Source organism: Pan paniscus, chromosome 2, assembly GCF_029289425.2.
Source record: "Pan paniscus chromosome 2, NHGRI_mPanPan1-v2.0_pri, whole genome shotgun sequence".
NCBI lineage: Eukaryota > Metazoa > Chordata > Mammalia > Primates > Hominidae > Pan > Pan paniscus.
Window position 1 is genome coordinate 127,853,659 of NC_085926.1, and position 444,187 is coordinate 128,297,845.

At 44.7% G+C, this 444,187-nt stretch overlaps 3 protein-coding genes and 5 pseudogenes across 5 annotated transcripts; 4 read left to right on the forward strand and 4 right to left on the reverse strand.

Moving 5' to 3' along the window:
* Positions 1-52,298: 52,298 nt before the first annotated feature.
* TRH (thyrotropin releasing hormone) lies at positions 52,299-58,239 on the forward strand. 3 transcript variants are annotated; one of them, XM_003829440.5, is made up of 3 exons: positions 52,299-55,147; positions 56,133-56,351; positions 57,026-58,239. In XM_003829440.5, the coding sequence occupies exons 2-3, from the start codon at positions 56,141-56,143 to the stop codon at positions 57,535-57,537; spliced, it is 723 nt and encodes a 240-aa protein (XP_003829488.1). In that variant the 5' UTR covers positions 52,299-55,147; positions 56,133-56,140; the 3' UTR covers positions 57,538-58,239. The 3 variants fall into 3 exon arrangements, with proteins under 3 accessions (XP_003829488.1, XP_034813242.1, XP_034813241.1); XM_034957351.2 differs by lacking the exon at positions 52,299-55,147 and adding an exon at positions 55,834-55,952; XM_034957350.1 differs by lacking the exon at positions 52,299-55,147 and adding an exon at positions 55,896-56,040.
* A 25,561-nt stretch (positions 58,240-83,800) lies between these two features.
* Positions 83,801-84,565, reverse strand: LOC129397442 (uncharacterized; annotated as a pseudogene).
* A 17,545-nt stretch (positions 84,566-102,110) lies between these two features.
* LOC117979760 (olfactory receptor 7E24-like) lies at positions 102,111-104,708 on the reverse strand (annotated as a pseudogene).
* A 10,978-nt stretch (positions 104,709-115,686) lies between these two features.
* LOC100977659 (olfactory receptor 7E24-like) lies at positions 115,687-116,719 on the reverse strand (annotated as a pseudogene).
* Positions 116,720-126,582: 9,863 nt separating this feature from the next.
* On the forward strand, positions 126,583-195,486 carry ALG1L2 (ALG1 chitobiosyldiphosphodolichol beta-mannosyltransferase like 2). The gene is given in 9 exon segments (XM_063602696.1): positions 126,583-126,714; positions 188,332-188,447; positions 189,177-189,298; positions 189,484-189,522; positions 190,178-190,237; positions 191,433-191,543; positions 193,095-193,209; positions 194,217-194,292; positions 195,279-195,486. Coding segments are annotated over 9 exon segments (903 nt in total). The 3' UTR covers positions 195,411-195,486.
* A 422-nt stretch (positions 195,487-195,908) lies between these two features.
* On the reverse strand, positions 195,909-208,736 carry LOC117979762 (protein-lysine N-methyltransferase EEF2KMT-like; annotated as a pseudogene).
* A 472-nt stretch (positions 208,737-209,208) lies between these two features.
* LOC100978661 (collagen alpha-4(VI) chain-like) lies at positions 209,209-384,064 on the forward strand. The gene is made up of 27 exons (XM_055110442.2): positions 209,209-209,687; positions 210,390-210,609; positions 322,504-322,575; positions 323,896-323,922; positions 325,353-325,397; positions 327,958-328,011; positions 331,064-331,126; positions 331,481-331,546; positions 337,693-337,746; positions 337,864-337,899; positions 341,128-341,190; positions 343,129-343,191; positions 344,270-344,332; positions 344,843-344,905; positions 347,197-347,247; positions 353,969-354,004; positions 354,109-354,171; positions 356,251-356,313; positions 357,514-357,549; positions 358,886-358,922; positions 361,217-361,228; positions 361,318-361,811; positions 371,213-371,303; positions 374,067-374,750; positions 376,528-376,624; positions 377,273-377,502; positions 383,377-384,064. The coding sequence occupies exons 3-27, from the start codon at positions 322,561-322,563 to the stop codon at positions 383,547-383,549; spliced, it is 2,679 nt and encodes an 892-aa protein (XP_054966417.1). The 5' UTR covers positions 209,209-209,687; positions 210,390-210,609; positions 322,504-322,560; the 3' UTR covers positions 383,550-384,064.
* Positions 384,065-403,553: 19,489 nt separating this feature from the next.
* LOC100979002 (ATP synthase F(0) complex subunit C2, mitochondrial-like) lies at positions 403,554-403,982 on the forward strand (annotated as a pseudogene).
* Positions 403,983-444,187: the final 40,205 nt, after the last annotated feature.

Sequence of the window (444,187 nt, forward strand, 5' to 3'; positions counted from 1 at the left end):
GCAGGAAGCGTGGGAGTTAGCCCCGTGGCGCGCTCTGGGAACAGTGAGGGCCACTTTCATCCCACAGCCAAGTGCAGGGTGTGTTTCAGGTCAGCAAGGAGTGAGGTTGGTCCAGGAGGAGCCAGCGGGAGAGCAATAAGAAACAAGGTTAGGAGAGCGGCTGGGGGCCAGCTTTTGGGTTTTATTCTGCATTTGATGGAAAACAAGGGAAGCTGAGTGGGCTGGGGAGTCACAGGATGTGGCTGCTGATGGCAGAACAAGGAGAAGACGGCTGGGTGCAGTGGCTCATGCCTGTAATCCCAGCGCTCTCGGAGGCCGAGGCAGGAGGATTGCTTAAGCCAGGAGTCCAAGATCAGCCTGGGTAACATGGCAAAACCCTGCCTCTACTAAAAATACAAAAAATTAGCCGGGTGTGGTGGTGCACGCCTGTAGTCCTGGCTACTCAGAAGGCTGTGAGACAGGAGGATCACTTGAGCCCTGGAGGTGGAGGCTGCAGTGAGCTGAGACAGGTTCTTTCAGATTGGCATACATGTTAAATACAGGTTAGCATCCTAAATCTGAGAAGTGTGAAATCCAAAATGTGCCAAAATTTAAAACTTTTTGAGCACCTACATAACACTCAGAGGAAATGCTCTATTTGAGCATTTGGGATTTTGTATATTTAGATTTGGGATGCTCAACTGGTAATTATATATAATACGAATATTCAAAAAAAAATTCAAAACACTTATGGTGTCAATCATTTTATAGATAAGGGGCACTCAAACTTCATGAATAATTTCCAGCATCAGTGAGGATGTAAGCCTGTGGGGTAATACCCACTCCCCAAAACTCTTCGTGAGCATATGGATTAGCGTAATTTCTCAGAGGGAATTGGGCAGTATCTATCTAGTAGAAAAATTACGTATTTCATGAATCTCCATTTCTAGTAGTTTGTTATGTAAAATACTTGCACAATTAGAGGAAATATAAGCACAGATTGTCTATATGGCAATGTTCTTTTTTTTTTTTTTTTGAGATGGAGTTTCACTCTTGTCATCCAGGCTGGAGTGCAATGGCCGCATCTTGGCTCACTGCAATCTCTGCCTCCCAGGTTCAAGCCATTCTCCTGCCTCAGCCTCCCGAGTAGCTGGGATTACATGCACCCACCACAATGCCCGGCTAATTTTTTGTATTTTTTGTAGAGATGGAGTTTCGCCATGTTGGCCAGGCTGGTCTCGAACTCCTGACCTCAAGTGATCCACCCGCCTTGGCCTCCCAAAGTGCTGGGATTGCAAGCGTGAGCCACTGCGCTCAGCCTGTAGCAATGTTTCTAATAGAATAGAAAGTAGGGACAAACCGGCCTGGCGCAGAGGCGGAGCTTGCAGTGAGCCGAGATCGCGCCATTAAACTCCAGCCTGGGCGACAGAGCGAGACTCCGTCTCAAGAAAAAAAAAAAAAGGAAAGTAGGGACAAACCAAATTTCCATCATCAGACAAATAGATACACAAATAATAGTGCACTGGATATCGTGCAGGTTTTAAACATCACAAAAGAGCTCTGCTTCTGACTTCCAGTGATACCATGCAAGCAGGTAACAGATGCTTTACATCGGGTTTTCACGTGGGAACTCTGTCTAGCTTGGTTTCCTGATTTTTCAATGTCACTAAGTGCAGCTTTTGAAAAGCAATTCAATTTATGGCCAAATGAAACTTTAAAATGTGTCTTCTCAAAAGCCAGTTCTACTTGTTTCCTATCAAATGTATCCGTTCACCTGCCTGCCCATCGGTCTGTCCCCCAATTAATGGATTTGAGTGCCGTCTACTGAGCTGACAATCAATTCCATAACTTCACTGTTCCCAGTTACATACTAAGTGTTCAGCAAATCATTCTTTTTTTTTTTTTTTTTTTGAGATGGAGTCTTGCTCTGTCGCCCAGGGTAGAGTGCAGTGGTGCGATCTTGGCTCACTGCAATCTCCACCTCTCAGGTTCAAGCAATTCTCCTGCCTCAGCCTCCCGAGTAGCTGGGATTACAGGTTTTCACCACCACGCGCAGCTAATTTTTGTATTTTTAGTAGAGACAGGGTTTCGCCATGTTGGCCAGGCTGGTCTCGAACTCCTGACCTCAGGTGATCTGCCTGCCTGGGCCTCCCAAAGTGCTGGGATTAGAGGTGTGAGCCACGGCACCCCGCCAGCAAATCATTCTTGATTGTGATGATGCCTTTATCTCCAATTTCCCCCCCAACCTTATTTGTTACTGTTCTCCCCAGTGCACCCACAATCCATCCATGCAGGTTTATTTACTTCCCCAAGCTTCCTGTTTTTACTCCTATTTGTACCTATTCTCCAAGACAAAAAAAGAAAAAAGAGAGAAACCTAGGATTTTAAAACTGTTTCAGCCTTCCTTCCTTCATGAAGATTTCTCCAACAGCAACTCCCATGGCTCTGTGTATACTCAGTACTTTTAAATAGTAGGTCTGTTTTAGCACTTGAGCTAAATTGTTATGTTTGTATTAATTCTTCAATTTGGAGGCATGGTCAATGCTTGCTATTCCTTAGGATTGTTTATATCAGTGTTCCTGTGTAAGACTGGCTTATAATTTTTATTATACTTAATATTTGTTTGGTTTTGGTATTAAGATCCTAGTGTTCTCATAGAATTTATTGGAAAACAGCCCCTTATGTCAAAGTAGCCCCTTATGTCAATTTTATGGGAGTATTTCTTAAAAATTAGAATGAGTTTGGCATTTAGTCAATAATACCATTAGGGCCGTGTGTGTGTGTGTGTTTGTGTGTGTGCATGTGTGTATGTGTGTCAGAGACACAGAGAGACAGAGGCACAGAGGCACTTCTTAACTATTGATCAAATTTATATAGTAGCTATTGAGCTACTTAGGATTTCCATTTCCTCATAAATCAATTTCTTAAAGTTATATTTTTAGGGTATTGTCTACTTGGTACACATTTTCAAATATATTGGCATCAGTTTTTCACAATATGCACTATTATCTTTTAAAATATTTTCTACCTCTATAGTTACGTCTTTCTGTTAATTTCAAATATGAGTTTTTATGATTTTTTTCTTAGTCTCATTGAAGATTTGTATATGATACTTTTCTCAAAGAACCAACTGTTAGCTCTGTTACTTCTCTCTATCATTATCTTTATTTTCTGTTTCATTCATTTACCTGTTTATCCTTCCATTTATGTTATTTGAGTTTATTCTCATTATATTTTCTAACATATGCTGGGTATTAGCTTCATTTTCATCTTTTCTGCTTTTCTAATGTAAATAAAGCTACAGATTGCTCTTGATGCTTTGTGTGGCATCTCACAATTTTTAATTTGCATAATTTTAATCATTTATTAGTATTGTCTAATTTTCATTATGATTTATTAGATATTTGAGTTAAAAAAATGCTTTTTTTTTTTTTTAAAGACAGAGTGTTGCTCTGTCACCCAAGCTGGAGTGCAGTGGTGTAATCTTGGCTCACTACAACCTCCACTTCCCAGGTTCCAACCATCCACCCACCTCAGCCTCCCAACTAGCTAGGACTACAGGTGTGAACCACCACACCCAGCTAATTTTTTGTAGAGACGAGGTTTCACCATGCTGCCTGGGGTGGTCTTGAACTCCTGAACTCAAAGGGGTCCGCCTGCTCAGTCTCCCAAAGTGCCAGGATTAAATGTGTGAGCCACCGCACCCAGCCAGCAGCATTAGCATCATTACTTCTTGACTCCTGATTTATTTCCTTACCCCAGGCTCCCTTCGCTCTACTCCAGCCTGTTCTGCTACACACAAGAGTAGCTACTGAAAGCCAGAGCTCCTTGGGCTGATTCCTCAGGCCCTCCAAGAGCTTGGCCCCACATCCCTTCTGAGGGTCCCACAGCCCAGGTCTACATGTTTGCTTGCCACACCTGACTTCCATGTCTATCTCCTTCTTTATTATTATTATTTTTTGAGACAGAGTCTCACTCTGTCGCCCACACTGGAGCACAGTGGCACGATCTTGGCTCACTGCAACCTCCACTTCTTGGGTTCAAGTGATTCTCCTGCCTCAGCTTCCCAAGTAGCTGGGACTACAGGCGTCCACCACCACGCCCAGATAATTTTTGTATCTTTAGTAGAGATGGGGTTTCACCATGTTGGCCAGGCTGGTCTCAAACCTCTGACCTCAAATGATCTGCCGGCCTTGGCCTCCCAAAGTGCTGCGATTACAGGCATGAGCCACCACACCTGGACAGTGTGGGTGTTTTTTGAATGGGATTAACATTTAAATCAGCAGACTTTGAGTGAAGCACATTGCCCACCACGATGTGAGTGAGCCTCACCAAATCAGTTGAAGGCTTGAGTGGCCTTAAAAGACCAGCCTATGCAACCCCTTCTCTAACAAGAGAGAATTCTCCAGCAGGTGGCCTTCAGACTTCACCTGCAACATTGGCTCCTTCTGGTTCTACAGAAGATGGCCTTTGGACTGGAAGGACACCATCAGCTCTCCTAGGTCTCCAGCCACCATAATTGCATGAACAAGTTTCTCACAATAAACCTCTTCCTCTAAATATTCATATCCTATTGATTCTGCTTCTCTAGAGAACACTGACTAATTCACTAGGTTTTTTTTTTAAGTTTTATATTCATTTTAGGTTTTTAAATATAGTCTTAGAATGTCCAGTCTGGGAACAGCCAAATTTCCAACTTAAAGTTTACTAGAGTACGGGTGGATCTCTTTTTCTCTGTCTCCATCATAAAGTCTCCCCTGCCCTCAATCTTTCTAAGGTGGTTTCTAACCCCTGGCATGGGGTGGGGAGGGGGCAAGGGAGGGAGGAGCTGTCAGCGAGCTGGAGATTTTTTACTTGAGTGATATGGGTCCAGGGTGGTTTTGTGCTGACTTATGTGTCAAGGTGATCCATCTTATAATCTCCCCGGCTGCTTTCATGGATTCTGGAGACATCCCCACTCCCAGCTGAGAGCCTCTCATCCTGCCTTTTGCTGTGGGGGACACACTCACCTCCCGCTGGTGGCTCTCTTCTCGGCTCCTGTTTTTTCCCTTCCCACCAAGTTGGCATGAACACTGCTCCAGATCATCCCCTGGGGCATGATCAGGCCAGCTCCTGCAGGGCCCACATCTGATCTACAGAAAATCTTCACATGTTCTAGCTCTGATCACCTTGGAGATCATTAGGGGACTGAAGCTGCCTGCTCAACCGCCTCTCCGAGGCTCCTTTTTCTCCTGTCTTTCAGTTTGCTGAGGTGGGAGTCAGAGACAGGCCCAGCTCCTCCATCCTGCAAGGAGCCCAGATGCAGCTTTCCAATGGTCCTGCTTCAGTGCCCTCAACTGGCTCAGGTAGAGGCATCCTCAGCTCTGCCCCTCGGTGGGGTAGGGCTGGGGTGGGGAGATTGAAAGACCCGCTCTCCAAAGTCCTCCTCACTAATCCCTCTGATCTCCAACAACTAGATCATTATATAACCTCAATGCAGGTGAGATGTTTTAGGGTCTTACAAATGGCTTTTTTTGGCCAGGTGCGGTGGCTCACACCTGTAATCCCAGCACTTTGGGAAGCCAAGGCGGGCGGATCACGAGGTCAGGAGTTCAAGACCAACAAGGTGAATCCCCATCTCTATTAAAAATACAAAAAAAGAAAAAAAATTAGCCAGACGTGGTGGCACGCGCCTGTAATCCCAGCTACTTAGGAGGCTGAGGCAGGAGAATCACTTGAACCTGGAAGGCAGAGGTTGCAGTAAGCCGAGATCGCGCCATTGCACCCCAGCCTGGGTGACAGGGGAAGAGTCCATCTAAAAATAAAACGACTGTTGTTTATTTCCTTTGAACATTTGCATCTTGGTCTGGGTGTCTTATCTATTTCACCTTGGTGACTTAGTAGTTCCAATGTAACACCCTGTTATAAACACCAGCACATGCACACACACATTTACGTGTGCAAAAAAATGGGGAACAGTTTGTGCCACTGAATTTGGCGGGGGGCTCTGTGTGTGTCTGGACAGGGAGCAGACTGGAGAGGTGGCTTGCGGGTAGAAGCTGAGGGCTCTGGACTTTCTTCTTTTGGTGCCCTCCTTCTCTCCACTCCCCCGAGCTCCCAGGCTGCTTTGCATAATGAAGAAAGAATTGGGAGGGCAATGGTAGGGGAGGGAGAACAGAAGTAAGGAGGGGAGTGCAGCATAGAAAATGGTGAAAGATGGCCTGACACTTTCAAACTATTTCCCTACCCTCGAATCCTGTTAAAATTCAACCAGGGGCCAGCTCCTCCCCTGCAGCAGATGCCGAGTCACACTATCTCATCCCTTCTGTGGGATGTGGGTTCTGCAAAGGGAGCAGACAGCTGGGTTTGTCTTGGCCACCACCGGACTCCTTCGGAGTGGGTGACTGATAGAGCTCAGATGACTGACCAGGGAGCCAGGGCTGTGATCAGGCTCTTGGGTTGGCTGGAATGACCAACCTAAATAGCCAGCACACCCCGAAGATGTCCTCCTGCCACCCACAGGGCCAATGTCCTTGCTTGCTCATTTAATGAGGGACCTGTCCTCCTTGTTTGTCTCTCTCCCCCAGCTCAAGAGTGAGACACCTGGACAGCTTGCCCCGAGGAAAACTTCAGAAAGAACTGAAGGGACACTGGTGTCTGGTGTGGAAAAAGGATACCTCTGGGTAAAAGGAAGACTCTGGGTAGCTCTGGTGACCCAGTCTTGGATTCCAGCTCCCGTGGGGGAACACTTTCTCATGGTTAGGTCCCTCGAGGGAGAGATGGCCCTGGAGATGTGCGAGCAGGAGCTAGGAGATGGCCCGCCAGGACACGACAGAGGAGACTCGCAGGATGGGTGGGAAGCTCACCTTGATTAGAGTCTTCTGATGCACCTCCAGAGCCTGGTGGACTATACAGATCTGACTTGGCATCTGTGGAAAATTCAGATTCCTAGGCCAAACCTCTAGTCCTCTATTTGCTATGAGGTTAAGGTGAGACTGGGATCTGTAGTTGTAACAAGCTTCCGGGTGATGCTGGTGCAGAGTTCTCGATTGATGTCTCTGGGGGTGCAGGTTTGAGTGCCAGAGAGAAAAGAAATGTGCTTTATGCCTCATTGTGCCACTCTGGTAACTACGGCAGGACTCCACACATAGTAGGTATTCAAAGAATGCTTGTGGAAGGAAGGAAGGGAGAGAAGGAAGAATGGAGGAAGAAGAAGGAAAAAAAAGAGAGAAGAAAGGAAAAGAGGGAGGAAGGGAAGGAAGAAGTCAGGAGGGAGGAGAGGAAGGGAGACCTTTGTCATTAAAACAAGAATCAGTACATTTAAGAACCGCTTCCCCTGGTGACCAAGAGTCCAAATTCTCATTTGACCAGCTTTGAATTACATAAGGAGGGAAGACCTAGTCCTTTACTTAAAAATGTGCCCTCAGTGGTGGTTGCAAACTCAAATGTCTTCAGGGGATGGCAAATAATACAAATGTGATAGGTATAGGGTTGCCAGGTATTGCAAATCAAAACACAGGATGCTCTTTTAAATTCAAATTTCAGATAAACAACGAATAAATTTCTAGTATAATTAGGTTACAAATACTATGTGAGACATAGTTACACTGAAAATATTATTTGTTGTTTATTAAAAATTTAAACGTAATTGGGTGTCTTGTATTTATCTGACAATCCTAGCTAGAGGGTTGAGTAAAAATAAAGAAACTTGTGCCCATCCGCCACCCCCACCAAGACTTTGCTTCATGCATTTTGAGTTCTGTTGTTAGGTGCATAATATGTTAATAATTATTGTGTCTTCTTGCTGGACTGAAACTTTAATCATCATAAAATGTCCTTGTCTGTAGCAACAATTTTTGTCTTAGTCTATTTTGTCTGATATCGTATATAGCCACTCTAGCTGTATTTTGATTACTGTTTGCATAGTATATTTTTTTCATTCTTTTACTTTCAATCGATTTGAATATTTGAATCTGAAGTGTATCTCTTGTAAACAGTATATAACTGGATTAAAATCCATCTGCCTGCCAGGTGTGGTGGCTCATGCCTGTAATCCCAGCACTTTGGGAGGCTGAGGTGGGCAGATCGCTTGAGCCCAGGAGTTAGAGACCAGCCTGGGCAACATGGTGAAACTCTCATCTCTAAAAAAAAAAAATTATATATGAAAATTAGTGAGGCATGGTGGCACATGCCTGTAGTCCCAGCTACCTAGGAGGCTGAGGTGGGAGGATCATCTGAGCTCAGAAGTTTGAGGTTGCAGTGAGCTGTGATCACACCACTGCACTCCAGCCTGGGCAACAGAGTGAAATCCTGTCTCAAAAAGAAAGAAAGAAAAAGAGAGAGATAGTTTTCCTAGAGACAGAATTTTTGATTGAGTCTTTCTTTCAGTTTCAAGTGATCCTCCTGCCTCAGCCTCCCAAACAGCTAAGACTACAGGTGTGTGCCACCATGCCTGGCTAATATTTCACTTTTTTTGTAGAGACATCATCTTGCTTTATTGCCCAGGCTTGTCTTGAATTCCTGGCTTCAGGTGATCCTCTTGTCTCAGCCTCCTAAGGTGCTGGGATTATAGGTGTGAGCCGCTGCACCAAGCCTCGTTGAGTCTTTCAGCACCTTGAACATGCCATCCCTTTGCCTTCTTGTCTCCATAGTTTCTGATGAGAAATCAGCTGTTAAGCTTATTGAGGATCCCTTGTATATGATGAGTCTTTTTCTGTCTTGCTACTTCCTACATTCGTTGTCTTTGGCTTTCAATAGTTTCATTATGATGTGTTTAGGAGTGGATCTTTTGAATGTATCCTACTTGAGGACCTGTTGAGCTTCTTGGTTTCGTAGATTACTGTTTTCAAAAGAAATCAAATTTAGGAAGTCTTTGGCCATCATGTCTCAAATATTCCTTCTGCCTTTTTCTCACTATCCTCTCATTTCCTCCTGAGGCCTCTATTATATGTATTTTAGTATACTTTACGGTATCCCACAGTTATCTGAGGCTCTGTTCATTTTTTTTTCTTTCTGTTGCTCAGGCTAGATCACTGCAAATGACCAGTCTTCACATTAGCTGATTCTTTCTTCTGCCAGCTTAAATCTGCTGCTGAACCCTCTAGTGAATTGTTAACTTGTTATATATTTTTCAATTTTAAAGTTTCTATTTGTTTTTTTTCGTTTTGTTTTGTTTTGTTTTGTTTTGTTTGACAGTCTTGCTCTTGTTGCCCAGGCTGGAGTGCAGTGGCATGATCTCGGGTCACTGCAATCTCCGCCTCCTGGGTTCAAGCGATTCTCCTGCCTCAGCCTCCCAAGCAGCTGGGATTACAGGTACACGCCACAACATCCAGCTAAATTTTTTTTTTGTATTTTTAGTAGAGAAGGGGTTTCACCATGTTGGCCAGGATGGTCTCGATCTCCTGACCTCGTGATCTGCCCGCCTTGGCCTCCCAAAGTGCTGGGATTAGAGGCATGAGCCACCGTGCCCGGCCTCTATTTGGTTCTTTACAAAAGTAATTTACATCTCTTTATTGGTATTCTCTGATTGGTGAGACACTGTTCTCACACTTTCCTTCACTTTTTTTTGGCATAGTTTCCTTAATTTCTTTGAATATATTTAAAATAGCTGATTTAAATATTTTTCTATTAAGTCAAAGTTCTGGCCTTCCTCAGGAACAGTTTCTACTGCCTGTTTTTTTCCCCTGGGTATTGGTCATACTTTTCTGTTTCTTTATGTGCCTTGAAAGTTGTTAAAAATTCAAAATTTTGAATAATATAGTGTGAAAATTCTGGAAATCAGATGTCTCCCTCCCCAGGGTTTGTTGTTGTTGCTGTTCATTGTTGTTGCTGCCTCTGTTTGTTTAATGTCTTTCCTGGACTAATTCTGTAAAGTCTGTATTCTTTGCCATGTTTTACTAAAGTCTCTGCTTGGTTAACTTAGTGGTCAGCTAATGATTGGACAGTGTATTAGTCTGTTTTCACACTACTATAAAGAATATCTGAGACTGGGTAATTTTTTGAAGGAAAGAAGTTTAATCGGCTTACAGTTCCATGTGGCTGGGGAGGCCTCAGGAATCTACAGTCATAGTGGAAGGGGAAGCAGGCATGTCTTACATGGCAGCAGGCAAGAGTGAGAGCAGGAAAAATTGTCAAATAAAATCAGATCTCATGAGAACTCACTATCATGAGAACAGCATGGGGTAAAACTGCCCCCATGATCTAATCACCTCCCACCAGTTCCCTCCCACGACACATGGGGATTATAGTTTGAGATGTGATTTAGGTGGGGACACAGAGCCAAACCATATCAGACAGAGATTTCTTTGAATGCTCTGGACCAGTAAGTCTACCAGCCTTTGACAAGGGACTCTGTGTGTGTTGTTAGGATATGCTTTCAACATTCCAGCATTACCACACTACCTTAGCCTTCACTTCCTGCTTGAGCAGAGCCTCAAGGTGAGCCAGCGGTGAGGGATTATGGTCTTATCAGGTATTTCCTGGGAAAGTGCACAGTCTTGTACATGTGCACAGCCGTCTAGATCCCCAAAAATATGTGGGAGTTTTTCAAAGCCCCCAATGGACATCTCATTCCTAACTTTTCTTTTAAATTTTTTGGTCAGCTTCTTGTTTGCCCCATCTGTTATCACTGCCTCTGGCAGCTACAATATTAAACAACTGCTGTTGATGGTTTTTGACAAATGTCCCCAGGGTAAAGGCTGTTCACATTGACTGAACTCTCAGGTCAAATAAAGGCAAGCTCTGAGAGTAGGGACTTCCAAGGAACTTCCAGACAGGTCAAATGATGACAACTTTCTGGGGATGGGACTTGTTAGCAAGCTCCAAACCCTTCTTTCCCCTCCAGCAGCTGCTAAGGTGCTGGTTTTCATGGCTATCATTATTGTAAGGCTGTCAGTTTTCAAGAATACTGCAGAACTAGGAGAGGGAGATGGAAATAGGACAAGTTAAAATGTCACAAATCTCACTGTTCTTACTGAGATTGTCTTGAAAAAAATGCTCCTGCATTGTTGTAAGCCTTTGATTAACTCCCGGAGTACTGAAAACATCAATTTTGACAATTTTTGCTAGTGTTCTCATTGCTCTTACGGAGGAGTGGATTTTCAGAGGTCCTGACTTCATCATTCCAGAAGTGCCCTCTCTTCTGCCAAAGACGTTGGAATTCTTTTTTTTTTTTTTTAAAGACAGGGTCTCGCTCTGTCCCCCAGACTAGAGTGCAGTGGTGCCATCATGGCTCACTGCAGTCTCAAACTCCCGGGCTCAAGCAATTCTCCCATCTCAGCCTCCCAAGTAGCTGGGAACGCAGGTGTGCACAACTGCACCTGGCTAATTTTTTGAAATTCAAATTTTAAAAATGTGCAGCTCAAAGAAAAGGGTCTGTAGACTGAGATGGTCTGTGGATGATTAGACTTATGGTCTTTGGCCCCCAGAGTAAGCACTCTAAAAATATTCATTTATTTGTACTACAAGGTTCTGACACTTGGGGGAGGAAGGGGCCAATGAATGATGATTTCATAGAGTATGTTCTGAGATTTCCTGAGATGTCTGGCTGTGATTCCCTTTCTTCTCATTCCTTCTTACCTCTCAGACCACACGCCTGGCCCTTGCTCCATTGATTCTCAGCCCACGATTATTCTCAGGGACCCCAAGGCAAGCAGTGAGGGGCTACTCCCCAAGGAGAAAGGTGTTCTTGGGGAGATGCTACAAGAACCTCCTGGCAGAGTCGAGGATCCTTTCTTGGGCAATCTCTCATCATTCAATCAGCACACTAACCCACAGAGGGTGCAGATGTGAACACAAAGGAAATGCCTTCCTGATGCTACTGATTGGTCAGACGATTGGGCACATCTCCCTGATGAGTGAATGTGTGTAAATGTTTGAGTGTGTGGGCATGAATATTCACATGTGTGTGAATATGTGAGTCTATGTGAGTATATCAGTGTAAATGTCTGAGCACTTGAGTATAAGTGTGTGTATGTAAGTCAAATCTGAGTATGAGCAGGTGTGAATGTTGTGTGTATACGGGTATGGCTGAGTGGGTAAGTCAACATCTTTGCAAGCATGTGTGAATGTGCATATGAATGAGTACATGTATGACTGTGAAATATAAATAGTAAGTTAGTGAGTGAAGTGTGGGTGTGTGCATGTGTGTAAGTGTGTGTTGTGTGAATGTATGTGAACAGCCAAGTGTCCATGAGCGTGTGTTCATTGGATGTGAGTCAGCATGTACGAATACATCAGCCTGTGAATGTTTGAGTCTGTGTGTGTAACTATGTGTGTGGATGAGTGTGAGTTCATGAGAGTGTGTAACTGTAGGTAAATGCTTGAGAGCAAATGTGTGTGAGCAGATTGAATATATATGTTTGAGTGTATGATTATACAAATGTATTACTGAGCATGGGTTTAAGTGTATGAGTGAACCTGTGAACATTTGAGTGTGTGTGCAACTGTACGTGGGTGAGTGACTGTGAGTGTATGAACATGTGGATATAAATGTTCGAGTATTAAGGTATGAGCACATGTATGTGTGTGTGAGTTCACACGTCTGAGTGTGTGGACATGTGAATGGAAATGGGGTGAATGAGTGTTTATGTGTAAGCATGTGAGTGTGTGTGAGGAGGGTCTCTGTAGCTTTAGTGGGGCAAGTGAGTGGCCCACCACAGCTGGAGAGAAAGCCCTGGTTCTCCCTGGAATGTGGGATGTGGAGGTCAGGTACCTCCAGGCAGGGAGTACTAGGTCCCCACACATGGGAAGTTCACCTGCTCAGGGCCAGCACCTGGATTGCGCCCTTGGGGTCCTTGGCCTCCTGCTCCCAGCCCACTCCTGGGGGTCAGGGCAGAGCTCCCGGGCACACGTCTCCTGGCTGGGGCCCTGTCTTTCTCTCAGAGTTGAAGAAGCCAGGAGTCTCCACCTCACCTTTGCACACACGTTTGCATCATTATAATGTCAGTGGTGCAAGTCTTAACCTGGCATCATTACATTTTTCCCACTGGCCTCACAGCAAAGGCCATGGAGGCAGGAAAGGCTGGGTGTGTTCTGGAGGTTTCTTTGAGAACTCTGCTTCCATTTGAGAAATCACCGATTAGCTGCCACGCTTTGTCCTAAGGGCTTTGCACTCATTACTTCACCCAGTCTTCCCGACAGCCATTAGCAAGCCCCTTTCAGAGTCTGCAGGGCCTGACTTCAAATAGTGATGCTGGGTGTGATTGGCTGTGCGACCACAGAAACTGAGAGATTCCCTCTCAACTCCAGTTTACTTATCTGGCAAGGGCCGCTGGAGAGGCTGCAGGGTTCTTCTCACCTTTCAGGTCTCAACCCAAGCTTCATCTCCTCACATAATTCCCTTCCTCCCTTATTCTCCATCACATAATCCCGTTTCTTTCCCCTATAATGCAATCTGTAGTTATCTTATTATTTTATCTGTTTGTTGGTGTGTTTCTTGTTGTTTCAGCCTCCATACACCTCTGAGGCAGGCACTGAGTCTTTCCTGGTCACGGCTGAATCCACAGCACCTAACACACCGCGTGGCCCTTAGCAGGTGCTCGACAGATACCCAGTAACTATTCACCGGCGGTAAATGAACTCGTGCATGTGTCTCTTGGAATCAGCTACCCGCTGGGACCTTCCCTTTGAAAACTTGGGTTCGACATTTACTGCTTTGAGTCCTCAAATCCGCTGGTGCAAAGATCTGAGAACTGTGCTTTTCTACAATTCAACTCCAATTTTTGGTCCCGGGTCCGTAGTCCACCGTTGCAGGGCCCTGGTTATTTCTGGCTCTGCAGTGCCACCTGCAGGCCATAATTAGATCTGCAGCCTGAGGAACATTTCCCACCTCTAAGGTCTCAAACTAGGAATGAGATTGGGGAGTCTAGCCGGGCCCATGACTCCAGGTGACCAGGAATTGCTAAAGTGAAAAAGTGACCCTAGAAGGTTCTCATAGACAACTTGGTGGTAAATGATAGGAAACCTCTCTTCTCCCACTGTTCACTTTCTTGAAGCATTAAATTCCTCCTAGGGTTTCAATCCTCAAGTTGCAGGGGTCTCAGAATCCTACCTAACTCCTCTTCCTCCCCACAAGCGTGCTTACCCTGAAGCCTTCCATCTCAGTGATTTCTCAGTCCTGAAATGCTGGAGTCATCTTTATTTATCCTATACCCTACGTTTAGTCCATCAGCAAACCCTGTCTGCTCCATCCTCCAAAGACATGCCTAGAGCCTGACCACTTCACACCACTTTCTCTGCTCTTACTCTGGTGTGAGCCAACATCATCTCTCAATTGGAAAAGATTCCTCCCTAGACATTTCTCCAAAGAAGATACACAAATGGACAACAAACACAGGAAAAGACGCTCAACATCATTAGTCATTAGGGCCATGCGAATGAGAACTGCAGTGAGATACCCTTTCACACCCATTAGCACAGCTTTTATTTTAAAAATGAAACATAACAAGTGGTGGTAAGGATGTGGAGAAATTGGAACGCTTATACATTGTTGGTAGGAACATAAAATGGTGCAGCTGCTGTGAAAACAGTATGGTGATTTCTGAAAAAGTTAAACATAGGCTGGGTGCAGCGGCTTATGCCCGTATTCCCAGCATTTTAGGAGGCCAAGACAGGAAGATCACTTAAGCCTATGAGTTTGAGACCAGCCTGGGCAACACGGAGAGGCCCCACCTCTACAAAAAATTGAAAAAATTAGCTGGGCATGGTGGTGCATGCCTGCAGTCTCAGCTACTCAGGAGGCTGAGGTGAGTGTATCACTTGAGCCTGTGAGGTTGAGGCTGCAGTGAGCCGTGATTGTGCCACTGTACTCCAGCCTGGGTGACAGAGTGAGACCCTGTATCTAAAAAAAAGAAAGAAAGAAAAGTTAAACATAGAATTACCATATGATCCAGGAATTCTACTTCTGGGTATATACCCAAAAGAACTGAAAGTAGAGAATCAAACACATACTTATACAACCATGTTCATATCAGTATTCACAATAGTCAAAAGTTAGATATAACCCAAATGGCTATCAACAGATGAGTGGTTCACCATGAGAACCTGATGATGAAATGCAATATATCTATGTAATGAAATACTATTCAGCCATCAGAAGGAATAAAGGAATGAGTACTGATACATCCATCAACATGGAGGAACCTTGAAAACATTGTGTTTAGTGGAATAAGCCAGACACAAAAGGCCAAATGTTGTATGATTCCCACTTATATCAAACATCTTTTTTTTTTTTTTTTTTTGGAGGTGGAGTTTCACTCTTGCAACCCAGGCTGGAGTGCAATTACGTGATCTTGGCTCACTGCAACCTCTGCCTCCCGGGTTCAAGTGATTCTCCTGCCTCAGCCTCCCGAGTAGCTGGGATTACAGGTGCCTGCCACCATGCCCGGCTAATTGCCTGGCTAATCTTTATATTTTTAGTAGAGACGAGGTTTCGCCATGTTGGCCAGGCTGGTCTCGAACTCGTGACCTCAAGTGATCCGCCCACTTCAGCCTCCCAAAGTGCTGGGATTATAGGCGTGAGCCACCATGCCCAGCCTATATCAAACGTCTTGAACAGGCAAATTCATCAGTACAGGAAGTAAATTAGAGGTTACCAAGGACTGCAGGGGGGAAGGGAGAATGGGGTGTTATTGCTTAATGGGTTCAGAGTTTTTGTTTGGGGTGATAAAACATTATGGAAATATAGAGTAGTGATGACTATATGACATTGTGGATGTACTTAACGCCGCTGAATTGAACACTTAAAATGGCTAAAACAATACATTTTATGTTATATATGTGTCACTGGTAAAGGGTCGTGACAGCCAATTGTCCAGGTTCTTGGTGTTTTGAACAAAGAATTGAACAAAACGCCCAGCAAAGCAGAGAAAATAAAGCAACAAAAGAACAAAAGCAGGGATTTATTGAAAACGAAAGTACACTCCACAGCGTGGGAGCGGCAGGAGCAGCGACTCAAGGGCCAGCCATACAGAATCTTCTTGGGTCAAAATACCCTCTAGAAGTTTCCCCCTGGGCACTTCATGCTTACCTCATGTAAATGAAGTGGTAGCCCGTGATCAGTCAGGTTGCTTTTTGCAACCAATCAGAGGCTAGGGTGAAGTTACAAAGTTATACTTCTATGCAAAAGAAGACTCAGCTGCAATCAGTCTGATTGGTTGTGGACAGCAACCATTCAGAGGCTGGAGTGAAGTTACAAAGTTGCGAAGGAAGACTCAACAGGCAATCAGTCTGATTGGTTGTAGACAGCCAATTTCCCATCTGCTGTCCAGAAAAGGCTGGGGGTTTGCAAAGGGAGTAGCCTCTGGTCGTTTTTTACTTAGGCATGGAAAGTTAGGGTTTTCCTTTCAAGTTAGTTCAAGGAAGTCGGAGTGAGGCATAAGGCTGCCTGCCTTAGGTTCCCTGCCTGCAAACTCTATTCTCCTGCCTCCTATGTTTTACTGCAGTTTTTTTCTTTTTCTTTTTCTTTCTTTCTTTTTTTTTTTTGAGACGAGTCTTGTTCTGTCGCCAGGCTGGAGTGCAGTGGCGCAATCTCGGCTCACTGCAACCTCCGCTTCCCAGGTTCAAGTGATTCTCCTGCCTCAGCCTCCCGAGTAGCTGGGACTACAGGCACATGCCACCACGCCTGGCTAATTTTTATATTTTTAGTAGAGACAGGGTTTCACCGTGTTGGCCATGATGGTCTCGATCTCTTGACCTCGTGATCCGCCCGCCTTGGCCTCCCAATGTGCTGAGATTACAGGCATGACCCACTGCGCCTGGCCAGTTTTTTTCTTTTTAAAGCAAGGGGAAAATGCTCCTCCCTGGTCTCCCTATCTGCACTCCCCACACAGTAGCCAGAGAGGTCCTGTGAAACTCTGTCACCTCCAGCCTCTGCTCAGAACTGTGTCTCTCACTCCCTCAGAGTAAAGGCCAGGTAGCCCTCAAAGCCCCTCAACACCTGGCCCACGTGTCCTCCCAGTTTCCTCCGGGCCTCACTCACCGGACGGACGCTGCCTCCTCGCTGCCCCTCTGACCGGTGAGCGCTTGTGCCCCTGCGGCCTTGCATGGCTGCTCCCTCTGCTGGGAACTTTCTCCTCCCAATATCCACACAGTCCGCCTGCTCCCCTCCTTCAGGCCTTTGCTCAATGTCCCGATTTGGTGAGGCCTTCCCTGGCCACCTATTGAAACCCGTATACTCATCTCCACCCTGGCACCCCAGCCCCTCCCCTGCTTGATTTTTCTCTGGCCGCCCTCAGCTACATGCGTATTTTAGTTATTTATCTGCTTATTGTCTTGTCTCCTTTCACGTAATTTGAGCTTTAGGAAGGCAGGGATCATTGTCCCTGTCCAGTTCACCGGCACATAGTAGACACTCGACAGTGATTTGTTGAATGAATGAATGCATGAATGAATGCCTACAGTTGGGAGTGGGCAGGCTGTGAGGCAACAGAGAGTACGGGGACTGGGGATTACTGGGAGCTCAAGTCCCGGCTAATGCTCTCCAGCTGGTTTTTGTCTCGTGGGAAAGCATGTCATTACTGCCCAATTGACTATTTAAGAGAAGCCAGAAATCTGGATTTTTAGTGAAATTCTCCAATGTTTCAAGCACTGAGAACTAGTGTAGGTTTATAAAACATCTTGAGGACCAAATGATACCTATCTGTGTGCCAAGTTTGGCCCATGGACACCTGGTGGTGGCAAATGGTGGTGGCAAACGGTGGGTGCAGGGTGTTCAGATTTTTCTCCCCATCCCTGCCTCCTCTCCTGGGCTTCAGACCATCCATCTAACCAGCTGCCTCCTGAGCACCTCCACCTGGATGGCCTCCCAGACTTTCAGAATCAACAGGTTCCACCCTGAATTCATCCTCCCTTACTGTCAACCAGAATTTCCAAGCTCCTCATCTCAGTGACACCCCCAGCCCTCTTCTCTCACTCACCCCCACATCTTGTCTCCTAAATCAATATTTCCCAGCCTGCCCCCGCTGCCTGCCCTGTTCCCAAGGCCCCTGCCCAGGCTCAGGCCATCATCTCACTGGGTGCCTGTTCTCATCGTCTCTTCACTGAGTTGGCGGCTTCACTTTAAGATATAACTGGGGGAGTGGGTGGAGCACACCACAATCTGGTCAGCTCAGGTCCTGCAGAGGTCTTGATCCGGCCTTGGGGTAGAGGGATTATACACACACACACACACACACACACACACACACACACACACACGTATATACATATACATATACAAAAACATATATATCAAATATGTATATATAAGTCAAAGTGTAAAAATCTGAAGCGTATAGCATCTACCCTCCTGTGCCACCCACATCAGGGTTTTTAAATAGCATCTACCCTCCTGCACCAAGAAGTAGAACACTTCCAGTTTCCCAGCAGGCTCCCTCATGCCCCTTCTCGGTGAGCACTGTCCCTCCGCTCCCCCAACACGGTTCTGACCTTTATTACTGCAAACCAATGAAACCCCTCCTAGAATTTCACATGAATAGGATCGTCCAGTTAGTAGAATTTTATGTCTGGCCTTTTTTTTTTTTTTTTTGCTCGGTATAATGATTCTGAGATTCATCTATGCTGTGGTGTGCACAGGTAGTTTGTTCTTTTTATTGTATGGATGCGCCATTGTGTAAATTAATCACAATTTGTTTATTCAGCCACCCATTGATGGCTATTGGGCTGTTTCTGGCTTTTGGCAATTATGAGGATGTCTGCATGAACTTCCCTGTGGCAGCCTTTGGTGGACATAAGTCTGCCTAGAAGCAGAATTTCTGGGTCCTACCTTAAGTGCATGTCTGCCCTTCATGTAAAATGACGAGGAAAAGTGGCTATAGCTTATACTTTGCATTCCCTCCATCAGGGAATGAGAGTTCCAGTTGCTCCACAGTCTTGCCAATACTTGACATTGTTGGTCTTTGATTTCACCAGTGCTTTCTCTGGAGAGTCCAGGCATGGTCATGGTTGAAGTCTCTGCTCTCAGCTCCCGCCTCAGTCTTCCTTCAGCCAGTCTGACCTGATGACCTCTTGCTTTCCTGCTCCTAGAAATGCCCCTGTGCTTTAGGCAGCCCCTCCAGCTGCTTCTCTTCCCATGGGGCAAGGAATTTGCAGGACCCAGGGGACACCCCTTCTTGGAGCACATCCCATCCCCTTCTAGACCAGGCCATGAGTATTCAGTACCTGAAGATTCTCTGTTCCCATGTCCCAGTGTCCTGAAGCCCATTTCCAGGGCCTGTGTGGGCCTCTTTCCCAGCCCACGCTCCTAAGGGCAGACCATCCTGCCAAGGTGGGAGAGCAGCAGGACTTGTTTTCCAAGCCTCAGTTACAGACCTGCTAATCAAGGCAGGATATAGCAAAGAAACTGGCGCAAACCAGCTAGGACCAGGATGGTGATGAAAGCAACCTCTAGTTGCCCTCATTAGTCATTATATGCTAATTATAATACATTTGCATAAGATACTCCCACCAGCCCCATGACAATTTTCAAATGCATGGCAACACCCAGGAAGTTACCTTATATGATTCCTGGAACTCCTCGCCCATTTTCCAGAAAGTTCATGACTAACCTACCCTTTATTTAGTGTATAATTAAGAGAGGGTCTAAAAAGAGCTAGGCAGCAATGCACGAGTGCTACTCTGGGCCCCTCTGCCTGTGGGAGAGCCCTGCTCTGTCTATAGGGAAGCGTTTTGCTGTACACTGCTGCTCTAATAAACTTGCTTTCTTTCACTGATGCTGGCTCTTGAATTCTTTCCTGAGTGAAGCCAAGAACCTACCAAGGCTAAGCCCTAACTTTGGGGTTCACCTGCATCACTCTGGCGTGTGTACTACTAAATCTGAAGGTTGGCCAAGGACAGCTGCAGGTTGGGGTGTTCATCTGCAAGTGTGTGAAGACCTTAGCTGTAGAGGATGAAGCCCGGGGTCAGGAAGAGAAAGCAGGTGGGCTGCAAGCTGGGGCGACTTTCCCCACACTCTCACATGTGAAACTTCCGAGAGTCTAGTAATCCCAGATTTCTACCTAGCTTCCAGGCTATTATGCACCTTGGACTTCTGTAACAAAGTGCCACACACTGAGTGCCTGAAGCAGCAAAATGTATTCTCTTCACCTGGGATCAGAAGCTCAAAATCGAGGTGTCAGCAGAGTCGGTTCTTTCCAAGGGATGTGAGGGAAGGATCTGTTCCACCAAACACCCATGAGTCCAGCAAACCACCAGGAGCAAGGAGAGACCGGGTGTTCAGTCCTACAGTGTCACCTGCGGGCCTTGTGACCAAATGGCCTCATTGTCCTCTGTGGGCCTCAGTTTGTCTGCAAAATGGGAAACTTAGCTCAAGATAAAAAAAACTGATTGTTGTCTTCCTGTCAAATCTCATCCATATGTGTTTTATTTGTTTGTTTGAGACAGGATGTTACTCTGTCACCTAGGCTGGAGTGCAGTGGTGCGATCTTGGCTCACTGCAACCTCCGCCTCCCAGGCTCAAACGATTCTTGTGCCTCCATCTCCTAAGTAGCTGGGATTACAGGCATGCTCCACCACACCCAGCTAATTTTTTCTATTTTTAGTAGTGATGGGGTTTTACCATGTTGGTCAGGCTGGTCTTAAACTCCTCGACTCAAGTTGATCTGCTCACCTCGGCCTCCCAAAGTGCTGAGATTATAGGCGTAAGCCACCATGCCCAGCCCCCAGATATGTTTTGTTTGACCTACATAGTGATGTATAAACTTTGAATTGGTTGCCAACCTGTAAAAATCAAGAAATTTCATCTAAAACCCAAATTTCTGGCCTCTTTTGAGAAATGAGCCCTTTTTCTCTTATGGCTGCGATTGGCTGGGTAAAGTTGTGGCAGCCCCTTTTACAGGCCTCCAAAGGCCTGTCTTAAAAAATCGAAGCTTTGGCTGGGCACAGTGGCTCATGCCTATAATCACAGCACTTTGGGAGGCTGAGGCAGGCGAATCACCTGAGATCAGGAGTTCAAGACCAGCCTGACCAACATGGTGAAACCCCATCTCTACCAAAGACACAAAAATTAACCAGGTGTGGTGGCGGACGCCTGTAATCCCAGCTACTCGGGGCACTGAGGCAGGAGAACTGCTTGAACCCAGGAGGCAGAGGTTGCAGTGAGCCGAGATTGTGCCACTGCACTTCAGCCTGGGAGACAGAGGGAGAATACATCCCCCGGTCAAAAAAAAAAAAAAAATCTAAGCTTCAAGTCGGATGGAGTGGCGTGCTCCTGTAGTCCCAGGTACTCAGGAGGCTGAAATGGAAGGATTGCTCGAGCCCAGGAAGGCGAGGCTGCAGCGAGCTATGATTGCACCACTGCACTCCAGCCTTGGCGACAGAGACAAGACTCTCTCAAAAAACAAACAAACAAACAAACAAACAAACAAACAAACAAAACCCCACTAAGTGTTGATGAAAAGGATTCCAAGAGGTAGGGGATAGATCACCAGACAAAGCAAGTAAAAATACAGGACTCTCAGTGTGGCAGCTCTCGGTGGGGACTTGAGCTGGGTTTCAGGGAGGGCCGCACAGTTCAGTGCAATTCCGAATTGTACCACCATGGGGAAGCAGAGCCACAAAGTTGACCTGAGTGGTCCGGTTGGGTTCCTCTGCCAGGACCTTGGGGGCCAGGAGTGCCCGGGGCTGCCTGGAACTGAGGAGTGGTGGGAAGCTGAAAGGAGATGGAGGAGGGAGGAGCTGGGGACTGTGCCTGACCCAGTGTCCAACAGCTGAGGGAGGCCAGAGGAGGGAAAGGTCCTAGTGGGTGCAATCAGGGCAGGCTTCAAGAAAAGGACAGGCCTTAAAGACTGGCAAGATTTGGATAGAAACGGGGGAGGGCCCTTTGGGAGGGAGGCATGGCTTGAGCAAAGGTTTGCAGAAGGAATGAGCTTCATGGGAAGTGTGTCCTTGCCTGAGGCAGGGTGACAGTGTCTGAAATTCTGAAACACATCTCAAGACATTGTTTTAGTCATGATCAAGTAACAGAAACCCACCTCAAATTGAGTTAAGAAAAAAAGAGGGCCTGGTGCAGTGGCCCATGCCTGTAAACCTTACATTTTGGGAGGCCGAAGCAAGAGGATCACTTGAGCTCAGGAGTTTGAGATCAGCCTGGGCAATAAGGTGAGACCTTATCTGTACAACACTTTTTTAAAAAAATTAACTGGGTGTGGTGGCATGCACCTGTAATTCCAGCTACTCGGGAGGCTGAGGGGGGGGATTGCTTGAGCCTGGGAGTTCAAGGCTGCAGTGAGCTGTGATCACACCACTGCACTCCAGACTGGGCAGCAGAGTGAGGCCCTAACAGTTAAAACAATAAAGAAAAAAAAGAAAAAATGAAAAGTTATTCCCTCATGTAACTAAAAAGTCCATCAAATGATGTCATCATGCATCTGCCTCTCTTTATCTCTCAGCTCTGCCTCTCTCTGTAGTGATTCTGTTCCAGGCCACCTTCCTTCTCCCAGTGGCAACGTGGCTGCCCACAGCTCCAGGCAGACTCCCTGAAACAACTTAGCCACCACCAGCAAGAGACGACCTCATTCACAGTGACTCCACAGACATCCTGGGGATCACTGATTGGCCTAGACTGTGTCATATGCCTATCCAGAAGCTAGTTGCTGCAACTCTCATGGATATGGTCTCAGTCACAGGCCACCTCTGGTATACAGATAGATCTGTCCACTCAATGCCCCTGGACTGATATTGGGGTTGGGGGTGGTCTCCAAAGGAAAGGCAGGGTGGTCTCAGAAGATGGGACAGTGAGTGCTGGGCAGACAAAAAGAAGAGCGGTCCCAACCAGGTTTTCACCTGAGGAATGATGAGTCAGTAACTGTGGAGCAGGGCGGAGTGGGGCATGGAGTTTATTCTAGCTGTCTGTCTGTTCATTTGTTTGTTTAGCTTTTATTTATTTGTTTTTAATTTTTAATTAATTAATTAATTTTGAGACAGAGTCTCACTCTGTCGCCCAGGCTGGAGTGTAGTGGTGCGATCGCAGCTCACTGCAACCTCCGCCTTCCAGGCTCAAGGGATCCTCCCGCCTTAGCCTCCTGAATAGCTGGGACCACAGGCACACATCACCATGCCCAGCTAATTTTTGGATTTTTAGTAGAGATGGGGTTTTACCGTGTTGGCCAGGCTGGTCTCGAACTCCTGGGCTCAAGAGATCTGCCTACCTTGGCCTCCCAAACTGCTGGGATTACAGGCATAAACCACCATGTCCGGCCAGTTTGTTTAGCTTTTAAATGTGAATGTGTGTGAGTGTGTGTGTGTGTGTATGTGTGTGAGTATGTCTGGGTGAATGTGTGTGTGAATGTGTGTGTGAATGTGTGTGTCTTCCAGTGTGCCTTGCCTCGATGGCTGCAGCCTGAACTCACTTAAAAAGTAATTCATGGCAGCTACCAGGTACCAGGAACAGTGCTGGAAGCCGAGAGCACTGCAATGAGCAAAAAAGATAAAGTCCTTGCCTTCCTGAATTTACATTCTGGCGGGAGAGACGGATAAAAACAGAGACCATTAAATACACAATGTGTTAGGTAACAACTAAGAGAAGGTTGATCGGTATGTGCACAGGTGTGTGTATGTGTGCGCGCCCATGTACCCATGTGTGTCGTGTGTGTGCATGCATGCATATGTGATGTCCTGTACAGGATGGCCAGGAGGAGGAACATTTGAGCAGGGGTCCAAAAGAGGTGGGTAGTGAGCCAAGCAAAGATCTGGGGCCAGCAGTCCAGGTGGAAGGAACAGCAAGTACGAAGGCCCTGAGGCAGGAATGGGCATGGTGTTTTCAGGTATCAACAAAAGTCCTCTGACACTGAGCTAAGGGGAGAGTGGCGGGAGGGAGGACAGAGGAGTACAGGAGGCAGGTGGTGGTGCAGGGCCTTGCGGGCCACTGTAGGGACTTTGGCTTTTACTCTCCCCAAAACAGGGAGCCCTAGGATGGTTCTGAGAAGTGAAGGGACGTGATCTGACTTCGGTTTTGAGAAAACTGCCTGGCAGCTGTGTAGAAAGTAGATCACAGGGGCCGGGGCACAAGCAGGGCGGCTGGAGTGGAGGCTGCTGCAGTTGTCTGGGCGAGCGGTGAAGGCGGCTGGACCAGGGTGGCTGCTCTGGAGGTGCACGGACGGGTGGAACTCCAAATGTATTTTGCAGGATGAGCCAATACAATTTGCTGATGGATGGGGGTGGGGCATGATAAAAAGAGAGGAATCAAGAATGATCCAAAAGTTTTTTTGCCTGAGCAACTGTTAGGTTAGAGTTGCCTTTTCCAGAGACAGAAAGATTGCAACAGAAGCAGTCGGCAAATATTTGAGAACATACTATGTGCCGAGGTTACACCTAGGAGCATGGCAACCTTGTCTTGGAGCTTGGCAAGAGAGACAGACAAGAACCACTGAACAAGTAGGCAGAGGAGAAAATACCAGCTGGTAAGAAGGGCCACTTAGAGCAACAGAACAGGGTGATGGGAGTCTGCATTTTATTCAAAGAGCAACCAGGAACTGTGGGAGGGTTTGCAGCAGAGAGTGACAGAATCTGCTGTACCCTTTAGAAGACCACTCTGGAATAGACTGTTGGGGGCAAGATGAGACAGGGAGACCCGTGGGGAAGCTGGTGAGGAGGCTGCCGAGGCCCGAAGGTGGGAGACAGTGGCGCCGCCGTCGAAGACCTCTAGCAGATGAACAGGGGTAGGAAACCGACTCCTGTTCTCTGTGAGAGGCATTTTAGGAGCATAGTGGCATCACTGTCCCCCTTCCAGGGGCTTGGACAGGTGCCTTTGCCCAGGGAGTCTCAACTCCCCAGTCACTGCCACTTCCTCGGTGACTGTCGCATCCTCACGGATCCCTTCATCACCTTTTTGTTTCCCTATAATCAACTCCATCTCTGGATTTTCTTCATTTCCTCAGAGCTGCTCCACTATCGCTCATATCCTGTTGTTCCAGAACCCTTGCCCACCAGTACGCCCTCCTCTCTGGTGATGCCTTTCCAAAGCTTCTCCTGGGGTTGCAGGGTGGGGCTCCCACCCTTACTATACCCTGCAGCCCATTTCTGCTTTTCACCTCTCCATCTGCAAAAACACTCCTGGCCATCTCAACACTTCTTTCTAAGTATCAGTGTTAAATCACAACCAAGTGTGTGCACAGCACTTTACAGTTAGCACCATTCACCCTCCCATTTCACAGCCCGGGAAGGTGGGCCCTTGAGGGGAAAGAACCAGCTGTGGCAGACACCTGGCTTTATCACTTCCTAACTCTGACTCTGGGCCAGTCCTTTTGTTACCAACAAAGCCCGTCCCCAAGAAGATGGAGCCTTTTCCTGTTCTGTGCTGCAAAGCCAATACACGAACCCAAAAGTAAGCATGAAACAGTGCATGCTTTATTCGACGGCCTTTATTGAGAAGTGGGAGTTTGGCTCACAAATCAACTTCTCAGCTCCTGAGAGCTGGGAAACCATAGATACAGGCTTCATCTTTAATGAAAAAGTTGGGCATTAAAAGCAAGGGGAGGAATATCCATGTCTTTTCTGGAAATGGGAGAACTCCTTGGAACCAGAGTTACTACCTTCCTTTTTGTCCCTTTATGGTTTCTTCTGGCCATTGTAATGGCAATGTCAACTGTCATGACACTGATGGGAGTGTCATTTAGCAAGGAAATTATATTATAATGAAGTTAGAGGTTCTTTGGAGGTCAAGTGAGCTGCCGTCTTGGATCTCACCAGTTTCAGCCAGTTTGGTCACAAAGGTGAACTTCTGGCCTTGGCATCCTGTTTTTTAAAGATAAGCAGAGTTAAGGCAGGGCAGAAATTCAGCTAGATCATGTAGGCATTACACTGGTTAACACCATTTGGTGCCTCAGTTTCCTCAGACGTAAAATAGGCATCACAATCATTGTGGCACATGTGAAGGGCCAGTGCAGCCCACAGCACTTGGAGGTTGCTCAGTAAGTAAGAATTCCCTTCCCTACAGTTAGTTACCTGGGCAGGAGTTGCAACTCATAGTCCTTCAGATGAAACCAGCCAAGGACTTGTTTTATTTGGCTCACATTGTGGCTTCTCTAATCTGAATTTGGATGTTTTTAGAAGCGGCACACATTTCCAGGAGGACAGGGACCCCACCACCCCTCATATTTCAAAAAATACCAGATAGCTCCCACATATCTGTTCACTGCTTAGCCCTAAAAGGATTTGTGGCAGATTGTATTTTCCAAGGTGGCCACAACTACATCTCCCATTCCACATACTCTTCATGCAATGTGACACTGATAGCCCTCCCATCGAGAGGTGGGGTCTATGTTTTCTCCTCAAGAATCAGATATGTGAGTACAGCACAAAGAATGCTATGTGGCTTCCAAGGCTAGGTCATGTAAGGCAACACAGTTTCTACCTGGTTCTGTCGGGACACTTGCTCTTGGAACCTAGCTGCCATGCTGTGAGGAAGCTCAAGCTACATGGAGAGGCCAGGTGTAGATTTTCAGCCAACAGCTTCGGCTGATGTTTCAAATAGCCAGCAGCAACCACCAGGTATGTGAGTAAGGAAGCCTTTAAAATAACTCAAGCTCTTGGATTGCGGCTACATAAAAATACCTCCAAGCAAGATCCACGTTACCATACCCAGTCAACCCCCAGGAGACTATAATGACTGCTGTTGCTTTTAGCCAGTAAATTGCACGGTTATTTGTTACTCAGCAATACACTCCTTTACTATGGCCAAAAAAGGGCAGAGTTAGAAATTGAATCCAGGACTGTCGGTTTCCAGGACTTTCCAGAACTCACATAATCCACTTATCTGGCAGTTGTTGTATCTACCGTTTCATTTAGGGAAACAGACAGTGAAGAGAAATGGCTAAAATAAAAGAACTTTTGAAGAGGAAGGAACTCAGCTAACCACAGCAACATGGAGTCTTATATTCCATGAAGAACACGTATAAGCCCTTGCTGTGTATTCCAGTGGGCTGCTGGACACCCATGGAGTTGTGAAAGTAAACCAAGGACATAAGTATTGTGATTCTGATTATATCCCTAGCCACAGTGGGACCTTGTATCCAGTAGTGCTCAATGCATGCTTACTATTCAGGATGAAGACAACATTTGAGCTAGAATCAAGAAGTCTTTTCCACAGCAATAAACAATGTAGTGACAGGTGCAGTGATGAAAAATAAAGCTAGGTAGGAGGATAGTGAGTGATAGGAACTGCTGTTTTAGTGTGGGTGGCCAACGGAGGCCTCTCTAAGGTGGTGAAATCTGAGCTGAGGCTGGACGGAGGGAGCGAGCCATGGAGCTCTCTAGGGAGTATCTGGATGGAGGGAATAGCAGGTGCAATGGTGCCAAGGTGGGACTGGGAGGCCGGATGCTGGTGAGGAGCAAGTGTGGAGGACAGCAGAGGAGACAAGGTCAGACCAATGGGGGTGGACTGGGTGGGCCTGCCTTTTAGTCTGGGTAAGATGGGGAGCTGCTAAAGGCAGGTGGAGGAAGAGGGTAGCCTAAGCTTCCAAACGGCCACTGTGGACATCACCAGGAATCCCTGACTCTGCCACTCAACGCTTCCTTTCTCCCTGTGGTATGGAGGCCACTAGCTGCTGCTTCTTCTTTTTTTTTTTTTTTTTTTGAGACGGAGTCTCTCTCTGTTGCCCAGGCTGGAGTGCAGTGGCACTATCTTGGCTCAGTGCAAGCTCTGCCTCCCAGGTTCACGCCATTCTCCTGCCTCTGCCTCCTGAGTAGCTGGGACTACAGGCGCCCACCACCACGCCCGGCTAATTTTTTGTATTTTTAGTAGAGACGGGGTTTCACCGTGTTAGCCAGGATGGTCTCAATCTCCTGACTTCGTGATCCACCCGCCTCGGCCTCCCAAAGTGCTGGGATTACAGGCGTGAGCCACCATGCCCGGCCGAGGCCACTAGCTTCTCCAGGCACACTGCTGGCCACTCTGCAACCTCAAAAGGAGGGAAGAAACTTGTTTCCAGCAGGTCCAACAGTAGTCCTAAGCTTGAAGCCCATTGGAAGCTCTCCTAGCTTCTGGTGGTGGCTGGCAGTCCTTGGCATTCCTTGCCCTGTAGATGAATCTCTCCAGTCTCTGTCTATATTGTCACATGGTCATCTCTCTGTGTCTTTTCTCCTCTTCTTATGAGGACACCAGTCATACTGGAATGAGAGTATACCTACTCAGGTATGACCTCATCTTAACATACAACTGCAATGACCCTAATAAGGTAACTTTCTGAGATATGAGGAGTTAGGACTTTGACATGTCTTCTGTTGGGGGGACACAGTTCAACCTGTAACAGGTTTCTTGGGGCCATGGTCCAGTTGTTTGTACTCACACTTCAGACAGCCATTGCCCAAGAATTGTCCCCTGTGGGAAGACATTTGGGGTAAGGTGGCACCCATATGCCAAGGACAAGTCTCAGGAGAAGGGGGCAGCTATGCTCTTCAGCAGCCAACACTCACAGCAGCTGGGGAATGGGTGTGTCAGCAAGTAAAGGGGATATGGGCCCAGCACCCATTGGATCTAGATGGGCAAATTGTTTAACCTCTCTATGCCTCAGTTTCTTCAGGTGGAAAATAGTTGTAGAGTGGCTGCCTCAGGGATAGGTTAGGATGGAAATAATTCATATTCTTAGAACAGTGCCTGACACATGGTAAGCCCTTGGAAATGTTAGCTATTATTAATGACAATTTGGGCCATGGTGGGTGTGAGAGGCCCTCTGGGAAGTAGCAGGATTCATTCCCAGCTCATGGTCTGGCCTCTGCTCATCCTTCCTGACTGACTCCAAAACATCCCCGAGAAGTGTTAATTCACTACAAACAAAAACACGAGACAAGCCCTTCAAGACCATCGAATGCAGTCCTCCATGACTATTTCACAGATGGGAAAACTGAGGACAAGCAATGAATTTCTCAAGTAATAAATGACAGGCAATATGGTGGTGGTTAAGTGAAAGACTTTGGACTCAGACAGACTTGGGGGCTTGAATCCCAGCTGAGTGACCTTGGGCCAGTACCTCTGCCTCTCTGGGACTCAGTTTCCTTGTGTATAAAATGGGTCATGATTGTACCTATGGTTGAACATTCCGTGATGCTCTCTAAATGTTCATTCTGTATTAGCTCCTGTGTCATACCAATGTTATTGTGAAGCATGGGCACATATGTGGCCATTCTGGAGGGAAGGGGATATTTTCAGCTTCCAGGACACCCTGGCCTGAGAAGTTTTGGCTCCAGGCCCCTCACCCTGGCTCTAGTCCTGCTGTGCTGTCTCCCATCTCAGCAGAGGCCCCTGTCTGGCCCAGGCTGTGGTCCTCCCAGGAAATCGATATCCTGAGACTGACACCCACCTCCCCAGCACCTTTGAGCTGCTTAATTGTATGAATGTGGTGCTGCCGCCATGGCCTCGTTTTCATCAGAGCTGTGTGGGCCACAGCCGTGCTTCATTGAGAGGTACATTCATTATAGAGTCAGCTTTTATTGGGACTTCTAGAGGGCCTGGGGATGAGGAGTGAAGCAAGCAGGCACGCTTCCTCCCCAGGGTGCAGCCAGGCGTCTAGTCCAGGCTGCTGATAATAACAGCCAACATTCACTTAGGGCTTACTGTGTGCCAAACGCCATCCTAAAGGCATTACAAATATTAACTCACAGCAGCCCTGTGAAGTTAGTATTATGGTTATTATCCTCATCTCCATTTTACAGGTGGGACAACCGAGGCTCCGAGGAGTGAAATGACTTGGTCAAGGTCACTCCGATAACAAGTGCAGCCAAGGGCTCTAGAGCCTGGGTGTTTAACCCCTGCCCTGTGCTGCCTCAGTGTTGGTGGTGTTGAAAAGTGTGATGTCAACAATAACATAGCAGCTTCCATTTACTATGAGTTAGCAGGAGTCAGGCATAGCACCATGTACCTCTACGTACAAACTTTATTCCACCCCAGCTCTGAGATAAGGGTGAACAGCCCCATTTTATAAATGAGCCATGTGGGCAGTTGGTGGGGGAGGGTGAAGGCACTTGCTCAAGGCCACACAGCTCATTGAGGAAACAGCTGTTTTGTTTTTTACTCCAGGCAGGTCCTGCTCTAAGCCTAGGCTCTTAACCGACTTCCTCTGCTGCCTCACATTCTCTTTCTGTTTGACTTCTTCGGGAGGTCACTGCCCATCTCTGGGCTTCAGTGCACCTTTTTTTTTAATGTAGAGATATGCTCTATTTTATAATTTTAATTTTTAAGAGAGATGAGAGTTTCACTATATTGCCCAGGCTGATCTTGAACTCCTGGGCTCAAGTGATCCTCCTGTCTCGGCCTCCCAGAGTGTTGGGATTACAGGCGTGAGCCACTGTGCCCGGCCCCTCAGTGCACTTTTCATCCACCAGTGTGTCTTTCTGAATTCCTAACTGCCTAGACTGGAGTTGAGGGCTGGGGCAGGTACAAAGGAGGGAGGGGAGGCCGGGGTCTCTGCCCTCGGGGTGTCAGATGCCTGCCTCCATCCCCAAGGCGGCATTTCTCCCAGTGCCTCTTACTGGTGGGGCACAAGCCACCTGCAGCATGATGCCTGGAGTGCTTGTTAGTAAGGCCGGTGCCAGCCCTAGAAATTCTGATTCAGGAGGCCTAGGTTGGGGCCTAGGAACCTGCATTTAAAGAAGCATGCCAGGGGATGCTGATACACAGCCTCCACAGGCCCCATGCATTCAGATTCTGCCCGACTCTGCTCTTAATTAAAAAGTCTTACAAAGAGAATACGAAGAATCAAGAAGGTGATTTTCATCATTTAACAAACTAATTCAAAATTAAACAAGTTTTAAAAATTATGAAGATAACATGTGTTCATGTTAAAACATTCAAACAGTATAGGAGGATGAAGTAGTAACTTTTGGCTTTTCTCCCTCCCACTGTCTCCTGGAACTGTCCAAAGAAAACCACTTGCCAAATGCTCATTGATCACCCCCTTGGAGCCTGGGACAGCAGGGGACTAGACAGATGCAGTCCCTCGCCCCGACCATGGCAGTTGATGTGTATGGAGTGCTTACTGTGGCCAGGCCCATCCTACCTACTTCCCCATCCTTACAGTGGTGTCACAGGCGGTCCTACGATTTTTCTCCTTTTATAGACGAGAATGGAGTTTATTATCGAAATCGTGATTTCCCAAAGTTGTCCCAGTTCAACCTGCATCAGAAACACTTGAGCCTGCCATGCAGAATGCAGATTCCTGGGCTTCAACCTGCCAACTTCCTAGAGTGGAGGTAGGAGGCTGCATTTTTATGCACACGCCCCATTTTTACCTACACATTTTCTGACCCCCATTAATTTTTTTTTTTTTTGAGACAGAGTCTCACTCTCTCGCCCAGGCTGGAGTGCAGTGGCGCGTTTCGGCTCACTGCAACCTCCATCTCCCCAGTTCAAGCGATTCTCATGCCTCAGCCTCCTGAGTAGCTGGGATTATCGGCGTGCGCCACCATACCCTGCTAATTTTTGTATTTTTAGTAGAGACAGAGTTTCGCCATGTTGGCCAAGCTGGTCTCAAACTCCTGACCTCAAGTGATCCACCCACCTCAGCCTCCCGAAGTGCCGGGATTACAGGCATAAGCCGCCACACCTGGCCTCCCACTAAATTTTGAGAACCACTGCCCAAGCTGTGGTGGGAGGTAGAAGAATGAAGGGACTGTGGAAATGGTGGGACTTCAAAGGGGCTGAAGCCTTCATGAGGAGGAGAGTCAGGGCAAAGCACAGAGCTAGGATGGCGCTTTGTTGGATTTCTTGCCAGTGGTGTAGCTGAGCCCCAGTACATGCCTAATCTAGTTCGTGTCTGCCCCCTCCCAAGGCTGCTAGCCCCTGAAGCCTCTCTTCTTCCCAAGACATGCAATTCTCCCAGCCCCCAGCCTCCAGGTGATCCCAGCTGCTTCTGTTATATCTTATTAGTCAAGTGGAACATTAATTAAATGTGAGAATAATAGACCCAGAGTCCAAAAATATTGTAAAGCCCAAGGAAGAAAAGAAGTCCTTTCAAAGGGCCCTGCAGTAGCCGGAACTCTTCATTATGTCACAATAAGGAAGGCTGTTACCCTGAGATTCCCACTCTGCCAGGTGACTCAAGGCAGCAGGCCTTGGGATGTGTGGCAGGGTGACATGGGGGTGGGGAGCCCAGGGAGCCAGGAGCAACCTGGGTCACCTGGACTACCAGCAGACGCCGTAAGGAGGGCCACAAGGGCCCTCTGGGAAAATGGGACCCTCTGGGAAAAGAAGAAAGTTCAAACCACCCCTCTCCACTCCATCCTCACCCTCCTGACTTTTTCCCCTGGTGAACTCCTATTCATTCTTCAAGGCCCAACACAAAAGCCCCCATCTCTGAGAAGCAGAGTTAATCCTTGCATTCCCTGAGCTGTGGCAGAACTGTGAACTGCTCTCAATTCAGCTTCTGGGTCACATAGTTATTTCAGGCCATTATTCCCATGTCTGTCCCCCCTCAACCCCCGCAACCAGACTAACCCAGACTAAATTAACTTTTCCCACCTCAGGGTCCTCAGGACAAGGCCTGGCCCTGAGCAGGTGTTGGTGAACATTTGTCAGAAGAACCAATTATTTTTGTTAATACAAACCCTGGTGCTGGCCAGCTCTGGTTTCAAACTTTTTTCTTTCTTTCGTTTCCTTTGCTTTGCTTTCCTTTCTTTTTCTTTCTGTCCCTCCTTCTCTTCCTTCCTTCCTTTTTCTTTCCCTCCTTCCCTCCCTCCCTCCCTCCTTTCTTTCTTCCTTCCTTCCTTCCTTTCTTTCTTTTCATTTTGCTATGTTGCACAAGCTAGTCTTGAACTCATGGGCTGAAACAATCCTCCTATCACAGGCTGGGATTACAGGCACACGCCACGACACCTGCCTCAAACTCCTTCTTTCAAACAAAATCTTGCCCCATGTCCAGCTGGTGCAAAGCAAGAAGATGGTAGCTGTTTGAACTTCTTTAACGACATTCGAGGTGCTTCATGATCTCAACTTAATCTCCCTCCTCAATAGGGCTTCTCAAGTATGTTTGTGGGCCACCTGCATCAGAATAATCTGGGGCCCCATCCCAGACCTGCGGAATCAGAATCTCAGGGAGTCTGAGGATCCCAGTCTACAGATAGTGCTGGGGGAGAGGGAGGAGGTGGTGACAGGTAGGGGATTTGTCAAGACTTGGATAAAGGGGCTCTGTCAGAAGTCAAGAATAGACATGCCTCTCCTCAGCCCCTAGGGCTGCAGTTTTCTCCCTTGCCAAGCAGTAGAGTTATCTGAATTAAACACAGTGCTCCTAATGAAACAATAAGATTTATTGCACACTCTGCTACATACTGGCAAATCCTCTAATTGAGGCAGCTGCCCTGGGAAGCCACTGAGAACACCTGGTGTGGTCCACCTTCACCCTACCAGAAGGAAAGGGGCTATGAAGCTGGAAGGAAGCTTGAACTGCTTCATTTCTCCAAGATCCTAAAGCTGGGCATACTGCCCTGGGAGGGCTGGGGTGGTGGTTGAAGGAGATCTGGAACTGTGGCTTTTAGAGTGGACCTCCACAGAGAGCCCCTTCGGTAGCCTTGCCAGCCTCTCTGAGTCCTGAACCACCTTCCTTTCTCTGCTTTGAGCATGCATACCCCACAATGGTTTGGCATGGGGGGCCTTTCCTAGCCCTGCAGGTGGGGCCCCTCCCTGTCCTGAATGTTACATGTGCCCTTCACTCCCCACACCTTGGCACTTTTGGTCCCCTGTCCTTTGACTGTCCCTCCTCTCATTTCCCCACCTAGTAAACTCCAGCCCATGTCACCTCCTCTGTGAGACCTGCCCTGACTATTTCCACACCTCTGGCAGAAGGATCTCTCCCTCCCCTGCACTCCCACAGTGCCTTACAATAACCATACAAACAGCAGCTAACAGTTACTGAGCACTTACTACAGGCCCTGGCCTCTGTTTCCTGTCTGAAGGAGAGAAAGGGGAAGAAAGGAGAAAGCATTCTAAGATGGCTTCATGAGGTCTCTGTGTTCTCCAATTTGGTGTGAGAAGCAGCAAAACATTTCAAGAGGCATGGATGCGGCCCAGGAGGCCCAGGCAAGGGGAGCTTGCAGTGAGGACCCAGGGGTTGCAGACTGTGGACCGCTGAATGCAGAGCAGTCAGGGACGAGGCCAGCTCAGGGGAAAGATGGTGGAGCAGGTTGTATTTTCAAGATAGCCACAGCTTCCCATCCCATGGGCTCGTGTTGAGATGTTGCTGCTCCTTTCATAGAGAGGTGGGACTTATGTTCTCTTCCCTTGAATGTGGCATGTGCCTACAGCACAAAGATTCTCTGTGACTTCTGAGGCTAGGTCGTAAAAGGTGAGACAACTTCAGTCTGGTTCTCTTGGGTTGCTTGCTATTGAACCCCAGCTGCCATGCTGTGAGGGAGCCCAGGTGACTGGGAGACACCACAGTCCTCACTAAGGCTCTAACCAACAGCCAGCATCAGCTGTCAGACGTGTGACTGAGAAATCTTTGAGATAGCTCCAGCCTCAGCCAGTGTCCAACTGCAACAGCACAAGGGACTCTGAGCAAGAATCACCTTCCGGAGCCTAGTTTACCCCAGAACTGTTAAGAGAATAATGGTTTGTAATTGTAAATTTTGGGGTGATTCCTTATGCAATAATAGAAAATCAGAACAGATGGGGATGCCTAGGACTGACTGGGTCGGGGGGCAGGGATATTCTGAAGTGAGGGGTTCTGAAATGACCAAGACTAGGTTTCCACTTCTTGGTAGAAAGGGGGCTTGAGGTAGAAACAAAATTCCAACCTAGAAAGTCACAATTTTTGCACATTTGGCTTTTAGACTGGAAGTCACAGGTGACTGTTATGTGACCTTGTGCAAATCACTTTCCCTTTCTGAGCTTCTTGAGCTCTGATCTCCATAGGGTAAGCATTCCTCCTTGTGAGATCGTTTTGTGAGGATTACAGGAGATCACGAATGCCAAGTACCTGGAACTCACCTGGCACACTCATGTGTGCTGAGCACAGATGGGTTGGGGGCCTCTGGCCATCCCCCTTGCCACCCCCCGCCGTCTCTACTTCAGGGTCACGCTGATTCCTGGACACTTGCATGCAGCTCCTGGGGACACACATACTCCCTTTCCCTCCTCCCTTGCTGCTGAAACAAGTCAGGAGCCGGGCGATCAATGGCCAGCCTTGCCTGGGCAAGCTCTCTGCTCATTACAAGTGCCTGCCACCTCCGCGTGCCTCCTATCCAAGGACAGCTTAGCGGGGACCTAATTCAGAGAAGGAATAAAACAGCCAAGAGTCTGCTTCTCTCACCCCCTTCCTGTCCATGCCCCCATCTGCCCAGAGCCAGAGACCTTACTGCTCATACTGTTCTCAGGAGATAGTTAAGGTCTCCTGCCTGGAGACCTCAACATTCCCCTCTAGGGCATCTTGACGGTTCTGCCCAGTCATATCCTCAGCTGGTCACTTAGCCTAAACATCTACCATTAGTCCAGATGGCAACCACCTGTCTATTAGGCACTAATTGTGTGGCAGGTGGCTTACATCTCAATCAACCTCACCCAATCTCTGTGGTAGGAACTACAATGAGGTCAACTTGATAGAGAAGAAACGGAGGAGCAAATAAGTCACTTCTCCTGGAGAATAGTTGGGCTAGAATCAGGCTGGCCTTATTCCCAGGGCTCTCTGCACTCGGAGGCTATCAAAATAGTCTCCAAATTCAAGCACCCTTTTGTCTGGTGCTCAACAGAAGAAATCCTGGGGTTTTGATGAAGAGATAGGCAAATAGAACTATTAATTTATTCTTTCATTCATTCTTTACTTCAGCATCTATTAAGTGGTAGGCTCTGTTCTAGATGAAGGGATAGAGCAGTCACCAAAAGAAATTCCCTGCTCCCAGAGTTTCCAATCTAGTAGCCCAGAGAGGTGACATCACTTGCCTCAGGTCAAACAGCCAGAAAGTAGCCATAACCAGAGGCAGAAGGGGTGATCATAGGGAGAGGTCTGATCTGACTCCCTAGGATCAGGCCAGCCAAGGCATGGAGGGCAGGACATACCTTGGCAACAGGCTGGCCAGGGTTCCAATCCCACTACTGCTATGTCCTCATCATGCAACTCTGGGAAAACCACTTTGCTTTTTTGAGCCTGTTTTCTTGTGGGTGGAATGGGGATAGTTAGAACCATGGTTGAAACAGGTCCTGAGAGGATGAAACAGGCCCTGGTAAATGTTGGGGACTGGCCTTCCCTTTCTCCTTCCAGGGAGGGTTTCAGGCTTCTTCCACCTCCTCTGTGAGCAACCTTGGCCTCAGTCAACCCTCATGAATGTGGAAGAGATCTGAGTGTACTGTGGCCTGATCAGCCACCTCTGCTTCCTGTATCTCATCAGCTTGCTCCTAGGGTCCTTGGGCATGGAGTGGCAAAGTTCTACAGCACATAAAGCACAAATTATTTAAAAAATATTAAAGAGATAATTGTGGTGTTTGGAGAATAGATTGGAGGTGGGGGGCATATCTGTCAGCTATTTCACAATAATGCCACATAACAAGCCACCCCAAAACCCAGTGGTTTCAAACAATGATCCTCTCATCTCATAGGCCTGCAGACAAGTTGGAGTGGCTCTGCTCCAACTGTATCTGATTCTCCTCCCAGCAGCAGCGGGTGAGCCAAGGCATGTTCCAGTGGCCATGGCAGAAGCACAAGAGGGCGAGTGAAAATGCTCTTAAATCCCAGGTGGGGGCCCACTTATGCTCCATCCTGTTGACCAGTGCCATTCAATGGCCAAGGCCAAGGTTAAGGGAGATGGAAATCTATCCATCCCATTGGCATAGGTGTGGCTGCAGAAAGAGGTGAAGAATTGGGACTAATTTTCAATATACCACAGGAGGAGCTGAGGAAGAAGTATGTCTACTTAAGAGGCCCCCATAGACATCCAGGTGAGTAAGGATGGACCAGACTGGCAGCAGTGGCAGTGATGAGAAATATCTGTTGACTGAATGAATGCTCAGACCCTTAATTCCACCTTGACCCTTAATTCCACTCCTAGGAATTCATGCTAATAACATAAACTAAACTGTGAAGATGTTCATTGCAGCATTGCTTATAATAATAAAATATGGATACAACTTAAATGTGCATGAAATGTAACTCCTAAATTCTAGCACCTTAGAAAATGTAATAGAAAGAGACTGCTTTGGACTGGCGTGGTGGCTTACACCGGTAATCCCAGCACTTTGGGAGGCTGAGGCAGGAGGATCACTTGAGGACAGGAGTTTGAGACCAGCCTGGGCAACACAGCAAGACCTGTCTCTGCAAAAAATAAAAAAGTTAGCCAAGTGTGGTGATGTGTACCTGTAGTCCCAGCTACTCGGGAGGCTGAAGCAAGAAGATCACTTGAGCCCAGGAGTTTGAGGTTATAGTGAGCTATAATTGTACCACTGCACTCTAGCCTGGGTGACAGAGTGAGACCCTATCTGAAAAGAAAGAGAGAGAGAGAGAAGAAAGAAATAAAAAGAAAGATAAAGAAAGAAAGAAAAGAAAGAATGAAAGAAAGAAAGAAAAGAAAGAAAGAAGAAAGAAAGAAAGAGGGGGAGGAGACTGGACTGTGGAGTCAGATAGACCTGAGTTTGAATCCCAGCTCTATTGCTTTTGAGACGTGTGACCCGAGAAAATCACTTCACCTCTCTGAGCCTCAGGTATGGAGGAAGGAAAAGTCACGACTTTGTAGAGGAGGACAGAAAAAGTTCACTGGCATTAGAAGAGGCTTCCTAGACAAGTGGGAGTCAAGCTGGGGAAGGAGGGATATGACTTGGAGAGGCAGATGGAGAAGGTAGGCGCCCCAGATGGGAGGGACACGCGTCCAAAGGTGCTGGTGGCAGGAACAACGTGGCATGTCTGAGGGAGTGAGGAAACTGTAGGATTGGAGCTGAGGTGGAAGAGGAGCAGTGGATATGACGTAGGATGGGGTTGAAGGGCCTGACCGCAAAAGACCATGAGTGCTGGGCCTCCAGACAGAGCACTGTGGGGTGGGATCAGTGAGTGTAGGTGTGGCCCTGATTTGGGCTTGACCTTTGCTTCATGGGCTGTGATGTAACAAGCGACTTCTTGTTCTGGGATAGTCCCTTTTGGACCACTAGACATTCTTATGTGTAAAATATAGTCCATTATGTTGTTAATGAACTTCCTTCTCTTTTTGGTTTTAGAGAACCAACAGGCATTGGGTTCCCTGCCTGTGAAACCCTTCACTTGGCACTTGATGTCATTGTCCCATTCAGCCCTCACAGCAGCCCACATGGTGGGGATCATGATTCCCATTTCTTCCTCTTTTTTTTTTTTTAATTAAAAAGTTTTAGGGCCAGGCACGATGGTTCACACCTGTAATCCTTGCACTTTGGGAGGCTGAGGCAGGTGGATCACGAGGTCAGGAGATCGAGACCATCCTGGCTAACACAGTGAAACCCTGTCTCTACTAAAAATACAAAAAGAAAAATTAGCCTGGCATGGTGGTGGGCGCCTGTAGTCCCAGCTACTCGGGAGGCTGAGGCAGGAGAATGGCGTGAACCCAGGAGGCAGAGCTTGCAGTGAGCTGAGATCGCACTACTGCACTCCAGCCTGGGCAACAGAGCAAGACTCCGTCTCAAAAAAAAAGTTTTAAATTTTCGTAGAGACAGGTCTCAGTATGCTGCCCAGGCTGGTCTCGAACCCCCAGGCTCAAGCAACCCTCCCACCTCAGCCTCCTAAAATGCTGGGATTAAAGGCATGAGCCACCAGGCTGGCTTCTTCCCTTTTCTTTTCTGTTCCTTTTTTTTTCTTTCTTTCTTTTTTCCTTTTTTTTTTTTGGACAGGGTCTCACTCTGTCACCCAAGTCGGAGTACAGTGGCATGATCACGGCTCACTGCCGCCTTGACCGCCCGGGCTCAGGTGATCCTCACTCGTCAGCGTCCCAGGAAGCTGGGAGTAACAGGCACATGCCACCATGCCCAGCTAATTTTTCGTAGAGACAAGGTGTCACCATGTTGTCCAGGCTGGCCTCAAACTTCTGGATTCAAGCAATCCTCTCACCTCAGCCTCCCAAAGTGCTGGGATTACCGGTGTGAGCCACCACATCTGGCTTTTTTATTTTGAGACAGGGTCTTGCTCTGTCATCCAGGCTGGAGTGCAGTAGGTTAATCACAGCTCACTACAGCCTTGACCTCCAGGGCTCAAGTGATCCTCCTTCCTCAGCCTCCTGGAGTAGTTGGGACTTTAGGCACGTGCCACTATGCCCAGCTAATTTTTAAGAATTTTTGTATAGAGATGGGGTCTCACTATGTGCCCAGGCTGGTCTCAAATTCCTGGGCTCAAGCTATTCTCCTGCCTCAGCCTCCGAAAGTGCTGGAATAACAGGTGTGAGCCCCTGTGACTGGCCTTGATTCTCACTTCTTAGATGAGGCCACTGAAGCTTAGAGGTTAGACTGAAGTCTTGTCTGAGGTCACACAGTGCCTACCTGTTCCAGCAAAGGGGTTCTTTGTCTTCGCTTGGAGTCTCTCCTGAGGGGTGTGTGTGTGTGTGTGTGTGTGTGTGTGTGTGTGTGTTGTGCTTGTGCCTGTGAGGCTGTGTCTTTGTAAATTTGGGCATATCTGGGGTTCTCTTCGTGTCCCTGTGTGTTTCTTTTTGTATGAATGACTGTGTGTGTCTATTGTGTGTCCCTGTGTGTCTGTGTGTGTGTCACTGTCTCCTTGTATAAGTCCTATGTGTGTCTGGGTCCCCATATGTGTCTCTAAAGGTGTTTCTCTTGGTATCTGTAACTTTGTGTGTCCATGTGTATCCTTGTTATGTGTCCTGTGTGTCTTGTGTCCGTGCACCCTTGTATGTGTCAGAGTCCCTGTATTAGGAGCTGCGATGCCAAATGAGTGACATCTTCTCCACCCCCACTAGCCTCCTGGGCTCTGTCTCCAGCATGAACCAGCCTGGTGGCTGTGACCTGGCCAGGGCAGCTCAACACTCAGGGTTCCACCCCAAGCCCGGTGAAAGTATCACGAATTTGTTGAGCAATCGAAGCCCAAGCTCCCATCATCCCAACAGCTGCAGTGAATCTATCTGTGACTTCTCTGGATACCCATTAAAAAATAGCTCTCAGTAATAGGGTGTGGAGGGCTGATCTGTCTGCATGGCTCCAGCCAGAATTTATTAAGCTTTCTTTTTTTAATTTCTTTTAATTTCCCTTTTTAAATTTCTTTTAATTTCCCTACCTATTGGGCTTGAGTGGCTCATCAATCATGGGATGCCTGCTGTGTAAGGTACATCCTCAGTGCTGCCGTGTGACATCCGGCCCACGCCTGTCCCCCAAGAGCAGACAGTGCCCAAGTGTCCTGTCCCTGCTTCATGCTGAATCCCTGATACGATCAAGCTTTTCCTTCATCAGAACTTTGTCATGACCACATTCCTCTCTGCGTTGTGAAACATTGGCTGTAATTGCAATTGGCTGGGCCTAGATTGTGGAAGAGGAGGGCTTGAGAGCAGGTTTATGGGGAAGGCCATCAAGTGCTGGGCTCCTCCTCAGAAGCCCTTGCTCACCTGAGCATCATTCATGACGATCCTGAATTGCCCCCTGGCTGCAAAACCACTAAAGGAAAATCCATTGGCTGTAGCCAGCCGGGCTCTCAGAGTAGCCCTGCTGATGCATCCAGCCTCAACCTTTGGCATGTCTAGACCCAGGATGCTTGTGACAGATGGCTCCTGCCCCACCTCTCTGCCCTAGCTATGAGCCAGAGCTAAGAGCAGCCCTGTCTTCTGATTTCTCCCCACGGTATCCATGACCTAGATCTACATCCACAGGTAACTCTTGGCCAAGTGCCGATGAAGGTATTAGAAATGGTGAGGGCTGGGTGGGTCTGCAGGAAAAAAAGGGAGTCTTTTACCCTCAGCCAGCCCCACACCTCTACCTGCCCATAGTGCTCCTGGCTGAGTGCCCTACCTGCTCTTCGCTGGCCTTTCCAATATTAATCACCTTCCAGGCTCCTGATTAGCCTCACCTCATAGTTCAGGCTTGACTGGGCATCTCCTGTCCATGGAGACTGCTTCCCCCATAGCACATGATCAGTGCTATGTGTCTTGACACATAATTGCTCTTTAATTGTTTCTGCTGTTTTTTGTTTGTTTGTTTGTTTGTTTTTCTTGTCTCGCAGCTTCCCTATGAGCTCCTTGGGGCAGGAAACCAGTTCACTTCTGTCTCACTCACTCACCCATTCATAGATTTACTCATGCATTTATTCACTCCCTACTCACTCTTCCACTCAGTCACCTAAAGCGTGTTATCCTTAAAAGTGTTTTGGCCTCCCCTTGATGACCACATATGAATGAGACCAGAGAAATGACCCATCTTTTGAAAGTCCAGGTGAGATATTGTTCACAGGGCTAGGCTGAGTCCCAAGGCCCTAGCCTTGATCTTGATTTATCTCCCAGAGACACATGAGACTTTGGGTCACTTCCCCAATGGGGACACTTCTCAGGTAGAACTGGAGCTCCTTCTGTAAGGTGCAGAATAGGTTTATTATTATTATTATTATTATTATTATTATTATTTTTTGAGTCGGAGTCTCAGTCTGTCACTCAGGCTGGAGTGCAATGGCACAATCTCCGGCTCAATGCAACCTCCACCTCCCGGGTTCAAGCAATTCTGCCTCAGCCTCCCAAGTAGCTGGGATTACAGGCGCCTGCCACCACGCCCGGCTATTTTTGTATTTTTAGTAGAGACAGGGTTTCACCATATTGGCCAGGCTGGTCTCAAACTCCTGACCTCAAGATCCGCCCGCCTCAGCCTCCCAAAGTGCTGGGATTACAGGCTTGAGCCACCGTGTCCAGCCATTATTATTATTTTTTAAAGTAGCTGGGCCTTGGTGAGCCAGCAGGCAGGACAAAGCTCCCTGAACCCTGCGCCTTCCCTGCCAGCTGTACTTTCAACATCTGAGAGAGTGTATAACATGGTGATTTAGAGTCAAAGACTTGGTCTTCCACCTGATGACCTCGGGCAAGTTGCCCAACCTTCTGGGTCTCAGCTTTCTCATCTGTAAAATGGGATTAACTGCAATACTCATTCAATTTTATGAAGATTTAATGTAATAATACATGTAAAACACTTTGCATAAGGACCAGAATGTAGTAACCAATTAGTGTTTGCTGAAAATTTTAGGTTATTATTACCAGTATGTAAATATTATTATCATCCTCATTTTACAGAAGAGAAAACTGAGCCCTAGAGATGTTAAGTGATGTACCTAAGGCTTGCAGTGAATCAGTAGCAGAGCTGGTACTCAAGCACAGGCCTTCAGAGTTTGAGGCAGAGGCTAAGGCCAGGGAATGTGGCTCCCTTTTCCTGCCCTGGCATGGAATAAGCCATGGCCCAGCCATGGGATCCCTTCACATCTTTGAGTTTCATCTGTTAGTCATTAGGTTGCAAGTAACAGAAGGGGTAGCTCAAACTGAGTAGAACAAAAAAGTAATGTATCAGCTTCTGTAACTGAAGAGGCCAGTGATATGTTCAAACAGTGTCATGGAAAGCCAGTTACACTTTCTGGTTCAGTTAACTTTGTGGTGGCATCATTCGTAAGCAGAATCTTTCCATGAGGTAGCAGAAATAGTGCCCAGTAGGGCTTGGCTTGTACCCCTACACCCCAAGCATGAAAGAACACCTCTTCCCACACCGTTTCAGCAAAAATCTCAAGTTTGAGTTTCATTGGCCTGGCTTGGCCATACATCTGTCCTTGAACCAGTCCCTGTAGATGGGAGATTCACACTCTGATTGGCTAGGCCTGGGGCACAAGGATCCCAGGGTGGTGCTTACTCCACATAAACCAACAGGCCAGAGAGCAGGGGAAGGTAAGGACCCCTTGGAAACCCGGGGTTCTGTTATAAGAAGGAAGGGGCCTGGAGGCTGAACAGACAAAAATAATAGTTACCTATACAAATGGGAATAAGACTTTCACATTTCTTGTGAGAATTATTTGTGATCATGTGGAGAGCATTTCTTTCATCTTTGGGCCTCTAAGTGGTACTCTTTTTTTTTCTTATCGTCCTTGATGTTCATTTGACCCAATTGTATCCCCTTGCCCTTCCCAGTCCTCAGATCCTTCTTCCAACCTCTTCCCCATCTCAATCTCTCTTTCCTGAAATCACAGCCAGGATTTGAGTCCATGACTCCCCTGAGGCCCCAGTACAGAGGAGGAGGCCTTATCAGTCAGGATTGGTGACAACAGAACCCAACTCCAGTGAGCTTAGCTGAAAAGGGGGATTTGTTGCTCATCAGGAAGACCAAAATGTCAGGCTTGAGAGCAAAAGGAAGGAGGCCCCTGCAGGGTCCAGCTGGGCAGCAAGGACTTCTCAACCGTCTTGTTCCTGTGCAGCTGCTGCTGTGCTGCAAATGTCCCCACAGCAACTCTGCCATCTCTCTGCTGGAGAGTCTAGGTCCCAGGAAACAGTGGGAGCCACAGGGCCACTGCTTGGCCCTGGGAGGTTGGACAGCATGGCGGGTATCCTACCAAGGCTACATGTAATGCGAGGAAGGAAAAGGCAAAGAAGGAAAGAGCTGTCCTTCTGCTTCCTGGAAGTCAAAAGGTGAACACAGGTGACCAGAGCACCACAGTGTCCACTCCAGATGCACACGTGGGTTCTCAGGGGGCAGTGGAAGAGAACCCTTAGAGGGACGCAGGCCTCTTGTTGGGCCATATCGAAGGTCTCCGTCAGCACCCGCTGGGCCCCTCCTCCTCCATCTGTTGTCACCCTGACTCAAGACCAGTGTTACTGGCATATTAATACTTGCTCCCCCATTTGCAATATTCAGGGTGCAGGCTCCAGGTATTCTGAGGACAAGCTCTTAATTAGCCCAGAACACTGGGATAGAGCCTGCCTGTGGCTGACAGCAAAATAAATATACCTAAATTGCCAACGTAATTTGGAGTCGGTTTTCATTTTTCTCCCGTAATAAGAGAAGCGATGGCAGGGGTGGGGGCTGGCGGGCCTGATGGATGATGAGGTGTCTGATCCGCCGCATCTGTCGGCTTCCTGGCGGCAAGACATTTATTTATTGCCCACCCCCACCCCTACTCCCACCCTGGTCCACCAAACCATTTCCGTCCTCATCAGAATTAGCGTATATTCTTTCGAGATGATCTAAAGACAAGCTTCATGATACATATTTCTACAGTCAGAGTCTCACTCCTTCTCCATCTTGGGCATTTGAGACATCAGATTCTGGGTTAAAGGATGGCTTTGGGTATTTATTCCTTCAAAATACTTTCTAATAAAAAGTTTCTATAATTTAATGAGAAGAAGATTTAACCAAAGAGAATTTTGTAAAAGGAAAATAAAATTCTCCACATTCATCACCATCCTAACGCATTAGCTATTTTCATCTAGTGGGGTAGAGTGGGACAAGCTTTGCTGTAACATAGATTTGAGTTCACATAGATTTGAGTTAAAATTTGAGCGCCTCTATTTCCTGGCTTTGTGAATTTGAACAAGTCATTCCTTTTTTTTTTTTTTGTGAGACAGAGTCTCACTCTGTTGCTCAGGCTGGAATGCAATGGCACAACCTTGGCTCACTGCAACCTCCGCCTCCCAGGCTCAAGCAATTCTCCTGCCTCAGCCTCCTGAGTAGCTGGGATTACAGGTGCACGCCACCACACCCAGCTAATTTTTGTATTTTTACTAGAGACGGGGTTTTGCCATGTTGGCCAGGCTGGTCTCGAACTCCTGACCTCAGATGATCCGCCCGCCTCGGCCTCCCAGAGTGCTGGGATTACAGGCGTGAGCCACCTCGCCTGGCTGCTCTTTCTAAGCCTTGATTTCTTTAAACAGGGAGAGTAATTCTGACTTCACAGGGCTGTGTGAATTAAATGAGAAAACGTGTTCAGGCCACCCAGGTGTTGGGCCCGTTTTCCCAAACCTTACCTGTTGCTCCTTTCCAGCATTCACCATTTCCTCAGCATCTACTGTGCTCTATGCTCTGTGGAAGATGAACACAGACCCTGCCTTCCAGGAAATTCCCTCTGTTCTGTGAACACATGTTAATTTACCAGATTAGCTAGCAGAAAATGAAGAAGGGAAGTGCTGACAGGTAGTTTTGAAGGGAACAGTGAGGTTGTCCTATTCATGGATAGAACATTTGATCTAGGGCTATGTTCTCTCATCAGATGAGGTCACCAATAACCAACTGGACCCTACTCCAGCCTCTAAACCCTGCCTTAAACTAAGCAATGGATACATCTGCCCACATGTATGCAATGACCTGTATACTTAGGCACAAACACACATGCACATGTGTGCAACATACAAACATGAACCCATACACATGCATATACACATATGCACATGCACACACAAAGCATAGGTGTGCAAGCACATGTGTGCTCCTTATAGACATGGACCCATGCATGTGCATACACATACATATGCATGTGCATACACATACATATGCATGTGCATACACATACATATGCATGTGCATACACATACATATGCATGTACATACACATACATATGCATGTACATACACATACATATGCATGTACACACACTAGACACATGTACATGTGCACACCATACAGACATGGACCCGCACGTGTATACACATGCACACAGGTACATCATGTGAAGGTGCAAATACACGTACACAATCACAGGCACCCACACAGATGTGTACATGCTCTGTGTCAGCTAAAGGCCTCAGACAATGCTCCCAGAAGTCGCTCCTGTGCATCCAGCTCCACGCCAGCCCCACAGCCCCCAGTGCCCTTCCTGAGCACGAGCTCCACTTAGCAAGCTCCAGCTGGGCAGAAAATTGTTCCTTGGAAAAAACCTGGCTCATATAGACCTGCAATTGGCTGCTCAACGTGAATGTAAGACCTCATAAGGGGCACAGGGGCTGGGTTGGTAGGGGCTCATGGCTTCTACTTGTCGGCCAGGACTCTGGGTTTGGGAGCCTGTCTCGGGCCCTGAGCCCAGACGGGGCCAACTCTGTCCAGTGTCTCACAGTGATAAGGTACCTCAACAGTCCTTGGACATTATGCATCACTAGACCATGCTGCTCTGCGGAGGTAGGGATGAGGCACCTCTGCTCAGGAAGGTACTCGAACAACTTGGCCTCATCCTCTTGTCCTAACTGTCCTCATCCTTCAGGGCCTGGTTTTTACAGCCCCACTCCCCCACAACCACCTTCAAGAAGCCCTCTCTGATTGCTCTGGCCTTCAGGTCTCCTTGTGCACCTCCAAGTCTGCTCCCCACATTGTTTCTCTCTCACACAAATATGTCGTTTTTCTGGTGTCTGTCCAGAGATCATGAAGTGGGGCTGCCCTTGTACCCCTCTCAGCACAAAAGACAGGCCTGGGCAGCTTATGCTCACTCACTCCAGGCTGAGTTCATTCATGCATGCATTCATTCATTTGACAAATCTTTAATGAGTGTCAGCTGTGTGCCAGGAGATGGCAAACCGCAGGGAACAGATAGACCAAGTCTTTGTCCTCATAGAGCTGACGCTCTGGTGGGAAAGGCAGAAAATAAGCAAAAGCAAAAGGAAATAAATAAATAAATACCCAATCACACCCAGTGATAAAAGCTGGGAAGGAAGAGAGTGTGATGGGTATTTATTTCAGCAAAAGAGGTCATAGAAGGCTTGCTGGCATGCTCCTTTGTCCAAGTTCACTGCAAGACTCACCCAACAAGCCATCCCTGGCCCCTCAGTCTGGATCTGTGATCCCTCCTCATGGCCTTTAAGCACATGGCTATAACGTAATTTATGTGGACACATATGTCTCCCCTGCCAGACTGTTAACACCTTCAGAAGAGTGTTTCTCTCCGAATCCTCTTGTTGTCCCTAAAACTCAAGAGTGAAGGACATTTGCAGCAGGCTCTGAAGAATAAGTAACTGGCCTGCAGGTGTCAGAGGTAAAGAGAGGGGCAAAAACATGGAGGTGTAAAATTGCACAACATGTTTGTCAAATGGGTTTCACTGGTTGATGTGGAGAAGACCTGAATATGGAGGGAGGGGAGAATTGGCAGGAGAAGAGCCTGATTGTGCCCCAATTATGAAGTGTCTTGAATGCCAGGGCATGCTATATGGACTCAGTCTTAACAGCAGCAGGGAACCATACAGGTTCATTCCCCTCCATCCCCTGGCACCTGTCACATTCCCTACATGGAGAAGGTGATCAATAAATGCATATGGGATTGAAGGGCACTGGAGGAAAAGGACTGAGTTAGTTCTGTGTCAGCAGCTGGGCATTGACCAAGGGTGGTCTAAGTGGAGTCAGAGTGGTCAGCTGCCAAGAGTCCTCCTGGCATCCAAATAGCACTCCCTTCCCATCACAGCATCTGAAATCACTCTGTTAGTGAGTCATTTATTAGGCGCTTTGGAAATGGAGCTCCCCAGTCTCCAGAAGACAATACTCTCTTAATGGTGATTTACTGCCAATGAGACCAGAACAAGATCCAGGGGGTGGGGGTGGGATGTGGAGTGGAAGATAGAGCCCAGCCTGGCAACTGGAGTTCGGTCACTTCCAGTTCCTTTAGAGCAAACCCTGACCTGGCTGGTGTGAAGGAAAGACACAGGGTAGAGCACTGGACTTAGGTTGTTGCTAATTCACTAAGGGACTCAGGCAGCCTTTCTCCCCCTCGGAGTCTTGGTTTCTTCATTCCTGCAATGAGGCTTTAGGGGACCTGTGTTGTTTTACCTGCTCAGCATTCAACTCGTCTTTTTCTGGAAGGTGCACCCCAGTATGGCTTTGGAGAACCCTCTCAGTCCACGCTCAGATGGGGCTGACTCCAACCTCCAGCCCCAGGCTTGGCTAATCTGAATCATGATGATTGGTTTAGTAATGAGTATGTGACCTCAGCTGGGACAATGAGAACTGGACTTTTGGGAAAGGACTCTTTTATTCTCAGGGTAACTCAGCTGGGAAAATGGGATCCTGGGGTTGCCTATGACCACTTCTCCATCTTTGAGGACAGTCAGCCTGAGAATGAAGCCATCTAGAGGAAAGTAGAGATCACAAGTGGAGAAAAGAGACAGATTCCTATAGTAACACCAGTCAGGCCCCTGGATTCTGCCATGCTTGAAGCTAGTTCAAGTCTTTATATTTGTGGTTATATGGACCAATACATGCGCCTTTTATTTTGCTTAAGCCAATTTGGGGTGAGTTTCTCTCACTTGCAGGTGGCAAGGGGGATTACCTCAGGGAGGGGTCTCTGTATTCTGATGACTGTGTAGTTTTCTCGGGCTAAGCTGATTTGTGAGGTACTAGCATGTGACCAGGCTCAGTGAGGTGGGCAAGAAGGCCTGGTAAGGTGTATGGGGTGACAGTAGACACAAGCTGAGCCCAGTGGAGCACATATAATTCAGAAGTTGGCTGAGCAGAGAGAGACAGAACCTGAGAGGAGAGAGTGAACAGAATAGGGGGTAAACTAAGGCAGGAGAGTGTCACAAAGGAGCAACTGTACACTTATAATTCACCAGGCAGCCAGATGGATGATCTGAAAGAATAAATCAAGGTTGGGCATGGGGGCTCATGCCTGTAATCCCAACACTTTGGGAAGTCGAGGCAGAAGGATCACTTAAGCTCAGGAGTTTGAGACTGGCCTGAGCAACACAGGGAGACCCTGTCTCTACAAAAATAAAAACTAATTAGCCGGGCTTGGTGGTGCACACCTGTGGTCCCAGGTACTTGGGAGGCTGAGGTGGGAGAATCACTTGAGCCCAGGAGGTTGAGGCTGCAACCTGGGCAATAGAGCAAGACCCCATCTCAGAAAAAAAAAAAAAAAAAGAAAGCAATCAGATTGGATCTCTCCCCTCCTTTAAATCTTCTAGTTTCCCATTGCCTTGAGAATAAAATCCAAACTTCTTATTCTGCACAGCCAGCAAGGTTCCCATGAGGTCTGATCCCATCCATCTTTCTCTTGCATCTCCCTCTGCCGTACTGCGTGCCCAGGCCTAGAACCATGCCGGAGACCTAAGCACACACTGGAAATATTTGTTGAATAAAGAAATCAGTGAATGAAATGAGAACTGAAAAGTATTTCTGGTGGATTTAGCAACAACAGTTATTGTTCAATTTGGTAAAAAATCTCCAGTGGAACAGGTAAGGAGGAATCTGGATTAGAGAGATTTCCACATGGAATTTCTATGGATAAAAGGCAGAAAGAGTCAATAAATGGACTCTTCTTCCTGGAATTCCTGAGATAATTTTTGTGATCCTAGGGAAGAGAAGATCTTCATTATTTTGACAACAAAAGCAGAATATAAAGGAAAGAATTGAATATATAACAATAACTACATAACTATAATTAAAAAGCCACCATACAGGCTATACACAAAACTACACGTGATAAAGTTACATAGAACTAACTATACACACACACACACACACACACACACACACACAAAAGTAAAACTGAGGGAACCTGAGTAAGATCAGTGGCTTCTGTCAATGTCACTGTGCAGGTTGTGACATTGTACCATTAGGAAGAGCTGGGCAAACTGTACCCATGATCTCTTGGTGTTATTTCTTACCACTGCATGCAAATCTACAATGGTCTCAAAATTAGAAGTTTAAATTAGGCCAGGCGCAGTGGCTCACGCCTATAATCCCAGCACTTCGGGAGGCTAAGGCCGGCGGGTCACCTGAGGTCAGGAGTTTAAGCCCAGCCTGGCCAATATGGCGAAACCCTGTCTCTACTAAAAATACAAAAAAAAATTAGCTGCGCATGGTGGTAAAATTACACGCCTGTAATTCTAGCTAGTTGGGAGGCTGAGGCAGGATAATCGCTTGAACCCAGGAGGCGGAGGTTGCAATGAGCCGAGATCGCGCCACTGCACACCAGCCTGGGTGGCTGAGCGAGGCTGTCTCTTAAAAAAAAAAAGTTTAAATTTAAAAAACCCACCATAAACAAAATTCAAAAGTAAACTCAGTGAAACTGCTTTAGGTCTGTCCGCAGCTTAGGGTTGTTAAAGACTCTTAACCATCTGCAGGACATCTATGAATAGGAATAGGGAGCAGAGAGGCTTTGAGAGGGAAAAAGAATTCACGGAGGCAGGAATTAGGAAATCAGAACCTACCTACCCTGAGACTCAATACACCTCCTACAAGGAGTGTCATGTGTCAGAGTGAGTGTGTGAGTGTGTGTGTCAGTGTGTGAGTTCGTGAGACTGAGTGTGTGTGTGTGAGACAGTGAATGTATGTATATGAGTGTGTGTGAGTATGTGTGAGTGTATGAGTGTGTGTGTGTGTGTGTATGTGTGTATTGTGGGTGGCACTGGGAGTTAGAAATAGTGTACATACTCACCATTAAATTATCCCATTATTCATTTTCAAAAGCATAGCTGTATTAATCTGATAAACAACTACAGTCTTGAGATTCAAGCCCATCTGCCTTATCAGAGAAAAAAATTGCACGCTAGAAAAATATATGCAACACACTGACTAGATTCTAAGCTCTGTGAGAGAGGGAACAGGGTCCTGACTTCTTGCCCTGCTGGGCCCCTGCTTTGAAGTGTAGGTGTCATTATCATTCAGATATGGCGAGGCCAACAGATCTTTGTTACTTAACAGTTCCCAAGAGGAGTGGGCACACCAAGATCTGCAGAGCCATGGGGGAAGCACCGGGGTCAGTCAGGAGGCACAGGGAGTGGGTGAAAACAGGAGAGAAAGCCTTTCTTCTGGCTTCCTCAGGGAGGAACGGACGAGACAGTGTGAGCAGGTTTACGATTGGCTAGTTTGGATAATTTCAATGGGCTCTGGGTCATCGGGGCTGTCCCCTAGTTGTCTGGTACATGGCCCTGAGGTGACTAGGGAGGGGGATAGTGGCCCTGAGTGTGAGAACTCCATAGAGAAGGTGGTGGGGAGAGAAAGCTCTGGATTGGTTGGTTTGCACATGAAAGGGGCACCCCTAGGAGAGCTGTTTACTTTCTGGGAGGTGGCTAACCCTAGAAGTCTCTCCAAGGTCAGCAAGACCTCAGATGTCAAAGCATCAGAAAGAAACACATGGTAAATACAATCCCCAAGGTCTAGAACAGGTCCTGGTACTTAGGAAGGGCTCAGTAAATATTTGTTTAGTGAGGGAGAGAAGAACGGATGGAAGGGAGGATGGAAGGGAGGAAGGGAGGGAGGAAGGGAGGGAGGAAGGGAGGGAGGGAGGGAGGAAGGAAGGAAGGAAGGGAGGCAGGGAGGGAGGGAGTTGGTTTGCTAAGGACACTGCAGACGCCTCTACCATCCTCTCTGGTTCCATGGGCTGCAGGGGAGCTCTCCTGACTCCTCCCGATCCAACCAGGACCTATCCTCCAAACAGGCCACTCAAATCCCTGTTGATAGAAAGGCACCTAATGGGCTCACCAGGGAGCAGTGTTCCAGCCATCTTACTCTTCAGGAGGCAGTTTTGCCATGCATCCATGCTCATCAAGCCTTTGGTGCCTTAGGTGGGATTTCTGTTGTTCTTATTGTTGGGAGTTTTGGTGCTGTTTGTTTGTTTGTGGACAGTAATCCTGCAGAGAGAAAATTCAAACAGGGCTAAGAGCTGACAGTGAAAAGCAAGCCTCTCCACAACCCTCTCTGTCCTCCCTTTCCCTGGCTTCTAGGTTTCCTTCTGCATGGGTCTTGTCTAAGAACATAAGAAGGCTATGTGTGGTGGCTCAGGTCTGTAATCCCAGCACTTGGGAGGCCAAGGCTGGAGGATTGCTTGAGGCCAGGAGTCCGAGACTAGCCTGGGCAATATAGTGAAACCCTGTTTTTACAAAACAAAAACAAAAACAAAAATCTAGCCTGGTGTGGTACTGGTGCGTGCCTGTAATCCCAGTGCTTTAGGAGGCTGAGGCAAGAGGATTGCTTGAGCCCAGGAGTTTGAGGCTGCAGTGAGCTAGTGATTGTGCTGCTGCACTCCAACCTGGGCAACAGTGCAAGACCCCATCTCCAAACAATAACAAAACAAAACAAAAAGAATATAAGAGCCTGGCAGCCCATCTTCCTCACACTCCACAAATGGCAGCATCATATACACATAGTTCTCTACTCTGCTTCTTGGAGCTTATTCCACATGAGTGCATATGGAACTGCCTTATTCTTTTAAAGGCTGCATAGTACCCCACAGTTTTAGACGGGTCTTAGTTGATTTAAGTGTCCCCCTCCTGATGGACAGACATCCAGGCTGGTTCCAATTCTGGCTTATATAAACCATGCTGCACTGAATACCCTGATGTATACATTCTCATGTATACAGGTGGGAGTATCTGTATGATGAATTCTGAAAAACAGAATTGTCTCATGGAAGGTACATATGTGTTAAATTTTCAGATTGCCACCCAAAAGATTGGATCAATTTACACCCTCGTCATTGTGTACAAAAGACAACAGGTCTATCTGATTTCATCTTAGCTAGGGTGGCATTTCTTCAAATCCTGGAGTCTAGTTGGGAGACCAAGCCTGAGGTTTCATGTTTGCAGTCTGCCCTGAACCAACCACCTGACTCCGAAGGCACAGTGTGCCTTCGGAGTCAGGCCATCTCTCCAGACCTCAGTTTCTTCACCTTAGCATGAGGAAAGGATTCTAGCTGTGATCTAAAAGTTCCCTCTGGCCAGGCAGGGTGGCTCATTCCTGTAATCCCAGCACTTTGGGAGGCTGAGGCAAGTGATCGCTTGAGGTCAGAAGTTCAAGACCAGCCTGGCCAACATGGGGAAACCCCGTTTCTACTAAAAATACAAAAATTAGCCAGGTGTGGTGGCATGCATCTGTAATCTCCGCTTCTTGGGAGGCTGAGGCAGGAGAATCGCTCAAACCCAGAAAGCAGGGGTTGCAGTGAGCCGAGATTGTGTCACTGCACTCCAGCCTGGATGACAGAGACTCCGTCTCAAAAAAATAAATAAATAAAAAATGAAATAAAATGAAAGTTCCCTTTCACTTCTAACCTTTAAAGTCACTTTGCACCCGCAGGCCTCTGTGTCCCTATCTGTAAAGTGGGACTAATAGTCCTCACCTTGTTTATCTCCCCGGTGATGAGAAGGCGCAATTGGATTGTGGGTGTGGACGTGCCAGGAAAGTTGGATACTCCACCAAGGGAAGGAGTAACAGTTAAACACCTTCGAAATCCTTTGTCAGATCACTAGGGTGTCCTGGGAATGCAAGTCCTCATTAAAGTTTTAGACTGAAGAAATACTGTACGGTGGTGAAGCAGAAAATCGCTGGGACTGTCCGGAGGTAGGAGATGCTTTCACTGATGTGTTCCCTCTGCCAAAAATGTGGTTCCCTCTAAGTGGACCTGGCCAACTCTCCCGCATCCCTCAAGGTTCGGCTCTCCTTTCCCTCCGTGAACCTTCTAGACATTTCCCGGCAGACTCAGTAGCTCCGGTTCTGAATTCCTTACCTCATTACCTTGCGTCCAGACTTTTATCCTAGCCCACATCACCCTCCACGGTGACTCTGTTTTCTCCCTGACTACCTCCAACCACCCACCCACCGCCTGCAGGTGAGTTGTTGCACACTGCTTGTCAGATTCACTCCGTTTTTCAGCCTGTCTCCCTCACTGCCTCTGAACTTTTTGAGGGCTGGGGCTGAGCCTCATTCACTTCTAGGCCTTCAGGACCTACCAAGGAGCCTGACACCATAGTGGGTGCTTGTTAAATGTTTAGAGATGGGCCGGGTGTGGCGGCTCATGCCTGTAATCCCAGGACTTTGGGAGGCCAAGGAGGAGGATCGCTAGAGTCTAGGAGTTCGAGACCAGCCTGGGCAGCATAAGAAGACTCCATCTCTACAAGAAATAATAATAATAAATGGCCATAAAAATTATGGTGCCTGGCTGTAGTCCCAGCTACTTCGGAGGCTGAGGTGGGAGGATCCCTTGAACTGGGGAGGTCAAGGCTACAGTGAGGTCAGATTGCACCACTGCACTCCAGCCTGGGTGGCAGAATGAGACCCTGTTTTAAAAAAAAGTTTCAAGATGGAGGCAGTCCCCAGGGCTAGATGTGGCAGTCCCACATCTGGGACTTTGGGAACTGACTGGGGGGGCAAGCTCCTTGGCACACATGTGTTTCTCCTCCGTGCTTCCCCTCCCCTCCTTTGCTAGAGTTGGGTGAACTCCAATAGATTCCTGTGCAGGGGCTGCAGACTCCAATGTCCCTCCTCAGTGACAGGGGCAACACATTGGGAGACATTAGGGAGTGGTGGGGACTGTGGTGGCCGAGGGCAGCCAGGCTCAGCTCCACCTGGCTGTTGACAGGAGGAAATGTGGGCCCATTCTTTTTCAAGAGAAGCCATACATCCAAAATTTTCTAAGTTATCTTGGTTTTAAAATGTTGGTTATTCAGATTTTTTTCAAAACACTGTGGAAGTCAATCAAAATTGCCCATGAACTGGTTGTAGCCTACAGGCCGCCACTTTTGGAATTCTGAAAGCTTTCCTCTGGCTCCTATTGCACAGAGGAGAAAACTGAGGCTCAGAGAAATGGAGGCACTAGCCAGGAATGACACAGTTAAGATTAGCACCCTGGAGCCTGCGGGGTGGCTCCCGCCTGTAATCCCAGAGACGCAGGAGTCTGAGGCAGGAAGATGACTTGAGCCCAGGAGTTCAAGGCTGCAGTGAGCCGTGATCGCGCCACCGCACTCCAGTCTGGGGGACAAAGCGAGATCCCATCTCTTTAAAAAAAAAAAAAAAAAAAAAAAAGTAGAGCTCCGCTCCCACTTGCCCCCCATTCTCTCTCTCTCTCTCTCTCGCTCTACTCTCGCCCGTCTGCGTTCTACATTGGTTCTGCGGCCGTGTCCCTTTCGTGTGTGTCTGCCCTGTGTTTCTCCGTCGTCTCCGTGTGGATCTCGGTCTTTGTCTCGCCCTCTCGCTCTCTCGTGCGCCTGTGTTTAATCGTGCGCTTCTCTTAATCTCTCTATCCCTCCCTTTGGCCCCTACACGCGTGTTCTCGTCAACAGATCTCCAGAGGTGGTGCAGAAACGACCCCGCGCCGGCGCCCCATCCTGCGGCCAGTGCCTCCGCGCCCCGGCTCCGGTCCCCACCGTCCCCGCCCCAGATTTCCGGAGGAGCAGGCGGGCGGGGTCCCGCGGGGCCGGCTGCCGTCAGCGCCCCTTCCCGGCGGCCGCGACCCCTCCCCGCTGACCTCACTCGAGCCGCCGCCTGGCGCAGATATAAGCGGCTGCCCATCTGAAGAGGGCTCGGCAGGCGCCCGGGGTCCTCAGCGCTGCAGACTCCTGACCTGCCGACTGCGGATCCCTAGTCCCCGGATCCCGGACCCATCCTGTGGAGCCCACTCCTGGCAGGTAACCGCCCCAACCCCTCTCCTTCCGCAGACGGTGTCCGGGAGCACTGGAAAGGGAGCCCTCTCGGCCCGCCCTCACCTTCGGTTCTCTGAGAGCTTCCTGGAGCGCAGGGCCGGTGCACAGGCGGGCGCTGTGCTTGCACCCCCGGGTCCTCCCCGAGCGCAGGCCGGGGACCCGACGGGAGGCACGGCGCGGGCACATCGGAGGCTCTCGCTGCTGGGCACTCAGGTCCCCGGAGTCGGCAGCGCGGGGTGGGAGCTCCGCGGCACCCCCTGCCCGGGTGCCGCCGGACAGAGCTGGGTATTCAGGGCATCGGCGTGAGAACCTAGGAGTTCGAATCCCAATCTCAACGCTAGAAATATAATTTTAGCGTTGAAGTTAGGATTTTAGCGTTAGAATCAGATTCCTGGCTTAGTCATGAAAACTTAGCATTAGAAATAGAATCTTAGCTTTGCAAATAGACTTTGAGCTTTAGAACCTGAATCTTAGCGATAGAAATGGGATCTTCGCGTTGGAATGAGGACGTCGGCCACGGAGCTTGGAATTAGAACGTGGCGATGGGGACCTTTGGGGGAGTCTTGGCGGGGACGCAACCGTTAGCGTCGCGGCTGTGCCTGGCGCTGCAATCTCAATGGTTGCACTCCCGGCGAGGCAGTCCCAGCGTTGGCTTCCCCAGTTCCGCGTCACATTGAAGGGTGGCGGTGACGCTGGCGATGGGGTTCCTACGGCCTCCTGCCTTGCGCAAGCAGAACTGGGCGCAGGCACTACAGGCAACCGTGGGGGCGAGGACGCCTAGAGGTGACAGGTGTGGACGCAGAGCCGGGGCGAACCCGTCGCTGCTCCCGCCCCTGCACGAGGGGCAGTGGTCCTGCTTCTGGGAGGGCGGTTGAACTGTGCGTGGTTTGTTTCTGGCGGGCGTCGGGGGAGATGGAGCGGGATGTGCTGTGATTCGGTGCGCTCAGGCTCCCTCTGTCCCCTAACCCAGTCGCCGCGATGCCCGGCCCTTGGTTGCTGCTCGCCCTGGCTTTGACCCTGAACCTGACCGGTGTCCCCGGCGGCCGTGCTCAGCCAGAGGCGGCCCAGCAGGAGGCAGTGACGGCCGCGGAGCATCCGGGCCTGGATGACTTCCTGCGCCAGGTGGAGCGCCTCCTCTTCCTCCGGGAAAACATCCAGCGGCTGCAAGGGGACCAGGGTGAGCACTCCGGTGAGTGGATGGGGCTGTTGGGGGCTGTGGGGCTAGGCTATTGGGAGAGCCGTGGAGGCCTGCAGGCAAAGGGGAGGGGAGGCTTGGTCAGCTAGCCTCCTCCTGCCTTTCGGAAGCTCAGAAACCCTCCCTGGCCGCGCCTAGGCGGGATCTGGAGTTGACCATTCCTCGGGGTCAGATTCCTCCCCTGTCTCGATGCTGGGAACATTTCACAGAGAGCAGGCCCTGGGTGGGGAAGCTTCTGTGTGCTAGGGAGAGAGTTTCTTTGCGTGTGACAGTTTGAATTACTACTGTCTAGGCACTTCTGTGCCAGACACTATTCCAAGCACTTCAAACACCTTATCACACTGTTTGATCTTCCTAACAACCTCTTAGTTAGGTACTGTTATTACGATTTTACACAGAAGAAAACTGAGGCTCCCAGAGATCAATTGAGTCGCTTATGGTCAGACAACTAGGGAGCGCCAGAGCTGGGATTGGAACCCAGAGGCAATGCCTTTGACTATTGTGTGAATGTGTGTATCTGTGAGGCCTGAGGGGCAGGTGCAAGACCATGCCTCTGAGTGGGAGCTGCAGGAAATGTACCCTGCCTGGGAGAAAAGCAGGAGTGGGCACTCAGGCGCCTGCCTATTACATGGGTCAGGGGCCCCTCACTGACCTCTTTCCTTCCCCAGCGTCCCAGATCTTTCAATCTGACTGGCTCTCCAAACGTCAGCATCCAGGCAAAAGAGAGGAGGAGGAGGAAGAGGGAGTAGAGGAAGAGGAAGAAGGGGGGGCTGGGGGACCCCACAAACGGCAGCACCCTGGCCGACGAGAAGATGAGGCTTCATGGTCAGTCGATGTAACCCAGCACAAGCGGCAGCATCCTGGCCGGCGCTCCCCCTGGCTTGCATATGCTGTCCCAAAGCGGCAGCACCCAGGCAGAAGGCTGGCAGATCCCAAGGCTCAAAGGAGCTGGGAAGAAGAGGAGGAGGAGGAAGAGAGAGAGGAAGACCTGATTCCTGAGAAACGCCAGCATCCGGGCAAGAGGGCCCTGGGAGGCCCCTGTGGGCCCCAGGGAGCCTGTGGTCAAGCGGGCCTCCTGCTGGGGCTCCTGGATGACCTGAGTAGGAGCCAGGGAGCTGAGGAAAAGCGGCAGCACCCTGGTCGGCGGGCAGCCTGGGTCAGGGAGCCCCTGGAGGAGTGAACCCAGTTTTCCCTGAAGTCGAGTTTGTGGTCTAAGGATGTCTTGAGCCCTGCGTGCCCCACCATTCATGACCTCTGCATTCTCTAGTTAGATCCCTGACCATAAGCCTGAGCCCCTCCCTCCCAGCCCCATATTCACACACATCCCAGCCCCTGGCCTTGCCCTCTTCCTTTAGGCATGTGAGAAAATCAGCCTAGAAGTTTAAACCCCACTTTCCTCCACTTAGCAGATCCCAGAGCCCCTCTCACCCCCACCACCACAGGCCTGCTCCTTCCTTAGCCCTGGCTAAGATGGTCCTTCTGTGTCTTGCAAAGGCTCCCCAAGTGGGACAGGGAGCCCCTGGGAGGACAGCCAGTGAGGGTGGGGTGGGACTGAAGCATTGTGTGCAAATCCAGCTTCCATCCCCTCCCCAACCTGGCAGGATTCTCCATGTGTAAACTTCACCCCCAGGACCCAGGATCTTCTCCTTTCTGGGCATCCCTTTGTGGGTGGGCAGAGCCCTGACCCACAGCTGTGTTACTGCTTGGAGAAGCATATGTAGGGGCATACCCTGTGGTGTTGTGCTGTGTCTGGCTGTGGGATAAATGTGTGTGGGAATATTGAAACATCGCCTAGGAATTGTGGTTTGTATATAACCCTCTAAGCCCCTATCCCTTGTCGATGACAGTCATCCTAATGATAATAAAACCTGCATCCAGATAATCACGGAGCTCTGTGGTTGCTGTTCTGTCGCAGCTGGCATGGGATTCTTCTTTCGCATTGAGAGGGATATTTATAAGGGGATGGGACTAGAGTTCTCAGCTCTGCTGCAGAGGGAATCAGGGACCCTGGGAGGATGACAAGTCCTCTCTACTGTCCCCATTTCAGAACACACTTGGGAGGTGGATGGGGTTCTGGAGCCCATTTGACTCCTGGGGAGACTAAGGCCTGGAGAGAAGGAAGGGCTTGCCCAAAGACACACAGCTGGCTGAGGTGGAGCCATGGGTCTGAGAGGCCAGCTCAGGGATTTGCCTTGAGTTTGCCTGATTTGGGAGGCGGGGGTGGTGGTGAGAGGGGAGGTTTGAGGGGAGGACTAGTCTGGCTCAGGTCTGTAATCTTCATGGTTCTGTTGACAGCTTGTGTCACCAAACAGCCTGTTAACGAACAGGAACAAAGAGGGCAGAGGACCAGGCTGCAGTCAGGAGATACAAACCAGGGGTCTTCTGGGGCTCGGTGCAGGACAGGAGGGAGTGGTGTGAACTAGAGTTAACTGAAGAAGTCATGTGAAGACACTTGAATTCAAAAACTTTAAGAAATGTCATGTGACTCTAATAATATTAATAACACAAATACACAACAGTTTATGTGTCAGACACTGTCCTCAGCACTTTCTGTATATTAATTATTCTAATCCTTGACAGTGCTTCCAGATATTAATATGCCCATTTTACTAATGAGGAAGCCAGGGTACAGCAAAGTTAAGTAACTTGTCTGAGTTGAATTTGGCCCACTCATGGCCAGTTTGCAACCTCTGACTGAAACTAAACCCCCACATCTCCTTAGTCTTAGACTTTGAGTTAGTTAGATGATCCTCTGTTTGGTGGATGGATGGACTTTTCAACTTTGCTACGAACAGCTTTTGGTCACCTTTTGGGGCAGAGGGAGGCAGGAGCAAGAAGGGCGTCCAAGACCCAGCTCCTCTTCCTTTGGAGCTCATGTTTCAGGTGGGGTGGGGAAAGGGGAGACTGGAAAATCTAGGGTTGACAAGATGCATTCATACCATTTTCCCCATAATGCTCTTAAAAGCCATCTGACGTATTGAGCATTTGATGTATAAGAAACCAACACCTCCTCCTTTTCAGATGAGGGAACCAACACAGAGACAAGGGTCCTGCCCCAAGGTCAAGCATGTAGATCTGGCCTTCCCCCTGGGCTTGACTCTCCACACCCCTCAGCTGCCTTCTGGAAGGCTTTAACCACCTCACTGTCACCATCAGGGCAAGTGGGCCCTGGCAAGATTCCCTCTGCCCATAGACCGCCTCTGAAGGCAGGCCCTCTAAAGAGAATAGAGGCCGCTCATGGAGTGCTCTCTGGGTGCTCAGTGTTCACACACGCTTTCTCATTGGCTCCTTGGGACTGCCCCGGAGGCCAGGCTGCCATGTCAATTTGCAGTTGAGGAAAGCTGAGTTGCAACAGAGTGTGGAGAAATTAAGCCCAGGGATACATCCCACCCTCTCCTGCTGTCAAACTTCATTGATTTGTGAGGTGTGGACTCTTCCTCAGAAATGAGACCATTTGAAGAGTAAGAAGCCTGCTCCCTCTAGCTCTTTAATGTTTTCCCCTTTGCCCCTATGAACGATCATACCCGTGCACTATAATATAAAGGGTTTGGGCTTTTGCCACAGCCTGGACAAATGCTTTAGACAGTTTGAGTCTCAGTCTTCTCATCTGTAATATGGGCACAAAAATCTTGGCAGCCCCATCCCCCTCAGGATTGTTTTAAGATTAGCTGAGATCAAATGTATGTGTACAGCTCCTGGCATGGTGCTAGGCACTGAGTTGATTCTTGATAAAAGGCATTTTTAGTTCTAGTGCTCCAGGATAGAAGAGACTTAAAACTGAAATTTGGAGACCAATTGTTCCTCCCTTGCTTCATTCTCCAATCACAAAAGCGAACAAAAACAAAACAAAAAGTTGATGGGGCTTTATTACAAGTCCATGCAAGGCATTAGGGCAAAATGGTGTGCTTGCTGCTCTCCAAACGCCCCTCTCCTCCTCCTCGCCCTTCCCCCCAACACACACACGGCCTCTGCTCTGCCCAGGATGCTGTGCCTGTGATGCTCTCTGTACACTTCGACATTTCCCAGCCTCCCTTGCAGTTGGGGTGGAGTCAAGTGACTAGTCCTGGCCAGTGGGCTGTGAGCAGTAGATGACACTTTCCAGTTTAGGCAGTTAGAGCCAGTGTGCCTCACTCATCTTTTTCTTGCTGTCATGGTGGATGAAAACCCACATGTAGAGATGGCAGAGCACATGATGGATGGATTCTGAGCCCTGGCTTCACTAGATGGAAGTTAGGCACTACTCACCACATCAGACTTTTCATGTGCAAGAAACAAACGTGTGTGTTAAGTCACAGAGATTTCAATTCTGATAAACACAGATGCCCACTCCATTCTCTTCTCACGGAAATCTTTCCCATCTTTTCCTTCTCACATGTGTCTGCTTTCATCAATGCTGCCTAGATCAGGGCATGGCATGAAGTAGGTGCTCAACAAATATTTGCTGAATAGATGTTGAAAGCTGCAGGTCACTTCTATCTTAGTCCCCCAGCCTGACTTCCAGGGGGTCCCTACCCTTGAGGGGCTTCCATCCAGTGGGGAAACCGACAGGCAAACAGATGATGACAACTTAGTGTGAGGAGTGTGGGGTGTCAACTGAAGAACCATGAGGTTCACAAATTTGGAAAGGAGATTTTTATTTCTTATAAAGGGTTGCAACCTGCAGGAGGCCATTCTGACAGTCTGGGAAGGGCAGCTTCCGGCCAGAAGCCAGAAACAACACTTCGAGGGAGGGGTAAAGGGAACTGGAATTTATGCCGAGATAGTTAACAGGTTATAGGAGGAGCTGTGATTATTTATGAAGGGGAGGCCTGGACATAGTAGTAGGCTAACACGCATGCAACATACATCTCATGTTCACTTTGGGGTGGAGAAAACAGTTAAATGTATTACAGTTAGGCCCCATACATCAAAAGGTGATGCTGAGGACACAAAGGCCTTCTGTGCTCAGCCTTTGTATACTGGCCAGAACCACTCTGCGGTTGGTGGTCTTGTATCAGGAAGGACTCCTGGTCAGTGGCTGTGTCAAAACCACAGAAATGGAGGGGCAGCATTGGGCAGTTGGTTGATGTCAGCATTGGAACGAGTCTTTCAAAAGGGCTGGTTTCTGCTTAACCCTTAGGGAAGAAAGGCTAGTGGTAGTTATGGAGGGAGGGGATGTAACAGGGCATGTCTGACCTCCCATTAGGAAGTCAGTTTTTAAGGTTACCCTGGGGTCTCCTTAACGGAGAGAGTCCATTCAGTCAATTTTGGGGCTTAAGATTTTTTTTTTAATTTTCCATGGGGAATAAAGGATGCAAGAAGAACAGAGATGAGAGAGCAACTTGGTCTGGTTGAGGAAAGAAGGCTTCCTGAAAGAGGTAACATCCAAGTAAGTGATAAATAAGAGAAAAAAAATTTAAGGCAGAAGAAAGAAGATCAGCAAAGGGCTTGGTGGGAGACATAACGAATTCTTGGAGTTGCTAACATCTGAAATCTTCTACCCTATCTCCTAGCTCTAAGGGGGCGAGCTGTGTTCCCCATGCTTCCTGGTTCAGGCCATGCTCCACACTGGGACTCCGATTCCCACAGCTTAGAAGCGCGAGAGCAGTGCGGATTGGGGTGGAATGAAGGAAGCCTCCCTGGGGGAAGGGTATTTGAGTTGAGCTTTGAAGGATAAAAGAAAAATAATTTTTTCTTTCTGAACCCTTACTCTGGGGCCAGACGTTGGAAAAAACACTTTCACATCCACTCCCCAGCATACAGTGGGTGATCTGTAAATATATGTTGAACGAATAAATTACTCATCATAGTCATTTCCAGTGTAGAGAAAAGGAAAAAGAGAAATTAGGTGACTTTTCTAAGTTCATTAGCCTGAAACCTTGGAGTTGTCTCTATACTCTCCTTCCCTTATTACCCACATTCAATTCTTTCTATGTCCTGTAGATTACACCTCCTAAACATGTCTCAAGTCCACCTACTTCCTTCCAACTCTTCAGCTACCATCCCGGCCACCATCACCCCTCATCGTGAGATTGCAGAGCCCCCCCTTGCTGGTCTCTGGCTTCTACTCTGGTCTCCCAAACCTACTCTCCACACAGGAGCCAGAGGGACCTTTCTGAAGTACAAATCTGATCACAGCACCCAGCGTGCTTGGAGCCCACCAGTGGCTTCCATTTCACCTAGGAGAAAATCCAACCTCCTGACCATAGCCAAGTGGCCTGCTCAATTTGCCTCCTTTTTGTTTCCTGAACATGCCTCAGGGTCTTTGTTCTGTTATTCCCTCTTTTCTCCTCATTATTTCTGCTTTACCTCCTAGTGTGCCTTCCTGTACTGTGGAGGTTGGAAAGCAGAAACTACATTTGTAGCTCCCATGCAGCTAGATTTTTTTTTTTTTTTGGATGCACAGTAAGTTCTCCACGTGGATGCTGTCATGTGAGATTTAGAAGGCTCTTTGACGATTTGTGCTGGAAAGCAAGATGATGGTGACGGGTGGTGTTTCTGCGGTAGTTTCCCAGTGTCCAACCCCCAGCTTTGGGGTTTCTAGGGTCCTCGATGGCAGCTTCCCGTCCAGTTTCACAGCTACAGGGTGTGTTCTTTTTTTCTTTTTAAACAACTTTGTTGGGCTACATATGCATACACACACACGCGCGCGCACACACACACACTAACAGCTTTACTGAGATATAAGTGACATACTGTACAATTCGCCCATCTAAAGTGTACAATTCAATCATTTTTAGTAAATTCTCAGATTGCGCAACCATCACTACAATCAATTTGAAAATATTTTATTCACCCCCAAAAGAAACTCTGTACCCTTTAGCTATCTCTCCCCCAATCTTCCCACGTCCTCCCTCAGCCCGACAACTAGTCGATTTTCTTTCTCTATGAATTTGCTTGTTGTGTACATTTCATAAAAATTGAATTATATAATATATGATCTTTGTGTCTGGTTTCACTTAGTATAATTTTTGTTTTGTTTTTTGAGACGGAGTCTTGCTCTGTCACCCAGGCTGGAGTGCAGTGGCGTGATCTTGTCTCCGTGCAACCTCTTTCTCCCGGGCTGAAGCAATTCTCCTGCCTCAGCCTCCTGAGTAGCTGGGATTATAGGCACCCACGACCAGGCCCCAGCGAATTTTTGTATTTTTAGTAGAGACAGGGTTTCACCATGTTGGCCAGGCTGGTCTCGAGCTCCTTACCTTGAGATCCATCCGCCTCAGCCTCCCAAAGTGCTGGGATTACAGGCATGAGCCACCGTGCCCAGCCAGCACTTAGCATAATATTTTTAAAGGCCATCCATAACGTAGCATGTAGTAGTACTTCATTCCTTTTTTATAGCTGAACTATATTCCACTGTATGGAAATACCACATTTTGTTGATGTATTCATCAGTTGATGGACATTCAGGTTGTTTCACCTTTTTAGCCATTGTGAATACTGCTGCTATGAACATTTGTGTATAAATCTTTTTGTGAACACCTGTTTTCAGTTCTTTTGGGTATAGACCCAGGAGTAGAATTGCTGGATCATACGGCAATTCTGTTTAACTTATTGAGGTACTGCTAAATTGTTTTATTGCATTATATTTTGCATATCATAAAACTAACCCATTTCAGGTGTATACTTTAGTGATTTCTATTTCTTTCTTTCCTTTTTTTTTTTTTTTTGAGACACAGTCTTGCTCTGTCGCCCAGGCTGGAGTGCAGTGGTGCAATCTCGGCTCACTGCAACCTCCGCCTCCCAGGCTCAAATGATTCTCCTGCCTCAGCCTCCCAGGCAGCTGTGATTATAGGCACGTGCCACCACGCCCGGCTAAGTTTTGTATTTTTAGTAGAGGTAGGGTTTCACCATGTTGGTCAGGCTGGTCTCGAACTCCTAACCTTGTGATCTGCCCGCCTCAGCCTCCCAAAGTGCCGGGATTACAGGTGTGAGCCACCGCGCCTAGCCTAATGATTTCTTTAGTAATCTTACCAAGGGGCACCATAAATGAGTTTTAGAATATTAATAATCCTGATGGTGGCCTCCAGATTTCTCACCTTCCTGACTGGAAACAGAGAAAACAGCTTTCTGCAAGCCTACTCTCTAAGCCCGGCAACAATTTTATAAGCACCTAATTCCAGAGCAATATTCAAAACATTTATGAGCCGGTCCAAGACAGGCATTAGCCGATCAGTACATGTGCCCCAGCTGGATGGACAGATTCTGGCTTGACATACCTGTGAAGCCATAGCAGCAGTGCAAGGAGCTGACAGCCAGCCCTGCTGGGTCAACCCTTCCTGCCTCCTGTTAATGTTCCTAAAACGGTTTCTGTTTGCTGTGCTGCATCCTGACGATCTACATTAGATAATGCCTATGCTTCCTTAGCTGTCATTTCAGACAACACCTTGTCAGAATGTGGCCCGGCATCCCTCTCCTTGCTTGCAGCTGTCACAGTTTGTAATTACATCTGTCTCAGGCTGAGTTTCCCAGCACCACACTCTGAGACAAAGATTTGAGTGTCAGTAGTTTACTTGGAGAGTGAGCCCAGGTCTGGGAGCGAGGGAGTGATTCAGGGACGGGAAGGGCATGATGTGGAGTGCATTCGCGAGCCAGTTATTGCTGTGGGCAGCTGGGGCTCCATCCTGTTAGGGGTCCTTGGGAGATTGTAGAACAGGCCTGAGAGCTATCCCACTTGATTAGATAAGGAAGCTGGATATTTTTGTCTTCCAGTTCCCATGGATGGGGGTTGAGAGGTTCAAACTTCCAGCTTGCCCTCTGTGCCAACCTCGAGAATGCCCTTAGGTGAAGAATCTCAGGATACCATTGGCATTCACCTCAAAGGTGAGAGCTGAGGGGTTGAGTGAGGTTCCCACAACATCTGCTGCAGGCTTCAACAGCGTCTGCTGCAGTCTTCTTGGGTGGCATTTCATCAATGGCTCCTCCCTCATCAAACTCTAGGCTCCACATACTCCTGCAGGACCAGCACCTGGGACAGCGCCTGGCACAGAGCAAGTGCTCAGTAAACATCTGCCAAATGCAAAGGAAGGCTGCATGAATGAAGGTAGAGCTGGGATTTGAGACCAGGCTTGCCAGATTCTAGGGCCCTAGAGGGAGATGGTGGGGCAAACCCAATACTGTGGGGTGCTGTGCAGTTAGTATAACCTGGGAAGCCAGCTCCAAGGATGGCTGCCAAGCTGAGAGCTCATGTGCAACCCAATGTAACATCTGTCCAAGTACCCTACCCTTTAAAACACCTTGGAAGACATCAAATGGCCCTCCACTGGCTGTCAGTTTCTCACTCTGCACTGTGTCACTAAGAAGCCACCATGTGCTGGGCCCTGCACGAGGAACTTCCAGCACCATTAATAAATACCCTCAGTTTATGGCGAGAAAGGCCTGTCTCAGCTAGGTGAAGTGATGTGCCCGAGGCTCACCAGAACTGTGCCCGGTTCTGGAAGGCTCCAAGTCCACTGGTCTTTCATCTACACCTGCTGTGCCTCACCTGGGCAGCTTTGATAGCTGGGGAACATTTCTTCAAGGAGCCGCCTCTCACATTCAGGGAAGGTGCCTGTCCTGCTTTGCTGTGAAACACCTCAATGTCACGACTTCCTCTGATAGGTTCTTTAATTAATTATTTCTGCAAACCTAAGTTTGATTAATTGGATGCAATCACAGGACTGGTTTGATGAGAGACTCAGTTCCTGCTTGGGGCCTCTCGGGTGGCATGAGAACATGTGGGGCTTCTTACCTGAAGGATGTTGGCAATTAGAGCCCATTTTGACTGCCAGGGTATGAGCCGACTGCCTCGGAGAACATCAATTAGCTCAGTGGCTAAATTGTGCTGAGAGTTATCGGTTACCAAGGGGACCCGTGGTCAATGCCAGGATTTAAGTGGCTCTTGTCTTCGGGGATCATCTTTCCTGAATCGCGGCCACGTTCTGGGCCTGGTAATTATCAGCAGGCTGATTAGGCCTCGTCCATTATAGAGAGTGACTTCCTAATCGCCAGCTGCTGGGGAGGAAAGTGTCTCAGCTCCGACGCAGGTACACCCCGTCCGACATGCCAGAGGCTGGCACGCACACACTGCAAGGCTGCTTTGGGCTGTGGCCAAAGAGATGGCACAAGGCACACACTGGGCTTAGCTGGGTTTCCCTTGAAGAAGCTCAAGGTCTCAGGGCAGCCCTGGAGATCATGGAACCCAGGCCATTCCCGGCAGGTTAAAGATGATCTCTGAGGGGATGCCTGCCCTGGGAAGAAAAGGGAGCCCCTACTAGTGCCAGGCACAGAGCCAATGATTCTAACAGTCAGTACTTATTGAGCACTTAGTATGTGCCAAGCATTGCTCTCGCCTCGCCACAGAAAACAAGTCATTTGACCCTCTCTAGGGGGAAACTGAGGCACAGGATGTTTAGGTGGCTTGCCCACACATCTGAAATTTAAATCCAGTCAGTCTGCTTCCAAATTGAACAGCTACAGGTGAACAGCATGTTGGCTCTCGTGCTTGATGTATCGCAGCCGTTCTTGAAGTTGTCCCATTATCCTTTCAGGGAATCTTTGCGGTCTTCACTTTCCCAACTACATGTCTGTGTGAGGCCAGGTTTTCTTCATATACTTCAACCAAAAACACAGACTAAATGCGAAGCAGATAAGGGAAGCCAGAACCTATTAAGTCAGATATTTTTTTAAATATGCAAGAATGTAAAGCAATGCCACTCTTCTCATTAAATTGTCTTTTCATTTTGGAAAATAGCTTATTTTTCATAAAAATATGTTATTTATGTTAATAGATAATTAGATAATGCATTAGTGGATTTATTATTGCTATTTCAAAATTAATAAATAAGCATTTTTAAAGCTCTCATTTTAATTCGTAGTATGGGAAATATCAGTAGATATAATCCACAGAATACAAAGTTCCCTGGGGTCCTCAATAATATTTAAGAGCATAAAGAAGTTTTGAGACCAAAAGATTGTGAACCACTGATATATTCAGCATATTACATATCAGCAGTTGATAATTAATGCCCTCCCTCAGGAGTGAGTGAGTTATCATTCTGTGAGTCTTGTTTTTGTTTTTTTTGAGACTGAGCTTTTGTTTTTGTCGCCCAGGCTGGAGTGCAATGGCATGATCTCGGCTCACTGCAACCTCAGTTTCCCAGGTTCAAGTGATTCTCCAGCCTCAGCCTCCTGATTAACTGGAATTACAGGCCTGTGCCACCACACCCGGCTAATTTTGTATTTTTAGTAGAAACAGATTTCACCATGTTGGCCAGGGTCCCACAGACTCCTGACCTCAGATGTTCCACCCGCCTTGGCCTCCCAAATTGTTGGGATTACAGGTGTGAGCCACCACAGCCAGCCTGTGAGTTCTTTTGAAAGCTGATTGTTAAAAAGAGCCTGGCACCTCCCCGCACCCGCTGTCTGAATCTCTCTCTCTCTCTCTCTCTCTCTCTCTCTCTCGCTGTCTCTCTGGCCATGTGATTGCTGCACACACAGGCTCCCCTTCACCTTCCACCATGAGAGGAAGCAGCCTGAGGCCTTCACCAGATGCAGATGCCTAGTTTGAATTTTCCAGCCATCAGAACCATGAGCCAAATAAACCTTTTTCCTTTATAAATTACCCAGCCTCAGTTATCGCTTTATAGCAACACTAAATAAGAAGAGCTAATACTTGGCATTTATCTGTGCTAGGCATTGTCCTAAGTATATGATGTATTTTGACTTATTTATTATTTGTTTGTTTTTGTTTTTGAGAAGAGTCTCACTCTGTTGCCCAGGCTGGAGTACAGTGGTGCGATCTTGGCTCATTGCATCCTCCACCTCCCAGGTTCAAGCGATCCTCCGGCCGCACACCACCACATCTGATTGATCTTTGTATTTTTTGTAGAGACAGGGTTTTGCCATGTTGCCCAGGGTGGTCTCGAGCTCCTCACCTGAAGTGATCTGCCCACCTCAACCTCCCAAAGTGCTGGGATTACAGGCGTGAGCCACCATGCCTAGCCTGTTTTGACTTATTTAATCTTCACATCCAGGAAGTAACACTTACAATTATCCCCATGAGGCAACTGAGGCACAGTTTCCTTGGGCTTAAGTCTCATGCTGGGCTGGGACATGACAGAGCCCCAGTGTGAACCCAGGCCTGCAGGCTCCAGAGTCTGGGCCTTTACACACCTCTACACCACATCCTCAGGCAGCATTGCTTACACTTATGGAGAGCACTTGGACCGAGCTAAGGATTTGCCTGTTTTAATTGTATCATCCTAAGTTGCCCATGGTAAGGAAATTTCTGCACAGAGAGATGCATACTTTGTCTGAAGTCACACAGCCAGGAACCAGGTGCGGGGATCCTTAATTCTGAGCTCTGAGCCAGATCCAGATCTGACCAATCACCCCACTTCCCACCTCCTCAACCACAGCCACAGTGATTGGCTCAAGGGTGGGTGAAGCCAAGTCAGAATGAGAGTCAACTCCCGGGCCTTTACTGGAATATTTGGTGAGAGGCCCTCTATTTCCCCTCAGTTACTAAACTGATAAGATTTACCCTTGCTCCGCTAGAGGCTGTCTTACCAGTGCAAGGAAGAAACCCATTCATTGAGAATGAAGACAACCAAGAGAAGACAGTCAAGAGACGGAGAGAGACTGGCATCTGCTGATTTTATTTGAGCACCTGGGTCCATCCACGCCTAATACCCTTGGCCTTTTCAGTTACATGAGCCAATACATCTCATTTTTACTTAAGTCATTTGCATTTTTTTCAAATATAACAGAACGAGTTCTGACCGATACAATCTATAAACATCAAACTAATTTTAGCATGTTTCTGAGAGGGGAGTGCTTCTTCCTTTCTCTCACCCATACCGCCTGCTGACCACCTCCCTGGCCCCTACCCAGGTGAGAGAGCTATGCTGGGGAGGGCTCCAGTCACTGTCTAGTATAGTTTCCCTGCCACTTATTTCTCCAAAACCATGATAGCTCTTGTCAATAACAAACATTTATTAAGACGCTGCTGTGTGCAGGGCCCTATTCTACCCCTGGCTTATTGCTTGGTGCCCTCAGCTGCTGACTGGCTTGGCTTTGGGGATGTCTTCCATTTGCCCTCCAGACCCATTCTCGGCCCTGCCTGTGTCTGGGCGGTGGATCTCTATGGACTGCCCCATGCGGGTTCCCTCTCCTTCAGATTCTGGTGTGGTTCAGATCAAACGGAGAGAGGAGAGGAAAGAGGCATGTCCACTCCCCTCCCTGCCTGCTGCAGTTTCACTCCATTCTTCCTCCTACAGCCACAGCTCCTGCGGGCAGCCCTCCCTGATGGCTCCAGCTCTCTCAGGGTTCTGGCAACACCACCCCTCCCTTGCCCCACCCGGCCTCAGGGTGCTCGTTTCTCCCCACTGTGTCTCCGGCTCTTCTCCTGACCCTGTCCATCTCATCACTGAGCTGTCCTCAGACGCCCCCTTTCAGTGGGGGTTTCCTGCCAGGGTCCCAGTGGACACAGCCTTAGAAGAAGACATAAAATAGTAATACAGTGAAGACAGGACACTCTGGCTTATAGAATCATGGGAGGCTTTTTTTGTTTTTTGAGATAAAGTCTCACTGTCTCGCCCAGGCTGGAGTGCAGTGGCACAATCACGGCATGGCTCACTGCGGCCTTGACCTTCTCAGGCTCAGGTGATCCTCCCACCTCAGTCTCCTGATAGCTGGGACTATAGGTGTGCATCACCACATCCAGCTAATTTTTGCTTTTGTTTTTATAGAGACAGGTTTTTGCCATGTTGCTCAGGCTGGTCTTGAACTTCTGGGCTCAAGCAATCCTCCCGCCTCGGCCTTCTAAAGTGCTAGGATTACAGGCATGAGCCACCATGCCCGGCCCTTATGGGAGACTTTAATAGCCTCCTTATGCCCATTAACGCCAAGGGTAAATATTGTTATTATTATTATAACAGTGACATCTTCTGAGCATTCACTATGTCCTAGGCACTGAACTAAGAACCTTATTTATGTTATCACATTTGATCCCCACAATGACTTTCTCAGGTAAATATTGCTATTATTCTCATTTTCCTGATTAGGATACTGACTTTAGAGAAGGGAAGCTGCTTGCCTAGGATCATACAGCTAGTGAATTGCTAAGTGCTATAGTTTGGATGTCTGTCCCTCCAAACCTCATGTTGAAATTTGATCTTCAATGTTTGGGTCATGGGGACAGATTCAGCCATGAACAGATTAATGCCTTCCCTTAGGGGTGAGTGAGTTCTCACTCTGTGAGTTCTTTTGAGAGCTGGTTGTTAAAAAGAGCCCAGCACTCTGTGCTCGCTCGCTCTGTCTTTGTCTCTCTCTCTCTCTCCCTTTAGCTCTCTCTAGCTGTCGTTTTCTCTCTGGCCATGTGATCTCTGCACACACAGGCTCCCCTTCACCTTCCACCATGAGAGGGAGCAGCCTGAGGCTCTTACCAGATGCAGATGCCCAGTTTGAACTTTCTAGACATCAGAATCATGAGCCAAACAAACCATTTTCCTTTCTAAATTACCCAACCTCAGATATTGCTTTATAGCAACACTAAATGGACTAAGACACTAAGCCAAGATGGAAACCCAATTCTGTATGACCCCAAAAGCCAGGGTCATACAGGGAGGGGAGTGGAAATGCCCCGACTTTCCTCTCCTCTCTGATCTTCTAAACCACACCAGAATCTGAAGGAGAGGGAACCTGCATGGGGCAGTCCATAGAGATCTGCCGCCTGGACACATACAGGGCCAAAAATGGGTCTGGAGGGCAAATGGAGGACATCCCCAAAGCCAGGCCAGTCAGCAGCTGGAGTCTCTTAACTACCACCCTGTAGATTGTGTGGCAGAGTCCAGAATCAAATTTCGACTTGAGATTTCAATTCTGTCTCTGCCTTGCCCTTCTGACAACCTCCTCTGCTATCACTTGGCATTGCTGAGGTAGTATCCCTCCTACATAGCACCAGCTCCTGCACCTGGGTGAGCCTCTCCAACCCAAACACAGGATGACCTCTGGGAGAGAGAGGTCTCCTTCTCATGCCCCATTGTTCCTCTCAGGGCCCCAGCTGTTAACCAAGACCCAGGCAGAGGACCTGACTCGCCTTCTCACTGAGGCTCATCCTGAGGAGAGACTGATGGTTTAATATTAACCCCAATAATAGGAATAGCTTACATTTATCAATCACCTGCAATGCCCTGTGCCCACACTAAGCACATCATATGCATTGTCTCATTTTATTCTCACATACAGCTTTGCAATGTAGGTACTACAGCTATCCCACTTGACAGATGAGGAAACTGAGGCTCAGAGACATTAAGTAGGTCAGGCAAAAACTCAAGATTCCAGTCATCTTGACTCCATGTGCTTAACTTTTAAGACATGCTACAACTGTGTCGACAGTTTCCTAATGAGTTACAGCCAAGGGAGCAGTTTCTAGAGGTACAGTCAGTAAGACTAGGCTGTTTCTCTTCGTGTGGCTCATGAAGTCTCCTGGTGGGTTCAAGGTCTTCTATGTAAAGGACTCTGTGTGTGGGGAGGGTCAGATACTGGGGTTAATATCCGTGTTAATAACTCTCAAGCTCACTTTGAAAAACAGTCTGGATGCTTCTCTCTTCTCCGGAGCAAGCAGTTGTGCATCTCTGAAGAAGTGAATGTTGATGGGTCTAAAACAATCATAGAAATTCAATTTTTTTTTCTGGTATTCTGTTTAGGGGTGTTTGTGTCATTCAGTGATATATGATGGGATGTCAATGGGGGCTTTGGGAATAGGTTTCCTTGCTGATAAAACAGAGGCACCATGGCCAAAAAAAAATAAGTCCCCTTCTTCTGCTTATGTCTTCATGGTTTTAAGTGATGACTGGCACTTTGGCAGCTATTTTGTGACCATGAGGGCACAAGCCTGAGATGGAAGTCAACTGACAGGGAATGGCAGAGCAGAAAGATGGATACATATGAGTTCTTGACAATGTCATTGAGTCATACCACAAAGACTTCACCAACTCTGAGGCCGCCCCACTGTCTGGACATGCTGTTACACAGGATAATAAAATCGGCTAATTGTTTATACAACTGCTAGTTGGGGTTTCTGTTACTTGTGGCCAGAACAGCCTGATTGGCTGGGCGCGGTGGCTTACACCTGTAATCCCAGCACTTTGGGAGGCTGAGGTGGGCAGATCACCTGAGGTCAGGAGTTCGAGACCAAGCTGGCCAACATGGTGAAAGCCCGTCTCTACTAAAAATACAAAAATTAGCCAGGTGTGGTGGCACACGTCTGTAGTCCCAGCTACTCAGGTGGCTGAGGCAGGAGAATTGATTGACCCTGGGACGTGGAGGCTGCACTCCAGCCTGGGTGACAGAGCAAGACTCCGTCTCAAAAAAAGAAAAGAAAAAAAAAAAAAACCAGCCTGATTGCTACAGAATCTGACATTTTCAGCCTCATCATTTGCTACTTTCCAGTTCTCATGCTCCCCACCATCTACTGTCACTCTCCTTAGCTTCTCACTGTCCCCAAACATATCATGCCCTCTCCTGCTCCCACATCTTTGCCCCCACCATTCTGCCTGCCAGGAATGCCCTTGCCCACCTATCCCTTAATAGCCAGCGACTCAATGACATTACCGTATCTGGGAAGTCCTTCCTGACACCCGTGGCTGGGATGGATGACCCTCCTCTGTGGTTCCAGCTCTTCCTTCACAGCACTGACCACCAAGGGACCTGTCTGTCCCCCACTGACCTGTGAGATCTTTCAGGAGGAAAAGAGGGAATTATGTCCCTGGCACTCAGGAAGGATGCTGCTCAGGGCTTTCATGGGTTTATCATGTCCTGAAACAGTCTCCAAAGTTATGCCTGTCTATATGAATATGTGTGGCAGAGTGAGTTTGTTAAAAGTACAGGCTTTGGAGTTAAACAGACCTAGGTGTGAGTTCAACTAGCTAAGTCTGAGGAGTATACTAACGAGCTACAGCACCTCTAGGTGCTAACAACCTTTCTGTGTCTCAATCCACCTACCTGCAAAGTGGAGATGGTAAACCTGTCTTACCAGGGCGTGATGAAGATTAGATAAGGCATGTTAACTACTTAACTTTGTGCCTGGCACGTAGCAAATTATTCATACATGCCAGCTCTTGGGATTATTACTTTATTGGTTTGCATTTAATTTTTGTTGGGGGAAGAGTTTTGAGCTTTTGCCAAATTCTCAAATGGGTCTATGATCCAGGAAGGTCAAGAACCACTGGTTTGGAGAGTAAAAGGAGCCCCCAGTGGGTCTGCTGGCTGTGATGAGTACACTGCCATAAGTGCTCACGTAGCGGCTTTGTGGTGTCCACTGGGGGGTACTGCATAAGTGTTCCTCTGTGGGTCAGGGTGTGATCTTGCCCGTGATGAATTCCCCCTCCCAAGCCCCTGGGTCCCTGTGACCTCCAGGGCTCTCCAAATACCTCATTAGCACTGGCTGAGAGCAGAGCTAGGAAGTGGGGCTGCTGTTGCCTCTGCAGAGAACATCCCTCATTACAGCAGAGAGAAGCAGCAGCTCTGACAGGGGCTAGGCAGGGGCAGGGCCCCTTTGTGTCTAGGCCTGATGACTCAGGGAACATTGCACTTCTGAGGACATCGTTGTCAGCACAAAGCTGCGGCTCTGACGACAGAGCCCAGGCTCCTCTGGACTGGCACTGTCCTGCCTCCCCCAGCCCCCTTGATTGCTCAGCCCCCTTTCCTATGACTGCACCAGCGTTAAAGCTGCATCCGTAATAAACTGTCCTTTTACTCACTGGTCCTCCCAGTGGCCAAGAGAGGGTAGACTGTGATCCCTGTCAGAACCCTGAGGCCCCAATAGACTGGGCAGAGCCAGGTTTGGGATTCAGGTCCCCCTGCTCCAAACTCTTGCGGAGTGGCGGGCAGAAGTGCACACTTAGTATCAGGCAAACCAGGGTGGGTCCTGGCCGTGCCACTCTCAAGCCATGGTGTTGGGCCAGCCGTTTCTATTTTCTGAGCTCCAGTTTCTTCATCTGTAGGAAGCAGATAAATAGTCACAACTGAACCCCCTCCTCCCCTGCCTTGCAGAGAAATCGTTCTAAAAGTCAAACCTGATTATGTCGCCCTCCTGCTCACAGCCCTCAGCAACACTCCCTGGCCCTCAGGATGAAGGTCAAGTTTCTCGGCCTGCCATTCAAGGCACTTTGTAATCTGGATGCTGCCCATTGCCCTGGCCACAGCCCCTACCGCACATTCCAACCAGTCACAAATCAAACCGCTTCTCTCCTCAGCCCACTCAATTCTGTTTCCTTTACCAGGAATTCTTTCTGCCTCTCTTTTAAAATCACCAGGAGAATCCCTGCTTCAAACTCAGTGCAGGTACTTCCTCCTCCAGGAAGCCTTCCGTGACCTCCTACTCCCTCTTTCCACATTGCCTCAGGTGCCTCCTCCTGGCTTCCACCTCCCAGAGCTGAGTGGACTTTGTGCTAGAATCCTGGCATTAGAAAGAGCCTTAAAAGTTCATTGAAAGCAGTGCATCTCCAAGTGTGGCCCAGCAACATCTGCAAACTTGTGAGAAACGTACATTCTTGGGTCCCACCCCCAGAACTACTGAATCAGAAACTCTGGGAGTGGGACACAGCAATCTGTGTTGTAACAAAGCCCTCCAGGGAATTCTGATGCCCAAATTTCAGAACCACTGGTCTAATGCGGTCTTTTGCAACCACGCTAGAGTTCTGTATTTGTGGTGCCCCCAAGAAATCGACTACCACATGGTCTGGGCTCCTGCATCTGCTACAGGAGAAAGAGGCCCCAGCTGGGCTATTGGTGCCCCTGTGCGCCCAGCCACCCTCCTTCCAGGGGCCTCTAGCTAACAGAGTTGTTACAGAGGAGAGTTCCCTCCATCACATCCCATTCTCCCCCTTCCTACAGACACATGGCCAATTTTAAATCGTAACTTTCTTTTATTGGCAAAGAAGAAATTTTGGCACCTGTTTCATATATTTCTCATCAGCTTCTCTTCATCCCAATCTTGCCAGGCTGGGGCCTGCTGTGCTTAAGAATCGAAATACTGGTCATCTGCCTCTTAAGGAAAATGCTGTAAATTTCATGGGGCTCATCTCAGACGCACCAAATGTTACCTGGAGAAATACATCTTTCCTCCTCTTCTCCTGCTCAGCAACCTGCCAGTGTGGTTCAGAGGGTTGTAGTTGTAAAGGTCTCAGTAGTCCAAATGGTTTCTGAACCAAGTTCTCTTTCCATTAGAAGAGTCCAGGTTCCCTCAATTCCCCTTATGCCGCTTTAGGAATTGCTAACCTGTCATACTTGGAAGTTCTTCTTGGTGTCTAATCTAACTCTTTCTTGCTATTGCTGGCTCCAAACCAGCCTGTCACATATAGAGGAAAAGTATTTTTACCTCTGTTTTTCGGATCTGGAAACTAGCAAAGGACATGGCACACAGTAGGCACTCGATGTTAGTTTAGAAAATAAGTGAATGAATGAATGGGGAGATTAATAATAACAATTGCTGATGATGAAAATGAACATTTAGGCTGAGGTGAGGGAATGGTTTGAGTCCAGGAGGTCAAGGCTGCAGTGAGCTATGATCACGCCACTGCACTCCAGCCTGGGTGATAGAGCAAGACCTTGTATCTAAAAAATTAAAAAAAAAAGTGAACATTTACTCTGAGGACTATGTTAAGTGTCTCAGATATGTTCAAACACCCAACAACCTTATGAGGTAGATACTATTTTATCCCTGTTTTACATAGGGGAAAACTGAAGCTCAGAGACATTAAGCAATTTGCCTAAGGACACACAGCAGTGTCATGACAGAACTAGTAATTGAACCCAGCTGAACTAATTATATAATTGAAAGATCACTTCCTAGATTATCCCTTGAGTGTTACTTATCTGAGGGGCACAGCTGTCGTAGGAAGCCTCTAGCTCCTGGAGGTTCAGTGTGAGGGAGGGCCAGGCAGAGACAAATGAGCCCCACACTTTTCCTTTGATGAAAAGCTCCTGAAGACAGCTGGAGAGGAGGAGGAGGAGGTGGACAGAAGCTGGGCACACCAGAGGAGACAGAGATGTGGCGTCAAAGGCAACAAGTGCTGACAGGTCTGTGAGTAAGAGGCCCCTTCTCTGTCACCGGGCTGGGGTTTGTATTAGAGCAAAGCTTCAAAACCAATGACAAGCCAGCAAAAGACAGTGCTAGCCTGCTCCTGCTGCCAAAACACGCATTTTCTTGACTTAACACCCCTCTTTCCTTCTTTTTTTAACCCTTAAGCTTATCATCATTTTTAATATTTTAAATTTACTCAGGTAATAAATACATTATCACCTTAAAACGTAAATAATATACAGATATGTAGAGCCAAAATTAGAGCTTCCTTGTATAACTCCCCACCTCCCAGCTCGAAGATGTTGCCACAGTTCACAGTTGAAGTTGGTTAGCCTGGTTTCTCTAGAAATGGGGCTCAGGGCAAGGATGAATGTGTGGGGCTGCTTCCTTTGGGTGGTGCAAGCCCAGAGATGAGCCCAGGATGATCACAGGCCAAGAAAGGGAGTAGGGAGGCCATGGGAAGGGTGGTACCATGAGGCCATCACTCCACAATCACCCTCGTGGCTGCTCTGGAGGCACACCCACCTCACACAGAACACCTCCAGGAGGACTGCAAGGAGAAATCCAGTCTCAGATAGTCCAGAGAAAGATGGAAGGAGAGGGGGTTTATCTACCTGGATCCCTCCTGTCTCCTGGGTCTCATTAGTCAACCTTGGTTCTGTGGCCAATGAACGATAAAGTCGTTTGTACTTCTGGCATCATTTGGTTATTTTGGGGGCTCTGAGGTCTTTCTATCCCACACACTGTGGGGTGTGTTTCAAATACGGATGTAAGTCTTATTATTACTCAAGTACAGTGAGACCAACAGCTCAGGAGACGACTGCCACGGAAAAGAGTTTGTTACTCACAGGTCCCAAGAGGAGGGGGCATCCCATGCCAGGAAGAGCCACAAGGAGAAGCATGAGGGTCAATCAGGAGGCAGAGGGTGTGAGGGGCAAATGGGGCAAGATCCTTTAGTTTCCAGGTGAGGCAGGGTAAACAGGCTTAGGATTGGCTAGATTGAATAATTTCAGCAGGCTTTGGGGCATAGCGGCTGACCCTAGATGCTTGGTACCTGGCCCTGGAGTGATTAGGGCAGGAGAATAGTGGCCTGGAGTGAAAGAACCCAGAGATAAAGGGGGTGGTGCAGGTGGGGGCTGTGCATTGATTAGTCTGCATGTTAAATGCACACTTACAGGCCAGTCCTTTACTATCTCTTGGCCATCCCTGGGAGGAGCAATCCCTCCAGGGTTACCAAGGCCCCAGATGTCAAAGCATCAGAAACATAGAAGATAGGTATCATTAATACAGGGAAGAACCAGAAACTCTGGGCATGAGCTGGTGGATCTAGCTGCACTGTGGTGGCCAAGGGGGAGGGTCCTGCACTCCCAGCAGGACCCAGCAGGGACAATGTCCTCTGCCTATTGCGACCTCTTTGACCCAGCTCCTCCTACTCTCCCCTCATTCACACCATCCTCCTTAGCCTCCTTGCTGTTTCTGGAACATGCCAGGTAACAGGGACCAGGGTTGTAACTTTCCAGATCATTTTCTCTACATTTGTACACAGTCACATGCACATATATTTGCACACTATTGTCTCAAGACTTTTCTGATACCACCGCACATCTTAGAGCTGTCCTCATGTCAGTCGTTAGATATTTCCCTTGTTCTTTTTAATCACTATAATGGTTGACGCATGAGTGCATCAAAAGTCACTTATGCACACCCCTATGGATGGATATTTAGGTTATTTTCAGCACTTCCTGATTATAAACAACGCCATCATAAGCAGTCTTGCTCCTGTCTTTGTATAGACATGAGAGTTTCTGTGGGATAGAACACCTACAAGCAAAATTGCTAGGACAATGGGCATGGGTAGTTAACATTTTCACAAATACTGCCAACTGCTCCATAGAAAGCCGCTCCCAATTTATACTCCCACCCATAGTGAGTGAGGTTTCAGAGAACTCATTGCTCCACACCATTTCCAACAACAGCTATTTTCAGTGATTAATCTTTTTGAAATCAATCTATTTCATTTTCTTTTTTCTTTTTCTTTTTAGAGGTGGAGTCTCACTCTGTCACCCAGGCTGGAGTGCAGTGGTGGGATCTCCGCTCACTGTAGCCTCCACCTCCTGGGTTCAAGCGATTCTCCTGCCTCAGCCTCCCGAGTAGCTGGGACTACAGGTACACCCACCATGCCCGGCTAATTTTTTTTTTTTTGAGACGGAGTTTTGCTCTTATTGCCCAGGCTGGAGTGCGATGGCGTGATCTTGGCTCACTGCAACCTCCACCTTTTGGGTTCTAATGATTCTCCTGCCTCAGCCTCCTGAGTAGCTGGGATTACAGGCATGCGCCACCATGCCCAGCTAATTTTGTATTTTTAGTAGAGACGAGGTTTCTCCATGTTGGTCAGGCTGCTCTTGAACTCCTGACCTCAGGTGATCCACCCGCCTCGGCCTCCCAAAGTGCTGGGATTACAGGCATGAGCCACTGCACCTGGCCTTAATTTTTGTATTTTTAGTAAAGTTAGGGTTTCACCATTGGTGGCCAGGCTGGTCACAAACTCCTGACCTCAAGTGATATAGCTTGCCTCAGCCTCCCAAAGTGCTGGGATTACAGGTGTGAGCCACCACGCCTGGCTGAAATGAAATCAACTTCCTTCCTTCCTTCCTTCTTCTTTCCTTCCTTCCTCCTTCCCTCCCTCCTTTCTCCCTTTCTTTTTCTTTCTTTTCTTTTCCTTTCTTTCTTTTCTTCCTTTCTTTCCTTCTTTCTCTTTCCTTTCTTTTTCTGTCTTCTTTCTGATTTTCCTTCCTTCCTTCTCTTTCCTTTTTCTGTCTTTCTTTCTGACTTTCCTTCCTTCCTTCCTTCTCTCTCTCTCTCTCTCTCTCTTTCTCCTTCCTTCTTTTCTTTTCTTTCTTTTCCTTCTCTTGCTCTGTTGCCCAGGCTGGAGTGGCTGGCACGATCTTGGCTCAAGCCAATCTCAGGTTCAAGCCATTCTCCTGCCTCAGCCTCCCAAGTAGCTGGGACTACAGGCACGCACCACTATGCCTAGCTATGAAATCAGCCTATTTCTGGTAGCCACTCTATTTGATTCCAAAAATGGCTTGAAGCAGTTTTTACTCAAAAAAATACCCGAAGTTCCTCTTTTGCAAGGATCTGCCAACATAGGCCATGTCTGCCCTCAAACCATGAAGAAGGCATCCTGGTCATCACCAAGAAGTACTACATTCACCTGGGCAGCAACTTCCACACACACACACAAGCATGAGTGCAAGGAGATCACCATCATTCCTGGCAGGAAGCTCTGCAGCCAGACAGCAGGCTATGCTACGTACACGATGAAGCAGATTCAAGAGGCCCAGGGAGAGCCAGCTCCATGAGTTTGCTGGAGGAGGGAGAAAGAAGAGAGAATTCTGTTCGTGAGGTCTCAGCCTGGGTGGAGAGATCACTGAAGCAGATCTTGACACTAAGGACATGCTGAAGCTTCTGGGCTTCAGCAGTCTATCCAACCTGCAGGTCACTCAGCCTGCAGTTGGGATGAATTTCAAAATGCCTCATGGAGCTGTTTGAATATTTCTATTCTGGCATAATTAAAATTTCCAATAAACCTGGGACAACAGGAAAAAAAAAGGAAGCAGTCTAGAATTGAGGTTAAATTGTTTGGACTCTACAATCAGACTACTTGGGCTCAAATTACCTTCCTATGAAAGTGTATCTCATTTATCTCCATTTTATAGATAAGAAAACTGAGGCCCCTGGAGTAGTATTAATTTTCCAAGACCGCATTGCTCATAAAGGGTACAGCAGGGACCCAAGCTCGACACTCTCACCCTCAAACATTTCCACAAGTGTAGACCAATGGCTCTCAACTGGGGTGGTTTTGCTCACGTACCACTCCCTTGCCCCACAGCATTTGAAAGCATCTGGAGACATCTGGGGTAGCCATAGCTGGGAGGGTAGAATGGCACCTAGAGGATGGAGACCAGAGATGCTGCTAACCATCCTACAATACACAGGACGCCCCCCCCCCCCACCACCACGAATGGTCTCACCCCAAGTGTTGTGACTGTGCCAAAGCTGAGAAACCCAGGTTTCTCCTCAGCAAGAAGGGAAAATACCTGCAACGTGGATGCACCTCTACAGGAGCCCCAGGCTGACAATAACCTTCCTGATCTGGGTTCAACCCTGGATGCTTTTACCTGGTGCGTCCATCAGGGATTTCAGGGACTCCAAAGAGTTATTACCCTTGAATGCTCGGTTCCGCCTGACAACCCAGAAATCTCTGCCGAGGTGCCTGGTCTTGAGGAAGGCTCAGCAAGTGGTTGAGGTTGATAACCAAATACCTAGGAGAGACTTTTCTCTCCCTCCAGGAGGAGCTGTGGGTCAGACACACCCTGGGATCATTCACAAGCGGTCAATAAAGGTTTGGCGAGGGCCAGGTTTTCTAGGCCTTCTCAATGGGGTGGGTGTTTGTGGATACACAAGAAGCCTGTGAAACTTCTGATATTGGCAGGAAATCAATGCCCCCCACCCTCCACCCCCCCACCTCCCCACCATAAACACATGCCCTGCAGCAGGACTTGGCACTCAGGGGCTCCTGGGGGCCCGATTTACCTGCTAAAACATCCTCTAGCCACCACCGAATAACGCCACCCCTTGCCACCCAACCACAAGAGCACAGCCTGGGAGCCACTCCAAGGGACATCCAGTCACATTAAAACCTCAGCTATCTAGAGCACCAGGCCTGGTGATGAGAAAGAACATTTTATCCTTAAAAGCATCTGAATGCCCATGCTGCTTCTTGCAGAGAAAAGTCCAAAATAATCTGCTATTAAAGAACGAGGATGGTTTTGACATTTTTACCAAGCTAATGGTCTATGCAGACAAAATCTCATAAAAGGGCACTCTGTTCTTCTTGATCCACTCAGACATGGCCTGTGAGTGAAGAAACGGGCTCTCCTCCTCAAAGAAATCACTGCTGATCCTCACACCAGCCTGACACTGCTTCATGGGTTCTTCAAAGAGAGTATTCCCATAGAAACTAAAAGGGAAGAGGAATGTGTCTGGCGGGCATTGTGGGCAGCAGTGGGCTTTGGGCCAAATTTTAAGTTTGAAAATCCAGATTCCCTCTTTTCGAGGGGCCGCCAGACTGAGCAGATACAGACACCATGAAAAGAGGGTGCCATATTCAGATTCAGGAAACAAGGATGGTTTCTGTTCAGTTCCTGCATCATCCTTCAGGTCATGCGATTCCCATTTCCCTCGGTGGACCAAGAAATTCAGTGGGGTTTCTGCCTTTTAAATATTTCATTATCAATATGTCATCCTTTTAGCCTCCAGAAAGCATTTTAACATGGAGATTCTGGCTTAAAACACTTGTGGGTCTGTCTCTCTCTCTCTCTTTTCCTTGAAACAGGGTCTCACTTTGTCACCTACACTGGAGTGCAGTGGCATGATCCCAGCTCACTGCAGCCGGACCTTCCAGGCTCTAGCAATCCTTCCACCTCAGCCTCCAAAGTACTTGGGACTACAGGCACACACCACCATACCTGGCTTTTTTTTTTTTTTTTGGTAGATATGAGGCTTCACCACATTGCCCAGGCTGGTCTTAAACTCCTGGGCTCAAGCGATCCTCCCCCTTCGGCCTCTCAAAGTGCTGGGATTATTGGCTTGAGCCACCACGCCCGGCCAAGAACCTTGTCTCTTGTGATGCACCCCAGAACAAAACATCACTGCAAAAACACACCAAGGCATGAGTTTCAGTCCTAAGTCCCATTTATCCACCATACACTATGTGCCAGGCACAATGCTAAGTGCTTCTATGGACGAGCTTCCCTTAATCTTAGCAGTAACAACCCCAGGCAATGGGGCCTGTTGACCGATCCATTTGCCACTGAAGACAGTAAGGCTGAGAGAGGGTAAGTGGCTTGTGCCATGTCAGCCAGCTAAGGAGGGGCAGAACCAGGATGCAAACCCCAGCGGCCTGGCTCCAGACTCGCGTTCCCAAGGTCCCACTACACTTGGTCACTCCACTGCATTCTGGTATCCTGGTCTTTGGCAGAGTCCACGTAAAAGAGGGAGGTAGAAAGAGTGAGAGGGACTTCACGCAATAAAGTGTCCCGGCGTTACACTGCCACCGTAATTGTGTCCCCGACCAGGACCTCTCCCTTCTCATCCTTTCTGTGATTCCTCTGGAAAACCTTCCAGAGAACTGTCCTCCTTCTCCCGGGATCTCAGAGAGAATTCACCTGAGTTCAGTGTCCAGGTGACCCAAGCTCTGAATGCAGTAAAGTGCAGGGGGAGATGAGGATGTCACCATGAGCAAGTCTCCCAGACAGCATCCGGGAGCAACCCCAAAACTGGGCAGGGGGGGCTCTGATGCCGCCCACGGCGAAGAGGGCTGCCCGTGCTGCTTAAATGGGTTCAGAATGAAGGCCGCCCTCTCTCCCATGTGGGGCTCATTCACCACGAATCAAATGATTAAGACAAGCTCAGCTGAGCAAATGGTCAAACATAAAAACATGTGGAAGGAACAAAGAGGTCAACCGCATTATCCATCAAAAACCCTCAAGGTGGCGGCCCTCACTGAGGGGTACAGCTCTCCAGCGGGCCCTCATCTGCCCTCCAAACCCACGTGCCTCCCCAGTGGAAGGCCAGCAAAGCCACACAGGAAGAGTTGGGGTAGGAAAGCAGAAAGTGAACCCCAGGAGGCCAGGCTGGCCACGGAACCCCATCGCACACACACAGGCCCGGTGACTCAGGGGCCCACGTGTGCAGGACACCGGGAGCTCACAGGGACAGCGCCCCGGGGGATGCAAGGAACTTTCCCTCTCTGTAGGAATGGAAAGAGGAGAGCAATTTCTGGGATGGAAGCCATCTGCCTCCTCTCAACTCCCGCTGCCCAACCAGAAAGGAAAGAAAAACAGGAAGATGCGGGGCAGGTGAGGAGCTGGGTGAGCGCTGCCAGCCCGTAGCCCAGCAGAGCAGGGCTTGGCCAAGCCTGGCGCCAGGGACTTCCCCCCTACCCCCGCCACAAACCCCTCGCCAGGTGAGAGGCACTGGCAGAGTCCCAGACAGATGCCCAGACAGGATGCCCAGCGCAACCCCCGCCCCTTCTCCTGCTGGGGGCCCCCAGGACGCGGGGCTCCCCCTCCCCTTTTGGCTAGCCGCAGAGTCCAGCGGGTCTCCCGGCCAAGGACCTCGTGGGAGAATCAGGAAGTCGAAGCCACACAGCCAAGAAGGGGCAGCTGGCGTCTCGGAGGCCGTCACGAGCTGTCACTCCGCGCCCGCCGGAGTTGCCGCTCAGTTACCAACTTCAACCCGGGGCCGGCCACGGAGCCTCCCGCCGCCCCTACCCCGCGTCCCCGGCACCCCCGCGCCCCCGGCACCCCCGGACCCCCGCGTCCGCGTCACTTACTCATCTGCCGTCGCCACCTGTCTGGGTGCCGGTCTCCTCCCTGCCCGGCCGCGGCGCGTCCTCCCCGTCCTCGCAGTCCTCGGGCTGTGCGCTTCCCCCCTCCAGCAACAGCCGCAGCCTCTTCTCCCCGGGAGGGACGTCGTCCTCCTCCCTCCTGGGCCGGCCATCCCTGCCTCGGGGCTTGCCAGTGGCTTCGGAGCTGCCGGAAGGGCTGGCCATGGCTCCGGGGACTCTGCGTGCACTTGCGGAAGAGGAAGGACCCGGCGAGAGCGGTCTCTCGGCGGAGCTGGGGCGTCTGAGCGCGGGCTCGGTGGGTCCGCGCGGCGCGGAGCTGGGCATCGGGGCCGGCGCGGGCTCCTCCGCGGGCCGCTCCTGGCTCTCTGGCGCCCTCTGCTGGCCGCTCGCGCGCACCGCGGACACGCCGGGCCGGGGCTTGTGCCGCCCTCACCTGCCCCGGCCTAGGCGGTCGCTGTCCCCTGCCCGTAGCCAGGCCCGCTCCGGCCAGGCCCTCCACCTCCACCCCGCCCCAGCCAGGTTGCACCCCGATGGTCTCCCTGCCCAAGGAGGAGAGAAGAGAAGGGACGCCCCGAGAGGGTGGACATCGGCCACAGCCACCTTGTCTTTGCTCTTACCCTGTGTCTTCCATGATTTGGAGGTGGTGGGAAAACCGAGGCTGCTCAAAACTCGTGGAGAATTCCGCCTGCAGGATGACATGAATGCACCTTCGCATTGCCTACCAACAGATCTTTTTTGAGCATCTCTGTGGACCGGGCGTGGTGAAGGGGGAGGGGATATTGTGGTGGACATGACAGGCATTGCCTTCACCCAGTGGAGCTCAGCGCTGGGTGAGGAGGCATTGAGAACGGACATTGTCAATTGGGCAAAAGGAGGCCAAGGAGAAGTGCTGGGTGCATGGGAACTGAAAAAGACAGGAGGCTCAGCAGGTCTTGGAGCTGGGAGAGGGACAGCAGCAGCGGCTGTTCCAAAGGAAGCAACAGCTGAGAGACTTCTCAGAGAGTTGTTCTCAGCCCAGTGGAGCATGTTCGGGCAGAGGGAACAGCGTGTGCAAAAGCCCAGAGGCTGGGAAAGAAGCAGAAGGAGGACTGTGGGGCTGGAGCGAGTTGGGCGAGGGGAGAGAGGTGTGGTGGGCAGACAGATTGCCTGGGACCCAGCCGTGCAGGGACAGAGGAGATAGGGGATCCTTGCAGGCCCCCAGCCAGGGCTCAGGCACAGAGACAATGCAGGTGGGCAAAGAGAGGAGAGGTGGAGAAATATTTTGGAGGCATGCCCTGATGAATGAGCCCAGGATGCACTCTTACTGTCAGTGTGGAGCTCCTTCTTTGGCTGTGTGATCAGCTGAACCCGGGGGTATTTTCTGGACATCGAGGTGCTACACCAAGAGTCCAGGACAGGCTAAGTGAGCACCAGCAGCTCCTGGCCTATCTCAAAAGCAGGAGAGACAGGGGAGACTGGGGAGGCCGGGGAGGAAGGGGAAGCCAGGAAGGCAGGAGAGGCCAGGGAAGCAGAGGAGGCCCGGGAGGCAGTGGAGGCAGGAGAGGCTGGGGAGGCTGTGTCCTTCCCATGATTCTGCCCAGGATCCTAGGCCCCTGTACTCCCTGAGCTTCCCCACCCCAAGCGCTGGAACCATGTTGCACAATGGTCTCTCCATTAAGCTCCTGATGGCGGCCCCTACCCTGCTGTGCTCCCTATTTCAACCCTAACAGCTCTTACAGTGGGCAGCACATAGTAGGTGCTCAGGAAACACTGGTGGGAGAGCACATGGGTCTGCTCAGCACCTTCTGCTCTCCTCCAGCTCTCCCCTGTCATGAAATAATTCTGATAACAACACATGGGCTTTGAGACCCTCTTCTATTACTTTCCATATGCTAATCCATCTATACCTCACAGCAGCCCTGGGGGTGGGTGCTATTAGGATGCCCATTTTACAGAGGAGGAGACTGAGGTATAAAGAGGGTAAGTGACATAGGCACAGTACAGGGGCCGGGGCCAAGTGATTGCAGCACTCAATCCCCAAAGGCAAGGTGGACGCAGTTACCATAAAAGATAGCAGAGTCAAAGCTGCAACCAGAATAGCCTGACTCTCAGAGACCTATGGTGCCAGCTGATCGTGGCATTCCTAGAAGTGAAATAGAAAAGAAGCCTGCCACACTTTTACTGGATCTGTGTTTGCAGAAGAGTTCTAGGTCAGGTGAGCAGAAGTCTAATCTGAATCATAAAAACAGAGTCACAGTCCCCAGTCAATTCCCAGACATAAGCCAGTTCACAGACCTGAAGTCACTTGTCTGAATGGGAAGCCAGGTCCCCTCCAGAAAGGACTCTGCTCCACTGCCAAAAATTTATACTGTCAATTTTTCTCCCAGCCTGCCCCCGAAGGAATACACAGCCTTTTACCAGGATGACTGAACAGGGGAAAAGGAACTAATGAGACCTGTGCAGGATCACTGGACACAGGCTCTGAACTGGCACTAGGGCGAGACTAGGGTCTACCAGTCAGAATAGGCATTTTGGAGGTCAGATGAATGTTGGTGCAAGTTCATGTCATGGTAGATCCATTGGGTCCCCAAATCCATCCTCTGGTTATATACAAAGCGGCAATGCTGAGATTCAAATTCAGGGCCTCCAACATAGAGGCTGGGCTCTTACTCATGAAACATTCTGACACTAGTAACCTATTTAAAAATGCAAACACCTCCTGGGGCTAGCCAGAGTCCTCCAAACAGTCACGTAAGTTGGTTCTGTCAAGGATTTCCTCCTACGCCCTGCTGAGAGCCAGTTGCAAGGAGAGACTAGAGAAGGGCATTGGGTAACTTTGTTGCTAAAAGCTCTTTTGGATAAAGACGTTTGGGAAAAGAAGCAAATAGAGTTCAGCAGAAGAGGTAAGAAAGTAAGTTTATGTTTGGCCAGGCACGGTGGCTCACACCTGTAATCCCAGGACTTTGGGAGGCCGAGGTGGGCAGATCACGAGGTCAAGAGATCGGACCATCCTGGCCAACATGGTGAAGCCCCATCTCTACTAAAAATTCAAAAATTAGCTGGCCATGATGGCACACGCCTGTAGTCCCAGCTACTCAGGAGCCTGAGGCAGGAGAATCACTTGAACCCAGGAGGCAGAGGTTGCAGTGGGCCGAGATCATGCCACTGCATTCCAACCCGGCGACAGAACAAGACTCCGTCTCATAAAACAAACCAAAACAAACAAACAAACAAAAAAGCAAGCTTATTTTTAAGCCTGAACAAGTGTAGTGGTTTAGGGGTTCTGCAAATACGGCCCTAATCAGGCTACAAGATGTTGTGGCAGCAACACTTACACCCAGTCACTCCTGGCTGGCTGAGCCACTTTTCAAAACACCCTTGCACAGCTGTGCAGAGCGGCTGGCTCCACTGGCAGCCCACAGAGCCATAACTCACACTGTCACCACTCCCCTCAAACCCTTTCAGTAAGCACTTTATTTATTTATTTATTTTTGAGATGGAGTCTTGCTCCGTCATCCAGGCTGGAGTGCGGTGGCGCAATCTCGGCTCACTGCAAGCTCCGCCTCCCAGGTTCATGCCGTTCTCCTGCCTCAGCCTCCCAAGTAGCTGGGACTACAGGCGCCCGCCACCATGCCCGGCTAATTTTTTGTATTTTTAGTAGAGACGGGGTTTCACCGTTTTAGCCAGGATGGTCTCAATTTCCTGACCTTGTGATCTGCCCGCCTCGGCCTCCCAAAGTGCTGGGATTACAGACTTGAGCCACCGCGCCTGGCCTGGTAAGCACTTTTAATCAATGCAACAGGAATAAACATTTGCTGCAGAGCGGCAACGTGCAGGGAGGAACATGGTTCCACTCAGGCTCAGAAAGCAAAACCTCCTGGCTGTTTGCATCTATGGGAGAGCTCACAGGAAAAGTCCTCTGTGTGGCTGCCAGCCTCACACACTCCCCCCAAGGGGTGAGTTTCTCTTTCCATGTTAATCTATGCCCTGACGTGCCATCTGTCAACCACCACACAATTCTCAGTTGACATTTCAAAGCATCTTTCCCCTGTGAATGGTCACCAGCCCTGCCCTGCAAGCCCCCAGGTGACATTGAACTTAAATGAGAGAGAAAACAGGTTTTGGGGTGGATTTCAGTTCAGCATCTTGGAGTCTCTGTGTGGACATGAAATCTGTCTCCCCAGCTGTGGGCTGCATCCTTGTTTGTCATCTGGTTTTGTTGTTGGGGACTTGGAAACTTGTGAGCACCTTTGCAATTTGTCAAGAAGCTGCACGGCCCTTCCAACAAAAGCAAGCAATAGAAGCAGAAGCCCAAGGCTTCAGATCAAGGTGCGACTTAAAGCAGCCTCAGTGTAAAAGCAAACAGGAGTCAGAGGGATGCCTAAGGCAGAGTCTAGTCCCCAGGGCAGCTATAAGGCAAAGAGAAAGAGAGAGAGATAGACAGAGACAGAGACAGAAAGACAGAGAGAGATGGGAGGAGACATGAGGCACCCAGGCATCTGCATCAAAATCCCTACAAGAGGGGCCTCCTAAAAATGCAGGAGGCTGAGGTGGGTGCACACAGAAGTTCAAGACTAGCCTGGGCAACATAGCAAGACCCTGTCTTTACAAAAAATACAAAAATCAGCCAGGTGTGGTGGTGTATGCCTGTGGTCCCAGCTACTCAGGAGGCTGAGGTGGGAGGATGGCTTGAGCCCAGGAGGTAGAGACTGCAGTGAACCGAGATGGCACCACTGCACTCCAGCCTGGGCAATAGAGTGAGACTTCATCTCAAAAAAATTTAAAAAAATTTTTTAAAAGGATCACCCTGGCTACTTGAATGGATGATAAGAAGGTAAGAGCAGAAGCAAGGAGACCAGCAGTGAGATTCTGCAGGTGGGAGTCCACAGTGGCTCAGACGAGGCTGGTGCTGAAGACTGGATGGATTCTGTATATATTTTGATGATGAAGCAACTCACTGACTCTTGAAGAGTGGGCTCTAGGAGACTGTATTTTTAACAAGCTCTCAGAGGAGTCTAATGCAGGCTGAAGTTGAAGAACTCCTGATTTAGGTGACGCTTCTGTTTCATCCTTGGGGAAGTACCTACCGACTTTTCTCCAAGCTACCTCAAAAGAGGCGCTAGACAACATGTGCTCCAATGTCTGAACATGTGTGCACAGCTCTAGAGCCGACCTCAGGACACTGAGTCAAAGGTTAGGAGTGCAACAGTGAACAACCACCATCCTCTTTTCAATGAGCTTTGCACTTAATGAGAGAAATAAAAAGCAAAAAAAAAAAAAAATCATTTTCAACTCAGAATGGTAAGAGTTATGGTGACAGTATGCCTGGGGCAGTGGGAGCACAAAGAAGGGGCACCCAATCGGCCAGGTGCAGTTGTTCATGCCTGTAAACCCAGCACTTTGGGAGGCCAAGGTGGGTGGATCACTTGAGGCCAGGAGTTCGAAAACAGCCTGGCCAACATGGTGAAATCCTGTCTTTACTAAAAATACAAAAAAATTAGCCGGGTGTGGTGGCGGGCACCTGTAATTCCAGATACTCAGAAGGCTGAGGTGGGAGAATTGCTTGAACCCGGGAGGTGGAGATTGCAGTGAGCCAAGATCACGCCACTGCATTCCAGCCTGGATGGCCAGAGCGAGACGCCGTCAAAAAAAAAAAAAAAAAAAAAAAAAAAAAAAAAAAAAGCCAGGAGATGGGTGGACATGCAATCTCTATCAGGTGGTGAGAAATCCTTCTCCACCACAGGACTCCTCAGTTGAAGACTACAAAATGGTAGGAATTAGCCAGGTCGATAGGAGAGGTGTGGAAGATCATTCCCAGCAGAGGGAAGAGCATGTGCAAAAATCGAGACGTGAGAGGGTGAGGAGCTGAGAGATGTTCATATAATTATAAAAAGTGACTAATATAGAGGTAAGTTGGAGCCGAATCTTAAAGGCTCTTTGTCGTGTTTATCCTGTAGACAAAGGGAGACAGTAGATGTTTTTAGGCAGGGGAGTAATGATCCACTTTGTGCTATAAAAAGAGCAGTCTGGCTGGAGGAGAGTGGGGGGTGAGTAGACCAGGTAGGAGGCTGCAATACGCCAAGTGAGACAAGATGGTTGGCTGGACCAAGGCTGTGGCAGTGAGGATGGAGAGGAAACAGTAGACTAACTTGACTGAGAAAGAGGGAGGAATGCAGGATGAGGCCCAGGTGTTTTGGAAGCTGGGTGGATGGTGGTGTGAATCTGATGTGGTGAGCCCAGGCAGAAGAGGAAATCAGGAGAGGCAAGGTAAGATGAGGTCAATGCAAGACAGACAGCCAAGTGGAGATAACAACTGGGCAGTTGGATTCATCAGCCTGGAGTTATACAGAGAGCTCTGGAATGGAAATAAAGAGGAAAGGACTTTGGGAATAGGTGAATCCTCCCTGAATAATGTGTAGAGAAAGGAGAATAGAATACAAGGAACTGAAAAAGGGAAGAGATTTGTTATTAAAACCAACCATCCATCAGACATCTTCCAATAAAACACTTGTTAGAGGTTTCCTCAGTGTGAGTTATTCAGGACCAGAGCTAAAGACCATATTCCCAATGAAATCACTGCTGGGAAGGTCTTCATGAAAACATTTAATGCTGCTTTTAAAACATCAACAACAACAAAAAGGCTTTAGCTACTGCACAGACCCTGGAGCAATTTTTTGGCAAGAGTCTATCAAAAACGAATGTGATCTGACTCAAGGAGGTGTCATATCTAGTGTAAAAATCCAATTCCAATGTCCATAAGAGCCTTTCTGCCAGGTACAAGACCCTAATCCAGTTGAAGTGATTTTCTATTGATTAAGAGGCTGGGAATACACAGGTTGTTGGTTTTTGAGATTTCCCTCCCTGTGCCTTCATGCCAGCTGTGAAAGAGTCAAAAGGCTCCCAACTGTCAAAATAAAAATGATACTTGGTCACAGAGGAAACAGATTATAGGTCAATCACATTGATGACTTTTTAACTATGAGAAGCCATTAATGTTACTGAATAAGCAAATCTGTTTTCATAACCAGACTTTTATAGGCTACTGGGAATAAAGGTTTTCCTAAGTGGGTGATTTGTACAACGATAGGCTTTGGGTCTCTGATGGAACAGCTCTGATGAGGAAATGTTCCTTTAATTATGCAGAAGGCCAATTACCACGTTATAGCCACATTATTTTGCAGATTGCATATAATTTCACCATTTCCATAGCTTCAGCACTATAATTCTGGAGAAAATTCAGGCACCAAGAAGACACTTGAGGCACATTATGCTGGAGACAAAGATGTTTAGCGAATTCAATTTAAACTTCAACATTAAAGTTATTTTGTTGAATAAAACATAATGCAATAATGAGCTTATGCATGTCAACTGTATAGTGGAGGTAATAATAGCTAGAGAGAGCATGTCCCATCTCCTCTTTTTAATGCTCATTCGAGTAATATGTAATGCTATAGAGAGAACCTTTCTCTAATATGTGCTTCATCTCAGGCTAAGCATGTTTTGTGCAACTGTGCTTCATGAAAAAAAAAAAGGTAAAGGATCTAATTTGGGAGCCATTCACAAAAGTGCTACCACTTGATTTTTTTTATACTCTGAGATTTCTTATTCCCAGTGCCTACCAGGAATGGACTTTCTGGAGAAGCTCAGATTAATCACTCCTTATGAGAGGTGACAGCGTGCTGGCAGCCCTCACAGCCCTCGCTCACTCTCGGCACCTCCTCTGCCTGGGCTCCCACTTTGGCGGCACTTGAGGAGCACTTCAGCCCGCGGGTGCATGGTGGGAGCCCCTTTCTGGGCTGGCCAAGGTCGGAGCTGGCTCCCTCAGCTTGAAGGGAGGTGTGGAGGGAGAGGTGTGAGCCGGAACCGGGGCTATGCGTGCTGCTTGCCTGCCGGCTGGAGTTCCGGGTGGGCGTGGGCTTGGCGGCCCCGCACTAGGAGCTGCCGGCCGGCCTTGCCGGCCTGGGCAGTGAGGGGCTTAGCACCTGGGCCAGCAGCTGCTGTGCTCGACTTCTCACCGGGCCTTAGCTGCCTCCCCATGGGGCAGGGCTTGGGACCTGCAGCCCGCCATGCCTAAGCCTCCCCCCTCCATGGGCTCCTGTGCAGCCTAAGCCTCCCCAACTAGCACTGCCTCCTGCTCCATAGCGCCCAGTCCCATCGACCACCCAAGGGCTGAGGAATGCGGGCACATGAAGAGGGACTGGCAGGCAGCTCTACCTGCGGCTCCTGTGTGGGATCTACTGGGTGAAGCCAGCTGGGCTCCTGAGTCTGGTGGGGACTTGGAGAACCTTTAAGTCTGGCTAATGGATTGTAAATACACCAATCGGCACTCTGTATCTAGCTCAAGGTTTGTAAACACACCAATCAGCACCCTCTGTCTAGCTCAGGGTTTGTGAATGCAACAACTGACACTCTGTATCTAGCTACTCTGGTGGGGACTTGGAGAACCTTTGTGTGGAGACTCTGTATCTAGCTAATCTAGTGGGGACGTGGGGAGGTTTTGTGTCTAGCTCAGGGATTGTAACTGCACCAATCAGCACCCTATCAAAACAGACCACTCAGGCTCTCTGTAAAATGGACCAATCAGCAGGATGTGGGTGGGGCCAGGTAAAAGAATAAAAGCAGTCTGCCCGAGCCAGCAGTGGCAACCTGCTGGGGTCCCCTTCCACACTGTGGAAGCTTTGCTCTTTTGTTCTTTGCAATACATCTTGTTGCTGCTCACTCTTTGGGTCCACACTGCCTTTATGAGCTGTAACACTCACTGAGAAGGTCTGCAGCTTCACTCCTGAAGCCAGCGAGACCATGAACCCACCAGGAGAAATGAACAACTCCAGACGTGCAGTCTTAAGAGCTGTAAAACTCACCGTGAAGGTCTGCGGCTTCACTCCTGAGCCAGCGAGACCACGAACCCCACCAGAAGGAATAAGCTTCGAACACATCCGAACATCAGAAGGAACAAACTCCAGACATGCCACCTTTAAGAACTCTAACACTCACCAGGAGGGTCCGCGGCTTCATTCTTGAAGTCAGTGAGACCAAGAACCCACCAATTCCGGACACACTTATACACTTGGCACTGGGAGGTCTGTATGGAGCAAGTGAAGAAATCAGCAGAGTGAAGATAGAGGGAGAACAATATGATGGGGGAAAGGCAAAGTTACTGCCATGTTGGTTTCAATTCTGCCACTCATGAGTGAGACCCATGACCTCCTCTCTCTAGGACTCTGTTGTTCTTATCTGTAGAGTGGAGGAATAGAAGGGCCTTTTAAAGTATTAACATTTCCTGACCTATCTGTAAAACACTTTCATTCAAACTGGTGGGAATCTTGACTACTTTGCCAAGAGGACATAATAATCATCAAGCTGAGTGCACCAAACAACATTGCCTGAAACTATCTAAGCAAAAACTGAGAAAGTTACACAGGACCGACCAACCTCCTATAAGAGTAAGAACTCTTTAGCACATGCTTAGAGTGTCAAAGACAATGCTGTGTTCACACCATTCCTCTTCCTGGACATGCAGAAAGACTACATTTCCCAGCCTCACTTACAGTTAGTTTGGAACCATGTGATTGCATTTCCATGAATAGGAATGTAAGAAATCCCTTCTGGGCCAAGGTTATCAAAGGCAAGTGTGAGCTATGTTCCCTCTCTTCCTATCCATATGGCTACAAGTGAAAAACTCTGAGATGGCAGAATTAAAAGATGGAAACCTCCAGAATCTCTGAATCACTGTTGGACAAGGGCCCCCAAGGAGAACCCCTGCCCTGCACCAGACTATGCTATGGGTGCCAACCCACTGAGAGTTCAGGGTTTATTCGTCTCAGCAGCAGTCTATTGTTACACTGACTAACATCCTAAGCTTTGAGAGATCTAGCATATTGTTAATTGAATCTAGATTTCAATTACAATGAGAACCTTATCTATTTAAAAATAAAAACTCTCCTAAAAAAAAAAAATCCACATTCCTTTTAACCACGTGGCAAATTTGTAAAACAAAACAAAACAAAACAAAACAAAAAACCAAAAAAAAACCAACTGGCCACATATTAGGCCATAAAGAAGTCTCAACAAAATCCACTATACGATTGACATTGTCCAGACCACATTTTCCTGATCATAATGCAACAAAATTAGAAGTCAACAGCAAGAAGATAGCTAAACACAAGCATACATTTGGAAAATTAAAAATATCCTTTCATGAGTTAAATGAAAAATCACAATAGAAATTACTAAACATTTACAACTGAACGAAAACACAACTTTTTATATATATACATATATATACATATATATGTATATATATACATATATATACGTATATACATATATATACGTATATACATATATATACATATATATACACATATATATATACATATATATATATATATAGTTTTTTTTGTGAGTCTTCCAACTTTGTTCTTCTTTTACAAGGTTATTTGGGAAATTCTGGGTCTCCTGCAGTTCCTCATAGAGTTTTATGCTGTTTGTCAATTTCTGTGGCTGGGATGAACTTATCGTAGTTCTCATAGACCAGGGTTTGCATGTCGCTGTCTAGAGCCCGGATCTGCTGCACCATGTCCGTCTCACTGTCCATCAGCTGGGCCAGAGGGCACTCTCTAGGCAGCTAGTCTAGGTAAACTTCCGGGTCGAAGTGTGCCCCATTCAGATCAGTGGGGTCCAGGGGGTCGGGCCCCGCGGGGAGTCCCACCGCCTCCCGTTCCGAGAGGCCGTTGTAAAGCTTTAGCATCCTGTGCGCCTTCCGCCGACGCTCCGTGAGCCTCCCCATCGGGCCCTTCTGGGGAGTCCCCAGGTCCACACCCCGGGCTAGGCCCAGTGACAGCTGCTGCCGCCATAGCTCCAACTGCAGCCCACGGGCGTAATTTTTTTTTTTAAGTTGGATACATGGAGCTACTTGGCTTTTGCTTTCATCACATCGTTGAGGAAAGAGGTGGTTGCTTATGGTACCCCTGTTTTTACTGCAACCTGTAATGGATGAGAACCTCCCTGTTGCAGAGAGCAAGACACTGAACTAAATTGTGCTGTAACACAGCCCTGTGTTGGGGGATTGGGAGTGATCATGCAAACGCTTGCAAATTTGCACAGTGACAGAGACAATCACTGTCTCTGTCAGTGTGATTTGGGCAGCTGTTCACTATATGAAAAGGCAATTGACCAAAAGTCAGTTACCGAGCTATCTCAATACTTTCATTTTATTTTAACTTTTGGCAGCAGGGTACAATTAAAGGAGAGAAAGAAAAAGTGATAAGTGTAAGATAATGTACACACATGTGTAAAAGAAAATGACAAGACAGGATGACTGTTTGTCTCTTAGTTAGCTCCTTGGGCTCTATGTCTCCTTCCTCAGAGAACCTCGTTTTCCTTTGTCCAGATGTGTTAGGGTGGATAATCCAGGCGTCTGCTCCCCCATGATGGAAGCCAAAGACATCCCTGGAGCCGCTTCCCGCTGCACCCTTTCCTGCACTGCCCACATGGACACAACTCAGCCGATTAGACTTCCTCTCAGAACTTTAGTCTTGAGCAAAGGGATTAAAGGGTGAAGTGACTGAAGGTATGCCCTTCCAAAGTGGTACGTGAGCTAATGGCTAAAGTTTGCCAAGCCCATCCAAGCACATTGTTTCATAATTTTTATTTATTTATTTTTTTAAGACAGAGTCTTGCTGTGTTGCCGAGGCTGGAGTGCAGTGGCGTGATCTCGGTTCACTGCAACCTCTGTCTCCCGGCTTCAAAGGAGTCTCCTGCCTCAGCCTCCCCAGTAGCTGGGATTACAGGCATACGCCACCGTGCCTGGCTAATTTTCTTCTTTTTTTTGTATTTTTAGTAGAGACAGGATTTCACCATGTTGGCCAGGCTGGTCTCGAATTCCTGACCTTGTGATTCGCCTGCCTCAGCCTCTCAAAAGTCTGGGATTACATGCGTGAGCCACCGCGCCCAGCTTCCAAAAGATTTAAGCAGAGCTCAGAGGTCTTAACCACAGGCACATCGGAGGAGCATTTTTGAAACACTTTCCAGCTTCCTCAATAGGAATGGAAGCCAAACACCGAATTGATGACTCCTTTGAGGAAGTCAAGAGCTGTAAGGAAAGCCAGGAACAGGGACAAGGGAGATATGCGTCCCGAATGATCCTGTGCCAATTCCTTCTGGAATCCTCGATGTGATCTCAGCTGCCCCTTCTAAGCATGACACAGTGATTGTGGCACCCACTGGTCTAGCTGTGGTCTACAATGAACCTCCAAAGGGAAGAGCAGAGTGAGCAGGGGCATCGGCCTGAGTGACAAGGATTTGAGAGGGCAGGTTGGATGCAGGGAGAGGACTGGCCAAATGCCATGTGTCTGGACTTAGACTGCCTGGTTCAAATTGGACTTCACCCTTTCTGACTTCGTGATCTGGTACAAGCTACATGAAAATCCGTTGCGCCTTTTCTAGTCTGTAAAATCGTCATGAAATGTGAACTAATAATGTGGAGACTATGCAGATGAAATGAAACAAGCTGCATAGAGCACAGAGCTCAGAGCCAGGCCTTCAGGAAGCCCTCAGTAAGGGTTCATGATGCCATGGTGTCTGTCGTCATCCTCTTTATCCTCATCACCTTCATAATCTCTTTTTTGTTCTTAGGGAATAGTTTAGAGGGACTGATTCCCTGCTATCATGGGTGAGATGTCTATGAAAAGGACAACCAGTGGGAGAGGAAAGCAAAATTTTGAATAAGATTTCTGAGACCCCCACCACAACCAAGAACAGAAATTCCAGTATGCTGAGCACAGAGTTTGCATATTGCTCTTCTCACATCTGCCCACCGCACTCTCCTGTTTGTCCTAAGGATGAGGAAACAAACAAGGCTCCCGACCGTCCCTCAGCACTCACTTGAAGGGGTGGCCTGTCCCTCCACACCTGTGGGTATTTCTGGTCAGGTGGGATGAGAGACTGAGAAAAGAAGTAAGACACAGAGACAAAGTATAGAGACACAACAGTGGGCCTAGGGGACCGGCACTCAGCATACCAAGGACCTGCACCGGCACTGGCCTCTGAGTTCCCTCAGTTTTTATTGATTATTATTTTTATTATTTTAGCAAAAAGGAATGTAGTAGAAGGCAGGGTGATAATAAGGAGAAGGTCAGCAACGAAGATGTGAGCAATAGAATCTATGTCATCATGAAGTTCACGGGAAGGTTCTATGACTGGACGTGTACGTAAGCCAGATTTATGTTTCTCTCCACCCAAACATCTCAGTGGAGTAAAGAATAACAAGGCAGCATTGCTGCCAACATGTCTCACCTCCCACCATAGGGCAGTTTTTCCCCCATCTCAGAATTGAACAAATGTACAATTGGGTTTTATACCAAGACATTCAGTTCCCAGGGGCAGGCAGGAGACAGTGGCCTTCCTCTCTCTCAACTGCAAGAGGCTTTCCTCTTTGACTAATCCACCTCAGCACAGACCCTTTACTGGTGTTGGGCTCGGGGACGGTCAGGTCTTTCTCCTCCCACGAGGCCACTTTTCAGACTATCACATGGGGAGAAACCTTGGACAATACGCCGCTTTCAAGGGAAGTGGTCCCTGCAGCTTTCCACAGTGTATTGTGCCCCTGGTTTATTGAGACTAGAGAATGGCGATGACTTTTACCAAGTATACTGCTTGGAAACATCTTGTTAACAAGGCACGTCCTGCACAGCCCTAGATCCCTTAAACCTTGATTTCATACAACACATGTTTTTGTGAGCTTCAGGTTGGGTCAAAGTGGCTGGGGCAAAGCTACACATTAACACCATCTCAGCAAAGCAATTGTTGAAAGTACAGGTCTTTCTCAAAATGGAGTCTCTTATGTCTTTCCTTTCTACATAGACACAGTAAGAGTCTGATCTCTCTTTCTTTTCCCTACACTCACTGAACTGCCCTTCCCCTCTGCTGGGCCATGACCACAGAGAACAGGTCCACTATCCTCCCTGTGTGGTGCAACATGGAGGCTCAGACTCCATCCTCAAGGCTTGCAAGAAGACAGGGTGAGACGTGAGGCTCTTGATACAGGTGACGGGAGTGGAGCCCACAGGACTGGAACCTCACACTACAGGGCTGGAGGCACAGACTGACTATTTACTATTCTGTGGCCTGGGGGGCTCAAGGCACAGAGCTCCTTATTAGCCAAAGTCACCCAAGTTCCCCAACCTCTAAGGATTTCCTCCTAATAATGCAAGAAGAAGAAGAGAAAAGTGAGTGTCCATAGAAGCTTTGGGGCTCTTCCTCTAATCAGGAGAAAGCTGGTGTGTATTCTTCACTTCTTTCTTTTCTTTTTAAACATCCAACTGCTTTAATTTTCATCTTTTATTATGGGAAAATATACCATGTATCAATATTAAAAATTATAAATATATATTAGTTCATATAGAATGGCCAGTATAAACCTTTACAGTTTCCACGCTTTTTCACTTTACAGTTTCATGACATGAAGTACGTTCACATTGTTTAGCAACCATCACCGTCATCGTCTCCGGAACAGTTTTATCTTTCAAAATGGAAATTGCACCCATTCACCAAGCTCTCCACTCCTCTCTCTCACCCGCCCCTGGGGGCCACCTTTCTAGTTTGCAACTCTATGAATTTAACTACTCTAGACACTTGATAGATAAGTGGAATCATACCGTGTTTAATTTTTTTGTTTTGGAAACAGAGTCTTTCTCTGTCACCCCGGCTGGAGTGCAGGGGCATGATGTCACCTCACTGCAACCTCCACATCATGGGTTCAAGCGATTCTTGTGTCTCAGTCTCCCGAGTAGCTGGGATTACAGGCGTGCGCCACCACGCCCAGCTAATTTTTGTATTTTTAATAGAGACCATATTGGCCAGGCTGGTCTCGAACTCCTGACCTGAAGTGATCCGCCTGGCTCAGCCTCCCAAAGTGCTGGGGTTACAGGTGCCAGCCACTGAGCCTGGGAGTGTTTATCCTTTAGGGATTTATTTATTTCACTGACGATAATGTTTTCAAGGTTCATCCATGTTGCGGCCTGCATCAGAAGTGCCTCTCTGTTTTTTTTTTGTTTGTTTGTTAGTTTTTTCTTTGTTTGTTCATTTGACTTTGTTTTGTTTTGTGTTTCCATGGAGTCTCACTCTGTCGCACAGGCTGGAGTGCAGTGGCACAATCTGGGCTCATTGTAACCTCTGCCACCCAGGTTCCAGCCATTCTTGTGCCTCAGCCTCCTGAGTAGTTGGGACTATAGGCACGCGCCACCACGCTCGTCTCATTTTTTGCATTTTGAGTAGAGACAGGGTTTCACCAAGATGGCTAGTCTTGAATTCCTGACCTCAGGTGATCTGCCCACCTCGGTCTTCCAAGACGCTGCGATTACAGGCATGAGCCACCGCACCAGCCAGAAGTGCCTGCTTTTTTAAGGCTGAATAGTCTTCCATTGTATGAAGGAACTGCAGTGGGCTTTTTCATTCATCTGTCCACGAACCCTTGAATTGCTTCCACAATAATGCTTCTATGAATATGGGTGTACACAAATCTGTCTTCCACTCCTGGCTTCTAATTCTTTTTGGTTGGTACCCACAAATGCAACTGCGGGAACATCTGATCATTCTGTTTCTAATTTTTCAAGCACACACCATACTATTTTCCCCGTTCCTTCACGGTTTTACATTCCCTCAGATCACATTCGAGCATTCCTACTTCCCTCTAGTCTCACCAATGCCTGTTTGTTTATCATATCCATTCTAATGTGTGGTATCACATTATTGGTTTGATTTGCGCTTCCCTGTGATGAGTGATTTTGAACATCATTTTAGATGCTTATTGCCATTGCTATATCTTCTTTAGGGACGCGTCTACTCGAGTCTTCTGGCCATTGTTGATGGGATGCTTTGGGTTTCTTGTGGTTTAGTTCTAGCTGTTCTTCATATACAATGGATATCAGCCTCTTTTCAGATATATGCTTTGCAAATATTGTTCCTAATCCTTGGGTTATCGTTTCACTCAGTTCACAGTGTTTTTTGCTGCACAAAAGGGTCTGTCATTTAGATGTAATCCAAGGAATCTAATTTTGTTGCCTATGCTTTTGGTGTCATATCCCAGAGAACATTGCCCAATCTGATGTCATGAAATTGTGGCCAATCTTTTCTTTTAGGCGTATGATACTTTTGGCGCTTAGGGTGAGGTCTTTGATCCAGTTTGCGTTAATTTTTGCACCTGGTGTGACATAGGGTCCACCTTCAGCCTTGTGCTTATGGAAATCAAGTTTCTCCAACACCATTTCTTGAAAAGGCTGCTTTTCCACCAATGAGCTTTCTTAGCACTCATGTGAAAAACCATTTGAACATATAGGTGAGAAGTTATTTCCGGGCTCCAAAACAAACAAACAACAAGAGACAACAGATCAGGATACAGCCTGGGCCGGGCGCGGTCGCTCACGCCTGTAATCCCAGCACTTTGGGAGGCCGAGGCGGGCGGATCACCTGAGGTCAGGAGCTGAAGAACAGCCTGAGCAACAGGGAGAAACCTCCGTCTCTACTAGAAATACAACATTAGCTAGGCGTGCTGCTGCATGCGTGTAATCCCAGCTACTCGGGAGGTGGAGGCAGGAGAATTGCTTGAACCCAGGAGGCAGAGGTTGCGATGAGCCAAGATTGCACCATGACACTCCAGCCTGGGCAACAAGAGCGAAACTCCATCTCAAAACAAAAAACAAAATCAAAAAGCCAGCATCATTTCAGGAGCAGAAAGAGAAGAGCTTAAAAACCAGTATAATGAGAAAGTTAGGAAGCTTCTTACCAAAGCATCTGGAAATATGCAAGCAATTTTTGTGAACTAAAATTTTCATACTGTACTATCAAACACTAGAACTCACTTATTCCATCTTTCAGTATTTTGGGACCCAATTATCCACTTGTCTTCATTCCGGATTCCACCCCTTTGCTTCCTAGTGTCTGCTAATCACCTTTATAGTTTCCACCTTCCTGAGATTCCTTTTGTGTGTGGGTGTGTGATGGAGTCTCTTTCTGTTGCCCAGGTTGGAGTACACAAGCACAATCTGGGCTCACTGCAAGCTCCGCCTCCCAAGTTCAAGCGCTTCTTGGGCCTCAGCCCTCTGAGTAGCTAAGACTACAGGCACGCGTCACCACGCCCGGCTCATTGTTTGTGTTTTCCGTAGAGACGGGGTTTCACCATGTTTGGCCAGGTGGGTCTCGAACTCCTGGACTCAAGTGATCTGTGCGACTCGGCCTCCCACAGTGCTGGGATTACAGGTCTGAGCCACCACACCTGGCCAAGGTTTCCTTTTTTCTTCCTACATAGAAGTGAGGACATGAAATATTTGTCATTCAGTGCCAGGCTTATTTCATTTAATATGCATACCTGCAATCTCATCCATTTTGTCCGCAGCGGAGAGGAGTTTCTTCCTTTTTAGGCTGAATCATATTTCACCGGGTGTGTATACCACAGTTTCTTCATTGAAACAAATTTCTGAAGAGCAAATATTTTTAAAATGTCTCGGAATGTGAAACTTCAGGGATACTGTGCCCATTTTATTCTTTTCTATTTCCCATCTTATGTATATGCAAGTGTATAACAAAGCAGCAATCAACGTGTGTATAAATCTATAACTTTAACAAATGTAAAATGTAAATGCTAAGTGGTGGCTGGGCGCGGTCGCTCATGCCTGTAATCCCAGCACTTTGGGAGGCGGAAGCGGGCGGATCACCTGAGGTCGGGAGTTCAAGACCAGCCTCACCAAAATGGAGAAACACTGTCTCTCTTAACAATACAAAAAAAAAAAAAAAAAAAAAAAAATTAGCCAGGCACGGTAGCGCATGCCTGTAATCCCAGCTACTTGGAAGGCTGAGACAGGAGAATTGCTTGAATACGGGAGGCAGAGGTTGCAGTGAGTCGAGACCGTGCCATTGAACTCTAGCCTGGGCAACAAGAGTGAAACTCTGACTTAAAAAAAAAAAAAGGAAAAGAAAGAAATAGAAAATGCAAAATGGTAAGAAAAAACAGCATAATAAACATTTGTATGGTGTTGATGGACAATGCATTTGAAGATAATATTTGAAGAAATCATATTACAATTAATTTCTGTTCTTACTCATTGGAGCTTGATGCCTCTAAAAACTTCGTCATTGGAACCACCTCTGGTGCTTTAAAAGAAAAAAAATCCACATACTCACACAGGTACAAGGAAATCAGAATCTCAGGTATTGAGACCCAGGCCTCATCATTTGTAAGCTCCCCAGGTGATTTGACTCAAAGCCAAGATTGAGGAACGGCGACATGGATCTCTACACATAACCTGCCTAAATAGATTCTCTAGAAGCAGTTTATAAAGAAATTCCACAGGAACTCTGGAAGAGGATATGAATTTGATGTACAGTATGTCCTCACTTAACATCTTTGAAAGTCTCTTGGAAACTTCACCTTGAAGCAAAATTATGTATAGTGAAACCACTTATTTTTCATCAACAGTGTAACTACACAACTTTGAACAACCAATGGAGTTGGAGGACCTCCTGTACATTGTTTCCATAAAGTCAGTTTTCAGGGAATTCCAAAACGAAGTGAGGACTTCGTGTATATAAAAAGATGGTTGTGATTCCACTTGGATGACAGGGTTATTGCTCAGAAACTAAAAGAGGCCACCTAGGTAGAGAGGATTCCGTCGTGCGGGTTCTGCTAAACAAAGGATCCCAGAATCCGCACCCATTCCAGTTAAAGGCATAACGAAGAGAGCAATATTCACAAAGGAAATGCGGAAAGGAATAAAAGCCATCAAGCCACAAAAATAATGTGACTAACGGGCAGGATTTGCAGATGTTGAGATTTAATGTGGTTGCCCTTTCTCACCTACACAAGAAAAAGGATGGAACAGATCATGAGATTCGACTGTTCTGCTGTGCAGCCTCTGCAGGGCACTTTGTATGTCCCTGTTTCTCAGGCTGTAGATGAAAAGGTTCAGCATGGGGGTGACCACAGCGTACATCACTGACGCCACCACACCATTCCTGGGGGGTGGTGACACAGCTGAAGTCAGGTACATGCCAACGCCTGTTCCATAAAATCAGCAAACAACTGCTAGGTGACAGCCACAGGTGGAGAAGGCTTTACACTTCCCATCTGACGATGAAATCCTTAGAATGGAGGAGACGATTTTATAGTAAGACAAAAGGATCCCTGAAATGGGAAGAAAACCAAACATAGTACTATGGAAATATATGAATATGCTATTGATGACGCTGTCAGAACAGGCAAGTTTGAGAAGTTGAGAGGGGTCACAGACAAAATTAGAGATTTCCACATTCTTGATGATGGTGAATTGTAACACAATCCAACTGTGCAGCTGGGAATCCAACAGGCTAAGGAAAAAGGACACCAAAACGAAGAAGACACAGAGGTGAGGATTCACGATGACTGGGTAGTGCAGAGGGTGACAGATGGCTACAAAGCAGTCATAGGCCATCACAGTCAGGAGCATGCTTTCTATACATGCAAAAAGGACCAAGAAAGACATCTGCGTCAGGCAGCCCGCATGAGAGATGACTCTGCTATGCGACTGCATGTCCACAATCATCTTGGGAACCGTGGCTGAGGTGAAACCGATGTCAGCCCAGCACAGGTTGGAGAGGAAGAAGAACATGGGGGTGTGGAGGGGGGGGTCAGAGCGGACAGCCAGGATGCTGAGCAGGTTCCTCAGCACCTTGACCAGATACATGGTCAGGGACAGGGACAGCAAAGTGAGGACGGCTGCAGTTCTGGATCCTCTGAGAGTCCCAGGAGGAGGAATTCTCAGACACCTGTGAGATTCCGTGGCTCTGTGTGTCTTGGACACCTTGAGAAGGAAAGAGGATTGGAAAAATAAAAGATAAAAACCAGCCCTTAATGCTGGATGCAAGCAATTCACAAGGAACATCTTCACACTTGCGGACCATACACGGCCAGCAATGTTTCTCAGCTGTGACAATTCCAAAAATCTCAGAATTATTATGTGATTTACTTTTTTGCTGTACAAGGCTTTCTGTACATACTACTTTAGAGAAAATCCACTGAAGAATATTAGAAGACCAAAACGTCATATATAACAAATCCGTGATCTCAGTAAAATACGGCCTACTCTTTTCAGAAAAAATACAACGCAATGACAATGTCCTTCTCTCTTTAAGAAAAAGATCTCAGTCTAATTGAAAGAAATTAAGAAGCTGTGAAATACACTCTACTTTATTCTGACACCGTGCTACAACTTGCATGGATGTAGAATATGTAAAAGGATGACACAAGAGCTAGGACCCCATTATCTGAAAACGACATCGAACCTTATAGTTCTCAATCGGAAGACCTTTTCACATGCCTGTTACTTTTCATATTTATTATCATGCTTTGGTTTTCTGACATCATTTCTTCATAAAAGTACATGCACACTCAAAGATGGGAGCTCTGTTTCCAAATGAATTGAATATAGAACTCTTGGCCCAGCACCATGGCTCACACCTGTAATCCCTGCACTTTGGGCGGCCGAGGCTGATGGATCACCTGAGGTCAGGAGTTCCAGACCAGCCTGGCCAACATGGTGAAACCCCGTCTCCAGTGGAAAAAAAAAAAAAAAATCAGCCGAGCGTGGTGGCGGGTAACCCTAGCTACTCGGGAGGCTGAAGCAGGAGAATCCCTTAGAACCTGGAAGGCAGAGATTGGACACCCTGTGATAGGATTTTTGATAACCTAGGGAGATATTGCTCCTGACAGTAGAGTGGGCGTACACCCTGTGATATTATTTGTAATATCCTAGAAAGACATTGCTCCTAATATCACCGTGGCTCTACACCCTGTGATCTTAATTGTAATATCCTACAGAGATATTACTCCTAATAATACAGTGGGTGTACACCCTGTGATATTATTCATAATATATTACAGAGATACGACTCCTGATATCACAGTGTGTGTACACCATGTTTGTACACCCTGTGATCTTATTTGTAACAACTTAAAAAAATTACAGCTAATATCGAAGTGGGTGTACACCCTGCGATGTTATTTGTTATCTACTAGGTAGATATTACTCCTAATATCACAGTGAGTGTACACCATGTGTGTACAGACTGTGAAATTATTCGTAGTACCCTAGGAAGATATTACTCTTCATATCACAGTGGGTGTACACCGTGAGTGATATTTTTTTCTAATATCCAGCGGGGGAGAGGATGATATTGCTTCCAATATCACAGAAGGTGTACACCCCCCTGTGATATTCTTCCTAATATCCAGGGAAGGAGAGGATGACATTATTCGCAATATCACTGGGGGTGTACCACCTCCCGCCGGGATATTGTTCTTAATATCTGGAGGTGGAGAGAATGATGTTACTCCCAATATCACAGAGGGTGTACACCACCCCTGTTTGTAAACACCCCCTGTGATATTGTTCCAAATGGCCTGTGAAAGAGTAAACATGACTTCCATTATCGCGGGGGGTGTTCAGCCCTGATGATATTGTTTTCTGACATCCAGGGAAGGAGAGTATGCTATTACTCCCAATATCGCACGGGTTGTACACCCTTTTGTGTTTCTGTGCCCAATATCCAGGAAAATAGAGCATGATATTACTTCCCATATCGAAGTAATTGTACAGCACCCCTGTGATATTCTTCCTAATATCCAGAAAGGAAAAGAATGATATTACTCCCAACAACGTAGGAAACGTATACCCGCGCTGTGGTATCTTTCCCAGTATCCAGGTGGGGAGAGGATCATATTACTTCCAATGTTGCAGGGTGTGTACACCCCCTCTGTGATCTCATTGCTAACATCCAGGTTTGGGGAGGACGACATTACTCCCAACATCGCAGGGGGAGTACACCCCCCTGTGACCTTGTTAGTCATTTCCTGGATGGAGAGGATGATCTCACTCCCAATATCGCAGGGGGTGTACACAACCCTGTGAAAATCTTCCTATTTCTGGAGGGAGAGAGGATGATATTACTCCCAGTACCGCAGGGGGTTTCCACAGCCCTGTGATACTCTTCCTAATATCCAGAGGGAGAGAGGATGATATCACTCCCAATATCGCAGGGGGTGTACACAACCCTGTGATATTGTTCCTAATATCCAGAGTGAAAGAGGATGACATGACTCTCAATATCGCAGAGGGTGTACACCCCTCCTGTAATATTGTTCTGAATACCCTGGGAGGGAGAGGATAAGGTTACGTTGAATATGGCAGGGAATGTACACCCTCCCCCTCTGATACCCTTCCTAATGTCCAGGGGAAGAGAGGAAAATTTCACTCCCAATATCACAGAGGCAGTACAACCCACCTGTGATGTTGTTCCCAATATGCAAGGGGGGAGAGGATGATACTACTCTCAATAACGCAGGGCTGTTCACATCCCCAGTGACATTTTCTCCTAATATCTAAGGGAGAGACAATTATATGACAGCAAAGGTCGCAGGGTCTGTACCTCCCTTCCTGATATTGCTCCTAATATCCAGGGGGGAAGAGGATGATATCAAATATGAAAGGGGGTGTACATCCCCCACGCCTACGATTTTGTTCTTAGTAATCGTGAGGGGAGAAGATGATATTGCTCCAAGTACTGCAGGGGTTGTTCACAACCCCTGTGATATTGTTTGTGATATCCAGGGGGGGAGAAAATCATATTACCTCCAATATTGCAGGTGGTCTATACCCCACCTGAAATATGGCACCGAATATCCAAAGAGGGAGAGGATGGTATTCATACCAATATCGAAGTGTGTGTACACACCCCTTGTGATATGGTTTTTAATATCCAGTGGGCGGGAGGATGATATTAGTCCCAACATCCCAGAGGGTGTACACTACCCCTGTGATATTGTCCCTAACTTCCAGAGGGGAGAGGATGATATCACTTCCAATATCTCAGAAGTTGCACATCCCCCGTGATATTGTTCGTCATATCCAGGGAGGCGCAGGATGACATTCCATAGAATTTCATGACAGGCGTACACGCACAGTGTGATATTGTTCCTAATATCCAAGAAGGGAGAGGATGATGTTACTGCCAATAAAGCAGTGGGTGTACATCACCCGTGTGTTATTGTCTCTAATATCCGGGGCCGGGGGAGCGGGGGAGAGGATAACGTTCCCTCAAATTTAGGAGGTGGTTTGACGCCCCTTGCTGTGTTGTTTTAAATATCCAGCGGGGAAGACAACAGGACTATTTTTGATGGCCCGATTCATCCCCTCCACCTTTCCGGAACTCTGAGGCCGGGAGGCGGCATGCAGTTTCCGTGTGATCCCCAATACCTTTGCCGTCTTCTGTACCAAGGCAGCCAAAAACACAGGCCCGTTGTCTGAGCTGATCCGTAAGGCAGTCGAAATCTAGGAATCAGATCTCGAAGAAGCACAGGGGTTTCTTCACCAGCTTTCTCAGTTCGTGTTGGATAGGCCTCCACCCACCCAGAGTAGGTACGCCCAAGAACTAGTACATACTTGTTACCTCCGCACTTTGGCATCTCTGTGAAGTCCACCTGGAGACCTTCAAAGGGGGCTGCTCCATAAGCTTGTATGCCGGGCGGAACGGCTGGACCTTGCCTCACATCATGCTGTTGGCAGGTAACACACCACTGCCTCACCATTTTGGCAAGGGCTGACAGAGGGGAGATGTAGAAATACCAGCCTAACAACTTTTCCAGTGACTCCTGACCTCGATGGGTGGTTTCTTGCACAGCCAGTACAACTGCAGCTCCTAGCAGCTGTGGCACAGCTACTCTCCTATCTGGTAACCGAATCCATCCTTCCTCGATCACTTGTCCTTCCCTCTACCTGGAGAAGGTCCTTTTCTTCTTTAGAAGAAGTAGGTCCAAGATCAGGTGCTTGAGGGAGCACTGATGCCCGGAAGGGGGCAGATGCTGCTTTTCGAGCCTCTGAGTCAGCGCGGGAATTCCCCAAACCCAGCAAGGTGGAAGCTCGCTGGTGTCCTCTGCAATGCATAACTGCCACCTTGTGGGGTTTCCATATTGCTTCTAATCATTGCAAGATTTCTTGTTGTTATTTTCTGTCTTTTCCCCCAGAGTTCAGTAGACCCTTTTCTTTCTATCATGCTCCATGCACTTGAAGGGTTGAAAAGACATACCGAGAATCAGTGTAAATGTTGACAGTCTCAACCTCACTGAGTTCTAAGGCCCGAATGAAAGCAACGAGTTCAGCTTTCTGGGCTGAAGTGGCCTGGGGCAATGATCTGGCTTCAATAACAGTGTCCAGGGTTATCACTGCATACCCTGCACCTCTCTCTCCTTGGGGGTTGAAGAAGCTGCTCCCATCCAAGTATAGTTCCCAGTCTACTGATGCCCAAGCCTGGTCCCAGAGGTCAGGTCTGCTAGAGTCAACTGAGTCCAACACTTCTACACAATCAGGCTCAACAGGGCTCTCTGATACCGGGAGCAAGGTGGCGGGGTGTAGGGTGTTACAAACTTCAGTGGTTATACGGGGATTTTCACAGAGCAAAGTTTGGTACTTGGTGAGTCTGGCATCCGTTAGCCAACGATGTCCTTTAGTATTCATTAAAGTCACCACAGCACGGGAGGCCTTTATGTTCAGGTTTTGCCCAAGAGTCAGCTTATTTGCTTCTTGTACTAGCAGGGCAGTTGCTGCCAAGGCCCTCAAACAGGGGGGCCATCCTTTAGAAACCCCGTCTAGTTGTTTAGAGAGGTAGGCCACCAGCCTCAGCCAGGGCCCTACAGTTTGGGTTCAAAGTCCAGCTGCCATCCTTTCTCTTGCTGATGCATACAATGGAAAAGGCTTTGTCAGATCAGGTAGCCCCAGGGCTGGGGCTGCCAGAAGTTTTTCCTTTAACTCATGAAAGACTTGCTGTTGTTGGGATCCGCATTCCAAAGGTTCCCGGTCCCTGCCCCCTTTGTGACCTCATACAAAGGCTTGGCTAATACTGCAAAGTTTGGGATCCACAGTCTACAAAACCCCACAGCTCCTAAGAATTCTCTCACCTGCCTCCTGCTCTTAGGCTTCGCTAGATTGCAAATGACCTGCTTTCATTCTGATTCCGGGCTGCTTTCTGACCCCTGTCGGATAGTCAATCCCAAGCAACGTACCTGCCATCAGCAGATCTGAGCTTTCTTCTTGGACACCTTCTACCCACAGTCCTCCAGGTGCCGGTGTAGGGCATCTGTTCCCTTGGCACACCCGACTGCCGTGGGGTGTCCCAGCAGAAGGTCATCAACCTACTGGAGCAACATGCAGCCTAGGTCTCTGCTGGGAAACTTCTGCAGGTCTCGAGCCAACACCTCCCCGAAGATGGTGGGGGAGTTCTTGAACCCTTGGGGAAGCCTGGTCCAAGTGTACTGAGTAGTGACACCTGACTCCGGATCTTCCCACTGAAAGGCAAACAGCTTCTGCCTCTCAGGGGCTAATCTGATAGGAAAGAAAGCGTCTTTCAGGTCCAAGCAGGTGAACCAGCTGTCCTCAGCTGGCAGCAACCCCAACAATGTGGACGGGTTAGGTACTGTTGGATGGAAAGTCAGTGTAGCTTGATGAAGCAAGCGCAAATCCTGTGCCGGCCGGTAGTCCTTGGTCTTAGGCTTGGGAACAGGCAGGAGGGGAGTGTTCCATGGAGACTGACGAGGACCAATAATTCCAAAAGTTCTCAGGTGCTTGAGACGGACCTGGATACCTTGAAGGGCTTCTCTGGGGACTGGGTCCTGTTTTTGCCTCACCAGCTGGGCCCCAGTCTTAACTGGCCAATCCCGGAGGGTTGTCTTCTGCCCGTACTCTTGGCCACCGCTTAGCCAGAGCTGGTCTTCTCTCTTGGCCCGGCTCCGTTAAGAAAAGTCTCCATTCCTCCTCTCAGGGGACCATAAGGGTCATAATGACTCCCGTTCCGGGTAACTTTAGCAGCAAAGAGCCATGCTCTGTCAAAGACATAGTGGCTCTCAGCTTGCTGAGCAAGTCCCTTCCCAAAAAGGTCAAGGGACAGTCAGGCATGTACCAAAACTGATGAATGACTTTATGTCCTCCTACAGTACAAGTCCGAGACAAGCAGAAAGCTTGCTTTGCTGAAACCCCCGTGGCTCTGATGATGTCAATAGTCTTTTTGGATAAGGGGGCGACCGGGGCGCTTGCTAGCGAATGTTCAGCACCGCTATCTACAAGAAAGTCAACGTCTCCACCCCCGACTGGCATTCTGAGCAGAGGCTCTTTGGGGATGCTTGAGCCTGGTCTCCCTCAGTCCAAGAACCCTTCCGCCAGGTTGAGCAGGGCCCCTTCCTCCTTGTCCAGGGCCTCCTGCTCTGAGTCACCTTGTTTTCTTTTGAGCTGAGGGCGTTTGTTCTTCCACTATCCTATTTCTTTACAATGAGCACACTGGTTGCGCTGCAAACTCTGACAGCCAAGCTGAGTTTCTTTCCCAGGGCCCCCTTTCCCTTGCCTCTTTGGGGGGGCCCCTCTGATTGCTGCAGCTGACAAACAGGTCGGCGTGTCCCCAGGCCTGACCTCCATTCTCTTTGCCATTTTCCTTAGGGCTTACTGCATCCCTGTTTATGAACACCTGGCTAGCTATTTCTAGTAATTGTGATGGATTCATCCCTGCAAGTCCAGCCTGTTTCTGCAGTTTTCTTCTCATGTCTTCTGCGCTTTGACGGACTAAAGCCATGTGAATCATGCGCTGATTTTCAGGGCTATCGGGATCAAAGGGAGTATACATACGATAGGCCTCACACAGTCTCTCGTAGAATTGTGCTGGACTTTCTTCTTTTCCCTGAATGACCTCAGAGAGCTTGTTAACGTTTGTGGTCTTCTGAGCTCCCTTCATTAATCCTTCCAAGAGAGCTTCGCTGTCTGGATTTAGCCTTTGCATCTCCTCTCTTTCATGTGGGTCCAACTGGGGGTCGGTTCCTGGCAACTGGGTCCTTCCATATTCTTGGGGGTTTTGATAATCAGCTGGTGCATGTTCCTCTAGCCACTTAGTTCCTGCTTGGAGGACTCTCTGCCTTTCTTCGCTGTTAAAGAGGAACACGAGCAACTGGTGCCAATCAGCCCAGGTGGGGTTGTGGGTCTGAATAACAGCTTGGAGCAAATCAATTACTGCTTGTGGCTTTTCGGTATAGGGCGGTGTATTGTTTTTCCAGTTGAGAAGGTCGACGCAGGTGAAGTGCTGGTACCCAAAAACACGCCTCTCCACTACGTGACCATCCTCGTCTATCCCAGTATAACGCTGCACTCTCAGGGGCATTTGTGTCCCCGTTTTGGGTTGTAAACGAGCTGCCAAGGGAGGGGTGGAATGGCGCAATGCGACTTACTGCAATTAATAATCTCAATTATTAATTGACACTAATAATTATCAATATCAATAGCCCATAATATAATTTTTAAAATCAATAACGATAATAACGATAATAATGATAATTACTATTAAATAGTTATAAAAATGATAAAAATAAATGATTAATATTAATGATTAATGACGCCTGATATTAATAACTGATATTGATCTTATTCATTAGAACACAGTAATATTAGCTCCTAATAATTAATATTAATATTAATAATGGGAAACATTTATTAGCAATTATTTCTTAATATTAATATTAATATCGGTCATTCATATTCCTGATAATAAAAAATGAGGAATAATTCATACTAATATTACGCCCTAACACCTCAGGGGGTGTACACCCACCTGTGATATTGCTCCTAATCTCCAGGGAGGGAGAGAGCATGACACTACGTTCAATATCGCAGTAGGTGTACACACAGCCGGTGATATTGATCCGAATATAATCTCCAGGGGGTGGAGTATGACGTTACTCCCAACATAGCACTGGGTGTGCATCCACCCGGTGAATATGCTCCTAATATTCACGGAAGAAGAGAATGCCATTACTCCCAACATCACAGGAAGTGTACACCCCCGTGTGAGATGGTCCTTAAAAATATTCCAAGGCCGAGGAGGTGATATGACTACATGTATGGCAGAAAGTGGACACCCCCAAGGATATCGTTCCCATGATCCTGGAAGGAAGAGGATAATATTACTTTCAACATCACAGAAGGTGGACACGTCCCCAATGATATTATTTCTAATTGCAGCGTGTGAGAGGAGGACATGACACCCGATACCCCAGGGAGCAGAAACACCCCTGTGATACTGTTCATAATATTCAGGGAGGAAGAGGATGATATGACTCCCAATACAGACGGATGTACAACCTCTGTACACAAAGGGTGTACACAGGTCTGCGAAACGGTTCATAATCTCCAGAGGGGGAGATGATATTACTCACAATATGATAAACAGGCTGTGACTCCACCGCGGATCCTAAGAGCCAGGGGGGCAAGAGGGGCTGGCTCTTACTCCCCGCATCGCGGGGGGCGCCTCGCCCCCCTGCCATTTGGATCTTAATATCTGCGGGGGGAGAGGCGGGTGGTATTACTCCCCGCATCGCAGGGGGCGCCTCGCCCCCCTGCCATTTGGATCGTAATATCCGCGTGGGGAGAGGCGGGTGATATTACTCCCCGCATCGCGGGGGGCGCCTCGCCCGCCTGCCATTTGGATCGTAATATCCGGGGGTGGAGAGGCGGGTGATATTACTCCCCGCATCGTGGGGGGCGCCTCGCCCCCCTGCCATTTGGATCGTAATATCCGGAGGTGGAGAGGCGGGTGATATTACTCCCCGCATCACGTGGGGCGCCCTGTTCCCCCTGCGATGTGGCTCGTAATATCCAGGTGGGGAGAGGGGGTGATATTACTTCCCTTTGTCCTAGCATGTTTTCTCTACTGCCACACTTGGTCTACACCCTGGGACATTATTTTCCATATTCTAGGAAGGTGTCACTGTTTAAGTCCCAGGGGATATACACCCTGTGATATTATTCGTGCTATTGTAGCGAAATGTGAATCCTGATGTCACAATTCTCTACACACTCTGATATTATTCGCAATACCCTAGCAGGATGTTAATAATGATGTCACAATGTGTGTACAGGTTGTGTTATGATTCTTAATCTCCTAAGGGGAGGTTGATTTTATTGTCACACGGAATATTTTCCCTGTGGTATGATTCGGAATATCCTGGAGGGATGTCACTCCTTATGTCACAGGGTTTGTACGCCTTTTCAAATTACTCGTATTACCCTTGTGAGATATCACTCCTCATATCACCGAGGGTATACACTCTGTGATATTATCGTCATATTCTAGGGAATTGTTGCTTTTAATGTCACAGATGTTGCTCACCTTGTGAAATTTTTCGTTATAGTTTTGTGGGATGTGACTCCTAACGTCACACAGGGTGTACACACAGTGATATTACGTGTAATCTTCTATAGAAATGTTACTCGTAAATCACAGGTCCTGTACACCCTTTAATATTCTTCGTCATATTCTAGGAAAACGTGACTACTAATGTGTCAGGGCGTGTAGACCCTGTCATAAAATTCGTAATATCCCAGCGGGAGTTCACTACTAATTTCACAATGCGTGTACACCCTTTGATATTGTTTGTATTGTCCTAAAGAGATGTGACTCCTGATGTCCCAATGCATGTACATTCTCTGATATTATTCGTTATATCCTCGGGGGATGTGACTTCTAATGTCACATGGCGTGTACTTCCTGTCTTCTATTTCATAATATCCTAGGGCAATTGTGCTGTTAATGACACAGGCGGTGTAAGCATTCTGATATTATTCATGATATTCTAGAAGGATGTTACTCCTAATGTCACAGGGATGTACACCCTGTGATAGTATTCATAATTTCCCAGGGGTCTATACTCCTAATGTCACAGAAGATAACACCCTGTGACATTATTCGTAATATTCTGATGAGATGATTCTCCTAATATCACAGGGGGTGTACACCCTCTGATAGTATTCTTATTATTCTAGGGGGATGTCACTCTTAATGTCACAGGTGTGTTCCTTCTGTGATATTATTGAAAATATGCTAGCTGGATACTACTACTAATGTCACAATGCGTGTACACCTTGTGATATTATTAGTACTATTCTGTGGGGATGTTACCCCTAAAGTTACAGGGGTGTACACCGTGTGATATTGCTCCCGATATTGTAGGGGGATGTTACTCCTAATGTCACAGGGGGTGTACAGCCTTCGATATTATTTGTAATCTTATAGAGAGATATTACTTTAATGATCACAGTGGGTGTACACTCATGGGCTGCACCCACTGGGATATTATTTGTAATATCTGAGGGAGATATAACTCCTAATATCACAGTGGGTGTACCACATGTGTGTACATCCTGTGATATTATTTGTAATATCCATGGTAAACATTACTTCTAGTATCCCACAGAGGGTACACCCTCTGATATTTTTCATAATATCATAGGGAGATATTGCTTCTAATAACACAATGGGTGTACACCATGTGTGTACACTCTGTGATGTGATAGCTTATATCCTAGGGAGATATTCCTTCCAATATCAGAGTGAGTGCACACCTTGTGATATCATTCGTAATCTCCTAGAAAGATGTTGCTGCTAATATCACAGAGAGTGTGCCCCCAGTGACATCATTCGAAATATCCTAGGGAGATGTTACTCGTAATGTCACAGGGGTTGTACACTCTGTTATATTTTTGTAATATTCTAGGGGGGTGTTACTTTTAAAGTCACAGGGGTGTACACTCTGTGATGTTATTCATAATATCCTAGGAAGGGGTTACTCCTAATATCACATGGGTTATTCTAGGAAGAGGTTACTCCTAATATCACACTCCTAATATCACACCCTGTGATAGCATTCAGAATATCCAAAAGGGATGTTACTTTTAATGTCACATGGGGTGTACACCCTTTGATAATATTCGTAAGATCCTAGGGACATATGACTTCAAATATCACATTGGGTGTACACACATGGTCTACACATTGTGTGTGAACACCTCCTGTGATATTATCCATAATATCCTAGGAAAATGGGATTCCTAATATCACGGTCAGTGTACACCCTGTGATATTATCGGTAATATCCTAAAGAGATGTTACCACTAAGGTCACTATGTATGTATGCCCCCTGATGTTATTCGTTATATCCTCGGGGGATGTTACTCCTAATGTCACACGGGGTGTACTCCCTGTGATATTATTCGTAATATCCTAGGGGGATGTTACTTTCAATGTCACCGGGGGTGTATATCATGCGTATTCAAAGCCTGTGATACTTTTCCTAATATCCTAGGGGCATGTTCCTCCTCATGTCACATGGGGTGAACACCGTATGTGTACACCTGCTGTGATATTATTCGTAATATCCTAGGGGAATATTACTCCTGATGGCACAGGAGATGTACACCATGTGTGTCAACCGCCTGTGTCATTATTCATAATATCCTAGGGGGATGTTTCCTTGAATGGCACAAAGTGTGCGCTAAAGGTCACAGAAGGTGTACACCTTGTGATGTTATCTGCAATACCCTAGAAGGATGTTACTCCTAATATGTCACAGGGGTGTACACACTTTGCTATTATTTGTAATCTCATAGAGAGATATGAGTTCAAATGTCACAGTGGATGTTCACACATAGTGTATACCCTGTGATATTATTCATAATATCCTAGGGAGATGTAACTCCTGATATCACAGGGCGTGTAACCGGTGTGTGTACACTCTTGATACGAGTCGTGATATCCAGGGTAAATATGACTCCTCATATCACACAGTGTGCACACCCTGTGATATTTTTCATAATATTTAAGGGAGATAGTGCTTCTAATATCACCGTGGGTGTACCCCATGTGTGTGTACTCTGTGACAGTATTTTTTATATCCTAGGGAGGTATTACTCGTAATGTCACAGTGGGTGTTCACCCTGTGATATCATTCTTATTTGACCTTGCTGCCTTTTTTAACCCACCCTACAAAAGGAATGGAACAGATAAGAAGGTATTGAGATTAGACTGTGCTGCTGTGCGGCCGCTGCAGGACACTTTTAATATGCCCGTTTCTCAGGCTGTAGACGAAGGGGTTCAGCATGGGGGTGACCACCGTGTACATCACTGAGGCCACTGCACCCTTTCTCGGGGAAGATGACACATCTGAACCGAGGCACCCTCCAACGCCTGTTCCATAAAATCAGCAAACAACTGACAGGTGAGACCCACAGGTGGAGAAGGTTTATACTTCCCACCTGATGATGAAACCCTCAGAATGGAGGAAACAATTTTACAGTAAGAGAAAAGGGTCCCCGAGATGGGAAGAAAACCAAATACGGCAGCAGGGAAATACATGTTGATGTTCCTGGTGAAGGTGTCACAACATGCAAGATGGGGGAGTTGAGAAGGTTCCCAGAAGAAATTAGGAATTTCCACATCCTTGAAGCAGGTCATTTTTAAGGCAATCAAGTTGTGCAGCGGGGAGTCTAAAAGACTGAGGAAAAAAAAAAAACAAAACAAAGACAACAAATCTAGGAAGCCACGGAAAAACGGGTTCAAGATGGCTGAACGATATAGAGGGTGACAGATGGCTACAAACCGGTCATAGGCCATCACACTCAGGAGCATGTCTCTCTTCCATGCCTCCAAAAATGGCAAAGAGAGACATCTGAGTCAGGCAGCCTGCATAGGAGATGACTCTGCTGTGAGACTGGATGTCCACACTCATCTTGGGGACTGTGGTGGAGGTGAAACCGATGTCAGGCAAGGACAGGTTGGAGAGGAAGAAGTACATGGGGGTGGGGAGGTGGGAGTCAGGGCTGACGGCCAGGATGATGAGCAGGTTCCCCAGCACCATTACCAGGCACATGGACAGGAACAGCCCAGCGACGACCGGCTGCAGTTCTGGATCCTCTGAGAGTTCGAGAAGGAGGAATATAGAGACATCTGTTAGACTCTGTGGGTCTGTATCGTTTGGATACAACCCTCTTTTGCCTGGAAAAGAGGGTTGCAAAATCGGAAACAAGTAAACCAATACCCAGCATTGTGTCTGCATTTTGGATATAAGCAATACACAAGTCATGTTTTCCGATTTCCGAGCAATCCACACTCAGCAATATTTTGTAGTTCTGACAAGCTCAATTGCCTTATAATGCTTTCAACATCCATTGCTGTGTTATTCACGTCTTGCTGTACACACCTGCCTTAGAGACACTAGCTTCAAGAACGTTCCAAGAACCAGATCATCATATATAACAAATTCGTAATTGCTAGAATATACAGCCTATCTTTTCCGAAGAAAAAGATGTAATAAAACCATTGTCTTCACTTTAAGAAAAAGGTTATCCTAATTAAAGGAAATTAAGAACTCAAATATTTTATTTATTCTACTAGATTGATACAAATTCCCTTGATTGAGAACATTTGTAAACACTGTATAACAGCTGAGACCATGCCATCTGGAGATGAAATGAAAGTTGATAGTTCCTAAGCAGAAAATAGTTCCACAGGTCAGTTAGGTCCTAGTGATTTCATCATTCTGTTTTCGGACTTTTCTCCTTCGAGAGAGTAATTGCTTACTCAAATCGGTGGGTCTTATTTTAAAATTCATGGAAGCTCTGACTCCTGTCCTTAGCTTCGGTGGACTTTGAGTTTTCATCAGAACGTTTGGCCGGACGCGGTGGCTCACGCCTGTAATCCCAGCACTTTGGGAGGCCGAGGAGGGCGGATCACGGGGTCAGGAGATCAAGACCATCCTGGCCAACATGGTGAAACCCTCCCTCTACTAAAAGTACAAAAACTTCGCCCGGTATGGCGGCGCGCGCCTGTAGTCCCAGCTACTCGGGAGGCTGAGGCAGGAGAATGGCTTGAACCTGGGAGGCAGAGACTACAGTGAGCCGAAATCACACCACTGCACGCCAGCCTGGGCAACGAGAGCAAAACTCCGTCTCAAAAAACTAAAAACAAAAAGCATCAAGTAAGTCAAAGTCACGCTGATGACAGCCAATTTTGGTGAAGCAAGGAAGTGTCAATTCAATCATTAACATAGATTTTGACTTTGGCTGTCTCCTAGGTGCCAAGCAAGATATAGGCTCTGGGGAATCAGAAACCAAAGACACTCACTTGTCCCTCTCACAGTACTCACTACTTACTGAGAGAAGGACACAACAAAATGTCCTGTCTGGAATGCAGGGAAAGCAGAACTTCAGGTCAGGGGATATTTCCGTTGAATTGTGTGGAGTTGAAGCTGAACATCTTAAGGAATGTATCTAAAATTCACTTTGCCTTTACTTTATGCATCCGTCACCTAGAGATCACGCAGCGGGCACCCACGATCGGCTTAATCATCACTCACTTCCATCGGATCAACTGGAAATCAAGTCAGATGAGAGTGCTGAGTGTCAGAGGATGGACGTCTCACCCCTTGCCATACAGAGAAGTAGAAAGAGTGGTATTCAAAATTCATGGCCAGACTCGAAGTCCCAGGTGCTATACTTCCTGGTCTTCCAACTCTCAAAAAGTTGTGGGTTTTTTTGGTTTTTGTTTTTGTTTTTGTTGTTTTGAGTTGGAGTCTCGTTCCGTTGCCCAGGCTGGAGTGCAGTGGAGTGATCTCGGCTCACTGCAACCTCTGCATCCCAGGTTCAAGCTATTCTCCTGCCTCAGCCTGCCAAGTAGCTGAGATGACAGGCACCCGCCACTACGCCTGGCTCATTTTTTTCTATTTTGAGTAGAGACGTGGTTTCACCATGTTGGCCAGGCTGGTCTCGAATTCCTGACCTTGTGATTCGCCTACCTCAGCCTCCCAAAGGGCTGGGATTACAGGCACGAGCCACCGCTCCCAGCTTCCAAAAGTTTTAAGCAGAGCTCAGAGGTCTTAACCACAGGCACATCGGAGGGGCATTTTTGAAACGCTTTCCAGCTTCCTCAATAGGAATGGAAGCCAAACTCTGAATTGATGACTCCTTTGAGGAAGTCGAGAGCTATAAGGAAAGCCAGGAACAGGGGCAAGGGAGAGATGTGTCCCGAATGATCCTGTGCCAATTTTTTCTGGAATCCTCGATGTGATCTCAGCTGTCCTTTCCATACTTGACACAGTGATTGTGGCACCCACTGGTCTAGCTGTGGTCTACAAGGAACGCCCAAAGGGAAGGGCACAGTGAGGAGAGGCATCCGCCTGAGTGACGAGGATTTGAGAGGGCAGGTTGGTTGCAGGGAGAGGACTGGCCAAATGCCATGTGTCTGGACTTAGACTGCCTGGTTCAAATTGGACTTCACCCTTTTTGACTTCATGATCTAGTATGAGTTATCTGAAAAGGCGTTGCTCCTTTTCTAGTCTGTAAAATCATCCTGAAGTGTGCACTAATAATGTGGAGACTAGGCAGATGAAATGAAACCAGCTGCATAGAGCACAGAGCTCAGAGCCTGGCCTTTAGGAAGCCCTCAGTAAAGGTTCATGATGCCATGATGTCTGTCGTCATCCTCTTTATCCTCATCATCACCTTCATAATCTTTTTGTTGTTCTTAGGGAATAGTTTAGAGGGACTGATTGCCTGCTATCATGGGTGAGATGTCTATGAAAAGGACAACCAGTGGGGGAGGAAAGCAAAATTTTGAATAAGATTTCTGAGACCCCCAGCACAACAAAGAACAGCAACTGCACAGTCTGGTGAGCAGACAGTTTGCACATTGGTCTCCTCCCATTTGCCCACCGCACTCTCCTGTTTGTCCTGAGGAGGAGGAAACCAAACAAGGCTCCCGACCGTCCCTCAGCACTCACTTGAAAGGGTGGCCTGCCCCTCCACACCTGTGGGTATTTCTAGTCAAGTGGGATGAGAGACTGAGGAAAGAAATAAGACACAGGGACAAAGTATGGAGAAACAACAGTGAGCCCAGGGGACTGGCGCTCAGCATACCAAGGATCTGTACCGGCACCAGCCTCTGAGTTCCCTCAGTTTTTATTGATTATTATTTTTATTATTTTAGCAAAAAGGAATGTAGTAGGAGGGCAGGGTGATAATAAGGAGAAGGTCAGCAACGAAGATGTGAGCAATAGAATCTATGTCATAATGAAGTTCAAGGGAAGGTACTATGACTCTACGTGTATGTAAGCCAGATTTATGTTTCTCTCCACCCAAACATCTCAGTGGAGTAAAGAATAACAAGGCAGCATTGCTGCCAACATGTCTCACCTCCCACCATAGGGCGGTTTTTCCCCCATCTCAGAATTGAACAAATGTACAATCGGGTTTTATACTGAGACATTCAGTTCCCAGGGGCAGGCAGGAGACAGTGGCCTTCCTCTCTCAAATGCAAGAGGCTTTCCTCTTTGACTAATCCACCTCAGCACAGACCCTTTACGGGGGTCGGGCTCGGGGATGGTCAGTTCTTTCTCCTCCCATGAGGCCACTTTTCAGACTATCACATGGGGAGAAACCTTGGACAATACGCCGCTTTCAAGGGCAGGGCTCCCTGCGGCTTTCCACAGTGCATCGCACCCCTGGTTTATTGAGACTAGAGAATGGCGATGACTTTTACCAAGTCTACTGCTTGGAAACATCTTAACAAGGCACGTCCTGCACAGCCCTAGATCCCTTAAACCTTGATTTCATACAACACATGTTTTTGTGAGCTTCAGGTTGGGTCAAAGTGGCTGGGGCAAAGCTGCACATTAACACCATCTCAGCAAAGCAATTGTTGAAAGTACAGGTCTTTCTCAAAATGGAGTCTCTTATGTCTTTCCTTTCTACATAGACACAGTAAGAGTCTGATCTCTCTTTCTTTTCCCTACACTCACTGAACTGCCCTTCCCCTCTGCTGGGCCATGACCACAGAGAACAGGTCCACTATCCTCCCTGTGTGGTGCAACATGGAGGCTCAGACTCCATCCTCAAGGCTTGCAAGAAGACAGGGTGAGACGTGAGGCTCTTGATACAGGTGACGGGAGTGGAGCCCACAGGACTGGAACCTCACACTACAGGGCTGGAGGCACAGACTGACTATTTACTATTCTGTGGCCTGGGGGGCTCAAGGCACAGAGCTCCTTATTAGCCAAAGTCACCCAAGTTCCCCAACCTCTAAGGATTTCCTTCTAATAAGGCAAGAAGAAGAAGAGAAAAGTGAGTGTCCATAGAAGCTTTGGGGCTCTTCCTCTAATCAGGAGAAAGCTGGTGTGTATTGTTCCCTTCTTTCTTTGCTTTTTAAAGATCCAACTGCTTTAATTTTATCTTTTATTATGGGAAAATATACCACGTATAAATATTAAAAATTATAAATATATATTATTTCTTATAGAATGGCCAGTATAAACCTTTACAGTTTCCACTCTTTTTCAGTTTACAGTTTAATGACATTACGTACGTTCACATTGTTTAGCAACCATCACCGTCATCATCTCCAGAACAGTTTTATTTTTCAAAATGGAAATTGCAACCATTCACCAAGCTCTCCACTCCTCTCTCTCGCCCACCCCTGGGGGCCACCTTTCTAGTTTGTAACACTAGGAGTCTAACTACTCTAGACACTTGATAGATAAGTGGAATCATACCGTGTTTAATTTTTTTTTTTTTTTTTAGAGACAGCGTCTTTCTCTGTCACCCAGTTTTGAGTGCAGTGGCATGATCTCGGCTCACTGCAACCTCCACATCGGGGGTTCAACTTATTCTTATGTCTCAGTCTCCTGAGTAGCTGGGATTACAGGCATGCGCTATCACACCCAGCTAATTTTTGTATTTTTAATAGAGACGAGCTTTCACCATATTGGCCAGGCTGGTCTCAAACTCCTGAACTTAAGTGATCCGCCTGGCTCAGTCTCCCAAAATGCTGGGGTTACAGGTGTGAGCCACTGAGCTTGGGCATGTTTATCCTTTTGGGATTTATTTATTTCACTGACGATAATGTCTTCAAGGTTCATCCATGTTGCGGCCTGCGTCAGAAGTGCCTGTTTGTTTTTGTTGTTGTTTTTTTGGTTTGGTTTTATTTTGTTTCGTTTTGTGTTTTCATGGAGTCTCACTCTGTCGCACAGGCTGGAGTGTAGTGGCACAATCTGGGGTCACTGCAACCTCCGCCTCCCGGGTTCGAGCGATTCTTGCGCCTCAGCCTCCTGAGTAGCTAAGATTAGAGGTGTGTGCCACCACACCAGCTAATTTTTGTATTTTCAGTAGAGATGGGGTTTGCCATGTTGGCCAAGCTGGTCTTGAACTCGTGAGCTCAGGTGATCCACCTGCCTCAACTTCCCAAAGTGTTAGGATTACAGCCGTGAGCCACTGTGCCCAGCCCAAGGATTGTATATTTTCTATATACTTTTGATGATAATTTGACAGCAAATATATTGTGAGTATATATATGTACATATATACACACATATATATACATATATATACATATATATAATATATACATATATACATATATATACATATATATATACATATATATATATAGAGAGAGAGAGCGTGTGAGAGAGAGAGTGAGAAAGAGAGAGAGTCTCCCTTTTTCACCCAGACTGGAGTGCAGTGGCACAATCATAGCGTGCTGCAGCCTTGAATTTCTGGGCTCAAACAATCCTCTCACCTCAGCCTCCTGAGTAGCCAGGACTACAGGCTTGTAGTACCATGCCTGGCTAACTTTTTATTATTTTTTTTGTAGAGATGAGGTCTGAATTTTTGCCTGGGCTGATCTTAAACACCTGGCTGAAAGTGATCCTCCTGCCTTGGCCTCCCCAAATGCTGGGACTACAGGTGTGAACCATTGAATCTGGTGTGAAGCTGGGATTGCAGGTGTGAGACATGGCCTCTGGTGTGAATATCTCCTGGTAAATACCTTGTACTTTCACTTTCATTAAGATGTCTTTCGACCTCGTGAAATTATCTGAAAAACAGGGGTGAAACACTGTTCTGCTCCATCTTCCCTGCAGGCACTTGGGCCCCATCCTGCTCTCTTGCCCTGCTCTTCTAGTGAATGGCCAGATAGGAACTATTGCAGGTTTATGGGCCATGTGGTCTCTGTTGCAAATATAACAGGTCTGCTGTTGTAGTGCAAAAGCAACCACAGACCATATGAAGCCATCTTTCTTGCATGGACTCTGTAATCTTTTAGAAATACCCGTTGGGTCACACCACTGCCTGACTTAAAACATATAGATGACCTCTTCCGTCTCCTAAGCTATTAGGTTGTTGCAAAAGCAATTGCTGTTTTCATCATAGTAATGGCAGAAATTGACTGGGCATGGTGGCTGACACCTGTAATTCCAGCAGTTTGGGAGACCGAGGCAGGTGGATCACTTGAGGTCAGCAGTTTGAGATCAGCCTGGGCAACATGGTGAAACCCCATCTCTACTAAAATTACAAAAATTAAAATTAGCTGGGGGTGGTGGTGTGCGCCTGTAGTTCCAGCTACTTGGGAGGATGAGGCAGGAAAATGGCTTGAATGTGGGAGGCGGAGGTTGCAGTGATCCAAGATCACACCACTGCACTCCAACCTGGGTGACCGAGACAGACTCTGATAAAAAAAAAAAAAGTAATGGCGGAAATCACAATTACTTTTGCACCAACCTAATAAAAGTCAAGTCCTGACCACAGCCTAGGAAGCCGGCTATGACCTGGCCCTTTTCACCCTCCCCAAGTTCAACTCCCGAGACCTTCCATTTCCTCTCTGCTCCCCGCTCTGTCCTCCCATTCCTCACTCGTGTTGCATCAGATGCCTGCGCACCCTGGTGTTTCTGCATGTGCTCTTCTGTTAGCCTGGAAAGTTCTTTCCTCCCTCTTCATCCAGCATTACTAGATACCTCCCCCTGCCTTAGCCTAGCCAGGTCCCCTGTCATTTAGTCTCAGAGTATCTTGAATGTCTTCTTCACAGCCCAATTTACAATCCTCACTCACTTGCTGACTGGGTGCCATCCTTTCTCTCCACCTAGAATGCAAGATCCCTGAGGGCAGGGGCTGGAACCGTCTTGTTCTTTGCCAAATCCCCAGTGCCATCTCTGGCACAGAGTGGGCATTATGAAAATATTTGCTGAGTGCATAAAAGGAGGGAATCATGGATTTAAGCCCTCAACTTGGCGCCCTGGGGATGGGGCTCCACAAAATCAGTTCCCATTTTTTCTCTCTCCTCTTCTCCTGGGAGGTGGGTGTCTGGGTTCTCCTGCCAGGAGAGCTTCTCTCTCATAAGACTCCAGGTGCCTCTTGGCCTAGGCCTGCCTCCTGCTAAGTGAGACTCTTTAGGGCTAGTCTGCATCGACTCTGCTGAGATGCAGCCGCCAGAGATGGACAACATGGGCAAAGCTTGGCAGGTCCCTGGGAACGAGGCTTCCGAGTCATCTGGATCAACTAGTTTGAAGTTACAAACTCACCAGATGTTGGTCAGCTGGAATCTTAGTGATGAGCTGGTCCAACCCAACCCCTCTTGTTGTAGTCAAGTCACTTGTGCAAAGCCACCACTTTGCTGGGACCCCAAGCTCAGGCCAGGGCTCTCTCCATGGTCCCAGGCTTTACACTAAGGGAATGTCAACTGTTCTCTAGAATCACTTGGACTACTTTATACTTTTGTATCTCCTTTTCCTATTCTGTATTCTGGAAAAACAGAGTTTGCCTTGTGATTGAACAGAATCTTCACACTGTGTTATTGCCGGCATTGTTTTAAATTTAGCCTTGGTTCATCCCCAGCTGGAGTGAATGACTTTAATTTGATCAGCTGCTGTTATGCACTTGGGAGCCTCCGAAGGGGGTCCTATGGCCTTTAAGGCTCCTTTCCACTCTTAGATCCTGACTTGGGGCAAACACACACTCCAGCTCGTTCATGTCCAGATAAGACACCCCGAGGCCATGGCGAGGGTTCCCCCTGTCGGGGCCCTATTGCTGTTGAGAGGATCAAGGCAGCAGTCAGGGCCCGAGGGTTGTCCAGAAGAAAGCACAAACCATACCGAGCGCTGGTCTGACAGCACTTATTGGTGTGACAGGAACCTTCTGTCATGGAACCAGAGATTGGAGACCGTGGGAACACATCCAAATCCACATCTCCGTGACAAGGTGGTGCTGATTTCCAGTGGTCCTCCCTGGTGGGGGAATCACGTAGCTCTGACTCTGGAGCGTGTTGTTGTGTTTCTCTTTCAGTACGAGCTTGTCTGTGGCCCTGCAGTTCCTCCCTTATGAAACAATGATGCTTCCCAACACAGGACATCCCAGGCTGCAAGCCTGTCACTTTTGCCCAGCTTCCTTACCCCTGTGCCCCAAAAGCCCACAGCAGGGCCTGCCAGAGGCTGATGACATATCTGTCACTGCCCCAAGGGGGCAGGGGCAGCGACGGAAATAGGCCACAAAAGGCATGCCTGCAGACACATATGAGGTAAACACCCAAAGCCAGATGTCAATGAAACAGTAATTCGGTGGAATAGGAGAGGTCATATTCTCCTGCAAGGCTGTCTAAATACATAAGTCTCCTTGGGCACAATCTGCCAGGGGACAATGGTTCATGCCGAGCCAGCTATTACACTGCCTTGCTAAGAACTTCCAACACACACTTACACACACAGATACACATGCACATATGTATGCACACACATGCATGCATACACACATGTATGCACACACATGCAAGCATACACACATGCACCCCACACACACATACAAGCACACATACAGATACACACACACGCACAACATACAGATACACATACATACAGGCACACACACAGATACACACATGCACACACAGATACACACATGCACACAAACACACGAAAGCACACACATGCACATGCATATGAACACATGCACACACATGCACACACAGATACACATATGCACAGAGATACACATGCATGAACACACATTCAAACACACATGCACACTCATACATGCACACACATGCACACATGCACAGAGATACACATGCATGCACATACAGGCACACACATGCAAACATGCACACGCAGATACACATGTATACACATGTACACACAAACACATGCACACACGTACACATGCACACACAAAAACACGTGCACACATGCACACACATACACACATACAGATGCACACATATGCACACACAGACACATGCAGACAGATACAGACACACATGCACACAGATGCACACACATGCACACATCCACATGCACACACGCTCACACATATGCACACACAAGCACATACATGCTTACAGACGCACATGCACACGTGCACACATGCACACACGTGCATATGCACACACACGCACACATGCATAACTGCACACGTGCACACATGCACACACACGCACACACACGCACACACACGCACACACATGCACACATACACACACACCACTCCGTTTCCATTTCTCTAATTTCCAATTTTTTTCTATGAGCTTCCTCAGGCTCATGATCTTGATTCTAGAATGAATTCAGGGAGTAAGTCTGTATTATTGAAATTACACTAAATTCAATCATGCCGAAGAGGCTTTTTCAATGTTGAGGAAACCATCTCACAGATCATTCAAATGACCCCAGGAGACACTTCACCAGGAACACTTGTTCATCTCCGTCTCCCTTCTGCCAACCTCTGTGCTTTAATATCAGGGGACAAACCTCTCGATTTTGGTTTCTCATCTCTTTGTCCCCATGTACACTGGACTGCACTACTGTGTCAAAGCTACTTGCAGCCTGACCTGGGAAATGTACTTTAGATTCACTCGATTTGCCACCTATTTGGGTGGTTTGGGCTGGAAACTGCCCTGCTCACACTCTTGGCTCCCAGCTGCTCCTGCTTTGGGGGTGCCTAGAGACCCCAGCTCATCCCATGGGTCACATCCCCACAGTGGGGCCGGGGATGCGACAGAGTTTTCTGGGCACCTCTCTCCAGCAGCACTGAGGATGGAGCTCAGCACTGTGTGACGATGGCTGGTGGCCACTGCCTGTTTACGTCGAAATGGCCCAGCCTGATGTCCACGTGCACCTCTGCGGCACACTGGCCTGCAGACCCCCGAGCATGCGCTGCATGCTTCTCACCTCTAGAGTGGCCACACAGACAGTGATACCGACACAACAAGAAAATCCACAGGCAAGCCCAGAGGCCCCCGTTCTACTAGGGCTTTGTGAGCCTCTGTGATTTGAGTCACGAGCTTCTTGTGGTGATTTCATTTAGCTAACATCCAACACAGTGCATTTAGAGACTCTTTCTCTTGGACATTATATGGAGGCGTGGCCATGGTTTGCTGAGATAAATGCCTCAAAACACCCCTCAATAAAACCAAATAACAGCTCATCAACTCCTCACATTAAAAAAAAATTTACATCTTATAAATAGCAAATATTGGATGACAATAAGGCACAGGAAAAAGCTCATAAGCCCAGATCAGCAGTCATCATTCAACTGTTCCTTAACTACTGATTGTGCACCCATTCTGTACCAGCACCGCATCCTAAATGCAGGGACACCACGCAAAATAAGATGACAAAGCAACTGCCCCTGTGGAGCTGAGCCACTAGAAGGAGAGACAGTCACTAAATGAATATCTCTATCCTGTGGTTTCTGGGAATGAAAATGACATAAAAGCATAGAAAGGGATGGAGGAAAGCTAATTTAGACAACTCAGGATCAGAATGGGGAGGTGGTTGCATCCCTCAAAATTCAGAGTAGCTGGAGTGCAAGCCTTGTATTAGCTGAGCCTGAATCCTGGCCCTGCTGTTGTCCATGGTGTCCTCAGGCAAATGGCTCAACTCCTCTGACCACCGGCTTCAAGTGCAGAACAGGGGACCAGAGTCCCATCTCTCAGGGTTGTTGCTGTGGACTGAATTGTGTTCCCCCCAATTCACTCATTAGGAGCTAATTAACGTTAAAGGAGGTCATAAGAGTGGAATCCTAATCTGATAGGATTGATGTTTTTATAAAAAGAAGAGATGTCTCTGTTTCTGTCTCTCCCCCTCTCTGCTATGTGAGGACAAGCAAGAAGGCTGCTGTCTGCAAGGCAGGAAGACAGCCCTTACCAGAAAGGGAGTGGTGGATACTTTGATCATGAACTTCTAGCCTCCAGAACAGTGAGAAAACCAATGTCTGTTATTTAGGCCATCCGGTCTCGGGTACTTTGTTATGGCAGCTGGGCTGGCTGAGGCATTTGTTGAGAGGAACCGACAAGGTAGTTGGGGTAATGCACACAGCATGGCCACAGCTCACTGAGCACAATGTGAGACTCATTCCCCTTCAATTGTTATTCTCTGTCTGGAGGATTTTCATGTTGGCTTTTCTCCAAGAAGCTCCCTGGGGTCTTTGTAAATATGAGGATATTTCTGACAAGAAAAATCCTTACGGTTCTTAACATTGACAATGATCAGGAACAGCAAGTCATGAAAATGAGAAGGTGGCTAGAAAAGAGAGGACCCACAGAAGAAACCAACAACCACACAACACACACACACAGGAGGAATCCTAATGCAGGAGAATAGAACATCAGGGGACCCCGAGACAGAACTCTGCATCTCATGTATTGAGATTATTCCCTGATATGGTTTGGCTGTGTCCCCACCCAAATCTCATCTTGAATTGTAGCTCCCCTAATCCGCATGTGTCATGGGAGGGATGTGGTGGGAGGTAATTGAATCATTGGGTGGGTCTTTCCCATGCTGTTCTCATGATAGTGAATAAGTCTCACAAGATCTGATGGTTTTATAAAGGGGAGTTCCCCTGCACAAGCTCTCTTGCCTGCTACCAAGTAAGACGTGACTTTGCTCCTCATTCACCTTCCACCGAGATTGTGAGGCCTCCTTAACCATGTGGAACTGTGAGTCCATTAAACCTCTTTCCTTTATAAATTACCCAGCCTCAGGCATGTCTTTATTAGTAGCACGAGAACAGACAAATACATTCCCTAAGCCTCTATTTTCCTCTGAGACAGGCTTACCCCGAATAGCCCTATCTTTGCAGGCCTTGAATAGTAATACTGTTATGTGTTACATTAACATGTATTTTACTGAAAGTCTCTGGTTTTTGTCTCTCTGAACATAGGCAGTCTTTGCTGAAACTTGCAGATGACATTCCAAAATGCATTCTATCTTAAGATAAGCAGAGAGGGGGGTGAGGAAAAATTGTACATACCTTCCCCTCAATGAAGAGGTCCCCGTGGTGTGGCTGGCCTTGGTATAAGCTGTTTGGCTCTGTTAATTCATGAGGGCTGAGTTTGATTGATCCTCATGGGGAAGACTAACAAGGGAATCCTTGGCAACCATTAGGAATAACACTCATGACCCAGAAAGTGGTTCTGTCTTCATGGGGAATCATCTGTCTTGTTTACTAAGTGACCTTCTGGCTCATTTTTCTTCCAGCCAGGGTTGGAATTCAATAATTCTAGTTCCTTCCCAAATTTTAGAGCTGGGAAATGCATTCCTCGGGTTTCTACTTTTCAAAAGCGAACAATATCTGTGGAGCTCAACTCCTAAATAGTGTGACTTTGTCTGTTTATGTGGTTCTCTTGCTGACTGCCTGGTTGTGACTGTGCCTGAACTCAGGCCTCTGTGTTTCTGAATCTTAGAAGCGGTGGTTGGCATGTCAAACTTGAAGTCATTGTCCTTTAGTTCTCTGAGTGTTATAATTGAACAGCACATTTATGAACAAGACTTTAGTAAATCCATCAGCATTCTAGGAAGCTTTGATTCATTAACCTATCTCTAATGTAAGCAAAGGCTGCCAGAGAGTCGCTAACAAGAATTCCATCTTTCCTCAGAATCTTCGATTCGCTTGGGTCGAAGTTCATGCCTGTTTCATGAAAAATGCAAAACCAATTAATCACAGCTATTCATAGTATGCCTATTCTAAGAGACCTCTGCTGTTCCTACCTGAGGGACAGCCAGAATAATTAAAAGTCACAGAAATCAAACAAATGGGCCTCTGGCTAAATTATAGATTAACCCAGGAAGAGCACTTATTAAATAGTAAGCAGTCCCTGAAAATATTAAAGTACAAAAAGGATTAAAAATTGTTTTAAGTGTTGGTTCGAACTTCAGGTGCTGGTCTTCCTCTCCACTGCGGAAGGGAACAAATGAATTTTCCCATCCTAAAGACAGTGACATTCATCACACCCCTTGGAAGCTTAATAACATCTCGCTTTATTTTAATTGTTTATTTATTTATTTATTTTTGAGATGAAGTTTCACTCTTGTTACCCAGGCTGGAGTGCAATGGCGCGATCTCGGCTCACTGCAACCTCTATCTCCTGGGTTCAAGCGATTGTCCTGCCTCAGCCTCCTGAGTAGCTGGGATTACAGGCACATGCCACCATGACCAGCACATTTTTGTATTTTTATTAGAGATGGGGCTTCCCCACGTTGGCCAGGTTTGTCTTGAACTCCTGACCTCAGGCGATCTGCCTGCCTTGGCCTCCCAAAGTAATGTGATAACACCTGTTATCATGCTGGGATAACAGGCTTGAGCCACCACCCCCGGTCAATAATATCTCATGTTAAGCATGGAGTTGCTGTCCGCTCTGTGGCCAGAGATAAAACAAGCCTCCATTACAGAGGGAGGTGGTATTGGGCTACTTTTTTTTCGAAACAACAGCAAAACGTGAGGCAAATCCGCTTTTAGATCCTGGTTACACTCCTGGATGGAGCTTAGCAAGCCTATGATAGGGTAGCCTGGTGGTGGCTTGGGGGAATCCTAGCCATGTCAGACAGGACAGATGCCTTTGAGGAGAGATGGCACAGTGCTGGCTCTCAGGCCCCCACTGCAGGGGGACCAGGCTGTTTATGGATCGGGTGGGAACCCTGTTAGAAAAATAAGTGGAGGCTGGGTGTGGTGGCCTATGCCTGTAATCCCAGCACCTTTGGAGGATGAAGTGGGTGGATTGCTTGAGCCAGGAGTTCGAGACCAGCCAGGGCAACTTGGCAAAGCCCTGTCTTTAGAAAAATAATAATAATAGTTAATGAATTAGTTGATTTTTTTAAAAAAAGAAAGAGAAGTGGAGCTAAGGAACACAGAGCCTGCCAGAAAGCCAAGGTGGCCAGCTAGAAGGACACAGAAGAACATTATCATAGTTCTCTCTGAGCTTTTGGACTAGGGGTGTTTCATGTGGTTTTCATATCAAACATACTTTACTTTTATACTTAGGGAGGAAAGACCTAATACATACAATAAAGGTAACACGAAACAAAACTCTCAACAAAGCCTCACATCTTAGATGCTCTACTGGGTCTCTGCAATTTCTATTAGGGACCCCATGGGTTTGAATTCCATTCTAGATTTGATAAGAAAATCCAAATGCTCAACCCCCTCAACCCCCTCCCACCCCTCCACCCCATTTACAAAAGCCAAGTGAAAACTAAGGAGGGGCCGGGTGCAGTGGTTCACACCTCTAATCCCAGCACTTTGGGAGGCTGAGGCGAGGGGAACACCTGAGGTCAGGAGTTTGAGACCAGCCTGACTAACATGGTAAAATCCCATCTCTACTAAAAGTACAAAAATTAGCAAGGTGTGGTTGTGGACACCTATAATCCCAGCTACTTAGGAGGCTGAGGCAGGAGAATCACTTGAACCTGGAGGCAGAGGTTGCAGTGAGTGGAGATTGTGCCACTGCACTCCAGCCTGGGTGAGAAAAAGCAAAACACCAAAGAAAAAGAAGAAAGAAAGGAAGAAAGAAAGAAAGAGAGAGAGAGAGAGAGAGAGAGGGAGAGAGGGAGGGAGGGAGGGAAAGGAAGAAAGAGAGAAAGAGAAAAAGAAAGAAAGAGAGAAAGATAGAAAGAGAGAGAGAGGGAGAGATGGAGAGAGGGAGGGAGGGAAAGAAAGAGAGACAGAAAAGAAAGAGAGAGGGAGAGAAAGAAAGAAATAAGAAGGAGAAGAAGGAAGGAAGGAAGAAAACAGGGAGAGAGAGAAAGAGAGAGGGAGGAAGGGAGGGAGGAAGGAAACTAAGGAGGAAGGTGGTGTGTACAGAGGTAAGGAGGCCCTCAGGTCCTAGCTGGCCCTGGGTGACAAGGGTGAAACTCTGAAGCAAAAGAAAGGAAGGAAGGAAGGAAAGAAGGAAGGAAGGAAACTAAGGAGGAAGGTGGCGTGTACAGAGGTACAGAGGTACAGAGGTCCTCAGGTGCTAGCCGGCACTGGTGCCTACGCAGGATCCAATGGGCTGAGCTTTGCAAAAAGCTCATTGTGTAACCCAGGAAGCCCAAATTTATTTCTGAGCAGATGTTTTTTCAAAGTGATTTTCCTTTTAGGAAGTGAGAGGAGAATGAAGGGGAGGTTTATCCTACTTCTGATGTTAAAAAAGTCAAAACAAAATAAATTGGTGTTCATTGCAACTATTGGCTAAAGCACTATCATCACCAGGACCAGTACCTCAAACACACCTCCTGACAGCCTCTTCCATTCTAATCAATGTGTGCCCAACTGTGGTCACCCAGGGGCTGTTTACCTTTACTTAAAGAGAAATGCTGGTAGTAAGCCATAAAAATTACCATATTCACCATCTTTCTGCTTCAAAGAAGGTTTTAGATTAGGAATGGCTGGATCAATCACTATGAGTATGTTCTTGGGAACTAAAAGCCAAAAAGAAATATTTTAAATACGTGGTATATTTTTAAAATGTGGACTCTTAATAGATTTTTAAATGCAATGTAGATAAGATTTTAAAATCACTTTCCAAATCGGTGCAAGAGTCACTCCCTCTCCCTGTTAGATACACACACATACACACAACCCAATGCTATCCACGTGATCATCAAATCCTCCAGAGAGGTGGTTTTAGGCCCATTTTGCAATATTTAAAAAATGGAGAATAAAAACAAGATATGATATATCCACCCAGCAGAATACACCTCAGTAATAAAAAGGAATGAAAGCTTGGCATGGTGGCATACACCTGTAATCCCAGCACTTTGGGAGGTCGAGGTGGACAGATTACTTGAGGTCAGGAGTTCAAGACCAGCCTGGCCAACATATTTGAAACCCCGTCTGTACTAAAAATACAAAGTTAGCTGGGCCTGGTGGCACATGGCTGTAATCCCAGCTACTTGGGAGGCTGAGGCAGGGAGAATTGCTTGAACCTGGGAGGCAGAGGTTGCAATGAGCGAACATCGCACCACTGCATTCCAGCCTGGGTGACAGCATGAGACTTCAACTCTAAAAAAAAAAGTGAAGTACTGATATGATACATGCTACAACATGGATGAACCTCTGAAACATTACATTCAGTTAAAGAAGTCAGCCGTGCGCACACACACAAAACCATCCATTGCATAATTCCATTTGTATGAAATATTCAGAAAAGGCAAATCTAGAGAGAAAGTAGATGTGTGGTTACCTGGGACCAGGGGGTTGGGAATGGGGCAGTTATGGCAAATGGGCATAAGAGAGCCTCGGGGGATTGTGAAAATGTTTTAAAACTGGAGGGTAGTGATGGTTGCACAACTCTAAATTTACTAAAAATCACTGAATTTTATTCACGTGTAATAGAATTTTAAGAAAAATAAACAACACCTCAATAGAGTGGTTAACTCTGGGCCAGGCATGGTGGCTCACGCCTGTAATCCTGGCACTTTGGGATTCTGAGGCAGGTGGATCACTTGAGTCAGGAGTTCAAGACCAGCCTGGCCAACATGGTGAAACCCCGTATCTACTAAAAAATACAAAAATTAGCCGGACATGCTCACTTGAACCCAGGAAGTGGAGGTTGCAGTGAGCTGAGAGTGTGCCACTGCACTCCAGCCTGGGTGACAGAGCAAGACTCCATCTCAAAAAAAAAAAAAAAAAAAAAAAAAAAAATATATATATATATGTATATATATATATACACACACACAGTGGTAAACTCTGAAGATGAACTTCCCTGGACTTAGTAAAGCAAAATGACTGTGACCAACTCAAAATCCACCATTAAACTCTCCCAGCACCTGCTCTTCTGCTTTCTACCCCAAGTTCTTTGCCTCTGTGTCTCCATCGTAAATCTGGAAAGAATTCGAAGACTCTGTGCTAAAGTGATTTGCTAAATATTATCAGAAAGGACTACAGAAAGATGCAGAGAGGATGGCAGCGTGACCGACTCCTTTGAAGGTGGTTTAAGACTCTGCTGAACTGATGCTAAGAATAAGCCCTGAGATGTCAGAACCCCCAGGCAAAGCAGCTGGCAGATGACAACACCTGCTGAAACAGAGGGCAGAGGAAGAATTCTGCAGGCCAAGCACACTGCCGCAGGCTGGGAGAAGGGAGCGGAAACTGAATATTCCTCCTGCATAAAATTGCTTATTTTTGTTTGTTCCTCAGCCCAGCTGAGATCTTGGAGAAGTAGCAACAGGAAATGGAAAGAAAGCAAAAACAAACTGCAAATTCAATTGCACTGCTTTTTAAAAAAAGAACAAGTGAGACATCTTCAGCAGCAAGAAAACCTTGTTTCCTTTCTTGGAGGGCTTAACTAAATTCTTCTGGGGATGTCCCAGGATCAACAACCACAGGACATTCCTAGATTGTGAGTTTTCCATGTACAGGAGGCCCTGGTGCCTTCGTGCCCATCAGCAGCAAGGGAGATTCCCAGGGAGGCCCGGTGAAGTTGCTGGAGGTGGCTGATGATTTCCAGGGCCTCGAGGAATGTCCCTTGGCTGTCCTCAGGGCACACCACTGATCCTGGGACCATGGCAGCTTGGGAGAGCTGAGCTGAGCTGCTGCAAAATGCTTTCTGCTTTAATTACCTCTCATTCATTTCTGGGCCCTGAGAAGGATGCCGTAGCCCGGGAAGTGTCAGCTCTCCCTGCCAGGGGTGGGACTTCTTTGTCATGTCTGCCTCTTGGCTTGTTCTCAAACTGTGGCTTCAGGAGGGCCTTGGCTCTTGGCAAATGCCAGAGGCTTTATAGTTTGAGAAAGAATCAGAATTTTGAAGAGGAGCTCAGAGAGGAAGGTCATTCTAGGGTGCACTTTGCAGAGTAACCAGGCGGTAAAAAGTTAAATTGGCTGTGTATGACACAGGCCACTGCAGGGAATGTGCCCCTTTACTATGTGAAATTGGCTCTGATATCCAGAGAATCTTTTAGGACCTTTAAAATCACCGTTGTCAACACAATTGTCAGATTTTTGCATCTCCTTGTTTCAAACTGTTTTAGAATGAGGTCGGGAACTGGGGTGTGATTGATCACCATCCCGCTCCACTTCAGATATGTTGGTGAAAACACTAGGAACCACTCTTCATGGAGCTCCTACTGTGTGCAGGACCCTGTTCTCAACAGTTTAAACCAGGGCCATCTTCCTCCTCATCAACACCTTTCCTCTCCCACTCAGCAGCCTCAGTGTCTCAGCCCCTAGTTTGCAGCTAGTGTGCATACGCTAGTGTTCATCCTACAGGATGCTTCTCTTTGGAAGACTTAAACCACCAACCCAAGCTAAATTAGGCCCCCTCCACTGCTATAGTCTTCTTCCCTTTTCTAAAATAGCATTTGTCACAATAGGGCATGATGATGTGTCTGGCTATTTGGTTAATGCTTGCCTTTCTCCCTCAACTGTTCACCCCATGAAAACAGGACCGTGTCTTTTTTTTTTTTTTTTTTTTGAGACAGAGTTTCACCCTTCTCACCCAAGCTGAGTGCAGTGGTGAGATTTCAGCTCACTGCCATCACCCAAGCTGAATGCAGTGGTGAGATCTCAGCTCACTGCCAACTCCGCCTACCAGGTTCAAGTGATTCTCCTTGTCACAGCCTCCCAAGTAGCTGGGATTACAGGCATACGTCACCATGTCCAGATAATTATGTATTTTTCGTAGAGATGGGGTTTCACTTTGTTAGCCAGGATGGTCTCGATCTCCTGACCTCGTGATCCACCCACCTCAGCCTCCCAAAGTGCTGGGATTACAGGCTTGAACCACAATGCCTAGCATTAGTTTAGTTTTTCAGAGACAGGGTTTCACTCTGTTACCCAGGCTGGAGTTCAGTGGTACAATCATAGCTCACTGCAGCCTTGAACTCTTGGGCTCAAACCTAGGCTCAAGGGATCCTCTCACCTCAGCTTCTCAATTACCTGGGAATATATGAATGTACACCATGCCCAGCTTACATTTATTTGTTTAAAAGACAAGAAAGAGGCCAGGCACAGTGGCTCACACCCATAATCCCAGCATTTTGGGAGGGAGGCTGAGGCAGGAGGATGGCTTGAGCCCAGAATTTGGAGACCAGCCTGGGAAACACAGCAAGGCCTCATCTCTAATTAAAAAAAAAAAAAACAACAAGAAAGATGATATGATACCAAATCAAATCATTTCCTTTACTAGGAAAAGGGCAAAAACAAGGGATGGTGTCAGTTAAGAATCTCTCCTTAGAGAAGCATGAAAAGTCTGCCCCAAATCTGGTAAACCCAGGAACAACTGACTGTCAAGCTGATGGTGCATTCTAGGTTAGGATGATTTGGACCAGATTGTACTTTGTTCCCAAAGAATTCAAGGAAAAGTTTGTTGGTTTAATCTGCTTAACATAGTAAAAGCTTTCTTTGCAATATCATACAAAGTTGGCATTACATATGCACTGTTGAAGAAAACATAGTTAATTTTTTTTTAAAGAATGTACTCCAAAACCATTCAATTGGTAAAAATGTTTAATAATGATTTGATTTTTTTTTTTTTTTTTGAGACAGAGTCTCGCTCTGTTGCCCAGGCTGGAGTGCAGTGGCCTGACCTATGCTTACTGCAAGCTCCACCTCCCGGGTTCATGCCATTCTCCTGCCTCAGCCTCTGGAGTAGCTGGGACTACAGGTGCCCTCCACAACACCCGGCTAATTTTTTGTATTTTTAGTAGAGACAGGGTTTCACCGTGTGAGCCAGGATGGTCTCAATCTCCTGACCTCATGATCCACCTGCCTTGGCCTCCCAAAGTGCTGGGATTACAGGCATGAGCCACCGCGCCTGGCCCTTTGAGTACATTTTCTAAGAAGTTGGTCATGAGTTCAGATGTCTGCCTCAAAGAGATACTTGTGGTTTCCATTAAAGAACCCACCTTCCCTTTCTACAGGAGTATTTATGGGAGATATGGGCCTGGAGGTTGGAATCTATCCTGGTTGTACTTTGCTATACTGAAGTAAGGAGTAAACCTACAAATACATTCATATTGAAGTGTACAAAGGGGGCTCTACAATAGGTAGGAATTCTATTTAGTTTTGTTGGGTAACAAATCCTTTGAGAAGCAAATAACAGCTCACCTACAAAACTGGTGATCTGTATAAGTTGGGATTTTTCATGGATCAGTTTTGCTTGGATTGAACTATATAATCACAAATATATTTATACCTAGAGAGAGAGAAAGACTGTCTGTTGAAACTGTATCATCTTAACGTGTCTATTGTTATGCCCAGACCGTTAGTTCTTCAAAGAAGACCACCAGAGTCTAGAGTCAAAGCCAAGCGGCAAGGATCTTTACTACAAGTTCGAACCTGGTCCTTCCATTCCACAGCATACAAGAGGGCCCTGAACAATGCGAGTGTTTGCTTTTTATAGCCTGAAAGTTACAGGGGAACAAAGGAATTCTTTTGGTTCCCGCTCTTTCAGTAAAACTTTGAACAGCTGTCCCCTTATCGGAGACTTTCCTGGTGGTGTTTGTACTGGGCTCAGGAAGTTTGAGAGATATATGGCGATATGTGGTGGGATGGGAGGATGGGATGTGTTTGTACTGGGCTTGTTTGTTTTGAGCCCGGGGCTGAGGAATGTGCCTGGCTCCTTTCATTCCTCCCTTTCTTTTCAGGTATTTTTTAGAGCCAATCTTGGGTCTTATAAGTCTGATTCTGTTTCAGCGTTTACAGGTTGGTATTGGGCTCTGAGGACTATGAGTTGTACAGTGTTAAACTTTTCTTTAACGAACCGCAAAATTCTGTTAACAACACAAGGTCTTACGGTAAGCAGAAATAGTAGACTCAGCAGGGGTCCAAGGAAGGGGGCTAACAGAGAAAACATAGATGAGTTCTACTATTGGTCTGCAGCTGAAGCAAACTGCCGTGTTCTTACTTCTGTGCTTAACTTGCGTAACTGTTGGACTTGGTCTTCTACAAGCCTTGACTCATTTATGTAGAAACAACAGTCTTCCTTTAGAAACATACACGTTCTTCTTTTTTCAGCAGTGAGTAGGTCTAAGGCCCTCCGGTTCTGCAAGGTTACCTGTGCTAGGGACGTGAGCTGCCGCTGGAGGGAGGCAAGGGACTTAGCTGACTCCTCTATAGTAACGGCAAATTGTTGGTACAGCTTGTTACTTTCTATGAGGGTGTGACCTAGGGCTCCCCCAGCCAGTCCGGCCGCCATGAAGGATGCAGTGAGGGAGATTCTTGCAATGAGGGGGAGAAATATGGCTCGTGCAGGTCTCGGTCTAGGGTCTGGGTGAATAACAGCACTAGTCCAGTTACCGGTATACCTTAGGAACTCACTGGCAGTAAGTAGAGTTAACCGGGGAACTAATGTGACAGGAAGACACAGTAGGTTGGTAACAGAGGGGCTTGATAGGTTTTTAGATAATGTTCCATTACACCAGAAGAATATGACTGACGGAGCCTTTAAGGTGATATTAGGGGGCGTTACAGTGATGCTGCAGAGGCTGGAATTAGTTCTTGAGAAACAGTAGGGAAACTTTTCTTGACTGGGGTTTAGGTATAGTGGCACGTTAGGGATAGGGACATATGAGAGGTTTCGGTGGTTGTTAGCTTGGGCAGAGGTGGAGGATCCTCATGGCAGGGGGACAGCGGTTAGCGGTGGACGCCTTAGAGTGGCACACAGAAAGCAGCCAGACAGGCTGTGAAGTCCTGTAAGGTTAGCAAGTTCTAATCCTTCTTGCAATAATTTTAACCAGGAAAAAGGACGTAAATCTTGTGTTAGGCGGTTTTCTTGTCACTGAATATTTCTATGGACCAGGGGCCGTACCTGCACTAGACTTCGCCACAGATAGAGGTGACTGCTAGGCCATGTGGAGGTGGAGGAGTAGTATACAGCCTCATGTTGAGGGGTGGTCTAGCGGGAGTTGTAGGGGTCTTTATCTATGTATATGAAGGGTCTCTATCTTGTCTGCGATGGAAGGGCCATCTGGGATCTATCTGTTCTTTTCTACTTCACTATTGGTATTTATGGATGTTACAATAGTTATAAGGGCAGCTGGCACTTTGGTGCCACCAATAGTGCTTACAATTGTATTCAGTCTGATCATACTCGAAGCATATTATTGGTGCCACTGGTTTGGCTACTGGGAAATCGGTAAAATTTAGTAAAATTGGGCTATTGCACCGTGAGGAGGGGCAATCTGCACTGGCCACTAATTTCCTGGGCTTATGAGGTTGCCTAGGGTGGGTTTGGTTTTCATAAAGCCAGAATCTCTAGACAAAGGGATTAGGAGCTGGCTTTATGTTTTCTTCAGCGGCCACTAGGGCGACTAATGTTAGAGTTAGACTACTTAACTGCATGTTTGCAGTGAGCTATGCTGCCGGCGCAGGGTGAGTTTTAAGGGGTTGTTCTTAGCTCTGTCCACAGTCCACGTGTCTGGTGCTTCAGCCGCCGCCGTGATTGGCCTCAGAAGGTCGGAGGTTGGGTCCACTGGCTTGACGTGGGTGTAGTGGATCCACGACGCAATGCTTTCTACTTTCAGGGCGGTGGGTGTGGTCAGGAGTACTTGGAGTGGTCCTTTCTATCTGGGCTCTAGGGTCTCTTGTCGGTGTCGCTTAACTAGGACCTAGTCTCCCGGCTGGTACGGATGGGGTGTCGGTGGGGGACTGGTCTTATATAGCTCTTTCAGCTTGGGCCAGATTTCTTGGTGAATTTTCTGTAAGGCTTGTAAGGAAAATAAGAATTCAGAGACATTTTCTGTTTCAGACTTAAGCAGGTCATCTTTTAAGCTAGGAACCAGGGGTGGAGGTCTGCCATACATGATTTCGTAAGGGGTAAGGCCTAGTTTGTAAGGGGTATTACGGGCCTGGAACAGAGCATAGGCGAGAAGGACTACTTAATTAGCGCCAGTCTCTATAGTCAATTTAGTTAAGGTCTCTTTTAAGGTCCGATTTATCCTTTCTACCTGTCCTGAACTCTGGGGCCTGTAAGCGCAATGTAGTTTCTAATTTGCCTTAAGGATGGAAGCCAAGTCCTGACTTACCTTAGCGACGAAAGCGGGCCTATTATCTGACTTTATCTGGATGGGGAAGCTATACCTGGGAAGGATATCTTCCAGAATTTTCTTTGCTACGACCTGAGCAGTTTCTCTTTTGGTTGGGAATGCTTCAGTCTACTTTGAAAAAGTATCTACAAAGACAAGTAAGTACCGGTACCTGTACTTTCCTGGCTTTATTTCAGTAAAATCTACTTCTCAGTAGATACCGGGCCTGGTTCCTCTGAGCCTTGTTCCTGCTGCAGCTTGAGATTGGGGGTATGCGTTGTTAAGCTGGCAGACTTTGCAACTTGTCATGATACTGCTGGCCGTCTCAGCTATATGTCTGATTTTGAGCTTGGAGCGTCTGATCAGGTCTATCATCCACCGGGCCCCCAGGTGGGTGGTTCGGTGGATGTGTTCTAACACCTGTTGTCCTAATTTTTCTGGTAGGATGGTTTGGTCATTAGTATCAGTCCACCACCTATTCTGGATTTGTTTCAGGGGAAGTTTGTCAATCTACTGGAGATCTTGTTCTGAATATTCAGGGAAATATGGCAAGTCCTGGGGGCCCGGGTCAGGGAGCTGGAGTGCAAGGAGTTGGCTGGGAGCCTTCGCCACATTCCTTGCAGTTTGGTCTGCCAGAAAGTTGCCTTGAGCAGTTGGAGTAGTTAGTTTCTGATGCCTTGGGCAATGTACAATGGCTAATTTTTCTGGCCTCCATAGGGCTGTTAGCAGGGCTAGGATTTCTTGCTTGTTTTTTTATCTCTTTTCCTTTAGCCATCAGTAACCTTCGCTCCTTGTAAATGGCCTTATGTATATGCGCCGTTGCAAAAGCATATCGGCTGTCTGTATATACTGTCAGCTTTTTCCCCGCCCCTAAGGTAAGAGCTTGGGTGAGCGCTATCAGTTCGGCCTTCTGGGCCAATGTCCCTGGGGGCAGGGGTTCCGCCCAGATTACTTCAGTCTCTGAAGTTACTGCCGCTCCAGTGTACCTCTGGCCTTGATGCATGAAGCTGCTCCTATCAGTGAACCAGACGAGGTCGGCGTCAGGAAGTGGGCGGTCCTGCAGGTCTTCTCGAACTCCGTGCACCTGAGCTAGTATCTTGGTGCAGTCATGGAGTGGGGCGTCTAGGTCCGGGTTGGGCAGCAGCGAGGCAGGGTTTAAGGTCGTTGGGGGCAGGAAAATTATCCTGAGAGGATTTAGTAGTAGTCCTTGGTAGTGGGTGAGCCAGGCGTTACTCATCCATCGATTAGGTGGCTGTTTGAGTACACCTTCGATGGCATGTGGAGTAACGACCTGCAATTCTTGCCCCATGACAAGTTTATCAGCATCTTGCACCATCAGAGCCGTGGCCGCAATCATTCAGAGACAAGGGGGCCACCCAGCAGCCACTGGGTCTAACTTCTTTGACAGGTAGGCAACTGGCCTCCGCCAGGGGCCTAAGTTCTGAGTTATTACCGCCTTGGCGACACCTTTATTCTCATCCACGTATAAGTGGAAGGGCTTGGTAACATCCAGGGAGGAAATGGATCTGTGCTCTCATTTTAGTTAGCAGGTCTCTCCTCAATAGGGGACAGGGGCTCTCAGGGATGACCAGGAAAGAATGGGTTACATTCTTGGCTCCGAGGTTTACTGTTCTTTGTGTTGTCCATGGGTATTTCTTAACTCCTGTGGCCCCTTGTACTCACGAGGACTTGGAGGATAATTTCCTATTAGTTTTAACTAATACCGAGTGCTGTGCTCCTGTATCGACCAAGAACTGGACTGGGGACCCCTCCACTTGCAAAGTTACCTTAGGTTTGGGGAGAGGGTCCGAACCCCGTCTTCCTTAGTCTTCGTCTTGAGTGACTAGTACGGGTGTAGACTTAGGGGGTCCCTGTCCTCATTGTTTCTTTTTGGGGCAGTCTCTTACTTAGTGGCCAGCCCCCTTACAGTAGGCACATTGGTCTTTGCTCAGATTATCATGCCAGGGGGGCCGCCTAGGTTGGGTGTACTTTGGCTGTAGATGCTCTTTCTGTACCACTGCTGCCAGGACCTTGGTCAATTTTTTTCAGTGGCCTTAAATTGCTTTTCCTCTGGAGTATCTCTGTTATTGTAAACCTGCTGGGCTATCTGAAGGAGGTCCTGAATCCGCTTTCCTTCCAAGTCCTCTAATTTCTGGAGTTTTCTCTTAATATCTGGGGCTGCCTGATTTATGAAAGACATTACAACAGCTGCCTGACTTCCTGGAGCCTCTGGATCTATGGGGGTGTACTGTCTAAAAGCTTCTATTAATCTTTCTAAGTAGGTAGCTGGGCTCTCTGTCTTTCCTTGCAGAATAGAATATACTTTAGCCAAATTAGTGGGCTTGCGAGCAGCTGCCTGGAGACCTGCCATTAGAGTCTGGCGATAAAGGTGTAGCCGTCCCCTACCTTCTGCCGTGTTGTAGTCCTACGCCGGCCTGGTCAGAGGAAAGGTTGCGTTTATGAGGTCGGGGTTGGCAGTCGGTTGACCGTCGTCCCCCGGGACCAGCTTTCTAGCTTCTATCTGTATTCTCTCTCGCTTTTCCGTGGTGAACAAGATTCGGAGGAGCTGCTGACAATCATCCTAAGTGGGCTGGTGGGTGAACATGACACTATCCAGTAAAGCCAGTAAATCTTTGGGGTTGTCTGAAAACCGAGCACTCTGAGTCTTCCAGTTATACAGATCACTGGTGGAGAATGGCCAGTACTGGAGCCTGGGGATTCCTGTGTCATCTGGGGGTCCTATTTCCCGAAGGGGTAAAGCCACCGTGGAGTCAGGCGGCTGAGGGGGGCTAGTCCGCGAAGTGCACCCTCGCGTCCGCCCCGCCGGCCCTTCAAAGTTACTTTCCTTTTCAGCGGGCCCGTGTGTGCCGGCCGCCTCCCGTCCGCCTGCTCCCTCCTGCAGCCCAGCCAGGGGGGCTGGGGCCTGGGGCCCGGAGGGGTACGGAGGGGGTTCTGTGAACAGTGGGTCCCCGCTGTCAGGTAGAACAGGATGGGGGGGGACAGTTGGTTGCTTGGATTTTAGTGGTTGAGCAACCAGTGCCTTACAGGGTTCAGAGGCTAATTGGAAAGGGGACAGCCAAGGAGGCGGGTTCTCAACAAGGTCCTGCCATATGAGGTTATATGGGAGTTGATCTAAGTGGCCTGCACGCCCAGGTAGGAAAATCTTGGACTTTACCCTAGTGATGACAGCAAGTCGGAAGGTCCCTTCGGGCGGCCACCCCACATCAAAGGCAGGCCATTCGGAGCGACACAGAGTAATTAGCTTTCCTTTCTTGATTTCTATACTAAGATCATGGCCCCTTGCTCTAACTTCTTTGAAATTACTCATAAGGAGAGATAGAGGAGTGCTCCAGGTATTACCTATCCTGTAATAATCTGTAGTCTCTTCCTGTAAAGGAATGTGGGTTTGAATCCCTGTAAAGGAAATCTGATCTGACTTATTAATGATATCTAATCGCAGGCACACTTTGGCAGCCCTGGTCAGAGTTAGCTGCCTGGATCGCGGTCTCGCTGGGGCAGCCCAGATCAGAGACAACTGCTGCCCACCAAACTGGGGCAGTTCAGATCGCAAGCACGCACCGGAAGCCCGGGTCAGAGTTAGCTGCCTGGATCGTGGTCGTGCTGGGGCAGCCCAGATCAGAGACAGCTGCTGCCCGCCAAACCGGGGCAGTTCAGATCGCAAGTGCGCACCGGAAGCCTGGGTCAGAGTTAGCTGCCTGGATCACGGTCGCGCTGGGGCAGCCCAGATCAGAGACAGTTGCTGCCCGCCAAACTGGGGCAGTTCAGATCGCAATATAGATCAGATGAGAGCCAGGGGACGTCTCCCACCGGTCTCCGCTGGCCATCCTATAGCGCGTCCGCCAGGACTGTGCCAGCTCCAGTTTCTGACCTCGCGAGTCACAGATTCGGATTCAGAACAGACACAGACAGACAAACGGAGATGAGCCAGCTCACCTATCAGTAGATCGATCCTAGCAGATCCATTGACCAGGGGTCTGGTGGGCTTGGGGAATCCCGGACGGGCCCCAGATGTTATGCCCAGACCGTTAGTTCTTCAAAGAAGACCACCAGAGTCTAGAGTCAAAGCCAAGCGGCAAGGATCTCTACTACAAGTTTGAAACTGGTCCTTCCATTCCACAGCATACAAGAGGGCCCTGAACAATGCGAGTGTTTGCTTTTTATAGCCTGAAAGTTACAGGGGAACAAAGGAATTCTTTTGGTTCCCGCTCTTTCAGTAAAACTTTGAACAGCTGTCCCCTTATCGGAGACTTTCCTGGTGGTGTTTGTACTGGGCTCAGGAAGTTTGAGAGATATATGGCGATATGTGGTGGGATGGGAGGATGGGATGTGTTTGTACTGGGCTTGTTTGTTTTGAGCCCGGGGCTGAGGAATGTGCCTGTCTCCTTTCATCTATAAAAGGCAATACCTGGAAGGTGGTGAATGCCACACAGGTTAAGCTGTCTTCCCTCTGGGAGTCAGGCTTCTGGGAACTACACATTTGGTAATCTTGCCCACAAAATGCCAATTGGACACTTATTGTAGAATGCCGAGGGCACTGTAGATTCAGATAGTCCCCATCACAGGCATAGATGGTGTGGTTTTTCAGGAGTTTGGTTAGGTAACCTAGAAAATATTCAGTCGGGTTACAAGAGGCCCAGGAACCCACCACTCCTCCTTGGGTTTGGGGACAGGAGGATGTTGGTTTCCCTGGGGAAGGACTGTTGAGTTAACAACATGTGGGGTAGGGCCTCCCTAGGAGCTCTGGTGCAGAGGTCACAAAACCAGGCCCAGAGGTGAGGCACAGGAGCCAATGTCAGCTTTCATGTTGATATGGAAGGGGGGCAGGGGAGTGCTGGGTAGAGAAGGGTGGGGACCTTGGTGAGGGCTCTGCCCTTGGGCTTGTGCCCTTGGACCTTAGTGAGAACAGGCACTCCTGTTTTCATGTCCAAATGTTGCATTTTCCAAGACTACTCTGGCCTGCTATGACCCCCATCCTGTGACCATAAAAAACCCAAGACCCTAGTGGGCACAGACACAAGTGGCTGGACATCGAGAGGAGCAGAGAAGCAGAAGAGCACACCAACAGACATCAGCAGATGCTGGCAGGCTTTTGACAGTGGGGAGATGTGGAATTCAGTTGGGGGTGGTCGGTGGAGAGTCTGGCTGCTAGGCAGCCCGACTCTAGGGGAAGACCACCTTCCCACTCCATCCCCCTTCTGGCTCCCCATCCATCTGAGAGCCACCTCCTCCACTCAATAAAATCTGGCATTCATTCTCCAAGTCCACGTGTGATCTGATTTTTCAAGTACACTAGGGCAAGAACCCGGGATACAGAAAGCCCTCTGTCTTTGTGATAAGGCAGAGGGCCTAATTGAGCTGATTAACACAAGCTGCCTGCAGGTGGCAAAACTGAAGGAGACCACTGTAACACATGCCCACTGGGGCTTCGGGAGCTGTAAACACCCAATTCCACAGGCTGCTGTGGGGCCAGAGCCCAGAAATGCTCCCCACGACCTGCCCGTCTGCATGCTACCTCTAGGGGTTTGAGCAGCAGGGTACTGAGAAGCGAGCCATGCCCCTGTAGCATGCCCTGCAAGGGGGATAAGGGTACTCCTCCTGTTTCAATGTCTGGGTCAGAAACCTTGGTCTGGGATGGCCCACTGAATGGTTTGGAGGGCTCTTTCCCCTTCAGAAAGCACTAAGGTAATTGGCCAGGAGCCAAGAAGTCCTGAAGCACCTTTATAAACCAGGAAAAAAAAAATGGGGTGAGTATCCCCTGGACGTGTGGATGCCCATCCTGAGGGAGGCTTTCATTTGCTCATCTCCCACTAGTGAGGCCATGCCTTATTGGGGTGAGAGGATGCAGTTTCATTTCAATAAATCACTCTTGGCTCTGTCTTGGTGCTGGAGAGGAAAGACAGGCAGGGTGCCCTGTGCAGAGAGGTGATGGTGGGGCTCTGCTGTGGGTTGAATGGTGTCCTCTCAAATTCACATTCATCAATGTGGGGAAAAGAAAGAGAGATCAGATTGTTACTGTGTCTGTGTAGAAAGTAGAAATAAGAGACTCCATTTTGTTAGGTACTAAGAAAACTTCTTCTGCCTTGAGATGCTGTTAATCTGTAACCCTACCCCCAACCCTGTGCTCTCTGAGACATGTGCTGTGTCAACTCAGGGTTAAATGGATTAAGGGCTGTGCAGGGTGTGATTTGTTAAACAAATGCTTGAAGGCAGCTTGCTTGTTAAGAGTCATCACCACTCCCTAATCTCAAGTACCCAGAGACACAAAACACTGCTGAAGGCCACAGGGACCTCTGCCTGGGAAAGCCAGGTATTGTCCAAGGTTTCTCCCCATGTGATAGCCTGAGATATGGTCTCCTGGGAAGGGAAAGACCTGACTGTCCCCCAGCCGGACACCCGTAAAGCGTCTTTGCTGAGGAGGATTAGTGAAAGAGGAAGGCCTCTTTGCAGTTGAGATAAGAGGAAGGCATCTGTCTCCTGCTTGTCCCTGGGCAATGGAACGTCTTGGTGTCAAGCCCGATTGTATATTCCTTCTACTGAGATAAGGGAAAACCACCTTAGGGCTGGAGGTGGGACATGCTGGCAGCAATACTGCTCTTTAATGGATTAAGATGTTTATGTGTATGCACATCAAAAGCACAGCACTTCATTCTTTACCTTGTTTAAGATGCAGAGAGCTTTGTTCACGTGTTTTCCTACTGACCTTCTCTCCGCTATTACCCTATTGTCCTGCCAAATCCCCCTCTCTGGGAAACGCCTGATAATTGTCAATAAATACTAAGGGAACTCAGAGGCTGGTGGCGGCCTGACCGGCATGGGTCCTCCGTATGCTGAACGCCCGTCCCCTGGGCCCTATTTTCTTTCTCTATACTTTGTGTCTCTTTCTTTTCCAGGTCTCTCATTCCACCTAACGAGAAGCGCCCACAGGTGTGGAGGGGCAACCCACCCCTTCAATCAGGAACCTCAGAATGTGACATTTGGAAATTGGGTGGTTGCAGATGTAACGAATTAACTTGGCGACATACTGGAGTAAGGTGGGCCCTTCACACCATATGACTGGTATCCTTATAAGAAGAAAAGAAGAGACTCAGAGGGAAGACAGCTGTGTGCAGCTGGAATGATGCATCTGAAGCCAAGGAATGCCGCGCATTGCCGGCCACCAGCCAAAACTAGAAAAAGTCAGGAAGGATTCTTCCCTAGAACCTTCAAAGGCAGTACAGCCCTGCCAACACCTGCATTCAGACTCTGGCCTCCAGAACTGTGAGAGGATGAATTTGTGTTGTTTTCAGCCACCCAAGCTTAGGAAATGGGTTGCAGCAGACTGGGAATAAGACAGGCAGCCAGTCAGCCTCGTAGAATTCCCAGGCAGCTTGCAGGAGCCAGAGTGGGCCCTGGGCTCTGAGAAGGTCTGAGGCCCAGCAGGCGCAGGGGCCTAAACTATTTCTCGGCAAGGAGGAAGGAAGGTTCATCCAGAACGTAGATCCCCTTCCTCCTTCTCACACCTCATGAGGTCACAGTGAGGTGGCTGGGAGGAGAGCCAGGAAGTTTTCACTGAGGTGTGTGGGAGACAGCATGGCAGCCCTTGGCCTCTGAAGGGAGGAGGTGGTGTGAAGGAGGGCAGCTTCAGAACTTCCCAGTTCCTGCTTGATGACCTGTGTGTAAAGTATTCCTGTTTAGGTTTCAAAATCCTCTCAGAAATATAATTCTCAGAAAATCCAGGCACCCAATCCAGCTCCCTGGCATTCCCTGAAATCTGAAGTCAAAGGGGCTGAGCCAGCCTGCCCTGTGTGTCAGGCCTCTGAGCCCAAGCTAAGCCATCATATCCCCTGTTACCTGCACGTACACATCCAGATGGCCGGTTCCTGCCTTAACTGATGACATTCCTCCACAAAAGAAGTGAAATTGGTCTGTTCCTGCCTTAACTGATGACATTGTCTTGTGAAATCCCTTCTCCTGGCTCATCCTGGCTCAAAACCTCCCCCACTGAGTACCTTCTGACCCCCACTCTGCCTGCCAGAGAACAACCCCCCTTTGACTGTAATTTTCCTTTGCCTACCCAAATCCTATAAAATGGCCCCACCCCATCTCCCTTTGCTGACTCTCTTTCAGACTCAGCCCGCCTGCACCCAGGTGAAATAAACAGCCATGTTGCTCACACAAAGCCTGTTTGGTGATCTCTTCACATGGACGCACATGAAATTTGGTGCCGTGGCTCGGATGGGGGACCTCCCTTGGGAGATCAATCCCATGTCCTCCTGCTCTTTGCTCCATGAAAAAGATCCACCTACAACCTCAGGTCCTCAGACCCAGCAGCCCAAGGAACATCTCACCAATTTTAAATCCGGTAAGCAGCCTCTTCTTACTCTCTTCTCCAACCTCGCCCTGTCCATCAACCACTTTCTCCTTTCCAGTCTTCAATCTCTCCCTTCTCTTAATTTCAATTCGTTTCATTTTCTGGTAGAGACAAAGGAGACACGTTTTATCCGTGGACCCAAAACTCTGGCACCGGTCATGGACTGAGAAGGCAGATTTCCCTTGGTGTTTAATCATTTCAGGGATGCCTCTCTGATTATTCAACCACGTTTCAAAGGTGTCAGACCACCCAGGGACGCCTGCCTTGGTCCTTCACCCTTAGCGGCAAGTCCCGCTTTTCTGAGGGAGGGACAAGTACCCCAACCCCTTCTCTCCATGTCTCTACCCCTTCTCTGCTTTTCTGGGGGAGGGGCAAGTACCCCTCAACCCCTTCTCCTTCACCCTTAGTGGCAAGTCCCGCTTTTCTGGGGGAGGTGCAAGCACCCCAACCCCTTCTCTCCATGTCTCTACCCCTTCTCCACCTTTCAGGGGGGCAAGAAACCCCCAACCCCTTCTCCTTCACCCTTAGTGGCAAGTCCCACTTTTCCGGGGGAGGGACAAGTACCCCAACCTCATATCTCTGCACCCCAATCCCTTATTTCTGCACACTGACCCCTTTTCTCTGTGCCCCAATCCCTTATTTCCACACCCTGACCTCTTATATCTCTGCACCCCAATCCCTTATTTCCATGCCTGGACCTCGTATCTCTGTGCCCCGACCCCTTTCCCACTTTTCTGTAGGATAAGAACCCCTGAACCCCTTCCCTCCGTGTCTCTACTCTCTCTTTTCTCTGGGCTTGCTTCCTACACTATGGGCAAACTTCCACCCTCCATTCCTCCTTCTTCTCCCTTAGCCTGTATTTTTAAGAACTTAAAACCTCTTCAACTCTCACCTGACCTAAAATCTAAGCATCTTATTTTCTTCTGCAATGCTGCTTGACCCCAATACAAACTCAACAGTAGTTCCGAATAGCCAGAAAACGGCACTTTCAATTTTTCCATCCTGTAAGATCTAAATAATTATTGCCGTAAAATAAGCAAACTGTCTGAGGTGCCTGACTTCCAGACATTCTTTTACACATCAGTCCCTTCCTAGTCTCTGTGCCCAGAGCAACTCGTCCCAAATCTTCCTCCTTTCCCTCCCGCCTGTCCCCTCAGTCCCAAACCCAAGCATTGCTTAGTATTTCTAATCTTCCTTTTCTACAGACCCATCTGACCTCTCCCCTCCTCCCCAGGCTGCTCCTCGCCAGGCCAAGCTAGGTCCCAATTCTTCCTCAGCCTCCACTCCTCCACTCTATAATCCTTTTTTCACCTCCCCTCCTCACCCTGGGTCCGGCTTACAGTTTCATTTCATGACTAGCCCTCCCCAAGCTGCCCAGCAATTTACTCTTAAACAGGTGCCTAGAGCTAAAGACATAGTCAAGGTTAATGCTCCTTTTTCTTTATCCCAAATCAGATAGTATTTAGCCTCTTTTTCATCAAATATAAAAACCCAGCCCAGTTCATGGCTTGTTCGGCAGCAACCCTGAGACGCTTTACAGCCCTAGACCCTAAAAAGTCAAAAGGCCATCTTATTCTCAACATACATTTTATTTCCCAATCTACTCCCGACATTAAATAAAACTCCAAAAATTAAATTCTGGTCCTCAAACCCCACAACAGGATTTAATTAACCTCACCTTCAAGATGTACAATAATAGAAAAAAGTTGTAATTCCTTACCTCCACTGTGAGACAAACCCCAGCCACATCTCCAGCACACAAGAACTTCCAAACGCCTGAACCGCAGCGGCCAGGCGTTCCTCCAGAACCTCCTCCCCCAGGAGCTTGCTACAAGTGCCAGAAATCTGACCACCAGGCCAAGGAATGCCTGCAGCCCAGGATTCCTCCTAAGCCATGTCCCATCTGTGCGGGACCCCACTGGAAATCGGACTGTTCAACTCACCTGGCAGCCGCTCCCAGAGCCCCTGGAACTCTGGCCCAGGCTTCTCTGACTGACCCCTTCTCAGCTTAGCGGCTGAAGACTGACGCTGCCTAATTGCCTCGGAAGCCCCGTAGACCATCATGGATGCCGAGATTTAGGTAACTCTCACAGTGGAAGATAAGTCCGTCCCCTTCTTAATCAATACGGAGGCTACCCACTCCACACTACCTTCTTTTCAAGGGCCTGTTTCCCTTGCCTCCATAACTGTTGTGGGTATTGACGGCCAGGCTTCTAAACCTCTTAAAACTCCCCAACTCTGGTGCCAACTTAGACAATACTCTTTTAAACACTCCTTTTTAGTTATCCCCACCTGCCCCGTTCCCTTATTTGGCCGAGACACTTTAACTAAATTATCTGCTTCCCTGACTATTCCTGGTTACAACCACACCTCATTGCCACATTTCCCCCCAGTTCAAAGCCTCCTTCACATCCTCCTCTTGTATTCCCCCACCTTAACCCACAAGTATAGGATACCTCCACTCCCTCCTTGGTGACCGATCATGCACCTCTTACCATCTCACTAAAACCTAATCACCCTTACCCCACTCAATGCCAATATCCCATCCCGCAGCACGCTTTAAAAAGGCTAAAGCCTGTTATCACTCGCCTGCTACAGCATGGCCTTTTAAAGCCTATAAACTCTCCCTACAATTCCCCCATTTTACCTGTCCTAAAACCAGACAAGCCTTACAAATTAGTTCAGGATCTGTGCCCTATCAACCAAATTGTTTTGCCTATCCACCCTGTGGTGCCAAACACATATACTCTCCTATCCTCAATACCTACCTCCACAATCCATTATTCTGTTCTGGATCTCAAACATGCTTTCTTTACTATTCCTTTGCAACCATCATCCCAGCCTCTCTTCGCTTTCACTTGGACTGACCCTGACACCCATCAGGCTCAGCAAATTACCTGGGCTGTACTGCCACAAGGCTTCACAGACAGACCCCATTACTTCAGTCTAGCCCAAATTTCATCCTCATCTGTTACCTATCTCAGCATAATTCTCATAAAAACACACGTGCTCTCCCTGCTGATCGTGTCTGATTAATCTCCCAAACCTCAATCCCTCACAAAACAACTCCTTTCCTTCCTAGGCATGGTTAGTGCGGTCAGAATTCTTACACAAGAGCCAGGACTGCACCCTGTAGCCTTTCTGTCCAAACAACTTGACCTTACTGTTTTAGGCTGGCCATCATGTCTCTGTGCAGCGGCTGCTGCCACCCTAATACTTTTAGAGGCCCTAAAAATCACAAACTATGCTCAACTCACTCTCCACATTTCTCATAATTTCCAAAATCTATTTTCTTCCTCATACCTGATGCATATACTTTCTGGCGCCCCGGCTCCTTCAGCTTTACTCACTCTTTGTTAAGTCCCACAATTACCATTGTTCCTGGCCCAGACTTCAGTCTAGCCTCCCACATTATTCCTGATACCACACCTGACCCCCATGACTGCATCTCTCTGATCCATCTGATGTTCACCCCATTTCCCCACATTTCCTTCTTTCCTGTTCCTCACCCTGATCACGCTTGATTTATTGATGGCAGTTCCACCAGGCCTAATCGCCACACACCAGCAAATGCAGGCTAAGCTATAGTACAAGCCACTAGCCCACCTCTTAGAACCTCTCATTTCCTTTCCATCGTGGAAATCTGTCCTCAAGGAAATAACTTCTCAGTGTTCCATCAGCCATTCTACTATTCCTCAGGGATTATTCAGGCCCCCTCCTTTCCCTACACATCAAGCTCAGGGATTTGCCCCCACCCAGGACTGGTAAATTAGCTTTACTTAACATGCTCCGAGTCAGATAACTAAAATACCTCTTGGTCTAGGCAGACACTTTCACTGGATAGGTACAGACCTTTCCTACAGGGTCTGAGAAGGCCATCACAGTCATTTCTTCCCTTCTGTGAGACATAATTCCTCAGTTTAGCCTTCCCACCTCTATACAGTCTGATAACAGACCAGCTTTTATTAGTCAAATCAGCCAAGCAGTTTTTCAGGCTCTTAGTATTCAGTGAAACCTTTATATCCCTTACAGTCCTCCGTCTTCAGGAAAAGTAGAACGGACTAAAGGTCTTTTAAAAACACACCTCACCAAGCTCAGTCAGCAACTTAAAAAGGACTGGACAATACTTTTACCACTTTCCCTTCTCAGAAGTCAGACCTGTCCTCAGAATGTTACAAAATACAGCCCATTGGAGCTCCTGTATAGATGCTCCTTTTTATTAGGCCCCAGTCTCATTCCAGACACCAGACCAACTGAGACTGTGCCCCAGAAAAACTTGTCATCCCTACTATCTTTTGTCTAGTCATACTCCTATTCACCGTTCTCAACTACTCATACATGCCCTGCTCTTGTTTACACTGCCAGTTTACACTGTTTCTCCAAGCCATCACAACTGATATCTCCTGGTGCTATCCCCAAACTGCCACCCTTAACTCTTGAAGTAAATAAATAATCTTTGCTGGCAGGACTATGCTGAATCTCCTTAGGCACTCTCTAATTAGATGTCCTAGGTCCTCCCAATTCTTAGACCTTTTATACCTGTTTGTCTCCTTCTCTTATTCCATTTAGTTTTTCAATTCATACAAAACTGTATCCAGGCCATCACCAATAATTCTAAATGACAAATGTTCCTTCTAACAACCCCACAATATCACCCCTCACCACAAAATCTGCCTTCAGCTGAATCTCCCCCACTCTAGGTTCCCACGCCGCCCCTAATCCCGCTCGAAGCAGCCCTGAGAAACATCGTCCATTATCTCTCCATACCATCTCCAAAAATGTTCGCTGTCCCAACACTTTACCACTATTTCCTTTTATTTTTCTTATTAATATAAGAGGACAGGAATGTCAGGCCTCTGAGCCCAAGCTAAGCCATCATATCCCCTGTGACCTGCACGTACACATCCAGATGGCCATCCAGATGGCCGGTTCCTGCCTTAACTGAGGCATTCCACCACAAAAGAAGTGAAAATGGCCTGTTTCTGCCTTAACTGATGACATTGTCTTGTGAAATTCCTTCTCCTGGCTCATCCTGGCTCAAAACCTCCCCCACTGAGTACCTTGTGACCCCACACTGCCCGCCAGAGAACAACCCCCCTTTGACTGTAATTTTCCTTTACCTTCCCAAATCCTATAAAACGGCCCCACCCCTATCTCCCTTTCCTGACTCTCTTTTCAGACTCAGCCCGCCTGCACCCCGGTGAAATAAACAGCCATGTTGCTCACACAAAGCCTGTTTGGTGGTCTCTTCACGCGGACACGCATGAAACTGGGGTCCTCATGCCCACCAGTCCAGAGTGCTCTCTAGAGGAAGGCTACAGACACTTCTGGTGAAACAAACAGCCATGTTGCTCACACAAAGCCTGTTTGGTGGTCTCTTCACGCGGACGCGCATGAAACTGGGGTCCTCATGCCCACCAGTCCAGAGTGCTCTCTAGAGGAAGGCTACAGACTTCCTGGCTCGCTCATCCAGACGTTAGCTGTCTTGCTGAAATGCCTTTTTTCACCCTTGAAAACCACTGGAAGAATGGCCAAGAACCCAGCTATCCTGAGTAAGTTCACTTAGAGAAGCAAAATCTAACATGAGTGGCAAAATGGACATTGGCACCAGGAGTGTGGGTCAGAATCCTGCCCCTTGGAACTACATCATCGCTTGTACAGTGTACCCCCCAGGCACCAAGAGACCAGGCCGAGACCCTTCAGTGGCCCTGGGCCTCTGGTCAGTGTCTTCCCACCTGGCACACAGGCAGGCCCTCATAAAGCAATGGGTAGTGAAAGTTCCAGCCTTCTTGATGGGTTCTCAGCACCCTGTCGTGAGCCACACCCTGCCCCAGGGAAATCAGGATCACCCTGATGCTACGCCTAGGCCAGTGCCCCTTCTGAAGTGCCCCAGGCTGGCACCCCTATACTTAGATCTCTTCAGCCTCCTCATGAAAACCTTGTCCATCACCCCAGCAGTCCTGACACTGTGCTAGATGAGCAGCTGACCACACGTCAAATCAATTTTCAGAGTTTGCCTTTGGTTTAATACTGACGGCTCATCCAAAAGACCTTGTCACTATAGCTAGATGAAAAAAATGACAAGGCTCTGGAGAAGCAGAGCCACAACATGGAAGATACCTGGGTCCCAGGTTCAGGAGGAGAGGAGCTGCCTGCTCCAGACTGTCACATGAGTGGGAATGAATCTTTTTCTACGTTTAGACCATTACCTTTCTTCACTCTGTCACATAGTCTATCCCCGCTAAACAGAACTTGACCCCCACCAGACCGTTTACATCAAGACCTGTATGTGCAGTGCAGTGGCCTGAGCCTCCAATCCATGCCCCACCTAGCCAACCGGCCTTGCCATATTCTTACTCTGAGAGTGGTATTCTGGGGACAGAAGCTCAGTGCATAGAATTGACTAATGCCAGATCCTTCAGGCGCTTTGCACTTTGAAGTCTATCCGTCCTAGCACATTCCAAGTACAAAGAAGACACTTCAGCAGTACAACCTGGCCTACGCCCAGTTCAATTCCTTCTTCAAAAACCTAGGCCCGGCCAGATGTGGTGGCTCACATCTGTAATCCCAAAACTTTAGGAGGCTGAGGCGGATGGATCACCTGAGGTCAGGAGTTTGAGACCAGCCTGGCCAACATGGTGAAATTCCATCTCTACTAAAAATGCAAAAAATTAGCCGGGTGTGGTGGCACGCCCCTGTAATTCCAGCTACGCTGGAGGCTGAGGTGGGGGAATTGCTTGAACCCTGGAGGTGGAGGCTGCAGTGAGATGAGATTGTGCCACTGCACTCCAGCTGGGGAAACAGAGCAAAACCCCATCTTAAACAACAACAACAACAACAACAACAACAACAAAGAAACCTAGGCCCACATCCAGACAATGGAATGTTATTTAGCACTAAAATGAAATGAGCTATCAAACCACAAAAAGACATGGAGAAATCTTAAATGCATATTCCTAAGTGAACGAAGCCCATCTGAAAAGGCCGCACACTCTATGATTTCAACTATGACATTCTGGATAAAGCAAAACTATGGAGACAGTGAAAATATCCACGGTTGCCAGAGGTCAGCAGAAAGGAGGAATGAATTGGTGAAAGACAGAGGATCTTTAGGGCAGTGAAACTACTCTGCGTGATACTACAATGGTGGATCCACGTCATTGTCCATATGTCCAAACCCACGCAATGTACAACACCAAGAGTGAGCCCTCATGTAAACTATGGACTCTGGGTGATAGTGATGTGTCAATGTAGGTTTATTGATTATGACAAATATCCCACTCAGGTTTGATATTGCTAGTGGTGAAGCTGCGCGCGTGTGTGTGTGTGGCAGGTGGGAGTAGAGGTTGATGAAAACTCTGCACTTTCTGCTCCATTTTTCTTTCTTTCTTTTCTTTTCTTTCTTTCCTTTTCCCTTCCTTCCTTTCTTCCTTCTTCCTTCTTTCCTTCCTTCCTTCCTTCCTTCCTTCCTTCCTTCCTTCCTTCCTTCCCTCCCTCCTTCTCTCCTTTCTTTCTTTCTCTCTCTCCTTTGTGTTTTTCTTTCTTTTTCACCCAGGCTGGAATACAGTGGTAAGATCTCAGCCCACTGCATCCTCCACCTCCCAGGTTCAAGCAATTCTCTTGCCTCAGCCTCCCAAGTAGCTAGGATTACAGGCATGCACCACCACACCCGGCTAATTTTTTGTATTTTTAGTAGAGACGGGGTTTCATCATGTTGGTCAGGCTGGTCTCGAACTCCTGACCTCATGATCTGCCCACCTCGGCCTCTCAAAATGCTGGGATTACACGTGTGAGCCACAGCAGCTGGCCTCTGCTCCATTTCTCTATGAACCTAGAACTTCTCTAACACATTAAGTCTATTTAAAAGGAAAAAAAAAATCCCTATACCCAGGAGAGCATTACCTTTGGGAGGAGAGGAGCTAGCGTAAGGGAGAGGAGAACGAGGAGCTCAGGCGAGATGGCCATGCCCTGTTCCTTGATCTGTATGGTGTGCATGTGTTTTACTTTGTGAAAGCTCACCCAGTTATCCACTTTGGATTTGTAAACAAAAATGTTTAAGAAAACTTCACCTGCAGTTATCTGACCTACACTTTTAAACAATAAAGAAAGCCTAGGCACACAGAGCCTTGGGTAACTCATGGAGCAAGGGGGTGCGGAATGCCTTCTGTAGCCAGCCTCAGTCCCACGAGGATGGGCTGCTGGGTGACAGCAGGACAGGCTCATGAGGACCAGCCATCGCCCAAATGCTCTGGTCCTCCAGGCTGCCTGCCCATGTCTCAAGCTGTTTGGTCTACAGTGCCAAAAAAGAAGGACAGTTAGAACAACCCCATGGTTTCAGCAACATGGAGGCCCTCAAGAACCATTTTGAAACCATATGGAATGGGGTGTGGGACAGAAGCATGTTTGGAAAAGTTTGAAAAGTGAGTGGAGGGGCCAGGTGCGGTGGCTCACGCTTGTAATCCCAGCACTTTGGAAGGCTGAGGCAGGCAGGTCACCTGAGATCGAGAGTTCAAGACCAGCCTGACTAACATGGAAAACCCCCGTCTCTGCTAAAAATACAAAATTAGCCGGGCGTGGTGGCAGGTGCTTGTAATCCCAGTTACTCAGGAGGCTGAAGCAGCTGAATGACTTGAATCTGGGAGGCAGAGTTTGCAGTGAGCTGAGACTGCGCCATTGCATGGCAGCCTGGGCAACAAGAGATAATCTCCACCTCAAAAGAAAAAAAAAAAAAAGAAAAGAAAAAGAAAAAAGAAAAGTGAGTGGGAGGTAAGAAAGTCAAAGATGGTCCATGTAGTAGGCAGAATAACCGCCCCCAAAGATGTCCACAGGCCTTAATCCCCAGGCAGTGATTATGTTACCAGACATTCATGGTAAAAGGGACTTGGCAGATGTGATTAAGTTCAGGATTTTGAGTAGGGGAGATTATCCTGGATTATCTGGTAGGGGTTTATATAATCACAAGGGTGCTTAAAAGGAAGAAGGTGGCTGAGTGCAGTGGCTCACACCTATAATCCCAGCACTTTGGGAGGCCGAGGTGGGTGGATCACCTGAGGTCAGAAGTTCGAGACCAGCCTGGCCAACATGGTGAAATCCCATCTCTACTAAAAATATGAAAATTAGCCAGGCATGGTGGTGCATGCCTGTAATCCCAGCTACTTGGGAGGCTGAGGCAGGAGAATCGCTTGAACCCAGGAGGTGGAGGTTGCAGTGAACCGAGATTGCACCATTGCACTCCAGCCTGGGCAACAAGAGAAAAACTCCATCTCAAAAAAAAAGGAGGAAGGCAAGAGAGTCAGAGTCAGATAGTCAGAAAAAGGAGTTGTGACAACAGAACCAGCAGTTGGAACGATGAAGCCATGAGTCCAAGAATGTAGGCAGTCTTTAGAAACGGGAAAAGGCAAGGAAAAATATTTTGCCTTGAAACCTCCAAAAGGAATGCAGCCATGCAGAAATCTTCATTGCAAACATCTGACTACTAGAACTGTAAGAGAATAAATGTGTGCTGTTTTAAGCCACTGAGTTTGTGGCAATTTGTTACAGAAGCAATAGGAATACTAGTACAGTTTGTATAGATGACTGTGGCAACAGTGTGGTGAAGATGAGAGAAACAGAGCTGTGCCAGGCGCAGTGGCTCACACCTGTAATCCCAAAACTTTGGGAGGCTGAGGTGGGCAGATCACGAGGTCAGGAGATCGAGACCATACTGGCTAACACGGTGAAACCCCATCTCTACTAAAAATACAAAAAATTAGCCGGGCGTGGTGGCGGACACTGGGAGGCTGCTGCAGGAGAATGGCGTGAACTTGGAAGGTGGAGTTGCAGTGAGCTGAGATCACACTACTGCACTCCAGCCTGGGCGAAAGAGCAAGACTCCATCTCAAAAAAAAAAAAGAGAGAAACATAGCTGTAAGAAGTGATGTTCAGGGAGAGATTTTTAAATAATTATGATTGAGTTAAAGTTGAAAGAGGCTTGTGTGTATATGTATGTGTATAGATAAACACGTATGCAGATGACCCTTAGATCATAAGTATTCGATTTCTTTTTTTTTTTTTCCCCCCGAGACGGAGTCTCCCTTTGTCACCCAGGCTGGAGTACTGTGGCGCAATTTCGGTTGACTGCAACCTCCACCTTCCTGGTTCAAGCAGTTCTCCTGCCTCAGCCTCCGGAGTAGCTAGGATTACAGGTGCCCGCGCCATGCCTGGCTAATTTTTGTTTTTGGCCAGGCTGGTCTGAACTCCTGACCTCAAATGATCCACCCACCTCAGCCTCCCAAAGTGCTGGGATTACAGGTGTGAGCCACTGCGCCAGGCTCATATGTATTAGATTTCTTATTGTGGGTTTTGGTCCGACAAGTTTGAAGGGGGATATTGTCGAGAGACTGCTCAAAATGATGAACTGCGGGCTCCAAGCTAATTATAAGAAAGGAAATGAGCATAGAAGAGGCGAGGGGCCCAAGGGATCAGAGATCCTGATGAGGACCAGCAAGGTCAGAGTGAGGGAATCACACAGCAGGCTGGAAAGGCAGGAGGCTGTGCCCACGATTTGTTTGAGGAATGATTTCAAGGTGGATTTGCAGGTTATGGAAACATCCAGGAGTGGCCATGGAAAGAGGTAGAAGAGGTTGGTGCAGAAGGTTGCTGGAAACAAGGATGCCAGGACTGAGAGTGAAGATGCCCTGTGGACCAGGCGTCTCCCAGGATGAAGGTAGGAAGTGGGGTGGAGCAGGAGCCAGCTGCCAATGTTGTCCTTAAACAAAAGGCAGTTGACAGATGAGCTGCTCCCAATCTCACGCCCTTTTGGGCATGCTCCTTTCCCGGTAGGCAAGCTCATGCATTCCAGTGTGCTGGGCACAGTCAGGCCACTGAACTTCCCACACCTTGGTTTCTTGGCTGGTTGAAGAGAGATCCTTTTTAAAGAACAACTACTAATGCAGCTGTTTATTAATGATTCCCTCCAGGTCAAATTAGCCATCATGTTGGATCAGTCAAAACTACTTTATTTCTTAATAATTTCAGCCAGAACTTGTACAGTCTAACTCTATTTGTGGGCAAGTATTTGCTATCCTGGAAGACGGCAGTTGTGCACACTCTATTAAGAAATCAGTCCTGGAATCCAGTAGAGCCTGGAGATGTTCTGTTGATCCTTGTTAAACTGGTGAGGAGAGGAAATGGGAGGTTGTAGATTCTTTTCTTTTTTTCCTATCACCCAGGCTGGAGTGCAATGGCACGATCTCGGCTCACCGCAACTTCTGCCTCCCAGGTTCAAGCAATTCTCCTGCCTCGGCCTCCCGAGTGGCTGGGACTACAGGCGCGTGCCAGCATGCCTTGCCATTTTTTTTATTTTTAGCGGAGACAGGGTTTCACCATATTGGCCAGGCTGGTCTCGAACTCCTGACCTCAGGTGATCCTTCTGCCTCAGCTTCCCAAAGTGCTGGGATTACAGGCGTGAGCCACATGACCAGCTGGATGTAGACTCTTTTTTATCAGCTTCACATCGCTCAGGGATCTTGGTACAGCTCATGTGTAACTCCAAGATACTCTTCCCTGTTGAATCCTCCCACTGTGTATCAGCAGAAACTCTTACAGCTACTGCCATGGCTAAAACCTTCCTCAAAGGAGTATCCTGAAAGGCTTGGGTGGAGCAAATCTTAGAAAAGCTTAGACCAAAGTTCTTAGGTTTCCATTTTTTGAATACAGATGAGGAGTTCACGACATGAACCCCTAAGAGTGGAGGGAGCTCTCCTCTGTCTTCTGAAAGACACAGGGAAATCCTTCTTGGGATTGTCATCCTTATCACATTTACAATGAAAATCCATTAATATTCAAATAATCCAGTGACTATAGAAAGACCAGTGTGGGAGGAAAATAAATCTTGGGGCCCTATACTTACTAAGCCAAAGGGAACAGTCAAGCTGGGAACTGAGTCATGCAAACCTGCCTCCCATTTTGTTCCTAACTAAGATGGCTACAAAGATGAAAAGCTACATACATCGCTCACCTTTTGCCCACAAGGAGATTCCTTGCAGGCCCCACGATCTTTATTGAAAACAGTTCGGTTGAATTTCACCCAGGCAATATCAACTGATAGCTTATCCACAGATGCGGGATGGGACAGGACAGAACTCAAAGTCATCCTTCTGCTTGCCTGAGAGCAACCAGAAATGTATATCTGATTTCGGATTGCTTCCTCTGCCCTATTGTTTACATTGTCTTATGTAATATTGCAGATTCCCTTAGCCAGATGAAGTGACAGCATGAATGACTATTTCCTCTACTCACTCTCATATGAAACTTGTATATTCCCCCAATATCCATCCTTTCCCCTTTAAATATTGAAGCCCTTAAAATTATCTTTGGAGAAAGGCATTGACCTGTCTCCCTGGTGGTTGTCCTTAACTTTGGCAAATAAACCCCTTAAAATGATTACAACTTGCCACGGTCATTTTCATTGATTTATACCAGTATGAGGTAAATAACTGATTTTCAAAGAATCATGATATGAGTCCCAAAGTGTTCTACAGGAGTGTGATATTGTGAAATATATATTTGATCTTTCACATGTTTCCTTCCATACAAATCCTAAAACCCTTAGAATCTCCAAAGTGATGTGTTTTGGTATGCTAATAAGTTGACTGATGGCTGGCAGCCCCTAGCTAGCTTCAGAATGGGGGCTAGTCCCTGGAAAGACCAAGGCAAGATTAGAGAGTTGGGACTTTGAGCCTAACCCCAACTTCTAGGGAGAGGAGAGGAACTGAAGGTTATATTGATCACTAATGGCCAGTGATTTAATCAATTGTGCCTAGGTAATGACGCTTCTATAAAAATCCAAAAGAATTGGGTTTGGAGAGCTTCTGGATAGCAGAACATGTACAAGTTTCTGGAGGGCAGGGCACCCAAGGTGGGCATAGAAGCTCCACACTCCTTCCCCATCCCTTTCCCTGTGTGTCTCTTCATCTGTATCCTTTGTAATAGCCTTTATAATGAACTGATAAACATAAGTAATCTTCCCTAAAGTTTTTCTATGAACCACTCCATATTGATGGAACCCAAGGAGGGGGTTATGGGAAGCTCAACTTGAAGCTGGTTGTTCAAAAGTTCTGGAGGCCCAGATTATGACTGCTGGGAAGAAGGGCAATAATCTTGGGGACCAAGCCCTCAGTCTGTGGGATATGATGCTGTCTCCAGGTAGATGGTGTCAGAATTGAATTGGAGTATAGCCAGCTGGTATTTGCTGCAGAATTGATTGTTTGCTTGTTGGTGGGGAGGAATCCCCAAACATTTGGTCACAAAAATATTCTGTGTTGATTGTTGTTGAGTGAAAGAATAGAGAAAGTATTTTCAGTTTGTGTGTGTGTGTGTGTGTGTGTGTGTGTTTACACAACTGGTGTCAGAAGTGGGATTTGCTGGCTGTGGCCGTGGCTCATAGAAACATGTGCTTTGGGAAGAGAAAGAATGAGAGGGGCCGGGCACAGTGGCTCATGCCTGTAATCCCAGCACTTTGGGAGGCTGAGGCGGGCGGATCACGAGGTCAGCAGATCAAGACCATCCTGGTTAACACAGTGAAACCCCGTCTCTACTAAAAATACAAAAAATTAGCTGGGTGTAGTGGCGTGCGCCTGTAGTCCCAGCTACCCCGGAGGCTGAGGTAGGAGAATGGCATGAACCTGGGAGGCGGAGCGTGCAGTGAGCCGAGATTGTGCCACTGCACTCCAGCCTGGGTGACAGAGCTAGACTCCGTCTCAAAAAAAAAAAAAAAGAGAATGAGAGGATGGAGGATAAGGGACCTTTGATTCCTGGATGGTCACATGGTCACCCATGGTATGAAGTCACAGCTGTGCTGCACTCAGTTATTAAAGGTGAAAGTTACCACTGGAATTTGGAGATAGGTCCAACTCTTGGGAAGTTGGTTCACTGGATGTGCAAGGAAATGCAAACTAATAATAAAGAAGTGAAATATTCAATCCTTTGCTTATTGTTATCTGTAATAGCTAAAATAAAAATAAAAGAGAACGCTAGATCCAGCCTCAATGCTACACCAAGCTTAGATGTCAGTGAGTCTGAGCTTTGGCCACTAGCTTTGGAGCCATTCCCTAAGGGCAAAATTATGCAGAAACAACAGAAAATGCCTCTGAGACCTGTGGTTACTAAGAAGGTAGTGAATTTTGGGGAAGGGCAAAATTAAGTAACTACTGAAACGAAGGGGTAGAGTGTGAAGGAACTGTTTTATTTTGTGGTTCAGTATCTTCAACTCCCTAAGGGACCTTTACTAAAATGGACTGTGAGAGTAACTAATTTAGGGGCAGTATCTTTGGTTTTACATGCTGCAGAGGGGAGGAGCATGTTTGGGTTGATGCAGGATCCACAGCTCACTATGGAACAACCTCAGATGGCTATATATGACCTGGACATACAGCAGGCTATTCCTGAGGCAACAGCCAGCCTAGTAGACTGGATAAAAGCGTCCATAATGATTGTTTACCCTGAGAAGGGGGACTGTCCAACTCCATCTATAAATGCCAAGTGGAGTGCTCCAGATGAAGCAGCTGACATGCTTTGTATGCAAGCCACATGGGACTGGCTTTATGGTGAGTGGGATATCCACCCACTCCATTGCCTGTTACCCAGGTCATGGGAAATGCTGTGATTAAGGGGCCCCATTTGCATGGACACCTCATGCAATCTCACTGCTGCAAAATCAAGCTATGGTCGGAGAAGCCTTATTGAATTTGCTATCTCAGCTTCCCCTCATGGGTCTTATAGATGCTAATAAAAGACATTAGGGCAATTAATAAAATAATGTGGAAAAGCAGAGGACAGAGTCAAAGGACTCATCCCATGAAGGTGGATGTATTTAAGCAGTTATTAAGAAATAAAAAGATTAAAGAAAACATTAATAAAGCTAAAACTAAGAGGAAAAAGGGAAGCGCCATGGGACTCATCTCAGGAGGCTGAAAACCTTTAGTGGTGCTTAAGAAATGAGACGAATAGAATGGAAATTGATGGGGTGAAAACAAAGGTCTTAATACAACACTATTGAAGGTTGGGTGGACCAAAAAGAGCCCTTGCTGGCTGCCAACATTAAGGAGTTCCAAATGGGTTTGCTGTATTCACCTTAGTTTGGAGAAATTTTAAAAGTCATTAAGCAGAGATTACAATAAGAAAGCTGATCAGCAATCACCTGGGCCAATATTGAGGCAGGTTCATCCAGACAAAGATTGACAAAAGGGCTAAGGCTCCTTGGCTCAACCCTCTGCTGGCAACTCAAAGCCTTTTGCACCGGCTGGTGGAGAAGAGAAGCTCCTGGATCTAGAACTTAAAAATGTAAGGGTTGGTAGAATTATGAAAGTTGGTGTATTTGAACATGCTTCATATGAAATGGTTACATCTCTTTTACCTGATTGTATTAGGGAATGGACTTTGTATCTGACTTGTCCTTCAAGCAATATTAATGGGACTTGAGATGGGAGCCAGTAAGATTGCCCCCAGCCCACAAAGTGCAGAGTGGAAGCTGCTGAGCTGGGAGGGACATATTCTCCTTTCGATAACCCCTCTATGGAGCCTCTAATGCAGCATATGGCAAAAGCCTGTCACCGTCTCCCAGCGACAACTCCCGGCCCATAAAATGATCTTGACACCTGAAATACCCATGCTGTCTCAGGTGACGTCATAGAAACACTCTAATGAGGCTGGGCGCAGTGGCTCACACCTGTAATCCCAGCACTTTGGGAGGCCGAGGTGGGTGGATCACCTGAGATCAAGAGTTCGAGACCAGCCTGACCAACATGGTGAAATTCCGTCTCTACTAAAAATACAAAAAATTAGCCAGGCGTGGTGGTGGGTGCCTGTAATCCCAGCTACCTGGCAGGCTGAGAGAGGAGAATAGCTTGAACCTGGGAGGCAGAGATTGCAGTGAGCCAAGATCACACCATTGCACTCCAGCCTGGGCGACAAGAGCAAGACTCCATCTCAGAAAAAAAAAAAAAAAGAAAGAAACATAATAAAACGGAAATGGTTTATACAGCATCATGCTCTGTGGGGAATGCAGGGCGGAGATATTCCCAAGGAGGGAGCCTCTTTTCTCCTACAACTGACTCTGGAACAGTGAGGAGCTGCTGGATTCTATCAACAGTTCGACAATGCCCTATATAACCAGCTCTCAACTCACTCACCCCCAGCTGTTTGGTCCATGGATGACAATTTCGAGGTGAACAAACAACTTCCTATTTGGAGGGCTGCTACTCTGGCTAAAGACGGGAAAAATCAGTCAGCTCAGTGAGTTGAATTGCATGCTGTTTTCCTAGCTGCTGATCTATAGTAGAATGATGTCAATAACTGATTTTCAAAGAATCATGGTACATGTTCCAAAGTGTTCTACAGGAGTGTGATATTGTGAAATCTATATTTGATCAGTTGAACAGTGGTAGAAGCCCCATGTTTGGGTTTTTACTGACTCCTGGGCAGTGACCAGTGTCTTGGCTGTACAATCAGGCAAGAGGGCAATAGCCACCTGGCTTATTAACAGGACATCCATGTGGGGCACAGCCCTGTGGAGATGTGAAAGATGCCTTGAAGTAGAACAGGTTCATGCCCATCAGAAAAACTCCCTTCCAGGCTCAGGAGATGGCTGGAGTCACCAAGTGAGTTTTTTTTGTGTGCTCCTGTGAGGTGGTCCCCTGGGTCCATGAAATGAGTGAACAAGGCGGTTCTGCAGCAGTGCAGAGATGGGCTGAATCTAGCCATGACCCTCGGGCTCAAAATGCCAATAACTATTCTGTCGCTGGGTGCGCTGGCTCAAGCCTGTAGTTCCAGCACTTTGGGAGGCCGAGGTGGGTGGATCACCTGAGGTTGGGAGTTCGAGACCAGCCTGACCAACATGGAGAAACCCCATCTCTACTAAAAATACAAAATTACTGGGGCGTGGTGGTGCATGCCTATAATCTCAGCTGAGGCAGGAGAATTGCTTGTACCCAGGAGGTGGAGGTTGCAGTGAGCCAAAATGACGCCACTCGACTCCAGCCTGGGCAACAAGAGTGGAACAACGTCTCAAAAAAATAAAAATAAAAAACAAAAAAAAACTGTTCTGTCTGCCAGCAAGAGAAAAGAGACTGCCCATGGCTGTGAGGCATATTAGCTTGTGGGAAAGCTCTTAGCATAACTGGCAAGTGAGTTGGATGCTGGCAGCCCTGGGGTTCTACATCTAGGCCTTGACAGGAATAGACACTGTCTCTGGACTGGGCTTTGTTTGCATGGTAGAAGATGCAAACATTCAGAGTGCCACTAAAAAAAAAAAAAAAAAAAAAAGGGCCAGGCACGGTGGCTCATACCTGTAATCCCAACACTTTGGGAGGCTGAGGCGGGCAGATCACCTGAGGTCAGGAGTTCAATACCAGCCTGGCAAACAAGGTGACACCCCGTCACTACAAAAATACAAAAAAAATTAGCCAATCCCACCTACTTGGGAGGCTGAGGCGGAAGAATCACCTGAACCCAGGAGGCGGAGGTTGCAGTGAGCCGAGATCGTGCCATTGCACTCCAGCCTGGGAGACAGAGGGAGACTCTGTCTCAAAAAAAAAAGAAAAAGAAAAAAAAAAAAGAAAAGGAAAAAATAAAAACAGAACAGGAGATACTGCATGAATCTTGATGGCCAACGTCATTGCTTCAGAAAAAGGAGCACTCTGTGCAGCCCATAATGTCCAACAATGGGCAGAGAGCCATCCTCTTCAGAGTCATAATTTGGCACAGAAGTGGAAGAGGCAATTCAAACACTGATTGTCTAAAACGGGGGAGGTGAAAGCAGGAGGGCTGGTGATAGAGTTTGGATCTGTATCTCCACCCAATTGTGTGTTGAATTGTAATCCCCAGTGTTGGAGCTGGGGCCTGGTGGGAGGCAATTGGATCATGAGGGCAGGTTTCCCATGAATGGTTTAGCACTATTCTCTTTGGTATTGTACTCACGATAGTGAGTGGGTTCTCATGAGATCTGGTCGTTTAAAAGTGTGTGGGGCCGGGCGTGGTGGCTCACGCCTGTAATCCCAGCACTTTGAAAGGCTGAGGTGGGTGGATCACCTGAGGTCAGGAGTTCAAGACCAGCCTGGCCAACATGGCAAAACCCCATCTCTCGTAAAAATACAAAAAGTAGCCAACGTGGCGGCAGGTGCCTGTAATCCCAGCTACGTGGGAGGCTGAGGCAGGAGAATCACTTGAGCTCAGGAGGCAGAGGATGCAGTGAGCCGAGATCACACCATTGCATTCCAGCTTTGATGACAGAGCAAGACTCTGTCTCAAAAAAAAAAAAAAAAAAAAGTGCACGGCACCTCCCCCAGTCATTATCTCTGGCTCCTGCTCCTGCCATGTAAGAGGACTGCTCCTCATTCATCTTCTGCCATGATTGGAAGCTTCCTGAGACCTCACCAGAAGCAGAAGTTGCTATGCCTCCCATACAGTCTGCAGAAGAGTGAGCCAATTCAACCTCTTTCCTTATAAATTACCCAATCCCATTGCTTCTCAGCCTTTTGGCTAAGATCAAGTATAAATTACCCAGTCTCAGATATTTCTTTATAGCAATGCAAGAATGAACTAATATAGCTGGCTTGCACGCTTTGTGGGTGTGCACTCATACTTAGCATGAGTGGTCTAAAGGAGTGGCCTTCCAGATTTTTCTCCATTTTTTTGGTTGATCTGGGGAAGGGGTGGGTGGGGAGGATGCTGACATGACCATGCAATTTTTTTTTTCCCGAGATGGAGTCTTGCTCTGTCACCCTGGCTGGAGTGCAGTGGCACAATCTCAGCTCACTGCAACTTCTGCCTCCCAGGTTCAAGCAATTCTCCTGTCTCAGCCTCCAGAGTAGCTGGGATTACAGGCACATGCCATCAGTCCCAGCTAATTTTTGTATTTTTAGTAGAGGTGGGGTTTCACCATGTTGGCCAGGTTGGTCTCAAACTCCTGACCTCATGATCCACCCGCCTCAGCCTCCCAAAGTGCTGGGATTACAGGTGTGAACCACTGCACCCAGCCCAATGAACAGTTCTTGAATGAATGACACAATGAAGAACACTACCAGAACAAGAGCAGATCAAAGGTGAATAAGTGAGTAGTAGCTTCTATTAATCCTCATCAGCAACCAATATAACCCAGGGCTCATAGATTTCTCTATGTAATATGCTACACACACGTCTATGGAAAGAGAGAGAGAGAGAGAAGCACATCAGTCAACCAATTTTAAAAAGTTACTCTAAATGTGTTGGTCTTGTATTACAATCTTTAGATTACACTATTATTTTATTTCAAACAGGACTGGTAGAAACTTCTTCATGCCTTTTCATCCAAAGAACTTCAATACGGTGAAACCCCTAAAAATACAAAAAATTAGCCAGGTGTGGTGGCGGGCGCCCGTAGTCCCAGCTACTTGGGAGGCTGAGGCAGGAGAATGGCGTGAACCCGGGAGGCGCAGCTTGCAGTGAGCCGAAATTGCGCCACTGCACTCCGGCCTGGGCGACAGAGCGAGACTCCGTCTCAAAAAAAAAAAAAAAAAAAAAAATTCACACTTTGTTCTTTGATCAAGTACCAACCTTAGAAAGTTATGCAGCGAACACCATCTGACTCAGATTAATTGAAATGTAACTGGATCAATCCCCCTTTACCCCAAGCATCTAAACGGAACAATTTTCTTTTCTTTTCTTCGGGATGCAGCGTCCCTCAAACTGCAGAGCCACTTGGCGATGAAGCCAGGATCGCAGTGCATTTGATAACTTAATGCAAATTTTTACTAGCACTTAAAACTCAGATATGAAATCTATACTTGATCTTTTCTGCTTGGAATTGGTCAGATTAGTGGTTCTGCCCCGGCATACAACAAAAGGCTCTCAGAAACACTCATGGTCGCTAACCAATCAGAAGGACCAACAGAGCTCGACAAACAGGAGGGTGGAAGGGCACCGCCTTCCACCCCACCCGCTTAGACAGCCTTTCAACTCTGCCCACTTTGAGGATGTGTAGGATGATCCAGGTAAGCATGATACCTATCTTAACTTCAAGGTAGAAATTAAGGCTTGAGTGCACTTATTTGATGCCTTATTCATTTAATTGGAAGATTATATGGTAATTTCACTGCTCATAATAATTAAACCTTTTTTTTTTCACTTTGGGGATGATAATGACATTTGGAGAGTAGCACTATAAACCTCAAAAATCTATTTTGAAGATGACTGGATTTAGGAGCGGGACGGGTTTGCTGTACACTTGACCGAACATGCTTTGTTCCCCAAAGCAGCAAAAAAGCCAGAGCCTGGAAGTTTCTAAAACTTGAAGCAGATGCAAGTGGCAGATCCAAAAAGCTGTGCCTAGAGAACAGATCAGTTGACCGGCTGTATCTATTCCAGCCTCCCCAGTGACTCGGTGGAGGATTTCGGACAGGTCTCTCAGTTTCCCTTTCTTTGGTTTCACCTTAGAGTGAGGGGAAGTCACAGCATTTCTTCCTTTGTATTTCACAGAAACACAGGTGGCTGGATTGACAGTCAGCAAATGTAAAGAAATACAGACGCCCACAGGGCAATTATGCTGGCCTGGCCTCAAGCTTCATATTCATCCTTAATTGATTCCCTGGCACACTTGCCAGTGACCTGGCTCCACTTCACCGAATGGACCCAAGGGCCCACACTTTCTTAATTCTCCTGTAGACCCTTTATTCACTCCCCCTCATCCTTCCTTTGCTGACGGTGGTCGCTTCTGACTGCCCCAATCTTTTTTTTTTTTTTCTTGAGTTGTAGTCTCACTCTGTTGCCCAGGCTGGAGTGCTGTGGTGAGATCTCAGCTCACTGAAACCTCCGCCTCCCCAGTTCAAGCGATTCTCCTGCCATGGCCTCCCGAGTAGCTGGGATTACAGGCATGTGCCACCACGCCTGGCTAATTTTTTTTGTATTTTTAGTAGAGACGGAGTTTCACCATGTTGGCCAGGCTGGTCTCTAACTCCCGACCTCAGATGATCCACCTGCCTTGGCCTCCCAAAGTGCTGGGATTACAGGCATGAGCTACCGAGCCTGGCCTCAATCTTATGCTTACTATTCTTCATCTGTTGCCTCATTTTATAACCAGAGCTCAGGTGACAGCTGAGGGATTACATTAATCTGTCTCTGAGCCTCTGAGACTTCTATTTTCTTCACCACCCTCCAGGAATCCTTTTTTCTAGCTCTTGGGTGCTGGAAATCTCCTGGAAGGTTAAGTTGAAAATCTGACCTCCAGTTCATTGGTGCATCTGCAATCAATCCACATTACCTGCAGATTCTGTAGCTGCAAATTCACCTACTTGATAATGTTTACTTATGGCCCCTAAATCAATCCCAGCGGGGCTTTTCTGGGTGTGCGCCGGGTGGTGAAGAGGTTGAATGGCTGATAAGCACGGTCCCAGCAGAGATCCATCGAGGAACATCTGCCTTTTGGTTGCCGCTCTTATACCATAAATGAATGCCCTTTTCTTGGTCTTTTTGGGGTTTTTGTTTGAGACAGAGTCTCACTCTGTCACCCAAGCTGGAGTGCAGTGGTGTGATTGCAACCTCTGCCTCTCAGGTTCAAGTGATTCTCCTGCCCCAGCCTCCCGAGTAACTGGGACTACAGGCATGTGCCACCACACACAGCTAATTTTTGTTTTTTAGTAGAGATGGGGTTTTGCCATATTGGCCAGGCTGGTCTCAAACTCCTGACCTCAGGTTGTTATGCCTAGACTGTTAGTTCCTCAAAGAAGACTACTAGAGTCCAGAGTCAAAGCCAAGCGGCAAGGATCTTTACTACAAGTTCGAACCTGGTCTTTCTATTCTACAGCATACAAGAGGGCCTTGAACAATGCGAGTGTTTGCTTTTTATAGCCTGAAAGTTACAGGGGAACAAAGGAATTCTTTTGGTTCCCACTCTTTCAGTAAAACTTTGAACGGCTGTCCTCTTATCGGAGACTTTCCTGGTGGTGTTTGTACAGGGCTCAGGAAGTTTGAGAGATATATGGCAATATGTGGTGGGATGGGAGGATGGGATGTGTTTGTACTGGGCTTGTTTGTTTTGAGCCTGGGGCTGAGGAATGTGCCTGGCTCCTTTCATTCCCCTCTTTCTTTTCAGGTATTTTTTTAGAGCCAATCTTGGGTCTTATAAGTCTGATTCTGTTTCAGCGTTTACAGGTTGGTATTGGGCTCTGAGGACTATGAGTTGTACAGTGTTAAACTTTTCTTTAACGAACTGCAAAATTCTGTTAACAACACAAGGTCCTACGGTAAGCAGAAATAGTAGACTCAGCAGGGGTCTAAGGAAGGGGGCTAACAGAGAAAACATAGATGAGTTCTACTATTGGTCTGCAGCTGAAGCAAACTGCCGTGTTCTTAGTTCTGTGCTTAACTTGCGTAACTGTTGGAACTGGTCTTCCACGAGCCTTGATTCATTTATGTAGAAACAACAGTCTTCTTTTAGAAACATACACGTTCTTCCTTTTTCAGCAGTGAGTAGGTCTAAGGCCTTCTGGTTCTGCAAGGTTACTTGTGCTAGGGACGTGAGCTGCCGCTGGAGGGAGGCAAGGGACTTAGCTGACTTTTCTATAGCAACGGCAAATTGTTGGTACAGCTTGTTACTTTCTATGAGGGTGTGACTTAGGGCTCCCCCAGCCAGTCCGGCCGCCATGAAGGATGCGGTGAGGGAGATTCTTGCAATGAGGGGGAGAAATATGGCTCATGCAGGTCTCGGTCTAGGGTCTGGGTGAATAACAGCACTAGTCTAGTTACTGGTATACTTTAGGAACTTGCCGGCAGTAAGTAGAGTTAACTGGGGAACTAATGTGACAGGAAGACACAGTAGGTTGGTAACAGAGGGGTTTGATAGGTTTTTAGATAATGTTCTATTACACCAGAAGAATACGCCTGACGGAGCCTTTAAGGTGATGTTAGGGGGCGTTGCAGTGATGTTGCAGAGGCTGGAATTAGTTCTTGAGAAACAGTAGGGAAACTTTTCTTGACTGGGGTTTAGGTATAGTGGCACGTTAGGGATAGGGGCATATGAGAGGTTTCGGTGGTTGTTAGCTTGGGCAGAGGTGGAGGATCTTTATGGCAGGGGGACAGCGGTTAGCGGTGGACGCCTTAGAGTGGCACATAGAAAGCAGCCAGACAGGCTGTGAAGTCCTGTAAGGTTGGCAAGTTCTAATCTTTCTTGCAATAATTTTAACTAGGAAAAAGGACGTAAATCTTGTGTCAGGCGGTTTTCTTGTTGCTGTATATTTCTATGGACTAGGGGCCGTACCTGCACTAGACCTTGCCACAGATAGAGGTGACTGCTAGGCCATGTGGAGGTGGAGGAGTAGTATACAGCCTTGTGTTGAGGCGTGGTCCAGCGGGAGTTCTAGGGGTCTTTAACTATCTATGTATATGAAAGGTCTCTATCTTGTCTGCGATAGAAGGGCCATCTGGGATCTATCTGTTCTTTTCTACCTCACCATTGGTATTTATGGATGTTACAATAGTTATAAGGGCAGCCGGCACTTTGGTGCCCCCAATAGTGCTTACAATTGTATTCAGTCTGATCATACTTGAAGCATATTATTGGTGCCACTGGGAAATCGGTAAAATTTAGTAAAATTGGACTATTGCACCTTGAGGAGGGGCAATCTGCACTGGCCACTAATTTCTTGGGCTTATGAGGTTGCCTAGGGTGGGTTTGGTTTTCATAAAGCCAGAATCTCTAGACAAAGGGATTAGGAGCTGGCTTTATGTTTTCTTTAGTGGCCACTAGGGCGACTCAAGTTAGAGTTAGACTACTTAACTGCATGTTTGCAGTGAGCTATGTTGCCGGCACAGGGTGAGTTTTAAGGGGTTGTTCTTAGCTCTGTCCACAGTCCACGTGTCCGGTGCTTCAGCCGCCGCCATGATTGGCCTTAGAAGGTCGGAGGTTGGGTCCACTGGCTTGACGTGGGTGTAGTGGATCTACGACACAATGCCTTCTACTTTCAGGGTGGTGGGTGTGGTCAGGAGTACTTGGAGTGGTCTTTTCTACCTGGGCTCTAGGGTCTTTTGTCCGTGTCGCTTAACTAGGACTTAGTCTCCTGGCTGGTACGGATGGGGTGTCGGTGGGGGACTGGTCTTATATAGCTTTTTGAGCTTGGGCCAGATTTCTTGGTGAATTTTCTGTAAGGCTTGTAAGGAAAATAAGAATTCAGAGACATTTTCTGTTTCAGACTTAAGCAGGTCATCTTTTAAGCTAGGAACTAGGGGTGGAGGTCTGCCATACATGATTTCATAAGGGGTAAGGCCTAGTTTGTAAGGGGTATTACCAGCCTGGAACAGAGCATAGGGGAGAAGGACTACTTAATTAGCACCAGTCTTTATAGTCAATTTAGTTAAGGTCTCTTTTAAGGTCTGATTCATCCTTTCTACTTGTCTTGAACTCTGGGGCCTGTAAGCGCAATGTAGTTTCTAATTTGCCTTAAGGATGGAAGACAAGTCCTGACTTACTTTAGCGACGAAAGCGGGCCTATTATCTGACCTTATCTGGATGGGGAAGCCATACTTGGGAAGGATATCTTCCAGAATTTTCTTTGCTACGACCTGAGCAGTTTCTTTTTTGGTTGGGAATGCTTCAGTCTACTTTGAAAAAGTATCTACAAAGACAAGTAAGTACTGGTACCTGTACTTTCTTGGCTTTATTTCAGTAAAGTCTACTTCCTAGTAGATACTGGGCCTGGTTCTTCTGAGCCTTGTTCTTGCTGCAGCTTGAGATTGGGGGTATGCGTTGTTAAGCTGGCAGACTTTGCAACTTGTCACGATACTGCTGGCCGTCTTAGCTATATGTCTGATTTTGAGCTTGGAGCGTCTGATCAGGTCTATCATCCGCTGGGCCTCCAGGTGGGTGGTTCGGTGGATGTGTTCTAACACTTGTTGTCTTAATTTTTCTGGTAGGATGGTTTGGTCATTAGTATCAGTCTACTACTTATTCTGGATTTGTTTCAGGGGAAGTTTGTCAATCTACTGGAGATCTTGTTCTGAATATTCAGGGAAATGTGGCAAGTCCTGGGGGCCCGGGTCAGGGAGCTGGAGTGCAAGGAGTTGGCTGGGAGCCTTCGCCACATTCCTTGCAGTTTGGTCTGCCAGAAAGTTGCCTTGAGCAGTTGAAGTAGTTAGTTTCTGATGCCCTGGGCAATGTACAATGGCTAATTTTTCTGGCCTTTATAGGGCTGTTAGCAGGGCTAGGATCTTTTGCTTGTTTTTTATCTTTTTTCCTTCAGCCGTCAGTAACCTTCGCTCCTTGTAAATGGCCTTATGTATATGCGCCGTTGCAAAAGCATATCGGCTGTCTGTATATACTGTCAGCTTTTTCCTCGCCTTTAAGGTAAGAACTTGGGTGAGCGCTATCAGTTCGGCCTTCTGGGCCGATGTCCCCAGGGGCAGGGGTTCCGCCCAGATTACCTCAGTCTTTGAAGTTACTGCCGCTCCAGCGTACTTCTGGCCTTGATGCATGAAGCTGCTCTTATCAGTGAACTAGATGAGGTCGGCGTCAGGAAGTGGGTGGTCCTGCAGGTCTTCTTGAACTCCGTGCACCTGAGCTAGTATCTTGGTGCAGTCATGGAGTGGGGCGTCCAGGTCCGTGTTGGGCAGCAGCGAGGCAGGGTTTAAGGTCGTTGGGGGCAGGAAAATTATCTTGAGAGGATTTAGTAGTAGTCCTTGGTAGTGGGTGAGCTGGGCGTTACTCATCCATCGATTAGGTGGCTGTTTGAGTACACCTTCGATGGCATGTGGAGTAACGACCTGCAATTCTTGCCATATGACAAGTTTATCAGCATCTTGCACCATCAGAGCCGTGGCCGCAATCATTCGGAGACAAGGGGGCCACCTGGCAGCTACTGGGTCTAACTGTTTTGACAGGTAGGCAACTGGCCTCTGCCAGGGGCCTAAGTTTTGAGTTATTACTGCCTTGGCGACACCTTTATTCTCATCCACGTATAAGTGGAAGGGCTTGGTAACATCAGGTAGTCTTAGTGCAGGCATGGAGAGTAGGGCGGTTTTAATCTGTTGGAAGGCCAACTCGGCTTCGTCTGTCTAATTAAATGGCTGTTGCCTCTGTGTTGCCTGATACAAGGGTTTAGCCAGTTCTGCGAACCTAGGTATCTATAGTCTGCAAAATCTTGCTGACCTCAGGAATTCTTTCACTTGTCGGGTGGATTGTGGCCTGGGGATCTGCAGAACAGTTTGTTTCCGGGCATCTGTTAGCCAGCGCTGCCTTCCTTTAAGCAGGTACTTTAGATATGTTACCTCTGGCTTACAGATTTGAGCTTTCTTTGCTGAGGCTTGGTAGCCTAGATTCTTTAGAGCTTGTAAGAGACCTTTGGTCCTTTGGATGCAAGCTTTTTGGGTCTTAGCAGCAATTAGAAGGTCATCAACATACTGTAGTAAAATTATTTCAGGGTGTTTACGTCGGTACTCACTTAGGTCTTCATGGAGGGCCTCATCGAACAGGGTAGGAGAGTTTTTGAATCCTTGCGGCAGCCTGGTCTATGTCAGTTGGCCACTTATGCCTTTATCAGGGTCATTTTACTTGAAGGCGAAGAGCTTTTGGCCCTGAGGGGCTAAAGGCAAACTGAAGAAAGCATCTTTCAAATCTAAAACAGTGTACTATTGATGTTTAGGGTTTAAGGTACTTAGGAGGGTATACGGGTTAGGTACAGTTGGATGTATGTCCACAACCTTCTTGTTGATTTCTCTTAAGTCTTGTACAGGTCTGTATTTTCCACTATTAGGTTTTCGTACTGGCAACAATGGAGTATTCCAGGGTGAGTGACATGGGCGAAGGACCTCTTGGTCAAGGAGCCGGCGGATATGCGGGGCAATCTCTTTCTTGGCCTCTAGGGGCATTGGGTATTGGAGTACCTGCACGGGGTCTGTCCTAGGCTTAAGTTCAATAAATAAGGCAGGACGGTGTTTTGCTAGACTTAAGCCCTCCGTTTCTGCCTACACTTCTGGATATTGCTGGAGCCAGGTTGCTATGTCCTGGTCAGGGGCCGCTTTCTCCTGGTGGAGCCGGTACTTATCTTCTAGGTTTATAGTCAGGACGGACATGGGTTGATTGTGGGAGTTGGTCACGATGGGCCTTTCAGGGAGGAAATGGATCTGTGCTCTCATTTTAGTTAGCAGGTCTTTCCTTAATAGGGGACAGGGGCTCTCAGGGATGACTAGGAAAGAATGGGTTACATTCTTGGCTCCGAGGTTTACTGTTCTTTGTGTTGTCTATGGGTATTTCTTAACTCCTGTGGCCTCTTGTACTTACGAGGATTTGGAGGATAATTTCTTATTAGTTTTAACTAAGACCGAGTGCTGTGCTCTTGTATTGACTAAGAACTGGACTGGGGACCTCTCCACTTGCAAAGTTACCTTAGGTTCGGGGAGGGGGTCCGAACCTCGTCTTCCTTAGTCTTCGTCTTGAGTGACTAGTACGGGTGTAGGCTTAGGGGGTCTGGGTCCTTGTCCTCGTGGTTTCTTTTTGGGGCAGTCTTTTACTTAGTGGCCAGCCTCTTTGCAATAGGCACATTGGTCTTTGCTTAGATTATCATGCTGGGGGGGCCGCCTAGGTTGGGTGTACTTTGGCTGTAGATGCTCTTTCTGTACTACTGCTGCTAGGACTTTGGTCATTTTTTCAGTGGCCTTAAATTGCTTTTCCTCTGGAGTATCTCTGTTATTGTAAACCTGCTGGGCTATCTGAAGGAGGTCTTGAATCCGCTTTCTTTCTAAGTCTTCTAATTTCTGGAGTTTTCTTTTAATATCTGGGGCTGCCTGATTTACGAAAGACATTACAACAGCTGCCTGACTTCCTGGAGCCTCTGGATCTATGGGGGTGTACTGTCTAAAAGCTTCTATTAATCTTTCTAAGTAGGTAGCTGGGCTCTCTGTCTTTCTTTGCAGAATAGAATATACTTTAGCTAAATTAGTGGGCTTGCGAGCAGCTGCCCGGAGACTTGCCATTAGAGTCTGGCGATAAAGGTGTAGCCGTCCTTTACTTTCTGCCGTGTTGTAGTCTTATGCTGGCCTGGTCAGAGGAAAGGTTGCGTTTATGAGGTCGGGGTTGGCAGTCGGTTGACTGTCGTCCTCTGGGACTAGCTTTCTAGCTTCTATCTGTATTTTCTCCAGCTCTTCCGTGGTGAACAAGATTCGGAGGAGCTGCTGACAATCATCTTAAGTGGGCTGGTGGGTGAACATGACACTATCTAGTAAAGCCAGTAAATCTTTGGGGTTGTCTGAAAACCGAGCACTCTGAGTTTTCTAGTTATACAGATCACTGGTGGAGAATGGCCAGTACTGGAGCCTGGGGATTCTTGTGTCATCTGGGGGTCCTATTTCCCGAAGGGGTAAAGCCACCGTGGAGTCAGGTGGCTGAGGGGGGCTAGTCCACGAAGTGTGCCTTCGCGTCCGCCCTGCCGGCCTTTCAAAGTTACTTTCTTTTTCAGCGGGCCTGTGTGTGCCAGCCGCCTCCCGTCCGCCTGCTCTTTCCCGCAGCTCAGCCAGGGGGGCTGGGGCCTGGGGCCCAGAGGGGTACGGAGGGGGTTCTGTGAACAGTGGGTCCCCGCTGTCAGGTAGAACAGGATGGGGGGGGGCAGTTGGTTGCTTGGATTTTAGTGGTTGAGCAACCAGTGCCTTACAGGGTTCAGAGGCTAATTGGAAAGGGGACAGCCAAGGAGGCGGGTTCTTAACAAGGTCCTGCCATATGAGGATATATGGGATTTGATCTAAGTGGCCTGCACGCCTAGGTAGGAAAATCTTGGACTTTACCTTAGTGATAACAGCAAGTCGGAAGGTCCTTTCGGGCGGCCACCTTACATCAAAGGCAGGCCATTCGGAGCGACACAGAGTAATTAGCTTTCCTTTCTTGATTTCTATACTAAGATCATGGCCTCTTGCTCTAACTTCTTTGAAATTACTTGTAAGGAGAGATAGAGGAGTGCTCTGGGTATTACTTATCTTGTAATAATTTGTAGTCTTTTCCTGTAAAGGAATGTGGGTTTGAATCCTTGTAAAGGAAATCTGATCTGACTTATTAATGATATCTAATCACAGGCGCACTTTGGCAGCCTTAGTCAGAGTTAGCTGCCTGGATCGTGGTCACGCTGGGGCAGCCCAGATCAGAGACTGCTGCTGCCCGCCAAACCGGGGCAGTTCAGATCGCAAGCGTGCACCGGAAGCCCGGGTCAGAGTTAGCTGCCTGGATCGTGATCGCGCTGGGGCAGCCCAGACCAGAGATGGCTGCTGCCCGCCAAACTGGGGCAGCTCAGATCAGAGACAGCTGCTGCCCACCAAACCGGGGCAGCTCAGATCAGAGACAGCTGCTGCCCACCAAACCGGGGCAGCTCAGATCAGAGACGGCTGCTGCCCACCCAACCGGGGCAGCTCAGTTCAGAGACGGCTGCTGCCCGCCAAACCGGGGCAGCTCAGATCAGACGGCTGCTGCCCGCCAAACTGGGGCAGCTCAGATCAGAGACGGCTGCTGCCCGCCCAACCGGGGCAGCTCAGATCAGAGACAGCTGCTGCCCGCCAAACCGGGGCAGCTCAGATCAGAAACAGCTGCTGCCCGCCAAACCGGGGCAGCTCAGATTGCAATATAGATCAGATGAGAGCCAGGGGATGTCTCCCACCGGTCTCCGCTGGCCATCCTATAGCGCATCCGCCAGGACTTTGCCAGCTCCAGTTTCAGACCTCGCGAGTCACAGATTCGGATTCAGAACAGACACAGACAGACAAACAGAGATGAGCCAGCTCACCTATCAGTAGATCGATCCTAGCAGATCCGTTGACCAGGGGTCTGGTGGGCTTGGGGAATCCCGGACGAGCCCCCAGATGTTATGCCTAGACTGTTAGTTCCTCAAAGAAGACTACTAGAGTCCAGAGTCAAAGCCAAGCGGCAAGGATCTTTACTACAAGTTCGAACCTGGTCTTTCTATTCTACAGCATACAAGAGGGCCTTGAACAATGCGAGTGTTTGCTTTTTATAGCCTGAAAGTTACAGGGGAACAAAGGAATTCTTTTGGTTCCCGCTCTTTCAGTAAAACTTTGAATGGCTGTCCTCTTATCGGAGACTTTCCTGGTGGTGTTTGTACTGGGCTCAGGAAGTTTGAGAGATATATGGCGATATGTGGTGGGATGGGAGGATGGGCTGTGTTTGTACTGGGCTTGTTTGTTTTGAGCCCGGGGCTGAGGAATGTGCCCGGCTCCTTTCATGGTGATCCACCTGCCCTGGCCTCTCAAAGTGCTGGGATTACAGGTGTGAGCCACCATGCCCAGCCTGGGTTCTCTGAAATGTAATGGAAAGAGGAGAATTGGAATGGCCGAGAGAGAGAACTAGGACCCTGCATGAATGAATCAAGTTGACTTGGAGAGAAACTGTATTTATAGGAAAGTTAAAGCTCTGAGTTTGGAGGCCAAGCAGGGTGGGGGTGAGCAAAGCCATGGGAAGGAAAGCAGGGCTTCAAAAAACAGCTGCTCCTTCTTGATAGATGCAGGGAGGAAACAGGAAAGACCGGGGGCCATGCGGTGTTATTTGTAGCACTTGAATAGCTTGGCTCTTTAGAGTCCCAAGGCCTCCACCTAGTGATCCACAGATGCCATTAGAGGGCAAAAGTGCTCGCTGCTCTCTCATTAGTCAACAAGAAGAGCCGGTATGGCCCTGGCCTTAAGGATAAGTTAGTCAGTTGCTTATTGTACGTCACGAGATGAATGCTGGGAGAGAGGAAACACAGGGTGTGTAGGGAGAGGGCAAAAATGGCTACATCTGACCCACCCCAGAGATGAGGAAGGCTTCCAGGTGGGAGGTGACACCAGGAGGTAACCAGGTGGAAATCACCCTCAAGTAGCAGAGACAGGTGTGCAAAGTCTCAGAGGGAGCTTCTTCAGGATCAGCAGAGCTCGATTGTAGGGTGTGAGGCTGTCACAGAGGCTGGAGAAATAAGCAGTTCCTTGCTAAGAAGTCTGAATTTTAACCTGAAGGGACATGGGAGCTACTGCAGGCTGGTAAGCAGGGGGGTGATGCTGGTTGGATTGCAATGCAGAGAAACCCTGGGTTGGCCTGCGTCTGATAGACTGGAGAGACCCTTGAAGAAATCAGGGTACAGGCAGTCCTCCGGAGTAGAAATGAGGAAGGTGCCAACTGAGACCACAGCAGTGGGGAAGAGTGTGAGAGGGATGGAAATTGAGATGAATTCATGGGTGTTTGGCCTATGCAGTCACACAGGGTCCCGTGCTGAGAGGGACCCCGAGCTTGGCTTAATGCTCTGCTGTCACTGTCTTAAAATTCCTCCTCATTTTATGTTTGAACCTATGTTTTGTTTTGTTTTGAGAAAGAGTCTCACTCTGTCACCCAGGCTGGAGTGCACTGGCACCATCTTGGCTTACTGTGACCTCCACCTCCCAGACTCAAGTGGTTCTCCTGCCTCAGCCTCCCAAGTAGCTGGGACTACAGCCACCTGCCACCACGCCTGGCTAATTTTTGTATTTTTAGTAGAGAGTGGGTTTCACCATATTGGCCAGGCTGGTCTTGAACTCTTGATCTCAAGTGATCTGCCCACCTCAGCCTCCCAAAGTGCTGGGATTACAGGCATGAGCCCCTGCAGCCAGTCTGAATCTATGTTTTATCAGTGAAATCCAATGGGTCAATAGAACACGTGCGTGGGCAGACAAGACACCAACAATATGAGTTACCCCTGTCCCTTGCCACCGCACTCCCTATGGCGTGTCTGCTGTGCCCTGAGCATAGAATCTTGGGGGGTCCACAGTGCATGGGAGCCCAGCAAGGCTCCAAGTGAGCATAAGGGAAGCCTACTAGGTCCACAACGGAGTCTGCGAGAGATGCTGACAGCACCAAGAGGTCGCACTTTCTCTTATTATAGAATCAGAATTGAAAACCAAGTCAATGGCATTCTAAGAAACAGAAACAAACAAGGAACCCTCTCCCAGCCTTTTCTACTCATCTGATTCCCTGTAGTAACCAACCACTTCCACTGGAACTGGTGACATAGGAGAGGCAAAGATAGCAGAGTCATAGTTGTTTTTCCTTTCAATTCTTCCTTACACATCAGTAAGCCAAAGGTAGAGAGTGGTGGCAGATTGTATAGGTGTGAAAAAGTGAAATAAAAACAGCTGAATGGCCGGGTGTGGTGCTTCATGTCTGTAATCCCAGAATTTCGGGGGGCCGAGGTGGGTGGATCACAAGGTCAGGAGTTCGAGACCAGCCTGGCCAACATGGCAAAACCCCATCTCTATTAAAAATACAAAAATTAGGCCGGTGTGGTGGCAGGCTCCTGTAATCCCAGCTACTCAGGAGGCTAAGGCAGGAGAATGGTCTGAACCCCGGAGGCAGAGGTTGCAGTGAGCTGAGATCTCACCACTGCACTCCAGGCTGGGCAAGAGAGCAAGACTCTGTCTCAGGGGAAAAAAACAAAAACAAACAAACAAACAAACAAACAAAAACAGAAGAATTAGTTTCCTGCAACGTCTCACTGTTTCTGTGAGGCAAAAAAATGCCACATACAAAGTACAAATTATGTCATTTCTGTGATTCCACATTTGAGTCCAATGTTCCTATTTAAATCTGGCATTGCACAATGTAAAGAGGAACAGTATAATCCATGCTAGTAATTTAAAATGCTAACTTTTTTTTTTTACTTAGAAGGACATTAAATAACAAATGAAAGCATCATGATAAATTGAGACACAGACACCACAGAAGAAAGAAAATGCTTTATATGTTAATACTTCAGCAGTGCTTTTTCCTCTGATTTTTGAATAAGGGGGCCCATGTTTTCATCTTGCACTGGGCCTTGCAAATTCTGCAGCTGCTCCTGACTGTAAAGAGGGGATTTAGCCATAAAATCAGCAAGGGTTGGTCGTGGGGATGTGGGGTACAGGAAGATAGAGGATTTAGGCATGGCTGCAGGGTTTTAAGCTGGTGGTACTGCTGGCTGGGAAATCTACGAAATCCAGCATTGAAGGACCGGCTTTGTGAATCTGTTGTGGATGGGCTGAGCCTGCAGTGGCCATGGGGCATCCTGCCTGGGAGGAGGGCAAGCAGCAGTTCATCAGCACAGATGGTGACTGAGGCTCAGAAGGGGCTATTGAGGCAGGAACTGTGGGCAGGGATGCTGGGGAAGCAGACATTTAGGAGATGGGATAACAGCTGGGTATGGTGGCTCACACCTGTAATCCCAGCTACTCAGGCTGAGACAGTAGGATAGCTCGAGGCCAGGAGTTCAAGATCAGTCTGCACAACATAACGAGACCCCATTTCCCCCCTCAAAAAAAATTAATAAAAAGTAAAAATGCAAAGAAGAGATGGGACAGCAAAGAAGGCCTCATAAAGGAGATGGAGAGGAAGGGGACAGGAGGAAAGGGGAGAGGGAAGGTGACAGCCAGAAGCAGGCATGAGAGGTTCCCTAGAGTGGGGTTTTATTATCTCAAGTGACCATGAGCAAATTACTGAACCTCTCTGTGCTGCAGACATCATGGATAAAAAGAAGATAAAATGAAGACAATAACAACAGCACTTAAGGGCAGGGCGGTTGTGGTGAAGATTAAATGAAGAGTTTATATGGGAAGGGCTCAGAATGCTGCTGTATTAAATGCCTCAGTCTGCTATAAAAAGATACCACAAGCTGGATGGCTTAGAACTACAGAAATGCATCATCTTACACCTGCAGGCCAGAAGGCTGAGATGAAGGCATTGTCAGGGCCAGGCTCCCTCTGAGGATGCTAGGGGAAGGATCTCCCTCCCAGCTTCCGCCAACTCCTTATCTTGTGGCAGCAGAAGTCCAGTCTTCATGTGGTCTTCTCCCTGTGTGCATCTGTGTCCAAAATTTCCCCTTTCCATATATCTACATCTATATCTATGTCTATATCTACACACAAAAATACACATATATGTAGTGTGTGTGTGTATATATATAGATATATATAATTTTATTTATTTATTTATTTATTTATTTTGAGACAGAATCCTGCTCTGTCACCCTGGCTGGAGTGCGGTGGTGCAATCTTGGCTCACTGTCACTTCCGCCTCCTGGGTTCAAGCAATTGTCCTTCCTCAGCCTCCCGAGTAGCTGGGATTACAGGTGCCCACCACTGTGCCCAGCTAATTTTTTTGTATTTTTAGTAGAGACAGGTTTCACCATGTTGGCCAGGCTGGTCTTGAACTCCTGACCTCAAGTGATCCACTCGCCTCGGCCTCCCAAACTGCCAAGATTACAGGTGTGAGCCACTGCGCCTGGCCTCTTTTATTATTTTTTAATAGAGATTGGGGTCTTGCTATGTTGGCCAGGTTGGTCTTGAACCTTGGCCTCAAGTGAGCCTCCTGCCTCAGCCTCCCAAAGTGCTAGGATTACAGGCATGAGTCACTGTGCCTGGCGTATTTTATTTATAATCTTTTTAATAGAGATAGGAGTCTCCCTATGTTGGCTAGGTTGGTCTTGAAACTTGGCCTCAAGTGATCCTCTTGCCTCAGCCTCCCAAAGTGCTAGGATTACAGGCATGAGCCACTGCACCTGGCCAATTTCCCCTTTCCATAAGGACACCCATTATACTGGATAAAGCCCACTCTATCAACCTGATTTTAACTTGACTACCTTTGTAATGACTATCTCCAAATATGTCACATTTTGAGGTACTGGGGGTCAGGACTCCAAGAAGTCTTTTGTGGGAGAGGGGATGCAATTCAACCCACAACAGTGCCCTGCTCTGTGAAATGTTCACCTTTATGAATAAGACGACTTCCACGAGTTGTTTTCTTCAAAGGTATGAGGCAGAGACCAGTGAGGGGCAACCTGAGGGTGGGAAACCTAAATTTGTTGTGGCCACAATCTCCGCAAAAACGCAATGTTTCTCCCACAGCACTTAGCAGCCCAGGTGAAGGTAAAGAAGGAGAGGGAACAAAGATGAGGGAGTGACACATCCTGATAACGTGCCAAAGACAACCACAGGCAGACATACTGATGGCAGAGAGGCAGACGAGGAACACTGCTCATTGCTCTGCCTGCCTCACTTTTGTTCACGGGCCACCAGGAGGCCTGAGGTCCCAGGTGGACAGAAATCACCACGATCCCCTCTTGGCCCCAACCAACATACGCACAGGAGGCAAACCAACTTTTGATCATTTATTAAAACAAATAAGAGGTTAATCTGTGGGTAAAAAGGTCTTGTTTGTCAGCAGCTCAGGGGATGCCTTCAAGCTGACAGGCGCTAGTGCACTTTGAAGTAGGAAGCATCAAATGGGTTCTGGAGATAAGCAATAGATAAACAACGGGAGTTACCAGAAGTGTCAAGCCAGGCATCACCTTCACAGAAATTATTCCTGGAGCTAATGTGGAAGTCATTAATCCCAAGAGAAAAGACAGAGGTGGGCGTGGTGGCTCATGCCTGTCATCTCAACACTTTGGGAGGCCGAGGTGGGAGGATCCCTTGAAGCCAAGAGTCCAAGATCAGCCTGGGCAACAAAGTGAGACCGCGTCTCTACAACAACTGAACTAAATAAAATAAATTAGCCAGGTGCAGTGGTGCACACCTGTGGTCCCAGCTACTCAGGAGGCTAAGGCAGGAGGATTGCTTGAGCCCAGGAGGTCAAGCCTGCAGCGACCTATGATCACATCACTGCACTCCTGCCTGGGCCACAGAGCAAGGCCCTGTCTCTAAAAATAAGAGAAGAGAAGACAGATGAAGCAAAGTGGGCCAAAACGTAGAAAAAGGAAATTGCTCTGTTTTAGATGAAGGATTGTGAAACAAAATTTTCAAAAGCAGCAATGAAAGACCTGTCTACCACAGTGTAGCCCTCAGCAAAACCACAAGTGGGCAGACTCTGACTCTCCCACACCCCTCTGGCTAACCCCAAACCCCTTCTAGATAGAATGTTCTCCTTCCTCTTCATCCTAATGCCAGGAGCAACTTTGGCGGTGCGTTCCCCACACCTGCCCCCTTTGCCAAAGCTCCAGGTTCCAGAGCCTTCCTTTCTTTCTTCTCTTCTGCTTTAAGGCTTGCTTACCCTGAGTTCAGGACCCTTACAGCCTTGTTAGATAAATGGCTACGTAAGATGATCGGTTAATCAGAGTGAGTATGGCTGATGATGGCTTCTGCAATATAATGAAATGAACCTGCGCCCACCTTCAGTGAACGATCAACATTCACTTTGGTGTAATGGGGTAAACCATCAACCTGTCCCTCCTGATGCAATGCACAGAGAACATGACACCATTGCTGTGATAGTCCCACCCAAAATGCATAAGAATATCACTGCCAAGAAACATCAGCCAAATCCAAAGTAAGGGACATTCTATCAAATAACCGTCTTGCGTTCTTCAAGAATGCCAATACCATGAAAGATAAAGAAAAACTGAGGATCTGTTCCAGGCTAAAAGGGACCTACAGAGACACAACAACTGAAAATAATGCATGATCTGGGATGATCGTTTGCTTCAATGTACATCATTGGGTTAACTGGCGAAATCTGAATGAGGTCCATTAGAAAATTGTATTGTAGCAGGGTTAGTTTCCTGATTTTGATCATTGCCTTGGTTATATAAGAGAAAGTCCTTGTTATTAAGGAATACACAGGAATATTTAGGGGTAAAGGATAACTCTTCTGCCACTTGGAAAATAATAAAGCAAATGGGGTAAAATGGTAGCACTGGGGAATCTCAGCGAAGGGTATAAAGGATGTCTTTGTACTATTTTTGCAACACTTCCGTGTCTGGAAAAATAATAATAAATATTACATATTTAATAATTAAATGAATGAAAAAGTGTGCAGGTGTCGACCTTGGCAATGCAATAGGATCATCTCAGAAGCTCTGCATGAACATCAGTGCCCAGGCCCCAACCCAGAGATTCATAGTCAGTTAGCTGGGGGTGAAACTCCAGACATCGGCATGTGTAAAACACATCCCAAGGTCATTCTAGTGTGAATCCAGAATAATAAGCAGCCAGCTTAGCCTTTAGTGCCATTGGGTTGACAGGAAAGTTCTAGGCTGGGGACTTTCTGAGCCCCCATGTCTGCTTGTTTTGAGATCTGATCTTGGGGGCCACATGGTGACTCAAAACAGGAGCACAGTTGTGGGTCCAGTCTTGGTCCTTTCACTAATAAGGTGGGAGACGTTGCGTCAGATCCCTTGCCTGTGCCAAGCCTGGGTTTTCTCAGCTGTGGAATGAGGTTAACCAGGAAGTGCCTCAGTGGCCAATATGCATTCAAGGAAGAAGATGCCCAGCTCAGTAAGTGATATGGTGTGGCTGTGTCCCCACCCAAATCTCTAATTGTAGTTCCCATAATCACCACATGCTGTGGGAGGGACCTAGTGGGAGGTAACTAAATCACGGGATGTGTCTTTCCCCTGCTGTTCCCATGACATTGAATAAGTCTCACAAGATCTAATTCTTTTTTTCTTTTTCTGAGACCGAGTCTCACTCTGTTGCCCAGGCTGGAGTGCAGTGGCTTGATCTCAGCTCACTGCAACCTCTGCCTCCTGGATTTAAGCAATTTTCGTGCCTCAGCCTCCCAAGAATCTGGGACAACAGGCATGAGCCATTATGCCTGGCTAATTTTTGTATTTTTATTAGAGATGGGGTTTCAACATTTTGGCCAGGCTGGTCTCAAACTCCTGATCTCAGGTGATCCACCAACCTTGGCTTCCCAAAGTGCTGTGATTAGAGATGTGAGTCACTGTTCCCTGCCTGATCTAATGGTTTTATAAAGGGGAGCTCCCCTGCACAACTCTCTTGCCTGCTGCCATGTAAGATGTGACTTTGCTCCTCCTCCACCTTCTGCCATAATCATGAGGCCTCCCCAGTCATGTGGCTCTGTGAGTCCATTAAACCTCTTTTTCTTTATAAATTACCCAGTCTCAGGTATGTCTTTATTAGCAGAGTGAGAATGGACTAATACAGTAACCCTTACATCCCCAGACCCCAAAATGGAGTTGTCACAGGATGGCAGTCTGAAATCCTTGTGATGTCCAGCTGGCAGAAAGGAATTTGGATGAGTAGGGCTGGCCAACTTCTGGTATTGCTGGTGGGTCCTGTCATTGTGTGGGTGACTCCTTGCACTCCTGGCCCTTCATAGGACTAAATTCTGGGAGGGTTCTTGGGAAAGGGGCTAGAGAAGGCAAGAGGACACTAATCTTCCAGGCAGTAGGAGGGCAAGCTGGAGAGGCCAAGCTCCCAAGTAAACTGAGGCACCTCCACTGGTCCCTTTGTGAGGCACGCTTGACCTGGGTTTTATGGAAAGAAAATGCCCTCACCAAAGGGTGCTAAACAAGGTCCCAGGCTCCACATCTGATCCCAGGTGCCCCTCTCTGCCCTGCCCTAGACTCACCTAAAGCTGTACTGCCCAGAGTCATGGCCTCAGGCTACACATGGCTACTGGGCACTTGAGATGTGGCCATCTTAATTGAGATATGCTGTTAGTGTAAAATATACACTAGATTTCCAAGCCTTCATAAGCAAAAAAAAAAAAAAAAAAAGAACATAAAATATCCATTAAGAATTTTTAAGTATTCATTAATGTTGAAATAATAATATTTTGAATATATTGGTTAAAGTTTACTAGGAGAATTCATTTCACCCCTTTTTCCTTTTTCTAATGTGGTGACTAAATTATTTAATATTACACATGTGGATTACATTATATTTCTATTGGACAGCTCTGTTCTAAAGTCTGCACATTGTCCTTTTGTGGCTTATTTCCTTGATAATTTTATTAAAATTAAATTGAAGGGCCAGGTGCAGTGACTCAAACCTGTAATCTCAGCATTTCGGGAGGCTGAGGCAGGTGGATCACCTGAGGTCAGGAGTTCGATACCAGCCCAGCCAACGTGGTGAAACCCTGTCTGTACTTAAAAATACAAAAATTAGCCAGGCTTACGGGTGCGTGACTATAATCCCAGCTATGCGGGAGGCTGAGGTAGGAGAATCGCTTGATTCCTGGAGGCAGAAGTAGCAGTGAGCTGAGATCACGCCACTGCACTCCAGCCTGGGGGACAAGAGTGAAAATCCATCTCTAAATAAATAAATAGAAAAATAAAACTGAGGGCCTGGCACGGTGGCTCATGCCTGTAATCTCAGCATTTTGGGAGGCCGAGGCAGGAGGATTACCTGAGGTCAGCAGTTCGAGACCAGCCTGGCCAACATGGTGAAATCCCATCCCTACTAAAAATACAAAAATTAGCTGGGCTTTGTGGTGGGTGCCTGAAATCCCAGCTACTCCGGAGGCTGAGGCAGGAGAATCACTTGAACCCGGGAGGCGAGGTTGCAGTGAGCTGAGATTGCACCAAGGCACTCCAGCCTGGGCGACAGAGGGAGACCCTGTCTCAATAAATAAAGAAAGAAATAAAAATAAATTGAGGAAGGATTTAGCATGCGAAATAGAATCAGCTTTGGACCCTGAATACACTGCTGTGAGAATTCCCCTGTGGTTCTCAGGCTTCTGTAATTCCAGCAAATACACTCTTCCTTTAGGTTCACTAAAATGCAGATATTGTGAGATAATGCTCATTTCTCACAGCTTGCTTAAATAATAATGATCATCATAGTAATTTACAACTTAATAGTCAACACTGCCTTTTTAACCCAGTCTGTGAGACTGAATCGTAAACGTGACATTCTTTGAAGTAAAGCTCTCAATTAATATACCAGACTGCATAAACGCTAATAACTTACCTTTCCACAGAAAGATAATATGTGGGTATTCTCTTTGAAGACAAATGGTGGAGAGTAGACTCTCATCAAAGAGCCTCTGGCAGTAATGAGTTGCATTCCAGAAGGTTCCAGAAGGTTCTGTGGAAGGCTGCAGTTTGAGATTGGTTCTCAGGTGTCTGTCTAACTGCTTTCTAAGGATGAAGACTCCTGGTTCGTGCTTTAGCGACACCCACAGGAGCAACAGACTAAGACATTCCTCCACACAATAACAGACCCAGGCAGTGCAGAGCCATGTGTGTCTTATCTGTCCTGTTGTCCACAGTCTGGTTTTATCTTAGACCTAGCCTGGTGCAATCCATGTTGTGTATTGGCACTCCACTTAAGTTTCCAGTTTGTAAAAAGCCCCTTTCATTCGGTGATTCCTCAGGTCTTTAGGGGAAATTTCTGGAAACCAGGAAGAAGGAAATAAAGGTTGTTTTGCTGAGGATGGGTGACGTTGGGCGCGGAACCCAAATGAGTGGTTTGAGCAGAAAGTAGCCTCCACGCTGGACTAATGCAATAGCCCTGCCATGATTTCATTGCAGGGCTGTGACCGTCTACGACAAGCCGGCATCTTTCTTTAAAGAGGCACCTCTGGACCTGCAGCACCGGCTCTTCATGAAGCTGGGCAGCACGCACTCTCCGTTCAGGGCCCGGTAGGCCTCCCACCCTCAGCTGCCTTCTCTCCTGCTCACCACTGCCCTGGCCTCTCCCCTTCTCACTGCAGACCTGGGAACCCACTCATCCAGGGATTGGCAAACTAAGGCTACAGGCCAGTCTCCCGCTTTTGTAAATCAAGTTTCACTGGGACACAACACACTCATTAACTTCTGAGTTGTCTACAGCCGCCTTTGAGCTACAATAGCAGAATCGCGTTTTGCAACAGAGAACCTGTGGCCCATAAAGCCTGAAGTATTTACTCTCTGACCCTTTAAGGAATGTTAAAGGGTCTTACTCTCCTGCCAATGGGTTCCCAGGCCTGTGGCAGGATCTGTGGACCTATGTGTCCCCTGGGGTGTCTCATGGGGCTAAGGAAGGGACCTTTGTGCAGGTCCACATACCCTGAGGTGTGCCCCTGGGTAAGCTGGGGTGGTGTGGGAGGGCATCCTAGCACCCTCATCTTGAGTCCAGGGGATGACAAGACAGTAAGTCCCGTGGAGAAAAGGAATTAGTCAGTCTTGTTTGCTGTTGTAACCTTAGCACCCAGCAACAATATTAGAGAAAGCAAGCCCAGGCCTCGATTGGCAGGGGTGGCCTGGTGCTGCTGATGCGGCCGGGCACCCCAACCGTTGGGAGCCTGCAGGACTCACCATGGCAGGAGATGCCCGTTCTGGGTCCTGGGCCTGCTCTGTGGCCTCTCACAGGGTTTTTTTCTACTCCTTCAGCTCAGAATCTGAGGACCCAGACACAGAGCCGTCGGCCTTCATGGAGCGGGATGCTGGGAGCGGGCTGGTGACGCGTCTCCACGAGCGGCCAGCCCTGCTGGTCAGCAGCACAAGCTGGACAGGTCTGCACGACCCCTGGGGCACTTGGGGTTGGTGTGAAGGGCACCTGGCCAACCTGTATTCTCCTCACCCCTGCCAGTCCTGCATGCCCCAACCCCGCCATGGTCTCAATGAGAAGGGGAGGGCGTGTGAGCTGGAAGAGTGGTGTCTAGAAACAGGCCCCTGACATTCAATTCTCTTCTCATAGAGGAGGAAGACTTCTCTATCTTGCTGGCAGCTTTAGAAAGTAGGTGTGTGGCTGCGGTGAGGAGCTCTGGGCTTGTCGGGGCCACTGAGCTGTGAGCTGCTTGCCTGGTCTGCAGCATGTTCCTGTCCCGGGCTACTGGGTGGGGCAGCCTGGGGACAGTAGGGGTGGTGGATGTGGGCCGCCCTGAATCCCCAGTTGGGTCATTGAGTGACCAGGCCCTCAGGCTGAAATGCCCCCTCCAGGAGAGTATCTCACAGAGGTTGGTGGCCTCCCTGCCAGAGCAGTGCACTTTCTCCACCTGACCAGGGGACTCTGGCTACTGTTTATTTAAAATTTTTTTTCTGAATGGGCATGGTGGCTCACACCTGCAATCCTAGAACTCTGGGAGGCCGAGGCAGGCAGATCACCTGAGGTCAGGAGTTCGAGACCAACCTGGCCAACATGGCGAAACCTGTCTCTACTAAAAATACAAAAATTAGCTAGGTATGGTGGTGGGCGCCTGTAATCCCAGCTACTTGGGAGGCTGATGCATGAGAATTACTTGAACCTGGGAGGCAGATGTTGCAGTGAGCTGAGATCATGCCATTGCATTCCAGCCTGGGTGACAGAGCGAGAGTCTGTCAGAAAAAAAAAAAAAAAAAAAAAAATTATATCAGAAATTCCATGTAGAATTGTTTCTTTTTTTAAAACACAGAGTTTGAACAACTGACTCTTGACGGACAGAACCTTCCTTCTCTCGTCTGTGTGATAACAGGTACCGCCTGGGACCCTGGGTGTCTGTTTGGTTGGGGGATGGTGGAGGGGGAGGGGCACACAGCCTTTACCCTGTGCTTCCCACGATCTTGTCTCCTTAATCCTCACTGCACCTCTCTGCCATAGGGTCTTACACTGCTTGACATGCGGGAAACTGAGGCTCAGAGGGTTTCACAGCAGGGCAGGGAGCCCAGATTTGAATCTGTAGATACCAAGCTTTCTACTTTTTCAGTAGTTTCCAAGCATCTTTTTTTTGTTGTTACGTCATTGGTGTCTTTTTTTTTTTTTTTTTTTGAGACAGTCTCTGTCGCCCAGGCTGGGATGCAGTGGTGCGATCTCAGCTCACTGCAACCTCCGCCTCTCACATTCAAGCAATTCTCATGCCTCAGCCTCCGGAGTAGCTGGGACTAAAAGTGCCCACCACACCCAGCTTATTTTTGTATTTTTAGTAGAAACAGGGTTTCACCATGTTGGCCAGGCTGGTCTTGAACTCCTGACCTCAGGTGATCCACCCGCCTTGGCCTCCCAATATGCTGAAATTATAGATATGAACCACTGTGCCCGGCCATGTCATTGGTGCCTTAACCAAGCTTCTTTTAATTTTTCAAACAGAAGAGCCCCTGTCCCAGTTACTGCTGCTGAGCCCTTTCAAGATGATTCAGTGAGGAGGGAGAAAAGCGGAAGCGGCGTGGGAAGAGGCGGAGTCTGGGCCAGCTGCTGGTCCTGCTCTCCTCCCTCCTCTGGCCTCTAGGCTCCCAGCACTAGTTTGGAACCCGCGCCATGTGCTCTGGAGGCTGTGGCAGGGCAGGCGCGGCTTGGAACCCGCGCCATGTGCTCTGGGGGCTGTGGCAGGGCAGAGGGAGTCCTCTTGTCCCCTGTGCACAACACAGACAGAAGGCTGGGTCCACCCAGTGGGCGGTCGCGTGCCAGGCCAGTGCTTACCCCGCCTTGTTTGCAGCCCGAGGCCAGCTGGTTGCAGGTGCAGGGCTATGCATCAGGGGTCAGGGTGCACATACCCCTGCAGGTCTTGGGACTCCTGAGTTGCTTCTGGAAGGGCCCAGATAGGGCCTGACTGGAGCTGCCAAGGGGTGGAGCTTCTGGGAAAAGGATCCCTCCTAGGGGGAGTGTCTTGGGCCTGGGGCCATGTGGCAGGGACAGAGACGGGTTCATGGCAGTGTCTGCTCTTCTCTGTGAAGGCAAAGGGCCTCTGAGGGAGTATTACAGCCGCCTCATCCACCAGAAGCATTTCCAGCACGTCCAGGTCTGCATCCCCTGGCTGGAGGGCCGAGGACTATCCCCGCTTCTAGGTAAGAGACCAGCAGGAGGCTCAGGGAGGAGGCAGGGCCTTATGCAGGGGGAACAGGGGTGGGCGGGGTGTACTTTTTCTGAAAAGGTGGCTCTGGAGGCCACTTGGGGACAGGACCTGGGCTCTGGCTGAACTCCCGGGAGAAGGCTACTTCCTGGTGTGCCAGCCCCTCCCTGCCAGGTGGCCCCAGAGGCCCTTTACCAAGGGGTTTGAGGAAGCCACGTCCTTTCAGCCTGCCACGCCCTCCATTCAGTCCTCTTCCTTCCTGCAAGAGTGCTGGGCCTGGGGCTGGGGCCACTGTTGCCCAGGTGTGGGAGGGCAGTGGCTTTGGGAGGTACAGGGACGATGAGTCAAACAGTGTCGCCTCACCACTGAGATGGTTCTCCTTTGCCTCTGTCTCTTTCCCCGTTGATTTCTCCAAGTGGGGAGTCGTGGCTTGTTCCTGATGCGTCTCTAGAGCCACATCTTCCAGCTTCGAGTGAGCAGAGCTGTTGGAGGCTGAGGGGACTTTTCCTGGCAGGATTCTCCAGCTAGTCTTTGTTTTAGACAGTCTTGCTCCGTTGCCTAGGTTGGAGTGCATGATCTCAGTTCATGCAACCTCTGCCTCCTGGGTTCAAGCGATTCTCCCACCTCAGCCTCCCGAGTAGATTACAGGATTACAGGAGCTCTCCACAACACCTGGCTTATTTTTGTATTTTTAGTAGAGACAGGGTTTCACCATGTTGGCCAGGCTGGTCTTGAACTCCTGACCTCAAGTGATCCTCTCGCCTTGGCCTCCCTAAGTGCTGGGATTCCAGGTGTGACCCATCATGCCTGGCCCCAGCTAATCTTTAGAAATGTTTAGCTATTTGGCTTTATTTTCACACTGACAGCTGGTTTGTGGTGGGTGTGCTGTGGTTTATGATTATTATGATTATGATTATTATTATTATTATTTTGAGACGGAGTTTCGCTCCTGTAGCACAGGCTGGAGTGCAATGGCGCGATCTTGGCTCACTGCAACCTCTTCTTTCCCAGGTTCAAGCGATTCTCCTGCCTCAGCCTCCTGAGTAGCGGGGATTACAGGCACCTGCCACGACGCTTCGCTAATTTTGCATTTTTTTTTTTAGTAGAGATGGGGTTTCACCATGTTGACCAGGCTGGTCTTGAACTCCTGACCTCAGGTGATCTGCCCGCCTTGGCCTCCCAAAATGCTGGGATTACAGGCGGGAGGTGATCCTGGGAGGTGGAGGTTGCAGTGAGCTGAGATTGTGCCGCTGCACTCCAGCCTGGGTGACAGAGTGAGACTCTGTCTCAAAACAAAACAAAACAAAACAAAACAACAACAAAAAAATCAAATTGTGGTTACGTAGAAAAAGTGTCAACTTACATTTTCAGATGTCCCAGCCAGGCCGTGTGGCTGCTTGGCCAGCTTAAGCCACTTGTGGTTGGGGATGTCGGGGGCCTTATCCAATTTTCACTCCCCTCGGGGGATGTTGCCTCACTGTGCTGGGAGGATTTGTGTTCCCAGAGCAGAGACCAGCGCTCTGACCACATCCCTCTTGCCTAGCAGGGTCGGTGGACCTGGATGTCTGTCTGGACACGTCCTCCAGTGGCCTGGACCTGCCCATGAAGGTGGTGGACATATTCAGGTGCTGTTTGCCTGCGTGTGCCATGAACTTCAAGTGGTAGGAGCAGAACCCGAATTTTTTCTGGGGATAGCTTCACAGATCCACCGCTGAGGGGGAAGCAGTGCAGAGTGAGCTGCCCACAGTGAGGCCCTGCCCCTCGGTCAGTCCAGCCACACTGGAGGCCATGAGGAGGAGCCCTGCAGTTACTGTGGCTGGGCTGAGCCTCACTGAAGTAGTTGCTTCCATTTAGAGCTCATGTTATATTTAGGTTGGTACAAAAGTAATCACGGTTTTTGCCATTAAAAATGGCAATTACTTTTGCACCAACGCAGTATGAAAAAAAAAGCACCTTAAATAACAGAACTCCACTCGGGGCTTTTGCTCCTAGAGTAGAATTGGCGGGAATTGCCTGCAGGCTTACATGGTTTTCTTTCTTTCTTTCTCTCCCACCATGTCCCTTTTGGCCAAGCTCACGTGGTGGGTTTGAATCAGTTAAATGAGTGTCATGCTGTGGCCTCACTCCACCCAGCATAGACGGGTGTTTGGAAGGGTGGAGTTAGAGGAGATTCTAGAAGCAGTAGCCCCAGCAAAAGTTGAGCCCTTGGCCCCTGCTCAGGAGCCGGCCCCTGGATGGGATTCAGGGATGCGAGCCTCTCGTGTGAGCTGAGCTCAGGGAATGTCGGGATCAAATCTGGTGTCCTAGAAAAGTCATCTTTTATGTGCTGAACCAGTCCCCAGGGGGTTGCCTTTACTTGTTCCTTGGCCATGGAATTAAGAAAAACATGCAAAAATAATTCTTCAGTCCTTGAAGAGCATCCAGCACAGAAGGTACAAACCTTCCTTAAGGCTCTCTCCTCAAATCGGTTTGACCATTTTGATGTGCACCCCCCCAGGCCTTTATACCCTTCAGATGCCAAATCTAAGAACCACCTCCCAGAAGCCACACACCCTGTTCCAACCCCCAGCTTGGCTTGAGCGTGGGGTGGGTGGGAGCCCAGCTGGGCACCCCAGGGGTCTGGTGTCTTCTCCAGGAAACTCTTGGGCTCCCTTTGTTCTCTCTGCAGTTTACATGAGCTGGTGAAACATGAAGAAAATGGCCTGGTCTTTGAGGACTCAGAGGAACTGGCAGCTCAGCTGCAGGTAGCCATGTCTGCCACCACGGCAGGGTGGACAGAGTTCTGGAGACTGGCACCGAGCCATGCTCCCTGATCCCTGCTTCACACAGCCAGGGTGGGACCATGCGGGGTCTGGTGGAAAAGCTAGGGAGGGAGCAGAAGTCACAGAGGCTGGCCTACTCTGCTGTCCCATTTCGGTATGGTAGGCTTGGTAAAGTTAGGACACAACCCCACCTGCCCTCTGGATTTATGGAGCTGAGACTCCACAAATGATGCTGGAGCCGGGTGGGCGGGGCTGCAGTTTAGGAAGTGATCAGGATCAGGTAGGTGCGTAGGCTAAGGGAAATTCTGGGACCAGCCTTGAAAGATGGGTGGAATTCTGCAAAGGTTACTTGTTTCTTATTGCCAAAAGTAATACATCATTCTTGTCAACAGAATGATTGGGAGGATTTTCAGTAAAGGTCCAGGTCAGAAGTCATTTAGACTGGGTCCCCCAGTCTCTGTCAGAACCATGGTACTCTGTTGTGGTGTGAAAGTAGCCACAGATCATCTGTAGATTAAGGGGTGTGGCTTTGTTCCAATAAAGCTTTATTTACAAACACAGGCTGTGGGCTGGATTTGGCCTGCAGGCTGTAGTTTGTGATCCTTGATTCAGACAGTTTAGCAAGGCTGAAAAGAACACCCCCTTGTTACCCACAGATGGGTGGGACTGTGTTGGCCAGAGGCCGAGAGGAGGGTGTTCACAGGGGAACGTACATCATGTAGAGGCCGGAAGGTGCTCCAGGGCACCAAGTGTGGGAAAGTGGGACATACGGGGAAGTTTCCAGAAAGCATGATGTCAAGATGGAGGTGGAGCGCTGCTGGGATGTGAAGGGTCTCAAGTCCAAGTGAGGGAGTTAGGGACTTGGGAGGGGTTGTTGTTGGGTCGGGGAGCTGGGGTCATCCAGGTGGTGACCTGGGATGGGGTGGGGACAGGCAATGAGGTAAGCTCTGCTCTTCAGTATTTTGCAGATGCTTTTCTCAAACTTTCCTGATCCTGCAGGCAAGCTAAACCAGTTCCAGAAGAACCTGCGGGAGTCGCAGCAGCTCTGATGGGATGAGAGCTGGGTGCAGACTGTGCTCCCTTTGGTTATGGACACATAACTCCTGGGCCAGAGGCTAAAACCCCAGGGCCCCTGCTGTCCTTCCCGCAGCTTCTTCTTGGAGTCTCAGGGCAAACCCTTTCGAGCAGCGCCTCCCAGTGGCCAGAAGCTGAAATGACGGCAGTGGTGCCACCTGGTGAATGACCCAGGAAGCTGTGGTTGGCCCTGATTTCTTCTTTGGAGTCTCCGAAATGCTTCCTGTCTTCTTCTGTTCTTCACGCCCCATGCCCCTGCTAGCGTATTACTGTTCTGTGACTTCCCTGTGACCTCTGCAGTACTCCTCATCCTGCATTTGGTCTCCAGGTGTCACCTTTCTGCCATGTTCCTAGCACTTTGATTCCTGTCTTGAAAAAAGCACCTGCTGCACCATAAGCCCAGGGATGTGGCAGCTGCAGCGGGCTTGGCTTTGTGAGGAACCGAGTGTATCCAGGGATGTGGCAGCTGCAGTGGGCTTGGCTTTGTGAGGAACCAAGTGTGTCCACGTTGGGGGAACATCATACTTGATACACACGTTTTTATTTGCACAAAGAAAATGCTATTTTTGGAGCCAGAATTTTCATGTATGATTTATGGTGATTTTCTTAAGAACCAGAACTGCTGGCAGAAAGGGGGCACCCACACGCTTAGATAGCTGATGTCTTATTAGAGGGCAGTTTGTGGTTCCTGATTTGGAATTTAACATTCTCCAAACATTCCAGTCCAATGAAAGTTTTATCCGCTTTCCCATATAAAAATTCTTCCCACGAGAGTGATTTGATTCTCACAATCCCGTTGGAGTCGTGTATGAGTCCTACAGTGTGAGGTTCAGCATTGCCATCTCCAAGTGCTCTCCATAGGGAAACAGTTTCTGGTCATGATGAGCTTCCGCTTCCCATCTGATCCCAGCCCAGCCTGGAAACAGAGCACGTGTTTGAGGATGGCGGTGTTTGGGGACAGGACATGAGCGTATTGTGTGGGGCTGCTAGGACAGGCCTGGCGGGGTGGGGGGTGTCTAAGTCAGTTTACTTGGTTCACAGGTTCCCAGGCCCACCCAAGTACCTAGAATTGGCCTCCAGGAAGGGACCAGAAATCTGGTTTTGCATAGAAATGGCTAGCAGCAGGCACCATGCAGCTGTCCACTCTCTGCCCGCGTCTGCCCCAGCACTTGGCACAGCAGGACAGAAGCAGAGATCTGAACCCACATCTACCTGGCTGCTCCGCCAACCCACTCTTCACAAAGCTTAGAAAGTGGCTGGGCACAGTGTCTCATGCCTGTAATCCCAACAATTTGGGAGGCCAACGCCGGTGGATCACTTGAGGTCAGGTGTTCAAGACCAGCCTGGCCAACATGGTGAAACCCCATCCTACAAAAATACAAAAATTAGCCAGGCACGATGGCGGGTGCCTGTAATCCCAGCTACTTGGGAGGCTGAGGCGGGAGAATTGCTTGAACCCAGGAGGCGGAGGTTGCAGTGAGCCGAGATTGTGCCACTGCACTCCAGCCTGAGTGATAGAGTGAGACTTCATCTCAAAACACACACACACACACACACACACACACACACACACACACAGCTTAGAAGGGGCTGGTGTTCTCATAAGCACAGATGTCTGAAGAGCCATTAGCCAGAATTTTTTTTTTTTTTTTTTTTTGAGATACGATCTTGTTCTGTCACCCAGGCTGGAGTGCAGTGGCACAGTCATTGCTCACCACAGCCTCGACTCCTGGGCTCTAGCAATCCTCCCACTTCCTGAGTAGCTGGGATGACAGGTGCATGCCACCATGCCAGTATTTTTTTTATTTTGTAGAGATGGGGTCCTGAACGCATGGCCTTAAGTGATGCTCCTGCCTCAGCCTCTTTTATTATTATTTTTTAGATGGAGTTTTACTCTGTTCCCCAGGCTGGAGTGCAGTGGCGCAATCTCAGCTCACTGCAACGCCTCCCAGATTCAAGTGATTCTCCTGCCTCAGCCTCCCGAGTAGCTGGGATTATAGGCGTGCACCACCACGCCTGGCTAATTTTTGTGTTTTCAGTAGAGATGGGGGTTTCACCGTGTTGGCCAGGCTGGTCTTGAACTTTTGACCTCAGGTGATCTGCTCACCTCAGCCTCCCAAAGCCTCAGCCTCTTACAGTGTTGGGATTACAGGCATGAGACACTGTGACCCGGGATGATTTTCAATCACGGTTTTTTGTTACGAGTGGAAAATGCGTATTTATAAAAATGAAGTAGTACAGACATGAACATGTAGCAATCTCTATAATCCTGCCATCCAAGGATGGCACCTGTTAACGTGTATATCAGGGATGTCCAATCTTTTGGCCTACCTGCGCTACATTGGAAGAAGAAGAATCGCCTTGGGCCACACATAAAATACACTAAAGCTAGCAATAGCTGATGAGCTAAAAGAAAAAAAATCACAAAAAAACCTCATATTGTTTTAAGAAAGTTTACAGATTTGTGTTGGGCCACAGGTTGGACAAGCCTGCTATATATATGTTCTAGGTTTTCCCCTATAGGTATACCTATGTGAAAATGATTATTTTGATACATTTTTTTTTTTGAGATGGTCTTGCTATGTTCCTCAAGGTGGCCACAAAGTCCTGGGCTTAAGCCATCCTCCCGCCTCAGCCTCCTGAGTAGTTGGAATATAGGTACTCATAACCACGTGTGGGTGATTATTATTAGTTTTTAAACAAAAATGGGGCTGGGCGCAGTAGCTCACGCCCGTATTCCTAACACTTTGGGAGGCTGAGGCAGCAGATCACTTGAGGTCAGGAGTTCAAGATCAGCCTGGCCAACATGGAGAAACCTCGAATCTACAAAAAATACAAAAATTAGCCAGGCGTGGTAGCACGCACCTGTAGTCCCAGATACTCAGGAGGCTGAAATGGGAGGATAGCTTGAACCTGGGAGGTGGGAGGTTGCAGTGGGCCGAGATGGCACCACTGCACTCCAGCCTGGGCAATACAAAGCCAGACTCTGTCTCAAAAAAAAAAAAAAAAAAAAAAAAAATGGTTGGTGGGGGCTTATACTATGTGCGCTGCTTGGCACTGTTTTTTTCACTTAAAAGATATTGCATGTTTTTTTTCACCTAAGTATCTGAAGAAAGACTTCCTTTTTTTTTTTTTTTTTGCTTTTTTGCTTTTTTGAGACAGAGTCTTGCTCTGTTGCCCACGCTGGAGTGCAGTGGTGAGATCAGGGCTCACTGCAGCCTCCACCTTGTGGGCTCAAGCCATCCTCCCACCTCAGCTTCCCGAGTAGCTGGGACTACAGGCGTGTGCAACCACATCTGGCTAGTTTCTGTATGTTTTGTGAAGATGAGGTCCCACTATGTGGCCCAGGTTGGTCTTGAACACCTGGGGTCAAGTAGTCCTCCTGCCTTAGCCTCCTAAAGTGCTGGGATGACAGGCCTGAGCCCCGCACCCAGCCAGCCTCCTGTGCGAGGTTGTGCGGGACTCTGTCGTGGAACCCAGTATGTCTTCGTGTGCTGGCTTGTTTGTTGGCTCTGTAGTTAATGGGCTGCCCCACGTGGACAGGCACTGGGTCGTCCGTGTCTCTGTGTGCAGGCAGAGGCTGCTGCGGGTGCATCTGTGCACATGGCTGCCAGGAGGGGCTGTGCTCACGGGGAACTGGGGCAGAGGCTGGTGGCAATGGGGGGCTTGGGTGTAGTGTGGAGGCACGAGAGCCAGGTGGCTGGGCTGCAGTCTGCGGGAGCTCGGGGGTCGCTTGGCCTCTGTGTGTCCTAGTGTTTTTGTCGGTGAGATGGGACAATGACAGAACACCCTCACAGGTGCTGGGGGCTGACCAATGTCAGGTCTCAGGACAGTGGCTGGCCCACTACGGGGCCAGTTCCCCTTCTCTATAGTCACCCTGCTCGTCTTCCATCAGCTGGGTGCTCAGGACAGTGATGTGGTGGATCCGCCTGTACAGCCTGTGCTCCAGCATCCTGCAGGCCACAGCTGTGTCCAGCCCTGACCCCAACTGCCCCTCCCGCCACCTCCATTTTATAGATGAGGAAACCGAGGCCCAAGGGCTTAGGGAAACCTGCTCTGAAGCACATAGTAGGGCTGCTGGGCTCAGACCCTCCCTCCCTGTGCTGAGCTGCCCTCCTCCTGCTGCAAGCCCCCCACGCCCCAAGCCCACCCTGCTCACCGGCCTCTGCCCGAGTTCCCCGCATGGTGTGGGAGTGTGGGGCATCCTAGCTTTTTGCTGGCGCCCAGTTCTTTCACTTCCACTGGAGTCCTGCAGGGACAGCTCGGGGACCATGCAGGCCCGGGTGGGCGTGGGGGCTCACCTAGCTTGGTGGTGAACAGCTGGCACGTCTCTGGGTTGCGGACGGTAAAGGCCATGTAGACCTCAGGAGCCCGCTGGTGCTCCCGGCAGGCAGCCAGCCTCCGCAGGACCCCGACCAGTGACACGATGGCTTCTGGGCAATACAGCACGTCTACGATGAAAGCTTCAGGTTACTGAAAGGGACAAGTGGAAAGTTCCAGTTCATGCTGACCTCAGCAGCAGGGCGAGGCCAGAGAGGCAGCGGTCATATGAGACTATTAGATGCCATTTGACCATTTGGGCCATTAGATGGAAGGGCAATTACTTGGGTGAAAAAGGAGAACCCTTAGTAGACAAAGCTGCAAAAGACCGAAGCAAAAGAAAAAAATCTCCAGACTCACTGGTGTTCCTTAAAAAACCAGCTCTGGTTCTCGGCCTATCTAGAGGGCTTTGAATGACAGAAAGCCTGACCCTGCCGTAAACTTCGTGTTTCAGGTGTCTGCCGATTGGTCTGCTGGCTTGCAGGGGTGGGCCTGTGTCCCTGGCCACCGCTGGACTGTGGGTTTCAGGGCTGGGACCCAGGACCACAGGCAGAGCTCTGTTCCACCAGAGAGGGGACTGAGTGTGCTGGCAGGGGTGAGGCGTTTTTGGTGGCCCAGCCAAACACCACCTTCTCTCAAGGGCCCTGTCCTCATCCCAGAAGTGGTTGTTTTCCTCCTGTGGTCTCTGAAGGACACAGGGCATGGCTCTGGGACAGAGCCATGTGGTGACGACTGTAACGGGAGTATGCCTGTCTCCAACAAGAGGGCTGTGGCTTGAAGGTCACCTTAAGAGGCACCCCTGTCCTTTGATGTCACCCTGGAGGCCCGCAGTAACTCTTCTGGAAGCCCCATCATGTCCATGCCCGACAGCATCCATTGTTCCCTTTTCCCAGAGCCAAGAGCTGGGTAGAGCTGCAAGGACACCGCCTGCACAGGATGCCCGGGGCTGGGCATTACCTGCTGCAATGACAACATCTGGCTGGAAGGCAGAGAGCTGATGGACCGTCACTACGTCCCAGTCCAGCTGGGCCACTGTCACCCTGGGGCTATCTAAGTTGGCAGTGATGTCTGCCTCTAATGAGAGGCCATTGAGAAGGACATTCCCTCGGAGCTGCTCGAGGACCCGGCTGTGACAGTCGCTGAAGATGTATGTCCGGGGGTGGCACATCTTGCAGATGGACAGGCCTGTAAGGCCGGCACCACTGCCAAGCTCTAGGACAGTCCTGGCGGGAGGAAAGGGGACCGTGTCTTCGACTGCACCAGGGTAAGCCTGCCTCGGTGCCCTGCCCTGTGCCCCGAGGTCACCTGTTAGTGAAGGCTGCCGGGTTCTCAATGACCCATTCTGCAAGGTAGATGGCGGCTGCCCTGTGCCCCGAGGTCACCTGTTAGTGAAGGCTGCCGGGTTCTTGATGGCCCATTCTGCAAGGTAGTGGGCAGCGTCCCATGTGACCAGGCCTGTGGTACCGTGGGAGATGATGGCTGTGCTCGGAGAGTGTGACCGAGCCTTCTGAGGGCTGTACCAAGAGAGGGTGAGACAGTAAGTCCAGCAATCAGAAAACAAGTGGCTTAGAAGACAAGTAGCCATCCACCACATGGCTGAATAAACCATGACAGGACGAATCGCCACTCAGCAATGAGAAGCAGCTAACTGTTGACATACCAACAGCTTGCACAGGCCTCAAGGGTGTCACGCGGCATGAAAGACACTCATCTCAGGCCACACAGGATTCCATTCATCGAACATTCCTGAGACAACGGAATTCTGGCGATGGAGCACAGGTCAGTGGTGGCCAGGGGCCAGGTGTGGCTATGAAGGGGTGGCTGCCTTGTGATGATTCAATATGCTATGTTTTTCCTTTGTGGTTTTCTGTATCTATGCTTTATCTTATTTTTTTTTTTGAGCTCTGTCACCCAGGCTGGAGTCAGTGGCACGATCTTGGCTCACTGCAACCTCTGCCTCCTGGGTTCAAGCAATTCTCCTGCCTCAGCTGCCCAAGTAGCCGCGACTACAGGTGTGTGCCACCATGTCCGGCTAATTTTTGTACTTTTTTTTGAGACAAAGATTCGCTCTCGTTGCCAAGGCCGGGGTGCAAGAGCGTGATCTCGGCTCACTACAACCTCCACCTTCTGGGTTCAAGAGATTCTCCTGCCTCAGCCTCCCGAGTAGCTGGGATTACAGGCGCCCACTACCACACCCCGCTAATTTTTGTATTTTTAGTAAAGATGGAGTTTCACCATGTTGGCCAAGCTGGTCTCAAACTCCTGACCTCAGGTGATCCCCCCGCCTCAGCCTCCCAAAATGCTGGGATGGATTACAGGCATGAGCCACCACGCCTGGCCTAATTTTTGTATTTTTAGTAGAGATAGGGTTTCACCATATTGGCCAGGCTGGTCTCGAACTGTCGACCTCAGATCCACCCACCTCAGCCTCCCAAAGTGCTGGGATTACAGGCGTGAGCCACCATGTCCAGCCCTGTCAAATATTCTTTGAGGACTGGGCACCAGGTCCTTGTGAAGCAGGTAGTGTGTGTCACCTATTGGACAAATGCCCAACAACCCCACGAGACATGCTGTTGTTGTTGAAGTGCTTGATTTACAGACAGGGAAACTGAGGCTAAAGAAGGTTAACGGACCTCATGTCTAAGACTGCAGAATGGGTGAGTCAGGATTTGAACCCACACCCACGTTTTCACTTTGTCTGTGCAGGAAGGGTATCTGGGCTGTGAGGGGGAGGAGGGTGCCCTTCTCATACCAGCAAATAGCTCCAGTGGCCCTGGGTGGACTCCTTGGCCATCAGGGTCTCCGCCAGCGCCTCGTACAGCTGGTCCAAAAGCTCCGTGTGGACAGCCTCGTGCTGGGGGCAGACAGAGTGAGAGCTTGTTTGCTTTCGTTCTAATCTGTAAAAATGGTCAGATGATTTTCACCAAGTTTGGAGGGGAGATTTGGGATGGAATGGTGTAATACCGGCCAGCTGGCATATAAAATATTCACTTCGTTGGGTGTGGTGGTGTGTGCCGAATAGTCCCAGCTAATCTAGAGGCTGACATGGGAGGACTGCTTGAGCCCAGGAGTTCGAGGACAGCCTGGGCAAGCGACCTTGTCTCTAAAAAAAATTTCACTTGGTAGGGCAACCTGGATGGGAGGGCCTTCAACAAGAGGTGTTGAGAGGTTAGGGTTAGGTGTAGTCTAGGGCAGGAAACAAGGATTCCGTGAGAGCTGCCACGTGACCATGACAGAGAGCTCTGTGTTTGGATCAAACAGAGAGGAGGAAAACAAAAGGTGCTTTTAAGTGAGCCCAGGCAGAACTGTGAGGGCGGCCCATGCTGCAGGCTGTGGCTGTCAGCAGGCTACTTCTCCACAGCTTGTCCCGTCCTAGGATTCACAGGGCAGCAGCAGGGTACACTGGGTGACTGCTGCCCTTTCCTGGTGGCACAGGGCAGACCTGCTGGTGAACACAGATGCAAGCTTTTGGGTAGGACTAGGGAGAAAGCAGGTATTGGAGAAGCAGGGGATTGTTTATTTGCTAAAAGTGTGGCCCTTTCACTCAGCAGGTCTGCTACTGCCTACTAAGGAACGGCCTCTCGACATCCTCATGTCAAACCCTGCATGTTTGGGCCCATCTTTAAAATCCATCCTAGGCCAGGTGTGGTGGCTCATGCCTGTAATCCCAGCACTTTGGGAGGCTGAGGCAGGCGGATCACCTGAGGTCAGGAGTTCGAGACCAGCCTGGCCAACATGGTGAAACTCTGTCTCTACTAAAAATACAAAAATTAGCCAGGCATGGTGGCGTGGGCCTGTAGTCCCAGCTTCTTAGGCACGAGAGTTGCTTGAACCCAGGAGGTAGAGGTTTCAGTGAGCCGAGATTGTGCCACGGTAATCCAGCCTGGGCACCACAGTGAGACTGTCTCAAAAAACTAAATAAATAAGTAAAAAATAAAATCCATCCTGTATCAGTCAGGAAAGAGCTCATTCCAACAGGATCAATGCAGAGAATTCACAGAGGAACTAGTTCCAAAGGTATGACAAGAGCTAAATCTTCCAACAGGGGCCTGTGGGGCAACCCAGAGACAGACAAGAGCAGGAAACTCCAAACCCCTCAGCGGGCAGGACAGAGGGTGTGGATGAGGGTTCCAGTGCTGTGGGCTGGACCAGCCTGGTAGGAATGAGAATTCATATTCTAGGAGCTGGGGCCCCAGAGAAGCAGCTGCTGTGGAAACCCCATGAGGCAGAGTGAGGGAGAGACGCTGGTCTCCCCTTCTTCCTGCCCTGCACTGTCTCCCATGGGTCACACTCAGCTGCAGCCAGTTGCCTGGGGAGTCCCCTGCCATGCTGGGGTTGGCAAAGCAGGCCCAGGGCCTGGGAAGGATGGGGGCTCCAGCACACAGGTGGCTATGCTGTCCAGCTACTGGGCAGACACTGCCCATTGCTGACCTTTTTGATGAGTTCTGAGAGAAAGCACTGGGCACACTTGACTGATGGCGGGTACTTCACACACACAGGATGCTTCACAGTCTACAGCAAAGGACAGAACGTTGGTGGCTCGAGAGCCCGTCTTAAGTCTCCTATGAGCTTCAAGCCAACACAGCAGAGGGCAAACTCCAGGCTACCCGATCCCTCAGCAAAGATGTAGATGGACACGGCGTTCTGGCCCCACGCATCTGAAGTTTGTCTTAAGATATAAGCCGTTTCCTAAAGATGCTTCCACTGCAGTGGCACAGGATATGGCAGCATTTCTAATGCCCATTCTGAGCAGGAACACAGGTCATGTGGGCCCAAACCACCTCCCTCCCAGGGGAGCCAGTGTGAACCAGGGCTTGCAGTAAGGACAGTCGCCAACTGTCTGGCTCTATGGAAGAGGCGGGAAGGCCCACTCAGCAACTGCTCTCTTGGAGCGTGTGTCCCTGGGGACAGGATGGAGGGGAGGGGACGCTCAGGGTGACACTCCAGCTAAAGCTGAGAGAAGCCAAGTGCAGGATGAGCAAGTTCCAGGCAGTGGGAACAGCCTGTGCAAGCTCTGAGGTGGCCACGGGCTGGCACTTGGAAAGGAGGGCAGAGGGACTGGTGCAGCAGGAGTGGGGACGGTGGGAAAACAGGAGCCTGGAGGGAGAGGGAGGAGACAGTCCGCAGTGCCTGCTGGCCGGGAGGGATGCAGATTCTTCCCAAGGGCAGCAAAGTACCCCACGCAATACACAGGCTCTTCATGCTGGTGCTGGTTTTTCATTTTTTCTGACACAGTCTCTCTCTGTTGCCCAGGCTGGAGTGCAGTGGCCCGATCTTGGCTGACCGCAGCCTCCGCCTCCTGGGTTCAAGCGATTCTCCTGCCTCAGCCTCCCAAGTAGCTGGGACTATAGGCGTGCACCACCACGCCCAGCTAATTTTTTTTATTTTTAGTAGAGATGGGTTTTTGCCATGTTGGCTAGGCTGGTCTCGAACTCCTGACCTTAGGTGATCCGTCCACCTCAGCCTCCCAATGTCCTGGGATTACAGGTGTGAACCAGTGCACCCAGCCTTGTGCTGGGTTTTAAAGCAGCTCTCCCTACATTTCATGCTTCACCACCTACGAGAGTGAGGCTCAGGGTGAAACTCAGAGCAGGGTGCGAGATAACTTCAGGTATCTCCATGCTCGAAGCCCTGACCTACTGTATTGCCCCGAAAGTCTTCCCTGCTGTGGCTGCATCTTTTCCACATGGATCATCTTGGTGCACCTCTAGCACAGGAATTCTTCACCGGGGCTCCTAGGATGGGCTGGGTGGGTGGGGGTGGAGAATGTCTGCCTCCAGAGTTAGTATGGAAAATGTATTCTTCTGGTGCACTTCTTTCTGGGAGGGAGTCTATTGCTTTGTCTTTTCTGAAGGGCTCATGGCCCTTCGAAGGTGAAGACCCAGGATGCAGGGTGATCTGCACTTGGCCCTCAAGGCCAAGGTCAGGCTGTGGCTGCGCCGGGTGGTGATCCTGGCTGTCACCTGCATGCAGATGCACTTGAGTCCAAACCCCACCCTGGGCAAAGCAAGGGCCCATTTAGGTCTAGAGGAGACAGGAGTGGGCAGGACAGGCCTCAGGAATGCAAAAAAGAAAGTCTCTGAGCATCCACCAAATGCTAGAAGCTGTTTTGCACCTGTCATCTCTGTTTTTGCTGAGGATGGTTTAAAAAACATTCCCTAGATTTCAACCCCATGCAGATTTTTGTATATTCTGATGTCTTTGTCTAAGTCTTAGATAGAAAACGAAAGCGCAGGAGCTGTCGGAGGTGCTGACACCTACCTGCAGTGCTGACTCAATGGTTTTGTTCTTTGAACAGGGGTGTTTTTAAAGGGTACAAGCACACCTGTGGTTCTTCTCTCAGGTCTTCCGGAGAGATTCAGGAGGCAGGGTCATGAGTCCCAGGGACTCATGAAGGAATTCTTACCTTCTGCAAAATATCCCGCAGCAGCTCAGAATCTGATGAGTCTCTTAATTTTGCTTCTAAGCTCCGTGTGGACGGGAGAGAGAAATCTCAAGGGCGCATTCACAGGAACATTAAAACACGCAATAGAATGTGTTGGCAAAGCACTATGTGATCCCTCCCTGGGGACGTGGAGCCAGTTGGAAGTGGAAGCCACAGCGGCTGAAAGCCTGCCCTTCAGATGTCGCAGGGTGCACCTGGATGAGTCACAGGAAGAAGGCTGACTCTTGGCCACATTAGTCCTGGCTACTTGGCGGCCACCCGGGTCATGGGCCAGCTCCCTGGTTGCACTGGTCAGCCAGGAATTACCAGGGCAGCCATGGCACCAAGGTTTGATGGGCTTGCCATCTGAGTTTAAGTGGAAATGCAGAATGTGCCCATACCAGCCTGGGTTATTGTCCTCTTACAGTGGCAAGTCCAGCAGCAAGCTTTGGCTCCCGAGTTAGGCAGACTGTCTCGGCTGGTATGTGACACACGGCAAGGCACTTCATTGCTTCAGAGCTCCTTCCATGCCATAAAAGGCCCTACAAGACCTGGTCCTAATCCCTCTCTCTGGCCTGTTCTCCCTCACCCCTGGCCCACACTGCTCACTCCACTCCAGCCACACTGGCTGCCTTGCTGTTGTTCCTCAACCACAGCTGGCTTGTTTCCACCACAGGGCCTTTGCATATCCTGTTCCCCAAACCCTTCCCATGGCTGGCTGCTTCACCACTCAGGCCCCAGTTCAAATGCCACGTCTTTGGGGAAGGCTTCCCTGATTCCCCGACTTTGGTGACTCTTCTTCCCAGTTGCTCCATTCACCATTCCCCTGTTTTCTTGGCTTTAAAGCCACTCTCATCTGGTCTTTTCTTGTTTATTCATTTATTTGTTTATTCTCTGGCTCTCCCATGCAAGCAGAGCCTCATCTATCATGGGTACTGCTGATCCATGGTGCTTGGCTCATGGAAGGCATTTATTAAACATTTTGAGACTGAATAAAAACACTAGCTAACACCGACATGCATTTGCCATGAGCCAGACACTGATCCACAGGCTTTTGTACTCAACGCTGACAACAACCCTAAGAGGTAGGTATCATTATATCAACCATTTTATTAATAAGAAAACAACAGCACAGAGAGATGCAGTCACTTGCCCAAGGTCACACAGGGCCAGGGGTTGGGCCAGGATTCGAAGCAGGCAGGCTGTCTCCTGGGTCTGAACTCTCAACTACTACACCCTAATCAAACAATCCCTCTGGTCAAATGTGAGTGATAATAATAGTACCCACCTCGTGGGTGTTGATGGTGAGCCCAAGTTAGCATTCAGCGTGGGCATGTGAACAATTATAGTCAATATTGAATGGAGACCTATGATGCTTTTATGAAGGTTTCTATTTTGGGTTAAAAATGCACAAATTTCTCCTGACCAGAAATGATCTCTGAGTGCTAAATATTTCATGTCAATGGAATAACGCAAATGATTAAGCAACACCCCATAAAATGGGGCAGACCCAGGGAGGAATATATATCCAAACTGACTCATCCCAGTGAGCTCACCGCACATGAATTACAAATGGAGCAGGGTGCATTAAGCCCCTCTGCTGGCAGAAGGGAGGCTGCTGCCTGCCATGCGCCTGTGCTGAGAATGGCAGGTCCCCAGGGAGAGGAGAGGCCACCCCCTTCTCTGTCTCTTCCATCACAGGCGTGAAAGCCTCAGCGCATGAGCTGATTCTCTGCAGTGCTCGACATACAGATGAGAACACTGAGGCCCGAGGGACAGCCTTTCACCTGGTCACCGCGCTCAGGAGGAGGTGGTTACCCGCGGGCCTGAGGGCGCTGACTTTTTAGAATGGGCGAGGGCAGCTGTGTCCCAGTGAGCAGAACGATTACCGCCTTTAAAAAGTCATGAAAATGATCGTGAACTGTACCCCACACCGAACGCGCGTCTGCCCCCCAAGACTGTGGAGACGCCCCCAGCTTCCGCCGCCAGCTCGCGGGGCAGGAGGGGTGAGAGCGACTCTGGCCAGGCCCCAGGGACGGGGACCGGGTCTCGAGGCCCTGACCGGGGAGAGCCCAGGAACTCACGTGGCAGGAGCGCCGGGGGTTTCAGCACGGAGACCCATCCCGTCTGCCCCTGGACTTCCGCCAGCCCCGCAGGCCTCTCCGCTCGCCCCGCCGCCCACCTGCCAGGGGAAGGAGCGCAGTGTGCGCGCCGCTAGGAAGCGGCGCTCGAAACTCTGCAGCAAGAGTTTGGTACCCGCGTTCTCCTCGGGCGCCATGACGTGGGCGGGGCCGCAGCGTTGCCAGGAGACCGGGCGGAAGCCGGGCCTGGACCGAAAAGGGGGCGGGCCCAGGGTAGTGCGCGGGGTCAGAGAGGGGGCGGGGCCTGGGGGTAGGGTCAGGAGGAGCGTCCTGGGGGCGGACGCTACGGCGGGGCCAAGATGAGCTTAGGAGGGCGAGGCCTGGGGTGGGGCCAGGATGAGCGGCATGAGGGCGAGGCCTGGGGTAGGGCCAGGATTAACGTCGTTGGGGCAGGTCCTGGGTAGAGTCCAGGATGGCGGGTCCTGGGGCGCGGCCAGGATAGGGCGATCCTGGAAGCTGGGCTTCGGAAGCGTCCAGGTTGGTGGCGTCCTGGAGGCGGTGCCTTGCGTGAGGGCAGGATAAGAGTCCTGGAGGCGGGCATTACGGCGGGGATAAACGCCATTGGTTTCAGGAGGCCAGACTCGGAGCAGAGCCCAGGAGACAGGTCCTAGGGCGGGGCTAAGGCCAGACCCAGAGAAGGGCTCAGGAGGCGGGGCTGGGGCGGGGCGTTGACTATGTCGTAGCACATGGCCAGGCGGTGCGCGGACTCTGGGAGGCGGAGCTTAGGACGGGCCCACGTGGGGAGGGGCCCAGAGTCCGGGAGGCGGGTCCGAGTCCGGGCTGTGGGCTGCGCTCAGGAGGCGGGCCCTGGGAGGCGGAGCTTAGGGAGGGGCCGGTGTCGGGAGGGACCCAGGGACTGGGAGGCCGGTCGGGGCTGGTCTCAGGGGCCGAGACCTAGCTGGGCTTGGGGCGGGGCCGAGACGGAGCGAGGGGTCCAGGGTGTGGGAAACGGGGAGGGGTTTGAGGAGGGGATCGGAATGTGGCTCAAGTTCGGGAGGCGTTACTTGCGGAGGGTTTGAGGCAGGTCCAGGAGCGAGCCCACGGTCTGCCGACGCGGGGCCAGGGGCGGGCCCCAGGATCCGGAGCTTCGGGCGGGGCCGAGTCCGGGTTTGGGGCCCGGGAGGCGGGGCCAGTTAGGGCGAGGGTCCCTGGGATCGTCAGGTCAGGCCTTGGGCTAACGTAGGCACTCGCACTTCCTCCGCCTTCAGGAAGGTCTTTTTAGCAGGGGCCTTACGGGTGCGCGCTTCGGTCCTGGAGGCCTTATCCTAGCCTCCTCTCCATCAGCGCCACCCGTCTGGGGCCCGAAAGGAGGGAGCTTTCCCTCTGTCCCCCAGCCTTTGGACTGTCACCAAACAAGCCATTGGTTCACCAAATACTTATTAAGCGCCTACCATGTGCCTGACAACGGAGATGTAACGGTGAGAAAAACTAGGTGTTGTCCAGGCCCTCCAGGGGCTCAGGGGCTCGTGGAAGAAGTGGACATTGAAGTATTTATCACACAAATGAGTGTAAAATTACAATAGCGATATCTGCCACGAAGGTGAGCAGACAGAGCTAGCGGGGCTTGCAGAGGAGTTTTGATCTTGCAGGGACAGGAAGGAGGAGTTAGCTCCTGCGGGGTGGGATTGGGGGTGGTGGTGATATAGACGTGGGGACAGAGTGGAAAACAACAAAAATATAATTATTTTAGTTCAAAGTTATTGTGTCTTGAGTTGAAAGGCAGGGCAGTTAGCAACACAGTTCAGATTTCAGTAATGCCCCTGAAATCTGAACTGTGTTCAAAGTCTAAAACGTTTACCTTAGCAAATTCCTCATAAAACTCCATTTGGAAGAGTCCCGAGAGCTAATTTGTTCAGTATACTTGCAAAAGGTAGATGAGGAGACAGATAAAATCTTATTACCTCTTTCAGATGAGAGGCACTTGAGCCCTGCTCAGCTATGAGAATAAGAGAGGGGAATTAATTCTAATTGAATACACTTGTTCTCTTATAGCTGTTGTTCCCCACCAGAACCAAATGAGCGCAAGATCTGACAAAGAAAAAAAAAGGTTCATCTTTTATTCCCCCATACCCTTTCATTTAAATCAAGAGGATGGGATGTGGTTATTGCTCTGTTTTTAGGCAGAATCAACGGTTTCTGGGTCTGAGATGTTGCATACACCGTCTCAGTCCCTGTATCCTGAGATGGAGTCACCTGAGAATCCACAGCAAGTCCTAACCAGTGATGGGTCTGGGTGATTAAGGAAGGTTGGCTTCAGAACTGGGCCAGGGGCACTGCTTTGCTTTTGCTGTTTTGATCAGCTCTCTGCCTGCAGGAGACAAGGAAAATCAATGGGAACAGGTTAGTTATACTCATAAATCCTGGGCTTATTTTATTAACTCACATAATAGCTATTAATTGTCTTTCCTTCAAGGAGCAAAAGGGCATATACGGTCAATGCCATAGTAAGTAACACTGTATTATGTTATACTAAAATATTAATCTAGGTTTGTTCAGTCTTTCCTGATTCTATTGATTGGAAGCGGATTGAAGAAGGACGCTAGTGGACCACAGAGCTGAGCCATGCACACAGAAGAAATTTTTTTTCTTTTTTTTTTGGAGACGGAGTTTCGCTCTCTTGTTGCCCAGGCTGGAGTGCAATGGCGCGATCTCGGCTCACTGCAACCTCCACCTCCCAGGTTCAAGCGATTTTCCTGCCTCAGCCTCCTGAGTAGCTGGGATTACAGGCGTGAGCCACTATGCCGGGCCATTTTTGTATTTTTAGTAGAGACAGGGTTTGAACACGTTGGCCAGGCTGGTCTCAAATTCCTGACCTCAGGTGATTCACCCGCCTCTGCCTCCCAAAGTGCTGGGATTACAGGCGTGAGCCACCACGCCTGGCCAGAAGAAATCTTTATCTTGGTGTGCAGTCTCTGGTGAGGGACAAATGTCATCTCTCTTGGATCTGAATCTGGAAGGATCAAGGCACTGAAGGGATTTTTTTGTTTCAGACAGTCTCCTTCTGTTACCAGGCTGGAGTGCAGTGGCACGATCTCAGCTCACTGCAACCTCTGCCTCCCGGGCTCAAGCGATTCTCCTGCCTCAGCCTCTCGAGTAGCTGGGACTACAGGCACGCGTCACCACGCCCAGCTAATTTTTGTATTTTTAGTAGAGACAGGGTTTTACCATGTTGGCCAGGATGGTCTCAATCTCTTGACATCATGATCCACCTGCCTTGGCCTCCCAAAGGGCTGGGATTACAGGGGTGAGCCACCATGCCCAGCCTCACTGAAGGGATTTTTTTAATGTCACGTGGCTCTCACAGGTGCGGTGTGTTCGGGTACAAGTGAAGATTACAAATGATGCTTAAAAACAAACGTAAAATTCCAGGTGGTGTTGCTATGGGGAGCAGCATTAGGACAATCTGAGTGGTTTCAGTTGCAAGAGTGTGCGTGTACGTGCAAGAACTACAGTCAAGATTCAACTTCTGGCTTTGAGGGTCTCTTTAATAACAGTAATAGCAACCTAAGTCAGTTTAACAGTATGGAATGGTTGCCTTTTAGAAGTTAAGCTATGGGCATGGAAGTTCAGTCAGTACATTGAAGGTTTTCCTTTATCTCTCCTATGGTTAATGGTTTCTGCAGAAAAGGACCAATTGATTTCTTTCTAAAACGTTGCTTCAGGGTGTAGAGTCCTTTATAGGTCATGTGTCAACTTAGAGAAAATTTTTATAGTTCAAATATAAATTACGTTCAATGTAGACTTTGTAATAGAATTTAAGGTTAAGTAAAGTTTCCACTTTCCTTAGGCTGTTTGCAGTGCCCAGCAGGCCCCATCATATCGAGATGGAAGTTATGTTAAAGGAGGAGGTTGGTCAGGGATGGGCAGAATAAGGACTATGGGCAGCTCAGGCTAATGACACAATGATTGAGATGTAGAAAGAGGGCCAGGCATGGGATAACGCCTGTAATCCCAGTGCTTTGGGAGGCCAAGGCAAGAGGATCGCTTGAGGTCAGACCAGCATGGTCAACAGAGTGAGACCTAACCTGTACAAAAAAAAAAAAACCACACACACACAAAAAAACAAAAAAATTAGTTGGGCATGATGGTGTGCACCTGTAGTCTCAGCCACTTGGAAGGCTGAGGTCAGGGGATCCCTTGAGCCCAGGAGTTTGAGGCTGCAGTGAGCTATAATCACATAACTGTACTCCAGCCTGGGTGACAGGGTGAGGCCCTGACTCAAAAAAAAATTGAGTCGGGGAAAAAATTGGAAATCTTGATCCTCGGTACCCAGGAATGTGACCTTATTTGGAAATATGGTCTTTCTAGATGTAATCAAGTAACGATGAGTCATCCTGGATTGGGGGCTGCTGGTGAGGGGGCAGATGCAATGACTGGTGTCCTTATAAAAGAAGAGAATGAGGGCTGGGCATGGTGGCTCATGCCTGTAATCTCAGCACACTTTGGGAGGGTGAGGTGGGGGGATCACTTGAAGTCAGGAGTGCCAGACCAGCCTGGCCAATAATAACAATAAAGCCATTTTAGATTCCAATCCACTGAAAGAAAACTGTCCCTTAGTTAATGTCATGCTTATTGGATCCATGAAGTCTTTGAAAATTTAAACTACAAGGACACTGCTCTCTGTGGTGGTGGAGAGAATACCAAGGATTTAAAGGTCTTTAAGAAAGAGAATGTAGAAATCGTACCCATTGGAAACAGCAAGATGATGATAATCGTACTGACAGTAATAATAAGCTCAAATCTATAGAGCTTACTATGTATCATGAATTGTTCTGAATGCTTCATAAATATACGTTCCCTCCTTTACCCTCATGGCAGCCCAGTAAAGGCACCATTCCCCATTTTAAAGCTGGGGAAACTGAGTTACAGAGCTTTTCTGCACTGAGTCATCAGGAGCAAATGCTAGATCAGGTAATTGAACCCAAGCAATCTGGTTCCAGAGCCAAAGAGATGTATTTTTTATGGTATAAAAACATATACATACATTTTTAGGGGAAGGGTGGGGGTAGGATGGGATGAGGATTCTGGGTAATTGCTTGGTAAATGCCAAATACCTTTCTTGTCTGTCCCTCTTTTCAAATGATAAAGTAATGTCAATTGCAGCACTTTTTTTTTTTTTGAGACAAGTTCTAGCTGGAGTACAGTGATGCAGTCATAGCCCACTGCAGCCTGAAATTCCTGGGCTCAAGCGATCCACCCACATCAGCTTCCCAAGTAGTTGGGACTACAGGCCCACACTACTATGCCCAGCTAATTATTTTAATTTTTGTAGAGATGGCAGGTGGCGGTGTGTGGGGTGTCTCTCTATGTTGCCCAGGCTGGTCTCGAACTCTTGACCTCAAGTGAACCTCCTGCCTCAGCCCCACAAAGCTCTGGAATTATAGGTGTGAGCCACTGTGGCTGGCTACAATACTATTTATTTATATTTTGGACCAACAGATATTCTAGCATATAAGAAATGTGATGCTCTCTGTACATTGAAGAGTTGGTCTAATATTTGTCCTGGTGGATACAGAAATTGCCTGTCTGCTCCGCTCTGGTTGAAGAAACCAGTCCGACTGTCTCTGAGGCTATGGAGCAGTCCATCAAGAATGAAAGCCCTCTGCCAGGCATGTTGGCTCACACCTGTAATACCAGCACTTTGGGAGGCCGAGGCAGGTGGATCACTTGAAGTCAGGAGTTCGACACCAGCACGGCCAACATGGTGAAACCCTGTCTCTACAAAAAATAGAAAAATTAGCTGGCCCTGGTGATGCGTGCCTGTAATCCCAGCTACTCAGGAGGCTGAGGCAGGAGAATCACTTGAACTTGGGAGGCAGAGGTTGCAGTGGGGAGCTGAGATCACACCACTGCATTCCAGCCTGGGCGACAGAGCAAGACTCTCTCAAAAAAAAAAAAAAGAAAAAAGAATGTCCTCATGATGGCCTCAAGCACATTGGTCCCTGAAGAGAGTCAAGGAAGGCCCACTTTACTCTGCACTGCAAAGCAGGCAGGTGGACAGGATGAGAAGTGGATTCAGTGAGAGGAATTGACCCAAAGGATTTTCTGCCTTATGGTCAGTTCAGCAGAATATTAAACTGAGCACAGCATCCTGTTCCCTGAAACCATCTGGTTGGTCAGTGGGGAATGTTCTTGTCTCGTTAAATGTCCTCATGCTACTGTCAAGATATCCTGTTACAAAACGTCATAAACCAGGTTTACAAATAGGCCAGGTGATTGTGGAATTTCTCCTTGGCAAGGCCTTAGCTATGGGCGTGTGATTGGTGTGCAGTAATCACAGTGTTCCGGGCCACTTGAGGGATAAAATATACCTTAGGTGATAAACTGTTGTATTTTAATGTGAATATTTCCACCAACATTAAACAGTAACCCCATGAGTTTTCTCATACCTGTTACACTCTGGAGTTGCAACAAGCTGACATGAAGCAAGTTCAAACAGAATTATCGCATTTGGCCCCTATTCACAGCAAGGGTTCTTCAAGCTGTACCCGGGACAGTCTTCCCTCACATGAGGTTTATAGCACCATTTATTTAATTAATTATTTATTTTTTGAGACGGTGTTTCGCTCTGTCGCCCAGGCTGGAGTGCAATGACACGATCTTGGCTCACTGCAACCTCCGCCCCCCCGAGGTTCAAGTGATTCTCCTGTCTCAGCCTCCCGAGTAGCTGGGACTATAGGCACCCGCCACCACACCTGGCTAATTTTTGTATTTTTAGTAGAGACGGGGTTTCACCATGTTGACTGGGCTGGTCTCAAACTCCTGACTTCAGGTGATCCACCTACCTCAGCCTCCCAAAGTGTTGGGATTACTGGTGTGAGCCACAGCGCCCAGCTATAGCATCATTTAAACTTTGTTTCTGCCATGAATTGTTAGTTGGTAGTTAACAAAAAATAGACCACCTCATTTATGTCTCACAGTTAGCATTGGTTTTTTTGTTTTCTTTAGGCTCGTTTTTTAATTGTTTTTAAAATTGTGAAACAGTGTCTTGTTCTGTTGCTGAGGCCAGAGTGCAGTGACATAATCTTGGCTCGCTGCAGCCTCAACTTCCTGGGCTCAAGCAATCCTCCCACTTTAGCCTCCTGAGTAGCTGGGACTACAAACACGAGCCACCACCGCTGGCTAATTTTTAATTTTTCATTTTTTTTTTTTTTGAAATGGAGTTTCGCTCTGTCGCCCAGCAGGTTGTAGTGCAGTGGCGTAATCTCGGCTCACTGCAACCTCCACCTCTCGGGTTCAAACCATTCTTCTGCCTCAGCCTCGGCACCCACCACCATGCCTTGCTAATTTTTAAAAAATATTTTTAGTAGCGACAAGGTTTCACCATGTTGGCCAGTCTGGTCTTGAACTCCTGACCTCAAGTGATCCGCCTACCTCAGCCTCCCAAAGTGCTGGGATTACAGGCATGAGCCACCACGCCAAGCCAAAGTTTTAAATTTTTTGTAGAGACCAGGTTTTGCCATGTTGTCTAGGCTGGTCTTGAACTCTTGGGTTCAAGTGATCCTCCTGCCTTGGCCTCTCAAAATGCTGGGATTACAGGCATGGCCCTTATGTCTGGCCCTTAAAGCTGCTTTTTAATAATAGCCTTACTGAAAGATAATTCATATACCATACAATTTACCCATTTAAAGTGTATCATTTGGCCGGGCATGGTGGCTCACACTTGTAATCCCAGCACTTTGGGAGGCTGAGGTGGGAGGATCGCTTGAACACAAGAGTTTGAGATGAGCCCGAGCAACATGGCAAAACCCTGTCTCGACCAAAAATACAAAAAAATTAGCTGGGCATGGTGGTGTGTGTCTGTAGTCCCAGCTACTCAGGAGGCTGAAGTGGGAGGATGGTTTGAGCCCGGGAGGTGGATGGTGCAGTGAGTTGAGATTGCACCACTGCACTCCAGCCTGGGCAACAGAGCCAGACTCTGTCTCTAAATAAATAAATAAAGTGCATAATTCATTGGTTTTTAATATATTCACAGAGATTTGAAGCCATCATCACCATCAATTTTAGAAATTTTAATTACCCCAGAAGAAACCCTGTATCCATTAGCAGTCACCCCTTATTTCCCCCCTACTATCCCCACCCCTGGCTCCTGGCAACCATTAATCTACTTTCTGTTTCTTTGGATTTTCATATTCTGGGCGCATATATATATATATATATATATATATATATATATATATATATATAATCATCTAATATTTGTCTGGCTTCTCTCACTTAGCCTAATGGTTTCAAGGTGTATCCAGGTTGTAGCATGAATCAGCCCTTCATTCCATATTGTGGCTGATTAATGTTCCATCACACGGGTGGACTGTACTTGTTTGTCCATTCGTCTGTTGTTGATAGGCATTTGTGTTGTTGCCACCTTTTGACAATTATGAATAATTTTGCTACGAGCATCTGTGTGTGTCTTTGTAGGAACAGGCTTGCATAATTTTTGATATGGGCAAATGAGAACCAGTGGCGGGAGGCCTCTGTGGTGACTTTTTTGGTGATCTTTGTGTACTCTGTATAATGATCAGCCACTCAGGCTTGGGGCAGCACTTAACCTTGCATTTCTTTCTTTTTTTTAAGATAGGGTCTCTCTCTCTGCCACCCAGGCCAGAGTGCAGTTGACGCAGGGCAGGGGAGCCCCGAAGTGGAGCATAGTGTGTCCGGAACTGGTGGGTTCTTGGTCTCACTGACTTCAAGAATGAAGCCACAGACCCTTGGGGTGAGTGTCACAGTTCTTAAAGGCGGCGTGTCTGGAGTTTGTTCCTTCTGATGCTCGGATGTGTTCAGAGTTTCTTCATTCTGGTGGGTTTGTGGTCTCGCTGGCTTCAGGAGTGAAGCTGCAGACCTTCAAGGTGAGTGTTACAGCTCTTAAGGCGGTGCGTCTGGAGTTGTTTGTTCCTCTTGGTGGGTTCATAGTCTCGCTGGCTTCAGGAGTGAAGCTGCAGACCTTCGAAGTGAGTGTTGCAGCTCATAAAGGCAATGTGGACCCAAAGAGTGAGCAGCAGAAAGATTTATTGCAAAGAGCAAAAGAACAAAGCTTCCACAGTGTGGAAAGGGACCCCAGTGGGTTGCCACTGCTGGCTGGGGCAGCCTGCTTTTATTCCATTATCTGGCCCCACCCACATCCTGCTGATTGGTCCATTTTACAGAGAGCTGATTGGTCTGTTTTACAGAGAGCTGATTGGTCTGTTTTGACAGGGTGCTGATTGGTGCATTTACAATCCCTGAGCTAGACACAAAAGGTTTCCAAGTCCCTACTAGATTAGCTAGATACAGAGTGTCGATTGGTGCATTCACAAACACTGAGCTAGACACAGGGTGCTGATTGGTGTGTTTACAAACCTTGAGCTAGATACAGAGTGTCGATTGGTGTATTTACAATTCCTCAGCTAGACATAAAGGTTCTCAAAGTCCCCACAAGATTCAGGAGCCCAGCTGGCTTCACCAAGTGGATCCCACACAGGGGCCGCAGGTGGAGCTGCCTGCCAGTCCCGCACCCTGTGCTGGCACTCCTCAGCCCTTGGGTGGTCGATGGGACTGGGCACCCTGGAGCAGGGGGCGGTGCCCATTGGGGAGGCTCGGCACTCTTCGGGGAGGCTCAGGCCATGAAGGAGCCCATGGAGGGTTGGGGGGAGGCACAGGCATGGTGGGCTGCATGTCCCGAGCCCTGCCCTGCAGGGAAGCAGTTAAGGCCCTGCGAGAAATTGAGCAAAGCAGCTGCTGGCCCAGGTGCTAAGCCCCTCACTGCCTGGGTCCAGCGGGGCTGGCAGGCCAGTCTGAGTGCAGGGCCCAGTGAGCCCATGCCCACCCAGAACTCACGCTGGCCCACAAGCGCCGTGCCCAGCCCCGGTTCCTGCCCGTGCCTCTCCCTCTACACCTCCCCGCAAGCTGAGGGAGCCGGCTCCAGCCTTGGCCAGCCCAGGAAGGGGCTCCCACAGTGCAGCGGCGGGCTGAAGGGCTCCACAAGTGCCGCCAAAGTGGGAGTCCAGGCAGAGGAGGCACCGAGAGTGAGCTCGAGGGCTGCCAGCATGCTGTCACCTCTCAATAGCACGTGAGGGTTCTTGTCTTTACCCAGGAAAGAATTCAAGGGCAAGCTGGAGGTATAGAAGAAAACAGCTTTATTGAAGAGGCAGCATTACAGCCCTGTGACTGCTCCTGTAGGGCAGGGTTACCCTAGAGGCAGAGAGTAGCGGCAGAGAGTTTGCAATCACATTTATACCCACTTTTAATTGCATGCAGATTAAAGGGCAGTTTATGCAGGAATTTCTAGAAAATAGGTAGTAACTTTTGAGTCATTGGGTCATTGCCATGGAAAGGGGCAGTAACTTCCGGGTGTTACCTTGGCAATAGTAAACTTACATGGCACACTGGTGGGCATGTCTGATGGAAAGCTGCTTCTGCCCAGCCCTGTTTTAGTTAGTCCTCAATTTGGTCTGGTGTCCAAGCCCTGCCTGTGGAGTCAAGTCCTGCCTCCTATCTTACAGTGGCGTGATCATGGCTCACTGCAGACTCAACACCCCCGGGCTCAAGCAGTTCTCCCACCTCAGCCTCCTGAGTTGCTGGGACCACAGGCACGTGCCACTACACCCAGATACATTTTTTGCATTTTTTGTAGTGATGGTGTTTCACTGTGTTGCCTAGGCTGGTCTCAAACTCCTGGGCTCCAGCAATCTACCTACGTTAGCCTTCTAAAGTGTTGGGATTACAGGTGTGAGCCACTGCACCCAGCCCAACCTTACATTTTTAATCTCAAGTCACTTCTCTCTAGGTTTTGATTTCTTCTTTAAAATGGTGGTACTAAGAACATCTATTTTATAGGGTTGTTGGGAAGATAAAAATGAAAGAACTGCTATTCAATGTTTAGTGAAGCGCTATGCACAATTTTGAATAATGAAGTTGGTGTTTATTTTTTATTATTTGTTTGTTTATTTTTTAGAGATGGGGTCTTGCTCTGTTGCTCAAGCTGGAGTGTAGTAGTGCAACCACAGCTTAGTGCAGCCTTGACCTCCTGGGCTCAAGAAATCCTGCCACCTCAGCCTCCTGAGTAGCTGGGACTACAGGCATGCATCGCCATGTCTGGCTATTTATTTATTTGTTTTTTGTAGAGAGGGGGTCTCCCTATGTTGCCCGGGCTGGTCTTGAAATCCTGGCCTTAAGCAATCCTCCTGTCTTGGCCTCCCAAAACACTGAGATTACAAGTGTGAACCACCATGGTCAGCCTTATTTTTATTTTTAATCGGCCTTATCAAGTTGAATTGGTCATTAATATTGTATAACAGTAATTTGGGGCAGCATTGGTTGGGCGGAGGGTGGGAAACATTTAGGACCCTGTGGGCTACAACTCGTAGTGTGTTCACTTATTTTATTTTATTTTGTTTTGTTTTGTTATTATATTATATTTTTTTGAGACAGGGTCTCACTCTGTTGCCCAGACTGGAGTGCAGTAGCATGATCTTGGCTCACTGCAACCTCTGCCTCCCAGCTTCAAGCGATTCTCCTGCCTCAGCCTCCAGAGTAGCTGGAACTACAGATGTGTACCACCACGCCCAGCTAATTTTTGTATTTTTAGTAGAGATGGGGTTTCACCATGTTGGCCAGGCTGGTCTCAAACTCCTGACCTCAGGTGATACACCTGCCTCAGCCTCCCAAATTGCTGGGATTATAGGCGTGAGCCACCGTGCCCGGCTGTGCACTTATGTTTGATTTTTGCAGAACCACCCTTCCCTAATGGTTGTCTCCTAGATCCAAGGTGACTTTATTCATTTTAGAATGAACTTACCCCATTGATAGTGTAACCAGAGTTGGCATACATCACGATTGGCAGAACCCGGTCATGTTTAGCGAGATGGAAGTGTTCTGGAAACTCCTCCTTCTTGTAGATGTGGAGGTGAGGGTACGCATTCTTCAGTGCCTGGTAAAGGGCTTCCTCTTGCCCCAATTTGGGCAGGGGCATCCCAAAGCCACCGTAGCCCACAATATCAAACTTGACCAAGTCCCTGAACTTGATGTAGTTGGACAAGGGATCTTGTTGACATTGGGTCTCTTCTTCACGGTGGTCATCCCATGGTCTCATGTGATAATGACGCTGAGGTGCTCTGCAGGCTGTGCTTCTCAGTGGCTCCCACCAGATACCCGATGGTCCTGTCGATTTGCTGAATCATCAACTTCCTGTTCTCTGCCTCTGGCCCGAATCGGTGTCCCACGTTATCTGGCTCTCTGTAGCACAGAGTCACAAAGTCAAAGTCTTCCTTGGTGAACCAGTTCATGACGGTATCGATGTTCTCCCTCTGCTCTGTCTCGTTGCTGTTTGGGTGAGTGTAGGACTCCACCAGGGACCACTTGACAGCCTCACCCTCGTATTTAGCACCTCCCTTGGAATAGTGGAATGATGCCGCTTTTTTCCCCTGCAACTACAAGAAGAAAATTCCATCGGCGTCATTTCTCATACATTTCTCACAATGAGCAAAGCTCGAGTTGTCTACATCTGTGCCCCAGTCCAAGGGCATAGGAAATATATGGTCTTTGGAGTCAGACAGGGTGGAGTTAGACTCTGGGCTTCCCCAGGATCTCATAGCGTCTACAACACTGTTAGTTATAAGATGTGCTATTATTTTATGGGCTACTAAGCAGAAAAATGCTGCCAACGAGACCGTGACATTCCAGTGATTATAAGGTGTATTCCAACTTCAGAGATGGCAAAATGAAAAATACTTCCTTAGAATAGAGGGAGACGGTAATTTCTGAGTTGGTGGTGGTGAATTTGTGCATGTGTATTTTTTATATATATACACATATATACACACATATACTCATATACATGTATATATGTATGTATATACATACATATATACACATATACATGTGTGTGTATATATATACATATATACACACACATGTATATGCGTATATATACATACATACATATACGTATATGTGTGTATATATACATACATATATACATACATACATATACGTATATGTGTGTATATATACATACATATATACATATACATGTATATGTGTGTATATATACATACATATATACATATACATGTATATGTGTGCATATATACATACATATATACATATACATGTATGTGTATATATACATACATATATACATACACATGTATGTGTATATATACATACATATATACATATACATGTATGTGTATATATACATACATATATACATATACATGTATGTGTATACATACATACATATATACATACACATGTATGTGTATACATACATACATATATACATACACATGTATGTGTATATATACATACATATATACATACACATGTATGTGTATATATACAAACATATATACATACACATGTAGGTGTGTACATACATACATACACATGTATATGTGTGTACATACATACATACACATGTGTATGTGTGTACATACATAGATACATACACATATGTATGTGTGTACATACATATATACATACACATGTGTATGTGTGTACATACATACATATATACATACACATGTGTATGTGTGTACATACATATATACATACACATGTGTATGTGTGTACATACATATATACATACACATGTGTATGTGTGTACATACATACATATATACATACACATGTGTATGTGTGTACATACATACATACATACACATGTGTATGTGTGTACATACATACATATATACATACACATGTGTATGTGTGTACATACATACATATATACATACACATGTGTATGTGTGTACATACATACATATATACATACACATGTGTATGTGTATATATGTGTGTATATGTGCGTGTATATATACACACGCATATACACATACATGTGTATATATACACATATATACACATACATGTATACTTATACATGTATATATGTGTACATATATACATACATATATACATATACATGTATATATGTGTACATATATACATACACGTATACGTATACGTATATATGTGTACATATATACATATGTACATATACATGTATATATGTGTACATATATACATATACAAGTATATATGTGTACATATATACATATACAAGTATATATGTGTACATATATACATATATACATATACATGTATAGATGTGTACATATACATATATACCTATACATGTATAAATGTGTATATATATAGAGACATATACATATACATATATATGTGTATATATACATACATATATACATGTACATATATGTGTGTATATATACATATACATATATATGTATATATACACATACATACATATATGTATGTATACACACATATATACATATACATTTGTATATATGTGTATATATACATTTACATGTATATACGTGTGTATTTATATACATACATATATACATATACCTGTATATACGTGTGTATGTGTATACATACATATATACATATATATGTATATGTAGTGGTGCAGTAGTACAATCATAGCTCATTGCACCCTTGAACTCCTGGCCTTAGGTGATCCTGCCACCTCAGCCTCTTGAGTAGCTGGGGCCACAGGCATGTGCCACCATACCTATTTTTTTTTTTTTTTTGAGTCACGGTCTCACTGTGTCACCTAGGTCGGAGTGCAGTGGCACAATCTCAGCTCACTGCAACCTCTGACTCCTGGGTTCAATCAATTCTCGTGCCTCAGCCTCCCAAGTAGCTGGGATTATAGACATGTGCCACTATGCCCAGCTAAGTTTTGTATTTTTAGTTGAGATAGAGTTTTGTCGTGTTGGCCAGGCTGGTTTCGAATCCCTGGGCTGAAGTGATCCACTTGCCTTGGCCTCCCTAAGTGCTGGGACTACATGTGTGAGCCACCGCGTCAAGCCCTAATTTTTTTCTTTTTAAAAAATATTTGTAGAGATGAAGTCTCACTAATTTGCCCAGGCTGGTCCTGAACTCCTGGGTTCAAGTAATTCTCCTGCCTCAGCCTCTCAAAGTGCTGGGATTACCGGCATGAGACTCCGTGCCCAGCTGGTGGTGAGTTTTAAAATCTCCCAGTGTCTCAGTGTCTCAGTCTTTCTACCTGTGGAATGCCAAAAAGTAGATGGTATCTTTGTGAGGATTAAGCAGGCGAGCTTTTTATTTTTTTATTTTTATTTTTATATTTGGAGACAGAATTTCTCTCTTGTCACCCAGGCTTGAGTGCAATGGCCTGATCTTGGCTCACTGCAACCTCCGCCTCCTGGATTCAAGTGGCTTTCCTGCCTCAGCCTCCCACGTAGCTGGGATTACAAAGCCAGCTAGCTTTAAGATAGCGTTGGGCACCGCATTTTGGCACGGAGCAGGCACTCTTTTCTTTGCCTCCAGGTGGGACTAAGCCACCACAAGCCTTCCCTGGTGTGTGCAGTAGGTGATGAATGCTTGCCTGCTCAGCACCCACTTCCTGGTGGGCTGGGTCACATTACTCTGACTCCTCCTTGAGCTTCAGTCCGCGCGTGGTTCAAGATATATTGACTCAACCTGAGGATCCAGGGGTGGAATGGAGCTGTAGCCTGGCCAGAGGACGGAGGATGCTGCATGCCATGGCTACAGCAACTGGTTCAGCTTTGGGCTCATGTCCTAGTCAGAGCCAATGAGATGTAATCTTGGGATATCTGCTGCGCTGTTGGGAAGGGGACTGACTGCCCTGCTCATCCCCATTCCTGATGCTGAGGGATCTGAGAAAATCACTTGTAAAATTTGGGGGTGTTTGGAAGAAGGGGAGACTGATGTCTCTTTCTCTCTACAGACATCTGATCAGCTACAGAGCTTGACTAACCTACGCAGAGGCAGAATGGTATGGTGGTTAAAAGTGTGCTCTGGGCCGAGATTTTGCCACTGTACTCTAGCCTGGGCAACAGAGTGAGACTCCATCTCAAAAAAAAAAAAAAAAGTGTGCTCTGGGCTGGGCGCAGGGGCTCACAACTGTAATCCCAGCACTTTGGGAGGCTGAGGCAGGAGGATCGCCTGAAGTCAGGAGTTTGGGATCAGACCCTATCTCTAGAAAAATGTTTTTTAAAAATTAGCTGGGTTGGTGGTGAATGCCTCTAGTCTCAGATACTCGGGAGGCTGAGGCGGGAAGATTGCTGGAGCTCAGGAGTTCAAGGCTGCAGTGAGCTATGATCAGGCCACTGCACTCCAGTTTGAGGGACAGAGAGAGACCCCATCTCTCTGAACAACAAAAATGTGTGCTCTGGTGCCGCACTGCCTGGTTAGATCCTTTGTCCACCACTTAGATGCATGTTATATAAATGCTCTCCTCAGTTTCCTCGTCTGTAACTTGGGGATGAATGCTGCCCCAAGAAGTGGTTATGGGGACTAAATGCATGTGGGCATATTGGTAAGTATTCAACAAGCTTGATTTTTCCTGGAGAGGGAGAAAGAGCATGCAGTGAGGTGGCATGGTCAAGTGCATTGGGACAAGGATTATTTCCTCTGGCTTCTGCCTCCTGGGAGGTACTAAGGAGGGATCTGAAATGTGTCTGCAAACCCCAGAGTTGGGGACTGCAGAGAGAAATTGAGATCAGGGACCCCAGTCTGGCAGAAATGGGTGCAGCATGGGGCACCGTGTTCCTTCCATCAGCGGCATGGGGTGTGTTGCAGACAGTCATGAAATGTGGCTGAATCTTGCAAGGGACCTGCGGTCCTAGGGTTGCTGCTTGAGACAAAAACCCCTGTCAGTGGAACCTGGTGACCTTCACCCTTCTGTGTCAGGCTGCAGACAGCAAGAGATGGCAGCAGATTACACCCAACAGGAAAAGGGCCATTGCCATCTCACAGGTTGGCATAGGAGGAGATGACATCTCCCCCTCTCCTCCTCCAGCAGTGTCAGCTGGGGAAGAGGTGGGTGGGTGTGCACAAAAGAGTAGACCGCAGACCATGCTTCTTCTCCTCCAGTCTGCTGGGGCCCCAAGAGAGTCTGCAGCCCTTGGCCAGGGACCAGCTGACACAGGAGAACAAAAGATCTCAGGCTGGGATAACATGGTGGTGCAGTTCATCCTCTGGAGCTCCCTGTGAGATCAGACTGGAGCCAGTCTCCAGCTGAGACCACATCTCACTTAGCTCCTTCCCTGCCATATCCTGTTTTCCTTACTCCTATCTCCTGAGAGTTCTTCCTGAATGAATTACACGCACTCAATCCCTGCCTCAGGCTCTGCTTTTAGGGAACTTGACCTAAGACAGAAATCTTAGTACTAAATACTTTGCAAGGCCTCAGAAGCTCTGCTATCCACAGGCAGTTGAGATATTACCTTCCTTACCACCTGGCAGTCATAGTCTATGATGCGATTCAGCTTTATGGAAGTGCTTCTCTAAAGAACTTCCCCCAATTTAAGATGATCTTAATTTGCTTACTTGTTTACTGTCCATTTCGCTGCTCTAAAATGTGAGCTCCAAATCAGGGGCCATGTCTGGTTGGTTACCCATTTCCTGGGACCTAGAACGGGCCTAGCTCAGAGCAGGTGCTCACTATTGATGGAATGCATGTTGAAAGAATGCGTGAATCTCATCTCCTTTTGTGGGTGAAAAACTCATCCTATTCTCACCCTGATTAACTTCCTTTCTTTTCATTTTTTTTTTTCAAAATGGAGCTGTGATCTGTCACCCAGTCTTGAGTGCTATGGTGTGATGGCTTGCTGCAACCTCTGCCTTCTGGATTAAAACAATTCTCCTGCCTCAGCCTCCTGGGTAGCTGGGATTACAGGTGCATGCCACCATGCCCGGCTAATGTTTTGTATTTTTAATAGAGACAGGGTTTCACCATGTTGGCCAGGCTGGTCTCAAACTCCTGACCTCGTGATCTGCCCGCTTTGGCCTCCCAATGTCCTGGGATTACAGGCATGAGCCACCGTACCCAGCCTCTCTTGATTAACTTAACGGAAATATTTACAGAGATTCTTTCTCTTCTGGGTTCTAGCGTCTTATGTGTAACCTCTGCAGGTAATACCTTTTCCTTCCTGATGATAGCATTTCTATGGTTGCTTTAACTTGCAAATCCTCTAATACTTATTTATTCCATTTCTGAATGGCATTAGACATAATTCTTAATTTTTAGTGACAGCACTTTGTTTAACTTACATATAAATCGACTTTGCCTTGAAATGTGACATTGACTAGAAGGATGAAACTTCTAACATTCTGTAGAACATAGTTTGACTGGCTAATTTATTATTTAGAAGAAGCCAATATTGCCATTATGAGGGACTTAGGTGGCTCTGAAGAACCAGTTGCATTTCTAATGTTTGCAAATTAAATCACAGATATTGCCAACATGAAATAGTTTCCATATGCTGTGTTTTCAATACACACCATTTCCAAAGATATCCCAAGCTGTAGTCTTAGGAAACTGTGATTTTTCTTATTTCATCTCATAGGAATTTGGGGAGCTATGGGGGATCTCCATAAAATGAGCTCCAGAAAGACACATGTGTGCACACACACACACTCACACATGTACCACACCACACTTGACTCTGTTTATTTGGGACCCATGATTATCAGAAGTGTTATTTTCAACAAATACTTCTGAGAAATAATCTGAACACTTAATTGGATGCAAAAGAGTGGCTATTTACTATTCTACCCTTTATTTAGCATAATCAGTGTTTCCAGCAGCAAAAGCAATTGGAAAATCGCTAGTTTTATTAGGTTCATTATTCTCCCTTAGCGTAGTGTGGCATCAGCATGGCTATTATTCTTAAATTGCCTCTTTAAAACAAGGGCTTGTGCTTCTTCCAGGCAATTCCTAACTCTTGGGTTTTGTAGAGGGTCCAAAACTCTTTAGAACCTATAATTCAAGGAAAGGCTCCACTTTGGTTTTGCATTTTGTCTGGTCTCTTTCGGTGACAGAATTTATATCACAAGGTGCACATGTTTTGGGGAGGCTATGGACAGCCCATCGCGCTTGTGCTTTGGTAGGAAGTACGTGCCGTTAAGGGGAAGGAGTTAGTTACTGATTCTAGGGAACAATTGGGTAGAAAGAGATGGACTCCCTGTATTTGAAATTCAGAACTCAAGCTTGGCTCTAAGTGTTTCCTTGCTTTGCTGTGCTCCAGGCGAGTCACTGAGCAGAAGGAAGCGAGTAGCCTGAGATTCCTCAAAGCCTGCAGCCTTTTTGGAGGTTACATTGTTATTCTCAGAGCCTTTATGATCCATAATAAAGACCTAGCTTGGACCAATATTAGGATGAGTTATCTTGCTATGAACATTTTTTAGGTAGAAGTTGCTGGTCCCATCTTGCTCACAATCCTCCAAAGTTTGGAAGTTACTTTCCAGGAGACTTAGCTTGCACTGAGAGCTACCCTCCCACCCTCTCTCCAAATTTCCTCTTGGGAGTAGCCTAACAAGGTGCTGTCACAGACCCTTGCCAGCCACGATGAACCCACCCAGACCATCCCTCTGCTGTTTCACTCTTTGATACTCTCTGGGGAGGGGTGAGACCTGCTGTCTGGATTGTACGGTTTGCCCAGGTCTTACAGTCATGGCTGGCGCCTCTCTCTGAGAACTGGGACTCCTGAACTTGATGAAATACCTCAGCCATCGATCATGTTAAATTATCGGGGACACTCATTAAAAATGCGAGTCTGCTCCAGATGGACTCTCTCTCTTTCTGCCCTGACCGTGAGGGAGACCGTGAGAGAGAGAGACCATGAGAGAGAGAAACCATGAGAGAGACCATCAGAGAGAGAGAGAGAGACCGTGCCCTGACCTGCTGGACAGTGGAGATGCTCGTGGGCTGTGAGCAACAGATGCAAAGGCTGCCGGAAATCCCATCTTTCCAGCATCATCTGCCAAGGCACATCAGTTCCTGGGTGTCTTGATGGGTTCTGGCAGCATTACTGTCATTCAAGGAAAACATTTTAGCCATATTAAAGGTGAACGCAGCAATCCCCACACAGCCTGCCTGGAAGGGACGCGGGACAAGGGTAGGTTTTCTCTGTGATGGACAGGAGGCAGGCGACCTTCCCACAGCCCTGCCTGGCAATGCAGATGTGTCCCCAAAAGGCACTGGGGGCAGCTGGAGTGCTGTGCCGAGGCGGGCTCACCCGGGCCGCGGTTCGCTCTGATTGCAGCGGTTTCCCACCAGCTCCTTGGAGAGCTGGCAGATGACCCAGCCCCACAGCAGGAGCCGGAATGGCAGAACGAGATACAACAATTTGATATCCACTTGCCAGATGAGCCGGGTGTCCTCAGTCGCCTGGCTCTGTGCCCAACCTCTTTTTGCATAAACACTTATGAATTCAGCCAAGAGGAAAAGCACTCTGATTATGAATTGAGCAGAAGGAAACAAAGTTCTGAAGATAAACACCAATGAAACAAAAAACCACGAATAAGAAAAATGACAGAAAAGGAGAACCTTCCCAGAAGCCTCCTGCCAGTGAACGGTCAGCAGAGCAAGAGCATGGAGGCCCTGGGTTTTGAACTGTGAGATAAGGAAGATGATGAAAACCTCCCTAGCAGCCAGGCAAGCACAAGATTCCTGTGAAATCCAGGTCTAAGTGTTTTGACAACAGAAGTAATATTATGTCATAGGTGAGAGCTGTGAGTTGCTGAACCCAAAGTGAGTTCAAATCCGAGCTCTGCCTCCTGCTACCTGTGTGACTTTGAGAAGTTCCAGCACTGCTTTGTGCCTCAGTTTTGTCATCTGTTAAATGGGCATAATCACAGCTTCTGCCTCAGAGTCGTTGTAAATTAATACAAGTAAAGCACTGAAATCAGCGTGGTATACAGTAAGTGTTATGAACGTTATTTTCTTGGAAGGACAGAACTTATTTTCATGGTCTAAACCTGAAAGTCTAAAAAATGTGAGAGAAGAGGAAAGAATCTAGAATCTCACCATGAGGGGGAAAAGTGAACTTGAAGCAGGGCAGGGTCATTGACAATTTCCTGTGATTCTACAGCTGCCTTGTACACTATGGTAGCTCCTAGCCACTTGTTTAGATTTTGTGATTTAGAAATGAATTAAGGCTGGGCATGGTGGCACACCTGTAATCCCAGCATTTTGGGAAGCCAAGTTGGGCAGATCACCTGAGGTCAGGCGTTCAAGATCAGCCTGGCCAACATGGTGAAATCTCGTCTCTACAAAAATACAAAAATTAGCCAGGCATGACGGTGGGTTCTTGTAATCCTGGCTACTCAGGAGGCTGAAGCAGGAGAATTGCTTGAACCTGGGAGATGGAGGTTGCAGTGAGACGAGATTGCACCACTGCATTCCAGCCTGGAGGATAGAGTGAGACTCTGTCTCAAAAAAAAATTAGTTAAGAGAAAATTGAAAATTCAGTTCTTCATTCTCACCAGCCACATTTCAAGGGCTCAACAGCCCATGTGGGTGTCTAGCAGCTCCCATGTCGGATAGTGCAGAGTAGAGCAAGTCCGCCTTTGCAGAATGTTTGATTGGACCGTGACTGAATAGTCTATTGCAGTGGTCCCCAATTTTTTTTTAGCACCAAGGACCAGTTTCCATGTATTTGTGGGGGGAAGATTCAGGATGATTCAAGTGCATTACATTTATTGTGTACTTTATTTCTATTGTTATTAACATTATAATATATAATGAAATCATTATACATCTCACCATAATGTAGAATCAGAGGGAGCCCTGCGCTTGTTTTCCTGCAACTAGATAACCCCTTCTCTGGGTGGTGGGAGATAGTGACAGATCATCAGGCATTAGATTCTCATAAGGAGCACACAACCTAGATCCCTTCCACATGCAGTTCACAATAGGGTTGGTGCTCCTATCAGAATCTAATGCCACTGCTGATCTAACAGGAGGCAGAACTCAGGCGGTAACGCTAGCCATGGGGAGCAGCTGTAAATACAGATGAAGCTTCACTCACTAGCCCACTGCTCACCTCCTTCTGTGCAGCCCAGTTCCTAACAGGCCACAGACCACTACTGGTCTGTGGTCTGGGGGATGGGGACCTCTGGTCTATTGGATAAAACTGGCTTGGAGGGTACTGATCATCCAAAGAAGCACTGAGATGATTTGGCCTCCATTAATAAGAATGATGGACTTTTTTTTTTTTTTTTGAGACAGAGTTTTGCTCTTGTTGCCCATGCTGGAGTGCAGTGGCACCATCTTGGCTCACTACAACCTCTGCCTCCCAGGTTCAAGAGATTCTCATGCCTCAGCCTCCCAAGTAGCTAGGATTACAGGTGCCTGCCACCATGCCTGGCTAATTTTTGTATTTTTAGTAGAGTCGGGGTTTTGCCATGTTGACCAGGCTGGTCTTGAATTCCTGACCTCAAGTGATCCACCTGCCTTGGTCTCCCAAAGTGCTGGGATCACAGGCGTGAGACACCGTGCCTGGCCAGATGGACTTTTTTTGAACATTTAGTTCCAAGCACCTTCCCTACATTTTCTCAGTTAATCCTCCCAGTAACTCTGAAGCAGGGACTATGACAGTCTTCATTTCACAGATGGAGCAACTCAGGCACAGAGAGGAAGTCAATGGCCACGTTCGCCCAGCTGAGGAAGGATGGAGCCGGCTGAGATTCTGTTCTGGGGATCTAACTCTGCAGCCTGCATTCTGGGCTGCTGTATTCTCCCATGTTGCTATCTGACGAGCACAGCATGGGCTCAGAGTACAGAGAGGAGACACCAGCTAATAAGGATAGGTCTGGGGTGAAGGCTGGTGCCTTGGGGAAGAAGAGAGAGGCCCCATTCTAAAGGGATACCATTGGAAGCTCATAGTGATAAAGCAAAGCCGACAGGTTTTGGGGCTGGGAGTTAAACACACAGCTCTGGTTTCTGCCTTTTCACAGTGGTGATGAATGGGCACTGAGACCCTCTCAAGCTAAAGTTGTCATCATTGCTCTGCCCTGAGGCTACAGTTGAGATGAAGCCAGTCTCTGTCCTCATGAAGTCCTGTCTATTGATAAGAAAAGAGAAAGCTCACTGAGCATTGACCCTGTGCCCACTGCTTTTGATGCATCTCTCATTTAATCCTTCTATCAAATCTGTGAAATAAACACATCACCATCATCCCTATTTCACATTTAGGGAAACATGCTTAGAGAGGGCAAGTAACTTGGTCAAGGTCACACAGCTTCGAACTCTCCTCCCACAGGCGCAGGAATGAGAGGCAGCAGCTGGGGAAGCCAGGGTCTCTGGCAGTCCTTGTCTCTGGGCGGTGATCCAGAGAGAGAGAGAACACAATTGTCTCAGCACTGGATCTTCTTCTGAGTCGTCTTGAAGGAGCAATTGCAGAGCGTCTCAGTGTTAAACATCATGTTGTGAATGACTCCGTGATCTCTGACCCAGTGTCCTTGGGGATAAAGGAGGGGAGGTATGGAGAAGCTCTTCGAATGGATGTTATGGGGGTGTCAGTGTTCTTTGAGGGCACAGGCTATGTGTCACCAAATTGAAGGGGTGGCCTGCCCCTCCACACTTGTGGGTATTTCTAGTAGGGTGGGATGAGAGATGGAGAAAAGAAACAAGACACAGAGACAACGTATAGAGAAACAACAGTGGGTCCAGGGGACCGGCACTCAGCACAGCAAGGACCTGCACAGGCAACGGCCTCTGAGTTCCCTCAGTTTTTGTTGATCATGATTTTCATTATTTCAGCAAAAAGGAATGTAGTAGAAGAGCAGGGTGATAATAAGGAGAAGGTCAACAAAAAACATGTGAGCAAAGGAATCTATATCATAATTAAGTTCAAGGGAAGGTACTATGAGTGGACGTGCACGTAGGCCAGATTTATGTTTCTCTCCACCCAAACATCTCAGCGGAGTAAAGAATAACAAGGCAGCATTACTGCAAACATGTCTCCCCTCCCGCCACAGGGCAGCTTTTCTCCTATCTCAGAGTTGAACAAATGTACAATCGGGTTTTACACTGAGACATTCAGTTCCCAGGGGCAAGCAGGAGACAGTGGACTTCCTCCATCTCAACTGCAAGAGGCTTTCGTCTTTTACTAATCCACCTCAGCACAGACCCTTTACGGGTGTCAGGCTGGGGGACAGTCAGGTCTTTCTCATCCCACAAGGCCATATTTCAGACTATCACATGGGGAGAAACCTTGGACAATACCCTGCTTTCAAGGGCAGAGGTCCCTTCGGCTTTCCACGGTGCATTGTGCCCCTGGTTTATTGAGACTAGAGAATGGCAATGACTTTTACCGAGTATACTGCTTGTAAACATTTTGTTCACAAGGCACGTCCTGCACAGCCCTAGATCCCCTAAACCTAGATTTTATACAACACATGTTTTTGTGAGCTCCAAGTTGGGTCAAAGTGGCTGGGGCAAAGTGGCTGGGGCAAAGCTACAAATGAACATCTCAGCAAAGCAATTGTTTAAAGTGCAGGTCTTTTTCAAAATGGAGACTCTTATGTCTTTCTTTTCTACATAGACACAGTGACAGTTTGATCTCTCTTTCTTTTCCCTGCACAAATAAAGAGCTCAGTGCCTTTTCTCATTGCTCAAGAGATTGAAGGTGTAGGAAGAAAAGATGTTAAGTCGTAAACGTGTTTCAGTTTTGGTACCACTTGAACCAATTTATGTTTTGAAAAGGAAAGAGTCTTGCCTACAAAGTCAGCCCCTGGGTTTTCTTTCTGCTTATGGAATCCAGGCAATGGGCAAAGAGAAAAAGAAAACGAAGGAATCAGCCAGATGCAGTGGCTCATGCTTGTAATCTTGGCACTTTGGGAGGCTGAGGCAGGTGGACTTCTTGAGTCCAGGAGTTCAAGAACAGCCTGGCCCACATAGTGAGACCCCATTTCTACAAAAAAATATAAAAACTTACGGAGCATGGTGGCATGCACCTGTAGTCCCAGTTACTTGGGAGGCTGAGGTGGGAGAACTACTTCAGCCCAGGAGGTTGAGGCTGCAGTGAGCCATGATTGTGCCACTATACTCCAGCCTGGCTGACAGAGTGAGGACCTGTCTCAAAGGAAAACAAAAAAAGATAAGAAAAAGAAAACTAAGGAATCTAGACAGAATAAGTTTATATATATAATAAAGAACTGAGATAGAACTGGGTTGACTGAATAATTATTTGAATTGCTTTTGAGTGAATTTTTCCTATTGGAGTCTACCTTTGTTTTTTTTGTGTGTGTGTGCGTGTTTTTTTGTTTTTTGTTTTTTGTTTTGGTTTAGTTTTTGTCTTTGTGTTTTTTTGAGACTGGGCTTTGTTCTGTTGCCCAGGCTGCTGGAGTGCAGTGGCACGATCTCAGCTCACTGCAACCTCTGCCTCCTGAGTTCAAGCAATTCTTCCACCTCAGCCTCCCCAGTAGCTGGGACTACAGGGCATGTACCACAAAGCCCAGCTAATTTTTGTATTTTTAGTAGAGGTGGGGTTTCACCATGTTGGCCAGACCTGGTCTTGAACTCCTGGGCTCAAGTGATCCATCTGCCTCAGCCCCCCAAAGTGCTGGGATTACAGGTGTGAGCCCCTGTGCCCAGCTAGAGTCTACCATTCTTTGAATTCACTGCAGTGCAAAGACTGGGACATGTGGAACTCCAGGTGTATGTGGGTTACGTAGAGATGCTAGGGGCTGATTAAGGAAGGAAAGATATGAGAAACCTGCAGAGCATGCTTTCCCAGACTGTATGGGCCCTGGGAAAGGAGAAGTGGACAGAAAGGGAACACTAGGTGCCCTGAAGAGAAGATTCATCCAAGTCATCAGGGAAGTTACTAATGCAAGGGAAAGAAATGCAGAGACGGGGCCAGACACGCTTATTCCTAGTCCTTTCTGTCTGCTCAGTCACCTCTATGCTTATTTTTCTTCTTTCCTCTAAGTAGTGTCATGCGTTTTCTTCCCATTCCTAGTCACTCCTAGTCAACTAACTCCTCTCTTTACCATCTTTTCATCAGAACTTGAAACCTCCTCCCCTTCATGTATTAGTGATCATGTTTCTCCATAATACTGCTAGAAATAAGAATTGAAACCTGGAAAACCTGCATTTGAGAACCAGATCTGCCTCTGCTAGCTATTTGAGAAGTTATTTTGTTCCATTCCTTTTGTTGTTGTCGAAACAGGGTGTCACTCTGTCACCCAGGCTGGAGTGCAGTGGTTCAATCTTGGCTCACTGCAGCCTCAACCTCCTGGGCTCAAGCAATCCTTCCACATCAGCCTCCTGAGTACCTGAGACTACAGGTGTGTGCCACCACAGCTCGTTAATTGTTAATGTTTATTTTTTTGTTTACTTGTTTTTTGTAGAGATGGGGTCTTGCTATGTTGTGCAGGCTGGTCTCAAACTCATGGGCTCAAGTGATCCTCCTGCCTCGGCCTCTCAGATGAAATGGGAAAAGTTCCATTGTCCCCCTTGAAGGGCATGCGATGAGGGTGTGGTTTGCTTCTTCAGTGCCCCACTGCTCAAACCTCTAGGGGAGCATGGAGACAGGCAGGGAACCCCATGGCAGTGTCCAGGGGTGAATGTTTATAGTTGAAGCCCCAGTGGGCGTGTGTTACAGGGTGCTCTTTTAGTTTAGCCATCTGTAGGTAGCTTGTGTTAGTCGGCTCAATTAGAACCCCGCCTTATTGCAAGGACAGAGGGCTTTCTTTGTCCTGGGGTTCTTGTCTTGGTGTACCGGAAGTGGTGTGATCTCAGCTCACTGCAAGCTCCGACTCCTGGGTTCACGCCATTCTCCTGCCTCAGCCTCCCGAGTAGCTGGGACTACAGGTGCCCACCACCATGCCCGGCTAATTTTTTTGTATTTTTAGTAGAGATGGGGTTTCACTCTGTTAGCCAGGATGGTCTGGATCTCCTGACCTCCTGATCTGCCCGCCTCGGCCTCCCAAAGTGCTGGGGTTACAGGCTTGAGAGTGCAAGGTTTTATTGAGTGGAAGTATCTGTCAGCAGATGGGGGAGCCAGAAGGGAGATGGTTTACCCCTGGAGTCGGGTGAGTGGCCTGACTCTTCTCCGACTGTCCCAGCCAAACTCTGGGTTGTTCTGCCAGTCAGTGGCCTGCGGTGTGCCGGTGCCCATTGGTGCGTTCCTCTTGACATCCAGCACCCTTGTGTTCCTCCGCTGATGTGCTCCTCTCGAAGTCCAGCTGCCTGTGTGTCTGCCTGCTAGGGTCTCAGGGTTTTTATAGGCACAGAATGGGGGTGTGGCGGCCAGGGTGGTCTTGGGAAATGCAACATTTGGGCAGGAAAACAAAAATGCCTGTCCTCACCTAGGTCCGTGGGCACAGGCCCTGGGGTGGAGCCCTAGCCAGGGACCACACCCTCCTCTACCCAGTACTTCCCTTCCTCACTTCCATATCATTTAAAGGGACCACATTCTTCCCTTCTGAGCCCTTCCCTTCTGTATCACAAAGTGCTGGGATTATAGGCATGAGCCACTGGTCCCAGCCAATTCCGTTCTTTTAATGCAAACTAGAAAATAGGTGTTCAGAAAGGCCTGCCCTATCCACCTCAGGGAGTTGCTCTGAAGATCAAATTAGATCATGTGCAACAGAACTTTAGAAAAGATTCCAAAAGCACTGTGCAATGGGAATGTATTTTTAAACTCCACTGAGTGGACTTAAAACTGTTTTTTTTTTCTTTCTTTTTTTTGTTTGAGACAGAGTTTCACTCTTGTTGCCTAGGCTGGAGTGAAACGATGCCATCTTTGCTTACTGCAACCTCTGCCTCCCAGGTTCAAGTGATTCTCTGCCTCAGCCACCCGAGTAGCTGGGATTGCAGGCGCTCGCCACCATGCCTGGCTAATTTCTTTTTCTTTTGTTTTTGTCTTTTTAGTAGAGATGGGGTTTCACAGTGTTGGTCAGGCTGGTCTCGAACTCGTGACCTTAGGTGATCCACCCACCTTGGCCTCCCAGAATGCTGGGATTAAGGCTTGAGCCACCGCACCCAACCTGTGTTTCTTTTTTAAGCAAGAAAACAAATGCCTCTCCCCAGCGCTCACTAAACAAATCTCTCTGTTTTTTTTTTCCATAGGATTCTTATCCTTCTTGCCCCACTGCAAACAATCTATTTTCTTTTGGCCCTTCCGTCCATCTGTGAAAGGGTCAGGCTTTCTAGCTTACCCTTAATCAAATATTTTTGATGACCACAGTCAAGACAGTACTTATTATTTTTTTTTGAGATGGAGTTTCGCTCTTGTTGCCCAGGCTGGAGTGCAATGGTGCAATCTCGGCTCACTGCAACCTCTGCCTCCAGGGTTCAAGTGATTCTCTTGCCTCAGCCTCCCAAGTAGCTGGGATTACAGATGCACAACACCACACCCAGCTAATTTTTGTATTTTTAGTAGAGATGGGGTTTCTCCATGTTGGTCAGGCTGGTCTCAAACTCCTGACCTCAGGTGATCTACCCACCTCAGCCTCCCAAAGTGCTGGTATTACAGGGGTGAGCCACCCTGACTGGCCAAGACAGTGCTTATTAATGCCTGAGATGCATCCAGGAGCACATGACCTGGCTGTGACTGTTCTAAAAAAGTTCCCCACATGAGTGGCTCAGGACAACAGAAAGTCATTCTCTCCAGTTCCAGAAGCTTGATGTCTGAAACGGGCAGGGCAGTGCTCCCTCTGAAGGCTCTAGGGATGAATCCTTCCTTGCCTCTTCTGGCTTCTGGTGGTTGCTGGCATTCCTTGGCTTGTGGCCACATCATTCCGTTCTCTTCCTTCATTCTCATGTGGCCTTCTCCCCTGTGTGTCTCTGTCTCTTCTCTTCCCATGAGGATGCCATTATTACTCGATTTAAGGTCCACGCTATTCCAATATGACCTCTTTGTAATTAGATCTGCAGAGGCCCTATTTTCTTTTCTTTTTTTTTGAGATGGAGTCTTGCTCTGTTGCCCAGGCTGGAGTTCAGTGACACAATCTCAGCTCGCTGCAACTCTGCCTCCTGGGTTCAAGTGATTCTTCAGCCTCAGCCTCCGAAGTAGCTGGGATTACAGGTGCATGCACCATGCCTAGCTAATTTTTCTGTTTTTAGTAGAAAAAGGGTTTTGCCATGCTAGCCAGGCTGGTCTTGAGCTCCTGACCTCAAGTGATCCTCCTGCCTCAGCCCCCCAAAGTGCTAAGATTACAAGTATGAGCCACCATGCCCTGCCCCTATTTTCTAATAAGGTCACATTCTGGGATTCCTGGTGAATGTGAATTTTGGAGGACAGTATTCAGTCTAGCAAAAGGCAGAACATCCTCATTTTCTTCCTTACCTCAGAAATAAAGAAGTTAACTTCGACCCCTCTGAGAGAGAGAGGCTTCCTGAGCTTCCAACAATCAATTATCCAAATATTAGTCACAGAAGAGCACCAAAGGGTTGTGCACAGCACGTGGCCAGCCCGTTCTCAGTCTGTCAATTTTAAGGTGAACGCTAATCCTGAATGAGTTTTAAAATGTATTTGGCATATCCTGGTCATTGTAAAAGGTTCTCACATTGTGATGGCTGGGGCTTCCCTCTCAGGTGTAATCTGCGAAGTCAGAAGTGACACAGCCTGGGTGAGGTGGGTCAAGCTGGGAAATGGGTTAAGAGGGAAGATGGGGAACGATCTCCAAGGTCTCAGATCCCAAACTGGCTTTAGCCTGATTCACCCAGAGGGATCTCATAAAAAATGCACATTCCGGGGCCCACCCCAGACCTAATGAATCAGAATTACCTGGGAAGGAGCCTGGGGAGCTCTGTTTTCAGAAGCAGCCCAGCCGAATCCTACGGTCAGACAGGGCTAGGAAACCGAGCTCAGTCTAGCGTGGTAGTTCCCAAACTTGTCCGTGCTTCAAAAAATACAGATGCTGATGTCCAGGCATGGTGGCCCATGCCTATAATCCCAGCAGTTTGGGAGGCTGAGGCGGGAGTATCGCTTGAGCCCAGGAGTTTGAGACCAGCCTGGAGAACATAGGGAGATACTGTCTCTATATAAAATTTAAAAATTAGCCAGGTGTGGTGGTGCCCGCCTGTGATCCCAGCTACCATGGAGGTTGAAGTGGGAGGGTTTCTTGAACCCAGGAGTTGGAGGCTGTAATGAGCTATGATTGTGCCACTGCACTCCAGCCTGGGTAATCGAGCGAGGCCCTGTCTCTAAAATAAAACAAAAAACGGATGCTATGTCCCATTCCAGAGGTTGAGGTTTAATTGTTCTTGGGTGTGGCCTGGGTTTTGGAAGATTTAAAAAAAAAATCCCAGGTGACTCTATAGTGTAGATGAGTTTGGAAACCACACATTTAAGGCACACTTGAATGGGGGAGCAGTGAGGTGGCGCGGGCTAGCCGGCCAGAACCCAGGGGTGGGGCAGTAGGAACCAGCATTGCAGAGGCCATTAAGGCTGGGAAGCATAGTGTCTGGGGCCCATAAAAATGCTTCGGCATGAATGCTTTAGACCTAAGTCAATTGGCTCCTAAATGTGCAAACTGCAAGGCTGAAATGAATGCATGTTTAATGCTTTACAACACTGTCAAGTGATCAGCTGCAACTCCGTTCTGAGGGCCTGATGCCTGAGATATGCCTGTAATGGGGGTTGATTTTAATGAATTTAATATGGTGTGGAGTGGGGCCTTCAAAAGTAAAGATGTCAGTTCTAAGTTGGTTGCAGGGATCTGGGCAAAGGTCTTAAAACCCCATGGTGAGCAGATGGCCAGTCCTGAACACCCCAATTTTAAAACAGGGCCTTTTTTCCAAGAGACTTTTTGAAAATAGCTCCTATTTTGAGGAGAGGAACCCTGGCAGGAGAGAGCCAGAGTTAAGCCCAGCTGAGAGGGTGTTGGCAGGCAGGGGCCTGCCTGGTCCTCACTGAAGCTTGGTACTTAGGGTGAGCTTCCTAAACCAATGCAGATTTGCCGGCCCACTGAGCCTCGCAGATGAGAACCTGCATTTCAACAAGGTCCTCGGTGCAGCAAAGTTTGAGATATACTGGGCTAGAACACCCAGGGGACACAAAGGTTCTCTGAAAACTAAGGAAAATAGGCAGGGTGTGGTGGCTCATGCCTGTAATCCTTGTATTGGGATGCCAAGGCGGGCGGATCACCTAAGGTCAGGAGTTTGAAACCAGCCTGGATCAACATGGTGAAACACCATCTCTACAAAAAATACAAAAATTAGCTGGGTGCGGCCGGGCACAGTGGCTCATGCCTGTAATCCCAGCACTTTGGGAGGCTGAGGCGGGCAGATCACGAGGTCAGGAGATCGAGACCATCCTGGCTAACATGGTGAAACCCTGTCTCCACTAAAAATACAAAAAAATTAGCCAGGCGTGGTGACGGTGCCTGTAGTCCCAACTACTCGGGAGGCTGAGGGAGGAGAATGGCATGAACCTGGGAGGTGGAGCTTTCAGTGAGCCGAGATTGCAACACTGCACTCCAGCCTGGGCAACAGAGCCAGACTCTGTCTCAAAAAAAAAAAAAAAAAAATTATCTGGGTGAAGTGGCAGGTACCTGTAGTCCCAGCTACTTGGGTGGCTGAGACAGGGGAATAGATTGAACCTGGAAGGCGGAAGTTGCAGTGGCCTGAGATCGCACCACTGCACTCCAGTCTGGTGGCAGAGTGAGACTCCATTTAAAAAAATAAAAAATAAATAAATGGATAAAAAATAAACATAAATACTGGGCTAGAAGACCCAGGAGACCCGAAGATTCTCTCAAAACTAAGGAAAATAATCTAGGTCACAAATATATTCCCTTCCTCTTCTCCCCATTGCCCCCCTCCACCAGTAATCTTTATAGTCTCAAATCGAGTTGATGTTCTATAATCAATTCAAGTCACTTTTATTTATATTTATTTATTTTAGAGATGGGGGTCTCACTATGTTTCTCAGGCTGGTCTCAAACTCCTGGGCTCACGTGATCCACCCACCTCGGTCTCCCAAAGTGCTGGGATTACAGGCATCAGCCACTGCACCTGGCCGTCACTTTTATTTTTGATGTTCAAATTATAAGCTAATGCCTGTGAGACCATAAATCCTTTTTATGCACTCAGTACATTTTCGTGTTTACCTTACATTTGTATTATGGAAAAATTCTGTTTTTTCCACTTGTCTCTATTTGATAATGAAGCCCTCTGTGCCTATCACCAGCCTCAGCCGCCATCATCTCATTACCAAACTGGGTTATTTTGAAGCAAATATCTTCTAATATTTAGCCGGTGTTCAAATTTCCCTAACCATCCTAAATGAATGTTTAGAATAGTTGTTTCATTGGAAACAAGGTCAAAACAAATACATTTTACATTTTTAGGCCAGTCTTGAAAGTAAGTGTAAAACCATGTGTGAGGTAGGAGGTGGGACTAGCCTCTCAAGGTGGGGCCTGGATACCAGAACCAATTGAGGCCTAGCTAAGACAGATTCCACAATGAATAACACCACGAGGTGGGAATATTAAGGTCCATTGTGAAGGATGGCTACCACAATTTTTTGATCAACTAGTTATCAACCCTGACTGCAGCTGAGAGAGATTTGTTTTTGCTTTTGTTTTTTCAGAGACAGGGTCTTGCTCTGTTGCCCAGGCTGGACTCAAACTCCCAGGCTCAAGTGATTCTTCTGCCTCAGCTTCCTGAGTAGCTGAGACTACAGGTGTGTGCCACTGTGCCCAGCAAGATTTTAAAAAATACGTATGCCCGGACACCACTCTAAACCAACTAAATCAGAATCAGATATCGTGAAGTCAATCATTTTGCTCCTGGGTCTTTGTGATAGTTTTGCTCCTGGGAAACTCCTGGGAATGTGGTAGAGAGAGAGAAAGAGATGGGAAAATAAGATTTTAAGAAGTGTTGCTATGCATTTTGAAAATAATTTTTCTTTGGTGTTTGTCTTGAGGGACGGCGGTAAACATTTCGATTGCCTTTAAGTATGCTTGCATGCTGGAATGATGATTCTTTGAATGTAGCATCGAACTGGCATTGGGCCACATGGCAGCCAGCGTGAGGCTTTATGCCACATTTATAAACATGAATGTCATGAACCCACTCTCAGGGACCTTACTATTTGGAGGGTCAGGTCAGATCCACAAATCTCTTCTATCTCATGGTAAAGGAAACCTGGTGTGTAGCAGGAGATGGCGTGATAACCATAACATATTGCATGATCAATATTTGTATTCTTCTTAGCAATATTAAACTTTTTGACCCCCTCCATTGTGTCATCAATTTGCTTAACACAGTTTCTTCCTCAGCATCGGTTTTTAGTCCTGGCATAAGCTGTTTGAAACCCAGGAACGTACCCCACCCATCATCTTTGGCCTAGTTAACACCTCCCCTCCCTGAGTGGTGGTTTGGAGAACCTGCTTGTTCCTCATCCCACTGATCCCAAACCCAGGACACCCCACAGCTGCTGACCAGGATTAAACCTAACGGAGATTTAATGCTGTTAAATCAGAAGAAATTCTGATTCTCAGGGACTGACATTCATTCACTTAAATACTTGCAGAGTCGGCCAGGTGTGGTGGCTCGCACCTGTAATCCCAGCACTTTGGGAAGCCGAGGTGGGTGGATCACGAGGTCGAGAGTTCGAGACCAGCCTGGCCAACGTGGTGAAACCCTGTCTCTACTAAAAATACAAAAATTAACTGGTGTAGCTGTGCGTGCCTGTAATCCCAGCTACTCAGGAGGCTGAGGCCGGGGATTTGCTTGAACCTGGGAGGTGGAGGTTGCAGTGAGCCAAGATTATGCCATTGCACTCCAGCCTGGGCAGCAGAGCGAGACTCTGTCTCAAAAAACAAAAAACCCAAAAACTTGCAGAGTGAATTTAGGAAACCATGAAGTCCACAGTTTGATCCAATGCCTTCCTTTTTCTCTTTCTCAAATATTTTGAGCCAGGTACTATCCTAGATTGTCTTGTGATAATTACAATCTAGGAGAAGGCAGGAGAGAGAACTAAGAACAGAGAGCATGTTCTGAGATGTCTGCTGTGTTTGCAGGTACCTTCCCTCAATTTCCCTACTCACTGGCCATGCTGGAAAGCAGGTCTTGGCGCTATATTTGTACCATGGTACTTCCCCTCCCTATACTCAATTGGTTGGCCAGAAGCCCGATTGTCATTCTCTGTCTCTCTCTACCTCTCCCTCTCTCCCTCCCTCCCTCCCTCTCCAAGATATCCAGTAACTGACTGATCAGCTGGTGGTGGGCTCTGCTGGCTGCCATGATGGGCCACCAGCAAAAAGGGAAAATTGGTTGTGAGTGAGAAGAAGAGATAAGAAAGTCCACAGGGCTGATAAGAAAGACCATGGGCTTCCAGGCGCGGTGGTTCACGCCTGTAATCCCAGCACTTTGGGAGGCCAGGATGGTCGGATCACGAGGTCAGGAGATTGAGACCATCCTGGCTGAGGCTGAGGCGGGAGAATGGCGTGAACCCCAGGAGGTGCAGCTTGCAGTGAACTGAGATCACACCACTGCACTCCAGCCTGGACGACAGAGCGAGACTGCGTCTCAAAAAAAAAAAAAAAAAAAAAGAAAAGAAAAAAAGAAGAGACCATGGGCTTCTGAGAGCAAGAAAGAGGAATTTGGGTTTCTGTAACTGCAGTTTCCATTCTCTCATGGCCTCTCATTTGTTTCTTGTGCCCATGAGTTTGCCTGTTAGAGATAATGTGTGTTCCTTGTCCTCAAGCTCATGCAAATGGGTTTCTGTTTCTTACAATCATTGTTCCCAGATATGGATGGTGACTAATGCTCTACTAAATGCTGAAAAAAAGCAGAGTGGAAGCACAGAAAAGCGGGCTTCTTTGAGGAGGTGACGTTAGAGCCCAGTTGGAAGGCAGGAGTAAATGGGCACCATGATTTTTTAGGATTAAAACCAAGTATCTCACTGCTTGGGCACATGTAGATAGAGGTGATTTAACAGTAAAGTGTCCCAGTCGTACCCATTGTCAGTTACCTCACCACAGGGATTATGTAGCCCTGAGTTTGCTTAGTGCTTATTTATTTTAGGTTGTTGTTTATCCAAACCTCTTAAGTGATACGTGTTTGGAACAAGTAACAGCATCATTCATTGATGTTGTAGACAAACCACTATTTTATTACTCAAGACTGGGTAATTTATAAAGAAAAAGAGGTTTAATGGGCTCACAGTTCCATGTGGCTGAAGAAGTCTCGAAATCATGGTGGAAGGCAAAAGAAATGTCTTACATGGTGGCAGACAAGAGTGATGAGAGCTATTTTGGTCATTGTTCGCTGGCCATAGAATTTACTTCTATATTTTGAACTAAGATGAGAGCCAGGCACACAAGACGGGTACAGGTCTGTCTTTTGTTTTTGATGATGATGATGATGATGATGATGATGATGATGAAATGGCTGACATGGTTGATGACTTGCTTTTTTCATCATCTCAGACCTAGATTTTTGGCTGGACTATTGGCTTGGGATAGACGAAAATCATTCCTTGTATCCCCTTGTCTTAAAGTCAAGACTGAACCAGCCTCCAGACTCAAGCCTTCATGGGACTTCAGATACCATGAGGAATGGGTGTCCCTGCAATATTGTCATGGCTGTCAAAAGTGTTATTGGAGCTGGGCAAGTGGGTGCTCTCCTGTTATTCCATCCTGCTTACATTTCCCATTCAACACCAATCTTATTTCCTTTTTTTTTTTGACAGAGTCTCACTCTGTCTTCTAGGCTGGAGTGCAGTGGTGGGATCTCGGCTCACTACAGTCTCCACCTCCCAGGTTTAAGTGATTCTTGTACCTCAGCCTCCCACGTAGCTGGGATTGCAGGTACACACCATCAAGCCTGGCTCTTTTTTTTTTTTTTTTTTTTTTGTACTTTTAGTAGAGACAGGGTTTCGCCATGTTGGCCAGGCTGGTCTTGAACTCCTGACCTCAAGTGATCCCCCTACCTCGGCCTCCCAAAGTGCTGGGATTACAGATGTGAGTCACCGTACCTGGCCCCATTTCCTCTTATACCATAAGTCATTGCCTGCAGATGTGTTTTCTCCATTAGTTTGCAAAAGCTTCCTGAGAGTAGGTCTGTGCCTCATTTATTCTGGAATCTTCCTGGCACAAAGCACAGGGCTTTATCTTCAGTAAGCATCCAACAAATGTTTAATTTCATTCAACAGCTCCTCTTACCACTGCCCCCACCTTATTTGCAGGTGGCTAAGTACAATCGGAACAAGTAGGTATCATAAGATTTAGTCTAGAGTCAATTTGAGAAGAAATTACTTTAGTGATATGAAAAGAAACCATGCTATTTAGTCAGAATACTTCTGAGAGTATCCCCTGTCGAAGCATTTGCTGAATTTGTATGTACTAATTTTCAGGTGGAACAGTATGATTGTGGAGAGTCCATTTGGACATAGATACACTTTCATGCATTCATGTCTTTAACAATAATTTGTGGCCCTACTGTGTTTGTTCACTAACTCCTTTGAACCTACCACATAAGCTATATCTGTATTTTCCTTGTAATTTGGGAGGTCCAATGCTTCATTAAGCTCATATGCCTGAAACTAATGAAGAAAATAGCTCGTTAACCAGCTAGTATAAAAGTAGCCACCAAATCAAGTCAATCCCCTGCCTTAAATCAGCCCAGTACTCCCATTCTCCCAGTACTCCCAGTTCTCCCAGTGGAGAAGCCCATTCTGAATCACAGTCAAGACATTGATGGAAAAACAGCTCCCTCTGGGGATCAAAACCATGCTCACTCCAAATCCTCTTCCCCAGAGTTCTACTCATTGCTCACCCACTGAACCCAGAACAAACCAGAAGTGCTTGAAATGAGGACAGGTAGCTCCGTGTACCAATCAGAATTTAAAACTCTATCAATTCCTGCTGTAGAAATGAGGCTTCTCCCCAGGACCAGCATTCCACGAAGGCAACCCTTTTCTAGATGGAGAAAACAGAACCTGAAAACACCCGTTTCCCTAAACTGCTCTTGCTCATGTGTAAGTACAAATGAAAAATGCTGAGGCTGCTTCTGTTAGCATTGCTTTTTAATTAAGACCATCAATAAATCATTTTATCCCTGAACAAGACTTGAGAATGACCCGAAGGCAGAGGCACAATTCCTTAGGAATTAGGCCAACAGAGGATGGGCTATCTCTCTTCCCACCCCTTCTCTTACTCTGCTGTCAGAAACAGAAACCTCTGTGAGTAGCTGGGAGAAGGAGGCCGCACTTGAGTTCCTTCTGGGGGTTCTGTTGACACAGTTTTACCCCAGCCTGCCTTGATGGCCACTGCCACACAAGCTGCATCTGTTCTTTCTTCTGCGCCTTTTGTTACTTCGTTGTTTTTCCTCTTTCTAGTGTAGTGAGCTGAATGGTGGCTTTGCACAAGATATATCCAGATCCTTGTGCCTAGAATCTGTGGAGGTGGCATTATTTGGAAAAAGGGTCTTTGCAGATGTAATTAAGGATCTTGAGATGAGATTCTCCTGGAGTATTTTAGGTAGGCTGTACATCTAAAGACAAGTGTCCTTATAAGAGGACAGTTTTGTCCGGGCGCAGTGGCTCATGCCTGTAATCCCAGCACTTTGGGAGGCCGAGGCGGGTGGATCACCTCAGGTCAGGAGTTTGAGACCAGCCTGACCAACATGGAGAAACCCCATCTCTACTAAAAATACAAAATTAGCCGGGCATGGTGGCACATGCCTGCAATCCCAGCTACTGGGGAGGCTGAGGCAAGAGAGTTGCTTGAACCCAGGAGGAGGAGGTGGCAGTGAGCTGAGATCATGACATTGCACTCCAGCCTGGGCAACAAGAGTGAAACTCCATCTAAAAAAAAAAAGGACACTCTTTTTCATGCGCATCCATGTGAAGAGACCACAAAACAGGCTTTTTGTGAGCAATAAAGCTGTTTATTTCACCTGGGTGCAGGTGGGCTGAGTCCAAAAAGAGAGTCAGCTAAGGGAGATAGGGGTGGGGCCATTTTATAGGATTTGGGTAGGTAAAGGAAAAAGGGGGGTTCTCTGGCAGGTAGGAGTGGGGGTCACAAGGTCCTCAGTAGGGGAGCTTTTGAGCCAGGATGAGCAAGGAGAAGGAATTTCACAAGATAATGTCATCAGTTAAGGCAGGAACAGGACACTTTCATTTATTTTGTGGTGGAATGTCATCAATTAAGGCAGAAACTGGCCATCTGGATGTGTACATGCAGGTCACAAGGGATATGATGGCTTAGCTTGTGCTCAGAGGCCTGATGTTCCTGTCTTCTTATATTAATAAGAAAAATAAAATGAAATAGTGGTAAAGTATTGGGATGGTGAAAATTTTTTGGGGGTGGTATGGAGAGAGAATGGGCGATGTTTCCCAGGGCTGCTTCGAGCGGGATTGGGGTGGCATGGGAACCTAGAGTAGGAGAGATTAAGCTGAAAGAAGATTTTGTGGTAAGGGGTGATATTGTGCGGTTGTTAGAAGAAACATTTGTCATTTAGAATTATTGGTGGTGGTCTGGATACAGTTTTGAATGAATTGAAAAACTAAACGGAATAAGAGAAGGAGAAAAACAGGTATTAAAGGACTAAGAATTGGGAGGACCTAGGACATCTAATTAGAGAGTGCCTAAGGAGGTTCAGCATAACCTTGCCAGCAAAGATTATTTAAGAGTTAAGAGTGGTGGTTTGGGGATAACACCAGGAGATATCAGCTGTGATGGCTTGGAGAAACAGTGTAAACCACCAGTGTAAACAAGAGCAGGGCATATATGAGTAGTTGAGAACGGTGAATAGGAGTATGACTAGACAGAAGATAGTAGGGATGACAAGCTTTTTGGGGCACAGTCCAAGTTGGTCTTGTGTCTGGAATGAGACTGGGACCTAATAAAAAGGAGCATCTATACAGGAGATCCAATGGGTATCGGGGGACCTGCCCCGATAATCACGTAGGTTCTTTTCTATTTTCCTAAGCGTCGACTGGCTTGAGAAATAAAAGGACAGAGTACAAAAGAGAGAAATTTTAAAGCTGGGCGTCCGGGGGAGACATCACACATTGGTAGGATCCGTGATGCCCCACAGGCCACAAAAACCAGCAAGTTTTTATTAGGGAGTTTCAAAAGGTGAGGGAGTATACGAATAGGTGTGGGTGACAGACATCAAGTACTTAACAAGGTAATAGAATATCACAAGGCAAGTGGAGACAGGGCGAGATCACAGGACCACAGGACCGAAGTGAAATTAAAATGCTAATGAAGTTTTGGCACCATTGTCTTCGATAACATCTTATAAGGAGACAGGGTTTTGAGATCAACCGGTCTGACCAAAGTTTATTAGGCGGGAATTTCCTCTTCCTAATAAGCCTGGGAGCGCTATGGGAGACTGGAGTTTATTTCACCTCTGCAATCTCGACCATAAGAGACAGGTACGCCCCGGGGGGGCCAGTTCAGAGACCTACCCCTAGGTGCGCATTCTCTTTCTCAGGGACGTTCCATGCTGAGAAAAGGAATTCAGCGATATTTCTCCCATTTGCTTTTGAAAGAAGAGAAATATGGCTCTGTTCTGCCCGGCTCACCGCGGTCAGAGTTTAAGGTTATCTCTCTTATTCCCTGAACAATTGCTGTTATCCTGTTCTTTTTTCAGGATGCCCACATTTCATATTGCTCAAACACACATGCTGTACAATTTGTGTAGTTAACACAATTATTACAGGGTCCTGAGATGATATACATCCTTCTCGGCTGACAGGATTAAGAGATTAAAGCAAAGACAGGCATAGGCAATCACAAGGATATTGACTGGGGAAGTGATAAGCGTCCATGAAATCTTTACAATTTATGTTTAGAGATTGCAGTAAAGACAGGCATAAGAAATTACAGAAGTATTAATTTGGGGAACTAATAAATGTCCATAAAATCTTCACAATCCACGTTCTTCTGCCATGGCTTCAGCCGGTCCCTCCGTTTGGGGTCCCTGACTTCCCGCAACAAATGGGCTGTACCTTGTAGCATTCCAAGGACAGGCCTGACTTCTGAGAAGGGAAAGTGGTAAAAGTATTGCCCAGTCCTTTTTAAGTTGGTGGCTGAGCTTGGTAAGGTGTGTTTTTAAAAGACTATTAGTCTGTTCTACTTTTCCTGAAGACTGAGGACTGTAAGGGATATAAAGGTTTCACTGAATACTAAGAGCCTGAAAAAATGCTTGACTGACTTGATTAATAAAGGCCGGTCTGCTATCAGACTGTATAGAGGTGGGAAGGCCAAACTGAGGAATTATGTCTGACAGAAGGGAAGAAATGACCGTGGTGGCCTTCTTAGACCCTGTGGGAAAGGCCTCTACCTATCCAGTGAAAGTGTCTACCTAGACCAAGAGTTATTTTAGTTTCCTGACTCAGGGCATGTTGAGTAAAGCTAATTTGCCAGTCCTGGGTGGGGGCAAATCCCTGAGCTTGATGTGTAGGGAAGGGAGCAGGCCTGAAGAATCCCTGAGGAGTAGTAGAATAGCAGATGGAACACTGAGAAGTTATTGCCTTGAGGATAGATTTCCACGATGGAAAGGAAATGAGAGGTTCTAAGAGGCGGGCTAGTGGCTTGTACTATAGCATAGCCTGCTTTTGCTGGTGTGTGGCAACTAGGCCTGGTGGAACTGCCATCAATAAACTAAGCGTGGTCAGGGTGAGAAACAGGGAAGAAGGAAATGTGGGGAAATGGGGTGAATGTCAGGTGGATCAGAGAGATGCAGTCATGAGGGTCAGGTGTGGTATCAGGAATAATGTAGGAGGCCGGATTGAAGTCCGGACCAGGAACAATGGTAATTGTGGGAGACTCAACAAAGAGTACAGCAGAAGGAGCCGGGGAGCAGAATGTATATGTGGCAGGTGTGAGGAAGAAAATACATTTTGGAAATTATGAGAGCTATAGAGAGTGAGTTGAGCATAGTTTGTGATTTTAAGGGCCTTTAAAAGTATTAGGGTGGCAGCAGCTGCTGCACAGAGACAAAATAGCCAACCTAAAACAGTAAGGTCAAGTTGTTTGGACAAAAAGGCTACAGGACGCGATCCTGGTCCTTGTGTAAGAATTTCAACTGCACAGCGCTGCACTTCGGCTGTGTGTAATGAAAAGGGTTGGGATGAGTCACGGAGAGCTAGTGTAGCAGGACGAGTTGCAGACAAAACTCCTCAGACACCAGATTAAAGAAGGAAGAGGTTTTTTTGTTCGGCTGGGAGCGTTGGCAGACTCGTGTCTTAAGAGCCGAGCTTCCTGAAAAAGAAATTCCTAGCCCTTTTAAGGGCTGACAACTCTAAGCGGTCTACGTGAAAAAGTCATAATAGATCAAGTAAGCGTGAGGAACGTGACTGGGGGCTACATACATCAGCTAACAGAACAAAAAGTTTTTACCGTGCTTTCTCATACAATGTCTGGAATTTACAGATAACACCAGTAGTTTTGGTCAGGGGTTAATATTATTGATATTTTAACCACCAGGGCCAGGTGGTGGCGCCAAGGTCGTCTAGCTATTTATTTTACTTCTGTTTTTTCCAACTTTTTGCTTTCTCCCTTTTTTGCTGTCTTACAAACTAGGGAAAAGGGGAGGTTGGGGAGAAACTGGGAAGGACAACCGTCCTTCCATCTCATGGGGATCCTTGAGCCATCTTGTGCCCATGTGGCAGGCCCATAATACTGAATGATCCTTTCAGGGGGCCACTCATTATCTTTCCAGTTTCCTATAACTGTGCCTTTCTTTTCTCAGGAGGCGTAGACAGGGAAACCTAGGAGCTCACCCATTTTTATGGGTAATAAGAAAAAGGATGGCTTAATAGTGCCAATAACACAACTGCCTGCCCATTTATTAGGTAACCGAATGTAGGCTCTGTGCCTACATATCTAGTATAGTCCAGCGGGAACCGTCCAGTCCTGATGAGATTCTGGATGAGCCTAAGCAGTTTTTAATTTAGAAAATATACTAAATGGATTCTTTTCAGTGTGGTTTAGGCCCTACTAAGTAACTGTCTTTGTTGTGCTGTTATACACCTTCTGTCCTATACAATTAAGCTTTCCTACAGGGATGATAAAGTCTTTTCCTTCTCTAGCTATACAGTGTTGTCTAATAATTGAGGTTTTTAGGACCTAGAAGTTGCTAGCTTCAGCCTTCTAACTGGAATTATGTCAGGAGCTGGATCAGTAGCCACCAACTCTCGGGCTTCCCAAGGCCATCTGTCTCCGATAGTGGTTCCTCCGCATACATAACAAGAAGTAACATTAAGTAAGAAAATTACATTTTCTGCTAATTGGAGAAACACATTTTTTGTCTTTTTCAGAAGTTCTGGTGCTGGCAGATTCAGCTCCTCATAAAAGGTTTGAAATACTGGTTTGGGAGAGCACTTGTGGACCTCCCCTCTAATTAAAATGGCAACTTGAGGGTTTCACCCTGTCCTATTGATCCCCAGAGTTACACGTTCTCCCTTTTTCCAATGGGGATCTTGGGGATTGGTAATTATTAGTTCTAGTGGGTTACAGTGGCCGGCAGCACAGGAGGGGTTATCTTCTGAAGATAAACCGGGTCCTTTTTGTTCTTTTTTTAAGTAGCCTAAATAACATATGGCCAATAGGCACAATTTTTACAAACCCCTGACTCATGACAAACATATTTATTTTCTACTCTTGAGCTCCTTTCTCAGTTAAGAGAACCACATCCTATTTCTAGCTTTTTACTATTAATGGCTGCACAAGCATCACATCTTAAAGTTATTTGCTTGGGGATTTCTTTTTCTTCTGTTCTAGTTATTATTTTACTTGTATCACCTAGGAAAAGGCCAGTTCTTATTCTTATTTCAAAAACGGTGGTTGCAGGGGGCTCAGATGGGTTATAACACACATCAGGTCGGTCATTTCTCGGGCTACATACCTTGTACTGAGTGGCATTATACGAACAAGTTTCTTTTATTGTTTCCATACATTCATAATAACTATAGAAGAGAAAGATTGTTTTAATTTGCTGTCCTACTTCGGTGACCTGATGAATACACTGGGAACAGTCCCCAGTTTGAGTAAGATCAGTTGAAGCTCTTACTGTATAATTCCAAAATTTAAGAAAAATGAATCTAACAGTGAGCTTCCTCATGCTTCGGCCGTGCGTGGACCAGTCAGCTTCCGGGTGTGACTGGAGCAGGGTTTGTCGTCTTCTTCAGGGTCACTCTGCAAGGGTTGTCTGGGCTTGGTATTGCCTCCCAGGTTTCAGGTGCTGCAGGTTTTACATGGCTGTGGTGGATCCAGGCTGGGATTCCTTCTACCTTCACAGCGGTGGGAGTGCTCAGAACGACAGTCTGGGGTCCTTTCCAAAGTGGACACAAAGAGGCTCCGTTCCAGTTCTTGATCCACACTCGATTACCTGGGGAGAATGGGTGAACTGGGGAGAATAAGCTAACAGGGCATCTCTCATTTACCCAGGCTGAGATTGTTTGTGTAATTTTTCCTAAGGTCTGTAGCTGTCGCTGTAACTCAATTTCACCTAACTCTCAGGGAATGCCTGGAAGTCCCCGCAATATAGGAGGGGGCCTATGATATAATATTTCATAAGGGGAATATCCTGTTCTTTTATAAGTGGTACATCTAATTTTAAATAATACCATAGGGAGAGCCTGTATCCATTTTAATCCTGTTTCCTGACATACTTTCCCTAAACTATTTTTGATAGTTTGATTCATTCGCTCCACCTTTCCGGAACTCTGAGGCCAGTAGGCAGCATGCAGTTTCCATGTGATCCCTAATATCTTTGCCGCCTTCTGTACTAAGTCAGCCAAAAATGCCGGCCTGTTATCTGAGCCGATCCGTAAGGGCAGTTCAAATCTAGGAATAAGATCTCGAAGAAGCACACGAGTTACTTCACGAGATTTCTCAGTTCGTGTTGGATAAGCCTCCACCTACCCAGAGTAGGTATGCCCAAGAACTAGTAAATACTTGTTACCTCTACACTTTGACATCTCTGTGAAGTCCACCTGGAGATCTTCAAAGGGGGCTGCTCCATAAGCTTGTATGCCGGGTGGAACGGCTGGACCTTGCCTCGCATTGTGCTCTCGGCAGGTAACACACCACTGCCTCACCGTTCTGGCAAGGGCTGACAAATGCGAGATGTAGAAATACCAGCCTAACAACTTTTCAAGTGATTCCTGACCTAGATGGGTGGTTTCATGCACAGCCAGTACAACTGCAGCTCTTAGAAGCTGTGGCACAGCTACTCCCCCATCTGGTAACCGAATTCATCCTTCCTCCATCACTTGTCCTCTCTCTGCCTGGAGAAAGTCCTTTTCATCTTTAGAATAAGTAGGTACAAGATCAGGTGCTTGAGGGAGCATGGGGGCTGTGACTGATGCCCGGAAGGGGGCAGATGCTGCTTTTCGAGCCTCTAAGTCAGCGCAGGAATTCCCTAAACCAACCAAGGTGGAAGCTCGCTGGTGTCCTCTGCAATGCATAACTGCCACCTTGTGGGGTCTCCATACAGCTTTTAATAATTGCAAGATTTCTTGTTGATATTTTATGTCTTTTCCCCCAGAGTTCATTAGGCCCTTTTCTTTATATAATGCTCCACGCACTTGAAGGGTTGAAAAGGCATATTGAGAGTCAGTGTAAATGTTGACATTCTTAGCTTCACTGAGTTCTAAGGCCCGAATGAAAGCAATGAGTTCAGCTTTCTGAGCTGAAGTGCCCTGGGGAAACGATCTGGCTTCAGCAACAGTGTCCAGAGTTACCACCGCATATCTTGCACATCTCTCTCTTTGTGGGTTGATGAAGCTGCTCCCAGCCACGTATAGTTCCTAGTCTACTGATGCCTAAGGCTGGTCCTGGAGGTTAGGTCTGCTAGAGTAAACTGAGTCCAACACTTCTACACAGTCACGCTCGACAGAGCTCTCTGATACTGGGAGCAAGGTAGCGGGGTTCAGGGTGTTACAAACTTCAATGATTATACGGGGATTTTCACAGAGCAAACTTTAGTACTTAGTGAGTCTAGCATTCATTAGCCAATAATGTCCTTTAGTATTCATTAAAGTCACCACAGCATGGGGGGCCTTTATGTTCAGGTTTTGTTCAAGAGTCAGCTTATCTGCTTCTTGTACTAGCAGGGCAGTTGCTGCCAAGGCCCTTAAACACGGGGGCCATCCTTTAGAAACCCCGTCTAGTTCTTTAGAGAGGTAGGCCACTGGCCTCGGCCAGAGACCCATAGTTGGGATTAAAACTCCAACTGCCATCTTTTCTCTCTCTGACACATACGATGGAAAAGGCTTTGTTAGATCGGGTAGCCCCAGGGCTGGGGCTGATATAAATCTTTCCTTTATCTCACGAAAGGCTTGCTGTTGCTGGGATCCCCATTCAAAAAGTCCCGCCCCCCCCCCCCCCCCCCCCCGCCTTGTGACCTCATACAAAGGCTTGGCTAATACTGCAAAGTTTGGGATCTACAGTCTGCAAAACCCCACAACCCATAAGAATTCTCTCATCTGCCTTCTGGTCTTAGGCTCCGGTAGATTTCAAATGACCTGCTTTCTTTCTGATCCTAGGCTGCTCTCCCACTTTCGGATAGTAAATCCTAAGTAATGTACCTGCTGTCGGCAGATCTAAGCTTTTTTCTTGGACATCTTATACCCACAGTCCTCCAGGTGCCGGAGTAGAGCATCTATTCCTTTGGTGCACCCAACTGCCGTGGAGTGTCCCAGCAAAAGGTCATCAACGTACTGAAGCAACACGCAGTCTAGGTCTCTGGTGGGAAACTTCTGGAAGTCTCGAGGCAGTGCCTCCCCGAAGATGGTGGGGGAGTTCTTGAACCCTTGGGGAAGCCTGGTCCAAGTGTACTGAGTAGTGACACCTGACTCCAGATCTTCCCACTGAAAGGCAAACAGCTTCTGGCTCTCAGGGGCTAATCTGATGCTAAAGAAAGCATCTTTCAGGTCCAAGCAGGTGAAACAGCTGTCCTCAGCTGGCAGCAACCCCAGCAATGTGTATGGGTTAAGTACTGCTGGATGTAAAGTCACTGTAGCCTGATTCACCAAGTGCAAATCCTGTACCGGCCAGTAGTCCTTGGTCTTAGGCTTGGGAACAGGCAGGAGGGGAGTGTTCCATGGAGACTGACAAGGAACTCTAATTCCAAAAGTTCTTAGGTGCTTGAGATGGACCTGGATACCTTCAAGAGCTTCTCTGGGGACCGGCTCCTGTTTTTGCCTAACCGGCTGGGCCCTAGGCTTAACGTCTATAAGTACGGGGGCTTGGTTGACTGCAAACCCTGGAGGATTGTCTTCCGCCCACACTCTTGGCCACAGCTTAGCCAGAGCTGGTCTTATCTCTTGGCCCCACTCAGTTAAGAAAAGTCTCCATTCTTCCTCTCGGGGGACCGTAAGGGTCATAATGACTCCCATTCTGGGTAACTTTAGCAGCAAAGAGCCATGCTCTGTAAAAGAGATAGTGGCTCTCAGTTTGCTAAGCAAGTCCCTTCCCAACAAGCACAAGGGACAGTCAGGTGTGTACAAAAACTGATGAATCACTTTATGTCCTCCTACAGCACAAGTCCGAGGCAAGCAGAAAGCTTGCTTTGCTGAAACTCCCGTGGCTCCGATGATGTCAATAATCTTTTTGGATAAGGGGGCGACCGGGGCGGTTACTACCGAATGTTTAGCACTGGTATCTACAAGAAAATCAATGTCTTTACCCCTAACTGTCATCCTGACCATAGGCTCTTTGGGGGTCCTTGAGTCCAGTCCCCCTCAGTCCAATAACCCTTCTGCCAGGTTGAGCAGGGCCCCTTCATCCTTGTCCGGGGCCTCCTGCTCTGAGTCACCTGGTTTTCTTTTTAGCTGAGGGTATTTGTTTTTCCATTGTCCTATTTCTTTACAATAAGCACACTGATTACGCTGCAAGCTCTGAGAGCCAGGCTGAGTTTCCTTCCCAGGGCCCCCCTTCCCTTGCCTCTTTGGGGGGACCCCTTTGATTGCTGCCACTAACAGGTCAGTGTTTCGCTGGGCCTGATGTTCATTGTCTCTGTGGTTTTCCTTACGGCTTACTGCATCCCTGCGTCCCTATTTACAAACGCCTGGTTAGCTATTTCTAATAACTGTGATGTGTTCATCCCTGCAAACTCAGCCTGTTTCTGCAGTTTTCTTCTAATGTCTTCTGCGCTTTGACTAACTAAAGCCATGTTAATCATGCCTTGATTTTCAGGGCTATCAGGATCAAAGGGAGTATACATTCCATAGGCCTCACACAGTCTCTCCTAATTGTGCTGGACTTTCTTCTTTTCTCTGAATGACCTCAGGGACTTTGTTAACATTTGTGGCCTTCTGGGCTCCCCTCTTTAATCCTTCCAAGAGAGGTTCCCTGTCTCTGTTTAGCCTTTGCATATCCTCTCTTTCATGTGGGTCCCACTGGGGGTCAGTTCCTGGTAACTGGGTGCTTACATACTCTTGAGGGTTTTGGTAATCAGCTGGTGCATGTTCCTCTAGCCACTTAGTTGCTTCTTGGCGCACTCTCCGCCTTTCATCTGTGTTAAAGAGGAACATGAGCAACTGGTGGCAATTAGCCCAGGTGGGGTTATGGGTCTGGATAATAGTTTGGAGCAAATCAATCAGAGCTTGTGGCTTTTCAGTACAGGATGGGGTATTATTTTTCCAGTTGAGAAGGTGGGCAGAGGTGAAGGGCTGGTACCCAAAAACACGCCTCCCCACCACGTGACCATCCTCATCTATCCCAGTATACCGCTGCTCTCTCAGGGGCATTTGTGTCCCCGTTTTGGGTCTTAAATGAGCTACCAAGGGAGGGGTTTCTCCCGAGTCCTCACCTCCTCTCTTGTCTACTCTGGGTGGCCTAGGGAAATGTTTGTCTTGTGGAGGCGCAAGCACTGTGGACTCAAAAGTGGGGAGCCTGCCTCCCTGGTAAGGAGAGGGCACCACTGGGATGACTGGTGCCATCTCCTGCAGTGGATCTTCTGATGTTGGGTCGAACAGAACTTCAGGAGTTGATTTCCCTCGGCGGGTGGAGCGGGATCCTTCCTTGGCTATCTGTCACTTTGCTACTAGCACTGCTGCTGCCTGCCCTCTTAGCCACTGTGGGGGGTTTAGCATCAGCTGTAACCAAGGGTCTATGTATGGAAGCTGGTCTGGGTGTCCTGACTTACCAGTTCCTTGTGCCATACCTTAGAAACAAGGGACCTGTCCAGGCTTCCTTCTGATGGCCACCCTACTTCTAATGTTGGCCAATCTATTTCACACAAAGTTCTAAGTTCCCCAAAGTCTCCATTAAATCCTTTCTTAAAATTTTTCAACATAGTTCCTAGCGGAGTAGGCTTACTTTGTATCTGACCCACGTTTCCTCGAGACAAAACACCAAGCTCACACCACAGGCACACCACAGAACAAAGAATGGGTAAAAAGGGCACACACACACTTTTTCAGTTTTCACCAAACCAGAATCAAAACCAAAATCAGAGTATCCAGAAATCCAAGCCAGGTCAAACCAAAACCAAAGTATCAAGCAATTCAAGTCAAGTCAAAAACAAAAACCAAAGTGCCAGTACAGGCACGCCGTGGGTGATCAGGCCACGCTTCCACTCAAATGGAGTGGGCAAGTTCCAAAGATCAGTCTTACCAAGTTTCAAATGTCTGGACTCCAAGTGCCTCTTCCTTCCCTGTGTTCAGCCACTGTGTTGATCCTCCATGGGGGCCTACCACACACTCCTCTGATGAGGCATTCCTCCGGGGCAATTGCCTACCCGGGAGAGCTCTCAGGATCCGTGTCGCTCAAGCTGGCCGGAGTCCCCCGCAGGGATGCTCCACAGGGCAGGCCTAAGCCACCTAACGGTCTGCCTCGACTTTCCATCAATTACCTCGCTTCCCGGTCAGGGAACCAAGACTAGGGTGGGGGCAGTCTTTAAAGCTGTCTTCAAGGAACAGAAAGAGGGTGGGGAAAGGATTTAGGATCTATGGGGTCAGCTAGGTTTCCTTTTGTGAGTTTATATAATGGTTTTGTTAGGATGGCAAAACCAGATATCTAAAGATGAACGTATCCAACCATGCCCAGGAAGGAAAGGAGTTGTTGTTTTGTAGAAGGGGTTGGGGTTTGAGAGATTAGTCACACATGATCAGCAGGGAGAGCATGTGTGTTTTTATGAGAATTATGCTGAGATAGGTAACACATAAGGAAGAAATTTGGGCTTGACTGAAGTAATGGGGGCTGTCTGTGAAGCTTTGCAGCAGTACAACCCAGGTAATTTGCTGAGCCTGATGGGTGTCAGGGTCAGTCCAAGTGAAAGCGAAGAATGGCTGGGATGAAGGGTGCAAAGGAATAGTAAAGAAAGCATGTTTGAGATCCAGAACAGAATAATGGGTTGTGGAGGGAGGTATTGAGGATAGGAGAGTATATGTGTTTGGCACCTTGGGGTGGATAGGCAAAACAATTTGGTTGATAAGTCATAGATCCTGAACTAACTTGTAAGGCTTGTCTGGTTTTAAGACAGGTAAGATGGGGGAATTGTAAGGAGAGTTTATAGGCTTTAAAAGGCCATGCTGTGGCAGGTGAGTGATAACAGGCTTTAATCCTTTCAAAGCATGCTGTGGGATGAGATATTGGCATTGAGCGGGGTAAGGGTGATTAGGTTTTAATGAGATGGTAAGGGGTGCATGATAGGTTGCCAAGGAGGGAGTAGAGGTATCTTCTACTTGTGGGTTAAGGTGGGTGGCAATGAGATGTATCTGTAGTCTGGGAATAGTCAGGGAAGCAGATAATTTAGCTGAAGTGTCTCGGCCTAATAAGGGAACTGGGCAGGTGGGTATAACTAAAAAGGAGTGCTTAAAAGAGTATTGTCTAAGTTGGCACCAGAGTTGGGGAGTTTTAAGAGGTTTAGAAGCCTGGCTGTCAATACCCACAACAGTTATGGAGGCAAGGGAAACAGGCCCTTGAAAAGAAGGTAATGTGGAGTGGGTAGCCTCTGTATTGATTAAGAAGGGGATGGACTTATGCTCCACTGTGAGAGTAACCTAGAGTGTCTGTGAAGGTCCTGTAGGCTTCCAAGGCGATCGATCGGGCAGTGTCGGTCTGCAGCTGCTAAGCCAAGAAGATCTGGGAAGGAGTCAGTCAGAGAGCCTTGGGCTGGAGTTCCAGGGGCTCTGGGAGTGGCGCCAGGGGAGTTGAACAGTCCGATTTCTAGTGGGGTCCCACACAGATGGGACATGGCTTAGGAGGAATCCCAGGTTGTGGGCATTCCTTGGCCTGGTGGCCAGATTTCTGGCACTTGTAGCAAGCTTCTGGGAGAGGAGGTTCTGGAGGAGTGCCTGGCCACTGCGCTTTAGGCATTTGGAAGCTCTTGTGTGCTGGCGATGTGGCTGGGGTTTGTCTCACAGTGGAGGCAAGGAATTACAACTCAGAAATATGTGGCTACTTGGCTGCCTCTACTCTATTATTGTACACCTTGAAGGCGAGGTTAATTAAGTCCTGTTGTGGGGTTTGAGGGCCAGAATTTAATTTTTGGAGTTCTATTTAATGTCGGGAGCAGATTGGCTAATAAAATGTATATTGAGAATAAGACGGCCTTTTGACCTTTTAGGGTCTAGGGCTGTAAAGCATCTCAGGGTTGCTGCCAAACGAGTCATGAACTGGGGTGGATTTTTATATTTGATGAAAAAGAGCCTAAACCTTATCTGATTTAGGATAAAGAAAAAGGAGCATTAACCTTGACTATGCCTTTAGCTCCAGCCACCTTTTTAAGAGTAAATTGCTAGGCAGGTTGGGGAGGGCTAGTCATGGAATGAAACTGTAAGCCGGACCCAGTGTAAGGAGGGGAGGTGATAAAAGGATTATAGGGTGGAGAAGCAGAGGCTGAGGAAGAATTGGGACCTAGCTCAGCCTGGCGAGGAGGGTAGAGGTCAGATGGGTCTGTAGAAAAGGAAGATTAGAAAGACTCAGCGACACTTGGGGTTGGGAATGACGGGACAGGTGGGTGGGAAAGAAAAAAGATTTGGGATGAGTTGCATTGGGAACAGAGACTAGGGAGGGACCGATGTGTAAAAGAATGCCTGGACGTCAGGCACCTCAGACCATTTGCCCATCTTATGGCAAGAATTATCTATATCTTGTAGGATGGAAAAATTGAAAGTGCCATTTTCTGGCTCTTTGGAACCACTGTTGAGTTTGTATTGGGGTCAAGCAGCATTGTAGAAGAAAATAAGGCATTTAGGTTTTAGGTCAGGTGTGAGTTGAAGAGGTTTTAGGTTTTGAAGAACACTGGCTAAGGGAGAAGAAAGGGGAATGGAGGGTGGAAGCTTGCCCATAGTGAAGGAGGCAAGCCTAGAGAAAAGACAGAGTAGAGACACAAAGAGAAGGGGTGGGGCGTTCTTGCCTTCCAGAAAAGCAGGAAATGGGTTGGGGCACAGAAATAAAGGGTTGGGATGCAGAGATAGGAGGTCAGGTTGTGGAAATAAGGGATCAGGGCACAGAGATAAGAGGGCAGGGCATGGAAATAAGGGATCGGGGTGCAGAGATAAGAGGGTGGGGTTCCTGTACCTCCCCCAGAAAAGCGGGACTTGCTGCTAAGGGTGAAGGAGAAGGGGTTGAGGGGTTCTTGCTTCTCCCCCAGAAAAGCAGGACTTGCTGCTAAGGGTGAAGGACCAAGGCAGGCATCCCTGCGTGGTCTGACACCTCTGAAACCTGGGTGAATAATCAGAGAGGCATCCCTGCAATGATTAAACACCAAGGGAAGGCTGCCTTCCCTAGTCCATGACCGGCACCGGAGTTTTGGGTCCACAGATAAAGCGTGTCTCCTTGGTCTGTACTGGAAAATGAAAGGAATTGAAATTAAGAGAAGGGAGAGATTGAAGTGTGGTGCCAAGATTGAAAGGAGAAAGAGGTTGAAGGATAGTGAGGGAGGTTGGAAAAGAGAGTAAAAAGAAGCTGCTTCCCAGATTTGAAATTGGTGAGATGTTTCTTGGGCTGGTCAGTCTGAGGACCTGAGGTCATAGGTGGATCTTTCTCACAGAGCAAAGAGCAGGAGGACAGGGGATTGAGCTCCCACGGGAGGTCCCCCAATCCGAGTCACAGCACCAAATTTCACATGCATTTGTGTGAAGAGACCACCAAACAGGCTTTGTGTGAGCAATAAAGCTGTTTATTTCACCTGGGTTCACGTGGGCTGAGTCCAAAAAGAGAGTCAGTGAAGGGAGATGGGGTGGGGCCATTTTATAGGATTTGGGTAGGTAAAGGAAAAAGGGGGGTTGTTCTCTGGCAGGCAGGAGTGGGGGTCACAAGGTGCTCAGTAGGGGAGCTTTTGAGCCAGGATGAGCAAGGAGAAGGAATTTCACAAGATAATGTCATCAGTTAAGGCAGGAACCGGCCATCTGGATGTGTACATGCAGGTCACAGGGGATATGATGGCTTAGCTTGGGCTCAGAGGCCTGACACTCTTCCTCCAGAGGAGGAGACCCAGACAGAAGAGGAGGAGGCAAGGTGATCACAGAGGCAGAGATTGGATCATGCAGCCACAAGTTGAGGAATTCTAGTAGCCTCTATAAGCTGGAAGACGCAAGGAATGGATTCTCCCCTAGAACCTCTGAAAGGAGCATGCTCCTGCTGACCTTTGATTGATTTTGGACTTCTGGCCTCCAGACAATTTTTTTTTTTTTTTTTTTTTTTTTTAGAAAGAGGCATGCTCTGTTGCCCAGTCTGGAGTGCAGTGGCACGATCTCAGTTCACTGCAGCCTCCACCTCCCAGGCTCAAGCCATTCTCTTGCTTCAGCCTCCCAAGAAGTGGGGACTACAGGTGCCTGCCACCATGCATGGCTAATTTTTGTATTTTTAGTAGAGACGAGGTTTTGCCATATTGGCCAGGCTGGTCTTGAATTCCTGGCCTCAAGTGATCCACCCACCTCAGCTTCCCAAAGTCCTGAGATTATTTAGGTGTGAGCCACGGCACCCAGCACAGACATTGTTTGAAGCCACCCATTTCATGGTTCTTTGCTGCAGTGGTTGTGGAATATGAATGCACTCGTGCTGTTGGTTAGACTTTGCTGACCTTGTGTCTGTTATTCCCTGACAGTTCTACAAGGCCTGGAGCTTATACGAAAAACCTCCCTTCTTTCCCAAATGGTCCCCAGCTTCCCCGTTCACTGAAGGCCCTGCAGTCAGGAACAGTCAGGACTTTGCACCCAGTTGTTGTGGGTGTTTGGCCGACCCCTCCTCTTGTGTGATTCATGGACCCTTAGCATTGCATCACCTGGGAGCTTTTGGAATTGAAGACTCTCAGGGCTCACCCAGAAGGACCTCCTGGGCCAGAATCTGCATTTTAACAAGATGCCCAGGTGATTTGCATACACGTTCAGATCTGAGAATTGCCAGTAGGAGAAGCTTTAAGGTGGTAATTAGATCTTTTCTCCACCTGCAAGAATCTTAGTTTCTTCATGTTAAATCTATTAACTGTGGCAATGGCATAGGGATTATAAAACAAAACAAAATCCTTACATCAAGAATGCACCCTGGTGTGTTATGGATATGGGTGAAATGAAATGTCTGGAATTTGCTTTAAAATATCCTAAAATAGCAAGAAGGTAGAGAAAAGTGGGAACTGGAATGAGATTGGAGAAATTTTGACAAGTTCTTCCAGTGGGATGATGGGTGCATGGGGGTTCATGGTATAATTCTCTCCCTGCTTTTTGTCTATATGGGAAATTTCCATAATGAAAAGTTAGAGGTCGGGCAGGGTGGCTCATGCCTGTAATCTCAGCATTTTGGGAGGCTGAGGTGGGTAGAGTGCTTGAACCTAGGAGTTCAAGACCATCCTGGACAACGTGGTGAAACCCCATCTCTACTAAAAATGCAAAAATTAGGCATGGTGACAGCATGCCTGTAGTCATGTTGAGGCACAAGGTTGAGACATGAGAATCACTTGAACCCAGGAGGCGGAGGTGGCAGTGAGCCAAGATCGCACCATTTCACTCCAGCCTGGGTGACAGAGTGAGACTTGGTCTCAAAAATATTTTTAATTTTCTTTTTTTTTTTTTGAGATGGAGTCTTGCTGTTTTGCCCAGGCTGGAGTGTAGTGGTGTGATCTTGGCTCACTGCAAGCTCCACCTCCCGAGGTCACTCCATTCTTCTGCCTCAGCCTCCAGAGTAGCTGGGACTATAGGCACCCAGCACCATGTCCGGCTAATTGTATTTTTAGTAGAGATGGGGTTTCACCGTGTTAGCCAGGATGTTCTCAATCTCCCCACCTCGTGATCTGCCCACCTTGGCCTCGCAAAGTGCTGGGATTACAGCCATGAGCCATCGTGCCCGGCTTTAATTTTGTTTAAATTTTTCTTTTTTGAGACAGGATCTGTAGCCCAGGCTGGAGTGCAGTGGTACAATCCCAGCTCACTGCAGCCTCTACCTCCTGGGTTCAAGCGATCCTCCCACCTCAGCCTCCCAAGTAGCTGAGACCACAGGCATGTATCACCACACCTGGTTAATTTTTTCCCTTTTTCTAGAGGCAAGGTCTTGCTATTTTGCCCAGGCTGGTCTTGAACTCCTGAGTTCAAGCAATCTTCCCATCTCAGCCTGGGAGTAATCCCAAAGTGCTGGGATTACAGGTGCGAGTCACTCTACCCAGCCTCAACTCTTTTTCATGACTCCACTTTTTCTCCCCTCTTGGAAATGAGTAGTCTTTGAGGGAATGTCTTTTTTGTCTCAATCTCTGGTTTCTTTGCTTAGTGCACCTGTGTCTGGGGCTTTGTTGATCTCCAGGCCTTTTTCAGCAGCGTTGTCCCTGGAGAGCAGGATGGGAGCTGATGGCTTCTCAGCGTCTTTTAACTCAGTTTAAAGATGACTATCCACAACATCTAGTCAGCATCTGTTGCTCTCGGCAGCTGGGGCTTCATTTCTTTTCTCTTTCTCCACCTCTCTAACCTCTTTAAGACTCTGTCTTTGTCATGGGTACAGCATCACCTGTGTGGCCCTTAGGCTCTCTTACTTACATGTGATCTGAGTATTATGTCTTTGCTTCAGGGCTTCTCAACCAGGGGGTGATTTTGCCCCCCAGAGAACATGTGGCCATGTCTGGAGACAATTTTGGTTGTTGCAGCTGGAGGAGGTGGTGCTACTGGCAGCTAATAGGTAGAGGCCAGGGATGCTGCTAAATGTCCTACAATTCCCCGGACAACTCCCACTAAGACAAAGTAATGATCCAGCCCCAAATGTCAATAGTGCTGAAAGTGTGAGACCCTGATTCCATCTTAGAGATCATCCAAGCACACTTGGCCAAATTGTTTTTGCTACTGTCCCGTGAAGAAAGGGCAGACTCATACTGATGGCAACATCGATGGGAATTTTGTTTACCTCTTCTTTGTGGACTTTGGGATACGATGACTTACCATTTGTGCAAGTTGTGCATTGCATACCTCCAGGGGGCGCCACCCACATATTTATGAAAATGCCACCCCAGGAATTGCACAGTACATAGTCTACATGGCAATAAGCAGTTGCTCTGGTTTTGGGGTTGTCCTGGGGTGCTCTGGAACTGGGAGGAACTTTATTTCTGGCCATTAGAGGCCCTGAGCATGACATTGAGTATCCTTTCAAGAAAGGAGAAATGTTGAATAGAGAGGACCTCATTTTTATAACTCTTGACCATCATCTAGTTACGGAGCATCCACTTTTCACCCCTGGGCCATATCCATTTGACGGATGAAAAATCATCAAATTATAATATCATGGCTTTTACTTTTGATAGCTTCTGCCCGGAACATGGCGGTAACAGCTTCTCATTTTCAATTGATTCATTGGGGGAGAAAATATACATGGCTGCCCTAAGACTTTCTATTACATACGATTTGTTTGACGGGATTTCTTTAGTTTCTGTAGCATAACTTATTCTAACTGGTCCTCAATCACTTTGCAATAAAACCTGAGATTGTGTAGATGTTCATTGTTATTACCAGTGACGGAGCAGTAAGTACAGAGTTCTGGAGAGGGAAGGAATCGAGAGAGTTAAACTAGCAGAATGAGCCGCTCACCCTCAGAATTGCTTTTAATCTTGGTGAGAACTGAGGGGAATTTTGACAGGGTTCAGGGGGACTGCGGGGAGTGGGGATGGGAAGTGGCTGTTTGCACGTGTGGTCAGCAAATCCAGTGAGGGGGTCCATGTACTGTGGGCAGCCCCACAGATGGAGTTGGGATTGCCCTAGACTGAGTACTCAAGACATCGAGGCCCAGGCTGGTGCAGGAGATACATTGCACTGCTTCAGCCTTTCTTCTATCGCTCCTCTCCAATGACAGTCCCCGATTTTCCACCGAGGAGTCACTAGTCCCCCACGAAATGTGTGCGACTGGCCATTCCCCACCCTGATCTGGAGTTGGGGCATGTGGTCCCAGCCTGGATGTCAGTATCCTTCCACCACCCTGGCCACAGTGATTGGGTCTGAGAAGCAGATTAGCCAAAGGAGAAACAATCTTGGAAATTTCATGTTCATGCTTAAGAAAGTAAAATGGAAAGTGGGGGGAGGGTGAGGGGTCATTCTGATGATATAGTTTTAGGACGTGGATGTAGCCACACCTGTAGCTGTCAACTCTGTGCCATAGTACTGCTTTTTTTTTTTCCTTCAAATTTAAATACTTTCTAAAGGCAAGGTCTTGCTATGTTGCTTAGGCTGGTTTTGAAAAGTCCCTTTTGGGGGAATGCTTTCACTGCTTCACTTCCTTTCTATGACAGCTCAGGGAGTCAGAAGACAAGGGAGATGATTTTTTTTGTTTGTTTGTTTGAGACAGGGCTTGCTCTGTTGCCCAGGCTGGAGTGCAGTGGTGCAATCACAGCTCGCCACAGCCTTGATCTTCTGGACTCAAGCGACCCTCCTGCTTCAGCCTCCTGAGTAGCCGGTACTGTAGGTGGGTACCAACATGCCCAGCTAACTAAATTTTTTTTTTTTTTTAGAAGTGAGATCTCACTATGTCACCCAGGCTGGCCTCAAACTCCTGGGCTCAAGTGATCGCCCTGCCTTAGCTTCCCAAACATACAGGTGTGAGCCCCCACACCAGTCAATGCTGTGGTTTTATGCACCTGGTGTCCCCCTATGCCCTGAGCAGTGATCCTCCTGCTTCAACCTCCCAAAGTGCTGGGATAACAGATGTGAAGCAGCATGTGTGGCCCACATAGTATTCTTATGGGTTAAATTGAGTCCTCCTCAAAACATGTTGAAATCCTAAATTCTAGTAGCTCAGAATGTGACCTTATTTAGAAATAGAGTTATTGTGGGCCAGGCATGGTGGCTCACGCCTGTAATCCCAGCACTTTGGGAGGCCAAGGCGGGTGGATCACCTGAGGTCAGGAGTTTGAGACCAGCCTGACCAACATGGAGAAACCCCTTCTCTACTAAAAATTCAAAATTACCTGGGTGTGGTGGTGCATATCTGTAATCCCAGCTACTCGGGAGGCTGAGGCAGGAGAATTGCTTGAACTCAGGAGACGGAGGTTGCATTGAGCTGAGATCGCGCTATTGCACTCCAGCCTGGGCAACAAGAGTGAAACTCTGTCTCAAAAAAGAAAGAAAGAAAGAGAGAGAGAGAGAGAGAGAGAAAGAAAGAAAAAGAAAAGAAAAGAAAGAAAGAAATAGGGTTATTGCAGATGCTATTGATTAGGATGAAGTCATCCTGGAGGAGGGAGGGCCTAAGTCAATGACTGGTGTCCTTATAAAAGAGGAGAGGACACGCCGAGTCACAGAGACACAGGGAAGAAGGCCATGGATTGGACGGAAGATTGGACTGATGCGTATGCAAACCAAGAAACACTGAAGACTGCCAGGAGACCACAGGAAGCTAGGAAGAGGCAAGGCAGGACTCCCCGACAAGTGCAGGAGGGAGCGTGGCCCTGGTGGCACCTCCGTTTCAGACTGCTGGCCACCAGAGCCACAAGATAATCAATTTCTCTGGTTTCAAGTCACCCAGCTTTTGGTATTTGGTTGTGACAGCCCTAGGGAAGGAATATAAGTACTTTCTCTTTTTTTTCTTTTTTTGAGATGGAGTCTCGCTCTGTTGCCCAGGCTGGAGTGCAGTGGCGAGATCTCGGCTCACTGCAGGCTCCGCCTCCTGGGTTCATGCCATTCTCCTGCCTCCGCCTCCTGAGTAGCTGGTACTACAGGCGCCGGCCACCACGCCCAGCTAATTTTTTGTATTTTTAATAGAGACAAGATTTCACCATGTTAGCCAGGATAGTCTCCATCTCCTGACCTGATGATCCGCCCGCCTCAGCCTCCCAAAGTGCTGGGATTACAGGCATGAGCCACCACGCCCGGCCGAATATAAGTACTTTTAAATTAACTCTCCTTTTTTCTCCATCTTCTTCTAAATCCTCATTTTTGCCTAAGCAACAGCTAGGGTCTAATACGGATGTGATGACTCACTTCAAAGTGGGGGAAGCCCCCATGTGCGCTCAAAGCTCCTGCTGCCTTGGCCCTGGCTTCAGATACTGGACCATCATTGTGGAGGCTTGCTGGATATCTGAGCCAGGACACCATTCTCTGTTGCCTTTAAACAAAGGCTGGTGCTCGCCCAGGCATGTAAGCTCCACCGAGGATCTATTTGGAAGGCAGAATTCTGAGATGACCCCTTAGGTTCTTGCCCTGGATAAATGCCAGGTGTAATCTCCTCTCCCCTGGAGTGTAGGCGGGACCCATGGCTTGCTTCTAATCTATACCTATGGAAAAGATGAAGGGATTTTGCAGATGTAACTAAGCCCCTAATCCATTCACTTTGAGTTAATCAAAAGGGAGATTATTCAGGGTGGGCCTGACATCTTCAGGTGAGATCTTCAATGAAGGTCTGGAGGAGAGAGACTCCTTCCTCCTGGTTTTTGGTTTTTGTTTGTTTGTTTGTTTTTGACATGGAGTCTCACTCTGTTGCCCAGGCTGGAGTGCAGTGGCACGATCTCAGCTTACCGCAACCTCTGCCTCCTGGGTTCAAGTGATTCTCCTGCCTCAGCCTCCAAAGTAGCTGGGATTACAGGTGTGCACCATCATGCCCGGCTAAGTTATGTAGAGACGGGGTTTCACCATATTGGCCAGGCTGGTCTCGAACTCCTGACATCAGGTGATCCACCTGCCTTGGCCTCCGAAAGTGCTGGGATTACAGGCGTGAGCCACCATGCCTGGCTGGTTTTGAAGAAGCCAGCCACATGAGTTCCACAGTTGCATGGAAATAAATTCTGCCAACAACCATGTGAGGTTGAGAGAAGACCCCAAGCCTCATATGAGACACTAATTCCAGCCGACACCTTGATCACAACCTTGTAAGTACCAGAGCAGAGGACCCAGCTGAAGCTGCACCCCCAGACTCCTGACGCACAGGAAAGGAGAGGTAATAGATGGGTGTTTTAGCTGCTAAATTTGTGTTGATTTGTTATGCAGCTTAGAAAATGAATACATCATTCCATTTTTAAAAAATCATAAGCTAATCACGCCATTCGATTTCTTTTTTTCTTTTTTTTTTTCTGAGACAGAGTCTCACTCTGTCGCCCAGGCTGGAGTGCAATGGTGCAATCTTGGCTCACTGTAACCTCTGCCTCCCAGGTTCAAGTGATTCCCTTGCCTCAGCCCCCCAAGTAGCTGGGACTACAGGCAAGCACAACCACACCCAGCTAATTTTTATATTTTTAGTAGAGATGGAGTTTCACCATTTTGGCCAGGCTAGTCTCGAACTCCTGACCTCAAGTGACCTTCCTGCCTCAGCCTCCCAAAGTGCTGGGGTTACTGACATGAGCCACCGCACCCGGCCTGACAAATCATTCAACTTTAAGGAACTTCCAGGGGCTGTGGTCACGCCCCTCTTGCGTGGCATGCAGGTGGGGAGAGATGGGTTGGAAGATGACTGGATGGGGGCATGGAGCTAGGTGGGAAGAGGAAAAGTGTCTTGAAGGAAGTAAGTCCCTTCAGATAAGGGAGGGAGAAGCTTGATCAATATGCAGACTTTCACAGTCCTTCAGTTCTGGGGATACTGGTGGAGAGACAGGTCTTGCCTTACATTTGAGAGTTACCATCCCAGGCAGAGGCCCTACTTCCACCTTCTTGCAGGTGGGGCTGGTGAGCAAATACTTAGAGGAGAAACGAACACCCTTTGTAAGAATGTGAAAAGTTTCTGGAGTGGAGAGATGATGAAGCAGGATATTTGGAGTCAACAGCCAAAGTTTTTATTTTATTTTTTATTTTTTATTATACTTTAAGTTTTACGGTACATGTGCACAACGTGCAGGTTTGTTACATATGTATACATGTGCCATGTTGGTGTGCTGTACCCATTAACTCGTCATTTAACATTAGGTATATCTCTTAATGCTATCCCTCCCCACTCCCCCGACCCCACAACAGGCCCCAGTGTGTGATGTTCCCCTTCCTGTGTCCATGTGTTCTCATTGTTTAATTCCTACCTATGAGTGAGAACATGCGGTGTTTCGTTTTTTGTCCTTGCAATAGTTTGCTGAGAATGATGGTTTCCAGCTTCATCCATGTCCCTACAGAGGACGTAAACTCATCATTTTTTATGGCTGCATAGTATTCCTTGGTGTATATGTGCCACATTTTCTTAATCCAGTCTATCGTTGTTGGACATTTGGCTTGGTTCCAAGTCTTTGCTATTGTGAATAGTGCCATTATAAACATACGTGTGCATGTGTCTTTATAGCAGCATGATTTATAATCCTTTGGGTATATACGCAGTAATGGGATGGCTGGGTCAAATGGTATTTCTAGTTCTAGATCCCTGAGGAATTGACACACTGAATTCAACAATGGTTGAACTAGTTTACAGTCCCACCAACAGTGTAAAAGTGTTCCTATTTCTCCACATCCTCTCCAGCACCTGTTGTTTCCTGACTTGTTAATGATCGCCATTCTAACTGGTGTGAGATGGTATCTCATTGTTGTTTTGACTTGCATTTCTCTGGCCAGGGATGATGAGCATTTTTTTCACCTGTCTTTTGGCTGCATAAATGTCTTCTTTTGAGAAGTGTCTGTTCATATCCTTTGCCCACTTTTTGATGGGATTGTTTGTTTTTTTCTTGTAAATTTATTGGAGCTCATTGTAGATTCTTGATATTAGCCCTTTGTCAGATGAGTAGATTGCAAAATTTTTCTCCCATTCTGTAGGTTGCCTGTTCACTCTGATGGTAGTTTCTTTTGCTGTGCAGAAGCTCTTTAGTTTAATTAGATCCCATTTGTTAATTTTGGCTTTTGTTGCCATTGCTTTTGATGTTTTAGCCATGAAGTCCTTGCCCATGCCTATGTCCTGAATGGTATTGCTGAGGTTTTCTTCTAGGGTTTTTATGGTTTTAGGTCTAACATTTAAGTCTTTAATCCATCTTGAATTAATTTTTGTATAAGGTATAAGGAAGGGATCCCGTTTCAGCTTTCTACATATGACTAGCCAGTTTTCCCAGCACCATTTATTAAATAGGGAATCCTTTCCCCATTTCTTGTTTTTGTCAGGTTTGTCAAAGATCAGATGGTTGTAGATATGTGGCATTATTTCTGAGGGCTCTATTCTGTTCCATTGGTCTATATCTCTGTTTTTGTACCAGTACCATGCTGTTTTGATTACTGTAGCCTTGTAGTATAGTTTGAAGTCAGGTAGTGTGATGCCTCTAGCTTTGTTCTTTTGGCTTAGGATTGACTTGGCAATGTGGGCTCTTTTTTGGTTCCATATGAACTTTAAAGCAGTTTTTTCCAATTCTGTGAAGAAAGTCTTTTGTAACTTGATGGGGATTGCATTGAATCTATAAATTACCTTGGGCAGTATGGCCATTTTCACGATATTGATTCTACCTACCCATGAGCATGGAATGATCTTCCATTTGTTTGTGTCCTCTTTTATTTCGTTGAGCAGTGGTTTGTAGTTCTCCTTGAAGAGGTCCTTCACATCCCTTGTAAGGTGGATTCCTAGGTATTTTATTCTCTTTGAAGCAATTGTGAATGGGAGTTCACTCGTGATTTGGCTCTCTGTTTGTCTGTTATTGGTGTATAAGAATGCTTGTGATTTTTGCACATTGATTTTGTATCCTGAGACTTTGCTGAAGTTGCCTATCAGCTTAAGGAGATTTTGGGCTGAGACAATGGGGTTTTCTAGATATACAATCATGTCATCTGCAAACAGGGACAATTTGACTTCCTCTTTTCTTAATTGAATACCCTTTATTTCCTTCTCCTGCCTGATTGCCCTGGCCAGAACTTCCAACACTATGTTGAATAGGAGTGGTGAGAGAGGGCATCCCTGTCTTGTGCCAGTTTTCAAAGGGAATGCTTCCAGTTTTTGCCCATTCAGTATGATATTGGTTGTGGGTTTGTCATAGATAGCTCTTATTATTTTGAGATACATCCCATCAATACTTAATTTATTGAGAGTTTTTAGCATGAAGGGTTGTTGAATTTTGTCACAGGCCTTTTCTGCATCTAATGAGATAATCATATGGTTTTTGTCATTGGTTCTGTTTATATGCTGGATTATGTTTACTGATTTGAAAATGTTGAACCAATCTTGCATCCCAGGGAGGAAGCCCACTTGATCATGGTGGATAAGTTTTTGATGTGCTGCTGGATTTGGTTTGCCAGTATTTTATAGAGGATTTTTGCATCGATGTTCATCAGGGATATTGGTCTAAAATTCTCTTTTTTGGTTGTGTCTCTGCCGGGCTTTGGTATCAAGATGATGCTGGCCTCATAAAATGAGTTAGGTAGGATTCCCTCTTTTTGTATTATTTGGAATAGTTTCAGAATGAATGGTACCAGCTCCTCCTTGTACCTCTGGTAGAATTCGGCTGTGAATCCGTCTGGTCCTGGACTTTCTTTGGTTGGTAAGCTATTAATTATTGCCTCAATTTCAGAGCCTGTTATTGGTCTCTTCAGAGATTCAACTTCTTCCTGGTTTAGCCTTGGGAGGGTGTACGTGTCAAGGAATTTATCCATTTCTTCTAGATTTTCTAGTTTATTTGCGTAGAGGTGTTTACACTATTCTCTGATGATAGTTTGTATTTTTCTGGGATTGGTGGTGATATCCCCTTTATCAATTTTTATTGTGTCTATTTGATTCTTCTCTCTTTTCTTCTTTATTAGTCTTGCTAGTGGTCTATCAATTTTGTTGATCTTTTCAAAAAACCAGCTCCTGGATTCATGGATTGTTTGAAGGGTTTTTTGTGTCTCTATTTCCTTCAGTTCTGCTCTGATCTTAGTTATTTCTTGCCTTCTGCTAGCTTTTGAATGTGTTTGCTCTTTGCTTCTCTAGTTCTTTTAATTGTGATGTTTGAGTGTCAATTTTAGATCTTTCCTGTTTTCTCTTGTGGGCATTTAGTACTATAAATTTCCCTCTACACACTGCTTTGAATGTGTCCGAGAGATTCTGGTATGTTGTATCTTTGTTCTCGTTGGTTTCAAAGAACACCTTTAGTTCTGCCTTCATTTCATTATGTACCCAGTAGTCATTCAGGAGCAGGTTGTTCAGTTTTCATGTAGTTGAGGAGTTTTGAGTGAGTTTCTTAATCCTGAGTTCTAGTTTGATTACGCTGTGGTCTGAGAGACAGTTTGTTATAATTCCTCTTGTTTTACATTTGCTGAAGAGTGCTTCACTTCCAAATATGTGGTCAATTTTGGAATAAGTGTGGTGTGGTGCTGAGAAGAATGTATATTCTGTTGATTTGGGGTGGAGAGTTCTGTAGATGTCTATTTGGCCCGCTTGGTGCAGAGCTGAGTTCAATTCCTGAATATCCTTGTTAAGTTTCTGTCTCGTTGATCTGTCTAATGTTGACAGTGGGGTGTTAAAGTCTCCCATTATTATTGTGTGGGAGTCTAAGTCTCTTTGTAGGTCTCTAAGGACTTGCTTTTTGAATCTAGGTGCTCCTGTATTGGGTGCATATATATTTAGGATAGTTAGCTCTTCTTGTTGAATTGATGCCTTTACCATTATGTAATGGCCTTCTTTGTCTCTTTTGATCTTTGTTGGTTTAAATCTGTTTTATCAGAGACTAGGATTGCAACCCCTGCCTTTTTTTTGTTTTCCATTTGCTTGGTAGATCTTCCTCCATCCCTTTATTTTGAGCCTATGTGTGTCTCTGCACATGAGATGGGTTTCCTGAATACAGCACACTGATGGGTCTTGACTCTTTATCCAATTTGCCAGTCTGTCTTTTAATCGGAGAATTTAGCCCATTGACATTTAAGGTTCATATAGTTATGTGTGAATTTGATCCTGTCATTATGATGTTAGCTGGTTATTTGCTCATTAGTTGATGCTGTTTCTTCCTAGCCTTGATGGTCTTTACAATTTGGCATGTTTTTGCAGTGGCTGGTACTGATTGTTCCTTTCAATGTTTAGTGCTTCCTTCAGGAGCTCTTGTAGGGCAGGACTGGTGGTGACAAAATCTCTCAGCATTTGCTTGTCTGTAAAGTATTTTATTTCTCCTTCACTTATGAAGCTTAGTTTGGCTGGATTTGAAATTCTGAGTTGAAAATTTTTTTCTTTAATAATGTTGAATATTGGCCCCCACTCTCTTCTGGCTTGTAGAGTTTCTGCTGAGAGATCAGCTGTTAGTCTGATGGGCTTCCCTTTGTGGGTAACCTGACCTTTCTCTCTGGCTGCCCTTAACATTTTTTCCTTCATTTTAACTTTGGTGAATCTGACAATTATGTGTCTTGGAGTTGCTCTTCTTGAGGAGTATCTTTGTGGTGTTCTCTGTATTTCCTGAATTTGAATGTTGGCCTGCCTTGCTAGATTGGGGAAGTTCTCCTGCATAATATCCCGCAGAGTGTTTTCCAACTTGGTTCCATTCTCCCTGTCACTTTCAGGTACACCAATCAGATGTAGATTTGGTCTTTTCACATAGTCCCATATTTCTTGGAGGCTTTGTTCATTTCTTTTTTATTCTTTTTTCTCTAAACTTCTCTTCTTGCTTCATTTCATTCATTTCATCTTCCATCACTGATACCCTTTCTTCCATTTGATCGAATCAGCTACTGAGGCTTGTGCATTTGTCACGTAGTTCTCGTGCCTTGGTTTTCAGCTCCATCAGGTCCTTTAAGGACTTCTCTGCATTGGTTATTCTAGTTAGCCGTTCATCTAATTTTTTTCCCAAGGTTTTTAACTTCTTTGCCATGGGTTCGAACTTCCTCCTTTAGCTTGGAGTAATTTAATCGTCTGAAGTCTTCTTCTCTCAACTCATCAAAGTCATTCTCTGTCCAGCTTTGTTCCGTTGCTGGTGAGGAGCTGCATTCCTTTGGAGGAGGAGAGGCACTCTGATTTTTAGAGTTTCCAGTTTTTCTGCTCTGTTTTTTCCCCATCTTTGTGGTTTTATCTACCTTTGGTCTTTGATGATGGTGACGTACAGATGGGGTTTTAGTGTGGATGTCTTTTCTGTTTGTTAGTTTTCCTTCTAAGAGTCAGGACCCTCAGCTGCAGGTCTGTTGGAGTTTGCCTGGGTGTCAGCAGTGGAGGCTGCAGAACAGCGGATATGGGTGAGCAGCAAATGTTGCTGCCTGATTGTTCCTCTGGAAGTTTTGTCTCAGAGGAGTGCCCGGCCATGTGAGGTGTCAGTCTGCCCCTGCGGTGGGGTGCCTCCTGTTAGGCAACTCGGGGGTCAGGGACCCACTTGAGGAGGCAGTCTGTCCATTCTCAGATCTCCAGCTGCGTGCTGGGAGAACCACTACTCTCTTCAAAGCTGTCAGACAGGGATATTTAAGTCTGCAGAGGATTCTGCTGCCTTTTGTTTACCAATGCCCTGCCCCCAGAGGTGAAGCCTACAGAGGCAGGCAGGCCTCCTTGAGCTGTGTTGGGCTCCACCCAGTTGGAGCTTTCCAGCTGCTTTGTTTACCTACTGAAGCCTAGGCAATGGCAGGTGCCCCTCCCCCAGCCTTGCTGCCACCTTGCAGTTTGATCTCAATGCTGCTGTGCTAGCAATGAGTGAGGCTCCATGGGTTTAGGACCCTCTGAGCCATGCACGGGATATAATCTCCTGGTGTGCCGTTTGCTAAGACTGTTGGAAAAGTGCAGTATTAGGGTGGGAGTGACCCAATTTTCCAGGTGCCATCTGTCACCCGTTTCTTTGACTAGGGAAGGGAATTCTCTGACCCCTTGCACTTCCCGGGTGAGGCAATGCCTCGCCCTGCTTGGGCTCATGCTCAGTGCACTGCACCAAGTGTCCTGCACCCACTTTCTGACACTCCCCAGTGAGATGAACCCAGTACCTCAGTTGGAAATGCAGAAATCACCTGTCTTCTGCATCGCTCATGCCAGGAGTTGTAGACTGGAGCTGTTCCTATTCGGCCATCTTGGCTCCACCCCCGCTATTATGATTCTTACACAGAGTCCTTTGCTTTCCAGCAGCCTCCTCTTCCTCCTTTTTGGGTTGGAATCCCTCTATTTTAGTGGCCACTGGGATTCTGAAATGACCAGGTCTTTGTCTCAGAGACCTCACACATGCTCTTCCCCCTGCCTGGAACACTTTTCCTTGCTCTGGTCCCCTGAGATCTCTTTCAGCTCAACTGCCCCATGCTCAGAGACCCCCTTTCTCCCTCTCTAGTTTGAAGCCAGTTTACCCCTGTAGTCTGTGCCTGGAATACTCGTTTTCCTCCTTGATGTCTCCTGAGTTGTCACGGGATGTATGTGCCTGTTTGGGTGTCTGGTATCTGTCTCCCTGACTGGACTGCATGCTCCTGGTGAGCTGGAGGGACTGGACTAGCACAGGCCAAGGCCCTGGGGCTGGAGGTAGCAGGGCAGAAGGCACAGGCAAAAGGCCTTTGTGATCTGGAAGGAAGTGAAGGAGAGGGAGAGAGATGAGAGAGGCTGGCAGAAGATGGGCCAGGGGCCAGGCTGTGTGGGATATTTTGGGCCACAGAAAGACATTTCAATTCTTAGGTAAGAGAACCAGTACACCATTGGAGGGTATGAGTCACCTCATCTAACTGAGCTCTGTAAATGTCAATGTTTTATTATTTTTATACAATTATTTAAAAGTGATTTTAGTTATTTACCTTTTTATTTTTATTACTTTTTTTTTTTTTGAGAGAAAATCTTTCTCTGTTGCCCAAACTGGAGTGCAATGGCATGATCTTGACTCACTTCAACTTCCACCTCCTGGGTTCAAGTGATTCTCCTGTATCAGACTCCCAAGTAGCTGTCGTTATAGGCATCTGCCACCACGCCCAGCTTATTTTTGTATTTTTAGGATAGACAACGTTTCACCATGTTGGCCAAGCTGGTCTTGAACTCCTGACCTCAGGTGATCCACCCACCTCAGCCACCCAAAGTGCTGGGATTACAGGGGTGAGTCAACATGCTCGGCCTTATTTACTTTTTTAAAAAAGATCAGGCCAGTCACGGTAGCTCATGTCTCCAATCTCAGCACTTTGGGAGGCTGAGGTGGGATGATCACTTGAGGCCAGGAGTTCAAAACCAGCCCAGGCAACATAGTGAGACACCCCCTGCCCCAATTTCTAAGAAAATGAGAAAATTAGGCATGGTAGCTTGTCTGTATCCCCAGCTACTGGGGATCCTGAGCTAGGGAGGACTGCTTGAGACCAGGAGTTTGAGGCTCCACTGAGCTGTGATTATGCCACTGAGCTACAGCCTGGGCAACAGAGTGAGACCCCGGAGCCGCCTCAGCCTCCCTAGAGCTGACCGAGCTTTTGCTTCTTATCACAGGGAATGATGGACGCTGGGGCTTTGATGGGCATCAGGTGAAATGGGCAGAGTGACACTTACCTGGGATGGCAGTGAAGTGGGACGGGGAGGTCATTGTGACAAGGGGCGGCATGAGGTACTTGGCCTTGATGCCCTCCCCGGCCAGATGGTCCAGGTTGGGGGTGTCCACATCCTGATCCTAGTCCCAGCGGAAGCCCTGGAAGGAGATCAGCAGCAGTTGTGAGTGCTCTTCTTCCCTGAGAGGAGGTGGCCACCCAGCAGGACAGGCAGCGGCAGCAGCAGCTGGAGGGCGCCGAGCCATGTCATCCCACGAGCACCTGTCATGTACTCCTCACACAGTTCATGGGCTTCTCCCTCTTTAGTCCGTTGTTGAACAAAGTCCACATTAATAATTCAGCCCAGCTCTGTTGTGGGACAAACAAACAAACTGGAGTGTAGCAAGGTGCTGCATATTTGCAGGACAGTGTGAAAGCATTCTGGAGATGGATGGGGAACATGGCTGTACAATGTGGTGGATGCACTTACCACCACTGAATTTTTCCTTTGAAAATGGCTAAAATAATAGATTTTGTGTGCATTTTACCACAATAAAAAATCAAACTGGCTGGGCATGGTGGCTCACACCTGTAATCCTGGCACTTTTGGAGGCCAAGGCGGGTATATCATTTGAGGTCAGGAGTTCAAGACCAGCCTGGCTAACATGGAGAAACCACATCTCTACTAAAAATGCAAAAATTAGCCAGGCGTGGCGGTACATGTATGTAATCCCAGCTACTCGGGAGGCTGAGGCAGGAGAATTGCTTGAATCCGGGAGGCAGAGGTTGCAGTGAGCCGAGATTGCACCACTGCATTCCAACCTGGACGATGGAACGAGACTGCATCTCCAAAAAAAAAAAAAAAAAAAATCAAACCCCATGAAATATTTTGGACTCTTATACTAATTCCAACATTTTGAAGATCTGGGGAGAACAAACTAGATTGGTGCTTTCCTTGGCTTAGTATGTTCTGTTTTTATAGGGAGAGCAAATTATTGTTCACCAGCACTATTAAAATAGCTACAACAGGATGGGCATGGTGGCTCACACCTGTAATCCCAGCACTTTGGGAAGCTGAGGTGGGAGGATCGCTTGAGTCCAGGAGTTCAAGATGCCAGCCTGGGCAACATGGTGAGACCCTGTCACTACCAAAAAATACAACAACAACAACAAAAATAGCTAGGTGTGGTTGTGTGCATCTGTAGTCCCAGCTACTTGAGAGGCTGAGGTGGGAGGATCACTTGTGCCCAGGAGGTTGAGGCTGCAGTAAGCCATGATTATGCCACTGTACTCAGCCTGGGTGACAGAGTGAGACCCTGTATGGAAAAAAAATAAAAAGCTGCAGTGGACTCAGTGATCATGAGGCCAGGCACTGTATACGTGTACATCATCTCATTTAATTTTTTCTCTTTTTTAAAATTATTTTTTCCTCTAATCCCCATGTTGATCGACACTTTTTTTAACCCTAGGAATTAGTTGAAGATTTCACATAAGAATTAAAAATTGCCTGGCTTGATGGCTTACACCTGTTATCCCAGCACTTTGGGAGGCTGAGATGAGAGAATCACTTGAAGCCAGGAGTTTGGGTCAGTCTGGGCAATATTGTGAGAATGCAACTCTATGAAAAAATTTAAAAAGCTGGGTGTGGTAGGGTTCACATGTAGTCCCAGCTACTTGGAAGACTAGGTGTGAGGATTGCTTGAGCCCAGGCGGTAAAGGCAGCAGTGAGCTATGATTGTGCCATTGCACTGCAGCCTGGGTGATGGAGTGAGACTCTATCTCTAAAATAAATGAATAAAATTGTGGTATAATATATGCAACATTTACCATTTCGTGTATCTGAAAGTGTACAATTCAGTGACGTTTTGTACATTTATCATGTTGTGCAATTATCACCACTACCTAGTTTCAGGGCTTTTTCAACACCTCAATTGGAAGCCTCATATCCATTCAGCAGTCACTCTGCATACCCCCTCCTGCAGCCCCTGGAAACCTCTCATCTACTTTCTATCTCTGTCAATTGGCTTAGCCTGAACATTGCATATAAATGGAATTGTACAATATATGACCTTTCATGTCTGCTTCTTTCACTGAGCATGTTTTTAACGTTCATCCATATCACAACATGGATAAGTTTTATTTTCTTTTTAGACCCTATCTAAAAAGAAAAAAAATTGTAAAACAAAAACAAAAAAAATATAAGATGGAGATCAGATGAGTCCTGCAAAGTTTATAATATTTGCTGTCTAGCACTTTACACAGAAGCTTGCCTACCTCTGAATGATACGCAGGTACAGAGATGACATTTATCTTGGCACTTATAGAAAGACCTATAAATTGTATAAAGACATCATCATTGGATTTCCAGTAACAAGAAGCGGCAAGACATGACGATGTGTCCAGGTGTTCAGGTAAAGTTTAGGGAAGGTCTTGTCTTGACGAGGTCGGATGTGAGACCCAGATGAGATAACCCAATTTCCCCTGCTGAAATTGCCTGAGAATTTCATTCCAGTTATTTGCGTAGGTTGATTCTTTCAGTGGGGGTGGGGTGGATGAGGAGGTGAAGTGTCAGGGCAGTTCTATTTTGTATTTGCACAACTTGGCTTTCTTTTTACTTGGTGTGGTGTTTTGCTGTATGAGGAATTTCATAGAATTTTGTGATGAGTATGCAGCATAGTGGTTTGAATCCTGCCAGGCCGAGGGTCATATCTCAGCTCTGAAACTCATTATCTATGACGCCTTGGGGCAGGTCCCATAACTCTCCAAGCCTCTGTTCTATATTCCATGGGGTTGTGAGGTTCAGATGAAATAATGTGTGCTGGTAGGAATGGTTACTGCTCATGGGATTTCCAGGTGCTCCCCGTATTCCCCAGACACCCTGTAGTTAGATGGATCCATGCCAGGGTCCAATGCTCTATAAGTGGAAGTCACTGATATCACCTCTAGTCTACAGCTTTTGAGGGCTTGGGAATAACTATCTCATTCTCTCATCTTCTGGTGCAGTAACTATGGGAGAATCCTTGCATTAAGATGGTAGAATTTCCATCATTCTAGGACTTTGAGTGGCCATATGGAGCACATCATACCCAGCCAACCCATTGTGGACATGGAATGTAAGAAATCAACCTTGGTTGCTAAGCTGCTGAGACTCTGGGGTTAATTTGTTACTGCAGCATAACCTAGTCCATCGTGATGCATGCAGCATGCAAACCACTTATGTTGACCCTTAGTCATGGTAAGTGCTCCACAGATGTTTGTTACTTTTGGTAGGAAGATAGATTGCCTCTGAAAGTTTTGTCAGCTGATCTCATGATGCCAATGTTGCTATTTTGTAATTGGATGAATTGGACTTGGCTCTCCTTCCAGCATGTGGGAGAGAAAGATGACTGAGAGACAATAAGGCACTATTATCTTCAATTTGTGTCCTTGGATACCCTTGGTGGCAATGAACAATGCATGCCCCTCTGAGAAAACTGGACCTAAAGGAGAATGGGAGATGAAACCAGAATTGGGAAAGTCCAAGGCCCCAGGCATTCCCTGGTCTGGAGACAACTTTGAGTCCTTGGTGGGAAGATTCTCCAAGGGAACATAAATGCTTCTACTATCTAGTTTGTCTCTTTGAGAATTAAAACTTTTTTTTTCATTCCAGTAGCTTTTGGGGTACAGTTTGGCTCTTTGAGAATTGCATACTAATTAATTTTAGGGGTCATCTGTACACATCTCTATATTCCTGAAACATGGTAGAAACAGCCAGCAGTCAGGCGACAATCTATCATGACCACTAAAATATCCCCAAAGTGAAACACCAGATGTGATCCACTGGGTTTAGTGGAGGTGGCTGGCTTGACAGTTGATTATATTTATTATCCTCACTGTGGTGATTATGGCCACAACATTGTGATGCGTTTTGTTCTTCTTTTGGTGAGTTGCAGTTTGGAAGGAATAAATCCTTTTTTTTTTTTTTTTTTGAGTCTTGCTCTGTCACCCAGGCTGGAGTGCAGTGGTGCCATCTCAGCGTGCTTTAAACTCTGCCTCCCAGGTTCAAGTGCTTCTCCTGCCTCTATGGCCAGGCTGGTCTTGAGCTCCTGACCTCAGGTGATCCACCTGCCTCAGCCTCCCAAAGTGCTGGGATTACAGGCGTGAGCCACCATGCCCGGCCCCATTATTCATTTAACCAATATCTATTGAGCGCATTGGGTGTGGTGGAGGATGAACTGCAGGGGAGAGAGGAAGCCTTCTCCTGCCACTATGTTTTCAAGTTGTCCTAATACTCCACCATGACACGCAGGCTTATGGGTCCCAGAGCTCCAGAAGCATCTCCCAACCACAACATCCTGACCCAGATTCTACTGAAAAATACGTGAGTCTAGCAGAGCCATCTCTGACACTTCCCTTCTTTTGAACGGCTGATCTGTCAGCCATGGGGAGCCCTTATGAAAGTGCAGTGTGTTTTGTGAAACTTGAGGTTGATCAAAGAATACCATTAAACTTTGTTAAGAAATCTACATATTGATGACATAGGCAGTGGGGTGGAGGTGGGGAAATTCCCAAATACATTTTAGGAATTATCTCAGGAGGTAAGAGTCAGAACTCTTGGTTGCCAGTGACAGAAACTCATCTTACTAGTGTGGAGTGGAAAAGGGATCATGTTTTTCTCTGCACTCCCCAACCCCAACCCCAAGCAGATCCTGAAAGACGGACAGGATTGCAAGTGGATTATTTAGGAGATGATTCCAGGGAACACCAATCGGGGAGTGAGGAATTGAATCATGGAAAGGCAGGAGGCCACACAGGGGGCTTCAATGAGCAGCTTACCACTCCAGGCAACTAGGATTTGACCCCACTGGGGACCTCTGGGAGGTGATGTGGAATACATTTCAAAGTTGTTCCATCCAGGGGGCAAGGATATTGAAGCATTTATAGCCTGGCTCCCATCCATCACTTGCTAAGGACTGGTCCCAGGGCATCAACTCTCTGGCTTTGCTTTTTTCTTTTCTTTTTCTTTTTTTTTTTTTTTTGAGACATAGTCTTGCTCTGTCACCCAGGCTGGACTGCAATGGCATGATCTCGGCTCACTGCAACATCTGCCTCCCAGGTTCAAACGATTCTCTTGCCTCGGATTCCTGAGTAGCTGGGACTACAGGTGCCTGCCACCATGCCCCACTAATTTTTTAATTTTTTGTAGAGACGGGGTTTTCCCATGTTGATCAGGCTGGTCTCGAACTTCTGACCTCATGATCCACCTGCCTTGGCCTCCCAGTGTTGGGATTACAGGAGTGAGCCACTGCGCCTGGCTTCTGTGGCTTTTCTGACATACTCCATGCCTGACTTTGAGAAAGCCCTCAGGTGAAAGTCTTGGTTGAATGCAGTAGTAAGCATGTACTAGAATGATAAAAACCAAGGGGCTTACCACAAGATCTCTCTCTCTATCTCTGTCTCTAGCTTTGTCTGCATACTGGCTTAATTTCTTCTTACTCAAGCCTTTTCTCCATAAGGCGAGAAACGTGGCCACAAAAGCTCCTGTATTTCTCACTACACACAATTCCTGTCATCACAGAGAATGATTAACTTGGTCTAGTTCCAGCTTGGAAAAATATTCAAGGGAAGAATTCTGATTGGCCAATTTAGGCCAGATGCTCATCCCTGGACCAATCAACTGAGGCCAGAGGGGTGGAGTCATTTGAGAACATGGCAGCCCCCATGAGAGCCACATGAGTGGAGTAGGAAGTGTGAGTCTCTATAGAGGGGAGGGCTGCTAGGCTGAAAAGGCAATAGATGTCTGCAGTGAAAAGAATAGATCAGGAGATACATTCTGTTAAACCTGTTAATTATTTGAAAAAAAGAGAAACTTTCAATATACAGTCACGGTATACGTGAGCTGGTGGCTCACGCCTATAATCCCAGCACTTTGGGAGGCTGAGGTGGGCAGATCAGAGGTCAGGAGTTCGAGACCAACCTGACCAACATGGTGAAACCCCCACCTTGTGCGCCTGTAATCCCAGCTACTCAGGAGGCTGGGGCAGGAGAATCACTTGAACCAGGGAGGCAGAGGTTGCAGTGAGCTGAGATCATGCCACTGCCCTCCAGCCTGGGCAACAGAGTGAGACTCCTTCTCAAAAAAAAAAAAAAAAGTTACATTGTGGTTCCCCCAGCATGATTTATCAGAAAGGAAAAACTTACAATATGCATATTTCCTATGCACAGGCTACTGCTATGAATTGAAATTCTTAAATTCCAAAGATTAATTAAAATGTTTCTTAAGACACATAAACTGTTAGAATCTGCTTACAATGAGGCTGAAGTTGAGTAAGAAGAGAACTGGCATTTAGGACAATACTTTTCTTCTGTCGAGTACTGTCGAGTTTTGGTTCTGCCTGGAAGTAGATGCACCTCAAGGGAGGGTTGCATGTAAAGGTGTGTGTGTGTGTGGTAGTTTCCAAAGATGGGTACAACTTTCTGCAAATGCTCGTGCAGTGTAATTGAACCAATCTTTCCTTTAAGAGGTAGAGTTTATACTCCTCTACATGAATCTGGGCTGCCTATGACTTGCTTTGGCCAGTGGAATGCTGCCAAAGTGATGGTGACCAACTTCTAGCCATGAAAGGAAAATAAACCTTGGGGCCCCAAGATCACTAAACTAGGCTGGGCTCGGAGGCTCCGCCTGTAATCCCAGCACTTTGGGAAGCTGAGGCAGGCAGATCACCTGAGGTTAGGAGTTCAAGACCAGCCTGGCCAACATGACAAAACCCCGTCTCTACTAAAAAATATGAAAATTAGCCAGGCGTGGTGGCAGGCACCTGTAATCCCAGCTACTTGGGAGGCTGAGGCAGGGAAATTGCTTGAACCCTGGAGTTGGAGGTTGCAGTGAGCCGAGATCGTACCACTGCACTCCAGCCTGGGCAACAGAGCGAGACTCTGTCCCCCCACCCAAAAAAAAGTTACTAAGCTAAAGAGAAAAGTCAAGCTGGGAACTGCTTAGGGGAAACCTGCCTCCCATTCTATTCATTCACCCCATTGTTCACTGAGATAAATGTATATCTGATTGCCTTATTTGGAGAGGCTAATCAGGAACTCAAAAGAATGCAACCATTTGTCTCTTAACTACCTATGACCTGGAAACCCCTTCCCCTTGTCTCACCTTCACCTTCACCTGGAGTTGTCCCGCCTTTCCAGACTGAACCAATGTACCTCTTACACATATTGATTGATGTCTCATGTCTCTCTAAAATGTATCAAACCAAGCTGTGTCCCTACCACCTTAAGCACATGTTGTCAGGACTTCCTGAGGCTGTGTCACAGGCATGCGTCCTCAACCTTGGCAAAACAAACTTTCTGAATTAACTGAGACCTCAGATTTTTGGGGTGCAAATAGTCTTAGGCCTTGAGAGCCCTCTCGTAGTTTCCATATTTTTGCCCTCTTGAATGCTGGCACCAAGCAAACCTTGGCTATCCTGCTTAAAGGGCCATTTGGAGAGGGGCTCTGGAGGGCGAGGGGCCACATGGAGGAAAACAAGATTCCCCAGCTGACAACCAGCACCAACTGCCAGGCACATGCATGAGGCCATCCTGGATGTTCCGCCCAGCTGGCCCTCCAGCTGCAGGTAGCCACACAAATGAGCCCAGGTTAAACCAGCCAGGAAGTCCCCATGCAACTCACAGGGTCATGAGCAATAATGGCTTGTGGTGGTTTAAAGTTTCTAATTTTAGGGTACAATAGGTAACTGAAACAGCCCACAAGGGTGTGAACCTGTGGAGGGTGCATTTCCCACCTGCTGAAGCTTCTCAATTCCCAGGATCCAATCCAGATAAGACTCTTGTTCTCAGTGTCCTTGATGGAAATGGCAATGAACTTTTTGCAGATTGGACCATCTCGGGAATCCCAAAGATCGGAAACTATTTTCTTTCTCAGAATCTTCCACACAGCATTGAGCCTTAGGAATTTCTAAGAAGGATCTGGAATGAAAAAAAAATCTTTTGAAAAGGCATTTGTATAGCTTCACTTCAGCAAGATTCATGGTGGGTGTTAGACTAAGTGCTGGTGTTAAGCCAAACCATGTTTTTCAAAGACTCATCTGGCCTCAAGGTTGGCGGGATCAGAGTGGCCTCCCAGGATCTATCACATCCTCAGAAGAGTTGGTTCAACTGGCATGTACCCAGATGTCTTTGAGCTAGTATGATACTCCCTTGAGTCAAAGGCTGCCACATCACATCTCCTTTAAGTCCCCCTAAGTACGACCCCAGAAGCATTGACAAAATAGTACTATTCCTGAAGATTTCAGGAAGACATAAATGAAGAGACTAAATTGCAAGGTACCAAAACTTCCATCTTTGCTAAAGACCCTCATCCAGGCTGGGCACGGTGACTCACGCCTGTAATCCCAGCAATTTGGGGGGCCAAGGCGGGCGGATCACCTGAGATCAGGAGTTCAAGACCAGCCTGACCAACACGGAGAAAGCCCATCTCTACAAAAAATACACAATTAGCCGGGCGTGGTGGCACATGCCTGTAATCCCAGCTACTAGGGAGGCTGAGGCAGGAGAATCGCTTGAACCTGGGAGGAGTAGGTTGCGGTGAGCTGAGATCGTGCTATTGCATTCCAGCCTGGGCAACAAGAGTAAAACTCCATCTGAAAAACAAACAAAAAGTCCTTATCCAATGGTCATGCCACTCTATCTGGCCATGTAATTTCTCCTCCTGTCTTTCTGTAGCAACAGCCTTCTGAGGAACCTCACTCTGCCGTTCAAAACCCCTTCAACTTGTACCCTTCATCAGCAAAGTATTTAGCTCAACATGTATGCCTCTGGGGGAACTCATCCACATGCCATGTAAGGATATTTCCAGCAACATCATCTTCACTACCCCAGGACAGCATTTTAGAGTGGATTACGTGCCTGCTGGATGTGTTGTACTTGAGCGAGTTAGAGAAAATGCCACACTTTGAGACGAATTAAGAGTCTGTTTATTTAGCCGGCGGCTAAGAAATGGCTAACGTTTAAAGTTCTCTCGGCCTCGAAGAAGGGGCTAGATTTTCTTTTATACTTTGGTTTAGAAAGGGGAGGGGGGTCTAGTTAAAACAATTTTACAGAAGTAGGCAAAAAAGTTAAAAGGATAAATTGTTACAGGAAAGTAAACAGTTCTAGGTCTAGGGGCTTTAAGACTATTACAAGGTGATAGATGCGGGGCTTTGGGCGTTATCAATTGGAGGAATTCCTGGAAACTGCGGATACTGCTTGCCACAGTATCTTATCAGTTAATTGCATTCTTCGATGTGCTAAGAGTCAGCTTGCACAAGTTAAGTCCTTGAGGAAGGGGCCGCCAGTGAAAGAGCCAAGATGGAGTCTGTCTGGCTCTCTTAGCTAAGGGAGAGTCAATTCAGGTGGAAACAAGGCTAGGTCATTAAAAGAAAGGGAGAGTCTAAAAACAGAGTTAGTAAAAACAAGGTTGGGCATTACATTCCTCACTTGTGTTTTTGGGGAATCAAATCGTTGATTCTTCAGTTATAACAAGGGGGTTATATTGAGTCTTAAGATACATAAGTTTGACAGAAGCTACGTGTTGTTTTACAAAATTAATAAACTAATATACAAGGTCCAAAAATTAGACTTAATAGTAGGATGGGGAGGGGGTCTGGCTAACTTAGTAATTAGAATAGTTAGCTCTGGGTTCTAGTTGAACATGCTTTGATACTAGGGGATGTTATTTTCTTGTTCTTGTTGGCTCTTATCTAGATTTTCTTGCCCTTTCTGGAGTGTAACTTTTATGACTAAGAATGGTGGAGGAACAGTTAAATCAACTTTGTCAGGGTGTTTCTGGAACATAGGGTTACTTAGATCAGTTAAAGGCCTGATTGGCTTGGGTGGGCTTTATGAGACTAGGGTTTTTTTGGATGGTGAACATAGTCCTAACATTAAATCCTGGGATATAAAATCTTAATCTTCATGACATGCCATGATACTATTGAGTTGAATTAAGGTCATGGACAGCTATAGTAAGAGGATTACAATTTTTCTAGTACATAATTTAGGATGAGAAGCACGACTTGTGGAAAGAGTTGAAGATCTGGTTGATCTTTTAGAGTAGGTGGCTAAAGTTACATATGTCTAACCAGGGCAGGAAAACTGATAAGTATCTTGACAGCTAACATCAGGGTGATTTCTATGACAGAGGTAAAAGCCAATATTTTGGAGTCTTTTTTCTGCACTTTTGGAGCTTCTACACTTAGTTTGGCTCTTGGAGTGTCTGAATCTTGCTGCGAGGTCAACACTTCCTGCTCCTGGGACTGACAGATTGTGTTGCTTTTCGTGGGTATGGGCTGGCTTTGGGAATAGTACAAATAAATCAACTGCAAAGGAGACTTCCTTGGAGGTACTGGCCTTCTAAGTTGTGTTTGCAAATACACGTCCTGTTGTGAAAGAGGTGGAGAAAGGAGTAGGAAGGCACAGAGGATGTAACGGGCAAAAACAAATAAGTGAGGTAGTAAAAAGAATGAATCTAACGGCTTCACCTGACTTAGGTGCAGTTTTAAGGGGCCTGACTTAGGCCTGGGGACTTATGTTTTTAGCTGGGCTCTGTTGGCCTTTTTGATGCAGGAGTGATGAATCTAGGCAGGAAGCCTGTCTACTTTCAGAGCCATTGGCGTCGTGAGGATGACGGTGTGAGGTCTTTTCTAAGCCGGAGTGAGTCTTTCTTTTTGGAACTTTTTAACAAACACTAGGTCTCCTGGCTGGAACGAATGGCAGGACTTTGGTCAGGAATTGGATTGGGATGGGCTCCTCGAACAAGTGGCAGGATGATATCTTGTACCTGTTGGAGAGACTATAGGTACTGTAATAAATTAGTTTGTGATATTTCTGCTAATTTGGCATCTCTTAGCTTAGGCAAGATAGGCAGCGCCTTCTTATACATGATTTCAAAAGGTGAGAAATTCGCCGGGTAAGGGGTGCACCTTACTTTAAGTAGGACTAAAGGAAGGAGACTTACTTAATTTACACTGTTTTTTTTTTTTAAGATTAATTTTGTAGGAGTGTTTTTTAGGGTGTGGTTGATGCTTTCTACTTGCCTGGAGCTCTGGGGTTGAGAGGCACAATGGAGCTTCTGTTGAATGTTTAACGCCTTACTGACTGACTGAGCTATAGGCGAGGTGAAGGCTGCTCTATTATCAGACTTTATGGCAGCAGACAGCCTATATTGAGGGATGATTTCATTGAGTAAAAACTTAACTACTGTGTTGGTGGTTTCGTTTCTGGTAGCAAATGCCTTAGTCTATCTGGAGAAGGTGTCTACTAGTACTAGAAGGTATTTGTACTTAGCCTGGTGTGGTTTTACTTCTGTAAAGTCAATTTCTTACTTTTTTCTTGGCGAGTTTTTTCAGAGATAGTGGCCTGGGCTGGGTTTAGGACTTTGTTTGGCATTTACGTGGGCGCAGGTTGTGCACTGGAGAGCTGCTTAATCTGTTAGGCTTTGAAGATGGGGGATCTTAAAATGGCTCCGGAGGAGCTGAGGTAGCTTTGCTCTTCTTAAGTGGGTGGTAGGCTGTAGGTAACTGATTAAAGTTTCTTTAAGAGTTCAGGGTATGAAGATTCCAGAGTCAGGAAGAATCTACTAACTTTCCTGATTTTTATTGGCTCTGAGATCTGAAGCCAGTTTTTTTGTTGTTGAGTATACAGGATTGTCAGGCAGATCTGGCTGTGGAAAGGAGACTGTGGGCAGCAAGTTTAGAGGTGTGACTGAAAGTCTTGCTGTGACCTGAGCTGCTGAATCAGCTTTCTGGTTACTATGGGCAATGGCTGTGTTTTCTTTTTGATGTCCTTTGCAGTGGATCACAGCTACCTGCTGAGGTGAGTAGCCTGCTTTCCTGGTAGATGGCTTTACGTACATGCACAGTAGCAAAGGCGTACTTGCTGTCACTGTAAATGTTAATACGTTTATTCTACTTTATCGGAGAGCCTGAATGAGGGCGATCAATTCAGCCTTTTGTGCTGAGGTGTTTGCTGGTAAAGCTTGAGCTTACAACACATCCGTCTCCGTGGTAACAGCTGCACTGGCTTTTCATACTTCCTGCTTGAGGAAGCTGCTACTGTCTATGAACACGGCGGCATCTGCCTGTTCTAGGGGCACAGCTTGAAGATCAGATCGGCCAGTTTCGATAGTTTCTAACAGTTCTTGACAGTCATGAGCAGGAATAGTGCAGTCTGAGTCAGGAAGTAGTGTAGCTGGATTGAAACACTTTGAGGGAGAGAAAGTCAAACGAGGCTGATCTAACAGTAAACTTTGATACTGCAAGATGGGAGCATTTGACATCTATTTGCCAGAAGCATTTTGTAGTAAGGTCTTTACGGCATGAAGAGCTGTAAGGGTTAAATTTTGGCTTAGAGTTAACTTATCATCTTCTTGGGCCAGGCTTGCTGTAGCCGCTAAGGCTCACAGACAACTTGGCCATCTACAGGCCACAGGATCTAGCCTCTTAGATAGACCACTGGGCATCTTTAGGGTCTTAGAGTCTGAGTAAGGCACGTCTTTAGCAACTGTTTGGCTTTTATGGAGATATTGGGGAGGGCTAAAGCAGGGGCTTCAGTTAATGCTAAATTAACGGGCTATTTCATTCTGCACTTCTTGGATAGCTGTCACTAAGATTTTTGTTTGTCTTTTGAATGCTTTATCAGCAGCCTTTTCAGCTGCCTGTGTTGCTTGTTTTTGTTTTTTAAACTTTTGATTGTCAAAAACTTTTTGGGCTATTTCTGAAAGCTGACTGATATTTATTCTAGCAAAGCTTTCTAGTTTTTGAAGTTTCTTTTTAATATCCGGGGCTGCCTGAGCCACAAATGCTAAATTAAGAGCACGGCTATTTTCGGGAGCTGCCGGGTCAAAAGGGGTGTAAATCTGATAAGCCTCCTGGAGGCGCTCTAGAAACGTTCTTGGTGACTTATCGGGCCTTTGGACAACTTCGGTCGTCTTAGACAAGTTTATGGGTTTCTGAGCGGCTCTTTTAATACTTGCGAGGAGATACCGGTGAAAATCGTCTAAAGCTCCCTTTCTACTTGAGGAATTTGGGTCCCAGTTAGGCCGGGTAGAGGGAAAGACCTCCTCAAGGAGGTCTCTAGCTTCTCCTTCCGGTCCATTGGCTGATGTGAGGAAGTACTTTTTGGCTTCTTTTCGGATACATTCTTTCTTTTCAGAGGTGAAAAGGGTTAAAAGGAGCTGTTGGCAATCATCTTAGGTGGGTGAGTGAGTCCGGAGTACAGACTCTGTCAGAGAGGTCAAAGCCTGGGGCTTTCCAGAGAAGGGAGGATTATAAGTTTTCTAATTATATAAGTCAGAAGCAGAAAAAGGGACACAAACTAAGAAGGGTGCTGAGCGCTCGTCACCTGGAGGGACTTGTGCCTCTCTCAGTGGTAGTAGAGGGGCTACTTCTTCCTGCCACGGTCATGATTGAGAGGCAATGGGTGGCGAGCCTACAGGGGACGTCGTCGAGGAGACATGGGATAACTTTAAGGGAGAAGGTTGGTTGTAAAGCGGTGGGACTGGGTGAGGGAGACTCCCCTCTTCTTCAGAGGGAGGCAGTACAGGGGAAGCTGAACCGGCTGAGGGCCGAGGCGAAAACGCGGTCTGGCTTAGGAGGACCTTGGAGGTAGAATTATGAATGGCGCATGAATGGAGCCATGGAGGGGGGATCCTGACTAATCTTAGCTATTGATCAATGTAGGGAAACTGATCAGGCTGGCTAGGAGTTTCAGTAACAACCTGCCACACAGCCTGAACAATTGTGAGGTTCAATGACACTTCAGGGGGCCACTAGACTTTAAACTTTGGCCATTTTATTTTGCACAGTGTCTGGAGCTTGCCTTTTTTAAGGCGGACTTTATAATCCTTTGAGGAACTGAGAGGAAAATTCTGCAGCATACATTGGAGAGGGCTTTAACTTTATAAGGCTGGGAGGAAGTGTTTCTTATTTTTTTTGAAGGCAATTTAATAAGATTTGAGCATAGATATTAAACTTAGCATGGACAGAGAAACTTATTTCTTGGGGGACTGGAGTAGTGAAAGAACAGAATCAACATGACTAGAAAGAGCAGAAAAACTACAACAGCTAATACTACTTGCTACATTACTGTAGCTTTAAGATTGAGGGAGGAGGACTAGAGCCAGCCTGAGATCTTCTAGGTCAGTTTGATCTAGGCGTTCTTCTTCTTCTAGATCTGCACTTTAAGTACTTTTGGTGTCTTTATGACTTAAAGGCAAATAGCTTAAACTTAGCTTTTTCTTTTAAGGGTTTAAGGAGTGGGAGCAGAGCCAAGTCCTGGAGACGCTGAACTTGCTGTCACACCGGAAAACGAGATGTGCGGGGTAGGGGACAGGGACAAGGTGGAAAAGGACTACTCGGATCATTTTTAAGGTGGGAGAGTAGCCACAGAGGAACAGAGTAAGAATCTAAACAAAGTAAAGCAGTACGGGCGTACGTTTCTTTACACAGTGTTCTACTTAAGGACACAGGAAAAGTTACAGAATGACAAAAGAGGTGAGTAAGGAAATCTGCAGGGTGGCTGTTTTGAACTCACTACTGGTTTAGTTCAGAGGAGGTCTAATCACTTGGACGTGGAGTATGACGATCTAAATATTTACTTTCATGGTGCTAGAAATCTTAATCAGGCAAATGTTTTTCACACTTGTTCTTGTAACAACACTTGACTTGGTTCTGGCAGAAAAGACAGGACTGTGGTGGCCAGCCTAAATGATTGATGAGAAATTTAACCTCCTGTGACAAAAAATCAGCACTAAGGACTTTGAAGAAGTTTTTACTTAGACGTGTTGGGCAATATCACCGTCCTGACATGCAAAACTTTCACAACTACTAACAAGACAATAGAAACTGAACAGAACAATCAACATAAAGCAAACAATTGACTTTACAGCATGTAAACAGTTATGACAGTTTCTTCCTTTTTTTTTTTTTTTTTTTTTTAGACAAGCGGAGTGGTTCCTATGGTGGGATCAGTCAGATGCCTGCCTGGCCGCTCCTTCTGAGGGGACTTGGGCTCCTCTTAGCATTGGCAGGCCGTTATAAACTTCTGGCTCAGATCGAGCTGTGCCTGATGCTGCCTTAAGCCTTATGAGGTCGCCAAGGAACCGCAGGTGAGGGCCCACTTGAACTCCGTAGCTTCCGCCGTGGAGCTACAAACTGGAGGACAAGCGCAAGCCCTTGTCCTCCCTCATTCATTCATTATTCACAAAGAGTTTATAACAGTGTTTTTTTCTTTCTTTCTTGGAGATTCTTCAAGAAACTGGAACAAGAGAAAGATGAGAGATAGAAAAAGAGAGAGAGAGAGAGAGAGAGAGAGAGAGAGAGAGAGTGACCGGTCTGCCAGAAACCAGGACTCAGTCCTCCAGCATCCTGGGATGTGGACTGAGTCAAGGGAGGGCCCCTGTCAGGGCCACTTCCCTCCTAGACAGAGACACAGAGGTGCCTAACAGAAAACCAGGGCTCTACCTTCTAGCGTCCTAGAGAAACGGGCAGAGTCAAAAGAGGGATGTCCTCATCAGGGTTGCTTCCCTCTTACTAGAACTGAAGTCAAATCTGACCTACCTGACCTCGGGGTCAGAAGTTGAGGACTCAGAGGTGGAATTTTTGTGGGCATCCACACGGTAGTCGATCCGCTCTCCTCTGGAAGATGGTCACCTTTTGGGGACCTGAAAATTATTTTTCAGGTGGCACCCCCCCCTACAAGCCGGCCATCCTTCCGGGGGAGCCCGGAGCGAGCCCAGCTCTCGCCTGGTGGTGTTTCTCGCTCGGGCCTCCAAATGTTGTACTTGAGCGAGTTAGAGAAAATGCCACACTTTGACATGAATTAAGTCCGTTTATTTAGCTGGCGGCCAAGAGATGGCTAACTCTTAAAGTTCTCTTGGCCCCGAAGAAGGGGCTAGATTTTCTTTTATACTTCAGTTTAGAAAGGGGAAAGGGGTCTAGTTAAAAGAATTTTACAGAAGTAAAGTAGGCCAAAAAGTTAAAAGGATAAATTGTTACAGGAAAGTAAACAGTTCTAGGTCTAAGGGCTTTAAGACTATTACAAAGTGATAGACGTGGGGCTTTAGGCATTATCAATCGGACAAATTCCTAGGAACTGCGGATATTGCTCGCCACAGTATCTTATCAGTTAATTGCACTCTTAGAGGTGCTAAGAGTCAGCTTGCACAAGTTAAGTCCTTGAGGAAGGGGCTGCCAGTGAAAAAGCCAAGATAAATTCTGTCTAGCTCTCTTAGCTAAAAGAAAGTCAATTCAGGTAGAAACAAGGCTAAGTGATTAAAAGAAAAGGAAAGTCTAAGAACAAAGTTAATAAAAACAAGGTTACGCATTACAGATGGGGTGATCCTTATATTCAGCACAGTGTTCTGAAACTTCAATGGAGTGCTCCTAGTTTGATAACTTGGACCATGCCAAATAAATTGAATTTCTCTTTCTTAACAACAGATGTTTGAATACAGCCCCGTGTCCTTCTCTGCTCCTTCCTGCCTTCCTCCTCTCCTCTTCCTTCCCTTCCTTTTCAAGAGCAGGGTTTGCAAGCTTTTACTTCAAAGCATCAGATAGTAAATATTTTAGAATTCGTGGGCCATACAGTCTCTTGTAGTAGTTAATCAACTCTGCCACCCATAGCATGAAAGCAGCTGATATAGGTTGAATATGTGTCCCCGCCCAAATCTCATGTTGCAATGTAATCCCCAGTGTTAGAGGTGGGGCCTGGTGGGAAGAGATTGGATCATGGGGGTGGATTTCTCATAAATGATTAAGCATCATCCCTTTGGTCCTGTCCTTGCAATAGTGAGTGAGTTCTTGCAAGATCTGGTTGTTTACGAGTGTGTAGCACCTCCCTCCTTACTCTCTTGCTCCCACTTCAGCTTCTGCCATCATTGTAAGTTTCCTGAGGCCTCCATAGAAGCTCAGCAGATGTCAGTGTCATGCTCCCTGTACAGCCTACAAAACTGTGAGCCAATTAAAACTCTTTTCTTTATACATTACCCAGTCTCAGGTATTTCTTTATAGCATGAGAGAACAGCCTAATCCAGCAGCCATAGACAATACATAGCAAATGGGCATGGCTGTGTTTCAATAAAACTTTATTGACAAAAACATGTGCAGGCAGGTCAGATTTGGCCCATGGGCCATAGTGTCCCAACCTCTGCTCTGGAATATTCTCTTTAGCCTGGATGGACATCTCTAGGTTTTTTTTTTTTTTTTTTTTGAAACAAAGTCTCGCTGTTGCCCAGGCTGGAGTGCAGTGGTGCAATCTTTGCTCGCCACAACCTCTACCTCCTGGGTTCAAGCAATTCTCCTGCCTCAGCCTCCCAAGTAGCTGGGATTACAGGCACCTGCCACCACACCTGGCTAATTTTTGTATTTTTAAATAGAAATAGGGTTTCACCACGTTGGCCAGGCTGGTCTCAAACTCCTGACATCAGGTGATCCACCAACTTCAGCCTCCCAAAATGCTGGGATTACAGGTGCCCGCCACCACATCTGGCTAATTTTTTTGTATTTTTAGTAGAGACGTGATTTCACTATGTTGCCCAGGCTGGTCTCGAACTCCTGATCTCAAGTGATTCACCTGCCTCAGCCTCCCAAAGTGCTGGGATTACAGGTGTGAGCCACTGCAGCTGGCTTCTAGATTTTTTTTTTTTGACCATTGATTATTTGGTTTGACTTCTGTTTTCTTCCCCATTGTGGTAGTCATTTTCTGAATGCCTGTTTGTCCATCTCTCTCCTCTGTAGTCCCTAGAGTCAGATGAACTCCTCTGCAGATGCAATGGTGTAACACACTGCAGTGCTGAATTTTGAGCAGGAGAAAGAGAGCAAGAGTGACCAGTACCCTTGGAAACTCTGGCCTCCTGAGAATTTGGTGTCTTCTCTGCAAAGGTTGCAAACCTGTTAACCCACAGGCCAGAGAGAGAGACAAGCCAGAATCATGATCTGTTAAGCTTGAGTTTAATATTTGATGCACAGAGATCACTGAGTTTTTTGATAAGAATTAGAGGGGTAAGAAATGGCCACAGAGATCAATTTCTATCTCCAGGTGAGGATTCAGGAGATAATTCTGCGAACAGAAATTCCTGAGAACTGAGATGGGGGAAATCGCTGGTATTAGAAGGGTGAAAAGGTCAGTAATTAAGGCTACGACTGTGCTCTTAGAGGCAAAAGAAGAAAATGAGACTGCCAGGCATGAATAATGAGAAATCTTTGATGGAATTAGCCATGCAGAACAGATACTAAATGCATCCTCACTCTTCTCATAGTCAAAAGTTTTTGCTTAAGCTGGATGGGAAAAAGAGAATCCCATTTCCCTAAGTATAAAAGAGGGGATTTTAGAGAAGGTCTCAGAAGAAAGAGATGTGGCGGTTTGGTGAAACTCACCAGAGGCTGAACCCTCTCCAGCATAACACAGGGATTGGGAGGAGTGGGGAAGCATTAGGCCAGGTGCATAGCCCAGTGCTGCTCTCTCTGGACTTTCTGCTCTCTCTGGACTTGTTTGCTAGCTGAGCTCATCCATTTGCATAATTTTCAGTGCCATTTCTCAGCTGATGAGTCCTGAACTTTTGTCTTGAGGCTAGACTTCTCCTTCAAACAGCAGTCTTAAACACTCAACTTCTTTCTTGTTTTTTCCACTTGTCAACTCATGAACACCTCAACCTTGTTAAATCCAAAGCCAAACTCATGGCTTGGAGTGGTAGGTGATGGCTGTAATCCCAGTGCTATGGGAGGCTGAGGTGGGAGGATTACTTGACGTCAGGAGTTTGAAGCCAGCCTGGAAAACACAGTGAGACTCCCTATCTACAGAAAAAAAAAAAAAAAATAGCTAGGCATGGTGACGTGCATCTGTAGGATCTGTAGTCCTGTTACATGGCAGGCTGAGGCAGGAGGATCACTTGAGCCCAGGAGTTTGAGGCTGCAAAGGGCTATGATTGCACCAATGCACTCCAGCCTGGGTGACAGAGCCAGAGTCCCTGTCTTAAAAAAAACAAAAGCAAAACTCTTTTTCCTCCTCCTTCTCCATGGGCTCTGTCCATGCCATCTCTGTTCTGTAAATGGCACCACCCCCTGCTGAGCTGCTCAAGGTGGTCATAACTCATGTGTTGTGCTAACTCTGCTTTTGCCCTCTTCTCCAGTCAGAAGTGCTGTGATTCTAAACTTTATCCAACTTGTCCACTCTCTCTATCTTCACTGTCATTATCTTTGCCTAGGACACTGCTATCCCAGCTGGGCTACAGCAGCAGCCTCCTAACTGGTCTTAACTGGTCCTCTGCACCTGCTCTCCATGCTCAGCAATCCATTTCCTACCTAGCAGCTTCAATGATCTTAAGGTGTCCATTTAGTCTCATCCCTGCCTTTCCTGCCCATGGCACATAGAATAAAATAGAGACCCCGAGTCTTCTGCCTGTTCCTGCCACCTTTTCAGCTCTCTCCTATCTCCTCCCCTTGGCCTACTCTATTTCAGCCAGTCTGGCCTCCTTTTGTTTTCTTCGACTTTCAAACCTTTCTCCACGACAAGGCCTTTGCACTTGCTGCTTCAGCCAGGAATGATTTTCCTCTGCATCTCCCCAAATTAGACCATCCTTTAGGTCTCAGCTAAAATGATGCTTCCAGACAGCTCTTTCCTGACCCCTTTATAAAGTGGACTTCCCTGCTCTTCTCCACCTTAACCTCATTATTTCTTGTTGCGGGAACTCAGGGACCCCAAATGGAGGGACTGGCTGAAGCCACAGCAGAGGAACATAAATTGTGAAGATTTCATGGATATTTATCAGTTCCCAAATAATACTTTTATACTTTCTTATGCCTGTCTTTATTTTAATCTCTTAATCCTGTTCTATTCATAAGCTGAGGATGTACATCACCTCAGGACCACTGTGATAATTGTGTTAACTGTACAAATTGATTGTAAAACGTGTGTTTCAACAATATGAAATCAGTGCACCTTGAAAAAGAAGAGAATAACAGCAATTTTTAGGGAACAAGGGAAGACAACCATAAGGTCTAACTTCCTGCAGGGTTGGGCAAAAAGAGCCATATGTTTCTTCTTGCATGGAGTCTATAAATGGACATGCAAGTAGGACAGATATTGCTAAATTCTTTTCCTAGCAAGGAATATTAATATTAATACCCTGGGAAAGGAATGCATTCCTGGGGGGAGGTCTATCAATGGCCGCTCTGGGAATGTCTATCTTATGCAGTTGAGATACGGACTGAGATATGCCCTGGTCTCCTGCAGTACCCAAAGGCTTACTAGGGTGGGGAAAAGCTCTGCCCTGGTAAATTTGTGGTCAGACTGGTTCTCTGCTCTCAAACCCTGTTTTCTGTTGTTTAAGATGTTTATTAAGACAATACGTGCACCACTGAACATAGACCCTTATCAGTGGTTCTGCTTTTGCCCTTTGCTTTGTGATCTTTGCTGGACCTTTATCAGTAGTTCTGCTTTTGCCCTTTGTCCTGTTCCCTCAGAAGCATGTGATCTTTCTTAGACCCTTAGTAGTAGTTCTGCTTTTTGCCCTTTGAAGCATGTGATCTTTGTACCTACTCCCTGTTCTTACAGACCCTCCCCTTTTGAAACCCTTAATAAAAACTTGCTGGTCTGAGACTCAGCAGGCATCACGGACTTACTGATATGTAGTGTCACCCTCAGTGGCCCAGCTGTAAAATTCCTCTCTTTGTAGTGTCTCCCTTTATTTCTCAGCTGGCTGACACTTACGGAAAATAGAAAGAACCTATGTTGAAATATTGGGGGCAGGTTCCATCAATAGTTCTTTCATGGATTTACTTACTTTTTGTCTCCCTCCATACCCTAGAAACTCCTGGAGGGCAGAGCTGTGTCTGCCATCTTCATCACTGCATTACCACCACCCAGCACAGTGCCTGGCACAAAAGAGTTCCTCAATAAATAAATCAGGATGAATGGATAAATACATGGATAGGCACTTTGAACTACAGATGAGTTTAAATACTTTGTGTTTTTCTTAGTCAAACATGTGCAATTAAGCATGTGATAAATGATATGACCACACCTGTGTCTTGCCTGATGTTCTTTGCAATCAGTAAATGAAGTCAGTTGTGCCTGTTTTGACAGTTCTGTTTTCAACCTAATGATCTGTTTCTTTTAACTTCTGGCTGTTGGCTTTCTTTGGGTTTGTTAGACTGACAAAGTGGCAGATATTGGTATTTGCTCTTTTGTTTAAATGTCATGAACTTTAAAAATGCCTTTGCTTTTGGTAAGAAACCCTAGTTAGGACAGTCTAGCGGTCAGGATGATTTGGGTTCTGGTGCAGTAACAACAATCCCCAAATCTCAGTGGATCCATGCAGTGAGGTATTTGTTTGTTTGTTTGTTTTCTGAGACAGGGTCTCACTCTGTCACCCAGACTAGAGTGCAATGGTGCAATCTCAGCTCACTGCAACCTCTGCCTCCCAGACTCAAGCGATTCTCCTGCCTCCTGAGTAGCTGGGATTACAGGCCTGTGCCACTACTGTCTCACTAATTTTTGTACTTTAGTAGAGACAGGATATCACCATGTTAGCCAGGCTGATCTTGAACTCCTGACCTCAAATGATCCACCCGCCTTGGCCTCCCAAAGTGCTGGGATGACAGGCATGAGCCACCATGCCTGGCCACAGTGAGGCTTATTCTTGGTCACATTGCATGTCTGGGCTGTGTTAGGGCATTGTGGGGTGGTCTGTTCATTGTGTTCACTCAGGGATCCAGGCTGACAAAAGCCCCATCTCTGCATGTGTCCTTGATCACCACTTCAGGGGAAAGGGAATGTGGTGGATCACACAGCCTCTTAACACTTCCACCTGGAGGTGACTCAAGTTGCTCTTGCTCATGGTTCATTGGACAAAACAGATCACAGAGACATGGGCAACTTCTCTGTGCCTGGAAGGGGAATCAAAATATGAATAGCTACATTGATTTTCCCTAGCTATTACACAGAAGGCCTCATTTAAACACAGTTACTTATTTGTGTTTTGAAGCTAATTGTTGTCCATCAAACTTCACAGAAGATATGTGCACTTCCAAGTTATTATTAAGCACAATTTTTTTTTTTTTTTTTGAGACAGAGTCTCACTCTCTTGCCCAGGCTGGAGTGCAGTGGCATGATCATGGATCACTGCAACTTATGCCTCCTGGATTCAAGTGATTTTCGTGCCTCAGCCTCCCAAAGTGCTGTGACTACAGACACCCACCACTGTGCCTGGCTAAGTTTTGTATTTTTAATAGAGATGGGGTTTCACCATGTTGACCTGGCTGGTCTGGAACTCCTGACCTCAGGTGACCCACCTGCCTTGGCCTCCCAAAGTGCTGAGATGACAGGCGTGAGCTGCCATGCCCATCCTTGAGTGTGATTTTTGATTGGGAAGATCAGGGTTAGGGTTTTAGTCTGAGGACAGTATGATGTGAAGGTGAAAAGCAGAGCTTGGCTGTGAGTTTGCTGGGATGCCTGTGCTGCTTCTACAGTTCTTTGGCTGTGTGACCGTCACCTTTGGCAAGTTCCTTTACATTTCTATGTGTTGGTTTCCTCATCAATAAAATGGAAAAACTAATAATCATAATATCTATTGGTGTTGGGATAGCCCAGTGGTTGACACATAAGGACTCAAAAATAGTTTTTTTTTTTTTTTGAAACAGTCTTGCTCTGTTGCCAGGCTGGAGTGCAGTGGTGCAATCTCAGCTCACTGCAAACTCTGCCTCCTGGGTTCAAGCGATTCTCCTGCCTCAGCCTCCCGAGTAGCTGGGATTACAGATGCCTGCCACCACTCGCAGCTAATTTTTGTATTTTTAGTAGAGATGAGGTTTCACCATGTTGTCCAGGATGCTCTCGATCTCTTGACCTCATGATCCGCCCACCTCAGCCTCCCAAAGTGTTGGGATTACAGGCATGAACCACCGTGCCCGGCTCAAAAATACTATTATTAATTTTGGGGGGTAGTTACTATATTTTGTGAAAATCAGAGTTCAGTACCTTGTAACACTGGGTTGGGATCTATCCCTGAAGGAACAGGCTTCTAAAGAGGAAGGCATGGAGAGAGGGGCAAAATTTCAGTGTATGTTGTAATGACTTTAGGTATATGGACCTGGGGCTGAGTTCTAGCTGGGGCCACCAGGTGGCAAGGTGGACTTTGCTAAATTCTATCACTTTCCTGGGCCTCAGACTCACTTGTTACAAATGGGGTTAAAGCATCCCTCTTTCAGGGCTAAGATAAAGATGATTAAGTAAGAGGGAATGAAAGTAACTTCCATCAACTGTCAAAAGTATTCCTTTAAAAAAAATTTTTTTTTTTGAGATGGAGTCTCTCTCTGTTGCCCAAGTTGGAGTGCAGTGGCATGGTCCCGGGTCACTGCAACCTCCACCTCCTGGGTTCAAGTGATTCTCCTGCCTCAGCCTCCTGAGTAGCTGGGACTTCAGCTGCATGCCACCATGCCTGGCTAATTTTTATATTTTTAGTAGAGACGGGGTTTCACCATGTTGGCCAGGATGGTCTCCATCTCTTGCCCTTGTGATCCACCCACCTTAGCCTCCCAAAGTGTTGGGATTACAGGCATGAGCCACCACGTCCGGCCCATTTAACTTCTATATTACTTTCCTGTTGATGGACTTACCAGTGCAAACTGAGCAGCTTAAAACACCACCCAGTTATTATCTGTTTTCATGAGCCAAGGGTCTGGGCAGGGTTTAAGTGGGTCTTCTATTCAGGGTCACAATACGGCAACCAGAGTGTCAGTTGGAGCTGGGGTCTCATCGGATGCTCAGTGTCTTCTTCCAAGCTTATTCAGTCTGTGAACTGAATTCAATTACTTACAATTGTTGAATGAAGACCCTCAACTCCTAGAGCTGCCACCTCCAAAGACAGCTCACAGCATGGCCATTTGTGTCTCCTTGGAGGCTAACGGTTCAATCTCTGAAACTTCACCTTTCAAAGATTCACCTGATTAGGTCTGGCCCACCTAAGATCATCCTGCTTTGGATGAACTCAAAGTCAGCTGAGCAAATGTGCTTAACAAAGCAAGTGTGACCATAATCACATTTGCAAAATTCCTTCCTCTTGGCCAAATCACAAGCTCTGCACACACTCAAGAAGAGGAGATGATACAGGGAGCAGATATAAGGGAGTGGGTCTCTTGGGGGCTGTCCTAGAACTCTGCCCATTACAACTTCCTTTCTCGAGGAACAGCAGGCCTGGGGAGAGATGATCACAGATGAGCACAGCCCACAGGTGGTGAGTGCCTGGTGCTGGGGTAGGATGCAGGAGGCTGTGAAGCAAGTATGAAAAGCCTTCTCTGGGCTGGGTGCAGTGGCTCACACCTGTAATCCCAGCACTTTGGGAGGCCGAGGTGGGTGGATCAGGAGGTCAAGAGATCGAGACTATCCTGGCCAACCAATATGGTGAAACCCCGTCTCTACTAAAAATAAAAAAATTAGCTGGGCATGGTGGTGCATGTCTCTAACAACCCAGCTCCTCAAGTGAGCAATTCCTGTCCCTTTTAAGGGCTCACAACTCTAAGGGGGTCCACATGAGAGGGTCTTGATCTATTGACCAAGCAGGGAGTACGTGACTGGGGGCTGCATTCAGCAAACCCCATCTCTACTAAAAATACCAACATTCAGCAAAGTTTCAGGATACAAAATCAATGTGCAAAAATCACAAGCATTCTTATACACCAATAACAGACAAACAGAGAGCCAAATCATGAGTGAACTCCCATTCGCAATTGCTTCAAAGAGAATAAAATACTGAGGAATCTAACTTACAAGGGACATGAAGGACCTCTTCAAGGAGAACTACAAACTACTGCTCAATGAAATGAAAGAGGATACAAACAAATGGAAGAACATTCCATGCTCATGGCTAGGAGGAATCAATATCATGATAATGGCCATACTGCCCAAGGTAATTTATAGATTCAATGCCATCCCCATCAAGTTACCAATGACTTTCTTCACAGAATTGGAAAAAACTACTTTAAAGTTCATATGGAACCAAAAAAGAGCACACATTGCCAAGTCAATCCTAAGCCAAAAGAACAAAGCTAGAGGCATCACACTACCTGACTTCAAACTATACTACAAGGCTACAGTATGGCCAACAACCAGATGAGCCTGGAAGCAGGTCAATCACCAGTCAAGCCTCCAGATGAGAACTCAGCCCTGGCTGACACTATGGCTGCAGCCTTGCACTGAACCCAGCTGAGTCATGCCTGGATTCCTGACCCACAGAAACCATGCAGTGATAACTGTCTGCTGTCTCAAACCACAAAGTTTGCAGTAATATTGTTGCACAGCAATAGATAACTAATAAAAAAAACTGTCCTACATCATGTACATTACTGAGCAAAATGTAGAACCTGGATTTGAGCTCTGATTTCAGAGGTGTGGTCTCAGTCTCCCCAGGGAGACCTGTCCTGGGAGACAGTTATGCCAGGCTGTGATGCTGTGATGATTGTTCTCTTCCTACCCAGAAGCTTTCAATAGGCATGTCAAGCATGTGACCCCAGCTACATATACCAAATGTATTTCTGACAAATGCCAGGACATCGTGAGCTTTCTTGTTTTACTGAGAGCTCCATAAAGGAAGGACTATCTTTGTCTTTTTTTTTTTTTTTTAAGAGTCTCACTGTCACCCAGGCTGGAGTGCAATGGTGCGATCTCGGCTCACTGCAGTCTCTCCCTCCTGGGCTCAAGGGATTCTCCAGCCTCAGCCTCCTGAGTAGCTGGGATCAAAGGTGTACATCACCACACCCAGCTAATTTCATATTTTTGGTAGAGACGGGGTTTCGTCATGTTGGCCAGACAGATCTTGAACTCCTGGCCTCAAGTGATTCGCTTACCTCGGCATCCCAAAGTGCTGGGATTACAGGCATGAGCCACTGCACCTGGCCTGTCTTATTTATGTTATGTCTACGTGAAACAGCCCAGTGGTCAGCACACAAGGGGGTCCAAATGTGAAAGGAAAGAGCAAACACATAGGGGTGTTCAGAAATAGTTCCCAGGTTACTGCCTGTTTCAATATGTACAGTCCTCGGCCCCACCCACAAGATTCTGACTTGGCAGGTCAGAGTTGGAGATGGGGGAGCTACTTGGTTACGAGGGATCCCAGTTCATTTTGAGGCAGCTGGTTGTTAGACTGCATTGTAAAAATTACCCCCCAAAGATGTGAAGGGATAATTTATGTATTTTTAATAGAGATAGGTTTTCACCATTTTGGCCAGGCAGGTCTCCAACTCCCAGCCTCAGGTGATCCACCCGCCTTGGCCTCCCAAAGTGCTGGGGTTACAGGCATGAGCCATTGCTCCTAGCAGTATTTTTTTCATGAGGCAAAATTCACATAACACACAAGTCCCTGTATGAAACCATACACTTCAGTATCATTAAATACATTCACAATGTTAAGCAATCATCATCTCTGTCTAGTTCCAAAACATTTTCATTAACACCCCCCGTCCCCCCAAAAAATAACCCTGTATCCAATCAAGCACTCTTCATCCCCTCCCCTTTCCCCCAGTTCCTGGCAACCACTTACCTGCTTTCTGCCTCTACAGATTTGCCTATTCGGGACCTTTCACATAAATGGAATCATGTAATATATATAATAACCAAAAGGTAGCAACAACCAAGATGACCATTTGGTTGATGAATGAATAAACAAAATGTGCTGTATCCATACAATGAAAGTATTGGTGCCTACTACATGTGGATGGACCTTGGAAACATCATGCTGAGTGAGAGAGAGCCTTGGTATTGTCTCATCTCCCCAGGAGATTCCAAGGTGCAGCCAAGGTTGAGACCCACTGACAAGCAATGGATATGGTTGGGTGCAGATGAAATAAGGCAGCCAGGGGCAGGAGGGATGTCTCATTGAAGATGACTATTTGTGGATGCCTAGCAGGGGTGGGGATGAGGTATGATAACAGCAACCCCAATCTCAACACAGCATGACCGATTTTATCTTCAGCCAGCTGATACGCCTCATGGGATTTGGACACATGACATCTCTGCCTCCCAGGTTCAAGCAATAACTCCTGCCTCAGCCTCCTAAGTAGCTGGGATTACAGGCATGTACCACCACACCTAGCTAATTTTTGTATTTTTAGTAGAAACGAGGCCTCATCATGTTGCCCAGGTTGGTCTCGAACTTCTGGCCTCAAATGATCCACCCGCCTCAGCCTCCCAAAGTACTGGGATTACAGGCATGAACCACAGTGGCAGCCTCCAAATTCTATTTGAAGTTTGACTTTCCACCTCCAGAAAATCCAAACGTTTGCCCTAGTCACAGTGGGACACCCGGAGTTAATTTGAGAGAAATGTGCTTTTAAAAACAACTCCAGGCCAGGCGCAGTGGCTCACGCCTATAATCTTAGCACTTTCGGAGGCCGATGTGGACAGATCACGAGGTCAGGAGATCAAGACCATCCTGGCTAACACGGTGAAACCCCGTCTATACTAAAAATACAAAAAATTAGCCGAGCGTGGTGGCACATGCCTGTAAGCCCAGCTACTCGGGAGGCTGAGGCAGGAGAATCGCTTGAACCAGGGAGTCAGAGGTTGCAGTGAGCCGAGAGCGCACCACTGCACTCCAGCCTGGTGACAGAGAGAGATTATGTCTCAAAATAATAAAACCCTCCGATATGAACACCAAACTAGAATCACTCCATTGACTTCCCTCCACCAATCAGGGGGAGTGATGGTGATGGTGCATGAGTGTCTATTTGCATTGAGTCTTAATGGAAAATAAGGTTGTGTCACTCAAAGGAAAAACAAATCACAGCCCAGACTGGAGCTGTGGATGAATAACATGGCTGAGTGTTGGTACAGGCTTTCCACAGCAATATTAAAACTGAAAAAATCAGCAATGAAGCTCCCAGCCACATTTCTGCCTAATGATTTTGGGGAAAACAACAGAGGCACTCCTCAACTTTTCCTTCGCTGCACAAAGTGGGTTTGGCTGGAAATGCCAAATGTGCTTGTGGCTGGGATCTTTCAAATGAAAGCAAGCTGGGAGTCAACACCCTGCAGCCGCAGGCCAGAAATGGGTTGAGACCAAACTATTATAGTCACACTGATGCACATCTAAACAGATTTAACTCCCTCACAGCAATCCAGATTAATTTAATATGCTTTCTTAATGGCATTCCGCATTTCTCATTAAAGCAAATGAACGTCCATCCCTGTGTGATAAATTAGGTCAAAAAACATTCATATATTTAGGGCACAGGGAAGGAGGAGTTGTTGGCTGTTAAAAAAAAAAAAAAAAGTCCTGCAAATGGCCTTTCAAAGTCTAGACATCTTCATCATCAACACAAACATTCCTCTTCACAAAGGGACCTCAAGTAACCTTAGGCTGGAGGGCCCACCTGCTTATGTTTTTCTTCTCATTCTTTCTTACCTTCCCTCCAGCCCACACAACTCACATTCAGTGACCAAGTCACGTGGGTTTCACCTCCTAAATCTTTCTCATATCCTTCACTGCTCAGCCACTCTCCTGACACCACCATAAACCAAGCCACCATCACCTCCAGCTGTTTGACTGCAAATGCCTCCAGACTGGCCTCTGCTTTTCCCTGGCCCTGTGACAATCTGCACTCCTCACAGGGACCAAAGCAATCACTTCAGAAGGTGCATCCAAACAGATAACTCAGCTTTCAATGGCTCCCTCTGCTGTGTGGGTTAACAATGATAAAAGCTCGGCCGGGCGCGGGGGCTCACGCCTGTAATCCCAGCACTTTGGGAGGCCGAGGCAGTCGGATCACGACTTTAGGAGATCCAGACCATTCTCCCTAACACGGTGAAACCCCGTCTCTACTAAAAATACAAAAAAATTAGCCGGGCGTGGTGGCGGGCGCCTGTAGTCCCAGCTACTCCGGAGGCTGAGGCAGGAGAATGGCATGAACCCGGGAGGTGGAGCTTGCAGTGAGCCGAGATCGCGCCACTGCACTCCGGCCTGGGCGACAGAATGAGATTGCATCTCGAAAAAAAAAAAAAAAATGATAAAAGGTCACCTTTTCTGAGCACACACTATCTCAGTCCATCCCTACATCAGCCCTTTATTTCACCAGTGGGGAAGCTGGGACAGAGAGTAGTTACGTGGGATGCCCAAGGTGGGACCTCTCGTGTGAAGTTTCCACACACTAATGTGAGACCCTCCATGACCTAGCCCCTCTCTTTCTCCAGCCTCATTTCCTGATTCTCTCGCTTGCCCTGCAGGCTTCAGCCACAGAAACTTCTTGAAAGTCCCTTAAATCTGGCTGAGCACAGTGGCTCACGCCTGTAATCCCAGCACTTTGGGAAGCTGAGGGGGGTGGATCACCTGAGATCAGGAGTTCGAGACCAGCCTGGTCAACATGGTGGAACCCCATCTCTACTAAATATCCCAAAATTAGCCACGTGTGGTGGACGGCACCTGTAATCCTAGCTACTCGGGAGACTGAGGCAGGAAAATCGCTTGAACTCGGGAGGCAGAGGTTGCAGTGAGCCAGGATCGCACCACTCCACCCAAGCCTGGGCATCAAGAGTGAAAGTCCGTCTCAAAAAAAACAGCCCCTTAAATCTGCTCTATGCCTATCAACCTCAGAGACTTTACTATGGTGTTCCTCACCCTGAAATGTTGTTCCTCATTTCTCCACATAGTGAACTCATCCCACCCCCTAGGCCTCTCCTTAAGTGTCATCTCTTCAAGGAAGATTTTACTTTTTTAATATAACTATTAAAATATAATTCAGGTACTGTATGATTTGCCAATTTAAAGTAAACAAATCAATGCTTTCAGTGCATTCACAGAGCTCGGCAACCACCATCATGATCAATTTTAAAACATTTTCATCACCCCAAAAGAAACCCTGTATCCATGAGCAGGTACCTGCCATTTCCTCCTCCCACTAAGCCCTGACAATCTACTTTTTTTGAGATAGAGTCTCTGTCACAGGCTGGAGTGCAGTGGCACAATCTCGGCTCACTGCAACCTCCGCCTCCCGGGTTAAAGCAATTCTCCTGCCTCCCGAGTAGCTGGGATTACAGGGATATGCCACCACGCCCATCTAATTTTGTATTTTTAGTAGAGACAGGGTTCCTGTCTTCATAGATTTGTGTGTTCTGGACATTTCATATAAATGAAATCTTATAATATGTGACCTTTTGTGACTGGTTCTTCTACTTAGCATAATATTCTTATAGTTCATCCGTGTTGTAGCACATGTGAGTACTTCATTCCTTTTGATGACTGAATAATATTCCATTGCATGGTCAAACCATGTTCTATTTCTCCACTCATCAGTAGACAAGCATTTGTGTTGTTTTCACTTTGGCACTATTATGAATAATGCTGCTATGAGCATTTGTGTACAAGTTTCTGCACGGACATATATTTTCATTTCTTTCATAAACTGGAGTGGAAGTGGTGGGTCATAGAACTCTGTGTTTAAGCTTTTGGAGAAGTGCCAGGCTGTGTAAGAAAGAAAGCCTTTCCTCACCCTGTGAGACTGAGCTCCCTCTCTCCATTTATACGTTCTCTTTATGCCCTTTGCTTCTCTTTCAGAGCAATTCACGTTGACCTGGGTCACCCTCAACTTAAGGCTCATAACTCCCCTAGATCCCCAGGGTCCACACTAAATGTGATGAAATATGATGGAACACACATATTTACTTTTGCATTTTGTAGTAACCACATTTTAAACAGTAAAACAAAAGAAGTGAAGGTAATTGGAATAATATCATGGATTTAAACAAATCTATCCGAAATACCAGGTCTACAAGTATAAAATATTTTAACATTAACAAAATACTTTGCTTTCTTTTTACATTAAGTCATCACAATCTAATGTGTATTTGACACTTCTTGCACATCTCAGAATGATGGCAGCACCCCATATGGGGGGCCCTCCTGTGATGCCAATGATGGGCCCTCCTCCTTCTGGGATGATGCCAGTGGGACCTGCTCCCGGAATGAGGCCACCCATGGGAGGCCACATGCCCACGATGCCTGGGTGCCCAATGATGAGACCTCCTGCCCGTCTCATGATGGTGCCCAGTCAGCCCAAAATGACTCGACCAGACGGATAAGGATAGAGGGGAGGCCTCATTACATCAGTGTTGTTTTGTTGTTATTATTGTTGTATTTTCTTTGTTTGTAATGTTTTGTTTTGGTTTTGAGACACAGTCTTCCTCTGTCGCCCAGGCTGGAGGGCAGTGGCACGATCTCAGCTCACTGAAACCTCCACCTCCCGGGTTCAAGCGATTCCCCTGCCTCAGCCTCCTGAGTAGCTGGGACTACAGGCGTGCGCACCATGCCTGACTAATTTTTTTTATTTTAGTAGAGACAGGGTTTCACCATATTGGCCAGGATGGTCTCAATCTCCTGACCTTGTGACCCGCTCACCTCAGCCTCCCAAAATGCTGGGATTACAGGTGTGAGCCACTGCACCCGGCCTATATGAGTTTTATATTTACCTGCTCCCTTCACCAGGAGATCATGCTGCTGTGATGCCGGGTTTTCTTAACAGCTTAAGGAAGACTTGCCCCCTTGCCCTATCAAAGAGAATAGTTTTGGAGGGGAGAAGTGGGACCAAAAAAGATGCAGTTTTCATTTCTATTGGGAAATGTGAAAATAAAATTGTCAACTCTTTTAGTTAAAAACAACAACAAAGAAAAGGAAACGAGATGTGGGGCTGCCACACGCAATATCGTGCATTAAAGGGATCTTCTACTCTGGAGGAAAATATCTTTGCTGATGCCAGACCAACCTAACACAAAGACCTTTTGGTTTTTTAATGTGACTGTGTTTTATTTTACAATGTGTAATTCACTTTAGAAGGGCAAAGTACCTGTCTGGGGAAGACTATTTAATTTCCTGCATTTATTTAGAATATTGGCTAATGTTATTCTGAAGGGAAATATCTCTAACAAGTGAGTGCCCCCCACATAGACACAGCTCATGAGCTCACGGGGCAAAGGAATTGAACAGCAGCTTCCTAATAGCTAGCCTTCTTTGTGGTATGGAAATAATTATCAGCATGTAAAAGACTATATATATATATTCAACAATTCTGACCCCCTGCAAAATTCAAATCTGCAATTGATTGGTTTCCTGGGCCCCTGAAAACAACTTTGTCAAAATTGTTCAGAAATAAAATCAGCCAATCGTTGCCCCTTGGGGACACAGGACAAAGCAAATCAGCCATGACCAATGTGGAGTCGGCCGTACACAATTACATGCAGATCTGCAGGACATCGAGTCCCTGCTATGGTTCCTCCCCAGTCAGGCCCCCATTGCCTGGGCTGCAGCCAGAAGCATTCAGGCACAAGTGCATTCAACAAATACTTATTTAATTGTATTGGTGGTTAGAGGGTTGTTGTTGATTAAGGTACATTAATGGATCCATGTCCTCCCTGTATCCAAGACTCTGCCATTTGTCTCTGTAGTTCCTCCCACTGAAGAATCGGAGTATATTTCTCCAGCCCCTAATGTTGGGTTTAGTCATGTGTCTAGCTTTGGCCACTGGAATATTAATCTGCATGACCAAAAACTTGGAAAGTATGCATTCATTTGTGCTCACTCGCTCCTGCTTTCACCATGAGAACAAGCCCAGGCCAGCCTGCTGCTTCCAGCAGAAGATAAGAGACACCAAGAGCAAAGTAGAGCTTCCCAGACATGCTCATGCTAGATTAACCAATCCTCAGCTGACCCATAGATCCATGAAAATAAATGACTGTTGTATTAAGCCACTGAGATTTGGAGTGACTTGTTAGGCAGCATTTTGTGACAATAACTAACTGATACAAGGGTCACCATCCTTTATCTCTGTAGATTTTAACCAATTTTTAATAGCTAGATGGATATCTTTTAGTTGCCTTTATTTATAATGAATAAGACTGTAGAGCTAGTTTGGCCTGACACTACCAGTTACCTACCCAGAAATTCAGAAATACTTTCTTCTCCAACCCCCCCCAACCAACCATTACCATTTTTTTTTTTTGAAACGGAGTCTTACTCTTTGCCTAGGCTAGAGTACAAGTGGCACAGTCAGAGCTCACTGTAACCTCAAAATCCTGGGCTCCCCTGATCTTCCCCTTCAACCTCCTACGTAGCTAAGACTACAGACATGTGCCACCATGCCTGGCTAATTCTTTTATTCTTTGCGGAGACAGGGTCTCACTATATTGCCCAAGTTGGTTTCAAACTCCTGGACTCAAGCAGTCCTCCTGCCTCACCCTCCCAAAGTGCTAGGATTATAGGCATGAGCCACCACACCCAACCTCTTCTTCTTTTTAAATAGAAATCCAATTTTATTCTGACAGTGGGTTGCTTACTTTTTTTTTTTTTTAGAAAAAATTGGCCCAGCCCCAGGGAATAAATAGTGACTGGTCTAAACAGGGTTGGCAACTATAGACCAAGGGCCAAATCTGGTCCTCTGACTGTTTGTATAAATTAAGTTTTACTGGAATAAAACCAGGTCCATTCATTTATGCCTTGTCTACATATGCTTTTAGACTATGATGGCACCACTGCGTCACTGCAACAGAGGTTATCTAGACCAAAAGCCTAAAATATTACCGTTTGCTTCTTTATGGAAAAAGTTTGCCATTCCCTAGTCTAAGGTTTAGATTCTGAGCTTATCATTTTAGCCTACCCCCACTTACCAGTGACTGGCTCAAAACAAGTCTGTGATTCCATTCTGACAGTTCTACTGAGGGAATTCCCCCTTCTTCTCATGCAGAGCTGATGAGGGTAGTTTGTACTAATAGGACATATGCTCAGGTTTTCTGAAAAATACTTTTATCTAGAAATGCATAGGAATATGCTGGTGCCTGAAGATTGACTCACCCTGCCTCCAGAGTTAGCGCTCACACTTACTACTGAGAGGCCTGAGGAAACACCTGCCTACCCACCACCAGAACCTGCACACGTCACCTGGAGAACTAGAGATCAGCCTGCCAGACACACCACCCAGGAGCCCAGTGGCGCACCTGCCCACCTGGCCCAGTGCTGCCACTGCCAGCAACCAAAGAAGCCACCTGGAGGCCCAGGGATTGACCCATGCAGACAGGCTACCATCAATGCCCACATACACTGCCCATGGTCCCTAGTATTGACACACCTGGTCTACCACCACTACCACTGATGCTGAAGGACAAGACTTCCAGGCATCCCCATCCTCAGCAAAGCCTCACCACAGCCTCCCATAACAACTGCAGTCTGGCTGGGCATGGTGGCTCACACCTGTAATCCCAGCACTTTGATAGGCTGAGGCAGGTAGATCACGAGGTCAGGAGTTCGAGACCAGCCTGGCCAACACAGTGAAACCCCGTCTCTACTAAAAATACAAAAATTAGCTGGGCGTGGTGGCACGTGCCTGTAGTCCCAGCTACTCAGGAGGCTGAGGCAGGAGAATCGCTTGAACCTGGGAGGCAGAGGTTGCAGTGAGCTTAGATTGTGTCACTGCACTCCAGCCTGGTGAGAGAGCTAGACTCCATCTCAACCACAAACACACAAAGAAAAAAAACTGCAGTCTAAGCCACTGAATAACTCACACCACTCATGCCAATTACAGCTGAAGAAATCATAGGCAGACTATACCACTGTACCCACCCAGAATCAAAGCCAAAGTGTGATATCCAATGAACACTGTAGATACAGCTATAAGAAAAGGTCTTTCCCATATAAAAGCCAACCCAGAAAATTGGAAGAAGTGACTGCTATGTCAGAGGCACAGATAGTCACATAAGGATGCAAGAAATATGAAAAAGGAAACATAACATCACCAAAGAAGCACAATAACTCTCCAGCAACAGATTCCAATGAAAAGAAAATCTATGAAATGCTTGAAAAAAATTCAGAATAATGATATTAAAGAAATTCAGGGAGATATAAGAGAGCACAGATAATGAATACAAAAAAATCAGGAAAATAATTCATGATCTGAATGAGAAATTCAACAGGGATAGACAGCATAACAAAGAACCAAATACAAATCCTGAAAGTGATGAAATCATTGAAAGAAATACAAAAGATAATTGACAGCTTTAACAATAGACTAGATCAAGCAAAACAAAGAATTTCTGAACCTGAAGACTAGTCTTTTAAAATAATCCAGTCAGACAACAAGAAAGAAAAAAGAATGAAGCAAAGCTACATGACATATGGGACACATATGTGACGAAAAACTGAAATTCTGGGAGTTCTGGATGGAGACAAGATGGGTAAAGGCATAGAAAAGCTATTTAATAAAATAATAACTGAAAACTTCCTGAAAGCTTCCAAATACAGGAAGCTCAAAGATTACCAAATAAATACAACTCAAAAAGGTCTTCTCCAAGGCACATTATGGTAAAATTGTCAAAAGACAAATAGAAAATGCTAAAAACAGCAAGAGAAAAGCATCAAGTCACTTATAAGAGAATCTCCATCAGGCTAACAGGGGATTTCTCAGCAGAAACCTTTCAGGCTAGGAGAAAAGGGGATGTATACTACAAGTTCAAAAAAAAAAAAGTAAGGCAAAAATGCTATATCCAGCAAAGCTATCCTTCACAAATGAAGAAGACTGGCACAGTGGCTCACATCGGCAATTCCAGAGACTCAGAAGGCTGAGGCAGGAGGGTCATTTGAGCCCAGGAGTTCAAGGCTGCAGTGAGCTATGATCATGCCACTGTACTCCAGCCTGGGTGACAGAGTGAGACTCCATTGCTTAAAAAAGAGAAAAAATATTTCACAGATAAGCAAAAGACTGTTTGTTTGTGTCTTGTTTGTTGTGGTCCTACAAAAAATGCTTAAGGGATTCCTACACTGGGAAGCAAAAGAACAATATCTACCATCATGAAAATACATGAAAGTATAAAACTCATGGTAGCGCAGACACACAAAGGAGAAAGGATTCAAACGTCACCATTAAAGAAAACCACCAAACTGCAACAATAAATAATGAGAGAAAAAAGGAACAAAGGTGTATTAGTCTGTTTTCACACTGCTGATAAAGACATACCTGACTGAGACTGGGCAATTTACAAAAGAAAGAGGTTTAATGGACTTACGTTTCCACGTAGCTGAGGAAGCCTCACAATCATGTTGGAAGGCAAGAAAAAGCAAGTCATGTCTCACCTGGATGGCAGCAGGCAAAGAGAGAGCTTCTGCAGGGAAACTACCCTTTTTAAAACCATCAGACATTGTGAGACGTATTCACTATCATGAGAACAGCATGGGAAAGACCTGCCCCCATGACTCAATTACTTCCCACCAGGTCCCTCCCACAACATGTGGGAATTCAAGATGAGATTTGGGTGGGAACACAACCAAAGCATATCATTCTGCCCCGGCCCTTGCCAAATCTCATTTCAAAACAAATTATGCCTTCCCAACAGTCCCCCAAAGCCTTAACTAAGTTCAGCATTAACTCAAAAGTCCACAGTCCAAAGTCTCATGTGAGACAAGGCAAATCCCTTCCGCTTATGAGCATGTAAAATCAAAAACAAGTTAGTTACTTCCTAGATACAATGGGGGTATAGGCATTGGGTAAACACAGTCATTCCAAATGGGAAAAAATTGCCAAAACAAAGGGGCTACAGGCCCCATGCAAGCCCAAAATCCAGTGGGGCAGTCAAATCTCAAAGCTCCAAAATGATCTCCTTTGACTCCATGTCTCACATGCAGGTCATGCTGATGTAAGAGGTGGGTTCCCATGGCCTTGGGAGAAAAAAGGCCACAGCTCCACTCCTGTGGCTTTGTGGGTATAAACCCCCTCCTGGCTCTTTCACGGGTTGGCATTGAGTGTCTGCAGCTTTTCCAGGCACACAGTGCAAGCTGTCAGTGAATCCAACATTCTGGGGTCTGGAGGATGGTGGCCCTCTTCTCACAGCTCCACTAGGTGCTGCTGCAGTAGGGACTCTATGTTGGGGCTCCGACCCCACATTTCCCTTCTGCACTGCCCTAGTAGCGGTTCTCCATGAGTGCCCTGCCCCTGCAGCAAACTCCTGCCTGGACAACTAGGCATTTCCATACACCTTCTGAAGTCTAGGCAGCAGTTCCGAAACCTCAATTTTTGACTTCTGTGCACCCATAGGCTCAACACTATGTGGAAGCTGCTAAGGTTTGAGGCTTGCACCCTCTGAAGCCACAGCCCACATTGTACCTTGGCTCCTTTTAGCTGCAGCTGGAGTGGCTAAGACTCAGGCACCCAAGGCTGCTCACAGCAGGGGGGCCCTGGGTCCAGTCCACAAAACCATCTTTTCTTCCTAGGCCTCTGGGCCTTTGATGGGAGGGGCTGCCATGAAGCTCTGTGACATGCCCTGGAGACATTTTCCCCATTGTCTTGGAGATTCACATTTGACTCCTCGTTACTTAAACTTCTGCAGCCAGATCGAATTTTTCTTGAGAAAATGGGATTTTCTTTTCTATTGCATTGTCAGGCTGCAAATCTTCCAAACTTTTATGCTCTGCTTCCCTTATAAAACTGAGGGCCTTTAACAGCACCCAAGTCATCTCTTGAATGCTTTGCTGCTTAGAAATTTCTTCTACCAGATAACATAAATCATCTCTCTCAAGTTCAAAATTCCACAAATCTCTACAGCAGGGGCAAAATGCCACCAGTCTCTTTGCTAAAACATAACAGGAGTCACTTTTGTGCCAGTTCCCGGCAAGTTCCTCATTTCCATCTGAGACCACCTCAGCCTAGACTTTATTGTCCATATAACCATCAGCATTTTGGGCAAGTCTCTAGGAAATCTCTTCCAAATTTTCCCACATTTTCCTGTCTCCTTCTGAGCCCTCCAACCTCTGCCTGTTTCCCAGTTCCAAAGTCACTTCCACATATTCAGGTATCTTTTAGCAACACCCCACTTCTGGTACCAATTTACTGTATTAGTCCGTTCTCACACAGCTGATAAAGACACATGCAAGACTGGGAAATTTACAAAAGAAAGAGGTTTAATGGACTTACAGTTCTACGTTGCTGGGGAGGCTTCAAAATCATTGCGGAAGTCAAGGAGAGACAAGTCACATCTTACAGGGATGGCAGCAGGCAAAGAGAGAGCTTGAGCAGGGAAACTCCTCCTTTTAAAACCATCAGATCTCATGAGACTTACTCACTATCAAAAGAATAGCATGGAAAATACCTGCCCCCATGATTCAACTACTTCCCACTGGGTCCCTCCCACAACACATGGGAATTCAAGATGAGATCTGAGTGGGGACACAGCCAAACCAAATCAAAAGGATATACAAAATAACCAGAAAACAATGAACAAATTGACAGGAATAAGTCTTCACCTATCAATAATCACTTTGAATATGGGTTAAATTACCTACCTAAAAGATAGAGACAGGCTTAATGGATAAAAAATGACCCAACAACATCTACAAGAAACTCACTTCACTTGTAAAGACACACACAGACTGAAAGTGAAGGGATTGAAAAAGATATGCCACACAAACAGAAATCAAAAGTAATCAGGAGTAGCTAAACTTGCATCAGATAAAACAGACTTTAAGTCAAAAACTGTAAAAAGGACAAAGAAGGTCATTATATGGTAATAAAGGGATCAATTCAGCTACAAAATATAACAATTCTAAATATGCATGCAACCAACACAAGTGCATCCAGACACACATAGCAAATATTATTAAATCTACAGGGAGAGATAGAGTCCAATACAATGATAGTTGAGAACTTCAATATCCTACTGTCAGCATTGGACAGTTCATCTAGACATAAAATCAACAAAGAAACATTAGATTTAAGCTGCACTTTAGACCAAATGGACCTAACAGATATTTTCAGAATATTTCATCCAGCAGCAGCAGAAGACACAATCATCTCATCAATACATGGAACATTCTCCAGGATAGACCATATGTGAGGACACAAAACAAGGCTCAACAAAATTTTAAACATTAAAATCATATCAAGTATCTTCTCAGACCACAATGGAATAAAACTTGAAATCAATAACAAGAAGAAATTTGGAAACTGTACAAATACATGGACATTAAATGTGCTATTGAATGATCATTAGGTCAATGAAGAAATTAAGATAGAAATCAAAAAATTTTTTTAAACAGAAAATGGAAACACATCATGCAAAACCTATGGGATACAGCAAAAGCAATACTAGGAGGAAGGTTTATAGCAATAAATGCCTACACCAAAAAAGTAGAAAGATCTCAAATAAACAACCTAATGTTGCACCTCAAGGAACTCAAAAAGCAAAAACAAACCAAACACACAATTAGTAGAAAGAAAAATAAATAACAGCAGAACCAAATGCAACAGAGACAAAAAAGAAATGCAAAGAATCAACAAGATAAAAGTTGTTTTTTTGAAAAGTTAAATAAAATTGATAAACCACTAGTGAGGCTAACCAAAAAAAAAAAAAAAAAGAAAAAGAAAAAGAAAGAAAGGAGACCCAAATAAATACAATCAGAAATGAAAAAGGAGATATTACAACTGTTACCAAAGAAATAAAAAGGATGATTAGAGGCTATTATGAACAACCATATCCTAACAAATTGGAAAACTTAGAGGAAAGGGATAAATTCCCAGACATACACAGCCTACCGAGATTGAACTAGGAAGAAACAGAAAACCTGAACTGACTCAAAATGAATAGCAGGTTTGAATCAGTAACAAAATGTCTCCCCAAAGAGAAAAGCCCTAGACTAGGCTTTTATGCTGATTTCTACCCAGTTTATAAAGAAAAACAAACACCAATTCTTCTCAAACTATTCCCAAAAATTGAAGTGGAGGGAATTCTTCCTAACTCATTGTATAAGGCCAGCATTACCCTGATATCCAATCAAGACAAGGACACAACAGAAAGAGAAAACTACAGGCCAGTATTCCTAATGAACACAGATGGAAAAATTCTCAGCATAATACTACCAAGCCAAATCTAATGATGAATGAAAAAGATAATATACCATGATCAAGTGGGATTTATCCCAGGAATGCAAAGATGGCTCAACATACACAAAATCAATGCATGTGATACATCACATCAACAAGATGAAAGGCAAAAACTATCTGATCATCTCAGCAGATGCAGAAAAATCACTCGATAAAATTTACCATTCCTTCATGATGAAAACTCTCAACAAATTAGGCATGGAAGGAACACTTCAACATAAGAAAAGGCATATATGACTAATCTACAGCTAACATCCTACTCACTGGGAAAAATTGAAAAGCTTTTCCTCTAAGAACCGGAACAAGACAAGGATGCCCACTTTCACCACTCTTATTCAACACAGTATGGGACATCCAAGCCAGAGTGATCAGACAAGATAAAGAAATAAAAGGCATCCAAACTAGACAAGAGGAAGTCAAATTGTCTCACTTTGCAGATGACATAATCTTATACTTGTAAACAGAAAAACCTAAAGACTCCACCAAAAAACTCTTAAAATGGATAAATTAGGCTGGGCATGGTAGCTCATGCCTGTTATCCCAGCACTTTGGGAGGCCAAGGTGGGCAGATCACCTGAGGTTGGGAGTTTGAGACCAGCCTGGCCAACATGGTGAAATCCTGTCTCTATTAAAAATACAAATAACCAGGCATGGTGGTAGGTGCCTGTAATCCCAGCTACTTGGGAGGCTGAAGCAGGAGAATCGCTTGAAACCCAGAGGCGGAGTTTGCAGTGAGCCAAGATTGCATCACTGCACTCCAGCCTGGGCAACAGAGCGAGACTCTATCTCAAAAAATAAAAAATAAAAAAATTTAAAAAAAACAGATGTATAATTCAGTAAAGCTTCAGGACACAAAATCAACATACAAAAATCAGTAATGTTTCTATATACCAGTAACAAACTAGCTAAAAAAGAAACCAAGGAAGAAATTCTATTTACAATAGCTACAAAAATAAAATACCTAGGAATAAACTTAACCAAGGATGGGGAAAAAAAAAAAACAAAAAACCTCTACAATGAAAACCACAAAACACTGATAAAATAAATTGAGAAGACACAAACAAATGGAAAAGCATCTCATGCTCGTGGGTTGGAATTACTAATACTGTTAAAATGACCATACTACCCGAAGCAATCTAGAGATTCAGTATAATCCCTATCAATTATATTCTTCACAGAAACAGGAAAAAAAAAACCCCTGAAATTCATATGGAACCACAGAAGACCCCAAATAGCCAAAGCAATACTGAGCAAAAAGAACAAAGCTAGAAGCCTCACACTACCTGATTTAAAAGTATACTGCAAAGCAGTGGCTCACGCCTGTAATCCCAGCACTTGGGGAGGCCAACGCGGGTGGATCATGAGGTCAGGAGATCGAGACCATCCTGGCTAACACGGTGAAACCCCGTCTCTATTAAAAAAAAAACAAAAAAATTAGCCGAGGCTGAGGCAGGAGAATGGCGTGAACCCGGGAGGCGGAGCTTGCAATGAGCCGAGATTGCATCACTGCACTCCAGCCTGAGTGACAAGGCAAGACTCTGTCTCAAAAAAAAAAAAAAAAAAATTATATATATATATATATATTTATATATATACACACATACTGCAAAGCTATAGTAACCAAAACAGAGTGTATTGGTATTAAAACAGACACAAAAACAAAGGAAACAGACTAAAGAACCCAGAAATGAATCCACATATTTACAGCTGATTTTCAAGAAAGGTGTCAAGAACATACATTGAATAAAAGACACCCTCTTCATTAAATGGTGCCAGGAAAACTAGATATCCAAACACAGAAGAATAAAATTAGACCCTTATCTCTCATCACTTACAAAAATAAACTCAAAATCGATTAAAGAGTTAAATGTAACAGCCACAACTATAAAACTACTAGAAGTAAACACAGGAGAAACGCTTCAGAACAAAGATTGTATGGCTAACACTTAAAAAGTACAAGCAACAAAAACAGACAAATGGGATTATATTAAATTAAATACCTTCTGCATATCAAAGAAAACAATCAACAGAGTGAAAAGACAACACCCCTCCCTTACACCATATACAAAAATTAACTCAAGATGGCCTACAGACTTAAATGTAAAACCTATAACTATAAAAACCCTGGAAGACAACCTGGGCAATACCATCCAGTACATAGTGATGGGCTAAGAGTTCATGGTGAAGATGCCAAACGCAATTGCCACAAAAGCAAAAATTGACAAATGGGATCTAATTAAATGAAAGAGCTTCTGCACAGCAAAAGAAACTATCAAAAAATAAACAGACATTTCTCAAAAGAGGATATACAAATCACCAAGTTTATGAAAAAATATTCAACATCACTAATAATCATGGAAATGCAAATCAAAACCACAGTGAGATATCATCTCATACTTGTTAGAATGGCTATTATTAAAAAGACAAAGCACAACAAATCCTGGCAAGCATGTGAAGAGAAGAAAATTATCGTATATTTTGGTGGGAATGTAAATTAGTACAGCCATTATGAAAAAAAGTACAGAGATTTCTCAAAAAACTAAGAACAGATCTACCATATGATCCAGCAATCCCACTCCTGGGTATATATCCAAAAAAAAGGATATCAGTGTATCAACGGGATATCTGTACCCCCACATTTACTGCAGCACTATTTACAATAGCCAAGATATGGACTCAATCTAAGTGTCAATCAATGGATGAATGGATAAAGAAAATGGGAATATACGCACAATAGAATAGTATTCAGCCATAAAGAAGAATGAAATCCTGTCATTTTCAGCTAAATGGATGGAATTAAAGGTCATAAAGTTAGGTGAACTAGGCCATGCACAGAAAGAAAACTATTGCATGTTCTCACTTATATGAGCGGTTTATGCTCCTGGAAATCAAAGTGGGGGCCATGTTTCAGGTCAGTAGGGTCAGGGATAGAGACCGCAGTTATGGACTTGTGTGCCCTGGAGCTATATAAAATTGATATCATGGAGATAAAGAGTAGAATGATAGTTACCAGAGGCTGGGAATAGAAGGGGTTTGAAAAGAAGTTGATTAATGGGTATAAAAATATATAATAGAAGGTATAAGATCTAGTGCTCATTATCACAGAAAGTGACTACAACAATTTGTTGTATATATATATTTTTAATTTCAATAGTTTTTAGGGAACAGGTGGTATTTTGTTACATGGATAAGTTCCTTAGTGGTGATCTCTGAAATTTTGGCATACCCATCCCCAAAGCAGTTTACCCAATGTATAGTCTTTTATCTCTCAACTCCTCCCACCTTACCCCTGAGCCCCCAAAGTCCACTGTTTCATTCTTGTGCCTTTGCATCATCATAGCTTAGCTCCCACTTACGAGTGAGAACATGCAGTGTTTGGTTTTCCATTCCTGAGTTACTTCATTTAGAATAATGGTCTCCAACTCCATCCAGGTTGCTATGAATGCCATTATTTCATTCCTTTTTAAGGCTAAGTAGTACTCTATGGTATATATATATGTGTGTGTGTGTGTGTGTGTGTGTATATATATATATATAACACATTTTCTTTATCCACTAATTGATTGATGGGCATTTGGGCTGGTTCTGTAGTTTTGCAACTGTGAATTTTGCTGCTGTAAACATGTGTGCAAAAGTATCTTTTTCATATAATGACTTCTTTTCCTCTGGGTAGATACCTAGCAGTGGGATTGCTGGATCAAATGGTAGATCTACTTTTAGTTCTTTAAGGAATCTCCATACTGCTTTCCATAGTGGTGGTACTAGCTTACATTCCCACCATCAGTGTAAAAGCGTTCTCTTTCACCACGTCCGTGCCAACATCAATTTTTGCTTTTTTTTTGTTTGTTTGTTTTTGTTTTTTTGAGATGGAGTCTCGCCCTGTCACCCAGGCTGGAGTACAGTGGTGCGATATCAGCTCACTGCAACCTCTGCCTCCCGGGTTCAAGCAATTCTCCTGCCTCAGTCTCCTGAGTAGCTGGGATTACAGGCAACCACCACCATGCCTGGCTAATTTTTGTATTTTCAGTAGAGACTCGGTTTCACCATGTTGGTCAGGCTGGTCTCAAACTCCTGACCTCCTGATCCGCCCACCTCAGCCTCCCAAAGTGCTGGGACTACAGGCGTGAGCCACTGCACCCAGCCCTATTTTTGTTTATTTTACACGTGGTATTGCATTGTGATTTTGATTTGCATTTCCCTGGTAATTAGTGATGTTGAGCATTTTTTCATATGTTTGTTGGCCATTTGTGTATCTTCTTTTGAGAATTGTCTATTAATGTCCTTGGCACACTTTTTGATGGGATTATTTTTTTCTTGCTGATTAGAGTTCCCTGTAGATTCTGGACATTAGTCCTTTGTCAGATGCAGTTTGTGAAAATTTTCTCCCACTCTGTGGGTGATCTGTTTACTCTGCTGATTATTTCCTATGCTGTGCAGGAGGCTTTTACTTTAATTAAGTCCCATCTATTTATCTTTGTTTCTATTGCATTTGCTTTTGGGTTCTTGATCATGAACTGTTTGCCTAAGCCAATGTGTAGAAGCGTTTTCCAATGTTATCTTCTAGAATGTTTATGGTTTCAGACCTTAGATTTAAGTCTTTGATCCATCTTATGTTGATTTCTGTATAAGGTGAGAGATGAGGATCCAGTTTTATTCTTTTACATGTGGCTTGCCAATTATCCCAGAACTATTTGTTGTATAGGGTGTACTTTCCCTACTTTGTTTTTGTTTACTTTGTCGAAGACCAGTTGGGTGTTAAGTATTTGGCTTTATTTCTAGCTTCTCTACTCTGTCCTATTGGTCATGTGCCTATTTTTATACCAGCACCATGCTGTTTTGGTGACTATAGCCTTGTAATATAGTTTGAAGTTGGGTAATGTGATGCCTCTAGATTGGTTCTTTTTGCTTAGTTTTGCTTTGGCTGTGCAGACTCTTTTTTAGTTCCAATTGAATTTTGGCATTTTTTTTCCAGTTCTATAAAGAATGATGATGGTATATTGATAGGAATTGCATTGAATTTGTAGACTGCTTTTGGCAGTATGGTCATTTTCACAACATTGAGTCTACCCATCCATGAGCATGGAATGTGTTTCCATTTGTTTGTGTCATCTATGATTTCTTTCAACAGTGTTTTGTAGTTTTCCTTGTAGGGGTCTTTCACCTCCTTGGTTAGGTATATTCCTAAGTATTTTATTTTTACAGCTATCATAAAAGGGTTTGATTTGATTCTCAGCCTGGTAGATGTTGGTGTATAGCACTGCTACTGATTTGTGTACATAGATTTTGTATCCTGATAAATGGATTTATTGTATATTTCTAAATAGCAATAAGATTTGAAATATTCCCAACACAAAGAAATGATCAATGTTTGAGGTGATTAATATCCTAAAGACCCTGATTTGATCATTACACAGTGCATGCATGTACCAGAATCTCACATGGACCCCACAAATGTGTACAATTATTCTCTATCAAAAATATTTTTTTAAGAAACATGCAGGAATACACTGTACCTCTTCCTTGCTGTCTCTGGATATTGTCACATGAGGACTTGACATGCGGATTGTGGCAGCCTCTGTGACCAAGAGCAGAAGACAATAGCAGCATAGAAACCTCAAATGAAAAACCTAACATCTCAAGCTACTAATTTAGCCAACCTTGGCATCAGCTATCTCCGGTCTTAGTACATGAGGTGATAAGCCCCCACTGTTCAAGTTGGGTGGCCATCAATTGCTGCAGAATAGAAGTTAATGAGGCTTCCTCCTCCTGGATCCCCTACTAGACCCTGACATACCCATTCAGTCATGGGCAGAAAGGGAAGCAGAGGGTAAGGAGACCTGGCTGGCTGTGCCAGATGCAGATCTTACCTGTCCTGCTTAGAACACTCAAAGCTCAATTGGTTAAACAAAAAAAGGAAAAACACAGTAAGGAGGATAACACTCCCCAGATGCAACTTAATCTAACACTCTATACTTTAAATTTTCTAAACATGCATAGAAATCAGACCACTACTTCTGCAGAACATTTTACTGGTAAAAAGAACAGCCCACATGAGGGAAAACTGATTTGGTGGAAAGACAACAAAAACAAAACATGGGAAATAGGGAAGGTGATAACATGGGGGAGAGGTTTTGCTTGTGTTTCACCAGGAGAAAATCAGCTTCCTGTTTGGATACCCACTAGAATTTGAAGTTCTACAATCAACCCATCAGAGATGCAAATGAAAGTGCCTCCGCAGAGACAGAAAACCCGCAATCGAGCATCATCAACTCGCAGGGTGAACAAAATGGTGATATCAGAAGAACAGATGAAGTTACCATCCACCAAGAAAACGGCACATGTGGAGAGCCAGGGAGAAGAATAGAAAGAAAAAGAGACAGAGATCAGAGACAGACACAGAAAGTGAGATTGGGGAGAGAGATAGTGTAAAAGAGAGAGAGAGAGAGACCATAAGAGAAGGGAGACAAAGAGATAAAAGGTGCGAGTCATCAGTTGAAGAGAAAGACTGAAAACTATGAGAAACAGCAACTAAGACACAAAGGATGTGGGAGACTGCCTGGGTGCCGCAGCACCCACACCGTCCTCTTGCCCCCTGTCACTTGGGTTAAAACCACCGGAAATTCCACTATTGCAAATTTTGTATTAATCCTTGTATGTCTGTCTTTTCTGTTGTTAGTCTATAGGTGTATCCAGCAGCTCCAGAGAGACAGCGACCGACCAGAGAGAAGGGGCCATGATGATGGTGGTGGTTTTATCAAAATGAAAAGGGGGATATGTAGGGAAAAGAGAGATCAGACTGTTACTGTGTCTACATAGAAAGGGAAGACATAAGAGACTCCATTTTGAAAAAGACCTGTACTTTAAACAATTGCTTTGACAGAGACAGTTGCTTGAGTGCATTCATGTGTCTTCTTCTTCCACAGGGAGAACGAGGCCCCCGAGGTCTTCCTGGACTCCGAGGTGAGGAAGGATGCCCTGGTATGAGGGGACCTAAGGTGAGTGTGACCTTAAGCTGTGGGATTCTTTCTCTTTCTTGGCTTCATCTCTTGAGTTTGAGGAAAATCATAACTCTTCAACATAGCTATGGAGTCTTAGCTCCCCCTCAGATTAAAGGTTTTCCAGAAGTAAAGCCTGAGAAAAAGAGTCAATTGCAAGTATTTTACTGGGAGATAATTCTAGTAAGCATTAGTGGGGAAGTAAAGAAGTGAGATAAGGAGGAAAGGAGGCCTGAAAAGGGTACATTATAAATCAGATCACCACTGTGGGTAGATGGAGCTTAATCCTACTGAAGAACTCTGGCACCCAGAGTTGAACATGCATCTCAATGTACCCCAGTTAAGGGGTGAGGGAGCTGTGGTATTTATACACCAAATCCCATCAAGAATTGGTTAACAGCAGCTTCCAGGAGGTATTAGTTCCTAGCACTTTGGGTCTGTCTTGCATGTGGGTAGAGCAGGCCCTGGTCCCTGAAAAAACCCTCAGAAAAGAGTGACAGGTGCTGGTGGTTGGAAGTAGGATTCAGAACACTAAAGTTTTTTTTGATTTTGTTTTTATTTTAATTTTAAGTTCTGGGGTACATGTGCAGGATGTGCAGGTTTGTTACATAGGTAGACGTGTGCCATGGTGATTTGCTGCACCTATCAACCCATCACCTAGCTATTAAGGCCTGCATGCATTAGCTATTTTTCCTGATGCTCTCCTTCCCCCAACTCCATCCGCCGACAGAGGCCCCAGTGTGTGTTGTTCCCCTCCCTTTGTCCATGTGAGAACACTAAAGTTTTAAAGGCTAAAGGGATATAGGTACATTTTTGGCTGGTTGCATTAAATGTCCCTCAACTGTCCAGGATTGGAGAATCTTCCTTAATAAACTAAAAGAAAAAAATTCTACAATCTAAGAATCCTAAAGACAGTTTTCCTAACCACAATGACCATGTTCTGTATACCTATCAAATTACTCTTTCAATTCACTTTTCCTGTTGTTCCTTGAACCCCTCTCATGCTTGCTAGCCAATATATTCTCACTTTTGTTTGAAAAATATCATCATTTTAATAAGAGGTAGGCCACTGTTGTTCCCTTTCATTCCTACTATGTGAGGAATTGCAAAGTGCAATTTTCTCCAGGTTCCATGCAAAGGAGGATAGCAATAACCAGGGTGTTGTAATGCCCACCACATTTGCCAGACAACGCATCTTCATTTTGATCTAATATTGTAATTGCATTTTCTTCAAACCAGGGAACATATGGTTTCCTAAATGAAACAAGGGCTTAAAAATCTCATTCAAGCTCAATTCTTATGATCTCTTTCTAACTTTAGGGAGCAAGAGGATTTTCAGGAGAGAAGGTAGGTAATCTCCTTTATCCTTCTTAAACTGGATAGCAGTTTCTTTGGGAAATGCAATACTTATTTCAATTGCATTTCTTTGCCTGAGTGAGGTGAAGCTTCAGACTTTTAGACAAGAGAATTTGTCAGATGATATTAATAGCCAAACTTCCATGCTAATGAGTGACTATTTGTAAGACATGTATTTCAGGTTTAAGGCAGTAACATATTGTTTGCAATCCTCGCTGACTCTATATAAGAATTGGGCCACCATATTCATCACATGATGGTCTAGAAGTGTTGGTCCTGAATCCAGGGTATGGTGGGCTGGGTCTGGTCAAGGTGGATGTCAAATGGAAGAGGAATGCTGGGATGAGGTTGTTAGGAAAGGAGTTGGCGCAAGAAGGGAATGATTTACATTCAGATTCAGAACCATAGTATCCATTTGCTGATTCACTCACTCAAAATGTATTTATTAGGTACCCACTCTGTTCCCCACATTATCCTAGGGAGTGGTTACAAAATGATGAATAAGACAGACAAGGGCTCATGGAGCTTCCTTATTCATGTTTTCTGGTACCACCGATTAACCTTCTGCGGCCTGTGGCAAATATGCCATGTAATTCTAGTCCAAGAGTTCGTTATACTTATTTTTATGTATAACTCAGCTGTGCTTTGGTTAAAAAAATGCCTGAAACTTGATTTGCTTTTGTAGACAGTAGGAGTAAATCAACTATTTCACACATGCAAATGCATTTTATTTTGCTTGTGGAACTCTGGCTTTTTCTTTAAAAAATTCTTTATAATGAATATATTATTGGTCATTTTGGGTTAGTTGGCAAAATGAAGGGCCCATAATTTGAAAGTGATGGAATATTTGATGAGATGTCACCATGCCGCTGCCCAGTTTTACTCTTATCTCCTAATTAGCCTCAGTTTTTCACTTCCTTTCTTTTTTAAAATTTTATCTCCCAAAATGCACACACATGCACACACACTCATTTAGTTCCTCCTTAATCTGTGAACTACCAGGTTTCCATTAGATTAATTAATTCGGGCATATTTGCCATCTTTTTAAAGAAGGTCAATGACAAAAAGACCATTTTTAGCATTCGACAACCAGTGTTTTATTTGGTCTTGTGAAACAGCTACTTGTTCCAAGTGCAAAACTTTAAAGGGAGTCTTTCTTATCCACTCAAATTTTGAGGTTAAAAATACATATACATTTTTAGCACCTGAAGCTATGAGGCAAAACAGTATATAACCCTAATAACTGTTTCAGGAAGAAAACAATCATTACTTTTTAGTAACTGGGTGCAGTATATAAGTGTTACAGAGTCTAGATTCTGTATCAATTGAAAAAATATTAGCAAGGAAATTAACATCAAAGAAATATTCACATAAACCTGCTTCTCTTTTCTCTAAGATTCTGATCTTCCTTTGCTTCACAGGGCAACCCTGGTGAGGAAGGAGTTGATGGCTTGGATGGAGAACAGGTGCAGAAGTTTCTCATTTAATGTCTTCCTCTCTATTAACCTGTCATTTATACTCTTGTAGAGAGTACAGCTTTTCATGACTAGCTAGAATTTTTAACATGCATACTCAACAATGTTTAATGTTAATCTCTGTATTTTTCCTCATCCTCAAAATACAAGGACTCTAGAAACTTTAATCAACTCCCTCCCATATTACATATTATTGTCTAGTATTTTATTTCCATCTTGTTTTTGTTAAATTCTGCCAGTTACACATTCTTATTGTTGTTTTATATAGTCAATGCTTATCTAGCTTTACCCTCATGTTTACTCATCTGACTGATGCCTTCCTTGTAGTCATCGATAACTTCAAAAGAACATGAAAAAATCATGTTTCTTTTGCTTAAGGCACAACTTTTAGAATTTCCTTTAATGAAGGTCAGTTCATTGTAAACTCTTCTTGTTTTTGTTTTCCTGAAAATCTCTTTGAAAGATAGTTCACTGGGTAAGCAATTCTGGTTGATGGTTACTTTCTCTCAGCACTGTGAAAATGTAATTTCAACCATGGCACGTGTATACCTGTGTAACAAAACTGCACGTTCTGCACAGGTACCCCAGAACTTAAAGTATAATAAAAAAGCAAAAAAGAAAAGACTTGGAAAAAATACGTAAGTGCTCCGGCTCAGAGTATTAAAAAAAAAAAAGAAAATGTAATTTCATAGTCTTCTGGCTTCTATTTTCTTTTACCTTTCATTATTGCCTTTAAGAAGTTATCTGTTGGCCGGGCGCGGTGGCTCACGCCTGTAATCCCAGCACTTTGGGAGGCTGAGGCGGGCGGATCACGAGGTTAGGAGATCGAGACCATCCTGGCTAATGTGGTGAAACCCCATCTCTACTAAAAATACAAAAAAATTAGCCAGGCGTGGTGGTGGGCACCTGTAGTCCCAGCTACTTGGGAGGCTGAGGCAGGAGAATGGCGTGAACCCGGGAGGCAGAGCTTGCAGTGAGCCGAGATCGCGCCACTGCACTCTAGGCTGGGTGACAGAGCGAGACTCCGTCTCAAGAAAAAAAAAAAAAAAGAAGTTATCTGTCAAAATAATTGTTCTTTTGTAAGCAACTTTTAAAAATGTATAAGGCTGCTTTAAAATGTTCCCTTTGATTTTAGTTTTTGACAGTTTCATTCAATATGATGTGTCCAGGTGCGGATTACTTTTTATGTATTCTGCTTAGGACTTGTCAGTCTTTTGAATCTGAGTGTTTATGTTTCTTATAAATTTTGGAAATCTTCAGTGCTTAATTTTGAAATTATCATTTTGAAATTTTATTTTTCCTATTTTCTGTATTATTTCTTTGCAGAAATCTAATTAGCAATTTGTGAAAACTTCTCATTTTGTCCCCAATATGTCTTAACTGCTCTTTTATATTTCTATTTCTTTGTCATTCTGTGCTGCATTCTGTATTTCTTCAGTTTCTAGTTCACTAATTCTCACCTCACTTGCATTTAATATAATATTTAATTTGTCAATTGAATTTTTAATTTTAATTATATTTTTCACTTCAAGTAGTTCTATTTGATCCTTTCTGAAATCTACTTGGTCTCCTTTCATAGTTTGTTATTTTATTCATTCTCTTCTAATTATTTAAACATACTAAATATATTCATTTTATATTCAGTATATTATAATCCCAATATTTGCAGTCACTGCAGGTCCGATTTTGTTGTATGTTGTTTCTGCTGGCTTCTCCTTCATGGCATCTCCCTCATGTGTATTGTGACTTTTGATTTAAACTAATTTTTTGATGGAACATTATCTGTGAGACATCATTAGGGCCTGAGAGGTTGTTTGCTTCTGTCATGTGTTCCTAGTGGCACTACGTTCTGGGACCACCCTAAAATAAATTGTCAGTTTGAGGCGCTTCACACCACACACACACACACATACACACGGCACACACCACACACACACACACACAATTACAAGAAGCCCCCAGGACAGCCATGAGCTATTACGTGTCTGCATTTTTGCTTTCTCTTTATTATGAACCATAAGGATTTTTTAAATCAGATTTTTTTTTTGAGATGGAGTTTTGCTCTTGTTGCCCAGGCTGGAGTGCAATGGTGCGATCTCGGCTCACTGCAACCTCCACCTTCCGGGTTCAAGTGATTCTCCTGCCTCAGCCTCTTGAGTAGCTGGGACTACAGGCATGTGCCACCACGCCCGACTAATTTTGTATTTTCAGTAGAGACAGGGTTTCTTCATGTTGGTCAGGCTGGTCTCGAACTCCCAGCCTCAGGTGATCCACCTGCCTTGGCCTCCCAAAGTGCTGGGATTACAGGCCTGAGCCACCGCACCCAGCCTTAAATCAGATTTTTAATGCATACAAAATATATTTTAATTTATCTGGAATTTAAAATTTTCAGTGGCAGGGTTATTCAAAACATCTAATCTGTCACATTGTCAGAAATAGAGTAGTAAAGGTACTTTCTACTCTTGGCTAGAATTGTGAAAATACATAAAGAAAAATTTTGGTGGGACTAATAAAAGGCAGGATCTCTGTATGTTCATTTTTCTTTTTTTAGGGTAATCGCGGAATCCCAGGGTCATCTGGAGAAAAAGGAAATAGGGGAAATTGGGTAAAGTATGATGATATTCTTTCATTTTCCTGTTGAGTAACCTGATATGGATAGTTTATTTTTAAACTGTGGGAAACTGTGGGAAAAAAATCATCTAGTGGCTTAAACCCTATGGAGTTAAATGGAGAGTTAAAGGGCAATTAATATGAGATAGCTGTTTGGAAGCTTCACCTAAGGTCTGACTCTGCTGATGGTAGAATGAGTAAAGTAAGTCCTGTGACTTAACATTTGGTGATTGAGAACAGTGATCATGTCACTCCCCATCTCACAAGCTTCTCATGGCTCCCTGTCGCCGATGATTTAGTGTTACATCCAAGGCCTTTCAACCACATTCTTTACAAATCTCTGTCAAGAAATGTCTTCCTAGGCTCACTGTCTCTGAAATGCTGCTTATGCATGCCCACCTCTGTGTCTTTGCTCATGCCAGCTGCCTCTCCTGGAATGCCTTTTTCTTGGTTCTGTATTCAGTGCTTAATCTGAATATCACCTTTTCCTCAATGGGCCCAGTTCCTCTCTTTCTTCCTCACAACAGCTTCCCTGGCATGTCAGTTTGTAGTGATCTTTGCCTTTTCTACATCCTTGCAATTATTTGTACTATCTGTTTGACAGTGATTACACACTTCCTCCTGATGGTAATTCTGTTTCCATGTAAGGGATGGCAGATACCTAGCATATGTCCCACAACCCTCCCTTCCTGTGCCCATGGCAGACATACTAACCATTTATGGGATCCAACATGGCTGAAGGATCCATCTTAACACAGTACTATAATCAGCTTCTATTGATTGATAGGATTAGACATAAAGGGTGTAATTTATTTGCTTATGCTTCTTTGTACTCCTCATGAAATTGGAGTAATGCTTTTACTCCAAAAGTGCACAATTAGTGATGTGGATTGAATTCCTGATAGGTGAAACAGGGAGAGTCAGAAGACATGGCTCTTTATTGAGGTTTAATTTCTAACTTGAAGTTTATGGATCAGACTTTGGAGAAGGTGGGAGATACCATACTTTCTTAACACTGGAGAGCCTTCAGTTTCAGCTAAATTTAGTTAAACTGAATAAACACCTGTCAAGTGTTTATTGTCCCTACACATGGGACATTTGCTAGATACAAAAAAGGGTTCCAAGATACATAAGCCATGGCTCTGACCAACAAAGAGCTTATTGAGTGTGCAGGAGATACAACTGGTACAGGAAAAACTATAATATGAGATAGGATAAGCTACAGGATGTAACAATGGTGCAAATAAAGAATCAATGGGAGCACAGTGACTTGGAGAGGAAACGAAAATAGATTCCCTTTTCTTCACTTGATCAATCATCAAAATTTATTGAGCATCTATTGTAATCAAGGCATGATTCTAGAATGGGGAACAAAAGAGACATGGGCTCTATCTCTTAGGATTGGCCTCTATGGAAAAAGATAGACATGAATGAAATAATCACAGAAATAGATATAATATTACTGCAGAGATAAAGGTATGGAGAGGAATACGACAGGGGATTTGACCCAGCCCGTGCAGTCAGAAAGGCTTCATTGAGGAGGAGATGGGATGAAATTTAAAAGATAGGTAACAATTAAGGAAGAGAGAGGGAGGCAAGAGAACAACTTCTATATGAGCAGGTGCCGAAGCGTGGAGAGGACTCTGGCTTTCCAGAAAATGCAGGAAATCAAGACATTTTTCACTCAGACCTCTGTGAGAGGGACTGGGAGAGAGACACAGGGTATTCTAGCTTAAGAAAAAGGCTCAAGGAAAAGGTTAGAGTTAGAAGAAATCAGGATAGGTCTGGAAAAATAAGGATCCTAATTTCATAGGAGTGGAGGATAAAATAAAAAGTATAAAGAGTGGGGAGAAAGCCTGAAAGGGCAATTTGGAGCCAATTTAATGCTATGTTTGGGAGTTTTGTTTCTACTGAGTTATCAAGGGCTATTGAAGGTTTATAGGCAAGGAAGACACATGTTGGAAGCTGTAGGTTTGGAAGATTACTCTGAAAGTCCAGTGACTGGGTCAGATAAAGGAGGGTCTACAAGTAGGGTGAATCATAATAGGAACCATATGCCTAAACAGTTGAATTTATTCTTCTATTTAATCCCTACACTGTTTCTATAAGTTAGGCACATCTGTTTCACAAATGAGAAAATGGAGTCTGAGAAAAGTCAAAGAAATTTACCAATGTAGGAAATTAAATAGCAGGATTGGAACCTAGAGTTATCTAGCTCCCTTTTACCATTATATTAGGCCAGGAAAGAGATAAGGAGGCATCTCAAGTAAGATTATGAGGTGGCTTCTTTTGGAGTCTAGAGAACATTTTATTTCCTTTGTGTCTGAAAGCTAGAACAGTGATCCCATCTGTTAATCATGCACACCCTCCGGCTCCAGGCATGTGATGTCATCTGAGGAAGGCACCTGTGGTGGAGCCTCTCCCCAGTTCATGGCTCTGTGGGCGCTACGACACAAGAATGGCACAGATCATGGCAGCATTTAAGAGAAGCATCATTTATTTGTCATAGTCCTATGGCAAGTTTCTTCACCCCTCTGTTTTCCTATCTGCAGTAGTCAGGAGCTCTGGAAACATTGTTCTCTCCTTTCTCTTTTTCATGAGATCTTGCTCTACCGCTGCTGCCCATGCTCATGATGGAGAAAGCCCTCCTCACCACCACCCCCTTTTTAAGCAACAACAACAGCAACAACAACATGTGTTTCTGTGTGGAGCACCACCAAAGGGTGGAAAGATCAAGGAATTTGATGGTAGGGAGACCTGGGCCCAACTTCCTAGAATCTCAGGTCCTGCATAATGGAAATTGGTGAATTCCTGAGTTGTGAGGGCTAAATGAGGTAACACACATCTAGGTCCAAGCATATGGCAGATAGCCAATAAAAGTATGCCCTTCTTTACCTTTCAATCTCACCTCCTTGGCAGTGAATGCTTTAAAATTCAAATACTAAGTTGCTCTTTTCATTTGATTCTTATTTTCCCTCTTAATGTTCTCTTCTCTCTAGGCAATATGTGATTTTTAAAAGTGACACATTTTTTCTTTGTGATTTAAGGGCTTGACGGGACCGCCAGGACAACCTGGAGAGCGTGGAGAGCCTGGGTTAAGGGGAGATCCTGTGAGTGATGTTGGGGGATTTCTGCTGCTTTAATTCCAGGGACTGGAGAACTGTTTGCTCATGACACAAAGGCAACGAGCAATTAATTATTCATTAATAAAGCATCTGCTCACCCTATCTTAGTATTGCAACAAATAAAAGATTTGAGGGAAAACTTATAGAAAAGTTGAGTTCTTAAAAAGGTTGGAATTTTAATTGGATTAAAAGTCTAAGGTTTTTGAGCAGGCCCAGACAATAAAAAGGGTCCACTTTAGTTGTACCTTATTTTTTTGTTTTGTTTTGTTTTAAATAATTCTTCCTATAATTTCTTTTCTTTTCTGTCCATTTGAGGTAATGAACCCTTTATTTTCTCAGGGGGATCCTGGAACTAATAGCTATATCCAAGGCCCTAAGGGAGAAAAAGGAAGGCGTGGGCGTAAGGTAAGATGTTCTGTTTCCTTGAGGGGCTACATGGGAACAGATGCTAGCTGGGGCAGAAGACTTGGGCATTCTGGTAGGATCAGCATAAAAAACCAGAGAGCAAGCCTATGGGAATCCACTGTCTACGGAGATAGAAGCTCTGAATGCCAATCTCCACCGACATCCTCGTCCTTGCATACTTAATTCATAGTTGTTTTTTTCTATATGAATCCTTTCTCCTACAACATTACATCTTTTGTCCTTGGTTTCCTCATCTCCAAAATGAAAGCACCAGACTCAATAATGCCTAAGATATTTCTGGTTTCTAAATTCTCTATCTTTATAATGATGTATTGATTTAAAAGGTACTCAGGGTCATTACAGTGCTGGCTTGCTTTCTGTCACAGCCAGTGCTGATTGATGTGAACTGGGTATTAGCCATTTTTTAAGGTGAAATCCTTGCCTAGTTCTGAAAACTAGAAGCATTGTGATAGAAGGCATCACAGAAGCAAAAAGACTTGTTAACTTTGATCGATGTTAACTTCTTGGCAGCCATTTTTAGATTTTCATGTCCCAGACATTAAAATGTATGATTCTGAAAAATGACTAAAATAACCCAAGTGCTTCAGTCCTCATATCTTCCCTAATTTCCAGGCATGAGGTCTGCATAGAGAAACGTTTGCAGCTAGAGAGGAACCTCTATTACTTTGAACTCCAGTTTTTCATCCTTTGACAAAATTATAGGACATTGGCTCTCTTCTGTAGCTAGTTTGCATTCCTTTTACATATGTCTAGATCCTGAGTTAAATGCAGTTTGTAACAAGATGATTATTATGTTGCTGTGTGAGAAAACCAGCATGACTTGCTGCAAGAATCTCATCCTGTTGTTAATTGCAGTTGTTTTGGACAAACCCCATTGAGAGGGTGTCCTGTGGTGAGTTGACATCAGAGAGCCCTGTGAACAGCCACACAATCGGCTATGGAATTGAGCTAAGGGAGCAGCAGGACAGCAACCCTTAACCCATGTGGGCCCCAGTTTCATCTGGAAGGAGGGAAGGAAGATAGAGAAACCATTTCAAAGCTTCCATGAGTTGTGGTTGTTGTGAGAAGAAAGATCATGATCTGTCTATTCAGACTGGTTCTCTTATTTGCTCAAGGTTTTACTGCTGGGAAGGAACCTAGGCCTCTAGACAAACTGTCCAGTGCTGTGTACATCAGAGCACTGCAGACACAGCAAGAGCCGCATGTTCACAGCTTTCTGAGGTCTCCATCGCTGAGTTTAGCCAAGGGTTAACCTTGATCACCAGATCCCTACTTGTACATGCAAACAAAAATTGTAACCCTCTGGGGCAGTGCTGTGACATATTCCATTTGTGTTCCCCATGGTTTCTGCTCCCATGCTGGGCCAAAAAACGGTGGTAACTAAATATCCTTTGAATAGACTTAGATAACAGAAATCACTCCCACCAGCTATATTACCCTGAAGCTGGTAGATGCTGACATTCTAGCCTGAGTTTGTCCAACTCACTGCCCATGGGCAGTATGTGGCCCAGGATGGCTTTGAATGCAGCCCAACACAATTCGTAAACTTTCCTAAAACATTATGAGATCTTTTTCTCTTCTCTTCTTTTTCTTTTCTTTCTTTCTTTCTTTTTTTTTTTTAAAGCTTATCAGCTATTGTTAGTGTTAGTGTATTTTATGTGTGGCCCAAGACAATTCTTCTTCCTCCAATGTGGCCCAGAGAAGCCAAAAGGTTGGACACCCCTGTTCTAGCCTGTTAAGTGCTATTGGGAGATAGCTCTGTAGGGGGCAACGGCTCCTTTCTGACATGAACCGAAGAGTGGCTTAAATGCTGCAGTCTGGATGGAGAGGTTTTCCTGATGAAGCAGTCTTTCTGACCAAGCAGAATAATTTTATTATATACCTAATATTGGAGGAAGTGTGGAGAGCCAATCATACCAGTCAGAAGTGAGAAAGTAACACTTCTGGGGAGAATGAAAGTCAATACAACCTTTTTGGGAGGCAATAGGCAATGCACATCAGTCATCAGTTAGGATTACTGTTTTTTTTTTTAATGTTTTTAAATATACCAATGAAAGCCTGACTAGCAGTGTTTAGCTAGTAAATGTGTTTTATAACCCAGGGATAGGTGATGACAACTTTGGCACATCAGTTTATGGTCCCATTGAGCCTCAGTGATGTCGTCAGGGACCCGGCGCCTTTCCTCCCACACTGCCATCCTCAACGTGTCAGCTTTCGGTCCCTAGGTTTAGCAGCTCCAAGTGTTTTTTTGTCTTCACCTTTACATAAAATATCAGGAGAAAAGGGGCTTTCCTTTCATCAAATTACTCCCAGCAATATTCTCTTTATAGCTCATTAGCTAAAATAGACCCTGTGCTCCCCAACAGCCCTTGCCCCATTTCAAGAGATCCAGAGAAAGCAAGTCTCTAACAAATGGAAATGGGATCATCACAGTTGGCTTAGGCCTGTTCATCCCCTGGAGCTGGATATGTCGTTGCTCCAAACAAAACTAAAAAGACCAGAGGAAGGGAGGGCCTGTTTTGTGGGCCACCAACTGAGTCTGCCACAGCTTTAAGATGTGTATGTCGGCCAGGCGTGGTGGCTCACACCTGTAATCCCAGCACTTTGGGAGGCCAAGGCAGGCAGATCACGAGGTCAGGAGATCGAGACCATCCTGGCTAACACGGTGAAACCCCATCTCTACTAAAAATACAAAAAACTAGCTGGGCGTAGTGCCTGGCACCCATAGTCCCAGCTACTCGGGAGGCTGAGGCAGGAGAATGGCGTGAACCCGGGAGGTGGAGCTTGCAGTGAGCAGAGATCACGCCACTGCACTCCAGCATGGGCGACAGAGCGAGACTCTGTCTCAAAAAATTAAAAAAATAAAAATAATAAAAATAATAAAAATAAAAGGATGTGTATGTAATTTGATCTACCTTTTCTAGTCCTAGAAATTTATCTGGATGCTAATCATGGTGCAACACAAAGATTTAGCTCCAAGGATGGTCATTGCAGTGATTTTTAAGGTAGTAAAACATTAAAAATATTTAAATATCTAATAATAAAGGATTATTTATGTAAACAATGCTCTTCCACACAGTGGAATAGTATTAGGCCATGAAACATAATGTAGAAGATGATTTCATGACATGGAAAACATCCATGATGTAATATCAAGTGAAAAAAGCAGGTTGCAACCCTGTTTTAACGTGAGTCCAAATTTGTAGAATATTTCTATATTGCCAAAATTGTGTATTTCTTTTTTATTAATTTCAATTTTTATGTTAGATTCAGGGGATAATGTACAGGTTTGTTACAAGGGTATATTGCATGGTACTGAGGTTTGGGCTTCCGTCACCCAAGTAGTAAACATAGTACCCAATAGGAAGCTTTTCACTCCTTGCCCCATTCCTCCCTCCCCTTTCAGAGTCCCCTGTGTCTATTGTTCCCATCTTTATGTCTGTGTGAACCCAAGATTTAACTCCCACTTATAAGTGAGAACATGTGGTATTTGGTTTTCTATTTTTGCATTAGTTCATTTAGGATAATGGCCTCCAGCTGCATCCATGTTGCTGCAAAGGACATAATTTGGTTCTCTTTTATGGCTGAGAGTGCGTGCACTTTACATGGGACACAGTGTCCATTGTCAGCACCCTCAGTTCCTTCAGAAGGAGTGGGTTACATTTTTTTTCAGTATTTGGTAGAACTGGGTTTGTCCTTCAGCTCACTTATGGTGGAGGCTGTGGAATTGCCAGCCTGTATCTATTCCCTTGTATGGAATAAAGAAAGAGAGATAAGAAGGAAGGAATAGAAGTAAGAAAGAAGGAATGTAGAAAGGAAGAAAGGAAGGACGGGGAGGGAGGGAGGGAAGAAAGAAAGGAAGTGAAAGGAGAGAGAAAAACCAACTTGTTTGTAGCAGCAACATGCCAGCCTCTAGTGTTTCTTTACCTTAATTTTATTCTCTGTATTGTTGAAATAGTCCATGATGAACCTGTTACTTTTTATCCTCTTCATTCTGAAAAATTTCAAATCTACAGAAAAATGTAGTCGTAAGTCTAAACACCAATTTTTGTCCTTTAGCTATATTTGCTTTATATCTCTTTATACAAATACTTAGGGGTCTGTGTGTGTGTAACTGAGCTAATTGAGGATTAATTAAAGGCTTCATGAGAATTTGCCTCTAAATATTCAACAAGTATATGTTAAGAAAAAGGATATTCTTCTATATAAACATAATATAATCATCACCCTCATGAAATTCAATATTTATACAATATTCTTTTCTTTCTTCTTTTTTTTTTTTTTTTTTTTTTGAGATGGAGTCTCACTGTGACACCCAGGCTGGAGTGCAATGGCTCACTGTAACTTCCGTCTCCTGGGTTCAACGATTCTCCTGCTGAGAGCAGCTGGGATTACAGGCACCCGCCAACACACTGGCTAATTTTTGTATTTTTAGTACAGATGGGGTTTCACCATATTAGCCAGGCTGGTCTCGAACTCCTGACCTCAAGTGATCCGCCCGCCTCAGCCTCCCAAAGTGCTGGGATTACAGGCGTGAGCCACTGTGCCCAGCCAATATTATTTTCTAATACACAGTCCATATTCAAATTTTCCCACTTGCCCCATGTCTTAGGCAGTTTGGGCTACTGTAATAGAATTAATAGAGTGGGTGGCTTAAATAACAAACATTTATTTCTCATAGTCCTGGAAGCTGGGAAGTCCGAAATCAAGGTCCTGGAAGATTCAGTGTTTGGTGAGGGACTGCTTCCTGGTTCATAGCCATCTTCTTGGCTGCAACCTCACATGGCAGAAGGAGAGCTATAGTGTTCCTTCAAGCCTCTTTTATAAGGGCACTAATCCCACCATGAGGGTTCCCCCCTCATAGCCTAATAACCTTCCAAAGGCCCCACCTCCTCATACCATCACATTGGGGATTAGGATTTCAACATATGAATTTTGGGGGGAACACAAACCTTGAGTCCGTAGCACCCCAATAATGTCCTCTGTGGCTGCTGCTGTTGTTCCAGGATCCAGCTGAGGACTATGCGGTGCCTTTAGTCGTCCTGTGTCGTCAGTGCCCTTTCATCACATTTGCTCAGTTATTTGTTTACATGACACTGACACTGTACACCAGTTATTTTGCTAAACACCCCTCAATTAGGATTTGTATGATTGTTTTCCCATAACTAGATTCAGGCTAAATACTTTTGGTATTATAGCACAAACTTTTATGTACTTTAAAAACTTTTGAAAAACATAGTTTTTAATTGTTGCATTCTATTTCAATAAGTGTTTCTACCATAATTTGATCAACACTTCCCTCATGTTGTGGGATGTTTAAATTGTTTCAGAATTTAATCTATTATGAATAACAGTTGGGTGAACAGCTTTGCACAAAACGTTTTTGTTTCTGTTATTTCACACTCTTTCCCTATTTATGTATTCCTATTGAGTTAGCATGTAACTTTCTGAAATAATTATCTGAAGTACCCCTTCTTGGGATCCCACATGGTTTCCATTTTTCTTAAAAGATAGACTCATTTTTTTCTCTGGACAATACTCATTTTTCCACTTCTGACCCCAAAGAAATGAGAACACGACTCTTTCCTCACTGTGACTATATAACCTCTTTCTCTCTCTGTCAGCATCTGTATATATTGATCACCCATGTCTTCAGAGAGACACTTTTCTACCTTCTGTTTCTATCTGCCACTCAGGACCGTAAATGATACAGGTAGAAAGAGAAGTGCCAATATTTTCAAATATTAAGCATGGCTGTGTTCCCAGCGTGGTGAACTGTGAGGAGTCATCAAAGGAACAATCTCTGGGGAAAGATGCCTACAACACTGATATTTTGAAACATCAGCATTTAATGCCATTTGCTTCTTGAGGAGCACTGACCAACAGAACATTCTGAGATCATGATAATATCCTGTGTCTGTGCCGTCCAACGTGGTAGCCACTAGCCATATGGAATTATGGAACACTTGGAATGTGGTCAGCATAACAAAGAAACTACATCTTTAATTTAATTTGGTGCGAATTTAAGTGCTACATCTACCTAGTGCCTTCTGTATTGGACAAAAAGTTTTGCTAGCATTTGTTGTTGTTTGTTTCTGATCTTCCCTTTATTTCTTACTTTTCAGGGAAGTTCTAATGTTGATGGACCTCAGGGAGAAACTGGAAATGTCGGCCCTTGGGTAGGTGTTAACAGCTGGAGGGATGTATTTCCCCTGCGTTTGTGGAAGAGGATGGTAGGCTGGGGTGAAAATTGGTTTATATCCTTCTCTAAGGTCTCTGCTTTCTATTTTTCTTAGGGGACAATAGGAAGGCGAGGTCTGCCAGGATTAAAGGTCAGTGCTTTCTGGAAAGAGTTGCTCTTTGTTCCACACATAAGACTACTGTATTTATCATTGATACATAATATCTGCACATATTTATGGGGTACATGTGATATTTTGATACATACATAGAACATATAATGATCACACCGGGGTATTTAGGATATCTATCACCTCAAACATTTATTATTTCTTTATATTAGGAACATTTCAAATATTCTCTTCTAGCTATTTTGAAATGTACAATATATTGTTGTTAACTATAGTCACCCTACTGTACTATCAAACACTAGAACTTATTCCTTCTATGTGACTGTATGTTTTACGCATTAACCAACCTCTTTTCATTCTCCCTACTCTCAACCCCCCTTCTCAGCCTCTGATAACTGTCATTCTACTCTCTACCTCATGAGATCAACCTTTTTAGCTCCCACGTGTGAGACAGAACTTGTGATATTTGTCTTTCTGTGCCTGACTTATTCCATTCAACATAATGACTTTTAGTTCCATCCATGTTGCTGCCAATAACAGGATTTCATTCTCCTTTATGGCTGACTTTTATTTCACTGTGTGTATGTATCGCATTTTCTTTATCTGCTCATCTGTTGGTGGAAACTTAGGTTGATTCCACATGTTTGCTATTGTGAATAGTGCTGCAGTAAGCATGGGGTGCAGGTAACCCTTTGATATACTGATTTTCTTTTCTTTGGGTAAATGCCCATTAGTGGGATTTGTGGATCATATGGTAGTTCCATTTTTAACTTTTTGGGAAATCTCTATATTGTTTTCCATAATGACTGTACGAACTTATATTCTTACCAAAAATATGTATCCCTTTTCTCTGCATCTTTGCTAGCATTTGTTGTTTTTTGCGTTTTTGATAAAAACTATTCTAACTGGGATAAGATAATATCTCATTGTGGTTTTCATCATCAGTGATGTTAAACATTTTTTCATATACCTATTGGCCATTTGTATGTCTTTTGAGAAATGTCAGTTCAGATATTTTGCCCATTTTTTAATGGGATTGCTTTTTTTTTTTTTTTTTTTGCAATTGAGTTGTTTGTTCCTTGTATATGCTAGATATTAGTCCGTTGTCAGGTGAATAGTTTGCATGTATTTCCTCCCATTCAACAGGTTGTCTCTTCACTCTGCTCATTTTTTTTTTTTTTTTGGTTCAGAAGCTTTTTGTTTAATATAGTCCCATTTGTCTATCTTTTATGGCTTCTTTAAATTGTTCTCTCTGAGGTCAAGGAGAGTGCTGGCTGGGCTGTCTGAGGTTGCATGAGGTTCATTGAAAGTTTCCATGGCGATTTTTTTCATGAAAAAGGGAAAGTTTATATGGTTCTCTGCCCCCTCCCCACCCTGCTATAATGTTTCATTTAGATTGAAAAGAAGCTAATATCCTAATATCTTAGAGTAGGACTTTCATTTCTATTATTTATTTCATTTATTTCTGTTTCATTGCTCTATATGCCTATTTTTATACCAGTACCATGCTGTTTTGCTGACTATGGCCTTATAGTGTAGTTGATTTTTAAATTAAGAGATATAGTTACAAATATTTTCAGGCTTCAGGATGAACTGGGTTTATCCACCATATCAGTGGTTTGCTAGTTGACTCAACATTGGAGCACTGGTCATATAGGCCCATAACTCCAAATTACAGCATTCCTTGGACTTTGGGAAAATCTGGCTCAGTATTATCTACAAAATTAGATCTGCTGGCCTTTGCAAGATGTATAATAAAGTGGAATTCTAAGTATAATTTTATTTATGGAAAAGGTTATATTTATGCCAAACAAATTGATGCATTCCTTTTTTGGCAATAAGGCAAGATTTTAAACTTGCTGTTTATGATAAAATTGAGAATGTTATTAATTTTTTTAAAGATACATAAACCCACCACCCCTCGGCAAGTATTTTCATATTTTTCTGTTCTCTTGTATAAAAAATAAAGGATTATTATAATGTAGATAACATTTTATATTCTGCTTTTTCCTGTTTCCAAATCTCCCTATTATCATTTTAGAACATTATGTTTTACTCTATTGAAGTACCATGATTTACTAATCTTTCTTATGTTGAGCATTTAGGTAATTTCTGTTTTGTTGGGTATCGTGGTAATTGATGTGAAGAACGTCAGTGACGTGTATTATAGGTTTTTTGTTTTGTTTTCACTTTTGCTCCACTCATATTATTTTCTTAATATAAATGTATAAGCATAGAGTTATGATAGAGTCTGAACATTGCTATATATAGCCACATTGTTTTTATAAATGTTGCACTATGAATATCACTAATGTGATATGCAAATTAGACCACATTTCATAACCTGGTTCAAAATTTCTAGCTGTATTCCTTTTAAAATTTGGTTCATATTTATAAATCTAGAAATCAACTCTTAAAGAGCAGAATAACATAACAGGAATGATTAATAGAAGTACTGAATAGTTTCAAAAACTGATGAAGCACAAGTAATTGATCCACATATTGATTAAATTCTGAGTTTGAAGTTTTTGCTCTTTGCATATCTATGAATAATTAATAATCTAGTCAACATGTGAGCAACATGAAAAAGAAGGCAGAACAATTCACAAAATGGATGTTATCCTCAATCTTGGAAAACATATCTTCTCTGAGAAATGAAAATATTAATTTGTGGGATAAATTAAATCAGTTATAGAATGAATCATTTTAACAACTCATCCTTTGCCTAGAGAGCTAGCTTCTTGCCATCAAGGTCTGTAGGGTTTTAAAGCCACTTTCCTGTTATTTTCCCAAGCACTCTTTGTGCCTTTGTCTCAGAGTGTCATGTTTATTGCTGTGATCAACATTCTGAGTTTCCTTGTATGAAATAAAAGACCTTAATGCCCTTGAACGTTTAGTCTGTATGCCTTAAAAGGAAGGACTGTTTAGGAACCAGTTATTACACAAAATAAGAGTTTAGGTTATTTAAACAAAATATTTTTGCTCCCATCACTAGCTGAGACATTGGAAGGAGATGTGCAAAGACTGGGAAAGGCCTTAAGAATCTGGTCTTGCCTTTTCCCAAGATAAGTGTAAATACCCACATTTCCTCTTCAACTTCATCTCCTAAGAGGATTGATCACAACCAGTCAAATCTTGTTTGAGTCTTTCTCTTGTGGTTTCAAGTGATATATTGCAGGAAAAGCTGCTTTCAATAAGAACACTAAAGACGGCTGGTGAACTCACTATAAGTTTTATTCATTTTGACAGGGTGTGCCTGGAGAATCCGGTGAACAGGGTTACCAAGGAGAGCTTGGGTATCCAGGCTCACAGGTTGTATCTGGGAGCTTGGTTTTAGCGCTGAAGGATATTTGTTCGAAATTTTAACTTCATTATTTGATAATAATTTAACATAAATCAGAATGGCTTTGGATGCCTCCTTTCCAGGGCCTCCCAAAGAAAATTGTATAGCCCCTTTTCTGAAAAGATTAAACGACAATAGCTAATATTTATTGACCTCTATGTTCTAGACACTGTCTAAAGCACTTGTATTAACTAATTTAATTCCTCAATGGGAGGGAGGTTATTATCCTCATTTTACAGGAGAAAAATAAAGAGGGAATGGAGAAGTTAGGTAAATTGGCAAAGGTCACACAGCTAGTGAGTGATAAAGCTGGGATTCAAACTCAGGCAGTATAGTTACAAAATCAGTGCTCTTGATTACTGCCTCTGAAGCTGTGTATTCAAATATTATTTAATTTACTAAAATTGTATTCATATCTTGGCATAGTGGTGTGCATCTTTCATCCCAGCTACTTGGGAGGCTGAGGCAGGAGGGTCACTTTGAGCCCAGGAGTTCAAGGATGCAGTGAGCTATGATGGTGCCATGGCACTCCAGCCTGGGCAACAGAGTGAGACCCCATCATTCAATTTGGTAGGAAAAAATCAGTAAAGTGTTTACAGAGTATGTATTATGCAGAGGGAACTGCTAATAGACCTGGGACATTCATACCATTAAGGCAAGGGTCCTGCCCTCAAGAAGTTCATCCAGTGGGGTTTTGTTAGGCTATCAAATGATAACTTGAAATTTAAACTTTCAACCTGTTCTTTTGGCATCGTCTAAGCATAACCCAAATCTGTCATTCTATAGCCCTTCTGGAGCACATTATATGTATTTATTTTAAAAAACAAATTGTTTTTAAGTATACTCAAATTGAAGAACTTCGGAACAACAAATTTTACTAATATATCAAATCATTCTCCATAATTAAAAATCCTATGAGTGCCAGATGATAATTTCAGAAGGTATCTGCTGCTCTTAGACTTGCTAAAGGAACTAAGGAAAAGAAAATGGTAGTTAACATGTAATTAGAGATTATACTTATTTTATGATGGAAAATAGTATCTTAACTGAAGGGAAAGCAACTAAAAGATGTATATTTTTCCCTTTTCTTTTTGATGACTGGCTCAGGACCCTCTACCACTGTTGTGTCGCTGCTTTCCTGTCTATACCCACTTCATTACACAGCTGATTAGAAGTGAAGCAAGTCATGCTGGGAACCATAAGCAAGATAATCAATAAAACCTCTCCTTAATTCTCACCTTCCCGCTGGGATGTGAGCGTGATGGTCTATTTAAATAGATGATTATCAATACCTCACTTAGGAGAGTAGAAGCCATAGTCAATCAATACTTCTAATAGGAAAGTGTTTCTCAGAAAAGCTGGGAAAATATTAAAGTGTCAAAAATCAGCAAAGTAAAATAGATTGGAGAGAAAATGAGCAAATCCCAGCAGTGTAGTCAGTGAGATTAAGCTACTTAAATGCACCTTTGGCTCTTGATCAAATCGAAAACACAATCTCTTGTCCTTAACCCTTGTGTGTATAAGGAAAAGGTTCATTCTTCAACGGAGATCAATAGCCTTGCTGCCCTCTCATCACCCTTTTAGGATTTAAAATTGGTTGAGTGAATTCAAATATAAAAGCAATGTTCTCAAACTTTAGTACTCATCAGATTCACCCGGAGAGATTGCTAAAAATAGAGACGCTGAGGACTCGCATCCTCTGCTTCAGATGGCGTAAGTTTGAAGTGAGTGTTCTGGGGTGCTTCAGAGTGCAGATGCTCCCTGATTAAAGTTTGATAAATGAGATAGTGATGGGTCAGGGCACCTTAATTTGTGCTTCCATTGGCATCCAAGGTGATTTTGTGGTTACATGGAATATAAATGACTCTTTAAAAATTGGTTGCATTTTAATTTCATCTTTGGATCAGGGACCAAGAGGAAGGCAAGGACCACCAGGAACTTCTGGACAAAAAGGCTTAGTGGGTGCTCAGGTAGGTTTGTAAAACAGCTACAATGCAGCTACTCATTAACACTGGCTGATTCATACCCCTGAGTGTTCCTGGATAAATAACATAAAGTCACACTGTTTGTTCTGGGATATGGGGATATCAGGAATTTCTAGAAAAGCTAATTTGATGCAGTAGATATTGATCATCTGCTATGTATCTTCTTCTACTCTAGGTAAGTTGTGGGAATATAGTGACCAATGAGATATGGATTTAAACCTCAAGGGTATGTAATATAAGTTCATATTTAGCTATAGTAAAAAATGACATAATAGTACCATATAAAATTATAAATAATCTGCTCCTTACAAATATGTAAGGAAGCATTACTATACCAATTTTATAGATAAGGAAACTGAGGCTAAGGGGAATTAAATGACTTGTCATCCAGATAGTAAGTGTCTGAACTGACTTCCAACTTGGTTCTTTCTAGTGCCTGCTTTACTCCCCACCTAATATCTTGATGGTTCATAGGATGCTCGGATAGATTGAGACGGATGATTAGAGTGGCTTCCTGAGGAAATGAGCATTTGAGATGGCTTAGAAACATAAGCAGCATGATTAGAGTCAGGAATGAGTCTCCATCAGGAAACTGAAAATAGCAGCTCAAAGATGGCCAAAGCAATAGTTCTGCTATTTTTCTGCCTTGATCAGGAAAGAAAATCTAGCCTTATAACTGATTATATTATTGTCAATCTCAGTTGAAAATATCTTCAGTTTGGAGCAGGTGAAAGTCTAGGCTTTTGTTTTCCTGATCTCTTAATCAAATAATGTTTCCCTCTGTAGCATAGAAATGATTCCTTCAATTCTCAGTATGTGGTAGATGTGGCCTCCTGCTCCCCTATCCTCACCCCCCCAGCCCATAGTGTAAGTGTGTATATTATGCATTTTGAATGTTGGAGGATAGAATTAATTAATTGTATTAAATACTAAAGGTTAAACTCCCATCTCTAAGGTGATTCATGAGCATATTACCAGTTACAGAGTATTTCAATAATAACAAGAGAGACAGACAGTTAACTTTGTGGCCCTGGTGGTGATTTTGGCCACGGTCTTGTTGCAGGGGAATCCTGGGCCTCCAGGGCCAAATGGTTCAAAAGGAAAAGCTGGACCAACAGGAGTGAAGGTAAATGTCAGAGGACACGCTCTTTCTTGATTATAGCTTGAGAGAACCCCTTGGGTTTTCTTAAACAAATCTTTACTTATATCATCACTTCCAGCATACATTTCTGATATGGTTGGTGATGCTATTGATTGAAGGCAAGGCATATAGATGAACATATAGAAAAATGAATCACATATTTAAGTAGACAAAGATGTATCAACAGATAGATATACATATGGATTCACCACAAATATAAATGTGCACATCCAAATTTAGAAAAAGACATAGTAATATAAAATTCTGTAATTGTTGTTGCATACCTGGTGCTGCTAATTTTCGGTACCAAAATTGTTACTATGTTTGTTAGTCATCCATATTTAACAAAGCCTAGAGAAAAGTATTTACCTTAGGCTGTATGACATGCTACCAAAACTTGAAAGCAGTGACTGTAAAATCTCTAAGGAAAATGACACAAAATTGCATAATCTCATAGAAGAAAATTAATTAGATATTTTCTCTTTATAATAAAAGGGAGAGATTGGTGATGTAGGAGAAAGAGGCCCACAGAGTCGACAAGGACCAAGAGGGCAACCTGTAAGTCCAGTTTCTCTGTTTTGGATTCTTGATTGAATTTGTTTGCCGTTTGTTCTTGTTTTACATAAAATTCTAATGTTTTAAATGTATGAAACCACTTTTATTCAGTTCAGAATATAGGTACCAGAGACAAGAAATCAGGCAAATCAGGGAGATATAGTCTAAAAAATCTCAGTGTGCACTAAGCCGAATTTTGATGGAGTCATCTACCACAGCATTAAAGTGTCTTATCCATATTTTAGATGCTGGTAAGAAATTATGAAAAAAGAGGTTTGATAAACAAGAATGGCATCAACTTGATGTAATAAATTGAAATGGCTTTAACATCATTGCTGTGAACACAAAATTTTAATATTCTTGATGAGTTAAACTCATGGTTCCAAATATGACATGACCACCAGAGCTCTTAAGAATCAAAACAGTCAAAGTTTCTGAGACTTCTTGTATAAATTAAGAATCTAAAGATGACTTGGAATTTATTTTGCCTTCTCACATATTGAAGAGCAAAGTGCCAATGTCTCTCATCTGTTTGACAATGATATTTTATAAGCATTTGAGTCTTTTAGGAATACAGAGATGTTCAGTGAAACATTTTTTTTCCAGGGCAACAAATAAGGCAGCCAGATCAGCAAACTTTTAAGAGTATGGGTTTGATTATCCAGAGCATAGAAATAATCTTTGGAGACCAAAGATCATAAAAGATTTCCTTTTACAAGACAACACTTTCAAACGCAGGGCTATGCATTTTTACCTTAGTTATCACCCCGAACAGGAGAGCAAGTTAGCTATTTTATGACTATTTTCAAAAGACATCTCGAAAAATACAGAGTTTGGGTCTCGGGGGTTGCAGATGCTGGAGGTTCTGCACATCCTTCAGCAAGGATAAGATGGAGTAACAGCAAATGAACTTCATTATCACCGCCCCTGGCCCCTGCCAAGAACTCATTTTTGGCAGTCTTCTGTCTTATTTTTCTTTCTTTTCTAGTCTTTCAGACTTTCCTATTTAGACCATAGGAATCTTTTTGTGACTTCAGATTTTTAATTTTTCTTCTCAACTGATCTACCTGGTTTAGGGGAACTCTGTCCATTCAGAAAAAACACCTATAGGGTTTTGAATTTACTCTTTATTACAGTAAGCTCATTGTCTGTCTATACAGATGCTAAGCTCCTTGGTAGTATCACCAATTTCATGATTATTATCATCACCACCACTGCAACCTCCACCATCATTATCTTCAGCAATAACATCAAAACTACCAGCATAATCACCACCATCACCATCACCACTGTCACCATCAGTACCACCATTAACATCATCACTATCACCATCACCACCACTATCATCATTACTACCACTATCACTATCACAATTATCATCACCACCACTACCACCATCACTATCACCATCATCTTCATTATTACCACCACCATCACCATCACCACTACCACCAACACTATCATCACCATTGCCACCACCATCATCATTACTATCACCATCACTATCATCAATCACCATTGCTACCACTATCACTACCATCACCACCACCTTCACTATTATCATCAGCACCACTATCATTACTGCCCTCCTCCGACACCATCACTACCACTGCTACCACCAGCAGCAGACTAATTACCATTTATCAAGTACTGCCTCTGTGCCTGACATTGTGCTAAGCACTTTTCATACACAATCTCACTTAATCTTCCCAACAAGTATACAATGTAGATGATACTATTATGCCTATTTTACAGATTAGGAAACTGAAGTTTATAGAGGTTGTGCAACTTCCCTAGGGTCACTCAAACAACTAATGTTGGGACTGGAATAAAAATTCAGGTCTGTCTGGGTTTATAGTCTGTACACTTAATCACTCAACTATATTGCCTATATTCCACTCTTTTTCTCCAAAGTCTGTGCTTTTGTCTGATGATTTACCAATTCTAGAGCTTCTATTTTTACTTTATTTCACAAGGAAAGCAAGTTTAGCCCAAGGGAAACTTTGTACAGTTGTGTATGGCTTCCTACAACCAAGGTATCATCTTGCTGATGTACAGATGGGGGTTGAAAAAACCTAAAAACTTCCTTCTGTTGTGGTCTTTCAAAGTTTTAAACCCTTATCTTCTCCAAATCTGAGTGTTTGTCCTATGAAGGTTGTCTCCCAATCTCCATCAAGCCCCATTGTTATCCTTACTTCCTTGCATTGTTGATTTATCCAAGGGTTCAGATATTATTATCAACCAAGTGTTGGTCTGCATGACTCTACAATTCATCTTATATGTCACTTTCTTAGGGTCTTCCTGGTTCTGATGTATATGGACATCCAGGAAGAAAAGGAACAAAGGTGAGGGTAACCTTACAGGGTATTCTGGACTAAGGACTGTAGTTTTTATTTTATTTTATTAAAATAAGTGTTATTTTCCAAGTTGTATGCCAGGAACGGTTTGTACATATTTACAAAATGTTTTGGCCACCAGAGCTCCCTCCCTAAAAAGTAAAAATTGATTTTGTCCCTCTCTTATTTAAAAGTCAAACTTCTTCCCTCATCTTCCACATATATGTCAGATATTCCCACCTCAGCTCTGGTAGTGCCAGACCCTTTCTCAACTTCCTTGACTTTGCAAACGCTCGTGTTTCCATTTGGAATGTGCTTCCTGATCTCCATCTCTTGGACAATTTTTACTCATTTTCTAAGACCCAGTCAAGTACCAACTTCTCCTTGTGGAAGCAGCCTTGGTCTTCCCCGGAGAGAATTTGCTGTCCTATACACTGTGTTCCTAAAGCACGTTCATATTTCTGCAGTAGCTCCTTTCTGTCAAGGTTGTATTGTAATTTATTCTTGTATCTCCCAGGCAATAAACCTGACAGCAGCATTGCACTTTTGTTTTTCTGGAGTTGAGCCTGGCAGAGAGTAGGTGTTCAATAAGTGTATTTGTTTTTTTTTTTTCTTTTATTATTATACTTTAAGTTTTAGGGTACATGTGCACATTGTGCAGGTTAGTTACATATGTATACATGTGCCACGCTGGTGCGCTGCACCCACTAACTCGTCATCTAGCATTAGGTATATCTCCCAGTGCTATCCCTCCCCCCTGCCCCCACCCCACAACAGTCCCCAGAGTGTGATGTTCCCCTTCCTGTGTCCATGTGATCTCATTGTTCAATTCCCACCTATGAGTGAGAATATGCGGTGTTTGGTTTTTTGTTCTTGCGATAGTTTACTGAGAATGATGATTTCCAATTTCATCCATGTCCCTACAAAGAACGTGAACTCATCATTTTTTTAGCTGCATAGTATTCCATGGTGTATATGTGCCGCATTTTCTTAATCCAGTCTATCATTGGACATTTGGGTTGGTTCCAAGTCTTTGCTATTGTGAATAGTGCCGCAATAAACATACGTGTGCATGTGTCTTTATAGCAGCATGATTTATAATCCTTTGGGTATATACCCAGTAATGGGATGGTTGGGTCAAATGGTATTTCTAGTTCTAGATCCCTGAGGAATTGCCCCACTGACTTCCACAATGGTTGAACTAGTTTACAGTCCCACCAACAGTGTAAAAGTGTTCCTGTTTCTCCACATCCTCTCCAGCACCTGTTGTTTCCTGACTTTTTAATGATTGCCATTCTAACTGGTGTGAGATGGTATCTCATTGTGGTTTTGATTTGCATTTCTCTAATGGCCAGTGATGGTGAGCATTTTTTCATGTGTTTCTTGGCTGCATAAATGTCTTCTTTTGAGAATTATCTGTTCATGTCCTTTGCCCACTTTTTGATGGGGTTGTTTGTTTTTTTCTTGTAAATTTGTTTGAGTTCATTGTAGATTCTGGATATTAGCCCTTTGTCAGATGAGTAGGTTGCGAAAATTTTCTCCCATTTTGTAAGTTGCCTGTTCACTCTGATGGCAGTTTCTTTTGCTGTACAGAAGCTCTTTAGTTTAATTAGATCCCATTTGTCAATTTTGCCTTTTGTTGCCATTGCTTTTGGTGTTTTAGACATGAAGTCCTTGCCCATGCCTATGTCCTGAATGGTAGTGCCTAGGTTTTCTTCTAGGGTTTTTATGGTTTTAGGTCTAACGTTTAAGTCTTTAATCCATCTTGAATTGATTTTTGTATAAGGTGTAAGGAAGGGATCCAGTTTCAGCTTTCTCCATATGGCTAGCCAGTTTTCCCAGCACCATTTATTAAATAGGGAATCCTTTCCCCATTGCTTGTTTTCCTCAGATTTGTCAAAGATCAGATAGTTGTAGATATGCGGCGTTATTTCTGAGGGCTCTGTTCTGTTCCAGTGATCTATATCTCTATTTTGGTACCAGTACCATGCTAGTTTGGTTACTGTAGCCTTGTAGTATAGTTTGAAGTCTAGTAGTGTGATGCCTCCAGCTTTGTTCTTTTGGCTTAGGATTGACTTGGCGATGTGGGCTCTTTTTTGGTTCCATATGAACTTTAAAGTAGTTTTTTCCAATTCTGTGAAGAAAGGCATTGGTAGCTTGATGGGGATGGCATTGAATCCGTAAATTACCTTGGGCAGTATGGCCATTTTCACAATATTGATTCTTCCTACCCATGAGCATGGAATGTTCTTCCATTTGTTTGTATTCTCTTTTATTTCCTTGAGCAGTGGTTTGTAGTTCTCCTTGAAGAGGTCCTTCACATCCCTTGTAAGTTGGATTCCTAGGTATTTTATTCTCTTTGAAGCAATTGTGAATGGGAGTTCACTCATGATTTGGCTCTCTGTCTGTCTGTTGTTGGTGTATAAGAATGCTTGTGATTTTTGTACATTGATTTTGTATCCTGAGACTTTGCTGAAGTTGCTTATCAGCTTAAGGAGATTTTGGGCTGAGACAATGGGGTTTTCTAGATATACAATCATGTCGTCTGCAAACAGGGACAATTTGACTTCCTCTTTTCCTAGTTGAATACCCTTTATTTCCTTCTCCTGCCTAATTGCCCTGGCCAGAACTTCCAACACTATGTTGAATAGGAGTGGTGAGAGAGGGCATCCTTGTCTTGTGCCAGTTTTCAAAGGGAATGCTTCCAGTTTTTGCCCATTCAGTATGATATTGGCTGTGGGTTTGTCATAGATAGCTCTTATTATTTTGAAATACGTCCCATCAGTACCTAATTTATTGAGAGTTTTTAGCATGAAGGGTTGTTGAATTTTGTCAAAGGCCTTTTCTGCATCTATTGAGATAATCATGTGGTTTTTGTCTTTGGCTCTGTTTATATGCTGGATTACATTTATTGATTTGCGTATATTGAACCAGCCTTGCATCCCAGGGATGAAGCCCAATTGATCATGGTGGATAAGCTTTTTGATGTGCTGACAATAAGTGTATTTGAATGAATGACTGCCACTCTCATAAGAAGCTTGTATTTTAATAGGTAGTTAATTGGTCACTGACAGGTCTTAAAGCATGGAGGTCACATGGAACTTGTTGAGCAAATCAAATCTCAATACCCACTGTTATTCTGGATGCTTCAGTCTTCAAGTTACATGTATTGCCTCACAAAATAAGAAATTACTGGGATGTTTAGTGATGCTTAGTTGCTTAATGATGTCTGTACTCTGGGCTGGCTTCTCTGCAATTCTCTTGTTTCCCTGTGGCTGCAAGATGGCACCACTGCCATTTTATTGAGCAGAAAAATGCCTCAAACATAGTAAGTTCTCAGTAAATATCTATGGAATGATGGGCTATGGGGAACTTCAGTGATCATCTAGTTTAGCTTTGTCAATTTACATTTCAGAGAATTGAGGCTTAGAGAAGTGAAGTAACTTGCCTGTGGTCACACAGCTAGTTAGAGGCAGAGCTGAATGTGGAAGCTAGTCCCTTGAAATTCCATCCAGGTAAACTAAATTTTTCTTTGCTATGGACAAGTTTGCATAGCAGGGAAATTCTGGGTAGAATTCAAATATATGTGGTTTGAGCTACATGTCAGTTTGGAGCTAAGCACAAGTGCAGTCTTTGTTTATTGTGATACAGTTAACATTATGGAACACAGATTCAGTCCATATTTGCATGAATTTTTCTTTGTGAGATGTAATGGCCTCACTTTAAATGTCTCATATTGCTGATTGGCCAGTTGACTATATTTTCTTAATCTGTTCACTCCCCTTCTCTCTGAGTTGACTATTTTACACCCTCACCTCTCTCCTCAAACTTCCAAGATCTGCTTTGCCTTCCATACTTAAAGCAGATGATCATGCTTCCTATTTCATGAACAAAATTGAAGCAGGGAGAAAAGAACCTCCATAAATGTTCACCACCAAGTAGACCAACCTACTTGCCTCTGTACCCATACACCCTGCCTTCTCTCCTACTACTATGGACGAGGGTCCATGGTCTTACCTAAGACTAATCCTTCCTCCTAGACTGGATTCCACTCCCTTTTGCTTTCTGAGGCTCTCGTTCCATTTTTTTCCCCTGGGCAAAACTCACTGAAGGAGTAATCTATACCAGTGCTTCTCAACGGAAGTGATTTTGCCCTCCAGGGGACATTTGACAATGTCTGGAGATGTTTTGGTTGTCAGAACTCAAGGAGAGGGTGCTGGCATCTACTGGGTAGAGATGCTGTTTAACATCTTACAATACTCAGGGCAGCCCCTCCCAACAAAGAACCATCAGGTCCAAAATATCAGTGATGCTGAAGTTGAAAAACTGACACTCAAGCCTTCACTCCTCAACCCTCCCCACTCAACTACATCTGCTTTAGTTGAGGTAAACCCCATGTTGCTAAATTCAATGGTCACTTCTCTGCTCTCATTGTGCTCCATCTCTCAGCAGCATTTGACAGATTGATCATGGGTTTATTCCCGATTTTTTCCCTCACTCGACTTCCAGTGCGTTCTATTTTCCTGGTTTTCACTGTCTTCTCTTTCTCATCCTGCTTTGCTAGATCTTCTGGATGTTCTTGACCTTTAAGTATCAGAAGACTCAAAGCTCTATTCTCATACCTTCTTCCCTCTTTACTCACCTCTCAGGTGACATTTCTTGGGGAAATCCAGTTCCATAGCATCAATAACCATCAATCCTGTTATCTCCACTTTATCTCTCCAGCTTGGACCAATATCCTAAACTCTAAAAATATTTCCACTTGGTCGTTTAGCAGGCATCTTAAAATTGGCATGTCCCCAAATAAATTTCTTCTTGTTTTTTTGTTTGTTAATGTTTTGTTACAGAAAAATTCAAAAATAAAAGTGGAGACTAGTATAATGACATTCTCCTGCCTCACCCCACGTTCCCATCACCTAATCCAAACAATGAACAACCCCTGGCCAATTTTGTTTTGTTTTATTTATACACCCAGTCACTTATCCTCCCACCATGCTGATTTCATACCCCCTCCTTCCTCCTCAAACCTCCAAGATCTGCTTTGTCGTCCATATTTAAAGCAGATGATCATGCTTCGTATTTCATTAAGAAAATAGGAGTGAGGAGAGAACCTGTACATACGTTCGCCTACTGTAGGTCATGTGATATAGGTGGGATTTACTTCAAGATAATCATATATTCCATGCATAGACATTTCAGGTTCATCTTTAAAAGATTATTTAAAAATGTAACCACACTACCATTCTTACACCAAAGAATTAATAATAATCCTTTAATATTATCAAATATCCAGTCAGCCAAAACTGGTTCCCTTAACAACCTGCCCCTCCTCCAGCCTTTCCTATCTCAGGGACTGGAAACTTCATCCATCCAGTTGCTCAAAACAGACACTTGCAGCTGTCATTGATAAATCTTTTTCTCTCACTCCCACATTTAATCCATCAACAACGGTAGTGGTAAGCCTATCTTCAAAGTACATCCAGCATTTTATCATTTCTCACAACTGCACTGCCACCCTCTGGACCACGCCAACATAATTTTCCATCTGTGTTACGGCAATAGCCACTGACCTGGTCTCTCTGCTTCCACCCTTGCCTCATATAGTTAGTTCTCCATGCATCAGCTAGAGACATCTTTAAAAACATAGTCAGATCAAGTCATTCCTTTATTCAAAGCCCTTCTGTCGTTCTCCATGTCACTCAGAATAAAACCTACTGTTAACATGGTCTATAAGAATTTACACAGTGTGGTCTCTGTGAACTCTTTGTCTTCATCTCCTCCTGCCTGCCCTCCTTGCTCCACTCTGCTTCAGTGTTCCTCAAACATGTCAGCACATACTCTTCCTCTTACTTCAGGGTTTTTTTTTTTTTTTTTTTCAAATACTCCTCCCTCTGCCTGGAACACTCTTCTCCCAGAAGTCTGCTTGTTTTCTCAATTCATGCTGGTCTTTGCCCAAATGCCGCCTTTATAAAAAGGCTTTGCCTGACTACCTCATATAAAATAGTGTCTCCTCATCCTTTGATACACATAGTTCTTTATTCCTTAATACCCTTTCTGGAATAACATTGATCTCTTTCTCACATATTATATATTTCTTTGTTCATTTTCTTCCCCACTAGCTTGTGAGTTCCGTGAGAGCAAGGTCTTCATTCTGTTCACTGCTGAATTTCCTGTGCCTAGAGAAGTGCTTGGAAGATAGGAGATGTGAATAGATATTTGTTGAATGAATGATTGCTTTGTAGTTTGCCTTTGGTTCTGACAATAAGCACCTGCTTCCCAACACTCAATGTGGTGCCCTCTCCCTTGGTTTCTGTTGGATTAAACCTCAGGTTATTTAAACTGAGAGATAAAAATGCCCTATGGAAGAAGTTTCATTACACAATATACTAGGGAGGGGGGGAAATTTGTAAAAATTATTTACAAGTTGTTTCATGTTGAATTAGAGATATGAAATATGGCCACTTGAGAGCAGCTCAAGATAACAACTGTTGCTATAGTTGTTTTTCCTGGCACCTGTTTTGAGTATATTTCCTCAAAATTATAGTGTCTTCTTTTTCCCCAAGGCATGTCAAGGAAATTTCTTAATCACATGACATTAAACAAGACCTTATCTCATTTCTGACACTAGGGTGAACCTGGATTATAGTGTCTTCTTTTTCCCCAAGGCATGTCAAAGAAATTTCTTAATCACATGACATTAAATAAGACCTTATCTCATTTCTGGCACTAGGGTGAACCTGGATTCCCTGGCTATCCTGGTGCACAAGTAAGAAGATATATTTCTGGGCCTGGCAACTGGTAGGCAGCATGTGTCATTTGTTTGTGCTTATTTTTCTTTACACTCAAAGTTCTGCTTTTGATTCTATTAAGGGAGAAGATGGTGACCCGGGCCATCAAGGAGAAAAGGGGGCAAAGGGAATAAGAGGGAAGAGGGTAAGAATCAAAGAAACTTCCTAAGATCTATAGAAGCCCACATCATTACGGAAGTACATTTCCACTGGGTTAGGACTTCTTAGCAGGAAGCCCATTCCTGCTCAGTCAATGCTCATTCCACACCTTCCTTTGGCTATCCCACTCCCCACTTAATCCCTCTCTCATTTATCTCCTGAATACAAATACAGTTTACCAAACCATAACAACAGAAAATCCAAGTTGGGAGTTTTGGTTTTACAATACCAACCTTTTAAAACCAAGTTTGGGAGCACCTCTGTCTTTGGTAAGTCTAGACATCATTTGGAAGGATATTGTTTTAGCTGTTGAGCAAACATTGCTGTTTCTTTAGGATTCTTCCAAACCTTAACTTTCTCTTGCTATTTTTAGAAAAGATTCTTGAGAATGTAGTTGCCATCTTAGTGGACTTTGAGTCCACTGTACTTTATACAAGTCTCGAATTAAAAATCAATTCCTTTATATTCTGAACAGTCAGCCTTGAACAGCCACAATCACTGGCAGCTCTTTTTGAAAAGAGTAAGCCTGTGGATATCTAACATCTTGATAATGTTTAGCTGATCAATGTTAGAGACCAAGGTCTTCTAGGAAATGGACTAGTGTTTACTGCAGAAAAGAGGAAAGGAAAGATAATGTATGTTTTCTAGGTGCTCAAGAATTAGCATTTTCATACATTGGCAAGGACATAAAGAAATATTTGATCTGTGCCTAACTTGGCTTGCTGCTGGCTGTGGTTGCTCTGATCAACTAACTTTTATTTCTAGTTTCAAATAAAAAAAGATAAAGGATTCACTGTATTTAGATAACACTGTGTCATTTCAAATGCTTGGAAGATGAGCAGTGAACCTATGGCCACCATGTGCCTTTTCTGAAACACTGAGAACCAGAAGGTGGTAGGGAAATTTTTCCTTTTTCCTGATGTCAGGCCCTTAATGCAGACGTCCTGCATTATTTTTATTATATAACCTCAAGACTCAACAGAGTGTATTGAGTCATATTTTAAGGATCTGTCTAGAAGTGTGTGTTTGTGTGTGTATGTACACATGTGCATGACTGAGGTTGGGTATATAGGGGGGAATTTGGATGGTTCCCATAAAATGACCTTCCTCTCTTTCTATTCTCCATGTCTTGTCCCACAGATATATAGTTTATAAACTAACTGGTCATCATCACTGGCCATAAGAGAAATGCAAATCAAAACCACTATGAGATATCATCTCACCCCAGTTAGAATGGCAATCATTAAAAAGTCAGGAAACAACAGGTGCTGGAGAGGATGTGGAGAAATAGGAACACTTTTACACTGTTGGTGGGACTGTAAACTAGTTCAACCATTGTGGAAGTCAGTGTGGCGATTCCTCAGGGATCTAGAACTAGAAATACCATTTGACCCAGCCATCCCATTACTGGGTATATACCCAAATGACTATAAATCATGCTGCTATAAAGACACATGCACACGTATGTTTATTGCGGCATTATTCACAATAGCAAAGACTTGGAACCAACCCAAATGTCCAACAATGATAGACTGGATTAAGAAAATGTGGCACATATACACCATGGAATACTATGCAGCCATAAAAAATGATGAGTTCATATCCTTTGTAGGGACATGGATGAAATTGGAAACCATCATTCTCAGTAAACTATCGCAAGAACAAAAAACCAAACACCGCATATTCTCACTCATAGGTGGGAATTGAACAATGAGATCACATGGACACAGGAAGGGGAATATCATACTCTGGGGACTGTGGTGGGGAGGGGGGAGGGGGGAGGGATAGCATTGGGAGATATACCTAATGCTAGATGACGAGTTAGTGGGTGCAGCGCACCAGCATGGCACATGTATACATATGTAACTAACCTGCACAATGTGCACATGTACCCTAAAACTTAAAGTATAATAAAAAATAAAAAAAATAAAAAAAAAAAAAAAAAAAAAAAAAACTAACTGGTCAATAGCAGACTCATTGGCATTAGGAATAATAACATATCAAAGTGGATCTGATGGTTGTAATCAAAGAGGAAGCTTATTCTTCTGGCTTGGTCTTTTTTTAGGGTAATGCTGGCTTTCCTGGATTTGTTGGAACTTCGGGTGACCAAGGCCCACCAGGACAAATGGTAATATGTACCCTTCCTTTTTCTTTTGTTTTCAACTGTTGTATAAAAATAAATGAAGATTTGATAAGAAGCATCTCTAAAGAAGAAATGAACATTTGGGACAAACAGTGGGATCGACATAGAGAATGGGGTAAATTTGTCCTATAGCATATTAGCTTCAAGTCTTTATACAGTATATTTATTCAATATATATTTTTACTTGAACATGGGGAAGATATTGGAGTGGCTGGAGATTTATGAACCTAAATAAATAAAATGATGCATAAAACTCACTGGAGAGTGAGTTTATCATTGTTTATCATTGCAAACAAGATGAGCAACAATATTTATGCAAAACTAGGGGGAAACTCTAACAAAATATAATATTTATATAATCTTAACTAACAATGTTGCAAGTCCACAAATATTTTTTAAATTCCCTGGAACATCATTTGATATGAAAGGAAAGAGTTTGAGGCTACGATCCTTCTGCTCTGCGCCTTGTCCTAGGAGGCCAGACTGTCAATCCACGAGGGATGGCGCAGTAGGTCAGCCATGGATTGAACCTGGTGGTCTCACTTGCAGTCTAGGGTTTACTGGAGAGGTGCAACAAAGTCAGAAAATAAAAAATGTTAATGCTAGAAGGACCATTCATGGCATTTTTACAGAAGAGGAAACAAAGGCTGAGATGCTGAGATAATTATAGTGACCTGCCTGAGGTCACAAGTTACCACCTTGTAGATTGTAAATAAGAAAAATGATCTCTAGACTCCCAGAGGTTGGAGCCATGAAGCTCCAATCGGAAGGTTTCCAGAGAAGACTTCTTGTTCAGTATTAGGGCAGAAAAAGGGTGGTGCTGGGTGGCCTGAAGAGAAGGGATAAGGGAGGAACTGGGGTCTACTTTAGAACTATGGATGAATGGTCCTGGGATCTTTGATAGCCCTTTTTCTGAATGTGATCCTAAACCATGGTTTCAAAATGACCTGGTCCTCTAAGAGTGTTTCTGTCTAGGCCTTCTGGACTCAGAGGTCTTGGATTCACCCTTAGGCACTCTGGCTTTCTTCCTAAAGGAGTCAGACAGAACTCTAGGGCTGGGAGTGAAGGACAGAAGATGGTCTATGTAGTGTGGTAGAGTTTTTAAGACTCTTTTGCCAACTCTGTAGAAGAATGTGTTGGATCTCAAAATTTTGCATTTTAAACTCAAGTTTCCATTCTTTCCAGGGTATCAAGGGCCCCAAAGGTTTGGTAGATATGACGGTAGGTGAAGATTTTAATTCCAAACTTTATTATTATTATTATTATTATTATTATTATTATTATTATTATTGACATGAAATCTCGCTCTGTCGCCCAGGTTGGAGTGCAGTAATATGATCTCGGCTTACTGCAACCTTTACCTCCCGGGTTTAAGAGATTCTCCTGCCTCAGCCTCCCAAGTAGCTGGGACTACAGGCGTGTGCCACCATGCTTGGCTAATTTTTGTATTTTTAGTAGAGACACGGTTTCACCATGTTGGCCAGGCTGGTCTTGAACTCCTGACCTGTAGTAATCCATTTGCCTCAGCCTCCCAAAATGCTGGGATTACAGGCGTGAGCCACTGCACCCAGCCAAAACTTTATTCTTCTTGGAACACAAAGCTCTCCACTTTCACAAAACAGAAATCTGTTAATCTTAAAGATTCTTTAGTTTTTTCCTCTTGCAAATTCTGTTAGTACTTTAAGTTTATAGACTTTACTCTGAAATGTTATCGCCAAGTCAAATAAAAATAGTAGAATGGTATTTTAAATCTAGCAGGGAATTGGGGTGTTTTTGAGCAACACTAGTTGACATTAAAAAAGAAAAAGACTTTGAGGCTACTACCTTTCTGTAATGTGACTTTTTGTAAAGCTCAAAAACTGCTTATAAAGTATTTATAAACCCACACACAGGCTTTTGAATAGGACAGGTTTCTGTGTTTCATGGAACACTTGAAAACAATCTCAAAAGTTATGATAGCGTTTCATCTCCCAAGTACAAAAATACTGTTAGGCAGGGGGTGGGGGGTGTGGAGGCAACTGAGGAGCAGGAAGTGATGAGGCCTGGGATGGAGAGAAGAACAGAACAGAGAGGAAGGGATCGAAGGAAAGAAGCAGAATGACTAGGTGAGGTGTTAGGGGTGTCTGTCTTGGCAGTCATTCTAAAGAAGTGATATAGGAATTGCGATTATAATATAGAGTGCCAAGAATTGAAAGCATTTCCTTGCATTCTCTGCTGAGATTCTTTGGTTTCAACTTCTTCAAAATCAGGTTTGATTCCATTACTTTGTAAGGCAGATTTAAAAAATGGGTACCCCTTATCTACCTATCTCCAAAAATATGGGCACTATATCGCACACACATCTTTTAAATGTTTTAAAATATCAACAGGATTTGGAAATGTAATTGTAGAATATCTCATCGGCTCTGTTTTTGGGTTTTCTGTTGTAGATTGAAAAGCTTCAGATAGGCACTGATAACATCCATATGACATTCCTAAGGTGACATATGTGAATAAAAATATGCTTCAAGTTAAATACTTTTTCCTTTTTCCTGTTCTCCCCCCATCTTTTTAACAGCCTTGCAAAATTGTTGATTTCACACGCGAAAACTGCCGTAAGTTGTTTCGGAAAGGCTCAAAAGGAGCCAGTGGTATGAGCTGGGGATGGATTACGGATTAGGGCCATAAGTCACCTGAGGCTTTGGCTGAGGTTTGGAAGGTGCCTTATTCATTGTGAAAGGCTCTTATAAATTCATCCATTGGGCTCAGTTGCCCTTTAGGTAAGTAATCTTTCCCAATGTGGTCTCAGAAATAAAGTGGATTGACAGCATGACATCTCAACGATGAAGAGAAGCTCCACTGAGCAATACTGTGCCCCAGGAGATGTCATAACTGCACACCTGTGTGCCTACATCTTGCTGCTTCTTATCACAAAACAGAGGAGCTTTGTTCTTTTTATGTAACCCTATTAAATAGGAGGGATCAATAGTCACCCTTCAAGAAGAAATCTGTCCTATTTTATTTACAGTTGTGTTTTGAAAATGGAATTATGAACAATCCAATCTTAAGTAATGTTTTGTCACATCCTCAAGTTGGAATTTATTTATTATGTTCAATGCATTCCAGGATATTTGTGTCCTATGATATGTACAGTTATCTACTTAATGGCCTTGGGGTGAGAATGTTGATTTGGCAAATTGCTTAGTTTGGAAGTTTGGGTTTTCTCTGCAATCATCCTGCCCTTCTTACCCTAACCCTTCCATGTTCTCTCTGTTCCCATCCAGTGGCTGTTCAGAGAGATTCTGGACTTCTTTTTCCTATAAATCATAAAGAATAATACCATCAGTGTGATTATGAATTAAAAGAGTCTCAGAGTCAACCATATAAAAAGTTAAAACCCTTTTACATTGAGGGATTCCATGAAGTGAAAAGTAAACAGAAAAGTGGGAAAAAATAGTTTGCAATATAAGCAAAGGACACAGGCAAAGGAACTAACTTCCTTACTATATCATGTTGAAATATAAAAAATTGCTACTGCTCAGTCATTTTTATCTACAAACACAGACATTGCATAATGGCTAAAACTAAATGTAAAAACAAAAAAACACCACTTTTAGAAAATGGGCAAAAGACATGAATGGGAGTTTCAGAAAAGAAAATATACAAACGTACAATAAACCTGTAAAAATGTTCAACGTCACCAGAAGTCATAGAATATAAATTAAAACAATGAGATACCCATTTTGTTTCTCAGATTGGAAGTGTTTTAAAAATGCCAGAAAAATTCCTATTCAGATTGGGAAATGTGTAAGAGTACATATTGCTGATGGGAGTGTAAATTGATACAACTTTTCTGAAGAGCAACTGGCTGGACCATGCATATAAAATCAATACTTATAGAGATTTATATAGGGCTATGATTGGACAAATGTGCACAGATACATGTGCAAGTATGCTCCTCATAAAGGATCATCTATATAGTAGAATAGATGATATTGCTCTAAATTTATAGATGGAAAAAAATCATTACACACTAAGTGAATAAAGATTCAGAATAAATATATCTTAAGCTCCAAGTTTTATAAAATGAAATGAAACAATTATATATTTATTATTTATATACATAAATACACATACATGATGAATTAAGGGTAATTCTATTTTTTGTTTTTTTTAGTTTTTTTTGAAAATGTATTACTTGTATACACACACATATATAATACATATAGTTTATAATTAATATATATGTAATTTTATATGTGTATATATTATATACATGTGTATAATATAGTTTCAGAATAGCTCAATGTATTCATTAGGTTTAAGTTCAGTTGAATGTGACCTAAATCCTCAGTAACAGTGGTACAAATGTTATTTCTGAAACCATAGGCTGGAACTAGTCAGTTCAGGTTGATATGGAGCCTGTGGTGGTCAGGGATTAGTCTCTTTATATTTTCCTGCTTTGCCATTGTGTGTATATGGGATGTTCTATTCCCCAAATTGCTTCATGGTCTGAAAATATATCAGGCTTCAGTCATCACATCTATATTTCAACCATCAGGGAAAGGAAGGGAAAGAAGAAGAATATTTTTTCAGTTTTACCTATCATCTTTCCTATTCTATTACCTAGAATTTGTAAGATGGCTAAGTTGGGAAATGTTGTTTTTGTTCCAGGCATCCATATGCTCAATGTGAAATTGGGGGTTCCATGACTATAGAAAAAAAGGGAGAATGGATTTTGGGGGACAAGTAGAGGTCTCTGCCACACTCAGCAGGAGCCTGAGAAGGCCATGCTTGAATTTCTCAGAAAAGATGGTTTTTCATATTGAAGCACACACATGGGAAAGGTGCCACTGCCTACATAAGCTAACAATGTCTTCTTTTCTCTCCAAAATAATTTCCCTTCCAGTTTGTTCAAGAGGTAAATAATATTCCTTCTTACTCACTTCAATCCTTACCTCTTTCAAGGCATTACAGAGTATCTTAAATCTGTGTATCTGTTGTCTCAAGGTATTTCCAAATGCCCAGCATTCCCAACCGAAGTGGCCTTTGCCTTGGACATGTCAAATGATGTCTCCCTGTTGGATTTTGAGAGGATGAGAGACATTTTATTGTCTCTGTTGATGAAGATGGAAATAAGTGACAGTAACTGCCCAACAGGTGCCCGTGTGGACATTGTTTCCTACAATGCCAAAACCAATTACTTGGTTCGTTTCTCAGACTACAAGGGGAAGGTTGCACTCCTGGAGGCTGTCAGGAACATCCCCCTGGAGCAGTCATCTGGCCGCAGGAACCTCGGGGCCACCATGAGGTTTATGGCAAGACATGTGTTCAAACGTGTACGCTCGGGTCTTCTCATGAGGAAGGTGGCTGTGTTCTTCCAGGGGGGCTGGGCCTATGATGCAGCTTCCATCAATACAGCCACACTGGAGCTTGCTGCAGTGGGCATCATCCCCGTGGTCATCACCTTCACAGAGGGGCACAACCTCCCAGACACCCTGCTGGTATGTACGGGGAACCACAAGTGGGCAGGGAGCTGGGGGTGTTAACACCTGGTTTCTACCTCTCCATCAAGAACCACATGAGGAATGAGAGATGTTTAGGGAAAGAATTTCCCTGGAATTGATGTGTATGCAAGGAGTGAGGACTCTCAGTATGGCCCGTATACTGGTGCTACTCCTAGTACCCACTGGCTAATCTTGGGCAACCTATTCTGTGCTATGTGCCTCATATACATTATCTTACTTAATGAGTCCCACAACTCTGTAATGTAGGTGTTATTGTTTATTTCCGTTTCCAGGATAAGAAAACGAAGGCTTATGGAGGTTAAATATATCATCAAAGGCCAAATAGTTAGTGGCAGATATCGTCTGCCTCCAGAGCCTGTGCTTAACCACTATGCTAAACTATATCATTGGAGGTCAGAGAATACAATTTTCTTCCTTTTTAAAAACCAGAATATAACATACATACTCATGTAACAAAGTGGACAAAGTGCAGTGATTTTAAATGTACAGATGGATGAATTTTTATATATGTTTAAATCCCTGTGACAGATACGTGGTTCAAGATATAGAACACATTCAGTGCCCTGTAAGTTTTCTTCACGTTCTTTATGCAACCATAAAGCAGTTACTCCCCATGGTAATTGCTTCTCTGAGTTCTATCACAATCAAGTACTTTTTGCCTGTTCTGGACCGTCATATATTGGGTCATACAGCATGTACTCATTTGTATCTGGCTTCTTCCAGCCATCGTGGTGTCTCTTCTTGTTCCTCCATGTCGTGTGTGTGGGTAGTTTGTTCTTTATTATTCCTGTGCAGTATTCCATTGTATGTATACATAACCATTTATTTACTTATCTATTCTCCAGACTTTACTTTCCTAATTGAAACCCATGCAACACACTCTGATGGAATATCTGGGATGATTTATCAGAACGAAGGGCGATTTTCTTCTTAAGAGATTCCAGGCTGCTTATGAATGTTAGGTTGGATCATGGGATATTGGCAATATTTCACCAGTTTTGAGCTGCAGAAATGGAAATGTTACATGGTTCAACATAACAGCTAATCAATTCCGCCCATTTAATTTTCTCTGAAGGTTCAGTGTGCAGCAGAAGTGGTAGGTGAGAGATTTTGTTGACACAGCTTTGAATATGTGCATAAGAATCAATAAAGTTGTGACAGCTTCCAAACTGTGGGGAAGGATGGACAAAATATCTTGAGTTGAGAAAGTTAAAATGCAGAGGATGAGTTCCTTGTTCATCCTTACATCCCTCTTGCCTACTATGATGTCTGTACAGGGGGGGTTGGTAGGGTACATCCTCAAAACTGCTAGAATGGATTTATAAAGGCAGGGTATAAACAAATAGCTAATTAAATTAGAGATGCAGCTTTTGTCTTTGGCTCTCTCATCAATAGTGAGGTGCCTTTGGACAAGTCTCTTCACCTTTCTTGGTCTTATTTTACTCAGCTCAAAAATGGAAAGGGGTTGCAACTAGATATTATCCAGGCTCCCTTCCAGGTGTAATTATCAAAGCGTTTATTTCTCAGGAAGGGATTTCCTTAACATTTGGAGAGTGATTCCTGGGGTGTGATCACATCCCTCCAATGCTCATCAGTGCTGCTCTCTGAGAGGGAATCCTGGGCAGACAGTGTTGGGATCTTGCACACAGATGATCCTTTGTTGTGATGTTCTTGCCCTCTTAGTTGCCTTAGGTTCTGAGTAAAGGGATATAACGGTATGTGAGAAGGTCGTGCCAGCTTGTGTACTTGAACCTCAGTTCTGTCATTTCTATCTGCTCTTCTCTTCATTTATTGGACATATTCTTACCCCAGGATGCTGGGAGACAACTTCGTGTTCTTTAAATTTAACAGTTTACAAAGCATGTTAAATGATACTTGCCAGCTCAGCTATAATGAGTAACCTCATTTCTGGTGACATTGGTAAGGAGAGAAACTGTAAAAATGACAACTGCATTCTCAGGACCTTTCAGAAAATCCTCATTTCTTCACAACTGGGCAGAAAATTCAGCCCTTAACCTCCCCTACTCTGTTCCTCAGCCTTAGCGGAATCCAGTTAGGAGAGTGGAAATATCTTGTGATTTTTCTTCTGAATTATCTGCCTGAAGGCTTTCTTTGATTATGTGTGGGGCTTTGTCTTTCACCTCTATGTTATTTTGATTTTCAGAACAACACCCACATGTTGCTTCTGGAAAAATGATGGTTGTTCAATTTGAAGCAATTATGTAAACAGATGTCCTAACTTCCCAGTCCATTTAAACATGCTTAGAAGCTGTGGTGCATACTGAAAAAGTTTATAAAGCCATCCATGGAGTTGTCTCAGACCTAAATAAAACTGCATTGTAACATTTGGACTTTCTGTGCCTAATCCCTTTGTTAAGAAATGTCTAATTGCCTTACGTCTCAAAAGAAGACTTCATTAGACCCATTTTTTTGGCTGTTTTATTATTTTGTTTTATTTTATTTTTTTATGTATATTCTTTTTTTATTATTATTATACTTTAAGTTTTAGGGTACATGTGCACAATGTGCAGGTTAGTTACATATGTATACATGTGCCATGCTGGTGTGCTGTACCCATTAACTCGTCATTTAGCATTAGGTATATCTCCCAGTGCTATCCCTCCCCCCTCCCCCCACCCCACAACAGTCCCCAGAGTGTGATGTTCCCCTTCCTGTGTCCATGTGATCTCATTGTTCAATTCCCACATATGAGTGAGAACATGCGGTGTTTGGTTTTTTGTCCTTGCGATAGTTTACTGAGAATGATGATTTCCAATTTTGTCCATGTCCCTACAAAGGACATGAACTCATCATTCTTTATGGCTGCATAGTATTCCATGGTGTATATGTGCCACATTTTCTTAATCCAGTCTATCATTGTTGGACATTTGGGTTGGTTCCAAGTCTTTGCTATTGTGAATAGTGCCGCAATAAACATACGTGTGCATGTGTCTTTATAGCAGCATGATTTATAATCCTTTGGGTATATACCCAGTAATGGGATGGCTGGGTCAAACGGTATTTCTAGTTCTAGATCCATGAGGAATCACCACACTGCCTTCCACAATGGTTGAACTAGTTTACAGTCCCACCAACAGTGTAAAAGTGTTGCTATTTCTTCACATCCTCTCCAGCACCTGTTGTTTTCTGACTTTTTAATGATTGCCATTCTAACTGGTGTGAGATGGTATCTCATTGTGGTTTTGATTTGCATTTCTCTGATGGCCAGTGATGGTGAGCATTTTTTCATGTGTTTTTTGGCTGCATAAATGTCTTCTTTTGAGAAGTGTCTGTTCATGTCCTTTGCCCACTTTTTGATGGGGTTGTTTGTTTTTTTTTTTCTTGTAAATTTGTTTGAGTTCATTGTAGATTCTGGATATTAGCCCTTTGTCAGATGAGTCGGTTGCGAAAATTTTCTCCCATTTTGTAAGTTGCCTGTTCACTCTGATGGCAGTTTCTTTTGCTGTGCAGAAGCTCTTTAGTTTACTGAGATCCCATTTGTCAATTTTGTCTTTTGTTGCCATTGCGTTTGGTGTTTTAGACATGAAGTCCTTGCCCATGCCTATGTCCTGAATGGTAATGCCTAGGTTTTCTTCTAGGATTTTTATGGTTTTAGGTCTAACGTTTAAGTCTTTAATCCATCTTGAATTGATTTTTGTATAAGGTGTAAGGAAGGGATCCAGTTTCAGCTTTCTCCATATGGCTAGCCAGTTTTCCCAGCACCATTTATTAAATAGGGAATCCTTTCCCCCTTGCTTGTTTTTCTCAGGTTTGTTAGACCCATTTTTTTAAGTTATAAAGCAGAAGATTACAAGGAAAATGCAATTTGTGGGCCAGGTTTCAAATTTTGTTTTTCTTTATAAAAAGTCTAGCCCATGTTCCCTTGAAACAATGACTAATAGCTCACATTTATTGATCTAGGCACTGTTCTAAGATCTTATTGATTCATTTAATCCTCACAGCAGTCCAATGAGATACGTGTTATTATGAGCCCATTTTTCAGATGATGAAACTGAGACACAGAGAAGTTAAATAACTTGCTCAAGGTCTGGAATTCTTATTAGCAATGAGATAATTGTTATTATGAGCCCATTTTTCAGATGATGAAACTGAGACACAGAGAAGTTAAATAACTTGCTCAAGTTATGGAATTCTCATTAGCAATGGGATTTTCAAAATTCAAAAATCAAAAACAGGAAAAGAAGAGAGACTTTAGAAGATTTAAGTTCTTTCCCTGTATTTATCCATTTTATCTTTACAATAACACAATGACACAGGTCTATGAATTGGCCCTATTTCGAGTTCTGTGTATTGCTCTTAAAAAAGAAGGCCAAGCAATGGAATGATAGCTATAATGGGAGGCAAACAAAAAAATCACCTTTAGAAGCTGAAAACATTAAGAGAAAGGCTAAATTTTGGGGGTATATTTTTGTATAATTTCAAAATTCAGATAATTTCAGTAGGACATTCTTTTCTATTTTGGGGAGACAATTAAATATATGTATTTATTTTTATTTTATTTGTAATTGACAAATAATAATTGCATATATTTATGGGGTATAAAGTGATGTTTTGATACATATATACATCATGTAACAATCAACTCAGAGGAATCAACATATCTAAAGTTGGGAACATTTCTTTTGAAGAAAGGTGGTCTTGGGTTATGCAGTTAGGCCCTTTCAGAGAAGGGCTATGGCTGCTCTGTTCTCCGCCAGACTGTTAATGCCCTAAGGCCAGGACCAGCACCAAAGGAAGAATTAGGCAATGAGGCTTCAAACCGTGGTTTTGTCCCTTATGTCATCTGGACATGTTATTTGGCAGTGGGGCCCCCTTAATTTATTCTCTGTAAAATGGGGATAAACTCACAGGATTGTTGTGAGAATTATAAGAGATGGTACCCACAGGGATATCTGACACTTTCTATGTGTTTACTCAATTGGGTCACTATATTACCATCTTCTTGAGGTCTATAAGAATGCCCTTTGCGCACTATTTATTAAATCTGATAGTGAGTGCCTATGGAGTTCCAGCCACCATGCCACATGCTTTCCATGCCTTATCATCCCAACCCCTCCCTATTCAAAATGTGGTTCAGGGACCGCCAGCAGCAGCAGCATCACCCAGCATGTGATGCCTTTCCCCTGATGGAAGCAATCAGGATCTGTATTTATAACAAGATCCCCAGATGGTTTGCATAAATGTTAAAATTTTAGGAGTATTGGTCTGAGCCTCATAGCTATGCTACAAGTTAATAATGATAATTGTACATTTCCCAGATATGTGAAGGCCAGAGGTGAAGTTACTTGTTCTCAGCTACACAGTCCTGAAATTTGCATTCAGATATGGCTGGTTCCTAAGTCTCACTATACAACCTAAACCCTTAACCCAGTGCTGACACCTAATGTTTTCCAAGGAATCTAGGAAGAGTTGGCTGTTTCATGGCAGTCTTTGGTGGGACCATGACAACTGGAAGGAGCCGAAACTGGACTCAAGCTCCTGGGATCAGTCACGGGTTACCTGGCTACTCTCTCCCTCTGTCTCCTTCCCCCTACTTTTTCCAGTTTGCTGTCCTTGTTTCTCAAGTCCTTACTTCAACTTGATGACAGATGGTTTCTAATTCTCTCTCCTTAGGGTCCAGTTAGCTCTTCCTCTGTCCAAGGCAAATCCTCCTTTCTAGCACTTGCTTCTTTCTACTGTATTCCCATCTTTCCAAGCCAAGAGACTCCCCCAACTCAGTCCCAGAGATGAACATTATCCCATGGCTTCTGGCAGCTTAGTACGACAGCTGATGCATTGACTTTAACCCACAGGGTTAAGTTTGAGTCAGGGATCATGGGGAGTTTTTTTTTTTAATGTTGAGAGTTGAAGTTTGAGAGTCGTCCTTGTACTCCTTGAGAAATGTCTTACTGTCTATCAAACAAAAAAGGATGTTAATTTAACCCCTTTGCCATATCCTTTCCCCTCAATATACTCCTGTCTTTAGCACACAACTAGTCCCAACAAACCACAACTGGACATTTAGGGATGAACTTGGTTGAGAGAATTGCTAAAGGTGCTGATTCAAACTATGGTAAAAATTTGAACCTCAAGCAGACCTCCTGGTTTATGTTAAAGACACTCTACTGATATTTCCTTCTCTGGTGTTGATGGGACTTTGCAGTAGGAATCATACACAGTTTTCTCCTCTCCTCCCACGCTATCTCTCTGCTTGAACTTTCTCAGGAAGTATCTTGTCTATTTTATCAGTGACAAGGACCATGCTGGCAAGTCCAAAGTCAAAGTAATTAAATGTTTATTAATAACAACTAGGTACAGATGAATCTATACTGAATCATAGCTTCCCTGTGGACTTTTATCATGTTTTTGTTCCCACAATTTTGTTTTTGCAGGAACAGCACAAATTTTAAATATGATCATAAAATTATTGTTTGTTAGAAAAGGTTTTAAAAGGTAAGTGTTCAAATTCAGTGGAATTTGATAGTTTTCCAGCAAATATTTATAGAATAAAGATAGAAGAGTTATGTGCTCTGAGCTGCTTAAAGTGGAAAAGTTGGTGCATTGTCCTGATCAAGAAGCAAATAGAGAAGGTAGTTACCTAGGACCAGGCTGTGTTGGAAAAGGAAGAGAACTCAGGGGCATTGACTCTTTCCCTAAAACTCTGTTGCTGAGGAAACTGAAGCCAGAGGTTTATCCAAGGCCACATAGCCAATTATAGCCAATGAAGGACTAGGACCCAGGTTCCTGACCTCTAATCTGTTAGTGCTGCACATAAATTTCCCTATGAACCATCTCTAAGACAAAGGAGAATGAATTTATACAGACTTGGAGGAATGTTCAAATTTGTTTGAAGTCTTTCATGCTACTTTAAAAAGTCACTGAAATTTTTGCATTTTATAATATACTTCACCCATGTTTCCTGTGCTTAAAAAATAATGTACACTAACTTAGCATTTCCCTACAACTGTTGGAGTAAAATTGATGCACCCAGAGTTATCGCAGCCTCTTCATATCTCCTGACACATTGCCATGAATTCTGGGTTCAGAAGCCTTCCAGATTGCCTCGTGTGGTTTCCAGTACAGCTAGCAATGTGTCATATTCCTGCCTACGCTGTTTTCTCAATCCCTGGTGATTAATTAGGTCCATTTGGCTTGGTCAGTACCCAGATCTGATGATCATGTGCAGTAGATCTGAGTGTTGAATGTTGGCAGCGCTGCACTCACTTTTCATGCCAGCTTTCTTCACGTGGCAAGGAGTTCCACAGATGTGCGCCATGCAGCTGCAGGTTGGAGGTGGGTGTACGCTAATCTGTGGGAGCGAGAGCATAGAGCAGAACTCCAGAGATAAGCACAGTCCACCTCTGGGCCTTTGTACATGCTGTCCCTTCACGCTAGAATGCATTTCCCTGCCTCTTTGCCAGTTAAATATCAACTTATTCTCTCAAAAGTGCCAGATGCCATAATTTTCATTAGGTTCCCTCTGTTCCTTTCCCTTGAAATGAAAATCTCCTCTTCCTGTGCTCCTTAAATATATTATTGGAGTTCTTTCTTGTTTGAAAATCATTTATCTATCTTTCTACTTGGATTTTAATCTCTTTGAAGATGTGGCCATGTCATCTTTGTATCTCCAAATGGCTTGTTAATGCTTTCATGTAGTATCTGTTTAATCAGTCTTGATTGATTTGGATTTCTAAGTTAAGAAAAAGCCTAATTTAAGGTTGCTTTTGCCATATGAGGAGCAAGAGAGGATGCTTTTTGCTTTTATTCTTAGGAGACTTAGGCCTGTTCCCATGGTTTTCTGTGTTACGTTAGCATAAACATTGAACTCTTCATATTTCTTTTCCCACTAGGATTTTTTTTCAAGTAAGCTGACTCTGAAAGACAATATTTGGGATACACTACAGTCCCGAACAGAAAGAGTGAAGAGCTCTGTAATGTTAAGAAACTTTGTTTGCAAATTAACCCTTGACTGTCTATCTTCCTGAGGTCTAGCCTGACATCTTCATATCCTCAGCATCTAACATCTTCATATCCTCAGCATGTTGCTACCTGGAGGAGGGCCCAGAGCCTGCTTGTTCCTGCCCACACAGATGAAGGAGGAGAAGCTGACTCTCAGTGGGGCCCTTTTCTGCATGCTTTGCCAGAGAGTGGATACAAAGATGTACATGACTAAGCTTAGACATCCACCTCTTTGTAAACCACACCTCAAATCTTGAGAGAAACATTTCTAGTTTCATCATGAGTTTGACATTCTGCAAATTGTCCGTATAAGTCAGGGCAGGTTAACCGTGAAACCATTCTTTTCCAAGTCTCACTGTCTTAACAAACATAATAAGTGTTATTTCTGCCACCTGTCATAAGTAGATATGGGCCCTTGTGTATGTTTGTGTGGGAGAAGTCATGTTTTGCTACATGCCACTGTTTCGGGATGTGGGCTGCTTCTGTCAGCGGCCGCATTATATCGTAGCGCCTCAAAGCCTTTTTCTGGATCCTCCTCACCTGACTGGCAGATGAGGGGAGAGGGAGTAATGGAGTACAGTACATGCACTGGAAATGACATATGTCACTTCCACCTGCATCCCGTTGGCTAGACCCCAGTCAGTAGGCACCACCTAACTGCCAGAGGGGCTGGGAAATGTAGTCCAGCTGTGCCCTAGGAAGAAGAAGGAAGGGGTTTGCTGATCATCTAACCAGCTGACCCATGGACCTTGTTGGATTTATTGTTAATATTTTGCTTTTAAGCATTGTTATTAGTTGTTAAATTAATCATAATTGAAAAGGCTAAGTAAAGGAGATAAACTAAATAAAGGAGATAAATTTATATCTCTATAAAGCCTTCCCTGATCCCTCTTCACTCTTATATTCTGGTTGTGATATGTTTAGCTCTGACCACCAGGAATACTCTAGAGGGGATTCCCACATGGTGTCTACTGTTTCCATTCTAATGGTATTTGACATTTACGACTGCCCCTTTGAAGAGTCTGCCATTCAGGTCAATAGCTCCCACCACACTCCATCCCGTGAACAATTAATAAAGATTTATGAAGTTTACAAATGATTTAACGTTGTCTCCTTACTCCCATTCCGATGCATGATGTTGGCTGAGTTTTACGCATATTGGGAGTCTGAAGACCCACGATACACATACCCACACCAATGACAGTCCAACCTCCAGGTTAGAACTAGGGAACTAAATAGCAATAAATAACTGGAATGTATAATGCTGAGTTATTTGTACATATATTTATATAATTATATATCCTTTAAAAATCATATTCATGTTTTTCTCATCTGAATAAGAAAACACATGAAAAAGATGGCCTGAAATTACTCCAGCTAATCATAAACTTGAGTGTGTGTGTGTGTGTTTGGATTAGATGGATGGAACCAACAGATTTTACTTGTACATCTGGGAGACAGAGCGCCAGCAGGATGTGGAGCACGTGGCCCGCTGCATTCTCTGCTACGGTAAGCCAGGACAGCCTTTAGAACAGGATGAATTCACTGGTGGCCACAGGCTAGCTCTGCTCGGCAGATGTGTATTTACTTGGCATGTGCAGGGTTTTAAAATCTAGAGAATTTCCTATGAAGTCTGGATTTCTGGTTTTTCTTAGGAAGTCAGACTTATCATGAGAGTCACAGACACTGCATTCCCATGAGAAACAGTCAGCACAGCTGAGTTGGGCCTGACCCCTCTTAATGGGGTGAGGAGTCTCACAGTCCTTACCCCTCCCTATCTTACTCCTGGCATGCTCTGCTCATTTATCTGTCCTGCTAGCTGCTGGGTTGGCTGGGCTTGTGGTTCCTGCCTTAGTGCACCTTAGTGTGATGGGCAGGCCACTGAACTAAGAATTAAGAGTGATAGGTTCTAGGCCTGGAACCACCATTGACCAGCAGTGGGATACTGGCCAGTCATCCAGTTTGTCTTGGTTCCCATCCTCCATTGCTGTATCCTACACCAACCTGTGCTGGAGAGAAGTTTCTGCTGAAATGCGTGCATGCCCACATGTGAAGAGCTCCTGTCCACACCCATTTTACCTAGCACCAGAGTGGGTAAACTTGAAGGGATGTCATGGTTTTCTGTGTTTGATCCACGCTAAGCCCAGTACTACCACAAGATACTCAGCTATGACAACTTGGTCAAGTCAAGTGTAGAAACTGCCATTTGTGAGTATGTCACAGGTGATGAACTGCTTTCACATCCATCATCTAATCTGACATATTGCTTTTTTTGGGCCTTAGTTCCCTCTCCTCTAGAAGCCTAAACCTAGCTAGTGTTCATCGAGGTTTTACTATGCATCAGGCATTGTTTTGAACACTTACATATATATGAACTCAGTTTTTCTTTTAAACTTCATAAACAACCTCAAAAGGAAGTACTATTATTATCATCATCATTACCTCCATGTGTCAAATGAGGAAACTGAGGTTCTGGTAGACTAAGTAATTTACCCAAGGTCACATGCTGAGTAAGGAATAGACCTGGAGTGAACCAGGCAGCCGGGTTGCTGAACCCTTGACTATTACCCCTGTGCTTTGCTAATGACTGAATTAGGAGTTTTTAACCTTTCTTGGTATCATAGATCCCTTCTGCATCTGGTTAAACCTATGCTCTCCTTAGAATAATGTTTTTCAATGCAGAAAATAAAAAACGGGATTACAAAGGAAAATGATTACATTGACATTATCAAAATACTTAAAAATTTTGATATAGTAATATATATTTTTAAAAGTTTTTAATTGGCAAATAATAATTATATAAATTTATGGGGCACAGTGATGTTTCAATGCATATATACATTGTTGAATGACCAAATCAGGCCAATTAACATAATAGTTGCTTCAAATACTTATCACTTGTGTATGGTGAATATGTTTAAAATCCACTTTTTAAAGCTACTTTGAAATATACAATACATTATTACTGACTATAACACCATGCTGTGCAACAGACCGCCGGAACCTATCCTTCTGTCTAACTTAAACTTTGTACCCTTTGACTAATGTACCTCCTTTCCCCATTCACCTCCCTGCCGCTCTCCCTACGCTCTATTTCTATGAGTTTGAACTTTTTATATTCCACATACAAGTGAGATCATACAATATTTGTCTTTCTGTACCCAGCATATTTCACTTAGCATAATGTCCTCTAGGTTCATCCACATCACAAATGACAGAATTTCCTGCTTTTTAAAAGGCTGAATAGTATTCTGTTGTGTATATATACCACATTCTTAACCCATTTGTCATGTGCTTCTTTATTAGCATTTTAAATGATAAGATCTAGCAGGTCTAATAACTATTATTTCAAAGTATTAGTGAGTGCAAATAATATTGAGCCATTTGCAGCCACTGATAAGGAAATCAGTGATTTCTATTGGTGTCGGAATCACTGGTATTATAGTTGTTGGTTGTCTTTATGCACAGTGAAAAGAAATGTTAAATTTCATTTCAATAGAGGTAGTGAAAATAAAGATGTAATTTTTTCCCATCCTCATTCACAGACACCTTGGGAGACTGTGGTTCCCAGGTTAAGAACACCTGCCCCCGCCAGTTCTAAATGAAAGATTTTGCCCCAGCAGTGGGTCTCTAACACCGTTGTTCATCAGAATACCTGCGTACATTTCAATGATAGATTCTGAGCTCCCTCCCAACACTACCAAACCAGAATCTTGACGTGGCTGGAGCCTGGGAATCTACAGTAAAAAAAGAAAAAAAAATTATACATGCCATTTCGATGCTGAACCAGCTTGAGAGCTCTAAGACTACACTATTAGCTTTTCATTTAAAATTGGCAATGTTTGATCTTTTTTTCTTAACCTTAAAAAAAAGGCACTTTCATATGGTCATTAAGGTCACTTGCAGCTCTAGCAATCAATGTTTTTTTACGTGGTTTCCCACTAGTGTTGATTTATCTATTGTTAGATTATAATCTATTATTAGATTATAATTATTTTTTGGAGGAGGAAATAGAGGTGATGTCTGTGAACACAGAGACTGGGAAGCCATATGGCCTAAGTGGCTGAAAACATTAAGTGTGCAATTGATCTCAATTCTTCTTATGAGAAATGAGCCCATTTACAGTGCCCATTGACTTGCCACGTCACCACAATGCCTGGAGGATAGTGCTCAGAGACAGCTGTCCTTATTGAGGGTCTGGAACTGTGTTTTGCATGGAAAAGAAGGGGATGCATGGTTTAACTCCGGCCTCTCCCTGCACTTCCTTCCTAGACAAATGCAGACCAGACCCAGAATGCCCGGCTGGCGCGCCGGGGCCCCAGGAGGTGGACGTGGACTTGGTGTTTGTGGTGGACAGCTCCTATGGAGTGGATGCCGACGTGTACTGCGGGTCTTTGAGTCTAGCGGACGCCGCGCTAGAAGACCTGGAGGTGGCTGAGCAGCCGGGCGCGTCCCACCGTGGGGCGCGTGTGGCCCTGGTGACGCACACGACACCCAACTTCTGGCCGGGTGTGGGTCGCCTCCCTGTGCTCGAGGGCTTCCACTTGACCACCTATGGCAACCGGAAGCGGATGCAGAGACATATGCGCGAGGCTTCAGCCCGCCCCTTACAGGGAACCCCCGCCCTGGGCCACGCCCTGGAGTGGACGCTGGAGAATGTGCTCCTGGCAGCCCCTCGGCCGCGGAAAGCACAAGTCCTCTTCGCCATCGTGGCCAGCGAGACAAGTAGCTGGGACAGGGAGAAGCTATGGACTCTGTCCCTGGAGGCCAAATGCAAGGGCATCACCCTCTTTGTGCTGGCCTTGGGTCCGGGTGTGGGGACCCATGAGCTAGCTGAGCTAGCCGAGCTGGTCAGTGCTCCCTCTGAGCAGCATCTACTGCGCCTACAAGGGGTCTCAGAGCCAGAGGTTAACTACGCTCGGGGATTCACTCGGGCCTTCCTGAACCTCCTAAAAAGTGAGCAGTCCCCGGGAACTGGGGCACCTTGGGTGGAGTGGGGAGAGGGATTTACAGAGCCTGGCATTTGGGCATGCAGGTGCCTGTTGCAGATTCACTATTGCCTAATGTTTGTAGCCCAGCATCCCTGGGAAACGCCAGGGAGCACCCCATTTCCTGAAAACCCTGCACTATTACTGCCCTGACATTGTGTCAAGCCTTGTGATGGTTTTTTGTCCTGAACTTCTCATGGGGGAGAAGTTCATGGCTGGGAGCCTCAGACTTCCACATAACTTTTCAATTTTCTCATTTGTCAAAATGAGAATAGTAGTCTTTTCTCTAATTGTGAAGCCATATGTTCAGGGAGGGGCTTTGAAAGCACCAATATTGTACACATATAAGGCATAGTTACTGCTATTACTATTTATTACTACAGTTTCCAATAGTATTTGACAGTGCTTAAGTTTTTACATGCACATGAATCTCCTGGGGATCTTGTTAAAATGTAGATTGTGATTCGGTAGGTCTGCATTGGAGACAAGAGTCTGCGTTTCTTACAAGCTTGAGAATGATACCAATGATCCTAGTTTATTTGATGTTTACTTTAAAGTAGAGGTTGACATGGCAGTGTGGAGTCAGGGGTTTTCAGGGACTCACTAGGAAGTAAGGGAGACAGGACAAAAGTCTAGGGTCTTCCATTTCAGGTTGGATTGATGAAGCCAACAGTGAAGATTAAGGGGCAAGGGCTGTGCCAGTGGGTCCTAGCCAGAATTCTTTCCCATCCCCCTGCTCAAGCATCCTTAACTCCAATTAGAACTAGTGAAATTGTTATTGTTTTTTCTCTTATAACTAGATGAGTTAAATTCGTGGGCAGCCAAATCTGTATCCCTAGCATGATAATGGAGATTTAGAATTGCGATGGCGAGGGTATTATCCTGGTTACATTGTTAGCAGTTTGTCTTGGATTTCATCCTCCAGTGCATAATTCAACTTATGTGCAGGGTGCTTTGCTGTAACATGTGGAGCCTCCTTGCCCTCCTTGCTTGGAGACTTTAGTTTCTCAGTTTATAGGTGGTTGTGGTAGCCCATTGGGAGCCTTGAGGGACATCTTTGCCTTCATCACTATAAGAATAAAAGGAGTTTGATGGACATCTTAGAAGTACTAACACAGCATTTGTACCTCTCCAATTTGAGAGGTACAAAGATCAGTGAATTGGTTCTAGTCCTACCTCTGCCATTAGTGAGCTATGTGATCCTAGAAAAGTTCATGAATGTCTCTGAACCTTAGATTTCTTATATATGTAGGGAGTGGTAATAGAAGGCTGATGGCTTAGAGATTCTTTGAAGGAGAAGCGGCCTGAAGGAATCACTTTTCTAATCTGTTTTAATTTAATTTTACTTTATTTTTTATATTGTATTATGTTAGATTGTATTTTGTATTTTGTTTTTCTCTTAGGTTGGATTTTACTTTGCATTATTTACATAATAGGATACATTTTATGTTTTTATTTTGTTTTATTTGCTTTTATATTTATTTTATGCTTTATGTGAATATATTTTATGTCTTTTTGATTTTATGTCTTCCAGGATTAAAAACATTAATGTTTTATTTGCTTTTATTTTTATATTGTTATGTTTTATTTCATTTTGTTTCAGTTGTTTTATTTTATATTTTACATTTTGTTTTACTTGATTTTATGTTTTGAATTTGATGTCTTCATGAATAATATTTTGTTTTATTTTATTTTAGAATTTTATATTATTTTATATTTGACTCGATTTTTTATTTTACTTTTAGGTAGGACAAACCAGTACCCACCCCCAGAGCTCACTGAAGAATGTGGGGGCCTACACCGTGGGGACACTGTGCTGCAATTAGTCACGCCTGTCAACAGGTGGGTTGAGGACAGGGTTGAGATTGGTCCATACCTCTGCCCCAAGGCAGAAGAGACTTTCTCCCTAAAGAAAGGTCATATGCAATGCTAGTCCTCAACTTGACCTAAACCACTGGTCCTGGGATGCTCCTGAGTTTGACAGTTCTGATATGGATTGTCTTTCTTTTCTTTTCTTCAGACAGGGTTTTGCTCTATTGCCCGGGCTGGAGTGCAGTGGCATAACCTCGGCTCACTGCAGCCTTCACTTCCCAGGCTCAAGCAATCCTCCTGCCTTAGCCTCTCATGTTGCTGGGACTACAGGCCCATGCCAACACACCCTGCTGGTTTTGTACTTTTTGTAGGGATAGTTTCACCATGTTGCCAAGGCTGGTCTTGGCATTCTACCAATTTCTACCAATTTCCATTCTACCATATCGCCCCAAGCTTGAATTCCATATCCCAGAGGTAAAAATTGATAATGCTAAACATATCATTCTGATTTTTCAAACATGTCTGCAAAGCTAAGAAAATAGTTAATGCAATAACACAGTCATTAGGAAATGCCCAAACATAAGGCTTACAAATCACAGCAATAACAGTAACAACAGTTGAGCCTCTCAGTTCTTGAGATTTTTTTCATGCAGTTTGACATGGATTGTTTCTATACAGGTTGCCCAGGCACCAGTTTGGTATGTCTGGCTTGGCTGATGATTTGGAAGCACTTGAAGCAACAGGCATTTTTCTAGAAGAGAAGAGAAAAGACATCACAACATCTATAACTCAGCAAGAAGCACTTGAAAATTATGAAAATAACAAATATGACATTGAAGAAAATGAACAAGAAACACCAGCAAAACAAAAAGAAACTAGAAAAGAAATAAATGCAGACACTACCTATGGTAAAAACCAAACTACTTCGTGGTCCTTAAGTTGGATTCACTTTTTTCATTTTTAACTTTTTCTTAAAAAAAATCATGTGCACTGTGTTAGCATGCAATTTTTAAAAATTCACTTTGCTTACAAATCCACAGGTTCATGTATGCAGCTAAAGAAAATAGTTTAAAAAGAAAGACAAAGGCTAACTTTCACCTGGCTGTCAAACTGGAGCTGGATGAAAGTTATTTCAGGGCGTATTATGAAGGCACACTCTATGAAGTGTCTGCACTACCTTTGCAGAGAAGCAATGAGTTATTGCAGAAGTGGTGAAGATACTCCTGACCTTGAAATGCACCTACTTGGAGACAGGCTCTACATTTTGGATACATCTAAAACAACTGTAGCATCAATTTTGGATTACAGCATGCAGTAATGCAAATGCCAAGTTCCTTTTTTTTTTTTTTTTCTGAGACAGAGTCTCACCGTCACCCAGGCCGGAATGCAGTGGCATGATCTCGGCTCATTGCAACCTCCGCTTCCTGGGTTTAAGCGATTCTCCTGCCTCAGCCTCCTGAGTAGCTGGGATTACAAGAGCCCGCCACCAAGCCTGGCTAATTTTTATATTTTTAGTAGAGACAGGGTTTCACCATGTTGGCCAGGCTGGTCTTGAACTCCTCACCTCAGGTGATTCTCCTGCCTTGGCCTCCCAAAATGCTGGGATTACTGGCATGAGCCACTGCACTCGCTGCCAAGTTACTTTTTATATGTGATCAACAAATTAAGCAGAACACTAAACACATGAGAAAGAGATACAGGAAAACTTCTCTGTGAAGTTCTGGAAAGTGATTCAAGAGCTGAAAGAGTTTCTAGTGAGTGGTGTGGTTGGTCCTGGTTACATTAAAGGAGAGATCATTTATCTGAGGTTTTGAATGTGCCTAGATAATTCTCCATCTGGGGCTACTGGCTAGGTGGCCAGGGGAGTTATTCACTCTCTTGGTGACTCAGTTTTCTGCTCTGCAAAGTGGGGATTATATGAGTCCCTACCTCATAGGTTTGAGAATACAACTTGATAATTCATGTGTTTGCCACATAGTATACATCCACACAAGTTAGTTGTTAAGATGCTGATGATACATGCTACCTTTTAGATTTCAAAGCAAACACATGTCCAAAATAAATAACAGAATCAGACAGACATAGGAATACCACCTCCTTAGGCTAGAATATTAAACATAGAATAACTTACATTGTTGGTTCTTATGTTTTCAGTATAGAATATCCTCAGGTAATCTTACTAAGGTAATGATTTTCAGTCTTGATTGTATACTAGAGTCACCTGGGGATCTTTAACGCTTGACCTCAGCCCAAATCAGTCAGAATCTCTGGGTGTAGGACTTACCCAGTGATTCCACTGAACAACCAAGAGTGAAAACTACTGCTTTAAGGCATTCTTTCTCATAAAATCAAGGTGGAAAGGATGGGGGAGAGTTTCCTAGTCAACTAATCCAATCCCATTTACAGACAAAAACTGAGGTTTGAAGGTCCCTGATACTTCTCAGCTGCTCTGTTGTTACGTGGCTCTGGCTGGCCAGTTTCCTTTCTGTTTTCATTCCAAGGCCATTCAAAACCCTCACCACCTCCTCAAGGTCCTTCCTCCATGCCTCTTCCTCTAGCAGATATGCCTCCCTCTTTTTTTATTCTTTTCAAAAGAAATAAAGGTGACCGAGCGCAACCTCCTGTAACTTTCTGTATTTCTGCAAGCCTCTCTTCCTGCCCTCCAGTTGGAGAAAAGAACTGGCCCTTCTCTTATTCTGAATTGTCAAGAAAGACCAAAGGGCTCTTCCAGACCTTGTTGACTTGTGCTTCTTGGGATCTGGCCACTGTTGGCCACTACCTTCCTCTTTAAACCCTCTCCTCTCACAGCTTTGGAGACAACATTCTCCTCTTGTTCTTCTATTCTGGCCAGTCCGTCTTTGTGGGCTCTTCTTCCCAGATCCACCTTCACAGGGGGATTCAGGTTTTATGGAATTTATACAATTTGGGGGCCCTCTTTAAGAAAAAGATGTTAAAAAATTATTAAAATTAAGTGAAAAGTGAATATTCATTTAGAAGAGCCTTATGCAAATGATTTGCTGTGAAGCCTAGGCTTTATTAATGTCATGATGGATCTGCTACACCCTTCCCCAAGATTCTTTCTTCAGTCCTCCAAACATTCTGCACACACCACACTACTTAGTTATGCTTTCCCCCCTGCCCCCACAACATCAACTATCCCCTCTGTGCTGGTGACTCTCAAATCCATATCTTCCACTTTAACTCTCTCCTGTGCTATAGCATAGTGTATTCAATTACCCTCCAGATCGTTCCACTGGACTTGCCTGTAGTCACATCAAGGCACCTTAGTTCAACAAACCCAACTCATTGTCTTTCCCATTCAAATCTCCTTCTCTTCCTTTACCAACTATCTTTATTGGTATGAACCACCAGTGGCCCAGGAATGGAAAGCCAAAACTCAGTATTATTTTTAAAAAATTAATTAATTAGATTTAGGAGTGCAAGTACATGTGGATGTGTTGCATATTGGTGAAGTCTGGCCTATTAGAGTACTCATTACCCAAATAGTGTACATTGTACCCAAAAGATAGTATCTCATCCTACACACCCCTGCCCCTGCCCCAGCCCCAGCCCTTCCACCATTTGGAGTCTCTAATGTCTTATTCCACTCTGTATGTCCACATATACCAATTGTTTAGCTCCTACATATAAGTGAGAACATGCAGTTTTTGACTTTCTATTTCTGTATCATTTCACTTAGGATAATATCCTCCAATTCTATCCATGTTGCTGCAAAAGACATGATTTCATTCTTTTTTATGGATGAGTAATATTCCATCGTATATATACCATGTTTTTAATCCAATAATTCATTGATAAGCATTTAGGTTGATTCCATGACTTTGCTATTGTGAATAGTGCTCCTATGAGCATACGGGTGTAGGTGTCGTTTTGATATAATAATTTCTTCTCCTTTGGGCAGATACTCAGAAGTGGAGATGCTGGATTGAATAGTTCTCTGAGAACTCTTCATACTGTTTTCCATAGCGATTGTACTAATTTACATTCCCACCAGTAGCGTTCCCTTTCTCCACGTTCTCACCAACATCTGTTGTTTTTTGACTTTTTAATAATAGTCATTCTGACTACTCTAAATGGTATCTCATTGTGGTTTTCATTTGCATTTCTCTGATGATTATTGATGTTGAGTATTTTTTCACATTTGTTGGCTGCTTGGATGTCTTCTTTCAAAAAATGCCTGATTGCCCAATATTATTCTAGTTGACCTCTTCTCCCTTGCCTCCTGCTGTCTAACTGGTCTGCTTTCTTCCAATTTGTCCTCCTTCCAGTTCCATTCTAAACAGCCGATTGACATTTCTAAAACACAAATATGGTTGTGTCCCTTCTCCTCTTCTATGGTTCCTCATTGTTTATAAGATAATGTTCAGGTGCCTGTGGAAGGCACATGGGCCTTTACAATTAGACCCCTGCTTTGGTCCTCTGGGGCTTTACTGGCTGCCACTTCCCTGCATATGCCTTTCGTGGCCTTTATGCCCTGCAATTTATTCCAGATCTCTGTACCATTGCTTACCCTCACCTGACTGTCTATATTTCCTCCACAGTGTCCACGTGGGCTATATCTACTCATCTTTCACTACTCAGCTCAAGTTTCACCTCTCCTTAGAGTTTTTTCTATGCCCCCAGGTAGTTTTAAATTTTCACAGCCTCCTTGGTGCTCCTGAATCTTAAGACAAATTCTGCCATAGTGCCTGCTACCTTTCATTGCGCCTACCTGTAAAGAATTAAATGAATTATCTCTCTTCGCAGGTGCCAGGCTGATCTTGGTACATTTTCAATTTCAGTGTTATATCCAAAGCACACAGACCAATTTTTTGGTTTTCCCCTCCAAGTAGGGCTATAAGACATATATGCCAGGGAATAGAATAAGCTGGAGCAAAATTATAATTTCATTGTAGCTGCTCTTCATACCTGCCAGCTCTTTTCTTTTTCTTCACCTTTACCTTTCTTTACTCCTGGATTCCATGAACTACTGTGAGTAAAATTGTTACTGCCACCGCATAGTTCTTCCAAGAAGGCAAAGGTTAATATTCATGGTAAAAAATAAAGCCAAATATAAGACGGGGGGCTAGCGATAATTGCTTGGGTAAAAATTTGTTGGCCCTCAATGCCTTAACATACTGGTAAAAGAAAAATTAAGACTAGTGGTATTCTGAGTGTTAAGCTACAATGATAATTTAGAGATAATTAGCATAAAGCATGAAGGACTCTTTCACCTATAGCCGTAATGACCAACGTAATAACTGCTAGCCACATTGGCTATTTACATTTAAATGTAAATAATTCAAAATTAAATAACATTAAAATTTCAGTTCCTTGATTGCACTAGCCACATTTCAAATGCTCAGCAGCCACATGGGAGTGGTGGCTACTGTATTGGACAGCACAGATTTTCCATTATTTCAAACATTTCATCGTTATAGAAAGTGCTACTCTAGAAGTCTAATTTAGGAAGAGCAGTCCCTGTTTGATTGTCTCTCAGACCCAAAGCAAGGGTGGAGGTTCTAAAGATGACAGAGTGCCCCTAGGAAAAGTGATGGATATATTTGAATGAATTCTTGGTTTGTCAGTTCAGAATCAGTTGTAACGGCAGAGGTTGGTGCCGGCTGATAACTAACCCGAGTCTATTTGTTGGCTCTAGAGAGTACAGCAAAGAGCTCACCATTGGAGTGTTCTTCTGTTGACAACAACAGGTTTTTGAATAAGTATTTCTCTTACTTCTCCTGGGCCTGTACTGCTTGTTATCTTATATCCTCCAGAGTAGGGGTCATGCAGTGAGCAAATTCAAATATGACTACTCAAAGCATAGGACTATTTCCATGATCAATTTCTTACCATACTAAGAGCATATCTCATCCCTGTGGGTACAGTACATCTGGTCACCTCTCCTAGAAAACTAGTCTGTGCCGATTATACTATTGGGAGGTTAGCAGATAGTTTCACAGAAACAAAGCATGAATTTTAAGGCTTGTGTTTTTGAAGATAGTATCCTCTTTATTTAAGGGTACATGGAAGGCCTAGGAGGAACTGTGGGGAGGATGGCAGCATTCTGTGCTTCAGGGCCAACCTGGATCAGAAATACTTCTGTGTGATACAAAGGATACCCAAGGAAATCTGTTCTCCCTAGAAGTTGAGGTGGGGAGGGTTATATACCTGGGAAAATCATTGCCTCATGTAAAATTCAGGGAGTCTCAGATCTTGCTTTGTTGTAATGTGTTGATTTCCAATGCTGTTTTTAATTGTTCAGGAACATCATATTTTTCCTTTAATAGATGTCTTAATTTCTCAGGCAAGAGTCAGGGTACTATAAATAATAAATAAGCTAGATTTCCTTAGGTCATTAGAAGACTGGAGACAAGGGATTGGGATGGTTTGCAAAAGGAGGGAAAGCAGTATAATACACAAGTGAGGAGTGCTTAGTATCAGAAAGATTTATTAATATTCATTCATTTATTCACTCATGTATACATTATCTGTGGCATGTCTTCCAGGTACTGTGCAAAGTCATAGCTATAACTATGTTGCACATTTCACATATGTTATATGACACTTTATAACATACTTGTGATATAGAAGTTTTTTTAAAAATATTGCTTTTATAGCTGAGGAAATTGAGGCTCTGAGGGGTTAAATTACTTGCTTAAGGTCACAGAACTAGTTGGTGGTGAGGCTGAGATTCATTCCCAGGTCTGTGACTCCAAACCATTGCTCTTTTTCTGTCATGCTCATGCAGGAAATTCAGCTCTGTATTTATTTTGTTGCAGGTCCTTGTTCCATGAATCCAATGGAAGGCGAGTGTCAGGATTACACCCTGAAGTGGTATTACAACAAGGAGGAACGGGTTTGCCAGCAGTTCTGGTATGGCAGCTGTGGCGGCAATGCCAACTGGTTTGAAACCAAGGAAGAATGTGAGTCTCGGTGTGTCCCAATACAGTAACAGTACAAGCAGAGCCCTGTTACTGTTAAAGGCAGAGCTTTTAATGCTGATGAAATGGAGATTACCATGGCTGAGGCAGGACCTCACAGCTCAGAAGTGACAGCCCATTCCAACACCTTGGACATCAGATTCCTAAACGCCTGAATGTTTTCCCGCCAACAAGGACTTGGGCCAGATGATTTGTGACTTGAGGACTGAATTCTAATAGTTAAAAAAGTAACTGAAAGATATTTAAATGAATTAGAACGGAATGAAAAATAAACTTGAACTTGACTTATAATATTATTTTAAAATTTGGGGGTGCTATGTAGCAAAATAAAAATCAGTGTAAGCAGTGAGAAAAACCTAATTCAGAAATGAATCGAAACTTGGTTTGTTTTTTTTACCACCAGAGAATAGGGAAATATTAGTCAAAGAGAGGGCATGGAAGAAGGGACATCTAATGTGAACGAACTTCATACTTACTACTTAATGTAGATAAATAAAGGCATTCTTTATTAAATCATTTGGCATGAGACTGTGTGTGATCTTTGCTCACTGCAATCTGTTCTATACTTTGTGACATTGTGGTTGATGAAGAGACAGCCATGATTTTTCCATGAGACCAACCCTTTGGCACCCATTATAGTGGTCTCTGTCCTTCAAAACATGGTGACTCAACAATTAAGGCTGACATTATTAATGAAAAGTGAAATGAAAGCTTTACATTCACCATGGATGAAACATTTTGCAGCAAAGATATTAAGGGAAATCGTGTTTTTTGTGAGATTTTCCTCTGCCTCATGGCTTGATTCTCTGGGCCTCTAACCATGGGCCTGGCTTCCAGACAGAATTGGGAACTGTGTGGAGGAGATCTGTGGGGGCACTGAGGATGCACGGCTTGGGGTCTTTGTAAGATCATGCATTAGTCAGCTGGGGCTGACATAGCAAAATACCACAGGCTTAAACCACAGAAATTTATTTCTGACAGTTCTGGAGGCTAGAAGTTCAAGATCACAGCACAGAGGGCACTCTTCCTGGCTTGCAAATGACTACCTTCCCGTTGGGTCCTCACATGCCTTTCCTCAGTGCATGCTCATAAAGACAGCAAGAGAGAAAAGACCCAAGCTCTCTGGTGTCTTTTTTTTTTTTTTCATTTGAGACGGGCCTCACTATACCAATATTGCCTTGGCTAGCCTCAATGTCTTAGGCTTAAATGATCTTCCTGCCTCAGTCTCCTGAGTAGCTAGGACTACAGGCATGAGCCACTGCACCTGCCTCTGGTGTCTCTTCTTATAAGCACACCACTCTTATTGGACTAGGTACCATTCTTATGACCTCATTTAACTTTAATTACCTCCTAAGGCCCTAAATACTACATTAGGCGACCATATGAATTCTGGGGAAACACAAACATTCAGTCCATAACTGATCACAAGCAGCTGGTTTTCCCCCAGGGACACAGGATGGAGTTGCTCTCTGGTAAGTTCCTGGTTCTGTAAGTGTGACTGCTATAATCTGTGTGTTTCTCTACACAGTCTGGTGACATAGCAGGTGGGATGGAATCAGCTTTATACAAAATGTTCAAAGAAGCACATTTTAAATTCTATTTTTATAACAATCATTTTAATATGATCACAAAAGGATGACTGTGTTCATGGTAGCAAATCTATAAGACACAGAAATGCACATGGAAAAAATAAAGATCACCTATAATCTTTTCTCCCAAAGGTAACCGTTTTGATATAATCCAGGCTTTTTCTAATGAATGAATATACTATCTTCTTTTTCTTCCTTAACACAGTACAAGCAACTGATTTTTTGACGGGAATTAAATGGCAGATGCTCCATCCTGCCACAGAGCTGCTCATCATATGAATGGGTATATGCATTTCTCTGTTTTAGGCATAACTTCAGCTGCCTGAGCATAAAATGGCCAAAGTGATCTATCCTGAGGATGGTATTTGATTTGAACTGTGATTTATTTTCTATTTCTTATTCCCATTCTTCCCTTCCTATGTCCAGGAGTTGGGAACACCAAGGCAAAGTTTCAATAAGAAGAAGATCATTGGGAAGAAACATTCAAGTGTGTTGATTGTCCCCACTTGTTAACTTAAGAAAAAACATAATTTATAAATTTAGAAGAGAGGAGGCTTTAATTCTTATAAAAGGTTACAGCCTGCAAGGTGGTTGTCCCACAGGCTGGGAAGCCTGCCTCTAGCCAAGACCAGAGACAGGCGTTTGGAAGGAGGAGGGGTTGGGGTAGGAGTTTTATGCTGAAAAGGTTGGCTAAACATACGTGTTCAACAAGTTACAGGAGGAGCTGAGTATTCAAGAAAGTGGTCCTGACACAGGCATACATGTAACTTATGACCGATGTTCATTTTGAAATGAATAGATGAAATGTATTATACCTAGCCCCTATGTCAAAAGATCTTTTCAGGACGTGAAGGTACACAGGTGTGCAGTCTCTGTAAACCAGCAAGAACCAGTCCATGGCTGGTGGTCTTCTCATCAGGAGAAAGTTACTGAAATCAGCCTCTTGTCCAGTCAAAGCTGTTTCTGGTTGGTGGAACAGGGGTTCAGTGAATCAGCATCTGTGAGCTGGATGAGTTGTAATTGTTTTAATACTGTTTATCTGGAGGCCAGTGCTTGTTTAGCTGCTAGAGAAAAAGAGAAACCTTGTGGCAGTTAGAACATAGTTGATTCTTTAAGTGCAGGAGTGTGTGACTTAACCCTTTGCCTGGTATGGTCTTAGGTCCTGTTTATAATTTGGTATCTTATTGCCATGAAAATTCTCCTCTGTCAGTCTTATGATCCCTATTTTAACATTAATGCTGGTCAGTTGTGTCTAAACTCTAAAAGGAGGAGGTATAACCAGGCATGTCTGACTTTCCATCCCGTCATGGCTGGGAATACAGTTTTAAGGTATTTCTGGGGTTCCCTTTGCCAAGGGAGAGTCCATTCAGCCCATAGGGGCTTAGGATTTTAAAGTTTATACATCCTTGGAACATTCATGAGATCCAACTGCAGTTCTCCCTGTGTTTTCTAGGTGGCGGTATAACCCTTTCACGGAGCTCCTCTGACTGTCAGCATAAACCTTATACTCCACAAATTCTGAGGTAGCAACAATATAGCCAAGGGCAGAAACAATTGTCTATTGTTTCAATATCCATACCCACCCTTACTGTATACACAGTTTATAAAGCACTTTCCCATGTTATGTCATGTATTTGCCCAGCCCCACCACTAAATCTGGGATGTTGGCATTGTTCATCCCCTTTTTGGGATAAACTATCTTACAGAAGTGATGTGGCTTGGCTCAGACCCGTAACAGAAACTGGCCTTGAACTCCTTTTTATCCTGAGACTAGGGCTTCTTGAGCTATACTGCATTTGTTCCAAACCGTTAGCTGCCACCAAAGAATTCTGAAAGTCAGAGCCACAGGGGTGGGAGGATGGGCTTGATTTCTGCCTCAGATTCCCTGCTCTTCCATCTGCTGCCCCCGCCCCCACCCCCACCCCACCCCACCCTACCCCACCCCACCCCTGTGGTTCTGGCCTGGGTGGAAGTAGGAATGGACTGAAAGAGAAGTTGAACTGCAGTGCAGGTCAGTTGTGATGGCAGCCTCAGCCAACCCCACAGGGATCTCTGGACCTAAGTGGGCTTGTGTGAGTTACCCCAGTGTGGGCTAACTTGGCTGGGTCTGTATCTCCTGCCTCCATCACCCAGAAGGGCATACCTGTGGACGTGGCAGCTCTGAAACTGTGGCAGGCTCTAAAGTCGACCAGCTGAAGCCTTTCTGCTCACAGCACTCCTAGCAGGTGGGGCAACAAGTTCTTCCTTGAAGCAGGAACTGCAGAGCACAAACCACACTCATCATAGTTCCTTTACCTGGAATGTCCTTTTGCATTGTTTTCAAATTTCCCTAGCTTCCAAAATCCAACAGGACACAACGAAAATCATTTGTGCAAGTTCTCAGAGATCTAGCCTTTGCATTCATCTCTAGCCTCACCTATGGTGGCGGTTGTTCTGACCCTCCAACTTTTCATTTGAGCAATACCATTTCCTGGAAATGCCATATTCCATTCACCTATGCTGTTGCCCTTGGTGATACTTTTGTGGGAAATGCCTTTATTTAATTTATTTACAAATATTTAATAGGCATCTATTATGTACCATATCCATTATCTGTGCCAAAACCCAGCTCAGCTCTCATTGCCTCTCAGGAAAACATCTCCCATTGCCCCCTTTCAAGAAAGAATTAATCAGTAGCTCCTATAGGCTGCCTTGTATACCCTTATCTTTTTGCCCTTTTCCCTCCATTTTACACCATTTGCCAATTAGTCTCCTTATTAGGCCATGAGCCTCTTCAGCTTGGAATCCCCTGCCCAGGACAGGGCCTGACACTTCTCCCTTTAGTTCTGATATTTAAACTCCCTGCCAGTTTTCAGACTGTTAGAAATGCCCCACAGCCACCCCAACAGTTGGTTGCCTTCTATATCTCTTCCTCTAGAACAACTTTTTGCTTTGTAATTCTGCACTTATTTTTGTTCTGCATTTGTTTCAGACACCAGGGCATCTGCCTCCATCAGTCAATTGTAAAAAGGTTCATGTGTTTTTAAATTCCTCCTTGGATCTGTTATTTCATTAATTATAACCTTGCACTGCTTTGGGGATATTAATTTATCTGATGAAAGAATTGAGACCCAGAAAGTTCAAGTGGCATCAAATCTTACACCATGATTCAATTGGTAGCCTAAAATTAGAATTAAAATGTGTTTTGAACTGATTTGGCATCTGCTTGGTTCGCTCTGCAAAGTTTAAGGGTTTTAATCATTACATGAATTGACTGCTTTGCACTTTTAAACATGTAGTGGATTTCACTGATCCTAGAAAAGTGGAGGGTTTGCGATTGGTAGGCTCAGAACTTGGTTCCCAGCCATGTATCAAAATGTATAAATGCATAGAGGGATTTTCCCCAAGCTCTCCTGAGTGGAGATCATGCTGACTGTGTACTATTTATGGTTCTTCCTTTAATTTCTGACCTCTTGTGATCTCATGGTGGATTCTTCGTTTAACTTTTGAATAATCTCAAAGGTATATTTCTAATACAGCTGGAGGGTCAATGTTGGGATTACAGTGTTATGGGAAATACCAAGACTGGGGCATGTGAATTCAGCATCTGGTTCCCTCTGCAGCTTTCCTGGTGACTTCATAGAAGATACTCTATTTTTCTGGGCTTTGGTCTTTTCTGTCTGAGGAGACTGGAGAGGAGAGAAACATTACTTGCCCTTTTATAGTCTCTCTAAATTCTGCAAACAAAAGCATTCCTTCTTTAGCTAATCTCTTAGGAAGCTAAAAGATGCAAGCCCAGCGGAGGACAGGAGAACCACCCCGCTGAACCCAACCCAAATTTATGACCCACAGAATACTGAGCTAAATAAATGGCTGTTGTTTTAAAACACTAAGTTTTGGGGTAATTATTAATTTCAAAAAGTTGTGACTGGGCTTGCTCATGTGTCTAGTCAGCTACCAGTCTGTTGGTCAGTTGGCTGGCCTAGGGTCAATTCCTAATGATAAAAAAAAATAAAAATTGTATATTTGTATTCATGCAATAATATAGCCTCAAAATACTTAAAACACCAATGCAATTAGATTAGAAAAAGCATTTAGAAGCAGAATAATTGGAAAGGAAGACGTAATACAGTTTCTATTCATACACAATATGAATATATATCTAGAAAAGTAAAACATTCTAAGAGAACAGCAATGTTACAGAAAGAGTCTTCTCCATCAGCCTAGAGCCTGCGGTGATCATTCAACAGCAGACCATGATGGACACAAAATATGATTGAGAAAGAAATCTTTGTTTTTGTAATCCACCAAAATTAGGGGGTTGTTACTGAAGCATTTCCAGGCCTGTCCCCAGAGATACAGGTATAGAGAAATGGGAACTCTCAAACATGGCTTTTGGAAGCAAATATTAGAAAATGTTTTGGCATTTTCTAGTAAAATTAAAAATTTAAATACTATGAACCAGCAATTTTACTTGTAAGCATATTCCCTGAAAACTCATTTGCTTGATGACCAAGATACAACCACATTCATGAATGATGTTCACAGCAGCATTTTAAAAAAAAAACCCAAGTTGTAAACAACCCACGTGTTCATTAAGAGTGAAATATGTAGGCTGGGTGTGGTGGCTCATGCCTGTAATCCCAGGACTTTGGGAGGCCAAGGTGGGCAGATCACTTGTGGTCAGGAGTTTGGACCAGCCTTGACAATATGGTGAAACCCCATCTCTACTAAAAATACAAAACTTACCCGGGCATGTTGGCGGGTGCCTGTAATCCCTGCTACTTGGGAGGCTGAGGCAAGAGAATCACTTGAACCTGGGAGGTGGAGGTTGCAGTGTGCTGAGATTGTGCACTGCATTCCAGCCTGGGTGACAGAGTGAGATCTTGTCTCAAAAAATGGAAAAAAAAAAAGAGTGAAATGTGTGAATATGCTGTAGTACATTAAAATAAGGTGTACAACAATGAAAATGAATGAATGAAATTGAATTAAGATTAAGCCACATTGACTAAATCTTAAAAGCATATATTTGAGAAAGACACAGAAGTATGCATACAGTAGACTTTCATTTATCTAAGCTCCAAAATAAGGCAAAATTAAAATTATATTGTTATCCTTTATGTGGTAAAACTAGAAAAAAAAATCCAAATATGTGGTCACAGTTGAAGTGAGGACAGAAACATGGTAGACGCCGTGATGTGTTGCCTACATCCCACTTCAGGAATGAAGAATTTGTTCTTCAGCTGCTGTGAGTGCTGCTGGAAGGTGACTCTCAGAGGTCAGCCCTCATTGAGGATTTCCTCAGAGGAAGAGAAATTTACCTTCCATGGGCAGATGCATCCAGTGACTGGTCAACACTGAGTTATAAAATCCCAGCCCAGCAACTTGGGATAACTCTGCAGGCCATCCCACAGCTGCTTATGGGGTTGACTGAGGCCTTCCACTGGACTGTACCACAGCCCAACTTCTCTCGCTGTCTAATTTTGCTCTTTTCTTCATTCCACAGGTGTTGATTTTAAAGACACTCCCATATAAATGTCCTATATGCTCGTCTCTGTTTCAGAGACTGTTTTCTGGGGACTCCAGTCTGTAATCCTCTTGTGGAGGGAGGTGGCTAGGACCAGGAAGGAAAACACGAATGATAAGAATGTTCTATTCTTCTGTCGAAGTTGTATTTTCACAGGAGTTCACTTTGTATGTATTCATTAACGAGTATATTTATATTTTATGCTGTTGATTTATGTTTCATGCATCATAGTAATCCAGAAATTCCTCAGAAACACAAATCCAGGACAAGTGAGCTGATGTCACCCTCATATTACCCCTGATTCAGGAAAATAAAACATATTCTTTTAAGATATGTGTCAGCCTGAGTGAATCTCCTTTTTTTGGAAGGGGCAGGGGGCTCTTCATTATGCATCTATGAGTGGACACATTTTAAAAGCATGTTTTTTTCGTTATTCAGAATGTAGCAATTTTGTCAGAATTCCTTCTGTCAGGAAAAGAAAATTCCAAACTGGTTCCTGGTCTTGCCTTCTTAATCATTTTCCTCAGGGAAAACTGAAAAGTGATCTCAGAATGTTGGTCTCATTTTAATCCCATGGTCCTTTGGACATAATTTTGTTTTGATTCAAAACTGTACAGGGGCTTAAAGAGAAACTTATAAGTGTAGATGTAAGAGGTGATATTTAGCTATTCTGTCAATATATATTTACTAAGCACCTAATATGTGCTAAGAACTCTTCTAGTAGCTCAGGAAATGTCAGCGAAGAGTAACAGTAATAAAAAAAAAAAAAAACCCTGCCCTCATGGAGTTTACATATTAAGAGCACAGCTGGGGATCTTAGAGATAGTACCATAGTAAATAAGTAAATTATCCAGTGTGTTATAAGGTGAAAGCACTATGAAATAAAAATGAAAGTATAGCAAGGTAAGCTTACCTGGAGTGCCAGCGGGGAGGTTTGGGCAAGTATTAAGAAGATGGCCAGGGCTTGCCAATGAGGGGCTGACACTCAAGCAAAGATTTGAAGGAGGCAAAGGAAATGCTTGTCCTTGAAAGGCTATGTAGATATCAGGGACAAGGTCATTCCAGGCAGAGGCAACAGCTAACACAAAGAGAGGCTGTGGCCAGGCATGGTGGCTCACGCCTGTAAACCCAGCACTTTAGGAGGTCGAGGTGGGCAGATCACGAGGTCAGGAGTTCGAGACCAGCCTGGCCAACATGGTGAAACCCTGTCTCTACTAAAAGTACAAAAGTTAGCCGGCCATAGTGGTGGGCACCTGTAATCCCAGCTACCCAGGAGGCTGAGACAGGAGAATTGCTTGAACCTGGGAGGCAGATGTTGCAGTGAGCCGAGAATGTATCATTGCACTCCAGCCTGGGCAACAAGAGTGAGAGTCCGTCTCAAAAAAAAAAAAAAAAAGTAAAAGAAGAAGAAAAAAGCTGCAAGGTGGAAATGTACCTGGTTTGTTTGAGGAACAGCAATGATGATGCCAGTATGCATGAAGTGGTATGAAAAAGTGAGTCAAAGAAATGAAGTTAAAGAGGAATTGAGGAGGAGAATCATATTGCATATGGCCTTATAAAGGATTATGTTTAAGTTATCTATTGCTATGTAACAAATTATTCCAAACTTTATGGCTTAACTCAATGAAAACACTTTGTTCACTAATCTGTGATTTGGGCACAGCTCAGTGGGAAAGTATATCTCTACTTTCCTCGGCATCCATGAGTATGGCTTGAAGGCTGGGGCTGGTATCATCCCTAAGGCTTCCTCACATGCCTGGTGGTTGATGTTGGTTGGGACTTCAGCTGGGGCTGTGGCCAGACCACCTATATGTAAACTTTCCATGTGGTCTGGGTTTCCTCACAATAAGGTAGTTGAGTTCCATGAGCCTCTAGAGAGAGACAGAGCCAGCTTTTGAAGTCATGCCCCGTCACTTCCATCCCATTCTAGTCATTAGAAATGAGTCACTGGTCGCTGAGGCTGGTCCCTAAGCAAGGTGAGGGAAATTCAGCTCTACCTTGAAGTGTGAGGAGTATCCCAAAGTTTGCAGATATGTTTTAAAACTACGTTTTAAAAAGTTCTCCAGATTTTATTTTGAGTAAAGTCCATTGCAGGGTTTTGATAGAGGAGTGAGATGACTTGATTCATGTTTTGAAAGTATTACTCTGCTGTAGTGTTGTCAATAGAATATAGGCCTGCAAAGGTGGCAGTGGGGAGATGAATTAAGATGCAAGGGATAATGATGGCTTGGATATCATGGGTAAGAAATGGTGATATTTTAGATATATTTTGAACTTAGAGCCAATATCGACAGATTGAATGTGGGATATGAAAGAAAAACAAGAGTCAACGATGCCAGGAAGGCTTTTAGCACAATCAGCTTAAAGGATGAAGATGCTGTCAACTGAAATGCGGGACAGTCGTGAGTGGAGCAGGTTTGACGAGTTGTTAAAGACCAAGAGATCAGCTTTGGAAATGTTGAGCTTGAGACAGCAATTGGACATGCAGCTGGGGATGTTGAGTAAGCAGCTGGATATGTGAGTCTGGAACTTAGAAAAAGGCTGGGGCTAGAAATATGTATTTTAAAGTCATTAGGTTATAGATACTATTTAAAGTTCTGAGATTGGATAAGATTCCCAAGTGAACGAATGCAGAGAGAAAAGAGAAGAGGACAGAGGACTGATTCCTGGAGCACTCCAGCATTTAGAGGAGAAGCCAGGGAAAAGAGGAGAAACCAGGGAAAGAGACCAAGACAAAGGGACCAGAGCACTAGGAGGAAAATCAAGATATTGTGATGTCCTTCCTGGAAGCGCCGAGAGAAGAAAGTGCACTGAGGAGGAAGTCTTGGCAAGCCTGTTTTTATCATAGTTCTTTTATTATGAGTATTGTAATCATCTTTTTAGCTTTGGGGGGTGTTATTTTGGCTTCTTTTTCTATAAACTTTCTATTTGTATCTTTTAAGTCAAATTTTCTACTGAGTTGGTTATCTTTTTCTTACTGATTTTAGGATCTCTTTGCAAATAAAGAAAATTATCTGTCATATGTGCTTCTGATATTTTTTACAGTGTGTCATTAGTATTTAGACATGGTTTAACATATGTGTATATTATATAAAATATATACTGTAGTGCTGTATATACATATAGTACTCTGTCTCTCTGTCTATATATATATATATATATATTTTTAAAGTAATAAAATTACATGAATTATATTTGTAACTATCACTTGCCTTAACAGCAAGAGCTCCCCCTGATCCACATTCTATTCCAGGAATCTTCAAAGTTGGCTGTGGGAGGAGGATCTTCCGGCTGATGGGATGGCTGACAAACAGAACAAACTCTGTTTCTCGGGCTTTGTCTTCCTTTCTTACTGCCTCTTTTACTCGCTGCCACCACCTTGTCTCCTTGGGTTTTAACCATCCCAACCCTACTCCACTATAAAGTTTAGAAAGCTGAAAGCTGAATTTCCCAGACTCCCTTGTAGCTACGGGGGCCTTGTGACTGAGTTATGACTAATGAAAAGCAGGTGGGAGACTACTGGTGCTGTATTTCCATTTTCTTGCCTGTTTTTTAACCTACAATATAGACACGAGCCTGGAGATCCAGGAAGCTTCACTAAGGATGGCAGAAAGATGGAAAGAGTCTAGAGTCTTGAGGGCATAGACTTTCAATCTACCTGCCTTGGTCTGCCTGTCCCAGACTTCTTGTCATGTAAGACAAATTACTTGTTTGGGCCATTGTTTATCAAGTTTTCTGGAAACAGCAACCCAACAGTACCCTAACTAATACGTAGGCATTCAAAGCTCCTCCTTTAAATCCCTTGCTCAATTGTAGAAAGGCCCTTCCTCCCCTGTGCTTTAGTCAAGATTCTTTTGGAAGTGACAGAAGTGAAACTCAAAACAGTTAGGGCAATAAAAATTTGTTGGCTCATGCATCCTTCTTAGGAAATGTATACAGTTGTGCTTCTGGAACGAGAAACTCAAATACTGACTAAACTCTATATTTCTATGTTTAATTATCTTTCTCTCTGTGGGTCAGTTTCAGTTTTTCAGCCCAGATGTTTCTAGGAGTCTTGAACCACCATCATGACAGTTCCTTGGCCACTTCTACCCAGCTAAGCCACCAGAAAATAAGGATCAGAGGGCTGGGGACTTTCTCACTCTCAGGTCCCCTCCACCTGGTGGATGACGTCCAAAATCTGCCACTAAGAAATCTCTTCTTTGACACTTCAAACAATCAAAATTAGAGTCTCCCCTGGATGCTGCCTTGGTAATCCCCTCTCAGTCCTGATTTTCTGTCAGAAAGACTTCCACTCTTCAGTTACATCTATAAGAGGGTAGCTTTTATCTTCAAATATTATGAGCACATGTTAAAAATATATAAGTATTCCTACAAATGTAACTATATATTTAGGTAAGAGGAAAAGAGAAGAGGAGGTTATTTTCTCATGGGTGTCACCCCCACCGCCCCTGTTCCAAATTATGTGAGAATGTACCTTTAAAAGGAAAACCACAAAACTCAAGCCAATTGTCATAAATTAATTAAAGTTCAAGAGAACTCGCAAGAGTTATGTAAGTCATAATGTGATTGGATTCAGGTTAGGGAAGGAATGGTTGAATTTCAAGAACTTCTCGGATTTCTCCATCTTTCCTACATACAGAATGATGGCAAAGAAGGAAAACAGAAAGGAATGTTACACTACAAATCACCATAACTTATGAAATAAATACATTTATGCAAAAGGAGATGGTAGAGGCCTTCCAGTTAAGTATTGCAGAATCAAGATAAGCCAACTTCATTCTCCCTTCTGAAACAACAAAAAGAGCAGAGACCACATGAGAAGAAAATCTCAGCCCACAATCAATGAAGAATAGCTGCCAAATGCAGTGAAATTTAGACCATTCTCTTTTAAATTGCAATTGTTTATCCTCTACCACTCCTTATTCCTCCTTTCTGCACTTCTCCCCAATATATTTATCAATTTTTATAATTTATGGCATTATTTTTTATAGTCTCTCCCCCTCTCCCTGCTCCCAACAAGGTAAATTCAGCAAGGGCAGAGATATTTTTTCTTTTGTTTATTGATGCATTTTGAAGGCTTAGAACAGTACCTGCAATGTGGTGTCCACTCAACACATATTTTTTGAATAAATGAAGTTGCTTCTTCAGACTCCACCAGTGCATAGAATTCTCCATGTGTAGGTGGTTAATGAGGGTACAAACTGTCAACCTCTGATCTTGGAACAGATGGCTTACTGGAATATCCCTGAGCCCCATTTAATATTAAAAAGCAGTAAGAAAGTTCAGATGTAAAGAGTAGCACAGATGCCATCTCATGAGAGTCAAGCTGTGGTAGGGTAGAGGAGAAATGTTGTGGGGCAAGGTCATTTGAAGAGGAGTAAGCACAAAGTCACTACATGAAGAATCTGGGATATTGGCCTCATGGAGTCCCACGTCTAACTCCAAAAGACAGAGCTTCAGAGTAGAAAGTTGGTGGGAGAATATTTTGAGGCAATAGATCTAGACCCTATTTGCCAGCTGGGCCAGGTCACCTAGACTGATATCTGTTACCATACACTATTCTTCAGCAAGCAGCTGACCAAGAAAAACTAGCTCCCATTAAAATATAAACAATAATTTAAAAATCCAGCCAGAAACTATGATAAAAATATTAAAAGATAAAAATGAAGAAACTCACTATAACAAGAACACCAAAGTAATTATTTTACAAAGCATAAGAAAATATTGAACACTTTCCTTGAATTAAAATAAGATACATTAAAATAAATATGTCTCTTTGCACCAAGAGCTCAAAGAATACAGACAAGTGTACAAATAAAATAATAACCAAAAAATTCTAGAAAGGGATTTTTAAAATGAGCTGGAAGAGCCAGGGGAAAAAAAATTAGAGGAGAGACTGAAGCCATTATATAAAAGACAGCCACGTTAGAAATATCAATAAAAGGAGAAAAGGTAGTACCAAAAATACAGTTAGGAATATTGAGGATAGGTTTCAGAAAAATGAGCAAAATAAAATGGAAACGCAAAAGAGCATTTTAAAGGATTACAGAGAAAATAATAGAAAAATAAAAAGGATTTTATTTATACTTAATTAGTATCCTTGAATAAGAGTAAAGAACAGAGAAAGTCAAATTGTCCTTCTTTGCAGATGAAATAATCTTATATACAGAAAAATTAAAGATGCCACAAAAAGCCCTTAGGACTGATTAATGAATTCAATAAAGTTGCAGGATACAAAATCACTAGCATTTCTATACACCAATAATGAACTAGCTGAAAAAGAAGTCAAGAAAGTAATTCCATTTACATACCTACAAAAAACCCGAAGTACCCAAGAATAAATTTAATCAATTTATTGATTAAAATAAATCAATTTTACAGGCTCATGCCTGTAATCCCAGCACTTTGGGAGGCCAAGTGGGGTGCATCATTAAGGTCAGGAGTTCGAGACCAGCCTGGCCAACATTGTGAAACTCCATCTCTACTAAAACTACAAAATTAGCCAAGCATGGTGGCGGCACTACTCAGGAGGCTAAGGCAGAAGAATTGCTTGACCCCGAGAGGCGGAAGTTCCAGTGAGCCGAGATTGTGCCACTGAACTCCAGCCTGAGCAGCAGAGCGAGACTCGTTTCCCCCCACCCCCCAAAAAGGTGAAAGACCTCTACAATGAAAACTACAAAACACTAATAAATGATGCTGGTTTCTTCTGGTTTTCAGTTTCTTTTTGGTTTTGTTTTGGGGATTCCCCTCACTTTCTTTAAACTCAGGTACAGAATTAAAAGACTGTTAGTGAATTTCACCCAATATTTCTAGATACTTTTTAGTGAGAGGTTTTTCCCTTCAGTATACATAATATTGATAGAAATGGAAATCTGCCACATAGTATTTCTTTTCTCTGTTTAAAATTTAACTTTAATTTTTAATAAGGCTTTCCATGTACATAGATTAAAGAGTCAATTGATTCTACTAAGGTTACTATAGAAGATAAAATTTTCTTGCCTCTTGCCTCCCCAGTTCATGCGCTCTAAAGACAACCACACTTAACTCTTTCGTTTTTGTATAATATTCTCATGCATCTCTTTCTTGCTTTTCTAGTTTTAGATATTCTCTATAGAATTTCTTTAAAGGCTGTCTTAACCACATCTGCATTTCCCTTATCATCCTCCAAATAATTGTATCTATTTAAATGAGATAATGTTTACTGTCTATATTACTATGACTATGCAAATATTGTTCCTAAAAAAGCCATGTTTTATACTTTGTGTGCAATTCATTGTTTTCTTAGGAGTATTGGTCACTTCTATTTCTTGTTTTGTTTGACTGTCATTTATACGTGCATCAACATTTCATTGCCAAATTTTGTAGGAAGTGTAACTCTCCTTTCACTTTATTAAATACATGAGTTATTCTATCAGGTTTGTCTCTCTTCCATCTCTCCTGAAGCCCTTCTGCTCTACTCGGGACTGCTCTTGCTGTATAGCTCTCTCCCTTCACCATCATACTGGGAATCCTTTGGCTCTGTCTTGTGTTGATGATCTGTTTTCTGGATTCCATGGCTTTCTATTTGTTAGTTTCTTCGTGTGTTTTAATGGAATACATGCTTCAGCAGATTTTTTTGGGACTATATTAACATCTAATGGCTTTATTTATGTGTTACCTATTATAATAGCATTTCTATTTCCAGGAAGTGGTCTTATTTTCTTAATAATGGCTTTACTGAGACATAACTAACATGCCATATAATTCAGCTATTTAAAGTCTACAACTCAATAGTTTTCAGTACATTCACAGAGTTGTGCAACCATCACCACAATCGATTTTTCAACATTTAAATCACAATCACCCAACCAAAAAAATCTGTACCCATTACCAGCCACTCACCATTTCGTTCCAACTTCCCCACCCTTCTACCTTGGGTAACCATAAATCTACTCTCTGACTCGATAGTATGTGTGGTGCTTTGTGAATGGTTTCTTTCACTTAGAATAATGTTTTCAAGATTCATCTGATTAAAATACGTATCAGTATTTTATTACTTTTTACTGCTGAAGAATATTCCATTGAAAGAGCATTATATTTTGTCAGTTTCCCAGTTGATGGACATATGGATTATTTCCACTTCTTGGATATTATGAATAATGTTGTTATGAACATTCATGAAAAGGTTTTTGTGTGGGACACATGTTTATTTTTATTGGGTAGGTATCTAGTGCTATGGTCTGAATGTTTGTGTCCCTCTCAAATTCATATGTTGAAACCTAATCACCAATGTGATGGTATTAGGAGGTGTGGACTTTGGGAGGTAATTGTCATGAGGGTAGAGCCCTCATGAATGGGATTAGAGCCCTAATAAAAGAGGCACCAGGCAGCTGCCTTGCCTCCTCCACCATTTGAGAATGTAGTAAGAAGGCTCCGCCTATGAATCAGAAAATGGTTCCTCGCCAGACATCAAATCTGCTGACACTTTGATCTTGGACTTCCCAGCCTTCAAAACTGTGGAAAATAAATTTCTGTTGTTTATAAGCCACCAAGTTTATGGTATTTTTTAAATAGCAGATCAAACAAATTGAGACACTTAGGAATGAAATTGCTGGGTCATACAGAAACTCTGTCATGTACTAAGTTGTGTCCTCTTCAAATTTATATGTTGGAGTCCTACTCCCTTGCACCTTAGAATGTGACTGTATTTGGAGACAGGATCTTTAAAGAGGTAATTAAAATAAATGAAGCCATTAGGATAGGTTCTAATCCAATATGACTGGTGCCCTTATAAGAAAGAAGATTAGAACACAGATAGATACAGAGAGAAGGCTATGTGTAGACATAGGGAGAAGACAGCCATCTGCAAGCCCAAGAGAGAGGTCTCAGAAGAAACCAACCCTGCTGGCACCTTGATCTCAGATTTCTAGCCTCCAGAACTTGACAGTTGTTTATGCCACTCAGTGTGTGGTGCTTTGTTATGGAAGACCTAGAAACTAATACTCTCCATCTAGGTTTAGCCTTTTGAGGAACTGCCAGACTATTTTCCAAAGCGGCTCTGTCCCAGGCAATCCCACCAGTAGTTTACAAGGGTTCAATAGCTTCTCATTATCTGACTTTTTGGCATCCTAGTGGGTGTAAAGTAGTATCTCATTGTGGTTTTAATGTGCATTTAGTTGATGGCTAATGACATCGATCATTTTTTCATGTACTTACTGACCATTTGCCTATCTTCTTTGGAGAAATGTTTATTCAAATCCTTTGCCCATTTTTAATTGGGCTTTCTTTCCATGATTGAGTTATAAGAGTAAGAGGTGTTACGTATTTTCGATACAAGTCCCTTATCATAAATACGATTTGCAAATATTTTCTTCTATTCTGTGGGTGTCTTTTCACTCTTCTGATGGTGTCTTTTGTGGCACAAAAGTTTTAAATTTTTATAAAGTCCAATTTTTCTAGTTTTTTCTTTTGCTTCTTGTACTTTTGGTGTTATGCCTAAGAAATCAGCCTATTCTAAGTTAATAAAAATCTAGACCTATATTAACTTCTAAGAATTTTATAATTTTTGCTCTTATGTCTATGACTTTGATCAATTTGAGTGCATTTTTGCATGTATTTAATAGTATGAGGTAGGGGTCCAATTTTACTATTTTGCATGTGGACATCCAGTTGTTTCACCACTATTTGCTGAAAAGACTATCCTTTCACCACTGAATTGTCCTGGCATTTTTGTTAAAAATAAGTTTACCATAAATGAGAGGGTTTATTTATGGACTCTCAATTCTATTCCATTGATATATGTCTGTCCTGGTGCCAGTACCATACAGTCTCAATTACTGCCAGGTTAGAAATGAGGAAATGCAAGCCCTCCAACTTTGTTCTTTTTCAAAATTGTTTTTGCTATTCTAGGTCTCTTGAATTATCATATATATTTTAGGATCAGCTCATCAATTACTGCAGAGGGGCCAGCTAGAATTTTGATGAGGATTGTGCTGAAACTATAGATTAATTTGGGGAGTATTTCCATTTTAATAAAATTAGATCATCCAACTGATGAACATGGGACCTCTTCATACTATGTATTGATAATATTCAGACATACAATTGATCTTTTTTGTTTTCTTGAGACAGTGTCTGGCTTTGTCACCCAGCCTGGAGTACAATGGTGCAATCTCGGCTCGCTGCGATCTCTGTCTCCTGGGCTCAAACCATCTTCCCCCTTCAGCCTCCCAAGTAGCTGGTACTACAGGTACATACCACCATGCCTAGCTATTTGTGTATGTGTATTTTTGGGAGATATGGGGTCTCGCCATATTGCCCAGGCTGGTCTCGAACCCCTGAGCTCAAGTGGTCCTCCCACTTCAGCCTCCCAAAGTGCTGGGATTACAGGCATGAGTCACCACATCTGGCCTGATTTTTTATGTTGATCAGTTGAAATAATGAATCTATCTTTTATCCTGTAATGTTGCTGAACTAATTTATTATCTGATGATTTTTTTTAGTGGATTCCTTAGGATTTTCTATACATAATATCATCTGCAAATATATATGGTTTTCCTTTTTCTTTTCCAACTGAATGCTTTTTTTAAAAAAAAAATTTCCTGATTGACCTGACTTGAACCTCCTGTACAAAGTTGAATAGAAGTTGAAGAGGGAGCAGACATTCATGTCTCATTCCTGATCTTAGGAGAAAAGTTCTCAGTCTTTTACCATTAAGTATGTTAGTTATGAGACTTTTGAAGATGCCCTTTATCAAGTTAGGGAAATCCCATCTTCTACTTATTATTTGTTGCATATTTTCTTCATGAAGTACTGTCAAATTTTGTCAAATATTTTTTCTGTATTTATTGAGATGCTCATGTAGCTTTTGTCCTTTATTCTATTGACATGCTGTATTACATTGATTCTTGGACGTTAAACCAACCTTAAATTGCTGGTATAGATCTTGCTCAGTAATGGTGTATAATCCCTTTCATATGTTGCTGAATTGGTTTGATAGTACTTTGCTGAGAATTTTTGCGATTGCACTAATAGAGGTTATCAATGTAAACTTTTATTTTGTTGTAATATGTTTGTCTGGTTTTGGTATTAGGGTAATACTGGGCTCATAGAATGAGTCAGAAAGTGTTCCCTCCTTTGGAAGAATTTGTGGAAAATTGATGTTAATTTATCTTTAGACATTTGGTATAATTCAAATGAAGCCATATGGGCCTGTTTTTATTTGTGGGAAGTTTTAAATGTCTAATTCAATCTATTGTTAAATCTATTCAGGATTTTTACTTCCTCTTGAGTCAGTGTGCAGTTTGTGTCTTCTAGGAATTTGTCCATTTCATTTAAGCTATCTAATTTGTTAACATACAGTTACTGCTCATCATATACCTTATGACCCTTTTTATTTCTGCAAGTTCAGTATTATGCTCTGTCTTTTATTTCTTATTTTAGGAATCTGTCGTGCCTCTTTTTTTCTTGGTCAGTCTAGCTTAAAGTTTGTTAATCTCTTTAAAGAACAATGTTCAGCTTCATTAGTTTTCTATATTGTTTCTGTATTCTACTTCATTAATTTTCATTATAGTCTTTACTATTTCCTTAATTTTACCAATTTGAGTTTAGTTTATTCTTTTTTTCCAGTGATTTGTATTGGAAGCTTAGGTTATAAATTTGAAATATTTCTTCTTCCTAAAGATAGGTTTTTACTACTATAAATTTCCTTCTAAGCATGGTGTTAGCTTCATTCCATACTTTTGAAATGTTGTGCTTTTATTTTAATACATCTCTAAGTATTTTAAATTTTTTATTTCCCCCATTGAATATTTAGAAGTCTGATGTTTTATTTCCATATATTGTGAATGAAATTTTTTTCTGTATGTTTTTGATTTTTAATTTGATTCCTTTTTGGCTAGATAATGCACTTTGTATGATTTTAACCCTCTTTAATTTATTGAGGTTTGCTTTATGGCCTAACACATGGTCTATTCTGGAGAATGTTCCTTATGAACTTAAGAAGAGTGTGTACTTTGCTGTTACTTTGTGGATTATTGTACAGATGCATGTCAGGTATAGTTGGTTTACATTGTCGTTCAAGTCTCCTATTTTCTCATTCACCTTCTGTGTGGCTATTCTATTCATTACAGAAAGTAGAGTATTGAAATCTCCAACTATTATAATTATCTATTTATTGAATCTGTCAGTTTTTGCTTCATGAATTTGGGGGCTCTGTTATTAGGTACATACATGTTTATAATTATTATACCTCTATAAATAATGACTCATCATTATAAAATGTATCCTTTAGTAACAGTTTTTGTTTTAAAGTTGATTTTGTCTTATGTTAGTATTGCCACTTCAACTTTCTAATGGTTGTATCCTCTTTTATTGTTTTACTTTCCATGTATTTGTATATTGGAATCTAAAATTAGTCTCCTACAGACAGGATAAAATTAATGATTTTTAAAAGTCCATGTTACCAATCTCTGCCTCTTAATTGGAAGATTGATACATTTGTTTAATGTAATTATTATATAGTTGTTCTTTTTAAATATAATTTTCACTCATTATGGTTATTTTGCTAGAGAGTGGGTCTGCAGAGCTCTTCAGGCAGCTTTAACATTCCCGTTTATTCTTATAATTTTGTCCTTTCGAAATTTATTTACTGGGTCATTTGTAAATGCACACGGAAAAATTACCTTTTTCCACTACCTCACATCACAAACAAAAATCAAGTTCAGAGTTACAATTATAAAAAGAAAACAATGAGATTTTAGAAGAAAATGGAAAATATCCTCACGACCTTGGGGTAGGCAAAAAATTCTTAAACAAGATATAAAATGCATTAACCATAAAGAAAAAAACTAATAAATTAGTTACGTTAAAATTATGAATTTTGCTGTCTACCTTCTCTGCACTGAAAGCAACTGTGTTCCCAAAGCCCCTCACCCCTAAAAATGTACACCTGCTCCAAGTGTGCCTCCACCCACTCTTGGTCAAGAGTACCTCCCAGTTGCTGAGCTGCCTACTATCTGCAGTGGTGCTGAAATGACCAGAGACACTGACAGATGAGAGCCTCAGCAGCTTGGCAGTCTCACATCCCCTTATCTCACTTGTCCCTACCTGCAGCTTCCAAACCAGTGCAATTTCAAGAGACATTGACACAGCAGCCAAGTTTATTAGAGTTGGGGCTGCTACAGTTGGGGTGGCTGGCTCTGGGGCTGGGATTGGTTGGGACTGTGTTTGGGAGCATCATCATTGGTTATGCCAGGAAACCTTCTCTGAAGCAACAGCTCTTCTATCCCATTCTGGGCTTTGCCTTCTGGGAGGTCATGGGGCTCTTTTGCCTGATGATAGCCTCTCTCATTCTTTTTGCCATGTGAATGAGCCATCTCCACCTCCCATAGTTCTTTCTCCTATGTCTCATTGGCCCTGTATGTTCTTTTTTCCTATACAATCCCAGGTAGCCTGGGGAACGTGGTTGGCTCAAGGTTTGACAGAGGGAAGACAAATAAAGACTGTATTAATAAGGTGAAAACTATTATGAATTTTTAGAAAGTAAAAGGTAAGCCTCATTGTAAGAGATGACAGTTGAAATACAAACATCTGATAAAGGACTCAAATCCTGAGTGTACAAATAACTTATAAAAAAACAAAAAGAGAAAGGCAAGCAATACAATAGAAAAAAGCAGAGGAAAGATTTGAATAAACACTTGATTAAAATCAGGACATCTAAATGGCAAATAAGAACATGAAAAGGCACATAATTTTATTAATCATCAAAGAAATGCAAATAAAGTCATAAGCAATGTCATAGCCACTAGAATAGTTAAAATGAAAAAGGCAAAAGTACTAAGAGTTGGCAAAGATGTGTAATGATTGAAACATTCACACACTGTATGGAAGTGTAAATTGGTACAATCACCCAAGAAAACTTTTTGGCAGTACCTACTAAATAGAGAAATATATTATATTCTTCAATGAGAGGAACTAAGTGGCAAAGATGCCAACTATCACTACACTAATTTATAAATTCAAAAAAATAGCAAATAAAATATCAATGAGTTTTTTTTTTGTTTTGAGTTTGGCAAAGCAATTTTATCTTTTGTCTGGAAGAATAAGTAATTCATGAAGGAAAACAAAATATTGAAAGGAAGAACCACCAGTGGAGCACAGAAGTGCTAGGCATTAAAATATACCACAAATATGTATTAAATAAAATAATAGATTATTCAGTTATTGTAAAGCATTTTCAAGAAAAGACCAAAGATTATATAGGAGTTAAATTTGTGGTTTCAAGTAAATGGGGAAGATTAAATTCTTTAATAAATAATGCTGAGGTAACTGGTTAAATATTTGGAAAAATTTAAGCCAGAGTCTAAACACTCTGCATGAAAGTATTCCCGATGAATTAATATTTAAATGTTCTTACAATATTAACAAAATAATAGATGCAGAAAAGGCCTTTGACAAAATTCAACAGCCCTTCATGCTAAAAATTCTCAAAAAATTCGGTACTGATGGGACGTATCTCAAAATAATAAGAGCTAATTATGACAAACCCACAGCCAATATCATACTGAATGGGCAAAAACTGGAAGCATTCCCTTTGAAAACTGGCACAAGACAGGGATGCCCTCTCTAATCACTCCTATTCAACATAGTGTTGGGAGTTCTGGCCAGGGCAATCAGGCAGGAGAAAGAAATAAAGGGTATTCAATTAGGAAAAGAGGAAGTCAAATTGTCCCTGTTTGCAGATGACATGATTGTATATTTAGAAAACCCCATCATCTCAGCCCAAAATCTCCTTAAGCTGATAAGCAACTTCAGCAAAGTCTCAGGATAGAAAATCAATGTGCAAAAATCACAAGCATTCTTATACACCAATAACAGACAAACAGCCAAATCATGAGTGAATTCCCATTCACAATTGCTTCAAAGAGAATAAAATACCTAGGAATCCAACTTTCAAGGGATGTGAAGGACCTCTTCAAGGAGAACTACAAACCACTGCTCAACAAAATAAAAGAGGATACAAACAAATGGAAGAACTTTCCACGCTCATAGATAGGAAGAATCAATATCGTGAAAATGGCCATACTGCCCAAGGTAATTTGTAGATTCAATGCCATCCCCACCAAACTAACAATGACTTTCTTCATGGAATTGGAAAAAACTACTTTAAAGTTCATATAGAATCAAAAAAGAGCCCACATTGCCAAGACAATCCTAAGCAAAAAGAACAAAGCTGGAGGCATCAGGCTACCTGACTTCAAACTATACTACAAGGCTACAGTAACCAAAACAGCATGGTACTGGTACAAAAACAGAGATATAGACCAATGGAACAGAACAGAGCCCTCAGAAATAATACCACACATCTACAACCATCTGATCTTTGACAAACCTGACAAAAACAAGAAATGGGGAAAGGATTCCCTATTTAATAAATGGTGCTGGGAAAACTGGCTAGCCATATGTAGAAAGCTGAAACTGGATCCCTTCCTTACACCTTACACAAAAATTAATTCAAGATGGATTAAAGACTTAAATGTTAGACCTAAAACCGTAAAAACCCTAGAAGAAAACTTAGGCAATACCATTCAGGACATAGGCATGGGCAAGGACTTCATGTCTAAAACACCAAAAGCAATGGCAACAAAAGCCAAAATTGACAATTGGGATCTAATTAAACTAAAGAGCTTCTGCACAGCAAAAGAAACTACCATCAGAGTGAACAGGCAACCTACAGAATGGGAAAAAATTTTTGCAATGTACTCAACTGACAAAGGGCTAATATCCAGCATCTACAAAGAACTCAAACAAATTTACAAGAAAAATACAAACAACCTCATCAAAAAGTGGGCAAAGGATATGAACAGACACTTCTCAAAAGAAGACATTTATGCAGCCAACAGACACATGAAAAAATGCTCATCATCACTGGCCATCAGAGAAATGCAAATCAAAACTGCCATGAGATACCATCTCACACCAGTTAGAATGAGGATCATTAAAAAGTCAGGAAACAACAGATGCTGGAGAGGATGTGGAGAAATAGGAACACTTTGACACAGTTGGTGGGACTGTAAACTAGTTCAACCATTGTGGAAGACAGTGTGGCGATTCCTCAAGGATCTAGAACTAGAAATACCATTTGACCCAGCCATCCCATTACTGGGTATATACCCAAAGGATTATAAATCGTGCTGCTATAAAGGCACACACACACGTATGTTTATTGCAGCACTATTCACAATAGCAAAGACTTGGAACCAACCCAAATGTCCATCAATGATAGACTGGATTAAGAAAATGTGGCACATATACGCCATGGAATACTATGCAGCCATAAAAAAGGATGAGTTCTTGTCCTTTGTAGGGACATGGATGAAGCTGGAAACCATCATTCTCAGCAAACTACCGCAATAACAAAAAACCAAACACTGCATGTTCTCACTCATAGATGGGAATTGAACAATGAGAACACTTGGACACAGGGTAGGGAACATCACACACTGAGGCCTGCCGTGGGGTGCGGGGAGTGGGGAGGGAAAGCATTAGGAGATATACCTGATGTAAATGACGAGCTAATGGGTGCAGCACACCAACATGGCACATGTATACATATGTAACAAACCTGCATGTTGTGCACATGTACCCTAGAACTTAAAGTATAATAATAAAAAAAAAAAAGTCCAAAACATTAAAAAAAAAAAAAAAAGATTTTGCCACATTTCTATTATATTTTCAGCTGTGGTATTGCTCAGTCAAAGAATATTAGTTTTTGGTTTATTTTATTCACACTGCCACAATACTTTAGAGAAATGCTATAGCAACTCCTAAAAATATATTTCCCCCTTTACTATGCAAAATACTATCATAAAGGTTATTCAATTAATAACTTGTTGAAATGATTATTTTTATTTCAGATAAGGTAATATGTTTTATATATTTATTTGAATATCCTCTTTTGTGTAAAATCAGTTATTGACCTTTGTAAATGTTTAATGAGACCCTGAGAAATTTTACATTATTCTGTATTGTTCATAAATTTAGAATATTAATTTCTCATATGCATTACATTTTCATTCACCTTAAAAAAATTAACAAAATAAAAGTATAAAACAAAAGGAATATATTTAAATATAGATGAATATTTAAAAGCGTTACACCAAAGAGAAAATTAAACAGAAAAATACTGATACATTTAATAACAGAAAAAACATACATTTCAGATAACAGTACAAAGAAGATTGTAAGGCAAATTCAACCAAATATTAAGTTTTTAGGAAAAGATGGTTATCTCATATTATTTTTTTGGGTTTCCCTAAGATTTTATAAATGTCTCATAATAAAGAAATTATTCAGAAAGAAACAACTGAAAATTAAATTTCAGTAAAAGTCCCCTAAGAAATTAATATTCAAATAACCAACATATTCATAGAAAAATGGATGAAGGATGCAATAAACTTTTCAAAAAGGGAAAGTACACCACCAATAAAACATTAGAAAATCAACTTCATAATTATTCAAATAAATAAATAAGAATAAGAAATGACCATGGTATGCTGGCTGAAGCGTTTAGGGGGAAGTGTACTGATGTATACAACTCTGAAATGCATCAAAAGTAAGATGAATAGATGGATGGATGAATAAACAGATGGATAAATATGTGATAAAACAACTAGAGTAAAATGTTACTGGTAGAATCTAGGTGGAGAGTACACTGTAAAATTCTTTCAATCCTACTATAAGGTTGAGCATTTTTATAATAAATGTTGGGAAAAAAATGAGTAGAAACAGTAAAATGAGTTAGTAAGTTTGTTTAATAGTCTGCAAACAAGAGCTCAAGATTAAGATATCTACTGAAGCAGTGTTGGTGAGGGTCCAACTAAAGGAAAAATAGTGTGTTAAAATGTTGTTGCGTGAAGTCAGGGACCCCAAATGGAGGGACTGGCTGAAGCCATGGCAGAAGAACGTGGATTGTGAAGATTTTATGGACATTTATTAGTTCCCCAAATTAATACTTTTATAATTTCTTATGCCTGTGTTTACTGCAATCTCTAAACATAAATTGTGAAGATTTCATGGACACTTATCACTTCCCCAATCAATACCCTTGTGATTTCCTATGCCTGTCTTTACTTTAATCTCTTAATCCTGTCAGCTGAGGAGGATGTATGTCACCTCAGGACCCTGTGATAATTGCGTTAACTGCACAAATTGTACAGCATGTCTGTTTGAGCAATATGAAATCTGGGCACCTTGAAAAAAGAACAGGATAACAGCAATTGTTCAGGGAATAAGAGAGATAACCTTAAACTCTGACCGCTGGTGAGTCAGGCAGAAAAGAACCATATTTCTCTTCTTTCAAAAGCAAATAGGAGAAATATCGCTGAATTCTTTTTCTCAGCAAGGAACATCCCTAAGAAAGAGAATACGTGCCTGGAGGTATAGGCCTATAAATGGCCCCCCCAGGTGTGCGTGTCTCTTATAGTTGAGACTGCAGGGGTGAAATAGATCCCAGTCTCCCATAGTGTTCCCAGGCTTATTAGGAAGAGAAAATTCCTGCCTAATAATTTTGGTCAGACTGGTTGCTCTCAAAACCCTGTCTCCTGATAAGACATTACCAATGACAATGGTGCCCAAAACTTCATTAGCAATTTTAATTTCACCCCGGTCCTGTAGTCCTGTGATCTCGCCCTGCCTCCACTTGCCTTGTGGTATTCTATTACCTTGTAAAGTACTTGATGTCTGTGACCCACACCTATTCACACACTCCCTCCCCTTTTGAAAATCCCTAATAAAAACGTGCTGGTTTTTGCGGCTTGTAGGGCATCACGGAACCTACCGATATGTGATGTATCCCCCGGACACCCAGCTTCAAAATTTCTCTCTTTTGTACTCTGTCCCTTTATTTCTCAAGCTGGCCGATGCTTAAGGAAAATAGAAAAGAACCTACGTGAATATCAGGGCAGGTTCCCCTATAAAATGTAAGCTCAGGCCCCTGTCTTTAGGATGTAATTTTTCAATGTTCTCTCTGAAACATGACTCCCATCCAAAAGAACTAATAAATTTGTCTGCCTGTCTTTCCAGGGAGTCAATAGATCTATCAGGGGAGAAGAAAGTAGAAATCCTGGAGACAGGAGCTCTTCACAAATGACAAATAGTTCACAGAAAACACTTCTACCCCAGAGTATCAGTTCCTCCAGAGAATCAGAGCTTTTATCCAGCCTCAGGGCAGAAGATTCTCTGAGTTAGAAAAATTGCCACACTGACAGCTTTATTTTTACCAATGACATAGACAGTCATCAACATAATCATACCACATAAGCAGTGTGTTCAAAAGACAATTAGAGAGGGCTCTGGGTTGCTATGGTGACAGACCAGCCTGCCAGACCTGATATTTCTCCTCCTAACTTCTCATTAAAATAGCCTTAAAAAAACAGAAAAAGATAAAAACTGGAAAGCATGCTGGAAAATAAAAGTAAGAGATGTCAGAGTTGGAGTGGAATTTTTCCTGAGCATATAATTTTAGAGTAAATCAAGGAGCATCATCCTAGATCATTCATCTCCTTGTCATCCTCTGAAATAGACAGTTTGGAGCCCCTCAGAGAGTTGAGAAAGGCTTTTAGTGACCTCTCTCCTAAATCTGGGATACAGGGCTTCATAGATAGAAAAACATCAAACCTCACACCAACAACCAGACTCCGGTCTTACACCTGCCTACTAACACCTTTTTTTTGTATATTCACTCAGAGATTAATACTCCTAGCACCAAACATGGCAAAGGTAGAAGATGAGCAGAGATTCATTGTGTTCCAGAATTCTTTGTCATTGAAGAAACTCACCAGTTGCAGAGCCAGGAAGAGTTCTGACAGCAGCAATCACTTGGGGTTTAATGTCCCATGCAATATAGTTCACCAGAACAAAAGCTATAAAAATCTAACTTAATTAGAAATCTCCAATTCTCAGATCAAGATAACATCCAATTGTATTGTTTTTGTACTCATTAACCAAATTGACCCAACAATTCTATACTTCCCTAAATGTTATAGGTGTTCAAAAGTAAAAAAGAGACATCCTGAGATATGCAAGAACCCAGAAAAGTCATAATTATTCTTTCTTTCTTCTTCTTCTTCTTTTTTTTTTATTTGAGACAAAGTTTCGCCCTTGTCCAGTCTGGAGCACAATGGGGCAATCTCGGCTCACTGCAACCTCCCCCTCCCGGGTTCAAGCAATTATCCTGCCTCAGCCTCATGAGTAGCTGGGATTATGGGCACCCGCCACCATGCCCGGCTAATTTTTGTACATTTAGTAGAGACGGGGTTTCACCATGTTGACCAGGCTGGTCTTGAACTTCTGACCTCAGGTGATCCACCTGCCTCGGCCTCCTAAAGTGCGGGGATTACAGGTTTGAGCCATCATGCCTGGCCCTTCCTTTCTTTAAGAAAATTCTCATTTGGGTATTCCAATCCATTGAAAAAATCAAGAGATGATTGGAGAGATGAAAGACGGCGATTAGCGAGAGATGGTGAGATGGCAATTAGCATTATAGAGCTGTAACACTAGTCAAAGGCTCTTTTAAGATCATCATCTTTCCTGCCAGTGGAGCTGAGTGGACGGGCAAGTAGCCATAGTGCCGCTGCCTTGTGTGGGACTCACTACTCTGACTGGCAGGCCGGCAGGTCACTGGTCCCCATGCCACGCCCCATCCTCCCGCAACATGGCAGCCAAGCTCACCCAGGCTTGAAGTCAGAGGAAAAGGACCAGGGGAAGGGGTGACAGGGACGTGCTTTGGGGTACCCAAATGATGGTGGACTTTAAACTGACCCTCTAGCCAGAGGCTTTATTCCCCGGCTCACTTGATTCAAGAGGGGTGGGGGCTGGGAGGGCAGAGGGACAGGCATCCATCCACAGAAGGCAAAATGGCACTGACTGGTCTTCTATGTGGGACTCGGGTGAAAGTCTCTCCAGGTTCCCTCAGCTTGGGTGAGCCAGCCGTTTTATTTTCAGTTCTCAATTGTATGTTTTGTTTGAGGTTTTTTTTAACTTTGATTTTCTGTGAACTGTATTTGGGCAATTGTTTAAGGCAAGACACTTGGTTGTGAGAAGTCCCCATTTTGCCGACTCTGGGATGCCAGAGTCATATTGTTCTGTGGCCCCAACCAGCCCTTTGGGGTTCACTGTTGGCTGCCCCTCAGATGCTCTGGAGTTTTCAGCATTTGGTGTGGGGCCCCTTGTTGGCCCATACTTGGGTACTCTGGGTTTTCAGCATTCGGTATTGTTGGCTGCCTCCCAGATGCTCTAGGGTTTTTGGCATTGCCATTATCTCTAGGATTATGAGTCCATCCTAGGGAATTCTTGGTCTTCCCTTTTCTTGTTTTCTGACCTAAAGTTATCATTTTCTGTAATAGCATTTTCTTGTCTTTGTCACTTTATTTACACTTTTCCTTTTACATTTTGCTTTATAAAAATACTTCTTTTGTCATATTTAATTCACTGGCAAATGCTTATAATCTACTTTTGTAATGCCTTGCTACCTACACTTACATCTTCTCTGCAGGCAGCAGAAATCTGAAAGGAAAATAGTGAGGACCCGTTTTCTTTCCCTCTTGCTAGACTTAGAAAAACTTCTGTGTCCAATAGAAATCCTTGTTTGACATGGAGACAATGATAAGCATCCCAGAAAACTCACCGCTAGGATGACTTTTAGGCTATAGGAGCAAATTCAAATTCAGCTTAAAGAAAAATAAATTCATTTTCTATCGCAACACCATTTGGGTTTAATATAAATTGGAAAACCAAGACATTTGGCCTAAACATGGTTCTATACATTATACTGCTGTTTTACAATTGGACTTATCCTGTAAAAAAGAAGGAAAATGGGAGGAGGTCTCTTATGTACAGGCTTGTATGGCCCTTTACTGGCTCATGTTACTTCCAGATACCAGGAAGCTGCACTTAAGGGATTCCCTCTGAGCTATTCTTCCTAAAAGGCCTACACCCCCTCCCGAGTCTCTTCAGTCCCTTAGTTCTCAGGCGGGGCGCAGGTCCCACCACTTCTCTCATGAAAGATTCTACCCCAAAGTCATCAGGCAACCCTTCCCCTTATCCAACTTGCCCCAGCACATATACCCTGCTGCCCAACCAGTACCACCAGGAATGGGGTCCCCTATCAGCCCCTAAAGTCAAACCTGTGTTCATTGTGGGAGGTAGCTGATGGAAATGGGGGAACACTTAGAGTACATGTGCATTTTCTAGATCTGATTTGGCTTTATACAAGCAAAAATTTGGCCAGTTTTCAGAGCATCCAGAAAAGTTTCTGGAGGAGTTTGTTAAGTTGGCCACGTTCTTTAATTTAACTTGTCATGACTTACAAGTATTGTCCACTTGCTGTGCCGTAGAGAAAAAGTAGAGGAAAAAGTGTGTTGTTAAGCCAGTCAATTACGACAAGATTAGAGCAATAATTCAGGGAAAGGATGAAAATCCTACTTGGTTTCAGCTGTTTGGTTGGGGCACTCAGGAAATATACTAATGGAGACCCAGACTCCCCATACGGGCAAGCTCTCCTGGGTATACATTTTTTACTCCATCTGCCCCTGACATTATAAGGAAACTACAAAAATCAGCAATGAGACTTCAAACCCCTCTGAGACAACTCTTAAATGTGGCCTTTAAGTTTACAACAATTAGGGACAGGCAAGTCTTTTATTGGGTCATCTGCTATGCCTGAAATGCCTACTTCTTTCTTCCTTCAATCAACATTCTATCCCATCTTCAAGGTCTTCCCTTCAGGAGACCTTCTCTTATCTGATATTTACCTCATCAGAAAGCTTATTTTCCTACCCTGAACTTCAGGGGAAATACAGTAAAAAATAAAACCTCCTACCCATCCAGAAAATCCTCTCCACAAAATATAGGAAAGAAAAAAAGTAGTTTTATTATTGAATAAAGTTTAAACCAGACTCTGATGTGGATCATAGGCAATCTGTTAAGCAGATCACAGAGACAGAAAGAAAGCTCACCCTTTATAAAACCAAACAGATACAATCCATTACACGCATGTTCTCAAGGATAACCAGATCTCAAGTAAGGGGACTTTGACCTGCCCTTTGTCACACATAATTTATCCTAACTCACCTGGTAATTGAGGTGGTTATTTGTGTTTGCTAACAGACTTTATCCAGAGTAAAAATAAACTTCTCATATCTCTCTCTCTCTCTTTTTTTTTTTATATAACTTCTCATATCTTTACCGCAAGTGGCAGTCTTGCAACTTACAGTCAGGTGTCCTGCCAAAGAGAGAGTCCTATCCTTCCATTGGAACTGGGAGATGGGGAGACGGGGGTACTATCTTCCTTGATGATTACGTTTCAAAGAGATGGGTGCCACATCCCTGAGAAGAAGATTCCTGGGTTGTAAAACTGGCAAGAGGCTTATTTATCTTTTAAAAATATTCACATCCATCTCAAAGAGTCAGAGAAATAATTTATAAATTTTCTAAGTAAATACTCTAAGAAAAGGGATGGGGAAATTCTCTCTCCTTCTTTTTGTACTAAGGAGATTTTCCCCCCTATATTCTTAATTTGTATTTGCCCTTGCAAACTCACATATCCTCTTTGGTCTGTGTCATTAAAATGTTATTTAATTGACAGGGGTATTTGTATACTCCTCATCTCTTTTTCACTCGATCTTAGTAGAAACTGTGTCATGTGCATTTGTGCTGTGGCACCTGATGTGTCCCCTGCATACAACTTAGTCCTTTCAGTCTATTTTTTTTTTCTTGGCCAACCTCTTGCTTCCAGTCTTTCTATTCAGCCTGTCTCTGGCTTTGGTCATCAATTCACAAGCATCACCAATCACTTTGGCTCTTGTTCCTTGAGACTGATGGGGTCCTCTGTGGCTTGGCCTCAAATTATTCCCTTAGGAACTACCTCCTTGAGAAGCACAGGTGTGTGAAACCTATACATTTAATGGAACCTGACTGTCTTCTTGGTGCTGATTATAGGAGTATAAGTAGCAAGAAAATAGTAGCTGTGGTTGCCAAGTTGAAATGACGCCATATGTACTTAATTATAGCTAAGCCGTGCAAAACTTAGAAACTTCAATAGTGAACCAAATTGTGAGAAAATAATAGGATAAAAACTTCCACTTTTTGAGGGCTCTTTATTTGTTGACAACTCTGGTAGGTTGTGATTTACACTTCCGAGAGAAAAGCCCAATAACATGGTGAAGAATTGAGGTTTTGGAGGGGCATCCTGCAAGAGAGAGGCCAAATTCCCAGAGGGAATGGCAAGAGAAGAGGAGACTTAGGATAACTTGTCACGTGAGAATTTTTGAGCATTTTGCTTTGTGGTGTGTGATATAAAGTCTATTCTGTTGCAAAAATTTCAACAAAATCTATATTGCTCATTAATGCTTCTAGTGTGAGTGAATTCCCTTTGGGGAATGCAACTAGTATTGAATTTGGTGTGGTTCAAGTACAGTAAAGAGCAAAAACAGAGATTCTGTATGGGGACATCTGACCTCTGTGTTCCATTAGTCCTTAAGTGTTCATTCAAAATTATCTCCTCAAAGGTGATGACCCCTGGAAATTTTCTAGCTTTCTTAAGAAGAGAATAGAGACAATATTTAATACAGTAATTCAGAGATTAAGTTGAATAATTTCCCAATAGTAGGGCTGCTGAATATTGATATGATTTCAAAAAAGTATTCAAGCATCATATGGGGATGGAGGTGCAATTGGATGATTTTAAATGCACCATGGAACCCTTAAAGCAATATTTCCAGGGAAGGATTTCTCATTTCCTTCTCTAAATTAAGAATCTTTTAAAAGATCTATTTCTATTTGACCAAGAGGATAGGAATTAGGACTCCTTACCCCAGTCCTGGACTACTTCATACTGTATAAGGACTGCGTTTTGCTCTCCTCTCTTCACCCCAGCTTGGCAGGATCCAGGTAGAGTAGCTCACACTTCACTAGCCAGAGGGGTTATGAGGTAGTTTGAGCCTACTGCTTATACAAAGGCCAAGGGTCTCTCACTCTCCTCCCAGTGCAGTCCTCATCTCCCTCCAAGTCTCACATTTTTCACATTTATATGTAGAGCCATTCAGCTTGGACTCAGCTACCTTGATCTTGCATGTTCACTTCTGCCAATTCATATTACTTTCCAAGTATGTGAAAACTTTTATACTGACAATGATGACTTTGTTTGGTTTGAGAAAACAGAAACATCCTCAAATTATAAACATCCACTTTCTTTAAAAATCACTAGGATTGGGATGAATAAACAATCTGTTTCTCATTCCACCCATTTTGTTAAAAGCATCTGTTCTTTGTCCTTGCTAAAATTTTCCCCCACGCACTAAAACTGGAAACCTAAGTGTCATCTCTAATACCTTTCTTCCCTTCTATCCCACATCAGAGCTATCACCAGATCAAAGTAATTTTATTTTCAAATTACAGTAAGGCTCTGGCTACTCTCCTCTGTTTTCACAGTCAGTACCCTAGTCCAAGTCACCATCACCTCTTATGGTGACCACTGCAGGAGCCTCCAGTCTGGTTTCTCTGCTTCCATTTAATTATCACAAAGCAGCCATAGCATTCTTCTTAAAATGCAAATAGAATCATGTCACTTTCCTGCCAAAATCTAACCCTTCAATAATTTCTCAATGTGTTCAATAAAACCCAAACTCTATAACATAGTCTGTAGTATGCCTACATGATATTGGCCCTGGCTTACCTCTCCAAGCACATTTTGTGCTATTTTCTCCCTAATACTTTTCCTTAGTAAATCACAAATTTAGTTCAGTTATATTGGGATGAATAGTTTTTTCTAATTTACTACAGTTTAGCTACACTCAGAATTATTCTGGAAACTCATACTTAGCTCTACACTATTGGCATTTCTAATTTTCCTGACTAAAACATTTAATCATAGATAAACAGGCACCATGAGCTTAGCTACTGCAGAGATATGTCTTCCCTAACTAAACCTGAGACTGTTTCCTACCTCTTTCAAGGTGCTAACAGTCTTTAGTTTTTCAAAGAAAGATGTATATATTTATTTCAACCTTTTGTATTGTGTCTATAATGGTATAAAATGTATCACATAGACAAAGCATATGTCATATGTAAACACACGATAAAAAGTCTTATTTCTGTCTTTATTACCATGGAAGAGTATCAAAAATTTTTAAAAATTTTAATCTCCTTCAATTTTAATCTTAAAAATTTCTAAGTCATTGCCCAATGTTATGTTTTTAGGGGCAAATTGGCTGGGAAAAGCTGCCAATCATAGCTAAGCCAAAAAACCTGGTGTGTGTCCTTTTAACCACCAGAGACACCAGAGGATGAGACTTGTATGAAAGACATGGTAAAAAGTCACATCTTATTGGGCACACCAATCACCCCCAAGTTGATGGTTTTTACTTTGCTTAGTCTTTGGTGACACATTCAAATCAGATAATTTGAAGATAATTTAATAAAAGGTCTCTACAAGGAACTCAAACAAATCAGCAAGAAAAAAACCCAAACAATGCCATCAAAAAGTGGACAAAGGACATGAATAGACAATTCTCAAAAGAAGATATACAAACACCCCAAAAACATATAAAAATGTTTAACATTGCTAATTATCAGAGAAAGGCATATTAAAACCACGATGAGATATCAACTTACTCTTGCAAGAATGGCCATAATTAAAAAATCAAAAAATAATATATGTTGGTATGGATGTGGTGAATAGGGAAATCTTTTACATGGCTGGTGGGAATGTAAACTAGTACAACCACTATGGAAACATTATGGAGATTCCTTAAAGAACTAAAAGTAGAACTATGATTCCATCTAGTAATCCCACTACTGGGTATCTACCCAAAGGAAAAGAAATCATTATATGAAAAAGACACATGCATGAGCATGTTTATAGCAACACAATTCACAATTGCAAAAATGTGGAGCAAACCTAAATGCCCATCCACCAATGAGTGGATAAAGAAAATGTGGTATATATATATATATATATATATATACCAAGGGATCTACTCAGCCATAAAACAGAATGAAATAATGGCCTTTGCAGCAACTTGAATGGAGTTGGAGATCATTATTCTAAGCGAAGTAACTCAGGAAAGGAAAACCAAATATTGTACATTCTCACTTATAAGTGGGAGCTAAGCTATGAGGATGCAAAGCCATAAGAATGATGTAATGGACTTTGGGGATCAGGGAGAAGAATGGGAGGAGGGTGAGGAATAAAAGACTACGTATTGGGTACAGTTTACACTGATCAAGTGACAGGTGCACCAAAATCTTAGAAATCACTACTAAAAAACGTATCCATTTAACCAAAAACCACCTGTTCTCCAAAAACGATTGAAATAAAATAAAAGGAAAGATTTTTAAAAGTTTAAGTAGGGTCGAGGAAAAGCAAGAGGGAATGCCCTAGTACCTGGAAACACCTGAGCCAGTTACACATTTCTATTGAGTTTGGGTCCAGTTGTTACAGCACTGAGCCTACTTTAATGTACAAGTGAGCTCTTTAAAAATTAGAATCTATTTAAATATATTTAGTAAATTTCTAACTTGATTTTTAAATAGATAAATTTACATGGATCCAAAGGAATAAAGGATTTTCAGTGTTAGGTCTCTCTGCCCCTACTCACAACCACTCATTAGTTAATTGTAATCTAGAGATACATATAAGCAAACATATAAAAATTGTTATGCCTTTTTCCATTTTTTACAAAAATCTTGGCAATATTGTGAGCATTTACTCTATACCAGTTTCTGTTCTAAGAATTTACATTTAACTCATTAACTATGAAACAACCCTATAAGATATATACTGTTATAATCTCTAGTTTACAAATGAGAAGGCTGAGAAACAGAAAACACAGATGTGCCCAAGAACATACAGCTAATGAGTACTGGGGGTAAGATTTGAACCCAGGCTGTCTGATTCCAGTTCCTATCTTCTTAACCACTTTATTGTATGGCTTCAGAGATAACACTGTTAACATAATAAATGTATTTTATTCTATATATGTTATAAAACAGTATGTTACTGTTTCTATGATATAATAATGTATTTTTAAAAATTTCATTTATTCCCTCTAATTGGAAATTATGCACTCTATTTTTTCATTGTTATTCTTAAAAGTAGAATATGTATACTTAATGTAAACTCTACAATTAATTATTTCTATTTTCTTCAGAAACAAAACATAACAGCCTAATCACATTCTCCCTGGTTTATATGCTATCATTTTCTATTATGTCCAATTTGGGATTTATCATACTATTTTTTAAATTCACAAGTTAAGACATTATTATTGCTGTATGCAGTCTATATTTGTTTAGATTTGCCTATGTATTTACCATTCTTTTTGCTGACCTTTCCACCCCAACTTCAAATCTCATGTGCACATAATTGGATAAACCATAATTTGGACTCATGATATGCTGTCATCATTAACCCACTATGATCTTCGTTTTAAAATTCTCTCTTTTGCTTAAGGAACAACTATGAATGTATTGCTGAACCCACAAACACTAACTATAACGTATCTATGTACTCTTTTTTCTTGCATCTCAAAACAATTTATCTTTTTTCCAAAGTACATTCTTCAGAGAAGTTCCTCTGGTCTGCTGGTAGTAAATGCTTTTAGCTTTTGTTAGACGATAAAAATCTTTACGTCACCCTTTGTCTTGAATGACAATTTTGCCAGATAGAGAATCCTAGGTTCATAGTTTTCTCTCAGCATTTTGAAAATATTATTTCATTGTCTTTGGATTCCATTTCTTGGTTGATGAGAAAGCTGTTTTCACTCAAATTATTGTTCTGTTTAGTGGCTCTTTCTTTCTGACTGCCTTTAAGAGTTTCTTTGCCTTTGGTACCCTGCAGTTACATTACAACATGTCCAGGTGTGAATTTGTTTTCTTTTTTCCTGCTTGGTTTACGTTGTGATTCCTGTATCTATGGATATATATCTTTCATTATTTCTGGAAAATTCTCAGCCATTATTTCTTCTTCTTCTACTTAATCCTTTGAAAATATATACTAGATGTTTTCCCATTTTATCCTCCATTTCTCTTAACATTTATATATATATATATATATTTCACCACTCCTTAGTTCTCTGCACTACATTCTGAGTAATTTCTTAATTTCTCTTTTCCAATTCACTGTTTGTTGTATTGTGTCCAAACTGCTTTTTAATTGCTCGATTGTGGTGATTATCATTTTTCTTCCCAGAAGTTCTATTTGGTTCTTTTAAAAATCTGCCTAATCAACTATAATTCCTTTAAATATTTTATACAACTTATTTCATATTCTCTAACTGGTAGTCCTAATATCCGAAGTCTGGTTTTTTAAAAGAATTATTTATGCTGATCACTCCTCATGGCACCTTTTAACTCATTTATTTGGTATATTTTGTTCATTGATTCACATTTAAATGACTTGAGTCTGTGACTACTTGATGGTTCTGGACTGAGAATGTTTATCTCTAGAAAGAATTTGCATTTGCTTCTGCAGGGTATCCAATAGTACTATTAAATTGAAACCACTTTAATTTAACTTGTAGCTCTGGGGATTACCTAGGCAGAGGTAGCATAAATTTAAATCCCAAATTTGTATCAGAACAAGCCTATAATATCATTTCTCAGGAAGTCTATTGTTTTATATATAGATATAACCCAGAAAAGGAGCAGAAACAGATAGCTTCCCACATTGGCTCTCTTTGCAAGCAGATGGGTATTTTCCTCAACAACCTCTTCAAGTGACTCCTGAGTAGTCTAAGAGCTACCCTCCCATTCCCTGAATCAGTCAACCATTAATCCCTCAAACTCTGGGTTCCTAAAATGGATTTTTGCTCCCAGAAGTGCTACGTTCTGTCCATCTTTGTTTATCTCTGTAATTTTTGCTTACTCTTCATTTTGCTAGCCCTTAGGGATTTTTTGTACTTCTTTGTGTGCCCAGCAATGCAATTGACATTGTTTGGCTCTGTATCCCCACCCAAATTTCAACTCGAATTGTAATCCCCATAATCTCCACATATTGAGGAAGGGACCTGGTGGGAGGTGATTGGATCATGGGAGTTGTTTCCCCCATGCTGTTCTCATGATAGTGAGTTCTCACGAGATTTGATGGTTTTATTACGTGTTTGACAGTTCTTCCTATTCTCTCTCTCACAATCTCACCTGCCACCATATAAGATGTGCCTGCTTCTCCTTCTTTCATGATTGTAAGTTTCCCGAGGCTTCCCCAGCCATGCAGAACTGTGAGTCAATTAAATGTCTTTCATTTATAAATTACCCACTTTTGGGCAGTTCTTTATAGCAGTGTGAAAACAAATTAATATAGCAATATATACGTATTTATATATAGTATATATATTATTTTATATATAAAATACGTTTATATATAAAACATATATATATATGTACACACACACTGCCCAAGGCAGAACTTCTAGTGTGATCTTTTAAAAGACAAACTTTTTACCCCTAATTAGAATATTTTGATGAATTCTCAATGTTCTTAGAATAAAGACTAAAATATATCTTCACAAAGTCTGTGAAGACTTATTTACTGCAGCTATAATTTTACATTTATTTGTGTTAACATTTTTTAAATGCCTGGTAGCCTCCAAGATAACTGTCCCCACCCAGCCCAAGATTCTCCTCTTCTGGTATTTGTGCTCAGTGTAGCTCTCTCCCATTTTGAATGAGGCTGACATATATGGAACTTAGGATATTGTGGAAAAGATAATGTGTGACTTCTGCAGTAAAATCGTAAAAGATATCTCACTTCTGCCTTGCTCTCTTGGGTCACTCACTCTGGAGAGAGTCAGCTGCCATGCCATGAGGCACTGAAGCAGCCATATGAAGAGTTCACATGGTGAATAACTGAAGCCTCCTGCCAGGAGGCATGTGAGTGAGCCATTTTAGAGGCACATCTTTCCTCTGCAGTCAAACCTTCATCTGGCCAACATTCTGACTGTTAGCTTATGAGAATCTTTGAGCCAGAACCACCCAGTGAAACCACTCCTAAATTCCTGACTTACAGACTTTGTGAGATAATAAATGATAACTTGTTTTAAGCTACTGGGTTTTGGGATAATTTGTTATACAGCAAAAGATAATAATAGATAACTAATACGATGTCCACCTCTTCCCCTACACTGAATACTTCATGAAGCAGAGACTGTCTGTTTTTGCTTACTCTTGCATGCCCTGTGCCTGGCGAATAGTAGAGACTTAAGAAATATTTGTTGAATCAACAAAGCAATGAATGTAAAGATTGTATGTACTTAGTCTCTAGCAAAGATTTCATGGCAAAAATGCCAAAAACAATTGTGACAAAAACAAAAATTGGCAAGCTCATTAAACTAAAGAGCTTCTGGACAGCAAAAATGAAAACAAAAACTATCAACACAGTAAAGAGACAGTCTACAGAATGGGACAAAATATCTGCAAACTATGCATCTCACAAAGGTCTAATATCCAGAATCTACAAGGAACTTAAATTAATAAGCAAAAACCAAATAACTCCATTAAAAAGTGGGCAAAGAACATGAACAGACACTTCTCAAAAGAAGACATACATGCGGCCAACAAACATATGAAAAAAACTCAACTTCACTGATCATTAGAGAAATGCAAATTAAAACCATAATGAGAAACAATTTCACACCAGTCAGAATGGCTATTATTAAAAAGTTAAAAGATTACAGATGCTGGCAAGGTTGCAGAGAAAAAGGAACACTTAAACACTGCTGGTGGGATTGTAAATTAGTTCAGCCATTGTGGGAAGCAGTTTGGCGATTTCTCAAAGAACAGAAAACCAAATACCTCATGTTCTCATTTACAAGTGGGAGTTAAACATTGATTATACATGGACACAAAGAAGAGAACAACAGACACCAGGGCCTACTGGAAGGTGAAGGGTGGGAGGAGGGTGAGGATCGATCACCATTCAACCCAGCTTCCCATTTTTAGGTACTCAAAGGAATAGAAATCATTCTATCATAAAGACACATGCATGTGTATGCTCATTGCAGTACTATTCACAATAGCAGAGACATGGAATAAACCTAGATGCCCATCAACAGTAAACTGGATTAAAAAAATGTGGTACATATACACCATGGAATACTATGCAGCCATAAAAAATGAGATTTTGTCCTTTGCAGCAACAGGGATGCAGCTGAAGGGTATTATCTTAAGCAAGCTAACATAGGAACAGAAAACCAAATACCTCATGTTCTCATTTACAAGTGGGAGCTAAACATTGATCATACATGGACACAAAGAAGGGAATAACAGACACCAGGGCCTACTGGAAAGTGGAGGGTGGGAGGAGGGTGAGGATCAAAAAACCACTTATCAGGTACTATGCTTATCATCTGGGTGATTAAATAATCTGTACAGCAAACCCCTGTGACATGCAATTCACCTATATAACAAACCTGCACATGAAATCCTGAACCTAAAATAAAAGTTAGAAAAAAAGAGAGAGATTGCATGTCCTGTGCCATAGAAATGACCAGAAGAACCCAATGCTGAGAAGTTGCTAGAAAAATAATCTTGACAATATATAATGGCCAGTATTTTCCTTAGAGACTGAGAAATTTTGGATTTGGAATATGTTTATGCAGAATCTGCTGTAGTTAATGGGTTTTCAAAATATTTGGGCAGTGAAAGATGACAACAGGGATCAGGCAAAGTAGTTCTCATCATTTAAGCTCCTTAAAAAAAACAAAACATCACAAATGTTTAAAAACGGCTTTGGTTCTCTTTCAAAGTAAGAATTAAAAGGGGAAAGATAAATCCAGAATTGAGTACATGGATGTTCCTGGGTATGGGTGTATGTGTTCATTGCAGTAGTGGTGGTGGCAGCATTAGTGGTAATAATGGCTCTGGGAATGAGGGTAGAAGTGCCTCACCCTATCCTTCTGCTTATCTAGCCTTGACCCTTCCAACAAAGAAGCGTTGGAGATTATTCCAAGTGCCTTTTTTCCAACAAATAACAGTTCATTTCTTTCTTCTGGAAAGCTTTCTCTGACTCTCAGGGGCCGCTCCCTCCTTTCTATTGCACTTATCATCTTTAAGAACGTCATGAAGGCCTCAGTTCATTACTTTATATTATGGTTTACCCCTTTTTTTTCTGAAACAATATCTCTCTGTCTCTTACTTTCAGGCTGGAGTGAAGTGGTGCAATCATAGCTCATTGTAATCTCAAACTCCTGGTCTCAAGCAATCCTTCCACCTTGGCCTCCCAAAAAGCTGGGATTAGAGGTGTGAGCCACTGAGCCTGGCCTGGTTTATGCATATTTATAAGTATGCTATGTACTTGATTTCCCTCCGTGGAACAGAAAGCATTCTCAGCAGAAAGAAGATTCCCTCAGTTAGAGTTGCTATTCAGAGCAGTGGGAAATACACACAGTAGGACTGGCGGAGGAGAAAGCGGAGGTCATTCCCAGAGTCCTAGAGGACTGGTTTCAGTTTCAGCCTCAAGGGATAAGTGCTTAGCCAGAGAGAAATACTATGATGAGGCACAGTCAGAAACCAGACTGGAAGGCAAGAAGAGACAAAGAGATCCTAGATGCAGGCGCAAAAATGCAGGATCAAGAGTTCAGTCTTATTGGGTATTGTCTGTATGGTCACCAAAGCATATCAACAAACTGAAAGTTGCAGACCTAGACTGATGTTCTTTCCCAAACTAGACTATACATTCCTCAAGGATTGGTATTTGTACTCATCTCTATCCTCAGGGTATTGCATAGGGCTCTTAATATAATAGTTGCCCAGTATATATATATGTATATATATATATTTTTTTTAAACTTTGAATTGAATTTTACTGTATTTATATTTGATTTTCATATAGCTAGTTGTGTGAGATTAATCTTTACTAGGTAGATAAAAGGGTTGAAGCTTATTAGTTGTGAGTAATATATATACTACAAAAATAGGCCATTGTTGGTGAATCTCTAAAATAAAATTGACATAAAACCTTCACCTACAACATCATCTGAGCTAACTACATACCATCATATAGATTACTTGAACCAACCTTAATAGAGGACTCATTTGTAACCAGGAAATTAATTGAATACAAATAGGATTTGCTAAAGAATGTGGTTTTCTTTTGCAATATTTACTTATTTGTGACATGTGTCTAAATTATTGCTACTCGGAATTAATGAGATTGAAAGGAATAAGGTTCAATTGCTGTGTGATGAGTTAAAATATTGTGTTTATTTTTCTATATTTGTTCCTTCTGCCATTTCAAGCAGGTAGCCAGGACCTAGATAATTCCTGTGATTTTAATTCATTTTAAAATTTTAATTCTAATTTTTGGCAAGGCTGAAACCTGAAGCCACTTGAAATAAAAGGATCTTCACATATTTGTTGGAACCTAAATTCATTGAAGAGATCATTCCAAGTGAAGAGATTATTCCAAGTGCCTTTGAGGAACAATTAGGGAAGAGAAGAGTGGATATAGAACTCTGGCAAGAAATGTGCTTGGGGTGCACAATGGCTTTAAAATGCTTTAATTTAAATGTCTATAGATGGGGTGAACTTTACTCAGATTGACACAGTCCCTTCCTGTTTCTGACATTTGACTTGAGAACTTCTGCTAACAGGCAATAGTAGGAAAAAGGGGGAGGTTTTCCAGACTGAAAAAGGCAGCCTGAGGCCATGAGGTAGGAAAAAGCAGCACGGCAGCACAAGGTGTACCGAAGAAGAGATGAATGTAGTTTTGATTTGCATTTCTCTGATGGCCAGTGATGATGAGCATTTTTTCATGTGTCTATTGGCTGCATAAATGTCTTCTTTTGAGAAGTGTCTGTTCATATCCTTTGCCCACTTTTTGATGGGGTTGTTTGATTTTTTCTTGTTAATTTATTTAAGTTCTTTGTAGATTCTGGATATTAGCCCTTTGTCAGATGGGTAGATTGCAAACATTTTCTCTCATTCTATAGGTTGCCTGTTCACTCTGATGGTAGTTTCTTTTGCTGCCATCTCACACCAGTTAGAATGGCAATCATTAAAGTCAGGAAACAACATGTGCTGGAGAGGATGTGGAGAAATAGGAACACTTTGACACTGTTGGTGGGACTGTAAATTAGTTCAACTGCTGTGGAAGACAGTGTGGGGATTCTTCAAGGATCTAGAACTAGAAATACCATTTGACCCAGCAATCCCATTACTGGGTATATACCCAAAGGATTATAAACCATGCTACTATAAAGACACATGTGCACCTATGTTTACTGCGGCACTATTCACAATAGCAAAGACTTGGAACCAACCCAAATGTCCATCAATGATAGACTGGATTAAGGAAATGTGGCACATATACACCATGGAATACTATGCAGCCATAAAAAGGATGAGTTCATGTCCTTTGTAGGGACGCGGATGAAGCTGGAAACCATCATCCTGAGCAAACTATCACAAGGACAGAAGACCAAACACTGCATGTTCTCATTCATAGGTGGGAATTGAAAAATGAGAATACTTGGACACAGGGTGGGGAACATCACACACCGGGGTCTGTCGTGCGGTGGGGGGATGGGGGAGGGATAGCATTAGGAGAAATACCTAATGTAAATGACGAGTTAATGGGTGCAACACACCAACATGACACATGTATACATATGTAACAAACTGCACATTGTGAACATGTACCCTAGAACTTAAAGTATAATAATAAAAAAAAAAGAAAAAAAAAAGAAGAGATGAATGTAGAGACTACCTTTCAGTATCTGAGACCTAAAAGCTGAATTTCATAAGGGAGAGCTCTGCTCCACAGGCAGGGCCTCAGTGAAAAATGCAACCTGCTGATCTGACAATGGGTTGTTGGTAAGCGTCTTTGGGTTGTGTTGTTTCTAGAGGCAGGAGTGGATTGACCTCAGCCTTAGAAGCTGTTTCACTGGAGTGAGCTCACCACTTACTGGTTGGTTTCCAAAGTGGGAGGCTGTCATTTATTGGCTGGCTTTCAGAGGAAAGTACGTTCCCGCTGAATGCAGTAGCAGTTCTGGTATTTATTTGTTACTGTGGCTATAGAACTGCCAGTTTTTTCTTAGAAGAATGGGATTTTTACTTTTGATTTTGCTTAATTCTCAGAAAGAAGGGACCTTGTTCTCATCTAGACAAAGATTTACAAGTGCACATCATATTTCTGAAACAGGGAGTTTCCAGACCATGGACAACCACTGGGTTTTGGACATGAGGATGTGACGGGCAACCACAAGGGCATGGAGGTGAAAGGCCTTCCCTGTTCTGCAGGTGTTATGGAAACTTCATGGCTTCTGCTGTCATATAGAAAAGAAGGTGCCCACAGCAATTAATAGTGAATTGCCTCCCAACCCAGAGAGATGGGTGCTAAAAGCAAGATTTGAATTGATTTAAAGAATATAAATAAATAGAGTACTTCTTGCAACCCTGTGTTTGTAGACTGATATCATTTTCCTCATTTTATGAAAGGGGATGTTTATGATACATACTTGTCATTAAAAGATGGAAGAACATGAAAGGAACAGTAAAAATGGGACTGGGGATTTTGTTTAAATTGGATATGAAGGGTAAGGGGCAGGCATTTGTAGTGCAAACATTTCTTCCTTGGCCTCTCAAAAGAAACTCACCATTCCTGAAATGAAGGAGCTGGGCTAAATCATCTCTAGGGACACTCACAGATCTAACCCACCAATTCCATTGATTTTTATTATTATTATTTTTAAATGTAATATTGTTTTTAATAGGACGAAGACAGCAGATTCCAAGTTTCAGAATGTAACTGCATCTTGTTAAGAAGCAAAATCTATTCATTCATTAACACCAGGGAAGAGTAAATAAGCTTAGTTATTTTACATATAATGTTCTACATTTGTAAAATGACTTCATGCCACCCATCTCACTTTATACTCAATAAAACTGTCAAACTCTTATAGGGTAGGAAATATTAGAAGTGTCCAAGAATTCTGGAGCCCTTCCCTGGCTCTAGTACTGACACTAGGAGGCATGAGGAGATGGCCACAGAGCTCCTAGACCATCATCCCCAGCACTCAGAGACTCATCACCCTATCTGCTTTGGAGTCTTGCAGTCTATCCTATCATGCCCTCTAACCCTTTTCATATCAGCCACCACAGAAAGCCAACACCTCCACGTCTTCCAACATCACCTGGACTCCCATCCTCGGGAGGCTCTGAACATTCCCTAATTCTTCTACTCCTCCTTCCACCTGCTCCCAAAGCCCCCAAACCTCTCACTGCATCTCCTGAAGCTCTGTCAGTCACCAGCTAAGTCCTCTGTGCCCTCAGCCTCCTCTGTGAGTGTTCTCTTCAATTGCTTGTTCTCACTGGACTCCTAAGGAACCATGTTCCCATAAGGCCTCTCAGGTGAGAGGACTGCCAATTCTCTTTTCTCTCTCACATCACTCATACCACCATGTAGAGAGGCAAAGATCCTTATCGTTGCTTCTAGGATGTTTCTCACTTCTCCCTAATGGCCTAACTTTTAATCTTATGCCATTGCAATTCTGCTACACCATCCCCATTCTGAGCCTCAGATATCTTCAGATTCCTCAGTCACTTCATGAAGATTTTAGCTCGTGGCTCACAGTCACTCTCTCCATCACTACCCCTTCCCTCATTCTTGATGATATCAGTATCCACATGGATCACCCTTCCAATATCTTCTCAGCTCCTTGGCTTTTAACAAAGATCCTACCTACTTCAGTTAAATACTCCCAGGACCCACAATGGCCCATGTCATTACCTATACTGCACACTCCATTGTCTTGAATCCAAGCATCTGGGTCTCTGACTGTTTCACCTCACTCCTACTGGTACCCAGAGCCAACAAGTTTTGTTGACCACACTGAGATCTATGATCCATTGATCCTGTAACCTTTTCACAGTCTGCCTCCTTTTCCCATCATGTCTCCACTTCTCAGGTTCTAGAAACCATCGTAATCGTTTCCTTATATGCACCTTCAATTTCCTTGTCCCTCTTTTCTGTCTCCATATTCATCTGGGAAAACCTGACCTTGGTAAAATACAGCTCTCCACATCCTTGCCACCTGCATCAGGCAGTGAATGTGGCTGGGAGAAAATGAACAACTATGTTGACCAGTGGTGCTCCCCAGCAAATCAAAATTACATTTTTCTTCCCTCCTTTCTACTCAACATGTAGTTCATAGTTCCACAACATCAACGTTTGAGAGATGATTAGAAATGCAGGATCTCTATCCCCAGCCCACTTAATCACAGTCTGCATTTTAACAAGGTCCCCAGGTATTTCCTGTGCACATTAAAGTTTGAAAATAATGATCTAGAGGATGATTTAAAACCTAACTGGCTTGGCACAGTGGCTCACTTGTAATCCCAGCACTTAGGGAGGCTGAGGCGGGAGGATCACTGGAGCCCAGGAGTTCAAGACCAATCTGGGCAACTTAGCAAGACCTCATCTCTACAAAAATTTTAAAAAAATAAACAAAAATTTTAAAAAATTACCCTGCATGGTGGTGTGTGCCTGTAGTCCCAGCTATTTGGGTGGCTGAGGTGGAAGGATTGCTTGAGCCCAGGAGGTAGAGGTTGCAGTGAGCTGAGATCGCACCACTTCACTCCAGCCTGGGCGACAAAGTGAAACCTGTCTCCGAATAAATAAAATAAACAAATAGAACCTTCTTTCCTCTTAAATTTCCGATACTTCCAGACCATCCTTATTCTCAGCTGATGAGTTCACTTCCTGTTTCAATGAGGGAAAAAAAAGGCAATCTGAAGAAAACAACCACATTTCCATCCCTGCCTACCAACTGTACAGAATGTGTGCCTGTATCCTGTCCTTTCTTCTCTCCCTGTGGGTGGACCGCCAATTCTCTTTTCTAAGGCTATTCATCATACTTGTGTTCTAGCTCTCCTCCCCTCTGCCCTCACCAGGGAGACTACTTCAACTCTCTCTCTCATGTCCTCAATTTTTCTTTCCTCTAAGTCTTTTGTATCAGCATCCTACCATTCTATAATTTTTCTCATCTTAAAAACTAAGCACACCGATTAAAAAAATAAAGCACTCATCCTTTGCTACATTCTCATGAAGCTGCCCGTTTCTCTGCTCCCTTTTATAAAACTCTCCCGAAAGTGTTCTCATTCTCCTCTTTTATCCCTCCGATCAAGCTTTCATCTCACTACTTCACCAAAACTGCTCCAATTGTGGGCACCAGCGACTTCTATGTTGCTGAATCCAATGCTCAATAAATCCCCTTTTCACTTGACCTCCAACAGTAATTACTTAGTTGATCAAGCCTTTTTTGAAAAAAACAAACAAACAAAAAAACACTTTCTTTGCTTGAAACAATAAAAGCCCCAAAATGTGTTTACTTTCTACTTGCAATCAATTCTTAGTTTAAGTTTACAATTCTAGGTTAAATATACATGTCCTTTAGGATTGCTAAAGCGTTTTTGCTTGTCTTTTTTTAGACTAAAGTATTGTTGGAAAGAATGGTGATACTATAATTCCTGGTCCATTGTATTTGACCTGCTTTTACTTTCTCGAAGACTTTAGGATCTACAATTCATCACTTGGGTTTAGAAATTTCACATTGATATGCTTTTTTGTGGGTGGTTTTTTATTTATTATACTGAATTCACAGAGGACTTCTTGATCTGGGTGGTCATGTCCATCAGTTCAGAGAATTTTTCTTAATTACTTTTAAAGTAATTTTTTCCTTCTACTTTCTATGTTCTCTCTTTCTGAAATTCCTACTTGGATATTGGATTGCCTAAATTGAGTCTTTAATTTTCTTTTTTCTTCAAAAATTTTCCTCTATCTCCTTTGCAGTTTGTTTGTTTGTTTTTATTTTTATTCTACTTTCTGGGATTTCCTTTATCTAATTCCAATTATTATTTTTTTATTGCTGCTATCGTATTTGTAACTTATAGGGGCTCTTTTTGTTTGTAAAACTACTTTTGAATAATTTCCTCTTCTTGTGTAAAGAATATGATAGCTTCTCTTATCTCTCTGAGGATATTAGTTCTAGTCCTACATCTTCCTTCAGTTGTCTCCTTGCATTGCTTATTGAATCGTTTCTATTTCTTCCTAATTTATTTATTTTTCTGTTTATTGTTTTGCTCTATTGTTTAGCCTTTTTTTCCCCAAATGTCCTGTGATTGGTAGTCTTGTATTGAATTTAAGAGGAAGCCACTAAAGAACTGATTGGACACCTTGTATGTAAATGAGAGAGAGAGAGTGAGGGTATAGTCTTCAGGTAGGCTATATTATGGATTGATTTGGCTGGGATGTTTCCTTAAGAAACCTTACAATAATCATATTCTAAATTTTTTTTTTTTTTTTTTTTTTTTTTTTTGTGAGACGGAGTCTCGCTCTGTCGCCCAGGCTGGAGTGCAGTGGCGCGATCTTGGCTCACTGCAAGCTCCGCCTTTTGTTTTTTTGTTTATTCTTATTATTTTAACTTTTATTTTATGTTTGGGGGTACATGTGAAGGTTTGTTACACAGGCAAACACATGTCATGGGGGTTTGTTATACATATTATTTCATCACCCAAGTATTAAGCCCTGTCCCCAACAGTTATCTTTTCTGGTCTGTTTGTTTTAATCTTGGCCTGGTCTATTTTTAAAGCATGAGATCCTCCAATCATCTGCCCAGGAGAAGTATAGCATTCTGCTAATGTTTTCATGGAAGCACAACATGGAGCGTAGATAAGAGTATTATTGTTCAACACGCAGAGTTTCACTTAATCTTCTCATGTGACTATCTACCCCTCATCTGTTCCTGTTGTCACATTTGAAGTTTTTCTAGTGAATTTTCTCCATGTACTAGTCTCTGCCTTGATGAGGCAGGAGAGGGGAGGAGTAGAGAAGAATAATGTGGCTACATAGGGCAATGAAAGGTGCCTGGTGGCATCTAGTTACTTCTTATACATAATGTCAACCATTTCTCCTATTTTCAAGTATACATATGCAACATCTTCTGGAGGTTCCTAGAACCCCTGAATTCTGAGCCTTTTAGGAGTGTTTTATAGCATAAATTAGCCTGCTTCTGACTTTGTCCCTTTAATATTGTTAAAATGTCCATACTATCCAAAGCAATCTACAAATTCAGTGCAATTCTTATCAAAATTTCAATGGTATTTTTCACAGAAATTAAAAAATAATTCTAAGATTTGTATGAAACCAAAAAGACCCCTAAGAGTCAAAGCAATCTTGAGGAAGAAGAACAAAGCTAGAGACCTCATATTCCTTGATTTCAAACTATGCCATAAAGCTACAATAATCAAAACAGTGTGGTACTGGCATTAAAAACCAATGCATAGGCGAATGGAATAGAATATAGAGACCAAATCTAAATCCCTGCATATATAGTCAACTAATCTTTGAGAAGAGCACCAATAATAGACACTCTAGAGGTATGAAAGACTCCTCAATAAATGATGTTGGGAAAAACTGGATATCCATATTCAAAAGAATGAAATTGGACCTTTGTCTTAAACCATATGCAAAAATTAACTCAAAGTGGATTAAAGACTTAAGTGTAAGACCTGAAATCATAAAACTCCTAGAAGAAAATATTTCCTAGGGGAAATGGTCGATACAAAGTATAAGAAGTAAACATAAAGAAAAAGCCCCTTGATATTAGTCTTGGAAATGATTTTTTGGATATGATACCAAAAGAACAGGCAACAAAAACAAAAGTAAATAAATGGGACTACATCAAACTAAAAAGCTTCTGCACAGCAAAGGAGACAATCAACAAAATGGAAAGGCAACGTATGAAATGGGAGGAAACATTTGCAAACCATATTATCTGATAAGCTATTAATATCCAAAATATGTAGGGAATTTACACAACTCAGTAGCAGAAAACAATAACCTAATTACAAAATGAGCAAGGGACCTGAATAGACCTTTCTCAAAAGAAGACATATACCAGGCCAACAGGTATATGAAAAGGTGCTCAACGTCGCTAATCATTAGGTAAATGCAAATCAAAACCACACTGAGATATCACCTGTTAGGAGGGCTATTCTCAAAAAGACAGAGATAACAGGTGTTGGTGAGGGTGTGGAGAAAAGGGAACCCTGTACACTGTTGGTGGACATGTAAAATTGGTACAGTCATTATGGAAAACTGTATGGAGTTTAATGAAAAAATTAAAAATAGAACTACCATATGATCCAGCAATCACACTTCTGAGTGAATACCCAAAGGAAATGAAATCAATATTTCAAATAGGTATCTGTTATGCCATGTTTATTGCAGCATTATGCACAATAGCCAAGATATAGAAAAAACATGTGTCCATTGATGGATAAATACATAAAGGAAATGTGTCACACACATACACACACACACATTCTGAAATATCATTGACCATAAAAAGGAAATCCGGCCATTTGTGACAATGTTGATGAACCTGGGGGACATTATGCTAAGGGCAATAAACCAGACACATAAAGGCAAGTACTGTATGACCTCACTTATACATGGAATCTAAAAAAGTCAAGGTCATAGAATCAAGAGTAGTACAGTAGTTAACAGTGGATGGAGATTGGGGAAAATGGGGAAATACTGGTCAAAAATTACAGACTTGAAGTTATAAGATGAACAAGTTCAGGGAATCCAGTGTGCAGGATGGGTGATGATGGATGTGTCCATTAATTCGATTGTGGTAATCATTACATAATACATACCTGTCAAATCATCACATTGTACACCTTGAATATGTAAATATTTGTCAATTAAATTTATTTCAAAACCTTGAGAAAAACAGAAACACAAGTTATTCTCAAACAAACAAATTCCATTTGCTGGAATTTTAGTAAGTTCTGGGAGTGGCAGTAATGTCTGTTCAATCTACCATATTCAATTATAATGTCTGTCTTGATTTTTATTTACCAAATTAGGGTATTAAAACACTTATGGCAAAGGATATTAGAAAATATGAGTGCTGAGAGATAGGTATACAACAATGGTCAAAGTCTTCAATTTAGCCTTTCTTAGGCCATGGCAGATCATATAGATGAAAAATACAACTATAAATGTATTATGGTAGCCAGTCTTCAAGATGACCCCTAAAGATCCTTGGCTTCTGGTATCCCTGCTCTTGTGTAATCCTTTTTCACATTTTATCAGGGTTCTTCTGCATGATCAATAGGATGTGGAAAGGTGACTGTGTAACTTCTGAGGCAAGATATTGCTGTTCCACCTTGTTCTCTTGGGTCATTCACTCTGGGGCATACCAGCCACCATGTCCTAAGGACAGTCAATTGATCCCTTGGAGAGGCCCCTGTGGAGAGGGCCTGAGGACTATTACTAACTTATTAGTCATGTGAGTGAGCAACCATGGAAGCAGGTCTACCAGCTTAAGTATAACCTTTAGATGATTGTAGTCTCATGAAAGATTTCGAGCCTAAACTTCCCAGTTAAGCCAACCCCACAATCCTGACCCATTGAAACCATAAAGGATGATAAAGCTTTAAGACTGTTTTAAGCTACTATCTTTTGGCATAATTTTTTAATGCAACAATGTATTACTAATAGGGATATTAACATATTTCATAAGATCGACCTGATATATATCATCTATAACAAGGGTCAGCAATCAATGACCTGTAGGCCAAATCTGGCTCATTGTTGTTATGATCTGGCTTTATTGTTGAAACAATACAGTTTCATTGCAACACAGCCCTGCTCATTCATTTATGTATTGTCTATGGCTGCTTTCATGCTGCATGGTAGAATTGAGTAGACACAAGAGAGATTATATGGACTGCATTCCTAAAGTATATTTACTGTCTGGCTTTTTACAGAACAGTCGGCCTACCCTGGTGTATAAAATCAATTTATCTTTCTATTTATCTATCCCAAAAACTAAGAATATAAACTTCTAATAAGGTCTTGTGAGTCATTGCCCAAAACTGGCCATTTTTGGCTCCAAAGATATTTATAATAAATTCCAAAAGTAGAAATAGAACAGAATACATTAGTTGGCAAAAGTGTAATATTACCATGGAACTTACAACAAAAATATAACCTGATATAGCAGAGAATATTATTTGCAACTGCCCCCTCCTCACAAATCTGCTTTCCCTTTTTGCTAAACACCTCGCTTTTCAGCTAGACTGCATCACTCAACTTCTCTTGTGCCTTGATGGGGCCACAAAACCAGTTTGCAGTTTTGCCAACACCTATGAAACCAGCCTCATCACCCCTGTTCAGAGACATCAGCAAACAGCTGCCAATTGTTCCCCTCTCAGAGTCCAGTATCACATCTGAATTTAGACTTGTACCAATCAAGCACCTTATTCTCAGAGATCCAAGTTTCAGCTCTGTGAGGCTCCTCCTCCAAATTTAAATTTTAAGAACAATGCCAACCTCTTTTCTTTGCTTGCATAGCTGCTTTCTGAAAGTTGTTATATCCATGATACCTTAGATCCCTTAGTGTTTACTCTGTGCCTTTCAATTAACTAGTTAACAATTTTTAAATGAACTTCTCTGGAGGAGCTCCAGCATCCACTCTAGCCATTTACCCAAGAGGAATGAAAGCATGTATTCACACAAAGGTACACTCAAATGTTCACAGCAGCCTTGAATTCCTTCATTCATTAGGAATCCAAAATGTAAACAACTTACAGGTCTATTATCATGTAAATGAGGAAATAAATTGTGGTACATCCATACGATGGAAAAGTATTCAGGTATAATGGAAAGAAATACAAATATACACAATATTATTGACGATTTCCAAAAAGTCAGTAAAATAAACTGGGTGCAGAAGTCTTAGATTATCTTAGTCAATTTACATGATAGTTTGGGAAAGACGAAACTGTAGTGGTGGAAAGCAAATCAGTGTTTGCCAGAAACCTGAGGCAAGGATGGGAGACTGGCTGAAGAGGGGCATGAGGGGACTTTTGGAAAGAATGGAAATATCCTGTACTGGTAATGAATACATTAATTCACTTAAAAAACTAATAGAATTATTACTTAAAATTTGGTAAATTTGGCTGAGTGTGGTGGCTCATGCCTGTAATCCCAACACTTTGGGAGGCTGAGGCAGGTGGATCACTTGAGGCCAGGAGTTCAAGACCAGCCTGGCCAACATGGCGAAATCCCATCACCACTAAAAACACAAAAATTAGCCAGGCGTGGTTTTGTGCACCTGTAATCCCAGCTACTTGGGAGGCTGAGGTAGTAGAATTGCTTGAACCCAGGAGGTGGAGGTTGCAGTGAGCTGAGATCATGTCACTGCACTCAAGCCTGGGTCACAGAGTGAGATCTTGTCTCAAAAAAAAGAAAAAAATTGGCGAATTCTATTTTATGTAAGTTATACCTCAATAAATAGATTATACCTATGGAAATTTAATTTAAAAATACCATTTACAATAATTTTTAAAGTGTGAACTACTCAGGGATAAATCTGATAAAAGATGTATATGAAACCTACAAAACTGCTAAGAGAAATTAAAGATTTAAATGCATGGATTGAAAGACTCAATATTTTTAAAAATGTTAATTTTCCTCAAATTTAATACAATTCCAATCAAAAACTCCAATAGGGTTTTTAAAATAGAAATTGACAAGCTGATTCTAAAATTCATATGGAAATGCAAAAGCTGTAGAATAGCCAAAATAACTTTGAGAAGGAACAAAGTTGTAATACTTACACTACCTTACTTTAAGACTTATAAAGCTACAGAAATCAAGACAATGTGATGTCACCATAAAGACAAACAAATCAACAAAACAAAGAGTCTGGGAATAGAACTACATAGATATGGTCAATTGATTATTAATACAAAGGCAATTTATTTAAGAAAGAATAGTCTTTTAAAAAATGTGTGGTGGAATATTTAGATATCCATATGCAAAAGAGTGGACGTTGATCCACATCTCGAAATAGATCACAGACCTAAGTGCAAAACCTAAAACTGTAAAACTTCTAAAACAAAACAGGAGAAAGTTTGAGTGATCTTGGGTTAGGCAAAGATTTCTTAGAATACCACAAACACAACCCATAAAAGAATTGGATAAATCAGACCTTATCAAAATTAAGAACTTCTGCTCTTACTGTTAGAGAATAAAAAATACAAGAAACAGTCTGGAGAAAATATTCACAAATCACTTAGGTGATAAAGTAGTGGAAGAAGACTTCATGTGTTTTTCCTAGCTACAAGGAAATGTCTAATTTTTCACCATTTATTAAGGGGGTTGCTATTTGTTCTTTATAAGCACTCTATTATGTTTAACAAATTTACTTATATTCTAATTTTATTTAGCAATTGTATCAAGAACAAATGATAAATTTTATCAAAATCATTATTATTTTTAAATCATGTGTTGATAAAGCACTTTTAAGTTGATCTCTCCCCATATGTACTCGTTATTTATCCTACTGGCTCTATCACTACAATAGGATTAGCAGGGTGTAGGGTTGGGGAGGAGAGTCTCATAAGTTATCTGTCTTTTTTACATTTCATAAACAACCTAACTCTTTACCAAAATAAACTGTTTAAGTCCGCAAGTTTTCTGTTGATGGAGGGCAGAGGCCATGAGAATGAGTTCTTTTGTTTGCTACAGATCTTGATGAAAATTGTTTTTGCTACCCCTCCCCAAAGGTAAAAGATCTTGGGCAATTGAAATTGCTCAATAATGTGTTTTCAATCACAGGAAGAAATGGGCAGAATTCTGCATCCCTTGATGAGTGGAAGAACCCTTAGGAGTCATACCGAGTAACATGCCTGGAACAGAAAGTGATATTTGAACCAACCTTCCTTTCTTCCTTCCTTCCTTCCTTCCTTCCTTCCTTCCTTCCTTCCTTCCTTCCTTCCAGACTGGGTCTCCCTCTGTCACCCAGGCTGAAGTGCAGTGGTGCAATCTTGGTTCACCGCAACCTCCGTCTCCCAGGTTCAAGCGGTCCTCCCACTTCAGCCTCCTGAGTAGCTGGGACAACAGGCATGCACCACCATGCCCAACTAGTTTTTGTAGTTTTGGTAGAGACGAGGTTTCGCCATGTTGCCCAGTCTGGTCTCGAAGTTCTGAGCTCAAGTGGTCCCCCACCTCAGCCTCCCGAAGTGCTAGGATTTCAAATCTTCCATATCCTTCTCATCCATTAACAGAAAGTGGGACTGTATTCATTCCCATGTCAGAAAGTACGCATGTTGTGGGAAAAGGAAACTCAATCATTTTTGAGCAGGCATTTCATGAAAATGTTTTCTCTCCAAATATTTTCTCTAACTGAAGAATCATCAAGTCACATCATCAGAGAGGGACACACACTACCTATAATCTCTCATCATTTCTGCAAATTGTTTAAGGACACCACATCATTGACAATTACCTTGACGATGACAGATTTCATAAAACACAGCAATTCTCCATAAGGAGACTCTAGCAGTGCTTCATCTGAGGGAAAAAAATTGTTTTCAGCCCTCACCTCAACCCATGGTCAAGCAGACTTAAACCCCTTTTAGAACCATGTGTCTTTGTTCAAAAGACTAAGAGCATAGTACGGAGTATTTTTTCCTGTTACAGTACTATGTAACAAGCAACCCCCCGCCCCGCCCCACAATCTCAGTAGTTTAAAACAATGAACAGTTCTTTATCATGACTTTTAAACTGTGGTCCAGCTGATTATGGGCTAGACTCAGCTGGGCTGAGATGGATTTCAGCTTCTGTTTGGGTTCAGGTCTGCTCTATGAATTTTCATCTGGCAACCTGAATTATGGTCTTCACCTGGCAAAGATGTGAAGAGCCAAGAGGGTTGGTGGAAACTCTATACTTCTTAAAACTTTAACCAGAAAAAAAGGTACTGTTGTGTTTGTTTATATTCCATTGGTCAATGTACATCATAAGGCCAAACCCATAATAAATGGAGGTGGAGAGCTATACTTATCTCACAGTAAATCATGACAAAAAGTTGTGGAAGAAGAAAAAAAATTGTGAATAAACATTGCACTCTACCACTCCAAAGTTCACACAAGAGAGATGATTTTTTTGACAAACAGAAGTAGTAAAAAAAAGAGAGACAATCTACAATTCTGCATTAAAGAAAAGATGTTTATAAATAAGCAGAATGGGAAAACAATGTAAGTAAAGTGAAATATACAAAATTTTGCATAACATGCTAAAAAATTAGAAGACAAAATTAGCTGGAGTAGAAGATTCACATTTGTAAAATGTGTAAGAACTTTGAAAAGTGTATGAACCACATCGTCAAAGACCTTGCATAGCTGGTTATACAAAGTACAAGTAAACATTAAATTGTATTAAATTACATAGGCAATAGAGATCCATGAAAGATTTTTCAGAAAGAGAATAGCATATGCAAAGCAATATTTAAGAAGGTTAACCTTGAATTGGACCACATGACATATCAGGCAGCAAAGATATTTGAGGTAGGGAATGTAGTTAAGAGCCAGTTGGGGATGAGAACTTAAAGCAGGTGTTTAGAGAATGGAAAGAAAATAATATTTCAAAGAAAATATCAGTAAGATCTTACACAAAATATGTCTTTTTTAGTGCAGATAACAAAAACCAGGTTTGAACTGAGGGATTTCGTTGTAAGGACTTGGGTATATCTCGTAGACTTCAAGGTGAGGGCTAAAGCTAGATTGCAGAAACAACTGGGACCAAGTTTAGAACTCCATCAGATGTTTTCTCCATTTAAAATTTCTGCTCCTCTCTCTCTCTCTGTTGGCTAATTCTTACTTTTTCTCTCTCTTCAGTCAGGCTTTTTCAACTTATCCCACCCATATGGTAGAAAACCTGGTCACTGACGGCTCCCAAATTTAAGTCTAGGCTCCCAGAAAGGGAGTGATCTAAGTTGCCATTCCTCAGGGATAAATCATCATTGGGACTACAGCTTGGGTCAGATTTCCACCTCTAAGCCAATGAATAGTGGCCAGGGGGCAGATCTTAGATAAATATGGCAGATTCTGTAGCAACAATGTGGGTAGAGACAGAAGGGCAAGTAAAAAGGGATGATAGATAGCCTAAGCAGGTTCTTCATGCTTGATGACTATCTTTATAGAGAGTAAAGAACAGCATAATAAAAAATGACTTTGAAGTTTGATTCTGGGAGAATATCTGTGGCACTGAGAAAAATACAGGCTTGTGGAGTTGCTGGGCTTCTGGAGAAAGATTGTAATCTTGCTTGTGGATATGTCAATATTGAGATGTCATGGAATGTCCAGACAGCACTGTTCATCAGACAGTGGGAGATGTGGAACTAACACTGAAACAGAGTCTTGTAGGCATGGTGTTTGTACACACATGCTCAGAGTTGCAAGATTAAACTGAAAATTGGTTCAGCATTCAGGGGAAGCAGAGCCAAAGGTCAGGTATTGAAATTTGATGTGGCCACAGGTAGGAGGCTGAAGGAGGACATGGAGTCAAGGAAGAAATGTCACAAAATATGAGAATGAAGCCTAGAGTGTATGGTCTCTCCAAAAACAAAGAAGAAAACATTCGGTGGTGAGGCCGAGAAAACCTAACACTGTGTAAAAATTCAGGAGAATGAAGGCTGAGATTTAGCAGTTTAAGTAACCTTAGCAGTTTAGGTAAAGCAACATCAAAGTGTTGTTTCAGTTAGGATCCTCACAAGCAGCAAGTCATAGAAAACCCTAACCTAGCTGACTGTTTTAATAAGGATATTTATTGTCTCAGATAACAAGAAGTCCAAGGGAAGGGGAGCCACAGGCTATAAGCTGCATCTGCTCAATGACATCATCTAAGTCCCAGGTTTTTTCCATTAATTGTGAAGCTAATCACAAGATGCCTGCTGTAGCAACAAGCATCTCACTTGACTGTGATAATGCCAGGAGAAGAAAATAGAGTGTACTTTTTTAAAAAAGAGAAAACAGAAAGTGATGTCAAAAGGTGCCATAATAGAAAGTCCTAGTCCTTGTCCCCCAACAGAAACATAAATTTATTAATAAGTAACAAAATACCTTCATGGAAGTCCAGAATCCAGTTAATCAGTTGCAATACCCCAGATGAACACAAAAGTGGAATCAGCTGCACCAAAACAAATATGAAGAGCAATTTTATTTTACCTATGTCAGCCTTTCCCCCAAGGCAATGCAACTAAGCATGTAGAGAGATTGCAACTCCTCTCTGGAAAGAAGGAAAGAGAGGGGGCAAATGTCAATCTCTCTTGACTTTCAGTGCACTCTCTAAGGAGCTAACTTCTGTTTCACCTCAATGGAGTGTTGAAAGTACTGGTATAACCTGTGTGCCTGGGGAAGCTACTAGACAGGCTCTTTCCTGCAGCCAGCATTGTTCTGGGGATCAAGGAGAAGGCGTAGAACTGAGGCCTCTCCTCTAGGACAGAGGGAGAAATCAGAAGTATGGCTCTAATGTCTCTGGTCTTGTAGTATGCTCCCTAAGAGGCTGGTTTCGGCCCCTTGAGCACTGAAGAAACTGGCATAGTCTAGATGCCCAAGGCACCTGTGGCTGGCATGACTCTGTAAGGCTAGAAAAGAGTGTATGACTGAAGGTTTATGCCAAGGGAAAAAGGGAAGAGTGGAACATGCTCCCAGTGTACCCAGCCTTTCAGTGCATTGCCCAAGGGGCTAGCTTCCATCTCACCACACACAAAGCATTGATGGAACTAACATAGTCAGATACCAGAAGGAGCGAGAGATTATGGGCTTCTGGAAAAAAAGGCTGGATGCCTAAGGCAACTAGGAACAAAGGCCTAGAATCTCTCTAGCCAAGCTAACTGGTGAAAGTCTTTCCTACTCAAAGCCGGTTTCTAAAAAGTGGGAGAGAGAGCTGTTTCTCCAAATACACAGACACAAGTGCAAAGCTACAAGAAACATGAAGAATCAGAAAAACACCACACAATCAAAAGGACGAACTAAATTTCTATTAATTGAACCTTAAAAAATGGTGATCTGTGAATTGCCTGACAAAAAGTTCAAAATAATTGTCTTTAAAAAGTTCAGTGAGTTAGAAGAGAACACAGATATATAACTAAATGAAACAGGAGAACATTACACAAACAAAATGGGAATATTAACAAAGAGATAAAAATAATAAAGAAGAACCAAACAGAAATTCTGGGACTGAAGAATATAATAACTGAACTAAAAAAAAATCAGTAGAGAGGTTCAACAGTAGATTTAATTAAGCGGAAAAAAATCAATGAACTTGAGGGCAAGTAATTTGATATTCTTCAGTCAGAGGAGCAAAAAGAAAAAAAAAAGAATAAAAAAGAGTGTAGAAATCATAAGGGAATTATGGGATACCATCACAGGAGTTAATATATGCATTTCAAGAGTTCCAGAAGGAGAAGAGAGAGAAAAAGGGACAGAAATCTTATTTAAAGAAATAATGCATGAAAACCACCCAAATTTGGGGCAGGAAAATGGACATCTAATTTCAATTCATAAATCCTAATGTGTCCCAAATAATATGAACCTAAAGAATTCTACAAAGAGATAAAGATATGGAATCAATCTAAATGACCATCAATAGATGAATGGATAAAGAGAATGTGGTATATATACACATTGTTATTCAGCCATATAAAAGAACACAATCATGTCATTTGCAGAAACATGAATGGAACTGGAGGTCATTATGTTAAGTGAAATAAGCCAGGCACAGAAAGACAGATGTCACATGTTCTTGCTCATATGTGGGAACTAAAAAACAATTGATCTCATAAAGATAGAGAACAGAATGACAGACATCAGAGGCTGGGAAGAGTGTGTGGATAGGAGGAGGGAATAAAAAAGAGGTTATTTAGTGAGATAAATGTACAGTTAGATAGAAAAAATAAGCCCCAATATTTGAGAGCTGAGTAGGGCAATTATAGTTAGCAACAAGTTTTTATATATTTCAAAGTAGCTAAAAAAGAGGACTTTACATGTTACCAACACATGGAAATGATAAATACTCAAGGTGATGGATACCCCAAATACCCTGACCTGATCATTGCAGTCTATGCATGTAACAAATACTCACGTGTACCTCATAAGTATGTAAAATATTTTGTATCAATAATAAGTAAGTAAATAAAAAAGTAAAATTATCTGCATATGACATTATCTCATTTGTAGAAAATCTCAATGACTCCACAAAAACCTGTTAGAACTAATAAACAAATACAGTAAAGTTATACAATCAATGTACAAAAATCATTTGCATTTTATACATTAATAACAAACTATCTGAAAAGGAAATTAAGAAAAAATTTCATTTATAATAGCATCAAAATGATACAATACTTAAAAATAAACTTAACCAAAAAGGTAAAAGACTTGTACACTAAAATATGTAAATTGTTCATAAAAAAATTTAAAGAAGACACAAATAAATGCAGAGATATTCCATGCTGATGGATTGAACAAGTTAATATTGTTAAAATGTCTATACTACTCAAAATAATCTACAGATTCAATATAATCCCTATCAAGATTCCAATGAATTTTTTTTACAGAAATAAAGAAAAGAATCCTAAAATTCATGTGAAATCACAAGACACTGAATAGCGAAAGCAAATTGAAAAAGAAGAACAAAGCTGGGGGCATTATACCTCCTGATTTCAAACTCTATTATAAAGCTATTGTAATCAAAACAGTATGGCATTGACATAAAAACAAACATATAAATCAACAGAATAGAATAGATAGCCCATAAGTAAACCTATATACATACAGTTAGCTTAGACAAGGGTGCCAAGAATACATAATGGGGAAAAGATAGTCTCTTCAATAAATGGTGTTGGAAAAGCTGAATATCCACATGCAAAAGAATGAAATTGAACCTTTATCTTACACCATACACAAATATCAAAGATGTAAATGTAAAACCTGGAACTGTAAAACTACTAGAAGAAAACATAGATGTATACTTCATGACATTGGGCTTAGCAATTATTCTTGGATATGACACAGAGTACAGAAAACAAAAACAAAATTAGATAAGTGAGACTATATCAAACTAAAACACATCTGCACAGCAAAGAAAACAGTCAACAGATTGAAAAGGCAACCTACAGAATGAGAGAAAGTATTTGCAAACCATATATTTCACAAGAGATTAATATCTTAAAAAAAACCCAAAACAAGGAACTCCTATGATTCCACAGCAAAAATAAAACTTAAAAAAAAACAAAAAAAAAACAATGAAAATCAAAACTAAAGTAAACAAAACTAATAATCTGATTGCGCAAGGGACCAAGAAATGAAGACATTTCTTCAGAAAAGAAATACAAATGGCAACAAGTACACGAAATGATGCTCAGCCTCATTAATCATCCAGGGAAATGAAATTAAAACCACAGTGAGACGTCACTGTATACCTGTTAGAATAGCTGTTATCAAATAAACGAAAGATAAGTGTTGGTGAGGATGTGGTGAAATTGAAACTGTTGTACACAGTTGATGGGAATGTAAAATGGCACGCCACCATGGAAAACAGTATGGCAGTTTCTCAAAAAATTAAAAACAAAACACCATATGATCTGGCAATTCCACTTCTGGGTATACATCCAAAAGAGTGAATATCAGGATCTCAAAGATATATATGCACTCCTATGTT

Coding starts and splice junctions, on each gene's coding strand:
- TRH (XM_003829440.5), top strand. CDS start 56,141: ATGCCCGGCCCTTGGTTGCTGCTCGCCCTGGCTTTGACCCTGAACCTG. Junction 56,352..57,025: donor GGACCAGGGTGAGCACTCCG/GTGAGTGGATGG, acceptor TTCCTTCCCCAG/CGTCCCAGATCTTTCAATCT.
- LOC100978661 (XM_055110442.2), top strand. Junction 323,923..325,352: donor GAGGATTTTCAGGAGAGAAG/GTAGGTAATCTC, acceptor TTTGCTTCACAG/GGCAACCCTGGTGAGGAAGG. Junction 357,550..358,885: donor AAGGTTTGGTAGATATGACG/GTAGGTGAAGAT, acceptor TCTTTTTAACAG/CCTTGCAAAATTGTTGATTT.